This window comes from Lonchura striata, chromosome 3 (assembly GCF_050655825.1).
Source record: "Lonchura striata isolate lonStrDom1 chromosome 3, ASM5065582v1, whole genome shotgun sequence".
In the NCBI taxonomy this organism is placed as follows: Eukaryota; Metazoa; Chordata; class Aves; order Passeriformes; family Estrildidae; genus Lonchura; species Lonchura striata.
Window position 1 is genome coordinate 1,375,400 of NC_140705.1, and position 566,665 is coordinate 1,942,064.

The following is a 566,665-nucleotide window of genomic DNA, read 5'->3' on the forward strand; positions in this document are numbered from 1 at the left end:
CGATTCCATGGCACGATTCCATGGCACGATTCCATGGCACGATCCCAAGCTTTGCCCGGCCCTGGATTTGGGGTCACTTTCCCACCCTTTTGCCGCTTTTTTTAATCAACATTTTTGAGCCTTTAGGAACTTTTACGACCAGCTCGGTTCATCTCTTTCATCAGCATTTTATTTCTTCCTTTAAAAAGGGAAATTTTCCCTTAAAAATAAATTTTATTTCTTTTTTTTTTTTCTGTGTCTCATCACCTCCCTTTCAGAGCCCATTTATCCTCCTCTTTTTCTCCTCTTTTTCCACCCCTTTTCCTCCTCTTTTTAAACCTCTTTCCCACCCGTCGACACCTCTTTTACCCTCAGTTCATGCCTCTTTTTTTCATCTTTTTATTTCCTTTTTTGTCTCTCATCACCCCCTTTTACACCACTTTTTCTCCTCTTTTTAAGCCTCTTTCCCGCTCCTTTACCTCGTCTTTTATCATCATTTTATTGCCTTTTTCTGTGTCTTTTCACCTCCTTTTTAGAACCGATTTACCCTCTTTCACACCTCTTTTACTCCTCTTTTTACACAACTTTTACTCCTTTTCTTTGCAGCTTTTTTACCACCTTTTACACCACTTTTACTCCTCTTTTGACACCACTTTTACACCTCTTTTTGCACATTTTTACCCCCTTTTACACCTCTTTTTACACCACTTTTACTCCTCCTTTTACACATTTTGCCCCCTTTTACACCTCTTTTTCTCTCACTTTACACCTCATTTTATTTCCTTTGCTATCTCTTATCAATCCCCTTTTCAACCTCTTATCACCCTCCATTTAAACCCCTTTTATCCTGATTTTCCCCTTTTATCATCATTTTATGCCTTTTTATCTCTTATTGCTCTCCTTTTATCTTTTATCATCATTTTATTTCTTCTCACCCCCTATTTTCCACCTCTTCTCCTCTTTTTCCACCTTTCCCCCTCATTTTCTACCTCTTATTTCCCTTCTTTTTCCACTTATTTCTCCCTCTTTTTCCACCTTTTTTTCCCTCTTTTTTCACCTCTTTTCCCTCTTTTTCTATCTCTTATTTCTCTCTTTTTCCACCTTTTCCCCCTTCTTTTTCCACCTCTTTTCCCCTCTTTTTCCATCTCTTAATCCATCCTTTTCCACCTCATTTCCCTTTTTCCACCTCTTATTTCCCTTCTTTTTCCACCTCTTTTCCCTTCTTTTTCTGCCTCTTCTCCTCTTTTTCCAACTCTTATTCCCCTCCTTTTCCCACCTTTTATTCCTTCTTTTTCCACCTCTTATTTCCTTTTTTCCACTTATTTCCCCCTCTTTTTTCACCTCTTTTCTCCTCTTTTTTCCACATCTTTCCCCCTCTTTTCCCCCCTATTCCCCCTCTTTTTTCCACCTCTTTCCCCCCTCTTTTTCCACTTCTTTTCCCCTCTTTTTTTGCCTCTTTTCTCCTCTTTTTTCCACCTCTTTTCCCTCGTTTTTCATCTCTGATTTATCTTCTTTTTCCACCTCTTTTCCCCTTTTTCCACCTCTTATTCCTTCTTTTTCCACCTCTTTTCCCCTTCTTTTTCCACCTGTTTTCCCCTCTTTTCCCACCTTTTTTCCCATTCTTTTTCCACTTATTTTCCCCTCTTTTTCACCTCCTTTCTCCTCTTTCTTCCACCTCTTTTCCCTCGTTTTCCATCTCTTATTTATCTTCTTTTTCCACCTCTTTCCCCCTCTTTTCCCATCTCTTATTCCATCCTTTTCCACCTCATTTCCCTTATTTTCCACCTCTTATTTCCCTTCTTTTTCCTCCTCTTATTTCCCTCCTTTTCCACCTCTTTCCCCTCTTTATTCCACTTTTTTTCCCTTTTTTCCATCTCTTTTTCCCTCATTTTCCACCTCTTTCCCCTCTTTTTCCCACCTCTTTTCCCTTTTTCCCACCTTTTCCCGCCTCTTTTCCTTCTTTTTCCATCTCTTTTCCCCTATTTTTTCCACCTCTTTTCCCCTTTTTTCCCCCACATTTTCCCATCTTTTCCCACCTATTTTCCTCTCTTTTTTCACCTATTATTTCCCTCCTTTTCCACCTCTTTTCCCACCTATTTTCCTCTCTTTTCCCCCTATTTTTCCCACATATTTTCCTCTCTTTTCCCACCTCTTTCCCCCTCCTTTTCCCACTTTCCCCCCCCCGTATTTTCCCTTTTCCCCACTTTCCCACGGACATTCCCATTTGGCCTCCCCTTTTGGCTCCAGGTGAGCGCAGGTGGGACCCGCCCATCCCAAATCTTGGAATTTTTGCCACACGGCCCCAGCCCAGCTCCTTCCCAGGATTTTCCCGGAAAATCCTGGAGGAGTCTCTGCTGGAAAGGACGGATTTGCCCTGAGGGAGAAAGGGAGGACAAAGTCGGGATTTAACCGGGACCGTGGAGTTCCCTTTTCCAGGGAAAAGGCAGGAAAATCCTGGAGCAGCTGGAAAACAACTGGATGGTTTTTCGGGAATGGGTTTCCCTGCTCCACAGTTTTCCTGGAGTGGGGAGAGATACAAAGCAGGGGGGAAAAAAATAAGGAAAGAGGATAAATAAAAAGGGAAAAGGAGATTTTAAAAATGGAGCTGAGTTTTCCCAGTGTTCCCTTTGTATTCGGAGTCAAAACAAGAGGGAAAATCCCAGTGAGTTTTTCCGAGGTTTGGAAAAAAATCGGGAAAAGCACATGAGGAATTCCCAGAGGAGCTGGAGCTATTCCATCCCTGGAAGTGCCCAAGGAATGGTGGGATGGGATGGGATGGGATGGGATGGGATGGGATGGGATGGGATGGGATGGGATGGGATGGGATGGGATGGGATGGGATGGGATGGGATGGGATGGGATGGGATGGGATCAATGGGATAATGGGATGGGATCAATGGGATAATGGGATGGGATCAATGGGATAATGGGATGGGATGGGATTGAAGATCCCTTCCCAGCCAAACCATTCCAGGATCCCCTGGAGCTGCCCGGATGGATCCAGGCTGGGATTTTGTTTCCCGGCAGACAAATCCTACGGGATGCTGATCAAAGTATGAAAAAACAGGATCCAGGGAATCCTTGGAGCCGCTTCCCAATCCCCAAGGGGCTCCAGGAGAGCTGGAATTTGGGGAAGGGCTGGAGGGGCAGGAGCCAGGGAATGGAATTCCCAGTGGGAAAGGGCAGCTTGGGATTGTGGGATCTTGGGAAGGAAATCTTTCCCTGAGAAAAGTCACCTGTGGGTGACTTGGATTGGGAATGCTGGGGTTGGTAACAGGGATTGGGAATGTTGGGATTGGTGGCATGGATTTGGAATATTGGGGTTGGTGACATGGATTAGGAATACTGGGGTTGGTGGCATAGATTGGGAATGTTGGGGATGGATTTCATGGATTGGGAATGTTGGGGTTGGCAATATGGATTGGGAAAACTGGGGTTGGTAATAGGGATTGGGAATGTTGGGGATGGATGACATGGATTGGGAATGTTGGGGATGGATGACATGGATTGGGAATGTTGAAGCAGATGACATGGATTGGGAATGTTGGGGATGGATGACATGGATTGGGAATGTTGGGGATGGATGACATGGATTGGGAATGTTTGGGATGGATGACATGGACTGGGAATACTGAAGAGGATGACATGGATTGGGAATGTTGAAGCAGATGACATGGATTGGGAATGTTGAAGCGGCTGACATGGATTGGGAATGTTGAAGCGGATGACATGGATTGGGAATGTTGGGGATGGATGACATGGATTGGGAATGTTGAAGCGGATGACATGGATTGGGAATGTTGAAGCGGCTGACATGGATTGGGAATGTTGGGGATGGATGACATGGATTGGGAATGTTGAAGCGGCTGACATGGATTGGGAATGTTGGGGATGGGTGACCTGGGCACCCCTGATCCCCGTTTGGATCCCCCTCTCCCATCCCTGCGGATTTTCCCACTGCTCTGGATCCGAGGATTCCTGCTCCGGGTGAAGCACGGCTGTGGAGAATCCCGGGAGCGCCGCCCTCACCCCGTGCCGAGGTTTTCCAGAGGGATTGGAATTGGATTTGCCTCTCCTGCTCCAAGGGCTGCGGATGCAGAGCTCAAACTCTCCTGCGGCTGGAATTGGATTAAGCTCCGGAACAAATCCTGTGAGTGCTTCCCTAATTCCCGCCAGACTCCCTAATTCCGTTATCTCCCGGGAAAAACCTCCTTATCCGTCCCTCTGGGAAGCAGATGGCGGCACCGGACACTTGGGACACCGGATCCGACACGAGCGGAAAACAGGGATTGGGGTGGGAAAACGGGAATTTGCCCTGGAGGTGAACGAATCCAAATTTAAAACAGGCAGAGGAGGCGGCGGGAGTGAATCCGGAATGTCCGGGAGAGGGATCGGGAATGTCGACTCCCAGCCGGGATCTTGCACTTTGCAGATCGGTTCTGGAAAGGCGCAGCTTGGATCGGAGCTGGGCTCTGGATCCGGGCTCTGCTCCAGCCTGTGGAACAGGAACAGCCACAATTCCTCATTCCGACTGCTCTGGATGCCGGGGCCGGATGTTCCATGGAATCCTGGAATGGTTTGGCTGGGAAAGACCTTCAATCCCATCCCAGCTCAATCCTGAAACCTTCCCCGACCCCAGGGTGCTGCAGCCTTTCCTGGGACACTCCCAGGGATCCAGAGATTCTCCGGGAATTCCAGCCCAGCTGGGAATTCCTTCCCAAGATCCCAAAATCCCAAGCTGCCCTTTCCCAGGGAAGCCATTCCCTGGGTCCTGCCCGTCCAGTCCTCCTTCCCAACCTGCTGGCTCCATGTTCCCTGCTCCCACATCCCGTCTCCGGCTGGAAAAGGGATGTGCGGGATCAGGAGCGGCTGGATGATCCGGGATCAGGGAAAGGCTCCCGCTCCCCCAGAAGCAGAGAAAATAGGGATGGATTTGTCCCCGTCCCCCAGAAACAGGGAAATGAGGAAAACATTCCTGGCCGGGATCCCATGGCCATCCCTGGGAGTGTCCAAGGTTGGACAGGGCTTGGAGCACCCTGGGATGGAGGGAGGTGGCAGGGCTGGAATGGGATGAAGGTCCCGTCCCACCCAAACCATTCCATGTTCCCTGGATCTGTGCACAGCGGGGTGGGAGCGGAGGGACCGGGGCATTCCAGGCCATCCCCCAAATCCAGAGGGTCCAAACCCGGAGATGGAGGATCCAAACCCGGAGATGGAGGACCCAAATCCATAGGATCCAAACCCGGAGATGGAGGATCCAAATCCAGAGATGGAGGACCCAAATCCATAGGATCCAAACCCGGAGATGGAGGATCCAATCCAGAGGTGAAGGATCCAAATCCAGAGGATCCAAACCCAGAGGTGAAGGATCCAAACCTGGAGATGAAGGATCCAAATCCAGAGGATCCAAACTCAGAGATGAAGGATCCAAATCCGGAGGTGAAGGATCCAAACCCGGAGGTGAAGGATCCAAACCCGGAGGTGAAGGATCCAAACCTGGAGGTGAAGGATCCAAATCCAGAGGTGAAGGATCCAAATCCAGAGGTGGAGGACCCAAATTCAGAGGATCCAAGCCTGGAGATGAAGGATCCAAATCCAGAGTGAAGGATTTAAACATGGAAGTGAAGGACCCAAACCCAGGGGTGCAGGATCCAAATCTACAGGACCCAAACCCAGATGTGGAAGATCCAAACCCAGAGATGCAAGATCCAAATCCAGAGGTGCAAAACATAAACCCAGAGTGAAGGACCCAAACCCAGAGTGCAGGACCCAAACCCAGAGTGAAGGACCCAAACCCAGAGGTGCAGAACCCAAACCCAGAGGTGCAGAGCCCAAACCCAGAGGTGCAGGACCCAAACCCAGAGGTGCAGAACCCAAACCCAGAGTGAAGGACCCAAACCCAGAGGTGCAGGACCCAAACCCAGAGGTGCAGAACCCAAACCCAGAGTGCAGGACCCAAACCCAGAGTGAAGGACCCAAATCCAGAGGTGCAGAACCCAAACCCAGAGTGAAGGACCCAAACCCAGAGTGAAGGACCCAAACCCAGAGTGAAGGACCCAAACCCAGAGTGAAGGACCCAAACCCAGAGGTGCAGGACCCAAACCCAGAGTGAAGGACCCAAATCCAGAGGTGCAGAACCCAAACCCAGAGGTTCAGGACCCAAACCCAGAGGTGCAGAACCCAAACCCAGAGGTGCAGAACCCAAACCCAGAGGTTCAGGACCCAAACCCAGAGGTGCAGAACCCAAACCCAGAGGTTCAGGACCCAAACCCAGAGGTGCAGAACCCAAACCCAGAGTGAAGGACCCAAACCCAGAGTGAAGGACCCAAACCCAGAGGTGCAGAACCCAAACCCAGAGTGAAGGACCCAAACCCAGAGTGAAGGACCCAAACCCAGAGGTGCAGAACCCAAACCCAGAGTGAAGGACCCAAACCCAGAGGTGCAGAACCCAAACCCAGAGGTGCAGAACCCAAACCCAGAGTGAAGGACCCAAATCCAGAGGTGCAGAACCCAAACCCAGAGGTGGAGTATCCCTGTCGGAGATCCAGCCATGGCATCACTTCCCTGGCCCGGGTGACTTCCCAAAGTCAGCTTCCCACCCCAGCTTCCATAGGCTCCTGGATTTTTCCCATTTTCCCCCCCTCAGCTCCTCTCCCAGCACTGGGACAGAGCTGGATCCAAACCTGGGCTGAGTTTGGTCCCATTTTCCCTCTCCCATCTCCCTGGGCTGCCCAAAAATCCCCTTTTCCCAGGACACCCTTCCCCCAGGAGCGTTTTCCACAGGGTTTATCCCGGTGTCCAGGCCCAGCCCAGCAGAGCTGTTTACAATTCCTAATTGAATTTTGGGAAGCGCCTGCAGCCGTCTCTGCTTTCCATCGGGCACCTGCCGGCCCTAATGGGCCTCTCCCGGCCGTTCCGTGTCCCTGGATTTCCTGGAAAACCATCAAAGGCAGCCCTTGCCTCCGGCTGCTGCTGGTTCCAGGGATGCAGGGTCGGGGGAGGGATGGGGGAAGCTGGGATGCAGGAGGTGCAGAATCCCTGGGAATCATGGAATGGTTGGGGGGGAATCATGGAGTGGTTTGGGTGGGAATCACAGAATGTATTGGGTGGGAATCATGGAATGGTTGGGTGGGAATCATGGAGTGGTTTGGGTGGGAATAATGAAATTATTTGGGGGAGAATCATGGAATGGTTGGGTGGGAATCATGGAGTGGTTTGGGTGGGAATCATGGAATGGTTTGGGTGGGAATCATGGAATGATTTGGGTGGGAATCACTGAGTGGTTTGGGTGGGAATCACGGAATGATTTGGGTGGGAATCATGGAATTATTTGGGTGGGAATCATGGAATGGTTTTGGTGGGAATCACAGAATGGATTGGGTGGGAATCACGGAGTGGTTTGGTTGAGAATCATGGAGCGCTTTGTGTGGGAATTATGGAATGATATTGGTGGGAATCACAGAATGGTTTGGGTGGGAATTATGGAATGGTTTTGGTGGGAATCACAGAGTAGTTTTGGTGGGAATCATGGAGCGTTTTGTGTGGGAATTATGGAATGATATTGGTGGGAATCTTGGAATGGTTGGGGTGAGAGTCACGGAATGGTTTGGATAGGAATCACAGAATGGTTTGGGTGGGAATTATGGAATGGTTTTGGTGGGAATCATGGAGTTATTTGGGTGGGAATCACGGAGTGGTTTTGGTGGAAATCATGGAATGGTTTTGGTGGGAATCACGGAGTGGTTTGGGTGGGAATCACGGAGTGGCTTTTGTGAGAATCATGGAGCGCTTTGTGTGGGAATCATGAAATGGTTTTGGTGGGAATCATGGAATGGTTTGGGTGGGAAGGGACCTCATCTATCCCAGGCACGAACACTTCCCACTATCCCAGATTTTCCCACATTTCTGCCTGTGAGTCTCCTCCAGGTGGGGACAGGCTGATCCCTCTGGAAAATGTGTTTTCCATGGATTTTCCTCACCCCTCTTCGCCATCTTTTCCACCTCTCCAGCTGGAGTGGAGCGGGTGGAAGTTGCTCCAAACCCTGCTCCGGGCTTGGGGATCGGGGTTTTCCACACTGGAAATAAAGGAGGAACAAGGAAGGGATTGGTGGGATTTGGGAAGGAATTCCCAGCTGAGAGGGTGGGGAGGGGCTGGTCTGGAATTCCCAGAGAATCCCTGGGAGTGCCCAGGGAAAAGTTGGAGCTCCCCAGGATCGTGGAAGTGTCACAATTGGACCGGGATGGGATCGAGTGTCCCTTCCCACCCAAACCAGGCCAGAATTCCAGGAAATCCCGTGGATGGGGATGAATCCATGGATGGGGATGGATTTAGGGCTGGAAGCATCCTGCTGGGACATCCGGGAATGTGCCGATGGAGGCAGGGAATGGTCCCAGAGAGGGCTCGGCTCCAGGAGAACCTTCTGGAGTCCTTCCCAAACATTCCAGGAGGGCCCTTCCCCACGTCGTCCCTGGGGCACAGAAATCCTGGGATTTTGAAGCATCTCCCCTGTTCTCCATGCCCCATCTCCATTCCGCCCGCACGGAAAAGCATTCCCAGGATCCAGGGGATTCCACAGCTTCCCTTCTCCCTGGAGAGCGGGATGGGACAATCCCAAGGGAACGCGGAAAATCCGGGCTCGGGAGGATCCGTCCCCATCCCGCGGCGGGGACAAGGACACCGGGGAGGTCCTTGCGGTGTTCCCATTGATCCGGAGGAGCCGGAGAGCCTCATCCCTGACCACAGCCCGGCTCCGAGGGCTCGGAAGCGGAAAACGTCAATATTGGAACGTTCCCAACGGCGGCGCTGCCCTTCCCAAGGTCACGGACACCGCCCGGGGACAAGGGAGCGTCCTTTTCCCAAAAAAACACCCCCCGAGCTCCTGGAGATCCGGGATCTGCCCCGTCCATCCCGATGGGATGGGGAAGGGGGATGTGGTGGGGTGGGAATTCCCAGATTCCCACCGTGGAAGAGCGACCAGATCCAGCCTTGGTGGCTATCCCGTGATTCAGGCTGGGAAAATCCTGCTGGGAAAGGTCTTGGGGATCGGCTCCAGGAGCAGAGGAGAAGGTAGGGAAAAGCGGCGAGGAAAATCCATGGAAAAAAACCTCTCCTAGAGGCTCATCCAGGGGGATCAGCCATTCCCACTCCTGGAGGAGAAGCACGGATGGAAATGTGGGAAAATCCAGCTGGGATAATGGGAAATGCCCCTGTCCATGGACTGGAGGGGCTTGGAGGTTCCTTCCCATCCAAAATTCCAAGAATCCCTCAGGGAAGATCCTTGGTAAAGCAGCTTGATCCAGGAAAAGGAGGGACAGAGCCTGGAATTTTCCTCTGGAACCTCTCCAGGCTCATTCCCAGCAGGAATTCCCCACTTTGTCCACCTGCACTGGGGGGTGGATCCCGAAGATTTTTCCCGGAAGATCCCTGGTGGGGAATCTCCCCGCAGCTGCTCCATCCCGGTACCATTCCCTGGATTCTGCTGATATCCGGGAGATTCCCAAGGCTGGGATCAATATCCCATTCCCAGCCCTCCTCTGGCTGCTCCCGGCGGGATTTGGAGCCACAAAGCCCTGGGAAGGGCAGGGAACACAGGGAGCAGCTCCGGATCCCATTTTTCCCGGCTGTGGATCCTGTTGGGTTGGCCTGGGAACGCGGGCGGATCCGGGAACGCGGCGGATCCGGGAACGTTCCGTTCCCTCCTCGCCTGTCAGGGTTGATTTGTGCTGGAAATGGGATTTTCCCTGATTTCCTCCCTCCCTGTCACATCCTGTGGCTTTTCCAGCCTCGCTCCCGGGGTTGTTGTGTCCTGCTTCCAGCAGCTCCCGGGGTCAGCCTCGCATTCCCGGCATTCCGAGATTCTCCCGGATCCCAGCTCAGCAGGGCCTTTGCTTTCCTCGCTTCCCGCGGTTTTCCAGTAAAATCCAACCGGCAGGAGCAGCTGGGAGGATTTGGAATTGTTTTTTGTGGAGGGAAGAGGCTGGGCCAGGCTGATCCTGCTGTTTCCAAAGGGAAAAATAAGGAATGGGAAGAGATTCTCCCTGAGTCCTGGTGGCCGGCAAAATTCCAGGCTCCAAATGCAGGAAAGGAGGAGAAAGTTCAGGAAAATCTTTCCAGAAGGAGAAACAAGGTCAGGGAAGGGACAGGCTGTCCAGGATTCCTGGGGGATGCAGATCCCGATTTTCCGTCCTCTCTCACTCCACAGATTCCCCTTGGAAGCAGAATTCCGATCCCTGCGGGATGTGCTGGGACCAAGCCAAATTCCCAGGGGCTGCCCCATCCCTGGAAGTTTTCCAGGAGCTTGGAGCAACCTGGGATCGCGGGAGGTGTCTGTGCCCATGGAATGGGATGGGACTGAAACCTTCCCCCCCCCCAAACCATTCCATGATTCCAGGAAATTTCCATGGAGCAGGACGCATTGCGAACGACCTCTTGCAGTTTTCCAGGCTCCAGGCAATTCCCAAACCTGGGTGTCCGGATCCATCTGAGGAACTTTGGGATTCCAGGAAATCCCGGATGGACAGAGGAGCAGCAATGGGTTCGTGGGAGATCCATGGCATTCCAGGCTTGTCACAGAATTCGGGAATATCCCAAAGTTATCCTGACACCGATTCCAGACACCGGGATCCCAGCCTGGGATCATCCCCAAAATTTGGGATATTTGATGATTCCCTGATTATCCAATACCAACCTTTGGTGTGGAAGTGATCCCTGGAGTGATCCCAGCTGGACCCTTGGGAATCCACAACCACTTCCAGGTGCTGGAAACCAACAGAGGAAGGAGCAAAAAACCTTTGGAAAAATGGGAAAAATTCCCAGATGGGTCCTGCTGGGTAATTCCAGCTCACCTTGGGTTTTCTCGGAGCCACGCGGATCCGGAGCCAATCCCTCATCCCGTGTTTCCGGGGATCGTGGTTTGTGTTTTAACTGGGGTCTTTCCCTCTGGAAAACACTTCCCTCACAATCCTCGGATAATCCCTTTTTCCTTCATTTCCCCCAGTTTTTTAGGAAAAAAAAATTTTTAGGAAAAAAAAAAACATCCCAGTGCTGCCTGTGAATCCTCTCGCTATTCCCAGGCTCATCCCTGAGCAGGACAAGGAATTCCTGCTCCCAATTCCGGAATTCTCCGGCTGCGCCTCTCCTGGGCCACGTCCCCCCACCCTGCTTGCAATGCAAATTCCAGGAGCGACCCTGTGCCTGGATTTTTCCGGAATTCCCCAGCCTGTGCCTGTAGGACACGAGGAGCCCCTCTCGTCCCTTTTCCAGAACTTTTCCCAGGGATTCTGTGGAATCCTTGGCTGCCGGAGCACGGGGGAAGCAGTGCCAAGGCCTGGCCCCGTGCCCGGTTCTGGGAAGAAAAGATGGATCCGGGCTTTGCCCTTTGTTCCTGGGAATTCTGGACCCGGAGCGGCTGACGCAGGGCCCGGAGCAGGGAACCGGGAGCTGCCGCATTCCCAAAAATGGATCCCGAGGAGCTGGGGTGGGAAAAGGGACGGGATTCAGCTCCTGGAGGATCCAGCTGGGAATGGGAAGGGTCGGATCCAGCTCTGCCGGGAGCGGAGATCCCGTGGCAGGGATTCCAGAGGGAGAGGGAAGCAGAGGGAGGCTGGGCTGGGATGGAGAGGGATAGCAGGAACTGGGATGGGAGAAACAGGGAATTCCCAGAGCAGGAAGCCATCGGATCATGGAATGGTTTGGGTGGGAAAGGACCTCAAACCCCAGCCCAGCCCCGACACTTCCCCGATCCCGGGGTGATCCCAACTTTCCTGGGACATTCCCAGGGATTCTCTGGGAATTCCAGCCCAGCCGGGAATTCCTGCCCAAGATCCCAAACTCCCAAGCTCCCCTTTCCCACTGGGAATTCCATTCCCTGGCTCCTGCCCCTCCAGCCCTTCCCCAAATTCCAGCTCTGCGGGAGCCCCTTGGGGATCGGGAAGCAGCTCCAAGGATTCCCTGGATCCTTCCCTGATCCAGGGGAACATTCCCGGCTCTCCCAGCCCTGGGAGCTTGGGGTGGGATCTTGGGAAGGAATTCCTGGCTCTGAAAACAAAGGGAGCCGCTCTGGGAATGGGATCCGGATCCTCATCTCCACAAGGACGGAATTCCGGCCGGATTGGTGGGAAGAGCAAATCCTCTTGGAAGGTTTCCCTGGATCCTTCCCTGATCCAGCTGCACATTCCCAGCTCTCCCAGCCTGGATCCAGCCTCGGAGCAGCTCCGGGGTTCCTCAGTCCTTCCCTCCTTCCCAGCAGGGTCGGGATCAGCGGATCCATGCACAAGGAGCGGGATCCCACCGCAGCTGATCCCTGGGGATCCCTGGAGGGGCTGCTCCGGATCTCGGAGCTTCCCAGAGGAATCCCTCGGGCCCGGTGGCCACGGGCAGTTGGAATTCTGCCCTCTGGAAGCTCCTTCCCCGGAGCTGCGGAATTCCTCCTGGGAATTCCCCGCGCTCTGCAGCATCCCGACATCCCGGCAGGATCCAGCTCCCCATCCCAGGGCTCCTTCCCAGCTTTCCTCACGCAATTCCCAGATAAACCTCCTCCACGGCCTGAGCCAGCCTGGCCGGGGCAGGGATTGCCTGGGAAAACTCGGGAAAGGGACCCGGAATCCCAGGAAATAATCGGAGGCGTGTCCTGCCCCATTCCCAGCCCTGATCCCACCGGGATCTTCTCTCCCAGGGCGGGATGGAGCCGGGAATATCCGGCTGGGAGAGCAGGAGGCGCTGCCCGGGCTCGGGATGGTTATTCCCAGCGGGAGAGGCACTTCCAGACTGGGATCCAGCGGTGCCAATCCTGGTGCCAGCTCGGGATGGGGGCAGCAACCCCGGGAATCCCTGCAGGATTCGGGATTGGATATGGAGCTGGGATATGGGGAAGGAATCCTTCCCTGGGAGGGTGGGATGGAATTCCCAGGGGATTTGTGGCTGGCCCCGGATCCCTGGAAGTGTCCAAGGCCAGGCTGGAGCGATCTGGGAATGCTGGAGATGTCCCTGCCCATGGAATGGGATGGGATTTAAGGTCCCTTCCCACCCAAACCATCCCAGGACCCCGGAATTCCATTATTTCCTCCCTCTCCAGGACTTCCAACAGAGCAGCACTCCCTGAAATGTTTGGGATTTATGGAAACCCTGGGATGCTTTGGGATCTGCCCCCATTCCCGCCACTCCCAGTGCCAGGGAACTTTTCCAGGCCGTGCCAGGCTGACGTAAATCCCGACGAGCTGGGAAAACTCCCGGGATTTGGGCCATTCCCGAGCCACAGCAGCGGCTCCGGCACCTCTGGGAGCCGGGATCGGCCCGGGAGGCAGCGGGAAAGGTCCCTGGGAATGCTCTGTGGGATCCACGGGGATGCATCCAGCCGAGCTCAGGACACAGGGAAGCTCTGGCTGGATTTTCGGGAATGCTTCTCCGCTGGAAGAGGGGATGGACGTTGGAATGGTGGAGTCAGAATCCCGGGAATTGTTTAAAAAACGAGTGGATGTGGCACTTTTCCATAGGGATTTGGTGGGATTCGGTCAGCGGCTGGATTTGATGATCCTGAAGGTCTTCTCCACCTTTTCCAGCCTGGGAATGGGAGGGAATTCCCCGGGGAATTCTGGCTCAGGTTGGTTTGCGGGGAGAAGGATGGTGAGGGAATTTGGGATCCCGACAGAATTCCAGAGTGGGATTTGCTGGATGGATCTCCTCCTGTGCCAGCCCGAGATCCCAACAATTCTTCCCGTGGATGATCCGGGTGGGAGCAGCCCCGGGAGCTCATCCTGGATGTGGGTGATGGAATGGGATAGAGGAGGGTGGGAATGCGGGAATGTGGCCGGAAAACCGGGATGAGCTGGATGCTCCTTCCAGCCCAGCCCATCCCTCGGGAACAGCAGCTGTTCCCGCAGGATCCCTGAATTCCCAGGAGGAGCACCACCCCCACCGGGGAAGTGGGAAAGAAAAGGATTCGCCTCTTCCAAGAGGATTTGCTCTTCCCACCAATCCGGCCGGAATTCCGTCCTTGTGGAGATGAGGATCCGGATCCCATTCCCAGAGCGGCTCCCTTTGTTTTCAGAGCCAGGAATTCCTTCCCAAGATCCCACCCCAAGCTCCCAGGGCTGGGAGAGCCGGGAATGTTCCCCTGGATCGGGGAAGGATCCAGGGAATCCTTGGAGCCGCTTCCCGATCCCCAAGGGGCTCCGGGAGAGCTGGAATTTGGGGAAGGGCTGGAGGGGCAGGAGCCAGGGAATGGAATTCCCAGTGGGAAAGGGGAGCTTGGGATTTTGGGATCTTGGGCAGGAATTCCCGGCTGGGCTGGAATTCCCAGAGAATCCCTGTATCCCTGGGAATGCTCACGGAAATGTTGGATCACCCCAGGATCAGGGAAGTGTCGGGGCTGGACTGGGCTGGGATTTGAGGTCCCTTCCCACCCAAACCATTCCTTTAATCCCGAAATCCCCGCTGCTCCAGCTCTGGGAATTCTGCATCCATGCAGCCGAGGGAAAACATTCCTCCCGCATCCCGGTTATCTCCTGGAGGCAGAGCTCTCCCTCCCGGCGCCGCGTCCTGAAAAACCGGGAAAAACGTCGGATTTTCCCTTGTTTCGTCTGCGCAGCTCTGTATTTACATTGCTCCGGCTGCCCCCACGTTCCCATCTCGGGATTTTTTGGGACAGGGAGAGGATGTGCTGGAATTCCTTCCCAGCACATCCCAATTTCCCGGCCGTTCCCGCTTTTCCGGGGCTCGGAGCACAGCAGCTCCTAAAAAAGCAGTGGGGGAAGGGAATTCCCGATGAGCCGGAGCTCCTGATGGACGTGGAGCTCTCCAGGCGGGAAAAACCCTTGGAAAAGGGAGGAATTTTGTGGCTTCTCCTCTTGGCACCTCTGAATCCAAAATTCCCGTGGGAATGTCCTGTGGGATCAGCAGGGATCACAAACGGACGTTGCAATGCAGGTTTTTCCCGGGAATGAAAGGTTTTCCTGGCGAATTATTTATAAAAGTGGATCATTCCATCCCTGAATTCCAGGAATTCCATCCCTGGATTCCTCCTCCATGGGGGTCTCCCTCTCCCTGGGAACCTTGGGAATGCCCCGTTCCCACAAAAACTCCGGAGCGGGGATCCGTGAGGTGGATTTGCTCCCTCCTGGGTTTCCTGGCGAATTATTTATAGAAGTGGATCATTCCAATTGTAAGTTATTTAAAAGATTGGTTAATTTTGGCTTAGTGCAGTTAGTTAGTAGTTTAGGTAGAGGTACACGCGTTTTTGACACGTTTTTTGATTTTTTTGTTTTCTTTTTCTTGCCCCCGCCCCGCCCCTGGGCCGTGCTGTTGTCATCTTTTATATGGTATAGTTTTTCTAAAATATTAATTACTCATACTAAATGGTGCTTTTTAATTTTAAATTAATTTATGAGCGCTAATATTATTAAGAACATGGAGGTAAGGAAGAAGAAAGAGGAGGAATAGGACTGGTTAAGGTTCTTCTATTTTAAAACTTTTGACTCGCATGTATAAAGTAAAAACCCCCAGTACAGGTGTTAAAACTCTTTTGTACAACACTAAAAAATTATTTTATTTTCTACTTTGTGACTACTTCTACTGTAATATCCAAATTTTGTGACTTCTTGTTCTTTTTGTAAAGTTGGTAAATCGTTCCGTGGTTCGAACCCAAAATCATCCGGGCCCGAAACATCCAAAAATGTCTGAGGGACATTTTGAGTTCCAAAAACGGCTCTTTTTGGGACAGGATTTGCTGTGTGGACACGGAGGCTCCGGGATCCGAGATCTGGGATCATTCCCACTCCTTTTCCCTTGGAGATTTCCGCCATGCATTCCCGGGATGTTCTCCAGCTTCCCAGAGATCCCGTGGCCTGCGTTCCCTGCTTCCCCTGCATTCCATAGGATCGGGATCAGGATCAGGATCGCCCTCCTCCTCCCGCTGTGATCCGTGGGATCCAGCCCTGAGGGAAATCTGGGATGAAGCCCCTTTCCCAAGATTCCCAGTGGGATGTGGACATTTGATTTGGGGCATCCGTGGATTCCGGGTGTCGGAATTTTCCGGACAGGGGTCGGGATGTCCCGCTCCTCTCCGGGTCTGGATCCATCCCTGTTCTCCAGGAAAATCCTGGAGCAGGAGGATTCTGGATCCCAGCCAGCGCTGCTGTTGGCAAATCCCTTTTCCCGCTCATTCCAGGGATCATCCCTCAGATCCGGGATCAGATTCCCTTTCCAGCTGCAGGATCCCAGTTTCCCCTCAGCTGAATTTTTTGGGAGCACAGCGCACCTGGAATTCCGGGGACGTTCCAAAACTCTGCTGCTGCCTCATCCACGTTATTCCAGCCGCTCGGAATTCCAGGCCCCAAATGACCCGGAGCGAGGATTCCTGGGATTTGCTGCCTCCAGCCCAGAGCTCCCCCAGACCCCTGAGTGCTCCCAGAAAAAAAACGAGGAAAACCAAACAAACATCTCCAGGAATGATAAAAAATCCCGGTCCCGACCCCGCTCCCGTCTCCGGGGCCGGGATGGGAGCTCGGTGTTCCCGATGTGGGAATAACTTCCAGCGCTCCGAGGTATTTATAGCATCCAGCTCATGAGTTTTTAATTAAAATTCCATTTCCTTGTGCTCCAGATGGCACGGGCAGCCAGCTCCCTGTTTTCCTTGGGTTTTGTCGGGATCCGGCGGCTCCGGCCGGGATGGGGTTGTTCGGGAGGGATTTTTCCGGGATGGGGGGGGAGCAGGATGGGGATTCCCGGTTGGATTTTGGGGGATGGAGGGGGGGCTGCTGCCGGCCCAGAAGTGTCAGATCCGCAGGGATGGCATCCATCGCCCGGGAAGGGAGGGCGGGAAGGGCTCCACGTCAGGAAAAATCACATCAGGAAAAGCAAAGATTTCACCGGAGCTAAATCGGGATGGCGGGAGAGGAGCAGCGGGAACAACGGAACAACGGGAACAACGGAACAGCGGGAACAACGGGAACAACGGGAACAGTGGGGGCAATGGGGACACTGGGGCCAGGATGGATCCCGGCTGATTCCCTGGGATTGGACTGGGATTGGGACATTCCACTGGGATGGATCCCGGCTGTTTCTTTGGGACAGGGGCATTCCTCTGGGATGGATCCCAGCTGCTTCCCTGGAATTGTGACATTCCACTGGGATGGATCCCGACTACATCCCCTGGAATTGTGACATTCCACTGGGATGGATCCCAACTACATCCCCTGGAATTGTGACATTCCACTGGGATGGATCCCGACTACATCCCCTGGAATTGTGACATTCCACTGGGATGGATCCCGACTACATCCCCTGGAATTGTGACATTCCACTGGGATGGATCCCGGCTGTTTCCCTGGAATTGTGACATTCCACTGGGATGGGTCCCGGCTTCCTCCCTGGGATTGTGACATTCCAATATCCCACCGGGATGAGCAACAGGGATTTGCAGGATCAGTTTCCCAGCTGGAATCTGTGGGATTTTCCCTTTCCCGCCCCATTCCCGCTGCACCCAGAGATCCCAGGAGCTCCCCAAAACCTGGGAAGTGACTCCACCAAATAAAGACTTTTCCATATCTGAGGAAAATTCCCAATTCCCAGAGCTGGTGCTGGTGGGATGGAGGAACAGCAAATTCCCGGCTCAGGGAATTCCCAGCCTGCAGAGCTGCTCCCAGTTTGGGATCCAACATCCCAAGGGTGTGGAGCTGATGGAGAGAGGTCGGAGGGGAGCACGGAGCTGCTCCAGGGCTGGGACAGCCGGGAATGTTCCCCTGGATCGGGGAAGGATCCCGGGAATCCTTGGAGCTGCTTCCCAATCCCCAAGGGGCTCCGGGAGAGCTGGAATTTAGGGAAGGGCTGGAGCGGCAGGAGCCAGGGAATGGAATTCCCAGTGGGAAAGGGGAGCTTGGGATTGTGGGATCTTGGGAAGGAATTCCCGGCTGGGCTGGAATTCCCAGAGAATCCCTGGGAGTGTCCAAGGAAAGGTTGGAGCAACTCATCCCAACTCATCCCATCCCATTATCCCATGCAATCCCATTATCCCACCCCAGCTCTGTTTTCCAGAGGGACGAGTCTCTCAGGAATTCCCTGGGTATCCCCAAACGCAGGAGGGCCCCAGGCTGTGTCCTGTTCCATCAGTGCCCATTCCCAGTGGGATATCCGGGGATCCCAAATTCCCATCCTGGGACTGGGATACCCGGAACCACCTCCACAAGGTCCTTTCCTTCGGCCCATCCCCAAATCCCACCCAAATCCCTGGATTGCAATTCCAGAGCTCCCACCCCAACCTCAGTCCCACTCCCGTGACGGGCCGGGAGCTCATCCCAAAATCCTCCCTCAGAGATGGGATAACAGGGAATTCCCAACGCTTTCCCATTCCCGGTTTTCCACTCCCAAAGCCCCTCCAAGGGCAGCGACGGGAAGAAAATTCCTGCAGGATTTTCCCGAGGGGGGTCGGGAAGGGCTGAGCCGGGACTCTGCAGGAACCTCGTCAGCCAAGCCCGATCCCACGGGAATCGCCGGCTGCCGGCGCTGAGATCCATTAGGATCCCGCAAAGGCTCAACCGGAGCTTCTCGGGAATGACTCAGCAGCGCCGGCGGAAGAGCGGGAGCACATTTGGCTTTTTAGGAGCAATTTCGGGTGGATTTCTCGGTGTTTTTTTCCCTTTAATTCCTTTTATTTTTGGCAGCGGGGAGGGAGCAAATGGCCCGGCTGGAGCCCGGATCCATTTGTGGTTTTCCAGAGGCAGCAGCGGCCGGAGTTCGGGAATCTCCAGGGACCAGGGAATGACTCATGTCGGGAAAGGGAGAGGGGACAAGGAGAGAGGGAAACTGGGATGGGGGAGAGAGGGGAAACTGGGATGGGAGAGGGAAACTGGGATGGGAGAGGGAAACTGGGATGGGAGAGAGGGAAACTGGGATGGGGGAGAGAGGGGAAACTGGGATGGGAGAGAGGGAAACGGATGGGAGAGGGAAACTGGGATGGGGAGAGAGAAACGGGGATGGGGAGAGGGAAACTGGGATGGGAGAGAGAAACTGGGATGGGGGAGAGAGAAACTGGGATGGGGGAGAGAGAAACTGGGATGGGGAGAGAGAAATGGGGATGGGAGAGGGAAACTGGGATGGGGAGAGAGAAACTGGGATGGGAGAGGGAAACTGGGATGGGAGAGGGAAACTGGGATGGGAGAGGTAAACTGGGATGGGGAGAGAGAAACGGGGATGGGGAGAGGGAAACTGGGATGGGAGAGAGAAACTGGGATGGGGGAGAGAGAAACTGGGATGGGGGAGAGAGAAACTGGGATGGGGAGAGAGAAACTGGGATGGGAGAGGGAAACTGGGATGGGGGAGAGAGAAACTGGGATGGGGAGAGGGAAACTGGGATGGGAGAGGGAAACTGGGATGGGAGATGGGAACTGGGATGGGAGAGGGGAACTGGGATGGGGAGAGAGGGGAAACTGGAATGGGGAGAGGGGAACTGGGATGGGAGAGGGAAACTGGGATGGGAGAGAGAAACAGGGATGGGAGAGGGAAACTGGGATGGGGAGAGGGAAACTGGGATGGGAGAGGGAAACTGGGATGGGAGAGGGAAACTGGGATGGGGAGAGGGAAACTGGGATGGGAGATGGGAACTGGAATGGGGAGAGGGGAACTGGGATGGGGGAGAGAAACTGGGATGGGGAGATGGGAACTGGAATGGGGGAGAGGGAAACTGGGATGGGAGAGGGAAACTGGGATGGGGAGAGAGGGAAACTGGGATGGGAGAGGGAAACTGGGATGGGGAGAGAGGGAAACTGGGATGGGAGAGGGAAACTGGGATGAGAGATGGGAACTGGGATGGGGAGAGAGGGAAATTGGGATGGGAGAGGGAAACTGGTATGGGGAGAGGGAACTGGGATGGGAGATGGGAATTGGGATGTGGAGATGGGAGCTGGGATCCCCCGGGACTCGCCTGGCAGGAGCAGCGTTTTTGGGAGCCCAGATCCGCGGGATTCCTCCCAGTTGGAAAAGTTCCTCGGCCTTTTCCCGGTCCCTGCGGAGCGACAGCTGCCGTGACAGCTTGTGTTGGATCCGGCTGCTCCCGGCTTGGCTCGGGATGGAGCTGGGAAAACGGGAACGGCCTGGCAGCCACGGCAGCCCGGGAATCGCATCCCAAATATCCCAACAACATCCCCGGAATTGCATCCCAAATATCCCAACAGCATCCCGGGAATCGCACCCCAAATGTCCCATTGGCATTGTGGGAATCACATCCCTAATGTGCCATTGGCATCCTGGGAAACACATCCCAAATATCCCAACAACATCCCCGGAATTGCATCCCAAATATCCCAACAGCATCCCGGGAATCACATCCCAAATATCCCATTGGCATTGTGGGAATTGCATCCCAAATGTCCCCACAGCATCCCAGGAATCGCATCCAAAATATCCCAACAACACCCCGGGAATCGCATCCAAAATATCCCAACAACACCCCGGGAATCACATCCTAAATATTCCATTGGCATCCCAGGAATCGCATCCAAAATATCCCAACAACATCCCGGGAATCACATCCAAAATATCCCAACAATATCCTGGGAATCACATCCTAAATATCCCTACAATATCCTGGGAATTACATCCTAAATATCCCTACAACACCCTGGGAATCACATCCCAAATATTCCATTGGCATCCCAGGAATCGCATCCAAAATATCCCAACAACATCCTGGGAATCGCACCCCGAATGTTCCATTGGCATCCTGGAAAATACATCCCAAATATCCCATTGGTATCCCGGAATCACATCCCAAATATTCCTGATCCCCAGAATCTCGGGAATCACATCCCAACCATCCCATGAACATCCTGGGAAACTCATCCAAACCTTCCCAACAGTATCCCAGGAAATCCCACACCCCGTAACCCCACACCCCACAGCTCTGCACCCCATAACTCACAGTACCCCAGTAACCCCAGTGACCCCAGTGACCCCAGTGACCCCAGTGACCCCAGTGACCCCAGTGTCACCCTGTCCCAGTGATCCCAGTGTCATCCTGTCCCCGTCCCAGTGATCCCAGTGTCACCCTGTCCCTGCCTCAGTGACCCCAGTGTCACCCTCTCCCTGTCCCAGTGATCCCAGTGACCCCAGTGACCCCAGTGTCACCCTGTCCCTGTCCCAGTGACCCCAGTGTCACCCTGTCCCCATCCCAGTGACCCCATCCCAGTGACCCCAGTGTCACCCTGTCCCTGTCCCAGTGACCCCAGTGACCCCAGTGACCCCAGTGTCACCCTGTCCCTGTCCCAGTGATCCCAGTGTCACCCTGTCCCCATCCCAGTGCCCCCAGTGTCGCCCTGTCCCCATCCCAGGGACCCCAGTGTCACCCTGTCCCTGTCCCAGTGATCCCAGTGTCACCCTGTCCCCATCCCAGTCACTCCAGTGACCCCAGTGACCCCAGTGTCACCCTGTCCCTGCCTCAGTGACCCCAGTGACCCCAGTGACCCCAGTGTCACCCTGTCCCCGTCCCAGTGACCCCAGTGACCCCAGTGACCCCAGTGTCACCCTGTCCCTGCCTCAGTGACCCCAGTGACCCCAGTGACCCCAGTGTCACCCTGTCCCTGTCCCAGTGACCCCAGTAACCCCAGTGATCCCAGTGACCCCAGTGTCACCCTGTCCCTGTCCCCATCCCAGTGATCCCAGTGACCCCAGTGACCCCAGTGTCATCCTGTCCCTGCCTCAGTGACCCCAGTGATCCCAGTGACCCCAGTGTCACCCTGTCCCTGTCCCCATCCCAGTTATCCCAGTGTCACCCTGTCCCTGTCCCAGTTATCCCAGTGTCCCCCTGTCCCCATCCCAGTGACCCCAGTGTCCCCCCGTCCCTGTCCCTGTCCCCGTCCCTGTCACCGCTGTCCCCCGGGTCCCTCCGTGCCCTCATCCCGGCAGGAATGCTCCCGCACACGGATCCCAATTTTCCCCGGAACCCTTGGGATTTTCCCGCTGCTTCCCCATCCCTCTGCACCCGCACAGCCCCAAAATGTCCCGGGAAAAAGGACAGCAGGGGGACACCGGGGGACAGCTGGCACCTCCTGGCACCTCCTGGCACCTCCTGGGATGGGGGAGATCCCTCGGGAAGCTCCCACGGGGCTGAATTCCACATGGCCATGGAATAGCCAATCATTCCCATGGATATCCTATACCCCATACCCCATATCCCACATCCCATATCCCATATCCCATATCTCATATCCCATATCCCCTATCCCATATCCCATATCCCACATCCCATATCCCATATCCCATCCCATATCCCATATCCCACATTCCACATCCCACATCCCATATCCCATATCCCATATCCCATATCCCATATCCCATATCCCATATCCCACATCCCACATCCCATATCCCATATCCCACATCCCACATCCCATATCCCATATCCCACATCCCACATCCCATATCCCATATCCCATATCCCATATCCCATATCCCATATCCCACATCCCATATCCCACATCCCATATCCCATATCCCACATCCCACATCCCATATCCCACATCCCATATCCCATATCCCATATCCCATATCCCATATCCCATATCCCACATCCCATATCCCATATCCCACATCCCATATCCCATATCCCATATCCCATATCCCATATCCCATATCCCATATCCCATATCCCATCCCGTATCCCACATCCCATGTCCAATATCCGATATCTCATATTCCAATATCCCACATCCCATGTCCTATATTCCCTATCCCATACCCCCTATCCCATATCCCATATCCCATATCCCATATCCCACATCCCATATCCCAAATCCCATATCCCAAATCCCACATTCCACATCCCATATCCCACATCCCAATATCCCACAGGCCATATCCCACATCCAAAATCCCATATCCCACATGCCATATTCTATATCCCATATCCCAAATCCCACATCCCACCATTCCCATCCTCTGGATCTCTGACAGGCTGGGCGGAGCCGCCGCTGCCTTTGGAATTCCGTGGCTGGAATTCCGCGGGCACTCTGGAATTCCCACGGGATCGGGGTGGGCCGGGGTGCCAGCGCAGCCAGGGACAGCTGTCCCCGGGCTCGGGTGACAGCAGCTGTGACAGAGCCTGTCCCGCGGCTGGAAAACATTCCCTGATCCCGCTCCAGCCCCGCAGGGATCCTGGGATCAGCCCGAAACCCGGGCAGCGGGAAAAGCGGGAATTGCGTCCCAGTCAGCTCCGGGATCCCGAAATCAACGGGACACGGAGCCGGAGAGGAGAGCACGGAGCTGCTCCGGAGAGCCGGGAATGTTCCCCTGGATCAGGGAAGGATCCAGGGAATCCTTGGAGCCGCTTCCCGATCCCCAAGGGGGTCCAGGAGAGCTGGAATTTGGGGAAGGGCTGGAGCGGCAGGAGCCAGGGAATGGAATTCCCAGTGGGAAAGGGGAGCTTGGGATTGTGGGATCTTGGGCAGGAATTCCCGGCTGGGCTGGAATTCCCAAAGAATCCCCGTGAATGTCCAAAGAAAGGTGGGATGGGATGATGGGATAATGGAATAATGGAATAGGATGGGATCCATGGGATCAATGGGATGGGATGGGATCCATGGGGTGGGATGGGATCCATGGGGTGGATCCATGGAATGGGATCCATGGGATCAATGGGATGGGATGGGATCCATGGGGTGGATCCATGGAATGGGATCCATGAGATCCATGGGATGGGATTGATGGGATGGAATGGGTTCCATGGGATGGGATCAATGGGATCCATGGGATGGGACGGGATGGGATGGGACGGGATCCATAGGATCCATGGGATCCATGAGATGGGCTTGGGTGCAGGTGGAGATCCAGCTCTGGGGCAGGGTTGGGATTTGGAGTTTGGGATCTGGGCTTTGGGATTTGGGCTTTGGGAGCTGTTCCCGGGGAGGGAATCTCAGCTTTGTGGTTTGGGAGCTGTTCCCAGGTTTGGGGTTTGGGCTTTGGGGTTTTGGGACCTGTTCCCAGGGCTGGGATTTGGGCTTTGGGAGCTGTTCCCAGATTTGGGGTTTGTGTCTGGGAGCTGTTCTGAGATTTGGGCTTTGGGAGCTGTTCCCAGATTTGGGGTTTGTGTTTGGGAGCTGTTCTGAGATTTGGAGTTTGGGAGCTGTTCCCAGGTTTGGGATCTGGCCTTTGCGGTTTGGGAGCTGTTCCCAGATTTGAGGTTTGGGCTTTGGGAGCTGTTGCCAGGATTGGGATCTGGGCTTTTGGGTTTTGGGATCTGTTCCTGGGTTTGGGATTTGGGGTTTTGGGACCTGTTCCCAGATTTGAGATTTGGGACCTGTCCCAGGGTTGGGCTTTGGGGTTTGGGAGCTGTTCCCAGGTTTGGGGTTTGGGCTTTGGGGTCTGGGACCTGTTCCCAGGGCTGGGATATGGGACCTATTCCCAGAGTTGGGCTTTGGGGTTTGGGATCTGTTCCCAGAGTTGGGATTTGGGAGCTGTTCCCAGAGCTGGGATTCGGGGTTTGGGAGCTGTCCCAGAGCTGGGATCTGGGACCTGTTCCCAGAGTTGGGATCTGGGACCTGTCCCAGAGCTGGGATTTGGGATCTGTCCCAGAGCTGGGATCTGGGATCTGTCCCAGAGTTGGGATCTGGGACCTGTTCCCAGAGTTGGGATCTGGGATCTGTCCCAGAGCTGGGATCTGGGAGCTGTTCCCAGAGCTGGGATTTGGGACCTGTCCCAGAGCTGGGATCTGGGATCTGTCCCAGAGTTGGGATATGGGAGCTGTTCCCAGAGCTGGGATTTGGGACCTGTCCCAGAGCTGGGATCTGGGATCTGTCCCAGAGTTGGGATATGGGAGCTGTTCCCAGAGCTGGGATTTGGGGTTTGGGACCTGTTCCAGAGATGGGATACGGGGTTTGGGAGTTGTTTCCAGAGCTGGGATCTGGGAGCTGTTCCCAGAGCTGGGATTTGGGACCTGTCCCAGAGCTGGGATCTGGGACCTGTCCCAGAGCTGGGATCTGGGAGCTGTTCCCAGAGCTGGGATTTGGGACCTGTTCCCAGAGCTGGGATTTGGGATCTGTCCCAGAGCTGGGATCTGGGAGCTGTTCCCAGAGCTGGGATTTGGGATCTGTCCCAGAGCTGGGATCTGGGATCTGTCCCAGAGCTGGGATTTGGGATCTGTCCCAGAGCTGGGATCTGGGAGCTGTTCCCATCTTTGGGAGCCGCGATCCGGGACTTCGGGAGCGGTTCCCGGCGCCTCTCCCGGGACCGGCCGCGCCCGGGGCCGTCCCCAGCGGGGGTGGCCCCGGCCCCGCTCGGGGGGTCCCGGGGGCCGCTGGTGCTGAAGGACAGCTCCGCCCCCTCCCTCCCCTCCCTCCCTCCCTCCCCTCCCTCCCCTCCCTCCCTCCCCTCCCTCCCCTCCCTCCCCTCCCCTCCCCTCCCCTCCCTCCCCTCGCTCCCCTCCCTCCCCTCCCTCCCTCCCCTCCCTCCCCTCCCTCGCCTCCCTCCCCTCCTCCGCCGCCGCTCCGGGCCGCCTCCCCGGCCGCCCGCCGTGCCCGGGCGCTGCCGCCATGCCCCAGCCGGCCCCGCCGCGCCCCGCGGCCGCCGCCGCCGCACCATGAAGCGGCAGAACGTGCGGACGCTGGCGCTGATCGTCTGCACCTTCACCTACCTGCTGGTGGGCGCCGCCGTCTTCGACGCGCTCGAGTCCGAGGCGGAGACGGCGGAGAGGCGGCGGCTGGAGGCCAAGAGCGACGAGCTCAAGAGAAAGTACAACCTGAGCGCCGAGAGCTACGGCGAGCTCGAGCGGGTCGTGCTCAAGCTCAAGCCGCACAAGGCCGGCGTGCAGTGGAAATTCGCCGGCTCCTTCTACTTCGCCATCACCGTCATCACCACCATAGGTACCGGCTGCGCCCCCCGCCCCGCCCGGCTCCCCGCGGGCGGATCCCGCCTCGGCTTTTTGCCGCTGGGATCGGGGGATCCGCACGGGAAGCTCCGGGAAAGCCCCGCCTGTCCCCGAGGGAGCGGGGGGAAATCGGGAGCTCGGTGCTTTCGCCGCCCGGAGACCCCCCCCCCGCCGCCGCCGCCGCCGCCCGTCCCGTGGGACCGGGAGATCCCCCTGCCAGGACCCTCCGCTCTCCCATCCCTTGGGATCGGGGCGATCCCCCTGCCAGGACCCTCCTCACTCCCATCCCTTGGGATCGGGGTGATCCCCCTGCCAGGACCCTCCGCTCTCCCATCCCGGTGGGACCGGGAGATCCCCCTGCCAGGACCCTCTGCTCCCCCATCCCTTGGGATCGGGGTGATCCCCCTGCCAGGACCCTCCTCACTCCCATCCCTTGGGATCGGGGTGATCCCCCTGCCAGGACCTTCCGCTCTCCCATCCCGGTGGGACCGGGAGATCCCCCTGCCAGGACCCTCCGCTCTCCCATCCCGGTGGGACCGGGAGATCCCCCTGCCAGGACCCTCTGCTCTCCCATCCCTTGGGATCGGGGCGATCCCCCTGCCAGGACCCTCTGCTCTCCCATCCCTTGGGATCGGGGCGATCCCCCTGCCAGGACCCTCCTCACTCCCATCCCGGTGGGACCGGGAGATCCCCCTGCCAGGACCCTCTGCTCCCCCATCCCTTGGGATCGGGGTGATCCCCCTGCCAGGACCCTCCTCACTCCCATCCCTTGGGATCGGGGTGATCCCCCTGCCAGGACCTTCCACTCTCCCATCCTGGTGGGACCGGGAGATCCCCCTGCCAGGACCCACTGCTTTCCCATCCCTTGGGATCCGGGAGATCCCCCTGCCAGGACCCTCCTCACTCCCATCCCTTGGGACCGGGAGATCCCCCTGCCAGGACCCTCCTCACTCCCATCCCTTGGGATCCGGGAGATCCCCCTGCCAGGACCCTCTGCTTTCCCATCCCTTGGGATCGGGGCGATCCCCCTGCCAGGACCCTCCGCTCTCCCATCCCTTGGGATCGGGGCGATCCCCCTGCCAGGACCCTCCTCACTCCCATCCCTTGGGACCGGGGCGATCCCCCTGCCAGGACCCTCCTCACTCCCATCCCGGTGGGACCGGGAGATCCCCCTGCCAGGACCTTCCGCTCTCCCATCCTGGTGGGACCGGGAGATCCCCCTGCCAGGACCCTCCTCACTCCCATCCTGGTGGGACCGGGAGATCCCCCTGCCAGGACCCACTGCTTTCCCATCCCTTGGGATCCGGGAGATCCCCCTGCCAGGACCCTCCTCACTCCCATCCCTTGGGATCCGGGAGATCCCCCTGCCAGGACCCTCCTCACTCCCATCCCTTAGGATCCGGGAGATCCCCCTGCCCGGATTCCCGTTTCTCCCATCCCTCGGGATCGGGGCTATCCCCCTCTCTCCCATCCCGGTGTTTTCGGGGCAATTCCCCGGCCAAGGCCCCCCTCAAATCCCGGATCCCGCAATCCCACCGGGAAATCCCCGTGCGACCCCCGGGACCGGGGAATCCTCCCGGCCCTGGGATGTGTCCCCAAGCCGCTGTCACCCCCCGCCGGTGGCTCTGCTGGCCCGGACCCCCTGTGGGACCCCCAGCCCGGGGAGGGGACACGGACGTGTCCCGGGAGGGTCCCGGGAGGGTCCCGGGAGGGTCCCCAGCCCCTCGGGGACAGGGACGTGGGACCCCCGGCCCCGGGGAGGGGACAGGGCCATGTCCCCACCCCGCCAGGCTCTCCCAGGGGGTGTCACCGCTGTCCCCCATGCTCAGGGATGTCCCCAGCCCTGACCCCCACCCTGAGAAGTGTCACTGGGGGTGGCCTCTTTGAGACCTCCCCCCTGTCACCCCCATTGTCACCCCCATTGTCACCCCCCTGTCACCCCCATTGTCACCCCCATTATCACCCCTCTGTCACCCCCATTGTCACCCCCCTGTCAACCCCATTGTCACCCCCATTATCACCCCTCTGTCACCCCCATTGTCACCCCCCTGTCAACCCCATTGTCACCCCCATTATCACCCCTCTGTCACCCCCATTGTCACCCCCCTGTCAACCCCATTGTCACCGCTCCGGCCTTTGGGTGCCCTCCAGGGGTGCCCGGGGTCACCCAGTGTCCCCTGGTCCCCAAGTGACCCCCAGGAAGGGCCTGAGGGGTGGGGACACTGAGGGACAGAGAGGGGACAGGGAGGGGACAGTGAGGGGACAGTGAGGGACAGAGAGGGGACAGGGAGGGGACAGTGAGGGACAGAGAGGGGACAGGGAGGGGACAGTGAGGGACAGAGAGGGGACAGTGAGGGGACAGAGAGGGGACAGTGAGGGGACAGTGAGGGGACAGCGAGAGGACAGTGAGGGGACAGAGAGGGGACACTGAGGGGACAGCGAGGGGACAACGAGGGGACAGAGAGGGACAGAGAGGGGACAGAGAGGGGACAGTGAGGGGACAGAGAGGGGACAGGGAGGGGACAGTGAGGGGACAGAGAGGGGACAGGGAGGGGACAGTGAGGGTACAGTGAAGGGACAGTGAGGGGACAGAGAGGGACAGAGAGGGACAGAGAGGGACAGCGAGGGGACAGTGAGGGGACAGTGAGGGGACATTGAGGGACAGTGAGGGGACAGTGAGGGGACAGAGAGGGGACAGAGAGGGGACAGAGAGGGGACAGTGAGGGGACAGTGGGTGACACTGGGTCCTGGCCACCATTCCGGTGGGTCCCACCGAGACGGGGTGGGATAATGGGAAAATGGGATAATGGGAAAATGGGAAAATGGGATGGGGGACACCAGGTTTGGGACAGATTTTGGGGTGTCCCTGAGTCCCCGGGGCTGTCACACGGATTTTGGGGTATTCCTGGTGCTGTCACACGTATTTTGGGATGTTCCCGGGGCTGTCACATGGATTTTGGGATGTTCCCGGGGCTGTCACACGGATTTTGGGGTGTCCCTGGGTGCCCGGGGCTGTCACACGGATGATTTTGGGTTTCCTGTGGATTCCCAGGATTGGGACAGGGATCCTGGGGCGCCTGTTTGTTCCCAGGGCTCGGATCCGGGTGTTGGGGCGCTCGTGGGTTCCCAGATTCGGGATGTGGATTTTGGGATATTTCCCAGACCCTAAATCCCGGTGCGGGGATGGAAAAGAGTTCCCGGAGAGGAAACACCGGGCTCGGGGTGCTCGTTATTCCCAGGGGTTTTATCCCGGTGTTCGTTATTCCCGGAGCTTTTATCCTGGTGTTTGTAATTCCCGGGGGTTTTATTCCTGGGGCTTTATTATTCCCGGAGCTTTTATCCCGGTGTTTGTTATTCCCAGTATTCCTATCCCAGTGTTTGTTATTCCTGGGAGATTTATCCCGGTGTTTCTTATTCCAGGGGCTTTTTTCCTGGTGTTCGTTATTCCCAGAACTTTTATCCCGGTGTTCGCTATTCCCAGTGCTGTTATCCTGGTGTTTCTTATTCCTGGAACTTTAATCCTGGTGTCTGTCATTCCCAGTGCTGTTATCCCGGTGATTGTCATTCCCGGAGCTTTAATCCTGGTTTTCATTACTCCAGGGCTTTTATCCTGGTGTTCGTCATTCCCGGAGCTGTTATCCCACTGTTTGCCATTCCCGTTATCCCGGTGTTGTGTCAGGGTGTTCATTATTCCAGAGCTTTTATCCCGGTGTTTGTCATTCCCGCCCTCAGGGTGTTCGTTATTCCCAGGGCTGTTTTTCCCAGCGTTCATTATTCCCATTATCCCAGTCTCAGGGATATTCCAGGGCATTTCTTATTCCCAGAGCTTTTATCCCGGTGTTTGTCATTCCCGCCCTCAGGGTGTTCGTTATTCCCAGGGCTGTTTTCCCAACGTTCATTATTCCCATTATCCCAGAGTCAGGCTGCCATTCCCGGGCTTTCATCCCGGTGTTTGTCATTCCCAGGGCTGTTATCCCGGTGTTTGTTATCCCCGGGTTTTTTCCCAGTGTTTATTATTCCCATTATCCCGGTGTTTGTCATTTCCAGATTTGTTATCCCAGAGTTTGTCATTCCCACCCCCATTATTCCCAGGGCTGCTTTCCCAGCACTCCCATTATCCCGGTGTCAGGGTGTTCGTTTTTCCCGGAGCTGTTATCCGGGTGTTTGTTGTTCCTGGTGTTTGTTTTTCCCATTATCCCGGGGCTGTTTTCCCAATGTTCGTTATTCCCGTTATCCTGGTGTCAGGGAGTTTGTTTATCCCGGTGTTTGTGTTTCCCAGGGCTGTTATCCCGGTGCTTGTCATTCCCGTTATCCCGGTGTTTGTCATTCCCGTTATTCCCATTATCCTGGTGTCTGCCATTCCCGTTGTTCCGGTGTCAGGGTGTTTATTGTTCCCGTTATCCCGGTGTTTGCCATTCCTATTATCCCATTATCCTGGTATTTGCTATTCCCATTATCCCAGTGCTTAGTATTCCCATAATCCGGGTGTTTATTATTCCCGTTATCCCAGTGTTTACCATTCCCATTATCCCATGAACCCAATGTTTGCCATTCCCATCATCCCCATTTTCCTGGTGTTTACCATTCCCATTACTTCCATTATCCCGGTGTTTGCCATTCCCGTTATTCCCATTGTCCCAGTGTTTGCCATTCCCATTTTCCCAGTGTTCGCCATTCCCATTATTCCCGTTATCCCGGTGTTTGCCATTCCCATTATTCCTGTTATCCCGGTATTTACCATTCCCATTATCCCAGCCCCATCCTCTCCCAACTGCCGGGAGCAGCTGGAAAAGCTCTGGAATTGTGGCCGAGCCTCCGGTGTTGGATGGGAGGGGGGATCTGGGAATCTCCAGCAGGATCCAGCGGGATCCAGCCCATCCCAAGGATCCTGGAATGCCGGGAAGGGACACGGATCCACTGGGAACCATGGCCTCGGGCACGGATCCTGTTCTGCCTCTCCCAGGATTCCCGATCCCGGAATTCCCGATCCCGCTGCTGGGAGCTGGGAATGCTGGAGCGGGGCTGATCCCAACCCAAACATCGCATCCCAAAAATTCCAGCTGCTCCCGGCGCTCCCAACCTTAAATCCTGGAGCTGGGCTCCGAGTGGGAGCCGCTTTGGGATCGGGTCGAGGATTCCCAATATCCCAAATGTGGGAATTGCGGAGGGAATGGCCCCAGATGCCTTTCCCTGTATCCAGCCCGGTTTTCCTGGAATTTTGGGAACGTGGGGAAGGGGCTGGGACACCCGGATGTGCGCGAAGATCCCAAAATCCCATGATTGGGGTGGCTGGATATGGCAGCAACACAGGGATGAGGCTGGAATGAGAGGAGGCCCCTCCAAATCCGGGGAAAAGGGGGAGAAAATCCCATTATTCCCATGGAACTGGATTCTCCAGGGCAGGAAAAAAGGGATTTTTCCAGGAATTCAGCACCCAGCTCTCGGTGGGGCAGGGAAGAGCCAAACTGGGATCGGGAAGCGGCTCCTGAGGTGGGGGTGATCCCAGTGGGGAAAATCTGGGATTACCGATCCCGCTGGGATAGGGGCAGGAAAATCTGGGATTGCAGATCCCGCTGGGAAAAGTTTGAATCCATTTGGGTTTTTTTTTTTTCTTTTATCCATGAAAAAAACCAGGAGAGGAGCAGCTCCCAGCGCTGCTCCCGTGAAATTCCAGAGGCTGGGATGTCCCCTCTGTCCCCATCCCGCAATTCCAGAGGCTGGGATGTCCCCTCTGTCCCCATCCCGCAATTCCAGAGGCTGGGATGTCCCCTCTGTCCCCATCCCGAGCCAGGGCGGGCTGCGCTGGCTCTGGATGACTCCCAAAAATCACAATCCCAAAAGTGCCAATCCCAAAAATCACAATCTCAAAAATCCTGATCCCAAAAATCCCAATCCCAAAAGTGCCGATCCCAAAAAGCCCCGATCCCTAAAATCCCAAACGCAAAAACCAGAATCTCAAAAATCTCGATCCCAAAAATCCTGATCCCAGAAATCCCGATCCCAAAAACCCAGATCCCAAAAGTGCTGATCCCAAAAATCAAAATCTCAAAAATCTCAATCCCAAAAATCCTGATCCCAGAAGTCCCAGTCCCAGAAGTGCCGATCCCAAAAATCACAATCCCAAAAATCCCAATCCCAGAAGTCCCGATCCCAAAAGTGCTGATCCCAAAAATCCCAATCCCAGAAATCCTGATCCTAAAAGTGCCGATCCCAAAAAATCCCAATCCCTAAAATCCCGATCCGAAAAATCAGAATCTCAAAAATCTTGATCCCAAAAATCACGATCCCCGAAATCCCCATCCCAAAATTGCCAATCCCAAAAGTGCCGATGCCAGAAGTCGCAATCCCTAAAATCCCGATCCCAAAAATAAAAATCTCAAAAATCTTGATCCCAAAAATCCCGATCCCAGAAATCCTGATCCCAAAAGTGCCGATCTTAAAATTCACAATCTCAAAAGTGCCAATCCCAAAAATCCTGGTCCCAAAAATCCTGATCCCAGAAGTCCTGATCCCAAAAATGCTGATCCCAAAAGTGCCAATCCCAAAAGTGCCGATCCCAGAAGTCGCGATCCCTAAAATCCCTATCCCAAAAATTCCAGTCCCAAAAATCCCGATCGCAAAAGGGCCGATCCCAAAACTGCCAATCCCAAAAAATCCTGATCCCAAAAGCCAGAATCTCAAAAATCCCGATCCCAAAATTCCCGATCCCAGAAGTGCCGATCCCAGAAGTGCCGATCCCAAAAATCCCGATCCCAAAATTCCCGATCCCAAAATTCCCGATGCCAGAAGTGCCGACCCGCCCCACCCCGCGGCGCGGCGGGAGCAGGTGGCCAAGGCCACCGCGGTGTCACAGCAGTCCCTCTGTCCGTCTGTCCGTCTGTCCGTCTGTCCCCCTGTCCCTCTGTCCCTCTGTCCCCCTGTCCGTCTGTCCCTCTGTCCCTCTGTCCCCCTGTCCCCCTGTCCCTCTGTCCCCCTGTCCCTCTGTCCCTCTGTCCCTCTGTCCCTCTGTCCCTCTGTCCCCCTGTCCCTCTGTCCCCCTGTCCCTCTGTCCCTCTGTCCCTCTGTCCATCTGTCCCTCTGTCCCTCTGTCCCTCTGTCCCTCTGTCCCTCTGTCCCTCTGTCCATCTGTCCCTCTGTCCCTCTGTCCCTCTGTCCATCTGTCCCTCTGTCCCTCCCTGTCCATCTGTCCCCCTGTCCCCCTGTCCCTCTGTCCCTCTGTCCCTCTGTCCCTCTGTCCCTCTGTCCCTCTGTCCCCCTGTCCCTCTGTCCCTCTGTCCCCCTGTCCATCTGTCCCTCTGTCCCTCTGTCCCTCTGTCCCTCTGTCCCTTCTGTCCCCTCTGTCCCTCTGTCCATCTGTCCCTCTGTCCCTCTGTCCCTCTGTCCCTCTGTCCCTCTGTCCCCCCTGTCCCCCTGTCCATCTGTCCCCCTGTCCCTCTGTCCCTCTGTCCCTCTGTCCCCTCTGTCCCTCTGTCCCTCTGTCCCTCTGTCCATCTGTCCCTCTGTCCCTCTGTCCATCTGTCCCTCTGTCCCTCTGTCCCTCTGTCCCCCTGTCCCTCTGTCCCTCTGTCCCTCTGTCCCTCTGTCCCCCTGTCCCTCTGTCCCCGTGTCCCTCTGTCCCTCTGTCCTCTGTCCCTCTGTCCTCTGTCCCTCTGTCCCTCTGTCCATCTGTCCCTCTGTCCCTCTGTCCCTCTGTCCCCCTGTCCGTCTGTCCCTCTGTCCCCACCCGCGCCACCCTCGGTCCTTCCCCTGGGGTTTGGGGACAGCGCTGTCACCTCCTGCGGCGGGAATGGCGCCGAATTCCCGGGATTTGGGCGGGGAAAACCCCGGGAATGGTTGGGAATCTCTGGGATGAGGAGCTCCCTCCAACCCCTCCATCGGGACATTCCAGCTCCCATTCCACAAAAAACCCATTTCCATGGAAATCCGTGGCCACAATTCCAGGGCTGGAATTCCTCCCAATCCCTCTGCCCATTCCTGATCCCATTCCACAAAAAAAACCTTTTCCATGGAACTGGAATTCCTCCCAATCCCTCTGCCCATTCCTGCTCCCATTCCACAAAAAAAACCTTTTCCATGGAACTGGAATTCCTCCCAATCCATCTGCCCATTCCTGATCCCATTCCACAAAAAAAAACCTTTTCTATGGAAATCTGTGGCCACAATTCCAGGGCTGGAATTCCTCCCAATCCCTCTGCCCATTCCTGATCCCATTCCACAAAAAATCCATTTCCATGGAAATCCGTGCTGGCACCTCCCAAACCATCCACAGGAACTGGAATTAAGATGGAGGAAGGCGGAATATTCCTGGAATTCCTCCCTGGTTTTCCTGGAAAAAGCCCATCCCGGGGGTTTTTGGAGCATCCTATTCCCAGGAATTGCTGGAAAATCGGGATGGCTTCCCTCCCTTCCCCAGCTGCCTTTTCCTTTTCCACTTTGGGATTCCTGGATGTCCCTCCTGGATCCTCTGGATCCATCCAGGGCTTTTCCTGCCGGGAATGAGCGGGAAGGGGCTGGATGAGGACGTGGAGAATTCCCACTGGGATCGGAGCCGCTTCCCGCTGGGATGGGGATTTAGGGTGACAATCCCAGCCCGGGTTGGATCCGGAGCCTTTTCCAGGGAATGTCTTCCCAAGGAGGCTCCGGAAAAACCCGGGTGGGGAGGCCTGGTGGTTGTTCCCATGGGATTCAGCACAGGGATCGGGATTGGGACTGGGACTGGGATCGGTATGGGGATCAGGATCGGGATCAGGATTGGGATCAGGATCAGGATTGGGATCGGGATCAGGATCGGGATCGGGATCGGGATCGGGATCGGGATCAGGATTAGGTTTGGGATCAGGATCAGGATTGGGATCAGGATCAGGATTCAGATCAGGATCAGGTTTGGGACTGGGATCAGGATTGGGATCAGGATCAGGTTTGGGATCAGGATCAGGATCAGGATTGGTATTGGGATCAGGATTGGGATCAGGATCAGGATTGGGATCAGGATCAGGTTTGGGATTGGTATTGGGATCAGGATCAGATTTGTGATCAGGATCAGGATCAGGATTGGTATTGGGATCAGGTTTGGGATCACAGTCAGGTCAGGGTCAGATCAGGATTCAGATCAGGATCAGGTTTGGGATTGGGATCGGTATGGGGATCAGGATTGGGATCAGGATTAGGATTGGGATCAGGATCAGGTTTGGGATCGGGATCAAAACTGGGATCAGGATCAGGTTTGGGATTGGTTTTAGGATCAGGATTGGGATCAGGATCAGGTTTGGGATCGGTATGGGGATCAGAACTGGGATCAGGATCAGGATTGGGATCACGATCAGGATTAGGGTTGGTATTGGGATTGAGATTGGTATCAGGATCAGGATTGGTATTGGGATCAGGATTGGGATCGGGATCAGGATCAGGTTTGGGATCAGGATCAGGATTGGTATTGGGATCAGGATTAGGGTTGGTATTGGGATCGGGATTGGTATCAGGATCAGGTTTGGGATCAGGATCAGGATTGGTATTGGGATCAGGATTGGGATCAGGATCAGGATTGGTATTGGGATCAGGATTGGGATCGGGATCAGGTTTGGAATCAGGATCAGGACTGGGATCGGTATTGGGATCAGAACTGGGATCAGGATCAGGACCCCTCTGGATCCTCCCTCTCCCATCCCCCTCTCCGGCCCAGGCCATAAATTCCCAGCTTTTTTCCACCCAGGAGCGACACCATTAATGAATTCCCGCTAATTCCCGCTCCTGGCCTTTCCCAGCTGATTCCTCCCAAAATCCCAGCAAATCCCGACCGGGAGTGAGGAATGGGATCCACGGTCCAGGGGGGTCAGGGCCAGGGAAAGCCATCCCAGAGTTCTGGAGGTTTGGGAGCTTTTCCCGGATTTTCCCAAGCACCAGGGCTGGGGGGTCGGGGTGGGTCCAAGAGCCTGGAATGGGATTTCCGGGATGGATGGATGGAATCAGCGGCTCCCGGGGGAAAGGGACTGGATCCATTCCCCATTCCGGTCCTGTATTCCCATCCCACACCCCCAGCCCCACCCGCCATCCCATCATCCCCATCCCACATTCCCATCTCATCATCCCCATCCCACATTCCCATCCCACATTCCCATCCCATCATCTCCATCCCATCATCTCCATCCCAATCCCCATCCTATATCCCCACCACATATCTCCATGCCAGATCCTCATCCCACATTCCTCATCCCATAATCCCCATCCCAAATCCCCACCCCACATCCCCACCCCACATCCCCATCCAAAACCCCCATCCCAAACCCCCATCCCAAATCCCCATCCCAAATCCCCATCCCAAATCCCCATCCCAAATCCCCACCCCAAACCCCCATCCCAAACCCCCATCCCAAACCCCCATCCCAAACCCCCATCCCAAATCCCCATCCCGGATCCCCATCCCAAATCCCCATCCCAGTCCCATATTCCCCACCCCACATCCCCATCCCCCATCCCCGTTCCAAATCCCCACCCCAAATCCCCATCCCAAATCCTCATCCCAAATCCCCATCCTGGATCCCCATCCCACATCCCCATCCCAAATCCCCCCTGGATCCCCACCCCAGGGAGCCTCTGGAATCCTGCCGGGGTCTCTCTCTCCCTTCAGGGGGGCTCAGGGACCCCCTGGCCGCTCCAGCCGGGAATTCCCTGCCTGGACCAGGATCCTTTTCCCGGGAAGGACCCAGACACCCATCCCTGCCCATTTTGGGACACGAATCCATCCCAAAATCCACCCCCAAATCCATCCCGAAACCCTGGAGGCATTTTTATTCCCGCTGGACCCGCTGCCCCCTCCCCGAGCCGCCCCCTCGGGGCGCCATTCCCGGGGTGTCCCATCATCCCTGAGCTCCGGACCCCCCTTCCCGCTGCGGGCCCCCCTTTTCCAGGGACAGGCACGGGGGGGCGGGAATGGGGCCTGGCGGGGCCCCAGAATCCAGGGAAAAATTGCCAGTTTTGGCACAAACACGGAGCTTGGCCGGCGCCGGGATTTTCCATGACTCCATCCCGACCCCCCCGGCCGCGGGAGGCGCTGGGGGAGGGGAATCAGGCACCCCCCACACCCCAAAAATTCCAGAGGGGGATCCCGCTGTGGATCCGAGTCCCTTTGGGAATGAGGCAGGAGTTTGGGGGACGTGGGGATAAAGGGGGGAGCTCAGGGACCGGCCCCACTTCCAAATCCCCCTGCCCCAAATCCCGGGAATGGGGAGTCCCGGGGGTCCCCGAGCCTTGGGATGCCATGGGGGGCTCACGGAGTGTTCCAGAACATCCTCCATGGAATGGATGGATGATGGATGATGGATGGATGGATGATGGATGATGGATGGATGGATGATGGATGATGGATGATGGATGGATGGATGGATGATGGATGGATGATGGATGGATGAATGGATGGATGGATGATAGACGGATGGATGGATGATGGATGGATGGATGGATGGATGATGGATGGATGGATGGATGATGGATGGATGGATGGATGGATGGATGGATGATGGATGGATGGATGGATGGATGATGGATGGATGATGGATGGATGGATGGATGGATGAATGGATGGATGATGGGTGGATGATGGATGAATGGATGATGGATGGATGATAGATGGATGGATGGATGGATGGATGGATGGATGGATGGATGGATGATGGATGGATGGATGATGGATGGATGGATGGATGGATGGATGGATAGATGATGGATGGATGATGGATGGATGGATGATGGATGGATGGATGGATGATGGATGGATGGATGATGGATGGATGGATGGATGGATGGATGGATGGATGGATGGATGATGGATACAAGGAACAGTGGCACACGGGCAGTTGGGATTTTGGGAGTCCCAGGGGTTCCTCCAGTTCTTCATTCCCAGTTCAGCCCATCCCAGATCCCATCCCTCTGCTCTGGATAGAGGAGGTGTCCCCAGCCCCATCCAGGGATTTTGGTGGCCCTGCAGGACCCAGGTGTCCCCTGTCCATGTCCTCCTGTCCATGTCCCCCTGTCCATGTCCCGTGTCCATGTCCCCCTGTCCATGTCCCCTGTCCATGTCCCCCTGTCCACATCCCCCTGTCCATGTCCCCTGTCCATGTCCCGTGTCCATGTTCCCTGTCCATGTCCCCCTGTCCATGTCCCGTGTCCATGTCCCGTGTCCATGTCCCCTGTCCATGTCCCCTCTCCATGTCCCGTGTCCATGTCCCCTGTCCATGTCCCGTGTCCATGTCCCCCTGTCCATGTCCCCTGTCCATGTCCCCCTGTCCACATCCCCCTGTCCATGTCCCCCTGTCCATGTCCCGTGTCCATGTCCCGTGTCCATGTCCCGTGTCCATGTCCCGTGTCCATGTCCCGTGTCCATGTCCCCTGTCCATGTCCCCCTGTCCATGTCCCCCTCTCCATGTCCCGTGTCCATGTCCCCTGTCCATGTCCCGTGTCCATGTCCCGTGTCCATGTCCCCCGGCCGTGTCCCCGTGTCCCCATGCCGTGTTTTCCGGGACAGGCTGGAATTCCGCGGCCACCAGCACCTGCTGCCGTTCCCAGCCGCCGTCCCCGGGCTTTGTTTGCTCTCCCCGGCACGCGGGGTCACCGGGGGGGACAGCTGTGTCCCCTCCCCCGGCCTGGGACAGCTGGGATGGCCGGGATCGGTCCCAGCACTGGGAATAACGGGATCCGCACTGGGAATAACGGGATCCGCACTGGGAATAACGGGATCCGTACTGGGAACAGCGGGATCCGTACTGGGAACGGCAGGATCCTCACTGGGAACAGTGTGATTCTCACTGGGAACAGCGGGATCCGCACTGGGAACAGTGGGACCATGATCCATAGTGGGAGCAGGATGCTGATCCTTACTGGGAGCCCCAACTCCTGCCCCATTCCTTAAATCCCCCAGCCTCATTCCCTAAATCCCCTTACCCCATTCCCTGAATCCCCTGCCCCATTCCCTGAATCCCCTGCCCCATTCCCTAAATCCCCTTACCCCATTCCCTGAATCCCCTGCCCCATTCCCTGAATCCCCTGCCCCATTCCCTAAATCCCCTTACCCCATTCCCTGAATCCCCTGCCCCATTCCCTAAATCCCCTTACCCCATTCCCTGAATCCCCTGCCCCATTCCCTAAATCCTCTGCCCCATTCCCTAAATCCCCCTGCCCCATTCCCTGAATTCCCTGCCCCATTCCCTAAATCCCCTGCCCCATTCCCTAAATCCCCCTTACCCCATTCCCTAAATCCTCTGCCCCATTCCCTAAATCCCCCTGCCCCATTCCCTGAATTCCCTGCCCCATTCCCTAAATCCCCTGCCCCATTCCCTAAATCCCCCTTACCCCATTCCCTAAATCCTCTGCCCCATTCCCTGAATCCCCTGCCCCATTCCCTAAATCCCCCTGCCCCACCTCCTGCCCCATTCCCTGAATCCCCTGCCCCATTCCCTAAATCCCCTGCCCCATTCCCTGAATCCCCTGCCCCATTCCCTAAATCCTCTGCCCCATTCCCTGAATCCCCCTGCCCCACCTCCTGCCCCATTCCCTGAATCCCCTGCCCCATTCCCTAAATCCTCTGCCCCATTCCCTGAATCCCCTGCCCCATTCCCTAAATCCCCTTACCCCATTCCCTGAATCCCCTGCCCCATTCCCTAAATCCCCTGCCCCATTCCCTAAATCCCCTTACCCCATTCCCTGAATCCCCTGCCCCATTCCCTAAATCCTCTGCCCCATTCCCTAAATCCCCTGCCCCATTCCCTAAATCCCCCTTACCCCATTCCCTAAATCCTCTGCCCCATTCCCTGAATCCCCTGCCCCATTCCCTAAATCCCCCTGCCCCACCTCCTGCCCCATTCCCTGAATCCCCTGCCCCATTCCCTAAATCCCCTGCCCCATTCCCTGAATCCCCTGCCCCATTCCCTAAATCCCCTTACCCCATTCCCTAAATCCCCCTGCCCCATTCCCTGAATCCCCTGCCCCATTCCCTGAATCCCCTGCCCCATTCCCTGAATCCCCTGCCCCATTCCCTAAATCCCCTGCCCCATTCCCTAAATCCCCTGCCTCATTCCCTAAATCCCCTTACCCCATTCCCTAAATCCCCTTACCCCATTCCCTAAATCCCCTGCCCCATTCCCTAAATCCTCTGCCCCATTCCCTGAATCCCCTGCCCCATTCCCTGAATCCCCTTACCCCATTCCCTGAATCCCCTGCCCCATTCCCTGAATCCCCTGCCCCATTCCCTGAATCCCCTGCCCCATTCCCTAAATCCCCTTACCCCATTCCCTAAATCCCCTGCCCCATTCCCTAAATCCTCTGCCCCATTCCCTGAATCCCCTGCCCCATTCCCTGAATCCCCTGCCCCATTCCCTGAATCCCCTGCCCCATTCCCTAAATCCCCCTGCCCCATTCCCTAAATCCCCTGCCGCACTCCCTGCCCCACTCCCTGCCCCTCCTGGAGGCCCCCTCCCCTTCCCAGCCTTCCAGCCCCATTCCCGGAGACCCCTCCCGGCCCTGCCCGCCCTCCGGCCGCCCGTGCCCGGCTGTTCCCAGCCCGTCCTTCCCGTCCCGCTCCCGCAGCTGTCCCGCTAATCCCGGCCATCCATCCGTCCGTCCGTCCATCGGCTCCCGGCCCGGGGCCAGCCCTGCACCTGCTCCGGCCCGGCTCCAGCCGCGCTCCTCCGGCCCTAAAAAGGGCAGGATCGGCCGCGTTCCTGCGGGACGTGTCATCCTCCCTCCCCGGGGACGCGATCCCTGCTCCCGGAGCGCCATCCCGGCTGCTCCCGGCCCATCCCGGCTGCTCCCGGCCCATCCCGGCTGCTCCCGGTCCATCCCGGCTGCTCCCGATCCATCCCGGCTGCTCCCGGAGCGCCATCCCGGCTGCTCCCGGTCCATCCCGGCTGCTCCCGGAGCGCCATCCCGGCTGCTCCCGGTCCATCCCGGCTGCTCCCGGCCCATCCCGGAGCGCTCTCCCGGCTCATCCCGGCTGCTCCCGGTCCATCCCGGAGCGCCATCCCGGCTCCTCCCGGCCCATCCCGGCTGCTCCCGGCCCATCCCGGTCCATCCCGGAGCGCCATCCCGGCTGCTCCCGGTCCATCCCGGCTGCTCCCGATCCATCCCGGAGCGCCATCCCGGCTGCTCCCGGCCCATCCCGGCTGCTCCCGGCCCATCCCGGCTGCTCCCGGCCCATCCCGGCTGCTCCCGGTCCATCCCGGAGCGCTCTCCCGGCTCCTCCCGGCCCATCCCGGCTGCTCCCGGTCCATCCCGGCTGCTCCCGGCCCATCCCGGCTGCTCCCGGCTCATCCCGGAGAGCTCTCCCGGCTCATCCCGGTCCATCCCGGCCCATCTCCGGCTGCTCCCGTCCCATCCCGGCTCATCGCGGCCCATCCCGGCTGCTCCCGGTCCATCCCGGAGCGCCATCCCGGCTCCTCCCGGCCCATCCCGGCTGCTCCCGATCCATCCCGGCTGCTCCCGGCCCATCCCGGAGAGCTCTCCCGGCTCCTCCTGGTCCATCCCGGCCCATCCCGGCCCATCCCGGCTGCTCCCGGCCCATCCCGGCTCATCCCGGTCCATCCCGGAGCGCCGTCCCGGCTCCAGCACTGCCCGGGACACCCCGGGACACCCCCGGCAGGGACTGGGGAGCAGGAGGTGGGAAAGGAGCCGGGGGGATTCCCGGGTTTATTCCCGGCTGGGACGTGCACAGGGGATCCCGGCTCCTCTCCCGCACAATTCCCGCGGCTCCCAGAGGGGTTTGGGGGTCAGCCCTGGGCCGAATTCCCGGCGTTTTTCCCTCCTCTGCCACTCCCGACCTTCCCCCCAGCCTCAGACGTGCCGGAGCTCAGGCAGATCCTGCTAAAACCGGGAACGGGGGGGGATCGGGGGATTGCCCGGCGCTTGGAGAGCTCATCAACCCCCTTCCCTCGGGAAAGAGCGCTAAAAATAGCGCCGGGAGGCCGCGGAGGGACGGCGAGGCTGGAGAGGGCTGGAGAGGGCAGGAAAAGGCAGGAAAGGGAAGGGGGAAAAGGCAGGAAAGGGAAGGGGGAAAAGGCAGGAAAAGGCAGGGGGAAAAGGCAGGAAAAGGCAGGGGAAAAAGGCAGGAAAAGGCAGGAGGAAAAGGCAGGAAAAGGCAGGAGGAAAAGGCAGGAAAAGGAAGGGAAAAAAGACAGGAAAAGGCAGGAAAAGGCAGGAGAAAAAGGCAGGGAAAGGCAGGAGAAAAAGGCAGGAAAAGGCAGGGAAAAAAGACAGGAAAGGGCAGGGGAAAAGGGCAGGAAAGGGCAGGGGAAAAGGCAGGAAAAGGCAGGAGGAAAAGGCAGGAAAAGGAAGGGAAAAAAGGCAGGAAAAGGCAGGGGAAAAAAGTAGGAAAAGGCAGGAGAAAAAGGCAGGAAAAGGCAGGAGAAAAAGGCAGGAAAAGGCAGGAGAAAAATGCAGGAAAAGGCAGGGAAGGGCAGGAGAAAAAGGCAGGAAAAGGCAGGGAAAGGCAGGAGAAAAAGGCAGGAAAAGGCAGGGAAAGCAGGAGGATGCTCAGGGAGGTTTTTGGAAAGGCACCGTGGGCACGGCGGAGGCTCCGTCCCAAAATCCATCCCAAAGAGCCGGAACGGGGAGATTTGGGAATTGCTGGGAAGGGGATGGTGAAGGGCGGGGTGAGGGCTCGGGATGTGGGAGTGGATGGAGCAGGAGGAGCAGGGAGAGAGGGACACGAGGGACACAGGGAGAGGGACACGAGGGACAGGGAGAGAGGGACACGAGGGACAGGGAGAGGGACACGAGGGACAGGGAGAGGGACACGAGGGAGAGAGGGATACGAGGGACACGAGGGACACAGGGAGAGGGACACGAGGGACAGGGAGAGAGGGACACGAGGGACAGGGAGAGAGGGACACGAGGGACACGAGGGACACGAGGGACACGAGGGACACGAGGGACAGGGAGAGGGACACGAGGGACAGGGAGAGAGGGACACGAGGGACACGAGGGACACGAGGGACAGGGAGAGGGACACGAGGGACACGAGGGACAAGGAGAGGGACACGAGGGACACAGGGAGAGAGGGACACGAGGGACAGGGAGAGAGGGACACGAGGGACAGGGAGAGGGACACGAGGGACACGAGGGACAGGGAGAGGGACACGAGGGACAGGGAGAGGGACACGAGGGACACGAGGGACACGAGGGACACAGGGAGAGAGGGACACGAGGGACACGAGGGACACAGGGAGAGAGGGACACGAGGGACAGGGAGAGGGACACGAGGGACACGAGGGACACGAGGGACACAGGGAGAGAGGGACACGAGGGACAGGGAGAGGGACACGAGGGACACAGGGAGAGGGACACGAGGGACAGGGAGAGGGACACGAGGGACACAGGGAGAGGGACACGAGGGACAGGGAGAGGGACACGAGGGACAGGGAGAGGGACACGAGGGACAGGGAGAGGGACACGAGGGACACAGGGAGAGAGGGACACGAGGGACACAGGGAGAGAGGGACACGAGGGACAGGGAGAGGGACACGAGGGACACAGGGAGAGGGACACGAGGGACAGGGAGAGGGACACGAGGGACACGAGGGACACGAGGGACACGAGGGACAGGGAGAGGGACACGAGGGACACAGGGAGAGGGACACGAGGGACACAGGGAGAGAGGGACACGAGGGACACGAGGGACACAGGGAGAGGGACACGAGGGACACGAGGGAGAGAGGGACACGAGGGACAGGGAGAGAGGGACACGAGGGGTAGGAAGGGACACACAGAGCAGGGGTGGATCAGATGATACTCAGGTGCTGCTCAGGTGATGTTCCAGTGATGCTCAGGTGAAGTTCTGGTGATGCTCAGGTGATGCTCAGGTGATGCTCAGGTGAAGTTCTGGTGACGCTCAGGTGATGCTCAGGTGAAGTTCTGGTGATGCTCAGGTGATGCTCAGGTGATGTTCTGGTGATGCTCAGGTGATGCTCTGGTGATGCTCAGGTGATGCTCAGGTGATGTTCTGGTGATGCTCAGGTGAAGTTCTGGTGATGCTCAGGTGATGCTCAGGTGATGTTCTGGTGATGTTCTGGTGATGCTCAGGTGAAGTTCTGGTGATGCTCAGGTGATGCTCAGGTGATGTTTTCCGGTGACACTCTGATGTGGTGGCCCCAGGTGAAGTTCAGGGGATGCTCTCAGGTGATGCGTGCTCAGGTGATGCACTGGTGATGCTCAGGTGACATCTCAGGGGATGCTCTCCAGTGATGCTCTCTCTCAGGTGATGTTCCAGTGATGCTCAGGTGATACTCCCAGGTGTTGCCCAGGTGTTCCCCAGGTATTTCACAGATGTGTCCCAGGTGTTTCTCAGGTGATTTCCAGGTGTTTCCCAGGTGTTTCCCAGGTATTTCACAGATGTGTCCCAGGTGTTTCTCAGGTGTTTCCCAGGTATTTCAGATATGTGTCCCAGGTGTTGTCCAGGTGTTGCCCAGGTGTTCCCAAGGTATTTCACAGATGTGTCCCAGGTGATTCCCAGGTGATTCCCAGGTGTTTCCCAGGTGTTTCTCAGGTGATTCCCAGGTGTTTCTCAGGTGATTCCCAGGTGATTCCCAGGTGTTTCTCAGGTGTTTCCCAGGTGATTCCCAGGTGCTCCCCAGGTGCTCCCCAGGTGATTCCCAGGTGTTTCCCAGGTGTTGTCCAGCTGTTTCCCAGGTGCTGCTCTGATGATCATTTTTGGTGATGCTCAGGCCTTGCTCTCCAGACAGGGTCTCAGGTGCCACTCTCAGGTGTTGCTCGCTCCCCCATGATTCCCTCTCCACGGACTCCCTCTCCATGGATTCCCTCTCCATTCCCTCTCCATGGATTCCCTCTCCATGGGTTCCATTCCATGGATTCCCTCCCATGGATTCCCTCCCATGGATTCCCTCTTCATGGATCCCTCCCATGGATTCCCTCTTCATGGATCCCTCCCATGGATTCCCTCCCATGGATTCCCTCCCATGGATTCCCTCCCATGGATTCCCTCTCCATTCCCTCTCCATGGATCCCTCTCCCTTGATTCCCTCTCCATGGATTCCCTCTCCATGGATTCCCTCTCCATTCCCTCCCATGGATTCCCTCTCCATGGATTCCCTCTCCATGGATTCCCTGTCCATGGATTCCCTCTCCATGGATTCCCTCTCCATGGATTCCCTCTCCATGGATTCCCTCTCCATGGATTCCCTCCCATGGATTCCCTCTCCATTCCCTCTCCATGGATTCCCTCTCCATGGATTCCCTCTCCATGGATTCCCTCTCCATGGATTCCCTCCCATGGATTCCCTCTCCATGGATTCCCTGTCCATGGATTCCCTCTCCATGGATTCCCTGTCCATGGATTCCCTCTCCATGGATTCCCTCCCATGGATTCCCTCCCATGGATTCCCTCCCATGGATTCCCTCCCATGGATTCCCTCTCCATTCCCTCTCCATGGATTCCCTCCCATGGATTCCCTCTCCATTCCCTCTCCATGGATTCCCTCCCATGGATTCCCTCCCATGGATTCCCTCTCCATTCCCTCCCATGGATTCCCTCTCCATTCCCTCTCCATGGATTCCCTCCCATGGATTCCCTCCCATGGATTCCCTCTCCATTCCCTCCCATGGATTCCCTCTCCATTCCCTCTCCATGGATTCCCTCCCATGGATTCCCTCCCATGGATTCCCTCTCCATTCCCTCCCATGGATTCCCTCTCCATTCCCTCTCCATGGATTCCCTCCCATGGATTCCCTCCCATGGATTCCCTCTCCATTCCCTCCCATGGATTCCCTCTCCATGGATTCCCTCTCCATGGATTCCCTCCCATGGATTCCCTCCCATGGATTCCCTCTTCATGGATCCCTCTCCATGGATTCCCTGTCCATGGATTCCCTCTTGATGAATTCCCTCCCATGGATTCCCTCCCATGAATTCTCTCTTGATGGATTCCCTCCCATGGATTCCCTCTCCATTCCCTCTCCATGGATTCCCTCCCATGGATTCCCTCCCATGGATTCCCTCTCCATTCCCTCTCCATGGATTTCCTCCCATGGATTCCCTCTCCATAGATCCCTCCACATGAATTCCCTCTCCATCTCTTCCCTCCCATCAATTCCCTCCCATGGATTCCTCTCCATCGATTCCCTCTCCATCGATTCCCTCTCCATCGATTCCTTCTCCATGGATTCCCTGTCCATGGATTCCCTCTTGATGAATTCCCACTCCATGGATTCTCTCTCCATGGATTCCTTCCCATGAATCCTCTCTGCCTTGATTCCCTCTCCATGGATTCCCTCTCCATTCCCGCCCATGGAATCTCTCCCCACGGATTCCCTCTCCAATGATTCCATGTCCGTCTCCCCGGCAGGGAGGATCCCACGGCTCGGATCCCGTCCCCTCTCCTTGCAGGAGATCCCGCGATCCCGGCTTTCCCCCGAGGGCAGCAGGATCGGGATCAGGGATACAGGATCGGGATTGTGGAGTCAGGATTGGGATTAGGGACTCGGGATCGGGATTATGGAGTCTGGATCGGGATTAGGGACTCGGGATCGGGATTATGGAGTCAGGATTGGGATTAGGGACTCGGGATCGGGATTATGGAGTCAGGATTGGGATTAGGGACTCGGGATCGGGATTATGGAGTCAGGATCGGGATTAGGGACATGGGATTGGTATCACATACCCGGGATTAGGATTATGGACTCAGGATCAGGATTAGGGATTTGGGATTGGGATTAGGGACACGGGATTGGGATTAGGGATTTGGGATCAAGATTAGGGAAATGGGATTTGGATTAGGGGCACAGGTCCAGGATTAGGGATTTGGGATCAGGATTAGGGACTCAGGACTGGGATTAGGAATATGGGATAAGGATTAGGGACTTGGTATTGGGATTAAGGACTCTGGATTGGGATTAGGGACTCGGGACTGGGATTAGGGACTCAGGATTGGGATTAGGAACACGGGATTGGGACTGGGGACTCGGAATTGGGATTCCGGACAGGATGAGCTCCTCCCGGCCTTCCCGGAGGATCTGGGGACGGCTCTGGGATCACGGCTGGGATCGGCCTTGGAAAAAGGGCCCAGGAATGCTCCGAGTTCAGAGCTTTCCTTCCCACTCCTGGTTTTCCTGGGAAAGGGAATGGAAAAGAGAAAGGAAAATAAGAAAAGGAAAGGAAAAGGAGGAAAAGTAAAAAAAACAACAAAACAGGAAAACAGAAAGTATTAAAAGAGAAAGGAAGAAAAGGAGGGAAAGAAGGGAAAGGAGGAAAATGAGAAAGAAAGAGGAAGGGAAAATAGGAAAAAGAAGGAAAGGGAAGATAAGAAAAAGAAGTAGAAGGGGAAAAATGTTTTAAAAAAACGAAAATGAGGAAAATGGGAAAGTGAGAAAGAAAAAGAAACTAAGAACGAGAAGGAACGGAAAAGTGATTGGAAAGGAATTGGAAAAGGAAAGGAAAAGGAAAAATTAAAAGGAAAAAAGAAAGAAGAGGAAGAGAAGGAAGAAGAGGAAGGGAAAGAAAAAAAGAGAAAGGGAAATAAAAAAGAGAAAGGGAAAGAAAAATATTAAGGGAAGGAGGAAAAGGGAAAGGAAGAAAAGGAGGGAAAGAAGGAAAAAGAAGGAAAATGAGAAAGAAAGGAAGAGGAGGGGAAAGTAGAAAAGAGAAGGAAAGGGAACGTAAGAAAAAGAAGGAAAAGTGATCAGGAAGGGATTGGAAAAGGAAAAGGAAAGGGAGAAGTAAAAGGATAAAAGGAAGAAGAGGAAGAAGAGGAAGAAGAGGAAGGGAAAGAAAAATGATATGGAAAGATAAAGGGAAAAGAGGGAAAGGGAAAGAAAAAGGAGAAAAAGGAAGAAAGGGAGGAAATTATGGAAAAGGAAAAACAGAGAAAGAAGAGAATGGGAAAGTAAGAAAGAAAAGGAGAAGGAAGAGGGATTGGAAAGGGAGAGGGAAAGGGATGGAAAAGGAAAAGGAAAAGGAAAAGGAAAAGGAAAAGGAAAAGGAAAAGGAAAAGGAAAAGGAAAAGGAAAAGGAAAAGGAAAAGGAAAAGGAAAAGGAAAAAAGGAAAAAAGGAAAAAAGGAAAAAAAGGAAAAAAGGAAAAAAGGAAAAAAGGAAAAAAGGAAAAGGAAAAAAGGAAAAAAGGAGAAAAGGAGAAAAGGAAAAGGAACAGGGACAGGGACAGGAAGCGGGAGCAGCTCCTGCCTCCCCATCCAGGGCAGCGCTGGCCCCGCCCGCGGCATCCCGGGATCCATCCGCGGGCGCGGATTGGGATTTATCCCAAATCCCCGGGCGGCGGCAGCGGATTACGGGAGCGCAGCTGCTGCCGGGCGGGGTTGGGCAGGAACGGGGCACCGGGGCAGGGGACGGGGGTGACAGGGACACACCACCAGAATCCCGAATTTCCCCGTCTGCGGCGAGCCTGGGATGGGAATCTTGGGAGTTTTCCCAAACCCAGGGATGGGGAAGGTGCCCCCACCCAAAGGTCGGCCCAGCGCTCCCAAGGAGCTGTGGCTGCCCCTGGAGCCCTGGGAGTGTCCGGGGAAAGGCTGGAGGGAGCTTGGAGCAGCCCGGGGCGGTGGGAGTGGTCAGGGTTGGAACGGGATGGGATCTGAGGTCCCTTCCCACCCAAACCACCCCGTGATCCCGGGATCAAGGACGCTCAGAATCCGCCCAGAGGGATTTTTATGGAATTCGGGGATGGAAAAGCGAAGGGAGACCCTTCCTGGAGTCCTGAGAGCCCAAGTGAAGCCCCTCACTCCTAAAACTCCTTCTCGGAGAGGAATCGGGGTGGGGATGGATCCAATGCCAGGCTGGGAGAGCTGGGAATGTGCAGCTGGATCGGGGAAGGATCCAGGGAATCCTTGGAGCCTTTTCCAGGGGGAAAGGAGAGCTGGAATTTGGGGAAGGGCTGGAGGGGCAGGAGCCAGGGAATGGAATTCCCAGTGGGAAAGGGCAGCTTGGGATTTTGGGACCTTGGGCAGGAATTCCCGGCTGGGCTGGGATTCCCAGAGAACCCCCGGCAGTGCCCAGGCCCAGGCTGGAGCGCTCCGGGATGCGTTGAGCTCGGAACGGGATGGGCTCCCGAGCCCCCCAACCCCCTTGGGCACCCCGGAGCCGTCCCGTGCTCCCCGCTCCCGATTCCCTGCGGGAATCCCGCGGGATGGCGGACCCCAGCCCGTGCCCCTCTGCCCCGCAGGCTACGGGCACGCAGCGCCCAGCACGGACGGCGGGAAGGTTTTCTGCATGCTCTACGCGCTGCTGGGCATCCCCCTGACCCTGGTGATGTTCCAGAGCCTGGGCGAGCGCATCAACACGCTGGTGCGCTCGCTGCTGCGCCGCCTCAAGAAGCGCCTGGGCATGCGGCGGCCGGAGGTGTCCATGGCCAACATGGTGACCATCGGCTTCTTCTCCTGCGTCAGCACGCTCTGCATCGGCGCCGCCGCCTTCTCGCACTACGAGAACTGGAGCTTCTTCCAGGCCTACTACTACTGCTTCATCACGCTGACCACCATCGGCTTCGGCGACTACGTGGCGCTGCAGAAGGACCAGGCGCTGCAGACCCAGCCGCAGTACGTGGCCTTCAGCTTCGTCTACATCCTCGCGGGGCTGACGGTCATCGGCGCCTTCCTCAACCTCGTGGTGCTGCGCTTCATGACCATGAACGCCGAGGACGAGCGGCGCGACGCCGAGCAGCGGGCGCTGCTCGGCCGGGGCGCTCGGTGCGCCCCCGCCGCCGTGCCCGAGGCGGCCGCGGCGGCCCCGGCCGAGAGCGGCTTCAGGAACGTGTACGCCGAGGTGCTGCACTTCCAGTCGGTGTGCTCGTGCCTGTGGTACAAGAGCCGCGAGAAGCTGCAGTATTCCATCCCCATGATCATTCCCAGGGATTCGTCCAGCTCGGACGCGGGCGTGGAGCGCAGCCGCTCCTCGCCCGCCCGCTGCCCCGAGACGCCGGAGCACCGCTGCTTCTGCCGCTCCCGGCGCTCCGCCGTCAGCTCCGTGTCCACCGGCCTCCAGAGCCTGGCCGCGTTCCCGGCCCTGGCCAAGCGCCGCAGCTCCGTGTAGCCCCCCGAGCCCCCCGGCCCCGCTCCGGCCTCGGGAACGACGCCGCAGCGAGGCCGCGCCGCTGGGCTGCGGAATGGATTTTAATTTAAAACCTCTCGGATTTTAATTTCACACACACACACAAAAAAAAAAAACCCACCCCGAAACCCACTCCTTGAAAATGTGAAGCTCGGGAGAGCGGCAGAGCCTCGGCAGCCGGCCCTGGCCTCGCCACGCTCCGCAGCCTCGGGAATTCCCCGGGAAGCGCGGAATTCAGGCTAAGAGGGGCTTAGCCGGAGCTTTTCCACGGCAGGAGCGGCCGGGAGTCACGCAGGCTGCTCCACACCCGCCTCTGGGGCTCTTTTAACCCAAATTCGGGGAGCCGGGGGTCCTCGCGGGTCAGCGGGAATCGCTGATCCCACGGGATTTCCGCGCCGAGGGCCTGGGGATGGCGTCGTTCCCCTCGGGAAGGAGGTCTGGGGGCAGTTTGGGATATTGTCCCCTGGGATCCCCGTCTCCATCCTCCCCGAGGCTCCAGGAATGGAATTGTTCCTCCTGGGAAGTTATTTTGGGGAAAATCTGGGATATTGTCCCCTGGGATCCCCGTCTCCATCCTCCCCAAAGCTCCAGGGATGGAATTGTTCCTCCTGGGAAGGCACTTCAGGGAAAATCTGGGATATTTTCCCGTGGGATCCCCGTCTCCATCCTCCCCAAGGCTCCAGGAATGGAATTGTTCATCCTGGGAAGTTATTTTGGGGAAAAATCTGGGATATTTCCCCCTGGGATCCCTGTCTCCATCCTCCCCAAGGCTCCAGGGATGGAATTGCTCATTCTGAGAAGTTATTTTGAGGAAAATCTGGGATATTTTCCCATGGGATCCCCGTCTCCATCCTCCCCAAGGCTCCAGGAATGGAATTGTTCCTCCTGGGAAGGCACTTCAGGGAAAATCTGGGATATTTCCCCCTGGGATCCCCGTCTCCATCCTCCCCAAGGCTCCAGGGATGGAATTATTCCCCTCAGAGTGGTTTTTTGGGGGTAATCCGGGATATTTTCCCTTGGGATCCCCATTTCCGTTCTCTCCAAAGCTCTGGGGACAGAGTTGTTCCTCCTGAGAAGTTATTTTGGGGAAAATCTGGGATATTTTCCCATGGGATCCCCGTCTCCATCCTCCCCAAGGCTCCAGGGATGGAATTGTGCCTCCTGAGAAGTTATTTTGGGGAAAATCTGGGATATTTCCCCCTGGGATCCCCGTCTCCATCCTCCCCAAAGCTCCAGGGATGGAATTGTTCCTCCTGGGAAGGCACTTCAGGGAAAATCTGGGATATTTCCCCATGGGATCCCTGTCTCCATCCTCCCCAAGGCTCCAGGAATGGAATTGCTCATCCTGGGAAGTTATTTTGGGGAAAATCTGGGATATTTCCCCGTGGGATCCCCGTCTCCATCCTCCCCAAGGCTCCAGGGATGGAATTGTGCCTCCTGAGAAGTTATTTTGGGGAAAATCTGGGATATTTTCCCATGGGATCCCCATCTCCATCCTCCCCAAGGCTCCAGGGATGGAATTATTCCCCTCAGGGAGTTTTTTTTCGGGATATTTTCCCCTTGGATCCCCATCTCCATCCTCACTGGGACTCTGGGGATGGGATTTTTCCCTCAGGGAGGAATTTTGGGGACAATTATCCCCCGGGATCCCCGTTCCCATCCTCACCGGGACTCCGGGCATGGCGCTTGGGGGAAATCTGGGATATGACAACACTTCTCCATCCTTTCCTCCACACCCCTTCCCACCACCACCCTCAGTCCCGGGATACTCCCGGAATTCCCTGGGATAACCCGGGGGTCACCTCTGTCACCGCCACCCCAGCAGGGAAGGAAATTTTCCCTCTTTTTCCCTCTTTTCCCATTCCCGCCCTTCCAGGATGGGATTTTCCCCCCGCCAGCACCCAAAGCCCCTCCAGGGGACACGGGTGGGACACGGGTGGGACACGGGTGGGACACGGGTGGGACACGGGTGGGACACGGGGGGATCGTCCTGGAGGTGGCAGTGGGGACTTTGGGGATGTTCTGTCACCTTTCCAGAGCGGGCAAATCCATGGATTTCTGATCCTTCCGCTGCACGTGCGTGAGATTCCGTGGAATTCCAGAAACATCCGTCAGAGACGAGGCCCGGGGGCGCTTCCTGGTGATTCCAGGGAGGAATTTCTGCATCTTCCTCATCCCGGGGCGCCCGGGTCCTGCCGGGAAGGGCTCAGCTCCTGGAGAGAGAAATAAAGGATTGCTGGAAGCTCGGGATTGTCCGGGATCTTCCCAAGGGATGTGGGGAGGGACAGGGGCTGGGAGGGGAGGGTCCTGATCCCCTGGGACCTTGGATTTGTACCCAGGAATTCCATCGGGATCTGGGAGGGGAGGGTCCCGATCCCCTGGGGTCTCGGATTTGTACCCAGGAATTCCATCGGGATCTGGGAAAGGAGGATCCCGATCTTCTGGGACCTTGGATTTGTACCCAGGAATTCCATCAGGATCTGGGAAGGAGGATCCTGATCTTCTGGGATCTCGGATTTGTACCCAGGAATTCCATCTCATCTGGGAAGGGAGGGTCCCGATCTTCTGGGACCTTGGATATGTACCCAGGAATTCCATCAGGATCTGGGAGGGGAGGGTCCCGATCTTCTGGGGTCTTGGCTTTGCCTCCAGGAATTCCATCGGGATCTGGGAGGGGAGGGTCCCGATCCCCTGGGATCTCAGATTTGTACCCAGGAATTCCATCGGGATCTGGGAAAGGAGGGTCCCGATCCCCTGGGATCTCAGATTTGCCTCCAGGAATTCCATCGGGATCTGGGAAAGGAGGGTCCCGATCCCCTGGAGTTTGGGGTTCTTCCCTCGGGATCTGGGAGAGGAGGATCCCAATCCCCTGGAATTTGGGGTTCTTCCCTCGGGATGTGGGAAAGGAGGGTCCCCATCTTCTGGAATTTGGGGTTCTTCCATCATGATCTGGGAAGGAGGGTCCCAATCCCCTGGAATTTGGGGTTCTTCCCTCGGGATCTGGGAAAGGAGGGTCCCGATCCTGTTGGATCTTGGCATCACCTCCAGATCTTCCTGTGAGGGTTGGGAAAGGAGGATCTGAATCTTCTGGAATTTGGGGTTATTCCCTCGGGATCTGGGAAGGAGGATCCCGATCTTCTGGAATTTGGGGTTATTCCCTCGGGATCTGGGAAGGAGGATCCCGATCTTCTGGAATTTGGGGTTATTCCCTCGGGATCTGGGAAGGAGGATCCCGATCTTCTGGAATTTGGGGTTATTCCCTCGGGATCTGGGAAGGAGGATCCCGATCTTCTGGAATTTGGGGTTATTCCCTCGGGATCCGGGAAAGGAGGGTCCCAATCTTCTGGAATTTGGGGTTATTCCCTCGGGATCTGGGAAAAATTCTGTCCCCCCAGGGTCACATTTCTGTCCCCTTTAATAATAATAATAATAATAATAATAATAATAATAATAATAATAATAATAATAATAATAATAATAATAATAATAATAACTTTCCCGAGATTATTTTCCCCATCCCCATTCTGCCCAACACCCCCCAGGCATGGGAAGGGTTAATCCCATCCCAATCCCATCCCGATCAAACGCTTGGATTGGGAATTTCCAACTCCAGGCACGGGAAGGGCTGGGAAAGGGAAGAAAAATGGATCCAGGGAGGGGTGGGAAAAAGGGTGGGAAAAGGGATGGGAAAAAGGGTGGGAAAAGGCTGGAAAAATGACAGAAAATGGCTGGAAAAAGGATGGAAAAGGGGAGGAAAAGGGATGGGAAAGGCCTGGAAAAGGCCCATCTGTGGGGGGATGGAAATGGGATGGAAAAAGGGTGGGAAAGGGAAGGAAAATGGATGGGAAAGGGATGGAAAAAGGAAGGAAAACAATTGGGAAAGAGATGGGAAAAGGGGTGGAAAAGGGGCAGAAAAAGGGTGGAAAATGGATGGAGATGGGAAGGAAAAGGGGTGGGAAAGGGCTGGAAAAAGGATGGAAATGGGGCAGAAAACGGCTGGAAAAGGGAAGGAAAAGGGATGGGAAAGGGATCCAGGGAGGGATGGACAAGAGATGGAAAACGCCTGGAAAAGGGATGGAAATGGGAAGAAAAAGGGAAGGAAAAGGGGTGGGAAAGGGATGGGACAAGGGCTGGAAAAGGGAAGGAAAAGGGAAGGGAAATGGATGGGAAAGGGATGGAAAAAGAAGGAAAATTAATCCAGGGCGAGATGGAAAAGAGATGGAAAAGGGATGGGAAAAGGGATGGGACAAGGGCTGGAAAAGGGCTGGAAAAGGGAAGGGAAATGGTTCCAGGGAGGAATGGAAAAGGGCTGGAAATGGGATGGAAATGGGATGGAAATGGGAAGGAAAAGGGGTGGAAAAGGGATGGGAAAGGGATGGAAACAGGGAGAAAAAGGGATCGAAAAGGGCTGGAAAAAGGAAGGGAAATGGTTCCAGGGAGGGCTGGAAAAGGGGCAGAAAAGGGCTGGAAAAGGGCTGGAAAAGGGATGGGAAAAGGGCTGGGAAAGGGCTGGGAAAGGGCTGGGAAAGGGATGGGAAAAGGGCCGGGAAAGGGCCGGGAAAGGGCTGGGAAAGGGCAGGAAAATCCTTCCACCACCGGCTGTGGGGAGGCCTGGGAGGGGCAGCAGGGGGACGGGGGAGCTGCCTGGGATTATCCCGGGCAGGTTTATCCCAGGCTTATCCCAGAAAGGTTTATCCCAGGTTAATCCCAGGCAGGTTTATCCCAGGTTTAATCCAGAAAGGTTTATTCCAGGCAGGTTTATCCCAGGCTTATCCCGGGCAGGTTTATCCCAGGCAGGTTTATCCCGGGTTTATCTCAGACAGGTTATCCCAGGTTTATCCCAGAAAGGTTATCCCAGGTTTATCCCAGGCAGGTTTATCCCGGGTTTATCTCAGACAGGTTATCCCAGGTTTATCCCAGAAAGGTTTATTCCAGGCAGGTTTATCCCGGGTTTATCTCAGACAGGTTATCCCGGGTTTATCCCAGGCAGGTTTATCCCAGGCAGGTTTATCCCGGGTTTACTCCAGGTAAATTTATCCCAGGTTTAATCCAGAAAGGTTTATTCCAGGCAGGTTTATCCCGGGCAGGTTTACCTTGGGCAGGTTTATCCCAACTGGGTTTATCCCGGGTTTATCTCAGACAGGTTTAACCTGGGTTTATCCCAGGCAGGTTTATTCCAGGCAGGTTTATTCCAGGCAGGTTTATCCCGGGTTTATCTCAGACAGGTTATCCCAGGTTTATCCCAGAAAGGTTTATTCCAGGCAGGTTTATCCCGGGTTTATCTCAAATGGGTTTATCTCAAACAGGTTTATCCCAGATTTATCCCAGACAGTTTTATCCTGGGTTTATCCCATCTTTACCCCAGATGGGTTTGTCCCAGATTTATCCCAGACAGGTTAATCCCAACCAGGCTTATCCTGGGTTTATCCCAGCCGGGTTTATCCCAGCTAGGTTTATCCCAGCCGGGTTTATCCTGGGTTCATTCCAGCCGGGTTTATCCTGGGTTCATCCCAGCCGGGTTTATCCCGGGTTTATCCCAGCTGGGTTTATCCCAGCCGGGTTTATCCCGGGTTTATCCCAGCTGGGTTTATCCCAGCCGGGTTTATCCCGGACAGGTTTATCCCAGCCGGGTTTATCCCGGGTTTGTCCCAGCCGGGTTATCCCGGGTTTATCCCGGGTTTGTCCCAGCCGGGTTATCCCGGGTTTATCCCGGGTTTGTCCCAGCCGGGTTTATCCCGGGTTTATCCCGGGTTGGCTCCCGGCAATCCCGGCCCCGCTCCGACAGCGCCGCCTGCCGGGAGCGCGGGGACACGGCGGAGACACGGGACAGAATCCCGGGATGGGAATTCCCGGGACAGGAATCCCCGGGACAGAATCCCGGGATGGGAATTCCCGGGACAGGAATCCCCGGGACAGAATCCCGGGATGGGAATTCCCGGGACAGGAATTCCCGGGATGGGAATTCCCGGGACAGAATCACCAGGACAGAAATCCCAGGACAGAATTCCCGGGACAGAATCCTGGGGCAGAAATCCCGGGATAGAATTCCCAGGACAGAATTCCAGGACAGAATTCCCGGGACAAAATCCCTGGCACAAATTCCCCGGGACAGAATTCTGGACACAGAATCCCGGGACAGAAATTCCAAGTCACAATCCCCAGGACAGAATTCCTGGGATAGGAGTTCCCAGGACAGAATTCCAGGCTAGAATCCCGGGACACATTTTCCAGGACAGAATTCCCAGGACAGAATCCAGCACAGAAATCCCAGGACAGAATTCCGGGACAGGAATCCGGGACAGAAATCCCTGGACAGAATTCCTGAGACACAATTCCCAGGACAAAATCCCAGGACAGAATCACTGGGACAGAATTCCCGAGACAGAATTCCGTGACAAATTCCCTGGGACAGAATTCCAGACACAGAATCCCGGGATTGAATTCCCGAGACAGAATTCTGGGACAGAAATCCCGGGACAGAATGCCGGGACAAAAATTCCAAGACAAATATCCCGGGACAGGAATTCCAGGACAGAATTCCCAGCACAGAATTCCAGGACAGAATTCCCAGCACAGAATTCCCGGGACCAGCAGCGCCGGGGCGACGAGGGCGTGGTTATGCAAATTAGAGGGCGTGGTCACACAGCCAGCCCCATTGCCTGATGGGCGTGGTCATCTCAGGAAGGGGCGTGGCTTCCATTAAAGGGGCGTGGCTTTGGGGCGTGGCCTCGGTTTGATTGACGGCCGTGTCCTTGGTGTGGGCGTGGCCTCACTCGTGACCGGCTCCACCCACCCAGCGGCCGAGTGCATCCCCCAAATCCACCCAAAATCCCCCCAAAATCCTGAAAATCTCCCCAAAATCCCCACAATTCCCCCCAAATCCACCCAAACTCCCCAAAATCTATCAGAGTCCCCAAAATACCCTCAAAATGCCCCCCAAATCCCCCCAAATCCCCCAAATCACCCCAAAATCCACCCCAAATCCCGCAAAAATCCCCACAAAATCCACTCAAAATCCCCCCAAAATACCCCGAAAATCCCTCCAAAATCCCCCTCAAATACCCCCTCAAATCCCCAAAATACCCCAAAATCCCCCCAAGTCCTTCCAAAATCCCCCAAAATCCTCCTAAAATTCCCCAAATACCCCCAAAATCCCTCCAAAATCCACCTAAAATCTCAAAAATCCCCCCAAAATCCACTAAAAATCCCCCCAAAATTCCCAAAATCTTCCTAAATCACTGCAAAATCCCCCAAAATTCCCCCAAAATCCCCCAAATGCCCGCAAAATCCCTCCAAAATCCACCCAAAAATCCCGCCAAAATCCCCAAAAACCCCCCCATAATCCCCACAAAATCCCTCCCAAAATCCCTCCCAAAATCTCCCCGTAATGCCCCCAAAAGCCTCTCAAAATCCCCAAAATCTCCCTAAAATCCCCCCCAAATCCATTAAATAACCCCCAAATCCCCCCCAAATCCCCAAAATACCCCCAAAAATACCCCAAAATCCCCCAAAATCTCCCAAAAATCCCCTTCAAAATCCCCCCAAAACCCCCAAAACCCCCTCCAAAATCCCCCCAAAACCCCCCAAATCCCCCAAAATCCCCCCAAAACCCCCCAAAATCCCCCCAAAACCCCCCAAAATCCCCCCAAATCCCCCAAAATCCCCCCAAAACCCCCCAAAACCCCCCAAACCCCCCAAAATCCCCCAGAATCCCCCCAAAACCCCCCAAAACCCCCCAAAATCCCCCCGATCCCGGCGGTGTCGCGGCTGTGTCCCCGTGAGCGGCCCTGCCACCCCTCAGGGGTTCGGGGTCCCCTCGGTGTCCCCCCCCCCTTTTGGGGGGATCCTTTTGGGGGGATCCGGCTCCTTTTGGGGTCGGGGAGGGGATTTGGGCTCCTCCAGCCCCTTTGGGGTCCCCGTGCGGCTCCTCCCGCACCCCGAAATCCCGGGAGGCGCCGGAGTGACGCCGTTCCCAACCCGCCGCGATCCCAAAATCTGCCCGGGCGCATCCCACGGGGATCCCGGCGGATCCCAACCAATCCCGGCGGATCCCAGTGGATCCCAGCCGATCCCAGGCTCCCGCTGGAGCCCGGGAGCCAGAAGGGGAAACTGAGGCACGCAAATTCCAGCCCCATTCTTGCACGTGAGATTCCCAACCCCAGCCCCATTCCAGCTTCCAATCCCATTCCCAAACCCAGCCCCATTCCACATCCCAGCCCCATTTCCCGATTCCAGTCCCATTCCCACAGATGATCCCCCCCATTCCCCAAATTCCAGCTTCCAGTCCTAATTCCTGCTGGTCACAGCTCCTAATCCAGTTCCCACTCCCATCCCAGTTTCTCTCTCCCATCCCAGTTTCTCTCTCCCATCCCAGTTTCCCTCTCCCATCCCAGTTTCTCTCTCCCATCCCAGTTTCTCTCTCCCCATCCCAGTTTCCCTCTCCCATCCCAGTTCCCATCTCCCATCCCAGTTCCCATCTCCCATCCCAGTTCCCATCACCCATCCCAGTTCCCATCTCCCATCCCAGTTTATCTCTCCCATCCCAGTTCCCATCTCCCATCCCAGTTTCTCTCTCCCATCCCAGTTCCCATCTCCCATCCCAGTTTCCTTCTCCCATCCCAGTTCTCCCCATTCCCAGGGGACTGGGATGGGATTGGGCTGGGTTTGGGATTGGGGCTGGATCCAGAGACTCCCAAATTTGTATTCCCAGTAAAACCTCTCTGCCCCTTCCACGGGAATCTCGGGGGGGATCCTACGGAAATCTGGGAATTCCCAGGGATGGGACGGGACGGGGACAGCCCTGGCACCGGGATCCGTGTCCATGGGACAGCTCCTGGCACCGGGATCCATGTCCATGGGACGGGGACTGGCACCGGGATCCGTGTCCATGGGACGGGGACAGGGACTGGCACCGGGATCCGTGTCCATGGGACGGGGACAGGCACCGGGATCCGTGTCCATGGGACAGCTCCTGGCACCGGGATCCATGTCCATGGGACGGGGACTGGCACCGGGATCCGTGTCCATGGGACAGGGACAGGGACAGGCACCAGGATCCGTGTCCATGGGACGGGGACAGGCACCGGGATCCGTGTCCATGGGACGGGGACAGGCACCGGGATCCGTGTCCATGGGACGGGGACAGGGACAGGCACCAGGATCCGTGTCCATGGGACGGGGACAGGCACCGGGATCCGTGTCCATGGGACGGGGACAGGCACCGGGATCCGTGTCCATGGGACAGCTCCTGGCACCGGGATCCATGTCCATGGGACGGGGACTGGCACCGGGATCCGTGTCCATGGGACAGGGACAGGGACTGGCACCGGGATCCGTGTCCATGGGACAGGGACAGGGACTGGCACCGGGATCCGTGTCCATGGGACAGGGACAGGGACTGGCACCGGGATCCGCGTCCATGGGGACCCTGGCACCGGGATCCGTGTCCATGGGACGGGGACAGCTCCCCAATCCTGGGGGTCTCCTGCCGGATCCGATTTGGGAGCAGATCCCGATTCCTCAACTCCACAATTCCACGGCGACGGATTCCAGGCTGTTTTTCCTGCCTTTTCCCCCCAGGATTATCCCAGAAACTCCGGAGGCAGAGGCAGGGCGCTGAACTCTACCTTTATTTCCCGTTTGGCAGCGGGGAGGGCCGGGAGGGGAGCGCTGGCAGGGACGGGCGGCGATTCCCCCCGGGAAGGGGATCCGGACGGGCGGCGGCGGCATCGCCCGGCTACTCTCTGCGAGCCAGGGAAAATCCGGGATCATCCCGCTGCCCTCCCACGGGAGGAGGTGTTTTTTTGGGAAGCCCCCCGCACTCACACGGCGTTCTCCTTGAAGCGCTGCAGCGCCTGCTCGGCCACGACCTCCATGAATTTGGGATCGTCCCAAGGGATGTGCCCGGGCACCGTCAGCGCCAGCGGCTCCGAGTCGAAGAGCTGCACCGTCACCTCCGTGTCCGGCGCCGCCGGATCCGCGGGGTCCGCGGCCTTGGACAGCACCTGGAAGGGGCACGGAGCTCACCCCGAGGGCCGAGCGGCCGAGCCCCGGACGGGCCCCGGCCTTGGATCCCGGCCCGGCACGGCCAGAAATTCCCGGCCGGCTTCCAGCAGGAGCACAAAGGGCTCTTTGTGGCCCGGCCCGCTCCGCGGGGCTCACCGCGGTGACCTGCAGGACGCCGTCGGAGCCCAGCGAGCGGTTGGCCAGGCGGGCCACCCAGCCGAACCGGCGGCTCAGCTGGTCCAGCAGGCCGGAGGTGTTGAACATCTCCTCCTGGAATTCCCGCAGCAGGGAATCGTAGCGGCTCGCGAAGCGCTCGGCCACGCGCACCGCGTCCTCCAGCTGCTCCCGCAGCTCCTGCTGCGAGGGATCCTCCTGCCCGCAGTCTGGGAGCGGGGACGGGGTGCCAGGGGGTCAGCGCGGCCCGGGGGGGTCATCACCCCCTCCCGTCCCATCCCATCCCATCATAATCCATCCCATCCCATCATAATCCATCCCATCCCATCATAATCCATCCCATCCCATCCCATCCCATCCCATCCCATCCCATCCCATCCCATTATCCCATCCCATTATCCCATCCCATCCCATCCCCCCAGACCCACCCCATACCACAAACTCTGCCCCCCCATCCCATCCCTGTCCCCGTTCCCATCCGCATTCCAATCCCTATTCCCATTCCCAATCCCATCCCCATTCCCAGTTCCCATTTCTGTCCCCGTTCCCATCCCCAATCCCTGTTCCTGTTCCCATCCCCATTCCAATGCCTACTCCCATTCCCAGTTTTCCAGCCTCATCCCTATTCCCGTTCCCATCCCCATCCCCATTCCCCATTCCCAGTTTTCCACTGCCATCCCCATCCCCGTCTCTGTTCCCATCCCCATTCCCATTCCCACTTTTCCATCCCCTTTCCCGTCCCCATTCCCCATTCCCTCATCCCCATCTCCATTTCCATCCCATCCCTGTTCCAGTTCCCCTCCCCATTCCCTTTCCCAGTTTTCCATTCCCACCCCTTCCCCAATCCCATTCCTGTTCCAGTCCCCATCCCCATCCCCATTCCCATCCCAGCCCCTGTTCCCATCCCCATTCTCATTCCCATTCCCTTTCCCATTCCCATTCCCATTCCCATCCCTATTCCCGTCCCCATTCCCGTCCCCATTCCCATTCCCATTCCCATTCCCATTCCCATTCCCATCCCTATTCCCGTCCCCATTCCCGTCCCCATTCCCATTCCCATTCCCATTCCCATTCCCATTCCCATTCCCATTCCCATCCCCGTCCCCATTCCCGTCCCCGTCCCCGTCCCCATTCCCGTTATTCCCGTTATTCCCGTTATTCCCGTTATTCCCGTTATTCCCGGCTCACCCAGGGCCAGGATCTCCCGGCACTGCTCGCACTCATCCCGCATCCGCAGGCAGCCGGCCGAGTTCCGCCGGATCTCCCGGCAGACCATCTTGTCGTTGCTGAAATTCCGGGATTCTGCGGGAATTCCGGCCCGGCCTCAGCTCCCCGAACCCCCCCAGCCCCGGCAGCTCCAAAAAATCATTTTTTCCTTGGGATTTGGGCGATTTTTCCTTGGAATTTGGGCCCCTCCCGTCGCCAGGGCTGCGCTGGCAGACGGTGACGGCACCGGCTGCGACATTCCCAAAAAAAACATCGGCTGTAATCCCAGAAAAAAGCAAACGCCCAAAGAACAGCGGTACCCATCCCAAAAAAAACAAACGGCAAAAAAACATCGGCTGCAATCCCAAAAAAACCAAACAGCCAAAAAAACCCATCGGTACCCATCCCAAAAAACCGTCTGCAATATTCCCGAAAAAATCACCTGCAATATTCCCGAAAAAAATCACCTGCAATATTCCCGAAAAAATCACCTGCAATATTCCTTAAAAAAAAAAACCACCAGCAACATTCCCCAAAACCACAAATACCTCCAACATTCCCACAAAAAAAGCCTGCAATATTCCCCAAAAATCCCAAACAGCCGGAGCATTCCCAACAAAAACACTGGCAACATTCCCAGGAAAACCGAACAGCTGCAGCATTCCCAACAAAACCATCAGCAGCGTCCCCAGAAAAACAAAAAGCCGGCAACATTCCCAAAAAAAGCACTGGCAACATTCCCAGAAAAACCAAACAGCCCCAACATTCCCAACAAAACCATCAGCAGCATTCGCAGAAAACCCAAACAGACGCAGAATTCCCAACAAAACCATCAGCAGCATTCCCAGAAAACCCAAACAGACGCAGAATTCCCAACAAAACCATCAGCAGCATTCCCAGAAAACCCAAACAGACGCAGAATTCCCAAGAAAACCATCAGCAGCATTCCAAGAAAACCCAAACAGCCGCAGAATTCCCAAGAAAACCATCAGCAGCATTCCCAAACAACCCCAACAGCCGCAGCATTCCCAAGAAAACCCCATTCCCACCACAGCGGCCAGGATCGAGGTGGGCCCACAGCCCCAAATCCCAGCCGAGCTGGCGATTCCCACCTTTCCACGGGAATTCCCTTTAGGACCGAGCCGAGCCTCGGAAGTCCCCGGGACGTTCCGGGAGTCCCATCCCTCATCCCACCCAAATTTGGGACCCCAAGCCCCGGCCCCGTTCCGTGGCTCCCACCTGTCCCCAGCTCTGCCCAGGGGCTCTCCCAGGAGCGCTGGGAATCCTCCAGGAGCTGGAAGAGCGGCTGGAAGAGCTGCTGGAAGCCGCCGTGCGGCGCCTGGAAGAGCGGCTGGAAGGCTCCGGAGAAGCGTCGGAAGCGCCGCGGGAAGCGGCCGGCGCCGAAGGGCGGCTGGACGAGGGGATGGAGGTGGGCCTGGAGCCGGGAGCTGTCCTGGAAGAGGTCCTGGACGCCGTCCTCCAGGAGGCCGAAGCGCTGCTCCAGCTCCTGCCGCCGCCGCTCCTGCCGCTCGTCGCGCTCCCGCAGCCGCTCCAGGCGCTCCTCGTCCAGCCACACGGACACGGGCGAGGACTGGTTCAGGAACTGCTCCAGCTGGGAACGGCGGGAATGGGATCAGAACCCGGCCCTGCACCCGGGATCCTGCCCCTGAGATCCTCTGGGAATGGGATCGGAACATGGCCCTGCACCCGGGATCCTGCCCCTGGGATCCTCTGGGAATGGGATCAGAACATGGCTGTGCACCCGGGATCCTGCCCCTGAGATCCTCCTCTGGGAATGGAATCAGAACCTGGCTGTGCACCCGGGATCCTGCCCCTGAGATCCTCTGGGAATGGGATCGGAACATGGCTGTGCACCCGGGATCCTGCCCCTGAGATCCTCTGGGAATGGGATCGGAACATGGCCCTGCACCCGGGATCCTGCCCCTGAGATCCTCCTCTGGGAATGGGATCGGAACCCGGCCATTCCCGGGATCCTGCCCCTGAGATCCTCTGGGAATGGGATCAGAACCCGGCCGTTCCCGGGATCCTGCCCCTGAGATCCTCCTCTGGGAATGGGATCGGAACATGGCCCTGCACCCGGGATCCTGCCCCTGAGATCCTCTGGGAACGGGATCGGAACATGGCCCTGCACCCGGGATCCTGCCCCTGAGATCCTCCTCTGGGAATGGGATCGGAACATGGCCCTGCACCCGGGATCCTGCCCCTGAGATCCTCTGGGAATGGGATCAGAACATGGCCCTGCACCCGGGATCCTGCCCCTGAGATCCTCTGGGAATGGGATCAGAACATGGCCCTGCACCCGGGATCCTGCCCCTGAGATCCTCTGGGAACGGGATCAGAACCTGGCCATTCCTGGGATCCTGCACCTGAGATCCTCTGGGAACGGGATCAGAACCTGGCTGTGCACCCGGGATCCTGCACCTGAGATCCTCTGGGAATGGGATCAGAACCTGGCTGTGCACCCGGGATCCTGCCCCTGAGATCCTCCTCTGGGAATGGGATCAGAACATGGCTGTGCACCCGGGATCCTGCCCCTGAGATCCTCCTCTGGGAATGGGATCAGAACATGGCTGTGCACCCGGGATCCTGCACCCAGGATCCTGCCCCTGAGATCCTCTGGGAATGGGATCGGAACCTGGCCCTGCACCCAGGATCCTGCCCCTGAGATCCTCTGGGAATGGGATCAGAACCCGGCCCTGCACCCGGGATCCTGCACCTGGGATCCTCCTCTGGGAATGGGATCGGAACATGGCCCTGCACCCGGGATCCTGCCCCTGAGATCCTCTGGGAATGGGATCAGAACCTGGCCATTCCCGGGATCCTGCACCTGAGATCCTCTGGGAATGGGATCGGAACATGGCTGTGCACCCGGGATCCTGCCCCTGAGATCCTCCTCTGGGAATGGGATCGGAACATGGCTGTGCACCCGGGATCCTGCCCCTGAGATCCTCCTCTGGGAATGGGATCAGAACCTGGCCCTGCACCCGGGATCCTGCCCCTGAGATCCTCTGGGAACAGGATCAGAACCCGGCTGTGCACCCGGGATCCTGCCCCTGAGATCCTCCTCTGGGAATGGGATCGGAACCCGGCCATTCCCGGGATCCTGCCCCTGAGATCCTCTGGGAATGGGATCAGAACCCGGCCATTCCCGGGATCCTGCCCCTGAGATCCTCCTCTGGGAATGGGATCGGAACCCGGCCATTCCCGGGATCCTGCACCTGAGATCCTCTGGGAATGGGATCAGAACCCGGCCCTGCACCCGGGATCCTGCCCCTGAGACCCTCTGGGAATGGGATCAGAACCCGGCCATTCCCGGGATCCTGCCCCTGAGATCCTCCTCTGGGACTGGGATCAGAACATGGCTGTGCACCCGGGATCCTGCCCCTGAGATCCTCTGGGAATGGGATCAGAACATGGCTGTGCACCCGGGATCCTGCACCTGGGATCCTCCTCTGGGAATGGGATCAGAACCCGGCCATCCCCGGGATCCCACACCTGAGACCCTCTGGGAATGGGATCAGAACCCGGGATCCCTGGGCCATGTGGGATCCTGCACCTGGAAATCCTCTGGGAACGGGATCAAAACCTGGCCATTCCCAGGATCCTGCATTTGAGATCCTCTGGGAATGGGATCAGAACCCGGGATCCCTGGGCCATGTGGGATCCTGCACCTGGAAATCCTCTGGGAACGGGATCAAAACCTGGCCATTCCCAGGATCCTGCATTTGAGATCCTCTGGGAATGGGATCACAACCCGGGATCCCTGGGCCATGTGGGATCCTGCACCTGGGGATTCTCTGGGAATGGGGTCAGGGCAAAATCTCCCCTCTCCTGGGATCCCTGTGGGATCCCTCAGCTGCCAAAGCTCTGGGAATGGGATCAGGGCAGAATCCCCCATTCCCGGTGTTCCCATGTGATGTGGGATCCCTGCCCTGGCAGTTTCCCAGTTAATGGGAACGGGAGCGGGGTGAGGCTGAATTCCCGCTTTTCCCGGGATCCCGGTGCCCCTCACCTGCCTGGAGTCACCAACGGGAATGGGATCGGGATCATCCCAAATGTGGGATCGGGATCATCCCAAATGTGGGATCAGGATCATTCCAAATGTGGGAACGGGATCATTCCAAATGTGGGAACGGGATCATCCCAAATGTGGGAATGGGATCATCCCAAATGTGGGAATGGGATCATCCCAAATGTGGGAACGGGATCATCCCAAATGTGGGATCGGGATCATCCCAAATGTGGGAACGGGATCAACCTAAATGTGGGAGCGGGATCATCCCAAATGTGGGAACGGGATCATCCCAAATGTGGGAGCGGGATCATCCCAAATGTGGGAACGGGATCATCCCAAATGTGGGAGCGGGATCATCCCAAATGTGGGAACGGGATCATCCCAAATGTGGGATCGGGATCATCCCAAATGTGGGAGCGGGATCATCCCAAATGTGGGAACGGGATCATCCCAAATGTGGGAGCGGGATCATCCCAAATGTGGGAACGGGATCATCCCAAATGTGGGATCGGGATCATCCCAAATGTGGGAGCGGGATCATCCCAAATGTGGGATCGGGATCATCCCAATCCCCTTTTCCCGGGATCCCGGTGTCCCTGAGCCGCTGACCCTCTGGCTAATGGGAACGGGATCATCTCCAATCCCCCCACCCCCGCCTTTTTCCCAGGGTTTCCCCAGTGTTTCCCTTTATTTCCCTGTTGTTTCACCGTTATTTCCTGATGTCTCCCCATTATTTCCCCATTATTTCCTCATTGTTTCCTGACGTTTCTCCATTATTTCCTCATTGTTTCCTGATGTTTCCCCAGTATTTCCCCATTGTTTCCTGATGTTTCACCATTATTTCCCCATTGTTTCCTGATGTTTCCCCAGTATTTCCCTGTTGTTTCCCAGCTGTTTCCCCATTATTTCCCCACTCTTTCCTCATTATTTCCCAGCTGTTTCCTCATTATTTCCCTGTTATTTCCCATTATTTCCCAGTTGTTTCCCCACCATTTCTCCACTATTTTCCCGCTGTTTCCCCAGTATTTCCCCACTCTTTCCACACTGTTTCCCCAGTATTTCCCCGCTGTTTCCCCACTATTTCCCCAGTATTTCCCATCTGTTTCCCCGCTGTTTCCTGTTTCCCCAGTATTTCCCTATTATTTCCCCATTATTCCCCACTCTTTTCCCATTGTTTCCCCGCTGTTTCCCCATTATTTCCCCACTATTTCCCCAGTATTTCCCGGCAGTTTCCCTGCTGTTTCCCCATTATTTCCTGGCAGTTTCCCCACTGTTTCCCTGCTGTTTCCCCACCGTTTCCCGGCAGTTTCCCCATTATTTCCCGGCACTTTCCCGGCAGTTTCCCCATTATTTCCCGGCACTTTCCCGGCAGTTTCCCCATTATTTCCCAGCAGTTTCCCCGCTGTTTCCCCACCGTTTCCCTGCTGTTTCCCCATTATTTCCCCACTCTTTCCCCATTGTTTCCCGGCAGTTTCCCCATTGTTTCCCGGCAGTTTCCCCATTGTTTCCCAGCAGTTTCCCCATTATTTCCCCGCTGTTTCCCCATTGTTTCCCGGCACTTTCCCCATTGTTTCCCCGCTGTTTCCCCACTGTTTCCCGGCTGTTTCCCCATTATTTCCCGGCAGTTTCCCCACTGTTTCCCCACTGTTTCCCAGCACTTTCCCGGCACTTTCCCCATTGTTTCCCCGCTGTTTCCCCATTGTTTCCCGGCTGTTTCCCCATTATTTCCCGGCAGTTTCCCCACTGTTTCCCCACTGTTTCCCAGCACTTTCCCGGCACTTTCCCCATTGTTTCCCCGCTGTTTCCCCATTGTTTCCCGGCTGTTTCCCCATTATTTCCCGGCAGTTTCCCCACTGTTTCCCCACTGTTTCCCAGCACTTTCCCAGCTGTTTCCCCACTGTTTCCCAGCACTTTCCCGGCACTTTCCCCATTGTTTCCCCATTGTTTCCCGGCAGTTTCCCCATTGTTTCCCCATTGTTTCCCCACCGTTTCCCAGCAGTTTCCCGGCACTTTCCCCATTGTTTCCCCATTGTTTCCCGGCAGTTTCCCCACTGTTTCCCGGCACTTTCCCCATTATTTCCCCATTGTTTCCCGGCAGTTTCCCCATTGTTTCCCCACCGTTTCCCGGCAGTTTCCCGGCACTTTCCCCATTGTTTCCCCATTGTTTCCCCACTGTTTCCCCATTGTTTCCCGGCACTTTCCCCATTGTTTCCCCGTCTCACCTGGCGCCCCACCAGGCCGGCGCCGCTGCGGCAGGTGCGGGAGTAGAGGCGCATGCAGCGCTGCCGCAGGCAGGGCTTGCAGCGCTCCCACAGCTCCTGCGCCGACGCGTTGCAGCGCTCGCCCCGCGCCGACAGCTCCTGCTCCTTCTGCAGCGCCAGCTGCACCGCTTCCTGCAGGGAACGCCGCCCTCAGCGCCGCCGACCGCGCAACGGGAGCGGCCAAGCCCCGGCGCGGCATTCCCAGATTCCCAGGACACCCCCAGCCCCGGCACGGCATTCCCAGAGTCCTGGAATATCCCAATCCCAAGCACGGCATTCCCGGAGTCCTGGTACACCCCAATTCCCACACGGCATTCCCAGAGTCCTGGGATATCCCGAGCCCCACCGTGGCGTCCCCACATTCCGCCAGCCCCAGCACAGCATTCCCGGAGTCCTGGGATATCCCGATCCCAAGCACGGCATCCCCGGATTCCCAGGACACCCCCAGCCCCGGCACGGCATTCCCGGAGTCCTGGGACACCCCAATTCCCACACGGCATTCCCGGAGTCCTGGGACACCCCAATTCCCACACGGCATTCCCGGAGTCCTGGGACACCCCAATTCCCACACGGCATTCCCGGAGTCCTGGGACACCCCAATTCCCACACGGCATTCCCGGAGTCCTGGGACACCCCAATTCCCACACAGCATTCCCGGAGTCCTGGTACACCCCAGTTCCCACACAGCATTCCCACATTCCCAGGACACCCCAAGCCCTGGTACGGCATTCCCAGAATCCTGGGACACCCCAATTCCCACATGGCATTCCCAGAGCCCCAACACACAGCGATCCCCAGGATAACATTCACTGTTCCCGGAACACTCCGACCCCTGGCACAGCGTTCCCTGTTCCCTGGCACAGCATTCCCTGATCCTGGCACAGCATTCCCTGATCCTGGCACAGCATTCCGTGTTCCCGGAACACTCCGACCCCTGGCACAGCATTCCCTGTTCCCAGGACACCCAACCCTTGGCACAGCATTCCCTGATCCTGGCACAGCATTCCGTGTTCCCGGGACATCCAATCCCTGGCACAGCATTCCCTGATCCTGGAACTGCATTCCCTGTTCCCTGGCACAGCATTCCCTGATCCTGGCACAGCATTCCCTGTTCCCTGGCACAGCATTCCCTGTTCCCAGGACATCCAACCCTTGGCACAGCATTCCCTGATCCTGGCACAGCATTCCCTGTTCCCGGAACACTCCAACCCCTGGCAGAGCATTCCCAGACTCTTGGGACATTCCAGGATCCAGGACAAACCATTTCCAGGACAGCATCCCCATTCCTGGGATGGCATCCCCCATTCCCATTCCCATTCCCATTCCCATTCCCATCCCCATTCCCATATTCCCATTCCCATCCCCATTCCCATTCCCATTCCCATTCCCATTCCCATTCAAATTCCCATCCCCATTCCCATATTCCCATTCCCATCCCCATTCCCATTCCCATTCCCATTCCCATTCAAATTCCCATCCCCATTCCCACTCCATTCCCATTCCCACTCCATTGCCATTCCAATCCCATTCCCATTCCCATTCCCAATCCCGTTCCCACCTCCTTGCCGCGCTGCGCCTGCTGCAGGGATCGCTGCAGCTCCCGGTGGCCGCGGTCGCTGCGCTGCATTCCCGATCTCATTCCATTCCCATTCCCAATCCCATTCCCAATCCCATTCCCATTCCCAATCCCATTCCCATTCCCATTCCCATTCCCATTCCCACCTCCTTGCCGCGCTGCGCCTGCTGCAGGGATCGCTGCAGCTGCTGGTGGCCGCGGTCGCTGCGCTGCAGCAGCGCCTGCATCCTGCGCACGCCCTGCAGCGCCCGCTGCAGCTCCGCATCCACCCAGCGGCTGCCCGCCGCCGACAGCGCTGGGCGCCGGGGAAAGGGGGAAATTCGGGAAAAGGGGGGAAAAGGGGGGAAAAGTGGGGAAAAGTGGGGAAAAGTGGGGAAAAATGGGGAAAAGTTGGGGAAACGTGGGGGAAAAGTTGGGGAAAAGTGGGGGAAAAGTGGGGGGAAAGTGGGGGAAAAGTGGGGGAAAAGGGAAAAATTGGGGGAGAATTAGGGAATAAATAGGGAAAAGATGCAGGAAAATTGGGGGAATTTGGGGATAATTAGAGGAAGCAATGAAGGAATTGAGGGAAATCAAGAGGGGAAAGTGGGGGGAAGGTGGGGGAAAATTGGGAGGAGATTGGGAGGAAATCAGGGAAAAATCAGGGGAAAAGTGGGGGGAAAGTGGGGGGAAAGAAGGGAAAAGTGGGGGACATCAAGGGGGAAAACGGGGGAAAAGTGGGAAAATCATTAGGGAAAAGTGGGAGGAGATTAAGGCAAAGAGACCCCGTGACCCCAAACTCCCAAAATGAGCCCCCGTGACCCCCCCAAATGAAACCCGTGACCCCAAATGAAACCCGTGACCCCGAATTAAACCGGTGACCCCGAATTAAACCCATGACCCAAATTAATTAAACCCGTGACCCCAAATTAATTAAACCCGTGTCCCCCCTCACCTCGGAGCTCCCCGGGGGGCGGCAGCGCCCACGCCCCCCCCCAGGCCAGGAGAGCCAGCAGCGACAGCGACAGGGACAGTGGGGACATCATCGGGGACATCGGGGACATCATCGGGGACAGTGGGGACACGGCCTGGGGACAGACACAGGGACAGTGGGGACATCATCGGGGACATCATCGGGGACATCATCGGGGACATCATCGGGGACATCGGGGACATCATCGGGGACACGGCCTGGGGACAGACACAGGGACAGTGGGGACATCATCGGGGACATCATCGAGGACATCATCGGGGACAGTGGGGACACGGCCTGGGGACAGACACAGGGACAGTGGGGACAGTGGGGACATCATCGGGGACATCATCGGGGACATCATCGGGGACAGTGGGGACACGGCCTGGGGACAGACACAGGGACAGTGGGGACATCATCGGGGACATCATCGGGGACATCATCGGGGACACGGCCTGGGGACAGACACAGGGACATCAGGAACAGCAGTGACAGCGACAGGGACAGTGGGGACACTGGGGACATTGGGGACACTGGGGACACTGGGGACACTGGGGACATTGGGGACACTGGGGACACTGGGGACATTGGGGACACGGGGACAATGGGGACACTGGGGACATTGGGGACATTTGGGGACATTGGGGACATTGGGGACATTGGGGACACTGGGGACATTGGGGACAATGGGGACATTGGGGACACTGGGGACACTGGGGACACTGGGGACACTGGGGACACTGGGGACATTGGGGACATTTGGGGACACTGGGGACATTGGGGACACTGGGGACATTGGGGACACTGGGGACATTTGGGGACACTGGGGACACTGGGGACACTGGGGACATTGGGGACAATGGGGACATTGGGGACACTGGGGACACTGGGGACACTGGGGACACTGGGGACATTGGGGACATTTGGGGACACTGGGGACACTGGGGACACTGGGGACATTGGGGATTGGGGACACTGGGGACATTTGGGGACTTTGGGGACATTTGGGGACATTGGGGACACTGGGGACACTGGGGACACTGGGGACATTGGGGACATTGGGGGGACATTGGGGACATTGGGGACACTGGGGGATTGGGGGATTGGGGACATTGGGGGACATTGGGGACATTGGGGACACTGGGGACACTGGGGACAATGGGGACATTGGGGACATTTGGGGACACTGGGGACACTGGGGACATTGGGGACATTGGGGACACTGGGGACACTGGGGACATTGGGGACACTGGGGACATTGGGGGACACTGGGGACACTGGGGACATTGGGGACATTGGGGACATTGGGGACATTGGGGACACTGGGGACATTGGGGACATTGGGGACACTGGGGACACTGGGGACATTGGGGACATTGGGGACATTGGGGACACTGGGGACACTGGGGACATTGGGGACATTGGGGACATTGGGGACATTGGGGACACTGGGGACATTGGGGACATTGGGGACACTGGGGACACTGGGGACATTGGGGACACTGGGGACATTGGGGACACTGGGGACATTGGGGGACACTGGGGACATTGGGGACACTGGGGACATTGGGGGACACTGGGGACACTGGGGACATTGGGGACATTGGGGACATTGGGGACATTGGGGACACTGGGGACACTGGGGACATTGGGGACACTGGGGACATTGGGGACACTGGGGACATTGGGGGACACTGGGGACATTGGGGACACTGGGGACATTGGGGGACACTGGGGACAATGGGGACACTGGGGACATTGGGGGACACTGGGGACACTGGGGACATTGGGGACACTGGGGACACTGGGGACACTGGGGACACTGGGGACATTGGGGGACACTGGGGACATTTGGGGACACTGGGGACACTGGGGACACTGGGGACATTGGGGACAATGGGGACATTGGGGACACTGGGGACACTGGGGACACTGGGGACACTGGGGACATTGGGGACATTGGGGGACACTGGGGACACTGGGGACATTGGGGACATTGGGGACATTGGGGACATTGGGGACACTGGGGACACTGGGGACATTGGGGACACTGGGGACACTGGGGACATTGGGGACACGGCCTGGGGACAGGGTCAGGGTCAGGGGGGATGGGGACGGGGGAAATTTGGGGGCTTTGGGGGGATTTGGGGGGGCCCTGGGGGGATTTTAGGGGAGCACAAGGTGGGTCTGGTCGTGCCCCCCCCAAAAATGAGCGCCCCCCCAAGAAAAACAAAAAAAAACCCAAAAAAAGGGGCGCCCCCCCCAAAAAAAACCCCAGAAAAACCCAAAAAAAGGAGCGCCCCCCCCCAAAAAAAAAAAACCCAAAACCCAAAGAAACCCCAAAAAGCCAAAAAAAACACCAACCCAAAAAAGGAGCAGCCCCCCCAAAAAAACCCAAAAAACCCCAAAAAACAAAAAAACAAAACAAAACAAAACAAAAAAGGAGCGGCCCCGCCCCCCCCTCCCCCGCCCGCTCCGGGATTGTGAAATCCCAAAAAAACCCGAAACCGACCCAAACAACGGAAAGGAACTGAAATAAACCCAAATTAAACAAAATAAACCCAAATTAAACAAAATAAACCCAAATAAAACAAAATAAACCCAAACAACGGAAAGGAACTGAAATAAACCCAAATTAAACAAAATAAACCCAAATAAAACAAAATAAACCCAAACAACGGAAAGGAACTGAAATAAACCCAAATTAAACAAAATAAACCCAAATTAAACAAAATAAACCCAAACAAACCCAAATAAGCCCAAATAAAACTGAATTAAAACCCAAACAACGGAAAGGAACTGAAATAAACCCAAATAAAACAAAATAAAACCCCAATAAAGTCCAAATAAAATCCAAATAAAACCCAAATAAACCAAAACTACCTCCCAAACCCCAAACAACGCCCCCAAATAAAAAAACCCAAATCCTAAAAAACCCCATCCCGCATCCCAAAGAACTCCCAGATCCCAAAAAAACCCATCCCAAATCCCAAAGAACCCCCCAAAATCCCAAATAATCCCAAATCCCAAAGAACCCCCCAAAATCCCAAATAATCCCAAAATCCCAAATAACACCCCAAAATCTTAAATAACCCACCAAAATCCCAAATAACCCCAAATCCCAAATAACCTCCCGGGTCCCAAATCCCAAAGAATTTCCCCCAAACCCTAAATAACGCCCCCCCCCCAATCTTAAATCCCCCCAAAAAATCCCAAAACTCCTCAAAATCCCCAAAATCCCAAATCCCGGCCCCGCTCCTGCCCCGCGCGGGGAATTGTGGGAAATTCCCGCCGGGCATCGCCCGCTCCAGCCCCTCCCCCACCCCAAAAACCCCCAAAAAACCCCCAAAAAATCCCCAAAAAATCCCCAAAAACGGTCGGGGACCCCAAAACTGAGGGGGGGGGGAAGGGGGGAAATGGAAAAAAAGGGGGAAAAGGGGAAAAAATGGGAAAAAGAGAAAAAAGGGGGATTTGGGATTTGCAGATTTGGGGGTTCAGGGATTTGGGATTTGGGATGCAGGGATTTGGGGAGTCGAGAATTTGGGGTTTTGGGATTTGGGAATATGAAGTCCGGCGATTCAGGTTTTGGGGATTTGGGATTCTGGGATGGGGAATTTGGGATTTGGGGGTTCGGGAATTCGGGATTCCGGGATTTGGGGTTGGGGTATTTAGGGATTTGGGAATTTAAGTTTCAGGATTCGGGGGTTTGGGGTTCGGGGATTTTGGGGGTCAGAGGATTCGGGGATTCGGGGATCGGGAATTCGGGGATTTTGGGGTTCGGGAATTCGGGGATCAGAGATTCAGGGACCGGGAATTCGGGGTTCGGGAATTCGGGGATTTTAGGATTTGGGGATTTGGGGTTCGGAGGTTTGGAGCTCGGGAATTCGGGGTTCGGGGGTTTGGGAATTCGGGGATTTGGGGGTTCGGGAATTCGGGGATTTGGGGGTTCGGGAATTCGGGGATCAGAGATTCAGGGATCGGAATTCGGGGTTCGGGGGACCGGGAATTCGGGGATTTGGGATTCAGGGACCGGAATTCGGGGACCGGGAATTCGGCAATTCGGGGATTTGGGATTTGGGATTCAGGGACCGGGAATTCGGGGATTTGGGATTTGGGATTCAGGGACCGGGAATTCGGGGATTTGGGATTCAGGGACCGGAATTCGGGGTTCGGGGGACCGGGAATTCGGGGATTTGGGATTCAGGGACCGGAATTCGGGGTTCGGGGATTCGGCAATTCGGGGATTTGGGGTTCGGGAATTTGGGAATTCGCGATTTGGGATTCAGGGACCGCGAATTCGGGGTTCGGGGGTCCGGGGTCCCCGCTCCGTTACCTCGCTCCCGGTCCCGGTCCCGTTCCCGGTCCCGCTCCCGCTCCGGTTCCCGTTCCCGGTCCCGGTCCCGGAGCTTTCTCGAACGGCCCCGGCCCCGGCCCCGACCAGGCCACGCCCCCTTCCCGACATGACCACGCCCCCGACCAAACCACGCCCATTCCCCGGTAGGTCCGATCCCTGCCAGGCCCCGCCCCCTGAGCAGGCCACGCCCCCTTTCCCGCCCCAGCCACGCCCACGCATAGGCCACGCCCCCTTTCCTGCAAGGCCCCGCCCCTTTCCAGTCACGGCCCCGCCCCCGCTAATTAATTAACGCATGAATTAATGAACTCATTGATTGCTCAATCCCGGAACTGCCCCGGGAACTCCCGACACGGCCACGGGGGGAGGGGTTCGCATATTAAGTAATCAATTAATTAATCAATTAATTAATTAATTACCGGAACTGCCCCGGGAACTCCCGGCACGGCCCGCGGCATGGAGGGGGAGGGGATCGCATATAAATTAATTTATTAATTAATTAACGGAATTGCCCCGGGGGCGGTTCGCAAATATAAATTAGTGAATTAATTAATTAATTCCCGGGGGGGGGGCGAGCGTTCGCAAATTAATGGATAAATTAATTAATTATTTCCCAACTCGGCCCCGGGGGTGTTCGCGCATATTAATTAATTTATTAATTTATTAATTAATTCCGAACCCGGCCCCCAGGGGGGTTCGCAAATATTAGTTAATTTATTAATTTATTGATTCCCGACTCGGCCCCAGGGTGGGGGGTTTCGCTAATTAACTAATTAATCCATTAATTAATGGCCTACCTGGACGGGGAAACTGAGGCACAGCCCGGGATCCCCAAATTCCCGGGGAAACTGAGGCACGGCCCCCCCCCATGCACATTCCCGGGGAAACTGAGGCACGCCCCCCCCCTGCACATTCCCGGGGAAACTGAGGCACGGCCCCCCCATGCACATTCCCGGGGAAACTGAGGCACGGCCCCCCCCGTGCACATTCCCGGGGAAACTGAGGCACGGCCCCCTCCCATGCACATTCCAAGGGAAACTGAGGCACGCCCCCCCACCCATGCACATTCCAAGGGAAACTGAGGCACGCCCCCCCACCCATGCACATTCCAAGGGAAACTGAGGCACGGCCCCCCCCCCATGCACATTCCAAGGGAAACTGAGGCACGGCACCCCCATGCACATTCCCGGGGAAACTGAGGCACGCCCCCCCCCCCATGCACATTCCAGGGGAAACTGAGGCACGGCACCCCCATGCACATTCCCGGGGAAACTGAGGCACGCCCCCCCCCCCATGCACATTCCAAGGGAAACTGAGGCACGGCCCCCCCCCCCATGCACATTCCCGGGGAAACTGAGGCACGGCCCCCCCCCCCATGCACATTCCAGGGGAAACTGAGGCACGCCCCCCCCCCCATGCACATTCCAAGGGAAACTGAGGCACGGCCCCCCCCCCCCATGCACATTCCAGGGGAAACAAAGGCACGCCCCCCCCCCATGCACATTCCCGGGGAAACTGAGGCACGGCCCCCCCATGCACATTCCAAGGGAAACTGAGGCACGGCCCCCCCCCCATGCACATTCCAAGGGAAACTGAGGCACGGCCCCCCCCATGCACATTCCAAGGGAAACTGAGGCACGGCCCCCCCATGCACATTCCAAGGGAAACTGAGGCACGGCCCCCCCGTGCACATTCCAAGGGAAACTGAGGCACGCCCCCCCCCTGCACATTCCAAGGGAAACTGAGGCACGGCCCCCCCATGCACATTCCAAGGGAAACTGAGGCACGGCCCCCCCGTGCACATTCCAAGGGAAACTGAGGCACGCCCCCCCCCATGCACATTCCCGGGGAAACTGAGGCACGCCCCCCCCCCCCGTGCACATTCCAAGGGAAACTGAGGCACGGCCCCCTCCCATGCACATTCCCGGGGAAACTGAGGCACGCCCCCCCCCCCATGCACATTCCAAGGGAAACTGAGGCACGCCCCCCCCCCCATGCACATTCCCGGGGAAACTGAGGCACGCCCCCCCCCATGCACATTCCCGGGGAAACTGAGGCACACCCCCCCCATGCACATTCCCGGGGAAACTGAGGCACACCCCGCCCATGCACATTCCAAGGGAAACTGAGGCACGGCCCCCCCCCATGCACATTCCCGGGGAAACTGAGGCACGGCCCCCCCATGCACATTCCCGGGGAAACTGAGGCCGGGACACCTCGGGACATCCCGGGACTGCCGGAGCTCCCGGGACACTTTGGGACCACCGGGATTCCCGGGCCATGTCCTGCTTCCCGCTCCTGAGGAGGCGCCCGGTGGATCCCCCCAGTCCCGGGGGCCGGGCCCGGCGGCGGGGCCGGGACGGGAGGCGGCATTCCCGAGGAGCCGCGGACACCGGGAGAGGCCGGGACACCGGGAGACACCGGGACACCGGGAGAGACCGGAACACACCGGGACACCGGGAGAGACCGGGACACCGGGAGAGACCGGAACATTAGGAAAGACTGGAACACCGGGAGAGACCGGGACACCGGGAGAGGCCGGGACACCGGGAGAGACCGGGACACCGGGAGAGGCCGGGACACCGGGACACACCGGGACACCGGGAGAGACCGGGACACCGGGACACCGGGAAAGACCGGGACACCGGGAGAGACCGGGACACCGGGACACCGGGAAAGACCGGGACACCGGGAAAGACCGGAACACTAGGAAAGACCGGAACACCGGGAGAGACCAGAACACCGGGACACACCTGGACACCGGGACATGCCGGGACACCGGGAGAGACCGGGACACTGGGAGAGGCTGGGATACTGGGAGACACCGGGAGAGACCGGAACACTAGGAAAGACCGGGACACCGGGACACACCGGGACACTGGGAGAGACCGGGACACCAGGAGAGGCCGGGACACTGGGAGAGACCGGGACACTAGGAAAGACCGGAACACCGGGACACACCGGGACACCGGGAGAGGCTGGGACACTGGGAGAGACCGGGACACCGGGAGAGACCGGGACACCGGGACACACCGGGACACTGGGAGAGACCGGAACACTAGGAAAGACCGGAATACCGGGACACACCGAAACACCGGGACACACTGGGACACCGGGAGAGGCGCGGGTGGCTGGGAAGGAGCCGGGGAAGCGCCGGAACGGCAGAGCCCGGCGGGAGCAGCCGGAGCCGGGGAACGATCCCGGCGGGATCCGAGGCCTCGGGAAGGACTCCGGGGACGAGGCCGGGGTCCCGCGGCAAGCCCGGAACGGGAACGGTCCGAGGGCTCGGCACCGGGCCCCGGAACCGCCACGGAGAGGTGAGGATGAGGAGGGAGAGCCCAGCGGGAATTCCCAGGACACGAACACCGGGAATGGGAATGGTCCGAGGGCTCGGCACCGGGCCCCGCTCCCACCCTGGAGAGGTGAGGATGAGGAGGGAGAGCCCAGCGGGAATTCCCAGGACATGGACACCGGGAACGGGAATGTGCCGAGGATGGATTGATTGTCCTCGGCCCCCGGCCCCACCCCGGAGATCTGGGGATGGAGAGCCCAGCGGGAATTCCCGGGACACGGATATGGATACCCAGAACGGGAACGTGCTGAGGATGGATCGGCCCCGGCCCCCGGTCCCGCCCCAGATTGGGAGATGTGAGGATGAGGATGGAGAACCCAGCCCAGCGCACGGCGTTCCCGGTGGGATTTATGGGAGTCTCCTTGGAATGCTGAGGGACAGCGGGAACACTGAGAGTGTGGAGGAGGACTTGGACAGCGACATTCCCGGTGGGATAAATGGGAACCACCTGGGACTGCTGAGGGTGAGCGGGAGCACCGAGAACATGGAGGAGGCCTCGGAGCAGGGACACAGAGCCGGCCTGGACAGTGACATTCCTGGTGGGATAAATGGGAGCCTCCTTGGAATGCTGAGGGTCAGCGGGAATGCCCAGAGTGTGGAGAAGGACTTGGAGCAGGGCCACGGAGCTGGCCCCGAACATAACATTCCCAGTGGGATTAACGGGAGCCACCAGGGACTGCTGAGGGTGAGCGGGAGCACCGAGAACGTGGAGGAGGACTTGGACAGCGACATTCCCGGTGGGATAAATGGGAACCACCTGGGACTGCTGAGGGACAGCGGGAGCACCGAGAACGTGGAGGAGGCCTCGGAGCAGGGACACGGAGCCGGCCTGGACAGCGACATTCCCGGTGGGATTAACGGGAGCCTCCTTGGAATGCTGAGGGTCAGTGGGAGCACCGAGAACGTGGAGGAGGACTCGGAGCAGGGACACGGAGCCGGCCTGGACAGCGACATAATGGCAATAACGGGGATAACAGGATAACGGGGATAACGGGATAATGGGATAATGGCAATCGGGGATAACGGGATAACGGGGATAACGGGATAATGGGAATAACAGGGATAACGGGAATAACGGGATAATGGCAATATCGGGGATAACGGGATAATGGCAATAACGGGGATAACAGGATAACGGGGATAACGGGAATAACGGGATAATGGCAATAACGGGGATAACGGGATAACGGGGATAATGGGGATAATGGGATAACGGGATAATGGCAATAACGGGATAATGGCAATAACGGGGATAACAGGATAACGGGGATAACGGGAATAACGGGATAATGGCAATAACGGGGATAACGGGATAACGGGGATAATGGGGATAATGGGATAACGGGATAATGGCAATAACGGGATAATGGCAATAACGGGGATAACAGGATAACGGGGATAACGGGAATAACGGGATAATGGCAATAACGGGGATAACAGGATAACGGGGATAATGGGGATAACGGGGATAACGGGATAACGGGGATAACGGGGATAATGGGATAACAGGGATAACGGGAATAATGGGGATAACGGGATAATGGGATAATGGGGATAATGGGGATAACGGGAATAATGGGATAATGGGGATAATGGGGATAACGGGAATAATGGGAATAATGGGGATAACGGGGATAATGGGGATAACGGGATAATGGGATAACGGGATAACGGGGATAACGGGGATAATGGGATAATGGGATAATGGGGATAACGGGGATAACGGGAATAATGGGAATAATGGGGATAATGGGGATAATGGGGATAACGGGATAATGGGATAACGGGATAACGGGATAACGGGAATAATGGGGATAACGGGGATAACGGGGATAATGGCAATAACGGGGATAACGGGATAACAGGGATAACGGGAATAACGGGGATAACGGGATAATGGGGATAATGGGATAACGGGATAATGGGATAATGGGGATAACGGGATAATGGGGATAACAGGGATAACGGGAATAACGGGGATAATGGGGATAACGGGATAATGGGATAACGGGATAACGGGGTGTCCTGGTTTGTAAGATAAGCTTGTATTCTATCTGCCATCTGTTGGAGGTTGGGCAGGTTTGTTATCTCTTCCAAGAACGATGGTTTGCTCCGAAGAGGTAATGGTTTGTTAATGGGCCATTGACCGACTCACTGCAGGGCTGGGAACATAAAACCATCCCATTGGGAGATGCTCCACCCAGAGGGGAAGCCAAGCACTCTTTTATTGGATAAAAGGGGTACTTTTTGGGAGACAGAGCAGCTCTCTCTCTTTGCGGGATTTCCCAGAGAAGCAGCTCCTTCGGCGGGATTCCCAGAGAAGCGGCCGGAGCGGAGTGAGGCAGCGGCGGCAGAGCTCGGAGGCGGCTCCGGCGCAGAGGAAGACCGACCCCACTGCCACCAGATCTTCAGAGAAAAACTATACCCTTCTAAAGTGTGGGAACTCCAAATGTCCCTCAGACATTTTTAGAGGTTCCAGGCCTTGCTCAGAAGCATTCTAGACCCTGGCACACAGCTGAAAACCAGCTGTGATTTTGGGTTTGAACCGTGGAATGATTTACCAACTTTGGAGGTGGAACAAGCAGTCACAAAAGGTTGGAGAGTATAGTAAAAGTAGTTACAAAACAGAGAGGAGATTTTTTTTAGTATTGTACAGGGGGGTTTTAACACTTGTACAGGAGGGTTTTTACTTTGCACATGGGGGTCAGAAGTTCTAAGATGGAGGAAAGTGGGCTGATCCTGTTCTTCCTCCTTCTTTTTCCTTACCTCCATGTTCTTGGTGATGTTGGCACTCACAGATTGATTTAGAGTAGAAAAACACTTGGCAACGTAGGTAGTAGGTATTGGGGAATAATTGTAAACATGTTATACGTAATATATCTTATAAAAGATAGCAGCAGCCCTGGGCGGAGAGGGAGACGAAGAAGACAGCAGATCGAGAGGATGTCAGGGGGTGTGTGTGCCTCTACCCAGGCCGCTGATCAAACAGCCGCAGTCCAAGAACATAATCTGTTAGATAACTAGCGATAAACTGCCTTGAGACCGAACAGCTAAGCCTGTGGAGTTTTTCTTTGGAAGCATGGGTGGGAGGAGGAATTTCACCACCACATGAGACCCCAGAGCAAGGCCGGGGTTCTCACACTAAAGATCACCACTTCAGCTGCAATTCATCAGCCACTGTAAGAGGAGCAGCTGTCATTTCAACCGGACTGCTACCAACACCCCGACTCCTCAGGTTCTGGACTTTTTCACTGGTTTTGTTTGTACCGATTGCATTTGCCTTTTTAAATTGTTGTCTAGTTTTCTCCTAGTAAAGAATTGTTACTCCCATTCGCATATCTTTGCCTGAGAGCCTTTTGATTTAAAAATCCTGGTAATTCAGAGGGAGGGGGTTTGCCTTCTCCATTGCACAGGAGGCTTTAGCCCTCCTTCACAGACTCCTGTCTTGGCAAACCAAGACACAACAGGATAACAGCAGGATAACAGCGGGATAACAGCGGGATAGCAACGGGATAGGAACGGGATAGGACTGGGATAATAATGGGATAACAACGGGATAACAGCGGGATAGGAACGGGATAATGGGATAGGAACGGGATAACAGGATAGGAACGGGATAACAGCGGGATAGGAACGGGATAACAGCGGGATAGGAACGGGATAACGGGATAGGAACGGGATAACAGGATAGGAACGGGATAACAGCGGGATAACAGCGGGATAACAACGGGATAACAGCGGGATAGCAACGGGACAGGAACGGGATAGGAACGGGATAACAATGGGATAACAACGGGATAACAACGGGATAACAGCGGGATAGCAACAGGATAACAACGGGATAGGAACGGGATAGGAACGGGATAATGGGATAGGAATGGGATAACAATGGGATAACAGCGGGATAGCAACGGGATAACAACAGGATAGGAACGGGATAACAATGGGATAGGAATAGGATAACAATGGGATAACAACGGGATAACGGGATAACAGCGGGATAGGAACGGGATAACAGCGGGATAACAACGGGATAGGAACGGGATAGGAACGGGATAACAATGGGATAGGAATAGGATAACAATGGGATAACAACGGGATAACGGGATAACAGCGGGATAGGAACGGGATAACAGCGGGATAACAACGGGATAGGAACGGGATAATGGGATAGGAACGGGATAACAGTGGGATAGCAACGGGATAACAGCAGGATAGGAATGGGATAACAGCGGGATAACAACGGGATAACAACGGGATAGTAACGGGATAGGAACGGGATAGGAACGGGATAACAACGGGATAGGAACAGGATAACAATGGGATAACAACGGGATAACAGTGGGATAACAACGGGATAACAGTGGGATAACAATGGGATAGGAACGGGATAACGGGATAACAACGGGATAGGAACGGGATAACGGGATAACAGCGGGATAACAACGGGATAACGGGATAACAACGGGATAGGAACGGGATAACGGGCACCGGGACAAGGCCGCAGTCGCTGCCCGGCTCGGCAGGAAACGCTCCCGGAGCCGCTCCGGCTGCCCCGGCCGGGAAAACCGCTCCAGGTCCGGGACAGGACCGGGCCGGGCCGGGCCCGGGGGAGCGGCGGGATTCCCGAGGGAGCGGCGGGATTCCCGAGGGAGCAGCGGAATTCCCGGGGCAGCGGCCGGGGCTCGGTGAACGGGACGTGTCGGGGCAGCGGCTCCGCAGCGAAATTCGGGAATCGGATCCCAAATCGGCCGGAGGAGGATCCCAAATCCCACTCCGAGGTTTGGGATATCAGAGATGTGACCCTGCCCTGGATGTGGGCTGGAATTTTGGGAATCCCGATCCCAAATCCCGCTCCGAGGTTTGGGATATCAGAGATGTGACCCTGCCCTGGATGTGGGCTGGAATTTTGGGAATCCCGATCCCAAATCCCAATCCCAAATCCCGCTCTGAGGTTTGGGATATCAGAGATGTGACCCTGCCCTGGATGAGGCTGGAATTTTGGGAATCCCGATCCCAAATCCCAATCCCAAATCCCGCTCCGAGGTTTGGGATATCAGAGATGTGACCCTGCCCTGGATGAGGCTGGAATTTTGGGAATCCCGATCCCAAATCCCAATCCCAAATCCCGCTCCGAGGTTTGGGATATCAGAGATGTGACCCTGCCCTGGATGAGGCTGGAATTTTGGGAATCCCGATCCCAAATCCCGCTCCGAGCCCCGGGGCGGCACCGGGATCGCCCCGCGGATCCCGGCACAGAGGCCGCCGGCCCCTCGGGGCGGGATTTTGGGATTTTGGGATTTGGGAATGTCCCGAATCCCGCCGGGCTCCCTCCCGGTGCCCCCGGCGCTTCCCGGGCCCGCTGGGTGGAATTCCCGCCCATCCCGGGTTTCCCGGGACTGGAACATTCCCGAATTCCCGGGCCGGAATTCCCAGTACCAGAGCATTCCCCGGCTGCAATTCCCGGTTTTCCCGGTACCGGAGCCTTTCCCGGCTGGAATTCCCGGTACCGGAGCTTTCCTGGATGGAATTCCCAGTTTCCCGGGACCGGAGCCTTTCCCAGCCGGAATTCCCGGGACCGGAGCCTTTCCCGGCTGGAATTCCCGGTACCAGAGCTTTCCCTGAATGGAATTCCCGGTTTTCCTGGGACCAGAGCATTCCCTGGCTGGAATTCCCGGTTTTCCCGGTACCGGAGCATTCCCTGGCTGGAATTCCCAGTTTTCCTGGGACCAGAGCATTCCCTGGCTGGAATTCCTGGTTTTCCCGGGACCAGAGCATTCCCTGGCTGGAATTCCCAGTTTTCCTGGGACCAGAGCATTCCCTGGCTGGAATTCCTGGTTTTCCCGGGACCAGAGCATTCCCTGGCTGGAATTCCCAGTTTTCCCGGGACCAGAGCATTCCCTGGCTGGAATTCCCAGTTTTCCTGGGACCAGAGCATTCCCTGGCTGGAATTCCCAGTTTTCCTGGGACCAGAGCATTCCCTGGCTGGAATTCCCGGTTTTCCCGGGACCAGAGCATTCCCCGGCTGGAATTCCCAGTTTTCCCGGGACCAGAGCATTCCCTGGCTGGAATTCCTGGTTTTCCCGGGACCAGAGCATTCCCTGGCTGGAATTCCCAGTTTTCCCGGGACCAGAGCATTCCCTGGCTGGAATTCCCTGTTTTCCCGGGACCAGAGCATTCCCGGGCTGGAATTCCCAGTTTTCCCGGGACCAGAGCATTCCCGGGCTGGAATTCCCAGTTTTCCCGGGACCAGAGCATTCCCTGGCTGGAATTCCCAGTTTTCCTGGGACCGGAGCTTTCCCCAGCTGGAATTCCTGGTTTTCTGGGACCAGAGCATTGCCCGGTGAGAATTCCCGGGACCGGAACATTCCCACATTCCCCGTCCGGAATTCCCGGTTTCCCAGTACCGGAGCTTTTCCCGTCCGGAATTCCCGGTGTCCCCAGGGTGTCCCGGCCCAGTGAAGGTTCCCGGCGCCTCCTGAACGGGATTCCCACGGATCCGGGAGAGCTCCTGGATCCCGATTGCGATCCCAATCCTGATCCCGATCCCGATCCTGATCCCGATCGCGATCCTGATCCTGATCCCGATCGCGATCCTGATCCTGATCCCGATCCCGATCCCGATCCCGATCCTGATCCCGATCGCGATCCTGATCCTGATCCCGATCCCGATCCTGATCCCAATCCCGATCCCGATCCCGATCCCGATCCCAATCCTGATCCCAATCCCAATCCCAATCCTGACTCGATTCCTGATCCCATTCCCAATCTCCAGGATTTGGGAACAGAGGGAATCTGGACTGGAATCACTGGGAACGGCCCTTCCCAGAAATCCCATTTTCCCGGGAATCCCCTCTTCCAGGAATCCCCTTTTCCCAGAATCCCCTTTCCCGGAATTCCCTTTTCCCGGGAATATTCCCGGATTTCCGCCGAGCCCGGACGGATCCTGGCCCTGTGCAGGGCTCTTCCCTTTTCCGGCTTTTTCCCATTTTTTTCTCCCAGTTTTCCCACTTTTCTCCCATTTTCCCAGTTTTTCCTGGTTTTTCCCATTTTCCCCCCATTCTTTTCCCAGTTTTCCCCATTCTCTTCCCAGTTTTTCCAATTTTTTTCCCAGTTTTCTCCATTTCCCATTCTTTTCCCATTTCCCCCATTCTTTTCCCAATTTTCCCCATTTTTTCCCGGTTTTTCCTGGTGTTTCCCATTTCCCCCCAGTCTTTCCCATATTTTCCCATTTTCCCCCATTCTTTTCCCAGTTTTTCCCATTTTTCCATTTCCCCCCATTTTTCCCTGGTTATTTCCTCTTTTCCCCATTTCCCCCCATTGTTTTCCCAGTTTTTTCCATATTTTCCCAGTCTTTTCCCAGGTTTTTCCGTTTCCCCCTATTCTTTTCCCATTTTCCCCCATTCTTTTCCCAGCTTTTCCCATTTCTTCCCATTTTTCCATTTCCCCCCATTTTTCCCTGGTTATTCCCTGCTTTTCCCCAATTTCCCCCAATTTTTTTCCCAGTTTTCTTCATTTTTCCCGGTTTTTCCCCATTTTCCTCAATTATTTTCCATTTTTCCCATTTCCCCCCATTCTTTTCCCAGTTTTTCCCATTTTCCCCCATTCTTTTCCCAGTTTTTCCCATTTTCCCCAGTCTTTTCCCAGTTTTTCCATTCTTTTCCCAGTTTTCCCATTTTTTCCCATCTTCCTTCTGTTTTCCCCATATTTTCTCATTATTTTCCCATTTTTTCCCATTTTCCCCAATTCTTTTCCCATTTTTCCCCCCCGCTCCCCTCCCCACATTCCCAGCCGGAATTCCGCGTGCTCCGGCGGGAGAATTCCCGGAATTCCCGGCCCCTCCCCCGCTCCCGGCGGCTCCGGGGGAAGAATTCCAGAGGCGGCTGCGGCTGCGGCTCCCAGGCTTTGTTGGCTCCGGCATTCCCGGGAATTTGGGGAATTTCGGAATTCCGGCGGCTCCCGGGAGCAGGGCGGGGCCCGAGCTCCTTTTCCCGGGAATTTTGGGAATTCCGGCGGCTCCCGGCCGGGAGCGGGGCGGGGCCCGAGCTCCTTTTCCCGGGAATTCCGGCCGGAGCCTCACATGAAATCGTCGGAGTCGTTCCCGTCCTGCCGGAAAAGCGGGAATTCGGGAATGGGAATTTGGGAATTGGGAAATGGGGCTGAGAATTCGGGAATGGGAATTTGGGGATTTGGGAATGGGGGAATTTGGGAATGGGAATTTTGGAATTGGGAATTTGGGAACAGGGAATTCCCATGGGGCCACTTCGGGGTCCGGAGCTCCGGAAATTCTCATTCCCATCATTCCCATTCCCAGAATTCCCAATCCCGTTATTCCCACAATTCCCATTCCCAGAATTCCCAATCCCGTTATTCCCACAATTCCCATTCCCGGAATTCCCAATCCCGTTATTCCCACAATTCCCATTCACGGAATTCCCAATCCCGTTATTCCCACAATTCCCATTCACGGAATTCCCAATCCCGTTATTCCCACAATTCCCATTCCCGGAATTCCCAATCCTGTTATTCCCAGCGTTCCCATTCCTCCCCAGTATTCCCGTCATTCCCAATCCCATTAATCCCACCATTCCCACTCCCAAGAAATTCTCGGAGTTTTCCCGCCCCTTTCCCAGGGAATTCCCGGAGGAGTTATCCCAAACAATTCCCAGAGTTATCCAAAAGAATTCCCGGAGTCTTCCAGCCCTTTTCCCAGGGAATTCCCGGAGTTATCCCAAAGAAATCCCAGATTTATCCCAGGGAATTCCTGGAGTTTTCCCAGGGAATTCCTGGAGTTTTCCCGCCTTTTCCCAGGGAATTCCTGGAGTTATTCCAAGGGAATTCCCAGATTTATCCCAGGGAATTCCCAGACTTTCCCCACATCTTTCCCAGGGAATTCCCGGAGTTTTCCCACCCTTTTCCCAGAGTTATCCCAAGGAAATCCCAGATTTATCCAAAGGAATTCCCGGACTTTTCCCGCCCTTTCCCAGGGAATTCCCGGACTTTTCCCGCCCTTTCCCGGGGAATTCTGGGAATTCCGGGCCCCACCTGGTTGGAGGACATGTTCTCGGCCTTCATCAGCGAGGAGTAGCTCCTGCGGGGAGAATTCCCGATGCTCCCGGAATTCCCGGAATTCCCACCGGAGCTCCTCCAGCTCCTGGTTCTGGCGCTGCTCCCGGCGCTGCCGCCACCCAGCATTCCCAATAATCCCAGCATTCCCAATAATCCCAGCATTCCCAATAATCCCAGCATTCCCAATAATCCCAGCATTCCCAGACATTCCCAGCACTCCTGACACTCCCAGAATTCCCGGAATTCCCGGATTCCCACCGGAGCTCCTCCAGCTCCCGTTTCCGCCGGCTCTCCAGGCGCTGCCGGCGGCGCTGCTGGTCCCAACATTCCCAATACTCCTGACATTCCCAACATTCCCAACATTCCCATCATTCCCAACCCCCCTGGCATTCCCAGAATTCCCAAACACCCCCGGAATTCCCACCGGAGCTCCTCGAGCTCCTGTCTCCGCTGGCTCTCCAGCCGCTGTTCCCAGCGCTGCCGGCCCCAACATTCCCAACATTCCCGACACTCCCAGCATTCCCACCATTCCCAACCCCCCTGACACCCCCAGAATTCCCACACACCCTGGAATTCCGGGATTCCCACTGGAGCTCCTCGAGCTCCCTGCTCCGCAGGCTCTCCAGCCGCTGCTCCCAGCGCTGCAGGCCCCAACACTCCCAACATTCCCGACACCCCCTGGCATTCCCAGAATTCCCAAACACCCCTGGAATCCCGGGATTCCCACCGGAGCTCGTCCAGCTCCCTGCTCCGCAGGCTCTCGAGGCGCTGCTCCCGGCGCTGCAGGCCCCAGCATTCCCACCATTCCCAACACTCCCGACACCCCCAGCATTCCCAGAATTCCCAAACACCCCGGAATCCCGGGATTCCCACCGGAGCTCGTCCAGCTCCCTGCTCCGCAGGCTCTCCAGCCGCTGTTCCCGGCGCTGCAGCCGCTGCTCCCGGCGCTGCCGGCCGCGCTCCCGCCGGTCCCGGCTGCGCCGCTCGGCCGCCAGGTCCGGGAAGCGCTCGGAGCGCGTCCGCTCCAGGCGCCGCAGCCGCTCCGGGGCCCGCCGCTCCACCGGCACCGAGCGCACCTGGGATTACCCGGAATTCCAGGGAAAAACAGGGAAAAATGGGAATGAAACCCGGAGTGAGGCCCCGCCGCTCCACCGGCACCGAGCGCACCTGGGATTCCATGGAAAAATGGGAATGAAACTGGGAAAAATGGGAATGGAACCCGGAGTGAGACCCTGCCGCTCCACCGGCACCGAGCGCACCTGGGATTACCCGGAATTCCAGGGAAAAACAGGGAAAAATGGGAATGAAACCCGGAGTGAGGCCCCGCCGCTCCACCGGCACCGAGCGCACCTGGCATCCCGGGAAAAATGGGAATGAAACTGGGAAAAATGGGAATGGAACCCGGAGTGAGACCCTGCCGCTCCACCGGCACCGAGCGCACCTGGCATCCATGGAAAAATGGGAAAAAACAGGGAAAAATGGGAATGGAACCCGGAGTGAGACCTGCCGCTCCACCGGCACCGAGCGCACCTGGCATCCCGGGAAAAATGGGAATGAAACTGGGAAAAATGGGAATGGAACCCGGAGTGAGACCCTGCCGCTCCACCGGCACCGAGCGCACCTGGGATTACCCGGAATTCCAGGGAAAAACAGGGAAAAATGGGAATGAAACCCGGAGTGAGGCCCTGCCGCTCCACCGGCACCGAGCGCACCTGGCATCCCGGGAAAAATGGGAATGAAACTGGGAAAAATGGGAATGGAACCCGGAGTGAGACCTGCCGCTCCACCGGCACCGAGCGCACCTGGGATCCCGGGAAAAACAGGGAAAAAACAGGGAAAAAACATGGAAAAATGGGAATGGAACCTGGAGTGAGACCTGCCGCTCCACCGGCACCGAGCGCACCTGGGATTACCCGGAATTCCAGGGAAAAACAGGGAAAAAACAGGGAAAAATGGGAATGGAACCCGGAGTGAGGCCCTGCCGCTCCACCGGCACCGAGCGCACCTGGGATCCATGGAAAAACAGGGAAAAAACAGGGAAAAAACAGGGAAAAAACATGGAAAAAACATGGAAAAATGGGAATGAAACCCGGAGTGAGGCCCCGCCGCTCCACCAGCACCGAGCGCACCTGGGATCCATGGAAAAACAGGGAAAAATGGGAAAAAACAGGAAAAATGGGAATGGAACCCGGAGTGAGACCTGCCGCTCCACCGGCACCGAGCGCACCTGGGATCCATGGAAAAATGGGAATGAAACTGGGAAAAATGGGAATGGAACCCGGAGTGAGACCTGCCGCTCCACCGGCACCGAGCGCACCTGGGATTACCCGGAATTCCAGGGAAAAACAGGGAAAAATGGGAATGGAACCCGGAGTGACACCCTGCCGCTCCACCAGCACCGAGCGCACCTGGGATTACCCGGGAAAAACAGGGAAAAATGGGAATGAAACATGGAAAAATGGGAATGGAACCCCGAGTGAGACCTGCCGCTCCACCGGCACCGAGCGCACCTGGCATCCATGGAAAAAACATGGAAAAAACATGGAAAAATGGAAATGACACAGGGAAACGGGGCCCTGCTGCTCCACCGGCACCGAACGCACCTGCAATTACCCGGAATTCCAGGGAAAAACATGGAAAAATGGGAATGAAACTGGGAAAAATGGGAATTAAAGCCAGTGTGAGGCCGTCCCATTTATTCCCATTGCCATTCCCGGGTTAATTCCCGGATTAACTCCCAAATTCCTGGAATAATTCCCGGGTTTATTCCCAGGTTTTTTCCCTGTCTCACCTCCCTGCTGCGGTGGAAGCCGATCTGCTCCCGTTGATCCATTCCCACCTTTATTCCCAGATTGATTCCCAGATTGATTCCCAGATTCCCGGGTTTATTCCCGGATTTATTCCCGGATTTTCCCGTCTCACCTCCTTGCTGCAGTGGAAACTGATCTGCTCCTGTTGCTCCCATTCCCAGATTGATTCCCAGATTGATTCCCAGATTGATTCCCAGATTGATTCCCAGATTGATTCCCAGATTGATTCCCAGATTGATTCCCAAATTGATTCCCAGATTCCTGGGTCTATTCCCGGGTCTATTCCCGGGTTTATTCCCGGATTTTTCCCATCTCACCTCCCTGCTGTGGTGGAAGCCGATCTGCTCCCGTTGATCCCATTCCCACATTTATTCCCAGATTGACTCCCAGATTGATTCCCAGATTCCCGGGTCTATTCCCGGGTTTATTCCCCAGTTTATTCCCAAATTCCCGGGTCTATTCCCGGGTCTATTCCCGGGTTTATTCCCGGATTTTTCCCGTCTCACCTCCTTGCTGTGGTGGAAGCTGATCTGCTCCCATTGATCCCATTCCCAGATTGATTCCCAGATTGATTCCCAGATTGATTCCCAGATTGATTCCCAGATTCCCGGGTCTATTCCCGGGTCTATTCCCGGGTTTATTCCCAGATTCCCGGGTTTTTTCCCGGATTTCCCCGTCTCACCTCCTTGCTGTGGTGGAAGCCGATCTGCTCCCATTGATCCCATTCCCACATTTATTCCCAGATTGATTCCCAGATTGATTCCCAGATTCCCGGGTTTATTCCCGGGTCTATTCCCGGGTCTATTCCCGGGTCTATTCCCGGGTTTATTCCCAAATTCCCGGGTTTATTCCCGGATTTTCCCCCATCTCACCTCCTTGCTGTGGTGGAAGCCGATCTGCTCCCATTGATCCCATTCCCACATTTATTCCCAGATTGATTCCCAGATTGATTCCCAGATTCCCGGGTCTATTCCCGGGTTTATTCCCAAATTCCCGGGTTTATTCCCAAATTCCCGGGTTTTTTCCCGGATTTTTCCCCGTCTCACCTCCTTGCTGTGGTGGAAGCCGATCTGCCCCACGTCCATGTCGGGAGTTTTGCGCAGGTTGGTCCAGGGCGTGTAAACCACCGACACCGAGCTCAGCTTGCAGCCTGAAAACAGGGAAAAATCCCGGAAAATCCCGGAAAATCCCGGAAAAACAGGGAAAAACGGGATAAACCAGCGACACCGAGCTCAGCTTGCAGCCTGAAAACAGGGAAAAATCCCGGAAAATCCCGGAAAATCCCGGAAAAACAGGGAAAAACGGGATAAACCAGCGACACCGAGCTCAGCTTGCAGCCTGAAAACAGGGAAAACATGGAAAAATCCCGGAAAAACAGGGAAAAACAGGGAAAAACATGGAAAAACAGGGAAAAACGGGATAAACCACCGACACCGAGCTCAGCTTGCAGCCTGAAAACAGGGAAAAACATGGAAAAATCCCGGAAAAACATGGAAAAACAGGGAAAAACGGGATAAACCAGCGACACCGAGCTCAGCTTCCTTGTTTTCCCAGGTTTCTCCCCATTTTTCCCATTTTTTTCCCATTTTCCTGGGTTTTTCCCATTTTTCCCAGGTTTTTCCCATTTTCCCCAGATTTTATCCAGATTTTTCCCCTTTTTTTCCCCCAATTTTCCCATCTTTTCCTGGTTTTTTCCCGGATTTTATCCCATTCTTCCCAGTTTTTTTTCCTGGGCTTTTTCCCAGGTTTCCCCCATTTTTCCTGGGTTTTCCCCCAATTTTTCCTTTGTTTTTTTCCCGTTTTTCCTGGGTTTTTCCTATTCTCCACTTTTTTTTTCCCCAAATTTCCCATTTTCCTGGTTTTTTCATGTGTTTTTCCTGGATTTTTTTCCCATTTTCCCGGATTTTTATCCCATTTTCCCAAGACTTTTTCCAATTTTTCCCACTTTTCCGGATTTTGTCCCATTTTTCCAAGATTTTATCCCATGTTTATCCCGTGTTTTATCCCGTGTCTTTCCTGTGTTTATCCCGTGTTTTCCCTGTATTTTATCCCGTATTTTATCCCATGTCTATCCCATGTTTTCATCGTGTTTATCCTGTGTCTATCCCGTTTATCCCGTGTTTCCCCGTGTTTTTCCCATGTCTATCCCGTGTTTTCCCCGTGTTTATCCCGTGTTTTCCCTGTGTCTTATCCCATGGTTTCCCCGTGTCCATCCCATGGTTTCCCCGTGTTTATCTCATGTTTTCCCGCGTCTATCCCGTATTTTATCCCGTGTCTATCCCGTGTTTTCCCCATATTTTATCCTGTGTCTCTCCCGTGTCCATCCCGTGTTTTCCCCGTGTCTCTCCCGTGTTTTCCCTGTATTTTATCCCGTGTCCCTCCCGTGTTTTCCCCGTGTTTTCCCCGTGTCCCTCCCGTGTTTTTCCCATGTTTCTCCCGTGTCTCTCCCGTGTCCCTCCCGTGTTTTCCCCGTGTCTCTCCCATGTCCCTCCCGTGTCTCTCCCATGTTTTTCCCGTGTCTCTCCCGTGTTTTCCCCGTGTCCCTCCCGTGTCCCTCCCGTGTCTCTCCCGTGTTTTTCCCGTGTTTTCCGGGCGCACCCTGGATGCTGTTGGCCTGTATTTTATCCCGTGTTTTCCCCGTGTCCCTCCTGTGTTTTCCCCGTGTTTTTCCCGTGTTTTCCCCGTGTCCCTCCCGTGTTTTCCCCATGTTTTTCCCGTGTCCATCCCGTGTTTTTCCCGTGTTTTCCCCATGTTTTTCCCGTGTTTTTCCCGTGTTTTTCCCGTGTTTCCGGGCGCACCCTGGATGCTGTTGGCCTTCACCAGGTGGGCGCAGTCGCTCAGCACCTCCCGGGGGATGTCGTCCAGGCCCTGGCCCTGCGGAGCCGCAATTCCCAGAGCAATTCCCAAAAATTCCCACGGAACTCCCGGAACAATTCCCAACAATTCCCAGGGAACTCCCGGAGCAATTCCCAACAATTCCCAGGGAACTCCCGGAACAATTCCCAAAAATTCCCACGGAATTCCCGGAGCAATTCCCAACAATTCCCAGGGAACTCCCGGAACAATTCCCGACAATTCCCGGAGCAATTCCCGACAATTCCCAGGGAACTCCCGGAGCAATTCCCGACAATTCCCGGAGCAATTCCCGACAATTCCCAGGGAACTCCCGGAGCAATTCCCGACAATTCCCAGGGAACTCCCGGAGCAATTCCCAAAAATTCCCAGGGAACTCCCGGAGCAATTCCCAACAATTCCCAGGGAACTCCTGGAGCAATTCCCGACAATTCCCAGGGAATTCCCGGAGCAATTCCCGACAATTCCCAGGGAACTCCCGGAGCAATTCCCAAAAATTCCCAGGGAACTCCCGGAGCAATTCCCGACAATTCCCACGGAACTCCTGGAGCAATTCCCGACAATTCCCAGGGAATTCCCGGAGCAATTCCCAACAATTCCCGCCTTTTCCCGGGACAATTCCCAGTTCCCTTCCCCATCCCACTTTTCCATTCCCAGTTCCCAGTTCTCCATTCCCAGTTTTCCCGGAAGTTTTTCCCATTTTCCCCCATTTTCCCCCCACATTTTCCCATGGTTTTTCCCAGGATTTTTCCATTCTTTCCCATTTTCCTCCATTTTTTCCCGTTTTCCCCCATTTTTTCCCAGTTTTTCCCATTTTTCCTGTTTCCCCCCATTTTTTCCCAAAATTTTCCCATTTTCCCCCATTTTTTCCCGTTTTCCCCCATTTTTTCCCATTTTTCCTATTTCCCACCATTTTTTCCCAGAATTTTCCCATTTTCCCCCCATTTTCTCCCATTTTCCCACATTTTTCCCATTTTCTCCCAGGTTTTCCCAATTCTTCCCATTTTTCCCCATTTTCCCCCAGTTTTTACAAGTTTTTCCCATTTTTCCTCTTTTCCCCCATCTTTTCCAATTTCCCCCCATTTTTTCCCAGTTTTTCCACATTCCCCCCCCCCATTTTCCCATGTTTTTTCCCAGGATTTTTCCTGTTTTCCCTCATTTTTCCCCATTTTTCCTGTTTTTTTCCCATTTTTTCCCAGTTTTCCCCATTTTTTCTCATTTCCCCCATTTTCCCCCAGTTTTTCCCCATTTCCTCCCGTTTTTCCCATTTCCCCCCAGTTTTTCCCAGGATTTTCCCATTTTTCCCCATTTCCCCCCAGTTTTTCCCGTTTTCCCCCCGTTTTTCCCGGATTTTCCGGGTTTTCCCGTTACCGGCTGCAGCCGCAGGTAGACGTGAGCGGAGGAGAGTTTGTCCACGTGGAACCTGCGCCGAATTCCCAACATTCCCAGAATTCCCGAATTCCCAACATTCCCCCAAAATTCCCAAATTCCCGGGAATTCCGGGATCAACCCCAGGGATTTCCTGGGAATTCCCAGCCCCCATCCCATGAAAATCCGGGATCATTCCCAAAATTCCCAACCCCTCCCACAGGGGAGAATTCCCGGGAATCCGGAGAGGGAAAAATGGGGAGAAAAAGTGGGAAAATTGAGAAAAGTGGGAAAAAGGGAAAATGGGAAAAAATGGGAAAATGGGAAAAATTGGGACAAAGGTGGGGAAGGGGAAGGAAAAGAGGGAAAAATTGGAAAAATGGGAAAAAGTGGGAAAAGTGGGAAAAATGGAAAAAAGGGAAAAAGACAAAAAACGGGAAAATGAGAAAGGGGAAAAATGAGAAAGTGGGAAAAGTGGGAACAAAGGGAAAAATCGAAAGAAAATGGGAAAATTGGGAAAAGTGGGGGGAAAGGGAAAAGTGGGAAGTGGGAAAAGTGGGAACAAAGGGAAAATTGGAAATGGGAAAAGTGGGAAAATGGGAAAAAATTGGGGAAGATTTGAAAATTGGGAAAAGCAGGAATATGGGAAAAATGGGAAAGTGGGAAAGTGGGAAAAAGTGGGAAAAAGTGGGAAAAAGTGGGAAAACGGGAAAGAAGGAAAAATAGGAAAATGGGAAAGTGGGAAAAGTGCGAAAGGAGAAAAATGGGAAAAATGTAAAAATTGGGAAAATGTGAAAATTGGGAAAAGCTGGAAAATGGGAACGTGGGAATAAATGAGAAAAATGGGAAAAGTTGGGGAAAATGGAGGAAAAGGAAAAAAGTGGGAAAAGGGGAAAAGAAGGAAAATTGAGAAAAGTGGGGGAAAAGGGAAAAGTGGGAAATGGGAAAAACTGGGAAAATGGAAAAGAAGGAAAATGGGAAAAGAGGGAAAATGGGGACAAAGGTGGGAAAATGGGAAAAAAACGGGAAAAGTGGGAAAAAAAGGTTGGGAAAGGGGCGGGATCGGGAAAATTCGGGATTGGGGATCCCGGGAGCAGCCCCGGGGCCCCCCCGGCACCACGGTCCCGATGGTCGGGATTTGGGAATTTGGAATCTGGGAATTTGGGAATTTGGGATTTCGGGAATTTGGGCATTTGGGAATTTGGGATTTTGGGAATTTGGGATTCGGGAATTCGGCGCTCACCAGACGTCCTCGGGCCAGCCGTGCTTGATCAGGTCCTCGTCTGCGGGAGGAATTCGGGGCAAAATCCCAAAATTCCCACCCCAGAATCCCGGAATTCCCAGCCCAAAATCCCAAAATTCCCACCCCAAAATCCTGGAATTCCCACCCCAAAATCCCGGAATTCCCATCCCAAAATCCTGGAATTCGGGCCAGAATCCCAAAATTCCCAACCACAACCCCAGCCCAAATCCCAGGATTCCCAAATCCAGCCCCAAATCCGGGAATTCCCACAGAAAATCCCAAAATTCCAGCCCCAAATCCCAGAATTTCAACCCCAAATCCAGCCACAAGATTCCCCCCAAAAAATCCCCAAAATTCCCGACAAAGTTTCCAAAATCCCCAAAATTATTCCCAAAATTTATTTGAAAAGATTCCCAGAATTCCGGAATAATTCCCGAATAATTCCCAAAAGAATTCCCAAAATTATCCCAGAAATTCCCAAAAAAATTCCCCCAAATTCCCAGCAAAATCCCCAAAAGAATTCCCAGAATTCCCAAAAGAAATCCAGGAAATCCCCAAAAGAATTCCCAAAATTTTCTCCAAAAAATCCCCAGAATTCCCGAACAATTCCCGAAAATTCCCAAAAGAATTCCCGAAATTATCCCTGAAATTCCCCAGAACTCCCCAAAATTCCCCAAAATAATTCCCAAAAATCCCCCAAATTTTCCCCGAACTCCCAAAATCATTCCCAAAATTCCCAAATGTTTCCAAAATTCCCAAAAATTTCCCAAAATTTGCCCCAAAAAATTCCAAAATTCCGAAAAAACTTCCCAAAATCGAAAAAATAATCCCCAAAAATCCCCAAAATTCTCAAAAAATTCCCAAAAAACATCCCAAAATCCCCAAAATAATTCCCCAAATTCCCAAAAACTCCCAAAAACTCCCGAAAAAGTTGGGAATTCCGGACTCACTCTCGTACTTGTCCTTGCCCATGTAGATGGTGTAGGGCGCCGCCGCCACTGCGGAAAAACGGGAAAAATTCCGTGAGAAACGGGAAAAAATCCAGGGAAAAATGGGAATTAGTCCCGGGAAAAACGGGAATAAATCCCGGGAAAAATGAGAATAAATCCTGGGAAAAATGGGAAAAATTCAATGGAAAAATCTGTGACAATTTCATGGAAAATTGGGAACAAATCCAGGGAAAATTGGGAATAAACCCAGGGATGAATCCATGCAAGAATGGGGAAAAATCCCATGGAAAATTGGGAATGAATCCAAGGAAAAAATCCAGAATAAATCAATGGAAAAATGGGAAAAATTCCATGGAAAAATCCGCGAAAATTCCATGGAAAATTTGGAATAAATCCATGGGAAAATCTGCAAAATCCATGGAAAAACGGGAATAAATCCATAGAAAAAGCTGGGAATAAACGCACGAAAACTGGGAATAATTCCAAAGAAAAATCCAGGAAAAAATGGGAATAAAGGCAGAGTAATTCCATGGAAAAATCCGGGATAAATCCAGGCAAAAATCCGGGAAAAATTCAGGAAAATTCCCGGGAAAAGCCAGGGAAGATCTGGAAAAAATCCTAGGAAAATCCGGGAATTATCTTGGAAAAATCCCAGAAAATTCCTGGGAATTTCCTGGAAAAACCCGGGAAACATCTGGGGAAAAGGAAGGGAAATTCCAGGAAAAATCCAGGAAATGGCCTGAAAAAATCCTGGAAAAACCAAAGAAAATTCCTGGAAAATTCCAGTAAAAACCCGGGAAATATCCTGGAACCTTGCGGGAAAATTCCAGGAAAATCCCGGGAAATTTTCGCTTTTTTCGAAGCCATTCCCGTTTTTTTTTTTTTCCGGGAATTTTCCCGCGCCAATTCCGGACCTCGCGGCAAAAACCCCGAGCGGAAAAGGGCGGGAAAAGGAGAAACGGCGGGAATTGGCGGGTATATGTCTGGAATTGGCGGGAAGTGTCGGGAAGTGGTGGGACAGTGGCGGGAATTGGCGGGAAGTGTCTGGAATTTGCGGGAAGTGGCGGGAATTGCCGGGAAGTGGCGGGAATCGGCGGGAAGTGTCTGGAATTGGCGGGAATTGGCGGGAAGTGGCGGGAATTGGCGGGAAGCGGCGGGAAGTGGCGGGAATTGCCGGGAAGTGTCTGGAATTTGCGGGAAGTGGCGGGAATTGCCGGGAAGTGGCGGGAATTGGCGGGAAGTGGCGGGAATTGGCGGGAAGTGTCTGGAATTTGCGGGAATTGCCGGGAAGTGGCGGGAATTGGCGGGAAGTGTCTGGAATTGGCGGGAATTGGCGGGAAGTGGCGGGAATTGGCGGGAAGCGGCGGGAAGTGGCGGGAATTGGCGGGAAGTGTCTGGAATTGGCGGGAAGCGGCGGGAATTGGCGGGAAGTGTCGGGAATTGGCGGGAAGCGGCGGGAATTGGCGGGAAGTGTCGGGAATTGGCGGGAATTGGCGGGAAGTGTCTGGAATTGGCGGGAATTGGCGGGAAGTGTCTGGAATTGGCGGGAAGCGGCGGGAATTGGCGGGAAGTGTCGGGAATTGGCGGGAAGTGTCTGGAATTGGCGGGAATTGGCGGGAAGTGTCTGGAATTGGCGGGAAGCGGCGGGAATTGGCGGGAAGTGTCGGGAATTGGCGGGAATTGGCGGGAATTGGCGGGAAGTGTCTGGAATTGGCGGGAATTGGCGGGAATTGGCGGGAAGTGTCGGGATTCCCGGGGGGCCGCGCTCACCGTCGGAGGTGAAGTAGAACACCATGGCTGCCGCTGCCGCTGCCGCTGCCGCTCTCAGCCCGCCTTTCCCCGCCTTTCTCCGCCTCTCCCCGCCTTTCCCCGCCTCTCCCCGCCTTTCTCCTGCTTCTCCCCACTTTTCCCCCGCTGTTTTCCCGCTCTTCCCGGGATTTTCCCCGGTTTTTTTCCCGGTTTTTTCCCGGTTTTTCCGCCGCCTCCTCGGGGCAGGCCCGGCCCGGAAGAGGCCGCGCGCAGTGACGTCACGGCGGCGCGGACGGAACGCGCCTGCGCAGAGCGGCGGGGCGAGGGAGCTGCGCGTGCGGGCGGCCATGACGATGTACGGAACGCCCAGGGCGCATGCGCAGAGCCGCCATGACGCTCTACGGAACCGGCACTGCGCATGCGCAGAGCCGCCGTGACGCTGTACGGAAAACACAGCTGTAGTATGTGAGGGCGGCCATGACGTTGTACGGAACTCCCACTACGCATGCGCAGAGCCGCCATGACGCTGTACGGAAAACGGAACTGTGGAGCGTGAAGGCGGCCATGACAGCGTACGGCAATCTCAGTGCGCCTGCGCACAGCGGCCATGACACTGCACAGGAAACAGAACTGCGTATGTGAGAGGGCAGCCATGACAGCGTACGGGGATCCCAGCGCGCATGCGCAGAGCGGCCGTGCTGAGTGCTGCACAGGGAACCGCGCATGCGCGCTGCGCGGGGGGAACGTTGCTTTCTGTTCTTTAATTTTTCTTTCTTTTTTTTTCTCCCTTTGCCTTTTCTCCTCCTCCCTTCTCTGCCTCCCCTTTTCCCTTTCCTTTTCCTCTCCGCTTTCCCCCCTTTTTCCCTTCCCTTCCCCCTTTTCCCTTCCTTTTCTCTCATCTTTTCCCTTTTTTCACCCCTTTCCCTTTCCTCTCCCCTCTCCCTTCTTCCTCTTCCCCGTTTTTCCTCTTTTTAGCCCCAAACGGGGGAACTTGAACGATTTGGGGCCGAATTGAGCCGAACGCTCCCAGCTGGTCCATGGCAGAGCACTGAAATCAATAAAATGAGATTTTACTGCGCTTTTGATGGATAAAATGTCCAAGATCCGCTCAGAGCCGCCTTTTCCCTGGGTTTTTTCCCCTGGGTTTTTTTCCCCTGGGTTTTTTCCCGTGCTTTGCCGGTTTTTCCCCGGTTTTCCCCCGTTTTTTCCCGTTTTTCCCAGTCTGGCCATTGGGGGTTGCTCAGGGCGGGCCGGGGGAAGGGAGCCCCGCCCGCAGCCGCTCCCCGCTGCCCTAACTAATTAACAGCAGAACCTTAATTAGCCCCTCGTTCATCCCCCTCCCGTCCCTCAGAGCCTCCCGCGCCCGCGACTACAACTCCCATCAGCCCCCGCGCGGCGCACAGCCCGGAAGCGCCGCTCTGCGCTCGCACGGCACGCTGGGAGTTGCAGTCCCATGGCCAACCCGCGCGGCGAGCCGCGCTCTCCGATTGGCTGCAACGCATTGGGGGCGGGTGCAACGAGGAGCCGCGCGCTGTTCAACCAATGGCGAGCGAGCGGCGATGATTGACGTGGCGCTCCGCCAATGGCAGCGCAGGGCGGGCGGTTCGGAGGCGCGCGGCCGAAGGCGGGAAGCGGCAATGGCGGAGGCGGCGCTGAGGTGAGGGAGCGGCTCCGAGCGGGGCTGGGGGAGACGAGGGGCTGCGAGGGGGCGAGGGGGGAGCTCCGGGGGGACTCTGAGGGGCTCTGAGGAGGAGACTCCGAGGGAGCTCTGAGGAGGCTCTGGGGGAGCTGCGGGCGGGGATTTGGGGCTCTGAGGTGGCTGTGAGAAGCTCTGAGGGGCTGTGGAGAGGCTCCGATGGAGCCCTGGGGACTCTGAGGGAACTTTCACGCAGCTTTCATGGAGCTGGGAGGGAGATGAGATGGGAGCTGTGAGGGGGATGTGAGGGGGATGTGAGGGGGATCTGAGGGAGCTCTGAGGGAGCTCCAGGGAAGCTCTGGGAGCTCTGAGGGGCTCTGAGGGGCTGTGGGGAGGGTCAAGGAGCTCTGGGGGAGCTGCGGGCGGGGATTTGGGGCTCTCAGGGATCTCTCAGGGATCTCTGAAGGATCTGGGGGATCTCTGGGGCTCTGGGGGATCTCTGAAGGATCTGGGGGATCCCTGGGGCTCTGGGGGATCTCTGGGGGTTCCCTGGGGCTCTGGGGGATCTCTCAGGGATCTCTGGGGGCTCTCAGGGATTTTTGGGAGTTTGGGATTTGCTCTGGGGGAACTGGGACCCCCGGCCAGGGATTTGGGGTTTGGGATTTTTGGGGGTTTGGGGTTTGGGGGTTTGGGATTTGGGGTTTGGGGTTTGGGATTTTTGGGGGTTTGGGATTTTTGGGGGTTTGGGGTTTGGGATTTTTGGGGGTTTGGGATTTTTGGGAGTTTGGAGTTTGGGATTTGGGGTTTGGGATTTTGGGTTTATTGGCAGTTTGGGTGTTGGAGTGGGGATTTTGGGGTTTGTGGTTTTGGGGGCATTTGGGATTTTGGGGATTGGGGATTTTGGGGGGATTTGGGGTTTGGGATTTTTGGGGATTGGGGATTTTGGGGGGATTTGGGGTTTGGGATTTTTGGGGATTTGGGGGTTTGGAGTTTGGGATTTGGGGTATGGGATTTTGGGTTTATTGGCAGTTTGGGTGTTTGGGATTTTGGGGTTTGGGAATTTGGGGATTTGAGGTTTTGGGGGGATTTGGGATTTTTGGGATTGGGGGTTTTGGGATTTGGGGTTTGTGATTTTGGGGATTGGGGATTTTGGGGGGATTTGGGGGGATTTGGGGTTTGGGATTTTTGGGAATTACGGGGTTGGCAATCTGGGGATTTTGGTATTTGAGGTTTGGGATTTTGGGGGTTTGGGAGGTTGGTGTTTTGGGAATTTGGGGATTTTGGGAATTTGGGGTTTGGGGTCCCGGAATTCGGGCCCAGCTCAGCCTCTCCCGGATCCGCAGCAGCTCCGGAACCGCCGGGAAACGGAGCCGGGACCCGCCCGGGTGAGCCTGGACCCCAAAAATCCCCCAAAAAACCCCCAAAAAACCCCCAATCCCAAATATCCCCCAAATATCCTCCAAAATCCCCACAAATCCCCCAAATATCCCCCAAGTATCCCTCCAAATCCCCCAAATCCCAAAAATCCCCCCAAAAAACCCCAATCCCAAAAATCCCCCAAATATCCCCCAAATATCCCCCAAATATTCCCCAAATCCCAAAAATCCCCCCCAAAATCCCCCAAATATCCTCCCAAATCCCCCAGACCCCCAAAATCCCCCAAATATCCCCCCAAATCCCAAAAATCCCCCCAAATATCCTCCCAAACCCCCCAGATCCCAAATATCCCCCAAAATCCCCCCAAACCCGCCCCAAAACCCCCCAAAAATCCCCCAAACACCAAACCCCAAAAATTCCCCAAATCCCAAAAAACCCCCCAAATCCCTAAACCCAAAAATCCCTAAATCCCCAAAATCCCAAACCCCAAAATCCCCCCTAAATCCCCAAAATGCCCCAAAAATCCCCCAAGTCCCAAAAACCCAAAATCCCAAACCCTAAAAATCCCAAAAATCCCTTAAATCCAAAACCCCCCAAAAAATCCCCCCAAAAACCCCCGAAAATCCCCTAAACCCCCAAAATCTCCTAAATCCCCCCAAAACCCCAAATCCCAAAAATCCTCCAAACATCCCCAATCCCCCCAAAATTCCCCAAATTCCAGAAGTCCCCAAATCCCAAACATCCCCTGATCCTAAAAATCCCCAAAAATCCTGAAATTCCCCCAAAAATGCCAAACCTTGGGATTTGGGGATTTGGGGATTCTGGGATTTGGGAATTCCTGGATTTTGGGAATTCCGGGAATCACAAATCCCTGGATTTGGGAATTTCTGGATTTGGGAATCTCTGGATGTGGGAATTTTGGGATTCAGAAATTCCTAGTTTTGGGAATTTTGGGTTTTGGGAATTCCAGGGATTCTGGGATTTGGGAATTCCTGAATTTGGGAATTTTGGGTTTTGGGAATTCCAGGGATTCCGGGATTTGGGGATTTGGGAAATCCTGTATTTGGGAATCCTGGGATTTGGGAATTTTAGGATTCAGGAATTCCTGGATTTGGGAATTCCAGGGATTCTGGGATTTGGGAATTTCCTGAATTTGGGAATTTCGGGATTTGGGGATTCCCGCCCCTCCCCCTCCCTCATTCCCGTTTTTCCTTCAGCTCCCGCTGGGAATTCCGGACCCCCCCGCCCAAACGGCTCCGAGCGGCTCCAGAAAGCCCGGCCCGGAATTCCCAAAATTCCCAAAAGAATTCCCAGAATTCCCCCAGCCCTGAGCGGGAAATCCGGCAGAGAGCGACGCCGGCCCGGAGGCTGCAGATCCCCGCCGGAAATCCGGGAATTCCGACGGGAAATCCGGGAATTGCGACGGGAAATTCAGGAATTCCGGTGGGAAATCCGGGAATTCCAACAGGAAATCCGGGAATTGCAACAGGAAATTCAGGAATTCCGGTGGGAAGTTCTGGAATTTCAGAAGTAAATTTGGGAATTCTGGCTGGAAGTTCAGGAATCCCAACGGGAAATTCAGGAATTTCGGTTGGAAATTTGGGAACTTCAGTGGGCAATGCAGGGATCCTGGCTGGAAATTCAGGAATTGCTTCAAGAAATCCGGGAATTCCGTCGGGCGATTCGGGAATTCCAGGAATCCCGGCGCGTTCCCACCTTTCCGTGGCTCAGTTTTACGGGAGCCGGAATTCCTGGGACCCCCTGGAGCGCAAACGGCTCCGGGAGCAGCTCGGGCAGGGGGGGAGCCCGGGAAAATCCCGGAATTCCGGGAATTCCGGTGCGAAATCCGGGAATTCCGGCAGCAAATTTGGGAATTCCAAGGGGAAATCTGGGAATTCCAGCAGGAAGGGCAGCTCCAAAGGCAAAGGGAACGGCGGGAATTCCCGGAATTCCAGGCTTCAGAATTCCCGGATTTCTGTGATGGGGAAGTCCTGGAATTCCGGGATGAAGAATTCCCGGATTTCTGGTTTTGGGAATTCCCAGATTTCTGGGATTGGGAATGCCAAGATCGAGAATTCCCGAATTTCCAACGCTGGGAATTCCCGGATTTCTGGGCTTGAGAAATCCCAGAATTCCGGGTTGGAGAATTCCCAGATTTCCAGGATTAGTGAAAATTCCCAGATTTCCAAGGCTGAGAAATTCCAGAACTCCAGGATTGAGAATTCCCAAATTTCTGGCACTACTGGGAATTCTGAGAGCGGCAATTCCCGGATTTCCACCACTGAGAATTCCCGAAATTCTGGCCGGGTGAAATCCAACATAGAGCATTCCCAAATTTCCAATGTTGAGAATTCCCGCGCTGAGAATTCCCAGATTTCCGGGAATTCTGGGAATTCCAGGCCGGAGAAGATTGAGAATTGCCTGAATCCCGGGATTGGGAATTCCCAGAATTCCGAGAGTGAGAATTCCCAAATTCCTGGCACTGGGGATGCTGGGGTTGGGAATTCCGGGAATTCCGGGAACGTTGGGAATTCCGGGAACGTTGGGAATTCCGGGAATTCCGGGCGCCGGGTGCTGCTGTCGGGGGCGCGGCCGCGGCCTCGGCTGCCCCTGGGCGCCGCCTTCTTCCGGAGCCGCGGGAATTCCCGGAAAAATCCCGGAAAATCCCGGGAACGGCCCCCGGGAGAGCCGGGAAGCGACAAGGAAAACCGGGAACGGGAAATTCCCGGGAAAGCGGAACCGGAAAACCGGAACGTCCCAGGGAGCCAGGTGAGGCAGAGCCCATTCCGGGGATTTTCTGGGAATTTCCTGGGGATTTCTGGGAATTTTCTTGGGAATTTTGGGGATTTCTGGGAATTTTTGGGAATTTCTTTGGGAGTTTTTAGGAATTTTGGGGAATCTCAGGGAAATTTCTGGGAATTTTTGGGCATTCTGGGGGATTTCACAGAAATTTCTGGGAATTTTCTTGGGAACGTTTGGGATTTTTGGGGAATTTTTGGGAATTTCCTTGGAAATTTTTAGGATTTTCTGGGAATTTCAGGGAATTCCCAGGAATTTTGAGGGATTTTGGGGAACTTCCTTGGGAATTTCTGGGAATTTTTGGGAATCCTGGATGGAATTTTGGGAGATTTAGTGGAATTTCCTTGGGAATTTCAGGGGATTGCTGGGAATTTTTGGGAATTTTTCCTTTTCCCTCCCCAAATTCCATAAAATCCCCTCCAGATCCCGGAATTCCGGGCCGGATCCGGGATTTTCTTCCGTTCCCAAATCCCAGAATTCCCCAAATTTCCCTCTTTTTTCCCCAGGACTCCTCTGGAAGTGTCGACGATTCCCGGAATTCCCGGAATTCCCCGGCCCCAGCACAGGACTCGGGTGAGTCGGGAAAACCTCGGGAATTTCCTGGGATTTTCCCAGATTTTCTTGATTTTTTTTCCTGGATTTTCCCACATTTTTCCCAGATTTCCTGGGTTTTCCAGGCTTTCTCCTGGATTATTCCCGATTTTCCTGTTTTTTTCCCCAGGATTTTCCTGGATTTTCACACTTTTTTCCAGATTTTCTCGGTATTTGTGCTGAATTTTTCCAGATTTTCCCAGGGTTTTCCTGAATTTTCCAAGATTTTCCTGGGATTTTCCAGTGTTTTCCCAGATTTTCCCAGATTTTCTTGATTTTTTTCCTGGATTTTCCCACATTTTTTCCCAGTTTCTTCTCAGATTTCTCCAGGATTTTCCCAGGTTTTTCTTGGGTTTCCCCTATTTTTTTTCCCAATTTTCCCCATTTTCTGCAGATTTTCCCATTTTTTTTCCCAATTTTTCCTGGATTTTTCCCAATTTTCCCAGATTTTCCCCATTTTTCCGTTTTTTTTCCAGGCTCTCGGTGCCCGGCCGGGCTCTTCCCGATTTTCCTGCCCAGCAAGAGGAGGTCAGAGCCCCTTCCTGCCCTTCCCAAATTTTCCCAAATTTTTCCCATTTTTCCCCACATTTCCCCAATTTTCCCCCGTTTTTCCCCTTTTCCCCATTTTCCTTGATTTTCCCCAAGTTTTCCCCTTAATTTTTCCCACCTTTTCCCCAATTTTCCCGTTTTTTTTCCTATTTTTCCCCATTTTTTCCCCACTCATTCCCAATGTTTCCGTTTCTTCCCATTTTCCCCATTTTCTTCCAATTTCCCCCAATTTTTCCTTATTTCCCCCCAGTTTTCCACATTTTCCCCCGGGTTTCTGCATTTTTCCCACTTTTCTCTATTTTCCCCCAATTTTTCACTAATTTTCCCCATTTCCCCCCTTTATTCCCAACCTTTTCCCAATTTTTTCCCATTTTCCCTGATTTTCCCAAGTTTTTTCCTCTTTCCCCATTTCCCCATTTCCCCATTTTTCCCTATTTTTTCCCAATTTTCCCTTTTTTCCCCAATTTTTCCCCATTTTTTTTCCATTCCCCCCAATTTCCCCTGGATTTTTCCCACATTTTTCCCAATTTTTTCCCAATTTCTCTGAATTTTCCCCCACTTTTTCCCAATTTCCCCCCCATTTCTCCCCATTTTTCCCACATTTTCCCTGTTTTTTCCCTTTTTCCCACTTTTCCCAATTTTCCCTGATTTTCCCCAATTTTCCTTGACTTTTCACCTTTTTTCCCTGATTTTTCCCATTTTTTTCTCACTTTTCTCATTTTCCCATTTCCCGCCATTTTTCCAGTTTTTTCTCATTTTTCCTCATTTTCCACCCAATTTTCCCAATTTTCCCCAATTTTTCCCCATTTTCCGCATTTCTCCTGATTATTCCCCATTTTTCCTCAATTTCCCCATTTTCCCAAATTTTTCCCATTTTTCCCAGCTTTTCCCCCAATTTCCTCATTTTTCCCAGTTATTTTCCCCAATTTTTCCTGATTTTCCCCAATTTACTCCCAGGGTTTTTTTTCCATTTTTCCCAGTTTTTTTCCTCTGATTTCCCTGGATTTTTCCCCATTTTTCCCTGATTTTCCCATTTTTCCCTCGATTTTCCCAGTTTTTCCCTATTTTTCCCTGATTTTTCCACTTTTCCCTGATTTTCCCATTTTTCCTTGATTTTCCCATTTTTCCCATTTTTCCCCTCGATTTTCCCAGTTTTTCCCTATTTTTTCCTCAATTTTCCCAGTTTTTCCCCACTTTTCCCCGATTTTCCCACTTTTTCCTGATTTTCCCATTTTTCCCTCGATTTTCCCCATTTTTCCCATTCTTTTTCCCATTTTTTCCCATTTTTCCCTCGATTTTCCCCATTTTTCCCATTTTTTTTTCCCACTTTTCCCTGATTTTCCCATTTTTCCCTGGATTTTCCCCATTTTTCCCATTTTTCCCTGCTTTTCCCGTTTTTCCAGGCCCCTGGAGCCGCTGGCGCCGCCCTCGGGCCCCTCTGGAAAAGGCTCCCGGAAATCCCGGGAATGCGCGGGGGAGGAGCAGCTGATCATCGTGAGTCCGGAATTCCGGAACTTCCCGGGAATTGGGGAGCCTGGGAGCGCCCTGGGAGGGGAATTCGGGAATTCTGGATCCTTCCATGGGAGGGAAATCCAGGAATTCCCTGGGAAACCTCCCTGGGAATTCGGGAATTCCGTGGCAGGAGAAATCCGGGAATTTGGGAATGTTTCCCGGGATGGGAATCTGGGAATTCCCTGGGAATGTTCTGTGGGACTTTGGGAAATCTGGGAATCTGGGAATTCCCTGGGAATGTTCTGTGGGAATTTGGGAAATCTGGGAATTTGGGAATTCCCTGGGATGGGAATTCAGGAAATCTGGGAATTCCTTGGGAACCTTCACTGGGATGGGAAATCTGCTTTTCGCTTCCCGGTGCTTGTTCCTGGAATTCCCAGAATTTGGGAATTCCCAGAATTCCCAATTTTCCAGGGCGTGGGCAGTGCGGCTCATGTGGGGTGCTGCTGCCATTCCCAGAATTCCCAGAATTCCCGGAATTCCCGGAATTCCCAGAATTCCCGTTTTTCCCAGGACGCGGGGCAGCGGGCCGTGGGTTCCTGCGGATCCTGTGGAATGCTGCTGCCATTCCCAGAATTCCCAGAATTCCCGGATTTTTTCCAGGACGCGGGGCAGCGGGCCGTGGGTTCCTGCGGATCCTGTGGAATGCTGCTGCCATTCCCGGAATTCCCAGAATTCCCGGAATTCCCAGAATTCCCGTTTCCCAGGACGCGGGGCAGCGGGCCGTGGGTTCCTGCGGATCCTGTGGAATGCTTTTCTCCGCTGCCGCTCCCGAGGATCGGCTGCAGCACCTGCGGCACCACCGGAGCCTGCGGAGCGCCCTGACACACCCCGTGAGCACCGACACGCCGGGAACACGCCAGGGACACGCCAGGGACACGGGAGTGACACGGGAATGACACAGGAGTGACACAGGGATAATGGGAATGACACGGGAACTCTGGGAGTGACACGGGAGGGACACGGGAATAACAAGAATGACATGGGAATAATGGGAATTACATGGGAGTGACATGGGAATGACACGGGAATGACACAGGAGTGACACGGGAATAGCACAGGAATGACACGGGAATGACACAGGAATAATGGGAATGACATGGGAATAGCACAGGAATGACATGGGAATGACACGGGGATAACGGGAATGACTCGGGAATAATGGGAATTACATGGGAGTGACATGGGAATGACACAGGAGTGACACGGGAATGACACGGGAATGACACGGGAATAATGGGAATTACATGGGAGTGACATGGGAATGACACAGGAGTGACACGGGAATGACACGGGAATGACACGGGAATAATGGGAATGACATGGGAATAGCACAGGAATGACACGGGAATGACACACAGGAGTGACACAGGAATAATGGGATGGTGGGAATTCCGGGAATTCCCGGAGTTCTGGGAATGATGGGAATAACAGGCTGGCGGGAGCTGTGGGAATTCCCGGAGTTCCGGGAGGTCTGGGAACGGCGGGAGGGAATGGGAGAATGGGAACGAGAGGGAATTCTGGGAATGGGAATGGGAACGAGAGGGAATTCTGGGAATGGGAACAAGAGGGAATTCTGGGAATGGGAGGGAATTCTGGGAATGGGAACGGGAATTCTGGGAATGGGAGGGAATTCTGGGAATTCAAGGGGAATGGGAGTGGGAATGGGAGAATGGGGAATGGGAACGGGAGGCAATAATGGGAATGGGGGAATGGGAGGGAATTCTGGGAATGGGAACAGGAGGGAATTCCGGGAATGGGAATGTGGGAATGAGAGGGAATTCCGGGAATGGGAACGGGAGGGAATTATGGGAACGGGAATGGGAACGGGAGGGAATTCCAGGAATGGGAATTCCAGGAATGGGAACAGAAGGGAATTCCGGGCATGGGAGGGAAATCAGGGAATGGGAATTCTGGGAACGGAAACAGGAGGGAATTCCGGGCACAGGAGGGAATTCTGGGAATGGGAACGGGAGAGAATTCCGGGAATGGGAATTCCGGGCACGGGAATCCCGGGAATGGGAATTCCGGGAATGGGAATTCCGGGAATGGGAATCCCGGGAATGGGAATTCCGGGCGCGGGAATCCCGGGCGCGGGTGGCTCCCTGCCTGATCCCGGCGCTGATCCCGGCTCCGGCAGGGCTGGAAGCAGGAGCGCGTGGTGGCGGAATTCTGGGATGGGAAAATCCTCCTGATCCTGCCCGACGACCCCAAATACGCCCAACGGAAGGTACCCCGTCCCAAATCCCAAAATCCCAAATCCCAAATCCCAAAATCCCAAATCCCAAAATCCCAAATCCCAAAATCCCAAATCCCAAAATCCCAAATCCCAAATCCCAAAATCCCAAATCCCAAAATCCCAAATCCCAAATCCCAAAATCCCAAATCCCAAAATCCCAAATCCCAAAATCCCAAATCCCAAAATCCCCGCGGGGCCCGATCCCAAATCCCAAAATCCCAAATCCCAAAATCCCCGTGGGGCCCGATCCCAAATCCCAAATCCCAAAATCCCAAAATCCCAAATCCTAAAATCCCAAATCCCAAAATCCCAAATCCCAAAATCCCAAATCCCAAAATCCCCGTGGGGCCCGATCCCAAATCCCAAATCCCAAAATCCCAAAATCCCAAATCCTAAAATCCCAAATCCCAAAATCCCAAATCCCAAATCCCAAATCTCAAAAATCCCAAAATCCCAAAATCCCAAATCCCAAATCCCAAAATCCCAAATCCCAAAATCCCAAATCCCAAAATCCCAAATCCCAAAACCCCAAATCCCAAAATCCCAAATCCCAAAATCCCAAATCCCAAAATCCCTGCGGGGCCCGATCCCAAATCCCAAAATCCCAAATCCCAAAATCCCAAGTCCCAGTGGGGTCTGATCCCAAGTCCCAGCGGGGCCCGATCCCAAATCCCAAATCCAGCAGGATCCCATCCCTGATTCCCAGCCCAATCCCAAAATCCCGATTCCCTGTGCAAACCCAGCCCAGCTTTTCTTGGGATCAAATCCCCATTTCCCCAGGAATTCCCACCCCATTTTCCCAGGAGTTTCCATCCCCATTTCCTGGGAATTCCCACCCCATTCCTTGGGAATTCCCTCCCCATTTTCCCCTGGGAATTCCCACCCCATTCCTTGGGAATTCCCTCCCCATTTTTCTCGGAATTTCCACCCCATTTTTCCTGGTATTCCCGTCTCCTTTTCCCAGGAATTCCCTTCCCATTTTCCCCAGAAGTCCCACCCCATTTCCTGGGAATTCCCACCTCGTTTCCCAAGAATTCCCATCCCATTTTTCAGGAATTCCCACCCCATTTCCCAAGAATTCCCAGCCCATTTTTCCCTGGGAATTCCCACCCTATTTTTCAGGAATTCCTGCCCATTTCCCCGGAATTCCCACCCGTTTCCCAGGAATTCCCACCCATTTCCCCGGAATTCCCGCCCTATTCCTGGGAATTCCTGCCCGTTTCCCTGGAATTCCCACCTCTTTCCCGGGAATTCCTGCCCATTTCCCAGGAATTCCCGCCCGTTTCCCGGGAATTCCCGCCCGTTTCCCGGGAATTCCCGCCCGTTTCCCGGGAATTCCCGCCCCATTTTCCCAGGAATTCCCACCCCATTTCCCGGGAATTCCCACCCCATTTTCCCAGGAATTCCCGCCCCATTTCCCGGGAATTCCCACCTCATTTTCCCAGGAATTCCCGCCCCATTTCCCCGGGAATTCCCACCTCATTTTCCCGGGAATTCCCACCCCATTTTCCCGGGAATTCCCACCTCATTTTCCCAGGAATTCCCACCCCATTTTCCCAGGAATTCCCGCCCCATTTCCCGGGAATTCCCGCCCCTCTCTGTCCCTCTCTCCCCGTTTCCCGCAGGCCGAGGAGGTTCTGTCCGTGGTGGATGCCGAGCTGGGATTCCCGGAGCAGTCCCGGCTTTCCCGGGACCATTGCCGGGATCATTCCCGGGATCATTCCCGGATTCCTGGGCAGCATTCCCGGATTCCCGGGCAGCATTCCCGGCTTTCCCGGGAGCGCCCCCACGTGTACCTGTTTGTCAGCCCCGGGGGCTGCGTGCTCGGCTGCCTGGCGGCCCACGGCATCCGGCAGGTCAGGGATCCATCCATCCATTGATCCATTGATTGGTTATTGATTGGGGATTGATTGATTGATCGGGGATTGATGGATGGATTGGGGATTGATTGATTGGGGATTGATTGATTTGGGATCAGTTTGGGATTGATGGGTGGATTGGGGATTGATTGATTGGGGATTGCTTGATGGGTTGGGGATTGATTCATTGGGGATTGCGGATTGATTGATTGGTCAGGGATTGATTCATCCCCATTCCCAATTCCCGCTTTCCCGACACCATTCCCAGTTCCCAATTCCCACATTCCCATTCCCAGTCCCCATTCCCATTCCCAGTTTCCCATTCCCAGTCCCCATTCCCATTCCCAGTTTCCCATTCCCAGTCCCCATTCCCATTCCCAGTTTCCCATTCCCAGTCCCCATTCCCATTCCCAGTTTCCCATTCCCAGTCCCCATTCCCATTCCCAGTTTCCCATTCCCACATTCCCATTCCCAGTTCCCATTCCCACATTCCCAATTCCCATTCCCAGTTTCCATTCCCAGTTCCCATTCCCACATTCCCAATTCCCATTCCCAGTTTCCATTCCCAGTTCCCATTCCCACATTCCCAATTCCCATTCCCAGTTTTCCATCCCCATTCCCCATTCCCATTCCCAGTTTCCATTCCCAGTTTCCCATTCCCAGTTTCCCATTCCCAGTTTCCCATTCCCAATTCCCATCCCATTCCCAATTTTCCATCCTAATTCCCAGTCCCCCTTCCCAGTTCCCACTTTCCCATTCCCCATTCCCGGTCCTCATTCCCAATTCCTATTCTCAACTCCCATTCCCAGTTCCCATTCCCAGTTTCCCAATTCCTATTCCCAGTTTCCCATTCCCACATTCCCAATTCCCATTCCCACTTTTCCACGCCCGTTCCCGCAGGCGTACCGGGTGCTGCCGGAGCCGGATCCCCGGGACCCCCGGCATTCCCGGGAGGGTGCTGATTCCCGGAATTCCCGGGATTCCCGGGATTCGCTGCGCGCCTGGCGCTGCTCGGAGCGGCCGGAGCCGGCCGTGTGCGGGATCAGCCGCGTCTGGGTGCTGCGGGCGCAGCGGCGCCGCGGCATCGCCCGCAGGATGCTGGAGGCGCTCAGGTGGGAAATCCGGGAATAAACCTCGGGAATAACCTCGGGAATAACCTCGGGAATAACGGGAATGGGATTGGGAATGGGAACCGGCATCGCCCGCCGCATGCTGGAGGCGCTCAGGTGGGAAATCTGGGAATAAACATTGGGAATAACAGGATTGGGAATGGGAACGGGGAGCCAGCATCGCCAGTTTTTCCCCGTTGTTTTCCCCGTTGTTTTCCCCGTTGTTTTTCCCATTGTTTTTCCCATTGTTTCCCGCTGTTTTCCCCGTTGTTTTTCCCATTGTTTTTCCCATTGTTTCCCGCTGTTTTCCCCGTTGTTTTTCCCATTGTTTTTCCCATTGTTTCCCGCTGTTTTCCCCGTTGTTTTTCCCATTGTTTTTCCCATTGTTTCCCGTTGTTTTCCCCGTTGTTTTTCCCATTGTTTTTCCCATTGTTTCCCGCTGTTTTCCCCGTTGTTTTTCCCATTGTTTTTCCCATTGTTTCCCGCTGTTTTCCCCGTTGTTTTTCCCATTGTTTTTCCCATTGTTTCCCGCTGTTTTTCCCATTGTTTTTCCCATTGTTTTTCCCATTGTTTTCTGCTGTTTTCCCCGCGAGTTTTCCCATTTTCCCGATGTTTTCTCCAGTGCTTTCCTCTGTTTTTCCTGCTGTTTTCCCCATGGTTTTCCCACTCTTTTCCCTGGTATTTTCCCTGCTGTTTTTCCCACTCTTTTTCCCACTGTTTCCCTGCTGTTTTCTCCACTGTGTTTCCCATTGTTTTCCTGCTGTTTTCCATCTGTTTTTTCCCACTGTTTCTCATTTCCCATTTCCCATTTTTTTCCCATTTCCCCGCTGTTGTTCCCACTGTTTCCCCGCTGTTTTCTGGCCATTTTTCCTGTTGTTTTCCGGCCGTTTTTCCCGTTTTCCCGGCCCTTTTCCCATCTCTGTCCCGCCGTTGGCAGGCGCACGTTCCTGTTCGGCTCGGTGCTGTTTCCCCATTGTTTTTCCCGTTGTTTTCCTGCCGTTTTTCCCATTTTTCCAGCTGTTTTCCCATCTCTTTCTGGCCGTTTCCAGGCACACGTTCCTGTTTGCCTTGGTGCTGTTTCCCCATTGTTTCCCCGTTGTTTTCCGGCTGTTTTTCCCGCTGTTTTTCCGGCTGTTTTCCAGCTGTTTTCCGGCTGTTTCCCGACCCCTTTCCCGTTTCCAGGTGCACGTTCCTGTTTGCCTCGGTGCTGTTTCCCTGTTGTTTTCCCGCTGTTTCCCCGTTGTTTCCCGGTTGTTTTCCTGTTTTTCCGGCTGTTTTCCGGCTGTTTTCCGGCTGTTTTCCGACCCCTTTCCCGTTTCCAGGCGCACGTTCCTGTTCGGCTCGGTGCTGTTTCCCTGTTGTTTTCCGGCTGTTTTCCGGCTGTTTTTCCGGCTGTTTTCCGGCTGTTTCCCATGCCTTTCCGGTTTCCAGGCGCACGTTCCTGTTCAGCTCGGTGCTGTTTCCCCATTGTTTCCCCGTTGTTTCCCTGTTGTTTTCCCGTTGTTTCCCGGCTGTTTTCCGGCTGTTTTTCCGGCTGTTTTTCCGGCTGTTTTCCGACCCCTTTCCGGTTTCCAGGCGCATGTTCCTGTTTGGCTCGGTGCTGTTTCCCTGTTGTTTCCCTGTTGTTTCCCTGTTGTTTTCCGGCTGTTTTCTGGCTGTTTCCCCGTTGTTTCCTGCCGTTTTTCCGGCTGTTTTCCGGCTGTTTCCCGATCCCTTTCCGGTTTCCAGGTGCACGTTCCTGTTTGCCTCGGTGCTGTTTCCCTGTTGTTTCTCCGTTGTTTCCCTGTTGTTTCCCCATTGTTTCCCGGCTGTTTCCCGGCCGTTTTTCCTGTTGTTTTCCGGCTGTTTTCCGGCTGTTTCCCGATCCCTTTCCGGTTTCCAGGCGCACGTTCCTGTTCGGCTCGGTGCTGAGCTGCCGGGATCTGGCGTTCTCGGAGCCCACGGCCGACGGGCGCGGCTTCGCCGAGCGCTGCTGCGCCCGCCCCGACTTCCTCGTCTACCGGCCGCTCCCGCCCGGCGCCGCCGCTCCGGGAGCCGCACCGGGATCCGCTCCGGGATCATCGGGATCCGCTCCGGGATCATCGGGATCCGCTCCGGGATCTGCTCCGGGATCATCGGGATCCACACCGGGATCATCGGGATCCGCCACGGGATCCGCACCGGGATCTGCTCCGGGATCATCGGGATCCGCACCGGGATCATCGGGATCTGCCACGGGATCATCGGGATCCGCACCGGGATCATCGGGATCCGCTCCGGGATCATCGGGATCTGCCACGGGATCATCGGGAACCGCTACAGCATCTGCTCCGGGATCTGCCACGGGATCTGCTACGGGATCTGCTACGGGATCATCGGGATCTGCTATGCGATCTGCCACGGGATCATCAGGAACCGCTACAGGATCCGCTCCGGGATCTGCTCCAGGATCATTGGGAGCTGCTACGGGAGCCGCCACGGGATCCACCATGGGATCTGCTCCAGGATCTGCGCTGAGGTCAGCGGGATCCGCTGTGGGATCTGCTCTGGGAGCTGCTCCAGGATCCACACCGAGACCACAGGAATCCACTCCAGGATCCGCACCAGGATCCACTCTGGGTTCAGCTCTGGGATCCGCTCCGGGACCACCAGGATCCAGTCTGGGATCCAGCCCAGGATCGCCAGGATCAGCTCCAGGATCCACACTGGGATCACCGGGATCGACTCCAGGATCCGCTGTGGGATCTGCTCTGGGATCCGCACCGGGATCGGCTCCGACAGCACCTCTGGGATCCACAGCGGGATCAGCAGCGGGATCGGGGCTGACATCAGCGGGATCGGGATTGGGATCGTCGGGATTGGGATCCTTGGGATCCTTGGGATCATCGGGATCGGGGTCCTTGGGCCCGGCCTGAGTTCCCGAGGGGCCGGAAAAGCCGGGATGGATCCCGGGGATCCGGCTGAGATCCCGAGGGAGTTGGAGCTGCCACGGGAATCTGGGATCCCTTCCCTTGGGAATTCCTCATTCCCTGGGAATCCTGGCCTGGATCCCAACGAAATCCCTCGTTGCCTTGGGAATCCCGGGATCCCTTCCCTTGGGAATCCCGGGATCCCTTCCCTTGGGAATTCCGGGATCCCTTCCTTCGGGAATTCCTCATTCCCCTTGGTTTGGGAATCCCTGGATCCCTTCCCTCGGGAATTCCTCATTCCCACAGGAATTCCCCTTTCCCTCTGGGATCCCTCATTCCCTCGGGATTCCCTCATTCCCTTCCTTTCTTTGGGAATCTCTCTTCTCTTCCCGTGGGAATCCCTTCCCCAATTCCCTTCCCAATCCTTCATTCCCTTCGGCATCTTTCCCTTGGGAATTCCTCATTCCCCTTTTCTTGGGAATCCTTCCCTGGATCCCTTCCCTTGGGAATTCTTCCTTTCCTGGAATCCTGAGCTCCCTTGGGAATGCTGAGCTCCCTTGGGAATTCCTCATTCCCTTCCTTTTTTTGGGAATTCCTCATTCCCTTCCTCTTTTTGGGAATCTTTCCCTTCCTTTCCCTCTGGAATCCCGCATTCTCTTGGGAATTATTTCCTTGGGAATTCTCCCCGAGAATTCTTCCTTTGGGAATCTCCCTGGGAGCCCCTCCCTCCTCCTCCCTCCCTTCCCAGTTCCTGAATTCCACTGGAAATCCTGGAATTTCACTGGAAATCCTGAAATTCTGCTGGGGAATCCTGGAATTCCACCAGGAAATCCTGGAATTCTGCCGGGATCCCTCAGAATTCCCGGGTGATTTCTTTGGGATTTTGGTTAATTGGGGTCAGGGTTTCGTTCATGGGAATTCCCTTTTCCCATTCCCTGGGAATTCCGGGGGGTTGTGGGAATATCCCGAGGTTTTACGGTGATATTCCAGAAGTTTCTGTTGATATTCCAAGGTTTTGTGAAGATATTCCATAAATGTGTCAATATTCCAAGGTTTTGTGAAGATATTCCATAAATGTGTCAATATTCCAAGGTTTTGTGATGCTGTTCCAAGGTTTTATGGAAATATTCCAAGGTTTTCTGATGACGTTCCATAAATTTCTGTCGATATCCCGAGGTTTTATGAAGATATTCCATAAATTTCTGACAATATTCCAAGGCTGTCTTTTATTTCAGGGATCTACAGAAATATTCCAAGGGTTTGAGGAGATTCCAAGGTTTTATGGGAATATTTCAATAGTTTTTTAGATATTCCAAGGTTTTGAGAATATTCCAAGGTTGTATGGGAATATTTTGTGGTATTTTTGGATATTCCAAGGTTTTAAGGGAATATTTTGGGGTTTTTTTTTGGATATTCCAAACTTTTATGGAAGTATTCCAATTTTTGGGGGGATATTCTGGGATTTTATGGGAATATTTTGGGGGTTTTGGGGATATTCCGAGGTTTTATGGGAATATTTTGGATTTTTTTGGATATTCCAAGGTTTTATGGGAATATTTTGGGTTTTTTGGGGATATTCCAGGGTTTTTTTGGGATTTTCCTCCCTCGGAGCAGCCAAATCCCATCCCAGCTCCCGCCCCTCTGGAAAAGCCAAATCCCAAGGAAAAATCCAAGCCCAGCGAGAGGAGCAAAGAAATCCATTTATTGGGAACGTTCCGGAGGAAAAACTCGGGGAAAATCCAGCCCAAAAACTTGGGGAAATCCAGGAAAAAACCTGGAAAAATCCAACCCCTAAATCTGAGAAATCCAACCCTAAAAACTGCGGAAAAATCCAGGAAAAAACTTGGGAAAATCCAAAATCCAGAGGGAAAAATCCAACTGCAGAAAGAGGGAAAATCCAGGTTAAAAAAAGAGGGAAAATCTGACCTGAAAGAGGGAAAATCCAGCCCCAAAAATAGGGAAAATCCAGGAAAAAAAACCTGGGAAAATCCAGGAAAAAAACTTAGGAAAATCCATCACAAAAGGAAGGAAAAGCCAGCAGACAAAAAAGAGGGAAAATCTGACCTAAAAAAGGGAAAATTCAGCCCAAAAACTTGAGAAAATCCAGGAAAAAACTTGGGAAAAATCCAAACTCCAGAGGGAAAATCCTGCCTGGAAAAAAGGGAAAATCCAACCCCAAAGTTGGAAAAGTGGGAAAATCCAAGTAAAAAATGAGGGAAATTCCAACCCCAAGTTTGAGAAATCCAACCCTAAAAACTTGGGAAAAATCCAGGAATAAAACTTGGGAAAATCCAACCTCAAAGGGAAAAATCCAAGCCTAAAAACTTGGGAAAACCCAAACCCCAGAAAGAGGGAAACTTGGGAAAATCCAACCCCAAACCTGGGAAAACTCAACCTGAAACCTTGGGAGAATCCGGCCCGGAAAAGTGGGAAAATCCAACTAAAATAGAGGGAAAATCCAACGGGAAAAAACTCGGGAAAATCCAACCGGAAAAGGAGGGAAAATCTGACCTGAAAAAGGGGAAATCCAGGCAAAAACTTGGAAAAATCCAAAGCCCAGAGGGAAACTTCAATCCTAAAACCTGGATGCCGGGCTCTGGAATTCCAGCTCCGGAATCCTGGGAATTCCAGCTTTGGAACCCTGGGAATCCCGGGAATTCCAGCTCCATTATCCCGGGCTATCAGGGCTCGGGAATCCCAGGAATTCTTGGGTCTGAAATCTTGGGAATTCCGGCTTCGGAATCCCAGTATTCCAAGGTCTTTAATCTCTGGAATTCCAGATCTGGAACTCTGGGGATTCCAGTTCCATTACCCCGGGAATTTTGGCTCCGTAATCCCGGGAATTCCATCTCCATAATCCCAGGAATTCCAGCTCTGGAACTCTGGTGATTCCCGCTCCATTACCCCAGGCAGTCAGGGCTCTGGAATCCTGGGAATTCTGGGGTTTGGAATCCCAGGAATTCTAGCTCTGGAACCCCGGGAATTCCAGCTCCATTACCCCAGGCGGTAAGGGCTGTGTAACCCCAGGAATTCCGGCTTCGTATTCCTGGGATCTCCGGGCTCTGGAATCCCAGGAACTCCAGCTCTGGAATCCTGGGAATTCTGGGCTCTGGAATCCTGCAAATTCCAGCTCTGGAATCCTGGGAATTCTGGGGTCTGGAATACTGGGAATTCCAGCTCTGGAATCCCGGGAATTGCAGCTTCACAACCCTGGGAATTCTGGGCCCTGGAATCCCGGGAATTCCATCTCCATTACCCCAGGCGGTCAGGGTTGTATAACCCCGGGAATTCCGGCTCCGTATTCCCAGGCTCTCTGGGCTCCATAATCCTGGGATCTCTGGGCTCAGCATTCCCGTGCTCTCCGGGCTCCACATTCCCGTGCTCTCCGGGCTCCATGTTCCCGTGTTCTCCGGGCTCCATGTTCCCGTGCTCTCCAGGCTCCACATTCCCGTGCTCTCCAGGCTCCATGTTCCCGTGCTCTCCGGGCTCCATGTTCCCGTGTTCTCCGGGCTCCACATTCCCGTGCTCTCCGGGCTCCATGTTCCCGTGTTCTCCAGGCTCCATGTTCCCGTGCTCTCCAGGCTCCATGTTCCCGTGCTCTCCAGGCTCCACATTCCCGTGCTCTCCGGGCTCCACATTCCCGTGTTCTCCGGGCTCCACATTCCCATGTTCTCCAGGCTCTGTATTCCCGTGTTCTCCGGGCTCCATGTTCCCATGCTCTCCGGGCTCCATGTTCCCGTGCTCTCCAGGCTCCACATTCCCGTGTTCTCCGGGCTCGGCGTTCCCGTGCTCTCCAGGCTCCATGTTCCCGTGCTCTCCGGGCTCTGTATTCCCGTGCTCTCCAGGCTCCACATTCCCGTGCTCTCCGGGCTCCACATTCCCATGTTCTCCAGGCTCTGTATTCCCGTGTTCTCCAGGCTCCACGTTCCCGTGCTCTCCGTGGCGCTCCTGCAGGGCGCGGACGATGGCGGCGGCGGGCGGGCGCAGCGAGGGCGGCGCGGCCGTGCAGGCGCAGAGCAGCTCCCGCACCGCCGCGTGTGCCGGTGCCAGCGCCGCCCGCGGCAGCGCCGGCCGCGAGCCCAGCGCCGCCCGGAACGCCGCCTCGGCCCACGAAACCTCCGGAGTGGAGTCCTCCAGACGGGAATCGTCCGGATGGGAATCGTCCAGACGGGAATCCTCCAGACGGGAATCGTCCGGATGGGAATCGTCCGGATGGGAATCGTCCAGACGGGAATCGTCCAGACGGGAATCCTCCGGATGGGAATCGTCCAGACGGGAATCCTCCAGACGGGAATCGTCCAGACAGGAATCCTCCAGATGGGAATTCTCCAGATGGGAATCCTTCAGATGGGAATTCTCCAACACGGGATCCTCCAGATGGGAATCCTTCAGATGGGAATTCTCCAACACGGGATCCTCCAGATGGGAATCCTTCAGACAGGAATTCTCCAGACGGGAATCTTCCAGACGGGAATCCTCCAGATGGGAATCCTTCAGATGGGAATCCTTCAGATGGGAATCCTCCAAAACAGGATCCTCCAGACGGGAATTCTCCAGATGGGAATCCTCCAGACGGGAATTCTCCAGGTGGGAATCCTTCAGACGGGAATCTCCTGATACGGGATCCTCCAGCCGGGACTCCTCTGACCAGGAATCCTGATCCTCTGGAATGGCGGAGAGAGCGGGTGTGGGGATGGGAGAGGATCCCGGGAACGCCGGCCACCATGTTCCCTGGGATCCGCTGGGAATTCCAGCCCGAAATCCCAAGATCCCGAAATCCCAAGATCCTGAAATCCCATGATCCCAAGATCCTGACCCTCTGGAATGGCAGTGGGAGAGCGCAGACGTGGGGAGCAGATCCCGGGAATGCCGGCCCCGATCCCAGCCCGCTGTGTCCCAATGTTCCCTGGGATCCGCTGGGAATTCCATCCCAAAATCCCAAGATCCTGAAATCCCATGATCCCAAGATCCCGACCCGCTGGAACGGCGGAGAGAGTGGGTGTGGGGACGGCAGAAGATCCTGGGAATGCCGGCCACCATGTTCCCTGGGATCCGCTGGGAATTCCGGCCCAGCCCCTCCCCACTCTCCCAGCCAGGAATTCCTTCCCAAGATCCCAAATTCCCAAAATCACAAATTCCCAAAGTCCCAAATTCCCCAAATCCCAAGACTGCAAGATCCTAAGATCCCAAAGTTCCAATATCCCAAGATCCAAAATCCCCAAATCCCAAGTTTCCAAGATCCCAAAGTCCCAATATCCCAAGATCCCAAATTCCCAAGCTTCCAAGAACCCAACATCCCAAGATCCCAAAGTCCCAAGTTGCCAAAATCCCAAGATCCCAAAATCCCAAATTCCCAAAGTCCCAAATTCCCAAAATCCCCAAATCCCAAGATTCCAAAGATCCCAAGATCCCGACCCTCTGGAACGGCAGCAGGGCGCAGACATCGGAAGCGGATCCCGGGAATGCCGGCCCCGATCCCGGCCCGGTGCTTCCCGATGTTCCCAGGGTGATCCCGACCTTTCCTTGGAAGGTCCCTGGGAATCTCTGGGAATTCCAGCCCAGCCGGGAATTCCTTCCCAGATCCCAAAATCCCGAAATCCCACCGCTCTGTCAGTGGGAGCTGTTCCTGTCCTGCCGTTCCCGGCTCTTTTCCCAAATCCCTCTCCAGCTCTCCTGGATTGGATCCATCCCCATCCCGACTCTTCTCCAGGAAGGAATTTTGGGATCCAGGGGTTCCACTGGGAATTCGGGACTCCAGGAAGTGTCTCCCTTCCCTTTTCCATCCCCAAATTCCATAGAAATCCCTCGGGATGGATCCTGAGCGTCCTGGATCCCAGAACCCCGGAACGGTTTGGGATGGGATCCATGGATCTCCAATCCCATCCCAGGGACACCTCCACGATCCCGGGGTGATCCAAACCCAGCCCGGGACGTTCCAGGGATTCTCTGGGAATTCCAGCCCATCACCCCACCCCCATTTCCCATTCCCGTCCCTCCGTCCCTTCTCCCAAATCCCGGAGCCCCTTTCCCGCCGGATCCCGTGACCGCGGGGGGATTCCCCGGCTCCTTCCCGGGGGAATTCCCGGAATTCCGGACCTGGGGCGGGGCTGGGGGGCAGGTGGGGCACGGCCAGGGCCAGCATCTCCCAGAGCGTGAGGCCGAAGGCGAAGACGTCGGAGCGGTCGGAGATGATCCCGCCCGGCTCCAGCGCCTCCGGAGGCAGCCACGGCTCCGAGCCCACGTAGCGCGCCGACGGGTCTGAGACTGCGCCGGGAAACGGGAACGGGAACGGGAATGGGAACGGGAATGGGAACGGGAATGGGAACGGGAACGGGAACCGGGAATGGGAACGGGAATGGGAATGGGAAATGGGAACCGGGAATGGGAACAGGGTCAGTGAGCGCGGCCGGGAATGGGAACGGGAATGGGGAACAGGAACCGGAAATGGGAACTGGAACGGGAATGGGGAACGGGAATGGGACTGCGCCGGGAAACAGGAATGGGAACAGGGAACGGGGAACAGGGAACGGGGTCAGTGAGCGCGGCCGGGAATGGGAACGGGAATGGGGAACGGGAACCGGAAATGGGAACGGGAACCGGAAATGGGAACAGGAACGGGAATGAGGAATGGGAACCGGAAATGGGAACAGGAACGGGAATGGGGAACGGGAACCGGAAATGGGGAACTGGAACGGGAATGGGGAACGGGAAACGGGATCGGGAACCGGGAATGGGAACAGGGAACGGGGTCAGTGAGCGCGGCCGGGAAACGGGAACGGGAATGGGGAACGGGAACCGGAAATGGGAACGGGAACCGGAAATGGGAACAGGAACGGGAATGAGGAATGGGAACCGGAAATGGGAACAGGAACGGGAATGGGGAATGGGAACCGGAAATGGGAACGGGAATGGGGAATGGGAACGGGGTCAGTGAGCACGGCCGGGAAACGGGAATGGGGAACAGGAACCGGAAATGGGGAACGGGAACCGGAAATGGGAACGGGAACGGGAATGGGAACGGGGTCAGTGAGCACGGCCGGGAACAGGAATAGGGAATGGGAATGGGAAACGGGAATGGGAACGGGAATGGGGAATGGGGTCACTGAGCGCGGCCGGGAATGGGAACGGGAATGGGAATTGGGAACGGGAATGGGAATGGGAACAGGGAACGGGAATTGGGAACGGGAACAGGAATGGGGTCAGTGCCTGCTCCGGGAATGGGAAACGGGGTCAGTGAGTGTGGCCAGGAATGGGAATGGGGAACGGGAATGGGAACAGGGTCAGTGACTGTAACCGGAACCGGGAATGGGAACGGGAACCGGGGACAGGAACGGGAATGGGAACGGGATCAGTGAGTGCAACTGGAACCGGGAATGGGAACGGGAACCGGGGACAGGAATGGGAATGGGAACGGGATCAGTGAGTGCAACTGGAACTGGGAATGGGAGCAGGAACGAGAATGGGGATGGGAATAGGATCGGGATTGGGAATGGGAACAGGGACCAGGAATGGAAATGAGAACAGGAACAAGGTTGGGGGTGGGAGTGGGAATGGGATCAGGGAAGGGAATGGGAATGGGAACAGGAACGGGGTCAGTGACTGCAGCCGGAACCGGGAATCGGGGAGTGGGAATGGGAACCGGGAATGGGAACGGGGACAGGAATGGGAGTGGGAATGGGAACAGGAATGTGATCGGGAATGGGAATGGATCAGGAATGGGGATGGGAACGGGCATGGGAATGGGAGCAGGAATGGGAATGGGATTGGGAAATGCAATGGGATTGGGATTGGGATTGGGATTGGGAATGGGGTTGCTCACTGCAATGGGGTTGGGGTCGGGATCGGAAATGAGAACAGGAATGGGGTCAGGAACGGGATTGGGAATAGGATCAGAAGTGGGATTGCTCACTGCAATAGGATTGGGATTGGATCGAGAATGGGATTGGACTGGACTGGGAATGGGATTGGGAACGGGAGTGGGCTGAGAATGGGATTGGATTTGGGAATGGGATTGGATTGGGAATGGGAGTGGATTTGGGAATGGGATCGCACTGGGAACGGGATTCAGAAAGGGATTAGATTGGGAACAGGATTGGTTGGCAATGGGATTGGGATAGGTTAGGGAATGGGATTGGATTGGGAATGGGACCCATGGGAAAGGGATCCATGGGACGGGAACCCCACATTCCCGGGAATCCCATCCCAACGGAATGGAGGTGGGATCCATGGGAACAGGATCCATGGGATTGGGATGCATGGGATTGGGATCCATGGGACGGGAACCCCACATTCCCGGGAATCCCATCCCAACGGAATGGAGGTGGGATCCATGAGAATGGGAGTGGGATCCATGGGAATGGGACGGAGAACATTGGGAATGGGATCTATGGGATGGGATGAGATCCATGGGAATGGATGGGAACCCCACATTCCCGGGAATCCCATCCCAACGGAATGGAGGTGGGATCCATGGGAACAGGATCCATGGGATTGGGATGCATGGGATGGGAATCCCATCCCAACGGGAATGGAGATGGGCTCCATTGGGACTGCGATCTCTGGGGGTGGGATCCATGGGAACGGGATCCGTGGGCTGGCCCCCCCATCCATTCCCAGGGATTCCCGGAATTCCGGGGCCGCACCGGTCAGGTTCTCATCCAGGGGCAGGGAGACGCCGACGTCGCAGATCTTGACGGCCTCGAAGTCGCCGCGGACGACGATGTTGGGAGATTTGATGTCGCCGTGCAGCAGCCGCTGCTCCGTGTGCAGGTACTGCCCCGGGAAAAACGGGAATGAGCGCCGGGAAAAACGGGAATGAGCGCCGGGAACAACGGGAACGAGAGATGGGAATGCCAGGAATGAGAGCCGGGAACAACGGGAATGAACACCGGGAATGCCAGGAATGAACACCGGGAATGCCGGGATTTGATGTCGCCGTGCAGCAGCCGCTGCTCCGTGTGCAGGTACTGCCCCGGGAACGCCGGGAAAAACGGGAATGAGCGCCGGGAACAAGAGATGAGAACACCGGGAATGAGAGTTGGGAACAATGGAAACAAGTGCCGGAACAACGGGAACGAGGGCTGGGAACAACTGGGACGGTGGGAACGAGGGCCGGGAACAACGGGAACACCGGGAACAAGCACTGGAACAACGGGAACGAGACCTGGGAACAACAGGAATTAACACAGGGAACGTTGGGAATGAACACCGGGAATGAAGGACAGGAACAACGGGAACGAGCGCCGGAACAACGGGAATGAGAGCCGGGAACAAGAGATGAGAACACCGGGAATGAGAACACCAAGAATAAACACCGGGAATGCCAGGAATGAACACCGGGAATGCCGGGCATGAGGGCCGGGAATGAGGGCCGGGAACACCGGGAACGAGAGATGGGAACACCGGGAATGAGAGCCAGGAATATCAGGAATGAATGCCGGGAACATCGGGAAATGCCGTGGTTTTTCCCAGAATCCCGTGTTTTTTCCCAGAATCCCGTGGTTTTCCCCCAGAATTCCCCGTTTATCCCCGGAATCCCATGTTTTTCCCCGGAATTCCCTGTTTTCCCATAATCCCATGTTTTTTTCCCATAATCCTGTGTTTTACCCCTGGAATCCCATGTTTTCCCCGGAATTCCCCGTTTTCCCATAATCCTGTGTTTTTGCCCAGAATCCCAGGTTTTTCCTGTGGAATTCCCCGTTTTTCCCGTAATCCCATGTTTTCCCCTGGAATTCCCCATTTTTCCCAGAATCCTGTGTTTCCCCCGTAATCCCATGTTTTCGCAGTAATCCCATGTTTTCCCTGTAATTCCATGTTTTTCCCCCATAATCCCATGTTTTTCCATAATCCCATGTTTTCCCCCATAATCCCATGTTTTCCCCCCATAATCCCATGTTTTCCCCCACAATCCCATATTTTCCCCCACAATCCCATGTTTTTTCCCCCATAATCCCATGTTTTTCCCCATAATACCATGTTTTATCCCCACAATCCCATGTTTTTCCCCTGTAATCCCATGTTTTCCCCCACAATCCCATGTTTTTCCCCCATAATCCCATGTTTTCCCCCACAATCCCATGTTTTTCCCCCATAATCCCATGTTTTCCCCCACAATCCCATGTTTTCCCCCACAATCCCGTGTTTTCCCCATAATCCCATGTTTTTCCCCCATAATCCCGTGTTTTCCCCCATAATCCCGTTTTCCCCCACAATCCCATGTTTTTTCCCCGTAATCCCGTTTTCCCCCACAATCCCATGTTTTTCCCCCATAATCCCGTTTTTCCCCCATAATCCCGTTTTTCCGTAATCCCGTGTTTCCGGGGGCGGTACCTGCAGGCCGCGGGCCACGGCCAGCGCCACGCGCAGGATGGTGTCGGCCGGGAAGGGCCCCCGGCGCCGCTCCCGGCGCTCCTCGATCCGCTCGAGCAGCGAGCGCTCGCCCCCGAACTCCATGGCCAGGCACAGGCTCCCGTCCGCGGCCACCGCCAGCGCCCGGAACCCTGCCCGGGAAATGGATCCTTGGGATCCTTGGGATCCTTGGGAATGGGAGCCGTGGGATCATTGGGAATGGGAGCCGTGGGATCATTGGGAATGGGAGCCATGGGAATGGGAGCGAGCGCTCGCCCCCGAACTCCATGGCCAGGCACAGGCTCCCGTCCGCGGCCACCGCCAGCGCCCGGAACCCTGCCCGGGAAATGGATCCTTGGGATCCTTGGGATCCTTGGGAATGGGAGCCGTGGGATCATTGGGAATGGGAGCCGTGGGATCATTGGGAATGGGAGCCATGGGAATGGGAGCGAGCGCTCGCCCCCGAACTCCATGGCCAGGCACAGGCTCCCGTCCGCGGCCACCGCCAGCGCCCGGAACCCTGCCCGGGAAATGGATCCTTGGGATCCTTGGGATCCTTGGGAATGGGAGCCATGGGAATGGGAGCCTTGGGAATGGGAGCCGTGGAATCCTTGAGAATGGGAGCCATGGGAATGGGATCCTTGGGAATGGGATCCTTGGGAATGGGATCCTTGGGAATGGGAGCCTTGGGAATGGGAGCCTTGGGAATGGGATCCTTGGGAATGGGAGCCATGGGAATGGGAGCCTTGGGAATGGGAGCCTTGGGAATGGGATCCTTGGGAATGGGATCCCTGGGAATGGGAGCTGTGGGATCATTGGGAATGGGAGCCGTGGGAATGGGAGCCGTGGGATCCTTGGGAATGGGAGCCATGGGAATGGGAGCCGTGGGAATGGGAGCCGTGGGAATGGGAGCCGTGGGATCCTTGGGAATGGGAGCCTTGGGAATGGGAGCCGTGGGAATGGGAGCTGTGGGATCCTTGGGAATGGGAGCCGTGGGATCCTTGGGAATGGGAGCCGTGGGATACTTGGGAATGGGAGCCTTGGGAATGGGAGCCGTGGGAATGGGAGCTGTGGGATACTTGGGAATGGGAGCCGTGGGATCCAATTGTTCCATTCCCAATGGATCCGTCCCCATTTCTATCTATCCAACGCCATTCCCATGGATCCAGCCCCATTCCCAACAGATCCAAGGCATTCCCAGGGATCCAACCCCATTTTCCATGGATCCAACCCCATTCCTAGGGATCCATCCCTCCATTCCCACAGATCCAAACCCCATTCCCGGGGCTCCAGCCCCATTCCCATGGATCCAACCCCTCCATTCCCAGGAATCCAACTCCATTCCCAGGGACCCATTCCTACATTCCCAATGGATCCAAACCCCCCCATTCCCATGGATCCATCCCTTCATTCCCAGGGATCCAACCCCATTCCCAACAAATCCAACCCATTCCCAATGAATCCAACCCCCCCTTTCCCAACAGATCCATCCCCATTCCCAACGGATCCGTCCCCATTCCCAACGGATCCGTCCCCATTCCTATCTATCCAAATCCATTCCCAAGGGATCCATCCCTCCATTCCCAGGGTTCCATCCCCATTCCCAAAGGATCCATTCCCATGCATCCAACCCCATTTTCAATGGATCCAACCCCTCCATTCCCATGGATCCAACTCCTCCATTCCCATGGATCCAGCCCCACTCCCATGGATCCATCCCCATTCCCAGGGATCCATCCCCCCATTCCCAAGGATCCAGCCCCATTCCCAGGGATCCATCCCCCCATTCCCATGGATCCATCCCCATTCCCAGGGATCCATCCCCCCAATCCCATGGATCCAACCCCATTCCTGGGGCTCCATCCCCATTCCCACAGATCCATTCCCAATGGATCCATCCCCATTCCCATGGATCCAGCCCCATTCCCACAGATCCATTCCCAATGGATCCATCCCCATTCCCACGGCTCCATCCCCATCCCCATTGATCCAGCCCCATTCCCAGGATCCATCCCCATTGATCCAGCCCCATCCCCATGGATCCATCCCCATTCCCACGGCTCCATCCCCATTCCCAGGATCCATCCCCATTGATCCAGCCCCATTCCCAATGGATCCATCCCCATCCCCATTGATCCAGCCCCATTTCCAGGATCCATCCCCATTGATCCATCCCCATCCCCATTGATCCATGCCCATCCCCATTGATCCATCCCCATCCCCATTGATCCAGCCCCATTTCCAGGATCCATCCCCATTGATCCAGCCCCATCCCCATGGATCCAGCCCCATTCCCAATGGATCCATCCCCATCGATCCAGCCCCATTCCCAGGATCCATCCCCATTGATCCATCTCCATTCCCATTGATCCACCCCCATCCCCATTGATCCACCCCCATTCCCATTGATCCATCCCCATTCCCAGGATCCATCCCCATTGATCCAGCCCCATTCCCAGGATCCATCCCCATTGATCCACCCCCATTCCCAGGATCCATCCCCATTGATCAACCCCCATTCCCGGGATCCATCATCCCCATTCCCAGGATCCATCCCCACGGCTCCACCCCCATTCCCCGGCTCCGTCCCCATCCCGCGGCGCTCCGGCGGCGCTCCGGCGCTGCCCACCCACGATGTTGGGGTGCCGGAGGCTCCGCAGGGTCCGGGCCTCGTGGCGGAGGCGCCGCTGGAAGAGGCTCCGCTGGCTCCGGGAGCAGCCGGCCGCGATCTTCTTCACGGCCCACGGCGAGCGCGACGAGCCCCGCGGAGACCTGCGGGAAAAACGGGAATTCCCGGGGAATTCCCACCGGGAACAGCCCTGCCGCGGGGCTCCCCAGGGCACCGGGGAAACGGATCCGCTCCCGCCGCGGTACGGGAATTCCCAGCTCCCCCAGGGGTTTTCTGGGAATTTTTATCCGGTCCCAATTCCAGGCGGAGTTGGTGGAGGGAAGGAGTGGAGCTCAAAATCCCTGGAATTCCAGCTGGGAAAGGGTTAGCCCAGAATAATGGAGGCCAAATCCCCGGAATTCCAGGTGGGAAAGGGTTAGCCCAGGATAATGGAGGCCAAATCCCAGAATTCCAGCCAGGAAAGGGTTATCCTGAAGTAACAGAGCCCAAATCCCAGGAATTCCCAGGAATGGAACCCAAAACCCCAGAATTCCCAGCAATGGAGCCCAAAATGCTGGAATTCTCAGGAATGGAGCCCAAAATCCCAGAATTCCCAGCAATGGAGCCCAAATCCCTGGAATTCCAGCCGGGACAGTGTTATTCCAAAATAACAGAGCCCAAATCCCAGAATTCCCAGGAATGGAGCCCAAAACCCCTGGAATTCCTGCTGGGAAAGGGTTATCCCAGAATAATGGAGCCCAAAATCCTGGAATTCCCAGGAATGGAGCCCAAATCCCGGAATTCGCAGGAATGGAGCCCAAAATCCCAGAATTCCCAGCAATGGAGCCCAAATCCCTGGAATTCCACCCGAGACAGTGTTATTCCAAAATAACAGAGCCCAAATCCTGGAATTCCCAGGAATGGAGCCCAAAATCCCTGGAATTCCTGCTGGGAAAGGGTTATCCCAGAATAATGGAGCCCAAAATCCTGGAATTCCCAGGACTGGAACCCAAATCCCGGAGTTCCATCCCAAAGCGCCGCGCTCCCTCCTGGCTCCGCCATTCCCGAGTCCCTCCCCGGGCTCCGTCTCTTTCCCGGGAGCGGGGCCGGATTCCCGGCGGGATTTCCCGGGATCGCCATTCCCGCGGCCGTTCCCGACCTTTCCATCAGGTAGACGCTGACTCCGGTGCCGAATCCCAACTTCCGCATGAAGGGAGAGGCCGGGATGGTGATGGACACGAGGCCGGAATCTGCGGGGGAAATTCCCGGTGATCCCGCGGGAAATCCCGCCGGGAAATCCCGCTGGGATGGGGAAATCCTGCTGGGAAATCCCGCTGGGATGGGGAAATCCTGCTGGGATGGGGAAATCCCGCTGGGAAATCCCGCTGGGATGGGGAAATCCTGCTGGGAAATTCCACTGGGATGGGGAAATCCTGCTGGGATGGGGAAATCCCGCTGGGAAATCCCGCTGGGATGGGGAAATCCTGCTGGGAAATCCCGCTGGGATGGGGAAATCCCGCTGGGAAATCCCGCTGGGATGGGGAAATCCCGCTGGGAAATCCCGCTGGGATGGGGAAATCCCGCTGGGATGGGGAAATCCCGCTGGGATGGGGAAATCCCGCTGGGATGGGGAAATCCCGCTGGGAAATCCTGCTGGGATGGGGAAATCCTGCTGGGATGGGGAAATCCCGCTGGGATGGGGAAATCCCGCTGGGAAATCCCGCTGGGATGGGGAAATCCTGCTGGGATGGGGAAATCCCGCTGGGATGGGGAAATGCTGCTGGGAAATTCCACTGGGATGGGGAAATCCTGCTGGGATGGGGAATTCCTGATCCCATGGGAATTCCCAATCCCATGGGAATTCCCGATCCCATGGGAATTCCCGATCCCATGGGAATTCCGGCATTCTCACCGTCTCTGTCCCGGTGGGACGAGGGCGCCGGGGACTGGAAGGTGTCCATGGAGCCGATCCCGATGATCCCGATGATCCCGATCCCAATCTCGATCCTGATGATCCCGATGATCCCAATCCCAGTCCCGATGATCCCGATGATCCCAATCCCAGTCCCGATCCCAATCCTAATCCAAATAATCCCGATCCTGCGGGGCACAAGGGGAACTGGAGGGACCCCCATGGCACCGGGGGCCGGATTTGGGAATTGGGGGAAATTCTGGGAACTGGGGAGAGTTGGGTTTGGGAATTGGGGAAATCCTGGATTTGGGAACTGGGGGGTGAAGGGGGGGCCAGATTTGGGAATTAGGGGAAATTTTGGAAAGAGGGGGCAGCCTGGATTTGGGAATTGGGGGAAATTCTGGGAATTGGGGAGAGTTGGATTTGGGGATTGGGGGAGGTACCAGATTTGGGAATTGGGGAAATCCTGGATTTGGGAACTGGGGGGCGAAGGGGGGAGGCCAGATTTGGGAATTAGGGGAAATTTTGGAAAGTGGGGGGGCCTGGATTTGGGAACTGGGGGAAATTTTGGGAATTGGGAGGGCTGGATTGGGGAATTGGGGAAATCCTGGATTTGGGAACTGGGAGGGCTCAGATCTGGGTATTGAGGAAAATTTTGGGAATTGGGGAAATCCCAAATTTGAGAACTGGAGGAGGGGGGCTGGATTTGGGAATTAGGAAATCCCAAATTTGGGAATTGGGGAGTCCCATGTTTGACAATCAGGGGGTCCCAAATTTGGGAATTAGGAGGGCTGGATTTGGGAATTGGGAGATCCCAGATTTGGGAATTATGGGGGCCTGGATTTGGGATTTGGGAAAATCCTGGATTTGGGAGTTGGGGACTCCCAGATTTGGGAACTGGGGAAATCCCGGATTTGGGAATTATGGGGGCTCAGATTTGGGAATTTGGTAAATCCAGGATTTGGGAACTGAGGGGGGGGTCCCGTGATTTGGGAGGTCCCAGACTGGGGAATTTGGGGGGTTCCGGACGGGAGGGATCCCAAAGTGGAGGATGGAGGGGATCCCAAGGGATCCCAAGGGATCCCAGGGGATCCCAGATCTGGGGGGGGAGGAAATCCCAAAATCCCAAATGAGGGAATGGGGGAGGGGATCCCCAAAATCCCGGATCTGGGAATGGTCCCAGGCTGGGAGATGCCGGCCCGGGGAAGGGATTTGGGAATGGGGGATCCCGGAATTTGGGATCCCGGGGTTTGGGAATTGGGGGATCCCGGGGTTTGGGGATGGGGGCATCCCGGGATTTGGGGGATGGGGGGATCACGGGGTTCGGGATCCCGGGATTTGGGAATGGGGGCATCCCAGGAATTGGGGGATCCCGGGGTTTGGGGATGGGGGCATCCCGGGAATTGGGAATTGGGGGATCCCGGGGTTTGGGATCCCGGGGTTTGGGGATGGGGGGATCCCGGGAGTTGAGATCCCAGGATTTTGGGGATCAGTCCCAGCTCCGGGGGTTCCCAGGAAGCGATCCCGGATTTCGGGATCCCAGGGTTTGGGATCCCAGGGTTAGGGATCCCAGGATTTGGGAATGGGGGGATCCCGGGGTTCGGGATCCCGGGATTTCGGGAATGGGGGGATGCCGGGGTTCGGGATCCCGGGATTTCGGGAATGGGGGGATGCCGGGGTTTGGGATCCCGGGTTTTGGGATCCCGGGGTTCGGGATCCCGGGGTTTGGGATCCCGGGATTTCGGGAATGGCGGGATGCCGGGGTTCGGGATGCCGGGATTTTGGGGATCAGTCCCAGCTCCGGGGGTTCCCGGGAAGCGCCCCCGGCCCCACCTCGCTCCGGGGGTCGCTGCCGGCGGCCGCCGGGCCCGGGGGGCTCCGGGATCCTCTTCCCGCTGCCAATCCCGGGAATTCCCGGAGCCCGCTGCCGATCTCCAGGAATTCCGGGATCCTCTTCCCGCTGCCAATCCCGGGAATTCCCGGATCCCGCTGCCGAATCCCGGCCTCCTTTTCCCGGTGCCGATCCCGCGGAGCTCCGGGATCCTTTTCCCGCTCCCGCTGCCGATCCCCGGGAATTTGGGGCTCCTTTTCCTGGGAATTCCGGGCTCCTTTTCCAGGGGATTCCGGGCTCCTTTACCAGGAATTTGGGGCTCCTTTACCGGGAATTTGGGGCTCCTTCTCCAGGGAATTCCGGGCTCCTTTTCCAGGGGATTCCGGGCTCCTTTACCAGGAATTTGGGGCTCCTTTTACCGGGAATTTGGGGCTCCTTTACCTGGAATTTGGAGCTCCTTTTACCGGGAATTTGGGGCTCCTTTTCCCGGGAATTCCGGGCTCCTTTTCCCGCCTTTTCCGGCCGTTTTCGGGCGCCGCGTTCGAATCCCGCGCGCGCGCGCGCCGGCCCCGCCCCTTCCCGGGGGCGTGGCCAAACGGCACGTATGGAAATGAGTGGGCGTGGCCAAAGGTGGGGGCGTGGCCAAAGGCGCTGGGTGACGTCATCGCCCCGTCGGCCGTGGGGGCGTGGCCAGCGCGGGGTGGGCGTGGCCTGTGGCGGGCCCGACCGGATTTTGGGGGGATTTGGGGGATTTTGGGGGATTTGAGGGGATTTTGGGGAGAATTTGGGGTGATTTCAGGGAATTAGGGATGATTTGAGTGGATTTGGGGTGATTTCAGGGCATTAGGGAGGATTTGGGGGATTTGGGGGATTTTGGTGGATTTGGGGGATTTTGGGGAGAATTTGGGGTGATTTCAGGGAATTAGGGATGATTTGAGTGGATTTGGGGGGTTTGTGGGGATTTTGAGGGGATTTCAGGGAATTAGGGAGGATTTGGTGGATTTTGGGGATTTTGGAGGATTTTGGGGGGAATTTGGGGTGATTTCAGGGAATTAGGGAGGATTTGGTGGATTTTGGGGATTTTGGTGGATTTGGGGGGATATTGGGGGGAATTTGGGGTGATTTCAGGGAATTAGGGAGGATTTGGGGGATTTTGGGGGGATTTGGGGGATTTGGGAGAGTTTGGGGGAGAATTTGGGGTGATTTCAGGGAATTAGGGATGATTTGAGTGGATTTGGGGGGATTTTGGGGCATTTTGGGGCATTTGGGGCGCTCCGCGAGGCCCCAGGACCGTGGCGGGGCGCTGCGGGGTCGCTGGAACCCCGTAAAGGCCATAAACTGCCGAAAAGCCCCAAAAACCATAAAAAAAACCAACACAAATCCCCATAAACCCCAAAAAATCGTAAATCCCAAAAACCCACGAATCCCCATAAACCCCAAAAAACCAAAAATCCCAAAACCCCCGTAAACCCCTTAAAAATCCCATAAACCACATAGACCCCATAAATCCCATAAAAACCCCACAAACACCCTAAAATTCCATAAACCCCGAAAACCCCATAAATCCCATAAAAACCCCATAAACACCATAAATCCCATAAAAACCCCATAAACCCCATAAAACCCCCATAAATCCCATAAAAACCCCATAAATCCCATAAAAACACCATAAACCCCATAAATCCCATAAAACCCCCATAAATCCCATAAAAACCCCATAAATCCCATAAAAACACCATAAACCACACAAATCCCATAAAAACCCCATAAATCCCATAAACATCCCATAAATCCCACAAACCCCCAAAAACCCCACAGACCCCATAAACCCCTAAAAACCCCATAAATCAAATAAATCCCATAAACCCCATGAAAACCCCACAAATCCCACCAAAACCCCATAAAATTCCATAAATCCCACCCGGAGAAGAACAAATCCTTTATTTCTCTGGGAACGATCCCGTTCCCTGACCTTGGGGTGGATTTGGGATTTTCCCTGTGGGGTGGGTTTGGGGTTTCCAGTTTGGGGTGGGTTTGGGATTTTCCCTTTGGGGTTTCCCTTTGGGGAGGATTTGGGATTTTCCCTTTGGGATGGATTTGGGGTTTCCCTTTGGGGAGGATTTGGGGTTTCCAGTTTGGGGTGGGTTTGGGATTTTCCCTTTGGGATGGATTTGGGATTTTCCCTTTGGAGTGGGTTTGGGATTTTCCCTTTGGGATGGATTTGGGGTTTCCCTTTGGGGAGGATTTGGGGTTTCCAGTTTGGGGTGGGTTTGGGATTTTCCCTTTGGGGAGGATTTGGGATTTTCCCTGTGGGGAGGATTTGGGATTTTCCCTGTGGGGTGGGTTTGGGATTTTCCCTTTGGGGTGGGTTTGGGATTTTCCCTTTGGGGAGGATTTGGGATTTTCCCTTTGGGGAGGATTTGGGATTTTCCCTTTGGGATGGATTTGGGATTTTCCCTTTGGGATGGATTTGGGGTTTCCCTTTGGGGAGGATTTGGGATTTTCCCTTTGGGATGGATTTGGGATTTCCTTTGGGATCAGTCCCGTTTTTTGGGGGTCAGTTCCTTTGGGATGGATTTGGGGTGGTTTGGGGTTTCCTTTGGGGTTTCCTTTTGGGGTGGATTTGGGATGGATTTGGGGTTTCCCTTTTGGGGTCAGTCCCGGTTTTTGGGGTCAGTCCATTTTTTTGGGGGTCAGTCCCATTTTTCAGGATCAGTCCCAGTTTTGGGGTCATTCCTGGTTTTTGGGGTCAGTCCCTTTTTGGGGGGTCAGTGCCTTTGGGGTGGATTTGGGTGGATTTGGAGTGGATTTGGTGTTTGCCTTTTGGGGTCAGTCCCGGTTTTCAAGGATCATTCCCGGTTTTTGGGGTCAGTCCGATTTGGGGTCAGCCCGGTTTCGGGGTCAGCCCAGTTTTTGGGGTCAGTCCGGTTTGGGGTCATTCCTGGGTTTTGGGGTCAGTCTGGTTTTGGGGTCAGTCCTGGTTCTCAGGATCATTCCCGGTTTGGGGTCAGCCCAGTTTTGGGGTGTTTCCGGCGGTTTTGGGGTCAGCCCAGTTTGGGGTCAGCCCGGTTCTCAGGATCATTCCTGGTTTGGGGTCAGCCCGGTTTGGGGTCAGCCCGGTTTCGGGGTCAGTCCGGTTTGGGGTCAGCCCGGTTTTTGGGGTCAGCCCGGTTTTTGGGGTCAGCCCGGTTTGGGGGTGTTTCCGGCGGTTTTGGGATCATTCCGGTTTTTTGGGGTCAGTCCCAGTTTCGGGTTGTTTCCGGTGGTTTTGGGGTCAGCCCGGTTTGGGATCAGCCCGGTTTGGGGTCAGTCCCAGTTTCGGGTTGTTTCCGGTGGTTTTGGGGTCAGCCCGGTTTGGGATCAGCCCGGTTTGGGGTCAGTTCCAGTTTCGGGGTGTTTCCGGCCGTTCTGGGGTGTTTCCGGCGGTTCCGGGGTGTTTCCGGCCGTTCCGGGGTGTTTCCGGCCGTTCCGGGGTGTTTCCGGCAGTTTCGGGGTGTTTCTGGTGGTTTTGGGACCATTCCTGGTTTGGGGTCAGCCCGATTTGGGGGTGTTTCTGGCGTTTCCGGGGTGTTTCCGGCGGTTCCGGGGTGTTTCCAGCGGCTCCGGGGTGTTTCTGGCAGTTTTGGGATCATTCCAGTTTCGGGGTGTTTCCGGCGTTTCCGGGGTGTTTCCGGCGGTTCCGGGGTGTGTCCGGCGTTTCCGGGGTGTGTCCGGCGTTTCCGGGTGTTTCCGGCGCTTTGGGGGTCACTCGGTGCGGCAGCGCACGCCGGCGTCCTCGGCGTGGCCGCAGTTGGTTCGGCCCCAGCCCGAGAAGGGGCAGAGCGGCAGCGACTCCTCGGTGCCGGCGCAGGAGACGTCGTCCATCCAGATCTGCCCCGAGCCTGCGGAGACGCCGCGGGATTCGGGATCCACCGGGACCCCACACGGACACCGCGGGATTCGGGATCCACCGGGATCCCACACAGACACCGCGGGATTCGGGATCCACCGGGATCCCACACGGACACCGCGGGGGTTGGGATCCAATGGGATCCTGAACGGACACTGCGGGATTCGGGATCCACCGGGATCCCACATGGACACCGTGGGATTCGGGATCCACCGGGATCCCACATGGACACCGTGGGATTCGGGATCCACCGGGATCCCACACGAACACCGTGGGATTCGGGATCCACAGGGATCCCACACGGACACCACAGGGTTTGGGATCCGATGGGATCCCACACGAACACCGTGGGGTTTGGGATCCACCGGGATCCTACACGGACACCGCGGGATTCGGGATCCACAGGGATCCTACACGGACACCGCAGGGTTTGGGATCCGATGGGATCCTGAACCGACACCACGGGGTTTGCAATCCCAAACCAACACCGTGGGGCTTGGGATCTGATGGGATCCCACACGGAGACCGCGGGATTCGGGATCCGATGGGATCCTACACGGAGACCGTGGGATTTGGGATCTCATGGGATCCTGAACTGACACCGCGGGGGTCGGGATCCACCGGGAATCCACACGGACACCACGGGATTCCAGATCCCAAACCAACACCACGGGGCTCGGGATCTCATGGGATCCCACACGGACACCGTGGGATTTGGGATCCAATGGGATCCTGAACCGACACCACAGGGCTCAGGATCCCACATGGACACCGCGGGATTCCAGATCCCAAACCGACACCGCGGGATTTGGGATCCCAAACCAACACCGTGGGGCTCGGGATCTGCCAGGATCCCACACGGAGACCGCGGGATTCGGGATCCCAAACCGACACCGCGGGATTCCGGGATCCCAAACAGACACCGCGGGACTCCGGGATCCCACAAGGATGGAATTCCTGGGATCCCACATAGAAACCCACAGAATTCCCGGGATTCCACATGGGCACCACCGAGTTCCAGCATCCCACACGGATGGAATTCCAGGAATCCCAGAGGGCTGAGATCCCTGATCCTGATCCCAATCCCAATCCCAATCCTGATCCCAACCCTGACCCCAATCCCATCCCGACTCCAATCTCAATCCCGATCCCGTTCGTGATCCCAATCCTGATCCTGATCTCGATCCCAATTCCAATTCCAATCCCATCCCAATCCCAATCCTGATCCAAATCCCATCCTGACCCCAACCTCAATCCCAATCCTGTTCCCGATCCTGTTCTCAATCCCTTTCCTGATCCCATTCCCAATTCCATCCCAATCCCATCCCAATCCCAACCCCAATCCCAATCCCATCCTGATTCCATCCCAATCCCATTCCCAATCCCATCCTGTTCCAAATCCCATTCCAATCCCAATCCCATCCCAATCCAAATCCCATCCCAATCCCACCCCAATCCCAATCCTATCTTGTTCCCAATCCAAATCCCACCCCAATCCCAATCCCATCCCATCCCCATCCCGACCCCATTCCCAGCCCCGTTCCTGTCCCCGTTCCCATTCCCGTTCCCGTCCCCTAACCCATTCCCGTTCCCGTTCCCATTCCCGTTCCCTGTCCCGTCCCCGTTCCCTGTCCCATTCCCGTCCCCGTTCCCGTTCCCGTCCCCGCCCCCGTTCCCATTCCCATTCCTGTTCCCTGTCCCCATCCCGATCCCGTCCCCGATCCCGTCCCCGTTCCCGTCCCCGTCCCCGTCCCCGTCCCCGTTCCCGGTGCCGCACCCTGTCCGAAGCGCGCCATGCGGAAGACGGCGGCGGCGCCGCGGAAGCCGAGCGCGCGGCACGCCACGTCGCCGTCGCGGCCGTCCCAGCCGTCGTCGCAGACCGAGCCCCAGCGCCGCTGGTGGAAGATCTCCAGGCGCCCCTCGTGCGGCCCCGAGCCGTTCATGAGCCGCACCGCGCCCTCCCGCGGCACCGCCGCGCCTGCGGACGGACGGGGCGGAGATCCGTGGGAGGACACCCGTGGGGAGGAGATCCATGGGGAGAAAACCCATGGGAGAACATCCGTGGGGAGGAGATCCATGGGGAGAACATCCGTGGGGAGGAGATCCATGGGAGAACATCCATGGGGAGGAGATCCATGGGGAGAAAACCCATGGGGAGAACATCCATGGGGAGGAGATCCATGGGAGAACATCCGTGGGGACATCAGCCATGGGAGAACATCCATGGGAGAACATCCGTGGGGAGGAGATCCATGGGAGAACATCCGTGGGGACATCAGCCATGGGAGAACATCCATGGGAGAACATCCGCGGGGAGGAGATCCATGGGAGAACATCCGTGGGGACATCAGCCGTGGGGAGAACATCCATGGGGAGGACATTTATGGGGAGAAAATGCATGAGGAGAACATCCATGAAGATATCAGCCATGGGGAGAACATCATGGGGGGAACATCATGGGGACAGCAGCCATGGGGAGGACATCCATGGGGAGAACATGCATGAGGAGAACATCCATGAAGATATCAGCCATGGAGAGGACATCATGGGGAGAACATAATGGGGACAGCAGCCATGGGGAGGACATCCATGGGGAGGACATTTATGGGGAGAACATGCATGAGGAGAACATCCATGAAGACATCAGCTGTGGGGAGAACATCCGTGGGGACACCAGCCACGGGGGCATCAGCCATGGGGATATCAGCCATGGGGAGGACATCCATGAAGGGGACATGCATGGGGACAGCAACCGTGGGGACACCAGCCATGGGGAGAACATCCGTGGGGAGGACATGGGCACAGCAGCCATGGGGACACTGGCCATGGAGATGTCAGCCATGGGGATGTCATCCATGGTGACATCCCCAGGGATGGCGACATTCCCGAGGGATGGTGACATCCATGGTGTCATTCCCAAGGGATGGTGACACCATCCATGGCGTCATTCCCAAGGGATGGTGGCACCATCCATGGCGACATTCCCAAGGGATGGTGACATCCATGGCGACATTCCCAAGGGATGGTGACACCATCCATGGCGACATTCCCAAGGGATGGTGACACCATCCATGGCGACATTCCCAAGGGATGGTGACACCATCCATGGCGTCATTCCCAAGGGATGGTGGCACCATCCATGGCGACATTCCCAAGGGATGGTGGCATCCATGGTGACATTCCCGAGGGATGGTGGCACCATCCATGGTGACATTCCCGAGGGATGGTGACATCCATGGTGTCATTCCCAAGGGATGGTGGCACCATCCATGGCGACATTCCCGAGGGATGGTGACACCATCCATGGTGTCATTCCCAAGGGATGGTGACACCATCCATGGTGTCATTCCCAAGGGATGGTGACACCATCCATGGCGACATTCCCAAGGGATGGTGGCACCATCCATGGTGGCATCTCCCAGGGATGCTCCTGGCCCACCCTGGAGCATCTCCCGTGGCTTCTCCATGAGGAAGGAGCACCAGATGAGGCACCCCAGGGAATTCTGGGACATTCCCAGCCTGGAAGGTCCGGCTGTGGTTGGGAATGTCCCCAAGGTGGGATGTCCCTGGAATTCCCTGGGGAATGTCCCCAAGGAGCGACATCCCTGGAATTCCATGGGGAATGTCCCCAGGCTGGGATGTCCCTGGAATTCCATCGGGAATGTCCCCAGGGTGGGATGTCCCTGGAATTCCATCGGGAATGTCCCCAGGGTGGGATGTCCCTGGAATTCCATCGGGAATGTCCCCAGGCTGGGATGTCCCTGGAATTCCATCGGGAATGTCCCCAGGGTGGGATGTCCCTGGAATTCCATGGGGAATGTCCCCAGGGTGGGATGTCCCTGGAATTCCATGGGGAATGTCCCCAAGGTGGGATGTCCCTGGAATTCCCTGGGGAATGTCCCCAGGGTGGGATGTCCCTGGAATTCCCTGGGGAATGTCCCCAGGGTGGGATGTCCCTGGAATTCCCTGGGGAATGTCCCCAGGGTGGGATGTCCCTGGAATTCCCTGGGGAATGTCCCCAAGGTGGGATGTCCCTGGAATTCCATGGGGAATGTCCCCAAGGTGGGATGTCCCTGGAATTCCCTGGGGAATGTCCCCAGGGTGGGATGTCCCTGGAATTCCATGGGGAATGTCCCCAAGGTGGGATGTCCCTGGAATTCCCTGGGGAATGTCCCCAAGGAGCGACATCCCCGGGATGGCGGAAGGCCACCATGGACACCTCGGCCATTCCCGGTCCTTTCCCGTTCCCGCTCTCCCTCCCACCTTCCCCGGCTCCGAGCGGGAGAACCCCGGGATGGTTTTCCCAGCTCCCGATTCCCAAAAAATCCCGCCCGGATCCGGGAACTCACCGGCGCCACCAGCGGCTCCTCCGTCCCCCTTGTCCCCCTTGGGGCCGCGCTCGCCTGCCGGGAGAAACGCCGGAATTGTTGGGATTCCCCATCCCTGCTCCCAAAAAACGGGAGATCCCAAAATCCCTCCGGGAATTCCAGCGGCTCCCGGAATTCCTGAGGGCAGATCCCCTGGAGGGCAGCGAAAACCGGGATTTCGGGGTGAAATTCCTGATTTGGGGGTGGAAAATCCCGTTTGGGGGCAGGGATGGGCATTCCCAAATTCCGGATGAAGCACCGAGCCGGCATCCGTGGAAAAGGGCGATGCCAGGGAGCAGCTGGATAAACATTCCCGCCTGTTTGATATCCCGGGAATGACTCGATATCCTGGGAATGACTCAATATCCTGGGAATCATTCAATAGCCTGGGAATGATTCTGTATCCCGGGAAAGATTTGATATCCCGGGAATGACTCGATATCCTGGGAAAGATTTGATATCCCGAGAATGATTCGATATCCCGGGAATGATTCGATATCCCAAGAATGATTCGATATCCCGGGAAGGATTTGATATCCCGGGAACGATTTGATATCCCGGGAATGATTCGATATCCCAAGAATGATTCGATATCCCGGGAATGATTCAGTATCCCGGGAATGACTCGATATCCCGGGAATGATTCGATATCCCGGGAATGATTCGATATCCCGGGAATGATTCAATATCCCAGGAATGATTCGATATCCCGGGAATGATTCGATATCCCAAGAATGATTCGATATCCCGGGAATGATTTGATATCCCGGGAACGATTTGATATCCCGGGAATGATTCAGTACCCCGGGAATGATTCAATATTCTGGGAATGATTCTGTATCCCAGGAATGATTCTGTATCCTGGGAATCATTCAATATCCCAGGAATGATTCGATATCCCGGGAATGATTCAATATCCCGGGAATGATTCTGTATCCCGGGAATGATTCAGTATCCCGGGAATCATTCAATATCCCGGGAATCATTCAATATCCCAATCCCGATTTAATATCCCGTGAATTCCTTGGCTCTGCCGGAGCCTCCTCCTCCCTCATTCCCGGCTTTTCCAGGCGGGACCGGAGACTTGGATTCGCTGATCCCGGCTTGGCCAAGCCTGGCCCGATCCCAGGGAAAAGCTCCGGGATGCTCCGGCCTCCAGGAACAACAAACAACACCCGAAAATCCGGGAGGAAGGGAAACGTGGGATATGAAAGGATCCCAAAAAACCGGAGCAGGGCAGGAAATTCCGGCCGTGTCCCTGGGAGGCTCCGGGAGAGCGGGATTGATCCCGCGGGTGGTGTGGGATGGGGAAAGGGCCCGGAGCTGATGGGATCCAGATGGGAACGCCGGGAACGGGGCCAGGGATGCGGCTCCGGGAATCGGGAAGGGCTCGGGATGCCGGAGCAGGAGTCGGGATTGGGAAGCGACAATTCTGGGATTCCTCCCCAAAACGGAGAGAGGTTGGGGTGATCCCCGGAAATGGGTTTGTCCTGGAGTGATCCCAAAATTCGGGCAGCAGGAAAAGGGGGATGGCCCCGCTCAGGTGAGGCCCCAGCTGCAGAGCTGCTCCAGCTCCGGGATCCCGACTCCGGAAGGAGAAATTCCAGAGGAGGCCATGGAGATCGGCTGGACTGGGAGAGCCGGGAATGTTCCCCTGGATCGGGGAAGGATCCCGGGAATCCTTGGAGCCGCTTCCCGATCCCCAAGGGGCTCCGGGAGAGCTGGAATTTGGGGAAGGGCTGGAGGGGCAGGAGCCAGGGAATGGAATTCCCAGTGGGAAAGGGGAGCTTGGGATTTTGGGATCTGGGGAAGGAATTCCCGGCTGGGCTGGAATTCCCAGAGAATCCCTGGCAGTGCCCAAGGGTGGATTTGGATCACCCCGGGATCGTGGGATGGGACTGAAGGTCCATGGATCCCATCCCAAACCATTCCGGGATTCTGGGATCACAGACATTTGGAATCCATTCAGCGGGATTTTTATGGAATTTGGGGATGGAAAAAGGAAGGGAGACCCAATCCCAATCGCCTCCAGGTTTCTGCTCCCTACAAATCCCGGCTCTTCCCAACCTGTTTTCCCTTCCTGCCCCCCAGCAGGAATTTTGGGGCACAAAGGGCAGATTTTGGGGTTTTCAATCCTGGGTTCGGCGGCAGCTGGGAATTTCCCATCCCAGGTGTCCCAGGAAATCCCAACTCCCACAGTTTTCCCAGGAGGATGGGAAACCACAGCGAGCCAGGAACGCCCCAGAACACAGCCAGGAGATTATTCCCAAATCCCTGCCGGGTTCCAGGTTCCCAAATCCCTGCCGGATTCCCAAATCCCTGCCGGGTTCCCAAATCCCTGCTGGGTTTCCGGATTCCCAAATCCCTGCCATGTTCCCAAATCCCTGCCGGGTTTCCGGATTCCCAAATCCCTGCCGTGTTCCCAAATCCCTGCCGGGTTTCCGGATTCCCAAATCCCTGCCGTGTTCCCAAATCCCTGCCGTGTTCCTGGATTCCCAAATCCCTGCTGGGTTCCCAAATCCCTGCCGTGTTCCCAAATCCCTGCCAGGTTCCTGGATTCCCAAATCACTGCCGGGTTCCCAAATCCCTGCTGTGTTCCCAAATCCCTGCTGGGTTTCCAGGTTCCCAAATCCCTGCCGGATTCCCAAATCCCTGCCAGGTTCCCAAATCCCTGCCGGGTTCCCAAATCCCTGCTGGGTTCCCAAATCCCTGCCGGGTTCCCAAATCCCTGCCGGGTTCCTGGTTCCCAAATCCCTGCCAGGTTCCCAAATCCCTGCCGGGTTCCCAAATCCCTTCCGGAGCCAGGCGTGGGAGCACATCCCGGGAGGTCCCCACGCAGCCCCACGGAATGGGAGCACATCCCAAATCCACCCGTTCCCCCTGCTGCCGGTGCAGGAACCGTCGGGATTCCCGTTCCTCCAGGAGATCCGGGTGGTTCCTGATCCAGAGGATCCCCGGGTCTCGCTCCCAGGGCTCTGCCCCTCATCCCGGGATATCTCCGGAGCCCGTCCGCTCCTGGATCCCGCCGGGATCCGCGCCCGTACCTTTCGATCCGCGCGGCCCCGCGGGCCCGCGAGGGCCGAGCTCCCCCGGGTCCCCCTTCAATCCGCGCGGGCCGGGCGGTCCCCGCTCCCCGGGAATCCCTGGAATGAGCACCGGGACACACCATCAGCCGCTTCCCGCAGAATTCCGCAATCCCCACGGGCCCGGGAGCTCCGGGAGACTCCAGAGTTCCGGCTCGTCCTTCTCCCGCGCTTCCCTGGGATTCCAGGATGGATTTATCCGGGTGCTAAGGAATTCCTGGGCATTCTTTGGCTGGGATGGAGGGGAACTCGGCTCCAAAGCTGGAGATCAAGGAAGGAAAACCAGGATCCATCCCAAGGAATCGGGATGTGTCCCCCGAGAGCCCCAGGTCTCCGGAATCCATGTTGTCCAAGGGGTTGGATGTTTCCTGGAGAAAGGCGTGGATGGAACCTCTGGGAGGTGGGAACTGGGGCTGGAGTTTGGGAATTCCTTCACAGGGGACACACCCGAACCTTGGAGGTCACCTCCACCCACCTGGACCTGGACCTGGACCTGGATCTGGATCTGGACCTGGACCTGGATCTGGACCTGGATCTGCTCCTGGACCTGGATCTGCTCCTGGACCTGGACCAGGATCTAGATCTGCTCCTAGACCTGGACCTGGATCTGGATCTGGACCTGGATCTTCTCCTGGATCTGGATCTGCTCCTGGACCTAGATCTAAATCTTCTCCTAGACCTAGACCTGGATCTGCATCTGCTCCTGGACCTGGACCTGGACCTGGACCTGGACCTGGACCTGATCCTGGTCCTGCTCCTGGACCTTGACCTGGATCCAGTTGTGGGTCTGATCCTGGGCCTGATCCTGAAACTGGACCTGGATCTGGGTCTACATCTGGACTTGGATCTGGACCTGGATCTGCATCTGCATCCAGTCCTGGACCCCAGGTGGGACCTGGACCTGGATCCAGATGTGGGCCCAGGGTGGAGACGGGATCTGCTGGCACCTGGGGATGATCCCGATCCTGGGGATGATCCCGATCCTGGGGATGATCCCGATCCTGGGGATGATCCTGATCCTGGGGATGATCCTGATCCTGGGAATGATCCCAATCCAGCAGGGACTGATCCCGAGCCTGGGGATGATCCCGAGCCTGGGGATGATTCTGATCCAGCAGGGACTGATCCCAATCCAGTGGGGATTGATCCTGAGCCTGGGGATGATCCCGATCCAGCAGGGACTGATCCGGATCCTGTGGATGATCCTGATCCAGCAGGACTCATCCCGAGCCTGGGGATGATCCCAATCCAGCAGGAACTGATCCCAATCCAGCAGGACTCATCCCGAGCCTGGGGATGATCCCAATCCAGCAGGGACTGATCCCAATCCAGTGGGGATAATCCCGATCCAGCAGGGATTGATCCCAAGCCTGGGGATGATCCCAATCCGGCAGGACTCATCCTGATCCAGCAGGACTCATCCCGAGCCTGGGGATGATCCCGATCCTGGGGATGATCCCAATCCAGCAGGGATTGATCCCGAGCCTGGGGATGATCCTGATCCAGCAGGACTGATCCCGAGCCTGGGGATGATCCCAATCCAGCAGGACTCATCCTGATCCAGCAGGGATTGATCCCAAGCCTGGGGATGATCCCGATCCAGCAGGACTCATCCTGATCCCGCAGGACTCATCCCGAGCCTGGGGATGATCCCGAGCCTGGGGATGATCCCGATCCAGCAGGACTGATCCCGAGCCTGAGCCAGGCTTGGATCCAATATTTTAGTCCTAATTCTCCTTTGGTTTACAAGGAAAATAATCCTCCAGGAGGAATTCCAGCCCCAGCTCCAACGGGGATTATCCCCAGCTCCAGCCTTTCCCTGCTGTGTCCATCCCGAGGAGGGATCAGGACCTGGATTTTGGCAGGGCAGGGGCAAGAGGGGGAATTTTCCATGGAAAAGGGGATTTTCCAGGGATACACCTGAACCTGACCTTCTCAGATCCAAAGGCTCGTGCCTGCATCCCGAAAAGCTCCAGGAAAAAACCTAAAAAATTGTGGCTCTTCCCGCAACTCTTCCTGAAGGTGAACCCTCCCGGGATTGTTTTGTTTTTCTGTTTGAATAAGAAAAAAAAATGAGGGGAAAAAAAGGGAAAACCAAGGAAAAGAGCCAATGTAATTCCGAGGGTTGTTACACCCAAGAAAAACAGCCACGAGTCCGTCAGCGCCAGGAATTGCAGCTGGAGGGAGAAGGAACAGGGGCAGCTGCAGGGGCTGGCCGAGGGAGATCGGATTTCCAGGCTGGCTCTGCCTCGCTGGGCTGGGCCTGGAAAGGAGCGGTCCCAAAATCCCAGGGTTTGAGCCCAAAGCAGCCCCAGCCAGGTCGCGGTGCCTCAGAATCCTTGGAGCACAGGATTCCAGGGATGGAGCTGGAGCTGGGGCTGGGGCTGGATCAAGATCTGGGACTGGGTCTGGATCTGGGTCTGGGACTGGATTAAGTTCTGGGTCTGGGTCTAGATCTGGGTCTGGGTCTGGGTCTGGGTCTGGATCTGGGACTGGGTCTGGGTCTGGATCAAGTTCAGGGTCTGGATCAAGTTCTGGATCTGGGTCTGGATCTGGATCTGGGTCTGGATCTGGGTCTGGATCTGGGTCTGGGTCTGGGTCTGGGTCTGGATCTGGGACTGGGTCTGGGTCTGGATCAAGTTCAGGGTCTGGATCAAGTTCTGGATCTGGGTCTGGATCTGGATCTGGGTCTGGATCTGGGTCTGGATCTGGGTCTGGATCTGGGTCTGGTTCTGGGTCTACTGTGACTGGATCAAGTTCTGGGTCTGGGTCTAGATCTGGGTCTGGGTCTGGGTCTGGGTCTGGATCTGGGTCTGTGACTGGATCAAGTTCAGGGTCTGGGTCTGGGTCTGGGTCTGGATCTGGATCTGGGTCTGGATCAACTTCTGGGTCTGGTTCTGGTTCTGGGTCTGGGTCTGGGTCTGGGTCTGGTTCTGGAGCTGGGTCTGATTCTGGGTCTGTGACGGGATCAAGTTCAGGGTCTGGTTCTGGATCAAGTTCAGGGTCTGGTTCTGGATCTAGGTCTGGGTCTGGTTCTGGAAGTAGATCTGGTTCTGGTTCTGGTTCTGGGTCTAGATCTGTATCTGGGTCTGGGTCTGGAGCTGGATCTGGAGCAGGATCTGGGCCTGGGACTGAATCTGGTTCTGGTTTTGGGTCTTGGTCTGGATCTGGATCTGGGTCTGGATCTGGACCTTGACCTGGATCTGCGTCTGGATCTGAATCAGGATCTGGATCTGCATCTGGGTCTGGATCTGGTTCTGGATCTGGTTCTGAGTCTGGGTCTGGAGCTGGATTTGGAGCAGGATGTGGGCCTGGGCCTGGATCTGGTTCTGGTTTTGGGTCTGGATCTGGTTCTGGCCCTGGGTCTGGATCAGGATCTGGATCTGGGTCTCCATCTGGGTCTGGGATTGGATCTGGACCCACATCTGGGTCTGGGTCTGGACCTTGGCCTGGACCTGCTCCTGGACCTGGATGTGAATCCAAAGCTGGATCTGGTCCTGGCGCTGGCCCTGGAGCTCCATCCCGCGGGATCCCGGCGGATCCCTGCTCCCGGCGGGATGGATCCCGTCACCTCCGCGGGACAAAGCTGTCCCGGGGGATCCTGCCCCACCTCCGTGCCGTTCCCAGCCCCTGGAAGCAGAGCAGCATTCCCAGCTTTCCTTCAAGTCAGGAACAGCTGGAGCCAACCCTCCTCAGGGTGGGAATGTCCTCTGGTGGCTTCCGACGGAATTCCTCCCCAAAACAATGGAATTAAGAAGGGGGGGGTGGGAAAATCGGCATCGCTGACGTCGGAAAAAGAAAATTCTGGAAAAATCTCGGAGCCGAGGCCCTTCTGGTGGGTTCCTGGGATCTGCTGGAGGGATCCAGCAGCAATTCCAGCCCTGGTGCCTTGGAAGGCTCCGTTTGGGAATTCCTGCTCCAGCCTAGCCGGGACACCCTGGAAATCTGGGAATAACAGCCATGGATTTCCTGGAGCCGGGTGGGCCATGACGTTTTTCCCCTCCAGGATGGATGTTCCAGGATCCGGGAGAGCAGATCCATCCTCGTGTCCCTCAGGAGCCGGGACGTGCCAAGGGACGGGTCGGGAATCACCGGGAATCGGGTTTGGATCAGCCGGGTTATTTCAGGATGGGATTTTGGGGGGTTTTGTGGACGCCGGGAATGTTTTCCTTACCTCGGAGCCCGGGCAGGCCGGGAAGGCCGGGCTGTCCCTCCATCCCTTCCGTGCCTCGGTCTCCTTTGGGTCCCGGCGGCCCTGGAAGACAGCGGGAATCACATCCCGGAGCCGGGAACGCGCAGCAGGAGCGGGAGATCCGGGGATCACCAAGAAAGCTGGGACAAATCAGCCGGAGCGGTTTTCCACAATTTTAAATTCCCGGGATTTGTGGATCTTAAATTCCAAACCGGATTCTGCCAACCTGCTCCCAAGTACCAAGAAAATTCACCCGGGAGCTCCACCTTGAGCGCGACTCCGGGAATTTTCCTTTAGACCAAGAGCTGGGACATTCCCAAGGAAATCATTGCAAGAAATCAGGGAAAACACACATTTTGGGAGTGTTCCTACAATCCTGGAATTTTGGGGCATGGAAAGGATTTTAAGGATCATCCAAGGGCAGGGACACTTTCCATTTGTCCAGCTGGGGTGATCCTCTGGGAATTCTGGAGATGATCCTTGAGGAGAGGATTGACAGGAGGATTTTGGTAAAATCCCAGGAATGCGCAGAAGATCCCGATCCCAGTTTTATCCCTCATCCTGCAAAGGGTCAAATCCCAAAAGCTGAAAACAATCGGGAGCCAGCAGAATGGGAAGAAGGAATTGGAAGGGAAAAATAACGGGGCTGAAAAAAATATTCCTGGGATAGAACAGGGCAGGGAGAGGCTGGGAAGGGTCATTCCCGCCCATCCCGGGAAATCCTAAAAGCCGGGAACTCGGGGAGCTGAGCTCCAGGCAGGGCTCCGGGTGCTGGGAAAGGGTCAGGAAGAGCAGGGATGTGTTTTAATGGATCAGGAACTGGGATCTGGGAATGTTCTGTAGGAATCCGTGGGATCCAGAGTGGGATCCAGAGTGGGATCCACAGTGGGATCCGCAGTGGGATCCTGACCAACATCAAGGCTGGGAAACATCCCGGGATGGAGATGGTTTGGGATAGAGAATGGATTCCAGATTCCAAGGATGGACTCCAGATCCTGGGAATGGACCGCAGATCCTGGGATCAATCCCAGATCTTGGGATGGATCCCAGAGCCTTGGGATGGACCCCAGACCCTGGGATGGATCCCAGACCTTTGGGATGGATCCCAGACCCTGGGATGGATCCCAGACCTTTGGGATGGATCCCAGACCCTGGGATGGATCCCAGACCCTCAGGATGGATCCCAGACCCTCAGGATGGATCCCAGACCTTTGGGATGGATCCCAGACTCTCAGGATGGATCCCAGACCCTCAGGATGGATCCCAGACCCTCAGGATGGATCCCAGACCCTGGGATGGACCCCAGACTCTCAGGATGGATCCCAGACCTTTGGAATGGATCCCAGACCCTCAGGATGGATCCCAGACCTTTGGAATGGATCCCAGAGCCTTGGGATGGATCCCAGACCCTGGGATGGATCCCAGACCCTGGGATGGACCCCAGACTCTCAGGATGGATCCCAGACCTTTGGAATGGATCCCAGACCCTCGGGATGGATCCCAGACCCTGGGATGGATCCCAGACCTTTGGGATGGATCCCAGACCCTGGGATGGATCCCAGACCTTTGGGATGGATCCCAGACCCTGGGATGGATCCCAGACCCTCAGGATGGATCCCAGACCCTCAGGATGGATCCCAGACCTTTGGGATGGATCCCAGACTCTCAGGATGGATCCCAGACCCTCAGGATGGATCCCAGACCCTCAGGATGGATCCCAGACCCTGGGATGGATCCCAGACCCTGGGATTGGCACTTCCAGGGATGGGGCAGCTGCAGATTTTCTGGAATGCTCCCGGGGATGGTCCCATCCCAGGAGCAGCTCTTGGAACAGGACACCGGGAGCAGCCGGGCTGGAGGAAATCTGGGAATGGCAGCTGGGAGAGGCTCCCGAGCATTCCCAGCTTTCCCACCCCGCAGCTCCTGGGAAATCCCAGGAAATCCCGGTCCTGTGGCATCCCGGCTCCCCACCCTCCAATCCCAGCAGGATGAGGCCTCTCCTGAGGGATGGGAATGTCCCGTCACCTTTGGGACCTGCTGGGATCCAGCACATCCCACCCAGGGATCCACCGAACGGATCCCGGGAATTCTCCCAAGACCCAAAACTCCTCGGCGTTGTCCTTCCCGAGCTGCGGGAGGTGCTCGGAGCAATCCTCGGGACCTTCCCGAGCTGCCACCGCCCAATTCCAGGATCCGGGATCTGGAGGCCGGGGTAGCCGAGGATTCGGGGAGAAGGAAAAGGGAGGGAGGGAACGGCTCGGCCAAATCCAGCCGGGAACACGACGGACTCACCCGAGGACATCTGGAGCTGGGATGAATCCAGCTGGGCGCGAGGCCCCGGGAATTATCCATGGGATGGGAGGAGAGGGAAGTTTGGGACGCCAGGAATGTGTCAGGGCTGATAAATCCGGCCCTCGGGGAGGGGTTTGTTTTGGGATAACGCGATTCCGGCGCTCCGCGGCGGATCCCACCCTTGGTGACATCATTCCCACGGGTGGGTGAGGAGGGAAAAGCGGGATCCGAGGGGTGGGGAAAATGGGAAATGTCCAAGCAGTGGGGGCAGGGGGATCCCAGAGTCCCAGAAACAGGGATCGGGAGCCAACATCCCCCGGGATGAGGGACAGCATCCCGGGAGCTGCTGGTATTCCAGGGGAAAGGATGGATCTCCTGGAATCCGTCCCCGCCGGCTCAGCAGCTGGAAAAGGGGAACAAGTGCCTTGGCACCAGCCCCGGCCTTGGAATTCCAGCAGGGATTGATCCTGATCCAGCAGGGACTGATCCCAATCCAGCAGGGACTGATCCTGATCCAGTGGGGATGATCCTGATCCAGCAGGAACTGATCCTGATCCAGCAGGGACTGATCCCAATCCAGCAGGAACTGATCCTGATCCAGCAGGGACTGATCCCAATCCAGCAGGGACTGATCCTGATCCAGCAGGGATGATCCCAATCCAGCAGGGACTGATCCTGATCCAGCAGGGACTGATCCCAATCCAGCAGGGACTGATCCTGATCCAGCAGGGATGATCCCAATCCAGCAGGGACTGATCCCAATCCAGTGGGGATGATCCTGATCCAGCAGGAACTGATACGGATCCTGTGGATGATCCTGATCCAGCAGGACTCATCCCGAGCCTGGGGATGATCCCAATCCAGCAGGGACTGATCCCAATCCAGTGGGGATTAATCCCGAGCCTGGGGATGATCCTGATCCAGCAGGAACTGATCCGGATCCTGTGGATGATCCTGATCCAGCAGGGATTGATCCCAAGCCTGGGGATGATCCCGATCCAGCAGGGATTGATCCCAAGCCTGGGGATGATCCCGATCCAGCAGGGATTGATCCCAAGCCTGGGGATGATCCCGATCCAGCAGGGATTGATCCCAAGCCTGGGGATGATCCCGATCCAGCAGGACTCATCCTGATCCAGCAGGACTCATCCCGAGCCTGGGGATGATCCCGAGCCTGGGGATGATCCCGATCCAGCAGGACTGATCCCGAGCCTGAGCCAGGCTTGGATCCAATATTTTAGAATATTGGAATTAGAATTTTAGAATTCCTTGGAATTCCAGCTGGAAGCACCAGGAATGAGCTCCAGCGTCCGCAGGTGCAACAGGTGGGAAATGGGACAGGAGCTGCTCCCAGCCTCCGGCTCCGCCCCGGAGCTCCCACCGGGATCTCCTGAGTTTCTCCATGGGGTTCCCCCTCCCTGGCACAGCGTTCCCAGAGCAGCCGTGGCTGTCCCTGGATCCCTGGAAGTGCCCAAGGCCGGGCTGGACAGGGCTGGGAGCACCCTGGGGTGGTGGAAGGTGTTGGAGTTGGAACAGGAGGGGAGTTAAGGGCCCTTCCCACCCAAACTAATCCGGGATTTGGGAAGAGCTGAGGGTGGGAAAGGTGGAGAAGATGGGATGGGGGGAGTTGGTTTTTCCGGCATCTTGGAGGGAAGCTTGGGATGGATGGGAGCGGATCTGGAACCTTCCCGACCGGAGAGACCTGGAGGGGCTGGAGCGTGTCCAGGGAAGGGAACGGAGCCCCAGGAGGGGCTGGGGGAGCTGGGAAGGGGCTGGAGAGTTCCTGAGGGAGCTGGGAAGGGGCTGGAGAGTTCCTGAGGAGCTGGGAAGGGAATGGAGAGTTCCTGAGGAGCTGGGAAGGGAATGGAGAGTTCCTGAGGAGCTGGGAAGGGAATGGAGAGTTCCTGAGGAGCTGGGAAGGGGCTGGAGAGTTCCTGAGGGAGCTGGGAAGGGAATGGAGAGTTCCTGAGGGAGCTGGGAAGGGAATGGAGAGTTCCTGAGGAGCTGGGAAGGGAATGGAGAGTTCCTGAGGGAGCTGGGAAGGGGCTGGAGAGTTCCTGAGGGAGCTGGGAAGGGAATGGAGAGTTCCTGAGGGAGCTGGGAAGGGGCTCAGCCTGGAGCAAAGGAGGCTCGGGGGGACCTTTTCCCTCTCCACAACTCCATGAAAAGTTGGATCCAGGTGGGAGTCAGGATCTGCTCCTGAGAACCAGGAACAGGATGAGGAAACAGCCTCTGGCTGGGCCAGGGAAGGTTTAGTTGGATATTGGGAACAATTCCTTCCTGGAAAGGGCTGGGAAGGATTGGAACAGGCCCCGGGCGGTTTGGAGTCCCCATCCCTGGCGGGATTAAAATCCACGTGGATTTGGGAGGACACTGACCAGTGACCGCAACCAGCGGGAATGCACGACCCTGGAGATCTTCTCCAACCTCAACAACTCCACAATCCTCCAACCCCTGACGCACCGAGCCCCGCACAGACCCATCCCACAGGAGCACCCATCCCACCATCCCCATCCCAGCCCGCTGCCGGCGCTCACCGCGGACGACGGAGAGGTTCCGGAGCGCCGCGGAATGCTCCCAGTCCTTCAGGCGCAGCTCCTCGGTGACGTTGTTGAGCAGGGCCAGCTCCAGCCTCAGCTGCCGCTCCGTGGCCGCCTGCCGCGCCCGCAGCCGCCGCCCGTCCGCGCTGGCGTCGCCCAGGAGCTCCCGCAGGTCCCGCAGCCGGGAATTCTGCAGGAGGACGTCGTAGGAGAGGCTGCGGTTCATGGAATCCGCGGCCACGGCCAACGCCGCCACCTGCTCGCCCAGGGCGTCCAGCCGCCCGCCCAGGTGGCCCAGGAGGTGCTGGTGGTGCTCCAGGAGCAGCCGGCTGCTGTTGGCGTCCACGGAGAGCCGCGACAGCTCCAGCCGGGCCGCCTCGCCCTGCTGGGCCAGCGAGTCGCGCAGCCGGGCCACCGACCGCTCCGCCCGGCCGGCCTGGCCCTGGAGGTCCCACAGGAGCTCCTCCAGCCGGCGGAGCGAGCCGCCCAGCAGCGACAGCGAGTCCGAGTGGTTCTGCAGGAGGTCCTGCAGCCTCCAGATGTGCTCCAGGAGGTCCCCCTGGGGCGGCGCGTGCAGCAGCTGCAGGTCCCGGAAGGTCTCGTTGAGCCGCTGGACGTTCCCCAGCAGAACCTGGAGGTCCTCGCGGTTCTCCTGGGGCCGGGACGCTGCGGAGGAGGAGAGCGGCGGGAGGTCAGGAGGAACCCTTGGGTGCCGGCTCCTCCCGAGGACGTTCCCGGTTCCTCGGGGCCTGCGGGTGGAATCTCCAGCCCCGAAGGTTCCTCCCGCCGGCCCCTCCTGGGATCCAAGGCTGGAGGAGGAGGTTGGGAGGTGGAGAAGGGCTGGAGGGTCCTGGGATGGTTTGGCTGGGAAGGAACCGCAAAGCTCATCCCGCTCCACCCGGACAGGGACACTTCCCATGATCCCAGCCTGCTCCAAGCCCATCCCAACTTTCCTTGGGCACTGCCAGGGATTCTCTGGGAATTCCAGCCCAGCCGGGAATTCCTTCCCCAGATCCCAAAATCCCAAGCTCCCCTTTCCCACTGGGAATTCCATTCCCTGGCTCCTGCCCCTCCAGCCCTTCCCCAAATTCCAGCTCTCCCGGAGCCCCTTGGGGATCGGGAAGCGGCTCCAAGGATTCCCTGGAGCTCAGGGTTTTCCTTCGATCCCTTGGAGCTGCATCCCATGGGATTTGCCTGCTGGGAACCTCAGCCCGGAGCCACCCCGGCAGCTCCAGAGGATCCTGGAATGGTTTGGGTGGGAAGGGACCTTCCATCCCATCCCATCCCATCCCATCCCATCCCATCCCACCCCATCCCATCCCACCCCATCCCATCCCATCCCATCCCATCCCATCCCATCCCATCCCATCCCATCCCATCCCATCCCATCCCACCCCATCCCATCCCATCCCATCCCATCCCATCCCATCCCATCCCACCCCATCCCATCCCATCCCATCCCATCCCACCCCACCCCATCCCATTATCCCATCCCACCCCATCCCTTCCCATCCCATCCCATCCCATCCCATCCCATCCCATCCCATCCCATCCCATCCCATCCCATCCCACCCCATCCCATCCCATCCCATCCATCCCATCCCCGACACCTCGCCCTGTCCCTCCAAGCCCTGTCCAAGCTGGAATCAGCTTCTTGCAGGAATTTTTCCAATCCCTGTTCCCAAATCCCACGGTTTGTCCCGGAATTCTGGCTGGGATTCTCCTGCTGGGACAGGGCGAGGTTCGGTTCTCTCTGCCCATCCCAGTTTGGCCCCGGCATTCCCGGGAAGGATCTGAGGGATTGGCAGGGGGGGCTCAGCTGGAACAGATCCCAGGGGAAGGATGGAAAACTACAGGGAGAAACATTCCCTGGAGAAAACTCTGGGATTTTTGGGATTTTGTTGTTACTCATGAATCACCAGAGAGAACAGTCCCGAGTTTTTCCAGGGAATGTTGAGGGTGGAATGAGGAACAATTCCCTCCTGGAAAAGGTCGTGCAGGGGTGGAGTCCCTGTTCCCGTAGGGATTTAAATCCGTGTGGGTGTGGCACTGGGGACACTGGCTGAACTCCACGGGGTCCAAAGGGTTTTCCAACCTCAACAATTCCACGATTCCATGAAAAAGTTGGAGATGGGAGTCCCAGCTGCAGCCTCAGAGGGTTTTTAGTGGATTGGGGGGGACCAGGGGTAGGGATTCAGGGAATGTGAATTCCCAGGGGCCACTGAACCGCCTGAATTCCCTGTGGGAAACTCCAGCTCCGGGGGCAAAACGTCCCATTCCCGCTGCTCCGGGGCATTTCCTTGGATTTGTGGCGCTGACCCTTTTCCCAACCTCTTTTCCAAGGAAGATCACATGCCCTAGCTGGATTCCAAAAAATTCCCGGCCAAAAACCCACTCCAAAACATTCCAGGACCGTTTGGCCGGGGCTTGGAGCAGCCTGGGATAGTGGGAAGCATCCCTGTGGAATCTGAGACCCTTCCCACCGGAACCATTCCATGATTCCCTGCATCTTTCCAAGCCCCTTCCCCTCGGGCGGGAGAGAAATTCCCGGCTCCGTGTCTGCCTCCGGGAGCCCGGGAAGGGATTTTCCATGGGAAATCCGATCCCTCCGGCATGCAAGGTGTCCATGAACATTCCCGGTTTTCCCAGGGCGAGCTGGGGCTGCCTCCCTGTGGTTCTCCTTTATCCCACCCCATCCCGGTGGTTTTCCAGCCGGGATAAACCCTCTGCATGTCCCCAGCTCCAAATCCCGGCACTCGGCCGCTTCCAAATCCCGAGGCTCGGCATAAAATCCCAAACTTCCAGAAAACCACGGCGACCTTTTCCCTCTTCCCTCTGCTCCCCTTTTCCAAGATTCCGGGCGACAAGCCGGGAGTGAGGTGCTTCTCCCGGGGTTTTCCTGGAGCTGGGAATTGGGGAACTGGGAGATTCCCGGCGCCAGAGGTGGTTGTTGTTGTTATTCCTGGCCCGGAGCTTTTCCTGGATCCGCGACATCCCCGGCTCCGGGATCCTCCGGCCAACAACAACAACAACATCCAAACAACATCGGAGAGGCCCCAGAATTCCAGGAAAATCTTATCCGGCCGTTCCCAGCCCTCGGAGAGCAGCTGGGGGGAATTTGGGGATGGAAAAGAGTGGGATTCGCATCCCTTCCTGCCGCGGATAACGGGATAAACTCCGGGAAGGACGGGCGGATCCATGGAAGCGGCGATTCCAGCCCATCAAGGAGATCCCAGGACTGGGGGCTACAGCTGGAATTTTTGGGATTACTTCAAATTCTTTGGGGTTTTTTATGGGTTTTGCGGTTGTTTTTTCTTTTTTTTTTTAATTATTTGGCTTTTTTATAGAGTTGGGGTTTTTTTTGGGATTTTTTTCAAAATTTTGTAGGTTTTTCAATGGGGTTTGGGATTGTTTTGGATTTTTTTAAATTATTTGACTTTTTAACAGGTTTTTTGTGATTTTTTCAATTTTTTGGGATTTTTAAAGGATTTTTTTGATTTTTTTTAATTCTTTGATTTTTTTAATGAGTTTCTGGTGTTTTTGAGGGATTTTTTTCAAATTTTGGGGGGATTTTTAAATCTTTTCTTAATTCTTTGACTTTTTTATGGGGTTTTGAGCTTTTTTCAAATTCTGGGGGATTTTCAATTTTTTTGGGGAGTATTTATTTTTTTTTAGATTCTTTGGGTTTTTTTATGAGTTTTGGGAGGTTTTTTTTGGTGCTTGGTTTTTTTTGTTCTTTTTTTGTTGTTTCTTATTTTTTTTTTCTTTTTCCTGCTGGATCCCAATTTTCCCCTCCCCGCACGAACCCGGAAAACCCTCCCGGGCAGGGATTCCAAGGCCGTGGAATCTCCTGGGAGCATCCCGGGAAGAGGCGGGCCAGCCTCACCTGCCAGGATGAAGATTCCCACCAGGATGAGGAGCGCCAGGAGGTAAAGTCCCACCACGGAATATCTCAGCGCCGCCACGGAGCCCATCCGGCCGCAGCATCCCGAGGGTCCCGTCCTCCGGCCGGGATCTGCGGGACGGAGCGGGACACGGCGTCACGGGAATGCCGCGGGAAGGGCTGGGATCATCCCCGGGGAGGAACAAGGGGCTCCGCCCTTGGAAGAGTCCAAGGAAAGGTTGGGTGGCATTGGAGAAACCTGGGATAGCGGGAGGAGTTGGGAATTCTGGGATCGAGGATGCTCAGGATCCATCCCGAGGGATTTTATGGAATTCGGGGATGGAAAAGGGAAGGGAGACACTTCCCAGAGTCCCGAATTCCCAGTGAAACCCCTGGATCCCGAAATTCCTTCTCCAGGAGGAATCGGGATGGGGATGGATCCAATGCCAGGCTGGGAGAGCCGGGAATGTTCCCCTGGATTGGGGAAGGATCCAGGGAATCCTTGGAGCCTTTTCCAGAGGGAAAGGAGAGCTGGAATTTGGGGAAGGGCTGGAGGGGCAGGAGCCAGGGAATGGAATTCCCAGTGGGAAAGGGGAGCTTGGGATTGTGGGATCTTGGGCAGGAATTCCCGGCTGGGCTGGAATTCCCAGAGGATCCCTGGAAATGCCCAAGGAAAGGTGGGATGGGCTTGGATCACCCTGGGATGGTGGGAAGTGTCCCTGCCCATGGAATGGGAAGAGTTTGAAGGTCTCTTCCCACCCAAAGTTCCCTGCTGGATCCGGGCAGGATTTCTGGGATTTTTGGGATCAGTTTTCCCAGCACTCCCATTCCAGCCCCAGCAGCACCGCCCGGGTTCGCCCTGCCCCAATCCGAGCTTCCCCAAGGAGACACCAATGGAAGATGGAGGACAAGGCCGGAATTCCCACCTGGAGCCTCCATCCGGGTGTTTTGTGCTCCTCGGAGCTCCAAGGCTCCGACCCAGAGCCCCTCATCCCACAGGACCCCAAATCCAAACCTCCCGGATGGACACAGCGCTGATCCACGGCCGGATCCAGCCCGGCCCATTCCCGCTGGGATTTGGGATCCCATTCCCACTGGGATTTGGGATCCCATTCCCACTGGGCTTTGGGATCCCATTCCCGCTGGGATTTGGGATCCCATTCCCGCTGGGATTTGGGATCCCATTCCCACTGGGATTTGGGATCCCATTCCCACTGGGCTTTGGGATCCCATCCCAAGGCAATTCCCAGCTCCAGCCTGGAGAATTCCTGCTGGGATTTGGGATCTCAACCCTGCTGGGATTTGGGATCCCATTCCCACTGAGATTTGGGATCCCATCCTGTGGCAATTCCCAACTCCAGCCCGGCCCATTCCCACTGGAATTTGGGCTCCCATTCCATGGCAATTCCCAGCTCCAGCCTGGCCCATTCCCACTGGAATTTGGGCTCCCATTCCATGGCAATTCCCAGCTCCAGCCTGGCCCATTCCCACTGGAATTTGGGATCCCATCCCAAGGCAATTCCCAGCTCCAGCCCGGCCCATTCCCACTGGGATTTGGGATCCCATTCCCACTGGGATTTGGGATCCCATCCGAGGCAATTCCCAGCTCCAGCCTGGAGAATTCCTGCTGGGATTTGGGATCTCATTCCCACTGGGACTTGAGATCCCATCCAAGGCAATTCCCAGTTCCAGCCTGGCCCATTCCCACTGGGATTTGGGGTCCCATTCCCTGCTGGGATTTGGGATTCCATCCCTGCTGGGATTTGGGATCCCATCCCAAGGCAATTCCCAACTCCATCCCAGCCCATTCTTGCTGGGATTTGGGATCCCATCCTATGGCAATTCCCAGCTCCAGCCTGGCCCATTCCTGCTGGGACTTGGGATTCCATTCCCACTGAGATTTGGGATTCCATCCCTGCTGGGATTTGGGATTCCATCCCAAGGCAATTCCCAGCTCCAGCTTGGCCCATTCCCACTGGGATTTGGGATCCCTTCCCTGCTGGGATTTGGGATCCCATCCCGTGGCAATTCCCAGCTCCAGCCTGGCCCATTCCTGCTGGGACTTGGGATTCCATTCCCATTGGGATTTGGGATTCCATCCCTGCTGGGATTTGGGATTCCATCCCAAGGCAATTCCCAGCTCCAGCTTGGCCCATTCCCACTGGGATTTGGGATCCCTTCCCTGCTGGGATTTGGGATCCCATCCCGTGGCAATTCCCAGCTCCAGCCTGGCCCATTCCTGCTGGGACTTGGGATTCCATTCCCATTGGGATTTGGGATTCCATCCCTGCTGGGATTTGGGATCCCATCCCAAGGCAATTCCCAGCTCCAGCCTGGCCCATTCCTGCTGGGACTTGGGATTCCATTCCCATTGGGATTTGGGATCCCTTCCCTGCTGGGATTTGGGATCCCATCCCAAGGCAATTCCCAGCCTGGCCCGTTCCTGCTGGGAATGCCCAGCTGGGACCTCGCCCCATCCCAGTGGGATCTCGCTGCTCCCTGGGATTCCGGCGATGGAACCCACGGATGGGGAGACCCCAGAATTCCAGGGACCCTTCCCCCTGTCCTTCCCGAGCTCCAGCGCTGTCCATCCCGGGAAAACGGGGACGGCTGGAAAAGCCTCCAGCCGGGAAAGGGTCACGGTGGGCGGATCCCGAAACTCAGCCCGGCTTTGGAAGCTCCGGGACGGATCCAGGGAACGATCCCCAGGGAAGGCGGCTCAGGCGGGATCCGGGATGCTCCAGCTGGATCTCATCCCCCGCTCCCCGCCCGGGATTCCTGGAGCCGCGGGGTGAGGAGGGCGCCGAGGTTTTCCCGACCTTTCCCACTTCCAGCGGCTCCCGGGGCGCCCCGATCCGCCCGCTCCCATTCCCGGCCCTTGGAAGCGCGGCCGGGATCCAAGGGAAAGCGAACATTTCCTGCCCCTGCCCAGGCTCCAGGGAGCGGGAGGAGGAGAACAACCGGGATTCCGGGATTTGGGGTCCCCGAAACCCTGGGAAGTTCCAGGGATGTTGATTCCTGGCCCAGCAGAAGGTTTGGATCGCGCTCCCGATGGGTCCTCGCCCTTCCCGGTGGGAATTTTCCAGGAATTCGGGCAGATCCGGGTGGTCCCACCCTCAGGGATGGCTTCGCTCCGGCCCCATCCCAGAAATCCCGCTCCAGAGACCTCTCCCTGGGATGAGCCCCGAGAATTCCAAGCGGAATTCCGTCAAAATCCCGGAGCCAGGGAGGCACCTCCAGCCTTTCCCAGGGCCAGGGGTTTGTTGGGAATTCTGGGATCGGTCCCGGGGGGCTACGGCTCTTCCCTCCCGGCTTTTCCAGCTGAAGGGATGGGAACAGCAGGATCGGGAAGCTGGGAAGGGGCAGGAGCAGGGACATCAGCTTTTGGGATTGGGATCAATACTCGGGGATTTCCTGGATGGGGAATTCTCCCTCCGGATCCAAAGCTGTCCTTACCCCCACAGCTCCCCCTGGAATCAGCTCCATGAGCCCCTTGGAGCATTCCCAGGTGGAATTTATCCGGAGCTGGATGTTCCCAGCTCAGCCAGATCTTCCCCGCTCTCCCAGCCGGGAATTCCTGCCCAAGATCCCAAAATCCCAAGCTGCCCTTTCCCACTGGGAATTCCATTCCCTGGCTCCTGCCCCTCCAGCCCTTCCCCAAATTCCAGCTCTCCGGGAGCCCCTTGGGGATCGGGAAGCGGCTCCAAGGATTCCCTGGATCCTTCCCTGATCCAGGAGAACATTCCCGGCTCTCCCAGCCTGGGATTGGATCCATCCTGATTCCTCCTGGAGAAGGAATTTTGGGATCCAGTGGCTTCACTGGGAATTCAGGACTCCAGGAAGGGTCTCCCTTCCCTTTTCCATCCCCAAATTCCATAAAAATCCCTCGAGATGGATCCAGAGGTGGATCCAGAGGCAGATCCAGGGGTGGATCCAGGGGTGGATGCACGGGTAGATCCCCAGGTGGATCCCGAGGCGGATCCGCCCTCACCGTCCTCGCAGAGGTTCATCTTGGAGAGGCTCCGTCGCTCCAAGGGCTCCTCCAGGACGGATCCGTTCTCCCACTCCGAGAAGGTGTGGAGATCCACGGCCTTGCTCTCCATCCCGCTGGAGAAAAATGGGAATGTCCCACGGAGCTGGGCCTTGGGACATCCCCGTCCCCATCCCAGCCCCAGTCCCAATCCCAGTCCCAATCCCAGTCCCAATCCCAGTCCCAATCCCAGTCCCCATCCCAGCCCCAGTCCCAATCCCAGTCCCAATCCCAGTCCCCATCCCAGTCCCAATCCCAGTCCCAATCCCCGTCCCATTCCCAATCCCAGACCCAGTTCCAGTCGCAATCCCGGTCTCAATCCCAGTCCCAATCCCCGTCCCATTCCCAACCCCAGACCCAATCCCATTCCCAATCCCAGTCCCAATCCCAGTCCCAATCCCATTCCCAATCCCAGTCCCAATCCCAGTCCCAATCCCAGTCCCAATCCCAGTCTCTATCCCAGTCCCAATCCCCGTCCCATTCCCATTCCCGACCCAATCCCATTCCCAATCCCAGTCCCGATCCCAATCCCAGTTCCAGTCCCAATCCCAGTCCCAATCCAGCATCGGGATGGGGCAGGTGAGCGCCCACCCACAGCTCCCGGATCCCAAAATCAGCGGGACATGGAGCTGGAGAGGAGAGCACGGAGCTGCTCCAGAGAGCCGGGAATGTTCCCCTGGATCGGGGAAGGATCCAGGGAATCCTTGGAGCCGCTTCCCGATCCCCAAGGGGCTCCAGGAGAACTGGAATTTGGGGAAGGGTTGGAGGGGCAGGAGCCAGGGAATGGAATTCCCAGTGGGAAAGGGGAGCTTGGGATTGTGGGATCTTGGGAAGGAATTCCCGGCTGGGCTGGAATTCCCAGAGAATCCCAGGGAGTGTCCAAGGGTGGATTTGGATCACCCCGGGATCGTCGAGCTGATCCCTGGGATGGGGGCAGGAGCATCCCTGTGGAAATGGGATGCAGAGATTGTCCCGGGACAGGGGATCCGGGACAGGAACCAGGATGGAACTGGGACAGGGAGAACCGGGACAGGGAGAACCGGGATAGGAACCGGGACAGGGAGAACCGGGATAGGAACCGGGATAGGAACTGGGATAGGAACTGGGACAGGGAGAACCGGGATAGGAACCGGGATAGGAACCGGGATAGGAACCGGGACAGGGAGAACCGGGACAGGGAGAACCGGGATAGGAACCGGGACAGGGAGAACTGGGACAGGAAGAACTGGGACAGGGAGAACCGGGACAGGGAGAACCGGGATAAGAACCAGGATAGGAACTGGGACAGGAACCGGGACAGGGAGAACTGGGATGGGAACTGGGATAGGAACTGGGATAGGAACTGGGACAGGAACCAGGACCACCAGGACAGGGGGAACTGGGACAGAGGGATTTGGGACAGGAGCATCCCGGGAGAACCGGGACTCAGGAATTCGGGGAGAACCGGGACACAGGAATTCAGGACTGGAGCATCCCGGGAGAACCGGGACACAGGAATTCGGGGAGAACCGGGACACAGGAATTCAGGACTGGAGCATCCCGGGAGAACCGGGACACAGGAATTCGGGGAGAACCGGGACACAGGAATTCGGGGAGAACCGGGACACAGGAATTCGGGACAGGGGCATCCCGGGAGAACCGGGACACAGGAATTCGGGACTGGAGCATCCTGGGAGAACCGGGACACAGGAATTTGGGACTGGAGCATCCCAGGAGAAACGGGACACAGGAATTTGGGGAGAACCGGGACACAGGAATTAAGGACAGGAGCATCCCGGGAGAACGGGGACACAGGAATTCGGGGAGAACTGGGACACAGGAATTTGGGGAGAACCGGGACACAGGAATTCGGTGCTGGAGCATCCCGGGAGAACGGGGACAGAGGGATTCCCCCGGGAGACCCGGAGCATCTCCCTCTCCGCCGCCGCCGGCTCTCGGGGCTCCCGCAGCCCGCTCCCCTCCCGGCGCTCCGTGTCCCCCCGCCCCGTTCCCCGCTCACCCGCGGGAATTCCCGAGCCTCCCGTGGCCTCTTCCCGGGGTTCCCTCAGTCCCGGGGCTGCGCCCCGCCGGTGCCGGCCGGTACCGGGGGCTCAGGACGGCGAGGAGCCCCCCGGGGCCGCGGCGGGGCCCGGCAGCCGCCCATGGGTGCGGGGTCCCGGGCTGTGAGCGGGGCCCGCCCGGGCCGGAGCCTTTCGTACGCGGGAGCGGAGCGGGGCCGGGCTCCCCGCCGCCCCGCCGCCCACCGGGGCCGCCCCCGCCGCCCCGAGCCCGCCCCGGGCCGGGAGAGGGGCAGGGGAGGAGGGAACCGGGAATGGAGCGTGCTCCGGGAAAACGGGGCTGGGAGCGTCCCGGTGGGACGGGACAGGCGGAACTGGGACAGGGGGAACCGGGAATGGAGCGGGCTCCGGGAACAACGGGGCTGGGAATGTCCCGGTGGGACGGGACAGGGGGAACCGGGACAGGAGAATCTCCGGTGGTACCGGGATAGGAGGAACCGGGAATGAAGCGTGCTCCGGGAAAACGGGGCTGGGAGCGTCCCGGTGGGACGGGACAGGCTCCGGGAACAACGGGGCTGGGAGTGTCCCGGTGGGACGGGACAGGCGGAACCGGGACAGGGGGAACCGGGACAGGAGAATCTCCGGTGGTACCGGGACAGGAGGAACCGGGAATGGAGCGTGCTCCGGGAACAACGGGGCTGGGAATGTCCCGGTGGGACGGGACAGGCAGAACCGGGACAGGAGAATCTCCCGGTAGGACCGGGACAGGGGGAACCGGGAATGGAGCGTGCTCCGGGAAAAACGGGGCTGGGAATGTCCCGGTGGGACGGGACAGGCGGAACTGGGACAGGCGGAACCGGGACAGGGGGAACCGGGAATGGAGCGTGCTCCGGGAACAATGGGGCTGGGAATGTCCCGGTGGGACGGGACAGGGGGAACCGGGACAGGAGAATCTCCGGTGGTACCGGGACAGGCGGAACCGGGAATGAAGCGTGCTCCGGGAACAACGGGGCTGGGAATGTCCCGGTGGGACGGGACAGGGGGAACCGGGACAGGCGGAACCGGGACAGGAGGAACCGGGAATGGAGCGTGCTCCGGGAACAACGGGGCTGGGAATGTCCCGGTGGGACGGGACAGGCGGAACCGGGACAGGCGGAACCGGGACAGGCGGAACCGGGACAGGCGGAACTGGGACAGGAGGGACCGGGACAGGCGAAATCTCCCGGTGGGACCGGGACAGGGGGAACCGGGACAGGAGATTCCCCTGGGACTACCGGGACAGGGGGAACCGGGACAGAAGAATTTCCCCATGGTACCGGGACAGGGGGAACCGGGACAGGAGGGACCGGGACAGAAAAATCTCCGGTGGGACCGGGACAGGGAGAAACAGGACAGGAGGAACCGGGACAGGAGATTCCCCTGGGACTACCGGGATAGGGGGAACCGGGACAGGAGAATCTCCCGGTGGCACCGGGACAAGCGGACCGGGACAGGAGATTCCCCTGGGACTACCGGGACAGGTGGAACCGGGACAGAAGAATTTCCCCATGGTACCGGGACAGGGGGAACCGGGACAGGCGAAATCTCCCGGTGGGACCGGGACAGGAGCGTCCCTCAGGAAAAAAGGGGAGGAAAATCTCCCGGGAATACCCGGCCCGGGAGAACCGGGACAAAAGCTCCTCCCGGGGGTACCGGGATAGGGGAAACCGGGATGGGAGCATGTCCCGGGAAAAACGGGATAAGGGAAACTGGGATGGGAACATCTCCCGGGGGTACCGGGACTCGGGGAAGCGGAGCTGGAGCGTCCCGCGGGAGAAACGGGACTGGAGCAACTCCCGGGAAAAACAGGACCGGGGAAACCGGGACAGGATCATTCCTTGGGAATCCGGGACCGGGGAATCTCCCGGGAGAACCGCGGCAGGAGCGTCCCTGGGAAATCCGGTCATGGACAGGGATCGGGGCTGGAATATTCCCGGGAAATGGAGAGAGAGGGAATCGGCGCTGGAATATTCTCGGGAAATGGAGAGAGAGGGAATCGGGGCTGGAATATTCCCGGGAAAAGGAGAGAGAGAGAATCGGGGCTGGAATATTCCCGGGAAAAGGAGAGAGAGGGAATCGGGGCTGGAATATTCCCGGGAAAAGGAGAGAGAGGGAATCGGGGCTGGAATATTCCCGGGAAAAGGAGAGAGAGGGAATCGGGGCTGGAATATTCCCAGGAAAAGGAGAGAGAGGGAATCGGGGCTGGAATATTCCCGGGAAATGGAGAGAGAGAATCGGGCCTGGAATATTCCCGGGAAATGGAGAGAGAGGGAATCGGGGCTGGAATATTCCCGGGAAAAGGAGAGAGAGGGAATCGGGCCTGGAATATTCCCGGGAAATGGAGAGACAGGGAATCGGGGCTGGAATATTCCCGGGAAATGGAGAGACAGGGAATCGGGCCTGGAATATTCCTGGGAAATGGAGAGAGAGGGAATCGGGGCTGGAATATTCCCGGGAAAAGGAGAGAGAGGGAATCGGGGCTGGAATATTCCCGGGAAAAGGAGAGAGAGGGAATCGGGGCTGGAATATTCCCAGGAAAAGGAGAGAGAGGGAATCGGGCCTGGAATATTCCCAGGAAAAGGAGAGAGAGGAAATCAGGACTGGAACATTCCAGGGAATATCCACAGGGAAACTGAGGCACGGAGAGCCAGGGGGGAATGTCTGGGATGATCCAAACCCTTTGGCCTTGGCTCTGTGGGAGCAGGGAATGACAATCCGGGATGAAGGGAATTCCGGATTTGTCTTTTCCCCGGGAAAGGCCGGGTTTGGGAATATTCCCCTGGATTTTGGAGATTCCAGCGGAATTGAGCTTTGGTTCCTTTTCCTCCTCCTCGGTTTCCATCCATGGATTTGTTCTGCGATGGATCCGGGCCGGATTCCAGCCCTGCTCCTCTGGGTTCTGCTGGAAAAGCGGGATGAGGGAGGAAAAACGGGATGTGAAATGATTTAAAGGGAATAAAAACGGGAATCGCTTCTGGTGTCAACGCAGCTCAAACCGTTCCATGGAATTCTGGAATTGCCAGGGCGGGAGAAGCTCTCGGAGACCAGGAAATCCACGTGGGACCAGTCGTGGATCCGAGGTGTTTATTTGGGAATGTGGGGCTGGAAAAGACACCCAGGGCCGATCCCAAACCCTCTGGATCCAGGCGGGAGAAGCAGGATCAGAGCGGGGACAAATCCCAGATCCTCCCGATCCCTGGAATGCGCCGGGCCGGGCTGGATGAAGGATCCCGGCCCGTGGGATGGGCTCGGATTTCCTCCTTCCCACCCATGGGAGACAATTCCCGGTGGGATTTCCAGGTGGGATTTCCCTTCCCAAGGTTTTCCCGGTGACCTTTTCCCTCTCTCCGAGCTCCTTCCTGGCTCCCAGCTGCTTCCGCTGGAATTTTTATGGAAAACCTCCAGGGCAGGCGCCGCGCCGGCATTCCCAGGAATTTCCAGCTGGAGTTTGGACCCTGGGTGTTGCGCCGAGGGAGGTTTGGTTGGATTTTGGGAACAATTCCCGCCTGGAAAGGTTTTCCAGGCCTTCTCCTGCCCGGGGCAGGGTGGAATTCCCATTCCGGAGGGATTGGAATCCCTTGGATTTGGGGGGACGGGGATCAGGGCTGGGAATGGTCGGATCCGAGGCCTCCGTGGGCTTTTCCAGGCTCCACAATTCCAGGATTTTATGGACAACGGGACTCCCGGGAGCGGGAAGATCCAGGGGACAGGAACGGGGGGACATTCCTTGTAGGATGATCCCAGGGAACCTTCGGAATTCTGGGATGGGTTTTGTGGGAAGAGAATTCCAGGATCTTCCAGTTCCACCCCCATTCCATGGGCAGGGACCTCTCCCACCATCCCCACCCATGGAAAATCCAGGGATTCTCTGGGAATTCCAGCCCACCCTCCCAGCCAGAATTCCTCCCCCAAAAATCCCAAACTTTTCCGTTCGAAACACTTCCTTTCCATGATTTCCCCTCCCGATCCCCGCTCCATCCCGAAATTCCAGCCTCGCCCTTTTCCCGGCCGGGAATTGGGATCGGGATCTCCAATCCCACCCGGAGGGGGAATCCTGGAATTCGGGGCTGGAGCGGGCGGGGCTGGCTGGGATTTGGGGCGGGAATTCCTCCCTCGGCTGCTCCCAGGGATGCAATTCCCGAGCTCCTGGTGCCCTCTAAAGGATTGGATCGGGAGGAGCTGCGGAGCGAGCCCGGGAGCGGGAAAAATCCATGGAAAAACGGAAAAATTCCTGCCTCGGAATGGCAGATTTGAACTGGGAGCGGGTCCGGAGCCAAAGATTTGGGATTTGGGATTTGGGATCTGGGATTTGGGATTTGGGATCGCCCATTCCAGGTGGGAACATCCCTGACGGCGGAAAGGAATTTCGGGATCGGATCCTGGCCCGGGGGCAGCCCTGGGATTCCGCCCTTCCCATTAAAGATCCCAAAGAATTCCCGGATCCATCCTGGGTTTTCCTTTATTTTCCTCCTTCCCCTCCCGTTTTTCCCTTTTTTTTTTTAATTTTAATTTTACTTTTCGGGTTTTTCTCGATTTTGTTGCTTTGGTTTCCATCTTTCCATTCTTTCCTCCGTTTCCTCCTTTTCTTTCCCTTTCCTCCTTTTCCTCCTTTTCTTTCCCTTCCTTTGATTCCTCAGCGTCTCTGGGACATTCCCGGGATTTTTTGGGAATGGCGGGGCCTGCGGATCCCATGGGGCTCTGCCTCAGTTTCCCCATTTCTGACTTCCTGCAGCTGAGAAGGAAAAAGGGGAAAAAGGGAAAAGGGAGAAAAGGGGGAAAGGGAAAAGCAAAAAAGGGGAAAAAGGAAAAAAGGGAAAAGGGGGAAAGGGAAAAGGGAAAAGGGAGAAAAGGGGAAAAGGGAAAAGCAGGAAAGGGGGAAAGGGGAAAAAGAGAGAAAGGGGAAAAGAGGAAAGGGAAAAAGGAAAAGGGGGAAAGGGAAAAGGGGAAAAAGAAAAGGGAAAAGGGAAAAAGGGGAAAAGCGGGAAGGGGGGAAAGGGGGGAAAGGGAAAGGAAAAAGGGAAAAGGGAAAAAGGGAAACAGGGAAAAAAGATAAAGAGTGAAAAAAGGGGAAAAGGGAAAAAAGGAGGAAAGGGAAAAGGGAAACAAAGAGGAAAAGAGAAAAGCATGAAAAAGGGGGAAAGGGGGAAAAGGAAAGGAAAGGAAAGGAAAGGAAAGGAAAGGAAAGGAAAGGAAAGGAAAGGAAAGGAAAGGAAAGGAAAGGAAAGGAAAGGAAAGGAAAGGAAAGGAAAGGAAAGGAAAGGAAAGGAAAGGAAAGGAAAGGAAAGGAAAGGAAAGGAAAGGAAAGGAAAGGAAAGGAAAGGAAAGGAAAGGAAAGGAAAGGAAAGGAAAGGAAAGGAAAGGAAAGGAAAGGAAAGGAAAGGAAAGGAAAGGAAAGGAAAGGAAAGGAAAGAAAGGAAAGGAAAGGAAAGGAAAAGGGGAGGAGGAGGAGGAGGAGGAGGAGGAGGAGGAGGAGGAGGAGGAGGCGGCGGGAGGGAGGAAGGGGCGGCCCCGCTGCTGGATCATTCAGCGCTGGGAGCGGGGGAAGCTCCGCACCGGCACCGAGACCGCAGCGAGATCCGGAGCGCGGCACCGGCACCGGCACCGGCACCGGGACCAGCACCGGGACCAGCACCGGCACCGGCACCGGGACCAGCACCGGGACCAGCACCGGGACAGGGACCAGCACCGGCACCGGCACCGGGACCAGCACCGGGACCGGCACCGGCACCGGCACCGGGACCGGCACCGGGACCACACCGGGACCGGGACCACACCGGGACCAGCACCGGCACCGAGACCGCAGCGAGATCCGGAGCGCGGCACCGGCACCGGCACCGGGACCACACCGGGACCGGGACCAGCACCGGAACCACACCAGGACCGGGACCAGCACCGGGATCAGCACCGGCACCGAGACCGCAGCGAGATCCGGAGCGCGGCACCGGCACCGGCACCGGGACCACACCGGGACCGGGACCAGCACCGGGACCAGCACCGGCACCGGGACCGGCACCGGGACCACACCGGGACCGGGACCAGCACCGGGACCAGCACCGGCACCGGGACCAGCACCGGGACCAGCACCGGCACCGGGACCACACCGGGACCGGGACCAGCACTGGGACCAGCACCGGCACCGGCACCGGGACCGGGACCACACCGGGACCGGGACCAGCACCGGGACCAGCACCGGGACCGGGACCAGCACCGGGACCAGCACCGGGACTGGGACCAGCACCGCGCCGGGACCGGGACCACCTCGGGCACCGGGACCGCATCAGGAACCGGGACCGCACCGGGCTCTACACGGGACAGCACCGGCACCGCATCAGGCACCGGGACCACCCCGGGACCACCCCGGGACCACCCCGGGACCACCCCGGGACCACCCGGGCTGCGCACCGAGCACCGAGCACCGCCCCGGGACCGCGTCTGGCACCGGGCCCGGCCCCGAGCTCGCCCCGGTGGCCGCGGCTCCATCGCGAGTCCCCGCAGGGAATTGGGGACGGGATTTGGAGACAGGATTTGGGAATGGGATTTTGGGGACAGGAATTTGGGAATGGGATTTTGGGGACAGGAATTTGGGAATGGGATTTTGGGGACAGGATGTGGGGACAGGACTGGGGGACAGGAATTTGGGAATGGGATTTTGGGGACAGGATTTGGGGATAGGATTTGAGGACGGGAATTTGGGAATGGGATTTTGGGGACAGGAATTTGGGAATGGGATTTTGGGGACAGGATTTGGGGACAGGACTGGGGGACAGGAATTTGGGAATGGGATTTTGGGGACAGGATTTGGGATCAGGATTTTAAGACTCGATTTGCAGGGGGTCAGGATTTGGGAGATCAGGATTTGGGGTCAGCATTGAGGGACAGGAATTTGGGAATGGGATCTTGGGGATGGGATTTGGAATTGGGATTTTAAGACTGAATTTGGGGGTAGGATTTGGGGACAGGAATTTGGGGACAGGAATTTGGGAGCGGGATACTGGGGACAGGGTTTGGGGACTGGATTTTGGGGACAGGAATTTGGGAATGTGATTTTTGGGAGAGGATTTGGGATCGGGATAATAGGACCAGATTTGGGGTCAGGATCTGGGGGGTCAGCATTTGGAGAGACAGGAATTTGGGAGCGGGATTTTGGGGACAGGAATCTGGAAATGGGATTTCTGGGACGTGATTTGGGGATGGGATTTGGGATTGGGATTTTAAGACCGGAATTGGGGTCAGGATTTGGGGGACAGGAATTTGTGGGATGGGGTTTGAGGGACAGGATTTAGGGACAGGAATTTGGGGACAGGATTTGGGAACAGGAATTTGGGAGCAGGAATTTGGGGACAGGAATCTGGGGACAGGATTTGGGAACAGGAATTTGGGAGCAGGAATTTGGGATTCAGGTTTGAAAGCCGAATTTGGAGTCAAGATTTGGGGTCAGGAATTTGGGAATGGGATCTTGGGGACGGGATTTGGAATTGGGATTTTAAGTCTGAATTTGGGGACAGGAATTTGGGAATGGGATTTTGGGGTCAGGAATTTGGGGACAGGAATTTCTGGACAGAAATTTGGGAATGGGATTTTGGGGACAGGAATTTGGGAATGGGATTTTGGGGTCAGGAATTTGGGGACAGGAATTTCTGGACAGAAATTTGGGAATGGGATTTTGGGGACAGGAATTTGGGAATGGGATTTTGGGGACAGGAATTTGGGAATGGGATTTTGGGGTCAGGAATTTGGGAACAGGAATTTCTGGACAGGAATTTGGGAATGGGATTTTGGGGACAGGAATTTGGGAATGGGATTTTGGGGACAGGAATTTGGGAATGGGATTTTGGGGACAGGAATTTCTGGACAGGAATTTGGGAATGGGATTTTGGGGACAGGAATTTGGGAATGGGATTTTGGGGACAGGAATTTCGGAATGGGATTTTGGGGACAGGAATTTGGGAATGGGATTTTGGGGACAGGAATTTGGGAATGGGATTTTGGGGACAGGAATTTGGGAATGGGATTTTGGGGACAGGAATTTCTGGACAGGAATTTGGGAATGGGATTTTGGGGACAGGAATTTGGGAATGGGATTTTGGGGACAGGAATTTCGGAATGGGATTTTGGGGACAGGAATTTGGGAATGGGATTTTGGGGACAGGAATTTGGGAATGGGATTTTGGGAACAGGAATTTAGGAATGGGATTTTGGGGACAGGAATTTGGGAATAGGATTTTGGGATCAGGAATTTGGGAATGGGATTTTGGGGACTTTTTTCCAGGATTTCCTGGAAAATCCACTTTAATTTGCATATTTAATTAGCATCCCTTCTCATATTTCACCTCTCTTTATAATGGATATAATATAATTAGCGTCTGATAATGTGCTAATTATTAGAGCATGATTAGCATATTTAGGTAATATATCCCATTCCCATGGCTGAACAATTTGTGTATTTAATTAGCATATCTTCCCTGATTTCACGTCCCCTAATTAGAGAACAATTAGCGTATTTAATAAACATATCCCATTCCCATGGATGAGTAATTTGCTCTCTAATTAATATATCTAATATCTAATTAATATAACTAATAAAATATCCTTGCTCTCTCATTAATATTATATTTGCTCTCTAATTAACATATCCCATTCCTGTGGCTGAAGAATTTGCTCTCTAATTAACATATCTAATAGAATATCTAATATCTAATAGAATATAACTAATAAATTATATTTTCTCTTTAATTAATACTATATTTTCTCTCTAATTAATATATCAAATTCCCATGGTTGAATAATTTGCATCTTTAATTAGCTTCCCTCTCCTGATTTCATCTCCCATAATTAGAGAATAATTAGCATATTTAGTTAATATATCCCATTCCCATGGCTGAATAATTTGCTCTCTACTTAATATACCTAATATAAAATCTAATACCTAATTAATTAACAAATTATATTTTATCTTTAATTAATAAAATATATTTGCTCTCTAATTAATGTATCCCATTCCCATGGCTTAATAATTTGCTCTCCAATTAATATGTCTAATATCTAATTAATATAAATAATAAAATATATTTGCTCTCTCATTAATATTATATTTGCTCTCTAATTAACCTCTCCCATTCCATGGCTGAATAGTTTCCTCTTTAATTAATAAATGTAATAGAATATCTAATATCTAATTAATAGAATTAATAAAACCTATTTGCTCTCTAAATAATATTAGATTTGTTCTCTAATTAACATATCCCATTCCCATGGCTGAATAATTTGCATCTTTAATTAGCATCCCTCCCCTGATTTCACCTCCCATTATTAGAGAATAATTAGCATATTTAATTAATAGATCCCGTTCCTGCGGCTGAATAACTTCCATCTTTAATTATCGCAACTAATTAGCTCCGGAATTAACTGCCTAATCACCATTATCACGACTAATTAACCCCGATTATTTAACGAGAAAACAAAAACCCCGGACGCCGAAGTGGCGGATCCTTCCCGTTAAAAACTCCGGGAGAAGGGCGGGAAGCTGATCCCGGGGTTGGGATTTTTTGGGGATTTTTTTGGGGGATTTTGGGGATTTTGGGATTTGGGAGGCTCCGGAATAATCCCGGGGATTATCGGGATCCTCCTGCGCTATTTTTAGAGCCGCGAGAGGATCAGCGGGAATCAGGATTCCGTCGGCGCGGCCGCAATCCGGCGCTCGCCGTTCCCCGGAGCGGCCGCGGTGAGTTGGGAATTCCGGGAATGGGTTTTTTTGGGAGCAATGGGATCGCCCAATCCCGACCCTCGGGTTCCCGATCCGTGCGGTTGGTGCCGGGAAATATCGGGAATAAAGCGCAGGGAATGTTGGCGGAGGGGGTGATCCGGGTGTGAATCCTTGGGAATGGCTGGAATGGGATCGGGAATTTTTAGGGGGGTCTCATCCATGAATTCTGAATCCTTGGGAATGGCTGGGATGGGATCGGGAATTTTTGAGGGGTTTAATCCGGGTCCCGAATCTCTGGGAATGGCTGGAATGGGATTGGGAATTTTGAGGGGGGTCTCATCCATGAATTCTGAATCTCTGGGAATTTCTGGAAATGGGATTGGGAATTTTTGAGGGGTTTAATCCGTGTCTGAATCCTTGGGAATGTCTGGGAATGGGATCGGGAATTTTTAGGGGGGGTCTCATCCATGAATTCTGAATCTCTGGGAATGGCTGGAAATGGGAGTGGGAATTTTTGAGGGGTTTAATCTAGGTCCTAAATCCTTGGGAATGGCTGGAATGGGATTGGAAAATTTGGGAGTGGTCTAATCCAAGCCCAGAATCCTTGGGAATGGCTGGAATGGGGCTGGGAATGTGGATCGGGGTCTAATCCATGTTGGTTTTTTCTGGGAATGGCTGGAATAGGATTTGGAATTTTAAGGGGGGAGATCAAGCCTAATCCATGCCTGGAATCCTTGGGAATTGCTGGATTGGGATTGGGAATGTAGGGGAGTTCAATCCATATGGTTTTTTTTTTCCTGGGAATGGGTGGAGTGGAATTGGGAGTTTTGAGTGGGGTCTAATCCATGAATCCTGAATCCCTGGGAATGGCTGGAATTGGATGGGGAATTCTGAGTATATTTAATCCATGTATTTTTTTTTTTTTTCCTGGGAATGGCTGGAATGGGATTAGGAACGTTGAGGGGTGTTTAATCCGTGAATTCTGAATCCCTGGGAGTGCCTGGAATTGGATGGGGAATTCTCAGCAGATTTAATCCATGTAATTTTTTCTGGGAATAGCTGGAATGAAATTGGGAATTTTGACGGGGGGCGGGGGGTATAATCCATGTCCTGGATATTTGGGAATGGCTGGAATGGGATTGGGAATGTTGGGAGGGATCTGAGCCATTTCCTGGATATTTGGGAATGGCTGGAATGGGATTGGGAATTTTGAGCAGATTTAATGCATGTATTTTTTTTTTTTCTGGGAATGGCTGGAATTGGATGGGGAATTTTAAGGGGGAAGATCAGGTCAAATCCATGCCCAGAATTGTTGGGAATGGCTGGAATGGGATTGGGAATGTTGGGAGGGATCTAAGCCATGTCCTGGATATTTGGGAATGGCTGGAATGGGATTGGGAATGTTGGGAGGGAACTAAGCCATGTCCTGGATATTTGGGAATGGCTGGAATGGGATTGGGAATGTTGGGAGGGATCTAAACCATGTCCTGGATATTTGGGAATGGCTGGAATGGGATTGGGAATGTTGGGAGGGATCTAAACCATGTCCTGGATATTTGGGAATGGCTGGAATGGGATTGGGAATGTTGGGAGGGATCTAAACCATGTCCTGGATATTTGGGAATGGCTGGAATGGGATTGGGAATGTTGGGAGGGATCTAAACCATGTCCTGGATATTTGGGAATGGCTGGAATGGGATTGGGAATGTTGGAGGGAACTAAACCATGTCCTGGATATTTGGGAATGGCTGGAATGGGATTGGGAATGTTGGGAGGGATCTAAACCATGTCCTGGATATTTGGGAATGGCTGGAATGGGATTGGGAATTTTGAGCAGATTTAATGCATGTATTTTTTTTTTTTCTGGGAATGGCTGGAATTGGATGGGGAATTTTAAGGGGGAAGATCAGGTCAAATCCATGCCCAGAATCGTTGGGAATGGCTGGAATGGGATTGGGAATGTTGGGAGGGATCTAAACCATTTCTGGGATATTTGGGAATGGCTGGAATGGGATTGGGAATGTTGGGAAGGAACTAAGCCATGTCTTTTTTTTCCTGGGAATGGCTGGAATGGGATTAGGAATGCTGGGAGGGGTTTAATCCATGCCCTGAATCCTTGGGAATGCCTGAAAGGATCCAGGAATTTTGGGAGCACCTTTGCCTGCCGCTCCCAAGAAATTTTCCATCATCCATCTCCTTGCTCCGATTCCCATTCCCAGGAAACGCCGGAACGCCGGGACACGGGGGAGCCGTCTCCTTCCCACACCCGTTCCCGAGCAGCCGGAATTCCCAAATTCCCGAGAATTCCCTCACCCCATCCCGACTTCCACACCCACCAAGCCGCTCCGGAGGGCAGGAATCGCATCCCACGGATCCGGAAGAGAGCGGAAGATCCCAACCGATCCCAGCTTGGAATCCCCCGGGACCGGCACGCGCCGATCCCGTAAATCCGCGTTTCCCGGGACTGCGCGGATTCGGCGTCGACGCCCGGCCGGGGCGACCGTTCCCGCATGGAATTCCACCCGGGCCAGGCGCGGTTCCTCTCCCTCCTCCTGGTGGCCGCGCTGAGCCGCCGGTCGCTGGAGAAATCCCTTCCCGCGGAATTCCGGGAGCACGAGGATGGCCGGGAATCGCCGGGATTGATCCGCTGCGGGGAATACAGCAACCAGGTGCTGCCGGACGGGCGGTGCCGCGTGGTGGCCACGCTGCCGCATGGCGACGAGCGGCGCTGCCCGGACCTCTTCCGCTGCACCGACGAGGTCTCCTTCTGGCTCCACGAGAACGAGGAGCGCAAGCAGCAGATCCTGGAGCTCCGGGAATCCATCGCCGAGCTCCAGGAGGAGCTGCGCAACCACCGGCACCGCCTCAAGGCCCTGGAGGTCCAGGTGGGAAAAGGGGAGTCCATGGGTTTGGATTGGTTTTTATTCCATGAGGAGTTGAATTGGAGCTCGCATTCCATGGATGAACTCCTCAAAATCAATCCCATATCCATGAGTTTCATCCATGGAATCTCCTCCATCTTTTTAATGGTGGGGATCCATCCCATTCCCAAAGCCCTGGAGATCCGGGTGGGAAAAGGGGAGTCCGTGGGGTTTGGATTGGTTTTTATTCCATGAGGAGTTGGAGCTCCGGGAATCAGAGCTTGCATTCCATGGAGGATTTCCTCAAAATCAATCCCAAATTCTTCAGCTTTATCCATGGAATCTCCTCCACCTTTTTAAGGACTGGAGTTCCATCCCATTCCCAAAGCCCTGGAGATCCAGGTGGGGAACGGGGAGTCCATGGGTTTGGTTTGGGTTTTAATCCATGAGGAGTTGGAGCTCCTGGAATTGGAGCTCGCATTCCATGGATGAGCTCCTCAAAATCAATCCCAAATCCTTGAGTTTTACCCATGGAATCTCCTCCATTTTTGGAAGGGTTGTGGATCCATCCCATCCCCAAAGCCCTGGAGATCCAGGTGGGGAAAGTGACATCCATGGGTTTGGGTTTGGTTATTATTCCATGAGGAGTTGGAGCTCCTGGAATCAGAGCTTGCATTCCATGGAGGATTTCCTCAAAATCAATCCCAAATCCTTCAGCTTTATCCATGGAATCTCCTCCATTTTTTGAAGGGCTGGTGATCCATCCCATTCCCAAAGCCCTGGAGATCCAGGTGGGAAAATGGGAGTCCGTGGGGTTTGGTTTGGGTTTTAATCCACGAGGAGTTTGAGCTCCTGGAATTGGAGCTCGCATTCCATGGAGGATTTCCTCAAAATCAATCCCAAATCCTTGAGTTTCATCCATGGAATCTCCTCCACCATTTTTGGAAGGGATGCAGATCCATCCCATCCCCAAAGCCCTGGAGATCCAGGTGGGAAAAGGGGAGTCTGTGGGGTTTGGTTTGGGTTTTAATCCATGAGGAGTTTGAGCTCCTGGAATTGGAGCTTGCATTCCACGGATGAACTCCTCAAAATCAATCCCAAATCCATGAGTTTCATCCATGGAATCTCCTCCATTTTTGGAAGGGCTGGTGATCCATCCCATTCCCAAGGCCCTGGAGATCCATGTGAAAATGTCCATGGAATTTATTCCATGGGTGTTTCCTGCTCCTGGAATTCGGCAGGAATTTGGATCAGGAGCATTCCAGGCATAATTCTTTCTGGGAATCTCCTGCCAGCTTCATCCTGGATTTTACACAGGATCAGAGCCGGGTTTTCCCGGAAAAAAAAAGGAGGGAAAGGGATGTAAATGTTCCTTTAGGGCTGGAATTGTCAGGAGAGCACGGAGCGAGGCCAGAGCCGGGAATGTTCTCCTGGATCGGGGAAGGATCCCGGGAATCCTTGGAGCCGCTTCCCGATCCCCAAGGGGCTCCGGGAGAGCTGGAATTTGGGGAAGGGCTGGAGGGGCAGGAGCCAGGGAATGGAATTCCCAGTGGGAAAGGGGAGCTTGGGAGTTTGGGATCTTGGGCAGGAATTCCTGGCTGGGCTGGAATTCCCAGAGAATCCCTGGGAGTGTCCCAGGAAAGGTTGGGTGCAACTTGGAGCAAGCTGGACTACTGGGAGACCTTGGGAATTCTGGGATCGAGGACACTCAGGATCCATCCCAAGGGATTTTATGGGATTTGGGGATGGAAAAGGGAAGGGAGACCCTTCCTGGAGTCCCGAATTCCCAGTGAAACCCCTGGATCCCGAAATTCCTTCTCCAGGAGGAATCGGGATGGGGATGGATCCAATGCCAGGCTGGGAGAGCCGGGAATGTTCCCCTGGATCAGGGAAGGATCCAGGGAATCCTTGGAGCCTTTTCCAGAGGGAAAGGAGAGCTGGAATTTGGGGAAGGGCTGGAGGGGCAGGAGCCAGGGAATGGAATTCCCAGTGGGAAAGGGGAGCTTGGGATTGTGGGATCTTGGGCAGGAATTCCCGGCTGGGCTGGAATTCCCAGAGAAACCGTGGCCTCCGCTGGATCCTCGGGAATTCCCAGGGAAATCCTGGAGCACCTTGGGACGGCGGGAGACTTCCCATGGAAGCGCCGGGAAAGAATCGCCACATTCCCAACGCGGGTGGAACATCTCGCCGGGCGGGATCTCCCGGTGGAATTCCAACGGGAATTCTCTTCCCAATCCCGATTTTTTTTATTTTTTAATCTTTTGGGCAGCGGGAGGAGGCGGCCGCGCTGCTCGTCGACGTCCAGGCCCGGGTCCGGAACGGCTCGGCCCCGGCCGAGGGCACCCGGCTCCGGCCGCGGGCGCGGCACCCAGGTGGGGAACCCAAAATCCCGGGATTTGGCGCTTAAGAACGCGGAAAAAATCCCCCAAAATTTGGAGGTTTTACCCCAAAAATAGTCTTTTTTTTTTTGTTAAAAACCGGCAAAAAAATTAGTGAAAATTTGGAGGTTTTACCACAAAAAATCCTTTTTTTTCTGCTTAAAAACCCACAAAAAATTTCCCAAAATTTGGAGGTTTTACCCCAAAAATATTCAATTTTTTTCGGTTAAAAATGGGCAAAAAATTCCTGAAAATTTGGAGGTTTTAAGACAAAAATATTCATTTATTTTTTGTTTAAAAACCTGCAAAAAAATTCCCAAAATTCGGAGGTTTCACCACAAAAAAATCTTTTTTTTCTGGTTAAAAACCTGCAAAAAATTCTCCAAAATTTGGAGGTTTTACCACAAAAATATTCATTTTTTTTTCGGTTAAAAACTGGCAAAAAATTCCACAAAATTTGGCGGTTTTACCGCAAAAATATTCTTTTTTTTCCGGTTAAAAATCCACAAAAAATTCCCAAAAATTTGGAGGTTTTACCGCAAAAATAGTCATTTTTTTCGGTTTAAAATCCACAAATAATTCCCCAAAATTTGGAGGTTTTACCGCAAAAATATTCATTTTTTTCTGGTTAAAAACCTGAAAAACATTCCCCAAAATTTTGAGGTTTTACCACAAAAAAATAATTTTTTTCCACCTAAGAACCTGCAAAAAAGTCCCAAAATTTGGAGGTTTTACCACAGAAATATTCCTTTTTTTCCGGTTAAAAACCGGCAAAAAATTCCTGCTTTTCCCTGGAATAATTTCCGATTTTCCCTGGAATAATTTCCGATTTTCCCTGGAATAATTTCTGCTTTTCCCTGGAATAATTTGTGATTTTCCCTGGAATAATTTACGATTTTCCCCGGAATAATTTCTGCTTTTCCCATAGAATAATTTTGAATTTTCCTTGGAATAATTTGTGATTTTCCCTGGAATAATTTCTGATTTTCCCTGGAATAATTTCTGCTTTTCCCATAGAATAATTTTGGATTTTCCCCGGAATAATTTTGGATTTTCCCCGGAATAATTTCCATTTTTCCCTGGAATAATTTCCGATTTTCCCTGGAATAATTTCTGATTTTCCTGGAATAATTTCCGTTTTTCCCTGGAATAATTTCCGTTTTTCCCCGGAATAATTTCCGATTTTCCCTGGAATAATTTCCAATTTTCCCCAGAATAATTTCCATTTTCCCCGGAACAATTCCTGCTTTTCCCTGGAATAATTTCCGATTTTCCCCAGAATAATTTCCATTTTCCCCAGAATAATTTCCATTTTTCCCCGGAATAATTTCCAATTTTCCCCAGAATAATTTCCATTTTCCCCGGAATAATTTCTGCTTTTCCCTGGAATAATTTGTGATTTTCCCTGGAATAATTTACGATTTTCCCCGGAATAATTTCTGCTTTTCCCATAGAATAATTTTGGATTTTCCCCGGAATAATTTCCGTTTTTCCCTGGAATAATTTCCGTTTTTCCCCGGAATAATTTCCGATTTTCCCCGGAACAATTCCTGCCTTTCCCTGGAATAATTTCCGATTTTCCCCAGAATAATTTCCAATTTTCCCCGGAATAATTTCCGATTTTCCCGGGAATAATTTCCGATTTTCCCGGGAATAATTTACAATTTTCCCCGGAATAATTTCCACTTTTCCCTGGAATAATTTCCATTTTTCCCTGGAATAATTTGTGATTTTCCCCAGAATAATTTCCATTTTCCCCAGAATAATTTCCATTTTCCCCGGAATAATTTCCATTTTTCCCTGGAATAATTTCCGATTTTCCCCAGAATAATTTCCATTTTTCCCCAGAATAATTTCCGATTTTCCCCGGAATAATTTCCGATCTTTCCCGGAACAATTCCTGCTTTTCCCCGGAATAATTTCCAATTTTCCCCAGAATAATTTCCATTTTCCCCAGAACAATTCCTGCCTTTCCCTGGAATCACCCCCTTTAAGCTCTTCCCACAACCCCCCCATAACCTCCCCATCCCGGGAAATCCTTTTATCCCGTTTTTCCCCGTTTTCCGGGAGAAGCCGTGACGGCGCCTCTCTCCCCGCTCCGCATTCCCAGAAATCCAGCAGGGCCGGAATTGTCCCGTGGACTGCGCTTCCCTCTACTCCGAGGGGCTCCGGAGATCCGGGATTTACAGCGTCCTGCCCTCCGCCCACGCGATTCCCGTCCAGGTCCTCTGCGAGATGGACACGGAAGGTCGGGAATTCCCAACCGCGACGGGAATTTTGGGATGTCGCGGAGTTTGGTGCCTTTCGTCCCAGTCCAAGCAGGTGTAGGGAATCCCAAATCCGGGAATTTTTTCCTGAAATCCCATTCCCATTCCAACACCTCTCAGATCCCAGGGTGCTGCAGCCATTCCTTGGACATTCCCAGGGATTCTCTGGGAATTCCAGCTCAACTGGGAATTCCTTCCCAAGATCCCAAAATCCCAAATCCTGCAATTTTTCGGGTGGGAAAAGACCTTAAATCCCATCCCATTCCCATTCCAACACCTCCCACCACCCCAGGGTGCTCCAGCCATTCCTTGGACATTCCCAGGGATTCTCTGGGAATTCCAGCTCAACTGGGAATTCCTTCCCAAGATCCCAAAATCCCAAATCCTGCAATTTTTTGGGAGGGAAAAGACCTTAAATCCCAGCCCGTTCCCATTCCAACACCTCCCACCACCCCAGGGTGCTGCAGCCATTCCTTGGACATTCCCAGGGATTCTCTGGGAATTCCAGCTCAGCCGGGAATTCCTTCCCAGATCCCCAAATCCCGAAATCCCGCCCCTCTGTCAGCGGGAGCCGTTCCCTGTCCTGCTGTTCCAGGCCCTTTTCCCAAAATCCTCTCCAGCTCTGCTGGATTGGATCCAGCCCCATCCCGATTCCTCCTGGAGAAGGAATTTCGGGATCCAGGGACTTCACCTGGAATTCGGGACTCCAGGGAGGGTCTCTCTTCCCTTTTCCATCCCCGAATTCCATAAAAATCCCTCGGGATGGATCCTGAGTGTCCTCGATCCCAGAATCCCAGTTTGGGATGGGATCCGTGGATCTCCAATCCCATGACCTCGGGATGATCCAACCTTTCCTATGATACTTCCAGGGATCCAGGGATTCTCTGGGAATTCCAGCCCAGCCGGGAATTCCTTCCCAAGATCCCAAAATCCCAAGCTCCCCTTTCTAAGGAATTCCCTCCATTCCCGGCTCTCCCAGCCTGGCATTGGATCCTTCCCCATCCTGATTCCTCCTGGAGAAGGAATTTTGGGATCCAGGGGTTCCACTGGGAATTCAGGACTCCAGGAAGGGTCTCCCTTCCCTTTTCCATCCCAGAATTCCATAAAAATCCCTCGGGATGGATCCTGAGCGTCCTGGATCCCAGAATCCCGGGATGGTTTGGGATGGGATCCGTGGACCTTCAACCCCCTCCCATTCCAACCCCAATCCCAGGGTGCTCCAACTTTTCCTGGGACACTCCCAGGGATTTTCTGGGAATTCCAGCCCAGCCGGGAATTCCTTCCCAAGATCCCAAACTCCCAAGCTCCCCTTTCCCACTGGGAATTCCATTCCCTGGCTCCCGGCCCTCCATGATTTTCTCCCAAATCCCTCTCCAGCTCCCCTGGCCAATTCCAGGGATCCGAATTCCGCTTTTTCCCGGCGGATTGTGTCCGGCACTCTCCGGATTTTCCCCGGATTTTCCCCTCTTCCCGTCCTTTCCCGGCAGGCGGTGGCTGGACCGTCATCCAGCGGCGCCAGGACGGATCCGTGGATTTCAACCGCACCTGGAACGAGTACAAGGAAGGATTCGGGGACCTCAACGGGGAATTCTGGCTCGGCAACGACCTCATCCACCGGATGACGAGCCGAGGCGATTATTCCCTACGGATCGACCTGGAGGACTGGAATAACAAACACAAACACGCCTTCTACCAGGTCTTCAGGTGAAAACCTGCCGGAATTCCCGGGATTTCAAAACCCTCGGGAGACCCGCACGCGACGGGAATTCCGCCCAGGGAGAATTCCAGGTCCATGCCGGTCTCTTCTTCCCTTCCCACCCGGATTTCATCCCCAGGTTTAAAGCCGGATGTGATTTAGGGAATGTGCGGCGTCATCCGTCCGTGTCCAAATTCCAAATCCGTGGGGGAAAGGAGGTGTAGGAATCCATGGATAATCCCTGGCTTCTCCCTGTTTTTTCAGCCCCAAGTATTGAGCTCCGTGCCCAAAATCCAAAGATTTTGAGGAATTTGCCCCAAAATTCCGCGAAGGGGCTCCTGATTTTTCCTGGTTTGGATTTTTGTCCTCTCGGCTCCTTTTTTTCCTGGTATCCTTTGGAATCTCCAGCCTTTCCCCTCTTCCCGTGTTTTATTCTTCCAGCCGAGTCAGCCACATCCCGGATTATTCCGGAGGGTCTGGATTGTCCCGGAGGATCCCATTCCCTGTTTCCCCTGGAAAGGCTCGCAGCTCCTAAAATCCCGGAATGCTTTGGGTGGGAAGAGACATTTCCAACATCATCCCATTCCATGGGCACCTTCCATTATCCCAAGAGGCTCCAACTTTTCCTTGGACAATCCCAGGGATTCTCTGGGAATTCCAGCCCAGCCGGGAATTCCTGCCCAAGATCCCAAACTCCCAAGCTCCCCTTTCCCACTGGGAATTCCATTCCCTGGCTCCTGCCCCTCCAGCCCTTCCCCAAATTCCAGCTCTCCTTTCCCTCTGGAAAAGGCTCCAAGGATTCCCTGGATCCTTCCCTGATCCAGGGGAACATTCCCAGATATCCCAGCCTGGGATTGGATCCATCCCCATCCCGATTCCTCCTGGAGAAGGAATTTTGGGATCCAGGGGCTTCACTGGGAATTCGGGACTCCAGGAAGGGTCTCCCTTCCCTTTTCCATCCCCGAATCCCATAAAAATCCCCCTGAATGGATTCCGAATGTCCTTGATCCCGGAATCCCAGAATGGTTTGGGATGGGATCCATGGAGCTTCAATCCCATCCCAGGGACACTTCCCACGATCCCAGGGTGATCCAAGCCCATCCCAACTTTCCTTGGGCACTGCCAGGGATTCTCTGGGAATTCCAGCCCAGCCGGGAATTCCTGCCCAAGATCCCAAAATCCCAAGCTCCCCTTTCCTGGGAATTCCATTCCCTGGCTCCTGCCCCTCCAGCCCTTCCCCAAATTCCAGCTCTCCCGGAGCCCCTTGGGAATCGGGAAGCGGCTCCAAGAATTCCCTGGATCCTATCCCTTCCCCTTTGGAGCCACATCCCAAAATATTTACCTCCTTCGTCGCGGTTTCCCGGATTTGCCCCACCCATTCCATCCCGAAATTCCCAAATTCCCATCCCACAGAAATGAAGAAACCCCCTCATCCCTCACTTCCCGAGGCGACAAATCCCATTTACCCACCGGAGCAGCTCTGCCTCAACAACGCCGCCATCCCGGCCGGAAAACAAAAAATCCCGAGGAAAACATTCCCAAATTTTTTTTTTTAATTTTTTTTCCCATTCCCGGCAGCATCGAGGACGAGGAGAACTTCTACCGGCTGCACGTGGACGGGTTCAGCGGCACGGTGGAGGATTCCTTCGCCTGGTACCACGACAAGAGGAGCTTCAGCACTCCGGATTCCGGGAATATCTGCGCCGAGATTTCCCACGGAGGCTGGTGGTACCACCAGTGCTTCTTCTCCAACCTCAACGGCGTCTACTACAAGGTGAGGGATGGATCCGGGAATTCTTCTTTTCCCGAACGGAGATTTTTTGGTTTTTTCACCCCACCAGGATCAGAGGGGTGGACGCGGGGGGAAAAGCGGGAATGGGAGGAGCGAGGGTGTTGCTCCTGGAATTGTGGAATTGTTGAGGGTGGAAAAGTTCTCGGAGAGAATCCAAGCGTTCCCAGAATTTCCAGTCCTGACATTGATCCGTGTCCTCCCAAATCCATCCCGGAACGGGAATTCTGCCCCAGCCCTGGGCTGGAAAACACTTTCCAGGCAGGAATTATTCCCAAAATTCCATAAAATTTCCCTGGAATGGCTGGAGACCTTTTCCCCTCATTCCCGGTGAGATCATTCCCAAATTGTTGAGGTTGGGAAACCCTTTCGAGGCAGGAATTATTCCCAATATTCCATAAAATTTCCCTGGAATGCCCGAAGGCTTTTTCCTCCATCCCATCCCTCATTCCCGGTGGGATCATTCCCAAATTGTTGAGATTAGGAAAGTTCTCGGAGAGAATCCAAACATTCCCAGAATTTCCAGTCCTGACATTGATCCGTGTCCTCCCAAATCCATCCCGGAACGGGAATTCTGCCCCAGCCTCGGCTGGAAAACCCTTTCCAGGCAGTAATTATTCCAAATATTCCATAAAATTCCCCTGGAATGGCTGGAGACCTTTTCCCCTCATTCCCAGTGGGATCATTCCCAAATTCTTTAGGGTGGAAAAGTTCTCGGAGAGAATCCAAACATTCCCAGAATTTCCAGTCCTGACACGGATCCGTGTCCTCCCAAATCCATCCAGGAATGGGAATTCTGCCCCAGCCCTGGGCTGGAAAACACTTTGGTTCATTAATTTAATTACTGTTAATTAATTTACTTCTGTTGATGTTGCTAATTTAATCTTGTAATTTCGTTTAATAATATTAATGAATTTAATTTATTATTTTTGTGCATTATTTTTTTTTTAAATTGAGATTTTTCAGTTATTGTCTTGAGAGGTGACGGTGGGTTGGGGATTTGTTTATTATTATTATTTTTAAATTATATTATTTTCTACAATAATGATATTTATAAATATTATTAATAGTATTAATATACTATAATTTTTATTAAATATTATATAAGCATTATATATTATATATTATATAGTATATAGTATATAATCATATAATATATAATATAGATTATATTATATGTTATATAATTATATTATATATGTAATATATATAATTATATATATAATATAATATATCGATATATTTATGTTATGTTATGTTATGTTAATTATAAATATTCTATAATAATATTATATATTATAATATTTTGATGTATAATATAATAAACCCCATTATATTATCATAACATATATTATATATTAGAATATTACATATTATACTATATAATATATAATTATATATTTTTGTATAGTCCTTATATTTATGAATAATAAATATTTTAAATAAAACTATTATGCTTTTAATATTATCTATTATTATAATAATAGATAATATTAATATTATCTATTCTATTATCTATTATTATCTATCTAATATTCTATTGTTCTAATGTTCTAATAGTCGAATAATCTAATATTATTATATTTTTATATTTTTATATTTTTATATTTTTATATTTTTATATTTTTATATTTTTATATTTTTATATTTTTATATTGTTATATTGTTATATTGTTATATTGTTATATTGTTATATTGTTATATTGTTATATTATTATATTACATTATTATATTATAACACTATTAATAATAGATTTATTAATTATTATTATTAATATTACTGTTAGTATTATTAATATCAATATTAATATTAATATTGATAACTATTATAATAGTAATGTATAATAATTAATATATAATATATAGAAATATACGTTATATTATTATTATTATTATTAATAAATATAAAAATAATGTAAAGTATATTTTATATATTTATATATTTTATATATTAAAATAAAAATTAAAATTAAAATAAATATTAAAATGAAAATTAAAATTAAAAATTATAATTATATAATTATAATTATAATTATAATTATAATTATAATTATATATAATAATAATTATTCTATAATTATAATAATAATTATATATAATAATTCTAATAATAATATAATGATATAATAAAATATAAATATAAATATAAATATAAATATAAATATAAATATAAATATAAATATAAATATAAATATAAATATAATAAATATAATAATAAAGAAATAATATAGGAATAACAACAATAACAATAAGAATAATAACAATAACAATAACAACAACAACAAAAATAACAATAAGAACAACAACAACAATAATAATCATAATAGTAATAATAATAATAATAATAATAATAACAGTAACAATAACAATAACAATAAATATAACAATAACAATAACAACAACAAGAATAAGAACAATAATAATAATAATAATAATAATAATAACAATAACAATAAATATAACAATAACAATATCAATAACAATGACAATAACAATAAGAACAATAATAATAATAGTAGTAATAATAACAATAATAGTAGTAGCAATAATAATAATAATAATAATAATAATAACAATAATAACAACAATAATAACAACAACAATAATAATAATAATAACAATAATAATAACAATAATAATGATAATAATAATAATAATAACAACACCACCACCACCAGCGATAACAGTTTTTAATTTGCAATTCCGGCGGCGCAGGGCGGGCGCTATTCCCTGCGGAGCCGGAAGCTGCTGGGCCCCGACGGGATCGTCTGGTTCTCCTGGAAGGACACGGATTTCTACTCCCTGCGCAAGGTGGCCATGATGATCCGGCCCCGGGAATTCCGGCCCCGCCCGGCCCCGTGACGGATCCAACGGGATCGCCGGGACACGGATCCCTTCCTGGGAACGGATGGATCCAGCGGGGAACCGATCCGGGTCCTCCAACGTGGAGATCTCCTGGAGTGGGGAGGTGATCCTGGGAAGGGAATGGATCCAACAGGGAATCGATCCCAGTCCTCCAACCTGGGAGATCTCCTGGAATGTGGAGGTGATCCTGGGAATGGATGGATCCAAGCAAAATCCAACAGGGAATTGATCCAGGTCCTCCAACCTGGGAGATCTCCTGGAATGGGGAGGAGATTCCTGGGAAGGGATGGATCCAACGGGGAACCGATCCGAGTCCTCCAACCTGGGAGATCTCCTGGAATGTGGAGGAGATTCCTGGGAAGGGAATGGATCCAAGCAAAATCCAACAGGGAATTGATCCCAGTCCTCCAACGTGGAGATCTCCTGGAATGGGGAGATGATCCTGGGAAGGGAATGGATCCAACTGGGATTGATCCGAGTCCTCCAACGTGGAGATCTCCTGGAATGTGGAGGTGATTCCCAGGAAGGGAATGGATCCAACGGGGAATCGATCCAGGTCCTCCAATGTGGGAGATCTCCTGGAATGTGGAGGTGATCCTGGGAAGGGAATGGATCCAATGGGGAATCCATCCCAGTTCTCCAACCTGGGAGATCTCCTGGGAAAGTGGAGGTGATCCTGGGAAGGGAATGGATCCAACGGGGAATCCATCCCAGTCCTCCAACCTGGGAGATCTCCTGGGATGTGGAGGTGATCCTGGGAAGGGAATGGATCCAATGGGGAATCCATCCCAGTCCTCCAACCTGGGAGATCTCCTGGGATGTGGAGGTGATCCTGGGAAGGGAATGGATCCAATGGAGAATCGATCCCAGTCCTCCAACGTGGAGATCTCCTGGAATGTGGAGACGATTCCTGGGAAGGGAATGGATCCAAGCAAAATCCAACAGGGAATTGATCCCGGTCCTCCAACGTGGAGATCTCCTGGGATGGGGAGATGATCCTGGGAAGGGAATGGATCCAGCTGGGATTGATCCGAGTCCTCCAACGTGGAGATCTCCTGGAATGTGGAGGTGATCCTGGGAAGGGATGGATCCAGCTGGGATTGATCCCAGTCCTCCAACGTGGAGATCTCCTGAAATGTGGAGGTGATCCTGGGAACGGATGGATCCAACGGGGAACCGATCCCGGTCCTCCAATGTGGAGATCTCCTGGGATGGGGAGGTGATCCTGGGAAGGGAATGGATCCAAGGGGGAATCAATCCCAGTCCTCCAACGTGGAGATCTCCTGGAATGGGGAGATGATCCTGGGAAGGGAATGGATCCAATGGGGAATTGATCCAAATTCTCCAACCTGGGAGATCTCCTGGAATGTGGAGGTGATCCTGGGAAGGGAATGGATCCAACTGGGATTGATCCGAGTCCTCAAACGTGGGAGATCTCCTGGAATGTGGAGGTGATCCTGGGAAGGGAATGGATCCAACTGGGATTGATCCGAGTCCTCAAACGTGGGAGATCTCCTGGAATGTGGAGGTGATCCTGGGAAGGGAATGGATCCAACGGGGAATCGATCCCAGTCCTCCAACCTGGGAGATCTCCTGGAATGTGGAGGTGATCCTGGGAAGGGAATGGATCCAGCGGGGAATTGATCCGGGCTCTCCAACGTGGAGATCTCCTGGGATGTGGAGGTGATCCTGGGAAGGGAATGGATCCAATGGGGAATTGATCCAAATTCTCCAACCTGGGAGATCTCCTGGAATGTGGAGGTGATCCTGGGAACGGATGGATCCAATGGGGAATCGATCCCAGTCCTCCAACCTGGGAGATCTACTGGAATGGGGAGGTGATCCTGGGAAGGGAATGGATCCAATGGAGAATTGATCCAAATTCTCCAACCTGGGAGATCTCCTGGGATGTGGAGGTGATTCCTGGGAAGGGAATGGATCCAAGCAAAATCCAACAGGGAATCGATCCCAGTCCTCCAATGTGGCAGATCTCCTGGAATGTGGAGACGATTCCTGGGAACGGATGGATCCAGCTGGGATCCAATGGGGATTGATCCCAGTCCTCCAATGTGTCAGATCTCCTGGAATGTGGAGACGATTCCTGGGAAGGGAATGGATCCAGCTGGGATCCAATGGGGATTGATCCCAGTCCTCCAATGTGGCAGATCTCCTGGAATGTGGAGATGATCCTGGGAAGTGCATTCCCAAGACTAAATCCGGTTCTTTGGATGCTGGGAATCAGCTCCAGGATGATCCACGTGCGTTTCCATGGCCTCCAACCCAATGGAATTTCCCAAGGGGTGCGATGGGGGAATTTTCCATGTGGGATTGGATGGAGCTGCCAGTGTTCCCAAGGATTTGCATCCCGTTTCCAAAGATCCCAAAGATCCATGACCGCAGGGATCCATGGAATCAACTCTGAGGGAAGCCGGGAGATCCCACATGCATTCCCAGGGAGGGAATCACAGGAAAATGAGGAATTATTGCGCTCCACACCTTTGGGAATTAAAATATTCCATCGGAAAGGATTCCAAAGCAAAAAAAACCCAAAAAAACTGGGAAGTTTTTCCATTTCTCCTTCCATTTTCACCTTCCTGCCCTTTCTCCGGCAAAGAATTCCGGATGGATTTTCCACCCATCCTAAAAATGATCAGATGGGATTCAAAACCCATTTTTTTCGCTGCCTTACTCTGGATAATTAGAATTATTTGGCAAATTTGAATAATTAATTTGGATAATTAATTTGAGTAATCAATTTGGATAATTAATTTTAATTTTCCATTGGTGGTTTCAGCCGGAAGCCCTTTTTTTTCCCTGGCTTTGCCTTTTCCCGGGATCCAGATTTGGAAGCTGGGACTTGGCTCCGCCCTCCCTGCATTTGATGATGAATATTTAATTTAATTTAATTAATATTTAATTGAACGACCTGTTTTCCCATTCCACGTTTTTTGAGGATGGAAAGTCGGATTTATCCTTTCCAGCCACTCCCTTCCCACTTGGTGCTGTCTTGGTGGATTCTTCCCGATATTCCGGACTCTGTTTCCCCTGGAATGTCAATTTTACGGATAAATCCATGGACAAGTTGCCTTCCGAGGATCCCAAAAATAAATAATTCCAAGAGAATCAACCGAAGTTTTTTTGGCTCTTGGTTTTCCTTGAAAGTTTTCCAAGGGTGGGAGGTATTCCCAAGACTCTCCCGGATGTGTCTTGGATGTGACGTTCCCATTGGATCACCGGCCAAAATTCCGTGATTCTTGTTGGATGATCAATACCCTGCTAAGGGATTAATTAACTAATTGATAAGCAACAGCTTAATTACTTATTGATCCCATTACTGTTATTAATCCACCAGCTGATTTCCCTCATTATTAAACATGCTGATTCCCAAAACTTGGGAATTCCACACGGCTGATCCCGAGGGAATCCTTCCATCCTTCCTTTCCCACAGCTTTTATCCCAGGTGCAAATTCCAGAGGGATCCCGGGAATCCTTGGAGCCGCTTCCCGATCCCCAAGGGGCTCCGGGAGAGCTGGAATTTGGGGAAGGGCTGGAGGGGCAGGAGCCAGGGAATGGAATTCCCAGTGGGAAAGGGGAGCTTGGGAATTTGGGATCTTGGGCAGGAATTCCCGGCTGGGCTGGAATTCCCAGAGAATCCCTGGATCCCTGGGAATGTCCAAGGAAAGGCTGGAGTATCCCGGGATAGGGGAAGGCAACAATGGGAGGGAAATTATCCCCCAAATCTTCATCCTTTGGGATAGCTCAGGCCATGGAGAGGGATTATCCGGGAATCCTGGAATGGTTTGGGTGGGAGGAGGCCTCAAAGCTCATCCCATTCCACAGGCTTGGACACTTCCCACCATCCCGGGTTTTCCAGGAAGTGTGGATGGATCCACGTCCTCTTTTCCTGGTCCCTTTGGATGCAGCCCCTCCCTGCCCCACCTGCATCCGTAGGGAAGCCCAAACCCCTTTCCCTGGATTTGTCTGATCCCACACCCGTGGGAATCACCCGTCCTCAGGGATTCCCGGGATCAGGGAGGATGCTTGGATCCGGAATCTCCTTATCCCGGGTCAGGGAAGATTGGATCAGGAGGACCGGACACTTCGGACCCTCTGGAATTCTGCTCCTAAATTTTGGTCTCATTTTTCCAGTGGAACAAAGATGGGAGAGGAACCTTCCCATTTTTTCCCCCCTCCATTCCTGGAGCTGGAATTCCCAGGATCTCCTCCTGGCCCCGAGGAACGGATGTGATGCCGTTGGCTATCCCATGGATATTCCATGGATGGATGACCTATTCCATGGATTTTCCATGGATGGATGATCCCACCTCATCCAGCTCTTTCCCAGTTTCCTCGTCTCCCAGCAGGTGGACGGATCTGGGATCCAACTCCCCGCTCCAGGTCTGGAACAGGAAAAATTCACGGAATGAGTTTGGATCTCCCAAACCTTCCAATGCCACCAGATTTTCAGGGAATGGCGGGAAAACAGCCCAGCCTCCCACCCTAATTTCCTCCTTTTCCCGACTCCGGGATGTCCCAATCCCAAAAAAACCACACGGGAAGCACCGCGGGGATCATGGAAACCAAAGGAAAGGCCAAGGCAGTTTTATTTACATCCGTTGTGTACAAAAAAAAGGACAGCTCGTGCCACAATCCGTCCCCAATCCCATTTTTCCCCTTCCCGGGATTCTCCCCGGGGCTCCGGGGTCAGGGTGGGCATCTCCTGGCACCGGGAAAGAGCCGCGATTCCCTCCGGACCCGGATGGGAGCTGGGAATGTCTTATCCCGACACGGCGGAGACCAAACCCTTCGTTCGCATCCGGGTTGGAATTCTGGGGTGCCGCAGCACCGGGAAATGGGAATGCAGGGAATTCCCACCCTCCCTGGAAAATCCAATCTTCCTTCTCCCCCCCATTCCTGGAGGCAAAGATCCCCCCAGGAATGGCATGGCAGTTCCCAAAAAAAAAAAAGCATCTCCTGGAATATTTTGGGGTTTTCCACCCTCCCTGGTGTCACCAGGAGGTGCCACCGCTGTCCCCAAGGGGTTCCCATGGATATTTTTCCCTGCTCTCCACAGGGCTCCATCCCACCTCCACCTTTTTCCCGAATTTTCCCTCATTCCCTTCCATCGTGGTCTCCACAGCCCCGCCCTGGCTTCTCCCGCTGCTCCATCTCCGGGAGCCGATGGTTTTCCAGCTGGAAAAGGGGGATTTCATCCAAGAATTCCCACCGGGATTGTTTTTTGGGAGGTTCTTACAAAAAGCTTCTTTGGGAATTCACGGGGCTTTCCAATGTCACCCTTGGGAAGGATCATGGGCATCCCCAGCAGCTGGAAAAAAACCTTTGGAGCAAGGGAATTTCACTCCCTGACCACCTCCAACGGTGGTGGTGGGGAAAAAAAACTTCTCCCCCTTCCCAAAACGGTGCTGGAAGGGCAAAAAAAAGCCCCGCCAGGTCTGGGAAGAGATCCCAAATCCAGGCGGGAACAAGGGAGCGAGGGACACCAAGAGATGCCGCAGCCCACGGATGGGATGGGATGGGATGGGATGGAGAAGACTCCGGAGGGATTCCCGCCCGCCCCCGCCTGCCCAGCACCAAATTAAAGTCACACGCGACGCACATTTCCCACGGTTCCCTCCCCACCCGCTCCGCATTCCCGGGATTTCTCCCGGGATTCACCTCCTCAGCCCTCGGCCGTCCCCTCCGGACCTGGCTGACGGGCGGGACCCACCCGGGTGGGGCATCCCAAATCCCGCCCGGATCCCTTCCCTCCCCACCCTCCCCGGAACGACGACGACGACGACGACTCCGATGGCTTCACCCCTTCAACTCGTCACATCCACGAACAAAGAAAGCAGAGGAACGTCCACCATTCCCACACCATTCCGACCTGGAGCTGCGGAAGCCTCCGGCACCTCCCCGGAGCTGTCAGTCCGAGCAGAGCCTCTTTACCTGGAGGCTTCTTCCTTGAGCTCCTTGTTTTTCCTCACTTCTTCCGCGTGTTTGTCCTGCGGGATCGGGAAGGAGGAAGGGAAGGAGGAGGAGGAGGAGGAGGAGGAGGAGGAGGAGGAGGAGGGGAACACGCGTTAGCCGGGTTCCAGGATTCCGGGATCCCCACGGACAGCGGCTCCGGAGGGGTTGAAGGCACGAGGTTCATCCCGAGGGACGCCACGGATGGGTCACCAGCGTCCTCTCCTCCCCTCAGGGGTCACTTTAAGGGCTGCTGGTGGCACTTGGGGACACTTTGTCCTCGCCCTCTGGCTACGAGGGAGACGTCAACCGTGCCGGGAAGCCCCATGGAGCTGGGATTGGCTGGGATTTTCCGGCATTATCTGGCGCTCTCCGCCTCTGCCCCAACGGAGGCGCTCGGAGAAGGGCACCGGGCGGGCTCCGGATGTTTTGGAGGGAGCTGGAGGTGGTGAGGGTGGGATTTTCCGTGCGGAGGTTGGGAACAGACCTGATTCGGGAGAGAGAAGAGGGCTGGAAGGGTGGGAATGGCTCCCGGCACGGAGCCGGGGAGCTGCCGGATCCGTGGGAAGGGAGCAGGGGGAGATCCGCCAGCCCGGAGGTGGGAGAAGGACGAGGGGAGAGGCGGGGATGGAATTCCCAGAGGAGATGTGGCTCATCCCTGGGTCTCTGGAAGTGTCCAAGGAAAGGTTGGATGGGGTTTGGAGCAACCTGGGATAGTCCAAGGAAAGGTTGGGAGTGGCTTGGAGCAATCTGGGACAGTCCAAGGAAAGGTTGGATGGGGTTTGGAGCAACCTGGGACAGTCCAAGGAAAGGTTGGATGGGGTTTGGAGCAACCTGGGATAGTCCAAGGAAAGGTTGGATGGGGTTTGGAGCAACCTGGGATAGTCCAAGGAAAGGTTGGATGGGGTTTGGAGCAACCTGGGATAGTCCAAGGAAAGGTTGGATGGGGTTTGGAGCAACCTGGGATAGTCCAAGGAAAGGTTGGATGGGGCTTGGAAAAATCTGGGATTGTCCAAGGAAAGGTTGGATGGGGTTTGGAGCAACCTGGGACAGTCCAAGGAAAGGTTGGATGGGGCTTGGAGAAATCTGGGATCGTCCAAGGAAAGGTTGGATGGGGCTTGGAGAAATCTGGGATCGTCCAAGGAAAGGTTGGATGGGGTTTGGAGCAACCTGGGACAGTCCAAGGAAAGGTTGGATGGGGTTTGGAGCAACCTGGGACAGTCCAAGGAAAGGTTGGATGGGGCTTGGAGCAACCTGGGACAGTCCAAGGAAAGGTTGGATGGGGTTTGGAAAAATCTGGGATAGTCCAAGGAAAGGTTGGACGGGGCTTGGAGAAATCTGAGATAGTCCAAGGAAAGGTTGGGAGTGGCTTGGAGCAACCTGGGACAGTCCAAGGAAAGGTTGGATGGGGTTTGGAGCAACCTGGGACAGTCCAAGGAAAGGTTGGATGGGGTTTGGAGCAACCTGGGACAGTCCAAGGAAAGGTTGGGAGTGGCTTGGAGCAACCTGGGATCGTCCAAGGAAAGGTTGGGAGTGGCTTGGAGCAACCTGGGACAGTCCAAGGAAAGGTTGGATGGGGTTTGGAGCAACCTGGGATAGTCCAAGGAAAGGTTGGATGGGGCTTGGAACAACCTGGGATAGTCCAAGGAAAGGTTGGGAGTGGCTTGGAGCAACCTGGGACAGTCCAAGGAAAGATTGGATAGCATTTGGAGGAATCTCAGATAGTCCAAGGAAAGGTTGGACAGGGTTTGGAGAAATCTGGGATAATCCAAGGAAAGATTGGATAGCATTTGTACGAATCTGGGATAGTCCAAGGAAAGGTTGGGCCAGTTTTGAAGAAATCTGGGATAGTCCAAGGAAAGGTTGGACAGGGCTTGGAGAAATCTGGGATAGTCCAAGGAAAGGTTGGATGGGGTTTGGAGAAATCTGGGATAGTCCAAGGAAAGGTTGGATGGGGCTTGGAAAAATCTGGGATAGTCCAAGGAAAGGTTGGGAGTGGCTTGGAGCAACCTGGGATAGTCCAAGGAGAGGTTGGATGGGGCTTGGAGAAATCTGGGATAGTGCAAGAAAAGGTTGGATGGGGTTTGGAGCAACCTGGGATAGTCCAAGGAAAGGTTGGATGGGGTTTGGAGCAATCTGGAACAGTCTAAGGAAAGGTTGGATGGGGCTTGGAGAAATCTGAGATAGTCCAAGAAAAGGTTGGATGGGGCTTGGAGAAATCTGAGATAGTCCAAGAAAAGGTTGGATGGGGCTTGGAGAAATCTGAGATAGTCCAAGAAAAGGTTGGATGGGGCTTGGAGAAATTTGGGATAGTCCAAGGAAAGGTTGGGAGTGGCTTGGAGCAACCTGGGATAGTCCAAGGAGAGGTTGGGAGTGGCTTGGAGAAATTTGGGATAGTAAAAGGTGCCGGGGGTGGAACTGGATGATCCTAAAGGTCCCTTCCAACCCAACCATCCCGGGATTCTACGATTCCTGGGATTCTGTGTCCCATCTTGGTGGGCTTTGCTTGTCCAGGGACAAGACCCCGATCCCAACTCTCCGACCTCTCCCGAGCCTACGGATCCGCCCAGGTAGGACCCCCCAATCCCAGTGGGACGCTGCCCTTGGATGGGAAGGGAAGCGGGACCCCCTGCTCGGCGGTGCCACCCCGAGAGCCAGCAGCATCCCGAGCATCCCAACTCATCCCGATCCCTTTTCCAGGCGCCCACCTTCTCCTGGAGGCGCTCCAGCATGGCGGCCAGGTGCGCCTCGCGGTTCTCCTTGTTGGATTCCATCTTCTGCGCCAGCTTCTCCTTGGCCATCTTGATGAAGTTGTTGTTCTCCTCGATGGCCTTCTGGATCACTTCCCGCTCGTGCTCCCGCTTTTCCGCCAGGTGCTTCAGCAGCTCCGCCTCCTGGTACTGGGGACACCACGGGCGACATTCCCGGGATGAAGCCACCTCTTCCCAACCCGAAAACGGGGAGCGGAAGGGGGAATTCACCTCTGGGTGCCACCACCCACCTTTCTCCTCTCCTCCGCCGCTTCCAGCTTCTTCTGGATCTCCTCCAGGGAAGGGTCGCGGCGCCGGGGCAGGGAGGCGTTGAATTCCGGAATTCCGTCGAAGGATGGAGGCTTCAGGATGACCTCGAAGGATTGGCCCGAGGTCCTCTTGTTGAGCTCGATCACTTCCATGTCGGAGATCACGCACCAGGTCAGGTCCACCGTGTCTGGGTGGGGGAAAAGGGCGCGGAATGAGCGCCGGGAATTCCCATCCCGGGATTTCCGCACCCGTGGCGGGATTTTCCGCCTTTCCTGGTATCCGTGAGCTTCAACCAGATTCAACCCAAATGCATCCCTGGGGTGCAGGGATGTGGGGCGTGGGGTAGGAGTTTTGGGATTTTCCATGGATGGCGCTGAGCTGGGAATATTTGGGAATGCTGAGGGCTTGGGAATGTCCCTGTCTCTCCATCCCTCCCAGCTTTGGGAATTGGGAATGGGACCGTGATCCCTTTTCCAGAGTAGATCCCTCTGGATAACCTGGAGGAGCCCCCCAAGGCTCTTCCGTGGCCTCTGGACACGGATTGGGATGAATCAGCTGGAGATGAAAAATATGGATCTCACTTTCTGGGATGAAGGAATGGAGCCTCCCTGGATCCCATCCCATCCATGCGGTCGGGTTGGGAATATTTGGGAATGCCGAGGGCTTGGGAATGTCCAAACCACCCCAATGTGGATTGGGATGAATCAGCTGCAGCTGAAAATTACGGATATGGGATGAAGGGATAAAGTCCTGGAGCCTCCCTGGATCCCAACACATCCATGGGGTCGGGTTGGGAATATTTGGGAATGCCGAGGGCTTGGGAATGTCCCTGTCTCTCCATCCCTCCCAGCTTTGGGAATTGGGAATGGGACCGTGATCCCTTTTCCAGTGTAGATCCCCCTTGTGCCGGGAATCCATTCCCATGGCCTCCGGACACGGATCAGGCTGAAAAATCCGGATCCCACACTCCGGGATGAGGGAATGAAGAACTCCCGGAGCTCCTCTGGATCCCAACCCATCCATGGGGCCGAGCTGGGAATATCTGGGAGATCGGAGAGAGCTGGGTCTGCCCAAACCCCTCCAGATCCCAACCCAACCTCCTGCTGAATTCCCAGAAAATCCCGGAGCCGCCGCGCTCTGTTCGAGGGTGACCCCGCTCATGGCGAGGAGGGGTTGGAGCCCCCCCGGAGATCCCGGAATTCCCGGGAATTAGGGATCGGGAAGGGGGTCCCACCTTCGTAGGCGTAGTTGGGTTTGTTGAGGGGATCCGACAGGAAGCAGGAGCAGAAGAGGGAGACGAGGGGCAGCTCCTTCATCTTCTCCTTGTAGGCTGGGAAGAGACGTCGGCATCGGGATCAGAGCGGATCCGAGGGCCAGGAAAGTTTGGGATTGGGAAAAAAGGAATGGAGAGATTTCCAAGGGCCGGGAAAGTTTGGGATTGGGATCAGTGCGATGAGAGGGGTCCATGTGCCAGGAAAATTTTGGGATTGGGGAAAAAGGGATGGAGGGATTTCCAAAGGTCAAAAAAAGTTTTGGATTGGGCTTCTTGTGCCAGGAAAAGTTTGGGATTGGGGTGAGAGGGATGAGGGGGCTCCTCGTGCCAGGAAAAGTTTGGGATTGGGGAAACAGGGATGAGGGGACTCCTTGTGCCAGGAAAAGTTTGGGATTGGGGGAAAAAGGGATGGAGGGATTTCCAAGGGTCGAAAAAAGTTTTGGATTGGGATCAGTGGGATGATGGGGCTCCATGTGCCAGGAAAAGTTTGGGATTGGGGAAAAAGGGATGAGGGAGGCTCTTTGTGCCAGGAAAAGTTTGGGATTGGGGAAACAGGGATGAGGGAGGCTCCTTGTGCCAGGAAAAGTTTGGGATTGGGGAAACAGGGATGAGGGGACTCCATGTGGTGGGAAAAATTTGGGATTGGGGTCAGAGGGATGAGGGGGCTCCTTGTGCCAGGAAAAGTTTGGGATTGGGGAAAAAGGGATGAAGTGATTTCCAAGGGTCGGAAAAAGTTTGGGATTGGGGTGAGAGGGATGAGGGGGCTCCATGTGCCAGGAAAAGTTTGGGATTGGGGAAAAAGGAATGGAGAGATTTCCAAGGGCTGGGAAAGTTTGGGATTGGGATCAGTGCGATGAGAGGGGTCCATGTGACGGAAAAGTTTGGGATTGGGGAAAGAGGGATGAGGGGAATCCATGTGCCAGGAAAAGTTTGGGATTGGGGAAAAAGGGATGAAGGGATTTCCAAGGGTCGGAAAAAGTTTGGGATTGGGATCAGTGCGATGAGAGGGCTCCATGTGCCAGGAAAAGTTTGGGATTGGGGAAAAAGGGATGAGGGGAATCCATGTGGTGGGAAAAGTTTGGGATTGGGGAAACAGGGATGAGGGGGCTCCATGTGCCAGGAAAAGTTTGGGATTGGGAAAAAAGGGATGAGGGGGCTCCGTCTGCCAGGAAAAGTTTGGGATTGGGAAAAAAGGAATGGAGAGATTTCCAAGGGCCGGGAAAGTTTGGGATTGGGATCAGTGCGATGAGAGGGGTCCATGTGACAGAAAAGTTTGGGATTGGGGAAAGAGGGATGGAGGGATTTCCAAGGGTCAGGAAAAGTTGGGGATTGGGGAAAAAGGGATGGGGGAATTCCCAATTCCAGGAAAGGGATGGGATTGGGATCAGAGGGATGTGAGAGTTCCGAATTCCAGGAAAGAAGTGGGGTGGGGATCAAACGGATGGGGGAATTCTCAATTCCAGGGAAGGGATGGGATTGGGATCATAGGGATAAGGGAATTCCAAATTCCAGGAAAGCGATGGGATCAGGATCAGAGGGATAAGGGAATTCCAAATTCCAGGAAAGCGATGGGATCAGGATCAGAGGGATGGGGGGGATTCCAAATTCCAGGAAAGCGATGGGATCAGGTCAAAGTGATGTGGTAATTCCAAATTCCAGGAAAGCGATGGGATCGGGATCAGAGGGATAAGGGAATTCCAAATTCCAGGAAAGCGATGGGATCAGGATCAGAGGGATGGGGGGGATTCCAAATTCCAGGCAAGCGATGGGATCAGGATCAAAGTGATGTGGTAATTCCACATTCCAGGAAAGGGATGGGATCGGGATGGTGGCCAGCCCCAGATGTTCCCAGCAGGATGAGCCGAGGATCCAGAGGTGCAAATGGGAAATTTGGGATCATCCCGGGCTGTCGATCCCGGTTTGACACCATCGGGATGCCGGGAGCATTCCGGGGCCGGGATGAGCCCGGGAAACCCCGGGATGGGTTTGGGGTGCCGGGGGTTTGGGGTGGCGTACCGGCCAGAGTCATGGCGAGGAAATCCTTGGAATTCCGCAGGAAGAGCGATCCTGGGGCCTGCGGAGGGAAGGAAGGGATGGGGTCAGTGCTGGGGGCTTGGGAATGGGAGGATGGGAATGCACTGGGATGATGGGATGATGGGATAATGGGATGGGATTGGGACAAGATGGGATGGGACGAGATGAGATGGGATGAGGATAGGATGTGGATGGGATTGGGATTGGGATTGGGATTGGGACTTGGGACTTGGGACTTGGGACTTGGGATTTGGGACTTGGGATTTGGGATTTGGGATTGGGATTGGGAATGGGAATGGGAATGGGAATGGTAATGGGAATGGGAATGGGATTGGGAATGGGATTGGGAATGGGATTGGGAATGGGATGGGATGGGATGGGATGGGATGGGATGGGATGGGATTGGGACTTGGGACTTGGGACTTGGGACTTGGGACTTGGGATTGGGATTGGGATTTGGGATTGGAATTGGGATTGGGAATGGGAATGGGATTGGGAATGGGATGGGATGGGATGGGATGGGATGGGATGGGATGGGATGGGATGGGACAGGAACACCCTGGAGGAATGGGATGGGAATGCACTGGGATAACGGATGGGATGATTTGGGATGGGATGGGATAATGGGATGGGATAAAGGGATGGGAACACCCTGGAGTGATGGGATGGGATGGGATGGGATGGGATGGGATGGGATGGGATGGGATGGGATGGGATGGGATGGGATGGGATAGGCAGGGCACACGCATCCAGGATGCCGGACACATGCCATGGGATGTTCCTGGCACACGCAGCCCTTCCCAGTTCCACATTCCCAACCCACACGTGTGAGGACACGCGCTGGGAGCCACACACGGACACGCCTGGACACACCTGGACACACCTGGACACACCTGGACACACCTGGACACACCTGGACCCCTCCCAAATTCCCCCTCCAATTCCCCCCACTCATATCCCGACATTCCCAGTCCTCGGCTCCCCCCTCCCCGATGCTCCAGGATCCTCTCCTGCATCCCACTGAGATCATTCCCAGGGCCTCCATGGATGTGGGAGCATCCCCAGGACCCTCACCCACCCCCGGGCTTGGAACGGGAATTGGGAATTCTAAACATTGGGATAATCCAGGCTGTTCCTCATTCCCAGGGTTTTTGGGTGTGGAAATGTGGAAAAGCCCTTCCCAGCTGCACCAAAGCATGGAAGAGGGGATTATTCCTGGATTTGGGGATTATTCCTGGATTTTGATCCCCAAATCCATTCCTTTCAAACAGGGATCCTTAAATCCCCGCAGCTCCCGAGGGAATGAGCATTCCCGGGCTGCGCCACGCCCTGCCCATCCCGAGAAATTCCAGCCCTCGTCCCCCAATCCAGCTGGGATCTGCCCTGGGAATCCCAAAAATAACCCGGCCTCAGCTTCCAGGGAGAAAATGTGGGAATATCCAGCTGGGATCACCATCCGCTTTTCCAGACGGGGCTGGTGGGGGGTCGGGCGGGGATGCTCCGATGGATTCCCGGATTCCGGTTATCCACGGATAACCCGGCTGGAAGCGATTCCCTGGCTCCTGCCTCCCTGCTGCCGGCATTCCCACCCCGAATCCTGCTTTTCCCGGGGATCCGCCGGCATTCCGTGCCCGTTCCGCAGGCCGCACGTGGCGTTCCCACGGGATGCAACGTGGGGATCGCCCACCCGAGGCGGAGCGGGCGGAAAACGGGATCGGTCCCTATGGATACGGCTGGATGGGAGGGCAGTGCTCCAGCCCCGCTCCCGCCTGGATGAAGATGATTTTCCAGGGGTTTGGACGAGGGAATTCCCTCCCTGCCCCATTCCCAACGGGAGCGCGCTGTCGGGGACCTGCCGCTGTCGCCCCAAAATCCCAGCGTGGATGGGATGATCCCAATCCCAACCAGGTGATCCCGATCCCGACCAGGTGATCCCGATCCCGACCAGGTGATTCCATTCCCGACAAGGTGATCCCAATCCCGACAAGGTGATCTCATTCCTGTCCAGGTGATCTCATTCCTGACCAGGTGATCCCAATCCCGACCAGGTGATCCCAATCCTGACCAGGTGATCCCATTCCTGACCAGGTGATCCCAATCCTGACCAGGTGATCCCAATCCCGACCAGGTGATCCCAATCCCGACCAGGTGATTCCATTCCTGACCAGGTGATCCCGATCCCGACCAGGTGATCCCAATCCCGACCAGGTGATCCTGATCCCGACCAGGTGATCCCATTCCTGACCAGGTGATCCCATTCCTGACCAGGTGATCCCGATCCCGACCAGGTGATCCCGATGCTAACCAGGTGATCCCAATCCTGACCAGGTGATCCCAATCCTGACCAGGTGATCTCATTCCTGACCAGGTGATCCCAATCCCGACCAGGTGATCCCGATGCTAACCAGGTGATCCCAATCCTGACCAGGTGATCCCATTCCTAACCAGGTGATCCCATTCCCAACCAGTCGATCCTGTTCCGAGCCAGGTGATCCCAATCCCAACCAGGCGATCCCATTCCCGACCAGGCGATCCCATTCCCAGCCACACAATCCCATTCCTGACCACGCCATCCTATTCCTGACTGCGCAATCCCATTCCCAGCCGTGCAACCCCATTCCCAACCACACAATCCCATTCCCAACCACACAATCCCATTCCAAGCCATGCCATCCTATTCCTGGAGGCACAACCCCATTCCCAACCACACAATCCCATTCCCAGCCGCACGATCCCATTCCCAACCATGCGATCCCATTCCTGACCACACAATCCCATTCCAAGCCATGCCATCCTATTCCTGGAGGCACAATCCCATTCCCGACCATGCGATTCCATTCCCAGATGCACAATCCCATTCCTGGCCACATAATCCCATTCCCAATCCCACAGTCCCATTCCTGACCAGGCAATCCCATTCCCAACCATGTCATCCTATTCCTGGCTGCACAATCCCATTCCCAACCACATGATCCCATTCCTGACCGCTTGATCCCATTCCCGGCCACACGATCCCATTCCCGACCACGCAATCCCATTCCCAATCACACAATCCCATTCCTGCCTATGAGATCCCATTCCCAGCTGCACAATCCCATTCCCAACCACACAATCCCATTCCCAGCCACACGATCCCATTCCCGACCATGCAATCCCATTCCCAATCACACAATCCCATTCCTGCCTATGAGATCCCATTCCCAGCTGCACAATCCCATTCCCGACCACGCAATTCCATTTCCAGCCACACGATCCCATTCCCGACCACACGATCCCATTCCTGACAATTCGATCCCATTCCCAACCATGCAATCCCACTCCCAACCACGCCATCCCATTCCCAGCCTCACAATCCCATTCCCCGCCAGCCGCACGTGGCAGGGAGAGGGATCCCACGGGATCCACCTCCCCCTTTTCCCACCCTGAATTCCAAGGGAAGGACCCTCCCACCTTTTCCCCTGGAAAAATCATCCAGCTATGGATGGAGGAATGGGAAGAGACTTCCTGGAAGCTTGGGAAGCTCCGGAGGGAGAAAATGGGAAGGCAGCGCCTTCTCCTTCCCTCCCTCCCCGTCCCTTTTCCCATTTCCCTGGAATAAAAATTCCAGCGGCTGCAGGAATTCTGGTCCTGCCCTCGTGGTGGTGGGAGGGAAGGGGGGGGCTCCGCTCCCACATTTTGGGGGCTCTGGGTGGGGCCGCGCAGCCCCCGAGTGGGGGAAAAAATCCCGGGAATGCTGAAGAGGATCCTCCCAGGATAACCCCAGGGCGAGGGTCTCCCAAAAATTCGGGGCGGGGATCCCAGGAATGCGGAGGGAGCGGGGTCCGCCCTGGGAATTTAGGACTCCAGGGATGCTGGGGGAGGCAAAATCCCGGGATTTTGGGGAGGGGTTCGGGTCCCCCGGGGATTCTGAGGGTGCAAAATCCCGGGATTTTGGGGGTTTTGGGATTCTCCCGGGAATGCTGGGGCTGCAGAATCCCAGGATTTTGGAGGGTTCGGGTCCCCCGAGGATTTTGAGGGTGCAAAATCCAAGGATTTTGGGGGGTTCCGGTGCCCCAAGGATGCTGGGGGTGCGAAATCCTGGGATTTCGGGGGGTTCGGGTCCCCCGAGGATTCTGAGTGTGCAGAATCCCGGGATTTTGGGGGGTTCTGGTGCTCCAAGGATGCTGGGGGTGCAAAATCCCGGGATTTTGGGGGGTTCCGGTGCCCCAAGGATGCTGGGGGTGCAAAATCCCGGGATTTTGGGGGGTTCGTGTCCCCCGAGGATTTTGAAGATGCAAAATCCCGGGATTTTTTGGGGTTCCGGTGCCCCAAGGATGCTGGGGGTGCAAAATCCCGGGATTTTGGGGGGTTCGGGTTCCCCGAGGATTTTGAAGGTGCAAAATCCCGGGATTTCGGGGGGTTCGGGTTCCCCGAGGATTTTGAGGTTGCAAAATCCCGGGATTTTGGGGGGTTCGGGTCCCCCGGAGATGCTGGGGGGGGGGGGGGGGTGAAATCCCTGGATTTTCGGGGGGTTCCGGTCCCTCAGGGATGCTGAGGGTGCAGAATCCAGGGATTTTGGAGGTTTCGGGGTCCCCCGGGAATGCTGGGGCTGCAAAATCCCGGGATTTTGTGGAGGGCTGGGGCTCCCCTAGGATTTTGAAGGTGCAAAATCCCGGGATTTGGGGGGGGTCCCTCAGGAATGCTGGAATGGGCCCCCCCGCACCCCCGGAATGGGGTTCCCCCAGGATTTTTGGGAAAGCGGGGATCCCTTAAAGGATTTCTGCGGATCTCCGGGAAATCCTGGGAATTCTGGGAATGCTAGGGGTGCAGAGTCCCTCGGGAATTCTGAGGGGTGCGGAGCCCCCCTGAGGATGCTGATCCAAGAGCCCCCTCCCCCCAAACCCAAATTGGGGGCGGCAGCCGAGGATGAGGATGAGGATGAGGATGAGGATGAGGATGAGGATGAAGATGAGGATGAAGATGAGGATGAGGATGAGGATGAGGATGAAGATGAGGATGAGGATGAAGATGAGGATGAGGATGAGGATGAGGATGAGGATGAGGATGAAGATGAAGATAGGGCGGGGAAATCTCCAAAAGGAACGGGATAAGGAATTCCAGACGGCTGGAAAACGCCCCGGGAAGAGCGGGACCAACACCCCAAAAAAGCGATGGCGACACCAGGGTGGGGGACAAAATGAGGACCCCCAAAGCAAAAAAAAAAACACCCAACCCTTTCCCAAAAATCTTAAACCCTCCCCCAAAAATAGAAAAAAAAAAACAAAAACCAAAACCCAAACTGACGTACATCAACCATTCCAAATCGACCCAAAATCCCCCAAAACGCCCCCAAAATTCCAGGGGGGCTGCGGGACTCACCCCACGGCGGTGGTCGCGCTGCTCCCGGCGCTCTCCCGGCTCCTTTAACGCGGCTTTGGAATATCCCGGGTGGGGGTCCCCAGAGCCCCCCATGACATCATCGCCCGGCGCTCTGATTGGTGGAGAGCCCGTGCGAATGAGGGCCCCGCCCGGTGACGTCACAGCCCGCAGCTATTTTGGGGTTGGAGCAGGGAAAAAAGGGAAAAAAAAAAAAAAAGGGGAAAAAAAAAAAAGGATGGGTGGGAAAATGGAGGGATTAAAAAAGGGGGTTTGGGGTGAAAAATGGGGGTTTTGGGGGTGGGGTGGGAGGGGGGTGAGGAGCAGGGTGGGGTGGGGGGACAAAGTGACAAAGGGACACGGAGGGGGTCGGGGCGTCGCCATGGGGGGGGAAAGTGTCCCTGGTGCCTTCTTGTCGCATCGCGGGAATTCGGGGTGTCCCCCGGATTTGGGGAGCAGTGGGGTGACAGATCAGGGTGGGGGACAGTGGGGTGACATCGAAAATGGGGTGACATCGATGTGGGGTGACATCGACATGGGGAACAATCGGGTGACATCGATTTGGGGGACAGTGGGGTGACATCAATATAGGGGAACAATGGGGTGACATCGAAAATGGGGTGACATTGATGTGGGGGAGAGTGGGGTGACATCGATGTGGGGGACAGGGGGGTGACATCAATATGGGGGGGACAATGGGGTGACATCGAAAATGGGGTGACATCGATGTGGGGGAGAGTGGGGTGACATCGATGTGGGGGACAGTGGGGTGACATCGATGTGGGGGACAATGGGGTGACATCGATTTGGGGGACAGTGGGGTGACATCGATGTGGGGGACAATGGGGTGACATCAATATGGGGGGGACAATGGGGTGACATTTCCAGGGTGGGGGACAGTGGGGTGACATCGATGTGGGGTGACATCGATGTGGGGGACAGGGGGTGACATTGACATGGGGGACAATGGGGTGACATCGATATGGGGGACAGTGGGGTGACATCGATGTGGGGTGACATCGATGTGGGGGGACAATGGAGTGACATCTCCAGGATTTGGGGACAACGAGCTGTCCTGTCCATCCTGAGGGACATTGGGGCGTCCCCTCCACCCCGGGGGACAGTGGGGTGACATCTCTGAGATAATGGGGTGACATCTCCAGAATCTGGGAACAACGGGATGTCCCCTCATTCTGGGGGTCACTGGGGTGTCATCTCCAAGATAATGGGGTGCCATCTCCAAGATTTGGGGACAAAGGGGTGACATCTCCAGGATTTGGGAACAACGGGATGTCCCCTCATTCTGGGGGTCACTGGGGTGTCATCTCCAAGATAATGGGGTGCCATCTCCAAGATTTGGGGACAAAGGGGTGACATCTCCAGGATCTGGGAACAACGGGATGTCCCCTCATTCTGGGGGACATTGGGGTGTCCCCCTCCACCCTCCCATCCCCAGGAATGTCCCAATCCCATCCTGACCCTCTCCCAGCCCCAAATTCCCGCTCGGATTCGTCCTCCTCCATCCCCAATCCGGGCCATGGGAACACGGAGAGGCCGAGCCCCAGATCCCAAAATTATTTTGGGGCGAGCGGAGGCTCTGGGGAATCCGGGCGGAACAAGGGCACCTCCGGAGCCCCGCGCCCTTCCCAAATTCCGGCTCTCCTTCCCCAAATCCGCCTCATCCCGGCCTATTATCCGCCGGTCACGTGCCCGGCACCTCTGGGAATCATCCCGGTATTTTTAGGTTCTGGATTTCTCCGTTACGCACCGGGAGGGTTTTGGGAACGCGGATGGTTCTGGAAAAGGGATTTGGGGCGGGTTTTGGGGGGCAGGACATCGGGAAGGACGGGATGGCCCCGCTGGAATTGGGTGTTCCGGCTCTGGAATGTTCGATTCCAGGTTGGATGGGGATTGGAGGAATCTGGGATAGGGGAAGGCGTCCTTGGGGTGGGATTTAAGGACCATTCCCACCCAAACCGCTCCGTGATCCGATGAGTCCACGGCAGGGACGCCTGGAGCTCATCCCGCTGAAATTCCCAAAGGATCCTCCCGAGATCCTTTTTCCCAGGTGGAATTTGGGATTCCCACGGGAATTGGGCCGGAGCGAATTCCAGAAGGACAAAAGCTGGGAAAGGGTCAAATCCCAGTGGCCAAGCTGGGGACAAAGAGCCCTTCAGTGGCTCCGGGAACATCCCGGCCGTGCCTGGCACCGGAGGCTCCTTTGAGATTCCCGGGATTCAGGCACTTCCCGGGATCCCAGCTCCGGGCACCACCCCCTCCCTGGTGGCCCTGGTGGGCATGGATCGGCTGGAGCTGGGAATGACACTGGGAGCACTGGGAGCACTGGGAGGGTCACACCAGGAGGTGGCTCCCAGATTTCAGGAGTGGCTTTTTTGGGAATTGATTTTGGGATCAAATTCTGGAGCTGGGAATGACACTGGGAGCACTGGGAGAACTGGGAAGGTCACACCAGGAGGTGGCTCCCAGATTTCAGGAGTGGCTTTTTTGGGAATTGATTTTGGGATCAAATCCAGGAGCTGGGAATGACACTGGGAGCACTGGGAGGGTCACACCAGGAGGTGGCTCCTGGATTTCAGGAGTGGCTTTTTTGGGAATTGATTTTGGGATCAAATCCAGGAGCTGGGAATGACACTGGGAGCACTGGGAGCACTGGGAGGGTCACACCAGGAGGTGGCTCCCAGATTTCGGGAGTGGCTTTTTTGGGAATTGATTTTGGGATCAAATCCTGGAGCTGGGAATGACACTGGGAGCACTGGGAGAACTGGGAGGGTCACACCAGGAGGTGGCTCCCGGATTTCGGGAGTGGCTTTTTTGGGAATTGATTTTGGGATCAAATCCAGGAGCTGGGAATGACACTGGGAGCACTGGGAGCACTGGGAGGGTCACACCAGGAGGTGGCTCCCAGATTTCAGGAGTGGCTTTTTTGGGAATTGATTTTGGGATCAAATCCAGGAGCTGGGAATGACACTGGGAGCACTGGGAGGGTCACACCAGGAGGTGGCTCCCAGATTTCAGGAGTGGCTTTTTTGGGAATTGATTTTGGGATCAAATTCTGGAGCTGGGAATGACACTGGGAGCACTGGGAGAACTGGGAGGGTCACACCAGGAGGTGGCTCCCAGATTTCGGGAGTGGCTTTTTTGGGAATTGATTTTGGGATCAAATCCAGGAGCTGGGAATGACACTGGGAGCACTGGGAGCACTGGGAGGGTCACACCAGGAGGTGGCTCCCAGATTTCGGGAGTGGCTTTTTTGGGAATTGATTTTGGGATCAAATCCAGGAGCTGGGAATGACACTGGGAGCACTGGGAGAACTGGGAGGGTCACACCAGGAGGTGGCACCTGGATTTCGGGAGTGGCTTTTTTGGGAATTGATTTTGGGATCAAATCCTGGAGCTGGGAATGACACTGGGAGCACTGGGAGCACTGGGAGGGTCACACCAGGAGGTGGCTCCTGGATTTCAGGAGTGGCTTTTTTGGGAATTGATTTTGGGATCAAATCCAGGAGCTGGGAATGACACTGGGAGCACTGGGAGGGTCACACCTGGAGGTGGCTCCCAGATTTCGGGAGTGGCTTTTTTGGGAATTGATTTTGGGATCAAATCCAGGAGCTGGGAATGACACTAGGAGCACTGGGAGGGTCAAACGTGGAGGTGGCTCCCTGTTTTCAGGAGTGGCTTTTTTGGGAATTGATTTTGGGATCAAATCCTGGAGCTGGGAATGGGTGGGAAGGTCATACCTGGAGGTGACTCCCTCATTTCAGGAGGGGTTTTTTAGGGATGGGCTGGAATTCCCAGAGAATCCCTGGATCCCTGGGAGTGTCCAAGGGTGGATTTGGATCACTCCGGGATCGTGGGAAGTGTCCCTGGGATGGGATTGGAGGTCCACGGATCCCATCCCAAACCATTCCAGGATTCTGGGATTGAGGATGCTCAGGATCCATCCCGAGGGATTTTTATGGAATTCGGGGATGGAAAAGGGAAGGGAGACGCTTCCTGGAGTCCCGAATTCCCAGTGAAGCGCCTGGATCCCGAAATTCCTTCTCCAGGAGGAATCGGGATGGGGATGGATCCAATCCCAGGCTGGGAGAGCCGGGAATGTTCCCCTGGATCGGGGAAGGATCCAGGGAATCCTTGGAGCCGCTTCCCGATCCCCAAGGGGCTCCGGGAGAGCTGGAATTTGGGGAAGGGCTGGAGGGGCAGGAGCCAGGGAATGGAATTCCCAGTGGGAAAGGGGAGCTTGGGATTTTGGGATCTTGGGCAGGAATTCCCGGCTGGGCTGGAATTCCCAGAGAATCCCTGGGAGTGTCCAAGGAAAGGTGGGATCACCCTGGGAGGGCGGGAGGTGCCGGGGTGGGATTTGAGCTCCTTCCCAGCCCGAACCTTTCCCTTCCCACGATTCCTGTCCCTGGGAATGCCGGCAGATCCCAGGATTCCCGGAGAACCCCCAAAAATCCCCAAAAATCCCCCAAAATTCCCCAAAATCCCCCAAAATCCCCCCAAAACCCCCCAAATCCTTGGGATGCTCCGGGTACCGGGAGGGAGGGGAGGGGCGGGGCAAAGGCGCGGTGTCGGGCGCTGATTGGTCAGAAATGACATCATCGGTGAGAGGCGGCCAATGGGGAGGCGCCGTTTGTGGAGGCCCCGCCCCAATCCTGGGAGGGGTCCAGGGGGATGCCGGGAATGGTGGGAAAAATGGGAAAAATGGGAAAAATGGGAAAAATATGGGGGAAATTAATGCAAAAAAAATAGGAAATACATTTTAAAATAAATGGCAAAAAATTTGGAATAAATCTAAAATAAATGCAAAAAGAAATAGAGAATAAATTTGAAGTAAATGAAAAAATAAATATAAAATAAATGTTGAATAAATGCAAATATATATATCAAAGAAAATAAATGGAAAAGTAAATATGGAATAAATTTAAAGTAAATACAAAAATAGATGCAGAATAAAGTTAAATGAAAAAAATATATAAAATAAATTTAAAATAATTGCAAAAATGAATATAAAATAAATTTAAAACAAACGCAAAAATAAATATGGAATCAATTTAAAATAAAAACAAAACTGAATATTGAATAAATTTTAAATAAATGCGAAAATAAATAGAAAATAAATTTAAGTTATATGGAATGAATATAAAATAATATAAATATAAACCCTTGAAAATATGACAGAAAAGAAATATAAAAATAAATACGACCCCCCCCAAAAAATACGAAATAAATTCAAAATAATGCCAAAAGAAATGGAAAAATATATGTTAAATAAATAGCTATGATTGAATAGATATAAAATATATCTATGAAATATAAAATGCAAAATATTATATAGAAGGAATATAAAAAAAGAAGAAAATACTTTACTTAAGCACCAATTAATTCAGATTTTAAAATTAAGGTAAACATATAAAGAATAATGAATGTAAATGTAAAAATAGGAATAAACAAAAATTTTTTAAAAGTCTAAAAAACAAAAATAGAAAGGGAAAAAAAGCAGTTTTAAAATAAAAGTGAAAATGAAAGTCAATAAAAATAAAAGTTAATTTTAACATTTTAGAAATAGAATAATTTTAATATTAAAGTTAAAAAAAAGACCAGAGAAGAAAAATAAAAATAAATTTAAAAAAAATCTACTAAAAACCGAAGATAATTTGAAAATTAGAATTTAAGGCCTAATCTAAAAAATTAATCAAAACCGAAAAAATCAAAACATATTTAAAAAAATTTTTAAAATAAAAATTCTAGTAAAAATAAAAGTAAAAATAAAATAAAAACTCAGAAATAAAAATAAAAATTAAAAATAAAAGTGAAAATAATAATAAACTAAAACTAATACTAAAATGAAACTATACTAAAATAAAATAAAATAAAAATAAAATAAAATTTGAAATTAAAGTTAAAATAAGAAAATAAAATTAAAGATAATATTAAAAATAAAATGGGATGTGATGGGATTGGGATTGGGATTGGGGATGGGATTGGGATTGGGGATGGGAATTGGATTGGGATTGGGATTGGGATTGGAATGGGAATGGGAATGGGATTGGGATTGGGATTGGGAATTGGATTGGGATTGGGAATGGGATTGGGATTGGGATTGGCATTAGGATTGGGAATGGGATTGGAATTGGGATTGGCATTAGGATTGGGAATGGGATGGGTATTCGGATTGGTCTGGGTTGGGATTGGGATGGATATTGGGATTGGGATGGGGTTGGGATGGAATTTGGATTGGGATTTGGATTGGGATTGGGAATTGGGGATAAGGATTGCGACTGGGATTGGTTTTTGATTTTGGATGGGATTGGGATTGATACTGGGATTGGGGAGAAATGGGGATTGGGAATTGGGATTGCAGTTGGGGTTGGGGATGGGATTGGGACAAAATGGGATGGGATAACGGGATGGGATGGGATGGGATAATTGGATGGGATAATGGGATGGGATAACGGGATGGGATAATGGGATGGGATGGGATGGGATGATGGGATGGGATGGGATGGGATGGGATGGGATGGGATGGGATGGGATGGGATAATTGGATGGGATAATGGGATAGGATAACGGGATGGGATGGAATGGGATAATGGGATGGGATAACGGGATGGGATAACGGGATGGGATGGAGGGAGGGCAGATGGGATGCAGGGATTTGGGATGCTGCAAATCCATTTTTTCCTCGGGATAGGCCGTGGGACGATCCCGGGGTCGCCCCCAGCTCCAGCTGTTTTCCCTCCTCCGGTTCTTCCCAAGCAAACGATGGGAAACCATGGAAACCACCCACTCCCGTCGGAATCCAGGCAGGAAAAAAGCAGGAAAAAAGCAGGAAAAAGGCAGGAAAAGGGCAGGAAAAGGGCGGGAAAAGGGCGGGAAAAGGGCGGGAATGTCTCTTCCCTTTCCCCATGGAATCACCCAAAATCCCAAGGATTTACCTGGATTTGGGAAAAAACCATTCGGGTGGGATTAACTCCAGGTAAAAATTCCAAACTTCCTCCATTTCCCAACACCAACGAGGCATCTTCACTGGATTCCCAGAGCTGGGAATTCCGGGAAAAAACCCCTCGGAGGGATAAAGCCGTGGGGGAAAGGGTGGAGGAGGTGGGATACTCCCAGGGATGTTCCCACCGATGGTTTTCCATGTGGAGGCACCCCTTGTCCTGACAAATCCCACGGGATTTTCCCATTTCCAGGAACCGGGAATAGGGATCGCCATTCACAGCAGGAATTCCTGGATCCCGGAAAACAGCGGGAAAAGCCCCTCAACGGGTTAATTCCTTGTTTATCAGGGAAATCCCTGCTCCGAGAGGGGCAGGAAAATCCGGGATTCGGGAACAGAACCACAACAGGGGAGCCACGCAGATAATACCCCTAATATTTATTAATATTTCTTTATTAATATTTATTCACGATAAAAACCTGAGACATCGCCAACAAAGAATTATTTTTATCCCTGCTTATATTTCTTTTTTTTTTTTTTCTGTTTTGAATTTTTTTTCCCCCCTGGAAAAGCTGGAGAAGCACCTGGGAGAACATCCCGTCAGGTGGGGACATCCTCGAGGACACGGACCCGGAGCGGGCAAATCCGGAGCATCTTGGCCTCGGCGCTCCCCTGGGAATTGCCGACGTAGAAATAGGGGAAGACGGTGCCGCCGAACTTCTCGTGGAAGGTGTAGACGTGCCTCTGGAGGTCGGCGTCGTAGAAGGACAATTCCCCCTCGGTGCAATCCAGCTCCACGCGGATCCGCTGGATGTTCCACCGCGCCGCCTCCGAGCGCAGCGCGTTGGACGCCCGGCACTCGTCCTTGCTGTGCAGGTGGTAGATGTACCAGAAGCCGGTGCGGGAATCGTGGTGGAAACTCCCGTGGGAGTTGGTGTAGGGCCTGGAGACGCCCACCCTCCAGCTGGTCAGCCCGCCCAAATCCACCTCCCAGGTGTGGAAGCCTTCGGAGAAGCCGCGGGATCCCAGGACGCAGGGGGCGGAGGTGAAGCGCTCCGGGTTTTCCACGGAGGTTTTGTAGCTGCAGACGGAGACGCTGGAGAGGTCCTCGGACACGGAGAGCCAGCCGGCGGCAGAGTTGGGATCCAGGCAGAAGGGGACTGGCCGGGAAGGGGAATGTTTTACGGGAAGTTGGAAGCTCGGGAGGGATGCGTCCGTCCCCCCGTGGAGCCCTCCATGGATCCGTCCCTCCATCCATCCTTGGATCCTTCCATGGATCTGTCCATCCCTCCACCCATGGATCCATCCCTCCATTCATCCTTGGATTCATTCATGGATCTGTCCATCCCTCCACCCATGGATCCATCCCTCCATTCATCCTTGGATTCATTCATGGATCTGTCCATCCCTCCACCCATGGATCCATCCCTCCATTCATCCTTGGATCCTTCCATGGATCTGTCCATCCCTCCATGGATCCACACATGGATCCATCCCTCCATCCATCCATGGATTCAGTCATGGATCCATCCATCCCTCCACCCATGGATCCATCCCTCCATCCATCCTTGGATTCATTCATGGATCTGTCCATCCCTCCATGGAGCCCTCCATGGATCCACCCATGGATCCATCCCTCCATTCATCCTTGGATTCATTCATGGATCTGTCCATCCCTCCACCCATGGATCCATCCCTCCATCCATCCTTGGATTCATTCATGGATCTGTCCATCCCTCCACCCATGGATCCGTCCCTCCATCCATCCTTGGATTCATTCATGGATCTGTCCATCCCTCCACCCATGGATCCGTCCCTCCATCCATCCTTGGATTCATTCATGGATCTGTCCATCCCTCCACCCATGGATCCGTCCCTCCATCCATCCTTGGATTCATTCATGGATCTGTCCATCCCTACACCCATGGATCCATCCCTCCATTCATCCTTGGATCTGTCCATCCCTCCACCCATGGATCCATCCCTCCATTCATCCTTGGATCCTTCCATGGATCTGTCCATCCCTCCATGGAGCCCTCCATGGATCCATCCCTCCATCCATCCTTGGATTCATTCATGGATCTGTCCATCCCTCCACCCATGGATCCATCCCTCCATTCATCCTTGGATCCTTCCATGGATCTGTCCATCCCTCCATGGAGCCCTCCATGGATCCATCCCTCCATCCATCCTTGGATTCATTCATGGATCTGTCCATCCCTCCACCCATGGATCCATCCCTCCATTCATCCTTGGATTCATTCATGGATCCATCCATCCCTCCACACACGGATCCATCCCTCCATTCATCCTTGGATCCTTCCATGGATCTGTCCATCCCTCCATGGAGCCCTCCATGGATCCACACACGGATCCATCCCTCCATTCATCCTTGGATTCTTCCATGGATCCATCCATCCCTCCACCCATGGATCCGTCCCTCCATCCATCCTTGGATTCATTCATGGATCTGTCCATCCCTACACCCATGGATCCATCCCTCCATTCATCCTTGGATTCTTCCATGGATCTGTCCATCCATCCATGGAGCCCTCCATGGATCCACCCATGGATCCATCCCTCCATTCATCCTTGGATTCATTCATGGATCCATCCATCCCTCCACCCATGGATCCATCCCTCCATTCATCCTTGGATCCTTCCATGGATCTGTCCATCCCTCCACCCATGGATCCATCCCTCCATTCATCCTTGGATCCTTCCATGGATCTGTCCATCCCTCCATGGAGCCCTCCATGGATCCACCCATGGATCCATCCCTCCATCCATCCTTGGATTCATTCATGGATCCATCCATCCCTCCACCCATGGATCCATCCCTCCATTCATCCTTGGATTCATTCATGGATCTGTCCATCCCTCCATGGATCCATCCCTCCATTCATCCATGGATCCTTCCATGGATCCATCCATCCCTCCACACACGGATCCATCCCTCCATCCATCCTTGGATTCATTCATGGATCCATCCATCCCTCCACCCATGGATACATCCCTCCATTCATCCATGGATCCTTCCATGGATCCATCCATCCCTCCACACACGGATCCATCCCTCCATCCATCCTTGGATTCATTCATGGATCCATCCATCCCTCCACCCATGGATCCATCCCTCCATTCATCCATGGATCCTTCCATGGATCTGTCCATCCCTCCACACACGGATCCATCCCTCCATCCATCCATGGAGCCCTCCATGGATCCATCCCTCCATCCATCCTTGGATTCATTCATGGATCTGTCCATCCCTCCACCCATGGATCCATCCCTCCATTCATTTATGGATCCATCCATATCTCCACCCATGGATCCATCCCTCCAGCCCTCTACGGATCCTTCCATGGATTCATTCTTCCCTCCGTGGAGACCTCCATGGATCCACAAATGGATCCATCCATGCATGGATTAATTTATGGATCCATCCATCCCTCCACCCATGGATTAATTTATGGATTCATTCATCTCTCCATGGATCCATCCATCCCTCCATCAATCCACACATCCTTCCATGGATCTGTCTATCTGTCCCTCCATCCATGAATCCATCCATCCATGGATCTATCCATCCATCCATGGATCCATCCCTCCATCCATCCTTGAATCCTTCCATAGATCCATCCATGTGCCACTCCATCCATGGATCCATCCCACCATGGATCCTTCCATGGATTCATCCATCCATCCATCATCCATCCATCCATCCATCATCCCTCCATCCATCCATCATCCATCATCCATCCATCCATCCATCCATCCATCATCCATCCATCATCCATCATTCATCCATCATCCATCCATCCATCCATCATCCATCCATCATCCATCATCCATCCATCATCCATCCATCATCCATCATCCATCCATCATCCATCCATCATCCATCCATCATCCATCCATCCATCATCCATCCATCCATCCATCCATCCATCATCCATCCATCCATCATCCATCCATCCATCCATCCATCATCCATCATCCATCATCCATCATCCATCATCCATCCATCCATCCATCATCCATCCATCCATCCATCCATCATCCATCCATCCATCCATCCATCCATCATCCATCCATCCATCCATCCATCCATCATCCATCCATCCATCATCCATCCATCATCCATCATCCATCCATCCATCCATCCATCCATCCATCCATCCATCATCCATCCATCCATCCATCCATCCATCCATCCATCCATCATCCATCCATCCATCATCCATCCATCATCCATCATCCATCCATCCATCCATCCATCCATCCATCCATCATCCATCCATCCATCATCCATCCATCCATCCATCATCCCTCCATCCATCCATCCATCCATCCATCCATCCATCATCCATCCATCATCCATCCATCCATCTATCCATCCATCCATCCATCCATCCATCCCTATCCACGGATTTGTCCCTAACCCACACCACCCCTGGGAATTGCACATTCCCAAATTTCCCTTTTGGGACAAAAGCTCCTCCCTTGACTTCTCCAATCCCCCAATCCCATCTCCACCTTTCCCATCTTTCCAGACCCCGCAACCACCATTTTTAGGGAAGAATCCATCCCCACATTTCCCATCTTTCCACCCCGCTCCGGACATTCCCGGCTCCTCACCGGCGGTGATGGTGTCCAGCATCTTCTTCCACACGTTGTACTGGAGCGATCCCAGATACTTGGCCACGTCCAGGAGCATTCCCGAGGGAACGGCATCCGGCTCCTCGGCCGTGCAGGCGATCCTAGGGCAGACCATGGAGGAAGGATTGGGATAACGCTCCCGACATCCCGTGGTTCAGCATCTCCCAAGCTTGTTCTCCCTCGATTCCTGCAAAATCTGGGATTTAATGCTTCCCACAAACCCTGACATTCCGCTTTGTGTCCCTTCCATCCAGCCTGGAGCACCCAGGTGACATCCTGGATTCGGAGGGGACACCGGAATTTTCTCGGAGCAGGGACAGCAGGAAACCCCATCCGGCCAGCAGGAAGCCATTCCCAAATTCCCATGGATTTGATGGAACCAGGACCTACCTCCGCTTGCGGTTCTTGTGGGTCTGGAAAAGAAAAGAGGGAGACACCGGGAATGAGATCCCGGCTGCCACCGGAATTCCGGCGGCCGACGGATCACGCAGGGGAGGCGGGATCCGGGCCGGGAGCGGGATCCCGGTGGGAATTACCATCAGGAACGTGACGTCGTCCTGCTTGAGATCCGCCTGGAGATGGGTGGCCTCGTTGAGCAGGGCCTGGCTGGCCTCCGCCAGCTGCCCCATTTTTCCATGGATCAGGTCCTGCTTCTGCCCCGTCTCCTCCCGGATCTGCGCCAGCAACGCCTGCTCCTCGTCCCACAGGAACTTGTGCAGCTTCTCGAATTCCCACTTCACCTGCCGCTCCAGGCGCTCCGATTCCACCTGGGAATGCCGGCACCTTGCTCCAGGCGGGAATGCCGGCGGCACCCGAATTCCCCGGAGTCCCCGTCCAGGCAGCTCCAGGGCTCGGGGATTCAATGGGATCACGCTGCTCTTCCCAAATTCCCATCCCCAATTCCCAAATCCCCAATGCTCTTCTTTGCCAGGATAGGATCAGTGCTCCACCCCCGGCTGCATGTGCAGGATTGGGATTGGGATCAACCCCACCTCTGGAGCACCCAAATTCCCAGGGTTCCCCTTTCCCAGAGATCAGGAATTCAATGGGATCACGCTGCCCTTCCCAAATTCCCATCCCCACTTCCCAAATACCCACAACCCTCCTTTTCCGTGATAGGATCAGGGTTTCCCTCCAGTTGCATTCCCAATCAGGATCAGGATTGATCCCACCTCTGGAGCACCCCAATTCCCTGGATTCCCCTTTCCCAGTCCTCAGGAATTCCCTGGGATCACGCTGCCCTTCCCAAATTCCCATCCTCACTTCCCAAATCCCCACTTTCTCTCCTTTCCCAGATGGGATCAGCACTCCACCCCTGGCTGCAAGTGTAGGATTGGAATTGGGATCAATCCCACCTCTGGAGCAGCCAAATTCCCTGGATTCCCCTTTCCCAGTCCTCAGGAATTCCCCGGGATCACGCTGCCCTTCCCAGATTCCCATCCCCTCTTCCCAAATCCCCACCGCTCTCCTTTTCCAGGATAGGATCAGGGCTTCACTCCAGCTGCATTCCCAATCAGGATCAGGATCAATCCCACCTCTGGAGCAGCCAAATTCCCTGGATTCCCCCTTCCCAGAGCTGAGGGATTCCCTGGGATCACTGGGATCATACTGCTCTTCCTAAATTCCCATCCCCAATTCCCAAATCCCCATCGCTCTTCTTTTCTGGGATGGGATCAGAGCTCCACCCCCGTGCACATGCATGATCGGGATCAGGATTGGGATCGGGATTGGGATCGGGATCGGGATTGGGATCGGGATCGATCCCAGCTCCGGGCAGGAACACGCACCTCGTTGTGCCGGGAGATGGATTCGTAGGATCTGCGCATGGTCCCAAAATCCTTGGCCTTATCCCGCAGGGAAGATTCCATGTTCGCCAGCTTGGCCTGCGGGGAGGAGACACCCTCAGGACTCCCCCATTCCCGGGATTTTCCAGGATTTTTACGGGATAAACACTCCCGGAGCCGGATCCTTGCTCCATCCAACCCTTCCCCTCGGGCAGCCGGGAGGAAGAGGAGCTTTGCTCCACAGGGAATCCTCCTTCCTGCTTTTTAGGGATATCCCAAAAAATATCTGTCTGTCCTGGTGCTGTGAGCAGCCGCATTCCCATTCCCATTCCCATCCCCATTCCCATTCCCATTCCCATTCCCATTCCCATTCCCATTCCCATTCCCATCCCCATTCCCATTCCCATTCCCATTCCCATTCCCATTCCCATTCCCATCCCCATTCCCATTCCCATTCCCATTCCCATTCTCATCCTCATTCCCATTCCCATCCCCATTCCCAGGAACGCCGGCCAAGCTTTTCCCGCCCCATTTGAAATCCAGCGGGATGAGTCAGGGCGGTGCCGGCTGTTTTCCGGCGTGTCCTGGCGGCATTCCCGGCTCCTGGCGGCATTCCCGGCTCCTGGCGGCATTCCCGGCTCCTGGCTGCGTCCCACCTCCTCCTCCTCCCCCTCGGGCACCCACAGCCCATCCCTCCTTTCTGCTGGAATTGCGCAACTCCCAAAAATCCCAGCCCCGCTTCCAAAGCCGGGAAGAACCAGCGTGGCCGGATCCAAGCTGGGATCAAGGGAATCACCAAACCGCCGGGATTATTATCCGGGATTCCGCCGGATAATTAAAAGGCAGGAGAGCATCCAGCAGCTGCCACATTCCCGCAGGGAAGCGTGGCTGCCTCATCCCAAATTCCTGGCAAATATGGGACACCTCCAGCTTTTAGGGATGTCTCTCCCTGCCATCCATTCATCCATCCATGGGTCCATGGATACATCCATCCATTCGTGGATCCAGCCATCATCCATCTGTGGATCCATCCTTCCACATCCATCCATCATCCATGGATCCATGCCTCCATCCATCCATGGATCCATGTCTCCATGCCTCCATCCATCCCTCCCCAACCATCATTGGATCCATCAATCCATCCATGAATCCATGGATCCATCCTTCCACATCCATGCATCTATCCATGGATCCATGCCTCCTTCCTTCCATCCATGTCCATCCATCCATCATCCATCCATCATCCATCCATCCATCATCCATCCATCCATCATCCATCCATCCATCATCCATCATCCATCCATCCATCCATCCATCATCCATCCATCCATCCATCATCCATCCATCCATCATCCATCCATCCATCCATCCATCCATCCATCCATCATCCATCATCCATCCATCCATCCATCCATCCATCATCCATCATCCATCCATCCATCCATCCATCCATCCATCATCCATCATCCATCCATCCATCCATCATCCATCCATCATCCATCCATCATCTGTCATCCATCCATCATCCATCATCCATCATCCATCCATCATCCATCATCCATCATCCATCCATCCATCCATCCATCCATCCATCCATCATCCATCATCCATCATCCATCCATCCATCCATCCATCCATCATCCATCCATCCATCCATCATCCACCCATCCATCCATCCATCCATCATCCATCCATCATCCATCCATCCATCATTCATCCATCCATCCATCATCCATCAATCCATCATCCATCCATCATCCATCATCCATCCATCATCCGTCATCCATCCATCATCCATCATCCATCCATCATCCATCATCCATCATCCATCCATCCATCCATCCATCATCCATCATCCAACCATCATCCATCATCCACCCATCATGCATCCATCCATCATCCATCCATCATCCATCCATCATCCTTCCATCCATCATCCATCCATTCATCATCCATCCATCATCCATCATCCATCCATCATCCATCCATCATCCATCCATCCATCCATCATCCATCCATCATCCATCCATCATCCATCCATCATCCATCCATCATCCATCATCCATCCATCCATCATCCATCCATCCATCATCCGTCCATCCATCATCCATCCATCCATCATCCATCCATCTATCATCCATCCATCATCCATCATCCATCCATCCATCATCCGTCATCCATCCATCATCCATCCATCATCCATCATCCATCCATCCATCCATCCATCCATCATCCATCATCCATCCATCCATCCATCATCCATCCATCATCCATCCATCATCCATCCTTCATCCATCCATCCATCCATCATCCATCCATCATCCATCCATCATCCATCCATCCATCATCCATCCATCATCCATCCATCATCCATCCATCCATCCATCCATCATCCATCCATCATCCATCCATCCATCCATCCATCATCCATCATCCATCATCCATCATCCATCCATCCATCATCCATCCATCCATCCATCCATCCATCCATCCATCATCCATCCATCCATCCATCATCCATCCATCCATCCATCATCCATCATCCATCATCCATCATCTATCATCCATCCATCCATCATCCATCCATCATCCATCCAACCATCATCCATCCATCATCCATCATCCACCCATCCATCCATCCATCCATCATCCACCCATGGATCCATCCCCCCATCCCCACCCCTCCCACCTCTTCCCCTCACCCTAAAATCCACCGCCGCCTCCTGCACCGTCTTCATCTTGTGCCCCTCGTGCTGCTTGGAGTTCTGGCAGGAGAAGCACGCCAGCTCCTTCTCCTCCAGGCAGAAGAACTTGGGCTCCTCGCCGTGCAGCGGGCACAGCGCCGCGCCCCGGCCCTGCTGGCTTCCCTCCTCCTTCAGGATCAGCTCCACCAGGTTCTTCAGCGTGCGGTTGACGCGCAGGTCCTCCAGCGAGGAGCTCTCCTTGCAGAGCGGGCACGCCTGCCGCTGGTTCTCCCAGGAGCGGCTGATGCAGCCCTTGCAGAAGTTGTGGCCGCAGGGCAGCGTCACGGCCTCGCGGAAGGGCTCGTAGCAGATGGGGCACATCAGCTCCTCCTTGACGCCCGGCCGGCTGGGCGCGGCTGCCGCCGAGCTGCCGGGGCCGGGCTCGGCCTCCGCTTCCATGGCGCTGCGGGGACGGAGTTTGGAAATGACATCTTTGCCCTGGCAATGCCATTTTTGCCATTGGCAATGCCATTTTTACACATGGGAATGCCATTTTCCTCTTGGGAATAGGATTTTGCCATTGGCAATGCCATATTTCCCTTGGGAATAGGATTTTGCCATTGGCAATGCCATTTTTACCCATGGGAATGCCATGTTTCCCTTGGGAATAGGATTTTGCCATTGGCAATGCCATATTTCCCTTGGGAATAGGATTTTGCCATTGGAAATGCCATTTTTGCCCATGGCAATGCCATTTTCCTCTTGGGAATAGGATTTTGCCATTGGCAATGCCATATTTCCCTTGGGAATAGGATTTTGCCATTGGCAATGCCATTTTTCCCTTGGCAATGCCATTTTTCCCTTGGCAATGTGATTTTGCCCATGGGAATGCCATTTTTCCCTTGGGAATAGGATGTTTCCCTTGGCAATGCCATTTTGCCCTTGGCAATGCCATTTTTGCCCATGGGAATGCCACTTTTCCCTTGGGAATAGGATTTCCCCCTTGGCAATGCCATTTTTCCCTTGTCAATGCCATTTTTGCCCTTGGCAATGAGATTTTTCCCCATGGGAATGCCACTTTCTTCTTGGGAATAGGATTTTGCCATTGGCAATGCCATTTTCCCTTGGCAATGCCATTTTTCCCTTGGGAATAGGATTTTGCCATTGGCAATGCCATTTTCCCCTTGGCAATGCCATTTTTCCCTTGGGAATAGGATTTTTCCCTTGGCAATGCCATTTTTCCTTTGGCAATGCCATTTTTGCCCATGGGAATGCCATTTTTCCCTTGTCAATGCCATTTTCCCTTGGCAATGCCATTTTCCCCTTGGCAATGCCATTTTCCCCTTGGGAATAGGATTTTTCCCTTGGCAATACCATTTTCCCTTGGCAATGCCATTTCCCCTTGGCAATGCCATTTCCCCTTGGCAATGCCATTTTCCCTTGGCAATGCCATTTCTCCCTTGGCAATGCCATTTTCCCTTGGCAATGCCATTTCTCCTTTGGGAACGCGATTTTCCCAGCTGTGCCACCCCCGCCCCGAGCGGAGCGGCGGCTCCCGGTTTCTGACGCAAGCGCTCCGTTTCCTGCCGGTGACTCAGCCGGGCCCGCCCCGCTGCCGCCGCCCCGGGGCCGCTGCCGGGGCGGGCTCGGCCCGCGGGGACCGGCGGAAGAGCGGCCGGGATCGCCCCGGACCCGCGGCCGCACCGGGAGCCTCGCCCGGGGCTGCCCCGGTGCCCGGTCCTGGGTCCCCGGTCCCGGTTTCGGTCCCCCAGACTCAGACCAGCCCCCGGATCCCCAGATCCCGGTCCCCCGAACTCAGACCAGCCCCGGTTCCCGGTTCTGGGTCCCCAGGTCCCGGTTTCGGTCCCCCAGACTCAGACCAAGCCCCGGTTCCCGGTTCTGGGTCCCCAGGTCCCGGTTTCGGTCCCCCAAACCCAGACCAAGCCCCGGTTCCCGGTTCTGGGTCCCCAGGTCTCGGTTTCCGTCCCCCAAACTCGGGGCTGCTTCAATGCCCGGTTCTGGATCCCCACGTCCCCCAGACTCAGACCAAGTCCCGGTGCCCGGTTCTGGGTTCCCAGGTCCCGGTTTCGGTCCCCCAAACTCAGACCAGCCCCCGGATCCCCAGATCCCGGTCCCCCAAACTCAGACCAGTCCCGGTTCCCGGTTCTGGGTCCCCGGTCCCGGTTTTGGTCCCCCAGACTCGGGGCAGCCCCGGTGCCCGGTTCTGGGTCCCCAGGTCCCGGTTTTGGTCCCCCAAACTCGGGGTAGCTCCGGTGCCCGGTTCTGGGTCCCCGGTCCCGGTCCCCATCTCCGGTTCTGGGTCCCCAGGTCCCGGTTTCGGTCCCCCAAACCCAGACCAAGCCCCGGTTCCCGGTCCTGGGTCCCCGGTCCCGGTTTCGGTCCCCCGATCTCAGACCAAGCCCCGGTTCCCGGTTCTGGGTCCCCAGGTCCCGGTTTCCGTCCCCCAAACTCGGGGTAGCTCCGGTTCTGGGTCCCCAGGTCCCGGTTTCGGTCCCCCGAACTCAGACCAAGCCCTGGTGCCCGGTTCTGGGTCCCCGGTCCCGGTTTCGGTCCCCCAGACTCAGACCAGCTCCGGTGCCCGGTTCTGGGTCCCCGGTCCCGGTTTCGGTCCCCCAAACTCAGACCAGCCCCGGTGCCCGGTTCTGGGTCCCCGGTCCCGGTTTCGGTCCCCCAGACTCGGGGCAGCCCCGGTGCCCGGTTCTGGGTCCCCGGTCCCGGTCCCCATCTCCGGTTCTGGGTCCCCAGGTCCCGGTTTCGGTCCCCCGAACTCAGACCAGCCCCCGGATCCCCAGATCCCGGTCCCCACCTCCGGGGCTGCTCCGGTTCTCGACCTCCGCCCCGGGACCGCCTCGGTCTCCCCGGCTCGGAGCTCCCCCGGTGCCCGGATCCGGCTCCCCCGCCTCTCCCGGGGCAGCTCCGGCGCCCGGTTCCGGCCCACAAGACCCGGTCCCGGTCCCCACCTCCGCGGCTGCTCCGGTGACCGGATCCCCCCACTTTTCTCCCCCGGGACATCCCCGGTGACCGGAGCTGGACCCTGTGACCGGGACCTGCATTTGGACGCTCACCCCGGGGTTCTCCCCGGTGCCCAGGGCAGCCCCGGTTCCCCAAATTCGGGCCTGGACCGGTGTCCCCCAAACCCGGGGCAGCCCCGGGTGTGCGGACCGCTCCTGGTCCCCCAGCCCCTATGCCCCATCCCGGGACCACTCCGGTTCCCGGTGTCCCACCCCCGGTGCCCGCTCCCGGTTCCCCACACCCGGCCCAGCTCAGTCCCCAGTCCCGGGGCCTCTCCGGTGCCCGGTCCCCCAGTCCCGGTGCCGGGTCCCGGTTCTCTACGCCCGGCCCAGCTCGGTCCCGCACCCCGGGACCGCTCCGGTTCCCGGTCCCTCTCCCCGGGACCGCTCCGGTTCCCGGTCCCTCTCCCCAGTCCCCGGTCCCCAGTCCCGGGACCGCTCCGGTTCCCGGTCCCTCTCCCCAGTCCCCGGTCCCCAGTCCCGGGGCCGCTCCGGTTCCTGGTTCCCCACACCCGGCCCAGCTCGGTCCCGCACCCCGGCGCCTCTCCGGTGCCCGGTCCCCCAAATCCGGGGCCGCTCCGGTGCCCGGTTCCCCAATCCCGGTGCCCGCTCCCCCAAATCCGGGGCCGCTCCGGTTGCCGGTTCCCCACTCCCGGTGCCCGCTCCCCCAAATCCGGGGCCATTCCGGTGCCCGCTCCCGGTCCCCCACACCCGGCCTAGCTCCCTCCCCGCACCCCGGGGCCGCTCCGGTTCCCGGTCCCTCTCCCCAATCCCCGGTCCCGAGTCCCGGGGCCGCTCCGGTTCCCGGTCCCCCACGCCCAGCCCAGCTCAGTCCCGCACCCCGGGACCGCTCTGGTTCCCGGTTCCTCACTCCCGGTGCCGGGTCCCCGTTCCCCACACCCGGCCCAGCTCGGTCCCGCACCCCGGGACCGCTCCGGTTCCCTGTCCCGCACCCCGGGACCGCTCCGTTTCCCGGTTCCTCACTCCCGGTGCCCGCTCCCGGTCCCCCACACCCGGCCTAGCTCCCTCCCCGCATCCCGGCGCCGCTCCGGTTCCCGGTCCCTCTCCCCAGTCCCCGGTCCCGAGTCCCGGGGCCGCTCCGGTTCCCGGTCCCGCACCCCGGCGCCGCTCCGGTTCCCGGTCCCTCTCCCCAATCCCCGGTCCCCAGTCCCGTGGCCGCTCCGGTTCCCGGTCCCCAGTCCCGGGGCCGCTCCGGTTACCGGTCCCCCACACCCGGCCTAGCTCCCTCCCCGCATCCCGGGACCGCTCCGTTTCCCGGTCCCTCTCCCCAATCCCCGGTCCCCAGTCCCGGGGCCGCTCCGCTTCCCGGTCCCCAGTCCCGGGGCCGCTCCGGTTACCGGTTCCCCACGCCCGGCCCAGCTCGGTCCCGCATCCCGGGGCCGCTCCGGTTCCCGGTCCCTCTCCCCAATCCCAGGTCCCGAGTCCCGGTCCCTCTCCCCAATCCCCGGTCCCGAGTCCCGGAGCCGCTCCGTTTCCCGGTCCCCCACGCCCAGCCCAGCTCGGTCCCGGTCCCCGGCGCCGCTCCACGTGGCGCCGTCTCCCGCGGCCCTTCCCGGCGCTGCGGTGCCGGCGGCCCGGTGCCCGGTACCGGGAGCGGCGCCGAGGGCCGGGCTCGGTCTCACCTGGCCCCGGCTCGGAGCGGGCACCGCGGGCAGCGCTGCTCCCTCCGCTGCCGGCGGCGCGGGGCTCCGCGCTCCACGGCCCGCCGCATCCCGCCGCTCCTGATATTCCCGGTGCTCCCGGAGGGCGGAGCGGGACGCGATCCGCTCCGGGCCGCGGCTCCGCCCGCCCCGGGACCCGCCCGCGGGAAATTCGGGATGTCGGGATCCCAAAAATCCCGGCTCCCAGCGCTCCCTCCTCCCCCGGTTTTTTCCCGAAAATTCGGTCCCACCGGGGTTCTCCCGGTTGGTCCTTTCCCTGTTTTTCACCCGCTTTGGAATTCCCGGTTTGTTGGTTTTTTTATTCACGTTGGTATTCCAGGAGTGGAGTGGGGGTGAACAAAATTTCACCGGTCGACCCCCAAAAAAAAATGAAAATTCCTGGCGTGGGAAGAGGGAGAAATGGAAAAGTTATCCAAGGAAAGACAAAAAATAGGGGGGGAGGAAAAAAAACAAAAAAAACCAAAAAACCAAAAACAAAAAAAAAAACCAAAACAAGACAAAAAATTAAAAAAAAAACACAAAAAAAAAGAAAGCAAAGGAAAAAGGGATAAAGGAAGAAAAAAAGGGAAAAAAAAGAAAAAAAAAGAAAGAGGAAAATAGGAAAAAAGAGAAAATAGACAAAAGAAAAAAGGGAAAAGTTATCCAAGGAAAGTCAAAAAATAGGGGGGGAGGAAAACAAACAAACAAACAAAAAAAAAAACAACAAACAAAAAAACCAAAACAAGACAAAAAATTAAAAAACAAAACCACAAAAAAAAAGAAAGCAAAGGAAAAAGGGATAAAGGGAAAAAAAAGGGGAAAAAGAAGGAAAAAAAAAGAAAGAGGAAAATAGGAAAAAAGAGAAAAGAGACAAAAGAAAAAAGGGAAAAGTTATCCAAGGAAAGACAAAAAATAGGGGGGGAGGAAAACAAACAAACAAACAAAAAAAAAACAAACAAAAAACCAAAACAAGACAAAAAATTAAAAAACAAAACCACAAAAAAAACCACAAAAAAAAAAAAGCAAAGGAAAAAGGGATAAAGGGAAAAAAAGGGGGAAAAAAAAAAGAAAGAGGAAAATAGGAAAAAAGAGAAAAGAGACAAAAGAAAAAAGAAGAAAAAATGAAACAGAGAAAAAAGGAAAAAAGAGGGAAAAAGGGAACAAAATAAAAAGTAAAAAATCAAAGGAAAAAGGAAAAAAGGAAAAAGGGAAAAGAGGAAAAAGGGAAAAAAAGGGGGGGAAGGGAACAAAATTAAAAAATAAAAGAAAAATGGAAAAAAGAAAAAAGAATTAAGGAAAAAGAGTAAAAAAGGAGGAAAAGGGAACAAAATAAAAAAAATAAACGAATAAAGAAAAAAGGAGAAAAGGAAAAAAGGGGAAAAATGAACAAAGTAAAAAAGAAAGGAAAGAAAAAAGGAAAAAAGCAAAAAGAAGAAAAAGAAAGAATAAATAAAAGAAAAAAAAAAGAAAATAAAAGAAAAAAAAGTTGTTTTCTTCCTGTGGAATGCGAAGGTTTGGAGCGTGTTTTCCAAAGTCTGGGAGTCCAAGGCTAAAGATAAAAATGTCTGGGAATTCACGCTGGGAATGAGATTGGGCTGCTGGGAACAGCGAGGGAGGAGGCAGCCAGGGATGGGAAAATCCCGGCTGGAAAAATCAAATCCCGGCTGGAAAAATCAAATCCCGGCTGGAAAAATCCCGGCTGGAAAAATCCCGGCTGGAAAAATCAAATCCCGGCTGGGAAAATCAAATCCCGGCTGGAAAAATCAAATCCCGGCTGGAAAAATCAAATCCCGGCTGGAAAAATCAAATCCCGGCTGGAAAAATCCCGGCTGGAAAAATCCCGGCTGGAAAAATCAAATCCCGGCTGGGAAAATCAAATCCCGGCTGGAAAAATCCCGGCGGGAAAAATCCCGGCTGGAAAAATCAAATCCCGGCTGGAAAAATCAAATCCCGGCTGGAAAAATCCCGGCTGGGAAAAATCCCGGCTGGAAAAATCCCGGCTGGAAAAATCAAATCCCGGCTGGAAAAATCAAATCCCGGCTGGAAAAATCAAATCCCGGCTGGAAAAATCCCGGCTGGAAAAATCCCGGCTGGAAAAATCCCGGCTGGAAAAATCCCGGCTGGAAAAATCAAATCCCGGCTGGAAAAATCCTGGTTGGAAAAATCAAATCCTGGCGGGAAAAATCCCGGCTGGAAAAATCCCGGCTGGGAAAAATCCCGGCTGGGAAAAATCCCGGCTGGAAAAATCAAATCCCAGCTGGAAAAATCAAATCCCGGCTGGAAAAATCCCGGCTGGGAAAATCCCGGCTGGAAAAATCAAATCCCGGCTGGAAAAATCAAATCCCGGCTGGAAAAATCCCGGCTGGAAAAATCAAATCCCGGCTGGAAAAATCCTGGTTGGAAAAATCAAATCCTGGCGGGAAAAATCCCGGCTGGAAAAATCCCGGCTGGGAAAAATCCCGGCTGGGAAAAATCCCGGCTGGAAAAATCAAATCCCAGCTGGAAAAATCAAATCCCGGCTGGAAAAATCCCGGCTGGAAAAATCCTGGTTGGAAAAATCAAATCCCGGCTGGAAAAATCAAATCCCGGCTGGAAAAATCAAATCCCGGCTGGAAAAATCCCGGCTGGAAAAATCAAATCCCGGCTGGAAAAATCAAATCCCTGCTGGAAAAATCAAATCCCGGCTGGAAAAATCAAATCCCGGCTGGGAAAATCAAATCCCGGCTGGGAAAATCCCGGCCTCTGGAGCCATCCCGGCCCGGAATTGTTGGGAATTAGGGACAGGGAAAAGGGATTGGGGTGGGATTTTTGGGAAAAGCCAGAGGGGGGGAAAAAAAAGTCTGGAGGAAGCAGGAGGGATCCTGGAATTATTTAGGGTGGAAAACCCTCTGGAATCGGAGAATTCCAGGATCCGTGTCCCCCCCAAATCCAGAGGGATTTGAAATCCCGCCAGGAATAGGGACTGGAAACCTTTTTCCAGGCAGGAATTCTTTCCAGGTCCTTTCCCACCGGGCGGAATTCCAGCCCTGAGCATTCCATGGGGTTCTTGGGATCCTTGGGGCTGTCAGGGATATTTGGGATTTTGGGGATGGAATTCTTCCCTGGGAAGGTGGGGGGGGAGGGGCTGGGCTGGAATTCCCGGAGAATTCCCTGGAAGTGTCCAAAGAAAGGTTGGAGCATCCTGGGATCGTGGAAGGGGTCGGGGTTGGAATGGGATGGGATTTAAACTTCCATCCCGGAATTCCACCCTGGAATTCCCACGGTTTTGTGGCACTTCCAAAAATTCCAAGAATTCCCTGGATCATGAAAGGTGTCGGGGTTGGAATGGGATGGGATTTAAGCTTCCATCCTGGAATTCCACCCTGGAAATCCCACGGTTTTGTGGCACTTCCAAAAAATTCCAGGAATTCCCTGGATCATGAATGTGTCAGAGTTGGAATGGGATGGGATTTAAGCTTCCATCCCGGAATTCCACCCTGCAAATCCCACGGTTTTGTGGCACTTCCAAAAAATTCCAGGAATTCCCTGGATATTAGAAGGTGTCAGGATTGGAATTAAACTTCCATCCCGGAATTCCACCCTGGAAATCCCACGGTTTTGTGGCACTTCCCACAATTCCAGGAATTCCCTGGATATTGGAAGGTGTCCAGCTTGGAATTAAGCTTCCATCCCGGAATTCCATGCCACAGATTCCACGGCTTTGTGGCACTTCCAAAAATTCCAGGAATTCCCTGGATCATGAAAGGTGTCGGGGGTTGGAATGGGATGGGATTTAAGCTTCCATCCCAGAATTCCACCCTGAAGATCCCACGGTTTGGTGGCACTTCCCACAATTCCAGGGATTCCCTGGATATTGGAAGGTGTCAGAGTTGGAATGGGATGGGATTTAAACTTCCATCCCGGAATTCCACCCTGCAAATCCCACGGTTTCGTGGCGCTTCCAAAAAATTCCAGGAATTCCCTGGATCATGAAAGGTGTCGGGGTTGGAATGGGATGGGATTTAAGCTTCCATCCCGGAATTCCAGGCCTCAAATCCCACAATTTTGTGGCACTTCCCACAATTCCAGGGATTCCCTGGATTTTCAGAGTTGGAATGGGATGGGATTTAAACTTCCATCCCGGAATTCCACCCTGGAATTCCCACGGTTTTGTGGAACTTCCAAAAAATTCCAGGAATTCCCTGGATATTGGAAGGTGTCAGGATTGGAATTAAACTTCCATCCCGGAATTCCACCCTGGAAATCCCACGGTTTCGTGGCACTTCCAAAAAATTCCAGGAATTCCCTGGATGGTGGAAGGTGTCAGGGTTGGAATGGGATGGGATTTAAACTTCCATCCCAGAATTCCACCCTGAAGATCCCACAGTTTTGTGGCACTTCCCACAATTCCAGGAATTCCCTGGATATTGGGAGGTGTCCAGCTTGGAATTAAGCTTCCATTCCGGAATTCCATGCCGCAGATTCCACGGCTTTGTGGCACTTCCAAAAATTCCAGGAATTCCCTGGATCACGAATGTGTCAGAGTTGGAATGGGATGGGATTTAAACTTCCATCCCGGAATTCCACCCTGGAAATCCCACGGTTTTGTGGCACTTCCAAAAAATTCCAGGAATTCCCTGGATGGTGGAAGGTGTCAGGATTGGAATTAAACTTCCATCCCGGAATTCCACCCTGAAAATCCCACGGTTTCGTGGCACTTCCCACAATTCCAGGAATTCCCTGGATCATGAATGTGTCAGAGTTGGAATGGGATGGGATTTAAACTTCCATCCCGGAATTCCAGGCCTCAAATCCCACGGTTTTGTGGCACTTCCCAGAATTCCAGGAATTCCCTGGATCATGAATGTGTCAGAGTTGGAATGGGATGGGATTTAAGCTTCCATCCCAGAATTCCACCCTGGAATTCCCACGGTTTTGTGGCACTTCCCACAATTCCAGGAATTCCCTGGATATTGGGAGGTGTCCAGCTTGGAATTAAGCTTCCATCCCGGAATTCCATGCCACAGATTCCACGGCTTTGTGGCACTTCCAAAAATTCCAGGAATTCCCTGGATCATGAAAGGTGTCAGAGTTGGAATGGGATGGGATTTAAACTTCCATCCCGGAATTCCACCCTGGAAATCCCACGGTTTTGTGGCACTTCCCACAATTCCAGGAATTCCCTGGATGATGGAAGGTGTCAGGATTGGAATGGGATGGGATTTAAGCTTCCATCCCAGAATTCCACCCTGGAATTCCCACGGTTTTGTGGCACTTCCCACAATTCCAGGAATTCCCTGGATATTGGGAGGTGTCCAGCTTGGAATTAAGCTTCCATCCCGGAATTCCATGCCACAGATTCCACGGCTTTGTGGCACTTCCAAAAATTCCAGGAATTCCCTGGATCATGAAAGGTGTCGGGGTTGGAATGGGATGGGATGGGATTTAAGCTTCCATCCCAGAATTCCACCCTGAAGATCCCACGGTTTTGTGGCACTTCCAAAAAATTCCAGGAATTCCCTGGATCATGAATGTGTCAGAGTTGGAATGGGATGGGATTTAAGCTTCCATCCCGGAATTCCAGGCCTCAAATCCCACGGTTTTGTGGCACTTCCCACAATTCCAGGAATTCCCTGGATATTGGAAGGTGTCAGGATTGGAATTAAACTTCCATCCCAGAATTCCACCCTGAAGATCCCACGGTTTGGTGGCACTTCCCAGAATTCCAGGAATTCCCTGGATGGTGAGGACCCCTGGATGCGCTCCCATTCCCGAGCTGCTCCGCACACGGATCCACCTTTGGGAATCTTTTATTAAACCCCCGCCAGGAATTCCCGGCTCAGATCCGGGGAACTCCACCGCCGGCACTGGCGATCGATCCCGGTGGGATCCGCGTCCGGAATATCGCCGGGAATGCTGAGCTCACCGGCCTTGCGCGGATCCCAAATATTCCTCCAGCAGCATTCCCAGCTCCGAGTTCTGCCGCTGCAGGGTGGTGGCCTCGGAAAAGAGCTCGGATCTCCGGCTCAGGACTTTACTGGGAAAGAGACACCGGGATAACGTGGAAAACCCTCGGGATAACGTGGAAAAATCCCCGGAATTTTCCCCGTCCTCCCCACCCCAGGCACTCACTGGTATTCCAAGAGTGCGGCTCCAAGCGCATCCCAAAGTTTGAGCGTCCGCTCGGGAATGACGCAGGTCAGGGCTTCCCAATATTCCCCGTCCTTGGAATTGTCCCGGATGTCCTGAATTTCCCTGGGGGGTCCTTCATCCCTGCGGATGGAAAAAAAAAATTATTTGGGATGGGGATGGAAAGTTTGGGATGGGGAAGAAACCCTTGGGATGTTGAATGAATCCTTGGGATGTTGAACGAATCCTTGGGATGGAGAAAAAATCTTTGGGATGGAGAACAAATCCCTGGGATGGAGAAAAAACCTTGGGAATAGAGAACAGATCTTTGGGATGGAGAACAAATCTTTGGGATAGAGAAAAAATCCTTTGGGATGGAGAACAAATCCTTTGGATAGAGAAAAAAACCTTGGGATGGAGAACAAATATTTGGGATGGAGAAAAAAACCTTGGGAATAGAGAACAGATCTTTGGGATGGAGAACAAATCCTTGGGATGGAGGGCAAATATTTGGGAAGAGAGAACAAAACCCTGGGATGGAGAACAAATCCTTGGGATGTTGAACGAATCCTTGGGATGGAGAAGAAATCTTTGGGATGGAGAACAAATCTTAGGGATAGTTGGGAATAGGGAACAAATTTTTGGGATGGAGAACAAATCCCTGGGATGTTGAGCGAATCCTTGGGATAGAGAAAAAAATCTGGGATGGAGAAGAAATCCTTTGGATAGAGAACAAATATTAAGGACAGAGAAAAAAACTTGGGGAATGGAGAACAGATCCCTGGGATGGAGAACAAATATTTGGGATGGAGAACAATTCCCTGGGATGTTGAACGAATCCTTGGGATGGAGAACAAGTCTTTGGGATGGAGAAGAAAACCCTTGGGATGGAGAACAAATCGTAGGGATAGAGGAAAAAACTTTGGGAATAGAGAACAGATCTTTGGGATGGAGAATTAATCTTTGGGATGGAGAGGAAAAAACTTTGGGAATAGAGAACAAATCCTTGGGATGGAGAACAAGTGGTTGGGATGGAGAACAAATTTTTGGGATGAAGAACAAATTTTTGGGATGGAGAACAAGTGTTTGGGATGGAGAACAAAATTTTGGGATGGAGAACAAATTTTTGGGACGGAGAACAAATTTTTGGGATGGAGAACAAATTTTTGGGATGGAGAACAAATTTTTGGGATGGAGAACAAATCCTTGGGATGGAGAACAAGTGTTTGGGATGGAGAACAAATTTTTGGGATGGAGAACAAATTTTTGGGATGGAGAACAAATTTTTGGGATGGAGAACAAATTTTTGGGATGGAGAACAAATTTTTGGGATGGAGAACAAACCCTTGGGATGGAGAACAAGTGGTTGGGATGGAGAACAAATTTTTGGGATGAAGAACAAATTTTTGGGATGGAGAACAAGTGTTTGGGATGGAGAACAAGTGGTTGGGATGGAGAACAAATTTTTGGGATGGAGAACAAGTGTTTGGGATGGAGAACAAAATTTTGGGATGGAGAACAAATTTTTGGGACGGAGAACAAATTTTTGGGATGGAGAACAAATTTTTGGGATGGAGAACAAGTGTTTGGGATGGAGAACAAGTGGTTGGGATGGAGAACAAATTTTTGGGATGGAGAACAAGTGTTTGGGATGGAGAACAAAATTTTGGGATGGAGAACAAATTTTTGGGACGGAGAACAAATTTTTGGGATGGAGAACAAATTTTTGGGATGGAGAACAAATCCTTGGGATGGAGAACAAGTGTTTGGGATGGAGAACAAATTTTTGGGATGGAGAACAAATTTTTGGGATGGAGAACAAATCCTTGGGATGGAGAACAAGTGTTTGGGATGGAGAACAAATTTTTGGGATGGAGAAGAAATCCTTGGGATGGAGAACAAGTGTTTGGGATGGAGAACAAGTGTTTGGGATGAAGAACAAACCCTTGGGATGGAGAACCAAACTCCAGCTTTCCCTCCCTTCCAGGATCCCGGATCATCTCCTGCCGGTTTTATTCCCAAACTTGGGAATCTCCTGACCCCTCTGTCATGGAGCAGGGAAGGTTGGGAAGCTCTTTCTCCAAGCAGGAGAACCCAGGAATTCCCAGGACGATCCCGGGATGGCTCCGTCGCTTGTTCCCACCTGAGCTTGAGGAATTCCCGCAGGAATTCCCGCAGGATTGTCAGGACGTGATCCACTTGGATGGGCGGGAGGCGAGGGGAGCTCCCGGGGGCTTGGTGCCGATCCCTCTGGGAATGGGATCGGCCGCTCCCTCGCTCCTCAGCCGGATCCGCGGGATCTTCCCCAGCCCAGGTGACCTGGAGGGAGAAAAGCTGGATTTGGAATTTTTTGGGGCGGGTTTTTTTTTTTTTTCGGATATGAACACAGCGGTCCTCATTCCCGGAATTCCTGGGATCTGCCGGGTGATCCCACCTGGATCTTGGGCGCGTTCTGGGATTCGTAGTCCAGGAAAAAATCCAGGAGCTCGCGCAGCTCGTCCTCATCCTCGATCCGGAGGGCCTGGAAAAGCGGGAATTGCGTGGGAAGGGAATTTTCCGGGAGCAGAGGAAATGCGGGATAAGGAAGGAATGGTGGGAAGCCGGGAATAGCCATGGATGGGAAAATCTGGGAATGGGCTGGAGGAGTCCTGGAGATGCTTAAATCACCGGGATGGGCTGGAGCTGGGAATCTGGGAATCACGGAATGTTCCGGGTGGGAAGGGACCTCAAAGCTCATCCCACTCCATGGGCAGGGACACCTTCCATGATCCCAAAACTTGGACATTCCCAGGGCTCCTGTGGCGGCCACAGATTCTCTGGGAATTCCAGCCCAGCCAGGAATTCCTTCCCAAATTCCTCCCCTTTCCATGGAATTTCCTCCATTCCCAGGTCTACCAGGCCGAAATTGGATCCATCCCCATCCCGATTCCTCTCTGGGAAGGAATTTTGGGATCCAGGGGTTTCACTGGGAATTCGGGACTCCAGGAAGGGTCTCCCTTCCCTTTTCCATCTCCAAATTCCATAAAAATCCCTCGAGATGGATCCTGAGTGTCCTCAATCCCAGAATCCTGGAATTGTTTGGGATGGGATCCATGGACCTTCAATCCCAGGGACACTTCCCACGATCCCGGGGTGATCCAAATCCACCCTGGGACACTCCCAGAGATTCTCTGGGAATCCCAGCCCAGCTGGGAATTCCTGCCCAAGATCCCAAATTCCCAAGCTCCCCTTTCCCACTGGGAATTCCATTCCCTGGCTCCTGCCCCTCCAGCCCTTCCCCAAATTCCAGCTCTCCTTTCCCTCTGGAAAAGGCTCCAAGGATTCCCTGGATCCTTCCCCGATCCAGGAGAACATTCCCGGCTCTCCCAGCCTGGCATTGGATCCATCCCCATCCCGATTCCTCCTGGAGAAGGAATTTCAGGATCCAGGGGCTTCACTGGGAATTCTGGACTCCAGGAAGCGTCTCCCTTCCCTTTTCCATCCCCAAATTCCATAAAAATCCCTCGGGATGGATCCTGAGTGTCCCTGATCCCAGAATCCTGGAATGGTTTGGGATGGGATCCATGGACCTTCAATCCCAGGGACACTTCCCACGATCCCGGGGTGATCCAAATCCACCCTTGGACACTCCCAGGGATTCTCTGGGAATTCCAGCCCAGCCGGGAATTCCTGCCCAAGATCCCAAACTCCCAAGCTCCCCTTTCCCACTGGGAATTCCATTCCCTGGCTCCTGCCCCTCCAGCCCTTCCCCAAATTCCAGCTCTCCCGGAGCCCCTTGGGGATCGGGAAGCGGCTCCAAGGATTCCCTGGATCCTTCCCCGATCCAGGAGAACATTCCCGGCTCCACGTCCTCCCGGTGCTGAGCATTCCAAGCCCGATCCCGGGAGATCCAATCCCAGCTCACCTCGAAGATGGACCGGAGCTGCCGGACGTCGTTCCTGGGTCCCACCACCTCCCGCAGCGGCTTTAGGAGTTGGTTTTCCAGCAGGAATCCCTTGGGAAAAAGGCCGGGAAGAGGCGGCAGGGCCACGGTGAGCGTTCCCAGCCCTCATTCCAAAGGGATCCACAAAAAAATAAAAAACCTGGATCCGGGGCCGCTCCCGGATCCCGGGCTCCAGCGCCGCTCACCGACTCCTCGCTCAGGACCTCCAGGATTTTCCGGAGGGTTTTCCTGGGAATTCCTGGCCGGGATGTGGCCGTTTCCTCCACCCTTTCCTGGTTTTCCTTCCCTCCTCCTGCGCTCCGTGTTTTCTTCGGGCTCCTCCTCCCTTCCTGCTCCGCTTTTCCAGACTCGATCCCTGAAAATCAGAGAGGGAAGCTGGGAGCAAAATCCCAAACCTTGGGAGTTACCGGAGGGGGGAAAAAATCCCTGGAAAACAAAGCTCCTGGGATGAGAGCTGCTTGTTGGAACTGGGAAAACCGGGAAAAAAACGGGAAAAAACACAGCGGGAATATCCCTTGGAATGAGCCAGCTCAAGGCTGGAGGCTCCCGGATGATCCCACCTGGAAATCCCAAGGATCGGCGGGACACCGGAGCCTTTCCCCCGGTAAATTCCAAGGAATTTACGGATCCCACCTGGAAATCCCAAGGATGGGCGGGACACCGGAGCCTTTCCCCCGGTAAATTCCAAGGAATTTACGGATCCCACCTGAAAATCCCAAGGATGGGCAGGACACTGGAGCCTTTCCCCGGTAAATTCCAAGGAATTTATGGATCCCACCTGGAAATCCCAAGGATGGGCGGGACACCGGAGCCTTTCCCCCGGTAAATTCCAAGGAATTTATGGATCCCACCTGGAAATCCCAAGGATCGGCGGGACACCGGAGCCTTTCCCCCGGTAAATTCCAAGGAATTTATGGATCCCACCTGGAAATCCCAAGGATCGGTGGGACACCGGAGCCTTTCCCCCGGTAAATTCCAAGGAATTGACAGATCCCACCTGGAAATCCCAAGGATGGGCGGGACACCGGAGCCTTTTCCCCGGTAAATTCCAAGGAATTTATGGATCCCACCTGGAAATCCCAAGGATCGGCGGGACACCGGAGCCTTTCCCCCCGTAAATTCCAAGGAATTTATGGATCCCACCTGGAAATCCCAAGGATCGACGGGACAACGGAGCCTTTCCCCGGTAAATTCCAAGGAATTTATGGATCCCACGTGGAAATCCCAAGGATCGGCCGGACACCGGAGCCTTTCCCCGGTAAATTCCAAGGAATTTATGGATCCCACCTGGAAATCCCAAGGATCGGCGGGACACCGGAGCCTTTCCCCCCGTAAATTCCAAGGAATTTATGGATCCCACCTGGAAATCCCAAGGATCGGCGGGACACCGGAGCCTTTCCCCCCGTAAATTCCAAGGAATTTATGGATCCCACCTGGAAATCCCAAGGATCGGCGGGACACCGGAGCCTTTCCCCCCATAAATTCCAAGGAATTTATGGATCCCACCTGGAAATCCCAAGGATCGGCGGGACACCGGAGCCTTTCCCCCCGTAAATTCCAAGGAATTTATGGATCCCACCTGGAAATCCCAAGGATCGGCGGGACACCGGAGCCTTTCCCCCGGTAAATTCCAAGGAATTTATGGATCCCACCTGGAAATCCCAAGGATCGGAGGGACACCAGAGCCTTTCCCCCCGTAAATTCCAAGGAATTTATGGATCCCACCTGGAAATCCCAAGGATGGGCGGGACACCGGAGCCTTTCCCCCCGGTAAATTCCAAGGAATTTATGGATCCCACCTGGAAATCCCAAGGATCGGCGGGACACCGGAGCCTTTCCCCCCGGTAAATTCCAAGGAATTTATGGATCCCACCTGGAAATCCCAAGGATCGGCGGGACACCGGAGCCTTTCCCCCCGGTAAATTCCAAGGAATTTACGGATCCCACCTGGAAATCCCAAGGGTCGGCGGGACACCGGAGCCTTTCCCCCCGGTAAATTCCAAGGAATTTATGGATCCCACCTGGAAATCCCAAGGATCGGCGGGACACCGGAGCCTTTCCCCCCGGTAAATTCCAAGGAATTTACGGATCCCACCTGGAAATCCCAAGGGTCGGCGGGACACCGGAGCCTTTCCCCCGGTAAATTCCAAGGAATTTATGGATCCCACCTGGAAATCCCAAGGATGGGCGGGACACCGGAGCCTTTCCCCCCGTAAATTCCAAGGAATTTATGGATACCACCTGGAAATCCCAAGGATCGGCGGGACACCGGAGCCTTTCCCCGGTAAATTCCAAGGAATTTATGGATCCCACCTGGAAATCCCAAGGATCGGCGGGACACCAGAGCCTTTCCCCCCGTAAATTCCAAGGAATTTATGGATCCCACCTGGAAATCCCAAGGATGGGCGGGACACCGGAGCCTTTCCCCCGGTAAATTCCAAGGAATTGATGGATCCCACCTGGAAATCCCAAGGATCGGCGGGACACCGGAGCCTTTCCCCCCGTAAATTCCAAGGAATTTATGGATCCCACGTGGAAATCCCATGGATCGGCGGGACACCGGAGCCTTTCCCCCGGTAAATTCCAAGGAATTGATGGATCCCACCTGGAAATCCCATGGATCGGCGGGACACCGGATCCTTTCCCCCGGTAAATTCCAAGGAATTTACGGATCCCACCTGGAAATCCCAAGGATCGGCCGGACACCGGAGCCTTTTCCCCGGTAAATTCCAAGGAATTTACGGATCCCACCTTCCAGAAGTTTGGTGGCCACCTGCATGGCATCCCTCTTCTCCTGGCGGCGTCCCAGGGGTCCCACGTTATCCATGAACCAGAGGTGAGGCTCTTCCCACGGCATTCCCAGCTGCTGGACGCGGATGATCCGATCGGCGTCCAGCGCTTCCCGGATCAACGCTTTGGCCTCTTCCTCGTTGACGATCCAAACCCGCCGGAATTTCTCGGCGCTGCTGCGCATCAGCTGCCTGCGGGAAAAAAAAAAGGGATTCCGAAGGGATCGGATCCGCTGCTCCGGAAATTCCCCGCGGCGCTGGAATTCCGAGCCCTGGAATTCCCAACCTCATCCGGCTCCGCATCTCCTGGAACTGCCCGGTGACCCGCTCCAGCTCCGATTCCAGGCTCTGCTTTTCCTCTTGGAATTTCATCTCCTGCTTGGCCATTTTGTCCCGCAGCAATTCCAGGGATGTCCGGAATCTGGGAAGGGGCAAAGAGTTGGGATTTGGGAATTTTCCCCAGAGGTGGGGAAAAGCTTTGGAAGGGGAGGGGATTCCCGGGATGGGTTTTACCGGCTGATTTTCCTTTTCTGCTGGGATCGGAGCGTGGAATTTTCCACATCCAGCTGCCGGAGCACTTCCAGGTTGTATTCCAGCTTCACCTGGTTCAGGTGGTAAATTCCCTTCATCTGCTGGAGTTTCCTCTCCAGGTACTGGAATTCCATGGGGGAAAAAAAATCACAAAGAATTCCACAGGGGAAAAAAAAAATATCGGAAAGATGAGCCCGGAATTTAGGGAAACCCCAGGGAAACTCCCGGAAGGGTTTGGATTCCCCAGGAAAAAAAAAGCTGGGATTAAATCCCAGCAGGGCCGAGAGTTTTTCCCTTTCCAGAGGATGGAGGAAAGCCGCGATCCCGGGGGTTAATTCCCAAAAATCCCACCCCAGCCAGAAATCCAAAGGCAAACCCTAAACAACAACCAGGGAAGTCCTTCCCAATCCCAGCCTCTCCAAGCTTGGAATTCCCACAATAAATCCCAGTCCCAGCTGCAATTTTTGCTTCCAGGAATTTTATTTTATTTTATTTTTTTTCCACCTGCAGTGGGCACAGAGAATTCCCGCTCCTCCTCCTCCTTAGGGAATTCTGCGTTTGTGGGGATTCATATTGGGATATTTTACAGCTATTTGGGGAAGGAAATATTCCCAAAATCCAGTGAAAAACTTTCCCTGAGGAATTTCTCCGTTATTATCCCTGTTCCCAAGGCTGCTCCCAAACCGGGATAAGGCCGTGGAAAACAAAGAGGGAAAATTATCTCCGGAGCCTTCCCCAGACACAGCCCAAGGTTGTTTTTCCAATGTTTTCCCGTTTTCCCAACGGCCCCACATTCCCTGGGAATGCTGAGCTGCAGCACGGAGCTGCTTCCATCCCAAAACTCCTGGGAACATCCCGCGCTTCCAGGATATCGGGAATGGGGGGTGAGGAGCTGCTGGAGCGAGTCCAGGGAATGCCAGGGAGCTGCTCCAGGGCTGGGAGAGCCGGGAATGTTCCCCTGGATCGGGGAAGATCCCGGGAATCCTTGGAGCCTTTTCCAGAGGGAAAGGAGAGCTGGAATTTGGGGAAGGGCTGGAGGGGCAGGAGCCAGGGAATGGAATTCCCAGTGGGAAAGGGGAGCTTGGGATTGTGGGATCTGGGGAAGGAATTCCCGGCTGGGCTGGAATTCCCAGAGAATCCCTGGCAGTGTCCAAGGGAGGATTTGGATCACCCCGGGATCACGGGAAGTGTCCCTGGGATGGGATTGGAGGTCCATGGATCCCACCCAAACCATCCTGGGATTCTGGGATCAAGAACACTCAGGATCCTTCCTGAGGGATTTTTATGGAATTCGGGGATGGAAAAGGGAAGGGAGACCCTCCCTGGAGTCCTGAATTCCCAGTGAAACCCCTGGATCCCAAAATTCCTTCCCAGAGAGGAATCAGGATGGGGATGGATCCAATGCCAGGCTGGGAGAGCCGGGAATGTTCCCCTGGATCGGGGAAGGATCCAGGGAATCCTTGGAGCCTTTTCCAGAGGGAAAGGAGAGCTGGAATTTGGGGAAGGGCTGGAGGGGCAGGAGCCAGGGAATGGAATTCCCAGTGGGAAAGGGGAGCTTGGGATTGTGGGATCTGGGGAAGGAATTCCCGGCTGGGCTGGAATTCCCAGAGAATCCCTGGATCCCTGGGAGTGTCCCAGGGTGGATTTGGATCTCCCTGGGATCATGGAGGTGCCGGGGCTGGAATGGTTTGGGATTTGAGGTCCCATCCCACCCAGACCATTCCAGGATTCCCAGAGGTGGTTCCGGGTACCTGCACGTCCCGTTCCAGCTGGAATTTCATGCTGTCGTACTTCTCCAGGCTCTCCTCCTGCAGCTCGCTCAGCTGGTGCTCGAAATCCAGCGCCTTGTCCATCTGCTTCCGCAGGAATTCCAGCTGTGGCAGCAAGGAGAACCTCATCCCACCTCATCCCACCTCATCCCACCTCATCCCACCTCCTCCAAAGTCCTCCAACCTCATCCCACCTCATCCCACCTCATCCCACCTCCTCCAGACTCATTCCATGTCCTCCAACCTCATCCAAAGTCCTACAACCTCATCCAATGTCCTCCAACCTCATCCCACCTCCTCCAACCCCATCCCACCTCATCCAACCTCATCCAACCCCATCCCACCTCATCCAACCTCATCCAATGTCCTCCAACCTCATCCAATGTCCTGCAACCTCATCCAAAGTCCTCCAAACTCATCCCACCTCATCCAACCTCATCCAAAGTCCTACAACCTCATCCAAAGTTCTCCAACCTCATCCAATGTCCTCCAACCTCATCCAAAGTCCTCCAAACTCATCCCACCTCCTCCAACCTCATCCCACCTCCTCCAACCTCATCCAGTGTCCTCCAACCTCATCCAACCTCATCCCACCTCCTCCAACCTCATCCAAAGTTCTCCAACCTCATCCAATGTCCTCCAACCTCATCCAAAGTCCTCCAAACTCATCCCACCTCCTCCAACCTCATCCAGTGTCCTCCAACCTCATCCAACCTCATCCCACCTCCTCCAACCTCATCCAAAGTTCTCCAACCTCATCCAATGTCCTCCAACCTCATCCCACCTCCTCCAACCTCATCCCACCTCATCCATCCTCATCCAACCCCATCCCACCTCATCCAACTCCATCCCAACCTCCTCTAACCTCCTCCAACCTCCTCCCACCTCATCCCACCTCATCCAACCCCATCCAAAGTCCTATAACCTCATCCAAAGTCCTCCAACCTCATCCCACCTCATCCATTCTCATCCAACATCATCCCACCTCGTTCAACCTCCTCCAATCTCATCCCACCTCATCCAACTTCATCCAACGTCCTCCAACCTCATCCAACTCCATCCCAACCTCCTCCAACCTCATCCAACCTCATCCCACCTCCTCCAACTCCATCCCAACCTCATCCAAAGTCATCCCACCTCCTCCAACTCCATCCCAACCTCATCCAACCTCATCCAACCCCATCCCACCTCCTCCAACTCCATCCCAACCTCATCCAATCTCATCCAAAGTCATCCCACCTCCTCCAACTCCATCCCAACCTCCTCCAACCTCATCCAACCCCATTCCACCCCATCCCACCTCCTCCAACTCCATCCCAACCTCATCCAACCTCATCCAACCCCATTCCACCCCATCCCACCTCCTCCAACTCCATCCCAACCTCATCCCACCCCACCCCACCCCCTCTATCCCGATCCCAGCCTGTTCCCACCCCAATCCCAAAAAATTCCGGCTCCTCCACGGTGCCTTCCAGGGCAGAGCCCATCCCGGCATTCCAAGCGGGACCTGGAGCGTGTCCAGGGAAAAGGAACGGATTGGGAATGGGGCTGGAGCCCCGGGAGCAGCTGAGGGAGCTTGGAGAAAAGGCGGCTCCAGAGGGAACTTTCCGGAATTCCCGGAAAAGCTGAAGCCAGGTGGGATCGGCCTCTACTCCCGCAGGATAAGAGGGAAACTTCCAGGGGAAGGTTTGGTTGGATCTTGGGAACAATTCCCACCTGGAAGACTCCACCCAGAGCAGGGTGGAGTCCCCATTCCCGCTGGGATTGAAATCCATGTGGATTTGGCCCTGTTTGGGGGCGTGGATCCGCTCTGGGAATGGTTGGACTCGGTGATCCCGGAGGGTTTTTCCACCCTCAGCGATTCCCATGGGAAAATGGGAATTTTCTCCCCAAAAAAAAGATCTCCCAGGGGATTCACCTGCTGCTCGTTGTGGGCCCGGATGGCCTCGTTCCATCTTTTCCGGTTGCTGGCCAACATTTCCCGACCCTCCTCCTCCAACGTTTTCTGCGGAAGAGACGGAAATTCCATGCCGGGATCTCCGGGAATGGGAAAAACCGAACGGCGACGCTTCCGGGTCGTTCCCAAACTCATTCCCAACCCCTCAGAGCTCCGGATTCCGGCTTCACCCGCCCGGATTTCACCCCAGCACCGCCATTCCAAATGGGGTTTTTTTTCCCACAAAAGATTTGGAGGAGCAAAGCGGTTTTTCCCGCTTTTCCTTCCCGGTTTTCCCGGTTTTCCCGGGAATTGGGTACCTCGATGTGCCGGAGGTGGTGCCGGTAGGTTTTGAGCACGTTCCTGGTTTGTTCTTCCATCCTTTCCAGGAGAAGGCGGATGTCACCCGCCTGCTCCTGCAGGGCCTGCTCGTACTGCTCCTCCTTGGCCGTCAGCGCCTGGAAAAACGAGGGAAAGGGAGGCCGGGATCAGCGGGAATCCAGCGGGAATCCAGCGGGAATCCAGCGGGAATCCAGCGGGAATCCGCAGGGAAACGGCCGGACGCGGAATGATCGTGGATTGGGTGGGAAGGATCATCTGATTCCAACCCCACCATTCCCAGGGTGATCCCACCGTTCCTTGGATGTTCCCAGGGATTGTCTGGGAATTCCAGCCCAGCCGGGAATTCCTTCCCCAGATCCCAAAATCCCAAGCTCCCCTTTCCCACTGGGAATTCCATTCCCTGGCTCCTGCCCCTCCAGCCCTTCCCCAAATTCCAGCTCTCCTTTCCCTCTGGAAAAGGCTCCAAGGATTCCCTGGATCTTTCCCCGATCCAGGGGAACATTCCCAGCTCTCCCAGCCTGGCATTGGATCCATCCCCATCCCGATTCCTCCTGGAGAAGGAATTTTGGGATCTAGGAGCTTCACTGGGAATTTGGGACTCCAAGAAAGGCCTCCCTTCGTTTTCCATCCCCAAATTCCATAAAAATCCCTCAGGATGGATCCTGAGTGTCCTTGATCCCAGAATCCCAGGATGGTTTGGGATGGGATCCATGGACCTCCAATCCCATCCCAGGGACACTTCCCACGATCCCAGGGTGATCCAAACCCACCCTTGGACACTCCCAGGGATTCTCTGGGAATTCCAGCCCAGCCAGGAATTCCTGCCCAAGATCCCACAATCCCAAGCTCCCCTTTCCCACTGGGAATTCCATTCCCTGGCTCCTGCCCCTCCAGCCCTTCCCCAAATTCCAGCTCTCCCGGAGCCCCTTGGGGATCGGGAAGCGGCTCCAAGGATTCCCTGGATCCTTCCCCGATCCGGCTGCACATTCCCGGCTCTCCCAGCCTGGCTCCATGGCCTGGGAGCAGCTCCCGGAATTCCCAGGTACCTCCTGGAGCTCTCGGATGAGCCGGTTCTTCCCGGCCAGGAGCTGCTGGCATTCCTCCTGCTGCTGCTCCAGCAGCTCCCACAATTCCTGCGGGATCTTCACGTCCCCCGCCGAGGCCCACTTGGAGTTGATCTCCGCCAACTTCTCCGTCCCGTGCTTGGCTTCCTCCTCCAGCTTTTCCAACCTGCGGGAAGCCGGGAATCAGGAGCTGGGAGAGGGCTGGGATGGCTCCAGACCTGGGGCTCTTCCCTTCCCTGAATCCCTTCCCTAAATCCCTTCCCTGAATCCCTTCCCTGAATCCCTTCCCTGAATCCATTCCCTGAATCCATTCCCTGAATCCCTTTCCTGAATCCCTTCCCTGAATCCCTTCCCTGAATCCCTTCCCTGAATCCATTCCCTGAATCCCTTCCCTGAATCCCTTCCCTGAATCCATTCCCTGAATCCCTTCCCTGAATCCCTTCCCTGAATCCATTCCCTGAATCCCTTTCCTGAATCCCTTCCCTGAATCCCTTCCCTGAATCCATTCCCTGAATCCATTCCCTGAATCCATTCCCTGAATCCATTCCCTGAATCCATTCCCTGAATCCCTTCCCTGAATCCCTTCCCTGAATCCCTTCCCTGAATCCCTTCCCTGAATCCCTTCCCTGAATCCATTGCAGAAATCCCTTCCCTAAATCCCCGCCCTAAAATTCCTTTCCTTCCCTAAATCTCTTCCCTAAAATCCCTTTCCTTTCCCAAATCCCTTCCCCAAATCCCTATCTTTCCCTAAATCCCTTCCATGAATCCATTCCCTAAATCCCTTCCCTGAATCCCTTTCCTGAATCCCTTTCCTGAATCCCTTTCCTGAATACCTTCCGAAATCCCTTCCCTAAATCCATTGCAGAAATCCCTTCCCTAAATCCCCACCCTAAAATCCCTTTCCTTCCCTAAAACTCTTCCCTAAAATCCCTTTCCTATCCCAAATACTTTCCCTAAATCCCTTCTATGAATCCATTCCCTAAATCCCTTCCCTAAGTCCTTTCCCTGAATCCCTTCCCTAAATCCCTTCCATGAATCCATTCCCTAAATTCCTTCCCTAAAGTCCATTCCCTGAATCCCTTTCCTAAATCGCCGCCCTAAAATCCCTTTCCTTCCCTAAATCTCTTCCCTAAATTCCCTTTCCTTCCCTAAATCCCTTCTATGAATCCATTCCCTAAATTCCCTTCCCTGAATCCCTTTCCTGAATCCCTTCCAAAATCCCTTCCCTAAATCCATTGCAGAAATCCCTTCCCTAAATCTCTTCCCTAAAATCCCTTTCCTTCCCTAAATCTTTTCCCTAAAATCCCTTTCCTATCCCAAATACTTTCCCTAAATCCCTTCAATGAATCCATTCCCTAAATCCCTTCCTTAAGTCCTTTCCCTGAATCCATTCCCTGGATCCATTCCCTAAATCCCTTCCATGAATGCATTCCCTAAATTCCTTCCCTAAAGTCCATTCCCTGAATCCCTTTCCTAAATCCCTTCCCTAAATCCCCGCCCTAAAATCCCTTTCCTTCCCTAACTATCTTCCCTAAATTCCCTTTCCTTACCCAAATCCCTTCCCCAAATCCCTTTCCTTCCCTAAATCCATTCCATGAATCCATTCCCTGAATCCCTTCCCTAAGTCTTTTCCCTAAATCCTTTCCCTAAATCCCTTCCCTGAATCTCTTCCCTAAATCCCCGCCCTAAAATCCCTTTCCTTCCCTGAATCCATTCCATAAATTCCCTTTCCTTTCCCAAATCCCTTCCCCAAATCCCTTTCCTTCCCTAAATCCCTTCTATGAATCCATTCCCTAAATCCCTTTTCTGAATCCCTTCCCTAAATCCCTTCCCTAAATACCTAAAATCCCTTTTCTTCCTTAAAATCCCTTCCCTAAATCCCAGGAGCATGGATTTGGTGTTTCCTGGAATTTCCGGGAATGCGGCTGCTGGAAAAGCAGGAGAGGACCGGCCGGGAATGATCCTGGTGGGGATCAGGGAATGCCAGAGGTTGGGAAAGCTTTGGAAAATCCCGGTAGGAAAAATTCCCTGTCAGAGGAGGATGGACACAGCCATTCTGGGAATGTGCTGAGGAATTCCAAGGAGGAATTCCAGGATGCTTTGGATGGGATTCATGGACCTTCCATCCCAAACCGTTCCAACCCCACCATCCCAGGCTGCTCCAACCTTTCCTTGGGCATTCCCAGGGATTCTCTGGGAATTCCAGCCCAGCCGGGAATTCCTGCCCAAGATCCCAAACTCCCAAGCTCCCCTTTCCCACTGGGAATTCCATTCCCTGGCTCCTGCCCCTCCAGCCCTTCCCCAAATTCCAGCTCTCCTTTCCCTCTGGAAAAGGCTCCAAGGATTCCCTGGATCCTTCCCTGATCCAGGGGAACATTCCCGGCTCTCCCAGCCTGGGATTGGATCCATCCCCATCCCGATTCCTCCTGGAGAAGGAATTTTGGGATCCAGGGGCTTCACTGGGAATTTGGGACTCCAGGAAGGGTCTCCCTTCCCTTTTCCACCCCCAAATTCCATAAAAATCCCTCGGGATGGATCCTGAGTGTCCCTGATCCCAGAATCCCGGGATGGTTTGGGATGGGATCCATGGAGCTCCAATCCAATCCCATCGCAGGGACACTTCCCATGATCCCAGGGTGATCCAAACCCCATCCAAACTTTTCTGGGACACTTCCAGGGATCCAGGGATTCTCTGGGAATTCCAGCCCAGCCAGGAATTCCTTCCCCAGATCCCAAACTCCCAAGCTCCCCTTTCCCACTGGGAATTCCATTCCCTGCCTCCCGCCCCTCCAGCCCATTCCCAAATTCCATTTCCAGCTCTCCCGGAAACCTCTGGAAAACTCCAGATTTGATCCCACCTCATTATGAGCCTCAATTTCCCATGGGAATCCGGCGGCATTCCCAAAATTCTCGGCTCCTCCCCGCTCACCTCCTCAGCTTCTCCGGCCTCTCCTTTTCCCGCCTCCGCGATTCCCGGAGATCGGATTCCACCTGGACGTCGGTCAGCAGCTGCGTCCCGTGGAAAAGCAGCTTGGCCAGGGCCTGCCAGGGAAGGGACATTCCCGGGAATTTGGGCTTGGAATGCACCAATCCCGGATCCTTCCCATCCATGGGTTCGTTGGGAATCCAATCCCATGGATCCTGGTTGAATTCCCGTGCCTAAAGGATCCCGAAATCCCTTTCCTTGCCTGAATCCTATCCCGGAATCCCATCCCGGAATCCCATCCCAGAATCCCATCCCGGAATCCCATCCCGAAATGCCATCCCAGAATCCCATCCTGGAATCCCATCCCGAAATCCCATCCCGGAATCCCATCCTGGAATCCCATCCCAGAATCCCACCCCATTCCATAATCCCATCCCGGAATCCCAGAATTCAATCCCGGAATCCCATCCTGGATTCCCATCTCAGAATCCCATCCTGGAATCCCATCCCGAAATCCCATCCCGGAATCCCATCCTGGAATCCCACCCCATTCCATAATCCCATCCTGGAATCCCATCCCGAAATCCCATCCCAGAATCCCATCCCGGAATCCCATCCCGAAATCCCATCTCAGAATCCCATCCTGGAATCCCATCCCGGAATCCCATCCTGGAATCCCATCCCGGAATCCCATCCCGGAATCCCATCCTGGAATCCCATCCCGGAATCCCATCTCGAAATCCCACCCCATTCCATAGTCCCATCCTGGAATCCCATCCCAGAATCCCATCCCAGAATTCGATCCCGGAATCCCATCCTGGAATCCCATCCCAGAATCCCACCCAATTCCATAATCCCATCCCGGAATCCCAGAATTCAATCCTGGAATCCCATCCCGAAATCCCATCCCAGAATCCCAACCCATCCCGGAATCCCATCCTGGAATCCCATCCCGGAATCCCATCCCGGAATCCCATCCTGGAATCCCATCCTGGAATCCCATCCCGGAATCCCATCCTGGATTCCCATCCCAGAATCCCATCCCAAAATCCCAGAATCCCAGAAATGCATCCTGGAATCCCACCCCATAATCCCATCCCATAATCCCAGCCCAAAATCCCAGAATCCCATTCCATAATCCCACCCCAGAATCCCCTCCTGGATTTCTATCCTGGATTCCCATCCCAGAACCCCATCCCAAAATCCCAAAATCCCAAAATCCCATCTCATAATCCCATCCCATAATCCCATCCTGGATTCTCATTCCGCAATCCCATCCCAGAATCCCATCCCAAAATCCCATCCCAGATTCCCATCCTGGATTCCCATCCCAGAATCCCCGTATGGAATTCAGGTTGGAAAAGCCCATGGAATCCAACCATTCCCATCAGATCCCAAGGATCCCACTCCAATCCCGGTCCTTGGGAATTTCTCTCCTGGTTTTTGGCCCAAAAAGGAGGAAAATGTGGGATAAGGATGGATCCAAGAGGAGATTCCCATCGGATCCCAAGGATCCCTCTCAAATCCCGGTCCTTGGGAATTTTTCTCCTGGTTTTTGGCCCAAAAAGGAGGAAAATGTGGGATAAGGATGGATCCAAGAGGAGATTCCCATCGGATCCCAAGGATCCCTCTCAAATCCCGGTCCTTGGGAATTTCTCTCCCGGTTTTTGGCCCAAAAAGGAGGAAAACCAGGGATAAGGATGGATCCAAGAGAAGATTCCCATCGGATCTGAAGGATCCCTCTCAAATCCCGGTCCTTGGGAATTTCTCTCCCGGTTTTTGGCCCAAAAAGGAGGAAAACCAGGGATAAGGATGGATCCAAGAGGAGATTCCCATTGGATCTGAAGGATCCCTCTCAAATCCCGGTCCTTGGGAATTTCTCTCCCGGTTTTTGGCCCAAAAAGGAGGAAAACGTGGGATAAGGATGGATCCAAGAGGAGATTCCCATCGGATCTCAGGGATCTGGCCCAAATTCCCAATCTGGCGTTTCTCTCCCGGTTTTTTGTCCCACCAAGGCGACACCAAGGAGGAAACCGTGGAAAAAGGATGGATCCAAGAGGAAATTCCCATTGGATCCCAAATCCCAGTCCTGCGGAGTTTTTCTCCTGGATTTTTGTCCCACCAAGGATCAAAACATGGAACAAGGATGGATCCAAGAGGAAATTCCAATCAGATCCCAAGGATCCAGCCCCAGTCCCAGTCCTTGGGAATTTCTCTCTGGGTTTTGGCCCAAAAAGGTGGAAAACCAGGGATAAGGATGGATCCAAGAAGAAATTCCCATCGGATCCCAACAATCCTGCTCAAATCCCGGTGCTTGGGAATTTCTCTCCCAGTTTTTGGCCCAAAAAGGAGGAAAATGTGGGATAAGGATGGATCCAAGAGGAGATTCCCATCAGATCCGAAGGATCCCTCTCAAATCCCGGTCCTTGGGAATTTCTCTCCCAGTTTTTGGCCCAAAAAGGAGGAAAATGTGGGATAAGGATGGATCCAGGAGGAGATTCCCATCGGATCTCAGGGATCTGGCCCAAATTCCCAATCTGGCGTTTCTCTCCCGGTTTTTTGTCCCACCAAGAAGGAAACCATGGAAGAAGGAAGGATCCAAGAGGAAATTTCTATTGGATCCCAAATCCCATCCTGGGGAGTTTTTCTCCTGGTTTTTGGCCCAAAAGGGAGGAAAATGTGGGATAAGGATGGATCCAAGAGGAGATTCCCATCGGATCTGAAGGATCCCTCTCAAATCCCGGTCCTTGGGAATTTCTCTCCCGGTTTTTGGCCCGAAAGGGAGGAAAATGTGGGATAAGGATGGATCCAAGAGGAGATTCCCATCGGATCTGAAGGATCCCTCTCAAATCCCGGTCCTTTGGAATTTCTCTCCCGGTTTTTGGCCCAAAAAGGAGGAAAACCAGGGATAAGGATGGATCCAGGAGGAGATTCCCATTGGATCTGAAAGATCCCTCTCAAATCCCGGTCCTTGGGAATTTCTCTCCCGGTTTTTGGCCCGAAAGGGAGGAAAACGTGGGATAAGGATGGATCCAAGAGGAGATTCCCATCGGATCTGAAGGATCCCTCTCAAATCCCGGTGCTTGGGAATTTCTCTCCCGATTTTTGGCCCAAAAAGGAGGAAAACGTGGGATAAGGATGGATCCAAGAGGAGATTCCCGATCCTTCCTCACCTTCTCGGTCTCCTCGATCAGCCTCAGGCTCTTCCTCTCCTCTTCCTCCTCCTCCTCCTCCTCCTCCTGCTCCACCTTCTCGCCGAGGGCTTCCCTGGGCGGAAAACAGGGAAAAGTTGGAATATCTCGTTAATATTCAACAATAATATTATTATTTATAACGATTTTATACGTAAAATTAATAAAGAATTAAAAAGCATAGAAATGGAAACATAAAATTTAATAGAAGCATAAAACTTAATAAAATTGATAAATATAAAACTTGATAGGTTAATAAAAAAACTTAATAAAAAGTTAATTTTAAAAAGTTAATAAAAACCTTAATTGAAGCTGAATGAAAATGAAATTTAAAAATTAATAAAAAGGTGAATTATTAAATATAATCTTTATATTAAAAATCATATATATAATATAATATAATATAATATAATATAATATAATATAATATAATATAATATAATAATATATAATATAATATAATATAATAATATATAAAAATATAATATATAATAATATATAATAATATATAATAATATATAATAATATATAATAATATATTATATAATAATATACAGCATAATATAATTCCATCGCACTTGGATATTCCAGTGGGATCAATCCCAGGTGGGATCGGGAAGGGATTTGGGATGATCCTGATGGGATCCTTACCGCTCGGGATATTCCCACAGCCTGGGATTGGGATTGGGATGGATCCTGAGCCTTTGGGATTGGGATGGATACCAAGACTTTGGGATTGGGATGGATCCTGAACCTTTGGGATGGATCCTGAGCTCTGGGAATGGATTTGGGATGGATCCTGAGCTCTGGGATTGGGATTGGGATGGATCCTGAGCTCTGGGATTGGGATTGGGGTGGATCCTGAGCCTTTGGGATTGGGATTGGGATGGATCCTGAGCCTTTGGGATTGGGATGGATACCAAGACTTTGGGATTGGGATTGGGATGGATCCCGAGCCTTTGGGATGGATCCTGAGCCTTTGGGATTGGGATTGGGATGGATCCTGAGCCTTTGGTATTGGGATGGATCCCGAGCCTTTGGGATGGATCTGAGCTCTGGGAATGGATTTGGGATGGATCCTGAGCTCTGGGATTGGGATTGGGGTGGATCCCGAGCCTTTGGGATTGGGATTGATGGATCCTGAGCCTGGGATTGGGATGGATCCTGAGCCTTTGGGATTGGGATGGATACCAAGACTTTGGGATGGATCCTGAGCTCTGGGAATGGATTTGGGATGGATCCTGAGCTCCGGGATTGGGATTGGGATGGATCCTGAGCCTTTGGGATTGGGATGGATCCTGAACCTTTGGGATGGATCCTGAGCTCTGGGAATGGATTTGGGATGGATCCTGAGCCTTTGGGATTGGGATTGATGGATCCTGAGCCTGGGATTGGGATGGATCCTGAGCCTTTGGGATTGGGATGGATCCTGAGCCTTTGGGATGGATCCTGAGCTCTGGGAATGGATTTGGGATGGATCCTGAGCTCTGGGATTGGGATTGGGGTGGATCCTGAGCCTTTGGGATTGGGATTGGGATTGGGATGGATCCTGAGCCTGGGATTGGGATGGATCCCAAGCCTTTGGGATTGGGATGGATCCTGAGCCTTTGGGATTGGGATTGGGATTGGGATTGGGATGGATCCTGAGCCCAGGATTTGGTTTGGGATGGGTTTGGAGCTTGGATTTGGGTTTGCAGTGGATCCTGAACCTTTGGGATGGATCCTGAGCCTGGGAATGGGTTTGGGATGGATCCTCAGACTGGGATTGGTTTTGGGATGGATCCTGAGACTTTGGGATGGAACCTGAGCCTTTGGGATTGAGATTGGCATGGAACCTGAACTTTGGGATTGGGTTTGGGATGGGTCCTGAGCCTTTGGGTGGATCCTGAGCCTGGGATTGGGTTTGGGATTGGGATGGATCCTGAGCCCAGGATTTGGTTTGGGATGGGTTTGGAGCCTGGATTTGGGATTGGGATGGATCCTGAGCTCTGGGAATGGGATTGGGATGGATCCTGAGCTTTTGGGTGGATCCTGAGCCTGGGATTGGGTTTGGGATGGGTTTGGAGCCTGGATTTGGGTTTGGAGTGGATCCTGAGCCTTTGGGATAGATCCTGAGCCTTTGGGATTGGGTTTGGGATTAGGATGGATCCTGAGCCCAGGATTTGGTTTGGGATGGGTTTGGAGCTTGGATTTGGGATTGGGATGGATCCTGAACCTTTGGGATGGATCCTGAGCTCTGGGATTGGGATGGATCCTGAGCCTTTGGGATTGGGATTGGGATGGATCCCGAGCCTTTGGGATGGATCCTGAGCTCTGGGAATGGATTTGGGATGGATCCTGAGCTCTGGGATTGGGATGGATACCAAGACTTTGGGATTGGGATTGGGATTGGGATGGATCCTGAGCCCTGGGACAGGTTTGGGACAGATCCCAAGCCCCGGTTCCGGTTGTGAGCCCCGGTTCCGGTAATCCCGAGTTTGGGGTCAGCCCCTGACCCCCGGCCCCGTCCCAGTTTGGGGCGGGCCCCCCCCAGCACCACCCCCGCTGTGGGAAACCGGGAACATTCCTCTGGAAAACCGGGAACGGGGAATGGCCCCGCCGCTCCTCACCGGCGCCGGGCATCGATGCGGTGGCGGCGGGCGGCGATTCGCTGCTGGCGCTCCCAGTCCGCGCCGGGACCGGGATCGGAACCGGGATCGGTACCGGGAACAGCACCGGGATCGGCACCGGGGTCGGTACCGGGAAAAGCTTTAGGATCGGCACCGGGATCGGCACCGGTACCTGGATGCGCACCGGGCTCAGCACCGGGACGGGGTTCGGTACCGGGACCGGGCTCAGCACCGGGACGGGGATCGGTACCGGGACCGGGCTCAGCACCGGGATCGGCACCGGGACCGGGCTCAGCACCGGGATCGGTACCGGGACCGGGCTCAGCACCGGGACGGGGATCGGTACCGGGACCGGGCTCAGCACCGGGATCGGCACCGGGACCGGGCTCAGCACCGGGACGGGGATCGGCACCGGGACCGGGCTCAGCACCGGGATCGGCACCGGGACCGGGCTCAGCACCGGGATCCGGTTTGGGAGGGGCTTTCGGATCGAGCTGAGGCTCGGGCCCGAGCTCCGCCTGCTCCGGGCTCGGGCCCGGGCCCGCCCCGTCCTCCCCGGGCTCCATGAGCACACCTGAGCGCAGGTGCGCTCCCGCGTCTGCGCATGCGCGCCTCCCGTTGCCCCGGCAACGGACGATGCGCAGCGCTCACTGCGCATGCGCACAGCGCCCAGCGTCGCTCGTTGCTAAGCGACGCCGCGGCATCCCCTGAGCGCTGCTGCGCATGCGCGGTGGCGCTTCCCGTTGCTTGGCAACGGCGGGAGCATCATGGCCCCACCCCCCCCACCACCGCTCCCAAATTTCCCAAAATTTCCCGGCGTTTTTCCGCGGGAAGCAGCGGGGAAAAAAAGGACCGGGAGAGCTCCTGCCGCTGCTTCCCGCAGGGATCCGGGAGAGGGGTTGGAATGAGGGGAGGGGCCGGGCTGGAATTCCCAGAGAATCCCTGGGAGTGTCCCAGGAAACGTTGGAGCAGCCTGGGATTGGGATTGGAATGGGATGGGAATGAAGCTCCATGGATCCCATCCCAAACCGTTCCGGGGTTCTGGGATCGAGGACACTCAGGATCCATCCCGAGGGATTTTTATGGAATTTGGGGATGGAAAAGGGAAGGGAGACTCTTCCTGGAGTCCCGAATTCCCAGTGAAACCCCTGGATCCTGAAATTCTTTCTTCAGGAGAAGTCGGGATGGGGATGGATCCAATGCCAGGCTGGGAGAGCTGGGAATTGAGGGAATTCCCTGGGAAATTCCTGGGAAAGAGGTGCTTGGGTGGGATCTTGGGCAGGAATTCCCGGCGGGGCTGGAATTCCCAGAGAATCCCCGGATCCCTGGCAGTGTCCCAGAAAAGGTTGGAGCATCCCAGGATCGTGGCATTGAAGGTCCTTGGATCCCATCCCAAATCATTCTAGGATCAAGGACTCTCAAGATCCATCCCGAGGGATTTTTATGGAATTTGGGGATGGAAAAGGGAAGGGAGACCCTTCCCAGAGTCCGGAATTTCCAGTGGAACCCCTGGATCCCGAAATTCCTTCCTGGAGAGGAATCGGGATGGGGATGGATCCAATCCCAGGCTGGGAGAGCCGGGAATGTTCCCCTGGATCGGGGAAGGATCCAGGGAATCCTTGGAGCCTTTTCCAGAGGGAAAGGAGAGCTGGAATTTGGGGAAGGGCTGGAGGGGCAGGAGCCAGGGAATGGAATTCCCAGTGGGAAAGGGGAGCTTGGGATTTTGGGATCTTGGGCAGGAATTCCCGGCTGGGCTGGAATTCCCAAAGAATCCCTGGCATCATCCCATAACAGGGATCCCGCTCCCAATTCCCGGGATTTGCTTTCCCGGCCTCTCCCCATCCTTCTCCCTGCGGCCGAGCTGCAGAATCCCGGGAATTCCGTGGATTCCATGGAGAGCAGAGGCCCCGAACTCTCCAGGCTCAGCATTCCCGGGCCTCTCCCGCCTCCCCCGGGATGTGGGATCGCCTGTTGCCATGGGGTTGCCATGGAATTCGGATCCGCAGTTTCCATGGAAATCTCCGGAGGTTGGGAATGGGATGGGGGTGGGTGGGGGGGGGAGGGGGTGAGGCCCTGCCAGGATTCCCGGGATGGCTCCACATGGGAAAAAAATTCCCGGCCTTTCCGACCTCTGCTTCCCGCAAATCCTCCTCTTCTCCCCTTCCTGGAGATCCCGGGGAAAAGGGGAATTCTCTTTTCCAGGGAATTCCGCAGCCCCGGTGGGGCTGGTTTGGGGGTCAAGGAGCGGGAATATTCCATGGGATGGTTTGTGGAAAATCCTGCTGGATTTTGGGATATCCCGACCACTTTGGCATCCAAATGATTCCCTTCCAGGAATCCTGAGATGGGAAAAACGTGGAAAATCCGGGAATTCTGGCCTGATCCATCCAACCAAATCCCTTTCCCAACCCCGATCCCAAAGGATGAGGAAAACCGGGACGATCCCATGAGCTGACCCCATCCATCCCCCCCTCCTTCCCGCTGTTTTCCACGATTTTCCCACCGCCTAAAACCCATCCCGGAATTCTCCGCGGGAATCATGGAATTGCGGAACGGGGGAAGCCCCGAATTCCTTGGAATGCTGCGGGAGGCCGGGATGGGGAGGTGGGCGAGGGAATTTTTCCCAGCTCCAGCTTTTCCAGGCGGAAGATGGCAGGCAGATCCCGCGGCATTCCCGGCAGCGGGAGCAGCTCCCTCCGAGCCTCTGGAAGCGCCTCCAGCTTCTCCCGATCCCAAATCCCGGCCGGATCCTCGGGAGCTCCTTCCCTGCTCCGGCATTCCCTCGGGAACAAGTGAGTGGGTCCGCATTGATTTAATTACATTTTAATTTTAATTCTAATTTTAGTCTTAATTTCAATGTTAATTTTATAATTTTAATTTTAATTTTAATTTTAATTTTTGAATTTTAATTTTAATTTTTTAATTTTGATTTTGATTTTTTAATTTTAAGTTTGATTTTTTTAATTTCTTAATTTTATTTTTAATTTTTTAATGTTAATTTCAAATTTTAATTTTTTTAATTTTAAATTTTAATTCTAATGTTAAATTTTACTTTTAATTTTAATTATGATTTTAATTTTAATTTTAATTTTAATCTTAATTTTAATTTTAATTTTAATCTTAATTTTAATTTTTTAATTTTAATTTTAATCTTAATTTTAATTTTTTAATTTTAATTTTAATTTTAATTTTAATTTTAATTTTAAATTTTAATTTCAATTTTAATTCTAATTTTTATTTTTATTTTTATTTTTATTTTTATTTTTATTTTTATTTTTATTTTTATTTTTATTTTTATTTTTATTTTTATTAATTTTAATTTTTATTTTTTAAATTTAAATTTAAATTTAAATTTAAATTTAAATTTAAATTTTAATTTAAATTTTAATCTTAATTTTAATCTTAATCTTAACCTTAATTTTAATCTTAATCTTAATTTTAATTTCAATTTAAATATTATTTTAATTTAATTTTAATCTTAATTTTTCAAACTTTAATTTCAATTGAAATAAAACTCCCGCGAGCCGCAATTCCAAGCGCCGCTCCCTGGCGACGACGGGAACAAATCCCGGCGGGTTTTCATTCCCACCTCTCCGTGCCAATGGGAAAAAAAAAAAAAAATGGGAAAAATTGGGAAGCGGGAGAGGAGGAGGAGGGGGCAGCGCTGCGGATTCCCGGGAGCCGCTCCCGGAGCGGCGGGATCGCCTCTGGAAAAGCGGGAGCATGGGATGGCGCAGCCGCCTCCGGAGCCGCTTCTCCTGTGAGTGCTCGGGAAAAGCGGGAATGAGGCAGGGATTGGGATCGGGGCTGGAATTCCAGCAGGGATTGGGATCGGGGCTGGAATTCCAGCAGGGATTGGGGATCGGGGCTGGAATTCCAGCAGGGATTGGGATCGGGGCTGGAATTCCAGCAGGGATTGGGGATCGGAGCTGGAATTCCAGCAGGGATTGGGGATCGGGGCTGGAATTCCAGCAGGGATTTGGGATCGGGGCTGGAATTCCAGCGGCAGGGATCGGGATCGGGGCTGGAATTCCAGCAGGGATTGGGGAGCGGGGCTGGAATTCCAGCAGGGATTTGGGATCGGGGCTGGAATTCCAGCGCCGTCCTCGGGATAAGCGGGAATGAGGCAGGGATTGGGATCGGGGCTGGAATTCCAGCAGGGATTGGGATCGGGGCTGGAATTCCAGCAGGGATTGGGAGCGGGGCTGGAATTCCAGCAGGGATTTGGGATCGGGGCTGGAATTCCAGCAGGGATTGGGATCGGGATCGGGGCTGGAATTCCAGCAGGGATTGGGATCGGGGCTGGAATTCCAGCAGGGATTGGGATCGGGGCTGGAATTCCAGCAGGGATTTGGGATCGGGGCTGGAATTCCAGCAGGGATTTGGGATCGGGGCTGGAATTCCAGCGGCAGGGATTTGGGATCGGGGCTGGAATTCCAGCGGTGTTTTCCTCCCCAAACCTGCGTGGGCGATCGGGATGAGGGGCTGGGAAAAGGATCCCGGGGGAGCGGGACGGGCGCAACTCGGCCGAGATTCCCGCAGGGAATTTTCGGGATCTGGGGGGGTGGATCCCCCCAAACCCCCCCCCAACACCGGGAGATTCCCGGCGGCCCTGAGGATCCAGGAGTCCCGCCTGGAGCGGGAGCGCGGGAATTGCGCGGGAGAGATCGGGAACGGCCGGGAATGGGGATCCAGGGATCCACCGGGGGGGATCCGCTGAGGAAGATCCATGGGGGGATCCATGGGGAGGATCCAGTGATGGATCCATGGAGGGATCCATGGAAGGATCCGTGGGAGGGATCCACGGAGGGATCCACGGGGGGAATCCATGGATGGATCCAGAGAAGGATCCATGGAGGGATCCACAGAGGGATCCACAGGATGATGGATCCACAGGGGATCCACTGAGTGACCCACCGGGGATCCATTGAGAAATCCATGGGGAGGGGGTGGGTCCATTGAGGGATCCACGGGAGGGATCCATGGAGGGATCCACAGAAGGATCCATGGGAGGGATCCACAGAGGGATCCACAGGATGGATCCACGGGGGATCCACTGAGTGACCCACCGGGGATCCATTGAGAAATCCATGGGGGAGGGGGTGGATCCATGGAGGGATCCACGGGAGGGATCCACAGAAGGGATCCACAGAAGGGATCCACGGGGGGAATCCATGGATGGATCCATGGGATGGATCCACGGGAGGGATCCACTGAGTGATCCACGGGAGGAATCCATGGGACGGATCCACAGGGGGATCAGCGGGAGGGATCAACGGAGAGATCCGCGGAGGGATCCATTGAGGGATCCACGAGGGGATCCATTGAGGGATCCACGAGGGGATCCATTGAGGGATCCACGGGGGATCCGCAGGAGGGATCCACAGAGGGATCCATGGAGGGATCCATGGGAGGATCCACAAGAGTGATCAATGAGGGGATCCATGGAGGGATCAATGGGGGGATCCATGGGGATCCACAGAGGGATCTGCCACCATCCCAGAGAAAGGGATCTCCTCAGGATCCCGGGATTCCTGCGCCTCATCCTGTTGGGAAAAAGGATTCGGCGTCCCTAAAAGCGAAATCTAGGCGGGTGATCCGGGATTGGGAATTCCAGAGGAGGGGATGACGGAATTCCCTGCGGGTTTCAGGGAATGGGGGAGCCCCGCATCCCTTGGGATTCCTTCCCGTCTCCAGCTGGGACAACCTGGAGCGGGGAAAATTTGGGAGCAGCGGGGAAGGAGAAGGAGCTGAGGGAAGGGGGAGGAGTGGAAACGGGAATGGGAATGGGAACGGGAATGGGAATGGGAATGGGAATGGGGATGGGAACGGGAACGGGAATGGGAATGGGAATGGGAATGGGAATGGGGATGGGAACGGGAATGGGAATGGGAATGGGAATGGGAATGGGAATGGGAATAGGGATGGGAATGGGAATGGGAATGGGAATGGGGATGGGAATGGGAATGGGAATGGGAATGGGAATGGGAATGGGAATGGGAATGGGAACAGGGATGGGAATGAGCCGGGTGTCCTTGGACACCACTGTGGCCTGCAGCTCCACGGGAATTCCCAGCTGGAATTTCATGCAGTGCTCACCCCCACTCATTTCCTCATTCCCATTTGGAATTCTCCCATTCCCATTTGGAATTCTCCCATTCCCCCTGGGAATTCCCAGCTCATCCCAGGATCGCAGCCGCCCCCAAACTGTGGGATCAGGGGCTGCCCACTGCTCCCCATCCTCCCCTTCCCGCTTTTCCTCCCGGCATTCCCAACGTTCCGTGAACCACTCTGGGATCAGGATGTGGATCCAGGATTTGGATCAGGATCGGGATTGGGATCGGGATCAGGATCGGGATTGGGATTGGGATTGGGATTGGGATTGGGATTGGGATCGGGATTGGGATCGGGATCGGGATTGGGATTGGGATTGGGATTGGGATTGGGATTGGGATTGGGATCGGGATCAGGATCGGGATTGTGGTGAAGGATTCTTGGAGCAGAATTCCCAGGATCCAGGGATGCCAGGAGCGGGAAGGACCCTCTGGGGGAGGAAAGGGGCTGCAGCTCCACAGGAATTCCCACCTGGAATTTCGGGACGAGCTCACCCCCGTCATTTCCCCATTCCCCCTGGGAATTCCCAGCTCATCCCGGGATCGCAGCTCCCCATCCTCCCCTTCCCGCTTTTCCTCCCGGCATTCCCACAACTTGGAACCACTCCGGGATGGGGGGGGGGGACTCGTCCTGCGGGCAGAATTCCCAGGATCCCGGGGATGGATCCCGGGGATGGATCCCGGGATCGGGAAGGCGCCGCCGCTTCCCGGGGGAGTGGCGGCGCCCCGGGACCGCCTCCCGCTCCTTCCCCTTTCCCCCTTCCTGCCCCGGCTCCTTCCGCGCTCCGGGAGCGGCTCCGGCTTTTCCCGGGAATCCGGCCCGGGGGGATTCCCTGGGATCCGCGCCCCAATTCCCGGCTGATTCCCGGAGTTTTGCCGCTTCCCGCTTTTCCATCCCCGCCTTTCTGGAAGGGATTCCAGCGCTTCCCGCGGGATCCGATCCCACCGGGAGCCGATCCCGCCGGGAGCCGGGAGCCGATCCCGCCGGGAGCCGGGATCCGATCCCACCGGGAGCCGGGATCCGATCCCGCCGGGAGCCAGCAGGACACGGGGATCCTGCGGCAAGGTGAGAGCCGCTTCCCAAATTCGGGAAACACCGGGAAGAGCCGAGGGAATGGGAGCAGGATTTAGTTGGGAAGGGCGCTCACCATCCCTGTCCCAACATTCCGGGAAAACCGGGATGAGCTCCCCGGGGGGAAGGTGAAGGTGGAAGTTCGGGAATTTGGGAATACCAGAGGCGAGGATGGGGAATTCCATGGGATTTTTGCTGGAATCAAGGTTTTCCCGGCGCTGGGGCGGTTCTGGAAGTGGGAATTGGGAACGGGGTGGGTTTGTTGGGATTTGGTGCATCCAGGGATTCCGTGATTCCCTCGGGATCCACGAGGATGATCCCGCTGTCGGATCACTGGGATCGGGATTGGGATCCCAACCGCGGAATCTCCTGGGGGTGTTGGAAGCGGCTGGGAATGTCCCAAGGAAAGGGAACATCCAGGGAATGTCTGACCAGGAATCGGGAAGGATTTGGGAATCTCGGAGGTGAGAAATTCCGGGAGCAGGATGCGAATCCCGACCTCCAGAAAATCCAGCCCCGAGCTTTTCCAAGGGTTGGGAATGCAGCACCAGAATCCTTTGGCTTTTTTTTCCTGGCGGATGGAGCTGGAAATCTGGGAATTTTTCCATGGTTCCTCCACCGATGGAGGGGTAAAACCTGGGAAAAGCACCCGGAAAAATCCCACAGGGATAAAAGGAAGTTTTCCCGAGGAAAATCCCACAGATTTGGCTGCGTTTGCCCTCGGGAGGGACCCCGGGAAGGACCTTGGGAAGGATCCTGGAAAGGATCCGGGGAAGTTTCCTGGGAAGGATCCCAGGAAGGGCAGGGATGGATCCTGGGAAGGACGGGGATGGATCCCAGAAAATATCCCGGGAAAGATCCCGGAAATGATCCCAGGAAGGGCAGGGATGGATCCTGGGAAGGACGGGGATGGATCCCAGAAAATATCCCGGGAAAGATCCCGGAAATGATCCCAGGAAGGGCAGGGATGGATCCTGGGAAGGATGGGGATGGATCCCAGGAAATATCCCGGGAAAGATCCCGGAAATGATCCCAGGAAGGGCAGGGATGGATCCTGGGAAGGATCCCGGGAAGGATCCCAGGAAAAGATCCTGGAAAGGACAAGGATGGATCCTGGGAAGGAGGAGGGTGGATCCCAGGGAGGACAGGGATGGATCCCGGGAAATATCCCAGGAAAGATCCCGGAAATGATCCCAGGAAGGGCAGGGATGGATCCTGAAAAGGATCCTGGGAAGGATCCCAGGAAGGATGGGGATGGATCCTGGAAAAGATCCCAGAAAGGATGGGGAAGGATCCTGGGAAGGATCCCAGGAAGGATCCCAAAAAAGATCCTGAAATGGATGGGGATGGATCCCAGGGAGGATCCCAGGGAGGATCCCAGGGAGGACAGGGATGGATCCCAGGGAGGATCCCAGGGAGGATCCCAGAAAGGATCCCAGGAAGGGCAGGGATGGATCCTGGAAAGGATCCTGAGAAGGATCCCAGGAAGGATGGGAAAGGATCCTGGGAAGGATCCCGGGAAGGATCCCAAAAAAGATCCTGAAATGGATGGGGATGGATGCCGGGAAGGATCCCAGGGAGGATCCCGGGGAGGACAGGGATGGATCCCAGGGAGGATCCCAGGGAGGATCCCAGGGAGGATCCCAGAAAGGATCCCAGGAAGGGCAGGGATGGATCCTGGAAAGGATCCTGAGAAGGATCCCAGGAAGGATCCCAAAAAAGATCCTGAAATGGATGGGGATGGATGCTGGGAAGGATCCCAGGGAGGATCCCGGGGAGGATCCCAGGGATGGATCCCAGGGATGGATCCCAGGGATGGATCCCAGGGAGGATCCCAGGAAAGATCCCAGGGAGGATCCCAGGGAGGATCCCAGGGAGGATCCCGGCAAGGCTGGGCCCGCCAGGATCACGGAGAGGCCGCTGGAGGAAGCGTCAGGAAAAAGGGAACAGGAAGCGGCCAAGGCTCCCGCCAGCCCCCGGGAAACCGCGGAAAGCTCCGGAGCTGGGGCCCAAAGCGGCCAAAAAATCCCGTCCGTCAAAATCCCGGGATCCGACGGGAAAATCCCGGGATCTGACAAGGAAATCCTGGGATCTGACGGGAAAATCCCGGGATTTGACAGGAAAATCCTGGGATCTGAAGGGAAAATCCCAGGATCTGATGGGAAAACCCTGAGATCTGACGGGAAAATCCCAGGATCTGTCAGGAAAATCCTGGGATCCAATGGGAAAATCCCAGGATCTGACAGGGAAATCCCAGGATCTGACAGGAAAATCCCAGGATCTGACAGGAAAATCCTGGGATCCGATGGGAAAATCCTGAGATTTGATGGGAAAATCCCAGGATCTGTCAGGAAAATCCTGGGATCCAATGGGAAAATCCCAGGATCTGACAGGGAAATCCCAGGATCTGACAGGAAAATCCCAGGATCTGACAGGAAAATCCTGGGATCCGATGGGAAAATCCTGAGATTTGATGGGAAAATCCCAGGATCTGATGGGAAAATCCCAGGATCTGATGGGAAAATCCTGGAATGTGAAAGGAAAATCCCAGGATCTGATGGGAAAATCCCAGGATCTGATGGGAAAATCCTGGAATGTGAAAGGAAAATCCCAGGATCTGATGGGAAAATCCCAGGATCTGATGGGAAAATCCTGGGATCCAATGGGAAAATCCCAGGATCTGACAGGGAAATCCCAGGAGCTGATGAGAAAATCCTGGGATATGAAGGGAAAACCCTGGGATGTCACAGGAATGGGATTTTAGGTAATAATAAAAAAAAAGGGATTTCTTTGGTTAAGGGATTGATGTGGGAATGATGGGAAAATGGGAATGATGGATCCGTGGGAATGATGGGAATAGGAAAATGAGGGATATGTGGGAATGAAGGGAAAATGGGAATGGTGGGAATATGGGAATGATGGGAATAGGGAATGATGGACAAGTGGGAATTATGGGAATGTGGGAATGATAGGTGGGAGTGATGGACAGGTGGGAATTCATGGATCATCCAAGATTTGGGAATTTGTCACCTCGGCAGAACCTTGGGAACTCAATCCCAGGTCAGCACAGGCTGGAAAATGAATTCCCAAATTTTTCCAGGATCATTTTTGGGCAGGGAACAGGCGGAGTGGGGCCAGGTGGGAATTCCTTCTTTTCTGGCCTGAAAGATTTCGGGATTTGGGATTTTCCCAAGCCTGGGGATGCTTTGGGATGTCTTTTCCCAGGATCACTCCCAGCTGGAGCAGCCGGAATGGCCAAAATGTCCATGGGGATGGGGATAAGAGGGAATAATTCGGAAAATTGGGAAAAATTCCCTGAAATTTGGGGATTTTCCCTGTGGGGAGGATCCGGCAGCCCTCCCCTCCCTCGATCCCATGGAATTCCTGGGATCCCATGGAATTCCTGGGATTGGCTGCAGGGCTGGGAATGACAAGGCCGGGATCAGACAGCCGCAGCTCCAGAGGTTTTATGGATCGGGAATCACGATCCCAACAGCCACAAAAACCCAAAGTGGGATCGAGGATCATCCCGGAAGATTCCATCCCGGAATTCCAGGAATGCCTGGAGAGCTTTTCCTTCCCGGGTGCTTGGGCCCGATCCCATCTCGGCTTGGGAACAGCGGGAATATCGGGAACGCAGAGTTCCTTCCCTGTTCTCCCTGATCCTGAGTCATTCCCGTGCGTGGGATCCCGGCAGCGCTCCCGGCCGGGGGCGGATTCCCGGGAAAAGGTCAGATTCCCGGGAAGCTGCTCCCGCTGGGGATGAGGGGGAAAGAAGGGAAAGAGGGAAAAACGGGATGGAGGGAAAAGTGGGGAGCTGGAGGAGATGGGATACAGGGAAAATGGGATGGAGGGAAAATGGGAATATGGGAAAATGGGATAAAAGAGAGATGGGATACAGGGAAAAATGGGATAAAAGAGAGATGGGATCCAGGGAAAATGGGATACAGGGAAAATGGGATAAAAGAGAGATGGGATGCAGGGAAAAATTGGATAAAAGAGAGATGGGATGCAGGGAAAAATGGGATCCAGGGAAAATGGGATAAAAGAGAGATGGGATCCAGGGAAAAATGGGATCCAGGGAAAAATGGGATAAAAGAGAGATGGGATGCAGGGAAAAATGGGATACAAGGGGAGGTGGGAAATTGGGAAAATGGGAAGCAGAGGAGATGGGATCCAGGGAAAAATGGGATGCAGGTGGTGGTGGGATTCAGGGAAAATGGGATGGAGGGAAAAGTGGGGAGCTGGAGGAGATGGGATACAGGGAAAATGGGAATATGGGAAAATGGGATAAAAGAGAGATGGGATGCAGGGAAAAATGGGATGCAGTTGGTGGTGGGATTCAGGGAAAATGGGATGGAGGGAAAAATGGGATGCAGGTGGTGGTGGGATACAGGGAAAATGGGATGGAGGGAAAAATGGGATGCAGGTGGTGGTGGGATTCAGGGAAAATGGGATGGAGGGAAAAGTGGGAAGCTGGAGGAGATGGGATACAGGGAAAATGGGATGGTGGGAAAATGGGAATATAGGAAAATGGGATAAAAGAGAGATGGGATGCAGGGAAAAATGGGATACAAGGGGAGGTGGGAAACTGGGAAAATGGGAAGCAGAAAAGATGGGATCCAGGGAAAAATGGGATAAAAGAGAGATGGGATGCAGGAAAAATGGGATGCAAGTGGGAATGTGAAGCAGGGAAAATGGGACATAGCGAGAGGTGGGAAATTGGGAAAATGGGATGCAGGAGAAGATGGGATGCAGGGAAAATGGGATGCAGGACTAAATGGGATTTGGGGAAAATGGGATGGAGGTGGAAATGGGAATCAGGGAGAGACGGGATACAGGCGGGGCTGGGAAGGAGGGGATATGGGAAGCAGGGAAAATGGGAAGCATGGAATACGGGGAAAGTGGGAAAAAAGGAAAATGGGATTGAGGTGGTGGTGGGAAACAGGGAAAATGGGAAGCAGAGAAAATGGGATGCATGGAAAATCGGGGAGCTGGGATACACGGGAAGATGGAAAACTGGGAAAACGGGAGAGGTGGAAATGGGAAACTGGGAAAACTGGGATACAGGGGAAATGGGAAGCAGAGGAGATGGGATACAGGGAAAATGGGAAGCAGGTGGTGATGGAATGTGGGAAGGCGTGGGATACTGGGAAGCTGGGATGTGGGAAGCAATGGGATCCAGGGAAGTTGGGATTTGAGAATTTGGGAATTTGGGACCTGGGTCTCTGCCCAGCCTTGCTCCCAGCCCCACCCACTCCGATGTTTTCCCACTCTGGAAAAGGTGGAATAACAGCCGGGAGTGGGGAATAACCCCACAGCACGATGGGCAGGAACCCAACGGGATCTGGGAAATCCTGGGAATGTTTTCAGCTGCCTTGGGGATTTCCTTGGAATGGGAAAGAAATTTGGGGATCCCTTAGGAGAAGCGGGGAAGGGGATGGATCCAATGCCAGGCTGGGAGAGCTGGGAATGTTCCCCTGGATCAGGGAAGGATCCAGGGAATCCTTGGAGCCTTTTCCAGAGGGAAAGGAGAGCTGGAATTTGGGGAAGGGCTGGAGCGGCAGGAACCAGGGAATGGAATTCCCAGTGGGAAAGGGGAGCTTGGGATTTTGGGATCTTGGGCAGGAATTCCTGGCAGAGCTGGAATTCCCAGAGAATCCCTGGATCCCTGGCAGTTTCCAAGGGTGGATTTGGATTCCCCCTGGGATCATGGGAAGTGTCCCTGGGATGGTATTGAAGCTCCATGGATCCCATCCCAAACCATTCTGGAATTCTGGGATCGAGGACACTCAGGATCCATCCCGAGGGATTTTTATGGAATTTGGGGATGGAAAAGGGAAAAGAGACCCTTCCTAGAGTCCCGAATTCCCAGTGAAACCCCTGGATCCTGAAATTCCTTCTCAAGGAGGAGATGAGTGCTGAGTCCTGGTTCTGGTCCTGGTTTTGGTTCCAGTACCGGTGTTGGGTCCTGGTTCTGATCCTGATACCAGTGTTGGGTGCTGGGTCCTGGTTCTTGGTCCTGGTTCTGGTCCTGATACCGGTGTTGGGTGCTGGGTCCTGGTTCTGGTCCTGGTTCTGGTCCTGATACCGGTGTTGGGTGCTGGGTCCTGGTTCTGGTCCTGGTTCTGGTCCTGATACCAGTGTTGGGTGATGGGTCTCGGTTCTGGTCCTGGTTCTGGTCCTGATACCGGTGTTGGGTGCTGGGTCCTGGTTCTGGTCCTGGTTCTGGTCCCGATACCAGTGTTGGGTGATGGGTCCTGGTTCTGGTCCTGGTTCTGGTCCTGATACCAGTGTTGGGTGATGGGTCTCGGTTCTGGTCCCGATACCAGTGTTGGGTGCTGGGTCCTGGTTCTGGTCCTGATACCGGTGTTGGGTGCTGGGTTCCACTTCTTGGTCCTGGTTCTGGTCCGGATACCAGTGTTGGGTGCTGGGTCCCAGTTCTGGTCCTGATACTGGTGTTGGGTGCTGGATCCTGGTTCTGGTCCTGGTTCTGGTTCTGGTTCCGGTTCTGGTTCCAGGGTTGGTGTTGGGTGCTGAGTGTCCAGTTCTGGGTCCTGGATCCCAGTGCTGGGTTCTGGATCCCAGTGCTGGGTTCTGGATCCCAGTGCTGGGTTCTGGATCCCAGTGATGGGTTCTGGATCCCAGTGCTGGGTCCTGGTCCCGGTTCTGGTCCCGGTTCTGGTCCCAGCGCCATGTTTGGGTTCTGGGTGCCGGTGCCATCTTCAACGCGGGTGTTTGGGAGCCGTTGCCGGTTCCGGGTGCTGGGTGTCACTCCCGGTTCTGGGTCCTGGTGCCGGTCCCAGTGTCATTGTTGGCTGCTGGTTCCGGTTCTGGTGCCATTGTTGGGTGCTGGGTCCTGATGCCGGTGCTGGTTCTGGTCCTGGTGCTGACTGTTGGGTGCTGGGTCCCGGTGCCGGTTCCGGTTCTGGGTGCCAGCGTTGGGTGCTGGTGTCAGCGCAGGTTCTGGTCCCGGTGTCCCTGTTGGGTGCTGGGTTCTGGTCCCGGTGCCGGTGTCCCTGTTGGGTGCTGGGTTCTGGTCCCGGTGTCCCTGTTGGGTGCTGGGTTCTGGTTCTGGTCCCGGTGTCCCTGTTGGGTGCTGGGTTCTGGTTCTGGTCCCGGTGTCCCTGTTGGGTGCTGGGCTCTGGTTCTGGTCCCGGTGTCCCAGTTGGGTGCTGGGTTCTGGTTCTGGTCCCGGTGCCCCTGTTGGGTGCTGGGTTCTGGTTCTGGTCCCGGTGTCCCTGTTGGGTGCTGGGCTCTGGTTCTGGTCCCGGTGTCCCAGTTGGGTGCTGGGTTCTGGTTCTGGTTCCGGTGTCCCTGTTGGGTGCTGGGTTCTGGTTCTGGTTCCGGTGTCCCTGTTGGGTGCTGGGTTTTGGTTCCGGTGCTGGTTCTGGTGCTGGTCCCGGTGTCCCTGTTGGGTTCTGGTTCTGGTTCTGGTGTCCCTGTCGGGTGCTGGTTCTGGTGCTGGGTTCTGGATCCTGTTCCTGGGGCCAGGTCCTGGTGCTGGTTCCGGTGCCGGGTGCCGTGTTCTGGGTCTCAGTTCCAGTCCCGGTACCGGGTCCCGGTGCCGGTACTGGTTGCTGGGTTCTGGGTCTCAGTTCCAGTCCCGGTACCGGGTCCCGGTTCTGGGTACTGTGTTTTGGGTCCCGGTACCAGTCCCGGTGCCGAGGGCCGGGTCCCGAGTCCCGGTACCGGTCCCGGTCCCGGTGCCGGTTCCGGTGCCGGGTGCCGTGTTCTGTGTCTCAGTTCCAGTCCCGGTGCCGGTCCCGAGTCCCGGTCCCGGTGCCGGTCCCGGTTCCGGTGCCGCCGCGGGTCCCTCTGCGCACCCGTGCCAGTCAGAGCAGGAAGCGCCGCCAGCGCGGCGACAGCGGCGACAGCGGGGCCACCCGGGACCACCCGGGACCACCCGGGACCGCACCGGGACCACAACCGGGACCACACCGGGACCACACCGGGACCAGCCGGGACCAGCCGGGACCACCCGGTACCACCCGGGACCACCCGGGACCACCCGGGACTACACCGGGACCACCCGGGACCACACCGGGACCAGCCGGGACCAGCCGGGACCACCCGGGACCACACCGGGACCACCCGGGACCAGCCGGGACCACCCGGGACCAGCCGGGACCACCCGGGACCACACCGGGACCGCACCGGGACCGCACCGGGACCACACCGGGACCGCACCGGGACCGCACCGGGACCACACCGGGACCACCGGCAGCAGCCGCGGACGGCGACCCCTCGGTAAGCGCCGCTCGCCTCCATCCCGGGAATCGGCATCCCACCGGGAATCGGCATCCCGCCGGGAACCCGCCCGGCACCGGGCCCGCCCCGCTCACCTGGCGGGGCGCGGATCCCGGTAAAACTGATCCCGGAGAATTCCCGCCGGGAATTCCGAGCGGCGGCGGGGGGACGGGGTTGTCGGTGCCGCCACCTCGCTGCGGGGCCGGGCTCGGCGGCACCGGGCGGGCGCCGCGGGCCACCGGGGGCGACTTCCTGGTGCGGGAGGGGGCCCGGGGGACGCCAGAACCCAGCACCGGCACCGGAACCGGGACTGGAACGGGAACTGAGACCCAAAACCCAGCACCCAGTACCGGAACCGGGACCGGGACGGGAACTGAGACCCTGAACCCGGTACTGCAACCGGGACCCGGTACCGGGACTGGAACTGAGACCCAGAACCCGGCACCGGAACCGGGACCCGGTACCGGGACTGGAACTGAGACCCAGAACCCAGCACCCGGCACCGGGACCCGGTACCGGGACTGGAACTGAGATCCAGATCCCGGCACCCAGTACCGGAACCGGGACCGGGACGGGAACTGAGACCCTGAACCCAGCACCAGAACTGGGACCCGGTACCGGGACTGGAACTGAGACCCGGGACCCAGCACAGGCACTGGGACCCGGTACCGGGACTGGAACTGAGACCCAGAACCCAGCACCCAGTACTGGGACCCGGTACCGGGACTGGAACTGAGACCCAGAACCCAGCACCCAGTACTGGGACCCGGTACCGGGACTGGAACTGAGACCCAGATCCCAGCACCGGAACCGGGACCCGGTACCGGGACTGGAACTGAGACCTGGGACCCAGCACCGCAACCGGGACCCGGTACCGGGACTGGAACTGAGACCCAGCACCCAGTACCGGGACCCGGTACCGGGACTGGAACTGAGACCCTGAAACCAGCACCCAGTACCGGGACCGGGACCCGGTACCGGGACTGGAACTGAGACCCAGCACCCAGCACCGGAACCGGGACCCGGTACCGGGACTGGAACTGAGACCCACAACCCAGCACCCTGTACCGGGACCGGGACCCGGTACCGGGACTGGAACTGAGACCCAGATCCCAGCACCCAGTACCGGGACTGGAACTAAGACCCAGAACCCAGTACCGGGACCCGGTCCCGGGTCTGGAACTGAGACCCAGGACCCAGCACCGGCACCGGTACCGGGACTGGAATTGAGACCCAGAACCCAGCACCGGAACCAGGACCCGGTACCGGGACTGGAACTGAGACGCAGCACCCAGCACCGCAACCGGGACCCGGTACCGGGACTGGAATTGAGACCCAGAACCCAGCACCGGAACTGGGACCCGGTACCGGGACTGGAATTGAGATCCAGAACCCAGCACCCAGTACTGGAACCGGGACCCGGTACCAGGACTGGAACTGAGACCCTGATCCCAGCACCCAGTACCGGGACCCGGTACCGGGACTGGAACTGAGACCCAGATCCCAGAACCCAGTACCGGAACCGGAACCGGGACTGGAACTGAGACCCGGGACCCAGCACCGGAACCGGCCCCGGGGCGGGGGCAGGGTGCTGGCGGCGGTTTCGTTTCCTCAGTTTCCCCGCGGTTGCGTCACGCGGGGCCGTGAGGCCGCGGCGGAGCGGAGGTGACACCTGGGGGGGGTTGGGGACAAAAAGGGGGGTGGGGATGTCGCCAGGGGCGGTTTGGGAATGGTGGGAGAGTTTGGGATGGGAAGGTGGGAAGGACGGGATTGTCCCTCGTGTCCCTTGCGGGGTTTGAGGGGACATTGAGGTCCCTGGGTGGGCCTGGGTGTCCCTGGGTGTCCCTGGGTGTCCCCTGGGTGTCCCTGGGTGTCCCTGGGTGTCCCTTGGTGTCCCTGGATGTCCCTGGGTGTCCCTGGATGTCCCCTGGGTGTCCCTGGATGTCCCTGGATGTCCCTGGATGTCCCTGGGTGTCCCTGGGTGTCCCTGGGTGTCCCTCGGTGTCCCCTGGGTGTCCCTGGGTGTTCCTGGCTGTCCCTGGGTGTCCCTGGGTGTCCCTGGATGTCCCCGGGTGTCCCTGGATGTCCCTGGATGTTCCTGGATGTTCCTGGATGTCCCTGGGTGTCCCTGGATGTTCCTGGCTGTCCCCTGGGTGTCCCTGGATGTCCCTGGGTGTCCCTGGGTGTCCCTTGGTGTCCCTGGATGTCCCTGGGTGTCCCTGGATGTTCCTGGATGTCCCTGGGTGTCCCTGGGTGTCCCTGGATGTCCCTGGATGTCCCTGGGTGTCCCTGGATGTCCCCTGGATGTCCCCGAGTGTCCCCGGGTGTCCCTGGGTGTCCCTGGATGTTCCTGGCTGTCCCTGGGTGTCCCTGGATGTTCCTGGATGTCCCTGGGTGTCCCCTGGGTGTCCCTGGTTGTTCCTGGATGTCCCTGGATGTCCCCGGGTGTCCCTCAGTGTCCCTGGGTGTCCCTGGATTTGGGGTCATTCCCACCTGGAATGGGGCTGGGAATGAGAGAAAAGTGGTGAGGGGAAAAAATCCCCACCCCATAAATGGAATATTTTCATCTCACAATCCCAAAAAATCATCCCCGGGTCTGGATTTGGGGTCATTCCTACCTGGGAATGAGGAAAAAGTGAGGGAAGAAAAGAAAAACCAACCCATAAATGGAATATTTTTATCCCACATTCCCTAAAAATCATCCTCAGGGCTGGATTTGGGGTCATGCCCACCTGGAATGGGGCTGGGAATGAGAGAAAAGTGGAGGTGAAAACGAAAAACCACCCCATAAATGGAATATTTTTATCCCACATTCCCTAAAAATCATCCTCAGGGTTGGATCTGGGGTCATTCCCGCCCGGAATTCCCTGGGAATTCCCGAAGCCAAGCCGGGGTTTCATCGGGACGGGGTGGAGGGGACGCGGCCCGAGTGTCACCCGCGGGTTGTGCAAAGGATGCGGCTTCCTGCAGAGGGGCCCCAGGGGTGGAGAGAACGAAAAACCCAAAAAAAACTCGAAAAAACTCTGAAGAAACCCAAAAAACCAACCAAACAAAAAAAAAAACCCACCAAAACTTCCAAAAAATGCCCAAAAACCCCTAAAAAACAAAAACAAAAAAAGACAAAAACCCCCAAAAGAACCCCCCAAACCCCAAAGAACGCAAAAAACTCCAAAAATCCCCAAAACCAAAAGAAAAATCCCCCTAAGAACCCCCAAAAAATCCCAAAGAACACCAAAAAAACCACAAAGAACCCCCAAAAATCCCAAAGAACCTCAAAAAAACCCACAAAGAACCCAAAAAAACCCCAAAACACCCCAAATAACCAAAACCAACCAACCAACCAAAACCAAAAATGCAAAAACCCCCAAAACCCCCCCAAAAACCCAAAAAAACTCCCAAAATCCCCACTGGGTTTTTCCTTCACTGGGAATTCAGGACTTTTCCATCCCCGAATTCCATAAAAATCCCTCAGGATGGATCCTGAGTGTCCTCGATCCCAGAATTTCGCACTAGTTTGGGATGGGATCCATGGACCTTCAATCCCATTCCAACAGAATCCCGGGGTGATCCAAACCCACCCTTGGGCATTCCCAGGGATTCTCTGGGAATTCCAGCCCAGCCGGGAATTCCTGCCCAAGGTCCCAAAATCCCAAGCTCCCCTTTCCCACTGGGAATTCCATTCCCTGGCTCCTGCCCCTCCAGCCCTTCCCCAAATTCCAGCTCTCCTTTCCCTCTGGAAAAGGCTCCAAGGATTCCCGGGATCCTTCCCTGATCCAGGGGAACATTTCCAGATATCCCAGCCTGGCATTGGATCCATCCCCATCCCGACTCCTCCTGGAGAAGGAATTTTGGGATCCAGGGGTTTCACTGGGAATTCGGGACTCCAGGAAGGGTCTCCCTTCCCTTTTCCATCCCTGAATTCCATAAAAATCCCTCGGGATGGATCCTGAGTGTCCTCGATCCCAGAATTTCGCACTAGTTTGGGATGGGATCCGTGGACCTTCAATCCCATTCCAACAGAATCCCAGGGTGATCCAAATCCACCCTTGGACATTCCCAGGGATTCTCTGGGAATTCCAGCCCAGCCGGGAATTCCTTCCCCAGATCCCACAATCCCAAGCTCCCCTTTCCCACTGGGAATTCCATTCCCTGGCTCCTGCCCCTCCAGCCCTTCCCCAAATTCCAGCTCTCCCGGAGCCCCTTGGGGATCGGGAAGCGGCTCCAAGGATTCCCTGGATCCTTCCCCGATCCAGGAGAACATTCCCGGCTCTCCCATTCCCGGATCGGCTCCGTGTCCCCTCCGGAGCGGCTCCGGTTCCTGGCCGTTCCCGGAGGTTTAATCGTTAACCTGAGCTCCTCCGGGCTGGGATCCAGGAGCCGCCGGATGCGGAATTCCACATTCCAGAGGCTCCGGGACCCGGATGCGGAATTCCAGACACAGAATTCCACATTCCAGAGGCTCCTCCACCCTTTGCTCCCTGTGAGCTGAGGCCTGCGAAATCCAACCCCAAATCGAACCCCAAATCCTCGGGAATAGCAGGATTTGGGATCCCTTTGGATCCCAAAATTTGGGATCCCTGTGGGCCTCATCCCAGGGTTTTTCTGGGACCAACTCGGGATTTTCAGGATTTGGATTACTTTGGGTCCCTTAGCAGGACTTGGGATCCCTTTGGATCTCTTAGCAGGATTTGGGATCCCTTTGGATCCCAAAATTTGGGATATTTTTGGGCCTCATCCCAGAGATTTTCAGGAATCAAATATACTCGGGAATAGCAGGATTTGGGATCCCTTTGGATCCCAAAATTTGGGAGATTTTTGGGCCTCATCCCAGGGTTTTTCTGGGACCAAAAATCCTTGGGAATAGCAGGATTTGGGATCCCTTTGGATCTCTTAGCAGGATTTGGGATCCCTTTGGATCCCAAAATTTGGGATATTTTTGGGCCTCATCCCAGGGTTTTTCTGGGACCAAAAGTTCTCAGGAATACCAGGATTTGGAATTCCTTTGGATCCTCTTAGCAGGATTTGGGATCCCTTTGGATCCCAAAATTTTGGATGTTTTTGGGCCTCATCCCAGGGTTTTTCTGGGACCAAAAATCCTCGGGAATAGCAGGATTTGGGATCCCAAAATTTGGGATCCCTTTGGGTGGTCCCAGGGCCTCATCCCAGAGTTTTTCTGGGACCAAAAATCCTCGGGATTAGCAGGATTTGGGATCCCTTTGGATCTCTTAGCAGGATTTGGGATCCCTTTAGATCCCAAAATTTGGGATATTTTTGGGCCTCATCCCAGGGTTTTTCAGGGGCCAAAAATCCTTGGGAATAGCAGGATTCAGGATCCCTTTGGATCTTCTTAGCAGGATTTGGGATCCCTTTGGATCCCAAAATTTGGGATATTTTTGGGCCTCATCCCAGAGATTTTCAGGAATCAAATATACTCGGGAATAGCAGGATTTGGGATTCCTTTGGATCCCAAAATTTGGGATATTTTTGGGCCTCATCACGGTGTTTTTCTGGGACCAAAAATTCTCAGGAATACCAGGATTTGGGATTCCTTTGGATCTCTTAGCAGGATTTGGGATCCCTTTGGATCCCAAAATTTTGGATGTTTTTGGGCCTCATCCCAGGGTTTTTCTGGGACCAAAAATCCTCGGGAATAGCAGGATTTGGGATCCCAAAATTTGGGATCCCTTTGGGTGGTCCCAGGGCCTCATCCCAGAGTTTTTCTGGGACCAAAAATCCTCGGGAATATCAGGGTTTGAGATCCCTTTGGATCTCCTTAGCAGGATTTGGGATCCCTTTGGATCCCAAAATTTGGGATATTTTTGGGCCTCATCCCAGAGTTTTTCTGGGACCAAAAAATCCTCAGGATTAGCAGGATTCAGGATCCCTTTGGATCCCCTTAGCAGGATTTGGGATCCCCTTGGATCCCAAAATTTGGGATGTTTTTGGGCCTCATCCCAGGGTTTTTTTGGGAAGGGGGATCGGAGCTGTGCCACCTTTGGCTCCAGGGAAATTTTTTGCCGGGTTTGGGATTTTTGGGGTTTTTTGTCCCCATGGAAAACGGGTCGGAGTTGAGGTGGGGGTGGGGACAGCCTGGAGGTGGCAGGGACACGGAGGTGTCACCGTGGAGGTGACAGGGACACGGAGGTGTCACCTTGGTGGTGACAAGGACGTGGAGGTGTCACCGTGGAGGTGACAGGGACACGGAGGTGTCACCATGGAGGTGACAGGGATGTGGAATTGTCACTGTGGTGGTGACAAGGACGTGGAGGTGTCACCGTGGAGGTGACAGGGACACGGAGGTGTCACCTTGGTGGTGACAAGGACACGGAGGTGTCACCGTGGAGGTGACAGGGATGTGGAATTGTCACTGTGGAGGTGACAGGGACATGGAGGTGTCACCGTGGAGGTGACAGGGATGTGGAAGTGTCACTGTGGAGGTGACAGGGATGTGGAAGTGTCCCTCAGGAGGTGTTGGGGACATTGAGATGTCCCTCAGGAGGTGACAGGGACACGGAGGTGTCACTGTGGAGGTGACAGGGACACAGAGGTGTCATTCAGGAGGTGCTGGGGACACAGAGATGTCACCATGGAGGTGACAAGGACACGGAGGTGTTGCTGTGGAGGTGTTTGGGACACTGGGATGTCACAGTGGAGGTGACAGGGACATGGAGGTGTCACCTTGGTGGTGACAAGGACGTGGAGGTGTCACCATGGAGGTGACAGGGACACGGAGGTGTCACCGTGGAGGTGACAGGGATGTGGAAGTGTCACTGTGGACGTGACAGGGACACGGAGGGATTGCTGTGGAGGTGACAGGGATGTGGAAGTGTCCCTCAGGAGGTGTTGGGGACATTGAGATGTCCCTCAGGAGGTGACAGGGACACGGAGGTGTCACTGTGGAGGTGACAGGGACACAGAGGTGTCACTCAGGAGGTGCTGGGGACACTGGGATGTCACTGTGGAGGTGACAGGGACACGGAGGTGTCACCATGTTGGGGACAGAGGCATGGAGGTGTCACTGTGGAGGTGACAGGGACACCGAGGTGTCCCTCAGGACGTGTTGGGGACACAGAGATGTCACTGTGGAGGTGATAAGGACAGGGAGGTGTCACTCTGGAGGTGTTTGGGACACTGGGATGTCGCTCTGGAGGTGACAGGGACACCGAGGTGTTGCTGTGGAGGTGACAGGGACATGGAAACGTCACTGTGGAGGTGACAGGGACACGGAGGTGTCACCTTGGAGGTGACAGGGACACCGAGGTGTCACTCTGGAGGTGCTGGGGACATGAAGGTGACACCCTGGAGGTGACAGGGACACCGAGGTGACCTTCAGGAGGTGTCGGGGACACTGGGATGTCACTGTGGAGGTGACAGGGACACGGAGGTGTCACCGTGGAGGTGACAGGGACACGGAGGGATTGCTGTGGAGGTGACAGGGATGGGGAAGTGTCCCTCAGGAGGTGTTGGGGACATTGAGATGTCCCTCAGGAGGTGACAAGGACATGGAGGTGTCACTGTGGAGGTGACAGGGACACCGAGGTGACCTTCAGGAGGTGTCGGGGACACTGGGATGTCACTGTGGAGGTGTTGGGGACACTGGGATGTCACCGTGGAGGTGACAGGGACACGGAGGTGTCACTCAGGAGGTGACAGGGATGTGGAATTGTCACTCGGACATGGAGGTGTCACTCTGGAGGTGTCGGGGACACTGGGCTGTCGCTCTGGAGGTGACAGGGACATGGTGCTGTCACCGTGGAGGTGTCAGGGATGTGGAATTGTCACTGGTGAGGTGACAGGGACACGGAGATGTCACTGTGAATGTGACAGGGACATAAAAGTGTCACTGTGGAGGTGACAGGGATGTGGAATTGTCACTCGGACATGGAGGTGTCACTCTGGAGGTGACAGGGACATGGTGGTGTCACCATGGTGGGGACAGAGGCATGGAGGTGTCACTGTGGAGGTGACAGGGACACCGAGGTGACCTTCAGAAGGTGCTGGGGACACTGGATGTCACTCTGGAGGTGACAGGGACACAGAGGTGTCCCTCAGGAGGTGTCGGGGACACTGGGATGTCACCATGGAGGTGACAGGGACACCGAGGTGACCTTCAGGAGGTGTTGGGGACACTGGGATGTCACTCTGAGGTGTTGGGGACACTGGGCTGTCACTCTGAAGGTGACAGGGACATGGAGGTGTCACTCTGGAGGTGACAAGGACACAGAGGTGACCTTCAGGAGGTGCTGGGGACACTGGGATGTCACTGTGGAGGTGACAGGGACACCGAGGTGTCACCGTGGAGGTGGCAGGGATGTGGAATTGTCACTCGGACATGGAGGTGTCCCTCAGGAGGTGTCGGGGACACTGGGATGTCACTGTGGAGGTGACAGGGACACCGAGGTGACCTTCAGGAGGTGCTGGGGACACTGGGCTGTCACCACGGAGGTGACAAGGACACCGAGGTGACCTTCAGGAGGTGCTGGGGACACTGGGATGTCACCATGGAGGTGACAAGGACACAGAGGTGTCACTGTGGAGGTGCTGGGGACATGAAGGTGACACCCTGGAGGTGACAGGGACACCGAGGTGTCCCTCAGGAGGTGTTGGGGACACTGGGCTGTCCCTCAGGAGGTGACAGGGAGGGACACGGGTGTTGCTCTGGGCCTGGTGGGGACATCGTTTGTCACATTCCCTTTTTCCCTTTTCCCTCCTTGTCCTCCTTTCCCCCATTTCCCCCTTTTCCCCCCTTTTTTCCCTTTTTCTCCCATTTCCCCCTTTCCCCCCCATTTCCCCCTTTTCCCATCTTTCCCCCCCGTTTCCCCCCTTTTTCCCCTTTTCCGCCCATTTTCCCCCTTTTCTCCCTTTTCTCCCCTTTCCCCCCCCTTTTTTCCTCTTCCCCCCCTTTTCCACCATTTCCCCTGTTTTTTCCCCTTTGTTCCCCTTGTTTCCCCTTTTTCCCCCTTTCCCCCCTTTCCCCCCTTTTCCCCCATTTCCCCCCTTTTTTCCCTTCCCCCCTTTTTTCCTTTTCTCCCCCTTTTCCCCCTTTTTTCCCGTTTCCCCCCTTTTTCCCCCTTTTCCCCTTTCCCCCCTTTTCCCCCTTTTCCCTTTTCCCTTTCCCCTTTTCCCCCTTTCCCCCCTTTCCCCTTTCCCCCGTTTCCCCCTTTTCCCCCTTTCCCCTTTTCCCCCTTTTCCCCCTTTTCCCCCTTTCCCCCCTTTTTCCCCCTTTCCCCCCTTTCCCCTTTTCCCCCTTTTCCCCCTTTTCCACCTTTTCCCCCTTTTCCCCTTTTCCCCCTTTCCCCCCTTTTTCCCCCTTTTCCCCCTTTCCCCCTTTCCCCTTTTCCCCTTTCCCCTTTTTCCCCTTTTCCCCTTTCCCCTTCCCCCTTTTCCCCCTTTTCCCCCTTTTTCCCCCTTTCCCCTTTTCCCCCTTTCCCCCTTTTCCCCCTTTCCCCCTTTTCCCCCTTTTCCCCCTTTTCCCCCTTTTCCTCCTTTTCCCTTTCCCCTTTTCCCCCTTTCCCCTTTCCCCCTTTTCCCCCTTTTTCCCCCTTTTCCCCCCTTTTTCCCCCTTTCCCCCCTTTCCCCCTTTTCCCTTTCCCCTTTCCCCCTTTCCCCTTTTCCCCCTTTCCCCTTTCCCCTTTCCCCTTTCCCCTTTTTGCCCTTTTCCCCTTTCCCCCTTTCCCCTTTCCCTCTTCCCCCTTTCCCCTTTCCCCTTTTCCCCCTTTCCCCTTTTCCCCCTTTTTCCCCCTTTTCCCTTTCCCCTTTCCCCTTTTCCCCCCTTTTTCCCCCTTTTCCCCCTTTTCCCTTTCCCCTTTTCCCTTTCCCCTTTTCCCTTTCCCCTTTCCCATTTCCCCGGTCCGTAATTCCGCAGGGAAGGGATGCTCGGCTCCTGAGGGTGCCGCGGCTCTCCCGAGGATGAGCGCCATTCCCGAGCCCCCCGGACGCCCCCGGAGCTGCTCCTCCCGCAGCCTTCCCGGCACCCTGGAGCCCGCGGGAACGCCGGATCCTCGGGATCCTCGGGATCCTCGGGATCCGGATCGGGATCAGGATCACCGGGATCAGGAGGAGACGCGGATCCTCAAGGTTTGCTTCTACAGCAACAGCTTCAACCTGGGCAAGAACTTCAAGCTGGTCAAGTGCTCCGTGGCCACGGAGATCCGGGTAGGTGGGAAAGGGCGGGATCGGGGCTGGGATTGGGAATTCCGGGGCTGGGATTGGGAATTCGGAGCTGGGGTTGGGAATTCCGGGCTGGGATTGGGAATTCCAGGATGGGATTGGGAATTTCGGGCTGGGATTGGGAATTCCAGGCTGGGATTGGGAATTCCGGGACTGGGATTGGGAATTCGGAGCTGGGGTTGGGAATTCCGGGCTGGGATTGGGAATTCGGGGCTGGGATTGAGAATTTGGGGCTGGGATTGGGAATTCCGGGACTGGGATTGGGAATTTGGGGCTGGGATTGGGAATTCGGGGCTGGGACTGGGAATTTGGGGCTGGGATTGGGAATTCGGGGCTGGGATTGGGAATTTGGGGCTGGGATTGGGAATTCGGGGCTGGGACTAGGAATTCCGGGCTGGGATTGGGAATTCAGGGCTGGGATTGGGAATTCGGGGCTGGGATTGGGAATTCCGGGCTGGGATTGGGAATTCTGGGCTGGGATTGGGAATTTCAGGCTGGGATTGTGAATTTCAGGCTGGGATTGGGAATTCGGGGCTGGGATTGTGAATTCCGGGCTGGGATTGGGAATTCGGAGCTGGGGTTGGAAATTACAGGACTGGGATTGGGAATTCAGGGCTGGATGAGTTTTGAGGTCCATTCCCACCCAAAACCATTCTGGGAATTCTGGGATCAAGGACACTCAGGATCCATCCCGAGGTATTTTTATGGAATTCAGGGATGGAAAAGGGAAGGGAGACCCTTCCTGGAGTCCCGAATTCCCAATGAAGCCCCTGGATCCCAAAATTCCTTCTCCAGGAAGAATCAGGATGGATCCAATGCCAGGCTGGGAGAGCCGGGAATGTTCTCCTGGATCGGGGGAGGATCCAGGGAATCCTTGGAGCCGCTTCCCGATCCCCAAGGGGCTCCGGGAGAGCTGGAATTTGGGGAAGGGCTGGAGGGGCAGGAGCCAGGGAATGGAATTCCCAGTGGGAAAGGGGAGCTTGGGAGTTTGGGATCTTGGGCAGGAATTCCCGGCTGGGCTGGAATTCCCAGAGAATCCCAAGGAAACTCTGTCTCACCATTCGGCAGTGGGGCAGGACGGGATCAGGTCCCGGTTCCCACCCCGAACGTCCCACATTCCCATTTTCCCAGAGAATCCCAAGGAAATACTGTCTCCCGTTGGGCGGTGGGACGGGATGGGATCAGATCCCGTTTCCCATCCCAAGCGTTCCGTATTCCCGTTTTCCCAGAGAATCCCAGGAAACGCTGTCTCACCATTGTGCCATGGGATGGGATCAGATCCCGGTTCCCATCCCGAGCATTCCACATTCCCGTTTTCCAAGAGAATCCCAAGAAACTCTGTCTCCCGTTGGGCGGTGGGATGGGACGGGATCAGATCCTGTTTCCCACCCCGAGCGTTCTGTGTTCCCGTTTATCCAAGAGAATCCTGGGAAATACTGTCTCACGTTGGGTGGTGGGAAGGGACGGATCAGATCCCGTTTCCCACCCCGAGCATTCCGCATTCCCATTTTCCCAGCGAATCCCAGGAAACCCTGTCTCACCATTGTGCCGTGGGATGGGACGGGATCAGATCCTGTTTCCCACCCCGAGCGTCCCACATTCCCGTTTTCCAAGAGAATCCCAGGAAACGCTGTCTCACGTTGGGCGGTGGGGCAGGATGGGATCAGATCCCATTTCCCACCCCGAGCATTCCACATTCCCGTTTTCCCAGAGAATCCCAGGAAACGCTGTCTCCCGTTGGGCGGTGGCACGGGACCCGATCCCGGTTCCCACCCCGAGCGTCCCACATTCCCGTTTTCCAAGAGAATCCCAGGACACGCTGTCTCCCGTTGGGCGGTGGGACGGGATCCGATCCCAGTTCCCACCCCGAGCGTCCCACATTCCCGTTTTCCCAGAGAATCCCAGGACACGCTGTCTCCCGTTGGGCGGTGGGTGAGACGGGATCCGATCCCGTTTCCCTCCCCGAGCGTCCCACATTCCCATTTTCCCAGAGAATCCCAGGACACGCTCTCTCCCGTTGGGCAGTGGGACGGGATCCGATCCCGGTTCCCACCCCGAGCGTCCCACATTCCCGTTTTCCCAGAGAATCCCAGGACACGCTGTCTCCCGTTGGGCAGTGGGACGGGACCCGATCCCGGTTCCCTCCCCGAGCGTCCCACATTCCCGTTTTCCCAGGAGGTGATCGGCTCCATCCTGCAGAGCGGCCGCCTGGGGCCGGACGTGCGGCTGGCCGCGTGCTTCGGGCTGCGCCTCAAGCACGTCAAGTCGGACGAGACGCACTGGCTCCACCCCGCGCTGACCGTGGGCGAGGTCCACGACAAGTACGAGTGCCTCCACCTGGAAGCCGAGTGGAGGTGGGGTCACCGCCGCGGTGACGGCGACGGTGGCGGTGGCGGTGGTGGACAAGGTGGCGGTGACGGTGGCGGTGACGGTGGTGGTGACGGTCAAGGTGGTGGTGACGGTGACGGTCAAGGTGGCGGTGGCAGTGGCATGGTCGCTCTCCATGCCACCTACATGGAATCCCAGTTGATGGTGGTGGTGGCCATGGTGGAGATGGTGGCGGTGATGGTGGCAGTGGTGGTGGAGGTGGCATGGTCGCTCTCCATGCCACCTACATGGAATCCTGTTTGACGGTGACGGTGGTGGTGACGGTCAAGGTGGTGGTGACGGTGACGGTCAAGGTGGCAGTGGAGGTGGCATGGTCGCTCTCCACGCCACCTACATGGAATCCCAGTTGATGGTGGTGGTGGCCATGGTGGAGATGGTGATGGTGATGGTGGCAGTGGTGGTGGAGGTGGCATGGTCGCTCTCCGTGCCACCTACATGGAATCCTGTTTGACGGTGACGGTGGTGGTGACGGTCAAGGTGGTGGTGACGGTGACGGTCAAGGTGGCAGTGGAGGTGGCATGGTCGCTCTCCCTGCCACCTACATGGAATCCCAGTTGATGGTGGTGGTGGTGGTGGCGAAGATGGTGGCGGTGATGGTGGCAGTGGTGGTGGAGGTGGCATGGTCGCTCTCCGTGCCACCTACATGGAATCCCGGTTGATGGTGACGGTGGCGGTAGAGGTGGCGGTGGAGGTGGCAGTAATGGTGGTGGTGGCGGTGGTGGTGGCAGTGGTGATGGCGGTGGAGGTGGCATGGTCACTCTCCATGCCACCTACATGGAATCCCAGTTGATGGTGGTGGCCATGGTGGAGATGGTGGCGGTGATGGTGGCAGTGGCGGTGGAGGTAGCACAGTCGCTCTCTGTGCCACCTACATGGAATCCTGTTTGACGGTGACGGTGGTGGTGACGGTCAAGGTGGTGGTGACGGTGATGGTCAAGGTGGTGGTGGAGGTGGCATGGTCGCTCTCCGTGTCACCTACATGGAATCCCGGTTGACGGTGACGGTGGCAGTGGAGGTGGCGGTGACAGTGGTGGTGACGGTCACGGTGGCGGTGGCAGTGGCATGGTCACTCTCCATGCCACCTACATGGAATCCCGGTTGATGGTGGTGGTGGCAGTGGTGGAGATGGTGGTGGTGATGGTGGCAGTGGTGGTGGAGGTGGCATGGTCGCTCTCCGTGCCACCTACATGGAATCCCGGTTGATGGTGGTGGTGGTGGTGGCGGTGACGGAGATGGTGACAGTGGCGGTGGTGGTGGCGGTGGCAGTGGCACGGTCACTCTCCGTGCCACCTACATGGAATCCCGGTTGATGGTGTTGGTGGCCATGGTGGAGATGGTGACGGTGATGGTGGCGGTGGCAGTGGCATGGTCGCTCTCCGTGTCACCTACATGGAATCCTGGTTGATGGTGACGGTGGCAGTAGAGGTGTCGGTGACAGTGGTGGTGGTGGTGGTGGCGGTGGAGGCAGCTGTGGCGGTGGCAGTGGCATGGTCGCTCTCCGTGCCACCTACATGGAATCCCGGTTGACGGTGGTGGTGGCGGTGGTGGAGATGGTGACGGTGGTGGTCGTGGTGGCAGTGATGGTGACGGTGGCGGTGACAGTGGTGGTGATGGTGGCAGTGGTGGTGGTGGTGGAGGTGGCATGGTCGCTCTCCGTGCCACCTACATGGAATCCCGGTTGATGGTGGTGGTGGCAGTGGTGGAGATGGTGACGGTGATGGTGGCAGTGGTGGTGGAGGTGGCATGGTCGCTCTCCATGCCACCTACATGGAATCCCGGTTGATGGTGTTGGTGGCCATGGTGGAGATGGTGACGGTGATGGTGGCGGTGGCAGTGGCATGGTCGCTCTCCGTGTCACCTACATGGAATCCTGGTTGACGGTGACGGTGGCAGTAGAGGTGTCGGTGACAGTGGTGGTGGTGGTGGTGGCGGTGGAGGCAGCTGTGGCGGTGGCAGTGGCATGGTCGCTCTCCGTGCCACCTACATGGAATCCCGGTTGACGGTGGTGGTGGTGGTGGCGGAGATGGTGGCGGTGGTGGTCGTGGTGGCAGTGATGGTGACGGTGGCGGTGACAGTGGTGGTGATGGTGGCAGTGGTGGTGGAGGTGGCATGGTCGCTCTCCGTGCCACCTACATGAAATCCCGGTTGATGGTGGTGGTGGCGGTGGTGGAGATGGTGACAGTGGCGGTGGTGGTGATGGTGGCAGTGGCATGGTCGCTCTCCGTGTCACCCACACGGAGTCCTGGTGGTGGGTGGGGACATGGGGGTGTCGCTGTGGAGGTGACAGGGACAGGGAGGTGTCACTGTGGTGGTGACAACTACATGGAGGTGTCACCACGGTGGTGACAGTGACATGGAGATGTCACACTGGAGGTGTTGGGGACACGGAGATGTCACTCTGGAGGTGACAGGGACAGGGAGATGTCACCATGGTGGTGACAGGGACATGGAGGTGACATTGTGGAGGTGACAAGGACATGGAGGTGTCCCTCAGGAGGTGTTGTGGACACTGGGCTGTCACTCTGGACGTGACAAGGACACGGAGGTGTCACGCTGGAGGTGACAGGGATGTGGAATTGTCACTGTGGAGATGACAAGCACAGGGAGGTGTCACCATGGTGGTGACAGGCACAGGGAGGTGTCACCCTGGAGGTGACAGGGACACGGAGGTGTCCCTCAGGAGGTGACAGGGACACTGGATGTCCCTCAGGAGGTGACAGGGACACTGGATGTCACCCTGGAGGTGACAAGGACATGGAGATGTCCCTCAGGAGGTGACAGGGACACTGGATGTCACCCTGGAGGTGACAGGGACATGGGGATGTCCCTCAGGAGGTGACAGTAACAGTGGGTGACACCCTGGAGGTGACAGGGACAGTGGGTGACACCCTGGAGGTGACAGGGACACAGTGTCACCCTGGAGGTGACAGGGACATGGAGGTGTCACCCTGGAGGTGACAGGGACATGGAGATGTCCCTCAGGAGGTGACAGGGACATGGAGGTGTCACCCTGGAGGTGACAGGGACACGGGTGTCACCCTGGAGGTGACAAGGACATGGAGATGTCCCTCAGGAGGTGACAGGGACACTGGATGTCACCCTGGAGGTGACAGGGACACGGGTGACACCCTGGAGGTGACAGGGACACGGGGTGACACCCTGGAGGTGACAGGGACATGGAGGTGTCACCCTGGAGGTGACAGGGACACGAAGATGTCCCTCAGGAGGTGACAGGGACACGGGGTGACACCCTGGAGGTGACAGGGACATGCAGGTGTCACCCTGGAGGTGACAGGGACAGTGGGTGTCACCCTGGAGGTGACAGGGACACGGAGACGTTCCTCAGGAGGTGACAGGGACACTGGATGTCCCTCAGGAGGTGACATTGACAGTGGGTGTCACCCTGGAGGTGACAGGGACACAGTGTCACCCTGGAGGTGACAGGGACATGGAGGTGTCACCCTGGAGGTGACAGGGACACGGGGTGACACCCTGGAGGTGACAGGGACACTGGATGTCACCCTGGAGGTGACAGGGACACAGTGTCACCCTGGAGGTGACAGGGACACGGAGATGTCCCTCAGGAGGTGACAGGGACACGGGTGACACCTGGAGGTGACAGGGACATGGGGATGTCCCTCAGGAGGTGACAGGGACACAGTGACGTTCCTCAGGAGGTGACAGGGACACGGAGATGTCCCTCAGGAGGTGACAGGGACAGTGGGTGTCACCCTGGAGGTGACAGGGACATGGAGATGTCCCTCAGGAGGTGGCAGGGACATGCAGGTGTCACCCTGGAGGTGACAGGGACATGGGGATGTCCCTCAGGAGGTGACAGGGACACGGGTGACACCCTGGAGGTGACAGGGACACAGTGTCACCCTGGAGGTGACAGGGACACGGAGATGTCCCTCAGGAGGTGACAGGGACACTGGATGTCCCTCAGGAGGTGACAAGGACACGGGGTGACACCCTGGAGGTGACAGGGACACTGTGTGTCACCCTGGAGGTGACAGGGACACAGTGTCACCCTGGAGGTGACAGGGACACGGAGATGTCCCTCAGGAGGTGACAGGGACACGGGTGACACCCTGGAGGTGACAGGGACACAGTGTCACCCTGGAGGTGACAGGGACATGGAGATGTCCCTCAGGAGGTGACAGTGACACTGTGTGACACCCTGGAGGTGACAGGGACACGGAGATGTCCCTCAGGAGGTGACAGGGACATGGGGATGTCCCTCAGGAGGTGACAGGGACACGGGTGACACCCTGGAGGTGACAGGGACACAGTGTCACCCTGGAGGTGACGGGCCCCGCCGGTGTCCCAGGTACGACCTCCAGATCCGGTACCTGCCCGAGGATTTCCTGGAGAGCTTCAAGGAGGACAGGACCACGCTGCTCTACTTCTACCAGCAGGTCAGGGCTGCTCCAACCCCAAATTCCCCAAATTCCCCAAATTCCCAAAACCCCAAAATTCCCAAAATTCCCACAATCCTCAAAATCCCCCAAATTCCAAAAGGTCTCAAAATCCCCAAAACCCCAAAAATCCCCAAGTTCCCTTAATCCCTGAAACTCCCCAAATCCCCAAAAATCCCCAAATCCCCCAAGTTCCCCAAATCCCCAAAATTCCCAAAACTCCCCAAATCCCCAAACTCCCCAAATCCTCAAAACCCCGAAAATCCCCAAATTCCCTTAATCCCCAAAACCCCCCAAACCCCCAAATTCCCCAAATTACCAAATTTCCCAAAATTCCCAAAATCTTCAAAATCCCCTAAATTCTAAAAATTCTTAAAATCCCCCAAATCCCCAAAATTCCCAAAACTCCCCAAATCCCCAAAACCCTGAAAATCCCCAAATTCCCTTAATCCCCAAAACCCCCCAAACCCCCAAATCCCCCAAATTACCAAATTTCCCAAAATTCCCAAAATCTTCAAAATCCCCCAAATTCTAAAAATTCTTAAAATCCCCCAAATCCCCAAAAATCCCAAAAATCCCCCAAATCCCCCAAACCCCCAAAATTCCCCAAATCCCCAAATCCTCCAAATTCTAAAAATTCTCAAAATCCCCAAAATTCCCAAACTCCCCAAAAGTCCCAGAATTCCTGAAATTCCAAAAATCCCCAAAGTTCCCAAAGTTCCCAAAATTCCCCAAACCCTCAAAATCCCCTAAATTCTAAAAATTCTCAAACTCCCCAAAATTCCCCAAATCCCCAAATTCCCCAAATCCCCAAAACCCTCAAAAATTCCCACAATCCTCAAAACCCCCCAAATACTAAAAAATTTCAAAGTTCCCAAAATTCCCTAAATCCCCCAAATTCTAAAAATTCCCCAAATCCCCAAACCCCCCAAAATCTGCAAAATTGCCAAAACTCCCCCAATTCCCAAAATCCCCAGAATTCCAAAAATTCCCAAAATTCCCAAATTCCCCAAAAAATCCCCAAATTCTTGAAATTCCAAAAATCCCCAATATTCCCAAAACTCTCACAATTTCCAAAATCCCCCAAAATCCCCAAAATTCCCCAAATCCCCCAAATTTCCCCAAACCCCCAAAATCCCCAAAATCCCCCAAAACCCCCCAAAATTCCCCAAACCCCCCAAATCTCCAAAATTCCCCAAATCTCCAAAATGCTCAAAATCTCCAAAATCCCCAAAATTCTCCAAACCCCCCAAAATTCCCCAAACCCCCCAAATCTCCAAAATTCCCCAAATCTCCAAAATGCTCAAAATCTCCAAAATCCTCAAAATCTCCAAAATCCCCAAAATTCCCCAAACCCCCAAAATCCCCCAATCCCACGGTTTTGTCACCCTGGAGTGGCAGTGGTGGCCACATCTCTGGGACTGGCCAGCGGGGACATCCGGGGATGTCATTGTCTCCTGTCACCGTCCCTGTCATCGTCCCTGTCACCATCTCCTGCTGTCCCCGGCTGTCCCTGGGTGACACACTGTCCTGGGTGTCCCTGGCTGTCCCCTGGGTGTCCCTCGGTGTCCCTGGGTGTCCCTGGCTGTCCCCTGGGTGTCCCTGGATGTCCCTGGCTCTCCCTCGGTGTCCCCTGGGTGTCCCTGGGTGTCCCCGGGTGTCCCTGGATGTCCCCTGGCTGTCCCTGGATGTCCCTGGATGTCCCCTGGGTGTCCCTGGGTGTCCCTGGCTGACCCTGGGTGTCCCTGGATGTCCCTGGATGTCCCCGGGTGTCCCTGGATGTCCCTGGGTGTCCCCTGGGTGTCCCCTGGCTGTCCCTGGATGTCCCCGAGTGTCCCTGGGTGTCCCCTGGGTGTCCCTGGATGTCCCTGGGTGTCCCCTGGGTGTCCCTGGTTGTCCCTGGCTGTCCCTTGGTGGTCCCTGGGTGTCCCTGGGTGTCCCCTGGGTGTCCCTGGGTGTCCCTGGCTGTCCCTTGGTGGTCCCTGGGTGTCCCTGGCTGTCCCCGGTGTCCCCTCTGTCCCCATGTCCCCGCGGTGTCCCCGCTGTCCCCATGTCCCCGCGGTGACGCGCTGTCCCTGGCTGTCCCCAGTGTCCCCATGTCCCCATGTCCCCGTGTCCCCGCGGTGACACGCTGTCCCTGGCTGTCCCCTCTGTCCCCACTGTCCCCATGTATCCGCTGTCCCCATGTCCCCGTGGTGTCCCCGCTGTCCCCATGCCTCGCGGTGGCGCGCTGTCCCTGGGTGTCCCCATGTCCCCATGCCCCGCGGTGTCCCCGCGGTGTCCCCGCTGTCCCCATGTCCCCATGTCCCCGCGGTGACGCGCTGTCCCCCAGCTGCGCAGCGAGTACATGCAGAGCTACGCCAGCAAGGTCAGCGAGGGGATGGCGCTGCAGCTGGGCTGCCTCGAGCTGCGGTACGGCCTGGCCCTGTCACCTGTCACCTGTGTCACCTGTGTCACCTGTCACCTGTGTCACCGTGTCACCGTGTCACCTGTGTCACCGTGTCCCCGTGTCCCTGTGTCCTTCTGTCCTTGTGTATTCCTGGGCTGCCTCGAGCTGCGGTACGGCCTGGCCCTGTCACCTGTGTCACCTGTGTCACCTGTGTCACCGTGTCATCTGTGTCACCGTGTCACCGTGTCACCTGTGTCACCTGTGTCCTTCTGTCCCTGTGTCCTTCTGTCCTTGTGTATTCCTGGGCTGCCTCGAGCTGCGGTACGGCCTGGCCCTGTCACCTGTCACCTGTGTCACCTGTCACCTGTCACCTGTCACCTGTGTCACCTGTGTCACCGTGTCACCTGTGTCACCTGTGTCCCCGTGTCCCTGTGTCCTTCTGTCCTTGTGACTTTCTGGGCTGCCTCGAGCTGCGGTACGGCCTGGCCCTGTCACCTGTCACCTGTGTCACCTGTGTCACCGTGTCACCTGTGTCACCTGTGTCCCCGTGTCCCTGTGTCCCCGTGTCCTTGTATCTTTCTGGGCTGCCTCGAGCTGCGGTACGGCCTGGCCCTGTCACCTGTCACCTGTGTCACCTGTGTCACCGTGTCACCTGTGTCACCTGTGTCACCTGTATCACCTGTATCACCTGTGTCCCCATGTCACCATGTCACCTGTGTCCCCATGTCACCCGTGTCACCTGTGTCCCTGTGTCCCCGTGTCCCCGTGTCACCTGTGTCACCTGTGTCCTGCTGTCCCTGTGTCCTTCTGTCCTTGTGTATTCCTGGGCTGCCTCGAGCTGCGGTACGGCCTGGCCCTGTCACCTGTCACCTGTGTCACCTGTGTCACCGTGTCATCTGTGTCACCGTGTCACCATGTCACCTGTGTCACCTGTCACCTGTGTCACCTGTGTCACCGTGTCACCTGTGTCACCTGTGTCCCCATGTCACCTGTGTCCCCGTGTCCCCATGTCACCTGTGTCCCCGTGTCCCTGTGTCACCTGTGTCCCTGTGTCCCTGTGTCACCTGTGTCACCTGTGTCACCTGTGTCACCGTGTCACCTGTGTCACCTGTGTCCTTCTGTCCCTGTGTCCTTCTGTCCTTGTGTCTTTCTGGGCTGCCTCGAGCTGCGGTACGGCCTGGCCCTGTCACCTGTCACCTGTGTCACCTGTGTCCCCGTGTCACCTGTCACCTGTGTCACCGTGTCACCTGTGTCACCTGTGTCACCTGTGTCCCTGTGTCCCTGTGTCCTGCTGTCCCTGTGTCCTTCTGTCCTTGTGTCTTTCTGTCCCTGTGTCATTTTGTCCCTGTGTCACCTTGTCCCCTGGAGTCCCTTTGTGTCCCTTCGTGTCCCCTTGTGTCCCCTGGTGTCACCTGGTGTCCCCTTGTCCCCTTGTGTCCCACTGTGTCCCACTGTCCCTGTGTCCTTCTCTCCTCGTGTCTTTGTGTCTCTGTGTCACTTTGTCCCTGTGTCCCCTGCTGTCCCTGTGTCCTTCTGTCCTTCTGTCTCTGTGTGACTTTGTCCCTGTGTCCCCTGGTGTCCCCATGTGTCCCTTGTCCACTGGTGTCCCTCTGTGTGTCCCTGTGACATGGAGGGACATGGGGACATGGGGACATGGGAACATGGAGGGACATGGAGGGACATGGAGGGACATGGATGGACATGGAGGGACATGGAGGAACATGGGGACATGGGGACATGGGGACATGGGAACATGGAGGAACATGGGAACATGGAGGAACATGGATGGACATGGAGGGACATGGAGGGACATGGAGGGACATGGAGGGACATGGAGGAACATGGGGACATGGGGACATGGGGACATGGGAACATGGAGGGACATGGGGACATGGGGACATAGAGGGACATGGAGGGACATGGAGGTACATGGAGACATGGAGGTACATGGGGACATGGGGACATGGGGACATGGAGGGACATGGAGGGACATGGAGGGACATGGGGACATGGAGGGACATGGGGACATGGAGGGACATGGAGGGACATGGGGACATGGAGACATGGGGACATGGGGGGACATGGAGGGACATGAGGGGACATGGGGACATGGAGGGACATGGAGGGACATGGAGACATGGGGGGACATGGAGACATGGGGACATGGAGGGACATGGAGGGACATGGAGGGACATGGGGACATGGGGACATGGAGGGACATGGAGGGACATGGGGACATGGAGGGACATGGGGACATGGGGACATGGAGGATGTGGAGGGACATGGGGACCTGGGGACATGGGGACATGGGGACATGGAGGGACATGGGGACATGGGGACATGGGGACATGGAGGGACATGGGGACCTGGGGACATGGGGACACGGGGCTGTGGTGGCATGTGTCACCGCTGGTGTCCCCATGTCCCACAGGAGGTTCTACAAGGACATGCCCCAGAACGCGCTGGACAAGAAATCCAACTTTGAGTTCCTGGAGTGAGTCTGGCCCCGGAGACGCTGCCCTGTCCCTGCAGGGAGTGGCTGAGGGCCTTCCTCACCCTCCTCATCCTCCTCATCTTCATCATCCTCCTCATCCTCCCCATCCTCCTCATCCTCCCCATCCTCCTCATCCTCCTCATCTTCATCATCCTCCTCATCTTCCTCACCCTCCTCATCCTCCTCATCTTCATCATCCTCCTCATCCTCCCCATCCTCCTCATCCTCCTCTTCTTCATCCTCCTGCCACTCCTCACCCTCCTCATCCTCGTCATCTTCATCATTCTCCCCATCCTCCTCAGCCTCCTCCTCCTCCTTCTGCTACTTGTCATCCTCCTCATCCTCCTCATTTTCATCATTGTCCTCATCTTCATCATGATTCTCATCATCCTCATTCTCCTCTTCCTCCTCCTCCTCGTCCTCCTCATCCTCATCATCATCCTTATCCTCCTCATTCTCATCTTCATCATCCTCCTCATCCTCCTCATCCTCATCCTCATCATCCTGTTCATCCTCCTCATTCTCCTCATCCTTGTCATCCTCCTCATCCTTCTCATCCTCCTCATCGTCCTCTTCTTCATCATCCTCATCATCCTCATCCTTCCTCATCCCCTCATCCTCCTCATCCTCCCTCAGCTCCTTATCCTCCTCATTCTCCTGTGGCTCCTCATCTTCCTCATCCTCCTGCTGCTCCTCATCTTCCTCATCCTCAGCTCCTCATACTCCTCATCTTCCCACATCTCCAAATTCTCCCACATCTTCTCATCCTCCCGTACCTCCTCATCCTCCCACGTTCTCATCTTCCTCATCCTCTTCATCCTCCTCAGCCACCTGCTGCTTCTCATCCTCCTGTGGATCCTCATCTTCCTCATCCTCCTGCTGCTCCTCATCCTCCTCATTCTTCTGTGGCTCCTCATCTTCCTTCATCCACCCTCAGCTCCTCATCCTCTTCATCCTCTTGCTACTCCTCATTCTCCTCTGGCTCCTCATCTTCCTCATCCTCAGCTCCTCATCCTCCTCATCTTCCCACATCTCCAAATTCTCCCACATCTTCTCATCTTCCCGTACCTCCTCATCTTCCCACGTTCTCATCTTCCTCATCCTCTTGTGGCTCCTCATCCTCCTCATCCTCCTGCTGCCCCTCATCTTCCTCACCCTCCCTCACCTCCTCCTCCTCCCCATCCTTGGAGATGGAGACGGGAACCCTCCACCCCCTTTGCCCCAGCCCGGATTCCCTCTCACCCTCACCCCTCCCGTCGGAATTCCCGTTGACATTCCCGGGAATTCCCGCTGACATTCCCGGGAATTCCCACTGACGTTCCCGGGATTTCTGCCCCGCAGGAAGGAGGTGGGGCTGGACCTGTTCTTCCCCAGCCAGATGCAGGAGAACCTGAAGGTGAGGGACACGTGGGCGTGTGTCCATCCTGGTGTTCCTCTATCCAATGCCCCATTCCCGTATCCACTGCCGTTTCCATCCCGGCGTTCCCGTATCCAATGCCCCATTTCAGTATCCAACGCCGTTTCCATCCCGGCGTTCCTGTATCCAATGCCCCATTCCCGTATCCAATGTCACGTCCATCCCGAAATTCCATCCCTCGCACCGCCCCCATCCCGGTGTTCCTGAACCCAACACCATGTCCATTCCTCTGTTCCCAAATCCAATGCCCCATTCCCGTATCCAATGGCCTGTTCATCCTGGTGTTCCTGTATCCAATGCCCCATTCCCGTATCCAACACCGTTTCCATCCCGGTGTTCCTGTATCCAATGCCCCATTCCTGTATCCAACACCGTTTCCATCCTGGCGTTCCCGTGCCCCGCGCCGCCCGATTCCAGCATTCCCAAACCCAACACCATGTCCATTCTGCTATTCCCAAATCCAATGCCCCATTTCCGTATCCAATGTCACATCCATCCCGGCGTTCCATCCCTCACACCGCCCCCATCCCGGTGCTCCCAAACCAAACACCATGTCCATCCCGGTATTCCTAAATCCAATGCCCCATTCCCGTATCCAACGCCGTGTCCATCCCGGTGTTCCTGTATCCAATGCCCCATTCCCGTATCCAACGCCGTGTCCATCTCGGCGTTCCTGTATCCAATGCCCCATTCCCGTATCCAACGCCGTGTCCATCCCGGTATTCCTAAATCGAATGCCCCATTCCCGTATCCAACGCCGTGTCCATCCCGGTGTTCCCATATCCAATGCCCCATTTCCGTATCCAACGCCGTTTCCATCCCGGTGTTCCCAAATCCAATGCCCCATTCCCGTATCCAACGCCGTGTCCATCCCGGCGTTCCTCTATCCAATGCCCCATTCCTGAACCCAACACCGTGTCCATTCTGCTATTCCCAAATCCAATGCCCCATTCCCGTATCCACCGCCGTGTCCATCCCGGCGTTCCCGTGTGCCGCCCCGGCAGCCGCGGCAGCTGCGGAAGATGATCCAGCAGACGTTCCAGCAGTACGCGCTGCTGCGGGAGGAGGAGTGCATCCTGAAATTCCTGCACACCCTGGCCACCTTCGCCCCCATCGACCAGGAGAGCTTCCGCTGCCAGCTCGTCGTGCGTGCCCGGGAATGCGGGATAAGGGAATGCGGGATACGGGATACGGGATACGGGATACGGGATACGGGATATGGGATACGGGATACGGGATATGGGATATGGGATATGGGATATGGGATGTGGTATATGGGATATGGGATATGGGATATGGGATATGGGATATGGGATATGGGATAGGGGATATGGGATAGGGGATATGGGATATGGGACATGAGATACGGGATACAGGATATTGGATATGAGATAAAGGGATTTGGGATATGGGATATGGGATATGGAATATGGGATAGGGAATATGGGATATGGGATATGGGATAGGGGATATGGGATATGGGATATGGGATATGGGATATGGGATATGGAATATGGGATATGGGATATGGGATATGGGATGTGGGATATGGGATATGGGATATGGGATATGGGATAGGGAATATGGGATATGGGATAGGGAATATGGGATATGGGATTTGGGATGTGGGATATGGGATATGGGGTATGGGATATGGGATGTGGGATAGGGGATATGGGATATGGGATGTGGGATGTGGGATGTGGGATATGGGATATGGGATAGGGGATATGGGATATGGGACATGAGATATGGGATACAGGATATTGGATATGGGATATGGGATATGGGATGTGGGATATGGGATATGGGATATGGGATATGGGATATGGGATATGGGATATGGGATATGGGATAGGGGATATGGGATATGGGATATGGGATGAGGGATATGGGATATGAGATTGGGGATATGGGATATGGAATATGGGATGTGGGATGTGGGATGTGGGATATGGGATATGGGATATGGAAGATGGGATGTGGGGATTTGGGATATGGGATACGGGATACGGGATATGGGATGTGGGATATGGGATATGAAATATTGGACGTGGAATACGGGTTAGGGGATGCAGGATATGGAATATGGGAAATGAGATATGGGATACGGGATATGGGATTCGGGATTCAGGATATGGGATATAGGATACAGGATATGGGATCTGGGATTTGGGAACTGGGATATGGGATGTGGGGTGTGGGATGTGGGATGTGGAATACGGGATATGGGATACTGTATATGGGATGAGGTGGGCTGGAGTTAGGTGGGGATGGGATATGGGATGAGATATGGGATGATGGGATGGAAAAGTGGGATGGGATAATGGGATCATGGGATGGGATGGGATGGGATGGGATGGGATGGGATGGGATGGGATGGGATGGGATGGGATAAGGGGATGATAGGATGGAAGAGTGGGATGGGATAATGGGATAATGGGATGGGATCATGGGATGGGATGGGATAATGGGATAATGGGATAATGGGATAATGGGATAATGGGATGGAATAGTGGGATGGGATAATGAGATAATGGGATGGGATCATGGGAAAATGGGATGGGATATGGGATGGAATAATGGGATTATGGGATGCAATAGTGGGATGGGATAACAGGATAATGGGATGGGATGGGATGGGATGGGATGGGATGGGATGGGATGGGATGGGATAATAATGGGATGGGATGGGATAATAATGGGATGGGGTGGGATAATAATGGGATGGGATAATAATGGGATGGGATAATGGGATAAGATAAGGGATTGGATGGGATGGGATAATGGGATGAGATAATGGAATGGGATATGGGATGGAATAATGGATGGGATGGGATACGGGATGGGATGGGATGTACTTGGAATAGCCACGGGGGATGGCGACGGAACGGGGTGGAGCGAGGTGGATCTGGGATGAGGAGGGGCTTGGGATTTCACGGAGATGGGATTGGGATGGGAGCGGCCCCTCGGGATGCTCCTCATCCCAAACCCCCTCCCGCTCCTGCTGCCCCCAGCAAGGGTGGAACATCACCGTGGACCTGGTCATCGGCCCCAAGGGCATCCGCCAGGTGACCACCAAGGACGCCAAGGTGGGAATTCCGGGATGGGAACCCGGAGCGCTCCTGCTTCGGTTAAACTCACCGCCGACCGAATTCCCGGTGAATTCCCCCTTCCCAGCCCACCTGCCTGGCGGAATTCCGGGATATCAAATCCATCCGGTGCTCCGGAGCGGAGGACGGCCAGGCTCTGCTGCAGCTGGGGCTCAGCGGGAACCCCCAGGTGAGGAGTTGGGAATTTCGAGAATTCCCGGGAATTCACCACAGCATCCCAGGAATGCCGAGCGGGATCCTTGCGGGTCGGGCAGGAAGCTCCATCCCAAAAAAAATCCCTGAAAATGGGGAATGTCCCTGTTGCCGCCTCTTCCCGGGAACGCTTCCGTGTTGTCCGGGGTGTCTCGGAATTCTGGGAAGGGAGGTTGTGGAAAACTGGGATCGCCGGCGGAGCAGGGAGAAGGGGGGAAGCCCAATCCCGTCCCCCCATCCCGGCATTCCCAAGTCGCTGGACATCAAGACGTCGTCGCTGGCCGAGGCGGAGAACATGGCCGACCTCATCGACGGCTACTGCCGGCTCCAGGGCGGCACGGAGACCTCGCTCATCGTCTTCCCGAGGAAAGGTGGGAATCCGGGCGGGACGGGATGGGATCGGGGGATGGGATCCGTGGGATAATGGGATCCGTGGGATAATGGGATGGGATCCATGGGATAATGGGATGGGATGGGATGGGATGGGATGGGATGGGATGGGATGGGATGGGATGGGATGGGATGGGATGGGATGGAATCCATGGGATGGAATCCATGGGATGAGATCCATGGGATGAGATCCATGGGATGGGATGGGATCAGTGGGATAATGGGATGGGATCCATGGGATGGGATCCATGGGACGGGATAATAGGATGGGATGGGATCCATGTGATTATGGGATGGAATAATGGGATGAGATCAGTGCGATGGGATTGGGATGGGATCCATGGGATGGAATCCATGGGATGAGATCCATGGGATGGGATGGGATCCTTGAGATGGTATCCATGGGATGGGATCATGGGATGGGATTGGGATGGGATCCATGGGATAATGGGACGAGATCATGGGATGGGACTGGGACAAGATGGGATGGGATGTGATCAATGGGATGGGATAGAATCCATGGGATTGGGATGGGATGGGATCAATGGGATCCATGGGATGGGATCCATGGGATGGGATCCATGGGATGGGATGGAATCAATGGGATGGAATGGGATTGGGATGGGATGGGATCCATGGGATGGGATCCATGGGATGGGATAGGATAGGATCCATGGGATGGGATAATGGGATGGGATGGGATGGGATGGGATGGGATGGGATGGGATGGGATGGGATGGGATGGGATGGGATGGGATCAATGGGATGGAATGGGATTGGGATGGGATGGGATCCTTGGGATGGGATCCATGGGATGGGATGGGATAATGGGATGGAATGGGATTGGGATGGGATGGGATGGGATGGGATAATGGGATGGGATGGGATGGGATGGGATGGGATGGGATGGGATGGGATGGGATCATGGGATGGGATCATGGGATGGGACTGGGATGGGATGGGATAATGGGATAATGGGATGAGATCATGGGATGGGACTGGGATGGGATGGGATCCGTGAGATAATGGGATGAGATCATGGGATGGGACGGGACTGGGACAAGATGTCATGGGATGGGATGGGATCAATGGGATGAATTTGGGATTGGGATCGGGATTGGGATTGGGATTAGGATTGGACCTCACCCCTTCCTCCCCGCAGATCGCGAGAAGAGGCTCAGCCTCCCGCAGATCCCGGCGCCGTGAGTGATCCCGCCCCTTTTCCCGGGATTCCCGGCGAGGGGCCGGGATCCCGCTCCGTGCCCCCGGCGCCGCTCCCTGACCCTCTTCCATCCCATGGATCCCTCAGGAATGTCGGCGAGAAGCTCTCCGCGCTTTCCCGCAGCCTCAGCGGCGGTGAGTGCCGCCCCCTCCCTCTTCCCACCATTCCCATTCGGGAATTCGGGACCCATTCCTGGGATTCGGGAATTCTGGACACCCCCAGCTCATCTCCAGAGGGTTGGGATGCATCCAAGCATCCTGGAGGAGCAGCAGAGCCTCTGGAGGTGCTGGAAGAGCTCCCACAGCTCCGAGATTCCTGATCCCGTTCCCGCATCCCGTTTTCCCGCAGATTCGGAAATTTACGCGGAAATCCTGGACGAATCCTCGAGGCCGAGATCCGGAAGTAGGTGCTTCCCTTGGGAATTCTCCTGCCCATCCCAAATTCCCGTCCCAGCCTCACCAAAGCTCCGGGAAGGTCCTGGGAGAGCTGGGAGGAGGCATGGGGTGGGATCCATGGAGAATCGGGATGATGGAGAGGGCAGGATCCATGGATCCATGGATGGAGATGTAAGATCCATGGATGGAGATGCAGGATCCTCATGGATCCTCATGGATGGAGATGTAAGATCATTGGATGGTCATGGATGGAGATCAGGATCCATGGATCCATGAGTGGAGATGCAGGATCCATGGATGGAGATCAGGATCCATGGATGGAGATGCAGGATCCTCATGGATCCTCATGGATGGAGATGTAAGATCCATGGATGGAGATGCAGGATCCATGGATGGAGAACAGGATCCATGGATCTTCATGGATGGAGATGTAAGATCCATGGAACTTTGGGATGATGGGGCAATCAGGATCCATGGATCCATGGATGGAGATGCAGGATCCATGGACTGTTGGGCTGATGGAGATACAGGGACCATGGATCCTTGTGGGAATGTTGGAGAGATCAGGATCCATGGATCCATGGATGGAGATGCAGGATCCATGGATGGAGAACAGGATCCATGGATCTTCATGGATGGAGATGCAGGATCCATGGATGGAGATGCAGGATCCGTGGATCCATGGATGGAGATGCAGGATCCATGGATGGAGATGCAGGATCCATGGATCCATGGATGGAGATGCAGGATCCATGGATGGAGATGCAGGATCCATGGATCCATGGATGGAGATGCAGGATCCATGGATGGAGATGCAGGATCCATGGATCCATGGATGGAGATCAGGATCCATGGATCTAGAACAGGATCCATGGACCCTCATGGGTGGAGATCATGATCCATGGATCCATGGATGGAGATGCAGGACCCATGGATCCATGGATGGAGATGCAGGATCCATGGATGGAGATGCAGGACCCATGGATCCATGGATGGAGATGCAGGATCCATGGATGGAGATGCAGGATCCATGGATCTTCATGGATGGAGATGCAGGATCCATGGATGGAGATGCAGGATCCATGGATCTTCATGGATGGAGATGCAGGATCCATGGATCTTCATGGATGGAGATGCAGGATCCATGGATGGAGATGCAGGATCCATGGATGGAGATCAGGATCCATGGATCTTTGGGATGATGGGGAGATCAGGATCCATGGATCTTCATGGATGGAGATGCAGGATCCATGGATCCTCATGGATGGAGAACAGGATCCATGGATCTTCATGGATGGAGATGCAGGATCCATGGATGGAGATGCAGGATCCATGGATCCATGGATGGAGATGCAGGATCCATGGATCTTTGGGATGATGGGGCAATCAGGATCCATGGATCCATGGATGGAGATGCAGGATCCATGGATCTTCATGGATGGAGATGCAGGATCCATGGATGGTGATTAGGATCCATGGATGGAGATCAGGATCCATGGATCCATGGATGGAGAACAGGATCCATGGATCTTCATGGATGGAGATGCAGGATCCATGGATGGAGATGCAGGATCCATGGATCCATGAATGGAGATGCAGGATCCATGGATCCATGGATGGAGATGCAGGATCCATGGATGGAGATGCAGGATCCATGGATGGAGATCAGGATCCATGGATCTAGAACAGGATCCATGGACCCTCATGGGTGGAGATCAGGATCCATGGATCTTTGGGATGATGGGGCAATCAGGATCCATGGATCCATGGATGGAGATGCAGAATCCATGGATGGAGATCAGGATCCATGGATCCATGGATGGAGAACAGGATCCATGGATCTTCATGGATGGAGATGCAGGATCCATGGATGGAGATGCAGGATCCATGGATCCATGGATGGAGATGCAGGATCCATGGATCTTCATGGATGGAGATGCAGGATCCATGGATGGAGATGCAGGATCCATGGATCTTCATGGATGGAGATGCAGGATCCATGGATGGAGATCAGGATCCATGGATCCATGGATGGAGAACAGGATCCATGGATCTTCATGGATGGAGATGCAGGATCCATGGATGGAGATCCAGGATCCATGGATCCATGGATGGAGAACAGGATCCATGGATCTTCATGGATGGAGATGCAGGATCCATGGATGGAGATCAGGATCCATGGATCCATGGATGGAGAACAGGATCCATGGATCTTCATGGATGGAGATGCAGGATCCATGGATGGAGATGCAGGATCCATGGATGGAGATGCAGGATCCATGGATCCATGGATGGAGATGCAGGATCCATGGATGGAGATCAGGATCCATGGATCTTTGGGATGATGGGGAGATCAGGATCCATGGATCTTCATGGATGGAGATGCAGGATCCATGGATGGAGATGCAGGATCCATGGATGGAGATGCAGGATCCATGGATCCATGGATGGAGATGCAGGATCCATGGATGGAGATCAGGATCCATGGATCTTTGGGATGATGGGGAGATCAGGATCCATGGATCTTCATGGATGGAGATGAAGGATCCATGGATCCATGGATGGAGATGCAGGATCCATGGATGGAGATGAAGGATCCATGGATCTAGAACAGGATCCATGGACCCTCATGGGTGGAGATCAGGATCCATGGATCTTTGGGATGATGGGGCAATCAGGATCCATGGATCCATGGATGGAGATGCAGGATCCATGGATGGAGATCAGGATCCATGGATCTTTGGGATGATGGGGAGATCAGGATCCATGGATCTTCATGGATGGAGATGCAGGATCCATGGATCCATGGATGGAGAACAGGATCCATGGATCTTCATGGATGGAGATGCAGGATCCATGGATGGAGATACAGGGACCATGGATCCATGGATGGAGATGCAGGATCCATGGATGGAGATGCAGGATCCATGGACTGTTGGGCTGATGGAGATACAGGGACCATGGATCCTTGTGGGAATGTTGGAGAGATCAGGATCCATGGATCCATGGATGGAGATGCAGGATCCATGGATCCATGGATGGAGATCAGGATCCATGGATCTAGAACAGGATCCATGGACCCTCATGGGTGGAGATCAGGATCCATGGATCTTTGGGATGACGGGGCAATCCGGCTCCATGGATCCATGGCTGGATCCTCAGGGATCCTGGTGGGAAGAGCGTGTCGGTATCCATGGACCTCCCCCGCTTAATTCCGGGTGGACCTCCCACGGAACCATCCGGAATCACGGCTTCTCCTCCCCGTTCCCACCTCCATCCAGTCCAGAACTTCGGGATCTGCCGTGACGCCGTCGCGCTGGGCCGGATCCTGGGGGAAGGATTCTTCGGAGAGGTCTACCAGGGGATCTACACCACGCCCGTGAGACCACCCCACCGTGTCCCCCTCGCCCCAAATCCCGGCATTCCCCACCTTGGGAATGTCCCATTCCCGCTTTTCCGTCTCGGAGCAGAACGGGGAGCGGGTGGACGTGGCGGTGAAGACCTGCAAGAAGGACTGCAGCCCCGAGAACCGGGAGAAGTTCCTCAGCGAAGCCGGTAGCCCGCGGCTCCTCCGGGGGGTTTTGGGATCCTGAGGGTCCTTCTGGGGTTTTTTGGGATTTTGAAGGTCCTTCTGGATTTTTTTGGGTTCTTGAAGGTCCTTTTGGGGTTTTTGGGGGGATTTTTGAAGGCCCTGCTGAAGATTTTTGGGATCCTGAGGGTCCTTCTTGGGGTTTTTTTGGGATTCTGAAGGTTCTTCTGGGGTTTTTTGGGTTCTTGAAGGTCCTTTTGGGGTTTTTTGGGGGATTTTTGAGGGTCCTGCTGAGGATTTTTGGGATCTTGAAGGTCCTTCTGGGGTTTTTAGGGGATTCTGAGAGTCCTTCTGGGGTTTTTTGGGATTTTGAAGGTCCTTTTGGGGTTTTTGGGGGGGATTTTTGAAGGCCCTGCTGAAGTTTTTTGGGATCCTGAGGGTCCTTCTTGGGGTTTTTTTGGGGTTCTGAAGGTCATTCTAGAGTTTCTTGGGATCTTGAAGGTCGTGGTGGGGTTTTTTGGATTCTGAAGGTCCTTCTGGGGTTTTTGGGTTCCTAAAGGTCCTGCCATGGGGTTTTTTTTGGGATTCTGAGGGTCCTTTTGGGGTTTTTTGGGATCCTGAGGGTCTTTTGGGCTTTTCTTGGGATCTTGCAGGTTCTTCTGGTTTTTTTGGGATCTTGAAGGTCCTTTGGGGTTTTTTTTTGGGATTCTGAGGGTCCTGCTGAAGTTTTTTGGGATCTTGAAGATCCTTCTGGGGTTTTTTGGGATCATGAGTGTCCTTTTGCGTGTTTTTGGGGGATCCTGAAGGTCCTGATGAAGATTTTTTGGGATCCTGAGGGTCTTTTGGGGTTTTTTTTGAGGATCTTGAAAGTCATTCTGGGTTTTTTTGGGATCCTGAGGTTCCTGCCATGTTTTTTTGGGGATCCCAAAGTTTCTTCTGTTTTTTTTTTTGGGGGGGATTCCAAAGGTTCTTTTGGGGTTTTTTGTGATCTTGAAGGTCCTGCCATGGGTTTTTTTTTTGGGATCTGAAAGGTCTTTCTGGAGTTTTTTGGGATCCTGAGGGTCATTGTGGGTTTTTTATGGGATCTTTCAGGTCCTTTTGGGGTTTTTTTTTGGGATTCTGAAGGTCCTGGTGAAGGTTTTTGGGATCCTGAGGATCCTGCCATGGTTTTTTTTGGGATCCAAAAGATCCTGCTGGAGTTTTTTTGGGATTCTGAGGGTCCTGGCATGGTTTTTTTTGGGATCCAAAAGATCCTGCTGGAGTTTTTTTGGGATTCTGAGGGTCCTGGCATGGTTTTTCTGAGGATCATAAAGGTAATTCTGGTTTTTTGGGGGATTCTGAGCATCCTTTTGGGGCTTTTTGGGATCTTGAAGGTCCTCCTGGGTTATTTTAGGATCCTGGGGGTCATTCTGAGAATTTTTGTTATCTTGAAGGTCCTTTTGAGGTTTTTTGTGATTCCGAAGGTCCTTTTGGGGTTTTCTTTTGGGATCTTGAAGGTCCTGCCATGGTTTCTTGGGGATTCCAAAGGACCTTCTGGGGTTTTTTGGGGATCCTGAGGGTTCTGATGGGGTTTTTGTGGTCTTGAAGATCTTCTTGGGTTTTTTGGGAGGATCCTGAGGGTCCTGCCAGGATTTTTTGGGGATCCTGAGAGTCTTTCTGGGGTTTTTTTGGGGGGATCCTTAAGGTCCTTCTGTGATTTTTAGGGATCCTGAGGGTCCTTTTGGGTTTTATTGGATCTTGAGGGTCTTCCTTAGGTTTTTTGGGATCTCTAGGGTCCTTTTGGGGTTCTTTGGGATCTTGAAGGTCTTTTTGGGGTCTTTTTTTGGGATTCTGAGGGTCCTTCTGGGGATTTTTGGGATCTTGAAGGTCCTGCCATGGTCTTTTTTGGGATCTTGAAGGTCCTTCTGGGGTTTTTTTTTTGGGATTCTGAAGGTCATTCTGGAGTTTGTTGGGATCCTGAAGGTCCTGGTGGGGTTTTTTGGGATCTTGAGGGTCCTTTTGGGATTTTTGGGATTCTGAGAGTTCTGATGGGGTTTTTTTTGGATCCTGCTGAGGTTTTTTGGGATCCCAAAGGTCCTGTTGGTTTTTTTGGGGGGGATCTCAAAGCTCCTGCTGGGGTTTTCTTTGGGATCCCAAAGGTCCTTTGGGGCTTTTATTTGGAGATCTTGAAGGTCCTGCTGGGTTTTTTGGGATTCTGAGGTTCCTGATGAGGATTTTTGAGATCTTGAAGATTCTTTTGGGTTTTTTTGGGATCTCGAAGGTCCTTTTGGGGTCTTTTTTTGGGATTTCAAAGATCCTTCTGGGTTTTTTTGTGATCTTGAAGGTCCTGCCATGGTTTTTTTGGGACCCCAAAGGTCCTTCTAGGGTTTTTTGGGATCCTGAGGGTTCTGATGGGTTTTTTGGGATCATGAGGGTCCTCCCGAGGTTTTTTTTGGGATGAGATCCTGCTCAGGTCTCCCACGGGGTGGGGAATGCCACGACCTTCCCCTGTCATCTCCCGGTGGCTTTTTGGGAAACGAGGCGCCTTTGGAATTCAGGATGGAGGAAGAGGGAGTCGATCCATGCCCGGAAACCTGGGATGGGATCCCAAAAACCCCCTGGGATTATGGGCAGGGATTCCTGGAGGAGGGTGGGGAATCCGCTGGGACCCGTGACCGAGGATCCCGATCCCAAAAAAACAAAAACCCAACCGGGAGCTCCGATCCCTTTGGGAAATTCCTCCTCCACCACGGCGGCGCCGGGGGATTTCCCGGGATGGAGCCGAGGCGGGAATTTGGGAATCCCGCCGTTCCCGCAGTGCTGATGAAGAAGCTGGACCACCCCCACATCGTCAAGCTGGTCGGCATCGCCGAGGACGAGCCCACCTGGATCGTCATGGAGCTCTGCCCCTACGGAGAGGTGCGGCCGTCCCCTTCCCGAGGATGTCCCCCATCCCGTTCCCGGAATTCCCGGGCGCTGATCCGGCCGGGAATTCGGCGTTGCAGCTGGGCCAGTACCTGGAGCAGAACCGGCGCGTCCTGGCCGTGCCCAGCCTGGTGCTCTACGCGCTGCAGCTCGGCAAGGCCCTGGCCTACCTGGAGGCCGCCAACTGCGTCCACAGGTCCGGCCGCGGGATTCGGGATGGGATCCTCGGGATTTGGGATGGGCCCTTGGGATTCGGGATGGGACCTGGGATTTGGGATGGGACCTGGGATTTGGGATGGGACCTGGGATTTGGGATGGGGCCCTGGGATTCGGGATGGGATCTGGGATTTGGGATGGAATCCTCGGGATTCGGGATGGGACCCTTGGGATTTGGGACGGGGTCCGGGATTCGGGATGGGGTCCGGGATTCGGGATGGGATCTGGGATTCGGGATGGGCTCCTTGGGATTCGGGATGGGACCTGGGATTTGGGATGGGATCCTCGGGATTCGGGATGGATCCCTGGGATTTGGGATGGGCCCCTCAGGGTTCGGGATGGGCCCCTGGGATTTGGGATGGGCCCCTGGGATTTGTGATGGGCCCCTGGGATTCGGGATGGGCCCCTGGGATTCGGGATGGGATCTGGGATTCAGGATGGGACCCTGGGATTCGGGATGGGCCCTTGGGATTCGGGATGGGACCCTGGGATTTGGGATGGAATCCTTGGGATTCGGGATGGGATCTGGGATTTGGGATGGGCCCCTGGGATTCGGGATGGGCCCCTGGGATTTGGGATGGGCTCCTTGGGATTCGGGATGGGATCTGGGATTCGGGATGGGATCTGGGATTCGGGATGGGATCTGGGATTCGGGATGGGACCATGGGATTCGGGATGGGACCTGGGATTTGGGATGGGCTCCTTGGGATTTGGGATGGGGTCCGGGATTCGGGATGGGATCTGGGATTTGGGATGGAATCCTCGGGATTCGGGATGGGGTCCGGGATTCGGGATGGGACCTTGGGGTTCGGGATGGGATCTGGGATTCGGGATGGGCCCTGGGATTTGGGATGGGATCTGGGATTTGGGATGGGCCCTGGGATTTGGGATGGGCTCCTTGGGATTTGGGATGGTCCCCTTGGGATTCGGGATGGGATCTGGGATTTGGGATGGATCCCTGGGATTCGGGATGGGGTCCCGGGATTTGGGATGGGCCCCTGGGATTCGGGATGGGCCCCTGGGATTCGGGATGGGGCTCTGGGATTCGGGATGGGACCCTGGGATTCGGGATGGGACCATGGGATTCGGGATGGGCCCCTGGGATTCGGGATGGGCCCCTGGGATTCGGGATGGGCCCCTGGGATTCGGGATGGGGCTCTGGGATTCGGGATGGGACCCTGGGATTCGGGATGGGATCTGGGATTCGGGATGAGATTAGGGATGGGCCCCCTGGGATTCGGGATGGGCCCTGGGATTCGGGATGGGACCTGGGATTTGGGATGGGCTCCTTGGGATTCGGGATGGGATCTGGGATTTGGGATGGGCCCCTGGGATTTGGGATGGGATCTGGGATTCGGGATGGGCTCCTTGGGATTCGGGATGGGACCCTCGGGGTTCAGGATGGGATCTGGGATTCGGGATGGGGCCCTGGGATTCGGGATGGGCCCTTGGGATTCGGGATGGGATCTGGGATTCGGGATGGAATCTGGGATTCGGGATGGATCCCTGGGATTCGGGATGGGATCTGGGATTCGGGATGGGCCCCTGGGATTCGGGATGGGACCCTGGGATTCGGGATGGGCCCCTGGGATTCGGGATGGGCCCCTGGGATTCGGGATGGGACCTGGGATTCGGGATGGGCCCCTGGGATTCGGGATGGGCCCCTGGGATTTGGGATGGGCTCCTTGGGATTCGGGATGGGATCTGGGATTTGTGATGGGCCCCTGGGATTCGGGATGGGCCCCTGGGATTCGGGATGGGCGGGGGAAGGCGGGATCGCGGAGGGAGGTGGGAGAGGGGGGTGGGGTTTGTGCGGAGCGGCGTTGGGTGGGTGAGGGTCCTTCTTCTCCATCCCATTATCCCATCCCATCCCATCCCATCCCATCCCATCCCATCCCATTTTCCCATCCCATTATCTCATTATCCCATATCCCAAATCTCAAATCACATTATCCCATCATCCCATCACCCATAATCCCAAATCCCAATATCTCATTATCCCAAATCCCAACTCCCAACTCCCAACTCCAATTACCCAAATCCCAAATCCCAAATCCCAACTCCCATTACTCCAAATCCCAAATCCTAAATCCAAACTCCAATTACCCAAATCCCAACTTCCATTACCCCAAATCCCAAATCCCAATTCCCATTATTCCAAATCCCAAATCCTATATCCCAAATCCCATTACCACAAATCCCAACTCCCAAATCCCAACTTCGATATCCCAACTCCCATTACCCCAAATCCCATTATCCCAACTCCCATCTCCCAACTCCCAACTCCCAAATCCCAAATCCCATATCCCATATCCCAAATCCCAAATCCCAACTCCCATTACCCCAAATCCCATTAATCCAAATCCCAACTCCCATATCCCAAATCCCAAATCCCAAATCCCAAATCCCAAATCCCAACTCCGATATCCCAACTCTCATATCCCAAATCCCAAATCCCAACTCCCATTACCCCAAATCCCATTATCCCAACTCCCATATCCCATATCCCAAATCCCAACTCCCATTACCCCAAATCCCAAATCCCAAATCCCAAATCCCAACTCCCATTACCCCAACTCCGATATCCCAACTCCCATATCCCAAATCCCAACTCCCAACTCCCAACTCCCATATCCCATCTCCCAAATCCCAACTCCCATATCCCATCTCCCAAATCCCAACTCCCATATCCCATCTCCCAAATCCCAACTCCCATTACCCCAAATCCCATTATCCCAAATCCCAACTCCCATTACCCCAAATCCCAAATCCCAAATCCCAAATCCCAACTCCGATATCCCGACTCCCATATCCCAAATCCCAAATCCCAACTCCCATTACCCCAACTCCCATTACCCCAACTCCCAACTCCCAACTCCCGTTATCCCATATCCCAATTCCCGCCTCCGGCAGGGACATCGCTGCCCGGAACGTCCTGGTGGCCTCCCCGGCGTGCGTCAAGCTGGGCGACTTCGGCCTCTCCCGCTACATCGAGGACGAGGAGTACTACAAAGGTACGATCCCGCGGATCCCCGGGAGATCGGGATCGGCCCGGATCCCGGATCCTTCCCGATCCCCATGGCTCCCGGCTCCTCGCAGCCTCCGTCAGCCGCCTTCCCATCAAGTGGATGGCGCCGGAATCCATCAACTTCCGGCGCTTCACCGCCGCCAGCGACGTCTGGATGTTCGGTGCGTGCCGGGATGGGGTCCGGGATTCGGGATGGGAGCCGGGATTCGGGATGGGGTCCGGGATTTGGGATGGGATCCTGGGATTCAAAATGGGATCCTGGAATGCGGAATGGGATACCGGGATTCGGAATGGGGTCCTGGGATTCGGGATGGGAGCCGGGATTCGGGATGGGGTCCGGGATTCGGGATGGGATCCTGGGATTCAAAATGGGATCCTGGGATTCAAAATGGGATCCTGGAATGCGGAATGGGATACCGGGATTCGGAATGGGGTCCTGGGATTCGGAATGGGATCCTGGGATTCGGGATGGGATCCTGGGATTCGGGATGGGACCCGGGATTCGGGATGGGGTCCGGGATTCGGGATGGGATCCTGGGATTCGGAATGGGGTCCGGGATTCGGGATGGGATCCTGGGATTCAAAATGGGATCCTGGAATGCGGAATGGGATACCGGGATTTGGAATGGGGTCCTGAGATTCGTGATGGGAGCCGGGATTCGGGATGGGAGCCGGGATTCGGGATGGGGTCCGGGATTCGGGATGGGACCCGGGATTCGGGATGGGGTCCGGGATTCGGGATGGGACCTGGGATTCGGGATGGGGTCCGGGATTCGGGATGGGATCCAGGATTCGGGATGGGATCCAGGATTCGGGATGGGAGCCGGGATTCGGGATGGGGTCCGGGATTCGGGATGGGAGCCGGGATTCAGGATGGGGTCCGGGATTCAGGATGGGGTCCAGGATTCGGATGGGATCTGGGATTCGGGATGGGGTCCAGGATTCGGAATGGGATCTGGGATTCGGGACGGGATCCCTGGGGTTTGGGACAGGGTCCGGGGATTTGGGATGGGGTCCTGGGATTCGGAATGGGGTCCGGGATTCGGGATGGGGTCCAGGATTCGGGATGGGGTCTGGGATTCATGATGGGGTCTGGGATTCGGGATGGGATCCGGGATTCGGGATGGGGTCTGGGATTCGGGACGGGATCCCTGGGGTTTGGGACAGGGTCCGGGGATTCGGGATGGGGTCCCGGGATTCGGGATGGGGTCCTGGGGTTTGGAATAGTATCCCGGGATTTGGGATGGGGTCCCGGGGTTTGGGATGGGGTCCTGGGATTCAGAATGCGATCCCGGGATTCGTCATCATGGGGTGGGATTCTGGGATTGATCCAGTTCCTGTGGTGTGGGATGGGATCCCGGGATTCGGAATGGGATCCCGGGATTCAGAATGGGATCCCAGAATTCATTGTCATGGGATGGGATCCTGGGATCAATCCACTTCCTGTGGTTTGGGATGGGATCCTGGGATTCGGAATGGGATCTGGAATTCATCATCATGGGATGGGATTCCGGGATTGATCCGCTTCCCATGGCATGGATTGGAATTCTGGGATCAATCTGCTTCCCGTGGTGTGGGATCCTGGGATTCTGGGATCGATCCTCTTCCCGTGGTGTGGAGCAGGATCCTGGGATTTTCCCCCTTCCCAAGGGATGGAGCAGAATTCCAGGGCTGATCCTTTTCCGTCGGCACGAAGGACAAATCCCGCTCTGTGGCTTCCCCACTCCAGCTTATCCCAAGTTTTTTCCATCCCTTGGAAGGGCCTCCATCCACCCACCGCTGCTTCCTCCTCATCCAAGGATTTTAGGGAAAATTCGGGATGAGCTCAACCCTCCCCATTCCAAAAAAAAAAACCCACCCTCATCTCCAGCCCTTCTGGAATCAGGAATTCCGCGTGTCCAACCCGAAAAAAAACCCCAAACAAGCCACAAAAAAACCCTTTAAAAACGCCTTGGGAAGCGCGGGATTCCCGGGAATTCCGTCGCCTGGAGTTTTTCCTGGTTTCCCCCGCAGCCGTGTGCGTCTGGGAGATCCTGAGCCACGGGAAGCAGCCGTTCTTCTGGCTGGAAAACAAGGACGTGATCGGAGTTGTGGAGAAGGGCGAGCGGCTGCCCAAGCCCGAGCGCTGCCCGCCGCTGCTCTACGCGCTGCTGGCGCGCTGCTGGAGCTACGACCCCGCCGAGAGGCCCAGATTCCAGGAGCTGGTCTGCAGCCTCAGGTGCGCCGGGAATTCCGCGGGATCCCCGCGGGGATGGGGGGGAAGGAGCTGGGAAAAGGTTGGGATTGAAAGTTTTTAGGGAAAAGTTTGGGGTTAGAGACTTTCCTGGACAGCGAAATGCTCCAATTCCAAAGGGTCTCCAAGCCCAAATTCCAAACTCAGCAGCCTCAGGTGCGCCGGGAATTCCGCGGGATCCCCGCGGGGATGGGGGGGAAGGAGCTGGGAAAAGGTTGGGATCGGGAGTTTTCATGGGAAAGATTTGTGTCAGGAGTTTTCATGGGAAAGATTTGGGTTTAGAGACTTTCCTGAAGAGCGAAACGCTCCAATTCCAAAGGGGCTCCAAGCCCAGATTCCAATTCTGCAGCCTCAGGAGGGCCGGGAATTCCGCGGGATCCCCACGGGGATGGGGGGGGAAATCTGGGATCAGGAGTTCTTATGGAAAAGTTTGGGTTCTGAGACTTTCCTGAAGAGCGAAACGCTCCAATTCCAAAGGGCTCCAAGCCCAAATTCCAAATTCTGCAGCCTCAGGTGGGCCAGGAATTCTGCGGGATCCCCACGGGGATGGGGGGGGAAATCTGGGATCAGGAGTTCTTATGGAAAATTTGGGTTTGGAGCCTTTCCTGAAGAGCGAAACGCTCCAATTCCAAAGGGGCTCCAAGCCCAAATTCCAAATTCTGCAGCCTCAGGTGCGTCGGGAATTCCGCAGGATCCCCACGGGGATGGGGGGGAAGGAGCTGGGAAAAGTTTGGGAATTCTTATGGAAAAGTTTAGGATCGGGAATTTTTTATGGAAAAGTTTGGGTTTAGAGACTTTCCTGAACAGCGAAACGCTCCGATTCCAAAGGGGCTCCAAGGCTGGGAATTCTGGAGCGGGATGGAGAGTTGGGAATGTGGTGGAAAAAATCTGGGAAAAACTTGGGATCGGGAACTTTTATGGAAAATTTTGGGCTTGGAGGAGCATCGGAGACCCTTTGGAAGGGGATGGGCTGGAAGGGAAAGGGAATTCCCGGGAATTCTGCTGGGATCAGCCGCGGGAATCCCGCTCTCGTGCCGCTGCCGTCCCTCCCTGCTCCGCCGCGTTTCCCGCCGGGAATTCCCGGCAATTCCCGGGATCGTCACCTCCGTGTCCCTTTTTTCCTCCCGGCAGCGACATTTACCTGATGGAGAAGGAGCTGGCCGAGGAGCAGGAGCGGAGCAGCCGGCACCGCGCTCCCAAAATCCTGGAGCCGACGGAATTCCAGGAGCCGCCACCCAAGGTTGGCACGGGCGGGAGGCGGGTCCGGGATTCCCGAATTCTGGATCCACGGGAATTCCCGAATTCTGGATCTGCGGGAATTCCTGAATTCTGGGTCCGCCGAATTCTGGATCCGCGGGAATTTCCAAATTCTGGATCCGAGGGAATTCCCGAATTCTGGATCAGCGGGAATTCCCGAATTCTGGGTCCACCGAATTCTGGATCCGCGGGAATTTCCAAATTCTGGATCCGAGGGAATTCCCGAATTCTGGATCCGCAGGAATTCCCGAATTCTGGATCCGAGGGAATTCCCAAATTCCGGATCCGCTGGAATTCCCGAATTCTGGATCCGTGGGAATTCCCGAATTCTGGATCCGTGGGAATTCTGGATCAGCGGGAATTCCCAAATTCCGGATCCGCGGGAATTCCCGAATTCTGGATCCACGGGAATTCCCAAACTCGCGGGAATTCCCGAAATCTGGATCCGCAGGAATTCTCAAAATCTGGATCCGCGGGAATTCCCAAATTCTGGGTCCGCGGGAATTCCCGAATTCTGGATCCGCGGGAATTCCCGAAATCTGGATCTGCAGGAATTCCTGAAATCTGGATCCGTGGGAATTATCAAATTCTGGATCCGCGGGAAATCCCGAATTCTGGATCCATGGGAATTCTCGAATTCTGGATCCACGGGAATTCCCGAATTCTGGTTCCGTGGGAATTCCCGAATTCTGGATCCGCTGGAATTTCCAAATTCTGGATCCGCCGAATTCTGGATCAGCGGGAATTCCCGAATTCCGGATCAGCGGGAATTCCCAAATTCTGGATCCGTGGGAATTCCCGAGATCTGGATCCGCGGGAATTCCCAAATTCTGGATCCATGGGAATTATCGAATTCTGGGTCCGTGGGAATCCTCGAATTCTGGATCCGCGGGAAATCTCGAATTCACGATCCGCGGGAATTCCCGAAATCTGAATCTGCGGGAATTCCCAAATTCTGGTTCCGCGGGAAATCCCGAATTCTGGATCAGCGGGAATTACCGAATTCTGGATCAGCGGGAATTCCCGAATTCCGGATCCGCGGGAATTCCCAAATTCTGGATCCGTGGGAATTCCCGAGATCTGGATCCGCGGGAATTCCCAAATTCTGGATCCATGGGAATTATCGAATTCTGGATCCGCGGGAAATCCCGAATTCTGGATCCATGGGAATTCTCGAATTCTGGATCCACGGGAATTCCCGAATTCTGGTTCCGTGGGAATTCCCGAATTCTGGATCCGCTGGAATTTCCAAATTCTGGATCTGAGGGAATTCCCAAATTCTGGGTCTGCTGGAATTCCCAAATTCTGGATCCGCCGAATTCTGGATCAGCGGGAATTCCCGAATTCCGGATCCGCTGGAATTCCCAAACTCGCGGGAATTCCCGAAATCTGGATCTGCAGGAATTCCCGAATTCCGGATCTGCGGGAATTCCTGAAATCTGGATCTGTGGGAATTATCAAATTCTGGATCCGCGGGAAATCCCGAATTCTGGATCAGCGGGAATTACCGAATTCTGGATCCGCGGGATATCTCGAATTCCGGATCCGCGGGAATTCCCAAATTCCGGATCCGCGGGAATTCCCGAATTCCGGATCTGTGGGAATTCCCGAATCCTGGGTCCGCCGAATTCTGGATCAGCGGGAAATCTCGAATTCACGATCCGCGGGAATTCCCGAAATCTGAATCTGCGGGAATTCCCGAATTCTGGATCAGCGGGAATTCCCGAATTCCGGATCAGCGGGAATTCCCGAATTCCGGATCCGCGGGAATTCTCTCTCCCGTCTTCCCGCAGCCCAGCCGGCCCGCGTACAAGCCGCCATCCCAGAATAACCTGCTGGCTCCCAAGCTGCAATTCCAGGTGAGGCTTCGGGAATTTGGGATGGGCGATCCCGGGAATCCGGCGGGTTTTTGGGATCGGGGGCGATCGCGCCGGGTTGCGTCGGGCGCGGAATTCCGGGATCGTTGAGGTTGGGAAAAGCTCTCGGAGACCTCGGAATCCAAAGATTCCCACCCCGGATCCGCCCGAAATATCCCAAAAAAACCCCAAAATATCCCAAAATATCCCCAAAAAATCAAAAATGTCACAAAATATCCCAAAAAACCCCCCCAAAATCCTAAAATATCCCAAAATATCCCAAAATATTCCAAAATATCCCAAGATATCCTGAAATATTCCAAAATATCCCAAAATATCCCAAAATATTTAAAAAAAACCCTAACATATTCCAAAATATCCCAAAATATCCCAAAATATTTAAAAAATAACCCAAAACATTTTATAAAAATCCCTAAATGTTCCAAAATAACCCTAAATATCCCAAAATGTCTCAAAATATCACCAAAAAAATCCCAAATTATCCCAAAATATTCCAAAATATCCCAAAATATCCCAAAATATTCAAAAGAATCCTAAAATATTCCAAAATATCCACCAATATCCCGAAATATTCCAAAATATTCAAAAGAATCCTAAAATATTCAAAAATATCCACCAATATCCCGAAATATTCCAAAATATTCAAAATATCCCAAAATATTCCAAAATAACCCAAAATATTCCAAAAAATCCTAAAATATTCCAAAATATTCCAAAATATCCCAAAATATTCAAAAGAATCCTAAAACATTCCAAAATATCCACCAATATCCCGAAATATTCCAAAATATTCAAAAGAATCCTAAAATATTCAAAAATATCCACCAATATCCCGAAATATTCCAAAATATTCAAAATATCCCAAAATATTCCAAAATAACCCAAAATATTCCAAAAAATCCTAAAATATTCCAAAATATCCCAAAATATCACCAAAAAAAATCACAAAATATTGCAAAATATTCCAAATATTAAAAATATCCCAAAATATCCCAAAAAAATCCTAAAATATCCCAAAAAATCCGAAGCCCGTTTTGTGCCGATCCCCATCCCGATCCGCGCCGGCTCCCGGTGCAATTCCCGCTGTGTGGAGACCAGAATGTCCCAAAATATCCCAAAAAAATCCCAAAAAATCCCAAAAAAATCCCCCAAAATATCCCAAAAATCCTCCAAAAATCCCCAAAAAATCCCCCAAAAAATCCCCCAAAAATCCTAAAAAATCCCAAAATATCCCAAAAATCCCCCAAAAAAATCCCACTCCCTTTTTTTGCCAATCCCCATCCCGATCCGCGCTGCCTCCCGGCACAATTCCCGCTGTGCGGAGACCAGAATATCCAAAAATATCCCCAAAAAATCCCAAAAAGTCCCAAAATATCCCAAAAAGTCCCCAAAAATCTCAAAAAATCCCAAGTCCACTTTGAGGCCGATCCCCATCCCGATCCGTGCCGCTCCCGGCGCAATTCCCGCTGTGTGGACACCAGAATGTCCCAAAATATCCCAAAAAATCCCAAAAAATCCCAAAAAATCCCAAAAAATCCCAAAAAATCTGCAAAAATCCCAAAAAATCCCAATCCCACTTTGAGGCCGATCCCCATCTCGATCCGCGCCGGCTCCCGGCGCAATTCCCGCTGTGTGGACACCAGAATGTCCCAAAATATCCCAAAAAAATCCCAAAAACTCCCAAAAAATCCCCAAAAATCCCCAGAAATCCCCAAAAAATCTGCAAAAATATCCTCAAAAATCCCCCAAAATCCCCAAAAATCCCAAAAAAATCCCAAGCCCGTTTTGAGGCCGATCCCCATCCCGATCTGCGCCGGCTCCCGGCGCAATTCCCACTCTGCGGAGACCAGGATATCCCAAAATATCCCAAAAAAATCCCAAAAAATCCCAAAAAATCCCAAAAAATCCCCAAAAAAATCCCAAAAAATCCCAAAATATCCCAAAAATATCCCAAAATATCCCAAAATATCCCCAAGAAAGATCCCACTCCTGTTTTGTGCCGATCCCCATCCCGATCCGCGCCGGCTCCCGGCGCAATTCCCACTCTGCGGAGACCAGAATATCCCAAAATATCCCAAAAAAATCCCAAAAAATCCCAAAAAATCCCAAAAAATCCCCAAAAAATCCCAAAAAATCCAAAAAATATCCCAAAATATCCCAAAAAAATCCCAAAAAATCCCAAAGAATCCCCAAAAAATCCCATAAAAAATCCCAAAAAATCCCAAAAAATCTGCAAAACTCCCAAAAAATCCCAAGGCCACTTTGAGGCCGATCCCCATCCCGATCCACGCCGGCTCCCGGCGCAATTCCCGCTCTCGCCGCGCTGCCGCTCCGTCCGTGCGCCCGCGCCGGCCCCATCCCGTCGGCTTCTCCCGCGCCGCCGCCGCGCAATTCCCGGATTTGGGAAGAGTTTGGGAATTCCCAGGTTCCGGAGGGGCTCTGTGCCAGCTCGCCCAGCCTCGCCAGCCCCGCCGAGGGCCGGAGCGCGGCGCATTCCCGGCGCACTCCGCCTCCCAGCCGGCACGGCGCCTGCAGGCGCCACAGCGGGACGGTAAGGCCGGAATTCCCGCCGGGATGCCGCGTCCCGAGCAATTCCCCAATCCTCCAAAATTGTCCCGTTAGAGGAATTCCCGATCCTCAAAATGGATCCCGGTGGTGGGAGCCTCTTCCCGGTGGGATTCGGCGTCCCGAGGAATTCCCAATCCTCCAAAATTGTCCCGTTAGAGGAATTCCCGATCCTCAAAAATGAGCCCGGTGTTGGGAGCCACTTCCCAGTGGGATTCGGCATCCGGAGGAATTCCTGATCCACAAAAATTGTCCCGTTAGAGGAAATCCCAAAAATTTGGCATCCGGAGGAAATCCCGATGCTCAAAATGGATCCCGGTGGTGGGAGCCTCTTCCCGGTGGGATTCAGCGTCCGGAGGAATTCCCAATCCACAAAAATTGTCCCGTTAGAGGAAATCCTGATCCTCAAAAACGAGCTCGGTGGTGGGAGCCGCTTCCCGCCGGGATTCAACATCAGGAGGAATTCCCGATCCTCAAAAATTGTCCCGTTAGAGGAATTCCCGATCCTCAAAAATTGTCCCGTTAGAGCAATTCCCAATCCTCCAGAATGAGCCTGGTGCTGGGAGCCTCTTCCCGGTGGGATTCGGTGTCCAGAGGAATTCCTGATCCACAAAAAATTGTCCCATTAGAGGAATTCCCAATCCTCAAAATGGATCCCGGTGCTGGGAGCCTCTTCCCGGTGGGATTCGGCGTCCAGAGGAATTCCCGATACTCCAAAATTGTCCCGTTAGAGGAATTTCCGATCCTCCAAAATTGTCCCGTTAGAGGAAATCCCGATCCTCAAAAATTGTCCCATTAGAGGAATTCCCAATCCTCCAAAATGAGCCCGGTGTTGGGAGACTCTTCCCAGTGGGATTCGGCATCAGGAGGAATTCCCCATCCTCAAAAATTGTCCCATTAGAGGAAATCCCAAAAATGCAGCATCCGGAGGAATTCCCAATTCTTAAAAATTGTCCCGTTAGAGGAAATCCCAAAAATTTGGCATCTGGAGGAAATCCCGATGCTCAAAATGGATCCCAGTGCTGGGAGCCTCTTCCCAGTGGGATTCGGCGTCCCGAGGAATTCCCGATCCACAAAAATTGTCCCGTTGGAGGAAATCCCAAAAATTTGGCATCCGGAGGAATTCCCAATCCTCAAAAATGGATCCCGGTGGTGGGAGCCTCTTCCCGCTGGGATTCGGCATCCGGAGGAATTCCCAATCCTCCAAAATTGTCCCGTTAGAGGAATTCCCAATCCTCAAAAATGAGCTCATTAGAGGAATTTCCGATCCTCCAAAATGGATCCCGGTGCTGGGAGCCTCTTCCTGGTGGGATTTGGCGTCCAGAGGAATTCCCCATCCTCAAAAATTGTCCCATCAGAGGAATTCCCAATCCTCCAAAATGGATCCCGATGGTGGGAGCCTCTTCCTGGTGGGATTCAGTGTCCCGAGGAATTCCCGATCCTCAAAAATTGTCCCGTTAGAGGAATTTCCGATCCTCCAAAATGGATCCCGGTGCTGGGAGCCTCTTCCCGGTGGGATTCGGCGTCCAGAGGAATTCCCAATCCTCCAAAATGAGCCCGGTGTTGGGAGACTCTTCCCAGTGGGATTCGGCATCAGGAGGAATTCCCCATCCTCAAAAATTGTCCCATTAGAGGAAATCCCAAAAATGCAGCATCCGGAGGAATTCCCAATTCTTAAAAATTGTCCTGTTAGAGGAAATCCCAAAAATTTGGCATCTGGAGGAAATCCCAATCCTCCAAAATGGATCCCAGTGGTGGGAGCCTCTTCCCGGTGGGATTTGGCGTCCGGAGGAATTCCTGATGCTCAAAATGGATCCCGGTGGTGGGAGCCTCTTCCTGGTGGGATTGGGTGTCCCGAGGAATTCCTGATCCACAAAAATTGTCCCATTAGAGGAATTCCCCATCCTCAAAATGGATCCCGGTGGTGGGAGCCTCTTCCCGGTGGGATTCGGCGTCCGGAGGAATTCCCAATCCTCAAAAATTGTCCCGTTAGAGGAATTCCCGATCCTCAAAATGGATCCTGGTGCTGGGAGCCTCTTCCCGCCGGGATTCGGTGTCCCGAGGAATTCCCAATCCTCCAAAATTGTCCCGTTAGAGGAATTCCCGATCCTCCAAAATGAGCCCATTAGAGGAATTCCCGATCCTCAAAATGGATCCCGGTGGTGGGAGCCTCTTCCCGGTGGGATTCGGCATCCGGAGGAATTCCCCATCCTCAAAAATTGTCCCATTAGAGGAAATCCCAAAAATGCAACATTCGGAGGAATTCCCAATTCTTAAAAATTGTCCCGTTAGAGGAAATCCCAAAAATTTGGCATCTGGAGGAAATCCCGATGCTCAAAATGGATCCCAGTGGTGGGAGCCTCTTCCTGGTGGGATTCGGCGTCCCGAGGAATTCCTGATCCACAAAAATTGTCCCATTAGAGGAAATCCCAAAAATTTGGCATCCGGAGGAATTCCCGATGCTCAAAATGGATCCCGGTGGTGGGAGCCTCTTCCCGCTGGGATTTGGCGTCCGGAGGAATTCCCAATCCTCAAAAAATTGTCCCGTTAGAGGAATTCCTGATCCTCCAAAATGAGCCCGGTGTTGGGAGCCTCTTCCTGGTGGGATTTGGCATCCAGAGGAATTCCTGATCCTCCAAAATTGTCCCATTGGTGGAATTCCCAATCCTCAAAAATCCTCCCATTTTTGGGATCCACTTCCCACTGGGATTTGGGATCCAGTGGAATTGCCAATCCTCACAAATCTCATTTTTGGGATCCAGTTCCCACTGGGATTCAGCATCCGGAGGAATTCCCAATCCTCAAAAATTGTCCCATTGGCGGAATTCCCAATCCTCAAAAATGCCATTTTTGGGATCCTGTTCTAACTGGGATTCGGCATCCAGAGGAATTCCCAATCCTCAAAATCCTCCCATTTTTGGGATCCAGTTCCCAGTGGGATTTGGCGTCCAGAGGAATTCCCAATCCTTAAAAATTGTCCCATTGGAGGAATTCCCAATAATCAAAAATCCTCCCATTTTTTGGAGCCTCTTCCCACTGGGATTCTCCATCCAGAGGAATTCCCAATCCTAAAAACGATTTCGTCTTTGGGATCCACTTCCCATTGGGAGTCTCCATCCGGAGGAATTCCCAATCCCCAAAAATCCTCCCATTTTTGGGATCCGCTTCCCAGTGGGATTTGGCATCCGGAGGAATTCCCAATCCCCAAAAATCCTCCCATTTTTGGGATCCGCTTCCCGCTGCTGCTTCCCGCTGCTTCCCGCTGCTCCCGGCTCGATGTTGGATCCGTGGGAATGTCGAATCCCATTCCCGACGGACGCCTCCGGCTTTGGGACGTCTCCATCTCCCCCCTCCCCGTATCCCGAATTTCCTGGCGTGGCATTCCCAAAAAAAACGAGCCTGGAACGGATTTTCGAGTTCCTCCTCGTGCTCCTGCCTTGGGATCCCGCCCGGAATTCCAGAGGGGGATTTTTCCAGCTGGTTGTGATCCCAAAATTCCTCTGGGAGTTGGGACGCTCCGGCTGTGGCTGCCTCTCCTTGCTGGAAACTGAATTCCCTCATTTTTTCCCTATTTTCCCCTCCTTTTCCCCATTTCCCCCATTTTCCCCTTGTTTTCCCTCCTTTGCCCCAGTTTTTCCTCTTTTCCCTACTTTTCCCACATTTTCTCCCATTTTCCCCCATTTTCCCCCATTTCCCCCCGTTTTATCCCATTTTCTCCCATTTTCTCCCATTTTCTCCCAGTTTCCCCCATTTCCCCCCATTTCCCCCCATTTTCCCCCTGTTTTATCCCATTTTCCCCCATTTTCTCCCATTTTCCCCCATTTTCCCCCATTTTCCCCCATTTTCTCACATTTTCCCCCATTTTTCCCCATTTTCTCACATTTTCTGACATTTTCCCCCATTTTCTCCCATTTTCCCCCATTTTCCCCCATTTTCCCCCATTTTCTCCCATTTTCCCCCATTTTCCCCCATTTTCTCCCATTTTCCCCCATTTTCCCCCATTTTCTCACATTTTCTGACATTTTCCCCCATTTTCTCCCATTTTCCCCCATTTTCCCCCATTTTCCCCCATTTTCCCCCATTTTCTCACATTTTCTGACATTTTCCCCCATTTTCTCCCATTTTCCCCCATTTTCCCCCATTTTCTCCCATTTTCCCCCATTTTCCCCCATTTTCTCACATTTTCTGACATTTTCCCCCATTTTCTCCCATTTTCCCCCATTTTCCCCCATTTTCCCCCATTTTCTCACATTTTCTGACATTTTCCCCCATTTTCTCCCATTTTCCCCCATTTTCCCCCATTTTCTCCCATTTTCCCCCATTTTCTCCCATTTTCCCCCATTTTCCCCCATTTTCCCCCATTTTCCCCCGTTTTATCCCATTTTCTCCCATTTTCTCCCATTTTCTCCCAGTTTCCTCCATTTTTTCCCATTTTTTCCCATTTCCCCCCATTTCCCCCCATTTTCCCCCTGTTTTATCCCATTTTCCCCCATTTTTCCCCATTTTCTTTCATTTCCCCCCATTTTTCCCCATTTTCTCACATTTTCTGACATTTTCTCCCATTTTCTCCCATTTTTTCCCATTTTCTCCCATTTTCCCCCATTTTCCCCCATTTTCTCCCATTTTCCCCCATTTTCTCCCATTTTCTCCTCTTTTCCTCTTTGTCTCCCATTTTCTCTCATTTCCCCCCATTTTCTCCCTTTTTCCCCCATTTTCTACTTTTTTCCTCTTCCCCTCCTTTTCCCCTTTCCCCCATCCATTATTTCCCTCTTTTCCCATTTCCCCCCATTTTTTTCCCTTTTCTGCCCTTTTTTCTTTTTCATCCCAAATTTCCCCATTTTCCCCCATTTTCACCTCCTTTTCCCCATTTTCCTTCTTTTTCTTCTTTTTTCTCCTTTTGCTCCTTTTACCCCTCATCCCTTTTTTCCCTTTTTTCCCCACTTTATCCCCATTTCCCCCTTTCCCCCCCTTTTCCCAATTTTCCCAATTTCCCCCATTTCCCCCCATTTTCCCCCATTTCCCCCAATTTTTCTCAAATTTTCCCAATTTTTCCCCATTTTCCCCATTTTTCCACATTTTTCCCCTCCCACCTCTCCCCGTCCTCCCTCACCTCCCCCCTCCCAAACTTCCCCTCCCTCTCCCGGGACTGCGGCGATTCCTCGGTGGAAATTCCTCCCGATCCCGCCCCGGATCCAGGGATTCTCTGGGAATTCCAGCCCAGCCGGGAATTCCTGCCCAAGATCCCACAATCCCAAGCTCCCCTTTCCCACTGGGAATTCCATTCCCTGGCTCCTGTCCCTCCAGCCCTTCCCCACATTCCAGCTCTCCCGGAGCCCCTTGGGGATTGGGAAGCAACTCCAAGCATTCCCGGGATCCTTCCCCGATCCAAGGGAACATTCCCGGCTCTCCCAGCCTGGCATTGGATCCGTGCCCGATTCCTGATCCCTGATCCCTGATCCCTGATCCCCAGTTCTTGATCCCTGATCCCCAATCCCTGATCCCTGATTCCAACTCCCTGATCCCCAATCCCCAATTCCCGCTCCCACTCCTGATCCTGTTTTTCTGGGCTGGGTTGCAGGAGGAGGATTCCCAATCCCCGATCCCCGATTCCCGATCCCTGATCCCGTTTTCCCGGGCTGGGTTGCAGGAGGAGGATCCCCACTCCCCGATTCCCACTCCCCGATTCCCAATCCCCAATCCCCAATCCCCGATCCCTGATCCCGTTTCCCGGGCGGTTCCAGGAGGAGGATCCCCACTCCCCGATTCCAAATCCCCGATCCCCACTCCCCGATCCCTGATCCCGTTTCCCGGGCGGTTCCAGGAGGAGGATTCCCACTCCCTGATCCCATTCCTGATCCCATTTTCCCAGGCCGGGTTCCCGGAGGAGGGTTCCCACTCCCCGATCCCTGATCCCATTTTCCCGGGCCGGTTCCAGGAGGAGGATCCCCACTCCCCAATTCCCAATCCCCAATCCCCGATCCCCGATTCCCACTCCCCGATCCCTGATCCCATTTCCCGGGCCGGGTTCCCAGAGGAGGATTCCCACTCCCCGATCCCCACTCCCTGATCCCCAATCCCGTTTTCCCGGGCCGGTTCCAGGAGGAGGATCCCCACTCCCCGATCCCTGATCCCCACTCCCCAATCCCTGATCCCGTTTTCCGGGCGGTTCCAGGAGGATCCCCACTCCCTGATCCCCGATCCCCACTCCCCGATCCCCGATCCCCAATCCCCGATCCCCGATCCCCACTCCCCAATCCCTGATCCTGTTTTCCGGGCCGGGTTCCAGGAGGAGGATCCCCACTCCCCGATCCCTGATCCCGTTTTCCTGGGCCGGGTTCCAGGAGGAGGATTCCCAGTCTCCGATCCCTGATCCCGTTTCCCGGCCGGTTCCAGGAGGAGGATTCCCACTCCCTGATCCCATTCCTGATCCCATTTTCCCGGGCTGGGTTCCCAGAGGAGGATTCCCACTCCCCGATCCCTGATCCCGTTTCCCGGGTGGTTCCAGGAGGAGGATTCCCAATCCCCGATTCCCAATCCCCACTCCCCGATCCCCACTCCCCGATCCCTGATCCCGTTTTCCAGGCGGTTCCAGGAGGAGGATTCCCAATCCCCGATCCCATTCCTGATCCCGGTTTCCCAGGCTGGGTTCCTGGAGGAGGATCCCCAATCCCCGATCCCCGATCCCCGATTCCCACTCCCCGATCCCTGATCCCGTTTTCCGGGCGGTTCCAGGAGGAGGATTCCCGATCCCCAATCCCCAATCCCCGATCCCCGATTCCCACTCCCTGATCCCTGATCCCGTTTCCCGGGCGGTTCCAGGAGGAGGATTCCCGATCCCCGATCCCCACTCCCCGATTCCCACTCCCCGATCCCTGATCCCGTTTCCCGGGCGGTTCCAGGAGGAGGATCCCCACTCCCTGATCCCATTCCTGATCCCATTCTCCGGGCCGGGTTCCCAGAGGAGGATTCCCACTCCCCGATTCCCAATCCCCGATCCCTGATCCCCGATCCCCGATTCCCAATCCCCGATCCCTGATCCCGTTTCCCGGGCGTTTCCAGGAGGAGGAATTCCAGCGGCCGGGCAGCCGGGAGGAGGCGCAGGCGCTGCTGCAGCGGGAGCGGCGGCGCCTGGCGGCGGCGCTGGAGCGGCAGCAGCGCGAGATGCTGCAGGATCACCGCTGGCTCCGGCAGGAGGTCCAGAGCCTGGTCAGCACATTCCCCAAAATTCCCAAACCCTCGGGAACGCGGCGGGCGGGGAACGAGAGGGAATCCCGGCATCTCATCCCGGTTCCAAGCCGGGGGTCCCACCTGGCATTGGATCCATCCCCATCCCGACTCTTCTCCAGGAAGGAATTTCGGGATCCAGGGGTTTCACTGGGAATTCGGGACTCCAGGAAGGGTCTCCCTTCCCTTTTCCATCCCAGAATTCCATAAAAATCCCTCGGGATGGATCCTGAGCATCCTTGATCCCAGAATCCCGGGATTGTTTGGTTGGGATCCATGGAGCTCCAATCCCATCCCATTCCAATCCCACCATTCCAGATTGCTCCAACATTTCCTTGGAAACTCCCACGGATCCAGAGACTCTCTGGATCCAGGAATTCCTTCCCAAAATCCCAAGCTCCCCTTTCCCACTGGGAATTCCATTCCCTGGCTCCTGCCCCTCCAGCCCTTCCCCAAATTCCAGCTCTCCTTTCCCTCTGGAAAAGGCTCCAAGGATTCCCTGGATCCTTCCCCGATCCAGGAGAACATTCCCGGCTCTCCCAGCCTGGCATTGGATCCATCCCCATCCCGATTCCTCCTGGAGAAGGAATTTTGGGATCCAGGGGCTTCACTGGGAATTCGGGACTCCAGGGAGGGTCTCCCTTCCCTTTTCCATCCCCAAATTCCATAAAAATCCCTCGGGATGGATCCTGAGTGTCCTCGATCCCAGAATTCCAGAATGGTTTGGGATGGGATCCTTTTTCCTTCCCCCCATTTTTCTCTCCTCGTCATCCCTTTTTTCTCATTTTCCCTTTTCCATATTTTTTCCCTCTTTTCCCTTTTCCCCTTCTTTCCCTCCTTTTCCTCCCTCTTTTCCTCCTTTTTTCCTCATTTTTTCCTCCTTTTTCCCTTTTTCCCCTCCCATTTTCCCCCCTTTTCCCCAATTTTCCCCCCTTTTTTCCCCACCACCCCTTTTTTCCTCTTTTTCCTCCCCTTTTTCCCCATTTTCCGCCCATTTTCCTCCCTTTTTTCCCTTTTTTCCTTTCCCATTTCCCCCCTGCCTTGTCCTTCCTTTTTCTCATTTTTCCCTGATTTTCCCCCCTTTTTTCCTCCTTTTTTCCTCATTTTCCCTCCTTTTCCCCCCTTCCATTCCCCCCCTTTTCCTCCAATTGTTTCCTTTTTCCCTTTCCCCACTTTTTTCCTCTTTTTCCTCCATTAATTCCTCCCTCCCCCCATTTTCCCCTTTTTCCTCCCTTTTCCCCCATTTTCCTCCCTTTTCCCCTTTTTTTCCTTTCCCACTTTTTCCTCCACCTTTTCCCCCCTTTTTCTCATTTCCCCCTCTTTTCCCCTCTTTTTTCCTCATTTCCCCCCTTTTCCCCAATTTTTCCCCATTTTTCCCCCTTCCCCTTTTCCCTCCCTTTATTCTTCCCTTTTCCCTCCTTTTCCAATTTTCCTCCCATTTTCCCTTTTTCCTTTCCCCTTTTCCTCCTTTTTCCTCATTTTCCCCCATTTTCCCTTTTCCCCCTTCCCCAAACTTTCCCCAATTTTTCCCCCTTTTCCCCTCCCATTTTCCCCCTTTTTTCCCCAATTTTTCCCCTTCCCCCTTTTTTCCTCCCTTCCCCCCATTTTCCCCCATTTTCTTCCCTTTTTTTCCCATTTTCCTTCCTTTTATTTCCCTTTTTTTTTTCCTTTCCCCCCTTTTCCCACCTTATCCTTCTTTTTTTTTCTCATTTTTCCCTGATTTTTCCCTCTTTTCCTCCTTTTTTCCTCCTTTTCCCCCTTTCCCCTCCCATTTCCCCCCTTTTCCCCAATTTTCCCCTTTTCTCCCCTTCCCTCCTTTTCCCTCTTTTCCCTCCCTTTTTTCCTCCATTTTCCTCCTATTTTTCCCTTTTTTCCTCTTCATCCCTTTCCCCCCTCTTTTTTCCTCATTTTTTCCTCCTTTTCCCCTTTCCCCTCCCATTTTCTCCCCTTTTCCTGCTTTTTCCATCTTTTCTCCTTTTCCATCTTTTCCCCCCTTTTCCCCCTTTCCTTCCTTTTTCCCTGTTTTTTCTCCTTTTTTCCTCCTTTTTTCTCCTTTTTTTTCTCAATTTTCTCTTTTTTCCTCCCTTTTCCCCCTTTCCTCCCTTGTTTCCCCTTTCCCCCCTTTTTTTTCCCTTTTTTCCCCGTTTCCCCTTTTTTTTCTCCTTTCCCCCTTTCCTCCCTCATTTCCCCTTTTTCATCCTTTTTCCTCCTTTTTCCTCCTTTTTTCATCCTTTTTTCTCCATTTTCCCTTTTTTCCCCTTCACCCCTTCCCCCCCTTTTTCCCTCATTTTTCCCTCCTTTTTCCCCAATTTTCCCCCTCCCATTTTCCCCCTTTTTCCCCAATTTTCCCCCATTTTTTCCCGATTTTCCCCCCTATTTTCCTCCCTTTCCCCCATTTTTTCCCAATTTTCCCCCTTTTTTCCCCATTTTCCCACACCTCACACCTTTTCCCCCCTTTTTTCCAGGATCCCAAAGTATTCCTGCACAGCAGCATCCCTCCGGTGAGCGCTCCCGCACATTCCCGGAAAACCCGACCCCATTTTTTGGGAATATTCGGGACTTCCTCCTCCTTCCCTTTCCGAGAAATATTCAATTATTTACAAATTTATTTATTGACTTCTTTATTTATTGGGGAAAATTATCCGGAAAATGGGAAATCCCGAGGGGGGGGGCGGAATCCCGGAATCCTTCCCGACATTCCAGCAGGAATGGCGACGCCTCCTCCCTCCAGCCCAAATTTTGGGATTTCCCTCCCTCCATCCCAAATTTTGGAGTTCTCCCATAATCCCAAATTTTGGGATTTCCCTCCCTCCATCCCAAATTTTGGAGTTCTCCCATAATCCCAAATTTTTGGGTCACTCCCTCCATCCCAAATTTTGGAGTTCTTCCTCCCTCCATCCCAAATTTTGGAGTTCTTCCTCCCTCCATCCCAAATTTTTGGGTCACTCCCTCCATCCCAAATTTTGGAGTTCTCCCTCCATCCCAAATTTTGGGATTTCCCTCCCTCCATCCCAAATTTTGGAGTTCTCCCATAATCCCAAATTTTTGGGTCACTCCCTCCATCCCAAATTTTGGAGTTCTTCCTCCCTCCATCCCAAATTTTGGGGCTCTTCCTCCCCTCATCCTGAATTTTGGGAACTCCTCCCTCCCTCCATCCCAAATTTTGGGGCTTTTCCTCCCTCCATCCCAAATTTTGGTGCCCCAAATTCCCGATTTTCCTTCCCTCCTCAGCTTCTCCCGGAGAAGGAGACGGATTACAGTGAGTGCCCGCGATTCCCGCCCGGAATTCCCCGGAATTCCCCCGGAACCTTTCCCTGGGATGCTCCACCCGTGAAATCCCAAATTTCCCCGGGGAATTTTGGGATCCGGGAAATTTTGGGGTCTGGGAAAATTTGGGGTCTGGATAATTTTGAGGTCTGGATAATTTTGGGATCCGGGAAATTTTGGGAAGCTGGGAAATTTTGGGGTCTGGGAAATTTTGGGAAGCTGGGAAATTTTAGGAACCAGGAAATTTTGGAAGCTGGGAAATTTTGGGATCTGGGAAATGTTGGGATCTGGGAAATTTTGGGAAGCTGGCAAATTCTGGGATCTGGGAATTTTGGGATCTGGGAAATTTTGGGATCCGGGAAATTTTGGGGTCTGGGAAATTTTGGGGTCTGGATAATTTTGGGAAGCTGGGAAATTTTAGGAACCAGGAAATTTTGGAAGCTGGGAAATTTTGGGATCCGGGAAATTTTGGGAAGCTGGGAAATTTTGGAAAGCTGGGAAATTTTGGGATCTGGGAAATTTTGGGAAGCTGGGAAATCTTGGGATCTGGGAAATTTTGGGAAGATGGAAAATTTTGGGATCTGGGAAATTTTGGAAGCTGGGCTGGGGCAGGGCAGCTCGGGGATCCCGTGGATCCCGGGTTTCCGCGGCGTTCCCGCCTTTCCCAGGAAATTTTGGGAATCTTTTCCCTCTTTTCCCGCAGCCCAGTTCACGGGGCCGCCCCAGAAGCCGCCGAGATTCGGGGCCCAGGTGAGAGCCGGGATCGGATCCGCGTCCTCCTTCCCCGCCTCCGGAATCCTCCGGAATTTTCCGGCCGTTCACGGCTCCGAAGGGGTCGGACGGGATCGGGATCGTGGAATTCCCAAAGAATTCCAGCGTGGTTTGAGGGGAAAGGATTTTCAAGGAAAAATCCCGGGATGCTCCAAACTTTCCTTGGGCACTCGCGAGGATCCAGGGATTCTCTGGATCCGGGAATTCCTTCCCAAGATCCCAAAATCCCAAGCTCCCCTTTCCCACTGGGAATTCCATTCCCTGGCTCCTGCCCCTCCAGCCCTTCCCCAAATTCCAGCTCTCCTTTCCCTCTGGAAAAGGCTCCAAGGATTCCCTGGATCCTTCCCCGATCCAGGGGAACATTCCCGGCTCTCCCAGCCTGGCATTGGATCCATCCCCATCCCGATTCCTCCTGGAGAAGGAATTTTGGGATCCAGGGGCTTCACTGGGAATTCGGGACTCCAGGAAGGGTCTCCCTTCCCTTTTCCATCCCAGAATTCCATAAAAATCCCTCAGGATGGATCCTGAGTGTCCTCGATCCCAGAATCCCGGGATGGTTTGGGATGGGATCCATGGACCTCCAATCCAATCCCATTCCCACCCCAATCCCAGGGTGCTCCAACTTTTCCTGGGACACTTCCAGGGATTCTCTGGGAATTCCAGCCCAGCCAGGAATTCCTTCCCAAATTCCTCTCCTTTTCCCAGGGAATTCCCTCCATTCCCAGGTCTCCCAGCCTGGGATTGGATCCATCCCCATCCCGATTCCTCCTGGAGAAGGAATTTTGGGATCCAGGGGTTCCACTGGGAATTCGGGACTCCAGGAAGGGTCTCCCTTCCCTTTTCCATCCCCAAATTCCATAAAAATCCCTCGGGATGGATCCTGAGCGTCCTCGATCCCAGAATCCCGGGATGGTTTGGGATGGGATCCGTGGATCTCCAATCCCATCCCAGGGACACCTCCACGATCCCGAGGTGATCCAAATCTACCCTTGGACACTTCCAGGGATTCTCTGGGAATTCCATCCTCAGGCAGCCACCTCCAATCCCACCCCGTTCCAGGGAATTCCCGACTCCTCCCATCCCCATCCCGACTTTTCCCCGGCCGTTTCCCGGGACGGGAGCGCCGCCCCCTCGGCGTGCCCATCTCGCCCTTGGCCCCGTTTTTCCCGGGATCCGGCCGATCCCGGATGTTATCCCGGATTTTCCCTCGGCCCCCGCAGCCGGCGCCCACGGCCAAGCTGGACCGCACGGACGATCCGGTCTACGGGAATGTCACGGATCTGGTCCGGGCCGTGCTGGAGCTGAAGAACGAGGTCGGCCTGGTGCCTCCCGACGGATACATCCTGGTGGTCAAGGTGGGCCGGAATTCCCTGGAATTCCGCCGGGGCAGCGGGAGAGGGAGGTGGGAATCCACGGCCCGAGCGGCTGCTGGGATCTTGGGAAGGGGCTGTGTCCGTGGGAGGGAGAAATTCCCGCATTTCCGGCTGCTCCGTGGGATCCTTGGATCCATGGAGGGAGAAATTCCAACATTTCCAGTTGTTCCTTGGATCCATGGTGGGAGAAATTCCCGCATTTCCAGTTGTTCCTTGGATCCATGGAGGGAGAAATTCCCGCATTTCCGGCTGCTCCGTGGGATCCTTGGATCCATGGAGGGAGAAATTCCCGCATTTCCAGTTGTTCCTTGGATCCATGGTGGGAGAAATTCCCGCATTTCCGGCTGTTCCGTGGGATCCATGGATCCATGGAGGGAGAAATTCCCGCATTTCAGGCTGCTCTGTGGGATCCGTGGATCCATGGTGGTCCCGATTCCCACATTTCCGGCTGTTCCGTGGGATCCTTGGATCCATGGTGGGACCAATTCCCACATTCCCAGCTCCACCTTGGAATCCTTGAAGCAATTCCCAGCTCCTCCCTTGGATCCTTGGATCCATGGTGGGAAAGTCTTCAACACTTCCAGTTCCCCCCTTGGATTTTGGGATCCATGGTGGGAGCAATTCCCACATTCCCAGCTCCTCCTTGGGATCCTTGAACCAATTCCCAGCTCCTCCCTTGGATCCACGGTGGGAGAGTCTCCGACATTCCAAATTTCTCCATGGGATCCTTGGATCCATGGTGGGAGCAATTCCCGCATTCCTGACTCCTCCTTGGGATCCTTGGATCTATGGTGGGACCAATTCCACCCCCAGATCCATCCCCGGATCCACCCCTGGATCCAGCCCCGAATCCACCTCCGGATCCATCCTGGATCCACCCCCGGATCCATCCACGGATCCATTCCTGAATCCATCTCCAGATCCATCCTGGATCCATCCCTGAATCCATCCCTGAATCCACCTCCGGATCCATCCCCGGATCCATCCCCAGATCCATCCCTGGATCCATCCCTGGATCCGTCCTGGATCCCTCCCCAGATCCATCCCCAGATCCATCCCAGGATCCCGCCCTGGATCAATCCCTGGATCCATCCATGGATCCGTCCTGAATCCATCCCTGAATCCACCTCTGGATCCACCCTCGGATCCATCCCGGGATCCCACCCCGGATCCATCCCGGGATCTATCCCCGGATCCATCCCCAGATCCATCCCGGGATCCACCCCCAGATCCATCCCTGGATCAGTCCTGGATCCATCCCCGGATTCATCCCTGAATCCATCCCTGGATCCATCCCCAGATCCATCCCCAGATCCATCCTAGATCCATCCCTGGATCCATCCCCGGATCCACCTCCAGATCCATCCCCGGATCCATCCCTGGATCCGTCCTGGATCCATCCCCAGATCCATACCCGGATCCACCCATGGATCCATCCCCGGATCCATCCCGGGATCCCGCCCTGGATCCATCCCTGAATCCATCCCCAGATCCACCCCCAGATCCCGCCCTGGATCCGCCCCTGGATCCATCCCGGGATCCACCCCCGGATCCATCCCCGGATCCATCCCGGGATCCACGCCCGGACCCATCCCAAACTCCTTCCCGCAGAACATCGGCCTTTCCCTCCGGAAGCTGATCGGGAGCGTGGACGAGCTCCTCCCCAGCCTTCCTTCCTCTTCCCACACCGAGGTAGGAACGCCGGCAACGCCGCACCTGCTCGGGCGCCATTCCCGCAAATCCCTCCCCGGAATTCCCAACAAAAAAAAAACCAATTCCCCCTTTTCCCAGATCGAGGGCACGCAGAAGCTCCTCAACAAAGACCTGGCCAACCTCATCGGCAAGATGCGCCTGGCGCAGCAGAATTCCGGCACCTCGCTGGGCGCGGAATTCCGGCGGCAGATGCTGGCGGCGGCGCACGCGCTGGCCGTGGACGCCAAGAACCTCCTGGACGCCGTGGACCAGGCCAAGCTCCGCGCCCGGCCCTGCCCGGAATGAGGAAGAGGAGCGCGGAAAAACCGCCCGCATTCCGGCCGGGAATCGCCGTTTCCCGCGCCTCGCTTTTCCCGCTCTCGGGCGTCCATCCCCTGGCGTTTTCCAAGGAAAAATTGAGCTCCGGGGGGATCGGGGAGGAGGCGCCGGGATCCGTCTTGGCGCATTCCCGGCGGTCGTGGATGTGTCCTCCGAGCGCGGAGCAGGATCCCGAGGATTTGGGGATTTTGGGATTTTGGGACGAGCCGGAATTCCCCGGCGTTTCCCTCGGACGTCGCGTGGAAGATTTTATTTATGGAAGAGGCGCTGCTTCTTCCGGAGCCTGCGGAATTATTTCGGCGAGGGAACGCGTTATTCCCGAGTTTTGTGCCAGCGCCGCTCCGGCAGAACCGCGGTTCCGGCTGGGAACCGGGCGGTTCCGCCTTTTCCCTCCGCGTTTTTCCCGCAGTTTTCCCAGATTTATTTTGGTTTGTTTCTTTTTTTCCCCGGCTGAGATAAACCGTGTGCCAAAATCCTGCCGTGCCCTGTCCTTCCTGGAATTCCTGGAATTCCTGGAATTGCCCCGGAATTCCCGTGGGAAGGGGAACGGATTCCTCGGGAAGAGGAAGGGTTGGGATTGTCGAATCCTGCCGTGCCCTGTCCTTCCTGGAATTCCTGGAATTCCCGTGGGAAGGGGAACGGATTCCTCGGGAAGAGGAAGGGTTGGGATTGTCGAATCCTGCCGTGCCCTGTTCTTCCTGGAATTCCTGGAATTCCCGTGGGAAGGGGAACGGATTCCTCGGGAACAGGAAGGGTTGGGATTGTCGAATCCTGCCGTGCCCTGGAATTCCTGGAATTCCTGGAATTCCCGTGGGAAGGGGAACGGATTCCTCGGGAAGAGGAAGGGTTGGGATTGTCGAATCCTGCCGTGCCCTGGAATTACTGGAATTCCTGTGGGAAGGGGAACGGATTCCTCGGGAAGAGGAAGGGTTGGGATGGCCAAGGAGATTTCTCGGGATGGTGGGAACGGAATTTCCCATGGAATGGGAAGAGCGTTCCATGCCCAAAGCGCAGATTCCCCGAAAATACGGGTGGAGGGTCCAGGACACATTTGGGGTCAGCCCCGGAATTTGGGGATATTGGGAATTATCAATGGGATATTGGGAATTATCGATGGGATGTTGGGAATTATCGATGGGATGTTGGGAGTTATCAATGGGATATTGGGAATTATCAGTGGGATACTGGGAATTTTCGATGGGGTATTGGGAATTATCAATGGGGTATTGGGAATTATCGATGGATATTGGGAATTTTTGATGGGGTATTGGGAATTATTGATGGGGTATTGGGAATTATCGATGGGGTATTGGGAATTTTTGATGGGGTATTGGGAATTATCGATGGGGTATTGGGAATTATCGATGGGGTATTGGGAATTTTTGATGGGGTATTGGGAATTATCGATGGGGTATTGGGAATTATCGATGGGATACTGGGAATTTTCGATGGGATATTGGGAATTATCGATGGGATGTTGGGAATTATCGATGGGATATTGGGAATTTTCGATGGGGTATTGGGAATTATCGATGGGGTATTGGGAATTATCGATGGGGTATTGGGAATTATCGATGGGGTATTGGGAATTATCAATGGGATATTGGGAATTATCGATGGGATATTGGGAATTATCTATGGGATATTGGGAATTATCAATGGGATACTGGGAATTATTGATGGGGTATTGGGAATTATCGATGGGATGTTGGGAGTTATCAATGGGATATTGGGAATTATCGATGGGATGTTGGGAGTTATCAGTGGGATATTGGGAATTATTGATGGGGTATTGGGAATTATCAATGGGATACTGGGAATTATCGATCGGGTATTGGGAATTATCGATGGGGTATTGGGAATTATCGATGGGGTATTGGGAATTATCAATGGGGTATTGGGAATTATCAATGGGGTATTGGGAATTATCGATGGGATACTGGGAATTATCGATGGGATATTGGGAATTTTTGATGGGGTATTGGGAATTATTGATGGGGTATTGGGAATTATCGATGGGGTATTGGGAATTTTCGATGGGGTATTGGGAATTATCAATGGGATATTGGGAATTATCGATGGGATATTGGGAATTTTAGATGGGGTATTGGGAATTATCGATGGGGTATTGGGAATTATCGGTGGATATTGGGAATTTTTGATGGGGTATTGGGAATTATCAATGGGATACTGGGAATTATCGACGGGATATTGGGATTTATCAATGGCATACTGGGAATTATCGATGGGATATTGGGAATTATCGGTGGGATATTGGGAATTATTGATGGATATTGGGATAATTCCTGCCCGGAGAGGTTTTCCCAGCCCTGGGCAGTGCCGGAGCCCCGTTCCCGGATGGATTTTAAATCCTGGTGGATTTGGTAGGACACGGGTCAGGGGCGGCTTCGGCAGCGCCGGAACGCTTGGATCCCATCTCCGAGAGCTTTCCCAACCCAACCAATTCCAGAATTCCCAGATTTTCCCAGCGTCCCGGTCAAACCCATCCCCCCGGAGGATTTATGGAAGCCGGGAATGAAAAGCGGGATCGGAGCAGGCGCCGGAGCCGGGAGGTTTGGGATCTGGGGAGGATCGGGATGGAGCCGGGAGTTCAGGTTATGGGATCCTGGGATTTTGGGATCGTGGGATCACGGGATGTAGGATCACAGGATTATGGGATCATGGGATGATGGGATCAGGTCCAAATCCCTTCTCCATGGACCATCCACAGCGTTATCCCTGTCCCTCAACTTCCTGGGATCATGGGATGGTGGGATCACGGGATTATGGGATCATGTCCGTGATCCTTCTTCATGGACCATCCACAGAATCCCGGTCACACAATTTCATGGGATTTTAGGATGGTGGGATCCCAGGATTATGGCACCACGGGTTTATGGGATTTTGGGATCATGGGATTATGGGATCATCTCTGTGTCCCTTCTGCGTGGACTGTCCACAGCGTTATCCCTGTCCCACAAACTCCTGGGATCATGGGACAGTGGGATTGTGGGATTATGGGATCACGGGGTTATGGGATCGGGAGATTAGGACAGGATCAGATCCAAATTCCTTTTCCACGGACCATCCACAGCATTTTCCATGTCCCACACCTTCCTGGGATCACGGGGTGGTGGGATCACGGGATCATGGGATCACAGGATTATGGGATCATGGGATTATGGGATCACAGGATTATGGGATCACGGGATCATGGGATCATGGGATCATGGGATCACGGGATTATGGGATCATGGGATTATGGGATCATGGGATTATGGGATCATGTCCGTGATCCTTCTGCATGGACCATCCACAGAATCCCTGTCTCACAATTTCATGGGATTATGGGATCTTGGGATCACAGGATTATGGGATTATGTGATCATCTCCATGTTCCTTCAGCACGGACCATCCACATAATCCCTGTCCCAGAACTTCCTGGGATCTTGGGATGGTGGGATCACAGGATTATGGGATCATGGGATCATCTCCATGTTCCTTCAGCACGGACCATCCACATAATCCCTGTCCCAGAACTTCCTGGGATCTTGGGATGGTGGGATCATGACACACCCAGCCGGTCACCACCACATCACCCCATCCCTTTCCCCACCCTCCATTCCCGCTGGAGCTTCTCCCACATCTCCACCTTCCCACCGGCGTCCGGCAGGACGTGGTCACCACCATTCCCACCGTTCCCACCGTTCCCACCGTTCCCACCATTCCCACCATTCCCACCATTCCCACTGTTCCCACCATTCCCACCGTTCCCACCGTTCCCACCACTCCCACCGTTCCCACCGTTCCCACCACTCCCATCATTCCCACCACTCCCACCACTCCAACCACTCCCACCACTCCCACCATTCCCACCATTCCCACCATTCCCACTGTTCCCACCACTCCCACCACTCCCACCATTCCCACCATTCCCACCACTCCCACCATTCCCACCATTCCCACCATTCCCACCATTCCCACCATTCCCACCGTTCCCACCATTCCCACCATTCCCACCGTTCCCACCGTTCCCACCACTCCAACCATTCCCACCATTCCCATCATTCCCACCATTCCCACTATTCCCACCGTTCCCACCATTCCCACCATTCCCACCACTCCCACCACTCCCACCACTCCCACCATTCCCACCACTCCCAGCGCCCGGTCCCGGCCGGGTCCTAGATCATCCCGGCCAGGTAGGGCGGCAGGAAGAGCCCCGCGGTGCCCAGGAGGCAGACGATGATGAAGATCCAGAGGAAGATCCGGTCGATCACCATGGCCACGTACTTCCAGTCTTCCTTCACCTGCCGGCGGGAAAATCCCGTGGGAATCCCTTCCCGGGAATCTCCCGGGATTAGGAGACCACCCAGAGCTTCCCGGGAATCTCCTCGGGGTGAGGAGACCACCCAGAGCTTCCCGGGAATCTCCCGGGATTAGGAGACCACCCAGAGCTTCCCGGGAATCTCCTCGGGGTGAGGAGACGCGGCGTTCCTCGGAAAAGTCCAAACTTTTCCGAGGAATGCTGAGGTGGGATGGAGATCTCCAGGGAAGAGCTGATCCCACCCGGGGTTTTCCAAACCCGCTTTGGGAAAAGCGGGAATGAGCCAAAGGTGGGAGGGGGATCTCCAACATTCCCAAAGGCAACGGGAGCTGGAGGAACCCTCGAGTGATGCTGCAGACCGGGAATGTCCACGGAGGTGGGAGATGGATCACGGATCTCCTCCCTGGGTTTGGGGTCTCAGGAACCAACCACGGATGCCGGAACAGCCCTTCCCAATTTTTGGGATCCCCACCCCCATTTGTGGATCCCAGAACTTCCCTTCCCAAGTTTGGGATCTCCACCCCCATTTGTGGATCCCAGAACTTCCCTTCCCAAGTTTGGGATCTCCAGCCCCATCCACAGGTCCCAGAACTTCCCAATTTTGGTCCTCAAAAAGAAAACCTGGATCCCAGAACTGCTCTTCCCAATTTTGGGATCTCCAGCCCCATCCATGGATCCCAGAACTTCCCTTCCCATTTTTGGGATCTCAGGAATTAAACCCTAATCCCAGACCTTCCCTTCCCAATTTTGGGATCTCCAGCTCCATTTGTAGATCCCAGACCTTCCCTTCCCAATTTTGGGATCTCCAGCTCCATTTGTAGATCCCAGAACTTCCCTTCCCAATTTTGGATCCCAGAACTTCTTAATTTTGGGATCTCCAGCCCCACTTGGAGATCCCAGATCTTCTTTTCCCAATTTTGGGATCTCCCGCTCCACCTGCAGATCCCAGATCTTCCCTTCCCAATTTTGGGATCTCCAGCTCCACCCGTGGATCCCAGATCTTCCCTTCCCAATTTTGGGATCTCCAGCTCCATCCACAGTTCCTGGAACTTCTCTTCTCAACTTTGGTATCTCAGGAACCCTCAGTAGATCCCAGATCTTCCCTTCCCAAGTTTGGGATCTCCAGCCCCACTTGTGGATCCCAGATCTTCCCAAGTTTGGGATCTCCAGCCCCACTTGTGGATCCCAGATCTTCCCAAGTTTGGGATCTCCAGCCCCACTTGTGGATCCCAGATCTTCCCAAGTTTGGGATCTCCAGCCCCACTTGTGGATCCCAGATCTTCCCAAGTTTGGGATCTCCAGCCCCACTTGTGGATCCCAGATCTTCCCAAGTTTGGGATCTCCAGCCCCACTTGTGGATCCCAGATCTTCCCAAGTTTGGGATCTCCACCTCCACCCGTGGATCCCAGATCTTCCCAAGTTTGGGATCTCCACCTCCACCCGTGGATCCCAGATCTTCCCAAGTTTGGGATCTCCAGCCCCACTTGTGGATCCCAGATCTTCCCAATTTTGGGATCTCCTGCCCCACTTGTGGATCCCAGATCTTCCCAAGTTTGGGATCTCCAGCCCCGCGGATCGCAGGACTCACGGCGGAGTCGGCGTCCTCGGCCCGCAGGTGGTCGGCGATGTACTGCACCCCCTCCAGGGCCTTCAGGACCCTGGGGGACAGCGCCAAGCCCCGCTCCGAGCCTTCCTCCTCCTCCTCCTCCTCCTCCTCCTCCTCCTCCTTGGCCGTCCCGCCGGATCCCGACCCTTTCCGGCCGCGGCGGAGCCGCTTTTCCTCGGATCCCGCGGGGTGGCTGGGACAGGTCTTCTCCTCGTCATCCTCCTCGTCGTCCTCGTCCCACCTGTTGTCCACGTCGGTCTCCAGCCAGCAGCGGGAGGCGCCGAGGCGCGCGCCGGCGCCGCGTCCCCCCGTCCCCGCGGGCGGCGCCGGCGGTCTCCTCATGGCCAGCCAGCGCGGCACGGCGCCCAGGAAGAAGCGGCGCACCCAGCGCGGCATGGCGTGGGCGCCGGCCGAGCGGTGGTGGACGTTGAGCACGAAGACGGTGATGACGATGGAGAGGGTGACGAAGATCATGGTGAAGAGCAGGTACTCGCCGATCAGCGGGATGACCAGCGAGGTGGAGGGGATGATCTCGGTGATGAGCAGCAGGAAGACGGTGAGGGACAGCAGCACGGAGATGCAGAGCGTGATCTTCTCGCCGCAGTCCGAGGGCAGGTAGAAGACCAGGACGGTGAGGCAGGAGATGAGGAGGCAGGGGATGATCAGGTTGATGGTGTAGAAGAGCGGCAGGCGCCGGATGACGAAGTAGAAGGTGATGTCGGGGTAGATCTCCGTGCAGCAGTCGTACTTCTTGGAGTTGTAGGTGCCCACGGCGTTGATGATGGCCCACTCGCCGCTCTCCCAGTAGTCCTTGAGGTCCACCTGGTGGTCCATGGTCTCCAGGTCGATATTGGCCTTGTCGTAGGTCCAGGAGCCGAACTTCATCTTGCAGCTCTGCTGGTCGAAGGGGAAGAAGGTGACGTCGATGCTGCAGGAGCTCTTGTAGATGGCCGGCGGCGTCCACTTGACCGTCCCGTCCCAGGACAGGTGGGCCTTGGTCATGTGGGTCACGGCGAACTCGCCGTCGGCGCTGGAAAACAGGGAATGGCCAGGGATGGTCAGGGATGGATGGTCAGGGATGGTCAGGGATGGTCAGGGATGGTCAGGGATGGTCAGGAATGGTCAGGGATGGTCAGGAATGGTCAGGGATGGTCAGGAATGGTCAGGGATGGTCAGGAATGGTCAGGAATGGATGGTCAGGGATGGTCAGGGATGGTCAGAGATGGTCAGGGATGGTCAGGGATGGTCAGGGATGGTCAGGAATGGTCAGGGATGGTCAGGGATGGTCAGGAATGGTCAGGGATGGTCAGAGATGGTCAGGGATGGTCAGGAATGGTCAGGGATGGTCAGGAATGGTCAGGAATGGATGGTCAGGGATGGTCAGGGATGGTCAGAGATGGTCAGGGATGGTCAGGGATGGTCAGGGATGGTCAGAGATGGTCAGAGATGGTCAGGAATGGTCAGGAATGGTCAGGGATGGTCAGGGATGGTCAGGGATGGATGGTCAGGAATGGTCAGGGATGGTCAGGGATGGTCAGGGATGGTCAGGAATGGTCAGGGATGGTCAGGGATGGTCAGGGATGGATGGTCAGGGATGGCCAGGGATGGTCAGAGATGGTCAGAGATGGTCAGGAATGGTCAGGGATGGTCAGGGATGGTCAGGGATGGTCAGGAATGGTCAGGGATGGTCAGGGATGGTCAAGGATGGCCAGGGATGGTCAGGGATGGATGGTCAGAGATGGATGGTCAGGGATGGCCAGGGATGGTCAGGAATGGTCAGGGATGGTCAGGAATGGTCAGGGATGGTCAGGAATGGTCAGGGATGGTCAGGAATGGTCAGGGATGGTCAGGGATGGTCAGGGATGGTCAGGAATGGTCAGGGATGGTCAGGAATGGTCAGGGATGGTCAGGGATGGTCAAGGATGGCCAGGGATGGTCAGGGATGGATGGTCAGAGATGGATGGTCAGGGATGGCCAGGGATGGATGGTCAGGAATGGTCAGGGATGGTCAGGGATGGATGGTCAGGGATGGTCAGGAATGGTCAGGGATGGTCAGGGATGGATGGTCAGGGATGGTCAGGGATGGATGGTCAGGAATGGTCAGGGATGGTCAGGGATGGATGGTCAGGGATGGTCAGGGATGGATGGTCAGGGATGGCCAGGGATGGTCAGGGATGGATGGTCAGGGATGGTCAGGGATGGATGGTCAGGGATGGTCAGGGATGGTCAGGAATGGTCAGGGATGGTCAGGGTTGGATGGTCAGGGATGGTCAGGGATGGTCAGAGATGGTCAGGGATGGTCAGGGATGGTCAGGAATGGTCAGGGATGGTCAGGGATGGCCAGGGATGGTCAGGAATGGTCAGGGATGGTCAGGGATGGTCAGGGATGGTCAGAGATGGATGGTCAGGGATGGTCAGGGATGGTCAGGGATGGCCAGGGATGGTCAGGAATGGTCAGGGATGGTCAGGGATGGTCAGGGATGGTCAGAGATGGATGGTCAGGGATGGTCAGGGATGGTCAGGGATGGCCAGGGATGGTCAGGAATGGTCAGGGATGGTCAGGGATGGTCAGGGATGGTCAGGGATGGTCAGAGATGGATGGTCAGGGATGGTCAGGGATGGTCAGGGATGGATGGTCAGGGATGGTCAGGAATGGTCAGGAATGGTCAGGGATGGTCGGGGATGGTCATAGATGGTCAGGGATGGTCAGGGATGGTCTGGGATGGTCAGGGATGGTCGGGGATGGTCAGGGATGGTCAGGGATGGTCAGGGATGGCCAGGGATGGTTAGGGATGGTCAGGGATGGTCAGGGATGGTCAGGGATGGATGGTCAGGGATGGTCAGGGATGGTCAGGGATGGTCAGGGTTGGATGGTCAGGGATGGTCAGAGATGGTCAGGGATGGTCAGGGATGGTCAGGGATGGTCAGGGATGGTCAGGGATGGTCAGGGATGGTCAGGAATGGAATGGTCAGGAATGGTCGGGGATGGTCAGGAATGGTCAGGGATGGTCAGGGATGGTCAGAGATGGTCAGGGATCAGTCTTGGGATGAGCCTTGGGATGAGACTTGGTTGGAGAAGGGATGAAGGTGGAATGGGATAATGAAATGGAATCTATGGGATGGATGGGATGGAATCAATGGGATCAATGGGAACAATGGGATCCATGGGATCCATGGGATCAATGGGAACAATGGGATCAATGGGATCAATGGGATCAACGGGATGGGATGGGATGGGATGGGATGGGATGGGATGGGATGGGATGGGATGGGATTCCCGGCCATCCCAGGAATTCCGGTGCCGGCAGCGGCACTGACTTGTTGTAGAGGACGAGATCCGGGATCCAGATCATCTCGGAGGGGACGTGGATGGAGGTGACGTTGTCGAACTCGGCCGGATCCCAGCGCAGCTTGTAGTCGCTCCACTCCTGCGGACACGCCCAGCCCATCCATGGAAAACATCCATGGAAAACATCCGGGAAACTCATCCATGGAAAACATCCATGGAACCAATCCATGGAGCTCATCCATGGAAAACATCCATGGAAAACATCTGGGAAGCTCATCCATGGAAAACATCCATGGACCAGATCCACAGAGCAGAACCATGGAGCCAATCCATGGAGCCGATCCATGGAGCTCATCCATGGAAACAATCAATGGAGCAGATCCACAGAGCAGATCCATGGAGCTCATCCGCGGAGCAGATCCATGGAACCAATCCATGGAGCTCATCCATGGAAAACATCCATGGAAAACATCCGGGAAGCTCATCCATGGAAAACATCCATGGAGCAGATCCATGGGGCAGATCCATGGAAAACATCCATGGAAAACATCCAGGGAAAACATCCGGGAAGCTCATCCATGGAAAACATCCATGGAACCAATCCATGGAGCTCATCCATGGAAAACATCCATGGAAAACATCCAGGGAAAACATCCGGGAAGCTCATCCATGGAAAACATCCAGGGAAAACATCCGGGAAGCTCATCCATGGAAAACATCCATGGAACCAATCCATGGAGCTCATCCATGGAAAACATCCATGGAAAACATCCAGGGAAAACATCCGGGAAGCTCATCCATGGAAAATATCCATGGAGCAGATCCACAGAGCAGAACCATGGAGCCAATCCATGGAAAACATCCATGGAGCTCATCCATGGAAACAATCCATGGAGCAGATCCACAGAGCAGATCCATGGAGCTCATCCACGGAGCAGATCCATGGAACCAATCCATGGAAAAAATCCATGGAAACAATCCATGGAGCAGATCCACAGGGCAGATCCATGGAGAAGATTCATGGAAAAATCCATGGAGCTCATCCATGGAGCCGATCCATGGAGCTCATCCATGGAAACAATCCATGGAGCAGATCCACAGAGCAGAACCATGGAGCTCATCCACGGAGCAGATCCATGGAACCAATCCATGGAGCTCATCCATGGAGCAGATCCATGGAACCAATCCATGGAGCTCATCCATGGAGCAGATCCATGGAACCAATCCATGGAGCTCATCCATGGCGTGGATCCCATGAGCAGAGCCATGAAGCAGATCCAAGGAGCAGATCCATAGAGCTCATACAAGGAGCAGATCCATGGAGCTGATCCATGGAGGAGATCCATGGGGCAGATCCATGGGGCAGATTCCCAAATCCCAAACCCCAAATCCCAATCCCAAACCCAAATCCCAAACCCAAATCCCAATCCCAATTCCAATCCCGATCCCCACCTGCTTCAGCCAGACGTTCGTGGTCATCATCTGGTTCTTCTCATCCTGCGGTGGGGAGGAGGGATGAGCCGGAGGGAGATCCCGAGGGATTGTCCCAAAATTCCCGGGATCCCAAAATTTCCCAAATCCCAAAATTCCCGAGATCCCAAAACTTCCCAGATCCCAAAATTCCCTGGGTACCAAAATTTTGGCGGCAGAATCCTGGGAATTTGGGCAGAATCCCAGGAATTTGGGTGGAGTCCCAGGAATTTCAGCAGAATCCTGGGAATTTGGGTCACAGAATCCCGGGAATTTCAGTCAGAGAATCTGGGAATTCGGGCAGCAGAACCCTGGGAATTTCGGTGGCAGAATCCCAGGAATTTGGGTGGCAGCATCCCGGGAATGTGGGTAGCAGAATCCCGGGAATTTCATGCACAGAATCCCGGGAATTTAGGCGGCAGAATCTCGGGAATTTCATGCACAGAATACCAGGAATTTGGGTCTCGGAATCCCGGGAATTTGGGCCTCAGAATCCCGGGAATGTGGGCATTGGAATCCCAGGAATTTCAAGCCCAGAACCCCGGGACTTTCATGCACAGAATCCCGGGAATTTCAAGCCCAAAATCCCGGGACTTTCAAGCCCGGAATCCCGGGAATGTAGGCGGCAGAATCCCGGGAGTTTCATGCACAGAATCCCGGGAATGTGGGTCTCGGAATCCCGGGACTTTCATGCACAGAATCCCGGGAATGTGGGTCTCGGAATCCCGGGACTTTCAAGCCCAGAATCCCGGGACTTTCATGCACAGAATCCCGGGAATTTGGTTCTTGGAATCCCGGGACTTTCAAGCCCAGAACCCCGGGACTTTCATGCACAGAATCCCGGGAATTCGGGAGGCAGAATCCCGGGAATGTGGGTGGCAGAACCGCGGGAAATTTGGTCTCAGAATCCCGGGACTTTCATGCACAGAATCCCGGGAATTTGGTTCTTGGAATCCCGGGAATCCTGGGAATATGGGTCTCGGAATCTCGGGAATCCCGAGAATGTGGGTCTCGGAATGCCAGGAATTTCAAGCGCAGAATCCCAAGAATTTCAAGCACAGTATCCCGGGACTTTCATGCACAGAATCCCGGGAATTTGGGTGGCTGAATCCCGGGACTTTCAAGCCCAGAACCCCAGGACTTTCATGAACAGAATCCCGGGACTTTCATGCACAGAATCCCGGGAATTTCAAGCCCAAAATCCCGGGACTTTCATGCACAGAATCCCGGGAATGTGGGTCTCGGAATCCCGGGACTTTCAAGCCCAGAATCCCGGGAATGTGGGTGGCAGAATCCCGGGACTTTCATGCACAGAATCCCGGGACTTTCATGCACAGAATCCCGGGACTTTCATGCACAGAATCCCGGGACTTTCATGCACAGAATCCCGGGACTTTCATGCACAGAATCCCGGGACTTTCATGCACAGAATCCCGGGACTTTCATGCACAGAATCCCGGGACTTTCATGCACAGAATCCCGGGACTTTCATGCACAGAATCCCGGGACTTTCATGCACAGAATCCCGGGACTTTCATGCACAGAATCCCGGGACTTTCATGCACAGAATCCTGGGACTTTCAAGCCCAGAATCCCGGGAATGTGGGCGGCAGAATCCCAGGACTTTCATGCACAGAATCCCGGGACTTTCGAGCCCAGAATGCCGGGAATGGCGGGAATGGCGGGAATGGCGCGGCGGTGGCTCACCACGTCGATGAGCTGCGCCACGGCGAGCCCGAAGCGCACGGTGACCACGGCGGAGCCGTTGGGCACCGGCCGCGCCCAGCGCGAGTAGCGCCCGAAGAGGCGCCGGAAGAGGCGCTCCGAGCCCGGAGCCGCCCGGCCTGGAATGGGAGCGGGAATTACGGACGGGGAACCACCGGGGATCCACTGGGAAACACCGGGAATCCACTGGGAACCACCGGGGATCCACTGGGAAACACCGGGAATTCACTGGGAACCACCGGGGATCCACTGGGAACCACCGGGAATCCACTGGGAACCACCGGGGATCCACTGGGAAACACCGGGAATTCATTGGGAATAATGCGGGGATTCATTGGGAATAATGCGGGGATTCATTGGGAATCGTTGGGGGATTCATTGGGAATCGTTGGGGGATTCATTGGGAATCGTTGGGGGATTCATTGGGAATCATTGGGGGATCCATTGGGAATCACATGGGAATCCATTGGGAATCGTTGGGGGATCCATTGGGAATCGTTGTGGAATCCATTGGGAATCATTGGGGGATTCATTGGGAATAATGTGGGGATTCATTGGGAATCGTTGGGGGATCCATTGGGAATCGTTGGGGAATCCATTGGGAATCGTTGGGGGATCCATTGGGAATCGTTGGGGGATCCATTGGGAATCGTTGGGGGATCCATTGGGAATCGTTGGGGGATCCATTGGGAATCGTTGGGGGATCCACTGGGAATCGTTGGGGGATTCATTGGGAATCGTTGGGGGTCCATTGGGAATCGTTGGGGGATCCATTGGGAATCGTTGGGGAATTCATTGGGAATTGTTGGGGAATTAATTGGGAATCACACGGGAATCCATTGGGAATCGTTGGGGAATCCATTGGGAATTGTTGGGCAATCCATTGGGAATCGTTGGGGGATTCATTGGGAATCGTGGAATCCATTGGGAATAATGCGGGGATTCATTGGGAATAATGCGGGGATTAATTGGGAATAATGCGGGGATTAATTGGGAATCGTTGGGGGATCCACTGGGAATCGTTGGGGGATTCATTGGGAATCATTGGGGGATTCATTGGGAATCACCGGGAATCCATTGGGAATCATTGGGGGATTCATTGGGAATCATTGGGGGATTCATTTGGAATCGTTGGGGAATCCATTGGGAATTGTTGGGGAATTCATTGGGAATAATGCGGGGATTCATTGGGAATCGTTGGGAATTCATTGGGAATCCATTGGGAATCGTTGGGGGATCCATTGGGAATCGTTGGGAAATTGTTGGGGAATTTGGGAATTATTTGGGAATTATTTGGGAATTTTTTTAGGGAGTTCAGGAATTATTTCAGAATTATTTGGGAATTGTTTGGGAATTTTTTGAGAATTTGGGAATTACTTGGGAACTGTTTGGGAATTATTTGGGAATTGTTTGGGAATTGTTTCAGGATTATTTTGGAAATTGTTGGGGAATTGTTTGGGAATTATTTCGGAATTATTTTGGGAATTATTTGGGAATTATTTCAGAATTATCTGGGAATTATTTCAGAATTGTTTGGGAATTGTTTGGGAATTATTTGGGAATTGTTTTCAGAAATTCGGAATTTGGGAATCTGGGAATTTTAGGGAATTTTGGGAATTATTTGAGAATTTTGGGGATTTTGGGAATATTTGGGGGATTTTTGGGAATAGTTTTGGGGATATTTTGGGGAATATTTTCAGAATTTGGGAATATTTGGGGGAATACTTTGGGAATTTTGAGGATCATTTTGGGAGTATTTTTGGCAATTGTGGGGATTTTGGGAATATTTTTGGGGAATATTTTGGAATTTTGGGATATTTTGGAGAATTTGGGGAATATTTTGGGAATATTTTGGGAATTTTGGGGAGTTTTGGGGAAGATTTTGGGAATTTGGGGATTTTTTGGGAATATTTGGGGAATATTTTGGGGATTTTGGGGAATATTTTGGGGATTTTGGGGAATATTTGGGGAATATTTTGGGGTAGATTTTGGGGTAGATTTGGGGATTTTTGGGGTAGATTTTTGGGAATATTTTTGGGGATATTTTGGGGATATTTTGGGAATTTTGGGTCTATTTTGGTGTAGGTTTGGGGATTTTTGGGGCTATTTTGGGGTAGATTTGGGAATATTTTGGGGCTGTTTTGGGGTAGATTTGTGGATTTTTGGGGATATATTGGGGTAGATTTGGGGATTTTTGGGGCTGTTTTGGGGCAATTTTGTGGATTTTTGGGGATTTTTGGGGCTATTTTTGAGCTATTTTGGGTATTTTTGGGTATTTTTGGGGCTATTTTGGGGCTATTTTGTGTATTTTTGGGAATATTTTGGGGCAATTTTGTGTATTTTGGGTATTTTTGGGGCTATTTTGGGGCAATTTTGGGTATTTTTGGGGATTTTTGGGAATATTTTGGGGCTATTTTGTGGATTTTTGGGAATATTTTGTGGATTTTTGGGAATATTTTGGGGCAATTTTGTGTATTTTTGTGTATTTTGGGAATATTTTGGGTCTATTTTGGGTATTTTGGGGGATTTTTGTGTATTTTTGGGAATATTTTGGGTCTATTTTGGGTATTTTTGGGTATTTTTGGGAATATTTTGGGGCAATTTTGGGTATTTTTGGGTATTTTGGGGGATTTTGGGGGATTTTTGGGTATTTTGGGGGATTTTTGTGTATTTTTGGGAATATTTTGGGTCTATTTTGGGGATTTTGGGGTCTCACCCCCGGCCAGGCTCAGCAGGGCCCAGCAGAGGCCGAAGGTCCCGGGGCCCATCCGGCTGCAATTAACACAGACAGTTAATTAGCTAATCAGGTAATCAATGAACCAGCGCTAATCAGGGGTGATCAGCGAGCCGGGGGTTACAGGTTCATTCATGAGGGTAATTAATTAATGAGCGTTAATTAGGGGTGATCAGCGAGCCGGGATGGATGAGCGGGGGGGTTACAGGTTCATTAATGAGGGTAATTAATTAATGAGCGCTAATTAGGAGTTCCTGACTGAGCAGGGATGGATGAGTGGGGGGCTACAGGTTCATTAATGAAGGGGTAATTAATTAATGAGCGTTAATTAGGAGTTCATGACCGAGCGGGGATGGATGGGGGGGTTACAGGTTCATTCATGAGGGTAATTAATTAATGAGCGTTAATTAGGGGTTGATGACTGAGCGGGGATGGATGAGCGGGGGTTACAGGTTCATTCATGAGGGTAATTAATTAATGAGCGTTAATTAGGGGTTCATGACTGAGCGGGGATGGATGAGCGGGGGTTACAGGTTCATTAATGAGTCTAATTAATTAATTAATGAGCGCTAATTAGGGGTTAATCAGCAAGCAGGGATGGATGAGGGTGATTATGGAATTCATTAATGAGGAGTAATTAATTAATGAGCGCTAATTAGGGGTTAATTAGTGAGCAGGGATTGATGAGGGTGATTACAGAGATAATTAATGAAGGGGTAATTAATGAATGTAATTAGAGATGGTTAATGAGGGCGATTCATTAATGAGGGGTGATTAGAGAGTTCATTAACGATCTGGATTAATTAATGGGGTAATTAGCAGGTGATCACCAAGGGGTTAATTAAAGACAGGGCAATTAGGGAGTTCATTAATGAGGGCATAATTAATGAGGGGAATTACAGCTAATTAATGAGGGATATTCATTAATGAGAGGGATTAAGGGAATTCATTACTGAGGGGGTAATTAATTAATGAGGGTAATTAGGGGTTAATGAGCGAGCGGGGATTGATGAGGGTGATTAGGGAGTTCATTAATGAGGGGTTAATTAATGACTGTAATTAGAGACGCTTAATGACAGAAATTCATTAATGAGGGGTGATTAGACAGACAATTAACAGCAGTAATTAATGAATTAACAGCTAATTAGCGGTAATCAGTGAGCGGGGATTGATGAGGGGCGATTACAGGTTAATTAATGAGGGTAATTAATTAATTAATGGGTAATCAGTGGGTAATTAGTGAGCAGGGATTGATGAGGGGAGAGTTAATGAGAGGGATTAAGGGAGTTCATTAATGAGGGGTTAATTAATGAGGGGGGTTAATGAGGGGTGATTAGAGAGATAATTAATGAGGGGTTAATTAATGAGGAGATATTAGAGACAGTTGATGACGGTGACTAATTAATGAGGGATAATTAGAGACCGTTAATGAAAATAATTAATTAATGAGGGGTAATTAGAGAGTTCATGAATGGGGTTAATTAATTAATGAGTGCTAATTAGGGGTTAATTAGTGCCAGGGAGTTAATGAACGAGGGGTAATTAATGAGGAGTAATTAGAGACGCTCAATGAGAGTGATTCATTAATGAGGGGTAATTAGAGACAGTTAATGAGAGGTTAATTAATGGCGGTAATAAGGGATTAACTAATGAGGGGTTCATTAATGAGGGGTAATTAGGGAGTTCATTAATGGGCGCTAATCAGAGAGTTCATTAATGAGGGGGTAATTAATGAGGGGAATTACAGCTAATTAATGAGGGAGATTGATTAATGAGGGGGAATTGGGCAGTTCATTAATGAGGTGGTAATTAATTAATGAGCACTAATTAGGGGTTAATGAGCAAGCGGGAATGGATGAGGGGGGATTGCAGGTTAATTAATGAGGGGCAATTAATTAATTAGTGGGTAATTAGCAGGCAATTAGTGAGCCGGGATTATAGAATTCATTAATGAGGGGCAATTAATGAGCGGTAATTACTGAGGGGTAATTAGAAATGGTTAATGAGGGGGTAATTAATTATTAGGTAATTAGGGATTAATTAATGAGGGGGAATGACAGTTAATTAATGAGGGTAATTAGAGACGGTTAATGGGAATGATTCCTTAATGGGGTAATTAGGGGGTTAATTAATGAGGAGGTAATTAATTAATGGCGGAAATTAGGGGCTAATAGTGAGGGGTTAATTAATGAGGGCTTAATTACTGAGGGGTGATTAGGGAGTTAATGAATGAGGGGGTAATTAATGAATGTAATTAGAGACGCTTAATGAGGGAGATTCATTAATGAGGGGTAATTAGGGAATTCATTAATGAGGGATTCATTAATGAGGGAGTAATTAATGAGGACTGATTAGAGAATTCATTAATGAGGGGCTAATTAATAAATGCAATTAGAGACGCTTAATGAGCATAATTAATTAAGGAGGGGTGATTAGGGATTAATTACCAAAGAGATAATTAATTGGGTAATTAGGGGTTAATCAATGAGGGGTTAATTAATGAGGGGTAATTCCAGACAATTAATGTGCACAATTAATTAGTGAGAGGTAATTAGAGAGCGTTAATGAGCTTAAATTAATGAGGGGTAATTAGGGATTAATTAATGAGGGGTTAATTAATGAATGCCATTAGAGACAGGTAATGAACCTAATTAATTAATGAGGTGTGATTAATGAGGGGGAAATTAATGAGTGCTAATTAGGGAGTTCATTAATGAGGGGTTAATTAATGGCGGGAAATAAAGAGAGTTAATGAGTGGGTAATTAAAGAGTTAATTAATGAGGGCTAATTAGAGCCAGTGAGGGTAATTAGGGATTAATTAATGAGGGGTTAATTAATGAATGCCATTAGAGATGGGAAATGAGGAGAATTCATTAACGAGGGGTTCATTAATGGGGTAATTAAAAAGTTAATTAATGAGGGGTAATTAGAGCTAATGAGGGTAATTAGGGGTTAATTAATGACGGGTAATTAGAGTCAGTGAGGGTAATTAGGGGTTAATTAATGAGGGGGTGATTAATGGGGTAATTAGGGAATTCATTAATGCGGCGTTAATTAATGAGGGTAATTAGGGACAATGAATGAGGGGTAATTAATTATTGAAGGTAATTAGAGCCAGTTAATGAGGGGGTAATGAATTAATGAGGGTTAATTACAGATTCATTAATGAGGGGGAATAAGAGAGTTCAATAATGAGGGGTTAATTAATGAGGGGCAGTTAATGAGAGGCAATTCGGGAGTTAATTAGTGAAGGGTTAATTACTGAGGGGTGATTATGGGGTTAATTAATTAGTGTTAATTAGAGAGTTCATTAATGAGGGGTAATTAATGAAGGTAATTAGAGACAATTAATGAGGGGTAATTAATTAGTGAGGGGTGATGAAAGAGTTCATTAATGGGGTAATTAGGGAGGTAATTAGTGAGGGGTGATTAATGAGGGGTAATTAGGGAGTTAATTAATGTGAGGTAATTAATGAGGGGTTAATTAACGAGGTGTAATTAGAGACTTAATTAACGAGGTGTAATTAGAGACTTAATTGCTGAGGGATTTAACTAATGAGAGGTTAATTAGAGACTAAATTAATGATCGGGTAATTAGGGAATTAATTAATGATGGGTAATGAGAGAGTTAATTAATGAGGGGCTTAATTAATGAGAGGGTAATTAGAGAGTGAATTAATGAGGAACTTAATGAGAGGGTAATTAAAGTGTTAATTAATGAAGGGGTAATTACAGAGTTAATTAATGAGGGGGTAATTAGGGAATTAATTAGTGACTCTGTAAGTAGAGACTTAATTAATGGGAGAATAATTAGGGAGTTAATTAATGAGGGGTAATTAGGGAATTAATTAATGATGGTAAATTCGGGAGTTAATTAATGAGAGGATAATTAGGGGGTTAATTAATGATGGGTGATTAGGGGGTTAATTAATGAGGGGTAATTAGCGAAGGGAGAATTCGGGAATTAATGAGGGGGTAATTAGGATGACGTCATTAATGAGGGCTAATTAGGCCATAAGAAATTACGTCATTAGAGAATTAATTAGAGCGCTAATTAGCGCCTCGTTAATTAGGATTAATGACGTCATTAGAGCTTCATTAATGACGTCACTAATTGGGGTGTGCACTTAGAGACTTAATTACGATGAAGTAATTAGGGGGTGATTAATGAAGGAATTAATTAAGAGCTGCAATTAGGGAATGAAGAATTAGGACATTAATTAATTAATTAAGAGCTGCAATTAGGGAATGAATAATTATAATATTAATTAATTAATTAACAGCTGCAATTAGGGGATGAATAATTGCGTCATTAATTAGGAATTGTTATTAGGAAGCAATTAATTAATCACTAGGGGAATGAATGAGGAATTAATTAATGAATGAAGAGCTGCAATTAGGGAATGACTCATCAATTAATTCAGATCTGTAATTAGGGAATGAATGATTACGTCATTAATTAGAACTTGGAATTAGGGAGCAATTAATTAATTAGTTAATTCATTAATTCAGACTTATAATTAGGGAATGAATAATCGGGTCTTTAATTAATAGTGATAATTAGGGAGTGAATGATGAATTAATTAATTAAGAGTTGCAATTAGGGAATGATTAATTAATTAATTATATAACAGTTATAATTAGGGAATGAGTAATTGCATCATTAATTAAGAGTTGCAATTAGGAATGAGTGATTACGTCATTAATTAGAAATTGCAATTAATTAATTAATTTGAATTCATAATTAGGGAATTAATAATTGCGTCATTAATTAGGAATTGTAATTAGGGAATTATTACATAATGAATGAATTAATTAATGCATGGTAATTAGGGAATGAATAATTGCGTCATTAATTAAGAGTTGCAATTAGGGAATTATTAATTAATTAAGAATTTTAATTAAGGAATGTATAATTAGGTTATTGATTAGGAGCTGAAATCAGGGAATGATTAATTAATGAATTCATTAATTAAGAGTCATAATTAGGGAATGACTGATTGCATCATTAATTGGGGAATGACTGATTGATTAATTAATCACCGGGAGTAATTAGGGAATGAGTGATTGCATCATTAATGAGGAATTGTAATTAGGGAATGACTCATTAATTAATTAATTAATGGGGGTAATTAGAGAATGAGTGATGGCATCATTAATTAGGGAATTACATTGATTAATTAATTAATGGGGTAATTAGGGAATGAGCGACTGCGTCATTAATGAGGAGCTGCAATCAGGGAAGCATTAATGAAGGCAGGAATTAATGAGGGTTAATTAGGGGATGAATTAATTGATTTTTCCCGCAATTTTTTTAGGATTTTCCCGGATTTTTTTTTTAGGATTTTTTAAAGGATTTTTAATTTTTTTTTTTTTTAGGATTTTCCCCCAAATTTTGGGGGATTTTTCCGGATTTTTCCCGGAATTTTGGGGGGAATTTTTTTAGGATTTTTCCCGGATTTCTTTTAGGATTTTTCCCGGATTTTTCTAGGATTTTTTTAAGAATTTTTTTTTATTTTTTTTATTTTTTTTTTTTTTAGGATTTTCCCGGATTTTTATGGGATTTTTCCAGATATTTTTTTTAGGATTTTTTATAGGATTTTTTAAAGGATTTTCCCGATTTTTTTTTAGGATTTCTCCCAGATTTTTTAAGGATTTCTCCCAGATTTTTTTTAGGATTTCTCCCAGATTTTTTTTTTCTCGGGTTTGTTTTAGGATTTTCCCGGATTTTTTGGGATTTTTTCCGGATTTTTTAGATTTTTTTCTTTTTTTTTGGGATTTTCCCGGATTTTTTTTAGAATTTTTCCCGGATTTTTTTGGGATTTTCCCGGATTTTTTTAGGAATTTTCCCGGATTTTTTTTAGGAATTTTTCCAGATTTTTTAAAGGTTTTTTTAGGATTTTCCCTGATTTTTTTAGGATTTTTCCGGATTTTTTGGGGAATTTTTTTTTTTAGATTTTTTTTAAAGGATTTTTTTTAGGATTTTTCCCGGTTTTTTTTTTATTTTTCCCGGGGTTCTTTTAGGATTTTCTCTGGGTTTTCCCGGTTTTTTTTTCCTTTTAACTCCTTTTTTTTTTCATTTTTTTCCCCCCGGATTTTTCCATATTTTTTTTAGGAATTTTTCGGGATTTTTCCAGGTTTATTCCCGGATTTTTTTCCTTTATTTATTTATTTATTTATTTATTTATTTATTTATTTATTTTTAATTTTTTTTTGTTTGTTTTCCAGCATTTTTTGAGCTTTTTCACTGAGTTTTTCCCGGATATTTTTTTATTTTTCCCGGATTCTTTTTTTTTTTTTTTTTTTCCGGGGTTTTGGGGAAATTTTTTTTTGTGGATTTTTTGGAGATTTTTCACGAATTTTTTTAAAGTTTTTTTTTTTCCCCAGTTTTTTTCATTATTTTTTTAATTATTATTTTTAAAAAATGTTTTAATTTTTTTTTTTCCCCGGGATTTTTCCCGATTTTTTTTTTTTTAATTTCATTTTATTTTGGGGATTTTCCCCAGATTTTTTTTTTTTTAATTTTATTTTATTTTGGGGGATTTTTCCCGGATTTTTTATTTTATTTCATTTCATTTTTGGGATTTTTTTCCAGATTTTTCTTTTTCTTTAATTCCATTTTGGGGGATTTCCCCCGGATTTTTTTATTTTATCTTATTTTATTTTATGGATTTTTCCCGGATTTTTTTTTTTTTTCCATTTTATTTTGGGGATTTTTCCCAGATTTTTTTTTTTTTTTTTAAATTCATTTCATTTTTGGGGATTTTTCCCGGATTATTTTTTTATTCTATTTTAATTTTTAGGGATTTTTCCCAAATTTTTCTTTTAAATTTTATTTTATTTGGAGAATTTTCCCCGGATTTTATTTTTTTTTTTTTCTTTTCATTTTTGGGGATTTTTCCCGGATTTTTTTTTAATTTCATTTTAGCGGGAACCCCCCATTTTTAGCGGGAAAACCCCCAATATTTGGCGGGAAAAGTCCTATTTTTAGCGGGAAAAAATCCCCCTTTTTGGCGGGAACCCCCCGTTTTTGGCGGGAACCCCTTACCTGCTTGGCGGGAGCCGCGGCGCGGGAAAGGCGAAGGGGGCGGGGCCGAGCGGCGCGCGCGGGAAAAGGGGAGGGGGGGGAGGGGCGGGGGAGGGGGGGAGGGGCGGGTCCGCAAAACCCGGAACGGATCCGGAGCGGGACGGGGAAAAAAAACCGGAATTGGGGGAAAAAAGGGAAATTTGGGGGAAAAAAGGGAAATTTGGGGATTTTTGGAGAAGAAAAAGGGAATTTTTGGGAAAAAATCGGAATTTTGGAGGGATTTTTTGGGGAAGAAAAGGGAATTTTGGGGGAAAAATTGGAATTTTTGGGGGAAGAAAAGGGAATATTGGGGGGATTTTTGGAGAAGAAAAAGGGAATTTTTGGGGAAAAATGGGCATTTTGGGGGGATTTTGGGGAGGAAAAGGGAATATTTGGGGAAAAATTTGAATTTTTGGGGGAAGAAAAGGGAATTTTTGGGGAGGAAAAGGGAATATTGGGGGGATTTTTGGAGAAGAAAAAGGGAATTTTTGGGGAAAATGGGGATTTTTGGGGGATTTTTGGGGAGGAAAAGGGATTTTTTGGGGGAGTTTTGGGGAAGTAAAAGGGAATTTTTGGGAAAAAATGGGAATTTTGGGGGGATTTTTGGGGGAAGAAAAGGGAATTTTGGGGGGAAGAAAAGGGAATATTGGGGGATTTTTGGAGAAGAAAAAGGGAATTTTTGGGGAAAAATGGGAATTTTTGAGGGAATTTTGGGGAGGAAAAGGGAATATTTGGGGAAAAATTTGAATTTTTGGGGGAAGAAAAGGGAATTTTTGGGGAGGAAAAGGGAATTTTTGGGGAAGTAAAAGGGAATTTTTGGGAAAAAATGGGAATTTTGGGGGGAAGAAAAGGGAATTTTTTGGGAGGAAAAGGGAATATTGGGGGGATTTTTGGAGAAGAAAAAGGGAATTTTTGGGAAAAATGGAAAATTTGGGTGAATTTTTGGTGAAAAAAGGGAATATTTGGGGAAAAATTGAATTTTGGGGGGATTTTTGGTGAAAAAAGGGAATTTTTGGGGGGGATTTTTGAGGAAGTAAAAGGAAATTTTGGGGAAAGAAAAGGGAATTTTTGGGAAAAAAATTGGAATTTCAGGGGGATTTTTGGGGAAGAAAAGGGAATTTTGGTGAAAAATTGGAATTTTGAGAGCATTTTTGGGGGAAAAAAGGGACTTTTGGGGAAGAAGTGGAAAATTTTGTGAATTTTTGGGAAAAAAAAGGGGAAACTTTTGGGGGAAAATGGGAATTTTTTGGCGAAAATGGGAATTTTTGAAAAAAATTTTATTTATTTGAGATTTTGTGTGAAAAGGGGGAATTTTGGGGGGAAATTTGGATTTATTTGGGATTTTTGGGGAAAAGGGGGAATTTTGGGGGGAAATGGGAAATTTTGCGGTTTTTTGAAGAGAAAAAAATTGTAACTTTGAGGGGATTTTGGGGATTTTGTTTTTGATTTGTTTTTTTTTTATTTTTTAGGGATTTTTGAGATTTTTTGGGATTGGGGATTTGGGGGATTTTTGAGGGTTTTTGGGGATTTGGATTTTTCAGATTTTTGGGATTTGGGGTTTGGGATCCAAAAGGGGAAACTGAGGCCCCAAAGGGGTCGGGGCAAAATCTCACAGGAACCCCAAAACCTCATTTTAATCCCCAAAAATTCAATTTTGACCCCCCAAAAAATCCAAATTTGACCCCAAAAAAATCCCAATTTGACCCCCCCAAAAAAATCACAATTTTGACCCCCCAAAAAAATCCAACTTTTCATCCCAAAAATCCCTCAGGCATTCCAAGACGTCAAATTTTGACCCCAAAAATCCCAATTTTGACCCCCAAAATCCCAATTTGGATCCCAAAAACTCCAATTTGACAAAAAAATTAAATTTGGGACCCCAAAAATCCCAAATTTGGACCACAAAAAATCCCAATTTGGACCCCCAAAAAATCCATATTTGACCCTAATGAATCCCAATTTGTACCCAAAAAAATCCAATTTGACCCAAAAATTCAATTTGGGACTCCAAAAATCCCAAATTTGACCCCAAAAATCCCATTTGGGACCCCTGAGGGGGCGTGGCCTCGTATCCCATTGCCGTCTAAGGGGTGGGCGTGGCTTCACTGAGGGGGCGTGGCTTAGGCTACCATTGATGCCTATGGGGTGGGCGTGGCTTCACTGAGGGGGCGTGGCTTAGGCTACCGTTGCCGTCTATGGGGTGGGCGTGGCTTTCGCAGAGGGGGCGTGGCTTAGGCTACCATTGCTTTGTATGGGGTGGGCGTGGCTTCGGAGAGGGGCGTGGCTTTGTTCACCATTGCTGCCTATGGGGTGGGCGTGGCTTCACTGAGGGGGCGTGGCTTAGGCTACCATTGCTGCCTATGGGGTGGGCGTGGCTTCACTGAGGGGGCGTGGCTTAGGCTACCGTTGCCGTCTATGGGGTGGGCGTGGCTTTCGCAGAGGGGGCGTGGCTTAGGCTACCATTGCTGTCTATGGGGTGGGCGTGGCTTCACTGAGGGGGCGTGGCTTCGTCTGCCGTTGCTGTCTATGGGGTGGGCGTGGCTTCACTGAGGGGGCGTGGCTTCACCTCCCATTGCCGTCTATGGGGTGGGCGTGGCTTCGTCTGCCATTGCCGTCTATGGGGTGGGCGTGGCTTCGTTTGTCATTGCAATCTATAGGGGGCGTGGCTTCTCGGAGGGGGCGTGGCCTCACTTACCATTGCTGCCTACGGGGTGGGCGTGGCTTCGTCTGACATTGCAATCTATAGGGGGCGTGGCTTCATCTGCCATTGCTGTCTATGGGTGGGCGTGGCTTCGTCTGCCATTGCTGTCTATAGGGTGGGCGTGGCTTCGTCTGACAGCCGTTCGTCTACGGGTGGGCGTGGCTTCGTCTGCCATTGCAATCTATAGGAGGCGTGGCTTCGCGGAGGGGGCGTGGCCTCACTTACCATTGCCGCCTATGGGGTGGGCGTGGCTTCGCCGAGGGGGCGTGGCCTCACATACCACTGCCGCCTATGGGGTGGGCGTGGCTTCGTCTGCCATTTCAATCTATAGGGGGCGTGGCTTCGCTGAGGGGGCGTGGCCTCATATACCATTGCCGCCTATGGGGTTGCCGTGGCTTCGTCTGCCATTGCCGTCTATGGGGTGGGCGTGGCTTCACTGAGGGGGCGTGGCTTTGTCTGCCATTTCAATCTATAGGGGGCGTGGTTTCGCCGAGGGGGCGTGGCCTCACTGACCATTGCCGCCTATGGGGTGGGCGTGGCTTTGCCGAGGGGGCGTGGCCTCACATACCACTGCCGCCTACGGGGTGGGCGTGGCTTCGGCGCGCGCTCTGCTCTACGCGAGGGGCGCGGCCTCGCGGAGGGGGCGTGGCCTCGCAAAACAACAAATCCCCGGCGAGGGGGCGTGGCCTAAACCGGCCCAAAGGTCGAGGTCGCGGGTTCGAGCCCCGGTGCGGCGGCGGCCATGGCGCCCCGGGCCGTGATCTTCGGCCTCAGCGGGGTCCTGCTGCGGCCGGGCCTGCAGCATTTCCTCAGCGCCTGCGAGCGGGACTGCCACCTGCCCAGGTCCGGCCGGTTCGGGCCGGTTCGGGTTGGTTTGGGTTGGTTTGGGTTGGTTTGGGTTGGTTTGGGTCGGTTTGGGTTGGTTTTGGGTCGGTTTTGGGTCGGTTTGGTGAAGTTCCGCTCGCGCCCGCCCGCGTCTGGAAGAGAGGCGGCGCCGTACGAGAAACAAGAAATCAACGGGAGAATCCTGCGCTTGGCGGCGCCGCCCGCGCGGGGTTTGGGATTTGGGATTTGGGGTTTGGGGTTTGGGGTTTGGGGTTTGGGATTTGGGGTTTGGGGTTTGGGATTTGGGATTTGGGGTTTGGGGTTTGGGATTTGGGATTTGGGGTTTGGGGTTTGGGGTTTTTGGGGTTTGGGGTTTTTGGGGTTTGGGATTTGGGGTTTGGGGTTTGGGGTTTTTGGGGTTTGGGGTTTTTGGGGTTTGGGATTTGGGGTTTTTGGGGTTTGGGATTTGGGGTTTGGGGTTTGGGGTTTTTGGGGTTTGGGGTTTGGGGTTTGGGGTTTTTGGGGTTTGGGATTTGGGGTTTGGGGTTTGGGATTTGGGGTTTGGGATTTTTGGGATTTTTGGGATTTGGGGTTTGGGATTTGGGGTTTGGGGTTTGGGGTTTGGGATTTTTGGGATTTGGGATTTGGGGTTTGGGATTTGGGATTTTTGGGATTTGGGGTTTGGGGTTTTTGGGGTTTGGGGTTTGGGATTTGGGGTTTGGGATTTTTGGGATTTGGGATTTTTGGGGTTTGGGATTTGGGGTTTGGGGTTTGGGGTTTTTGGGGTTTGGGATTTGGGGTTTGGGGTTTTTGGGGTTTTTGGGGTTTGGGGTTTTTGGGGTTTGGGGTTTGGGGTTTGGGATTTTTGGGGTTTGGAGTTTGGGGTTTTTGGTGTTTTTGGGATTTGGGGTTTTTGGGGTTTGGGGTTTGGGGTTTTTGGGGTTTGGGGTCTGGGATTTTTGGGGTTTGGGATTTGGGGTTTGGGGATTTGGGGTTTGGGGTTTTTGGGGTTTGGGGTTTGGGGTTTTTGGGGTTTGGGATTTGGGGTTTGGGGTTTGGGATTTGGGGTTTGGGGTTTGGGATTTGGGGTTTGGGATTTGGGATTTGGGGATTTGGGATTTGGGGTTTGGGATTTGGGGTTTGGGGTTTGGGCTTTGGGGTTTTTGGGGTTTGGGGTTTAGGATTTTTGGGGTTTGGGGTTTGGGGTTTGGGATTTGGGGTTTGGGGTTTTTGGGCTTTGGGATTTGGGGTTTGGGATTTGGGGTTTTTGGGATTTGGGGTTTGGGGTTTGGGATTTGGGGTTTGGGGTTTGGGATTTGGGGTTTGGGATTTGGGATTTGGGATTTTTGGGATTTGGGATTTTTGGGGTTTGGGGTTTGGGGTTTTTGGGGTTTGGGGTTTGGGGTTTGGGGTTTGGGATTTTTGGGGTTTGGGGTTTGGGGTTTGGGGTTTGGGGTTTTTGGGATTTGGGGTTTGGGGTTTTTGGGGTTTGGGGTTTTTGGGATTTGGGGTTTGGGGTTTTTGGGATTTGGGGTTTGGGGTTTGGGGTTTGGGATTTTTGGGATTTGGGATTTTTGGGGTTTGGGATTTGGGGTTTGGGGTTTGGGGTTTTTGGGGTTTGGGGTTTGGGATTTGGGGTTTGGGGTTTTTGGGGTTTGGGGTTTGGGATTTGGGGTTTGGGGTTTGGGGTTTGGGGTTTGGGATTTGGGATTTTTGGGATTTGGGATTTTTGGGGTTTGGGATTTGGGGTTTGGGGTTTGGGGTTTTTGGGGTTTGGGGTTTTTGGGGTTTTTGGGATTTGGGGTTTGGGGTTTGGGGTTTGGGGTTTGGGGTTTGGGGTTTGGGGTTTGGGATTTGGGGTTTGGGATTTGGGGTTTGGGATTTGGGGTTTGGGGTTTTGGGTTATTTGGGATTTTTGGGTCATTTGGGATTTTGGGGATTTGATTTTGGGGATTTTTGGGATTTTTGGGTCATTTGGGATTTGATTTTTTTTTTAATTTTTGGCAATTGATTTGGGATTTGGGATTTTTGGGATTTGACTTTTTGGGAGTTTTGGGATTTTTGGGATATTTTGGGGTCACTTGGGACTTGATTTTTTTGGAATTTTTGAGATTTTGGGGATTTGGGATTCTTGGGTCATTTGGGATTTTGGGGATTTTATTTTTTGTTATTTGGGATTTTTGGGATTTGGGATTTTTGGGTCATTTGGGATTTTGGGGATTTTATTTTTTGTTATTTGGGATTTTTGGGATTTGGGATTTTTTGGGCCATTTGGGATTTTGGGGATTTTATTTTTTGGGATTTGGGATTTTTGGGGATTTTATTTTTTGTTATTTGGGATTTTTGGGATTTGGGATTCTTGGGCCATTTGGGATTTTGGGGATTTTATTTTTTGCTATTTGGGATTTTTGGGATTTGGGATTCTTGGGCCATTTGGGATTTTTGAGATTTTATTTTTTGGGATTTGGGATTTTTGGGCTTTGATTTTTCGGGATTTGGGGGTTGATTTTTCGGGAATTCCCCAGGGGTTTCCTGGCGGCCGCTCTGGATTCCGGCGGATCCGAGAGCCTCGAGTCCCGAGCGCTGCGGGGGCAGATCAGCCTCAGCCAGGTGCGGCGCCCGGGAATTCGGGAATTCGGGAATTCTGGGAATTCCGGGAGCGTCGGGAATTCCTCACAATTTTGGGAATTTTCCAAGTGGGAATCTCCTGGAATTTGGGGCTTTTCCAACCGGGATTTTTTTGGAATTTGGGACTTTACCAATTGGGAACGTCGGGAATTCCTGGATTGGGAATTCCTGGATTGGGACTTCCTGGGAATTTTGGGAATTCCTCACAATTTTGGGAATTTTCCAATTGGGATTCCCTGGAATTTGGGTCTTTTCCAATGGGGATTTTTTTGGAATTTGGGACTTTACCAATTGAGAATGTCGGGAATTCCTGGATTGGGAATTCCTCACAATTTTGGGAATTCCTCACAATTTTGGGACTTCTTCAAGTGGGAATTTCCTGGAATTTGGGGCTTTTCCAACCGGGATTTTTCCATAAATTTTGGGACTTCTCCAAGCTGGAATTTCCCAAATTTTGGGACTTTTCCAACTGGGATTTTGTGGCAGTTTGGGACTTTTCCAATTGGGAACGTCGGGAATTCCTGGGAATTTTGGGAATTCCAACTAGGATTTTGGGAATTCCAACGAGGATTTTGGGAATTTTCCAAGTGGGAATTTCTGGAATTTTGGGACTTTTCCAAATGAAATTTCTCTGTGATTTTTGGATCTTTCCCAGTCCAGAATTTCCAGAATTTTGGGACTTTTCCAACTGGGAATTTTTCTCAATTTTTGGGACTTTTCCAATTGGGATTTCTCCAGAATTTGGGGCTTTTCCAACTGGGATTTTCCCAAAATTTTGGGAATTTTCCAAGTGGGAATTTCCTGGAATTTGGGGCTTTTCCAACCGGGATTTTTCCATAAATTTTGGGACTTCTCCAAGCTGGAATTTCCCAAACTTTGGGACTTTTCCAACCTGGATTTTCCATAAATTTTGGGTGTCTTTTCCAATTGGGAAGGTTGGGAATTCCCAGGAACGTTGGGAATTTTGGGAATTCCAACTAGGATTTTGGGAATTTTCCAAGCGGGAATTTGCCAAATTTTGGGACTTTTCCAACCGGGATTTCCTGGAATTTTGGGACTTTTCCAGCCGGGATTTCTTGGTATTTCAGGACTTTTTCCAATTGGGAAGGTTGGGAATTCCCAGGAAATTCAGGAATTCTCAGGAATTTTGGGAATTCCTCGCGATGTTGGGGCTTTTCCAAGTGGGAATTTCCTGGAATTTTGAGACTTCAACCTGGATTTGTCCCAGTTTTCGGGGTTTTCCCACCCGGGGTTTCCTGGAATCTGGGGACATTTTGGGAATTCCCGGGAATTTTGGGAATTCCCGTTTCCCGGCCGCAGCTGCAGGAGGAGCTGGAGCGGCGCTGCCGGGCGGCTCCGGGCGCCGCCGTTCCCGAGGGATTCTCGGCGTCGCGGCCGTTCCGGGAATTCCGGAGCCGCGCCCGGCTGGAGGCGCCGCTGCTGCGCGCGGCCGCCGCCCTGCGGAGCCACGGTGGGAAGGCCGGGAATGCCGGGGCGGAATTTTGGGAATGGTGGGAACGGTGGGTTTGGAATGGTGGGAATGGGGGGGGTGGAATGTTGGGAATGGTGGGAACGGTGGGTTTGGAATGTTGGGAACGTTGAGTTTGGAATGTTGGGAACGTTGAGTTTGGAATGTTGGGAATGTTGAGTTGGGAACGTTGGGAATGGAACATTGGGATGATGGGAATGGAATGGTGGGAATGGTGGGAATGTTGGGAATGTTGGGTTTGGAATGTTGGGAATGGTGGGAACGGTGGGAATGGTGGGAATGTTGGGAACGTTGAGTTTGGAATGTTGGGAATGGTGGGGATGGAATGTTGGGATTGTTGGGTTGGGAACGGTGGGAATAGTGGGAATGTTGGGAACGTTGAGTTTGGAATTTTGGGAATGGTGGGAACGGTGGGAATGGAACATTGGGATGATGGGAATGGAATGGTGGGAATGTTGGGAATGGTGGGAATGGTGGGAATGGTGGGAACGGTGGGAATGTTGGGAATGTTGAGTTGGGAATGTTGGGAATGTTGAGTTGGGAATGTTGGGAATGGGGGGGTGGAATGTTGGGAATGTTGGGTTGGGAACGTTGGGAATGGAACATTGGGATGATGGGAATGGAATGTTGGGAATGGTGGGAACGGTGGGAACGGTGGGAATGGTGGGAACATTGGGTTTGGAATGTTGGGAATAGTGGGAACGGTGGGAATGGAACATTGGGATGATGGGAATGGAATGGTGGAAACGGTGGGAACGTTGGGAATGTTGAGTTTGGAATGTTGGGAATGGGGGGGGTGGAATGTTGGGAATGGTGGGTTTGGAATGTTGGGAATGGTGGGGGTGGAATGTTGGGAATGTTGGGTTTGGAATGTTGGGAATGGAGTATTGGGATGATGGGAATGGAATGATGGGAACGGTGGGAACGGTGGGAATGGTGGGAACGTTGAGTTGGGAATGTTGGGAACGTTGAGTTTGGAATGGTGGGAATGGCGGGGGTGGAATGTTGGGAATGGAACATTGGGATGATGGGAATGGAATGGTGGGAATGGTGGGAATGTTGGGTTTGGAATGTTGGGAATGGGGGGGGTGGAATGTCGGGATTGTTGGGTTGGGAATGTTGGGAATGCTGGGAATGGTGGGAATGGTGGGAATGGTGGGAACGTTGGGTTTGGAATGTTGGGAATGGTGGGAATGTTGGGAATGTTGAGTTTGGAATGGTGGGAATGGTGGGGGTGGAATGTTGGGATTGTTGGGTTGGGAATGTTGGGAATGGAACATTGGGATGATGGGAATGGAATGTTGGGAATGGTGGGAATGGTGGGAATGTTGGGAACGTTGAGTTGGGAATGTTGGGAATGGGGGGGTGGAATGTTGGGGATGGAACATTGGGATGATGGGAATGGAATGTTGGGAAGGATGGGAACGTTGGGTTTGGAATGGTGGGAATGGGGGGGGTGGAATGTTGGGAATGTTGGGAATGGGGGTGGAATGGTGGGAATGTTGGGAACGGTGGGAATGGAACATTGGGATGATGGGAATGGAATGTTGGGAATGGTGGGATTGTTGGGGGTGGAATGGTGGGAATGTTGGGATGATGAGAACAGTGGGAATGGTGGGAACGATGGGTCTGGAATGTTGGGTGTGGAATGTCGGGAATGGAACATTGGGATGATGGGAATGGAATGGTGGGAATGGTGGGAACGTTGAGTTTGGAATGTTGGGTGTGGAATGTCAGGAATGTCGAGTTCGGAATGTTGGGAATGGCGGGTGTGGAATGTCGGGATTGTTGGGTTGGGAATGTCGGGAATGTTGGGAATGTTGGGTTTGGAATGTTGGGAATGGGGGGGGTGGAATGTTGGGATTGTTGGGTTGGGAATGGTGGGAATGGTGGGAATGTTGAGTTTGGAATGTTGGGTGTGGAATGTTGGGAATGTCGAGTTCGGAATGTTGGGAATGGCGGGTGTGGAATGTCGGGATTGTTGGGTTGGGAATGTCGGGAATGCTGAGATAGAGGGAACGGAATGTTGGGAACATTGGGAATGTCCAGTTCGGAATGTTGGGAATGCTGGGAATGTTGGGAATGTTGGGAATGTGGAGGATGGGAAGTTGGGAATGGAACATTGGGATGATGGGAATGGTGGGTTGGGAATGTTGGGAATGGAATGTTGGGAATGCTTGGAACGATGGGTGTGGAATGTTGGGAACGTCGGGAATGTTGAGTTCGGAATGTTGGGAATGTTGGGAATGCCAAGTTCGGAACGTTGGGAATGGTGGGTTGGGAATGTTGGGAATGAAAGGTTGGGATGATGAAAATGGTGGGAATGGAATGTTGGGAATGTTGGGAATGTTTGGAATGGAATGTTGGGAATGGAGGAAAAGTTGGGAATTTTGGGTTGGGAATCATGGGATGGTGGGAATGGAATGTTGGGAATGTTGGCTCAGGAATGTTGGGAATGTTGGGTTGGGAGTGTTGGGATGGTGGAGATGGAAATTTGGGAATGCTGGGGATGGAAATCCTGGTGGATCCCACCACAAAGCCCTGGTGGATCCCACCAGGAGCTCCTGGCAAATCCCACCATGAGCTCCTCATGGATCCCACCAGGAGATCCTGGTGGATCCCACCACAAGATCCTTGTCAATCCCACCACAAAGCCCTGGTGGATCCCACCATGAGATCCTGATGGATCCCACCAGGAGATCCTCGTGGATCCCCCCATGAGCTCCTGGCAGATCCCACCACAAAGCCCTGGCTGATCCCACCCTCAGCTCCTGGTCATTCCCACCATGAGATCCTGGTGGGTCCCACCACGAGGTCCTGGCCAATCCCACCAGGAGCTCCTGATGGATCCCACCAGGAGATCCTTGTGGATCCCACCACAAAGTCCTGGTAGATCCCACCCCGATCTCCCGTTGGATCCCACCAGGAGCTCCTGGCCAATCCCACCAGGAGCTCCTGGTCAATCCCACCACAAAGCCCTGGCTGATCCCACCACAAAGCCCTGGTAGATGCCACCAGGAGCTCCTGGTGGATCCCACCACAAAGCCCGGGTAGATCCCACCACGAGTCCCTGGCCGATTCCACCAGGAGCTCCTGGCCGGTCCCACCACAAGATCCTTGTCAATCCCACCACAAAGTCCTGGTTGATCCCACCACGAGATCCTGTTCAATCCCCCCACAAGATCCTTGTGTATCCCACCATGAGCTCCTGATGGATCCCACCAGAAGATCCTCATGGATCCCACCAGGAGCTCCTGGCCGATCCCACCCTGAAGCCCTGGTAGATCCCACCCTGAAGCCCTGGTAGATCCCACCATAAAGCCTGGGTTGATCCCACCCCGATCTCCAGTGGGATCCCACCATGAAGCCCTGGCCGATCCCACCCCAAAGCCCTGGTAGATCTCACCACCAAGCCCTGGATGATCCCACCAGGAGCTCCTGGCCGATCCCACCCCAAAGCCCTGGCAGACCCCACCAAGAGCTCCTGGTGGATCCCACCCCAAAGCCCTTGTAGATCCCACCACAAAGCCCGGGTAGACCCCACCAGGAGCTCCTGGCCGATCCCACCCCGAAGCCCTGGCTGATCCCACCAGGAACTCCTGGCCGATCCCACCCCGAAGCCCTGGCTGATCCCACCACGAAGCCTGGGTAGATCCCATCAGGAGCTCCTGGTGGATCCCACCACCAAGCCCTGGTAGATCCCACCACAAAGCCTGGGTAGATCCCATCAGGAGCTCCTGGTGGATCCCACCACCAAGCCCTGGTAGATCCCACCACAAAGCCTGGGTAGATCCCACCATGAACTCCTGGCCAATCCCACCCCAAAGCCCTGGCGGATCCCACCAGGAGCTCCTGGCTGATCCCACCCTGAAGCCCTGGTAGATCCCACCATAAAGCCTGGGTTGATCCCACCCCGATCTCCAGTGGGATCCCACCATGAAGCCCTGGCCGATCCCACCCCAAAGCCCTGGTAGATCTCACCACCAAGCCTGGGTAGATCCCACCAGGAGCTCCTGGCCGATCCCATCCCAAAGCCCTGGCTGATCCCACCAGGAGCTCCTGGTGAATCCCACCCCAAAGCCCTGGTGGATCCCACCAAGAGCTCCTGGTGGATCCCACCATCAAGCCCTGGTGGATCCCACCCCGAAGCCCTGGCTGATCCCACCATGAACTCCTGGCGGATCCCATCCCAAAGCCCTGGCAGACCCCACCAGGAGCTCCTGGATGATCCCACCCCAAAGCCCTGGCTGATCCCACCAGGAGCTCCTGGCCGATCCCACCCTGAAGCCCTGGCAGACCCCACCACCAAGTCCTGGCCGATCACACCCCGAAGCCCTGGCTGATCCCACCAGGAGCTCCTGGTGAATCCCACCACAAAGCCCTGGCTGATCCCACCAGGAGCTCCCGGCGGATCCCACCCCAAAGCCCGGGTAGATCCCACCACCAAGCCCTGGCCGATCCCACCACGAAGCCCTGGCTGATCCCACCATGAACTCCTGGTAGATCCCATCCTGAAGCCCTGGCTGATCCCACCAGGAGCTCCTGGTGGATCCCACCCCAAAGCCCGGGTAGATCCCACCACAAAGCCCGGGTAGACCCCACCAGGAGCTCCTGGCCGATCCCACCCCGAAGCCCTGGCTGATCCCACCAGGAGCTCTCCGGCCTCTCGCAGGGTTCCTGACGGCCGTCCTGGCCAACTCCTGGCTGGACGACACGCCCGGGAGGTCCCGGTGGGCCGAGCTGCTGCAGGAGCTGCGCCGCAGCGTCCACCTGGTGCTGGAGTCCTGCCGGCTCGGCGCCGCCAAGCCCGACCCGCGCGTCTTCTCCTGCGCCCTGGACGCGCTGGGCGTCAGGCCTGAGGAGGTGCCACCACCATCCCAAAAAAACGGGAATTGGGGTTGTCCATGGCCCAGATCCTTGGAGGATCTCAGGGGTTTGAAGCTATGGGAGATGCCACCATCATCCCAAAAAACCCGGGAATTGGGGTTGTCCATGGCCCAGATCCTTGGAGAATTCCAGGGGTTTGAAGCTTTGGGAGATGCCACCACCATCCCCAAAAAAAATCCGGGAATTGGGGTTGTCCATGGCCCAGATCCTTGGAAAATTCCGGAGGGTTGAAGCTATGGGAGATGCCACCACAATTCCCAAAAAATCCAGGAATTCAGGGTTGTCCATGGCCCAGATCCTTGGAGGATCTCAGGGGTTTGAAGCTATGGGAGATGCCACCACCATCCCCCAAAAAAATCCGGGAATTGGGGTTGCCCATGGCCCAGATCCTTGGAGAATTCCGGGGGTTTGAAGCTATGGGAGATGCCACCACAATTCCCAAAATCCGGGATTTTCCATCCCCCAAATCCTGGGATGTTCCTGGGAATCCAAAGCCCTGGGAGATGCCACCACAATGGCCAAAATTTGGGATTTTCCATGCCCCAAATCCATGGATATCTGTGGGAATTTGAAGCTTTGGGAGATGCCACCACCATCCCCAAAAAAATCCAGGAATTGGGGTTGTCTGTGGCCCAGATCCTTGGAAAATTCCGGGGGGTTGAAGCTATGGGAGATGCCACCACAATTCCCAAATCTGGGATTTTCCATGCCCCAAATCCACGGATTTTCCCGGGAATTTGAAGCTTTGGGAGATGCCACCACCATCCCAAAAAAACCGGGAATTTGGGGTTGTCCATGGCCCAGATCCTTAGAAAATTCCGGGGGGTTGAAGCTATGGGAGATGCCGCCACAATTCCCAAAAAATCCAGGAATTTGGGGTTGCCCATGGCCCAGATCCTTGGAGGATCTCAGGGGTTTGAAGCTATGGGAGATGCCACCACCATCCCCAAAAAAATCCGGGAATTGGGGTTGCCCATGGCCCAGATCCTTGGAAAATTCCGGAGGGTTGAAGCTATGGGAGATGCCACCACAATTCCCAAATCTGGGATTTTCCATCCCCCAAATCCATGGATTTTCCATGCCCCAAATCCATGGATTTTCCCGGAAATCTGAAGCCCTGGGAGATGCCACCACAATTCCAGAATCCGGGATTTTCCATCCCCCAAATCCATGGATTTTCCCGGGAATTTGAAGCTTTGGGAGATGCCACCATCATCCCAAAAAAAAGGGGAATTTGGGGTTGTCCATGGCCCAGATCCTTGGAAAATTCCGGGGGTTGAAGCTATGGGAGATGCCACCACAATTCCCAAAAAATCCAGGAATTGGGGTTGTCCATGGCCCAGATCCTTGGAAAATTCTGGGGGGTTGAAGCTATGGGAGATGCCACCACAATTCCCAAAAAATCCAGGAATTCAGGGTTGCCCGTGGCCCAGATCCTTGGAGGATCTCAGGGGTTTGAAGCTATGGGAGATGCCACCACCATCCCCAAAAAAATCCGGGAATTGGGGTTGCCCATGGCCCAGATCCTTGGAAAATTCCAGGGGGTTGAAGCTATGGGAGATGCCACCACAATTCCCAAAATCCGGGATTTTCCATCCCCCAAATCCTGGGATGTTCCTGGGAATCCAAAGCCCTCTGAGATGCCACCACAATGGCCAAAATTTGGGATTTTCCATGCCCCAAATCCACGGATTTTCCCCGGAATTTGAAGCTTTGGGAGATGCCACCACCATCCCAAAAAAATCCAGGAATTGGGGTTGTCTGTGGCCCAGATCCTTGGAAAATTCCGGAGGGTTGAAGCTATGGGAGATGCCACCACAATTCCCAAATCTGGGATTTTCCATCCCCCAAATCCTGGGATGTTCCTGGGAATCCAAAGCCCTCTGAGATGCCACCACAATTCCCAAAATCCGGGATTTTCCATGCCCCAAATCCATGGATATCTGGGGGAATTTGAAGCTATGGGAGATGCCACCACCATCCCCCAAAAAAATCTGGGAATTGGGGTTGTCCGTGGCCCAGATCCTTGGAAAATTCCGAGGGTTTGAAGCTATGGGAGATGCCACCACAATTCCCAAATCCGGGATTTCCCATCCCCCAAATCCTGGGATGTTCCTGGGAATCCGAAGCCCTGGGAGATGCCACCACAATTCCCAAAATCCGGGATTTTCCATCCCCCAAATCCATGGATTTTCCTGGAAATCCGAAGCCCTGGGAGATGCCACCACAATTCCAGAATCCGGGATTTTCCATGCCCCAAATCCATGGACTTCCCCAGGAATTTGAAGCCATGGGAGATGCCACCACCATCCTGAAAATCTGGGGAATCTGGGATTTTCCACCCCCCAAATCCATGGATTTCCCCGGGATTCCAAAGCCATGGGAGATGCCACCACGATTCCCAGAATCCGGGATTTTCCATCCCCCAAATCCTTAGATTTCACCAGGATTCCGAAGCCATGGGAGATGCCACCACAATTCCCAGAATCCGGGATTTTCCATGCCCCAAATCCATGGATTTCCCTGGGAATCCGAAGCCCTGGGAGATGCCACCACCATCCCGGGAATCTGGAATTTTCCGTGCCCCAAACCCATGGCTTTTCCCGGGAATCCGAAGCCCTGGGAGATGCCACCACCATCCCGGGAATCTGGAATTTTCCACCCCCCAAACCCATGGATTTTCCCGGGATTATGAAGCCCTGGGAGATGCCACCACCATCCCAGGAATCTGGGATTTTCCACCCTCCAAATCCATGGACTTCCCCAGGAATTTGAAGCCATGGGAGATGCCACCACCATCCCGGGAATCTGGGATTTTCCACCCTCCAAATCCATGGACTTCCCCAGGAATTTGAAGCCATGGGAGATGCCACCACCATCCTAAAGATCCGGGGAATCTGGGATTTTCCGTGCCCCAAACCCATGGCTTTCCCCGGGAATCCGAAGCCCTGGGAGATGCCACCACCATCCCGGGAATCTGGGATTTTCCATGCCCCAAATCCATGGACTTCCCCAGGATTCCAAAGCCATGGGAGATGCCACCACAATTCCCAGAATCCGGGATTTTCCATCCCCCAAATCCTTAGATTTCACCAGGATTCCGAAGCCATGGGAGATGCCACCACAATTCCCAGAATCCGGGATTTTCCATGCCCCAAATCCATGGACTTCCCCAGGAATTTGAAGCCATGGGAGATGCCACCACCATCCTGAAAATCTGGGGAATCTGGGATTTTCCACCCCCCAAACCCATGGATTTTCCCGGGATTCTGAAGCCATGGGAGATGCCACCACCATCCCGGGAATCTGGGATTTTCCACCCTCGAAATCCATGGATTTCCCCAGGATTCCAAAGCCCTGGGAGATGCCACCACCATCCCGGGAATCTGGGATTTTCCACCCCCCAAATCCATGGACTTCCCCAGGATTCCGAAGCCATGGGAGATGCCACCACCATCCTAAAGATCTGGGGAATCTGGAATTTTCCACCCCCCAAATCCATGGATTTCCCCAGGATTCCAAAGCCATGGGAGATGCCACCACCATCCTAAAGATCTGGGGAATCTGGGATTTTCCATCCCCCAAATCCATGGACTTCCCCAGGATTCCAAAGCCATGGGAGATGCCACCACCATCCTAAAGATCTGGGGAATCTGGAATTTTCCACCCCCCAAATCCATGGATTTCCCCGGGATTATGAAGCCATGGGAGATGCCACCACGATTCCCGAAATCCGTGATTCCCGGGATTCCCGGGGTTCCGGGGGTTCCCTCTTTTCCAGGTGCTGTTCCTGGGCTGCCGGGAGCGGGACCTGGCGCCGGCGCGGGCGCTGGGAATGGCGGCGCTGCCGGTGCGGGACACGGGATCCGCCCTGCGGGACCTGCAGCGGATCACCGGCGTCCAGGCACGGCGATCCCGCCCCGGGATCTCCTGGGGGGATCTCCTGGGAATCCTGGGTGGGATCTCCTGGGACTCCTGAGGGTCCTGGGTGGATCTCCTGGGATCTGATGGGAATCCTGGGTGGGATCTCCTGGGAGTCCTGGGAATCGTGGGTGGGATCTCCTGGGAATCTTGGGTGGGATCTGCTGGGAATCCTGGGAATTGTGGCTGGGATCTTCTGGGAATCCTGGGAATCCTGGGTGGGATCTTCTGGGAATCCCGGGTGGGATCTTCTGGGAATCCTGGGAATCCTGGGTGGGATCTTCTGGGATCTCCTGGGATTCCAGCACAGGATCTGGGATGTCCTGGGAATCCTGGATGGGATCTCCTGGGATCTCCTGGGGTCTGGGGAGGGCTGGGATCTCCTGGGAATCCTGGGAGTCCTGGGTGGGATCTGCTGGGAATCCTGGGTGGGATCTGCTGGGATCTCCTGGGAATCCTGGGTGGGATCTGCTGGGATCTCCTGGGAATCCTGGGAATCCTGGGTGGGATCTGCTGGGAATCCTGGGTGGGATCTCCCAGGACGTCATGGGATTACGGACCAGGAATCCGGGCTGGGATCTTCTGGGATCTGGCGAGGATTGGGATCTCCTGGGAATGGGTGGGTGGGAATCCAGCCCAGGATCTGGGACCTCCTGGGAATCCCATATGGGATCTCCTGGGATCTCGGGAAGGGGAAGGGTCAGGATCTTCTGGGATGGGATCTGGGAATCCAGCCCGGGATCTCCTGGGATCTGGGAATCCAGCCCGGGATCTCCTGGGATCTGGGAGTGGGTGGGATTCTGGGATGGGATCTGGGAATCCAGCCCGGGATCTTGTGGAATCTCCTGGGAATCCTGGGTGGGAATCCAGCCGGGGATCTTCCGGGATCTTGGGAAGGGTTTGGATCTCCTGGGATTCCAGGCTGGGATCCTCTGGGAATGGCCGGGATCTTCTGGATGGGATCCGGGATTCCAACCTGGGATCTCCTGGGATCTCCTGGGATCTCGGAAGGGTCGGGATCTCCAGGGAATCCCAGCTGGGATCGGGTGGGTCCCGGGGGATCCCGGCTGACCGGGATCCGCCCCCGCAGCCGCCGGGGCCGGAGCTGCCGGTGGCCGTGGAGCCGCAGGAGGTGGCGCACGGATACGTCGAGATCCGGGTACGGAGCGCCGGGATCCCCCGGGAATCGGGGCGGGATCCCCCGGGATCCACTGGGAATCGGGGCGGGATGGACCGGGATCCGCCAGGAATCGGGGCGGGATCCGCCGGGATCCACCCGGAATCGGGGCGGGATGGACCGGGATCAGCCGGGAATTGGGGCGGGATTGACCAGGATCCATTGGGAATTGGGGTGGGATCGGCCAGGATCCACTGGGGATCGGGGCGGGATGGACCGGGATCCATTGGGAATTGGGGTGGGATCAGCCGGGATCCGCCAGGAATCGGGGCGGGATCCACCGGGATCCACCAGGAATCGGGGCGGGATTGACCAGGATCCATTGGGAATCAGGGCGGGATCGGCCGGGATCCATCGGGAATTGGGGTGGGATTGTCCAGGATCAGCCGGGAATCGGGGCGGGATCGGCCAGGATCCACTGGAGATCGGGGCGGGATCGGCTGGGATCCATTGGGAATTGGGGTGGGATCGGCCGGGATCCACCCGGAATTGGGCCGGGATCAAACAGGATCCACCAGGAATCGGGGCGGGATGGACCAGGATCGGCAGGGAATCGGGGCGGGATCGGCCAGGAACCATTGGGAATCGGGGCGGGATCGGCCGGGATCCATCAGGAATTGGGGTGGGATCGGCCGGGATCCATCGGAAATTGGGGTGGGATCGGCCGGGATCCATCGGGAATTGGGGTGGGATCGGCCGGGATCCATCGGGAATTGGGGTGGGATCGGCCGGGATCCATTGGGAATTGGGGTAGGATCGGCCGGGATCCATCAGGAATTGGGGTGGGATCGGCCGGGATCCATCGGGAATCGGGGCGGGATCGGCCGGGATCCATCGGGAATTGGGGTGGGATCGGCCGGGATCCATCGGGAATTGGGGTGGGATCGGCCGGGATCCATCGGGAATTGGGGTGGGATCGGCCGGGATCCATCGGGAATTGGGGTGGGATCGGCCGGGATCCATTGGGAATTGGGGTAGGATCGGCCGGGATCCATCAGGAATTGGGGTGGGATCGGCCGGGATCCATCGGGAATCGGGGCGGGATCAGCCGGGATCCATTGGGAATTGGGGTGGGATCGGCCGGGATCCATCGGGAATTGGGGTGGGATCGTCTGGGATCCATCGGGGATCGGGGACTGGGGCGGGACCTGCTGGGATCCGCTGGGAATTGGGGACCGGGGTGGGATTGACTGGGATCCGCCGGGAACCGGGATCAGCCGGGAACTGGGGCGGGATCAGCCGGGATCCATTGGGAATCAGGAGGGGATTGACCAGGATCCATTGGGAATCGGGGCAGGATCAGCCGGGATCCACCTGGAATTGGGCTGGGATCAGCTGAGATCGGCTGGGATCCACCAGGGATTGGGCTGGGAATCCGGGCTGGGAATCCGGGCTGGGAATCCGGGCTGGGATCTGCTGGAATCCACCAGGCATCAGGGCGGGATCCACTGGGATCAGACAGGAATCAGGCCGGGATCCATTGGGAATCTGGGCGGGATCGGCCAGGAATCCAGGGTGGGATCTGCCGGGGATCAGGCTGGGATCAGCTGGGAAAGGACGGGAATCCGGGCTGGGATCCATTGGGAATCCGGGCTGGGAATCCGGGCTGGGATCCATTGGGAATCCGGGCTGGGAATCCACACTGGGATCCACGGGGAATTTGGGAATGGCCGGGATCCGCTGGGAATCTGGGCTGGGATCCATTGGGAATCCGGGCTGGGAATCCGGGCTGGGAATCCACGCTGGGATCCGCTGGGAATTTGGGAATGGCCGGGATCCGCTGGGAATCCGGGCTGGGATCAGCCGGGAATTTGGGAATGGTGGGAATCCAGGCCAGGGGCTGGGGATGGCTGGGGGGAATTCCAGCCGGGATCTGGAATTCCCGGCTGGAAAGAGTTCGGGAATTCCAGAGCCCAGCACAGGGAATTCCGGAGCTTTTCCCGGTCTGGAATTCCCGTTCCCGGTGGAATTCCGGAGCTTTTCCCGGTCGGGAATTCCGGAGCTTTTCCGGCTGGGAATTCCGGTTCCCTGTGGAATTCTGGAGCTTTTCCAGATGGGAATTCCGGAGTTTTTCCGGCCGGGAATTCCAGCTCCCTGCGGAATTCCAGAGCTTTTCCAGCCTGGAATTCTGGAGTATTTCCCAGCTGGGAATTCCGGAGCTTTTCCAGCCGGGAATTCCGGGGTTTTCCCATTTCCCTGCGGAATTCCGGAGTTTTCCAGCCGGGAATTCCGGGTTTTCCCGTTTCCTGGCTGGGAATCCCGGAGTTTTCCGGCCGGGAATCCCAGATTTTCCCGTTTCCCTGCGGAATTCCGGAGTTTTCCGGCCGGGAATCCCGGGTTTTCCCGTTTCCCTGCGGAATTCCAGAGTTTTCCGGCTGGGAATTCCGGGTTTTCCCGTTTCCCTGCGGAATTCCGGAGTTTTCCGGCCGGGAATTCCGGCTTTTCCCGTTTCCCTGCGGAATTCCGGCCGGGAATTCCGGGTTTTCCCGTTTCCCTGCGGAATTCCGGAGTTTTCCGGCCGGGAATCCCGGGCTTTTCCCGTTTCCTGGCTGGGAATTCCGGAGTTTTCCGGCCTTTCCCAGCCGGGCGTGCGTTTCCACTTTGCCGAGCTGGGCCGGGGCCCGGCGCTCGTCCTGTGCCACGGATTCCCGGAGTCCTGGCTGGCCTGGCGCTTCCAGGTGAGACGGGATTCCCGAAATTCCCGAAATTTCCAAATTCCCAAAATCCCTGAAATCCCCAAAATCCCCAAAATGCCAAAATCCCAGCCCCATCCCGGAATTCCCATCCCCATCCCAAAAATCCCGGCCCCATCCCCGAGTTCCGGCTGGCCTGGTGCTTCTAGGTGAGACAGAATTCCCAAATTCCCAAAAATTCCCGAAATTCCCAAAACTCTCAAATTCCCAAAATTCCCGAACTTCCCAAAAAATCCCACATTTACCAAAAATCCCAAATTTACCAAAAAATCCCAAAAATCCCCCAAATCCCGGCCCCATTCCGGAGTCATGGCTCTCCTGGCTCTTCCAGGTCTGCCCAAAATTCCCAGAATTCCCAAAATTCCCAAACTCCCAAACTTCCCAAAATTCCCAAAATTCCCAAAATTCCCAAACTCCCAAACTTCCCAAAATTCCCAAAATTCCCAAACTTCCAAACTTCCCAAAATTGCCAAAATTCCCAGAATTCCCAAAAAACTCCCAGACTTCCCAAAAATTGCCCAAATTCCCAGAATTCCCAATCCCACCCTGAAATTCCCATTCCCCAAATCCCGTCCCCATCCCAGATTTCCCATCCCGGAATTCCCAAAATCCCGGAATTCCGATTCCATCCCGGAATTCCCGAACTTCGGAGCCCATCCCAGAGCCCCCAGTTGATCCCTGCTGTTCCGAGCCCTGCCCGGAATTCCGGGGCTGTTGGGAATTCCGGGAATTCCGGGAATTCCGGGAATTTTGGGATTTGCAGCTGCCGGCGCTGGCCGGGGCCGGGTTCCGGGCGATGGCGCTCGACATGAAAGGGTTCGGAGAGTCCTCGGCACCGCCCGGTCAGAGCCCCGGAAAAACGGGAAAAACGGGAATTCCGGGGAAAAAATGGGAATTCCGGGGAAAAAATGGGAATTCTGGGGGGAAATACGAGAGTTCTGGGGGGAAATGGGGGAATTTCGGGGGGAAAATGGGAATTCCGGGGGAAAAAAGGGGAATTCTGGGGAAAAATGGGAATTCCGGGGAAAAAATGGGAATTCTGGGGGGAAATACGAGAGTTCTGGGGGGAAATGGGGGAATTTCGGGGGGAAAATGGGAATTCCGGGGGAAAAACGGGAATTCTGGGGAAAAATGGGAATTCCAGGGAAAAAATGGGAATTCTGGGGGGAAATACGAGAGTTCTGGGGGGAAATGGGGGAATTTCGGGGGGAAAATGGGAATTCCGGGGGAAAAACGGGAATTCTGGGGAAAAATGGGAATTCCGGGGAAAAAATGGGAATTCTGGGGGGAAATACGAGAGTTCTGGGGGGGAAATGGGGGAATTTTGGGGAAAAAAGTGGGAATTTTGGGGGGAAAAACTTGGGAATTTTGAGGGGGAGGAAGTAAAAATTCTGGTAATTCTGGGATGTGGGTGGGATTTTGGGAATTCTGGGAATTGCGGGATGTGGGTGGGATTTTGGGAATTCTGGGAATTCCGGGATGTGGGTGGGATTTGGGGAATTCCGGGAATTGCGGGATGGGGGTGGGATTTTGGGAATTCCGGGAATTCCAGGATGGGGGTTGGATTTGGGAATTCTGGGATGTGGGTGGGATTTGGGGAATTCTGGGAATTCTGGGATGTGGGCTGGGTTTTGGGAATTCCGGGAATTGCGAGATTGGGGTGGGATTTTGGGAATTCCGGGAGTTTCGGGATGGGGGTTGGATTTGGGAATTCTGGGAATTGCGGGATGGGGGTGGGATTTTGGGAATTCTGGGAATTGCGGGATGGGGGTGGGATTTTGGGAATTCCGGGAATTCCGGGGGAAAACATCGGGGAAAAGCCATGGGATGAGATGGGGGTACAAATCCGCGGGCGGATTTCCCGCAGATGTGTCGGAATATTCCCAGGAGCGGATCTGCCAGGTCGGGAATCCCGGGAATGTCGGGGCCGATCCCGACGGGATCCGATCCCGATGATCCCGATCTGATCCCGATCCGGATCTGATCCCGATGATCCCAATCCCGCTGATCCCAATGATCCCGATCTGATCCCGATCTGATCCCGATCTGATCCTGATCCCGATGATCCCAATCCCGCTGATCCCAATCCCGATCTGATCCCGATGATCCCGATCTCGCTGATCCCAATCCCGATGGGATCTGATCCCGATGATCCCGATCTGATCCCGATCCGGATCTGATCCCGATGATCCCAATCCCGCTGATCCCAATCCCGATGGGATCTGATCCCAATGATCCCGATCTGATCCCGATCCCGATCTGATCCCGATGATCCCGATCCCGATCTGATCCCGATGATCCCGATCTGATCCCGATCTGATCCCGATCCCGATCTGATCCCGATGATCCCGATCTGATCCCAATGATCCCGATCTGATCCTGATCCCACTGATCCCAATCCCGCTGATTTATGTCCCAATCGGATCCCGATCCCGCTGATCCCAACGGGATCTGATCCCGATGATCCCGATCCCGATCTGATCCTGATCCCACTGATCCCAACCCCAACGGGATCTGATCCTGATCCCGATTATCCCAAGTTTATCCTGATCCCGATCCCGATCTGATCCTGATCCCACCGATCCCGCTGGGATCTGATCCCGATGATCCCGATCCAATCCCGATCCCTTTGATCCCAATCCCGATTTAATCTTGATCCAAATGATCCCGATCCTGATCCCAATCCCGATCTGATCCTGATCCCGCTGATCCTGATCCCACTGATCCCAATCCCAACAGGATCTGATCCCGATCCCAATGATCCCGATTTGATCCCACTGATCCCGATCCCACTGATCCTGATCCCACTGATTCCGATCCCACTGATCCTGATCCCACTGATCCCGATCCCGATCTGATCCTGATCCCACTGATCCCAACCCCAATGGGATCTGATCCTGATCCCGATTATCCCAAGTTTATCCTGATCCCGATCTGATCCCGATCCCACTGATCCCGCTGGGATCTGATCCCGATGATCCTGATCCAATCCCGATCCCTTTGATCCCAATCCCGATTTAATCTTGATCCAAATGATCCCGATCCTGAGGGGAATCCGATCCTGATCCCGATCCCGATCTGATCCCGATCCCGCTGATCCTGATCCCACTGATCCCGATCCCAACGGAATCTGATCCCGATCCCAATGATCCCGATCTGATCCTGATCCCGATCTGATCCCGATCCCGCTAATCCTGATCCCACTGATCCCGATCCCAACGGGATCCTGATCCCAATGATCCCGATTTGATCCCGATCCCAATGATCCCGATCTGATCCCAATTTGATCCCGATTTGATCCCGATCCCGATGATCCCGATCTGATCCCAATTTGATCCCGATTTGATCCCGATCCCGCTGATCCCGATTTGATCCCGATTTGATCTCGATCCCGATGATCCCGATCTGATCCCGATCCCGATGATCCTGATTTGATCCCGATCTGATCCCAATCCCGATGATCCCAATTTGATCCTGATCCGATTCAAATCCCAATGGGATCTGATCCTGACCTGATCCCGATCCCGATTATCCCAATTTGATCCTGATCCCAATGATCCTGATCCCATATCCACCGATCCCGATCCCGCTGATCCCGATTCTGATCCCGCTCCCGATCTTCTCCCAGGATTTCATCACTTTCCTGGATAAACTGGTGAGGATTTGGGATTTGGGATTTGGGGTTTGGGATTTGGGATTTGGGATTTGGGATTTGGGGTTTGGGATTTGGGAATTTGGGATTTGGGAATTTGGGATTTGGGAATTGGGATTTGGGATTTGGGGTTTGGGGATTTGGGATTTTGGATTTTTGGGATTTGGGGTTTGGGGTTTGGGATTTTTGGGATTTGGGATTTTTGGGATTTGGGGTTTGGGATTTTTGGGATTTGGGATTTGGGATTTTTGGGATTTTTGGGATTTTTGGGATTTGGGATTTGGGATTTTTGGGATTTGGGATTTGGGGTTTGGGATTTGGGGTTTTTGGGAATTTGGGATTTGGGAATTTGGGATTTGGGATTTTTGGGATTTGGGATTTGGGGTTTGGGGTTTGGGATTTTTGGGATTTGGGATTTTTGGGATTTGGGGTTTGGGATTTTTGGGATTTGGGATTTTTGGGGTTTGGGATTTGGGGTTTGGGGTTTGAGATTTGCGGTTTGGGAATTTGGGATTTGGGATTTTTGGGTTTGAGATTTGGGGGATTTTGGGAGATTTGCAGGATCTGGGGGATTTTTTGAGGTTTGGGGTTTGGGATTTTGGGGATTTTTGGGGATTTTTGGGGATTTTTGGGATTTGGGGATTTTGAGAATTTTGGGGATTTTGGGATTGGTATTTTGGGGATTTTTGGGGATATGGGGATTTTTGGGATTTTGGGTTTGAGGAATTTTGATATTTGGGGGATTTTGGAGATTTTTCAGTTGAGATTTGGGGAATTTGTGGATTTTAGGGATTCGGGGATTTTGGGGTTGAGGTTTGGAGAGTTTTGGGAGATTTGTGGAATTTGGGGATTTTTGGGTTGGGGATTGGGGATTTGGGGGAATTTGAGGGTTGGGATTTTTGGGGTTTGGGGATTTTTGGGATTTTGGGAGATTTTTGGGGATTTTTGAGATTTGGGGTTTGGGGGAATTTTGGGGATTTGGGGAGATTTGGGGATTTTTGGAATTTGGGGGATTTTTGGGATTTGGGGGATTGTTGGCATCTGGGAATTTTGGGGGATTTTGGGGATTTGGGGATTTGGGGATTTTGGGGATTTTTGTGAGATTTGTGGAATTTGGGGATTTTTGGGTTGTGGTTTGGGGGAATTTGGGGGTTGGGATTTTTTGGGTTTGGGGGTTTTTGGGATTTTGGGAGATTTTTGGGGGTTTTGGGGATTTGGGGATTTTGGGGATTTGGGGATTTTGGGGTTGGGGATTGGGGATTTTTGTGAGATTTGTGGAATTTGGGGATTTTTGGGATTTGGGCTTTGGGGGTTTGGGGGATTCTGAGGGTTGGGATTTTTGGGATTTTTGGGATTTTGGGAGATTTTTGGGGGTTTTGGGGATTTTGGGGATTTGGGGATTTTGGGGTTGGGGTTTGGGGATTTTTGTGAGATTTTTGGAATTTAGGGATTTTTGGGATTTGGGCTTTGGGGGTTTGGGGGATTCTGAGGGTTGGGATTTTTGGGATTTTGGGAGATTTTTGGGGGTTTGGGGGATTTGGGGGATTTGGGGATTTTTGGGTTGTGGTTTGGGGGGTTTGGGGGAATTTGGGGGTTGGGATTTTTGGGGTTTTGGGATTTTTGGGATTTTTGGGATTGGGGTTTTGGTGATTTTGGTGATTTTGGGATGGGGCCGGTCCGTCTCCACGGGGTTTCCGTCGCTGCCCCGCAGGGGCTGGCTCAGGTCGTTCTGATTGGCCACGACTGGGGCGGGGCCGTGGCCTGGAACGTGGCGCTCTTCTACCCCGAGCGGCTGCGGTGAGGAACACAAATCCGGATTAAAAAAACCCCAAATCAGTAAAAATCCCAGCCCAAAAAAACCCCAAATCCGGAACAATCACAGCCCAAAAAAACCCAAATCCGTAAAAATCCCGGAACAAAAAAAACAAAATCCGTAAAAATCACAGACCAAAAAAAACAAAATCCGTAAAAATCCCGACCCAAAAAAACCCAAATCCGTAAAAATCCCGGCCCAAAAAACCCCAAATCCGTAAAAATCCCAGACCAAAAAAACCCAAATCCGTAAAAATCACAGACCAAAAAAACCCAAATCCGTAAAAATCACAGACCAAAAAAACCCAAATCCGTAAAAATCCCAGACCAAAAAAACCCAAATCCGTAAAAATCCCGGAACAAAAAAAACAAAATCCATAAAAATCCCAACCCAAAAAACCCAAATCAGTAAAAATCCCGGCCCAAAAAACCCCAAATCCGTAAAAATCCCAGAACAAAAAACCCCAAATCCGTAAAAATCCCAACCCAAAAAACCCAAATCCGTAAAAATCCCGGATTAAAAAAAAAACAAATCTGTAAAAATCCCGGAACAAAAAAAAACCCAAATCCGTAAAAATCCCGGATTAAAAAAACCCCAAATCTGTAAAAATCCCAGCCCAGAAATCCCAAAATCCGGAACAATCCCAGCCCAAAAAAAACAAAAATCCGTAAAAATCCCAGCCCAGAAATCCCCAAATATGGAACAATCCCAGCCCAGAAATCCCCAAATCCGTAAAAATCCCAGAACAAAAAACCCAAATCCGTAAAAATCCCAGCCCAAAAAAACCCAAATCCGTAAAAATCCCGGCCCAGAAAACCCAAAATCCGTAAAAATCACAGCCCAAAAAATCCCAAATCCGGAACAATCCCGGCCCAAAAAAACCCAAATCCGTAAAAATCTCGGCCCAAATAAAACCAAATCAGTAAAAATCCCGGACCAAAAAACCCCCAAAATCCGTAAAAATCCCAGCCCAAAAAATCCCAAATCCGTAAAAATCCCGGCCCAAAAAAAACCCAAATCCGTAAAAATCCCAGCCCAGAAATCCCAAAATCCAGAACAATCCCGGCCCAAATAAACCAAAATCCGTAAAAATCCCGGAACAAAAAAACCAAAATCCATAAAAATCCCGATCGAAAAAACCCCAAATCCGTAAAAATCCCGGATTAAAAAAAAACAAATCTGTAAAAATCCCGGATTAAAAAAACCCCAAAATCCGTAAAAATCCCAGCCCAAAAAAACCCAAATCCGTAAAAATCCCGGCCCAAAAAAAAAACAAAATCCGGAACAATCCCAGCCCAAAAAAACCAAAAATCCGTAAAAATCCCAGCCCAGAAATCCCCAAATATGGAACAATCCCAGCCCAAAAAAAACCAAACCCGTAAAAATCCCGGCCCAGAAAAAACAAAATCCGTAAAAATCCCAGCCGAAAAAAACCCAAATCCATAAAAATCCCGGCCCAAAAAACCCAAATCAGTAAAAATCCCGTAACAAAAAAACCCAAATCCGTAAAAATCCCAACCCAAAAAACCCAAATCCGTAAAAATCCCGGATTAAAAAAACCCAAATCTGTAAAAATCCCGGATTAAAAAAACCCGAAATCCGTAAAAATCCCAGCCCAGAAATCCCAAAATCCGGAACAATCCCGGCCCAAATAAACCCAAATCCGTAAAAATCACAGACCAAAAAAACCCAAATCCGTAAAAATCCCGGAACAAAAAAAACAAAATCCATAAAAATCCCAACCCAAAAAACCCAAATCCATAAAAATCCCGGATTAAAAAACCCCAAATCCGTAAAAATCCCGGCCCAAAAAACCCCAAATCCGTAAAAATCCCAGAACAAAAAAACCCAAATCCATAAAAATCCCGGTCCAAAAAAACCCAAATCCGTAAAAATCCCAACCCAAAAAACCCTAATCCGTAAAAATCCCGGATTAAAAAAAAACCAAATCTGTAAAAATCCCGGATTAAAAAAACCCGAAATCCGTACAAATCCCAGCCCAGAAATCCCAAAATCCAGAACAATCCCGGCCCAAATAAACCAAAATCCGTAAAAATCCCGGAACAAAAAAACCCAAATCCATAAAAATCCCGATCGAAAAAACCCCAAATCCGTAAAAATCCCGGCCCAAAAAAACCCAAATCTGAAAAAATCCCGGATTAAAAAAAAACAAATCTGTAAAAATCCCGGATTAAAAAAACCCAAATCCGTAAAAATTCCAGAACAAAAAAACCCAAATCTGTTAAAATCCCGGAACAAAAAAACCCAAATCCGTAAAAATCCCGGAACAAAAAAAATAAAATCCATAAAAATCCCAACCCAAAAAACCCAAATCCGTAAAAATCCCAGAACAAAAAACCCCAAATCCGTAAAAATCACAGCCCAAAAAATCCCAAATCCGTAAAAATCCCAGCCCAGAAATCCCAAAATCCGGAACAATCCCGGCCAAAAAAACCCAAATCTGTAAAAATCCCAGCCCAAAAAACCCAAATCCGTAAAAATCCCAGAACAAAAAACCCCAAATCCGTAAAAATCCCGGCCCAAAAAACCCCAAAATCTGTAACAATCCCATCCCAGAAATCCCAAAATCCATAAAAATCCCAAAGTGTAAAAACCAAAAATCAATAAAAATCCCATAATCAATAAAAATCCCGTAACAGAAATCCCCAAATCCCTAAAAATCCTATCTCAAAACCCCCCAAATCAGTAAAAATCCCATCAGAAAAACCCCAAAATCAATAAAAAAACTCATGACAGGGATCCCATAACAAAAACCCCCAAAATCCATAAAAATCCCATCCCAGAAATCCCAAAATCCTTAAAAATTCCAGTCCAAAAATCCCAAAATCCATTAAAATTCCATGGAAGAAATCCAAAAATCAATAAAAATCCCAGCCCAGAAACCCCCAAATCCGTAAAAATTCCAGCCCAAAAACCCAAAAATCTGTAAAAAATCCCGGCCCAGAAATCCCAAAATCTGTAGCAATCCCATCCCAAAAAAAACCAAAATCCATAAAAATCCCATTTAAAAAACCCCAAATCAATAAAAATCCCAGCCCAGAAATCCCAAAATCCATAAAATCCCAGCCCAGAAAACCCAAATCCATAAAAATCCCAACACAGAAATCCCCAAATCCATAAAAATGCCCCAACAAAAATCTCCTAAGAAAAATCCCATCCCAAAAAAGCCAAAATCCATAAAAATCCCAGAATAAAAATCCCAAAATCAATAGAAATCTCATCACAAAAACCCCTGATCAATAAAAATCCCGGAGTGGAAAACCCCAAAATCCATTAAAATCCCCTAATAAAAATTCCAGAAATCAATAAAAATCCCATCATAAAAATCCCCTGATCAATAACAATCCCATCACAAAAACCCCCAAATCAATAAAAATCCCACAATAAAAATCCCAAAACAGAAATTCCCTGATCAATAAAAATCCCCTAATCAATAGAAATCCCATCATAAATAAAAATCCCAGAATAAAATTTCCCTTTACAGAAATCCCCTAATCAATAAAAATCCCAAAGTCAATAAAAATCCCATCACAAAAATCCCAAAATCAATAAAAATCCCAGAATAAAAATCCCCTGATCAATAAAAATCCCAGAATAAAAACCCCAAAACAGAAATCTCCTGATCAATAAAAATCTCCTGATCAATAAAAATCCCATCTGAGAAATCCCCTGATCGATAAAAATCCCATTACAGAAACCCGATAACTGATAAATAACCCTATAACTGATCAATAAAAAACCAATAATCGATCGATAACCGATCAACAACAGATCAATACCAATGAATAACCGATCGATAACCGATAATTGATCCCCGATCAGGGCCATGTCCCTCCCTGAAGGCGCCGTTCCGGCCCAGCCAATAAAAATCCCGCAACAGAACCCCGATAACCCATTGATAAACCCCGATAACTGATCAATAAAAGGCAATAACTGATCAATAACCGATCAATAGTGATCAATAACCAATCAATAACCGATCAATAACCGATATTCGATCCCCATGTCCCTCCCTGAAAGCGCTGTTCCGGCCCAGCTGATAAAAATCCCGTAACAGAACCCCGATAACCCATTGATAAAAGGCAATAGTTGATCAATACCGATCGATACCCAATCAATAACCGATAATTGATCCCCGATCAGGGCCATGTTCTGCCCTGAAGGCGCCGTTCAGGCCCAGCCGATAAAAATCCCATAATAGAACCTTGATAACCAATGAATAAAAGGCTATAACCGATCAATATAGATCAATAACCGATCGATACCCGATCAATAACCGATAATTGATCCCCCCAGGGCGGTGGCCTCCCTGAAGGCGCCATTCGGGCCCAGCCAATAAAAATCCGATAACAGAACCCTGATAACCCATTGATAAAAGGCAATAGTTGATCAATACCGATTGATAGCCGATCAATAACCGATAATCGATCCCCCCAGGGCGGTGGCCTCCCTGAACACGCCGTTCCGGCCGGCCCAGCCCGGCTCCGACCCCCTGGAGCAGCTCCGGAGGATCCCGAACTTCGACTACCAGCTCTACTTCCAGCAGCCGGTGCGGGAGCGCCGGAATCCCCAATTCCCGAATTCCCGAAATTCCCACATCCCGAAATTCCGACATCCCGCAATTCCCGAATTCCCGAATCCCGAAATCCTGAAATTCCCACATCCCGAAATTCCCGAATCCCAGAATTCCCGAATTCCCAAATCCCGAAATCCTGAAATTCCGACATCCCGAAATTCCCGAATCCCGAAATTCCCGAATTCCCAAAATTCCAACATCCCGAAATTCCCAAATTCCCAAATCCCGAAATCCCGAAATTCCAACATCCCGAAATTCCCAAATCCCAAAATCCGGAAATCCCGACATCCCAAAATTCCCAAATCCCGAAATTCCCAAATCCCGAAATCCCGAAATTCCAACATCCCGAAATTCCCGAATTCCCGAAATTCCCACATCCCGAAATTCCGACATCCCGCAATTCCCGAATTCCTGAATCCTGAAATCCTGAAATTCCCGACATCCCGGAATTCCCAAATTCCCGAATCCCGAAATCCTGAAATTCCCGACATCCCAGAATTCCCGAATCCCGAAATTCCCGAATTCCCGAATCCCGAAATCCTGAAATTCCCACATCCCGAAATTCCCGAATCCCGGAATTCCCGAATTCCCAAATCCTGAAATCCTGAAATTCCCGAATCCCGAAATTCCCGAATCCCGAAATTCCCGAATTCCCAAAATTCCAACATCCCGAAATTCCCAAATTCCCAAATCCCGAAATCCCGAAATTCCAACATCCCGAAATTCCCAAATCCCAAAATCCGGAAATCCTGACATCCCAAAATTCCCAAATCCCGAAATTCCGACATCCCGAAATTCCAACATCCCAAAATTCCCGAATTCCCAAAATTCCCAAAAATCCCGAATCCCAAAAATCCCCAAATCCCAAAATCCCAAAATCCCGAATCCCAAAAATCCCAAATCCCCAAATCTTGAAATCCCGACATCCCAAATCCTGAAATCCCAAATCCCAAAAATCCTGAATCCCAAATATCCTGAAGTTCCCAAATTCCAAATATACCGAAATTCCCAAATCCCAAAAATCACCAATCCCAAATATCCCAAAATTCCCAAAATCCCAAATCCCAAAAATCCCGAATCCCAAAAATCCCAAATCCCAAAATTCCCGAATCCTGAATCCCAAATCCCAGAAATCCCAACATCCCAAATTCCCAAAAATCCAGAATCATAAAAATCCCGAATCCCAAAAATCGCGAAAACCGAATCCCAAAAATCCCAAATCCCAAAAATTGGGATATTTTTGGGATTTTATCCTGATGTTTTGGGGATGTTTTTGGGATTTTTTTTGTGATGTTTTTGGGATTTTATCCCAATGTTTTTTGGATTTTATCCCAGTGTTTTTGGGATGGTTTTGGGATATTTTTGGGATTTTATCCTGCTGTTTTCGGGATATTTTTTGGAATTTTATCCCGCTGTTTTTGGGGATTTTATCCCGGTGTTTTTGGGATATTTTTGGGGATTTTATCCCATGGTTTTTGGGATATATTTGGGATTTTCTCCTGGTGTTTTTGGGATATTTTTGGGATTTTTCCCGGATTTTAGGGCGTGGCGGAGGCGGAGCTGGAGAAGGACATCGAGAGGACCCTGAAGATCCTGATCCGATCCCACGAGCCCGAGGTGGGATTTGGGATTTGGGATTTGGGATTTGGGATTTGGGATTTGGGATTTGGGGTTTGGGATTTGGGATTTGGGATTTGGGATTTGGGGTTTGGGGTTTGGGGTTTGGGGTTTGGGGTTTGGGATTTGGGATTTGGGATTTGGGGTTTGGGATTTGGGGTTTGGGGTTTGGGGTTTGGGGTTTGGGGTTTGGGATTTGGGATTTGGGGTTTGGGATTTGGGATTTGGGGTTTGGGATTTGGGATTTGGGGTTTGGGGTTTGGGATTTGGGATTTGGGATTTGGGGTTTGGGGTTTGGGATTTGGGATTTGGGATTTGGGATTTGGGGTTTGGGATTTGGGGTTTGGGGTTTGGGATTTGGGATTTGGGATTTGGGATTTGGGGTTTGGGATTTGGGATTTGGGGTTTGGGGTTTGGGGTTTGGGGTTTTCGGGATTTGGGATTTGGGATTTGGGGTTTGGGATTTGGGATTTGGGGTTTGGGGTTTGGGGTTTGGGGTTTGGGGTTTTCGGGATTTGGGATTTGGGATTTGGGATTTGGGGTTTTCGGGATTTGGGGTTTGGGATTTGGGGTTTGGGATCAGGATCAGGAATGGGATCAAGGTCAGGATCAGGATTTGAGTCAGGATCAGGATCGGGGTTGGGATTCGGGATTTGGGATCAGGATCGGGATGGGGACTCAGGATTGGGGTCGGGACTGGGATGGGTTTGGGGATTGGGATTGGGATTTGAGATGGGGTTGGGATTGGGATTGAGGTAAGGATTGGGAATGGGATCAGGATTGGGATTGGGATTGGGATTGGGATTTGGGGTCAGGATTGGGATCAGGATCAGGGTCAGGATTGGGATTGGGGCCGGAATTAGGATTAGAATCAAGATTAGGAGGGGATTGGGATTGGGATTGGGATTGGGATTGGGATTGGGATTGGGATCGAGGTAAGAGTTGGGATTTGGGGTCAGGATTGGGATTGGGATTTGGGTTGGAATCAGGATTGGGAATGGGATCGGGATTGGGATCGGGATCGGGATTGGGATTGGGATAGGATTGGGGCTGGAATTAGGATCAGGATCAAGATTAGGAGAGGATTGGGATTGGGATTGGGATGGGGTTGGGATGGGATCGGGATTGGGATTGGGGCTGGAATTAGGATCAGGCTCAGAATGGGATTGGGGTTGGGATTTGGATCAGGATCAAGATTAGGAGAGGATCGGGATTGGGATCGGGATTGGGATTGGGGGTCAGGATTGGGATTGGGATCGGGGTTGGGATTGGGATTGGGATTGGGATTAGGATGGGATGGGATCAAGACCGGGATCAGGGTTGGGATCGGGATCTGGATCAGGATCAGGATTGGGAAATTGGGATCAGGATTGGGAATGGGATCGGGATTAGGATGGGATCAAGACCGGGATCAGGGTTGGGATCAAGACTGGGATCGGGATCGGGATCAGGATTGGGATCAGGATCGGGATCGGGATCGGAGTCGGGATCGGGATCGGGATCAGCCGAGGATCCGGAATGGGATCCCGAAGAACTGGGAAATCCCGGGGAGCTTTTCCAGCATCCAGCGGGATCCCTCGCTCCGGGACCGTCCCCGATCCCGTTGTTTTCCTGGGATCCGCTGGGATCCGTTCCCAGCGTTCCCAACCCCCTGGGGGTTTCCCGGGAATTCCCGGGAATTCGGGATCCCTGACCCCCCCGATCCCACAGGATCGGCTCCCCGTCAACCTCGACCTGCGCCGCGTCCAGGAGAGAGGTCGGGAACCCGGGGATCCCTGGGAATCTGGGATCCACCCCCGGGAATCTGGGATCAATCACTGGGAATCTGGGATCCGCCCCGGGAATCTGGGATCAATCACTGGGAATCTGGGATCCGCCTCCCGGGAATCCGGGATCCACCCCCGGGAATCTGGGATACATCCCCTGTGAATATGGGATCCACCCCTGGGAATCTGGGATCCATCCCGGGAATCTGGGATCCACCCCGGGAATCTGGGATCCATCCCCTGGGAATCTGGGATCCATCCCCCAGGAATGTGGGATCCACCCCGGGAATCTGGGATTCACCTCCTGGGAATCTGGGATCCACCTCCCGGGAGTCTGGGATCAATCACTGGGAATCTGGGATCCATCCCCCGGGAATCTGGGATCCATCCCCTGGGAATCTGGGATCCACCCCCAGAATCTGGGATCCTTCCTAAAGTCCCTGGCGGGTTGGGGGATCCTGGGATTTGGGGGATCCCTTGGGATTTGGGATCCTGGGAATGGGGGATCCCCTGGGAATGGGAATCCCCTGGGATCTGGGGGCTCCTGTGGGATCTGGGGATCCCCTAAGAGTGGATCCCAAATCCCCTGGGAATGGCGGGATCCTGGGGCTTGGGGATCCTGGGGGATTTGGGGGATTCTGGGATTGGGAATCCCCTGGGATTTGGGGGGATCCTGGGATCTGGGGGATCCCTTGGGAATGGGAATGGATCCTAAATCCCTTGGGAATGTGGAATCCCCTGGGATTCGGGGATCCCCCGGGATTTGTGGGATCCTGGGGGATTTGGGGGATTCTGGGATTGGGAATCCCCTGGGATTGGGGGGATTCTGGGAATGAGGGATCCTCTGGGATTTGGGATCTCCTGGGATTTAGGGATCCTGGGAATGGGGGATCCCCTGGGATGTGGGGCTCCTGTGGGATTTGGGGGATCCCCTGGGATCCGGGATCCCAAATCCCCTGGGGTTTAGGGGATCCTGGGATCTGGGGATCCCGTGGGAATTGGGGGATTCTGGGATTGGGAATCCCCTGGGATTGGGGGGATCTCTTGGGAATGGGAGGATCCCTGTGAATGGATCCCAGATCCCCTGGGAATGGGGAATCCCCTGGGATTGGGGGGATCCCGCGGGATTTAGGAAATTCTGGGAATGGGGAATCCCCTGGGATTGGGGGGATCCCGCGGGATTTAGGAAATTCTGGGAATGGGGAATCCCCTGGGATTGGGGGGATCCCGCGGGATTTAGGAATTCTGGGAATGGGGAATCCCCTGGGATTGGGGGGAATCCCGCGGGATTTAGGAATTCTGGGAATGGGGAATCCCCTGGGATTGGGGGGAATCCCGCGGGATTTAGGAATTCTGGGAATGGGGAATCCCCTGGGATTGTGGGGATCCCGCGGGATTTAGGAATTCTGGGAATGGGGAATCCCCTGGGATTGTGGGGATCCCGCGGGATTTAGGAATTCTGGGAATGGGGAATCCCCTGGGATTGGGGGGATCCCGCAGGATTTAGGAAATTCTGGGAATGGGGAATCCCCTGGGATTGGGGGGATCCCGCGGGATTTAGGAATTCTGGGAATGGGGAATCCCCTGGGATTGGGGGGATCCCGCGGGATTTGTGGAATCCTGTGGGATTTGGGGGAATCCCCTGGGATTTGGGGGATCCTGGGAATGGGGGATCCTGCAGGATCTGGGGAAGATCTCCCAGAGATTTTTCAGCGGGAGGATCGTGAGGAGGGGGAGATCCGGGGCTGATCCCAAGGGGGGATCCGGGGAAGATCCCGAGAGATTTCGGTGATCCCAAGGGGGGATCCGGGGCTGATCCCAAGGGGGGATCCGGGGAAGATCCCGAGAGATTTCGGTGATCCCGAGGGGGGATCTGGGGGAGATTCCAGGGGGGAATCGGAGGCTGATCGTGAGGGGGGATCTGGGGCCGATCCCGATGGATCTCAGTGATCCCAAGGAGGAATCTGAGGCCGATCCCAAAATGGGATCTGGGGCCGATCCCAAAATGGGATCTGGGGCCGATCCTGTGGGAGGATCTGGGGCCGATCCCGAGGGGAGATCTGGGCGAGATCCCGATGGATCTCAGTGATCCTGAGGGGGGATTTGGGGCCGATCCCAAGGGGGGATCTGGGGCCAATCCCAGGTGGATCTGGGGCCAATCCCAAGAGATTTTGGTGATCCCGAGGGGGGATCTGGGGCCGATCCCGAGGGGGGATCCGGGTGAGATCCTGAAGGGAAATTTGGGGCCAAACCCAAAGAGGAATCCGGGCCCGATCCCAGGTGGATCTGGGGGAGATCCTGAAGGGGGATTTGGGGCTGATCCCAAAAGGGATCCCAGTGATCCCAAGGGGGGATCTGGGCCGATCCCGAGGGGGGATCTGGGGCCAATCCCAGGTGGATCTGGGGGAGATCCCGAAGGGAAATTTGGGGCCGATCCCAAAGGGGGAATCCGGGGCCAATCCCGAGGATGGATCTGGGGCCGATCCCAGGTGGATCTGGGGGAGATCCCGAGAGATTTTGGTGATCCTGAGGGGGGATCTGGGGCCGATCCCGAGGGGGGATCCGGGCGAGATCCCGATGGATCTCAGTGATCCTGAGGGGGAATTGGGGGCCGATCCCGAGGGGGGATCCGGGTGAGATCCCAAGGGATCTCAGTGATCCCAAAGTGGGATCTGGGGTTGATCCCGAGGGGGAATCTGAGGACAATCCAAGGGGGGATCTGGGGGAGATCCCGAAGGGGGATTTGGGGTTGATCCCAAGGGATCCCAGTGATCCCAAGGGGGAATCTGGGGCCGATCCCAGGTGGATCTGGGGGAGATCCCGAAGGGAAATTTGGGGCCGATCCCAAAGGGGGATATGGGGCCGATCCCGAGGGGGGATCCAGGGCCGATCCCAGGTGGATCTGGGGGAGATCCTGAAGGAAAATTTGGGGCTGATCCCAAGGGATCCCAGTGATCCCAAGGGGGGATCCGGGGCCGATCCCAGGTGGGTCTGGGGGAGATCCCGAGAGATTTTGGTGATCCCGAGGGGGGATCTGGGGCCGATCCCGAGGGGGGATCCGGGCGAGATCCCGAAGGGGAGATCTGTGGCCGATCCCGCTGGATCCCTCCTCTGCAGGGGGGCTCCTGGTGGGGCTCCCGGAGGATCCCCCCGGCAGCCGCCTGCTGCCGCCGCCGGCGCTGGATTACTACGTCCGGCAGTTCCGCGCGTCCGGCTTCCGGTGAGAGCCCGGGATCCGCCGGATCCCCGCCGCGGATCCCCGATCCCCCGTCCCCGCAGCGGATCCAGTTCCGGGTCTCTGCTTTGCCCCCCAGGGGTCCCCTGAACTGGTACCGGAACGTGAGGGAGAACTGGAGCTGGGCCCTGCGCGCCCGGCACAGGACGGTGAGCGGGGACCCAGCCCCGGAGAGCCCTGGGAGCCCCCGGAGAGCCCCAGGAGATCCCTGAAAGATCCCAGAGATATCCCCTAGAGATCCCCCAGAGATCACCCAGAGATCCCTCAGAGATATCCCCTAGAGATCCCCCGGAGAGCCCCCAGAGATATCCCCTGGAGATCCCCAGGAGATCCCTCAGAGATCCATCAGAGATCCCCCCGAGATCCCCCAGAGATCCCCTGGATATCCCTCGGAGATCCCCTGGATATCCCTCGGAGATCCCCCTGAGATCCCTCAGAGATCCCCCTAGAAATCCCCTGGAGATCCCCTGGAGATCCCCCCGAGATCCCTCAGAGATCCCCCGGAGAGCCCCCAGTGATATCCCAGAGATCTCCCAGAGATCCCCTGGAGATCACCCCGAGATCCCCCTGAGATCCCCCTAGAAATCCCCTGGAGATCCCTGAAAGATCCCAGAGATATCCCCCAGAGATCCCCTGGAGATCCCCCAGAGATATCCATCAGAGATCCCCTGGAGATCCCCCCAAGATCCCCCAGAGATCCCCTGGAGATCCCCTGGAGATCCCCCGGAGATCCCCCGGAGATCCCCCGGAGATCACCCCGAGATCCCCCGGAGATCCCCCAGAGAGATCTTGACCCTATCCTTGAGAGATCCCCCAGAGATCCCCTAGAGATCACCCAGAGATCCCCCAGAGATCCCAGAGAGATCCTCAGGAGATCCCCCAGAGATCCCAAACCTATCATTGAGAGATCCATGAGAGATCCCGGGAGATCCCCAAGAGATCCCCGGGAGATCCCCCGGATATCCCCCCGAGATCCCCCGGAGATCCCCCAGAGATATCCCAGAGATATCTTGACCCTGTCCTTGAGAGATCCCCCAGAGATCCCCAGAGATCCCCCAGAGATCACAAACCTATCATTGAGAGATCCATGAGAGATCCCAGGAGATCCCCGGGAGATCCCCGGGAGATCCCCGAGAGATCCTGAACCTGTCCTTGAGAGATCCCCAAGAGATCCCAGAGAGATCCCAGAGATATCTTAACCCTATCCTCGATAGATCCCCAAGAGATCCCCCGGAGATCCCAAACCTATCATTGAGAGATCCATGAGAGATCCCGGGAGATCCCCGGGAGATCCTGAACCTATCCCAAAGATATCCTGAACCTATCCCAGAGAGATCCCCAGGAGATCCCAGAGAGATCCCTGAGTGATCCCACTCCTGATCCCCACCCCAATCCCAAACCCAATCCCGATCCTGATCCCGATTCCGATCCTGACCCCAACCCTGATCCCGATCCCCAAACGGATCCCGATCCCAATCCAAATCCTGATCCTGCCCCTGACTCCCAATCCCAATCCCAATCCAAATCCTGATCCCGATCCCAATCCTGACTCTGATCCCCAAACTGATCCCGATCCCAATCCCAGTCCAGGGCCCCTCGGGATCCCCCACATTCCCTCCAATCCCACTGGATCCCCCAAACCCCCTCAGGATCCCCCAAATCTCCTCGGGATCCCCCAAATCCCCTCTGGATCCCCCAAATCCTCTCAGGATCCCTCAAATCCTCTAAAGATCCCCTCGGGACCCCTCAAATCCCCTCGGGATCCCCAAAATCCCCTGGGGATCCCCAAATCCCCTCGGGATCCCCCAAATCCCATTCCCCCCCCCCCTCGGGATCCCCCGAATCCCCTCGGGATCCCCCTAAACCCCTCGGGATCCCCCAAATCCCATTTGGAATCCCCCAAATCCCTGGGATCCCCCTAAACCCCTCGGGACCCCCCAAATCCCCTCGGGATCCCCCAAATCCTCTCCAGATCCCCTCGGGACCCCCCAGATCCCCTCGGGATCCCCCGAATCCCCTCGGGACCCCCCAAATCCTCTAAAGATCCCCTCGGGGATCCCCAAATCCCCTCCAGATCCCCAAAATCCCCTGGGGATCCCCCAAATCCTCTCCAGATCCCCTCGAGACCCCCAAATCCCCTCGGGACCCCTCAAATCCCCCCGGGGATCCCCCAAATCCCATTTCCCCGCCCCGGGGATCCCCAAATCCCCTCTGGATCCCCCAAATCCCCTCCAGATCCCCTCGGGACCCCCCAAATCCCCTCGGGACCCCCCAAATCCCCTCGGGACCCCCCAAATCCCCTCTGGATCCCCTCGGGATCCCCCTAAACCCCCTGGGGTCCCCCAAATCCTCTCCAGATCCCCAAAATCCCCTCGGGATCCCCCAAATCCCCTTGGGATCCCCCTAAACCCCCTGGGGTCCCCCAAATCCCTTCGGGAATCCCCAAATCCCCTCGGGACCCCCAAATCCCCTCAGGATCCCCCAAATCCCATTTCCCCCCCCGGGGATCCCCAAATGCCCCCTCGGGATCCCCAAATCCCCTCGGGATCCCCCCAAATCCCCCCTCGGGATCCCCAAATCCCCTGGGGTCCCCCAAATCCCTTCGGGAATCCCCAAATCCCCTGGGGATCCCCAAATCCCCTCGGGATCCCCAAAATCCCCTCGGGATCCCCCGAATCCCATTTCCCCCCCCGGGACCCCCCAAATCCCCTCGGGATCCTCCAAATCCCCTCCAGATCCCCTTGGGACCCCCAAATCCCCTCGGGACCCCCAAATCCCCCCGGGGATCCCCCAAATCCCATTTCACCCCTCCCGGGGATCCCCAAATCCCCTCCAGATCTCCTCGGGATCCCCCAAATCCCCTCGGGACCCCCAAATCCCCTCGGGATCCCCAAAATCCCCCCGGGGATCCCCCGAATCCCATTTCCCCCCCCCCCGGGGATCCCCAAATCCCCTCGGGATCCCCCAAATCCCCTCTGGATCCCCTCGGGATCCCCCAAATCCCCTCGGGACCCCCCAAATCCCCCCGGGATCCCCGATTCCCGGGATCCCGGGGGATCCGCTCTGGGTCCCGGCAGATCCGGCTGCCGGCGCTGCTGGTGACGGCCGGGAAGGATCCGGTGCTGCAGCCCCGGCTCAGCCACGGCATGGAGGCCTGGGTCAGCGGGAAACGGGGAAAAACGGGCGGAATTCGGGAAAAATCGGGGAAAACGGGGGGAATTCGGGAAAAATGGGGAAAAACGGGGGAATTCGGGAAAAATGGGGAAAAACGGGGGGAATTCGGGAAAAATCGGGAAAAACGGGGGAAAACGGGGAAAAAAGGGGGAAAAACGGGCGGAATTCGGGAAAAATGGGGAAAAACGGGGGAATTCGGGAAAAATGGGGGAAAAACGGGGAAAATGGGGAAAAATCGGGAAAAACGGGGGAATTCGGGAAAAATGGGGAAAAACGGGGGAATTCGGGAAAAAACGGGAAAAACGGGGAAAAATGGGGGGAATTCGGGAAAAAACGGGAAAAACGGGGGGAATTCGGGAAAAATGGGGAAAAACGGGGGGAATTCGGGAAAAAACGGGAAAAACGGGGGAAATTCGGGAAAAATCGGGAAAAACGGGGGAAAACGGGGAAAAAAGGGGGAAAACGGGCGGAATTCGGGAAAAATCGGGAAAAACGGGGGGAATTCAGGAAAAAATGGGGAAATTCGGGGGGAATTCGGGAAAAATGGGGAAAATTGGGGGAAATTCGGGAAAAAATGGGGGAAATGTGGGAGGGAAAAAATGAGGAAAATTCGGGGAAAAATGGGGAAAATTCGGGGAAAAATCGGGAAAATTGGGGGGAAATGGGGAAAATTGGGGGAAGTGGGAAAAATAGGGGAAATTCGGGAAAAATGGGGAAAATGGGGAAAATGGGGAAAAACGGGGGAAAAAATGGGGGAAATTCGGGAAAAATGGGGAAAAATGGGGGAAATCCGGGAAAAAATGGGGAAAAACAGGGGGAAAAAAGGGGGAAAATTCAGGAAAAATTGGGGAAAGTTGGGGAGGAATGGGGGAAAAATGGGGAAAATTGGGGAAAAAATGGGGAAAATTCGGGAAAAATTGGGGAAATTCAGAGGAAATTCGGGAAAAATGGGGAAAATTGGGGGAAATTCGGGAAAAAATGGGGGAAAATGGGGAAAATTGGGGAAAAAATGGGGGAAATGTGGGAGGGAAAAAATGGGGAAAATTCGGGAAAAAAACAGAAAAAATGTGGGGGGAAAAGTGGGAAAAATACGGGGAAAATATGGAAAAAATGGGGGAAATGTGGGGGAAAAAACAGGAAAATGTGGGGGAAATACAGGGAAAAACCAGGGGAAATTTGGAAAAAAAACAGGAAAAATGTGGGGGAAGTATGGGGAAAATTTGGGGGAAATGTGGGGGGAAAAATGGGAAAATGTGGGGAAAATACGGGGAAAAATGGGGGAAATTCGGCGAAAAATTGGGGAAAAATAACAGGAAAAATGTGGGGAAATATGGGGAAAATACAGGGGAAAATGGGGGAAATGTTGGGGGAAAAATGGGAAAATGTGGGGAAAATATGGGAATTTTGGGGAAAATTGGGAAAATGTGGGAATTTGGGGAAAAAATGGGGGGAAATTGGGAATTTTGGGGGAAAAACAGGGAAAATTTGGGAATTTGGGGGAACAGTGGGGAAAATTTAGGAATTTTGGGGAAAAAATGGGGAAAATTTGGGAATTTGGGGAAAAAATGGAAAATTTGGGAAATTTTGGGGAAAGATGGGAAATTAGGGAATTCTGGGGGGGAAATGGGAAATTAGGGAATTCTGGGGGGGAAATGGGGAAGTCTGGGAAATTTGGGGAAAAAGGGGGAAATTTGGGTATTTTGGGGAAAAAATGAGAAAAAATTGGGATTTTGGGGGGAAACGGGAAAAAATTGGGAATTTTGGGGGGAAATGGGGGGAAATGGGGAATTTTGGGAAAAATGAGGAAAATCTGGGGATTTGGGGGAAAATGGGGAAAAATTGGGAAAATTGGGGGAAAATTGGGGAAAATTTGAGAATTCTGGGGGGGAAAAATGGGGAAAATGTGGGAATTTTGGGAAAACTGGGGAAAATTTGGGAATTTGGGGGAAAATGAGGGAAATGTGGGAATTCTGGGAACCGTGAGGGAAATTTGGGAATTCTGGGAACCGTGAGGGAAATGTGGGAATTCTGGGAATCCTGAGGGAAATGTGGGAATTCTGGGAATCCTGAGGGAAATTTGGGAATTCTGGGATCGGTGAGGGAAATGTGGGAATTCTGGGAACGGTGAGGGAAATGTGGGAATTCTGGGATCAGTGAGGGAAATTTGGGAATTCTGGGAATCCTGAGGGAAATTTGGGAATTCTGGGAACGGTGAGGGAAATGTGGGAATTCTGGGATCCATGAGGGAAGTTTGGGAATTCTGGGATCCATGAGGGAAATTTGGGAATTCTGGGATCCATGAGGGAAATTTGGGAATTCTGGGAATCCTGAGGGAAATTTGGGAATTCTGGGATCCATGAGGGAAATTTGGGAATTCTGGGATCCATGAGGGAAATGTGGGAATTCTGGGAATCCTGAGGGAAATGTGGGAATTCTGGGAATCCTGAGGGAAATGTGGGAATTCTGGGAATCCTGAGGGAAATTTGGGAATTCTGGGCAGGTCCCGCAGCTGCAGCGGCGCCACCTGGAGAACTGCGGCCACTGGACCCAGCTGGAGAGGTGGGCGGAGCTCCCCTGCCCGGAATTCCCAATCCCAGAATTCCCAAATCCCAGAACTCTGAAATCCCTAAATTCCCAAATCCCGGAATTCCCCAATCCCGGAATTCCCCAGTCCCAGAACTCTGAAATCCCTAAATTCCCAAATCCCGGAATTCCGAAATCCCAAAATTCCCAAATCCCGAAATCCCCAATCCCAAAAATCCCCCTATCCCAAAAATCCCCCAATCACAAAATTCCCAAATCCTGGAATTCCCAAATCCCGGAATTCCCCAATCCCAGAATTCCCAAAACCCGGAATTCCGAAATCCCAGAATTCCCAAATCCCAAAAATTCCCCAATCCCAAAATTCCCAAATCCCGGAATTTCCAAAACCTGGATTTCCCAAATCCTGGAATTCCTGAATCCCAAAAATTCCCCAATTCCGGAATTCCCAAATCCCAAAATTCCCAAATCCAGGAATCCCCAATCCCAAAAATCCCCCAATTCCAAAATACCCGAATCCTGGAATTCCCAAATCCCGGAATTCTCCATCCCGGAATTCCCAAATCCCAAAAATTCCCAAATCCCGGAATTGTCAAATCCCGGAATTCCCCATCGCAAAAATTCCCAAATCCCAAAAATTCCTGGGAATTCTCGATCCCGAAATTCCCAAATCCCAAATCCTGGAATTCCCGAATCCCAGAAATCCGATGGGGAACTTTGGGAATATTTTGGGGATGTTTGGGGAATATTTTGGGAATTTTGGGAATTTGGGGAATATTTTGGGAATTTTTGGGAATATTTGGGAATATTTTTGAGATTTTTGGGAATTTTTTTTAATTTTGGGGATATTTCGGGAATATTTTGGCAATTTTAGTGGAATATTTTGGGGAATATTTTGGGGATATTTTGGGGCTATTTTGGGAATATTTCGGGGCTATTTTGGGCATAATTTGGGATTATTTGGGGAATATTTGGGAATATTTTGGGAATATTTTGGTAATTTTAGTGGAATATTTTGAGAATATTTCAGGAATATTTTTGGGATATTTTGGGGAATATTTTGGGGCTATTTTGGGAATATTTTGAGGATATTTTGGGGAATATTTTGGGGCTATTTTGGGAATATTTTGGGGCTATTTTGGGAATATTTTGGGAATATTTTGGGGAATATTCTGGGGCTATTTCGGGGCTATTTTGGGGATATTTTGGGAATATTTGGGAATTTCCCGCAGGCCGGCGGAGCTGAACCGGATCCTCCTGGAGTGGCTGCGGGAGCTGCCCCCGGAGCCGCTGCCCCCAAATTCCCCAAATTCCAAACTCTGAGCACAACTCCCAAACTTTCGGGAATTTTCCGGGAATTTTTGCAGGAGTTTTTCCCCGGGAATTCCGAGGTTTATATGGAATTTTTCCGGGAATTTTCCCCAGGAATTTCAAATTTTTAATGGGAATTTTCCCCTTGGAATTTCAAATTTTTTGCAGAATTGTTCCCAGGAATTCCGAGCTTTTATTGGGAATTTTTCCAGGAATTTTTCCCAGGAAGTTCAAATTTTTAATGGGAATTTTTCCCGGGAATTTCAAATTTTTTAATGGGAATTTTCCCAAGAATTTATCCAAGGAATTTCAAATTTTTTGCGGAATTTTTCCAGGGAAAACTCCAAACTTTTATTGGGAATTTTTCCAGGAATTTTTCCCAAGATTTTCAAATTTTTTGCAGCATTTTTTTCCCAGGTATTCCGAGCTTTTATTCAGAATTTTTCCAGGAATTTTTCCCGGGAATTTCAAATTTTTTGCAGATTTTTTCCTGGGAATTCCAGGTTTTTTGCAGGAATTTTTCTTTTTTTTTTTTTTTCCCTGGGAATTCCAAGGTTTTTTTTCCCTGATTTTTCCTGGAATTCCAATTTTTTGTGGGAATTTTTCCTGAGAATTCCAAGTTTTCTGCAGGAATTTTTCCCTGGAATTCCGATTTTTTGGTGGGAATTTTTCCCGGCAAATCCAGGAAATTTCCGTGGATTCATCAATAACCAATAACTGCTCATTAACTCATTAATCTCAATCAATAATCGATAATCAATAATTAATAATTAATCACTAATTAACGATTTTCCTGATTCTGCTGCCGCTGTCAAAGATGAGAAATAAAATTTGGGATTTTTCCAGCAATTTTCGTCTCCTCGGAATCCTTTGGAAGCCGCCCCGACCCCGAGGCCAAAAAATTCCCAAAAGTCCCCCCAAAATTCCCAAAAATCTGAAAAGACTTCCCCCCAAAATTCCCAAAAAATCCCAAAGAATTCCCCAAAAAATTCCCCAAAAATAAAAAAAAATCCCCAAAAATTCCCAAAGAATTCCCCAAAAAATTCCCAAAAAAATTCCCCCAAAAATCCCCAAAAATTCCCAAAGAACTCCCAAAAATCCCTAAAGACTTCCCCAATAATTCCCAAAAAGTCCCACAAAAAATCCCAAAAAAAAAAAAACCCTTCCCCAAAAATTCTGCAAAAAATTCCCAAAAAATCCCCCAAAATTCTCCAAAAAATTCCCAAAAAATCCCCAAAACTCACCCCAAAATTCCAGAAGAATTCCCAAAGAACTCCCAAAAATTCCTAAAGATTCCCCCAAATAATTCCCAAAAATACCCAAGAATTCCCAAAAAAATCGCCCCAAAATTCCCAAAGAATTCCCCAAAGATTCCCCCTAAAAATCCCAAAAAATTCCCCTTACAAATCCCCAAAAATCCCCACAGAATTCCCAAAAAAATCCCAAAAATTCCCAGTAAATCCCCAAAGTCCCCAAAAATTCCCTCCCAAAAATTTCCCAAAAAAATCCCCAAGAATTCCTCAAAGATTCCCCCTAAAAAATTCAAAAAAATTCCCAAAGAATTCCCAAAAAATCCAAAAAATCTTCCCCAAAAATTCCCCAAAAAAATGCCAAGAAATTCCCAAAAAATGCCCCAAAAATTCCCATAGAATTCCCAAAAAAATTCCCAGAAAAATCCCCAAAATTCCCCAAAATATTCCAAAAAAATTCCCTCAATCTTCCCCCAAAATTCCTGAAAAATTCCCAAAAAATTCCCAGAGAATTCCCCAAAGAATTCCCCCCCCAAAAAAAATTCCAAAAATCCCCCAAAATATCCCAAAAAATGCCCCAAAAATTCCCAAAGAATTCCCAAAAATGCCCCAAAAATTCACGAAAAAATCCCAAAAAATTCCCCAAAAAATCCCAATAAATCCCAAAAATATCTCGAAAGATTCCCAAAGATTTCCCAAAAATTGCCAAGTTTTCCCAAAGAATTCCACAGAAATTCCCAAAAAAATCCCAAAGAATTCCCAAAATTTTCTCCCAAAATCCGCCGAAAAAATTCCAAAAAATCCCCCAAAATTTTCCAACCCCAAAACCCCCAAAATCTCCGGAATTTTTCACAATTTTCCCAGATTTTCCCCAATTTTCTCCCACTTTTCCCAAATTTCCCCAATTTTTCCCCATTTCCCAGCAATCCCCACCAAAAACCCCCAAATTTGGGGAATTTTTTCCCGTTTTCCCCCAAATTTTCCAGGAATTCCCTCCCAGAACCCCCAAATTGTTTGGAATTCTTTCCCACTTTTCCCATTTTTTTCTATTTTTCTCTAATTTTTCCCCAATTTTCCAGGAATTCCCACCCAGAATCCCCAAAATCTCTGGAATTTTTCCCAATTCTCCAAATTTTCCCAATTTTCCCCCCCAAAAATTCCCAATTTTCCCGATTTTTTTCCCATTTTTTCCCAATTTTCCCACCCAGAACCCCCAAAATCTCGGGAATTCTTCCCCAATTTTCCAATTTTTTCCCCATTTTTTCCCAATTTCCCCCCAAATTTCCGGATTTTTTCCCCATTTCCCAGCAATCCTCATCCCAAAAAATCCCCAAAATTTGGGATTTTTTTCCTTTTTTCCCCCATTTCCCCCCAAATTTTCCACGAATTCCCTCCCAGAACCCCCAAAATATTCGGAATTTTTTTCCAGATTTTCCAAAATTTTCCCCATTTTTTTTCCCATTTTTTCCCCAATTTTTCCACCCAGAATCCCCAAAATCTTTGGATTTTTTACCAATTTCCCCAAATTTCTCCATTTTTTCCCAATTTTCCCACCCAGAACCCCCAACATCTCTGGAATTCTTTCCCAATTTTCTCCAATTTTTCCCATTTCTTCCCAATTTTTTCCCCAATTTTTCCCCAATTTTTTTCCCCAATTTTTTTCCCATTTCCCCCCAATTTTTCCCCAATTTTTTTCCCAATTTTTCCCCATTTTTTTTCCCAATTTTTCCCATTTTTCCCCAAATTTTCCCATTTTTCCCCAATTTCCCGGGAATTTTCCCCATTTCCCATCAATCCCCACCCAAAAACCCCCCAAAATTTGGGATTTTTCCCCATTTTTCCCCATTTTCCCATTCCCGGCTCCGCTCCAGCTTTTCCAGTCGCCGCTGGAATTGCGAAATTCCCAAAAAAACCCAAAATCTCGTCCCGGTTTTTTTGGTTTCCGGGAATTCCGCGGCCGCCGCGAGCTCCGAGCCCAAAAATCCCCAAAATTCCCCAAAATTCCCCAAAATTCCCCAAAATCCCCAAAATCCCCAAAAAGGCGCGGCGGGAAGCGGCTCCGGCATGGTGAGGAAATTCCCGCGCGGCTTCTCCCGAATTTTTTTGGGAATTTCGGGAAATTTTGGGAAAATCCAACCCCGCCCCCAGCCCGCGGCTCTCGGCCGCTCCAAAGGTCAAAAATTCCCAATTTTTGGGGTTTTTTGGGAATTTTCCCAGGGATTTTGGGAGATTTTGGGGATTTTTTGGGAATTTTGGGGGTTCGGGATTTTGGGGAATTTTGGGATTCGGGAATTTGGGAATCCCAAAAGGGAAAATTCCCGGGAAAGGGTAAAAAAAAATCCGAATTTTGGGGATTTTTTTTTCCAATTTTTTAGGAATATTTTTCCCTCTTTTTTGGGATTTTTGGGTTTTAGGGATTTGGGGTTTTGGGAATTTTGGGATTTTTGGGAATCCCAAAAGGGAAAATTCCCAGGAAAAGTTTGAAAATTCCCGAATTTTGGGATTTTTGGGGATTTTTTTCCCCAATTTTTTAGGATTTTTTTCCCTCTTTTTTGGGGATTTTTGGGGTTTAGGGATTTGGGGTTTTGGGACTTTTGGGATTTTTGGGAATTTTGGGAGTTGGGAATTCGGGATTTTTGGGAATTTTGGGGAAATTTTGGGAAAATCCAACCCCGCCCCCAGCCCGCGGCTCTCGGCCGCTCCAAAGGTCGAAAATTCCCAATTTTTGGGTTTTTTTGGGAATTTTCCCTGGGGTTTTGGGAGATTTTGGGGATTTTTTGGGAATTTTGGGGGTTCGGGATTTTTGGGAATTTGGGATTCGGGAATTTGGGAATCCCAAAAGGGAAAATTCCCGGGAAAGGGTAAAAAAAATCCGAATTTTGGGGATTTTTTTTTCCAATTTTTTAGGAATATTTTTCCCTCTTTTTTGGGATTTTTGGGTTTTAGGGATTTGGGGTTTTGGGAATTTTGGAATTTTTGGGAATCCCAAAAGGGAAAATTCCCAGGAAAAGTTTGAAAATTCCCGAATTTTTGGATTTTTTGGGGATTTATTTTTCCCCAATTTTTTAGGATTTTTTTCCCTCTTTTTTGGGGATTTTTGGGGTTTAGGGATTTGGGGGTTTGGGACTTTTGGGATTCGGGTATTTTTGGGAATTTTGGGAGTTGGGAATTCGGGATTTTTGGGAATTTTGGGGAAATTCCCGGAAAATCCAACCCCGCCCCCAGCCCGCGGCTCTCGGCCGCTCCAAAGGTCAAAAATTCCCAATTTTTGGGGTTTTTTGGGAATTTTCCCAGGGCTTTTGGGAGATTTTGGGGATTTTGGGGAATTTTGGGGGTTTGGGATTTTTGGGATGTTGGAATTTGGGAATTTGGGAATCCCAAAAGGGAAAATTCCCGGGAAAATGTTAAAAAATTCTGAATTTTGGGGATTTTTTTCTGGTTTTTTGGGGGGGATTTTTTGGGTTTGGGGAATTTTGGCAGTTTTGGATTTTTGGGAATTTTGGGGAATCTCAAAATGAAAATTCCTGGGAAAAGGTGGAAAATTCCCTGAATTTTGGGGGTTTGGCGATTTTTTGGGAATTTTTTCCCGTTTTTTTGGGAATTTTGGGAATTTTGGGGGTTCGGGATTTTGGGGAATTTGGGATTTTGGGAATTTGGGAATCCCAAAAGGGAAAATTCCTGGGAAAAGGTAAAAAAAATCCAAATTTTGGGGGTTTTTTTTCCCAGTTTTTTTGGGGGGGATTTTTCCCATTTCTGGGGAGATTTTGTGGTTTGGGGGGAATTCAGGAATTTGGGAATTTTGGGAGAATTTTTGGGAATCTCAAAAGGGAAAATCCCTGGGAAAAGGTGGAAAACTCCCGAATTTTGGGGGATATTTTTCCAGGGAAATTTGGGATTTGGGAATTTGGGGAATTGGAGTTTTTGGAATTGGGGATTTTTTTGGGGAAATTTGGAATTTCGGGGGATTTGGGAATTTTGGGGGTTTGAGATTTGGGACGATCCCAAATTCCCCGGGACGATCCCGGATCCCTTGGGCTGATCCCCCGGGCTGATCCCGGATTTCCCAGGACGATCCCAAATTCCCCGGGCTGATCCCCTGGGCTGATCCCAAATTCCCCGGGCTGATCCCAAATTCCCCGGGACGATCCCGGATCCCCCGGGCTGATCCCGGGTTTCCCGGGCTGATCCCGGATTTCCCGGGACGATCCCAGATTTCCCGGGCTGATCCCCTGGGCTGATCCCAAATTCCCCGGGCTGATCCCAAATCCCCCGGGCCGATCCCAGATTTCCCGGGCTGATCCCGGGTTTCCCGGGCTGATCCCGGATTTCCCGGGACGATCCCAAATTTCCCGGGCTGATCCCCTGGGCTGATCCCAAATTCCCCGGGCTGATCCCAAATTCCCCGGGACGATCCCGGATCCCCCGGGCTGATCCCGGGTTTCCCGGGCTGATCCCAAATCCCCCGGGCCGATCCCAGATTTCCCGGGCTGATCCCGGGTTTCCCGGGCTGATCCCGGATTTCCCGGGACGATCCTGGATCCCCTGGGCTGATCCCGGATTTCCCGGGACGATCCTGGATCCCCTGGGCTGATCCCGGATTTCCCGGGCTGATCCCAAATTCCCCGGGCTGATCCCAAATTCCCCGGGCTGATCCCGGATTTCCCGGGCTGATCCCAAATTCCCTGGGACGATCCCGGATCCCCTGGGTTGATCCCAAATTTCCCGGGCTGATCCCGGATTTCCCACAGACTGATCCCGGATTTCCCGGGCTGATCCCGGATCTCCCGGGCTGATCCCGGATCCCCTGGGTTGATCCCAAATTTCCCGGGCTGATCCCGGATTTCCCGGGCTGATCCCGGGTTGATCCCAAATCCCCCGGGATGATCCCAGGTTTCCCGGGCTGATCCCGGATTTCCCGGGCTGATCCCAGATTTCCCAGGACGATCCCAAATTCCCCTGGGACGATCCCAAATCCCCCGGGCTGATCCCCTGTGCTGATCCCGGATTTCCCGGGCTGATCCCGGATTTCCCGGGCTGATCCCAAATCCCCCGGGCTGATCCCAAATCCCCCGGGCTGATCCCGGGTTTCCCGGGCTGATCCCAGATTTCCCGGGCTGATCCCGGATTTCCCGCAGGCCGATCCCGGGTTTCCCGGGCTGATCCTGGGTTTTCCGCAGGCCGATCCCGGGTTTCCCGGGCTGATCCCCTGGGCTGATCCCGGATTTCCCGGGCTGATCCTGGATTTCCCGGGCTGATCCCGGGTTTCCCGGGCTGATCCCGGGTTTCCCGGGTTGATCCCGGGTTTCCCGGGCTGATCCCGGATTTTCCGCAGGCCGATCCCGGGTTTCCCGGGCAGCTCCGGGGCCGCTCCGGGTTCCGGTTCCGGAACTGGGCCGGCACCCATGGGTGCAGCCCCGAGCTCTTCTTCCAGCCCCGCGACCTCCGGGAGCTGCGCCAGGTGAGCAAACCCCGGGAACATCCCGGGAAAATCACGGGAAAATCCTGGAAAAATCCTGGGAAAATCCTGGAAAAATCCCGGGAAATCCCGGGAACATCCCGGAAAAATCCCAGAAAAATCCTGGGAAAATCCTGGAAAAATCCCAGGAAAATCCTGGGAAAATCCTGGGAAAATCCCAGAAAAATCCAGGGAAAATCCCAGGAAAATCCCGGGAAAATCCTGGGAAAATCCCAGAAAAATCCCAGGAAAATCCCGGGAAAATCCTGGGAAAATCCCAGAAAAATCCCAGGAAAATCCTGGGAAAATCCCAGAAAAATCCAGGGAAAATCCCGGAAAAATCCCGGGAAAATCGCAGAAAAATCCCAGAAAAATCCTGGGAAAATCCCGGAAAAATCCCAGAAAAATCCCAGGAAAATCCCAGGAAAATCCCGGAAAAATCCCAGAAAAATCCAGGGAAAATCCCAGAAAAATCCAGGGAAAATCCCCAGAAAATCCCAGAAAAATCCCAGAAAAATCCTGGGAAAATCCCGGGAAAATCCCAGAAAAATCCTGGGAAAATCCCAGAAAAATCCCAGAAAAATCCTGGGAAAATCCCGGGAAAATCCCAGAAAAATCCTGGGAAAATCCCAGAAAAATCCCGGGAAAATCCCAGGAAAATCCCAGTTAATCCTTGGGAAATCCTGGGAAAATCCTGGGGAAATCCCAGAAAATCCCAGAAAATCCCGGGAAATCCCAGGAAAATTCTGGAATTCCGGCCGGAGCGGCGGGAAAGGGAATGGGAGGGGGAGGGGTGATCCCGAGGGGGTTTTGGGAATTCCCAGGGAATTTGGGGTTTTTTGGGATAATTCCAATGTTTTGTGTGGGGCTTTTTGGGATATTCCCGGATTTTGGGATGGGTTTTTTGGGACATTCCCGATGTTTCAGGAGGGGTTTTTTTGGGACAATTCCCGATGTTTTTGGGCTGTTTTTTGGGGTAATTCCCGATATTTTTGGGCTGTTTTTTGGGGTAATTCCCGATGTTTTTGGGCTGTTTTTTGGGATAATTCCCAATGTTTTGGGGCTGTTTTTTGGGACAATTCCCAATGTTTCAGGATGGGTTTTATTGGGATAATTCCCAATGTTTTGGGGCTGTTTTTTTGGGACAATTCCCGATGTTTTTGGGCTGTTTTTTGGGGTAATTCCCGATATTTTTGGGCTGTGTTTTGGGATAATTCCCGATGTTTTGGGGCTGTTTTTTTGGGGTAATTCCCGATGTTTTTGGGCTGTTTTTCTGGGGTAATTCCCGATGTTTTTGGCTGTTTTTTGGGCTGGTTTTTTTGGGATAATTCCCGATGTTTTTGGGCTGGTTTTTTTGGGGTAATTCCCGATGTTTTTGGCTGTTTTTTGGGGGTAATTCCCGATGTTTCAGGATGGGTTTTTTTGGGATAATTCCCGATGTTTTTGGGCTGTTTTTTTGGGGTAATTCCCGATGTTTTTGGCTGTTTTTCTGGGGTAATTCCCGATGTTTCTGGGCTGTTTTTTGGGGCAATTCCCGATGTTTTTGGCTGTTTTTGGTGCCGCTGGGGCAGATCCTGGCGCTGGCGCAGCAGCGGGGGAAGCGCGTGAAGGTGGTCGGGGGCGGCCACTCGCCCTCGGACATCGCCTGCTCCGACGGCTTCCTCATCCACATGGGCCACATGAACCGCGTCCTGCAGGTCAGCCCCGAATCCCAAAAAAAACACGGAAAAAATGAAAAAAAAAAGCGAAGGAATCGGTGAAAATTCGCCCGAAATAGGGGAAAAAACAACCCAGAAAATTCCACCAAAAATTCAAAAAAAATCCCCCCCAAAATCACCCAAAAAATTCAAAATAATGAACCGCGTCCTGCAGGTCAGCCCCGGAGCTTCCCCAAAATCCAAAAAATGCAAAAAATTAAAAAAAAAAGTGAAGGAATCGGTGAAAATTCACCCAAAATAGGGAAAAAAACAATGCAGAAAATTCCACCAAAAATTAAAAAAAAATCACCCAAAAATTCAAAATAATGAACCGCGTCCTGCATGTCAGCCCCGCAGCTGCCCCAGAATCCCAAAAAAACACGGAAAAAATGAAAAAAAAAAGCGAAGGAATCGGTGAAAATTCGCCCGAAATAGGGGAAAAAACAACCACAAAATTCCACCAAAAATTAAAAAAAAAATTCCCCCAAAATCACCCAAAAAATTCAAAATAATGAACCGCGTCCTGCAGGTCAGCCCCGCAGCTTCCCCAAAATCCCCAAAAAACGCGTAAAAACAAAAAAAAAAGCGAAGGAATTGGTAAAAATTCACCCAAAATATATTAAAAAAAACATCAGAAAATTCCACCAAAATTTTTTTTTAAATAACCCAAAAATTCCCAAAAAAATCAACAAAAAATCCCCCAAAATCCCCCCAAAATTCCACAAAATAATTACAAAAATTTTTTAAATCACCGGAAAAAAAAAAAAAACCACAAAAAATTGCCCAAAATCACCACAGATCACCAAAAAAAATCCCCAAAAAATCCCCCAAATTCGCCAAAAATTGCCACAAAAATTCCACCAAAATATCACCCCAAATCACTCAAAAATGCCCCAAAAAATCACCAAAATCACCCAAAAATTCCCCCCCAAATTCCCCGAAAATCACCAAAAAATTCAAAACAATGAACGGGGTCCTGCAGGTCAGCACGGGAATGTTTCGGAAAATCAAAAAAAAAAAAAGTGAAGGAATCGGTAAAAATTCACCCAAAATATAAAAAAAATTTAAAAAAAAATTCCAAAAATTCCCCCCAAAAAAGCACCAAAAATTCCCAAAAAAAGCAACAAAAAAATCCCCCCAAAGTCCCCCCAAATTCCACAAAATAATCATCAAAAAATTTTAAAAATCACCAAAAAAAAATCACCAAAAATGCCCCCCAAAATCACCGCAGATCACAAAAAAAAATCCCCAAAACATCCCGAAAAAATCCCCCAAATTTGCCAAAAATATCCACAAAAATTCCCCCAAAAAATCACCAAAAATCACCGGAAAATTCCTCAAAAAGTCACCAAAAAATTCACCCAAAATATTAAAAAAATCATCAAAATATCGCGGCAGAAAATCCCCCCAAAATTCGAAAAATTTCCCCAAAAAAGCACCAAAAATTCCCCCAAAAAAATCAACAAAACAATCCCTACAAAAAGTCCACAAAAAGTCCCCAAAAATTCCCTAAAAAGTCCCTGGAAAATTCCCAAAAATTTCCCAAAAAGTCCAAAAAATTCCCAAATTTTTCCAGGTGGACAAGGAGAAGCTGCAGGTGACAGTGGAAAAAATCCCCCAAAAATCCAAATAAATTCCCCAAAATCATCCGAAAATCACCAATAAATTCCCAAAAAATTCCCAAAAAATTCCCAAAAATTCCCAAAAATTCCCCAAATCCCCGAATTATTCCAGGTGGACAAGGAGAAGCTGCAGGTGACGGTGGAAAAAATTCCCCAAAAATCCAAATAAATTCCCAAAAATCATCAAAAAATCACCGAAAAATTCCCAAAAATTCCCAAAAATTCCCAAAAATTCCCCAAATCCCCGAATTATTCCAGGTGGACAAGGAGAAGCTGCAGGTGACGGTGGAAAAAATCCCCCAAAAATCCAAATAAATTCCCCAAAATCATCCGAAAATCACCAAAAAATTCCCAAAAAATTCCCAAAAAATCTCAAAAATTCCCAAAAATTCCCCAAATGTCTCCAGGTGGACAAGGAGAATCTGCAGGTGACGGTGGAAAAAATCCCCCAAAAATCCAAATAAATTCCCCAAAATCATCAAAAAATCACCCAAAAATCCCCAAAAATCCCCAAAAATCCCCAAAAATTCCCCAAAATTCCCAAAATTCCCAAAAATTCCCCAATTTTGGCAGGTGGACAAGGAGAAGCTGCAGGTGACGGTGGAGGGCGGAATTCTCCTCTCGGAGCTGCACCGGGAGCTCGACAAGCACGGCCTGGCCCTGCCGAAGTGAGCGGGAATTCGGGATCGGGATTTGGGATTGGGGTTTGGGATTTGGGAATTGGGATTTGGGATTTGGGATTTGGGGTTTTCGGGATTTGGGATTTGGGATTTGGGAATTGGGATTTGGGATTTGGGAATTGGGGTTTTTGGGGTTTTTGGGGTTTGGGATTTGGGATTTGGGGTTTTTGGGGTTTTTGGGGTTTGGGGTTTGGGATTTTTGGGATTTGGGATTTGGGATTTGGGATTTGGGGTTTGGGATTTGGGATTTGGGGTTTGGGGTTTGGGGTTTGGGGTTTGGGATTTGGGGTTTGGGATTTGGGGTTTGGGGTTTGGGGTTTGGGATTTGGGGTTTGGGGTTTGGGGTTTGGGATTTGGGGTTTTTGGGGTTTTTGGGGTTTGGGGTTTGGGATTTTTGGGATTTGGGATTTGGGATTTGGGGTTTTTTGGGATTTGGGGTTTGGGATTTGGGGTTTGGGGTTTGGGATTTTTGGGATTTTAGATTTGGGGTTTGGGATTTTCGGGGTTTGGGATTTGGGGTTTGGGATTTGGGATTTGGGGTTTTTTGGGATTTGGGGTTTGGGATTTTAGATTTGGGGTTTGGGATTTTTGGGATTTTAGATTTGGGGTTTGGGATTTTCGGGGTTTGGGATTTGGGGTTTTTGGGATTTGGGGTTTGGGATTTTCGGGGTTTGGGATTTGGGGTTTTTGGGATTTGGGGTTTGGGAATTCTCATCCCGAATTTCCCGTCCCAGTTTAGGCGCCGTGTCCGATGTGACGGCGGCCGGAGTCATCGGCACCGGCACCCACAACACCGGCATCCGGCACGGCATCCTGCCCACCCAGGTGCAATCCCGGGAATTCCGGGAATTTTGGGAGTTCCGGGAATTCCGGGAATCCAGACACGCCCCCCACTCCCAAATCCACTAAAAAATCCCACCGAAAATCCCAAAAAACCCCAAAAATCCCCAAAAAACCACAACATCGACATCCAGCATGACATCCTGCCCACCCAGGTGCAATCCCGGGAATTCTGGGAATTCCGGGAATTTCAGGAATCCAGACACGCCCCCTGCTCCCAAATCCACTAAAAAATCCCACCGAAAATCCCAAAAAACCCCAAAAATCCCCAAAAAACCACAACACCGACATCCAGCATGACCACCCAGGTGCAATTCCAGGAATTTTGGGAATTCAGGGAATTCTGGGAATTTCGGGAATCCAGACACACCCCCCGCTCCCAAATCCACCAAAATATCCCACCAAAAATCCCTAAAAAATCCCACCAAAAACCCCTAAAAAATCCCACCAAAAACCCCTAAAAAACCCCAAAAAAACCCCTAAAAAAATCCCCAAAAAACCCCTAAAAAATCCTTTAAAAAAATCCCCAAAAAAACCCCTAAAAAACCCCAAAAAAACCCCTAAAAAAATCCCCAAAAAAACCTAAAAAATCCTTTAAAAAATCCCCAAAAAACCCCTAAAAAATCCTCAAAAAAACCCTAAAAAATCCCCCAAAAAACCCTAAAAAATCCCTAAAAATCCCCAAAAAATCCCCAAAAAACCCCTAAAAAACCCCTAAAAATCCCCAAAAAACCCCTAAAAAATCCCCAAAAAACCCCTAAAAAACCCCTAAAAAACCCCTAAAAAATCTCTCAAAAACCCCTAAAATACCCCTAAAAAATCCCCAAAAAAACCCTTTAAAAATCCCCGAAAAAACCCTAAAAAATCCTTAAAAAAATCCCCAAAAAACCCCTAAAAATCCCCCAAAAATCCCCCCCAACCCCCGAATGACTGACCGAGGCCGCAATCCCCTTTCCGGGCAGGTGGTGGCGCTGTCGCTGCTGCTGGCCTCGGGCCGTGTGCTGCGCTGCTCGGCCACCGGCGCCGGCGGTGACAGCGGTGACGGTGACGATGGTGACAACGGTGACAATGATGATGGTGATGGTGACGATGACGATGGTGACGGTGACAACGGTGACAATGATGATGACGATGATGATGATGATGACGGTGCCGCGGCGTCGCTGCTGTTCGGGGCGGCGCGGCTGCACCTGGGCGCGCTGGGCGTGGTGCTGAGCGTCACCTTCCAGTGCGTGCCCGCCTTCCGCCTCAGGGAGATCGCCTTCCCCTCCACCCTCACACAGGTACCCACGGATCCGCAATTCCCGGGATTTGGGGGAAAAACGTGGAATTTAGGTGGGGATTTTGGCAGGATTTTAGGCGGGAATTTACGCGAAAATGGGGGAAAAATTGGGGGATTTTCTGCAATTTTATTGGGAATTTCGTCAGGAGTTTCCTCAGGAATTCCCTCAAGAATCAGGAAAAAGCTCTCAGAGATTCCTCAGGAATGCCGGGAAAATTCCTGGAATTCTCTCAGGAATGGGGGAGAATTCCCGGGATTCCGCCTCAGGGAGATCGCCTTCCCCTCCACCCTCACACAGGTACCCATGGATCCGGAATTCCCAGGATTTGGGGGAAAAACATGGAATTTAGGTGGGGATTTTGGCAGGATTTTAGGCGGGAATTTACGCGAAAATGGGGGAAAAATTGAGGGAATTTTCTGCAATTTTACTGGGAATTTCGTCAGGAATTTCCTCAGGAATTTCCTCGAGAATCAGGAAAAAGCTCTCAGAGATTCCTCAGGAATGCTGGGGAAATTCCTGGCATTTTCCGGAATTTTTCTGGGAATTTCGTCAGGAATATTATCAGGAATCACCTCAGGATTGCAGAAAAATTCCTGGAATTCTCTCGGGAATGGGGGAGAATTCCCAGGATTCCGGCTGAGGGAGGTGGCCTTCCCCTCCACCCTCACACAGGTACCCACGGATCCGCAATTCCCGGGATTTGGGGGAAAACACGGAATTTAGGTGGGGATTTACACGGGAATCGCCTCAGGATTGCAGGGAAAATTCCTGGAATTCTCTCAGGAATGGGGGAGAATTCCCAAGCTTCCGCCTCAGGGAGATCACCTTCCCCTCCACCCTCACCCAGGTACCCCGATTGATCAGGAATTCCCAGAATTTCTGCCAAAATTCTGGGGGAAAACACAGAATTTAGGTGGGGATTTACACGGGAATTGCCTCAGGAATGCAGAAAAATTCCTGGAATTCTCTCAGGAATGGGGGAGAATTCCCGGGATTCCACCTCAGGGAAATCGCCTTCCCCTCCACCCTCACACAGGTACCTGGATTGATCAGGAATTCCCGGAATTTCTGCCAGAATTCTGGGGGAAAACGCAGAATTTAGGCAGGAATATCGACAGGAATTTCAACGGGAATTTACGCAAAAACGGGGGGAAAAATTGGGAAGATTTTCTGCAATTTTACTGGGAATTTCCTCAGGAATTCCCTCGAGAATCAGGAAAAAGCTCTCAGAGATTCCTCAGGAAGGCTGGGAAAATTCCTGGAATTTTCTCAGGAATGGGGGAGAATTCCCGGGATTCCGCCTCAGGGAGATCACCTTCCCCTCCACCCTCACACAGGTACCCCCATCCCTGGGAATTCCCGGGATTCCGGCCGGAATTCTGGGGAAAAACATGGAATTTAGGTGGGGATTTACATGGGAATTTATGCGGGAGTTTACGCGAAAATGGGGGAAAAATTGGGGGGATTTTCTGCAATTTTATTGGGAATTTCATCAGGAATTTCCTCAGGAATCAGGAAAAAGCTCTCAGAGTTTCCTCAGGAATGCCGGGGAAATTCCTGGCATTTTCCGGAATTTTCCTGGGAATTTCGTCAGGAATATTATCAGGAATTTCCTCAGGATTGCAGAAAAATTCCTGGAATTCTCTCGGGAATGGGGGAGAATTCCCGGGATTCCGGCTGATGGAGGTGGCCTTCCCCTCCACCCTCACACAGGTACCCCATGGATCCAGAATTCCCGGGATTTGGGGGAAAAACATGGAATTTAGGTGGGGATTTTGGCAGGAATTTAGGCGGGAGTTTACACAAAAATGGGGGAAAAATTGAGGGAATTTTCTGTAATTTTACTGGGAATTTCCTCAGGAATTTCCTCAGGAATTCCCTCGAGAATCAGGAAAAAGCTCTCAGAGATTCCTCAGGAATGCCGGGAAAATTCCTGGCATTTTCTGGAATTTTCCTGGGAATTTTGTCAGGAATATTATCAGGAATTTCATCAGGAATATTATCGGGAATTTCCTCAGGAATGCCGGGAAAATTCCTGGAATTCTCTGGAATTTTCTCAGGAATTTTCTCAGGAATTTCCTCAAGAATGAGGAAAAACTTTCAGAGTTTCCTGAGGAACGCCAGAAAAAGTCCTGGAATTTTCTCAGGAATTTTTCCAGGAATTTTCTCAGGAATTTTCTCAGGAATTTCCTGAAGAGTCAGGAAAAGCTTTCAGAATTTCCTCAGGAATGCCGGGAAAATTCCTGGAATTTTCCTGGGAATTTTGTCAGGAATTTCCTCAGGAATTCCCTCAAGAATCAGGAAAAAACTCTGGGAATTTCCTTGGGAATAAGGAAAAGTTTCCTGGAATTTTCTCAGGAATTTTCTCGGGAATTTCCTCAGGAATCAGGGAAAAACTCTGGGAATTTTCTCAGGAATGTGGGGAAAATTCCTGGAATTCCTGCTGGGAATTTTTCCTGGGAATAATTTCCCAGGAATTTTTTTCTGGGAATAATTCCTGGGAATAATTTTTTCCTGGGAATAATTTCCTGGGAATATTTTCTGGGAATAATTTCTTGGGAATTTTTTTGTGGGAATAATTTCTATTTTAATATTTTTGGGAATATTTCTTAGGGATATTTTTGAGGAATATTTTCTGGGAATAATTTTCTGCCAATTTTTTCTGGGAATTTTTTTGGTGATTTTTTTTCTGGGAATAATTTCCCTGGAATGTTTATTATGGAATAATTCCTATTTTCACTTTTTTGGGAATATTTTCTGGGAATAATTCCTGGGAATAATTTTTTGGGGGAATAATTTCCTGGGGAATTTTTTCTAGGATTTTTCCTGGGAATATTTCCAGGGAATAATTCCTATTTTAACTTTTTTTGGGAATATCTTCTGGGAATAATTTCCTGGGAATTTTTCCCGGGAATATTTCCAGGGAATATTTCCTAGGGATATTTTTGAGGAATATTTTCTGGGAGTAATTTCCCGGGAATTTTTTTCTGGGAATTTTTTCCTGGGAATTTTTTTGGGGGAATTTTTTCCAGGTGCTGGATCAGCTGGAGGAGCACCTGCAGAATTCCGAATTTTTCCGCTTCCTGTGGTTCCCGCACACCGAGAACGTCCGGATCATCTACCAGGACCCCACCACCCAGGCACGGATCCCAACATTCCCGGAATTCCCGAAATTCCCAGTTCCCAGAATCCCAAAAATCCCAGGATTCTCCGAGATCCCAAAATTCCAGGGTTGGGAATTCCGGGATTATGGGAATGGGCTCCGGGAATTCCGGGAATTTTCAATATCCAAAGCAGGGATCCCAACATTCCCAGAATTCCCAACATTCCCGGAATTCCCAACATTCCCAGTTCCCGGAATCCCAAAACTTCCAGGATTTTCCGAGATCCCAAAATTCCAGGGCTGGGAATTCCGGGATTTTGGGAATGGGCTCCGGGAATTCCGGGAATTTTTTGAGTTCTTGGAATTCCAGGGAGGGATTTTGGGGTGGGAGGAAGAATTTTGGGGAGGGATCCCGAAAATTCCCAGAATTTCCAATTTCCCGGAATTCCAGGGAGGGATTTTGGATTGGGAATTTCGGGATTTTGGGAATGGGCTCCGGGAATTCCTGAAATTCTTTAAAATCTCATAAAATTCCCTAAAATCCCTGGGAAAAAATCCTAAAATTCCCTGAAATCCAGAAAAATCCCTAAAATTCCCTAAAATCTCTAAAGTTCCTGAAATCTCTCTGAATTCCCTAAATTCCCAGAAATGCCTCAAATCCCGAAAAAATCACTGAAATCCACGAAATTCCATGAAATCACTAAAATCCTTGAAATCCCGGAATTCCCTAAAAAAAATCCCGGAATTCCCTAAAATAGCCGGAATCCTTAAAATTCCATAAAATTCCCTAAAATCCCTAGGAAAAAAATCCCTAAAATTCCCTGAGATCCCGAAAAAAAAATTCCCTAAAATTCCCCAAATCCCTGAAATCCCCCCAAAAAATTCCTGAAATCCCTGAAAAAATTCCCTGAAATTCCAAAAAAAAAAAATTCCCTAAAATCCCTGAAATTCCCTAAAATCCATAAGAAAAAAATCACTAAAATCCCTAAAATTCCATTGAATCCCTGGGAAAATCCCTGAAAAAAAATCCCTGAAATGCAAAAATAATTCCCTGAAATTCCAAAAAAATCATCCCTGAAATTCCCTAAAATCAAAAAAAAAATTCCCTAAATTCCCTTTAAAAAAATCCCAAAAATTCACTAAAATCCCTGAAAAAATCCGTGAAATGCTAAAAAAAATCCCTGAAATTCCAAAAAAAAAATCCCTGAAAAAAAAAAATCATCCCTGAAATTCCCTAAAATATTCCCTAAATTCCATTTTTAAAATCCCAAAAATTCCCTAAAATCCCTGAAAATTCCCTAAAATCCCTGAAAAAAATCCCTGAAATGCTAAAAAAAATCCCTAAAATTAAAAAAAAAAAATTCCTGAAATTCCCTAAAATCCCTAAAAAAAATTCCCTAAATTCCCTTTTAAAAAATCCCCAAAATTCCCTAAATTCCCGGAAATGCGGGAAAACATTCCCGGAATTCCCGAATTCCCGGATTTCCAGGCTCCGTGCTCCTCGTCCAGCTGGTTCTGGGATTACGCCGTGGGATATCACCTCCTGCAGTTCCTGCTCTGGATCAGGTGGGATTCGGGATTGGGATTTGGGATTTGGGATTCGGGATTTGGGATTTGGGGTTTGGGATTTGGGGTTTGGGATTTGGGATTTGGGATTTGGGATTTGGGGTTTGGGATTTGGGATTTGGGGTTTGGGATTTGGGATTTGGGATTTGGGATTTGGGGTTTGGGGTTTGGGGTTTGGGATTTGGGAATTGGGATTTGGGATTTGGGGTTTGGGATTTGGGGTTTGGGATTTGGGATTTGGGGTTTGGGATTTGGGATTTGGGATTTGGGATTTGGGGTTTGGGATTTGGGATTTGGGGTTTGGGAATTGGGGTTTGGGATTTGGGGTTTTTGGGATTTGGGATTTGGGGTTTGGGATTTGGGATTTTTGGGATTTGGGGTTTGGGATTTGGGATTTTTGGGATTTGGGATTTGGGATTTTTGGGATTACAATTGGTTTTGGATTGGGATTGGGATTGGGATCAGGACCTGGATCTGGATCTGGATCAGATTCGGAATTTGGATCAGGATCGGGATCAGGGTCAGTGTCAGGATTGGGATCGGGATCGGGATTGGGATCAGGATTAGGATGGGATGGGGATCAGGATCGGGACTGGGGCCGGGATTGGGATTGGAATCAGGATCAGGATCAGAATTGGGATTGGGATTTGGGATTGGAAGGGGATTTGGGATTGGAACGGGATGGGGATGGGATCAGGATCAGGATGAGGACTGGGATGGAATCGGGACTGGGATTGGGATTGGGATCGGGATTGAGATTGGGATTGGGATCAGGATTGGGAACTGGATTGGAATTGGGATCAGGATCAGGACAGGGATCAGAATCGGGATTTAGATCAGGATCAGGATTGGGATCAGTATTGGAATTGGGATCAGGATCGGGATCGGGATCGGGATTCAGATCCAGATTGGGATTAGGATGGGACTGGGACCTGGATCTGGATCTGGATCTGGATCGGGATCTGGATCCGGATAGGGACTGGGATCGGAATTGGGATTGGGGTCAGGATTAGGATGGGATTCGGATTGGGATGGGGATTGGGATCAGGATTGGGATGGAATGGAGATCGGCATCGGGGCTGGGATCAGGATCAGGATTGGGATCCGGATCAGGATTAGGACCAGGACTGGGATGGGATCAGGATTGGGATCAGGATCGGGATCAGGATTGGGACTGGGATCGGGATTAGGATTGGGACTGGGATCGGGATCAGGATTGGGACTGGGATTGGGATCAGGATTGGGATTTGGGATTGGGATCAGGATGGAGATCAGGATTCAAATTGGGCTCTGGATTGGGATCGGGACCAGGATTGGGTTGGGATCAAGATTGGGATGGATTGGGATGGGGATTGGGATTGGGATCAGGATTGTGATGGGATCAGGACTGGGATGGATTGGGATTGGGATTAGGATTAAAATGGGATTGGGATCAGGATTGGGATGGGATTGGGATCAGGATTGGGATGGGATTGGGATCGGGATTGGGATGGGATTGGGATCAGGATTGGGATGGGATTGGGATCGGGATTGGGATGGGATCAGGATTGGGATGGATTGGAATTGGGATCGGAATCGGGATCGGGATCGGAATAATCGCGGAACGTGCCGGGATTCCCTTCCCATGAAAACCCCTCGCCAACATTCCCGGAATTCCCGGATCCTTTGCCGGCCGTCGCCGCTCCCTTCCCCCCCCTCGTTGGGATTTTCCGGGATGGAAATTCCGTCTGAATTCCCGATTTTTCCCGGCAGCACCTTCTTTCCCAGGATGGTGGTTTGGATCAACCGGATTTTCTTCCGGCTGCTCTTCAGCTCCCGCACGGAGAACGTCGACCAGAGCCACCGGATCTTCAACTACGAGTGCCGCTTCCGGCAGCACGTCCAGGACTGGGCCATCCCCATGTAATTCCCGAATTTCCCATCCATTCCCATGGAATTCCCGAATTTCCCATCCATTCCCACGGGAATTCCCAGATCCCGGTCCAGGGTTGGGCCATCCCCATGTAATTCCCAAATTTCCCATCCATTCCCATGGAATTCCCAAATTTCCCATCCATTCCCACGGGAATTCCCAGATCCCGGTCCAGGATTGGGCCATCCCCATGTAATTCCCGAATTTCCCATCCATTCCCATGGAATTCCCAAATTTCCAATCCATTCCCGTGGGAATTCCCAGATCCCGGTCCAGGACTGGGCCATCCCCATGTAATTCCCGAATTTCCCATCCATTCCCATGGAATTCCCGAATTTCCCATCCATTCCCATGGAATTCCCGAATTTCCCATCCATTCCCACGGGAATTCCCAGATCCCGGTCCAGGACTGGGCCATCCCCATGGAATTCCCAAATTTTGGATCCATACCCATGGAATTCCCAAATTTCCAATCCATTCCCGTGGGAATTCCCAGATCCCGGTCCAGGACTGGGCTATCCCCAAGGAATTCCCAAATTTCCCATCCATTCCCACGGGAATTCCCGAATTTCCGATCCGTTCCCATAGGAATTCCCAGATCCCAGTCCAGGACTGGGCCATCCCCATGGAATTCCCGAATTTCCGATCCGTTCCCATGGGAATTCCCAGATCCCGGTCCAGGACTGGGCCATCCCCATGGAATTCCCGAATTCCGTGGGCATGGAGATCCCTGCAGATCCCAATCTCATTCCAAATCCCGGATCCATCTGATCCCACGGGAGGAACATTCCAGGACATTCCCAGGAATTCCCTGGGCCTGCAGATCCCAACCCCAGGATCCCAAACCCCTGGGCAGAACATTCCAGAACATTCCCGGGAATTCCCTGGGAGGAGATCCCTGCAGATCCCAATCCCAGGATTCCAAACCCCTGGGCAGAACATTCCTGGGAATTCCATGGACATGGAGATCCCAATTCCAGAATCCCAAACCCATGGGAAGATCATTCCAGAACATTCCCGGGAATTCCATGGACATGGAGATCCCAATCCCGGAATCCCAAACCCCTGGGCAGAACATTCCAGAACATTCCCGGGAATTCCATGGGCCTGCAGATCCCAATCCCCAGATCCCAATCCCGGGATTCCAAACCCCTGGGCAGAACATTCCAGAACATTCCAGGGAATTCTCTGGGCCTGGAAATCCCAACCCCAGGATCCCAACCGCACGGGAAGAACATTCCAGAACATTCCTGGGAAGGAGATCCCAATCCCCAGATCCCAATCCCGTGATCCCAAAGCCCTGGGCAGAACATTCCCGGGAATTCCCTGGGAGGAGATCCCAATCCCCAGATCCCAATCCCGGGATCCCAAACCCCACGGGAAGATCATTCCAGGACATTCCCGGGAATTCTGTGGGCATGGAGATCCCTGCAGATCCCAATCCCGTGATCCCAATCCCTGGGCAGAACATTCCAGAACATTCCTGGGAATTCCCTGGGAGGAGATCCCTGCAGATCCCAATCCCGTGATCCCAAACCCTGGACAGAACATTCCTAGGAATTCCCTGGACATGGAGATCCCAACCCCGGGATCCCAAGCCCTGGGCAGAACATTCCAGAAAATTCCTGGGAATTCCATGGGAGGAGATCCCAATTCCAGGATCCCAACCCCACGGGAAGATCATTCCAGAACATTCCTGGGAATTCCCTGGGAGGAGATCCCAATCCCCAGATCCCAATCCCAGGATCCCAAACCCTGGGCAGAACATTCCAGAACATTCCTGGGAATTCCCTGGGCCTGGAAATCCCAACCCCAGGATCCCAACCGCACGGGAAGAACATTCCAGAACATTCCTGGGAAGGAGATCCCAATCCCCAGATCCCAATCCCGTGATCCCAAAGCCCTGGGCAGAACATTCCCGGGAATTCCCTGGGAGGAGATCCCAATCCCCAGATCCCAATCCTGGGATTCCAAACCCCACGGGAAGATCATTCCAGGACATTCCCGGGAATTCCATGGGAGGAGATCCCAATCCCCAGATCCCAATCCTGGGATCCCAAACCCTGGGCAGAACATTCCAGAAAATTCCTGGGAATTCCATGGGAGGAGATCCCTGCGGATCCCAATCCCAGGATCCCAAACCCTGGACAGAACATTCCCAGGAATTCCCTGGGAGGAGATCTCAATCCCAGGATCTCAAATCCCACGGGAAGATCATTCCAGGACATTCCCGGGAATTCCATGGGAGGAGATCCCTGCAGATCCCAGTCCCGTGATCCCAAACCCCTGGGCAGAACATTCCAGGACATTCCCGGGAATTCCATGGGAGGAGATCCCAATCCCCAGATCCCAATCCCGGGATCCCAAACCCCACGGGAAGATCATTCCCGGACATTCCCGGGAATTCCGTGCCGCTGAGCGGGGTTTTTCCGGGCGCAGCGGGAAGACGCGGGAGGCGCTGCTGGAGCTGAAGGCGGAGCTGGATCGGAATCCCGGGATCGGCGCGCACTTCCCGGTGGAGATCCGCTTTTCCCGGCGGGACGAGATCCCGCTGAGCCCGTGCTTCCGGCGGGACAGCTGCTACATCAACGTGCTCATGTACCGGTGAGAGCCCGGCCCGGATCCATGGGAACATTCCCGGCCGGAATATCGGCACGGGATCCCGGATCCATGGGAACATTCCCGGCCGGAATATCGGCACGGGATCCCGGATCCATGGGAACATTCCCGGCCGGAATATTGGCATGGGATCCCGGATCCATGGGAACATTCCCGGCCGGAATATTGGCACGGGATCCCGGATCCATGGGAACGATCCCGGCCGGAATATCGGCATGGGGATCCTGGATCCATGGGAACGATCCCGACCGGAATATTGACATGGGATCCCAGATCCATGGGAACATTCCCACAGGGAATATTGACATGGGATCCCGGATCCATGGGAACGATCCCAACCGGAGTATTGGCATGGGAATGCCGGATCCATGGACACTGTTCCCGTCCGGAATATTGGCATGGGGATCCCTGCAGATCCCGGATCCATGGGAACATTCCCACAGGGAATATTGCCATGGGAATCCCTGCAGATCCCAGATCCATGGGAACCTTCCCACAGGGAATATTGATATGGGATCCCGGATCCATGGGAACGATCCCGCCGGGAATATTGCCATGGGGATCCCGGATCCATGGGAACGTTCCCGACCGGAATATTGCCATGGGAATCCCGGATCCATGGGAACCATCCCGACCGGAATATTGACATGGGATCCCGGATCCATGGGAACGATCCCGACCGGAATATTGGCATGGGGATCCCGGATCCATGGGAACGTTCCCACAGGGAATATTGACACGGGATCCCGGATCCATGGGAACGATCCCGCCGGGAATATTGACATGGGATCCCGGATCCATGGGAACCTTCCCGACCGGAATATTGGCATGGGGATCCCGGATCCATGGGAATGTTCCCGACTGGAATATTGCCATGGGAATGCTGGATCCATGGGAACGTTCCCACCAGGAATATTGACATGGGAATGCTGGATCCATGGGAATGTTCCCACCGGGAATATTGACATGGGAATGCTGGATCCATGGGAACCTTCCCGCCGGGAATATTGCCATGGGATCCCGGATCCATGGGAACGTTCCCGACCGGAATATTGCCATGGGAATGCCGGATCCATGGGGACACCATTCCCACCGGGAATTTTGCCATGGGATCCTTGCAGATCCCAATCCCGGGATCCCAAATCCATGGGAAGAGGAGACCCCATTCCCACCGGCAATATTTCCATGGAGTTCCTTCTAGATTCCAATCCCAGGATCTCGAAATCCATGGAAACGTTCCCACCGGGAATATTGCCATGGAGATCCTTCTAGATCCCAAACCCGGGATCCCGAATCCATCCCTTTTCCATGATCCTGAATTCCGGGGGCCGGATCCCAGGATCTGCCTGATTCCCAATCCCAATATCCCAAATTCCTGGGGCTGGATCCGGGGCTCCGGCTGATTCCCAAATTCCTGGGGCTGGATCCGGGGCTCCGGCTGATTCCCAAATTCCTGGAGGTGGATCCCAGGGCTCCGGCTGATTCCCAATCCCAATATCCCGAATTCCCGGGATTGATCCTGGTCCAATCCCCCATCCTGAATCCCAGAATTCCGGAGGCCCCAATCCCGGGGTCGGATCCTGGGGTTGGATCCCAATCCGATCCCCGATACCGGAATTCCGGGAATTCCCGGGGCCGATCCCTGATCCCGGAATTCCGGGAATTCCCGTCAGGCCGTACGGGCGGGAGGCGCCGCGGAGCCGCTACTGGAGCATCTACGAGGGAATCATGAGGAAGCACGGAGGGAGACCCCACTGGGCCAAGGTAGCCAAAAAAACCGGGAATTATCCCAGGAAAACGGGAATTATCCGGGGAAAACGGGAATTATCACCGGGAAAATGGGAATTATCCGGGGAAAACGGGAATTAGCCCCGGGAAAACGGGAATTATCCCGGGAAAACGGGAATTATCCGGGGAAAACGGGAATTATCCGGGGAAAACGGGAATTATCCGGGAAAAACGGGAATTATTCGGGGAAAACGGGAATTATCCGGGGAAAATGGGAATTATCCGGGAAAAACGGGAATTATCCACGGGAAAACGGGAATTATCCGGGGAAAATGGGAATTATCCGGGAAAACGGGAATAATCCGGGAAAACGGGAATAATCCGGGAAAACGGGAATTATCTGGGGAAAATGGGAATTATCCGGGAAAACGGGAATTATCCCGGGAAAACGGGAATTATCTGGGGAAAATGGGAATTATCCGGGGAAAACGGGAATTATCCGGGGAAAACGGGAATTATCCGGGGAAAATGGGAATTATCCGGGGAAAATGGGAATTATCCCGGGAAAACGGGAATTATCCCGGGAAAACGGGAATTATCCAGGGAAACGGGAATTATCCGGGGAAACGGGAATTATCCAGGGAAAACGGGAATTATCCGGGGAAAATGGGAATTATCCGGGGAAACGGGAATTATCCCCAGGAAAACGGGAATTCTGCAGGGAAAACGGGAATTATCCCCGGGAAAACGGGAATTATCCGGGGAAAACGGGAATTATCCCCGGGAAAATGGGAATTAGCCGGGGAAACGGGAATTATCCCCAGGAAAACGGGAATTCTGCAGGGAAAACGGGAATTATCCCCGGGAAAACGGGAATTATCCGGGGAAAACGGGAATTATCCCCGGGAAAACGGGAATTATCCGGGGAAAACGGGAATTATCCCCAGGAAAACGGGAATTATCCCCGGGAAAACGGGAATTATCCCGGGAAAACGGGAATTATCCGGGAAAACGGGAATTATCTGGGGAAAATGGGAATTATCCGGGAAAACGGGAATTATCCCGGGAAAACGGGAATTATCTGGGGAAAATGGGAATTATCCGGGGAAAACGGGAATTATCCGGGGAAAACGGGAATTATCCGGGGAAAATGGGAATTATCCGGGGAAAATGGGAATTATCCCGGGAAAACGGGAATTATCCCGGGAAAACGGGAATTATCCGGGGAAACGGGAATTATCCGGGGAAAACGGGAATTATCCAGGGAAACGGGAATTATCCGGGGAAACGGGAATTATCCAGGGAAAACGGGAATTATCCGGGGAAAATGGGAATTATCCGGGGAAACGGGAATTATCCCCAGGAAAACGGGAATTCTGCAGGGAAAACGGGAATTATCCCCGGGAAAACGGGAATTATCCGGGGAAAACGGGAATTATCCCCGGGAAAATGGGAATTAGCCGGGGAAACGGGAATTATCCCCAGGAAAACGGGAATTCTGCAGGGAAAACGGGAATTATCCCCGGGAAAACGGGAATTATCCGGGGAAAACGGGAATTATCCCCGGGAAAACGGGAATTATCCGGGGAAAACGGGAATTATCCCCAGGAAAACGGGAATTATCCCCGGGAAAACGGGAATTATCCCGGGAAAACGGGAATTATCCCGGGAAAATGGGAATTATCCGGGGAAAACGGGAATTATCCCGGGAAAACGGGAATTATCCGGGGAAAACGGGAATTATCCAGGGAAAACGGGAATTATCCGGGGAAAATGGGAATTATCCCGGGAAAACGGGAATTATCTGGGGAAAACGGGAATTATCCAGGGAAAATGGGAATTATCCAGGGAAAATGGGAATTATCCAGGGAAAACGGGAATTATCCGGGGAAAACGGGAATTATCCAGGGAAAACGGGAATTATCCGGGGAAAACGGGAATTATCCAGGGAAAACGGGAATTATCCCGGGAAAACGGGAATTATCTCTGGGAAAACGGGAATTAGCCGGGAAAACGGGAATTATCTGGGGAAAACGGGAATTATCCAGGGAAAAACAGGAATTATCCGGGAAAAACGGGAATTATCCAGGGAAAATGGGAATTATCCAGGGAAAAATGGGAATTATCCTCTGAAAACGGGAATTATCCGGGAAAAACGGGAATTATCCGGGAAAAATGGGAATTATCTGGGAAAAATGGGAATTATCCAGGGAATGGAAAAAAAAAATGGATTTTTCATGGAAAAATTTGGGAATGGGGGGAAATGGGGGGAAATTGGGAATTTTTAATGAGGGAGAAATGGGAAAACATGGGATTTTTAATTTTTAAAAAATGGTGAAAAATGGGGGAAAATGGGAAAAATTGGGATTTTAAATGGGAAAAAATGGAAAAAATGGGATTTTTAATGGGAAAAATGGGATTTTTAATGGGGAAAAAAAGGGATTTTTAATGGGAAGAAAAATGGGATTTTTAATGGAAAAATTGGGGGGAAATGGGAAGAAATGGGATTTTTAATGGAAAAAATGGGATTTTTAATGGGGAAAAAATATGGGATTTTTAATGCGAAAAAAATATGGGATTTTTAAGGGAAAAAAATTGGGATTTTTAATGGGAAATAATGGGATTTTAAATTGAAAAAATTGGGATTTTTAGTGGGAAAACATGGGATTTTTAGTGGGAAAACATGGGATTTTTAATGGGAAAAAATTGGGATTTTTAATGGGAAAAAATTGGGATTTTTAATGGGATTTTTAATGGGAAAATTGGGATTTTTAATGGGAAAAAATGGGATTTTTAATGGTAAAAAATGGGATTTTTAATGGGAAAAAATGGGATTTTTAGTGGGAAAAAATTGGGATTTTTAGTGGGAAAAAATGGGATTTATAATTGAAAAAATTGGGGGGAAATGGGAAGAAATGGGATTTTTAATGGAAAAAATGGGATCTTTAATGGGGAAAAAAAATGGGATTTTTAATGGGAAAAAAATTGGGATTTTTAATGGGAAATAATGGGATTTTAAATTGAAAAAATTGGGATTTTTAGTGGGAAAAAATGGGATTTTTAGTGGGAAGAAAAATGGGATTTTTAATGGTGAAAAATGGGATTTTTAATGGAAAAGAATGGGATTTTTAATGGGAAAAAATGGGATTTTTAGTGGTAAAATTCGGATTTTTAATGGAAAAAAATGGGATTTTTAATGGTAAAAAATTGGGATTTTTAATGGGAAATAATGGGATTTATAATTGAAAAAATTGGGGGAAAATGAGAAGAAATGGGATTTTTAATGGAAAAAATGGGATCTTTAATGGGGAAAAAAAATGGGATTTTTAATGCGAAAAAAATATGGAATTTTTAAGGGAAAAAAATTGGGATTTTTAATGGGAAAAAATTTGGGATTTTTAATGGGAAATAATGGGATTTTAAATTGAAAAAATTGGGATTTTTAGTGGGAAAAAATGGGATTTTTAGTGGGAAAACATGGGATTTTTAATGGTGAAAAATGGGATTTATAATGGAAAGAATTGGGGGGAAATGGGAAAAAATGGGCCTTTTAATGGAATAAAATGGGATTTTTAATGGCAAAAAATGGGATTTTTAATGGAAAAGAATGGGATTTGTAATGGAAAGGAATGGGATTTTTAATGGGAAAAAATGGGATTTTTAATGGAAAAAAATATGGGATTTTTAATGGAAAAAAATGGGGGAAAATGGGAAAAATTGAGATTTTTAATGGGAAAAAATGGGATTTTTAATGGGATTTTTAATGGGAAAAAATTGGGATTTTTAATGGGATTTTTAATGGGAAAAAATTGGGATTTTTAATGGGAAATAATGGGATTTTTAATGGGAAAATTGGGATTTTTAATGGGAAAAAAATATGGGATTTTTAATGGGAAAATTGGGATTTCTAGTGGCAAAAAAATGGGATTTCTAGTGGCAAAAAAATGGGATTTTTAATGGGAAGAAAAAGGGGATTTTTAATGGTAAAAAATGGGATTTTTAATGGGAAAATTGGGATTTTTAATGGGAAAATTGGGATTTTTAATGGTAAAATTGGGATTTTTAATGGGATTTTTAATGGGAAAATTGGGATTTTTAATGGTAAAATTGGGATTTTTAATGGGATTTTTAATGGGAAAATTGGGATTTTTAATGGGAAACTCGGGCGGAAGTTGGGATTTGAAGTGCGGGTGAACCCCGGGAATCATCGGGAATTTGGGGTGATTTTTGGGAATTCCGTCAGGCGCACAGCTGCGGGCGGCGCGAGCTGCGGGAAATGTTCCCGAATTTCGGATCCTTCTGCGCCCTGAGGCGGCGCCTCGACCCCGGCGGCACCTTCCTCAACGCCTACCTGGAGAGAGTCTTCTTTTAACCAAAACCGCGGGATTTTAACCCAAATCTCCATCCTGGGAACACCCAGCTCTCCTTTTAACCAAAAACACGGGATTTTAACCCAAATCTCCATCCTGGGAATTCCCAGCTCTTCTTTTAACGAAAACCACGGGATTTTAACCCAAATCCCTGTCCTGGGAACATCCAATTCTCCTTCTTTTAACCAAAACCGTGGGATTTTAACCCAAATCCCCGTCCTGGGAACACCCAGCTCTTCTTTTAACCAAAACCGCGGGATTTTAACCCAAATCTCCATCCTGGGAATTCCCAGCGCTCCTTTTAACCAAAAACGCGGGATTTCAACCCAAATCTCCATCCCGGGAATTCCCATCGCTCCTTCTTTTAACCAAAACCGCGGGATTTTAACCCAAATCCCTGTCCTGGGAACACCCAGCGCTCCTTTTAACCAAAAACACGGGATTTTAACCCAAATCTCCATCCCGGGAATTCCCAGCGCTCTTTATAACCAAAACCACGGGATTTTAACCCAAATCCCTGTCCTGGGAATTCCCAGCTCTTCTTTTAACCAAAACCGCGGGATTTCAGCCCAAATCCCTGTCCTGGGAACACCCATCTCTTCTTTTAACCAAAAACGCGGGATTTTAACCCAAATCTCCATCCCGGGAATTCCCATCGCTCCTTCTTTTAACCAAAAACGCGGGATTTCAGCCCAAATCCCTGTCCCGGGAACACCCAGCTCTTCTTTTAACCAAAACCGCGGGATTTTAACCCAAATCCATGTTCCGGGAATTCCCAGCTCTTCTTTTAACCAAAACCGCGGGATTTTAACCCAAATCCCTGTCCTGGGAATTCCCATCGCTCCTTCTTTTAACCAAAACCACGGGATTTTAACCCAAATCTCCATCCCGGGAATTCCCAGCGCTTCTTTTAACCAAAAACACGGGATTTTAACCCAAATCCCTGTTCCGGGAATTCCCAGCTCTTCTTTTAACCAAAACCGCGGGATTTCAGCCCAAATCCCCGTCCCGGGAATTCCCAGCGCTCAAATCGGGATTTTCCCGCCAATTGTCCATTCCTTGCCCGGGAATTCGGAATCATTTTCCCACCAAATTTGAATTATTTTTTCCCCAAAAAATTCTGAATGATTTTCCCCCAAAATTCCGAATTTTCCTGGGGATTTGGAATCATTTTCCCATCAAATTCTGAATTATTTCCCCCAAAATTCCGAATGATTTTCCCACAAAATTTGATTTACTTTCCCCAAAATTCCAAATTTTTCTCGGGAATTCTGAATTATTTTCCCATAAAATGTGAATTATTTTCCCCAAAATTCCAAATTTTCCTGGGAATTCGGAATCATTTTCCCACCAAATTTGAATTATTTTTTCCCCCAAAAATTCTGAATGATTTTCCCCAAAAGTTCCGAATTTTCCTGGGGATTCTGAATTTTCCCGGGAATTTGGAATGATTTTCCCACCAAATTCTGAATTATTTTCCCCAAAATTCCAAATGATTTTCCCACAAAATTTGATTTACTTTCCCCAAAATTCCAAATTTTTCTCGGGAATTCTGAATTATTTTCCCGGGAATTTGGAATAATTTCCCCATAAAATGTGAATTATTTTCCCCAAAATTCCAAATTTTCCTGGGAATTCGGAATCATTTTCCCACCAAATTTGAATTATTTTCCCCCCCAAAATTCTGAATGATTTCCCCCAAAATTCCGAATTTTCCTGGGGATTCTGAATTTTCCCGGGAATTTGGAATGATTTTCCCATAAAATCGGAATGATTTCCCCCAAAATTCCAAATTTTTCCGGGAATTCTGAATCATTTTCCAATAAAATTTGAATGATTTCCCCAAAATTCCGAATTATTTCCCCAAAATTCCGAATTTTCCCAGGAATTTGGAATAATTTTCCCACAAAAATCTGAATTATTTTCCCCCAAAATTCTGAATTTTCCTGGGAATTTTCTTTTTTTTTTTTCCTGGGAATTCTGAATTTTTTTCCACATGGAAAAAAACCCAAATCCCCCCCAAAAAACCCCAAAAAAATCCCAATGAAATAAAAAATAAAATTCAAAAATAAAATAAAATAAAATTCAACAATCCCCCCAGAAGTGTAAAAAATAAATAAAAAATCACAATCAAATCCCAATTGTCGCGTTGGTTTTTTTCTCTTTATTTTTTATTTTGTTTTCCCTTTTTTATTCTCATTTTTCCCTTTTTTATTCTGATTTTTCCTCTGATTTTTTCCTCTTTTATTTTCATTTTTTTCCCTTTATTTTCTCTTGAATTTTCCCTTTTTTATTCCAATTTTTCCCTTTTTTATTCTCATTTTTTCCACTTTTTTAATTCTCATTTTTCCCTTTTTTAATCTCAATTTTCCCTTTTTTATTCTGATTTTTCCTCTTGATTTTTTTCTATTTTATTTTCATTTCCCCCCTTTATTTTCTCTTGATTTTCCCCTTTTTATTCTCATTTTTTTTCTTTCTTATTCTCATTTTTTCCCTTTTTTTATTCCAATTTTTCCCTTTTTTATTCAATTTCTTTTCCCTTTCCCCCCTCCATTAATTCCATTTTTTATTCATTTTTCGATTTAATTTCCCCCTTATTATTCTCATTTTTTCCCTTTTTTCCCCCATAAATTGAATTTTTTCTATTTATTTTCTAGTTCATTTTCCCTTTTTTTACTCCCATTTTTTCCCATCCCTTCCCCTCCATTAATTCAATTTTTTCCCTTTATTTTCTATTGAATTTTCCCTTTTTTATTCACATTTTTTCCCATCCCATCCCCTCCATTAATTCCATTTTTTCCTTTATTTTCCCCTCCATTAATTGGATTTTTTTCCATTTTTATTCTCATTTATTCCCTTCCCATCCCCTCCATTAATTCCATTTTTTCCTTTATTTTCCCCTCCATTAATTGGATTTTTTTCCATTTTTCCCCTCCATTAATTGGATTTTTTCCCTTTATTTTCTATTGAATTTTCCCTTCCCATCCCCTCCATTAATTCCATTTTTTCCCCTCCATTAATTGGATTTTTTCCATTTTTTCCCCTCCATTAATTGGATTTTTTCCCTTTTTTTCCCCTCCATTAATTGGATTTTTTCCCTTTATTTTCTATTGAATTTTCCCTTCCCATCCCCTCCATTAATTCCATTTTTTTCCCTTTTTTTCTGCTCCTTTAATTGGATTTTCCCCTTTTTCCTCCATTATTTTCCCCTCCATTAATTGAATTTTTCTCTTTATTTTCCATTGAATTTTCCCCTCCCATCCCCCCATTAATTCCATTTTTTCCTTTATTTTCCCCTCCATTAATTCCATTTTTTCCACTCCATTAATTGGATTTTTTCCCTTTTTTTCCCTCCATTAATTGGATTTTTTCCCTTTTTTCCACTCCATTAATTCAATTTATTTCCCTTTTTTTATTCCCTTTAATTTCCCTTTATTCCCCCCCATTAATTCCATTTTTTCCTTTATTTTCTATTGAATTTCCCCTTTTTTATTCCCTTTTTTCTCCATCCCATCCCCTCCATTAATTGGATTTTTCCCTTTATTTTCCCCCCCATTAATTGGATTTTTCCCTTTATTTTCTCCCCCATTAATTGGATTTTTCCCTTTATTTTCTCCCCCATTAATTGGATTTTTCCCTTTATTTTCCTCTCCATTAATTGGATTTTTCCCTTTATTTTCCCCTCCATTAATTGGATTTTTCCCTTTATTTTCTCCCCCATTAATTCCATTTTTTCCCACCCCATCCTCTCCATTAAATTGATTTTTTCCCTTTATTTTCCCCCTCCATTAATTCCATTTTTTCCATTTATTTTCTATTGAATTTTCCCCTTTTAATTCTCATTTATTCCCATCCCATCCCCTCCATTAATTCCATTATTTCCCCTCCATTAATTGGATTTTTTCCCTTTTTTTCTCCATTATTTCCCCCCCATTAATTGGATTTTTTCTCCATTATTCCCCCCCCCATTAATTGGATTTTTTCCCTTTTTTTCTCCATTATTTCCCCTCCATTAATTGGATTTTTTCCCTTTTTTCTCCATTATTTCCACTCCATTAATTGGATTTTTTCCCTTTTTTTCTCCATTATTTCCCCTCCATTAATTGGATTTTTTCTCCATTATTTCCCCCCCATTAATTGGATTTTTTCCCTTTTTTTCTCCATTATTTCTCCCCCATTAATTGGATTTTTTCCCTTTTTTTCTCCATTATTTCCCCCCCATTAATTGGATTTTTTCCCTTTTTTTCTCCATTATTTCCCCTCCTTTAATTGGATTTTTTTCCCTTTTTTTCTCCATTATTTCCCCCCCATTAATTGGATTTTTTCCCTTTTTTTCTCCATTATTTCCCCCCCATTAATTGGATTTTCTTCCCTTTTTTTCTCCATTATTTCCCCTCCATTAATTGGATTTTTTCCCTTTTTTTCTCCATTATTTCCCCTCCTTTAATTGGATTTTTTCCCTTTTTTCTCCATTATTTCCCCCCCATTAATTGGATTTTTTCTCCATTATTTCCCCCCCTTTAATTGGATTTTTTCCCTTTTTTTCTCCATTATTTCCCCCCCATTAATTGGATTTTTTCTCCATTATTCCCCCTCCATTAATTGGATTTTTTCCCATTTTTTCTCCATTATTTCCCCTCCATTAATTGGATTTTTTCCCTTTTTTTCTCCATTATTTCCCCCCTATTAATTGGATTTTTTCTCCATTATTTCCCCCTCCATTAATTGGATTTTTTCCCTTTTTTTCTCCATTATTTCCCCCCCATTAATTGGATTTTTTCTCCATTATTTCCCCTCCTTTAATTGGATTTTTTTCCCTTTTTTCCTCCATTATTTCCCCCCCATTAATTGGATTTTTTCCCATTTTTTCTCCATTATTTCCCCTCCTTTAATTGGATTTTTTCCCTTTTTTTCTCCATTATTTCCCCCCCTTTAATTGGATTTTTTCTCCATTATTTCCCCCCCTTTAATTGGATTTTTTCCTTTTTTTTCTCCATTATTTCCCCCCCATTAATTGGATTTTTTCCCCATTATTTCCCCCCCTTTAATTGGATTTTTTCCCTTTTTTTCTCCATTATTTCCCCCCCTTTAATTGGATTTTTTCTCCATTATTTCCCCTCCATTAATTGGATTTTTTCCCTTTTTTTCTCCATTATTTCCCCCCCTTTAATTGGATTTTTTCTCCATTATTTCCCCTCCATTAATTGGATTTTTTCCCTTTTTTTCTCCATTATTTCCCCCCCTTTAATTGGATTTTTTCTCCATTATTTCCCCTCCTTTAATTGGATTTTTCTCTTTTCTCCGGAGCCGATGAATGGATTCGACCTCGGCTCTGCCCCGGCTTTTGGTGCATTTTAATCTGATTTTTATTCCCTTTTAGTCCATTTATTATTTCCATTTTTTCTCCCTTTTATTCCATTTTCAGTCCCTTTTTTTCCTCTATTTTTTCTCAATTTTATTCCATTTTAATCCCTTTTATTCCCATTTTTAATTCTATTTTTTTATCCGTTTTATTCCATTTATTTTCTATTTTTTGTCCCTTTTATTCCATTTATTATTTCAATTTTTATCACTTTTATTCCATTTAACTCTGATTTTTTTATCAACTTTATTCCATTTTTTATTTCCATTTTTTCTCCCTTTTATTCCATTTTCAGTCCTTTTTTTCCTCTATTTTTTCTCAATTTTATTCCATTTTAATCCTATTTATTCCCATTTTTAATTCTATTTTTTATCGGTTTTATTCCCTTTTTTTTTCTATTTTTTATCCCTTTTATTCCATTTATTATTTCCATTTTTAATCCTTTTATTCCATTTATAATTTTCATTTTTATTCCCTTTTATTGCATTTAACTCTGATTTTTTTATCAACTTTTTTCCATTTATTATTTCCATTTTTTATCCCTTTTATTCCATTTTCAGTCCCTTTTTTCTCTATTTTTTCTAAATTTTATTCCAATTTAAATCACTTTTATTTCCATTTTAAATTCCATTTTTATCCCATATTTAATTTTCATTTTTTATCCCTTTTATCCCATTTATTTTCTATTTTTTTATCCCTTTGATTCCATTTATTATTTCCATTTTTAACCCTTTTATTCCAGTTATAATTTTCATTTTTATTCCCTTTTATTGCATTTAACTCTGATTTTTTATCAATTTCATTCCATTTATCATTTTCATTTTTATCCCTTTTATTCCATTTATTTTCTATTTTTTATCCCTTTTATTATTTCCATTTTTAATCCTTTTATTCCATTTATAATTTTATTTCTACTGCTTTTATTCCATTTAACTCTGATTTTTTATCACTTTTATTCCATTTTTTATTTCCATTTGTTTCTCCCTTTTATTCCATTTTTAGTCCCTTTTATTCTCTATTTTTTCTCAATTTTATTCCCATTTTTAATTCCATTTTTTCTCCTTTTTATTCCATTTATTTCCATTTTTTCTTCCTTTTATTCCATTTACTTTCTATTTTTTCTCCCTTTTCTCCCCATTTTTTTTTCCTTTTTCCTCCCTTTTATTCCATTTTTAATTCCATTTATTTTCCATTTTTCCTCCCTTTTATTCCCATTTTAATCTTTTTGCTCCTCTTTATTCCATTTTTAATTCCATTTTTTTTTCCATTTTTCCTCCCTTTTATTCCCATTTTTAATCTTTTTTTTCTCCCTTTTTTCCCCATTTTTTTCCCCCTTTTCCCCCATTTTTTCATCCCTTTTATTGGCTTCTTTTATTCCCTTTTTCCCATTTTATTTTCTATTTTTCTCCATTTTATTCCATTTATTTTCGATTTTTTTCTACCCTTTAATCCCATTTTTTGTTCCATTTATTTTCCATCCCCCCATTTTATTCCATTTTTAGTCCCTTTTATTCTCTATTTTTTTCTCCATTTTATTCCAATTATTTTCCATTTTTTCCCCCTTTTATTCCATTTTTATTCCCTTTTTTCTCATTTCTCTCCCTTTATTTTCTAATTTTTCTCTTCTTTTTTCTATTTTTTCTCGCTTTTTCCCCATTTTTTCCTCCCTTGTGTTTTCTATTTTTAAATCCTTTTTATTCCCATTTTTTCCTCCCTTATATTTTATTTTTTCCCCATTTTTCTCCCTTTTCCCCCATTTTTTTCATCCCTTTTATTCCTATTTTTAATCCCCTTTTTTTCTCCCTTTTATTCCCTTTTTCCCACAATTTTATTCCCATTTTTTCTACCTTTTATTCCCATTTTAATTCCTTTTATTTTCTATTTTTTTCTCCCTTTTATTCCCATTTTTTCCCATTTCCCCTCTTTTTGGTTATTTTTTCCAATTTTTCCCCTTTTTTGTTATTTTTCCCCGTTTTCCCTTTTTTCTGTTACTTTTCCCCTTTTTTCCCTTTTTGTTATTTTCCCCCAGATTTTCCCTTTTTTTTACTATTTTCCCCATTTTCCCTCCCATTTTTGGTGATTTTTCCCAATTTCCTTTTTTTTGTTATTTTTCCTCACATTTTTCCCCTTTTTTGTTATTTTTTCCATTTTCCTTTTTTTTTCTGTTATTTTCCCCCAGATTTTTCCTTTTTTTAATTTTTTCCCTTTTTCTACTTTTTTTTTTGCTATTTTCCCCCATTTTTCCTTTTTTTGTTATTTTTTTATCCCATTTTACCCCCTTTTTTTGGTTATTTTTTCCCATTTTTTTGTCCATTTTTTTGGTTATTTTTTCCGATTTTTCACTTTTTTTGTTATTTTCCCATTTTGCCTTTTTTTCTGTTACTTTTCCCCTTTTTCCCCATCCCCCCCCCTTTTTGGTGATTTTTCCCCGTTTTTGTTATTTTTTTTCCCATTTTCCCTTTTTTCTGTTGTTATTTTTCCCCAGTCCCCCTTTTTGTTATTTTCCCCCCTTTTTTCTCTTTTTTATTGTTATTTTTTTCCCATTTTCCCCCTTTTTTCTTATTTTCCCCCGATTTTTCCTTTTTGTATTTTTTTCCCTTTTTCTACTCTTCTTTTGCTATTTTTCCCCATTTTCCCTTTTTTCTTATTATTTTATCCCATTCCCCCCCTTTTTTTTGTTATTTTCTCCCTTTTTTTTGTTATTTTCCCCCATTTTTCCTTTTTTTTTTGTTATTTTTTTCCCTTTTTTTGGTTATTTTCCCCCATTTCTCTCTTTTTTTTTTTTTTTTGTTAATTTTTCCCCTATTTTTGGGTTATTTTTCCCCTTTTCCCATTTTTTTGTTCTTTTCCCATTTCCCCTCCCGGGGGATTTGTGGGATTTGAGCCGGGCCGAGATTTTCACACCTAAAGGTCGCCAATGACGCAGGAGCCACTCAAAAATCTCGGTTTTTTTCCTTTATTTTCCCCTATTTTCCCCTTTTCCCTGATTATTCCCATTTTTTCCATTTATTCCAAATTTTTTCCCATTTTTTTCCAGTTTTCCCCCCCATTTTTTCCCATTTTATTCCCATTTTTATCCCATTTATTTCCCATTTTTCCTGTTTTTTCCCTCATTTATTCCCATTTTTCCTGATTCTTTCCCCATTTTTTCCCATTTCCCCCCATTTTTTCCCATTTCCCCTGATTTCCCCCCATTTATTCCCCATTTCCCCCCATTTATTCCCATGTTTCCCAATTTCCCTCATTTTTTCCTGTTTTTTTCCCATTTCCCGATTTATTCCAATTTTTCCCCCATTTTTTCCTATTTTTTTCCCATTCCCTTTTTTTCCCTATTTATTCCCATTTATTTCCCATTTTTCCTGGTTTTTCCCCTCATTTATTCCCATTTTTCCTGATTCTTTCCCCATTTTTCCATTTCCCCTTTTCAATGGAAGATCAGAAATGACGCAGGAGTGACACAAAAATCTGATTTTTTTTCTTTATTTTCCCCTATTTTTCGCTTTTCCCTGATTATTCCCATTTTTCCCATTTATTCCAAATTTTTCCCATTTTTTCCCAGTTTTTCCCCCCATTTTATTCCCATTTTTACTATTTTTCCCTCATTTATTCCTGTTTTTACTTATTCTTTCCCCATTTTTCCCATTTATTCCCATTTCCCCCCATTTATTCCCATTTTGTCCTGTTTTTTCCCCCATTTATTTCCATTTTCTCCCCATTTCACTCTATTTATTTCCATTTTTTTTCTCATTTATTTCCATTTTTCCCATTTCCCCCTGTTTTTTTCTCATTTCTCCCATTTTATTTCAATTTCCCCCCATTTTATTCCCATTTATTCCCATTTTCCCTCATTTATTTCCCAATTATCCCTATTTTGTCCCATTTTCTCCCTCTTTTCCCCATTTCTCTCATTTTTCCTCATTTTTTTTCCCAATTTATTCCCATTTTCTCCTCGTTTCCCCCCATTTTTTCCCCACTTTTCCCCTTTATTTCCATTCCCCCATTTATTCTCATTTTTCTCCCATTTCCCCCTTTTATTTCCAGTTTATTCCCATTTTTTCCCCATTTTCTCCCATTTTATCCCAATTTTATCCCCATTTTTTCCCATTCTTCCCCATTTCCCCCATTTTCCTTTTTTTTCCCATTTTTCTTCCATTTCCCCCCATTTTCCCCCATTTTATTTTCATTTTTCCCATTTTTTCCCTTTATTCCCATTTTCAGCTCATTTTCCCCCAATTATTCCCATTTCACCCCCATTTCCCCCATTTTTTCCTTTTTTTGAATTTTCCCCATTTTATCCCATTTTTTCCCATTTTATTTTCATTTCCCCCCATTTTCCCCATTTTTTCCCCTTTTTTTTTCCCATTTCCCCCTTTTTCCCCTTTTTTCCCCATTTTATTTTCATTTTTTCCATTTCTTCACATTTTCTCCCATTTTATTTTCATTTTTTCCCATTTCCCCCCCTATTTCCCCCATTTTTACCCATTTTCCCCATTTTTTCCTCAATTTTTCCCATTATATTTTCATTTTTCCCATTTTCCCCCTTTTTTTCCCATTTTCTTTTCATTTTCCCCCCTATTTCCCCTTTTTTTCCTTTTTTCCCATTTCCCCCATTTCCCCCCCTTTTTCCCATTTTATTTTCCTTTTTCCCCATTTTCCTCCATTTTCCCCCTTTTTTTGCCATTTTATTTTCATTTCCCCCATTTTTCCCCTTTTCTCCATTTTATTTTCATTTTCCCACATTTTTCCCATTTTATTTTCATTTTTTCCCATTTCCCCCCCTATTTCCCCCATTTTTACCCATTTTCCCCATTTTTTCCTCAATTTTTCCCATTATATTTTCATTTTTCCCCATTTCCCCCCTTTTTTCTTATTTTATTTTCCTTTCCCCCCCTATTTCCCCATTTATTTCCCTTTTCCCCCCTTTTTTCCCATTTTATTTTCATTTTTCCCCATTTCCCCCATTTCCCTCATTTTATTTTCATTTTTTCCCATTTTCCCCCCATTTATTCCCATTTTCCCCCCATTTTCCCCATTTTTTCCCATTTTATTTTCATTTTTCCCATTTTCCCCCCTTTTTCCCATTTTATTATCCTTTTCCCCCATTTCCCCATTTTTCCCCTTTTTTTTGCCATTTTAGTTTCATTTTTCCCCATTTATTCACATTTTCTCCCATTTTATTTTCATTTTTTTCCCATTTTCCCCCCATTTTTTCCCATTTCCCCCCCATTTTCCCCATTTTTTCCCATTTCCCCATTTTATTTTCAGTTTTCCCCATTTCCCCCATTTTATTTTCATTTTTTTCCCATTTATTCACATTTTCTCCCATTTTATTTTCATGTTCCCCCTTTTTTCCCATTTTATTTTCATTTTTCCCCATTTATTCCCATTTCCCCCCTTTTCCCCCTTTTCTTGCCATTTTATTTTCATTTTCCTCATTTTCCCCCTTTTTTTCCCATTTTATTTTCATTTTTCCCCATTTCCCTCATTTCATTTTCATTCTTTCCCCATTTCCCCCATTTTCCCCCTTTTTTTTTTTTGCATTTTCCCCTAAAATTCCCCAGTTTTATTTTCATTTTCCCATGTTTTCCCCCCTTTTTTTGCCATTTTATTTTCATTTTTCCCCATTTTCCCATTTATTTCCATTTTATTTTCATTTTCCCCCTTTTTTCCCATTTTATTTACATTTCCCCCCATGTTCCCCCTTTTTTCCCATTTCATTTTCATTTTTCCCCATTTCCCCCATTTTATTTTCATTTTTTTCCCATTTATTCACATTTTCTCCCATTTTATTTTCATGTTCCCCCTTTTTTCCCATTTTATTCTCATTTTTCCCCATTTCCCTCATTTTATTTTCATTTTTCCCCATTTCCCCCATTTCCCCCCTTTTTTTGCCATTTTATTTTCATTTTCCCCATTTTCCCCATTTTATTTTCATTTTCCCGCTTTTTTCCCATTTTATTTTCATTTTTACCCATTTCCCTCATTTTATTTTCCTTTTTTTCCCATTTATTCACATTTTCTCCCATTTTATTTTCATGTTCCCCCTTTTTTCCCATTTTACTTTCCTTTTTCCCCATTGTCCCCTTTTTTTTCCATTTTATTTTCATTTCCCCCCATGTTCCCCCTTTTTCCCCATTTTATTTTCATTTTTCCCCATTTCCCCCCATTTCCCCCATTTTTCCCCTTTTTTTTTTTGCATTTTCCCCTAGAATTCCCCAGATTTATTTTCATTTTCCCCCCTTTTTTTGCCATTTTATTTTCATTTTTTCCCATTTATTCACATTTTCTCCCATTTTATTTTCATTTTCCCCATTTCCCTCATTTCATTTTCATTTTTCCCCATTTCCCCCCCATTTATTCCACCCCCTATTTCCCCCATTTTTCCCTTTTTTCCCCATTTTCCCCTAGAATTCCCCAGTTTTATTTCCATTTTCCCATGTTTTGCCCCCTTTTTTTGCCATTTTATTTTCATTTTTCCCCATTTTCCCCTAAAATTCCCCAGTTTTATTTTCATTTTCCCCCATTTTTCCCCTTTTTTTGCCATTTTATTTCCATTTTTCCCCATTTTCCCCATGAATTCCCGGTTTTATTCCCATTTTCCCGTGTTTTCCCCGCGCCCTTTCTCCCCTCCCCGCTAATCCCGGGGTTGTTTTTTTCCGCTCCTTTGTCGATATTTTTTTCCCGGTTTTTTTCCCGGTTTTTTTCCCGTTTTTCCCGTTTTTTTCCCGTTTTTTTCGGGCCGGCCCCGCCCCCGCCCCGCGGATAAAGCGCGGCCGGAGCGGCGGCGGCGGCGCGGGAGCGGCGGCAGGTAGGACAGCGCCCCATTAATTAGCCCCGATTAATTAACCCCAATTAGCCCCGATTAGCGCCGATTAGCCCCGATTAGCCCCGATTAGCCCCAAAATATTCCCAAAACCGCCCCAATTAGCCCCAAAACCGCCCCAATTAGCCCCAAAACCGCCCCAATTAGCCCCAATTAGCCCCGATTAGCGCCGATTAGCCCCGATTAGCCCCAAAATATTCCCAAAACCGCCCCAATTAGCCCCAATTAGCCCCAATTAGCCCAAATTAGCCCCGATTAGCCCCGATTAGCCCCAATTAGCCCCAATTAGCCCCCAATTAGCCCCCAATTAGCCCCAAAATATTCCCAAAACCGCCCCAATTAGCCCCAATTAGCCCCAATTATCCCCAATTAGCCCCAAATTAGCCCCAATTAGCCCCAATTAGCCCCAATTAGCCCCAATTAGCCCCGATTAGCCCCAATTAGCCCCGATTATCCCCGAAATTGCCCCAATTAGCCCCAAATTAGCCCAAATTAGCCCCAATTAGCCCCAATTAGCCCCAATTAATTAGCCCCAATTAGCCCCAATTAGCCCGAATTAATTAGCCCCAAATTAACCCCAAATTAGCCCCAATTAGCCCCAAATTAGCCCCAATTAGCCCCAAATTAGCCCCAATTATCCCCGAAATTGCCCCGATTAGCCCCAATTAGCCCTGATTAGCCCCAAATTAGCCCCAATTAGCCCCAATTAGCCCCGATTAGCCCCCGATTAGCCCAAATTAGCCCCAAATTAGCCCCAATTAGCCCCAATTAGCCCCAATTAGCCCCAATTAATTAGCCCCAATTAGCCCAAATTAGCCCCAATTAGCCCCGATTAGCCCCAATTAGCCCCAATTAGCCCCAATTAGCCCCGATTAGCCCCAATTAGCCCCAATTAATTAGCCCCAATTAGCCCCAATTAGCCCCAATTAATTAGCCCCAATTAGCCCCAATTAGCCCCAATTAGCCCCAATTAGCCCCAATTAATTAGCCCCAATTAGCCCCAATTAGCCCCGATTAGCCCCAATTAGCCCCAATTAATTAGCCCCAATTAGCCCCAATTAGCCCCAATTAATTAGCCCCAATTAGCCCCGATTAGCCCCAATTAGCCCCAATTAGCCCCAATTAGCCCCAATTAGCCCAAATTAGCCCAAATTAGCCCCAATTAGCCCCGATTAGCCCCAATTAATTAGCCCCAATTAGCCCCAATTAGCCCCAAAATATTCCCAAAACCGCCCCGATTAGCCCCAATTAGCCCCGATTAGCCCCAATTAGCCCCAATTAGCCCAAATTAGCCCCAAGTAGCCCAAATTAGCCCCAAAATATTCCCAAAACCGCCCCAATTAGCCCCGATTAATTAGCCCCAATTAGCCCCAATTAGCCCCAATTAGCCTCAATTAGCCCCGATTAGCCCAAATTAGCCCCAATTAGCCCCGAATTAGCCCCAATTAGCCCCAATTAGCCCCAATTAATTAGCCCCAATTAGCCCCAATTAGCCCCAATTAATTAGCCCCAAATTAGCCCCAAATTAGCCCCAATTAGCCCCAAATTAGCCCCGAAATTGCACCGAATTATCCCCAAAATATTCCCAAAATAGCCCCGAAATATTCCTGAAATAATAGCCCCAAAATTAGCCCGAAATTGCCCCAAATTATCCCCGAATTATCCCCAAAATATTCCCAACATAGCCCCGAAATTGCCCCAAATTATCCCCGAATTATCCCCAAAATATTCCCAAAACCGCCCCGAATTAGCCCCGAATTATCCCCAAATAATCCCCGAAATATTCCCAAAATTATCCCCAAATATTCCCAAAATATTCCCAAAATAATAGCCCCAAATTATCCCAAAATAGCCCCAAAATAGCCCCGAAATATTCCCGAAATTGACCCAAAATAGCCCCAAATTGCCCCAAAATTAGCCCCAAAATATTCCCAACATAGCCCCGAAATTGCCCCGAAATTATCCCCAAAATTGCCCCAAAATATTCCCGAAATATTCCTGAAATTGCCCCAAATTAGCCCCGAATTATTCCCAAAATAGCCCCGAATTATCCCTGAATTAATCCCGAATTAGCCCCAAATAATCCCCAAAATATTCCCAAAATTATCCCCAAATATTCCCAAAATAGCCCCGAAATATTCCCAAAATAATAGCCTCAAAATTATCCCGAAATAGCCCCAAATTATCCCCAAAATATTCCCAAAGTATTCCCAAAATAGCCCCAAATTATTCCCGAATTATCCCCAAAATATTCCCAAAATAGCCCCGAAATATTCCCAAAATTGCCCCAAAATTAGCCCGAATTAGCCCCAAAATTATCCCCAAATTATCCCCAAAATATTCCCAAAATATTTTCTAAAAAACAAAAAAAAACCCCAAAAAATTTAAAAATCCCCAAAATATCCCCAAAATATCCCCAAAATATCTTTCAAAAATCCCCCCAAAACCGCCCCCCCCAAAATTCCCAAAATATCCCCAAAATTCCTTTAAAAATACTTTTTTTAAAAAAATCCCAAAAATCTCTAAAAAATCCTAAAAAATTTCCCCAAAATTTCCAAAAATCCCGGAAAAAAATCCCGGAAAAAAAACCCAAAAAAAATCCTTGGAAAATCCAAAAAATTCCCAAAAAATCCTTGTAAAGACCCCCAAAAATTCCCAAAAAATCCTTAAAAATCCCAAAAAATCGATTTAAAAACCAAAATCAATCCTAAAAATTTGGGGGGATTTTTTGGGGGATTTTCTGGGGATTTTGGGGGATTTTTGGGGGATTTTTTTTGGATCTTGGGGGGATTTTTTGGGACTTTTGGGGATTTCTGGGGATTTTTTGGGGGGATTTTTGGGTATTTTTGGGGGGATTCTTGGGGGGAATTTTTTACCATTTTTGGGGAATTTTTGGGGAATTTTTGGGATTTTTTGGGGATTTTTTTAATTTTCTGGGGATTTTTGGGGGGATTTTTGGGGATTTTTTTTATTTTCTGGGGATTTGGGGGATTTTTCAGGGGATTTTTTGGGGGATTTTTCGGGATTTTTTGGGGGATTTTTTGGGATTTTTCGGGATTCTTGGTGGGATTTTTTTACCATTTTTGGGGAATTTTTGGGGGATTTTTGGGGGAATTTTTGGGGGATTTTTTGGGGGGATTTTTGTGGGGATTTTTGGGGGGATTTGGGGGGATTTTTGTGGGGGATTTTTTGGGATTTTTGGGGGGATTTTTTGGGGATTTTGGGGGGAATTTTTTGGTATTTTTTTATTTTCTGTGGATTTCGGGGGTTTTTCAGGGGATTTTTTGGGATTTTTCGGGATTCTTGGTGGGATTTTTTTACCATTTTTGGGGAATTTTTTGGGATTTTTTTTATTTTTCTGTAGATTTGGGGGATTTTTCAGGGGATTTTTAGGGATTTTTTGGGGGATTTTTTGGGATTTTTCGGGATTCTTGGTGGGATTTTTTTACCATTTTTGGGGAATTTTTGGGGGATTTTTGGGGAATATTTGGGGGATTTTTGGGGGGATTTTGGGGGATTTTTTGGGGGATTTTGGGGGGATTTTTTGGGGATTTTGGGGGATTTTTGTGGGGATTTTTCGGGGAGTTATTTGGGGAATTTTTGGGGAATATTTTGGAGATTATAGGGGGGATTTTTTTTGGTTTTTTTTATTTTAGGGGGATTTTTGGGGAATTTTTCGGATTTTTTGAGTGATTTTTGGGGAATTTTTGGAGATTTTTTGGGGGGGATTTTTCTGGGAGGTTTTTGGGGATTTTGGTGGGGATTTTTTTTTTTAATTTTTGGGGATTTTTTGGGATTTTTGTGGGGATTTTTGGGACTGATTTGGGGATTTTTTGGGGGGGATTTTTGGTTTTTAAAGGAATTTTTGGGGGGATTTTCCAGAGGGAAACTGAGGCACGGAGCTCCCAAAAGATTCCCAGAATTTTTTCGGGATTTTTTCCCCAGTTCCTTCCCAAAAAAATCCCCAAAAATCCTTAAAAAAAAAAAAATCCCAAAAATCCCCGAAAATCCCTTAAAAGTCCTTTAAAAATCCCCCCCAAAAAACAGAAAATTCTCTAAAATATCCCCAAAATTATTTTTAAAAATTCCAAAATATCCTCCAAAAAATCCCAAAAACGAAAAAAAAATCCTCAAAAAATCATTTTAAAAAATCCAATAAAATCCCTGAAAAATTCCCCAAGAAATCCCAAAAAAACCCCAAAAAATCCTTTAAAAATCACCAAAAAAATCACAAAAAAAAAAACCTCAAAAATTCCCAAAAAAATCCCGAAAAAAATCCCGAAAAAAATCCCAAGAAAATCCCCAAAAATTTCCATAAAATCCAGAAAAATCACCCAAGAAATCCCCCCCAAAAAACACTTTAAAAACCTCAAAAAAATCCCTAAAAAATCTCCCAAAAATCCCTAAAAAATCCCCAAACCCCCCCAAAAATTCCATAAAAACCCCCCAAAAATCCCTAGAAAAATCCCCAAAATCCTTTTAAAAATCCCTAAAAAAAATCCTCAAAAAACCCTGCAAAAATTCCTTAAAAACCACCAAAAATTCCCAAAACAATCCCCAAAACATCCTCCAAAAAATCCCAAAGAATAAAAAAAAAAACGATAAAAAAACCCAAAAAATCCCCGAAAAAAATCCCCAAAAAAATCCCAAAAAACACCAAAAAATTCCAATAAATCCCCAAAAATTTCCCTGAGAAATCCCAAAAAAAAAAAACACCTGAAAAAAATTCCCAAGAAATCCTCAAATAATCCTTAAAAAAATCAGAAAAAAATCCTTTAAAAATCCAAAGAATCCCCAAAAAAATCCCCAAAAAATTCAGTTTTTTTCCCAAAAATTCCCCAAAAATTCCCCAAAAATTCCCCAAAAATTCCCAAAAATTCCCCGAATTCCCGTTTTTCCGCAGGTTTCCGGGATTTCGGGATGGGCCCGCGGCTGCTGCTGCCGCTGCTGGGGCTGCTGCTGGCGCCGGGCGGCGCCGTCCCGGTAACTTCGGCATTCCCGGGAATTCCCGCGCGGGGCGCGGGCGGCGTTTCGGGGTGAAGGGGGAATCCCAAAAAATCGGGGGGCGTTGGGATGAAATTCCAAAAAATTGGAGGGATTGGGATGAAATCCCAAAAAATCGGGGGGATTTGGGGTCCAATCCCAAAAAATCGGGGGGATTTGGGATGAAATCCCAAAAAATCGGGGGGGATTGGGATGAAATCCCAAAAAATTGGGGGGATTTGAGGTCCAATTCCCAAAAATCGGAGGGATTGGGGAATGAAATCCCAAAAATCGGAGGGATTGGGGAATGAAATCCCAAAAATCGGAGGGATTGGGGAATGAAATCCCAAAAAATTGGAGGGATTTGGGATGGAATCCCAAAAATTGGAGGGATTGGGGAATGAAATCCCAAAAATTTGAGGGATTGGGGAATGAATTCCCAAAAAATTGGGGGAATTTGGGGTCCAATTCCCAAAAAAATTGGAGGGGTTTGGGGTCCAATTCCCAAAAAAATGGAGGGATTGGGGAATGAATTCCCAAAAAATTGGACGGATTGGGATGAAATTCCAAAAAATCGGGGGGATTTGGGTCAAATTCCCAAAAAAATGGAGGGATTGGGGAATGAAATCCCAAAAAATTCGGAGGGGTTTGGGGTCAAATTCCCCAAAAAAAAAGAAGGGAAAATTTGGGAATCAAATCCCAGAAAATCAGAAAATTTGGGAATCAAACACAAAAAAATCTGGAAAATGGGGAACTTGGGAATTTCCCTGGAAGTTTTTCAGGATCTCATCCCAAAATTCCCAAAAAATGGAAGAATTTGGGAATCAAAGTCATAAAGTACCAAAAAATGAAGGAATTTGAGAACGAAATCGCAATAAATGGAGGGATTTGAGAATCAAATCCCAGAAAATCCGAAAATTTGGGAATCAAACACAAAAAATCCCCCAAAAATGGGGAATTTGGGAATTTTCCTGGAAATATTTTGGGATCTGATCCCAAAATTACTTAAAAATGGGAAAATTTGGGAATGAAATCCCAAGAAAATGGAGGGATTTGGGGTCAAATTCCCAAAAAATCAGAGTTGCTTGGGATCAAATCCCAAAAAAAAAAAAAAAAAAAAAAAAAAAAAAAAAAGGGGAAATTTGGGAATCAAATCCCAGAAAATGATAAATTTTGGGAATCAAACACAAACAAATCTGAAAAATGGGGGAATTAGGGAATTTTCCCAGGGATTATTTTGGGATTAAATACTCAAATTCCTAAAAAATTGAGGGGTTTGAGATAAAATCCCAAAAAATGGGGAAATTTGGGATTTTTCCTGGCAATTCTTTGAGATTTGATCCAAAATTCCTAAAAAATGGGGGAATTTGGGAATGAAATTCCTAAAAATTTGAGGGATTTGGGAACGAAACCCCACAAAATGTCGGGATTTGGGAGTGGGGATTTTCTCTTGGATTTTTTGGGTCTGAATCCCTAAAAATCCCCCCAAAAAATTTGGGAATTCCGTCCCACAATTCCCGTCATTTTTGCCATTCCAGGCTTAAACCAAATTCCAAAAAATGGGGAAATTTGGGAACGAAATCCCAAAACCAGGAAAATTTGGGAATCAAATCCCGAAACTTTGTGGGATTTGGGAATGAAATCCCAAAAAATTGGAAAATTTGGGAATCAAATCCCAAAAAACGGGAAAATTTGGGAACGAAATCCCACAAAATGTCGGGATTTGGGAATGAGATCCCAAAAATTTCCCAAAAACGGGGGAATTTGGGAACCAAATCCCAAAAAACGGGGAAATTTGGGAACAAACCCCCCCAAAAACGTCGGGATTTGGGAGTGGGGATTTTCTGGTGGATTTTTTGGGACTGAATCCCCAAAAAATCCCCCCAAAAAATTTGGGAATTCCATCCCGCTATTGCCATTGCTGTCACCGTTCCAGGCTTAAACCAAATTCCTAAAAATTGGGAAATTTGGGAACAAACCCCACAAAATGTCGGGATTTGGGAATGAGATCCCAAAAATTTCCCAAAAAATGAGGGAATTGGGGAATGAAATCCCGAAAAATGGGGAAATTTGGGAACCAAATCCCAAAAAACGGGGAAATTTGGGAACGAAATCCCACAAAATGTCGGGATTTGGGAATGAGATTCCAAAAATTTCCCAGAAATGGGGGAATTGGGGAATGAAATCCCAGAAAATGGGGAAATTTGGGAATCAAATCCCAAAAAACGGGGAAATTTGGGAACGAACCCCCCCAAAAACGTCGGGATTTGGGAGTGGGGATTTTCTGTTGGATTTTTTGGGTCTGAATCCCTAAAAATCCCCCAAAAAAATTTGGGAATTCCGTCCCACAATTCCCGTCATTTTTGCCATTCCAGGCTTAAACCAAATTCCAAAAATGGGGAAATTTGGGAAGGAAATCCCAAAAACAGGAAAATTTGGGAATCAAATCCCGAAACTTTGTGGGATTTGGGAATGAAATCCCAAAAAATTGGAAAATTTGGGAACCAAATCCCAAAAAACGGGGAAATTTGGGAACAAACCCCCCCAAAAACATCGGGATTTGGGAGTGGGGATTTTCTGTTGGATTTTTTGGGACTGAATCCCTAAAAAATCCCAAAAAAATTTGGGAATTCCATCCCGCCGTCGCCCTTGCAGGCCTGTCCCGGGATTTCCTCGGAGCCGCCGCTTTTTCCCGGGAAGGGCCAATCCCGGCCGCTCTCCGAGGGCCTCCGGCGCTTCCGCTGGAGCCGGCAGGACGCCTCGCATCCCGGGAAACGGGAGGAGCTGGCCGGGAAAACGGCGGGAATTGCCGGCTCTTCCCGCTTTTCCGACGAGGCCGAGGACGGGAAGCGCTCCTATTCCATGGAGCACTTCCGCTGGGGAAAACCCGTCGGGCGCAAGAGGAGACCCGTCAAGGTCTACCCCAACGGAGCCGAGGAGGAATCGGAGGAGAATTCCCGCCCGGAATTCCGCAGGGGAGAATCATCCGAGGAGGAGGAGGAAGAATTCCCGGAATTCCCGTGGGATTCCCGGAAGGAGAAGCGTTACGGCGGATTTATGAGCTCGGAGCGGATCCGGACGCCGTTGGTGACGCTCTTCAAGAACGCCATCGGGAGGAGTTTCGCCAAGGATGGGCAGTGATGGGAAAAAATCCCGGGAGAATCCCGGGAAAAAATCCCGGGAAAATCCCACGGGGGAAAAAATTCCCGGAAAATCCGGGGAAATCCCCCGGGATTCGCGGCCCCCGTAGCGTCCCCTTAGCAATTCATCCTTCCTAATAAAAAATCCCGGGATTCTCGGGCGGGAATTCCCGGGTTTGGGAGTTCTTGGAATTGGGGCGGATTCTGGTTGGGAATTCTTGGAAATATTGTAGAGGAGGGATGGAAAATTCCCAAAAAAAAAAAAAAAAAAAGCTACGGATGAGAGCGTTGGGAGGGGGAAAAAACGGGAATTTGGGCCGGGAAAGGGTTGGAGGGTCAATTTTTGGGATGAGTTGGAATTCCCAGTTTGGGAATTCTGGGAAGTTTTCCACGGGAAAAACAAGGACGGGGCGCAGGGAATGGATTTCCATGGGAAAAGGGAGGAATTTTGGGAAGGAATTCCCAACATTTGGGGAAATTTGGGGTTGGAATTCCCTGAGAATCTCTGGGAATGGCCAAGGAAAAGTTGGGAAATTCCAGGATCGTGGGATTGGGAATGGGGTGGGATGGAAGATCCATGGATCCCAACAATGGAATTCCAGGATTCTGGGATCCATCCTGAGGGATTTTTATGGAATTTGGAGATGGAAAAGAGAATCCCAAATTCCCAGGGAATTCCCAAAATTCCTTCCCGGAGAGGAGCTGGGATGGGGATGGATCCAATCCCAGGCTGGGAATGGCGGGAATTCCCAGGGAAAAGGGGAAATGGAATTTGGGAAGGAATTCCCAACCTGGTGGGAATTCCCGAAGAATCCCTGGGAATTCTTGGAATTCCCCTGGGAAACCTTGGAATGGGATGGGATTTCAGATCCATGGATCCCATCCCAGCCATTCCAGGATCCCTCCAAATCCCCTTGGAAAAGCTCTGGAGCCCCTCCCGTTATCCCGGGAAAAAAACCAGGATGGGATTTGGGAATGGGGATTTGGAATTCCGCTGTCGGAGCCGATCCCAAATCCGGGAATGCTCCGAGCTCCAAAATTCCATGGGCACCAACCCCAATCCTGATCCCGATCCTGGTCCCAGTCCTGATCCTGACCCCGATCCTGATCCCAATCCTGGTTCCAAGCCTGATCCCATTCCCGATCCTGATCCCGATCCCCAATCCCAATCCCAATCCCGATTCTGATCCCAATCCTGGTTCCAAGCCTGATCCCAATCCCGATTCTGATCCCAATCCTGGTTCCAAGCCTGATCCCAATCCCGATTCTGATCCCGATCCTGATCCGATTCCCAATTCTGGTCGCGATCCCAATCCTGATCCTGATCCAGATCCTGGTCCCATTCCCAATTCTGATCCCGATCCCCAATCCCAATCCTGATCCGGATCCTGGTCCCAATCCTGATCCTGATCCCGATCCCAATCCCAATCCTGGTCCCAATCCTGATCCTGATCCTGATCCTGATCCTGATCCCAATCCCAATCCCAATCCCAATCCCAATCCTGATTCTGATCCTGATCATGATCCCGATCCCGATCCCGATCCTGCTTCCAATCATGATCCTAATCCTGATCCTGATCCTGAATTCTGATTTTGTTCCTGCTTCCGATCTCGATTCCCGTCGTGATTCTGATCCCAACCCCAATCCTGATCCTGATCCAAATCCCCAATCCCAATCCCAATCCAGATACCGATCCCTAATCCCAATCCTGATCCCAATCCCGATCCCATTCCCGATTCTGACCCCGATCCCTAATCCCAATCCTGATCCCAATCCCGATCCCATTCCCGATTCTGACCCCGATCCCTAATCCCAATCCTGGTCCTAATCCTGACCCCGACCCTGATCCCGATCCCGATTCTGATCCAGATCCCCGATCCCAATCCTGATCCTGATCCCAATCCTGATCCAAATCCTGGTTCCAATCCTGATCCCCTCCCAATTCCGATCCCAATCCTGATCCTGATCCCAATCCTGATCCAAATCCTGGTTCCAATCCTGATCCCCCCCCAATTCCGATCCCAATCCCGATCCCAATCCTGATCCCATTCCCGATCCTGATTCTGATCCCAATCCCCAATCCCGATCCCAGTCCTAATCCTGATCCAAACCTTGATCCAAATTCCCGATTCTAATCACGATCCCAATCCCTGGTTCCGATCCTGATCCTGATCCTGATCCCAATTCTGATCCCGATCCCCAATCCCAATCCTGATCCTGATCCCGATCATGATCCCAATTCCGATTCCGCTTCCCATCTTGATCCCAATCCTAATCCCAATCCTGATCCCGTGTATGATTCTGGTTCTGCTTCCGATCTCGATTCCCATCCAGATCCTGATCCCTGGTGCTGATCCAGATCCCTGATCCCATTCCCAATCCTGATCCCGATCCCCAATCCCAATCCTGGTTCCCATCCTGACCCAGACCCCGATCCTGATCCTGATCCCGATTCTGATCCAGATCCCCGATCCTGATCCTGATCCCAGTCCTGGTTCCAATCCTGATCCTGACCCCGATCCTGATCCTGACCCCGATCCTGATCCCTGTGCTGATCCATATCCCCGATCCCAATCCCAATCCTGATCCCAATCCTGGTTCCCATCCTGACCCAGACCCCGATCCTGATCCTGATCCCGATTCTGATCCAGACCCCGATCCTGATCCTGATCCCGATTCTGATCCAGATCCCCGATCCTGATCCTGATCCCAATCCTGGTTCCAATCCTGATCCTGACCCCGATCCTGATCCCTGTGCTGATCCATATCCCTGATCCCAATCCCAATCCTGATCCCAATCCTGGTTCCCATCCTGACCCAGACCCCGATCCCGATTCTGATCCAGATCCCCGATCCTGATCCTGATCCCAATCCTGGTTCCAATCCTGATCCTGATCCCTGTGCTGATCCATATCCCTGATCCCAATCCCAATCCTGATCCCAATCCTGGTTCCCATCCTGACCCAGACCCCGATCCCTAATCCCAATCCTGATCCTGATCCTGATCCTGACCCCAACCCTGATCCCAATCCCGATCCTGATCCCGATCCTGGTCCCAGTCTCCATCCCAATCCTAATCCCGATCCCAATCCTGATTCTGATCTCGATCCTGATTCCAATCATGATTCCGATTCCAATCCTGATCCCATTTCTGATCCCGATCTTGAACCTGATCTTGATCCCCATCCCAATCCTGATCCTGATCCCAATCCGAATCTTCATCCTGATCCTGATCCCAATCCCAATCCCGATCCCAATCCCAATCTTGATCTCAATCCCAATCCCAATCCCAATCCCAATCTTGATCCCAATCCCAATCTCAATCTTCATACCAATCCAAATTCTGATCTCGATCCCAATCCCAATCCTGATACCAATCTCAATCCCGATCCCAATCCCAATCTTCATAGCAATCCCAATCCTGATCCCAATCCCAATCCCAATCCCAATCCCAATCCTGATCCTGATCCCAATCCCAATCCCGATCCCAATCCCAATCTTCATACCAATCCAAATTATGATCTCAATCCCAATCCCAACCTTGATCCCGATCCCAATCTTGATCCTGATCCCAATCCTGATCCCAATCCCGATCACAATCCTGATATTGATCCTGATCCCAATCCCAAGCTTTATCCCTATCCTGATCCCTATCCCAATCCTGATCCCAATCCTGATCCCAATCCCAATCTTCATACCAATCCAAATCCTGATCCTAATCCTGATCCCGATCCCGATCCCAATCCCAATCTTCATACCAATCCAAATCCTGATCCCAATCCCGATCCCAATCCCGATCCCGATCCCGATCCCAATCTCTATCCCAATCCCGATCCCGATCCCGATCCTGATCCCGATCCCAATCCCAATCCCGATCCCGATCCTGATCCTGATCCCGATCCCAATCCCGATCCCGATCCCACTCCCGATCCCGATGCCGATCCCGATCCCGATCCCGGCCGCGGGGCACAGACACGGACCCAGGCTTCTCCGATACAATTTATGGATCTGGAATACACAACTCCCGTCCTCCCCCACTTCCAACCCCGATCCGACCTCTCCAATTCGGGAGGAATCTCCGGGAAAACCCCGGATCCGCCCCCGCCGAGTCCTCCCAACCATCCCTGAGTTTGGATCTCCCGGAATCGCCGCCGCCGCTCCGAGTCCGGGATTCCCGCGGCGAGGAAAAATCCCCCGGGGGGGAAAAAACCCGGGATCCGCCTTTCCCTCTTTTCCACGGGATAAAACCCCGAAAAAACCCAAAAAACGTCCCAAAAAAGCGGCGGGAAGGGGGAGCGCGGGTGGACATTCCCGAGGGATCCTCAGGAGGTCTCCAGCACCTGGTGGGGCAGCGGGACGGCGGCGGATCCCGGGAGCGCTCCCGGCTTCTCGCGGCCCTTCAGGAAGAAGGTCAGGAGCTCCCCCTTGCCCTTGACGAAGACGGCGCCGCGGCGCACGAAGCGGAAGCCGAACTCCTTCAGGATCTGCTGCGTCTCCTCCACCACCTGCGGGAGAGCGGGAAAAGCAGGAATGGCCCGGGGGAAAAGAGGGAATGATCCAGGGGAAAAGCGGGAATGTTCCCCATGATCCCACCTGGACGTTCCCCATGATCCACATGGACATTCCCTGGATGTTCCCCATGATCCCACCTGGACGTTCCCCATGGTCCCACCTGGACGTTCCCCATGGTCCCACCTGGATGTTCCCTGGACGTTCCCCATGATCCCACATGGACATTCCCCATGATCCCACCTGGATGTTCCCCCTGATCCCACCTGAACATTCCCCATGGTCCCACCTGGACGTTCCCATGATCCCACCTGGACGTTCCCCATGGTCCCACCTGGACGTTCCCATGATCCCACCTGGACGTTCCCATGATCCCACCTGGACGATCCCCATGATCCCACCTGGACATTCCCCCAATCCCACCTGGATGTTCCCCATGATCCCACCTGGATGTTCCCACTGGGACATTCCTGGGATCGTTCCCCATGATGCCACCTGAACATTCCCCATGGTCCCACCTGGACGATCCCCATGATCCCACCTGGACATTCCCCCAATCCCACCTGGACATTCCCCATGGTCCCACCTGGATGTTCCCCATGATCCCACCTGGACGTTCCCATGATCCCACCTGGACGTTCCCCATGGTCCCACCTGGACGTTCCCATGATCCCACCTGGACGTTCCCCATGATCCCACATGGACGTTCCCCATGATCCCACCTGGACATTCCCCCAATCCCACCTGGACGTTCCCCATGGTCCCACCTGGACGTTCCCATGATCCCACCTGGACGTTCCCCATGATCCCACATGGACGTTCCCCATGATCCCACATGGACATTCCCTGGATGTTCCCCATGGTCCCACCTGGACGTTCCCCATGATCCCCCCAGCCATTCCCACTGGGATGTTCCCGGGATCGTTCCCCATGATCCCACCTGGACGTTCCCCATGGTCCCACCTGGATGTTCTCCATGATCCCACCTGGACGTTCCCCATGATCCCACATGGACGTTCCCCATGGTCCCACCTGGACGTTCCCCATGGTCCCACCTGGACGTTCCCCATGATCCCACCTGGATGTTCCCCATGATCCCACCTGGATTTTCCCATGATCCCACTAGCCATTCCCACTGGGACATTCCTGGGATTGTTCCCCATGATCCCACATGGACGTTCCCCATGATCCCACCTGGGCGTTCCCCATGGTCCCACCTGGACGTTCCCCATGATCCCCCCAGCCATTCCCACTGGGATGTTCCCAGGATCGTTCCCCATGATCCCACCTGGACATTCCCCATGGTCCCACCTGGACGTTCCCCATGGTCCCACCTGGACGTTGCCCATGGTCCCACCTGGACGTTGCCCATGGTCCCACCTGGATGTTGCCCATGATCCCACCTGGACGTTCCCCATGATCCCCCCAGCCATTCCCACCAGGACGTTCCCGGGATCGTTCCCCATGGTCCCACCTGGACGTTCCCCATGGTCCCACCTGGACGTTTCCCATGGTCCCACCTGGATGTTGCCCATGACCCCGGTGGACTCCATCCTGCTGGCCACGTTGACCGTGTTGCCCCAGATGTCGTAGTGGGGCTTGCGCGCCCCGATGACCCCGGCCAGCACGGCGCCCTTGTTCATCCCTGCCGGGGACAGGCGCGGGTAACGCCGCAATTCCCGCAATTCCCGCAATTCCCGGAATTCCCGGCGTTCCCGACTTGCCGATGCGCAGCATGAAGTTGTTGAAGGACTGGTAGTTGATGTTCATCAGCGTCACCTTCATGGCCAGCGCGAAGTCGGCCAGGTCGGCCAGGTGCTGCCAGCGCTCCTTCTCCGAGCGCGGCTCCTTCTGCGTGGACATCCCGGGAATCGGCCAAGGGCACGGGAGGTGGGACACGGAGGTGCAGGTGGTGGGGCTTGGAGATGGGGGGACATGGAGATGGGACATGGAGATGGGACATGGAAGTGGAGATGGAGATGGGTCATGGAGATGGGACATGGAGATGGGATATGGAGATGGAGATGGGACATGGAGATGGAGATGGGACATGGAGAAGGAGATGGGAGATGGAGATGGAGATGGGACATGGGACATGGAGGTGGAGATGGAGATGGGTCATGGAGATGGGATATGGAGATGGAGATGGGAGATGGAGGTGGAGATGGGAGATGGGACATGGAGGTGTAGATGGAGATGGGACATGGAGATGGGACATGGAGGTGGAGATGGCGATGGGTCATGGAGATGGGACATGGAGATGGGATATGGAGATGGAGATGGGAGATGGAGATGGGACATGAAGATGGGACATGGAGATGGGACACGGACACGGAGATGGGACGTGGAGATGGGACACGGGTGTAGATAGAGATGGGACATGGAGATGGGACATGGAGGTGGAGATGGAGATGGGACATGGAGGTGGAGATGGGAGATGGGACATGGAGATGAGAGATGGAGATGGAGATGGAGATGGAGATGGGAGATGGGACATGGAGGTGGAGATGGAGATGGGACATGGAGATGGGACATGGAGGTGGAGATGATGGGATATGGAGATGGGATATGGAGATGGAGATAGGAGAAGGGACATGGAGATGGAGATGGGACATGGGACATGGAGATGGGACATGGAACATGGAGGTGGAGATGAAGATGGGACACGGAGATGGAACACAGAGATGGGACACGGAGATGGAACATGGGACATGGAGATGGAACATGGAGATGGGACGTGGAGCTGGGACACGGAGATGGGACACGGAGATGGGATGTGGAGATGGGATGTGGAGATGGGACGTGGAGATGGGACATGGACATAGGACACGGACATGGAACATGGAGATGATGGGACGTGGAGCTGGGACACGGAGATGGGAGCCAAGGATGGGGACAAGCAGGACGGGCCCGGTCCCAGCGTCCCCAGGTCCCGGTCCTGGCCTGACCTTAGCTCCGAATCCGTCGGCGCCGGCGTCGGGCGTCACTCCGGAGGCGGCCATGTAGGTGCTGCCGATGGTCTTGATCTTGGTGATGCAGCGGAACTGGGGCTCGTCCAGCAGCTGGGCAGAGACGAAACCCGGGATCGCCACGGGAACGTCCCGGTGGGATCCCACCTGGATGTTCCTGTGAGTCCCACTCTGATCCCACCTGGATGTTCCTGTAAGTCCTGGTGGGATCCCACCTGGATATTCCTGTGAGTCCCACTGTGATCCCACCTGGATGTTCCCTGTCCCACCTGGATGTTCCCCGTCCCACCTGGATGTTCCTGTGAGTCCCAGTGGGATCCCACCTGGATGTTCCACATCCCACCTGGATTTTCTCCATGATTCCCACTCTGATCCCACCTGGATGTTCCTGTGAGTCCTGGTGGGATCCCACCTGGATGTTCCACATCCCATCTAGATGTTCCCCGTCCCATCTGGATGTTTCTGTGAGTCCTGGTGGGATCCCACCTGGATATTCCAAATTATTCCCAGTCTGATCCCACCTGGATGTTCCTGTGAGTCCCAGTGGGATTCCACCTGGATGTTCCTGTGAGTCCTAGTGGGATCCCACCTGGATGTTCCCTGTCCCACCTGGATGTTCCACATCCCATCTAGATGTTCCCCGTCCCATCTGGATGTTCCTGTGAGTCCTGGTGGGATCCCACCTGGATGTTCCCTGTCCCATCTGGATGTTCCTGTGAGTCCCACTCTGATCCCACCTGGATGTTCCCTGTCCCACCTGGATGTTCCACATCCCATCTAGATGTTCCCTGTCCCATCTGGATGTTCCTGTGAGTCCCACTCTGATCCCACCTGGATGTTCCTGTGATTCCCAGTGGGATCCCACCTGGATGTTCCTGTGAGTGCCAATAGGATTCCACCTGGATTTTCTCCCTCATTCCCAGTCTGATCCCACCTGGATGTTCCTGTGAGTCCTGGTGGGATCCCACCTGGATGTTCCCTGTCCAACCTGGATGTTCCTGTGAGTCCCACTCTGATCCCACCTGGATGTTCCCTGTCCCATCTGGATGTTCCTGTGAGTCCTGGTGGGATCCCACCTGGATGTTCCCTGTCCCACCTGGATGTTCCACATCCCATCTAGATGTTCCCCATCCCACCTGGATGTTCCTGTGAGTCCCGGTGGGATCCCACCTGGATGTTCCCTGTCCCATCTGGATGTTCCTGTGAGTCCTGGTGGGATCCCACCTGGATATTCCAAATTATTCCCAGTCTGATCCCACCTGGATGTTCCTGTGAGTCCCAGTGGGATTCCACCTGGATGTTCCTGTGAGTCCCGGTGGGATTCCACCTGGATGTTCCTGTGAGTCCCGGTGGGATTCCACCTGGATGTTCTCCCTCATTCCCAGTCTGATCCCACCTGGATGTTCCTGTGATTCCCGGTGGGATCCCACCTGGATGTTCCTGTGAGTCCTAGTGGGATCCCACCTGGATGTTCCACATCCCATCTAGATGTTCCCCGTCCCACCTGGATGTTCCTGTGAGTCCTGGTGGGATCCCACCTGGATGTTCCCCGTCCCATCTGGATGTTCCTGTGAGTCCCGGTGGGATCCCACCTGGATGTTCCCCGTCCCATCTGGATGTTCCTGTGAGTCCCAGTGGGATCCCACCTGGATGTTCCACATCCCACCTGGATCTTCTCCATGATTCCCACTCTGATCCCACCTGGATGTTCCTGTGAGTCCTGGTGGGATCCCACCTGGATGTTCCTGTGAGTCCTGGTGGGATCCCACCTGGATGTTCCCTGTCCCACCTGGATGTTCCTGTGAGTCCCACTCTGATCCCACCTGGATGTTCCACATCCCATCTAGATGTTCCCCGTCCCACCTGGATGTTCCTGTGAGTCCTGGTGGGATCCCACCTGGATGTTCCTGTGAGTCCTGGTGGGATCCCACCTGGATGTTCCACATCCCATCTAGATGTTCCCCGTCCCATCTGGATGTTTCTGTGAGTCCTGGTGGGATCCCACCTGGATATTCCAAATTATTCCCAGTCTGATCCCACCTGGATGTTCCTGTGAGTCCCAGTGGGATCCCACCTGGATGTTCCCGTCATTCCCGCTGTGATCCCACCTGGACATTCCCAACTATTCCAATGTTCTCCACGATTCCCAGTCTGATCCCACCTGGACATTCATTCCCCAAGACTCTCCATTGGACATTCCCCACAGTTCCCGTCCTGATCCCACCTGGACATTTCTTCCCGAGATTCCCACCTGGACATTCCCGATTATTCCCAAAGTGACCCCACCTGGACTTTCATTCCCAGAGGTCCCCACCCGGCCCCTCCCCGCCGTTCCCGGCGCGTTCCCGGCTCACGGCGTCGAAGTCGGAGATGATCTCGTTGAGGAAGCGCAGGCACTCGATGCCGCCGTTGTTGATGCTCTCCTCGGTGTAGAAGTCGGCGAAGTTGGGCAGCGAGGCGAACATCACGCCGATCTCCTCGTAGGATTGGCTGTAGAGCTCCTGGAACGCCGGGAACGCCCCCGGAGCGCGGAGCCGTCGGTTATTGGGGGTTGGTTATCCACCATTGGTCATTGGTTTTTTTGGGATCCTTGGGAGTGTCCAAGGAAAGGCTGGAGAACCCTTGGATGGTGTGGTGGGATTGGAGAACCCTTGGATGGTGTGGTGGGATTGGGATTGGAGAACCCTTGGATGGTGTGGTGAGATGGGATTGGGCTGGAGAACCCTTGGATGGTGTGGTGGGATGGGATTGGGATTGGAGAACCCTTGGATGGTGTGGTGGGATTGGAGAACCCTTGGATGGTGTGGTGGGGTTGGGATTGGAGAACCCTTGGATGGTGTGGTGGGATTGGAGAACCCTTGGATGGTGCGGTGGGATTGGGATTGGAGAACCCTTGGATGGTGCGGTGGGATTGGGATTGGGATGGGGTTGGAGCTCCATGGATCCCATCCCAAACGGTTCCGGCATTCCTGGCTCCATCCCGAGGGATTTTTATGGGATTTTTGGGGATGTGGTGAACATCACGCCGATCTCCTCGTAGGATTGGCTGTAGAGCTCCTGGAACGCCGGGAACGCCCCCGGAGCACGGAGCCGTCGGTTATTGGGGGTTGGTTATCCACCATTGGTCATTGGTATTTTTGGGATCCTTGGGAGTGTCCAAGGAAAGGCTGGAGAACCCTTGGATGGTGCGGTGGGATTGGAGAACCCTTGGATGGTGTGGTGGGATTGGGATTGGAGAACCCTTGGATGGTGTGGTGAGATGGGATTGGGCTGGAGAACCCTTGGATCATGTGCTGGGATTGGGATTGGATGGGATTGGAGAACCCTTGGATGGTGTGGTGGGATTGGGCTGGAGAACCCTTGGATGGTGCGGTGGGATTGGGCTGGAGAACCCTTGGATGGTGTGGTGGGATTGGGATTGGAGAACCCTTGGATGGTGTGGTGGGATTGGGCTGGAGAACCCTTGGATGGTGCGGTGGGATTGGGTTTGGAGAACCCTTGGATGGTGTGGTGGGATTGGAGAACCCTTGGATGGTGTGGTGGGATTGGAGAACCCTTGGATGGTGTGGTGGGATTGGGATTGGGCTGGAGAACCCTTGGATGGTGTGGTGGGATTGGAGAACCCTTGGATGGTGCGGTGGGATTGGGATTGGAGAACCCTTGGATGGTGTTGTGGGATTGGGCTGGAGAACCCTTGGATGGTGTGGTGGGATTGGGCTGGAGAACCCTTGGATGGTGTGGTGGGATTGGAGAACCCTTGGATGGTGTGGTGGGATTGGGATTGGGCTGGAGAACCCTTGGATCATGTGCTGGGATTGGGATTGGATGGGATTGGAGAACCCTTGGATGGTGCGATGGGATTGGGATTGGGATTGGGATTGGGATGGGATTGGAGAACCCTTGGATGGTGTGGTGGGATTGGGATTGGAGAACCCTTAGATCATGTGGTGGGATTGGAGCTCCACGGATCCCATCCCAAACCATTCCGGGATTCTGGGATCCAGGACGCTCAGGATCCATCCCGAGGGATTTTTATGGAATTCTGGGATGCAAAACGGAAGGGAGACCCTTCCTGGAGTCCCGAATTCCCAAGGAATTCCCAAAATTCCTTCCCAAAGAGGAGCTGGGATGGGGCTGGATCCAATCCCAGGCTGGGAGATCTGGGAATGGAGGGAATTCCCTGGGAAAAGGGGGAGGAATTTGGGAAGGAATTCCCAATGAATCCCTGGGAACGTCCAAGGAACGGTTGGAGCCACCTGGGATCGGGGTTGGAGTGGGATGGGACGGAACCTCCACAGATCCCGTCCAAAGAACTCCAGGAACGCGGGAAGCGCCGGGAAAATTGGGAAGCGCCGGGAAAAATCGGGAAGTGCTGGGAAAAATCGGGAATACCGACCTCATCCCGCTTTTTGGAGCCCAGGAAGTGGCGGGCCACGTGCTCGGGCAGCATGTTGGCCACCAGGGCCTCGTTCCAGCGGCGCATCTCCGAGACGCGCTCCTTCTGCTCGTGGACGTCCATCTTCCACAGGAACAGCGTCCGCGCCAGCTTCTCCACCTGGGAATGACGGAATTCCCGGGATTGGGGGATTGTGGGATGGTGGGATGGTGGGATTATGGGATTTTGGGATGGTGGGATTGTGGGATGGTGGGATAACGGAGATCTGGTTGATCTTCCGCAGGAAGAGTGTCCGCGCCAGCTTCTCCACCTGGGAATGCCGGAATTCCCGGGATTGGGGATTGTGGGATGCTGGGATGGTGGGATTGTGAGATGGTGGGATGGTGGGACAATGGGATGGTGGGATAATGGGATAATGGGATAATGGAGATCTGGTTGATCTTCCACAGGAACAGCGTCCGCGCCAGCTTCTCCACCTGGGAATGCCGGAATTCCCGGGATTGGGGGATGGTGGGATGGTGGGATGGTGGGATGGTGGGATTATGGGATTTTGGGATGGTGGCATTGTGGGATGGTGGGATAACGGAGATCTGGTTAATCTTCTGCAGGAACAGCGTCCGTGCCAGCTTCTTCACCTTGGAATGTGGGAATGTGGGAATTCCCGGGATTGGGGCATTTGGGGAATGTGGGATGGTGGGATGGTGGGATGGTGGGATAATGGAGATGTGTTCCTTCTGGTTGATCTTCCACAGGAACAGCGTCCACGCCACCTTCTCCACCTGGGAATGCCGGAATTCCTGGGATTGGGGGATTGTGGGATGCTGGGATGGTGGGATTGTGGGATGGTGGGATGGTGGGATGGTGGGATTATGGAGATCTGGTTGATCTTCCACAGGAACAGCGTCCGTGCCAGCTTCTCCACCTGGGAATGCCGGAATTCCCGGGATTGGGGGATTGTGGGATGCTGGGATGGTGGGATTGTGAGATGGTGGGATAACAGAGATCTGGTTGATCTTCCACAGGAACAACGTCCGCGCCACCTTCTCCACCTGGGAATGCCGGAATTCCCGGGATTGGGGCATTTGGGGATTTTGGGAAAATGGAGGTGCGCTCCTTCTGCTCGTGGACGTCCACATCTTCCACAGGGATGGTGGGATGATGGGATTGTGAGATAATGGAATGATGGGATGATGAGATTTTTGGGATTTGGGAGGATGGGATGATGATGTTCTGGAATTATGGAATGACGGGATAATGGGATTATCATATTATGGGATTATGAGGTTATGGGGTACTGGGATGATGAGATTATGGGATGGTGGGATGATGAAATTATGAGATAATGATGTTATGGGATACTGGGATTATAGGATAATGACATGATGGGATTACGGGGTGATGGAATTATGGGAATATGATATGGAATTATGGGATCGTGATATGGAATTATGGGATTATGATATGGAATTATGGGATCATGATATGGAATTATGGGATTATGGGATAATGGAATGATGGGATAATAGGATGCTGAGATTATGGGATGATGGGGTGATGGGATTATGGGATTATAAAATAATGGGATTATGGGATAATAGGATGATGGGGTGATGGGATTATGGGATTATAAAATAATGGGATTATGGGATAACAGGAGGATGGGGTGATGGGATAATGGAATGATGGGATAATGTGATGATGGGATGATGGAATTATGGGATCATGATATGGAATAATGGGATTATGGGATAATGGAATGATGAGATTATGGGATTATGATGTTATGGGATACTGGGATTATGGGATGATGGAATTATGGGGTTATGATATGGAATAATGGGATCATGAGATGATGAGATAATGGGATAATGGAATGATGGGACAATGGAATGATGGGATTATGGGATGATGGGATGATGGGATTGTGGGATTATGGGATGATGGGGTGATGGGATGGGGTCATTCCCAGAATTGTTGGGGGATGGAAAACCCTTTGGGAATTTCCTTGGAAAAGCCGCAGGCGCCGTGGAGGGGCCCGGGATGAATCCCGGAGCCTTGGAGATTCCAGGGAATCCCAGAAGGGAGGGAAAGGGCGGGAAAAGGGAGGAAAAGGGGAAAAGGGGAAAAGGGGAAAAGGGGAAAAGGGGAAAAGGGGAGGGAAGGGAAGGGAAGGGAAGGGAAGGGAAGGGAAGGGAAGGGAAGGGAAGGGAAGGGAAGGGAAGGGAAGGGAAGGGAAGGGAAGGGAAGGGAAGGGAAGGGAAGGGAAGGGAAGGGAAGGGAAGGGAAGGGAAGGGAAGGGAAGGGAAGGGAAGGGAAGGGAAGGGAAGGGAAGGGAGGGGAAGGAAAGGAAAGGAAAGGAAAGGAAAGGAAAGGAAAGGAAAGGAAAGGAAAGGAAAGGAAAGGAAAGGAAAGGAAAGGAAAGGAAAGGAAAGGAAAGGAAAGGAAAGGAAAGGAAAGGAAAGGAAAGGAAAGGAAAGGAAAGGAAAGGAAAGGAAAGGAAAGGAAAGGAAAGGAAAGGAAAGGAAAGGAAAGGAAAGGAAAGGAAAGGAAAGGAAAGGAAAGGAAGGAAAAAGGAAGGAAGGAAAAGAAAATAAGGAAAAGGGAAGGAAGGAAAGGGAAGGGAAGGAAAAGAAAAGAAGGAAAAGGGAAGGAAGGAAAAGAAAAGAAGGAAAAGGGAAGGAAGGAAAGGGAAGGGAAGGAAAAGAAAAGAAGGAAAAGGGAAGGAAGGAAAAGAAAAGAAGGAAAAGGGAAGGAAGGAAAGGGAAGGGAAGGAAAAGAAAAGAAGGAAAAGGGAAGGAAGGAGCCCTTCCCCTCCCGCCACTCACGTGCCGTGAGAAGTAGTAGAAGCTGAGCATCACCACGAAGATCATGGCGGTCATGGAGTACTTGGAGGGCACCAGCACGGACCTGCCGAGGGACCGGCCGGAGGCCGGAATTCCCAACGTTTCCCGAGGGATCGGCCAGAGGCCGGAATTCCCAACGGTCCCCGAGGGATCGGCCAGAGCCGGAATTCCCAACGGTCCCCGAGGGATCGGCCAGAGCCGGAATTCCCAACGGTCCCCGAGGGATCGGCCAGAGCCGGAATTCCCAACGGTCCCCGAGGGATCGGCCGGAGGCCGGAATTCTGGAGGGTCCCCCAAAGGCCGGAATTCCAAACGATCCCCCAAGGGATTGTCTGGCGGCTGGAATTCTGGGCCCATCCCCTGAGGGATTGTCCAGAGGCCGGAATTCTGGGCCAGTTCCCGAGGGATCATCCAGTGGCCAGAATTCCGGATGGTCCCCCCCAAAGGCTGGAATTCCAAACAATCCCTCAAGGGATTGTCTGGTGGCTGGAATTCCGGCCCCACCCCTGAGGGATCATCCAGAGGCCGGAATTCCGGACGGTTCCCCAAAGGTCGGAATTCCAAACCATCCCCCAAGGGATTGTCCAGGGGCCGGAATTCCGGGCCAGTTCCCAAGGGATCGTCCAGAGGCCGGAATTCCGTCCCCGTCCCATCCCCATCCCCATCTCTGTCCCCATCCCCATCCCAATCCCCATTCCCATTCCCATTCCCATTTCAATCCCATTCCCAATCTCAATTCCCATTCCCATTCCCATCCCCATCCCCATCCCCATTCCCATCCCATCCCATCCCATCCCCATTCCCATCCCATCCATCCCATCCCATCCCATCCCATCCCCATCCCCATTCCCATCCCATCCATCCCATCCCATCCCATCCCCATCCCCATTCCCATCCCATCCCATCCCATCCCATCCCATCCCATCCCATCCCATCCCATCCCATCCCATCCATCCCATCCCATCCCATCCCATCCCATCCCATCCCATCCCATCCCATCCCATCCCATCCCATCCCATTGATCCCATCCCATCCCATCCCATCCCATTGATCCCATCCCATCCATCCCATCCCATCCCCTCGGTGCCGGCTGCCGCCCTACGCGCCGTGCTGGCCGCGCCGCCGGTCGTAGCGGTCAAAGATGGGCTCCCAGGCGGAGACGTTGACGGCGCCGGTGGCGGCGGTGACGAGCACCATGAGGCTCAGCTTGACCATGTGGCTGACCTGCACCAGCATCACGGTGGCCACCAGCGCCAGCAGGGCGACATAGCTGAAGTACTTGGGGTGCTCGGTGCAGCCGCCGCCCCGGGGTGGCCCCGAGGTCCCGTTGGTGGCCACCCAGCGGGCGCGCCGGCAGCCGAGCTGGGGACAGGACGGTGGGGTCAGCACGGGGACACGGTGGCCACCAGGGTGGGGCAACTGCTGCGGTTTGGCTGTTCTTCAAAGCTACCGGCCCATGGTGGCCTCCATGTCCCATTGGCCACCAACGCGTGGTGACCTCCATGTCCCCATTGGCCACCAGCCCATGGTGGCCCCATTGTCCCATTGGCCACCAGCCCATGGTGGCCCCATTGTCCTATTGGCCACCAGCCCATGGTCCCCATGGCAGCCCAGATGGGGACATGGGGACATGGTGGCCACCACGGCCACCAGGGTGGGGTAACAGCAGTGGTTTGGCTGCTCTTCAAAGCCACCAGCCCATGGTGACCTCCATGTCCAATTGGCCACCAGCCCATGGTGGCCCCATTGTCCCACTGGCCACCAGCCCGTGGTGGCCTCAATATCCCATTGGCCACCAGCCCATGGTCCCCATGGCAGCCCAGATGGGGACATGGGGACATGGTGGCCACCACGGCCACCAGGGTGGGGTAACAGCAGTGGTTTGGCTGCTCTTCAAAGCCACCAGCCCATGGTGACCTCCATGTCCAATTGGCCACCAGCCCGTGGTGGCCCCATTGTCCCATTGGTCACCAACCCATGGTGGCCCCATTGTCCCATTGGTCACCAACCCATGGTGGCCTCCATGTCCCATTGGTCACCAACCCATGGTGGCCCCATTGTCCCATTTGCCACCAGCCCATGGTGGCCCCATTGTCCCACTGGCCACCAGCCTGTGGTGGCCTCCATGACCTCACCATGTCCACAATGTCGGCCGTGGTGACGATCGCGATGGCCGCCATGGCCCAGGTGTTGCGCGCCCATCGGGTCCGGTCGATCCAGGTGGAGAAGGCCACCAGCTTTTTGGGGAAGGCCTGCGGCGACAACCGCCGGACGGGGACGGTCACCGGATTTTGGGAATTTGGAAATTTTTGGGAACCCTAGAAGCCCGTCTCACCCGCGGGAAGATGGCGGCCGAGGAGCAGAGCGTCAGTCCCACCAGCAACGCCTCGCCCACCACGAAGGTCACGTAGTTGGTCACCAGCCTGCCATGGCCCAGGAGAAAGGTCAGCGGCGCCGACCCTCGCCGAACCGCGGCGCCGGCGCGGCGCCCGCCCTACCCGGGGTCGATGACGGCCTCCACCAGGGCGGTGAAGAAGAGGACGACGCAGGAGCAGCCGAAGGCGGCGCCGCTCTGCTTCTCCTTCTCCACCGAGTAGCGCGTCTCCATCTCAGGGTCGGTGAAGCGCAGCGACAGCCGGAAGGTGGCCTTGCCCTTCAGCCTGGCAAACGCCGGCACGTTGGCGCCGGGGCGGTGGGCAGCGGCCGGGATATCTCCGGGGGGTTTTGGGGGACGGAGGTGGCACCACTCACGCCTGGATGGACTCGCGCTCCAGCAGGGCCTCGTTGAGGAGCCGGTGGAGCTCCTGCTCGTTCTGCGCCGCGCCCGCCACGCGCTCGGCCAGGTCCCGCAGCCGCAGCCGGCGCCGCGGGTTGGGGAAGGACGGGTTGGGCGCCTGCGGGGACGGGGGACGGCGCGGTGGGGATGGCGCGGTGGGGACGGCGTGGTGGGGATGACACGGTGGGGATGGTGTGGGGACGGTGCGGTGGGGACGGCGTGGTGGGGACGGCACGGTGGGGATGACACGGTGGGGATGGTGTGGGGACGGTGCGGTGGGGACGGCGTGGTGGGGATGGCGCGGTGGGGATGGTGTGGGGACACCGCGGTGGGGACGGTGCGGTGGGGATGGCGCGGTGGGGACGGCACGGTGGGGATGACATGGTGGGGATGGTGTGGGGACACCGCGGTGGGGACGGTGCGGTGGGGATGGCACGGTGGGGACAGCGTGGTGGGGACGGTGTGGTGGGGATGGTGTGGGGACGGCGCGGTGGGGATGGCGTGGTGGGGACGGCACGGTGGGGATGGTGTGGGGACGGCGCGGTGGGGATGGCGTGGTGGGGACGGCACGGTGGGGATGGTGTGGGGACGGCGTGGTGGGGACGGCGTGGGGACACCGCGGTGGGGATGGCACGGTGGGGACGGCACGGTGGGGATGACACGGTGGGGACGGTGTGGGGACGGTGCGGTGGGGACGGTGCGGTGGGGACGGCGTGGTGGGGACGGCATGGTGGGGACGGCATGGGGACACCGCAGTGGGGACAGCGTGGTGGGGACACTGAAGTGGGGATGCCGTGGGGACAGCGTGGGACAGCATGGTGGTGACAGCGTGGTGGGGACACCATGCTGGGGACAGCGTGGTGGGGACAGCATGGGGACAGCGTGGGGACACCGTGGAGACACCATGGTGGGGACGGCATGGGGACTGCGTGGTGGGGACGCCGCGGTGGGGACAGCGTGGTGGGGACACTGTGGGGACACCACGGTGGGGACAGCGTGGTGGGGACACCACAGTGGGGATGGCATGGGGTCAGTGTGGGGACGGCATGGGGACACAGCGGTGGGGACAGCTTGGGGACACCGTAGAGACACTGCGGTGGGGACACCATGGGGACAGCGTGGTGGGGATGCCATGGGGACACCACGGTAGGGACACCGTGGGGACAGCGTGGTGGGGACACCACGGTGGGCATGGGGTGGGGACGGCGTGGGGACAGCGTGGTGGGGACAGCATGGTGGGGACACCGTGGTGGGGATGGCGTGGTGGGGACGCCATGGGGACATCGTGGTGGGGACACTGCAGAGGGGACGGCGTGGGGACACTGTGGGGGCAACATGGGGACACCGCGGTGGGGACGGCATGGGGACGGCATGGGGACGGCATGGGGACGGTGTGGGGACACTGTGGAGACACCGTGGTGGGGATGGCGTGAGGACACCATGGTGGGGACAGCATGGGGACAGCGTGGGGACAGCGTGGTGGGATCAGCATGGTGGGGACACCATGGGGGACACCACGGTGGGGACAGCGTGGTGGGGACACCGTGGGGACACCACGGTGGAGACAGCGTGGGGACAGTGTGGGGACAGCGCGGTGGGATCAGCATGGTGGGGACACCACGGTGGGGACACCACGGTGGGGACAGCGCGGTGGGGACGTCGCCGGCACCTCGTCGGCGTCGTCGGCGTCGGGCTCGGCGGAGCTGCTCCGGCCGGGATCGGCGTCCTCGGGCGGCTCCGGGCTGAGGCTCCCGTTGGGCTCCGGCGCGGCCACCGGAGGGGGGGACACGGCGTGGGACGAGGTCAGGGACAGCTTCTGTGGGGACAGGGGCGTGGTGGGTGTCACCAGTGTCACCGGTGTCACCAGTGTCACCAGTGTCCCTGATCACACCATGGATGGGGTCAGGGACAGCTTCTGCGGGGACAGGGGCGTGGTGGGTGTCACCAGTGTCACCAGTGTCACCCATCAGACCATGGATGGGGTCAGGGACAGCTTCTGCAGGGACAGGGGCGTGGTGGGTGTCACCGGTGTCACCAGTGTCACCAGTGCCACCCATCAGACCATGGATGAGGTCAGGGACAGCTTCTGGGGGGACAGGGGCATGGTGGGTGTCATTGGTGTCACCGGTGTCACCAGTGTCACCAGTGTCCCTGATCACACCACGGATGAGGTCAGGGACAGGGACATGATGGGTGTCCCTATGTCACCATTGTCACCAGTGCCACTCATCAGACCATGGATGGGGTCAGGGACAGCTTCTGTGGGGACAGGGGCATGGTGGGTGTCACCAGTGTCACCATTGTCACCAGTGCCACCCATCAGACCATGGATGAGGTCAGGGACAGCTTCTGTGGGGACAGGGGCGTGGTGGGTGTCACCGGTGTCACCAGTGTCACCGGTGTCACCAGTGTCCCTGATCACACCACGGATGAGGTCAGGGACAGGGACATGATTGGTGTCCCCAATGTCACCAGCGTCCCCAATGTCACCAATGTCCCCAGTGTCACCCGTGCCACTGGTGTCGCTCATCACACCACGGATGACATCAGGGACAGGGACATGGTGGGTGTCCCTATGTCCCCAGTGTCACCAGTGTCACCCATCAGACCATGGATGGGGTCAGGGACAACTTCTGCCGGGACAAGGGCGTGGTGGGTGTCACCAATGTCACCAGTGCCACCCATCACACCGTGGATGAGGTCAGGGACAGGGATATGGTGGGTGTCCCCATGACACCAGTGTCACCAGTGTCACCGGTGTCACCAATGTCACCAATGTCACCAGTGTCACCAGTACCACCAATGTCACCAGTGCCACCCATCACACCATGGATGAGGTCAGGGACAGGGATATGGTGGGTGTCCCCATGTCACCAGTGTCACCAGTGTCACCGGTGTCACCAATGTCACCAATGTCACCAGTGTCACCGGTGTCACCCATCACACCGTGGACGAGGTCAGGGACAGGGATATGGTGGGTGTCCCCATGTCACCAGTGTCACCAGTGTCACCAGTGTCACTGGTGTCACCAATGTCACCGGTGTCACCGGTGTCACCGGTGTCACCCATCACACCGTGGACGAGGTCAGGGACAGGGGCATGGTAGGTGTCCCTGTGTCACCAGTGCCACCAGTGCCACCCATCACACCGTGGGACAAGCTTCTGTGGGGGACAGGAGCGTGGTGGGTGTCCCTGTGTCACCAGTGTCACCAGTGTGTCCCCAATGTCCCCAGCAACCCCACCAGTGTCCCCAGTGTCCCCAGTCTGTCCCCAGTGTCCCCAGTGTGTCCCCAGTGTTCCCAGTCTGTCCCCAGTCTGTCCCCAGTGTGTCCCCAGTGTCCCCAGCACCCACACCAGTGTCCCCAGTGTCCCCAGTGTGTCCCCAGTCTGTCCCCAGTCTGTCCCCAGTGTCCCCAGTCTGTCTCCAGCATGTCCCCAGTGTCCCCAGCACCCCCACCAGTATCCCCAGTCTGTCCCCAGTGTGTCCCCAGTGTGTCCCCAGTGTCCCCAGTCTGTCCCCAGTCTGTCCTCAGCGTGTCCCCAGTGTCCCCAGTCTGTCCCCACCAGTGTCCCCAGTGTCCCCAGCACCCACACCAGTGTCCCCAGTCTGTCCCCAGTGTGTCCCCGGTGTGTCCCCAGTGTCCCCAGTCTGTCCGCAGTGTCCCCAGTCTGTCCCCAGCACCCCCACGGGTGTCCCCAGTCTGTCCCCAGTGTGTCCCCAGCGTGTCCCCAGTGTCCCCAGTCTGTCCCCACCATGTCCCCAGTGTCACCAGCACCCCCACCAGTGTCCCCAGTCTGCCCCCAGTGTGTCCCCAGTGTCCCCAGTCTGTCCCCACCAGTGTCCCCAGTGTCCCCAGCACCCCCACCAGTGTCCCCAGTCTGTCCCCAGTGTGTCCGCAGTCTGTCCCCAGTGTTCCCAGTCTGTCCCCAGTGTATCCCCAGTGTTCCCAGTCTGTCCCCAGTGTTCCCAGTCTGTCCCCAGTGTATCCCCAGTGTTCCCAGCATCCCCACCAGTGTCCCCAGTGTTCCCAGTCTGTCCCCAGTGTGTCCGCAGTCTGTCCCCAGTGTCCCCAGTCTGTCCCCAGTGTTCCCAGTCTGTCCCCAGTGTCCCCAGTCTGTCCCCAGTGTATCCCCAGTGTTCCCAGCATCCCCACCAGTGTCCCCAGTGTGTCCCTGGTGTGTCCCCAGTCTGTCCCCACCAGCGTCCCCAGTCTGTTCCCAGTGTGTCCCCAATGCCCCCAGTCTGTCCCAAGTGTCCCCAATGTCCCCAGTGTGTCCCCAATGTCCCCAGTGTGTCCCCAGTCTGTCCCCAGTGTCCCCAGTGTCCCCAGTCTGTCTCCAGCTTGTCCCCAGTGTCCCCACCAGTGTCCCCAGCATCCCCAGCACCCCCACCGGTGTCCCCAGCGTGTCCCCAGTGTGTCCCCAGCATGTCCCCAGTGTCCCCAGTCTGTCTCCAGCATGTCCCCAGTGTCCCCAGTCTGTCTCCAGCATGTCCCCAGTGTCCCCAGCACCCCCACCAGTGTCCCCAGTGTGTCCCCAGTGTGTCCCCAGTGTGTCCCCAGTGTCCCCAGTCTGTCCCCAGCACCCCCACGGGTGTCCCCAGTGTGTCCCCAGTGTGTCCTCAGCGTGTCCCCAGTGTCCTCAGTCTGTCTCCAGCATGTCCCCAGTGTCACCAGCACCCCCACCAGTGTCCCCAGTCTGTCCCCAGCACCCCCACCAGTGTCTCCCCCGTCTGTCCCCAGTGTGTCCCCAGTGTGTCCCCACTGTGTCCCCAGTCTGTCCCCAGTCTGTCCCCAGTCTGTCCCCAATGTCCCCAGTGTGTCCCCAGTGTCCCCAGTCTGTCCCCAGTCTGTCCTCAGCGTGTCCCCAGTGTCCCCAGTCTGTCCCCACCAGTGTCCCCAGTGTCCCCAGCACCCACACCAGTGTCCCCAGTCTGTCCCCAGTGTGTCCCCGGTGTGTCCCCAGTGTCCCCAGTCTGTCCGCAGTGTCCCCAGTCTGTCCCCAGCACCCCCACGGGTGTCCCCAGTCTGTCCCCAGTGTGTCCCCAGCGTGTCCCCAGTGTCCCCAGTCTGTCCCCAGTCTGTCCCCACCATGTCCCCAGTGTCACCAGCACCCCCACCAGTGTCCCCAGTCTGCCCCCAGTGTGTCCCCAGTGTCCCCAGTCTGTCCCCACCAGTGTCCCCAGTGTCCCCAGCACCCCCACCAGTGTCCCCAGTCTGTCCCCAGTGTGTCCCCAATGTCCCCAGTCTGTCCCCAGTGTGTCCCCAGTGTGTCCCCAGTGTCCCCAGTCTGTCCCCAGTGTCCCCAGTCTGTCCCCAATGTCCCCAGCGTGTCCCCACCGGTGTCCCCAGTCTGTCCCCAGTGTGTCCCCAGCGTGTCCCCAGTGTCCCCAGTCTGTCCCCAGTGTCCCCAGCATGTCCCCAGTGTCCCCAGTGTCCCCAGTGTCCCCAGTGTCCCCAGTGTCCCCAGTGTCCCCAGTCTGTCCCCAGTGTCCCCAGCATGTCCCCAGTGTCCCCAGTGTCCCCAGTGTCCCCAGCATGTCCCCAGTGTCCCCAGTGTCCCCAGTCTGTGCCCAGCTTGTCCCCAATGTCCCCAGTGTGTCCGCCATGTCCCCACCGGTGTCCCCGCCGTGTCCCCGCCGTGTCCCCGCCGTGTCCCCGGCGCCGCCGCTCACCACGCCGTTGACGCCGCGCCGCGGGCCCGTCTTGGGGACCACCACCAGGTAGGTGACGATGCCCTTGTCCCTCAGGTAGTCACAGCGGGAGCCGCCCTCGCCCGGCTCCACCTCGAACTCGCCCTTCAGGCAGTCCACGGTGCTCTGCGAGACGTGCACGCGCCTGCCGCGCCCGCGCCGCCGTCACCGCGCCGTCCCCGTCCCCGCGGCGGCGCCGGGGCGGCGGGGTCGGCGGCTCACCCGGGGATGCCGCCCGCCTCCATCTTGTTGGCCACGGTGACGTCGGTGGACCAGACGTCGTACTGCCAGCGCTTCTGGCCCAGCACGCCGCCCAGCACCGCGCCGCTGTGCACGCCCACGCGCATGTCCACCGCCGTGCGCGTCCGCTCCCGCACCGAGCTGCGCCGCCGCAACGCCGCGGGTGGGCGCGGGGACGGGCACCGGGAATGGGAATGGCCATTGGGAATGGGAATGGCCATTGGGAATGGGAATGGTCATGGGGAATGGGAATGGCCATTGGGAATGGGAATGGCCATTGGGAATGGGAATGGGGAATGGGAATTGGGAATGGGAATGGCCATTGGGAATGGTCATTGGGAATGGGAATGGCCATTGGGAATCGGAATGGTCATTGGGAATGGGAATGGCCATTGGGAATGGGAATGGCCATTGGGAATGGTCATTTGGAATGGGAATGGCCATTGGGAATGGGAATGGCCATTGGGAATGGCCATTGGGAATGGGAATGGCCATTGGGAATGGTCATTTGGAATGGGAATGGCCATTGGGAATGGGAATGGTCATTGGGAATGGTCATTGGGAATGGGAATGGCCATTGGGAATGGGAATGGCCATTGGGAGTGCGAATGGCCATTGGGAATGGGAATGGCCATTGGGAATGGGAATGGTCGTTGGGAATGGGAATGGCCATGGGGAATGGGAATGGCCATTTGGAATGGGAATGGCCATTGGGAATGGGAATAGTCATTGGGAATGGCCATTGGGAATGGGAATGGCCATTGGGAGTGGGAATGGTCATTGGGAATGGCCATTGGGAATGGGAATGGCCATTGGGAATGGGAATGGTCACTGGGAATGGGAATGGCCATTGGGAGTGGGAATGGCCATTGGGAATGGGAATGGCCATTGGGAATGGGAATGGCCATTGGGAGTGGCCATTGGGAATGGGAATGGCCATTGGGAATGGGAATGGCCATTGGGAATGGGAATGGCCATTGGGAGTGGCCATTGGGAATGGGAATGGCCATTGGGAATGGGAATGGTCATTGGGAATGGCCATTGGGAATGGTCATTGGGAATGGGAATGGTCATTGGGAATGGGAATGGCCATTGGGAATGGGAATGGTCATTTGGAATGGGAATGGCCATTTGGAATGGGAATGGCCATTTGGAATGGGAATGGTCATTGGGAATGGGAATGGTCATTGGGAATGGGAATGGCCATTGGGAATGGGAATGGCCACCGCCATGCGCGTCCGCTCCCGCACCGAGCTGCGCTGCCGCAACGCCACAGGTGGGCACGGGGACGGGACAGGCACCGGGAACGGGCACCGGGAATGGGAACGGGCACCGGGAGTGGCCATGGGGATGTGGAATGGCCCCTGGGAATGGGAATGGGCACCGGGAATGGGAATGGGCACCGGGAGTGGCCATGGGGACCAAGGACGGGCACCGGGGGTGGCCACGGGGACCAGGAGTGGCCACGGGAAATGGGGATCATGGGAAATGGGGATTGGGAAACAGGAGTGGCCACGGGGAATGGGGAGTGGCCACAGGGAATGTCGGCACGGAACGCGGAGAATCCGCAGGGAACGCAGAAAATCCGCGGGGAACGCGGCCTCAGCACAGCCCGGCCTCCAGCGTCAGCGACCACTCCCCATTCCCATTCCCATTCCCATTCCCATTTCCCATTCCCATCCCCATTCCCATCCCCATTCCCATCCCATTCCCATCCCCATTCCCATTCCCATCCCCATTCCCATTCCCATTCCCCATTCCCATTCCCATTCCCATCCCCATTCCATTCCCATCCCCATCCCCATCCCCATCCCCATCCCCATTCCCATCCCCATCCCCATCCCCATCCCCATCCCCATTCCCCATTCCCATCCCCATTCCCATTCCCATCCCCACTCCCCATTCCCATTCCCATCCCCATTCCCATTCCCATTCCCATTCCCATCCCCATTCCCATCCCCATTCCCCATTCCCATTCCCATCCCATTCCCATTCCCATTCCCATTCCCATCCCCAATCTCAATTCCCATCCCCATTCCCATTCCTATCCCTGTTCCCTTTCCCATTCCCATTCCCAATCCCATTCCCATCCCTGTTCCCATTCCCATTCCCAATCTCAATTCCCATTCCCAATCCCATTCCCAATCCCAACCCCAATTCCCATTCCCATCCCCATTCCCAATTCCCCATTCCCATCCCCGGCCCCATTCCCATCCCCTGTTCCCATTCCCGATCCCGTTCCCGATCCCAATTCCCCATCCCCATTCCCAATCCCAGTTCCCAATCCCATTCCCAACCCCCACTCCCAATCCCCGTTCCCAATCCTGATCCCGATCCTGATTTCCCATCCCCATTCCCCATCCCCACCCTCATTCCCATCCCCATCCCCAACCCCCATTCCCAATCCCGTTCCTGATCCCAATTCCCCATCCCCATTCCCAATCCCAGTTCCCATTCCCAATCCCGATCCCAATTCCCAATCCCAATTCCCAATCCCCTTTCCCATGCCCATCCAAATTCCCATCCCCATTCCCAATCCCAGTTCTCAATCCCAGTTCCCAATCCCGATCCCGATCTCCATTCCCAACCCCAGTTCCCATCCCCATTCCCAATCCCGATCCCGATTCCCCATCCCCATTCCCGATCCCCATTCCCGATCCCAATCCTGATCCCGATCCCAATCCCGATCCCGATCCCCATTCCCAACCCCAGTTCCCAATCCCATTCCCAATCCTGATCCCAATTCCCAATCCCCTTTCCCGATCCCCATTCCCGATCCCGATCCCCATTCCCAACCCCAGTTCCCATTCCCGATCCCGATCCCGATCCCCATTCCCAACCCCAGTTCCCATTCCCAATCCCGATCCCGATTCCCCATCCCCATTCCCGATCCCAATCCCGATTCCCCGTCCCCATTCCCGATCCCGATCCTGATCCCAATCCCGATCCCAATTCCCAACCCCAGTTCCCATTCCCAACCCCAGTTCCCATTCCCAATCCCGATCCTGCTCTCGATCCTGCTCCCGATCCCGATCCCGATCCCGATCCTGATCCCCATTCCCAACCCCAGTTCCCATCCCCATTCCTGATCCCGATCCCAATCCCGATCCCGATCCCAATCCCGATTCATCGTCCCCATTCCTGATCCCGATCCCGATCCCCATTCCCAACCCCAGTTCCCATTCCCGATCCCGTCCCCAATCCCGATCCCCATTCCCAATCCCATTCCCAACCCCAGTTCCCATTCCCGATCCCGATCCCGATGCCGATGCCGATGCCGATGCCGATCCCGCCTCCTTACGCGATGGCCTCCACCATGTCCAGCCCCATGCGGATGGCGCAGGCCGCGTGGTCCTCCCGGAATTCCGGCAGCCCGCAGATGCAGTAGTAGCAATCCCCCAGGATCTTGATCCGCAGCTGGTGATGTTTCTGGGAATTCCCAAAATTCCCGTCATCCCCGCCCGAAAATGAAAAAAAAACGGGAATTTCCCATTCCCGAACCCCATTTCCCACCCGTCCGAGTGGCCGGGGAAAAGCTGGAAAAATTTGGGATTGTCGGATTGGAATGGGGTGGGATTAAAGGTCCGTGGATCCCATCCCAAACCATTCCGGGATTTTGGGATCCAGGACACTCAGGATCCATCCCGAGGGGTTTTTATGGAATTCAGGGATGGAAAAGGGAAGGAATTCCAGGAAAAATCAAGTGTGGCATGGAGCTGAAGGGTTGATTTGTCCTTGCGAGTGTCCAAGGAAAAATTGGAAAAATTTGGGATTATGGCATTGGAATGGGATGGGATTGGATATCTATGGATCCACTCTGGGATTCTGGGATCCAGGACACTCAGGATCCATCCCGAGGGATTTTTATGGAATTCGGGGATGGAAAAGGGAAGGAATTCCAGGAAAAATCGAGCGTGGCACGGAGCTGAGGGGTCGACCCATCCTTGCGAGCGCCCAAGGAAAGGCTGGCGAAATCCGGGATGGTGGGGGCAGGAATTGGGAGATTTTTTTGGGTGGGGTTGGGAATTCCGGGAATTCCGGGAATTCCGGGAATTCCGGGAACGCCGACTCACGGCGGCCAGCTTGTCGAAGCGGGCGAAGAGCTCGTTGAGGAGCTTGACGAGCTCCTGGGCGCTGCAGGAGGACGAGAGCTGCGTGAAGCCCACGATGTCGGCGAACAGGATGCTGCGGAATCCCGGGAATTCCCGTCAGGCGGCCGATCCCGGGAAACGGCAAAGGCCGGGATAACGCCGGCGCGGCCTCGGCACCGCGGCTTTAGCGGGAAAGAAATCCGGGATGCGGGGAAACGCGGCTGGAGAAACTCAGCTCCCAACGGCCGGTTCCCGTTTTCCCAAAAAAACCAAAATAAATCCTGGATTTGTCGATGAAAACTCAATCCCGAATTCCTCATTCCCATTTTTCCCCAGAAAATCATGGATGTATCGATGAAAACTCAATCCCAAATTCCTCATTCCCATTTTTCCCAAAAAAAAAAATCCTGGATTTGTCGATGAAAACTCAATCCCAAATTCCTCATTCCCATTTTCCCAAAAAAAAAAAATCCTGGATGTGTCGATAAAAACTCAATCCCAAATTTCTCAATCCTATTTTTCCAAAAAAAATCCTGGATTTGTCAATGAAAACTCAATCCCGACTTTCTCATTCCCATTTTTCCCAAAAAAAAAAAATCCTGGATGTGTCAATAAAAACTCAATCCCAAATTTCTCAATCCTATTTTTCCCCAGAAAATCCCGGATGTATCGATAAAACCTCAATCCCGACTTTCTCATTCCCATTTTTCCCAAAAAAAAAAAATCCTGGATGTGTCGATAAAAACTCAATCCCGAATTTCTCAATCCTATTTTTCCCAAAAAAATCCTGGATTTGCCAATGAAAACTCAATCCCGAATTCCTCATTCCCGTTTTCCTAAAAAAAAAAATCCCGGATGTGTCAATACGAATTCAATCCCGACTTTCTCATTCCCATTTTTCCCAAAAAAATCCAGGATTTGTTGATACAAACTCAATCCCAAATTTCTCAATCCCATTTTTCCCCCCAAAAAAAAATTCCTGGATTTGTGAATATAAATCCAATCCCAACTTTCTCATTCCCATTTTTCCCCCAAAAAAAATTCCTGGATTTGTCGATACAAACTCAATCCCGACTTTCTCATTCCCATTTTTCCCAAAAAAAAAATCCTGGGTTTAATATAAATCCAATCCCGACTTTCTCATTCCCATTTTTCCCCAGAAAATCCCGGATGTATCGATGAAAACTCAATCCCGACTTCCTCATTCCCATTTTTCCAAAAAAAAATCCTGGATGTGTCGATAAAAACTCAATCCCGACTTTCTCAATCCCGTTTTTCCCAAAAAAATCCCGGATGTGTTAATTCAAACTGAATCCCAACTTCCTCATTCCCGTTTTTCCCAAAAAAAAAATCCGGGATATGGGAAAAACGGCGCTCGACAAACTCAATCCTGAATCCCTCATTCCGGTTTTCCCAAAAAAAAAAATCCGGGATTTGTGAATATAAATCCAATCCCGACTTCCTCATTCCCATTTTTCCCAAAAAATTCCTGGATTTGTGAATATAAATCCAATCCCGACTTCCTCATTCCCATTTTTCCCAAAAAATTCCTGGATTTGTGAATATAAATCCAATCCCGACTTCCTCATTCCCATTTTTCCCAAAAAATTCCTGGATTTGTCGATACAAACTCAATCCCGAATTTCTCATTCCCGTTTTTCCCCCAAAAAAATCCCGGATGAGGCAAATACGACGCCCCGAAAACTGAATCCCGATTTTGGGAATTCCCAGCGGTTTTCTGGGAATGTTTTGTGTGCAGAATTTTGGGAATTTTGGGAATTCTCGCTGATTTTCCAGGAACATTTTCTGCGTGAGACAAGGGAGAATTTTGGGAATTCCTGACGATTTTCTGGGAATGTTTTCTGCACAGAATGGAGGAAATTTTGGGAATTCCTGATGATTTTCCGGCAACATTTTTCTGCGTGGAAGGGGGAAATTTTGGAAATTTCTGACAATTTTCTGGGAATGTTTTCTGTGTAGAATGGGAGAATTTTGGGAATTCCCGCCGATTTTCAAGGAACGTTTTCCGCACAGAATGGGAGAATCTTGGAAATTCCTGACGATTTTCTGGGAATGTTTTCTGTGAGGAACAGGAGAATTTTGGGAATTCCCGCTGGTTTTCTGGGAATGGTTTCTGTGAAGAATGGGCAAATTTTGGGAATTCTCACTGGTTTTCCAGCAACATTTTTCTGTGCGGAACGAGGGAATTTTGGAAATTCCCACTGATTTTCTAGGAAGGTTTTCCATACGGATCGGGAGAATTTTCGGAATTCCCACTGGTTTTCTGGGAATGTTTTCCATACGGATCGGGAGAATTTTTGGAAATTCCCACTGATTTTCTGGGAATGTTTTCCATACGGATCGGGAGAATTTTTGGGAATTCCCACTGGTTTTCTGGGAATGTTTTCCGTGCGGATCGGGAGAATTTTTGGAATTCCCACTGGTTTTCTGGGAATGTTTTCTGTGCGCAACGGGGGAATTTTGGGAATTCCCACTGGTTTTCTGGGAATGTTTTCTGTGCGCAACGGGGGAATTTTGGGAATTCCCACTGGTTTTCTGGGAATGTTTTCTGCACGCAACGGGGGAATTTTGGGAATTCCCACTGGTTTTCTGGGAATGTTTTCTGCGCGCAACGGGGGAATTTTTGGAAATTCCCACTGGTTTTCTGGGAATGTTTTCTGCGCGCAACGGGGGATTTTTGGGAATTCTCACTGGTTTTCTGGGAATGTTTTCCATACGGATCGGGAGAATTTTTGGAATTCCCACTGGTTTTCTGGGAATGTTTTCTGTGCGCAACGGGGGAATTTTGGGAATTCCCACTGGTTTTCTGGGAATGTTTTCTGTGCGCAACGGGGGAATTTTGGGAATTCCCACTGGTTTTCTGGGAATGTTTTCTGCACGCAACGGGGGAATTTTGGGAATTCCCACTGGTTTTCTGGGAATGTTTTCTGCGCGCAACGGGGGAATTTTTGGAAATTCCCACTGGTTTTCTGGGAATGTTTTCTGCGTGCAACGGGGGATTTTTGGAAATTCCCACTGATTTTCTGGGAATGTTTTCCATGCGGATCGGGAGAATTTTTGGAAATTCCCACTGGTTTTCTGGGAATGTTTTCCATGCGGATCGGGAGAATTTTTGGAAATTCCCACTGGTTTTCTGGGAATGTTTTCCATGCGGATCGGGAGAATTTTTGGAAATTCCCACTGGTTTTCTGGGAATGTTTTCCGTGCGGATCGGGAGAATTTTCGGAAATTCCCACTGGTTTTCTGGGAATGTTTTCTGCGTGCAATGCGGGAATTCTGGAAATTCCCACTGGTTTTCTGGGAATGTTTTCTGCGTGCAACGGGGGAATTTTGGGAATTCCCGCCGACTTTCAAGGAACGTTTTCCACGCGGAACGGGCGGATTTCCGTGGAACGGCGCCGCTTTTTCCCCGCGGGGGTTCCCGGGGGGGTTTTTTCCCGGGAATTCCGGGAATTCCGGGAATTCCGGGCATTCCGGGCAGGGCGGACCTGACGTTCTCGTGGCGGTACATGTACATGGTGTTGAACTGCTGCAGCTCCTTCTGGCTCGGGTCCTTCTTCATCTCCTGCAGCAGCTCGTCCGCCACGTGCTTGGGCAGGATGGACAGCATCAGCCGCTCCTGCGCACGGAAAAACGGGAATGACGGCCGGAAAAACGGGAATGATGGCCGGGAAAACGGGAATGACGGCCGGAAAAACTGGGAATGACGGCCGGAAAAATGGGAATGACGGCCCGGAAAAACGGGAATGACGGCCGGAAAAACTGGGAATGACGGCCGGAAAAATGGGAATGACGGCCCGGAAAAACGGGAATGACGGCCGGAAAAACTGGGAATGACGGCCGGAAAAATGGGAATGACGGCCCGGAAAAACGGGAATGACGGTGGGAAAACGGGAATGATGGCCGGAAAAACGGGAATGACGGCCCGGAAAAACGGGAATGACGGTGGGAAAACTGGGAATGATGGCCGGAAAAACGGGAATGATGGCCGGGAAAACGGGAATGACGGCCGGAAAAACGGGAATGACGGCCTGGAAAACCAGAATGACGGTGGGAAAACTGGGAATGACGGTGGGAAAAACGGGAATGACGGCCCAGAAAAACGGGAGGAATGACGGCCTGAAAAACCCGGGAATGACGGCCGGGAAAACCCAGGAATGACGGCCGGGAAAACCAGGAATGACGGCCTGGAAAACCCAGGAATGACGGCCGGAAAAACCGGGAATGACGGCCCGAAAAACCCGGGAATGACCGGGAATGCCGGCCTGAAAAACCCGGGAATGCCGGCCGAAAAACCCGGGAATGACGGACCGGAAAAAACGGGAATGCCGGCCCGGAAAAACGGGAATGACGGGCGGAAAACCCGGGAATGACGGCCCGAAAAACCCGGGAATGCCGGCCCGAAAAACTGGGAATGACGGCCCGGAAAACCCGGGAATGACGGCCCAGAAAAACCGGGAATGACAGCCCGGAAAACCTGGGAATGCCGGCCGGAAAAATGGGAATGCCGGCCCGGAAAAACGGGAATGACGGTGGGAAAAACAGGAATGACGGCCCGAGAAACCTGGGAATGATGGCCGGAAAAACCTGGGAATGATGGCCGGAAAAACCGGGAATGACGGCCCGAGAAACCCGGGAATGACGGCCGGGAAAACCTGGGAATGACGGCCCTAGAAACCCGGGAATGACGGCCTGGAAAACCCGGGAATGACGGCCCGAGAAACCCGGGAATGCCAGCCTGAAAAACCCGGGAATGCCGGCCTGGAAAACCCGGGAATGACGGCCTGGAAAACCGGGAATGACGGCCTGAAAAACCTGGGAATGATGGCCAGAAAAACGGGAATGATGGCCCGGAAAAACGGGAATGACGGTGGGAAAAACGGGAATGACGGCCTGAAAAACCTGGGAATGACGGTGGGAAAAACCGGAATGACGGCCCGAGAAACCCGGGAATGCCGGCCTGAAAAACCTGGGAATGATGGCCGGAAAAACGGGAATGCCGGTGGGAAAACCCGGGAATGACAGCCGGAAAAACCGGGAATGACGCCCGGAAAACCCGGGAATGACGGCCGGGAAAACCGGGAATGACGGTGGGAAAACCCGGGAATGCCGGCCCGAGAAACCCGGGAATGACGGCCCGGAAAAACAGGAATGACGGCCGGAAAACCCGGGAATGACGGCCCGGAAAACCGGGAATGACAGCCCGGAAAACCCGGGAATGCTGGCCTGAAAACCCCGGGAATGCCGGCCCACAGGAGAAATCGGGAATTATTGGGGGAGAGATGGGAAATTAGTGGGGGAAATTGGGAATTACAGGGGGGAAATGGGAATTATGGGGGGAAATTGGGAATTATGGGGGGAAATTGGGAATTATGGGGGGGAAATGGGAATTATTGGGGGAAATCAGGAATTACAGGGGGGAAATTGGGAATTATTGGGGGAAATTGGGAATTACAGGGGGGAAATTGGGAATTGTGGGGGGAAATTGGGAATTATGGAGGGAAATTGGGAATTACTAGTGGAAATCGGGAATTATGGGGGGCAATTGGGAATTACTGGTGGAAATCGGGAATTATGGAGGGAAATTGGGAATTAAAGGGAGGAAATCAGGAATTATGGGGGGGAAATCAGGAATTACAGGGGGAAATCGGGAATTAAGGGGGGAAATCAGGAATTACTGGGGGAAATTGGGAATTAAAGGTGGGAAATTGGGAATTATGGGGGGAAATTGGAAATTACTGGGGGAAATTGGGAATTACAGGGGGAAATTGGGAATTACGGGGGGAAATTGGGAATTACAGGGGGAAATTGGGAATTACGGGGGGAAAAAGTCGGGTTTGGTTTGTTTCATTCATCGCTGGGACTGTCCCAGGAAAAAACCATCCCAAATCCCAAATCCCAAATCCCAGATCCCAAATCCCAGATCCCAAATCCCAAATCCCAGATCCCAGATCCCAGATCCCAAATCCCAGATCCCACATCCCAAATCCCAGATCCCAAATCCCAGATCCCAGATCCCAAATCCCAAATCCCAAATCCCAAATCCCAGATCCCAAATCCCAAATCCCAAATCCCAGATCCCAAATCCCAAATCTCACATCCCAAATCCCAGATCCCACATCCCAAATCCCAGATCCCAAATCCCAGATCCCAAATCCCACATCCCAGTTCCCACATCCCAGATCCCAAATCCAACATCCAGGATCCAATGTCCTAAATCCCACATCCAAAATCCCAAATCCCAAATCCAGGGATGGATACTGGATAGATCCAGGGATGGATCAGGGACAGATCAGGGATCAATAACCCTGGATCAGGGATCGATATCCCCGGATCAGGGACTGATCAGTGATCAATAACCCTGGATCAATAATTGATATTCCAGAATCAGGGCTGTATCAGGAATCGATATCCCAGGATCAGGGACTGATCAGTGATCAATATCCCTGGATCAGTGATCGATATCCATGGATCAGGGACTGATCAGTGATCAATACCCCAGCTCCGTGCAGGAATTTCCCAGGCACACCAAGAACGCGGCACCGCGGTGGATTTTCCACGGGAATTCTCCCGGGAATTCTCCCGGGAATTCTCCCGGGAACGTCGGCAAAGCAACGGCTCCGAGTCCCCGTTCCCATTCCCGGAAAATTCCCGGGAACGGCTCCGAGTCCCCGTCCCCATTCCCGGAAAATTCCCAGCAACGGCTTCGAGTCCCTGTTCCCATTCCCGGAAAATTCCCGGGAACGGCTCCGAGTCCCTGTTCCCATTCCCGGAAAATTCCCAGGGACGGCTCCGAGTCCCTGTTCCCATTCCCGGAAAATTCCCGGGAACGGCTCCGAGTCCCCGTTCCCATTCCCGGAAAATTCCCAGGAACGGCTCCGAGTCCCCGTCCCCATTCCCGGAAAATTCCCGGGAATGGCTCCGAGTCCCTGTTCCCATTCCCAGGAACGGCTCCGAGTCCCTGTTCCCATTCCCGGAAAATTCCCGGGAACGGCTCCGAGTCCCTGTCCCCATTCCCGGAAAATTCCCGGGAACGGCTCCGAGTCCCCGTCCCCATTCCCGGAAAATTCCTGGGAACGGCTCCGAGTCCCCGTCCCCATTCCTGGTGTTCTGATCCCCATTCCCATCCCCATTCCCATTCCCAATCCCATTCCCGATCCCATTCCCGATCCCATTCCCAACCCTGCTCCGGCCCCAATCCTGATCCCGATCCCATTCCCATTCCCATTCCCATTCCCATTCCCATTCCCATTCCCATTCCCATTCCCATTCCAATCCCTGATCCCATCATTCCCAATCCCATCATTCCCGTCATTCCCATTCCCATCCTCATCCCCATTCCCATCCCCGTTCCCGTTCCCATTCCCAGTTCCCAATCCCATCATTCCCGTTCCCATTCCCGATCCCATCATTCCCAATCCCATCATTCCCATCATTCCCGTTCCCATTCCCATCCCCATCATTCCCATTCCCGTTCCCATTCCCAGTTCCCAATCCCATCATTCCCATCCCCATCATCCCCGTCATTCCCATCCTTCCTGTTCCCATTCCCAGTTCCCAATCCCATCATTCCCGTTCCCATTCCCGATCCCATCATTCCCAATCCCGTCATTCCCATCATACCCGTCATTCCCGTCATTCCCGCTGCCATTCCCATCATTCCCGTCATTCCCGTCATTCCCGTCATTCCCGCCATTCCCGTCATTCCCACCTGCTGCTGGCTCTGCTCCTCCAGGTTGAGTTTGACCTCCAGGGATTGCCGCGCCTCCAGGAACGCTTTCCGCAGCTTCCGGTCGGCCAGCACGTAGGACACGGCGCCCACGGCCACGGCGCACGCCTGCAGCGCCGCGTTCGACACCAGCTAAAGGGATTTGGGAATAAACACCGGGATTGGGGATGAAAACACCGGGATTGGGGATAAAAACACCAGGATTGGGGATTGGGGATATCCCGGGATTGGGGATTGGGGAATTCCCGGGATTGGGGATTGGGGATATCCCGGGATGTCACCGGCACGTAGGACACGGCGCCCACGGCCACCGCGCACGCCTGCAGCGCCGCGTTCGACACCAGCTAAAGGGATTTGGGAATAAAAACCGGGATTGGGGATGAAAACACCGGGATTGGGGAATTCCCGGGATTGGGGATTGGGGATATCCCGGGATTGGGGATTGGGGATATCCCGGGATGTCACCGGCACGTAGGACACGGCGCCCACGGCCACCGCGCACGCCTGCAGCGCCGCGTTCGACACCAGCTAAAGGGATTTGGGAATAAACACCGGGATTGGGGATGAAAACACCGGGATTTAGGATAAAAAAAACGGGATTTGGGATAAAAACGCTGGGATTTGGGAATAAAAACACCGGGATTGGGATAAAAACACCGGGATTGGGATAAAAACACCTGGATTGGGATTAAAACACTGGGTTAGGGATAAAAACACTGGGATTTGGGATGAAAACACCGGGATTGGGGATGAAAACACCGGGATTGGGATAAAAACACCGGGATTGGGATAAAAACACCGGGATTTGGGATGAAAACACCGGGATTGGGGATGAAAACACCGGGATTGGGAATAAACACCGGGATTGGGATAAAAACACCGGGATTGGGATAAAAACACCGGGATTGGGATAAAACACCAGGATTGGGATAAAACACCGGGACTGGGATAAAAACACTGGGATTGGGATGAAAACACCGGGATTGGGATAAAAACACCGGGATTGGGAATAAAAACACCGGGATTGGGATAAAAACACCAGGATTGGGATAAAAACACCGGGATTTGGGATGAAAACACCGGGATTGGGATAAAAACACTGGGATTTGGGATGAAAACACCGGGATTGGGGATGAAAACACCGGGATTGGAATAAAAACACCGGGATTTGGGATAAAAACACCGGGATTGGAATAAAAACACCGGGATTTGGCATGAAAACACCGGGATTGGGATGAAAACATTGGGATTGGGATAAAAACACCGGGATTTGGGATGAAAACACCGGGATTGGGATAAAAACACCAGGATTGGGAGAAAAACACCAGGATTGGGAGAAAAACTCCTGGATTGGGATGAAAACACCGGGATTGGGATAAAAACACCGGGATTGGGATAAAAACACTGGGATTTGGGATAAAAACACCGGGATTTGGGATAAAAACACCGGGATTGGGATAAAAACACTGGGATTGGGGATAAAAATACCGGGATGGGGATGAAAACACCGGGATTGGGATAAAAACACCGGGATGGGGATGAAAACACCGGGATTGGGAATAAAAACACCGGGATTGGGATAAAAACACCGGGATTTGGGATGAAAACACCGGGATTTGGGATGAAAACACCGGGATTGGGATGAAAACACCGGGATTGGGGATAAAAACACCGGGATTGGGGTGAAAACACCTGGATTGGGATAAAAACACCTGGATTGGGATAAAAACACCGGGATTGGGGTGAAAACACCGGGATTTGGGATGAAAACACCGGGATTGGGAATAAAAACACCGGGATTGGGATGAAAACACCGGGATTGGGATAAAAACACCGGGATTGGGATGAAAACACCGAGATTTGGGATAAAAACACCGGGATTGGGATGAAAACACCGGGATTGGGATAAAAACACCGGGATTTGGGATAAAAACACCGGGATTGGGGTGAAAACACCGGGATTTGGGATGAAAACACCGGGATTGGGATGAAAACACCGGGATTTGGGATAAAAACACCGGGATTGGGGTGAAAACACCTGGATTGGGATAAAAACACCTGGATTGGGAATAAAAACACCGGGATTGGGATGAAAACACCGGGATTGGGATAAAAACACCTGGATTGGGATAAAAACACCGGGATTGGGAATAAAAACACCGGGATTGGGATGAAAACACCGGGATTGGGATAAAAACACCGGGATTGGGGATGAAAACACCGGGATTGGGGATAAAAACACCGGGATTGGGGATAAAAACACCGGGATTGGGATGAAAACACCAGGATTGGGATAAAAACACCGGGATTGGGGATAAAAACACCGGGATTGGGATAAAAACACCGGGATTGGGGATAAACACCAGGATTTGGGATAAAAACACCAGGATTGGGATAAAAACACCTGGATTGGGATAAAACACCGGGATTTGGGATAAAAACACCGGGATTTGGGATAAAACACCGGGATTTGGGATAAAAACACCGGGATTTGGGATTGCGGGATATCCCCGGATTTGAGAAAAACACCAGGATTTGGGATCGTGGGATATCGCAGGATTTGGGAAAAACACCGAGAATTTGGGATTGTGGGGTATCCCAGGATTTGGGCTCATGAGATATTCGGGATGAAAGAGCCGGAATTTGGGATTGGGGGGGATATTCGGGATTGAATAGCAGGAATTTGGGATCGGGGGATTTTTGGGAAGGAACAGCAGGAATCTGGGATCACGGGACCTTCGGGATTCAACGGTGGGATTTTGGGATCGCGGGATGTTCGGGAACAAAGAGGAGGAATTTGGGAACAAGGATATCCGGGATGGAACAGCAGGAAATTGGGAACGTGGGATATTTGGGATGAAAGAGCAGGAATTTGGGATCACGGGATATTTGGGATAAAAGAGCAGGAACTTCGGATCACGGGATATTTGGGATGAAAGAGCAGGAATTTGGGATCACGGGATATTTGGGATGAAAGAGGAAGAATTTGGGATCGCGGGATATTTGGGATAAAAGAGCAGGAATTTGGGATCACGGGATATTTGGGATGAAAGAGCAGGAATTTGGGATCACGGGATATTTGGGATGAAAGAGCAGGAACTTGGGATCATGGGATATTCGGGATAAAAGAGCAGGAATTTGGGATCACGGGATATTTGGGATAAAAGAGCAGGAATTTGGGATCACGGGATATTTGGGATAAAAGAGCAGGAATTTGGGATCACGGGATATTTGGGATAAAAGAGCAGGAATTTGGGATCACGGGATATTTGGGATAAAAGAGCAGGAATTTGGGATCACGGGATATTCGGGATGAAAGAGCAGGAATTTGGGATCGCGGGATATTCGGGATAAAAGAGCAGGAATTTGGGATCGCGGGATATTTGGGATGAAAGAGCAGGAATTTGGGATCACGGGATATTCAGGATAAAAGAGCAGGAATTTGGGATCACGGGATATTTGGGATAAAAGAGCAGGAATTTGGGATCACGGGATATTCGGGATGAAAGCGCAGGAATTTGGGATCAAGGGATATTCGGGATAAAAGAGCAGGAATTTGGGATCACGGGATATTTGGGATGAAAGAGCAGGAATTTGGGATCACGGGATATTCGGGATAAAAGCGCAGGAATTTGGGATCAAGGGATATTTGGGATAAAAGAGCAGGAATTTGGGATCACGGGATGTTTGGGATGAAAGAGGAAGAATTTGGGATCACGGGATATTTGGGATAAAAGAGGAAGAATTTGGGACCACGGGATCATCAGGAAGAACCAGTGGGAATTTGGGATCTGGGGATCTCCGGGATGAAGGAGGAGGAATTCCGGGATGAGCGGATCCGGCGCGGCCCCGACCGCTGCTGGGCCTCGGATCCCGTTTTGGGATAAATCCCGGGAATTTTAGGGGCGAAGCAGCTCCAAAGTGGCCCCGGGAGATCCCGGGCTTGGAAATCCCGGAGATGTTTTGGAAAAAGGCGGCAGCTGGCCGGGATCCCGGGAGATCCCGGGAGATCCCAGGAGATCCCGAGGGATCCCGGGGGAAGGCGGCGGCTCCGGGCGGATCACGTGGCGCCGTTCCCTGGGAATTGCAGCCCCGGGAGCGAGAAAGTTCCGGAAAAACACGGCCGGGCTCCGATCGGCGTTCCCGGGAACGGCCGAAAATTCGGGATTGCTTCTGTTCCCGTTCCCGGAAAAATTCTGGGAACATCCCCAGTGTGGGGGGGGATCCTGGCGTGGATCCCACGGGATGGATTCGGATCCAGGGGTGGGTCCTGAAGGATCCAATGGGATTGATCCCGATCCATGGATTGGATCCTGATCCCATGGATTGGATCCCGACCCCATGGATCGGATCTGGATCCCATGGATCGGATCCCGATCCCGCAAATTGGATCCCATGGATCGGATCCCGATTCACGGATTGGATCCTGACCCCATGGATCGGATCTGGATCCCATGGATCGGATCCCGATTCACGGATTGGATCCCGATTCACGGATTGGATCCTGATCCCATGGATTGGATCCTGATCCATGGATTGGATCCTGACCCCATGGATTGGATCCTGACCCCATGGATCGGATCCCGATCCCGCAAATTGGATCCCATGGATCGGATCCCGATTCACGGATTGGATCCTGCCCCATGGATTGGATCCTGAACCACGGATTGGATCCCAACCCCATGGATTGGATCCCGATCCCATGGATTGGATCCCAACCCCATGGATTGGATCCCGATCCCATTGGATGGATTCCGATCCCATGGATCTGATCCCAACCCCACGGATTGGATCCCAACCCCATGGATTGGATCTGGACCCCATGGATTGGATCCCAATCCTGTTGGATGGATTCCGATCCCGATCCCATGGATTGGATCCCGACCCCATGGATTGGATCCTGATCCATGGATTGGATCCCGACCCCACGGATTGGATCCTGATCCATGGATTGGATCCTGATCCCATGGATTGGATCCTGAACCACAGATTGGATCCCAACCCCATGGATTGGATCCCGATCCCATTGGATGGATTCCGATCCCATGGATCTGATCCCAACCCCACGGATTGGATCCCAACCCCATGGATTGGATCTGGACCCCATGGATTGGATCCTGATCCATGGATTGGATCCCGACCCCACGGATTGGATCCTGATCCATGGATTGGATCCCGACCCCATGGATTGGATCTGGACCCCATGGATTGGATCCTGATCCATGGATTGGATCCCGACCCCATGGATTGGATCCTGATCCATGGATTGGATCCCGACCCCATGGATTGGATCCCGACCCCATGGATTGGATCTGGATCCCATGGATTGGATCCCGACCCCATGTATCCAATCCTGATCCCATGGATTGGATCTGGACCCCATGAATTGGATCCCGATCCATGGATTGGATCCTGCCCCACGGATTGGATCCTGATCCATGGATCGGATCCCGACCCCACACTCGGATCCCGACCCCACAGATCGGATCCCAATCCCATTGGATGGATCCTGACCCCATGGATCCGATCCTGACCCCACGATTGGATCCCGATCCCACGGATCAGATCCTGATCTGAGTCACATCCCAGAAAAACTCTCCCGATGCGTCCCGAGATCCAAAACACTTCCCAGATCCCAAATTCCGTGGGAAAAGCTCTGGCACAGAGGAGATCCCGGATCCCAAATCCAGATTCTGCAGGAAAAGTTCCGATCCCAGATCCCAAATCCTGCAGGAAAATCTCCAATTTCTGATCCCAAATTCTGCAGGAAAAGCTCCGATCCCAAATCCCAAATCCTGCAGGAAAATGTCTGATCCCAGATCCCAAATTCTTCAGGAAAAGCTCCGATTCCAAATCCAGATTCTGCAGGAAAAGTTCCGATCCCAGATCCCAAATCCCGCAGGAAAATCTCCAGCCCCAATCCCAAATTCGTCAGGAAAAACTCCAATCCCAGATCCCAGATTCTGCAGGGAAAACTCTCCGGATCCCAAATTCTGCAGGAAAATCTCCAATCCCTGATCCCAAATTCTGCAGGAAAAGCTCCAACATGGAGGAGATCCTGGATCCCAAATTCTGTGGGAAGAACTCCAATCCCAGATCCCAAAATCTGTGGGAAAAGCTCAGATCCCAAATCCCAAATCCTGCAGGAAAATCTCTGATCCCAAATCCCAAATTCCACGGGAAAAGCTCCGATCCCAGATCCCAAATCCTGCAGGGAAATCTCTGATCCCAGATCCCAAATCCTGCAGGAAAAGCTCCGATCCCAGATCCCAAATTCCACGGGAAAAGCTCTGATCCCAGATCCCAAATCCTGCAGGAAAATCTCTGATCCCAGATCCCAAATTCCACGGGAAAAGCTCTGATCCCAGATCCCAAATCCTGCAGGAAAATCTCTGATCCCAGATCCCAAATTCCACGGGAAAAGCTCTGATCCCAGATCCCAAATCCTGCAGGAAAAGCTCTGATCCCAGATCCCAAATTCCACGGGAAAAGCTCTGATCCCAGATCCCAAATTCCACGGGAAAATCTCTGATCCCAGATCCCAAATCCTGCAGGAAAAGCTCTGATCCCAGATCCCAAATTCCACGGGAAAAGCTCTGATCCCAGATCCCAAATCCTGCAGGAAAAGTTCCGATCCCAGATCCCAAATCCTGCAGGAAAATCTCCAATCCCAAATCCCAAATTCTGTGGGAAAAGCTCCGATCCCAGATCCCAAATCCTGCAGGAAAAGCTCCAATCCCAGATCCCAAATCCTGCAGGAAAAGCTCTGATCCCAGATCCGAAATCCCAAATCCTGCAGGAAAAGCTTTGATCCCAAATCCCAAATCCTGCAGGAAAATCTCCAATCCCAGATCCCAAATTCTGTGGGAAAATCTCCGATCCCAGATCCCAAATCCCGCAGGAAAAATTCCAATCCCAGATCCCAAATTCCACGGGAAAATCTCCGATCCCAGATCCCAAATTCTGTGGGAAAAGCTCCAATCCCAGATCCCAAATCCTGCGGGAAAATCTCCAATCCCAGATCCCAAATCCTGCGGGAAAATCTCCGATCCCAATCCCAAATTCCAGGATCCGCACTGGGGATTCTCCAAGTTTTCCTCCTTGTATCCCACAAACCCCAATCCACGCATCCCAAAAACCAGGAAAAATCTGGGGATTCCCGAGGATTTCTTGAGCCGCGTTTTCCGAACTCTCGCCATGAACTCCACCTTCCCGGATTATCCCGAAAACCTGAATCAATTCCCAATTTTTCCTTCTTCCACGGAAAAGCCATGGATTAAGCATGGATAACCCATGGATACCCACCAATCCAGGTCCATTCCTTGTCCATTCCCAACATTCCCACCCCATTCCCACCATTCCCATTCCCAGAGCATTCCCACCACCCCATTCCCGCTCCATTCCTGCACCTCCCCTGGATCCATGGAATTCCCACCCTATTCCCATTCCCACCCCATCGCCAACATTCCCACCACTCCTGGACCATTCCCACCCCATTCCTGTCCCATTCCTGCTCCTGCCTGGCCGCCTCCTTTGGATCCATGGAATTCCCACCTCATTCCCACCTCATTCCCTGTCCATTCCCACCATTCCCACCCCATTCCATTTTCATTCCCACCATTCCCATTCCCATTCCCATCTTATTCCCACCCCATTCCTGCTCCATTCCCACACCTGCCTGGCCAGCACATCTCAATCCATGGAATTCCCATTCCCATTCCCATCCCCATTCCCATCCCATTCCCATCCCCATCCTCATTCCCATCCCCATTCCCCATTCCCCATTCCCCATTCCCATTCCCATTCCCCATTCCCATTCCCATTCCCATTCCCATTCCCATCCCCATTCCCATTCCCATTCCCATTCCCATTCCCATTCCCATTCCCATTCCCATTCCAATTCCCATCCCCATTCCCATCCCCACTCCCATTCCATTCCCATCCCCATCCCCATTCCCATCCCCATCCCCATTCCCATTCCCATTCCCATTCCCATTCCCATCCCCATTCCCATCCCCATTCCCTCACCTGCCTGGCCACCTCCGCGGGCTCCAGGCGCTCGCGGCCCCTCTGGAATTCCAGGATTCCCAGGAGCAGCGCGTGGGCGGCGCAGGAGGCGGCCGCCAGCAGCAGGATCCGCGCCAGGCGCAGCGGCAGCGTCAGGAAGGAGGAGAAGGCGAAGAACGCCAGCCAGCCCGCCGTGTCCACCCCCTCTGGAAAACTCTGGAATTCCAGAGCCAACAACCCGCCGAGCTGCGCCACCGTCAGCGCCCACAACCCTCCGGGCAGGAATTTCTGGGAAAAATCCTCCGGGAGCAGCCGAGCTTTGAGCAGCAGGAAAAGCGCTCCGTGCGCCGCCAGCGCCGCCAGCGCCGCCAGCGCCGGGAAAAGTTTTTCCAAGCGGGAAAAGTCGGCGCACATTCCCAGGATGTAAGAGTCGAAAAGAGCCGAGAACGCCACCAGCACCAGCAGCGTCTCGTGCCGCTGGCGCCGGAAATAAGTCTGGTAGAGTTTTTCCAAGGATTCCGGCGAGAAGGAAAAACGCCGGGAATGCGGCACGCACGGGCAGGATCCGCCGCGCGGCGCCGCGGATTCCCGGGAGAGCCGCAAATTCCCGTCGGGATCCGAAGGGAAACTCAGCGAATAATCCGCGGAATAGTCGGCCGAGAATTCCGGCTCGGAGAAGGCGCGCTTCCCGGGCATTTTTGGGGTGTTTTTTTTGTTGGAAATTCCAAAGGGAATCTTGGGATGCTCTCAGAGCAGCGGCGTCATCCTGAAGGGCCGCGCCGCTTGTGCGGCTGCTTCAATCCCGGGAAAACGGCAGCGCCGGGAACGGGGAGGACGGCATTCCCGGGATTCCTGCCCGGATAATTCCCGGGATTCCTGCGCGCCTGATTCCCGGGATTCCTGCCCGGCTCCTTCCCGGCTCCTTCCCGGCTGATTCCCGGCTCCTTCCCGGCTGATTCCCGGGATTCCTGCGCGCCTGATTCCCGGGATTCCTTCCCGCCTGATTCCCGGGATTCCTGCGAGCCTGATTCCCGGGATTCCTGCGCGCCTGATTCCCGGGATTCCTGCCCGGCCGATTCCCGGGATTCCTGCCCGGCCGATTCCCGGCTGATTCCCGGGATTCCTGCCCGGCCGATTCCCGGCTCCTTCCCGGCTGATTCCCGGCTCCTTCCCGGTTGATTCCCGGGATTCCTGCCCGGCTCCTTCCCGTTCGAATCCCGGCTCCTTCCCGGCCGATTCCCGGATTTTGTTCCCGGCTGATTCCCGGGATTCCTGGCCGGATAATTCCCGGCTCCTTCCCGGCTGATTCCCGGGATTCCTGCGCGCCTGATTCCCGGCTCCTTCCCGTTCGAATCCCGGCTCCTTCCCGGTTGATTCCCGGGATTCCTGCCCGGCCGATTCCCGGCTCCTTCCCGTTCGAATCCCGGCTCCTTCCCGGCTGATTCCCGGGATTCCTGCCCGCCTGATTCCCGGGATTCCTGCCCGGCTCCTTCCCGGCTCCTTTTCCCGGCTCCTTCCCTGCCGATTCCCGGCCGATTCCCGGGATTCCTTCCCGTTGATTCCCGGCCGATTCCCGGGATTCCTGCCCGGCTCCTTCCCGGGATTTCTTCCCGGCTCCTTCCCGGTTGATTCCCGGGATTCCTTCCCGGTTGATTCCCGGCTCCTTCCCGGCCGAATCCCGGCCGATTCCCGGGATTCCTTCCCGTTGATTCCCGGCCGATTCCCGGGATTCCTGCCCGGCTGATTCCCGGCTCCTTCCCGGCTGATTCCCGGATTTTCTTCCCGGCTGATTCCCGGCTCCTTCCCGTTCGAATCCCGGCTCTTTCCCGGCCGATTCCCGGGATTCCTGCCCGCCTGATTCCCGGCTCCTTCCCGGTTGATTCCCGGGATTCTTTCCCGGCCGTTTCCCGGCCGATTCCCGGAATTCCTGCCCGGATAATTCCCCGCTCCTTCCCGGGATTTCTTCCCGGCTCTTTCCCGGCCGTTTCCCGGGATTCCTTCCCGGTTAATTCCCGGTTCCTTCCCGGCCGATTCCCGTCAGATTCCCGAAATCCTTCCCCGGCCAATTCCCGAAATCCTTTCCCGGTTTTCCCCTGACCAATTCCCGGCCGATTCCCGGAATTCCGTCCCGGTTTCTTCCCGGCTCCTTCCCCGCCGATTCCCGGATTTTTTTCCCGGATAATTCCCGGATTTTTGGGGGATTTTTCCCGGATTTTTCCCAGCCGCTTTTCCAGGCGCTTTCCCAGCTTTCCCAGCTCCGCTCCGCAGATGTCGCGATGCCTCCCCTGCTCCTCCTTCCCGAGATGCTTCGTTCCCGCCGGGATCCACAAAAACCGGGAGAAAAAACCGGGAAAAATCCCCAAAAAACCGGGAAAAACCGGGGGGAAAACGGGGAAAAAAACCGGGAGAAAAACGGGGAAAAAACCGGGAAAAAACGGGGGAAAAACGGAAAAAAAAGGGAAAAAAAACCCCAAACAAACCGAAAAAACGGGAAAAAAACCCCCAAAAAACACCGGGAAAAAAATCCCAAAAAAAAACCCTGGAAAAAAGGCGGGATGCAGGGATGCGCTTCCCCATTCCCGCATCCTCTTCCCGGTTTTTCCCGGTTTTTCCCGGGGATGGAGGCTGGAAAAGCGGGACGGGATTTTCCTTTTCCCGGGATCGCGGCGCTCCCGCCTCCCGTAACCCCCTCGGTGCCGGGCTGGGAAAAAATCCCAAAAAAATGAAAAATCCGGGATGAGATTCCCGAGGGAATTCGGGTTTGGGGGGAAAAAAAATAAAAAAAATCCCAAGGAATCCCAAAATTATCCAAGAAATCCTAAAAAACCCAGGAAGTTTCAATGAATTCCAAGAAATCCCCAAAATAAATAAATAAATCCCAAGAAGTCGGAATAAATCCCAAATAAATCCCAAAAAATCCCCAGAAGTCCCAAGAAATCCCAAATAAATCCCAAAAAATTCCAAGAAATCCCAAAACATCCCAAGAAATTTCAAGAAATCCCAAAAACCCAAGAAATCCCAAAATATCCTGAAAAATCCCCTGAAGTCCCAAGAAATCCCAAAGAATTTCAAGAAATCTCAAAAAAATCCCAATAAATCCCAAGATATCCCAAAAAGTGCCAAGAATTCCCAAAAAAATCCCAATAAATTAAAAAAAATCTCAAAACACCCCCAAAAATTCAAATAAATTCCGCAAAATTTGAATAAATCCCAAATTAATCCCAAAAGTCCCCAGAAATCCCAAAAATATCCCAAGAAATCCTAAAAAATCCCAAGAAATGAAAAAAATCCCCAAAAATCCCAAATAAATCCCCAAAAGTCTGAATAAATCCCAAATAAATCCCAAGAAATCCCAAAATTACCCAAGAAATCCCAAGAAATCCTAAAACATCCCAAGAAATTTCAAGAAATCCCAATAAATCTTTAGAAATCCCCCAAAAAACCCAAGAAATCCCAAAATATCCTGAAAAATCCCCAGAAGTCCCAAAAAAATCCCCCAACATTTCCAAGATATCCCAAAAAAATCCCAATAAATCCCAAGATATCCCAAAAAGTCCCAAGAATTCCCAAAAAAATCCCAATAAACTAAAGAAAAAAATCTCAAAACAGCCCAAGAAATTCAAATAAATCCCACAATATCTGAATAAATCCCAAATAAATCCCAAAAAATCCCAAGGAATTCCAAAATATCCCAAGAAATCCTAAGAAATCCCAAGAAATTCCCAAAACAAGCAAATAAATCCAAAAAAGTCTGAATAAATCCCAAATAAATCCCAAAAAAATCCCAAAAAAATCCCAAAAAATCCCAAGAAATCCCAAGATATCCCAAAAAGGGCCAAGAATTCCCAAGAATTCCCAAAAAAATCCCAAAAAAATAAAAAAATCTCAAAAGACCCCAAAAATTCAAATAAATTCAGCAAAATTTGAATAAATCCCAAATTAATCCCAAAGAAATCCAAAAATCCCAAATAAATATCCCCAAAAATCAAAAAAAAAAAAAAAATCCCAAGAAATGAAAGAAAAATTTTTTAAAATCCCAAAAATTACAAAATAATCCCAAAAAACCCCAAAAATCCCCCCCAAAAAACCCCAAAAAATCCCCCAAAATTAAAAAATTCCCCCCAAAAAACCCAAAATTTAAAAATCTCCAATAAATCAAAATATTCCCAAATAAACTCCCCCAAAATCTCCAATAAATCCAAAATAATCCCCAAAAATCCTAATAAATCCCAAATAAATCCAAAAAAATTCCCAAAAATCCCAAATAAATCCCAAATAATCCCAAATAAATCCCCCCAAATTCCAAAATAATCCCAATAAATTCCCCCAATTAATTCCCAATTAATTCCCAAAAAATCCTCAAAATTCCCAAAATGCAAATGAATTCCAAATAAATTCCAAAAAATTCCCAAATAAATCCCTAAAAAAATCCCCCAAATTCCCAAAATTCCCCCAAAATTCCCAATAAATCCCAAATAAATTCCAAAAAATTCCCATAAATTCCCATAAATTCACAATAAATCCCCAAAATTCCCCAAAATTCCCCAAAAAATCCAAAATAATCCAATTAAATCCCCAGGTTTATCCCCCAAAACCCCCAAATAATCCACATTTTCCCCAAATTTCCCCAAATTTTCCCAAATTTCCCCAAATTTCCCCAAATTTCCCCAAATTTTCCCAGTGTTCCCCGATTTTTCCCAAATCTCCAAGCAAGGACGACACAAAATCCGGAATTTGGGATTTAATTTTTTATTTTTAGGAGAAAAAACATCAGGGAAAATTCCAAATATTGCACAGAACCCCGGGAAAATCCCAAATTCCCAAAAAAATGGGGAGGAGGGAGAAAATCCGGGGAAATTCCGGAAAATTTTGGGAAAATTCCAGAAAATTGAAACAAAAAAGGGGAAAAAATAAAAATTGAAAAATGAAAATTCAAGGGGGGGGAAAAAAAATTGGAAAATTCATGAAAATTCCAAAAAAATCCTGAAAATTCCAAAGGAGATTTGGGGGGAAATCCAGGAAAATTTCAGAAAATGGGAAAAAGAAAAAAAGCAGAAAATTAAAAAAAAAATTTATTAAATTCCAAGAAATTCAGAATATTCCAGAAAGAAACCTGGGGAAATTCCGGAAAATTCCCTAAAATTCAAATAAAATCCAGGAAAATTTGGGGGAAATTCAGAAAAATTCTGGAAATTTCTGAGAAAATTCCAGAAAATTTTAAATAAAAATTTTAAAAAAAAAAAAAAGGAAAAAATTCCAGAAAAAAATAAAAGAAAATTTAGGGGGAAAAAAAACCTGAAAAATGGGGAAAATTCCCAAAAAATCCAGAAAATTCCCAGGAAATTTGGGGGAAAAATCCGGGAAAAATTCAGAAAATGGTAAAAAAAAAAATCTGTAAAAATCCAGGGGGGAAAAATTTAAAAAATTAAAAAAAAAAAAAAATCCAGGAAAATTCTGGAAAATTCCATAAAATTCACAGAAAATTTCCAGGAAATTAAAAAAAAAAATCAAATAAATTCCAGGAAAATATGGGGGAAATCAGGGGAAAATTCCAGAAAAATTCAAAAAATTTCTCAAAAAACCCTCCTGATAATTATTTAAAAAAACAGGAAAAATGTTAAAATTATGGAAAATTTAAAAAATATGCAAAATCCCAAAAAATTCCCGGGGAAAAAAATTTAAATCCACTTTTTTTTTTCCCAGAATTCCAAAGGCTTTTCCCAAAATTCTGACTTTTCCCCAAAATTCTCCAAATTTTCCCTGAATTTCCAAAGATTCCCCCCAAATTTCCAAAGATTCCCCCCAAAATCCCAAATTTTTCCCAAAAGTCTCAAAATTTTCCCTGAATTTCCAAAGATTTTTCCCCAAAATTCTGATTTTCCTCCAAATTTCCTAAGATTTTCCCCAAAAATCCGATTTTTCCCCTAAAATTCCCATTTCCCCCAATTTCCAAATTTTTTTTTCCCAAAATAGTGAAGTTTTCTCCCAAAAATCTGATTTTTTCCAAAATTTTGAATATTTTTCCCAAAATTCTGGTTTTTTCCCCAAAATTTCAGATTTCTCCCAAATTTCCAAATATTTTTCCCAAAAATCTGATTTTCCCAAAGTTGATTCCCAAAATTCTGGAGAATTTCCCCAGAATTCCAAAAATTTCCCCAGAATTCTAAATTTTATCCCAAAAATTCCGATTTTTTTTCCCAAAATTCCAAAGGCTCCAGGAAAATCTGGGAATTCTCTCCTGGGATTTTTCCAACTCCAGAAAATCGGGAAAAATCCTCGGAAAAATGGGAATAATCACCAAAAAATGGGAATTATCCTTGGAAAAACTGGAAAAAAACTGGGGAAAATGGAAATAATCTTTAGAAAATTGGGGAAAATCTTTGGAAAATTGGGAAAAACCGTCAGGAAATCAGGAATAATCCAGAAAAATGGGAATTACCTTGGAAAATTGGGAATAATCCCTAAAAAAATGGGAATATCCTCAGGAAAATGGGAAAAACCTTCAGAAAATTGGGAATAATACTCAGAAAAATGGGAATAATACTCAGAAAAATGGGAAAAACCCTGGAAAATTGGGAATAACCTCAAAAAAATGGGAATAAGCCCAAAAAATGGGAATATTCCTTGGAAAATTTGGGAATAACTCTCAGAAAATTGGGAATAGCACTGGAAAAATGGGAATTTTTCAACCGTCAGGAAAATTGGGGAAAACCCTTAGGAAAAACGGGAATAACTCCCAAAAAATGGGAAAAACCCTCCAAAAATTGGGAATAATCCTTGGAATAATGGGAATAATCCTGTGAAAATTGGAAAAAGCCTCGGGAAATTGGGAATAATCCTGGAAAAGTGGGAAAAACCCTGGAAAATTGGGAATAAAATTAAAAAAAAGGGAAAAATTCTCGGGAAAATGGGAAAAATCCTTCCAAAAATGGGAATTTTCCTGGAAAAAAACTCGGGAAAAATGGGGAAAACCTTTGGAAAATTTGGGAATAATCTTTGGGAAAATGGGAATAACCCACAGAAAAATGGGAATAACCCAGAGAAAATTTGGAATAACTCCAGAAATATTGGAATAAACCCCAAAAAATGGGAATAAACCCCAAAAAAAAGTGAAAAATTCACGGAAAAATGGGAATAATGCTGCAAAAATTGGAAAAACCCTCGGAAAATTGGGAATGATCATTGGAATGCTGGGAATAACACCCAGAAAATTGGGAATAATCCTGGAAAAGTGGGAAAAACCCTTGGAGAATTGGGAATAACAGCCGAAAAATGGGAATAAATGCCAAAAAAAAAGGGAAAAAGTGGCAGAAAATTGGGAATAACCTCCCAAAAAATGGGAATAAACTGAGAAAAAAAAGAGGGAAAAATTCTCAGAAAAATGGGAATAACTCCCCAAAAAATGGGAATAAACTGAAAAAAAAAAAAGGGAAAAATTCGCAGAAAAATGGGAATAACCCGAAAAAAAAGGGGAATAATCTGAGAAAAAAAAGGGGAAAATTTGCAGAAAAATGGGAATATCCCCCCCCAAAAAAAGGGAATAAATGCCAAAAAAAAAAGAGTGAAAAATTAGCAGAAAAATGGGAATAACCCCCCCAAAAAATGGGAAAAAACTAAAAAAAAAAGGGAAAAATTAGCAGAAAAATGGGAATATCCCCCCGAGAAAAGGGAATAACTGCCAAAAAAAGAGGGAAAAATTCTCAGAAAAATGGGAATAACCCCCCAAAAAATGGGAATAAATGCAAAAAAAAAAAGGGGAAAAATTCGCAGAAAATTGGGAATAATCCCCCAAAAAAAAGGGAATAAATGCGAAAAAAAAGGGAAAAATTCACAGAAAAATGGGAATAACCACCCAAAAAATGGGAATAACCCGGTAAAAAAAAAGGGAAAAATTAGGAGAAAATTGGGAATAACCCCCAAAACATTGGAATAAATGCAAAAAACTTCACAGAAAAATGGGAATAACCCCCAAAAAAACGGGAATAACGGCCGGGAATCCCGGGATTTCTGCTCCTGCTGTTCCCGCCCGGACGGGATTGGAATTCCGGCGCCGTTCCGGGCGGGAATCTACGGAAGGTTCCGGAGCAGAATTGGGAATAATCCTGGAAAATTGGGGAAAGCCCCTGGAGAGTTGGGAATAACCCCCCAAAAAAAGGGAATAAATGTCAAAAAAAGAAGGGAAAAATTCTCGGAAAAATGGGAATAACCCCCAAAAAAATGGGAATAAATGCAAAAAAAAAAAGTGAAAAATTCACAGAAAATTGGGAATAACCCCCCAAAAAAAGGGAATAAATACCCAAAAAAAAGGTGAAAAATTCTCCGAAAAATGGGAATAACCACCCAAAAAATGGGAATAAACTAAAAAAAAAAAGGAAAAAATTAGGAGAAAATTGGGAATAACCCCCAAAAAAACGGGAATAACGGCCGGGAATCCCGGGATTTCCGCTCCTGCTGTTCCCGCCTGGATGGGATCGGAATTCCGGCGGCGTTCCGGGCGGGAATTCCTACGGAAGGTTCCGGAGCAGCTGCCCCGGGAATAACACTGGAAAAGTGGGAAAACCCTTGGAGAATTGGGAATAACCCCCCAAAAAATGGGAATAAATGCCAAAAAAAAGGGAAAAATTCTCGGAAAAATGGGAATAACCCCCAAAAAAATGGGAATACATGCCAAAAAATTCGCAGAAAAATGGGAATAACCCCCAAAAAAACGGGAATAACGGCCGGGAATCCCGGGATTTCCGCTCCTGCTGTTCCGCCCGGGCGGGATCGGAATTCCGGCGGCGTTCCGGGCGGGAATTCCTAGGGAAGGTTCCGGAGCAGCGCGGCGCGGGAATAACACTGGAAAAGTGGGAATAATCCTGGAAAAGTGGGAAAAACCCTTGGAGAATTGGGAATAACCCCCCAAAAAATTGGAATAAATGCAAAAAAAAAGGGAAAAATTCTCGGAAAAATGGGAATAACCCCCGAAGAAATGGGAATACATGCCAAAAAATCTGCAGAAAAATGGGAATAACCCCCAAAAAGATGGGAATGCATGCCAAAAAATCCGCAGAAAAATGGGAATAACCCCCAAAAAAACGGGAATAACGGCCGAGAATCCCGGGATTTCCGCTCCTGCTGTTCCCGTTGGACGGGATCGGAATTCCGGCGGCGTTCCGGGCGGGAATCTACGGAAGGTTCCGGAGCAGCGCGGCGCGGGCGCTGCCCAGGGCCTTGAAGGCGTCCTCGCTGCCCGGCGCCGCGCACTTGTCGGGGTGCAGCAGCACGGCCAGGCGGCGGTAGGCGCGCGTCACCTCCTCCCTGCGCCGGAAAACGGGGAGAAAAACGGGAAAAACGGGAAAAACGGCGTCAGAGAGGGACGTGGGAATGGGAATCAACTACTGCGTGTGTGGGAAAATGGGAAAAACACGGGAAAAATGGGAAAAATGGGAGGAGAGAGAGACGTGGAAACGGGAATCAACTACTGCGTGTGTGGGAAAATGGGGAAAAATGGGAAAAATGGGAAAAATGGGAAAAACGGCGTCAGAGAGGGACCTGGGAATGGGAATCAACTACTGCCTGGGCGGGGAAATGGGAAAAAAACGGGAAAAATGGAAAAAATGGCGTGAGAGAGAGACCCTGGGAATGGTACAGCCATGTCAGCCCCGTAGCTGGGTGGAAAAATGGGAAAAACAACGGGAAAAATGGGAAACATGGGATGAGAGAGAGATGTGGAAATGGGAATCAACTACTGCCTGTGCGGGAAAATGGGAAAAATGGGAAAAACGGGATGAGAGAGAGACGTGGAAACGGGAATCAACTACTGCCTGTGTGGGAAAATGGGAAAAACGGGAAAAATGGGAAAAATGGGAGGAGAGAGAGACCCTGGGAATGGTAGAGCAGGGTCAGCTCCGTAGCTGGGCGGAAAATGGGAAAAAAACCGGGAAAAATGGGAAAAAAGGGAAAAACGGGAAAAAACGGGATTTTTTCCCCACAATTCCTGGTTTTTCCCCCCACAACTCCTGCTGTTTTTTTCCCCAAAATTCCTAGGTGTTTTATCCCAAAATTCCCGGGTTCTTTTCCCAAAATTCCCATTTTTCCCCCCAAAATTCCCCGGTGTTTTTCCCCAAAATTCCTGGGTTTTTTTCCCCCAAAATTCCCGGGTTTTTTCCCCAAATTCCAAGATGTTTTCCCCCAAAACTCCTGTTTTTTTTCCCAAAATTCCCGTGTTTTTTCTCCCAAAATTCCCGGATGTTTTCCCCCAAAATTCCCAGATGTTTTCCCCCAAAACTCCTGTTTTTTTTCCCGAAAATTCCTGGGTTTTTTTCCCCCAAAATTCCTGGATGTTTTCCCCCAAAATTCCTGTTCTTTTCCCCCAAAATTCCCCGGTGCTTCCCCCCAAAATTCCTGTTTTTTTCCCGAAAATTCCTGTTTTTTTTCTCAAAATTCCCGGGTTTTTTCCCCAAAATTCCCGGATGTTTTCCCCCAAAATTCCCGTGTTTTTCCCCCAAAATTCCCGGATGTTTTCCCCCAAAATTCCCGGATGTTTTCCCCCAAAATTCCTGGGTTTATTTTCCTAAAATTCCCGTTTTTTTCCCCCAAAATTCCCGGGTTTTTCCCCCAAAATTCCCGTGTTTTTTCCCCAGAATTCCCTGACGTTTTCCCCCAAAACTCCTATTTTTTTTCCCCAAAATTCCCGTGTTTTTCCCCCAAAATCCCTGTTTTTTTCCCCAAAATTCCCGGGTTTTTTCCCCAAAATTCCCGGGTTTATTTCCCTAAAATTCCCGTTTTTTTCCCCCAAAATTTCCCGGTTTTTTCCCCCAAAATTTCCCGATGTTTTTCCCCAAAATTCCCGTGTTTTTTCCCTAGAATTCCCTGACATTTTCCCCCAAAACTCCTATTTTTTTTCCCCAAAATTCCCGTGTTTTTTCCCCCAAAATTCCCGTGTTTTTTCCCCAGAATTCCCTGACGTTTTCCCCCAAAACTCCTATTTTTTTTCCCCAAAATTCCCGTGTTTTTCCCCCAAAATCCCTGTTTTTTTCCCCAAAATTCCCGGGTTTTTTCCCCAAAATTCCCGGGTTTATTTCCCTAAAATTCCCGTTTTTTTCCCCCAAAATTTCCCGGTTTTTTCCCCCAAAATTTCCCGATGTTTTTCCCCAAAATTCCCGTGTTTTTTCCCTAGAATTCCCTGACGTTTTCCCCCAAAACTCCTATTTTTTTTCCCCAAAATCCCCGTGTTTTTCCCCTAAAATCCCCGGTTTTTTCCCCAAAATCCCCGTTTTTTCCCCCAAAATCCCGTTTTTCCGGAGTCTCGGACCTGGAGGCGCCGGGTTTGAGCCCCAGCACGTCCCAGCTGTCCTTGCTGGCCCGGATCCGCCGGATCGCGTCCGCCTGTTCCCGCGTGAAGCCGGAGCCGCCCGCCGGACGCTTCCCGCCGTTCTCGCACAGCTCCACGATGGCCGAGTAGAAACTCTGGGAATCCCAACATTCCCAACGTTTTCCCGGGAAAATCCCGGATTCGAGGCCCAAAATCCCCAAAAATCCCAAAAATCCCCAAAATCCCAAAATTCCCAAATTCCCGTTCCCATTTCCCGCCGTTCTCGCACAGCTCCACGATGGCCGAGTAGAAACTCTGGGAATCCCCAACACATTCCCAACGTTTTCCCAGGAAAATCCCGGATTCAATGCTCCAGAATCCCCAAAATCCCCAAAATCCCCAAAATCCCAAAATTCCCAAATTCCCGTTCCCATTTCCTTCCGTTCTCGCACAGCTCCACGATGGCCGAGTAGAAACTCTGGCAATTCCCAACACATTCCCAACGTTTTCCCAGGAAAAAACAGGATTCGAGGCCCAAAATCCCCAAAAATCCCAAAAATCCCAAAAATCCCCAAAAATCCCAAAATTCCCAAATTCCCGTTTCCATTTCCAGCTCCACGATGGCCGAGTAGAAACTCTGGGAATTCCCAACACATTCCCGACGTTTTCCCAGGAAAAACCAGGATTCAATGCTCCAAAATATCACAGAAATCCCAAAATTCCCAAAATTCCCAAATTCCCATTCCCATTTCCCGCCGTTCTCACACAGCTCCACAATGGCCGAGTAGAAACTCTGGCAATTCCCAACACATTCCCAACGTTTTCCCGGGAAAATCCCGGATTCGAGGCCCAAAAATCCCCAAAATCCCAAAAATCCCCAAAAATCCTGGATCCGTTTCCCCAAAATCCCAAAAATCCTGGATCCGTTTCCCAGAAATCCCAGATCCAGTTCCCCAAAATCCCAAATCCACTTCCCAAAAATCCCAGATCCATTGCCCAGAATTTCCAAATCCAAATCCCAAAAATCCCGAATCCAATTCCCAAAAATCCCAAAAATCCCGGATCCAATTCCCAAAATTCCCGTTCCCATTTCCTTCCGTTCTCGCACAGCTCCACGATGGCCGAGTAGAAACTCTGGGAATCCCCAACACATTCCCGACGTTTTCCCGGGAAAATCCCGGATTCAATGTGCAAAATATCACAGAAATCCCAAAAATCCCAAAATTCCCAAATTCCCGTTCCCATTTCCCGCCGTTCTCGCACAGCTCCACGATGGCCGAGTAGAAACTCTGGCAATTCCCAACACATTCCCAACGTTTTTCCAGGAAAATCCCAAATCCCATTCCCAAAAATCCCCAAAATCCCCAAAATCCCAAAATTCCCAAATTCCCGTTCCCATTTCCCGCCGTTCTCGCACAGCTCCACGATGGCCGAGTAGAAACTCTGGCAATTCCCAACACATTCCCAACGTTTTCCCGGGAAAAACCAGGATTCGATGTGCAAAATATCACAGAAATCCCAAAAATCCCCAAAATCCCAAAATCCCCAAATTCCCGTTCCCATTTCCCGCCGTTCTCGCACAGCTCCACGATGGCCAAGTAGAAACTCTGGGAATTCCCAACACATTCCCAACGTTTTCCCAGGAAAAACCAGGATTCAATGCTCCAAAATCCCAAAAATCCCAAAAATCCCCAAAAATCCCAAAATTCCCAAATTCCCGTTCCCATTTCCCGCCGTTCTCGCACAGCTCCACGATGGCCAAGTAGAAACTCTGGGAATTCCCAACACATTCCCAACGTTTTCCCAGGAAAAACCAGGATTCAATGTGCAAAATATCACAGAAATCCCAGAAATCCCAAAAACCCCAAAAATCCCCAAAAATCCCAAAAATCCCAGATCCGTTTCCCCAAAATCCCAAAAATTCTGGATCCGTTTCCCAGAAATCCCAGATCCAGTTCCCCAAAATCCCGGATCCAATTCCCAAAAATCCCAAAAATCCCAGATCCAATTCCCAAAATTCCCGTTCCCATTTCCCGCCGTTCTCGCACAGCTCCACGATGGCCGAGTAGAAACTCTGGCAATTCCCAACACATTCCCAACGTTTTCCCAGGAAAATCCCGGATTCGAGGCCCAAAATCCCAAAAATCCCAAAAATCCCAAAAATCCCAGATCCGTTTCCCCAAAATCCCAAAAATCCTGGATCCGTTTCCCAGAAATCCCAGATCCAGTTCCCCAAAATCCCAAATCCACTTCCCAAAAATCCCAGATCCATTGCCCAGAATTTCCAAATCCAAATCCCAAAAATCCCGAATCCAATTCCCAAAAATCCCAAAAATCCTGGATCCAATTCCCAAATTCCCGTTCCCATTTCCCACCATTCTCGCACAGCTCCACGATGGCCGAGTAGAAACTCTGGCAATTCCCAACACATTCCCAAAGTTCTCCCGGGAAAATCCCGGATTCGAGGCCCAAAATCCCAAAATTCCCAAAATTCCCAAATTCCCAAATTCCCGTTCCCATTTCCCGCCGTTCTCGCACAGCTCCACGATGGCCGAGTAGAAACTCTGGCAATCCCCAACACATTCCCAACGTTTTCCCGGGAAAAACCCGGATTCGAGGCCCCAAAATCCCAAAATCCCCAAAAATCCCAAAAATCCCAAAATTCCCAAATTCCCATTCCCATTTCCCGCCGTTCTCGCACAGCTCCACGATGGCCGAGTAGAAACTCTGGCAATCCCCAACCACATTCCCAAAGTTTTCCCGGGAAAATCCCAATTCCCATTCCCAAAAATCCCCCAAAATCCCCAAAAATCCCAAAATTCCCAAATTCCCGTTCCCATTTCCCGCCGTTCTCGCACAGCTCCACGATGGCCGAGTAGAAACTCTGGGAATTCCCAACACATTCCCAACGTTTTCCCAGGAAAAAACAGGATTCAATGCTCCAAAATCCCCAAAACCCCAAAAATCCCCAAAAATCCCAGATCCGTTTCCCCAAAATCCCAAAAATTCTGGATCCGTTTCCCAGAAATCCCAGATCCAGTTCCCCAAAATCCCAAAATCCTTTCCCAAAAATCTCAGCTCCATTTCCCAGAATTCCAGCATCCAATTCCCAAAAAATCCTGGAACCAATTCCCAGCCCTCTTCAACGCCAGAATTCCCAGATCCAAATCCCAAAAATCCCGGATCCAATTCCCAAAAATCCCCAAAATCCCAGATCCCATTCCTCACTCTCCAATCCCAAAAATCCTGGATCTAATTCCCAGAAATCCTAAATCCATTTCCCAAAATCCCCGGCTCCAATTCCCAAAAAATCCCAGACCCCCAATCCCAAAAATCCCGGATCCAGTTCCCAAAATTCCCAAAATTCCCGTTTCCATTTCCAGCTCCACGATGGCCGAGTAGAAATTCTGGGAATTCCCCACACATTCCCGACGTTTTCCCAGGAAAAACCCGGATTCGATGTGCAAAAATCCCAAAATCCCAAAAATCCCGGATCCAGTTCCCAAAAATCCCAAACCCAATTCCCAAAAAACCCTGACCCATTTCCCAAAATATCCCCAAAATCCCAGATCCAATTCCCAAAAATCCCAGCTCCAATTCCCAACAATCCCAGCTCCAATTCCCAAAAAATCCCCAAAATCCCAGCTCCAATTCCCAAAATTCCCACCCGGAATTCCCACCAGGAACATCTCCCGGAATTCCAGATGGATCCAAACCCAGAATTCCGGCCCGGAATTCCGGGAATTCCCACCTTGCTCCGATCTGAGTTCTGCTGAATTCCCGGCCCCACCCGTCCCCTCATCCCAAATTCCAGCCGGAATTCCTGCCTGCAATTCCTTGAGGAACATCTCCTGGAATTCCAGATGGATTCAAACCCGGAATTCCCGCCCGGAATTCCGGGAATTCCCACCTGGAACATCTCCTGGAATTCCCACCTGGCTCCAATGCAAAATCTCCTGAATTCCCGGCTCCACCCATCCCCTCATCCCAAATCCCACCTGGAATTCCACGAGGAACATCTCCTGGAATTCCAGATGGATTCAAACCCGGAATTCCCGCCCGGAATTCCGGGAATTCCCACCTGGAACATCTCCTGGATGCCCTCTCCGCTCTGGGCCGAGGTCTCCCAGTAGAGGAACTCAGAGTTCCCACCCATCCCCTCATCCCAAATCCCACCCGGAATTCCACGAGGAACATCTCCCGGAATTCCAGACGGATCCAAACCCAGAATTCCTGCCCAGAATTCCGGGAATTCGCACCTGGAACATCTCCTGGAATTCCCACCTGGCTCCAATGCAAAATCTCCTGAATCCCTGGCTCCACCCATCCCCTCATCCCAAATTCCCACCCCAAATCCCACCCGGAATTCCACAAGGAACATCTCCCAGAATTCCAGATGGATTCAAACCCGGAATTCCTGCCCAGAATTCCGGGAATTTGCACCTGGAACATCTCCTGGAATTCCCACCTGGCTCCGATCCGAGCTCTGCTGGATTCCCGGCCCCACCCGTCCCCTCATCCCAAATTCCCACCCCAAATCCCACCCGGAATTCCACGAGGAACATCTCCCGGAATTCCAGACGGATCCAAACCCAGAATTCCCACCCAGAATTCCGGGAATTCCCACCTGGAACATCTCCTGGAATTCCCACCTGGCTCCAATGCAAAATCTCCCGAATCCCTGGCTCCACCCATCCCCTCATCCCAAATCCCACCTGGAATTCCACGAGGAACATCTCCTGGAATTCCAGACGGATTCAAACCCGGAATTCCCGCCCGGAATTCCGGGAATTCCTACCTGGAACATCTCCTGGAATTCCCACCTGGCTCCAATGCAAAATCTCCTGAATTCCTGGCTCCACCCATCCCCTCATCCCAAATTCCCACCCCAAATCCCACCTGGAATTCCACGAGGAACATCTCCCGGAATTCCAGATGGATTCCAGCCCAGAATTCCCGCTGGAATTCCGGGAATTCCCACCTGGAACATCTCCTGGATGCTCTCTCCGCTCTGGGCCGAGGTCTCCCAGTAGAGGAACTCAGAGTTCCCACCCATCCCCTCATCCCAAATTCCCACCCCAAATCCCAGCCGGAATTCCACAAGGAACATCTCCTGGAATTCCAGATGGATTCCAGCCCGGAATTCCCGCCCGGAATTCCGGGAATTCCCACCTGGAACATCTCCTGGATGCCCTCTCCGCTCTGGGCCGAGGTCTCCCAGTAGAGGAACTCAGAGTTCCCACCCATCCCCTCATCCCAAATCCCAGCCGGAATTCCACGAGGAACATCTCCCGGAAATCCAGATGGATTCAATCCCGGAATTCCCGCCCGGAATTCCGGGAATTCGCACCTGGAACATCTCCTGGATGCCCTCTCCGCTCTGGGCCGAGGTCTCCCAGTAGAGGAACCCAGAGTTCCCACCCGTCCCCTCATCCCAAATCCCAGCCGGAATTCCACAAGGAACATCTCCCGGAATTCCAGACGGATTCAAACCCAGAATTCCGGGAATTCCCACCTGGAACATCTCCTGGAATTCCCACCTGGCTCCAATGCAAAATCTCCCGAATCCCTGGCTCCACCCATCCCCTCATCCCAAATTCCCACCCCAAATCCCACCTGGAATTCCACGAGGAACATCTCCCGGAATTCCAGATGGATCCAAACCCGGAATTCCCGCCCGGAATTCCGGGAATTCGCACCTGGAACATCTCCTGGATGCCCTCTCCGCTCTGGGCCGAGGTCTCCCAGTAGAGGAAGCCGCGGCTCTCGGCCCAGAGCCGCCCCTCGCTCTCGTCCACCACGCGCAGCTTCCCCGCGTCCACCTGGGGAACGGCCGGAAAAACGACGGAAAACGGGATGGGAACGGGCGGGAAAAACGGCCGGAAAACGGGATCGGAACGGGCGGGAAAAACGGACGGAAAACGGGATCGGAACGGGCGGGAAAACCGACGGAAAACGGGATGGGAACGGCCGGAAAACCGACGGAAAACGGGATGGGAACGGGCGGGAAAAACAACGGAAAACGGGATCGGAACGGGCGGAAAACCGACGGAAAACGGGATTGGAACGGGCGGGAAAAACAACGGAAAATGGGATCGGAATGGGCGGGAAAACGGACGGAAAACGGGATGGGAATGGGCGGGAAAACGGACGGAAAACGGGATTGGAATGGATAGAAAACGGGATTGGAAAACGGGATCGGAACGGATGGAGAAACAGCCGGAAAACGGGATCGGAACGGACAGAAAACGGGATCGGAATGGATGGAAAACGGGACCGGAAGAGGCGGAAAAATGGCCGGAAAACGGGATCAGAACAGATGGAAAACGGGATTGGAAAACGGGATTGGAACGGACAGAAAAACGGCCAAAAAACGGGATGGGAACGGATGGAAAACGGGATCGGAACGGATGGAAAAACGGCTGGAAAACGGGATCGGAACGGGCGGAAAACGGCCGGAAAACGGGATCGGAACGGACAGAAAAACGGCCAGAAAATGGGATGGGAATGGGCGGGAAAACAGGATTGGAAAACGGGATCGGAACGTATGGAAAACGGGATTGGAATGGATGGAAAACGGGACCGGAAGAGGCGGAAAACGGGATCGGAACGGGCGGGAAAACGGATGGAAAACGGGATCGGAACGGGCGGGAAAACGGACGGAAAATGGGATCGGAACGGGCGGGAAAACGGATGGAAAACGGGATCGGAACGGGCGGGAAAACGGACGGAAAATGGGATCGGAACGGGCGGGAAAACGGATGGAAAACGGGATGGGAACGGGCGGGAAAACGGCCGGAAAATGGGATCGGAACGGGCGGGAAAACGGATGGAAAACGGGATCGGAACGGGCGGGAAAAACGGCCGGAAAACGGGATGGGAACGGGCGGGAAAAACGGACGGAAAACGGGATTGGAACGGGCGGGAAAACGGACGGAAAATGGGATGGGAATGGGCGGGAAAAACGGACGGAAAACGGGATCGGAACGGAACGAAAAACGGGATCGGAACAGGCGGGAAAACGGACGGAAAACGGGATGGGAATGGATAGAAAACAGGATTGGAAAACGAGATCGGAATGGATGGAGAAACAGCCGGAAAACGGGATCGGAACGGACAGAAAACGGGATCGGAATGGATGGAAAACGGGACCGGAAGAGGCGGAAAAATGGCCGGAAAATGGGATGGGAACGGATGGAAAAACAGCCGGAAAACGGGATAGGAACAGATGGAAAACGGGATTGGAAAACAGGATTGGAACGGACAGAAAAACGGCCAAAAAACGGGATGGGAACGGATGGAAAACGGGATCGGAACGGATGGAAAAACGGCCGGAAAACGGGATCGGAACGAGCGGAAAACGGCCGGAAAATGGGATGGGAATGGGCGGGAAAACAGGATTGGAAAACGGGATCGGAACGTATGGAAAACGGGATTGGAATGGATGGAAAACGGGACCGGAAGAGGCGGAAAACGGGATCGGAACGGGCGGGAAAACGGACGGAAAACGGGATCGGAGCGGATGGAAAAACGGCCGGAAAACGGGATCGGAACGGGCGGGAAAACGGACGGAAAACGGGATGGGAATGGGCGGGAAAACGGATGGAAAATGGGATGGGAATGGGCGGGAAAACAGCCGGAAAACGGGACCGGAACGGATGGAAAACGGGACCGGAACGGACAAAAAAATGGCCAAAAAATGGGATGGGAACGGATGGAAAACGGGATGGGAACGGATGGAAAAACAGACGGAAAATGGGATCGGAAGGGATTGAAAACAGGATTGGAGAATGGGATGGGAACGAATGGAAAATGGGATCAGAACAGGCAGAAAAATGGGATTGGAAAACGGGATCAGAATGGACGGAAAATGGGATTGGAAAACAGGATTGGAATGGACGGAAAAACGGCCGGAAAATGGGATCGGAACGGACGGAAAACGGGATTGGAATGGACGGAAAAACGGCCGGAAAATGGGATTGGAATGGCTGGAAAACTGATGGAAAACAGGATCGGAACGGACGGAAAAACAGCTGGAAAATGGGATTGGAACAAATGGAAAATGGGATTGGAAAACAGGATTGGAACGGCTGGAAAAACAGCTGGAAAATGGGATCGGAACAGGTGGGAAAATAGTTGGAAAATGGGATGAGAATGGACGGAAAATGGGATCAGAAAACGGGATTGGAACGGGCAGAAAATGGGATCAGAACAGCTGGAAAAACAGCTGGAAAATGGCCAGAAAATGCAATGGGAACAGCGGGAAAACAGCCGGAAAACGGGATCAGAACGGACGGAAAATGGGATCGGAAAATGGGATCAGAACGGACGGAAAAATGGCCGGAAAACGGGATTGGAACAGGCAGGAAAATGGGATCGGAACGGATGGAAAAATGGCCAGAAAATGGGACTGGAACGAATGGAAAAACAGCTGGAAAACGGGATCGGAACGGACGGAAAACGGCTGGAAAACGGGATCGGAACAGATGGAAAAACAACCGGGAAAATGGGATCGGAACAGGCAGGAAAACAGGATCAGAACGGACGGAAAACGGGATCGGAACGGACGGAAAAATGGGCAGAAAATGGGATCGGAATGGGCGGGAAAACGGCCGGAAAATGGGATCGGAACGGATGGAAAAAGGGACGGAAAATGGGATCGGAACGGACGGAAAACGGGATCAGAATGGATGGAAAACAGGATCGTAACGGGCGGGAAAACGGCCGGAAAACGGGATGGGAACTGGCGGGAAAATGGGATCAGAACAACGGGAAAACGGCTGGAAAACGGGATCAGAACGGACAGAAAAATGGCCGGAAAACGGGATCGGAATGGATGGAAAAACGGACGGAAAATGGGATGGGAACGGATGGAAAATGGGATTGGAAAACGGGATTGGAAAATGGGATTGGAACGGACAGAAAAACGGCCAAAAAACGGGATGGGAACGGATGGAAAACGGGATCGGAACGGATGGAAAAACAGCCGGAAAATGGGATCGGAAGGGATCGAAAACGGAATTGGAGAACGGGATGGGAACGAACGGAAAATAGGATCAGAACAGGCAGAAAAATGGGATTGGAAAACGGGATCAGAACGGATGGAAAATGGGATTGGAAAACAGGATTGGAATGGACGGAAAAACGGCCGGAAAACGGGATTGGAATGGCTGGAAAACGGATGGAATACGGGATCGGAACGGACGGAAAAACAGCTGGAAAATGGGATTGGAACAGATGGAAAATGGGATTGGAACGGCTGGAAAACGAGATTGGAACAGGCAGAAAAACGGCTGGAAAATGGGATCGGAACAGACGGAAAACGGGATCGGAAAGTGGGATCAGAACGGACGGAAAATGGGATCGGAATGGACGGAAAACAGCCAGAAAACAGGATTGGAATGGATGGAAAAACAGATGGAAAATGGGATCGGAACGGACAGAAAAACAGCCGGAAAATGGGATCAGAAGAGGCAGGAAAACGGGATCAGAACGGACGGAAAAATGGCCGGAAAATGGGATGGGAATGGATAGAAAACAGCTGGAAAATGGGATGGGAACGGATGGAAAATGGGATCGGAACAGGCGGAAAAATGGCCGGAAAATGGGATCGGAACGGATGGAAAATGGGATCGGAGCAGGTGGGAAAACAGTCGGAAATTGGGATGGGAATGGACGGAAAATGGACGGAAAATGGGAACAGGCAGGAAAACAGCCAGAAAATGGGATGGGAACAGCCGGAAAAACAGCCGGGAAATGGCTGGAAAACAGGATTGGAAAAGGCAGGAAAACTGCCGGAAAATGGGATGGGAATGGCTGGGAAAACAGCAGGAAAATGCTATGGGAACAGGCAGGAAAACAGCTGGAAAATGGGATTGGAACAGGTGGAAAAACAGGCGGAAAATGGGATCGGAACGGACGGAAAAGAGGATCGGAACGGATGGAAAAACAGGCGGAAAAACAGCCGGAAAATGGGATGGGAACGGAGGGAAAAGGGAACAGGAACATCAAGGAATATTTGGAATACTGGGAATTTTGGGAATGATGGGAATGTGGGAATTACGGGAATATTCGGAGTGATGGGAATGATGAGAATATTTGGAATATTGGGAATGTTGCACTTTTAGGAATACTGGGAATATTGGGAAGAATGGGAATGTTGGGAATGTTGGGAACGCAGTAATTGTGGGAATATTGGGAAAAACGGGAATGTGGGATCAGCCCCCGGGATCCCCCCCTCGGCCTCGATCCCAGATCCAATTCCCACAGGAAGATCCCAAAAATCCCGGAGCCGATTCCCTCGGGAAAATTCCAAAAATCCCGGAGCCGATTCCCTCGGGAAAATTCCAAAATCCCGGAGCCGATTCCCTCGGGAAAATTCCAAAATTCCCGGAGCCAATTCCCACGGAAAGATCCCAAAAATCCCGGAGCCAGTTCCCTCAAGGAAAATCCCCAAAATCCTGAAACCAATTCCTTCGGGATGATCCCAAAATTCTGGAGCCGATTCCCACAGAAAAATCCCAAAAATCCCGAATCCAATCCCAACAGAAAGATCCCAAAAATTCCAGAGCCGATTCCCTCAGGATGATCCCAGAAATTCCAGATCCAATTCCCTCGGGATGATCCCAAAAATTCCGGAGCCGATTCCCTCGGGATGATCCCAAAATTCTGGAGCCGATTCCCTTGGGATGATCCCAACAATTCCAGATCCAAAAATTCCCAGAATCCCCACAGTTCCCAACCCTCTGGATTTGGCTTGGGAAAAAACCCAGAAATGGCTCCGGAATCCCCAAAATTCCCAGAATTCCCATCCTGGTGGATCCAGACTGGAAAAAACCCCGGGAACGGCTCCAGAATTCCAAAAATTCCCAGAATTCCCATCCTGATGGATCCATTTGGAAACAAACCCTGGGAACAGCTCTGGAATTCCCAAAATTCCCACAAATCCCATCCTGATGGATCCAATCATGAACAGATCCCTGGAACTTCCCCAGAATTCCCAGAATCCCCAAAATTCCCATCCTGATGGATCCAGACTGGGAAAATCCCTGGGAACGGCTCTGAAATTCCTGGAATTCCCTTCCCGATGGATCCATTCAGGAACAAAATCCGGGAATGGCTCCAGAATTCCCAAAAATTCCCAGAATTCCCATCCGGATGGATCCATTTGGGCTCAAAGCCTGGGAACAGCTCCAGAATCCCCAAAATTCCCACAATTCCCATCCTGATGGATCCAGATTGGGGAAAACCCCGGGAACGGCTCCAGAATTCCCAAAAATTCCCCAAAATTCCCATTCCACGTGACACAACGTGGAGCAAACCCCGGGAACGACTCCGGATTCTTGGGAATCCCCAAAATTCCCATCCTGGTGGATGCAGAGTGGAAAAAACCCCGGGAACGGCTCCAGAATTCCAAAAATTCCCAGAATTTCCATCCTGATGGATCCAGACTGGGAAAATCCCCGGGAATGGCTCCAGAATTCCAAAAATTCCCAAAATTCCCATCCTGATGGATCCATTTGGAAACAAACCCTGGGAACAGCTCTGGAATTCCCAAAATTCCCACAAATCCCATCCTGATGGATCCAATCATGAACAGATCCCTGGAACTTCCCCAGAATTCCCAAAATCCCCAAAATTCCCATTTTGATGGATCCAGAGTGGAAAAAACCCCGGGAACGGCTCTGAAATTCCTGGAATTCCCATCCTGATGGATCCATTCAGGAACGAAACCCGGGAATGGCTCCAGAATTCCCAAAAATTCCCAGAATTCCCATCCTGATGGATCCATTTGGGATCAAAGCCTGGGAAGTAGCTCCAGAATCCCCAAAATTCCCAGAATTCCCATCCTGATGGATCCAGATTGGGGAAAACCCCGGGAACGGCTCCAGAATTCCCAAAAATTCCCCAAAATTCCCATTCCACGTGACACAACGTGGAGCAAACCCCGGGAACGACTCCGGATTCTTGGGAATCCCCAAAATTCCCATCCTGGTGGATCCAGAGTGGAAAAAACCCCGGGAACGGCTCCAGAATTCCCAAAAATTCCCAGAATTCCCATCCTGATGGATCCATTTGGGAACAAAGATTGGGAATGGCTCCAGAATTCCCAAAAATTCCCATCCTGGTGGATCCAATCGTGAACAGATCCCTGGGAGCAGCTCCAGAATTCCCAGAATCCCCAAAATTCCCATCCTGATGGATCCAGACTGGGAAAAACCCCGGGAACGGCTGCAGAATTTCGGGATTCTGGGAATTCCGGGAGTTTTTCCAGGAATTCCGGGACCTCGTTGGCGCAGACGCCGCCGCCACCGTCGAGGCCGCCCGCGGCGCCGATCCCGCGGCGATCCCGGAATTCCCGGCCCAGGGGATCCGGTTGGGAACAAACCCCGGGAACGGCTGTGGGAATTCCAGGAATTCCGGGAATTTTTCTGGGAATTTTTCCGGGAATTCCGGGACCTCGTTGGCGCAGACGCCGCCGCCACCGTCGAGGCCGCCCGCGGCGCCGATCCCGCGGCGATCCTGGAATTCCCGGCCCCGGGGATCCGGCTGGGAACAAACCCCGGGAACGGCTGTGGGAATTCCGGGAATTCTGGGAATTTTTCCGGGAGTTTTTCCAGGAATTCCGGGACCTTGTTGGCGCAGACGGCGACGACGACGCTGTCGAGGGCGGCCGGGGCGCCGAGCTCGCGGCGCAGCTCGGCCAGCCACGCCTCCAGCGCCTCGAAGGAATCCTTGGAGCCGACGTCGTACACCAGCAGCACCCCCTGCGTGTCCCGGTAGAACTCGTTCCGCACCTGGAAAACGCCGGGAAAATATTCCGGGGGAATTCCCGAGGGAGGAAATTCCAGGGGGAAAAATAGGGAAAAAATTCAGGGGGAAATTCCCAGGGAAAAGAGGAATTCGGGCCCTGTGTGTCCTGAGAAAACTCGTTCTGCACCTGGAAAACGCCGGGAAAATGTTCCGGGAGAATTCCCGAGGGAGGAAATTCCAGGGGGAAAAAATAGGGGGAAAAAGGAAAAAAAATTCAGGGGAAAAATTGAAGGAAATAAAAATTCAGGGCAAGAAATTTAGGGAAAAATGAAGGGGAAAAAAATCAGGGGGAAAAAATTCCAGGGGAAAAAAATAGGGAAAAAAACAGGGAAAAAAAATAGGGAAAAAAATTCCAGGGGAAAAAATTTGGGGAAAAAAATCCAGGGAAAAAATTCAGGGGGAAATTCCCAGGGAAAAGAGGAATTCGGGCCCTGCGTGTCCTGGGAAAACTCGTTCTGCACCTGGAAAACACCGGGAAAATATTCCAGGGGAATTCCCGAGGGAGGAAATTCCAGGGGGAAAAAATAAGGAAAAAATTCAGGGGGAAATTCCCAGGGAAAAGAGGAATTCGGCCCCTGTGTGTCCTGGGAAAACTCGTTCCGCACCTGGAAAACGCCGGGAAAATATTCCGGGGGAATTCCCGAGGGAGGAAATTCCAGGGGGAAAAAGGAAAAAAGAATTAAGGGGGAAATTCCCAGGGAAAAGAGGAATTTGGGCCCTGTGTGTCCCGGTAGAACTCGTTCCGCACCTGGAAAACGCCGGGAAAACATTCCGGGGGAATTCCCGAGGGAGGAAATTCCAGGGGGAAAAAATAGGGAAAAAAAGGAAAAAAAATTCAGGGGGAAAAAATAGGGAAAAAAAGGAAAAAAAAAATTCAGGGGGAAATTCCCAGGGAAAAGAGGAATTTGGGCCCTGTGTGTCCTGGGAAAACTCGTTCTGCACCTGGAAAACGCCGGGAAAACGTTCCGGGGGAATTCCCGAGGGAGGAAATTCCAGGGGGAAAATGAGGGGGAAAAAGGAAAAAAAATTCAGGGGAAAAATTGAAGGAAATAACAATTCAGGGGAAGAAATTTAGGGAAAAATGAAGGGGAAAAAAATCAGGGGGAAAAAATTCCAGGGGCAAAAAATAGGGAAAAAAACAGGGAAAACAAAAATTCAGGGGAAAAAATTCAAGAAAAAAATGGAGGGAAAAAATTCAAGGAGAAAAATTTGGGGGGAAAAAATTCCGGGGAAAAAATTCTGGGAAAATACTGAGGAGAAAAAAATCAGGGGAATAAAACATGGAAAAAATACTGGAAAAAAAAATTTCAGGTAAAAAAAGAAAGAGAAAAAAAAAAAAAAGGAAAAAAAATAGGAAAAAAAACAGGGAAAAAATAGGGAAAAAAATAGGGAAAAAAAATCATTGGAAAAAAAAAAACAGGGAAAAAAAATCACTGGAAAAAAAAAACACGGAAAAAAAATGACTGAAAAAAATTGGGAAAAAAAATTCCAGGCGAAAAAAAATCAGGGAAAAAATCCAGGGGAAAAAAAGGGGAGGGAAAAAATAGGGAAAAAACAGGGGAAAATAAAATCCAGGAAAAAATAATAGGGAAAAAAAACAAGGAAAAAATACAGGAGGAAAAAATTTAGGGAAAAAATCAGGGTAAAAGAACATGGAAAAAAATACAGGAATAAAAAATCCTGGAAAAAGAAAAATTCAGGGGAAAAATCAGGGAAAAATTCCAGGGGGAAAAAAACGGAGAAAAAAAGGGAAAAAAATTGGGAAAAAAAATTCACTGGAAAAAAAAAAGGGAAAAAATTGGAAAAAAAAACCCAGGGAAAAATTCAGGAAAAAAAATAGGGAAAAAACAGGGAAAAAAATCACGGATAAAAATTGGGAAAAAATAGGGAAAAAATAAGGAATAAAACAGGGAAAGAGAAAATTCACTGGGAAAAAAAAACAGGGAAAAAATTCAGGGAAAACAAACGGGAAAAAATTCAGTGGAAAAAATAGGGGAAAAAACAGGGAAAAAACAGGGAAAAATTCAGGGAAAAAAATAGGGGGGAAAAAGGGAAAAAAACAGGGAAAAAATTCAGGGAAAAAAATCAAGGAAAAAAAACAGGGGAAAAGTACAGGAATAAAAAAATCCAAGGAAAAAGAAAAATTCAGGGGAAAAAAAAAAAATCAGGAAAAAAACTGGGAAAAAAAATCAGGGAAAAAAAAACAGGGAAAAATTCACTGGAAAAAAAAAAAAGGAAATAAAATCAGGAAAAAAAAATTAAAAAAAACAGGGAAAAATTATGGGAAAAAAGCCAGGAATGGAGAAAATTCCCTGGAAAAAGGGAGGAAATTGGGAAAGAATTCCCAGAAAATCCCCGGGAATGTTGAAGGAAAATTTGGGAAGACGCCGAGGGAGGAATTCCCGAATTTTGGGGGGAATTTTGGGAATTCTGACCTCGTAGAAGAAGGGGTGTCCGGCCATGTCGAAAATGTTCACTTTGATCTCCCGGTCCCGGATCTGCACCCTGGAAAAGGCGTCGGAATTCCGGGAATTCCGGGAATTCCGGGAAAACCCCCCTCGGAATCCGGGAATTCCGGGAATTCCGGGAAAACCCCCCTCGGAATCCGAGAATTCCGGGAATTCTGGGAATTCCGGGAAAACCCCCCTCGGAATCCGGGAATTCTGGGAAAACTCCCTTGAAATTACGGGAATTACGGGAAAACCCTCTCAGAATTTTGGGAATTCCTGGAATTCTGGGAATACCCCCTGGATTTGGAATCTCTGGGTTTCCATTATTCCCATTATCCCGTTATTCCCGTTTTTCCCGTCCCTATTCCCATTTTTCCCATCCCTATTCCCACTTTTCCCATCCCTATTCCCATTTTTCCTGTCGTTATTCCCATTTTTCCCGTCGTTATTCCCATTTTTCCCATCGTTATTCCCATTTTTCCCATCCCTATTCCCATTTTTCCCATCCCTATTCCCATTTTTCCCGTCCCTATTCCCATTTTCCCATCGTTATTCCCATTTTTCCCATCGTTATTCCCATTTTTCCTGTCCCTATTCCCATTTTTCCCATCGCTATTCCCATTTTTCCCGTCCCTATTCCCATTTTTCCCGTCGCTATTCCCATTTTTCCCGTCCCTATTCCCATTTTTCCCGTCCCTATTCCCACTTTTCCCGTCGTTATTCCCATTTTTCCCATCGTTATTCCCACTTTTCCCGTCCCTATTCCCACTTTTCCCATCGTTATTCCCACTTTTCCCATCCCTATTCCCATTTTTCCCGTCCCTATTCCCATTTTTCCCATCCCTATTCCCATTTTTCCCGTCCCTATTCCCATTTTTCCCATCGTTATTCCCACTTTTCCCGTCGTTATTCCCATTTTTCCCATCCCTATTCCCATTTTTCCCGTCCCTATTCCCATTTTTCCTGTCGTTATTCCCACTTTTCCCATCCCTATTCCCATTTTTCCCATCGTTATTCCCACTTTTCCCATCGTTATTCCCACTTTTCCCATCGTTATTCCCACTTTTCCCATCCCTATTCCCACTTTTCCTGTTGTTATTCCCATTTTTCCCATCCCTATTCCCATTTTTCCCGTCGCTATTCCCATTTTTCCCATCCCTATTCCCATTTTTCCCGTCCCTATTCCCACTTTTCCCATCGTTATTCCCACTTTTCCCATCGTTATTCCCACTTTCCCCATCCCTATTCCCACTTTTCCCGTCGTTATTCCCATTTTTCCCATCCCTATTCCCATTTTTCCCGTTTTTCCTCACTTGGTGACGCCGTAGTCGATGCCGATGGTGGCCAGGTACTTGGGCACGAACCTCTTCTCGCAGTACCGCTTGATGATGCAGCTCTGCGCGGCAAAACACCCCCCAATTCCCAAAAAAAATTCCCAAAAAAAAAAAAAAAAAACCCCCAAAATTCCCAAAAATTCCCAAAAAATCCCAAAAAATCCCCCGCTCCCCCCTCCAGCCAATCACAGCCGCGGCTCCGCCTGTCAATCACCGCGAAGCCACGCCCCTTTCCCCTCACAGCGACACGGCCGCAGCAACGCCGCGGGACCAATCAGCGCGAAGCGCCCGCCTCCCCGCGGCGCCGATTGGCCGGCTCCGCTGCCCGTCACGGCGCGGCGGCCAATGGCAGCGCCTCACCTTGCCCACCTCGGCGTTGCCCATGGAGATGACTTTGACCCGCAGCGCCTTGCGCGGCTCCTTCCGCTTGGCCGCGCTCGCCTCCATGGCGGCGGCCGGCGCCGGGGCCGCTTCTGCCGCCGGGCCCGGCTCCGCCGCGGGGCCGGGGGCGGTTCCGGTGCCGCTGCGAGCGGGGGGGGGCCCGGCGGGAAGCGGCGATGGCGGCGCCGCCGCCTCAGCCCCGGCCGCGCCGCGCGAGTTCTCGCGAGAGTTGAGGCGGGAAGGGCTCGGGCGAGATTTGGGGGGGGGGGAGGGGGGGGTTGTCACTGTCACTGTCAGTGTCACGTGACATTGTCCCGCTCCCTGTCCCTCTGTCCTGGTCCTGTTCCTCATCCCTGTCCCCAATCCCTGTCCCTGTCCCCATCCCTGTCCCTCTGTCCTGGTCCTGTTCCTCATCCCTGTCCCCAATCCTTGTCCCCTGTCCCATCCCTGTCCCTCTGTCCTGGTCCTGTTCCTCATCCCTGTCCCCAATCCTTGTTCCCTGTCCCCATCCCTGTCCCCTGTTCCCAATCCCTGTTCCATCCCTGTCCCCATCCCTGTCCCTCTGTCCTGGTCCTGTTCCTCATCCCTGTCCCCAATCCCCGTCCCTGTCCCCATCCCTGTGCCCTGTCCCCATCCCTGTCCCATCCCTGTCCCCAATCCCCGTCCCATCCCTGTCCCATCCCTGTCCCCATCCCTGTCCCTGCCCCCTGTCCCATCCCTGTCCCCAATCCTTGTCCCTTGTCCCCATCCCTGTGTGCTGTCCCCATCCCTGTCCCCATCCCTGTCCCCAATCCTTGTCCCCAATCCCCATCCCTGTCCCTTGTACCCATCCCTGTGCACTGTCCCCAATCCCCGTCCCTGTCCCCATCCCTGTCCCCTGTCCCATCCCTGTCCCCTGTCCCCATCCCTGTCCCCATCCCTGTCCCCATCCCTGTCCCCAATCCTTGTCCCCTGTCCCATCCCTGTCCCCAATCCCCGTCCCTGTCCCCATCCCTGTGCCCTGTCCCATCCCTGTCCCCAATCCTTGTCCCCAGTCCCTGTCCCCTGTCCCCATCCCTTGTCCCCATCCCTGTCCCCAATCCTTGTCCCTCTGTCCCAATCCCTGTCCCCAATCCCTGTCCCATCCCTGTCCCCATCCCCATCCCCATCCCTGCCCCCTGTCCCATCCCTGTCCCCATCCCCATCCCCATCCCTGCCCCCTGTCCCATCCCTGTCCCCATCCCTGTCCCTCTGTCCCATCCCTGTCCCCATCCCTGTCCCCTGTCCCATCCCTGTCCCCAATCCTTGTCCCCAATCCCCATCCCTGTCCCTTGTGCCCATCCCTGTCCCCTGTCCCCAATCCCTGTCCCCATCCCCATCCCTGTCCCCTGTCCCATCCCTGTCCCTAATCCTTGTCCCCTGTCCCCATCCCTGTCCCCATCCCTGTCCCTGTCCCCAATCCTTGTCCCCAATCCCCATCCCTGTCCCTTGTACCCATCCCTGTGCGCTGTCCCCAATCCCCGTCCCCATCCCTGTCCCCTGTCCCATCCCTGTCCCCAATCCCTGTCCCCTGTCCCCATCCCTGTCCCCATCCCTGTCCCCAATCCTTGTCCCCTGTCCCCATCCCTGTCCCCAATCCTTGTCCCCTGTCCCCATCCCCATCCCTGTCCCCTGTCCCCATCCCTGTCCCCAATCCTTGTCCCCTGTCCCCATCCCCATCCCTGTCCCCTGTCCCCATCCCTGTCCCCAATCCTTGTCCCCTGTCCCCATCCCTGTCCCCTGTCCCCATCCCTGTCCCCAATCCTTGTCCCCTGTCCCCATCCCTGTCCCTCTGTCCTGGTCCTGTTCCTCATCCCTGTCCCCAATCCCCATCCCTGCCCCCTGTCCCCATCTCTGTCCCCATCCCTGTCCCGAATCCCTGTCCCCTGTCCCCAATCCCTGTCCTCATCCCTATCCTCAATCCTTGTCCCGTCCCCATCCCTGTGCCCTGTCCCCATCCCTTGTCCCCATCCCTGTCCCCAATCCTTGTCCCCAATCCCCATCCCTGTCCCCAATCCTTGTCTCTCTGTCCCAATCCCTGTGCCCTGTCCCCATCCCTTGTCCCCATCCCTGTCCCCAATCCCCATCCACATCCCCATCCCCATCCCCATCCCTGTCCCATCCCTGTCCCCAATCCCCATCCCTGTCCCATCCCTGTCCCCAATCCTTGTCCCCTGTCCCCAATCCTTGTCCCTTGTCCCCATCCCTGTCCCTCTGTCCCCATCCCTGTCCCCAATCCCTGTGCCCTGTCCCCATCCCTTGTCCCCATCCCTGTCCCCATCCCTGTCCCCATCCCTGTCCCCAATCCCTGTGCCCTGTCCCCATCCCTTGTCCCCATCCCTGTCCCCAATCCCTGTCCCTTGTCCCCATCCCTGTCCCCATCCCTGTCCCCATCCCTGTCCCCAATCCCTGTGCCCTGTCCCCATCCCTTGTCCCCATCCCTGTCCCCAATCCCTGTCCCTTGTCCCCATCTCTGTTCCCATCCCTGTCCCCATCCCTGTCCCTCTATCCCTTGTCCCCATCCCTGTCCCCATCCCTGTCCCCAATCCTTGTCTCTCTGTCCCAATCCCTGTGCCCTGTCCCCATCCCTGTCCCATCCCTGTCCCCAATCCTTGTCCCTTGTCCCCATCCCTGTCCCTCTATCCCTTGTCCCAACCCCTGTCCCCATCCCTGTCCCCAATCCCTGTTCTCAATCTCTGTCCCCATCCCTGTCCCCATCTTTGTCCCACTGTCCCCATCCCTGTCCCCATCCTTGTCTTTGTCCCTCGTCCCCATCCCGGAAAAGGAGCCCAAATTCCTGGGAAAAGGAGCCCAAATTCCTGGGAAAAGGAGCCCGGAATTCCCTGGGAAAAGGAGCCCGGAATTCCCTGGGAAAAGGAGCGCAAATTCCCTGGGAAAAGGAGCCCAGAATTCCCTGGAAAAGGAGCCCAGAATTCCCTGGAAAAGGAGCCCGGAATTCCCTGGGAAAAGGAGCCCAGAATTCCCTGGGAAAAGGAGCCCGGAATTCCCTGGGAAAAGGAGCGCAAATTCCCTGGGAAAAGGAGCCCAGAATTCCCTGGAAAAGGAGCCCAGAATTCCCTGGAAAAGGAGCCCAGAATTCCCTGGGAAAAGGAGCCCGGAATTCCCTGGGAAAAGGAGCCCAGAATTCCCTGGGAAAAGGATCCCAAATTCCTGGGAAAAGGAGCGCAAATTCCCTGGGAAAAGGAGCCCGGAATTCCCTGGGAAAAGGAGCCCAGAATTCCCTGGGAAAAGGATCCCAAATTCCTGGGAAAAGGAGCCCAAATTCCTGGGAAAAGGAGCCCGGAATTCCCTGGGAAAAGGAGCCCAGAATTCCCTGGGAAAAGGATCCCAAATTCCTGGGAAAAGGAGCCCCAAATTCCTGGGAAAAGGAGCCCAGAATTCCCTGGGAAAAGGAGCCCAGAATTCCCTGGGAAAGGAGAATGGGATTGGGAACCGGGAATGGGAACTGGGAAAACCAGGAATGGAATTAGGGTATCAGGAATGGGAACCGGGATTGGGAACTGGGAAAATCAGGAATGGAATTGGGATATCGGGAATGGGATTGGGAACTGGGAATGGAATTGGGAAATGGGAATGGGATAATTGGGAATGGGAACTGGGATATCGGGACTGGGAATGGGAACCGGGATTGGGAACTGGGAATGGGAACTGGGAAAACCAGGAATGGATTTGGGATATCGGGACTGGGAATGGGAAAACCAGGAACGGGATTGGGATAATCGGGAATGGGAACTGGGATATCGGGAATGGGATTGGGAACTGGGAATGGGAACTGGGAATGGGAACTGGGAATGGGAACTGGGAAAATCAGGAATGGAATTGGGATATCGGGACTGGGAATGGGAAAACCAGGAACGGGATTGGGATAATCGGGAATGGGAACTGGGATATCGGGAATGAGGCCGGGAATGGGATTGGGAACTGGGAATGGGAACTGGGAAAACCAGGAATGGATTTGGGATATCGGGACTGGGAATGGGAAAACCAGGAACGGGATTGGGATAATCGGGAATGGGCTAATCGGGAATGGGAATTGGGATATCGGGAATGGGATTGGGAACCGGGATTGGGAACTGGGAATGGGAAAATCAGGAATGGATTTGGGATATCGGGACTGGGAATGGGAAAACCAGGAACGGGATTGGGATAATCGGGAATGGGAACTGGGATATCGGGAATGAGGCCGGGAATGGGATTGGGAACTGGGAATGGGAACTGGGAATGGGAACTGGGAATGGGAACTGGGAAAACCAGGAATGGATTTGGGATATCGGGACTGGGAATGGGAAAACCAGGAATGGAATTGGGAAATGGGAATGGGATAATCGGGAATGGGAACTGGGATATCGGGAATGGGAATTGGGAACCGGGATTGGGAACTGGGAATGGGAACTGGGAAAATCAGGAATGGATTTGGGATATCGGGACTGGGAATGGGAAAACCGGGAACGGGATTGGGATAATCGGGAATGGGAACTGGGATATCGGGAATGGGATTGGGAACTGGGAATGGGAACTGGGAAAACCAGGAATGGAATTGGGATATCGGGACTGGGAATGGGAAAACCAGGAATGGAATTGGGAAATGGGAATGGGATAATCGGGAATGGGAATGGGATATCGGGAATGGGATCGGAATATCGGGAATGGGGTCGGGATATCAGGAACGAACCCTGGAACCGGGACAGAGCCCCTGGAATTCCACAGGGAAACTGAGGCAGGGATCCCGACCCCACAAACCCCGGGAATGACGCCGGGAAATTCTGGGATCACCCGGCCCGGGAAAATAATGAAATAGGGAAAAAATCAGGAGTAAAATCTGGGAAAATCCCAAGGAATCAGGAAAAATCGGGGTGGGGGGGGAAATAATGAAAATATCCAAGGAAATCGGGAAAAAATCAGGAGGAAAATCAGGAGAAATCCGAGGAAAAATAAGGAAAAACCAGGAGAAAAATCGGGAAAAATCAGGGAAAATAAGGAGAAATGAGGGGGGGGAAATAATTTTAAAATCCAAGGAAATCAGGAAAAATACTTTAAAAAAACAGGGAAAAAAACCAGGGAAAAATGCAGGAAAAATCAGGGGAAAATCCGGAGAAATAAGGAAAAATTAGGGAGGAAATAATTCAAAAATTTAGGGAAAGCAGGGGGAAAAAAACAGGAAAAAATGCAGGAAGAATTGGGGGGAAATCTGGAAAAATCAGGAAAAAAAAAATCTGGACGATATCTGAGGAAATTGGGGAAAAAATCCGGAAAAAATCTGGAGAAAAATCAGAGGAAAAAAAAAATCAGAAACCAGGAGGAAAATCTGGAAAAATCAGGGAAAAAATCCTGGAAAAACAGGGAAAATCGGGGGGAAAAGAAGGAAAATAATTTTGGCTTTCTGGGCTGGATTTTGGGGATAATTTTGGGAATTTTTCACTGGATTTTGGGAATAAATTTGGGAAATTTTTGCTGGATTTGGGGAATAAATTAGGGATTTCTGGGCTGGATTTGGGGAATAAATTAGGGATTTCTGGGCTGGATTTTGGGAATAAATTTGGGATTTCTGGGCTGGATTTTGGGAATAAATTTGGGAAATTTTTGCTGGATTTTGGGAATAAATTTGGGATTTCTGGGCTGGATTTGGGGAATAAATTAGGGATTTCTGGGCTGGATTTGTGGAATAAATTTGGGAATTTTTTGTTGGATTTTGGGAATAAATTTGGGAACTTTTTCCTGGATTTTGGGGATTATTTTGGGATTTCTGGGCTGGATTTTTGGGGTAACTCCGGAAAAGCGGGATGGGGAAAAGGGAATTCCTGCCCTTCCGGCCCCATTTGGGGTTCAGGACTTCGGCCCCATTTGGGGTTCAGGGGTTTGGTCCTATTTGGGGTTCAGGGGTTCCGCCGATTTTGGGGTTCAGCCCCATTTGGGGTCTGGCCCCATTTGGGGTTCAGCCAATTTTGGGGTTCGGCCCCATTTGGGGTCTGGCCCCATTTGGGGTTCAGCCAATTTTGGGGTTCGGCCCCATTTGGGGCTCAGGGGTTTGGTCCCATTTGGGGTTCTGGGGTTCGGCCCCGTTTGGGGTTCAGCCGATTTTGGGGTTCAGCCCCATTTGGGGTTCAGGGGTTTGGCCCCACTTGGGGTTCAGGGGTGCAGTTCTGGCCCCATTTGGGGTTCAGCCAATTTTGGGGTTCAGGGGTTCAGCCCCATTTGGGGTCCAGCCGATTTTGGGGTTCAGGGGTTCAGCCCCATTTGGGGTCCGGCCCCATTTGGGGTTCAGTCCTGGCCCCGTTTGGGGTTCAGCCGATTTTGGGGTTCGGCCCCGTTTGGGGTAGAGGGGTCCAGCCCTGGCCCCACTTGGGGTTCAAGGGTTCAGGCCATTTGGGGTTCAGCCCCATTTGGGGTTCAGCCGATTTTGGGGTTCAGGGGTTCAGCCCCATTTGGGGTCCGGCCCCATTTGGGGTTCAGTCCTGGCCCCGTTTGGGGTTCAACCGATTTTGGGGTTCGGCCCCGTTTGGGGTAGAGGGGTCCAGCCCTGGCCCCACTTGGGGTTCAAGGGTTCAGGCCATTTGGGGTTCAGCCCCATCTGGGGTTCAGTCCTGGCCCCGTTTGGGGTTCAGCCGATTTTGGGGTCTGGCCCCATTTGGGGTTCAGCCAATTTTGGGGTTCAGCCCCATTTGGGGTTCAGCCAATTTTGGGGTTCAGCCCCATTTGGGGTTCAGGGGTCTGGCCCCATTTGGGGTTTGGCCCCATTTGGGGTTCAGGGGTCTGGCCCCATTTGGGGTGCTGCCCCATTTGGGGTTCAGCTCCTTTTGGGGGTCAGTCTTGGCCCTATTTGGGGTTCGGCCGATTTTGGGGTTCGGCCCCATTTGGGGTCCAGCCCCATTTGGGGTCCAGCCCCATTTCGGCTTCAGTCTTGTCCCCATTTGGGGTCCAGCCCCATTTGGGCTGCTGCCCCGGCCCGAATTTGGGGTCCAGCCAGAATTTGGGGTCTGGCCTGAATTTGGGGTGCCGCCCCAGGCCCCATTTGGGGTGCAGCCCGAATTTGGGGTTCACCCGGAATTTGGGGTCCAGCCCGAATTTGGGGTGCAGCCCGAATTTGGGGTTCACCCGGAATTTGGGGTCCAGCCAGAATTTGGGGTCCAGACAGAATTTGGGGTGCTGCTGGAATTTGGGGTGCATCCGGAATTTGGGGTTCAGCCGGAATTTGGGGCCCAGCCCGAATTTGGGGCCCAGCCCGAATTTGGGGTGCACCCGGAATTTGGGGTGCAGCTGGAATTTGGGGTTCACCCGGAATTTGGGTCCAGCCGGAATTTGGGGTTCAGCCGGAATTTGGGGCTCAGCCGGAATTTGGGGTTCAGCCGGAATTTGGGGCCCAGCCGGAATTTGGGGTGCAGCCGGAATTTGGGGCACACCCGGAATTTGGGGTGCAGCCGGAATTTGGGGTTCACCCGGAATTTGGGGTGCAGCCGGAATTTGGGGTGCAGCCGGAATTTGGGGTGCAGCTGGAATTTGGGGTGCACCCGGAATTTGGGGCGCTGCCGGAATTTGGGGTGCAGCCGGAATTTGGGGCTCAGCCCGAATTTGGGGTGCAGCCGGAATTTGGGGTGCACCCGGAATTTGGGGCGCACCCGGAATTTGGGGTTCAGCCGGAATTTGGGGTCCAGCCGGAATTTGGGGTCCAGCCCGAATTTGGGGTGCACCCGGAATTTGGGGTGCAGCTGGAATTTGGGGTGCACCCGGAATTTGGGGCGCTGCCGGAATTTGGGGTGCAGCCGGAATTTGGGGCTCAGCCCCAATTTGGGGTGCAGCCCGAATTTGGGGTCCAGCCGGAATTTGGGGTGCAGCCGGAATTTGGGGTTCAGCCGGAATTTGGGGTGCAGCCGGAATTTGGGGCGCACCTGGAATTTGGGGTGCACCCGGAATTTGGGGTGCACCTGGAATTTGGGGTGCACCTGGAATTTGGGGCTCAGCCGGAATTTGGGGTGCGCCCGGAATTTGGGGTTCAGCCGGAATTTGGGGTGCACCCGGAATTTGGAGTGCACCCGGAATTTGGGGTGCACCCGGAATTTGGGGTGCAGCCGGAATTTGGGGCTCAGCCCGAATTTGGGATGCACCCGGAATTTGGGGCGCACCCGGAATTTGGGGTGCTGTCCCTTGGCCCCTCCCGCGGGGCACGGAGCTCGGCCCTGCGGAATTCCCGGGAAATCATTAACGGGAACGGGACCTTCGGCCCCACACGGACACGGCAGCGCCCGAGGCACGGGAACGGGGGCGGCCTGCGGGAATGGGATCATCCGATGGGATGGGATCATCCCATGGAATGGGATCATCCAATGGAATGGGATCATCCCGGTGGGAATGGGATCATCCAATGGGAATGGGATCATCCGATGGGAATGGGATCATCCGATGGGAATGGGATCATCCGATGGGAATGGGATCATCCAATGGAATGGGATCATCCAATGGGAATGGGATCATCCGATGGGAATGGGATCATCCCGGTGGGAATGGGATCATCCGATGGGAATGGGATCATCCAATGGGAATGGGATCATCCCGGTGGGAATGGGATCATCCCGGTGGGAATGGGATCATCCAATGGAATGGGGTCATCCAATGGGAATGGGATCATCCCGGTGGGAATGGGATCATCCAATGGGAATGGGATCATCCGATGGGAATGGGATCATCCAATGGGAATGGGATCATCCAATGGAATGGGATCATCCAATGGGAATGGGATCATCCGATGGGAATGGGATCATCCAATGGGAATGGGATCATCCAATGGAATGGGATCATCCCGGTGGGAATGGGATCATCCAATGGAATGGGATCATCCCGGTGGGAATGGGATCATCCCAATGGGAATGGAGCTGTCCTGGTGGGAATGGGGTAATCCCAACGGGAACAGGGTCATCCCAACGGCAATGGGGGCGTCCTATGGGAATGGAGCTGTCCCGATGGGAATGGGGTAATCCCGATGGGAATGGGGTTCTCCCAAAGGGAATGAGGCCATCCTACAGGGAATGGGATCATCCAATGGGAACAGGGTCATCCCGACGGGAATGGGATCATCCCGAAGGGAATGGGATCATCCTGATGGGAACAGAGTCATCCCGATGGGAATGGGACCATCCCAATGGGAATGGGATCATCCTGATGGGAACAGGGGCTGAGCGGTGACACTGCGGAGCTCCGTGGCCGAGGCAGCACCGCGCAGCGAGCCCCGGGATCGGCGTGGCCTCCCCCTCCCTTCCCTTCCCTTCCCTTCCCTTCCCTTCCCCTCCCCTCCCCTCCCCTCCCCTCCCCTCCCCTCCCCTCCCCTCCCCTCCCCTCCCCTCCCCTCCCCTCCCCTCCCCTCCCCTCCCCTCCCCTCCCCTCCCCTCCCCTCCCCTTCCCTTCCCTTCCCTCCCCTTCCCTTCCCTTCCCTTCCCTTCCCTTCCCTTCCCCTCTCCATCCCCTCCGCTCGGTGCCGGCGACCGAGGATGGAGGAGGAAGAGGAGGAGCAGGAGCAGCAGGAGGAGGAGGAGGAGGAGGAAGAGGAGGAGGAGGAAGAGGAGGAGGAAGAGGAGGAAGAGGAGGAGGAGCGGCAGGCGCGGCCCCGCCCCGTCCCGCCGGGCGGAGCGAGGATCGAGCCGGGGCCGAGCCGGGGCCGGGGCCGACCCGAGCCAAGCCGGGCCGAGCCGAGCCGAGCCGGGGCCGAGCCGAGCCGAGCCGAGCCGGGGCCGAGCCGAGCCGAGCCGAGCCGAGCCGAGCCGAGCCGAGCCGAGCCGGGGCCGAGCCGAGCCGGGGCCGAGCCGAGCCGGGGCCGAGCCGAGCCGAGCCGAGCCGAGCCGGGGCCGAGCCGAGCCGAGCCGAGCCGAGCCGGGGCCGAGCCGAGCCGAGTCGAGCCGAGCCGGGGCCGAGCCGAGCCGAGCCGAGCCAAGCCGGGCCGAGCCGGGCCGAGCCGGGCCGAGCCGGGGCCGAGCCGAGGGGCCCCGGCCGGGCCCGGGGGAACCCTGAGCCGGGGCCGCCTCCTCCTCCTCCTCCTCCTCCTCGTCCTCGGAGCCGCGGCCTCGAAGCGGCGGCCGCAGGTGAGTGCGGGCGAGCGGAGCGGGGCGGAGAGGAGCGGGGCGGACAGGAGAGCACAGGCTGCCGCAGCGCCGCGGGCGGAGCCCCGAGAGCGGCACCGGAGCACCGAGAGCCGGGCACGGAGCACCGAGAGCGGGACCGGGCCGGAGCCCCGAGAGCCGGGCACGGAGCCCCGAGAGCCGGGCACGGAGCACCGAGAGCCGGCCCGGAGCACCGAGCCCGGCCCGGAGCACCGAGCGCCCGAGTACAGAGCGCCGGGCCCGGCCCGGAGCCCGGCGGGCGGCGGCGCTGCCCCGGCGCGGCCCGGAGCACCGAGCGGGGCCGGGCGGAGAGCGGAGAGCGAGCCGGGGCAGCCACGGAAATACCGGGTGAACGGCTGAGGGGAGACCGTGTGCCCTCGGGAGACCCTCTGCCCTCCTGAGACCCTCTCTCCTCTCTCCTCTCTCCTCTCTCCTCTCCTCTCTCCTCTCTCCTCTCTCCTCTCTCCTCTCCTCTCTCCTCTCCTCTCCTCTCTCCTCTCTCCTCTCCTCTCTCCTCTCTCCTCTCTCCTCTCCCCTCTCCTCTCTCCTCTCTCCTCTCTCCTCTCCTCTCTCCTCTCTCCTCTCCTCTCTCCCCTCTCCTCTCTCCTCTCTCCTCTCTCCTCTCTCCTCTCTCCCCTCTCCTCTCTCCCCTCTCCTCTCTCCTCTCTCCTCTCTCCTCTCTCCTCTCTCCTCTCTCCTCTCCTCTCTCCTCTCTCCTCTCTCCTCTCTCCTCTCTCCTCTCCTCTCTCCTCTCTCCTCTCTCCTCTCCTCTCTCCTCTCCTCTCCTCTCTCCTCTCTCCTCTCTCCCCTCTCCTCTCTCCTCTCTCCTCTCTCCTCTCTCCTCTCCTCTCTCCTCTCTCCTCTCCTCTCCCCTCTCCTCTCTCCTCTCTCCTCTCTCCTCTCCTCTCTCCTCTCTCCTCTCCCCTCTCCTCTCTCCTCTCTCCTCTCTCCTCTCCTCTCTCCTCTCTCCTCTCTCCTCTCCTCTCTCCTCTCTCCTCTCTCCTCTCTCCTCTCTCCCCTCTCCTCTCTCCCCTCTCCTCTCTCCTCTCTCCTCTCTCCTCTCTCCTCTCTCCTCTCTCCTCTCCTCTCTCCTCTCTCCTCTCTCCTCTCTCCTCTCTCCTCTCCTCTCTCCTCTCTCCTCTCTCCTCTCCTCTCTCCTCTCCTCTCCTCTCTCCTCTCTCCTCTCTCCCCTCTCCTCTCTCCTCTCTCCTCTCTCCTCTCTCCTCTCCTCTCTCCTCTCTCCTCTCCTCTCCCCTCTCCTCTCTCCTCTCTCCTCTCTCCTCTCCTCTCTCCTCTCTCCTCTCTCCTCTCCTCTCTCCTCTCCTCTCTCCTCTCTCCTCTCTCCTCTCTCCTCTCCTCTCTCCTCTCTCCTCTCTCCTCTCTCCTCTCTCCTCTCTCCTCTCCTCTCTCCTCTCTCCTCTCTCCTCTCTCCTCTCCTCTCTCCTCTCCTCTCCTCTCTCCTCTCTCCTCTCCTCTCTCCTCTCTCCTCTCCTCTCTCTCCTCTCTCCTCTCCTCTCTCCTCTCTCCTCTCTCCTCTCTCCTCTCTCCTCTCTCCTCTCTCCTCTCCTCTCTCCTCTCTCCTCTCTCCTCTCTCCTCTCCTCTCTCCTCTCCTCTCCTCTCTCCTCTCTCCTCTCCTCTCTCCTCTCTCCTCTCTCCTCTCCTCTCTCCTCTCTCCTCTCTCCTCTCTCCTCTCCTCTCTCCTCTCTCCTCTCTCCTCTCTCCTCTCCTCTCTCCTCTCTCCTCTCTCCTCTCCTCTCTCCTCTCTCCTCTCTCCTCTCTCCTCTCTCCTCTCTCCTCTCTCCTCTCCTCTCTCCTCTCTCCTCTCTCCTCTCTCCTCTCCTCTCTCCTCTCTCCTCTCTCCTCTCCTCTCTCCTCTCTCCTCTCTCCTCTCTCCTCTCTCCTCTCTCCTCTCTCCTCTCTCCTCTCTCCTCTCTCCTCTCCTCTCTCCTCTCTCCTCTCTCCTCTCTCCTCTCTCCTCTCTCCTCTCTCCTCTCCTCTCTCCTCTCCTCTCCTCTCTCCTCTCCTCTCTCCTCTCTCCTCTCCTCTCCTCTCTCCTCTCCTCTCTCCTCTCTCCTCTCTCCTCTCCTCTCCTCTCTCCTCTCTCCTCTCCTCTCCTCTCTCCTCTCTCCTCTCTCCTCTCTCCTCTCCTCTCTCCTCTCTCCTCTCCTCTCTCCTCTCTCCTCTCTCCTCTCTCCTCTCTCCTCTCTCCTCTCTCCTCTCTCCTCTCTCCTCTCTCCTCTCCTCTCTCCTCTCTCCTCTCCTCTCTCCTCTCTCCTCTCTCCTCTCCTCTCTCCTCTCTCCTCTCTCCTCTCCTCTCTCCTCTCTCCTCTCTCCTCTCCTCTCTCCTCTCTCCTCTCTCCTCTCTCCTCTCTCCTCTCTCCTCTCTCCTCTCTCCTCTCTCCTCTCTCCTCTCTCCTCTCCTCTCTCCTCTCCTCTCCTCTCCTCTCTCCTCTCTCCTCTCTCCTCTCTCCTCTCTCCTCTCTCCTCTCTCCTCTCCTCTCTCCTCTCCTCTCCTCTCTCCTCTCTCCTCTCTCCTCTCCTCTCTCCTCTCTCCTCTCCTCTCTCCTCTCCTCTCTCCTCTCTCCTCTCTCCTCTCTCCTCTCTCCTCTCTCCTCTCTCCTCTCTCCTCTCTCCTCTCTCCTCTCTCCTCTCTCCTCTCCTCTCTCCTCTCCTCTCCTCTCTCCTCTCTCCTCTCTCCTCTCTCCTCTCTCCTCTCTCCTCTCTCCTCTCCTCTCTCCTCTCCTCTCTCCTCTCCTCTCTCCTCTCTCCTCTCTCCTCTCCTCTCTCCTCTCTCCTCTCTCCTCTCTCCTCTCTCCTCTCTCCTCTCCTCTCTCCTCTCTCCTCTCTCCTCTCTCCTCTCCTCTCTCCTCTCCTCTCTCCTCTCTCCTCTCCTCTCTCCTCTCTCCTCTCTCCTCTCTCCTCTCTCCTCTCTCCTCTCCTCTCTCCTCTCTCCTCTCTCCTCTCTCCTCTCTCCTCTCTCCTCTCCTCTCTCCTCTCTCCTCTCTCCTCTCTCCTCTCTCCTCTCTCCTCTCTCCTCTCCTCTCTCCTCTCCTCTCCTCTCTCCTCTCTCCTCTCTCCTCTCCTCTCTCCTCTCTCCTCTCCTCTCTCCTCTCCTCTCTCCTCTCTCCTCTCTCCTCTCTCCTCTCTCCTCTCTCCTCTCTCCTCTCTCCTCTCTCCTCTCTCCTCTCTCCTCTCTCCTCTCCTCTCTCCTCTCCTCTCCTCTCTCCTCTCTCCTCTCTCCTCTCTCCTCTCTCCTCTCTCCTCTCCTCTCTCCTCTCCTCTCTCCTCTCCTCTCTCCTCTCTCCTCTCTCCTCTCCTCTCTCCTCTCTCCTCTCTCCTCTCTCCTCTCTCCTCTCTCCTCTCCTCTCTCCTCTCTCCTCTCTCCTCTCTCCTCTCCTCTCTCCTCTCCTCTCTCCTCTCTCCTCTCCTCTCTCCTCTCTCCTCTCTCCTCTCTCCTCTCTCCTCTCTCCTCTCCTCTCTCCTCTCTCCTCTCTCCTCTCTCCTCTCTCCTCTCTCCTCTCCTCTCTCCTCTCTCCTCTCTCCTCTCCTCTCTCCTCTCTCCTCTCTCCTCTCTCCTCTCCTCTCTCCTCTCTCCTCTCTCCTCTCTCCTCTCTCCTCTCTCCTCTCTCCTCTCTCCTCTCTCCTCTCCTCTCTCCTCTCTCCTCTCTCCTCTCTCCTCTCTCCTCTCTCCTCTCTCCTCTCCTCTCTCCTCTCTCCTCTCTCCTCTCTCCTCTCTCCTCTCTCCTCTCCTCTCTCCTCTCTCCTCTCTCCTCTCTCCTCTCCTCTCTCCTCTCTCCTCTCTCCTCTCTCCTCTCCTCTCTCCTCTCTCCTCTCTCCTCTCTCCTCTCCTCTCTCCTCTCTCCTCTCCTCTCTCCTCTCTCCTCTCCTCTCTCCTCTCCTCTCTCCTCTCCTCTCTCCCCAAATTCCCAGCCCTATTCCCAGGTTTTAATTTTAATTTTTAGTTTGTTTATTTTAATTAGTTTATAATGGAATTATTGTTTTAATGGAATTGAGTTTTCATTGATTTTTTTCATTGAATTGATTTTCCAATGGTATTGAATTTTTAATAGATTTTTAATGGAATAGATTTTTAAAATTTGTTTTTAATGGAATCCATTTTTAATTGATTTTTACTGGAATTGATTTTTAATGGAATCCATTTTTAATGGAATCCATTTTTAATTGTTTTCTCATGAAATTGATTTTTATATTGATTTTAATGGAATTGATTTTCAATTGATTTTTACTGGACTTGATTTTTAAATTTATTTCTAATGGAATTGATTTTTCAATGGTTTTTCATTGAATTGATTTTTGATGGAGTTGATTTTCAATGGGGTTGATTTTTAATTGATTTTTAAATGGTATTGATTTTTAATTGATTTTTAATTGAATTGATTTTTTTATTGATTTTTTCCAGGAATGAGGACAGGCCCAGGGGGGTCGGTGGTGCTTTGGCGTCCCCAAACAGCCCCAAAATATCCCAAAATAGCCCCAAAATATGTCAAAATAACCCAAAATATCCTGAAGTAACCCCAAATAGGCCGAAATATCGCAAATATCCCCAAAATATCCCCAAAATCCCCAAAATATCCCAGAATATGCCAAAAAATCCAAAATTCTCCAGCTCCAGGTGCATTGGGAGTGGCCAAAATTCCCAAATTTTCCTTTTTGCTGCCCCAAATTTTCCCAAATTCCCAAATTTTCTATTTCCTGCCCCAAATTTTCCAGAATTCCCAAATTTTCCCCCTCAATTTTCCATCATTCCCCAATTTTCCCTTTTTCTGCCCCAAATTTTCCAGAATTCCCAAATGTTTCCTTTTTCTGCCCCCAATTTTCCAAAATTCCCAAATTTTCCCCTCAATTTTCCAGAATTCCTTAATTTTTCCCTTTGTTAGCCCCAAATTTTCCCAAATTCCCATTTTTTTTCCATTTTTCTTCTCTCAATTTTCCACAATTCCCATTTTTTTTCTCTGAATTTTCCATAATTCCCAAATTTTTTTCCCTAAATTTTCCAGAATTCCCAAAATTTTTCCCTTTTTCTGCCCCAGATTTTCCCAAATTCCCAAATTTTCCCCCTCAATTTTCCATCATTCCCCAATTTTCCCTTTTTCTGCCCCAAATTTTCCAGAATTCCCAAATGTTTCCTTTTTCTGCCCCCAAATTTTCCAAAATTCCCAAATTTTCCCCTCAATTTTCCAGAATTCCTTAATTTTTCCCTTTGTTAGCCCCAAATTTTCCCAAATTCCCTTTTTTTTTCCATTTTTCTTCTCTCAATTTTCCACAATTCCCATTTTTTTTCTCTGAATTTTCCATAATTCCCAAATTTTTTTCCCTAAATTTTCCAGAATTCCCAAAATTTTTTCCCTTTTTCTGCCCCAGATTTTCCCAAATTCCCAAATTTTTCCCCTCAATTTTCCATCATTCCCAAATTTTCCCTTTTCCTGCCCCAAATTTTCCACAATTCCCAAATTCCCCCTCAATTAAATTAAATTAAAAATTAAATTAAATTAAATTAAATTCAAAATTCCCTTTCTTTTTCCTACTGGAATTTTCCAGGCTTTACCCCAAAAATCCCCAAATTCCCCCAAAAATCCCCCAAAAATCCCAAATTAATCCCAAATTTTCCCTCCGCAGGAGCCGCCAATGGAATTCCAGAATTATTAGGATTTCACAAAAAATCCCAAAATTCCCGAAAATTCCCAAATTTCCCGGATTTCCCGGATTTCCCATGGTGCCCCCGGCGCTCCCAGGTGAGTTTGGGATTTTTTTTGGGAATTTGGGATTTTTTTGGGTGGTTAAAATTTGGGAATTTTGGAGATTCCTGAAGAATTTTTGGGGGTTTTTTTGAGGATTTTTTGGGAGTTTTTTGGAAGTTTTTGGTTTTTTGGGGGGATTTTTTTTGATTTTCCAATATTGGGATTTTTGGGGTTTTGGGGATTTTCTGAAGATTTTGGGGATTTTTCGGGAATTTTCGAGACGTTTTGGACTTTCCAAGGATTTTTTTGGGGATTTTCTGAAGATTTTGGTGTTTTTTGAGGATTTTTGGGATTATTTTTTTTTAGGATTTTTTGGGGATTTTTTTGGGATTTTCTGAAGATTTTGGGTTTTTTGAGGATTTTTGGGAATTTTTGAGGATTTTTTTTTTTACTTTTCTGAAGATTTTTTGGGTTTTCCAAGGATTTTTGGGGAATTGTTTGGGGGGAGGATTTTCTGATGATTTTTGAGATTATTTTTGGGATTTTTTTGTGATTTTTTTGGGATTTTTTGGGGATTTTTTTTGGATTTTTTTGGCATTTTTGGGGGGATTTTCTGAAGATTTTTGGGATTTTTTAATTTATTTTTTGGGGATTTTTTGGGATTTTTTTAAAATTTTATGAATATTTTTGGGGATTTCCAAGGATTTTTGGATTTTTTCAGAATTATTTTGAATTTTACAAAAGATTTTTAGGAATTTTCAAGGATTCTTCTGGGTTTTCTGAGGATTTTTGGGCTTTTCCAAGGATATTTTTGTGATTTTTTTTTTATTTTCTAAAGATTTTTGGTATTTTCCAATAAATTTTTTGGATTTTCCAAGGAATTATTTCAATTTTCTAAGGAATTTTGGGATCTTCCAAGACTTTTTGAGATTTCTAAAGAATTTTTGGGGTTTTTTGAGGGCTTTTCTTGGCTTTCCAAGGATTTTTTTTTAAATTTTTTTTGCTTTCTGAGGATTTTTTTTTTCAATTTTTAAAGGATTTTTGGGGATTTTTTGAGCATTTTTTTTTGATTTTCCAAGAATTTTTAGGGTTTTTTTGGGTTTTCCAAGGAGTTTTGGGGATTTTTTTGGGGGGATTTTTGGAAGATTTTTTTGATTTTCCAAAGAATTTTTGGGTTTTCTGAGGATTTTTTGGGGAATTTTTTTTGGGTGGGGGGATTTTATTGGGATTTTTTGAAGATTTTTTGGGGGGATTTTATGGGGATTTCTGAAGATTTTTGGGGTTTTCTGAAGTTTTTTTTGATTTTCTGAGAACTTTTTGGATTTTCCGAGAATTTTGGGGTTTTTCTGAGAATTTTTGGAGTTTTTCGAGGATTTTTTGGAGTTTTCCGAGGATTTTTGGGATTTTACAAAGAATTTTTGGGGTTTTCCAAAAATTGTGGGAATTTTACAAGGAATTTTCGGTTTTCCGAGGATTTTTTTTGGGTTTTCTGAGAATCTTTTTGGATTTTCCAAAAATTTTTGATTTTTCTGAAAATTCTGGGGATTTTTTTGAATTTTCTGAGGATTTTGGGGATTTTCTGAAGCTTTTTTGGGATTTTTTGAGGATTTTTGAATGTTTTACAATTTGTTGGGGTTTCCCAGGGATTTTTGGGGCTTTCCAGGGATTTTTGGGTTTTTCCAAGGATTTATTAGGATTTCCCAAAAATTGTTGGGATATCCCAAGGACTTTTTTGGGACGTTCTGAGGATTTTTGGGATTTTCCAGGGATGTTTCTGGTTTTCCAAGGATTTTTTGGGATTTTCCAAAGAGTCGTTGGGTTTTTCAGAGGATTTTTGGGGATTTTTCAAGAATTGTTGGGATTGTCCAAGGATATGTTGGGATTTTCCAAATAATTATTGGGGTTTTCCAGGGATTTTTGGGATTTTCCAAAGAATTCTCGGGGTTTTCCGGGGATTTTTGGGGTTTTCCAAAGAATTCTCGGGGTTTTCCAGGGATTTTTGGGATTTTCCAAGGACTTTGAGATTTTGGTGGAATTCGGGGTTTGGTTCTGTTGGGTTGGGTTGGATTCCGTTGGGTGGAGTTTGGTTCCGTTCTGTTGGGTTGGGTTGGGTTGGGTTGGGTTCTGTTGGGTTCTGTTGGGTTGGGTTGGGTTCTGTTGGGTTCTGTTGGGTTGGGTTGGGTTGGGTGGGTTGGGTTCTGTTGGGTTCTGTTGGGTTCTGTTGGGTTGGGTAGGGTTGGTTGGGTTGGGTTGGGTTCTGTTGGGTTCTGTTGGGTTGGGTTGGGTTGGGTGGGTTGGGTTGGGTTCTGTTGGGTTCTGTTGGGTTCTGTTGGGTTGGGTTGGGTTGGGTTCTGTTGGGTTCTGTTGGGTTGGGTTGGGTTGGGTTCTGTTGGGTTCTGTTTGTTTCCGTTGGGTTCCATTGGATTCTGTTGGGTGGAGTTTGGTTCCGTTCTCTTGGGTTGGGTTAGGTTGGGTTGGGTGGATTGGGTTGGGTTGGGTTGGGTTCTGTTGGGTTCTGTTGGGTTGGGTTGGGTTGGGTTCTGTTGGGTTCTGTTGGGTTCTGTTGGGTTGGGTTGGGTTCTGTTTGTTTCCGTTGGGTTCTGTTGGATTCTGTTGGGTGGAGTTTGGTTCCGTTCTCTTGGGTTGGGTTGGGTTGGGTTCTGTTGGGTTGGGTTGGGTTCCATTGGGTTCTGTTGGGTTCTGTTGGGTTGGGTTGGGTTGGGTTCTGTTTGTTTCCGTTGGGTTCCGTTGGATTCTGTTGGGTGGAGTTTGGTTCCGTTCTCTTGGGTTGGGTTCTCTTGGGTTCTGTTGGGTTCTGTTGGGTTGGGTTGGATTCCGTTGGGTGGAGTTTGGTTCCGTTCTGTTGGGTTGGGTTGGGTTGGGTTCTGTTGGGTTCTGTTGGGTTGGGTTGGGTTGGGTGGGTTGGGTTCTGTTGGGTTCTGTTGGGTTCTGTTGGGTTGGGTTGGATTGGGTTCTGTTGGGTGGAGTTTGGTTCCGTTCTCTTGGGTTGGGTTGGGTTGGGTGGGTTGGGTTCTGTTGGGTTGGGTTGGGTTGGGTTCCATTGGGTTCTGTTGGGTTGGGTGGGTTGGGTTCTGTTGGGTTCTGTTGGGTTGGGTTGGGTTGGGTTCCATTGGGTTCTGTTGGGTTGGGTTCTGTTGGGTTCTGTTTGTTTCCGTTGGGTTCTGTTGGATTCTGTTGTGTGGAGTTTGGTTCCGTTCTGTTGGGTTGGGTTAGGTTGGGTTGGGTGGATTGGGTTGGGTTGGGTTGGGTTCTGTTGGGTTCTGTTGGGTTGGGTTGGGTTGGGTTCCATTGGGTTCTGTTGGGTTCTGTTGGGTTGGGTTGGGTTCTGTTTGTTTCCGTTGGGTTCTGTTGGATTCTGTTGGGTGGAGTTTGGTTCCGTTCTCTTGGGTTGGGTTCTGTTGGGTTCTGTTGGGTTGGGTTGGGTTGGGTTGGGTTCCATTGGGTTCTGTTGGGTTCCGTTGGGTTGGGTTGGGTCAGGTTGGGTTCTGTTGGGTTCCGTCGGGTTCCCTTGGGTTCCGTTGGGTTGGGTTGGGTTCCGTTGGGTCAGGTTGGGTTCCGTCGGGTTCCCTTGGGTTCCCTTCGGTTCCGTTGGGTTCCGTTGGGTTCTGTTGGGTTCCGTTGGGTTCCCTTGGGTTCCGTTGGGTTCGGTGCCTCCCCCGTTGTTCCCTTGGTGCCAACTCCCGGCACTCCGGCTTTTCCCCTGGGAAATGGGAACAGGGGTGGGAATAACGGGAATGGGAATTGGAACGGGAATGGGAATTGGAACGGGAATGGGAACGGGAATAACGGGAATGGGAATAACGGGAATGGGAATTGGATCAGGAACAGGAATGGGAATAACGGGAACGGGAATAACGGGAATGGGAATAACGGGAATGGGAATAACGGGAATGGGAACGGGATCAGGAACAGGAACATGGATGGGAACGGGAATTCTCCACCCTGAGCAATTCCATGAAAAAGGCGGAAAATTCCCAGATCCCTGGGAATCCTCAAAACCCTCGGAAATCCCAAACGCCCGGAATTTTGGGAAGCCCAAAGCGCCGGAATTCCGGCCCTTCCCGAGGGAATCCCGTTCCCGTTGTTTTCCAGGGGCTCCGTAGGATCCACCATGAGCGGCCTCGGCGACGGCGCCGCCGACGCGGCCGGGCCCGAGAGCCGGAAGCGCAAAGGATCCCCCGGAGAGCCCGGCCAGAGGTACCGGAGCGGCCGGACCCGGAAAGGGGAAAATCGGGGGAAATTGGGGAAAATGGGGAAAAATGGGGGAAATTGGGGAAATTGGGGGAAATTGGGGAAAATTGGGGGAAATTGGGGGAAAATTGGGGGAAATTGGGGGAAATTGGGGGAAAATTGGGGGAAAATGGGGAATATTGGGGGAAATTGGGGGAAAATTGGGGAAAATTGGGGGAGAATTTGGGTAAAATTCGGGGGAAAATTGGGGAAAATTTGGGGAAAAGTTGGGGGGAAATTGGGGAAAATTGGGGGAGAATTTGGAGAAAATTGGGGGAAAATTTGGGGAAAATTGGGGGAAAATTGGAGAAAATTGGGGGGAAAATGGGGAAAATTGGGGGAAATTGGGGGAAAATTGGGGAAATTTGGGGAAATTGGGAAAAATGGGGGAAATTGGGGGGAAATTGGGGGATAATTGGGGAAATTGGGGAAAATTGGGGAAAGTTGGGGAAAATTGGGGGGAAATTGGGGGAAATGGGGGAAATTGGGGGAAAATTGGGGGAGAATTTGGGGAAAATAGGGGAAAAATGGGGGAAATTGGGGGAAAATTGGGGGGAAATTGGGGGAAATTGGGGGAAATTGGGGGAAAAGGGGGGAAAATTGGGGGAGAATTTGGGGGAAAATGGGGGAAAATTGGGGAGAATTTGGGGAAAATTGGGGGAAATTGGGGGAAAAATGGGGGAAAATTGGGGAAAAATGGGGGAAATTGGGGAAAAATGGGGGAAATTGGGGGAAATTGGGGAAAATGGGGGAAAATGGGGAAAATTGGGGAAAATTGGGGAAATTGGGGAAAATTGGGGGAAATTGGGGGAAATTGGGGAAAATCGGGGGAAATTGGGGGAAAATTGGGGGAAATTGGGGGAAAATTGGGGGAAATTGGGGGAAAATGGGGAAAATTGGGGGAGAATTTGGGGGAAATTGGGGGGAAATTGGGGGAAATTGGGGGAAAATGGGGGAAAATAGGGGGAAAATTGGGGGAAAATTGGGGGAGAATTTGGGGAAAATTGGGGGAAAAGGGGGGAAAATTGGGGGAGAATTTGGGGGAAATTGGGGAAAATGGGGGAAATTGGGGAAAATTGGGGGAGAATTTGGGGAAAATTGGTGGAGAATTTGGGGAGAATTGGGGGAAAATTGGGGAGAATTTGGCAAAATTGGGGGAGAATTTGGGGAGAATTGGGGGAAAATTCGGGGAGAATTTGGGAAAATTGGGGGAAAATTTGGAGAGAATTTGGGGAAAAATTCGGGGAAAATGGGGAAAATTCAGGGAGAATTTGGGGGAAAATTCGGGGAAAATTGGGGGAAAATTCGGGGAAAAGTTGGGGGAAATTGGGGGAAAATTGGGAAAAAATGGGGGGAAAATGGGGAAAGTTGGGGGAAAATTTGGGAAAAAATTGGTAAGAATTGGGGGAAAATTGGGGAAAAATCAGGGAAAATTTGGGAAAAAATCTGGGGAAAATTTGGGAAAAAATCTGGGGAAAATTCAGGAAAAATTTGGGGAAAATTCAGGAAAAAATGGGGGAAAATTTGGGAAAATATGGGGAAAAAATCAGGAGAAAATTGGGGGGAAATGGGGAAAATTTGGGAAAAATTGAAAAATTTGGAAAAAGTCAGGGAAAATTTAGGAAAATATTTGGGAAAAGTGCAGGAAAAATTTGGGGGGAAAATTTGGGGGGAAATTGGGGGAAAATTTGAGGAAAATTTGGGAAAAAATCAGGAGAAATTTGGGGAAAAATTCAGGAAAAATTTGGGGAAAATGGGGGGAAATTTGGGGAAAATTTGAGAAAAAGTGGGGAAAAAAATCAGGAGAAAATTGGGGGAAATTTGGGATAAATTTGGGAAAAAATTGGGGGAAAATTTGGGACAAAATTGGGGGAAAATTGGGGAAAAAATGGAGGAAAATTTGGGAAAAAATCAGGGAAAATTCAGGAAAAAATAGGGGAAAATTTGGGAAATAAAATGAAAAAATTGACAAATTCAGGGAAAATTTAGGAAAAAATACGAGAAAAGTGAAGGAAAAATTTGGGAAAAAATTGGGGAAAATATGGGAAAAATTGGGGAAAAATTGGGTAAAATCTGGAGAAATTTGCAGAAAAAATGGGAGAAAATGCAGGGGAAATGTGGGAATAATTTGGGATAAATTTGGGAAAAAATTGGAAAATTTGGGGAAAATTGGGGCAAATTTGGGAAAAAATGGGGAATAAACCAGGGAAAATATGGGCAAAATAAAGGAAAAATTTGGAAAAATTCAGGAGAAATTTAGGAAAAAATCTGGGAAAAAATCGGGGAAATTTTGGGGAAAAAAATGGGGGAAAATTCAGGAAAAATGCAGGGAAAATTTGAGACAAAATGGGGGAAAAATTAAGAGAAAATTGGGGGAAAATTTGGGATAAATTTGGGAAAAAATTGAAAACTTGGGAAAAAGTCAGGGAAAATACGAGGAAAATTTAGGAAAAAATTGGGAAAAGTGGGGGAAAATTTGGGAAAAAAAACAGGAAAAATGGGGGGGAAATGTGAGAAAACTTTGGTAAACATTGGGGAAAATCTGAAGAAATTTGTGAAAAAATGGGGGAAAATTTGGAAAAAGTCCGGGAAAGTTCAGGAAAAAATTGGGGAAAATTTGGGATAAATTTGGGAAAAAATTGAAAAATTCTGAAAAAGTAGGGGAAAATTCAGGGGAAATTTAGGAAAAAACATGGGAAAAGTGCAGGAAAAATTTGGAGGAAAATTTGAGAAAAAATTGGGGGAAAATTCGGGGAAATTTGGGAAAAAATAGGGGAAAATTTGGGAAAAAACTGAAAAATTTGCAAAATTCAGGGAAAATTTAGGAAAAAACATGAAAAAAGTGCATGAAAAATTTGGGAATAAATCCTGGGGAAAATCCAGAGAAATTTGCGAAGAAATGGGGGAAAACGCAGGGGAAATTTGGGAATAATTTGGGATAAATTTGGGAAAAAATCAGGAGAAATTTGGGGAAAATTCAGGAAAAAATTGGGAATAAATTCGGGAAAAATTAGGAGAAATTTGGGGAAAATTTGGGATTAATTTGGGAAAAAATTGGGGAAAATCCTGAAAAATTTGCGGACAACTCAGGAAAAATCTGGGGAAAATGCAGGGAAAATGCAGGGAAAATGTGAGAATATTTGGGGAAAAATTGGGAAAATTTGGGAATTTTGTTTTGGCAGCGCAGAGAAGCGGCGGCACGAGCAGGAGCGAAAAATTGGGGCAAATTTTGGGAAAAATAGTAAAAAACCGGGAAAAATTTGGGAACAACTTGGGGAAAGTTTTGGGAAATTTGGGAAATTTGGGAATATTTTGTTTTGACACTGTGGAGAAGCGGCGGTGCGTGCAGGGGCAAAAATCGGGGAAAAATCGTGAAAAAATCAGAAAAAATGGGAAAAATTTGGGAAAAAATGGTAAAAAATCAGGGAAAAATGGGGGAAAAATGGAGAAAAAATGGGTAAACTTTGGGAAAACTTTGGGAAACTGTTGGGAAATGTTGGGAATCTTCGGACTTTGGCTTCGGCGGCGTGGAGAAGCGGCGGCGCGAGCAGGGGCGATAAATTGGGGAAAAATAGTGAAAAAATCAGAAAAAAATGGGAAAAAATTGTAAAAAATTTGGGAAAAAATGAGTAAAAAATGGGAAAACTTTGGGAAAATGTTGGGAAAATATTGGGAAATTTGGGACTATTTTGGTTTGACACTGCGGAGAAGCAGGCGTGCGAGCAGGGGCAAAAATCAGGGAAAAATAGTGAAAAAATCAGAAAAAATGGGAAAAATTTGGGAAAAAATGGTAAAAAATCAGGAAAAAATGGTAAAAAATGGGGTAAAAAAAGGGAAAATATTGGGAAAAGTTGGGAATCTTTGGATTTTTGGCTTCGGCGGTGCGGAGAAGCGGCGGCGCGAGCAGGAGCAATAAATTGGGGGAAAAATAGTGAAAAAATCAGAAAAAAAAGGGAAAAAAATTGGGAAAAAAAGTAAAAAATCAGGAAAACATGGTAAAAAATGGGTAAAAAATGGGTAAAAAAATGGGAAAATGTTGGGAAAAGTTGGGAATCTTTGGAATTTGGTTTCAGCAGCACGGAGAAGTGGCGGTGCGAACAGGAGCAATAAATTGGGGAAAAAATAATGAAAGAATCAGAAAAAAATGGGAAAAATTTGGGAAAAAATTGTAAAAAATTTGGGAAAAAATTAGTAAAAAATGGGAAAACTTTGGGAAAATGTTGGGAAAATATTGGGAAATTTGGGAATATTTTGGTTTGACACTGCGGAGAAGCAGGCGTGCGAGCAGGGGCAAAAATCGGGGAAAAAATTTTGGAAAAATCTGAAAAAAATGGGAAAAAATTTGGGAAAAAATGGTAAAAAATCAGAAAAAAATGGTAAAAAATGGGGTAAAAAAAGGGAAAATATTGGGAAAAGTTGGGAATCTTTGGACTTTGGCTTCGGCAGCGCGGAGAAGCGGCGGCGCGAGCAGGAGCGATAAATTGGGAAAAAATAGTGAAAAAATCAGAAAAAAATGGGAAAAAATTGGGGAAAAAATTGGGGAAAAAATGGGGAAAAAATGGGAGAACTTTGGGAAACTGTTGGGAAAAGTTGGGAATCTTTGGACTTTGGCTTTGGCAGCGCGGAGAAGCGGCGGCGCGAGCAGGAGTGATAAATTGGGGGAAAAATAGTGAAAAAATCAGAAAGAAATGGGGAAAAATTGGGAAAAACTTGGGGAAAGTTTGGGAAAATTTGGGAATATTTTGGTTTGACACTGCGGAGAAGCAGGCGTGCGAGCAGGGGCAAAAATTGGGGAAAAAATCGTGAAAAAATCAGAAACAAATGGTAAAAAATGGGGGAAAAATGGTAAAAAATGGGGGAAAAATGGGAAAACTGTGGGAAACTGTTGGGAAAAGTTGGGAATCTTTGGACTTTGGCTTCGGCGGTGTGGAGAAGCGGCGGCATGAGCAGGGGCGATAAATCGGGGAAAAAATTTTGAAAAAATCAGAAAAAAATGGGAAAAAATTGTAAAAAGTTTGGGAAAAAATGAGTAAAAAATGGGAAAACTTTGGGAAAATGTTGGGAAAATATTGGGAAATTTGGGAATATTTTGGTTTGACACTGCGGAGAAGCAGGCGTGTGAGCAGGGGCAAAAATCGGGGAAAAAATTTTGAAAAAATCCGAAAAAAATGGGAAAAAATTTGGCAAAAAATGGTAAAAAATCAGGAAAAAATGGTAAAAAATGGGGTAAAAAAAGGGAAAATATTGGGAAAAGTTGGGAATCTTTGGACTTTTGGCTTCGGCAGCGCGGAGAAGCGGCGGCGCGAGCAGGAGCGATAAATTGGGGAAAAAATAGTGAAAAAATCAGAAAAAAATGGGAAAAATTGGGGAAAAAATGGGAGAACTTTGGGAAACTGTTGGGAAAATATTGGGAATATTTGGAATTTGGCTTCGGCAGCGCGGAGAAGCGGCAGCGCGAGCAGGGGCGATAAATTGGGGAAAAATAGTGAAAAAATCAGAAAGAAATGGGAAAAAAATTGGGAAAAAAAGTAAAAAATCAGGAAAAGTTGGTAAAAAATGGGTAAAAAATAGGTAAAAAAATGGGAAAATGTTGGGAAAAGTTGGGAATCTTTGGAATTTGGCTTCGGCAGCGCGGAGAAGCGGCGGCGCGAACAGGAGCGATAAATTGGGGAAAAAATAGTGAAAAAATCAGAAAAAAATGGGAAAAATTTGGGAAAAACTTGGGGAAAGTTTGGGAAAATTTGGGAATATTTTGGTTTGATACTGTGGAGAAGCAGGCGTGCGAGCAGGGGCAAAAATCGGGGAAAAAAATTTTGAAAAAATCCGAAAAAAATGGGAAAAAATGGGGGGAAAATGGTAAAAAATCAGGAAAAAATGGTAAAAAATGGGGTAAAAAAAGGGAAAATATTGGGAAAAGTTGGGAATCTTTGGACTTTGGCTTCGGCGGTGTGGAGAAGCGGCGGCATGAGCAGGGGCGATAAATCGGGGAAAAAATTTTGAAAAAATCAGAAAAAAATGGGAAAAAATTGTAAAAAATTTGGGAAAAAATGAGTAAAAAATGGGAAAACTTTGGGAAAATGTTGGGAAAATGTTGGGAAATTTGGGAATATTTTGGTTTGACACTGCGGAGAAGCAGGCGTGCGAGCAGGGGCAAAAATCGGGGAAAAAAATTTTGAAAAAATCCGAAAAAAATGGGAAAAAATGGGGGAAAAATGGTAAAAAATCAGAAAAAAATGGGGAAAAAATGGGAGAACTTTGGGAAACTGTTGGGAAAAGTTGGGAATCTTTGGAATTTGGTTTCGGCAGCGCGGAGAAGCGGCGGCGCGAGCAGGAGCGGCGCTACCTGGCCGAGCTGGCCGAGCTGCTGTCGGCGCACCCGGGCGAGTTGGACTCGCTGGGCAAAGCCGAGCACGGCCTCGCCCTGAAGAAAACCGTGGATCAGATCCAGCAGATCAAACGGCTCGAGCAGGGTGAGGAGCCCCCAAAATCGGGGGAAATTTGGGGGGAGTTTGGTGAAAATTCGGGGGGAAATCGGGGATAAATTGGGGGGAAAATTGGGGAAGTTTGGTAAAAATTCGGGGGAAAATCGGGGATAAATTGGGGTAAAATCGGGGGGAAAATTGGGGGAGTTTGGTAAAAATTCGGGGGAAAATTGGGGATAAATTGGGGGAAAATCGGGGGGAAAATCAGGGGGAGTTTGGTGAAAATTGGGGATAAATTGGGGGGAAAATGCGGGAAAATCAGGGGAAGTTTGGTAAAAATTCGAAGAATAATTGGGGATAAATTGGGGGGAAAATGAGGGGAGTTTGGTAATAATTTGGAGACAAATAGGGGAAAATCTGGGGGAAAATGGGGGGGAGAATTGGGGGAAATTTGGTAAAAATTTGGGGAAAATTCAAGGGTAAATTGGGGGAAATCGGGGAAATATTGGGGGAAATTTGGCAACAATTTGGAGAAAAATCGGGGAAAATCGGGGCAAAATTGGGGGAAAATCAGGGGGAAAATGGGGGGAGTTTGGTAAAAATTTGGGGAAAATCGGGGATAAATTGGGGGTAAATGGGGGAAAATCAACGGGAAAATGAGGGGAGTTTGGTAATAATTTGGAGAAAAATAGGGGAAAATTGGGGGAAAATCGGGGGGAAAATGGAGGGAGTTTGGCAACAATTCGGAGAAAATTTGGGGGAAAGTTGGGGGAAAATCCGAGGAAAAATTGGGGGAAATTTGGTAAAAATTTGGAGAAAACTTGGAGAAAATTCAGGGGTAAATTGGGGGAAAAATGGGGGGAAATTTGGGGAAAAATGAGGGGAAATTTGGGGAAAAATTGGGGAAAATTGGGGCAAAATTGGGAGGGAAATCAGGGAAAAATGGGGGAAGTTTGGTAAAAATTTGGAGAAAATTTGGGGAAAATTGGGGGAAAACAGGGAAGTTTGGTAAAAATTTGGGGAATATTTCAGGAAAATTTGGGGTGAAAATGGGGGAAAATTGGGGGAAGTTTGGTAATTGGAGAAATTTGGAGAAAATTCAGGGGGAAATTTGGGGAAAATCAGGAGAAAATGGGGGAAGTTTGGTAAGAATTTGGAGAAAATTTAGGGAAAATTCAGGGGAGAAATGGGGAAAATTGGGGGGGAAATGGGGAAAGTTTGGTAAAAATTTGGAGAAAATTTGGGGAGAATTCAGGGGAAAATAGGGAAAAAAAGTCAGGAAAAATCTGGAAAATTTGGGGAAAAATCCGGAAAATTTGGGGGGAAAGTGGGAAAAGTTGGGAAAATTTAGGGGAAAATTTAGGGGAAAATTCAGGAAAAAAATTAGGGAAGAATTCAGGGGAAATTTGGGGAAAGTTTTGGGGAAAATTCGGGGGAAATTTGGGGGAAATTTGGGAAAAAATGTGTAAACAGGGAAAAATTGGGACGAGCTAGGAAAATCTTGGGAAAATTTTGGGAAAATTTAGGGGAAAATTCAGAGAAAGTTTAGAGGAAAATTCAGGGGAAAATTGGGAAAAATTCAGGAAAAATCAGGGAAATTTTGGGGAAATCTAAGGGAAAATTTGGTTGAAAATTAAGAAAAAAATGGGGAAAGAGCTGGAAATTTTGGGAGAAAAAGCCGGAAAATGAGGGGGGAGATGGGTGAATGTTTTCCCGCGGATTTGGGGATGAAATTGGGGAATTCCGCCCTGGCAGAGAGCGCGGCCGATGACGAGGTGCAGAAATCCGACGTCTCCTCCAGCAGCCAGGGCGTCATCGAGAAGGAGGCGCTGGGGCCGCTCCTGCTCGAGGTGGGAAAAATCCCAAAATCCGGGATCGGGTCGGGAGAGGCGGGGTCGGGGTCCGGATCGGGATCCGGATCGGGGTCGGGATCGGGATCTGGATCGGGGTTGGGAGAGGCGGGGTCCGGATCCGGATTGGGATCCGGATCGGGGTCGGGATCGGGATCCAGATCGGGGTCGGGAGAGGCGGGGTCGGGGTCCGGATCGGGATCCGGATCGGGGTCGGGATTGGGATCCGGATTGGGATTGGGAGAGGAGGGGTCAGGATTGGGATCCAGATTGGGGTCAGGAGAGGCGGGGTCCAGATCGGGATCCGGATCCGGATCGGGGTCGGGAGAGGCGGGGTCAGGATCCGGATCGGGATTGGGATCGGGATCGGGATTGGGATTGTGATCAGGATTGGGATTGGGATTGGGATCAGGATTGGGTCAGGGAGAGGCGGGGTCCGGATCGGGATCCGGATCCGGATCGGGGTCGGGAGAGGCGGGGTCAGGATCTGGATCGGGATTGGGATCGGGATTGGGATCAGGATTGGGTCAGGGAGAGGCAGGGTCGGGGTCCGGATCCGGATCCAGATCGGGGTCGGGAGAGGCGGGGTCGGGGTCCGGATCAGGATTGGGATCGGGATTGGGATTGGGATTGGGATCAGGATTGGGTCAGGGAGAGGCGGGGTTGGGGTCCGGATCCAGATCCCGATCGGGAGAGGCGGGGTCAGGATCCGGATCAGGATTGGGATCGGGATTGGGATCGGGATCGGGATTGGGATTGGGTCAGGGAGAGGCGGGGTCCGGATCGGGATCCGGATCCGGATTGGGGTCGGGAGAGGCGGGGTCAGGATCCGGATTGGGATTGGGATTGGGATTGGGATTGGGATTGGGATTGGGATTGGGATTGGGATTGGGATTGGGTCGGGGAGAGGCGGGGTCAGGGTCCAGATCCAGATCTGGATCCAGATCGGGGTCAGGATTGGGAGAGGTGGGGTCAGGATCGGGATTGGGATCGGGATCGGGATTGGGTCGGGGAGAGGTGGGGTCGGGGTCGGGATTGGGACCGGAATCGGGATCGGGATCGGGATCGGGATCGGGATCGGGATTGGGATCGGGATCGGGATCGGGATCGGGATCGGGATCGGGATCGGGATCGGGATCGGGATCGGGATCGGGATCGGGATCGGGATCGGGATCGGGATCGGGATCGGGATTGGGATCGGGATCGGGATCGGGATCGGGATTGGGATCGGGATTGGGATCGGGATCGGGATCGGGTTGGGGAGAGGCGGGGTCAGGATCCAGATTGGGATCGGGATTGGGATTAGGATTGGGATCAGGATCAGGATTGGGATCGGGATTGGGATTGGGAGAGGCGGCGTCAGGATCCGGATCGGGATCAGGATCGGGATCAGGATTCGTTTTAGGATTAGGATGGGGATCAGGATTAGGATCAGGATTGGGATCAGGATCAGGATTAGGATGGGGATCAGGATTAGGATCAGGATCACGATCAGGATCAGGATTAGGATTGGGATCAGCATTAGGATCAGGATTAGTTTTAGGATTAGGTTTAGGATTAGGTTTAGCATTAGGATCAGGATCAGGATTAGGATTACTTTTGGGATTAGGATTAGGATCAGGACCAGGATCAGTTCTAGGATAAGGATCAGGATCAGGTTTAGGATCAGGATTGGGATCAGGATTAGGATCAGGATTGGGTTCAGGATCAGGAGGTTTAGGATCAGGATCAGGATTCATTTTAGGATCAGGATTGGGGTCAAGATCAGGGTTAGTTTTAGGATTAGGATGAGGATTGGGATCAGGATCAGGATTAGGATCAGGATTGGAATCAGGATTAGGATCGGGATCAGGATCAGGATTAGGATCAGGATTAGGATCAGGATCAGGACTAGGATCGGGGTTGGGATCTGGATCAGGATCCGTTTTAGGATTAGGATTGGGATCAGGATTAGGATCAGGATCATGATCAGGATCAGGATTAGGATCGGGATCAGGATCAGGATTAGGATCGGGGTTGGGATCTGGATCAGGATCCATTTTAGGCTCAGGACTGGGATCAGGATCAGGATTAGTTTTAGATCAGGATCAGGATTAGGATTGGGATCAGGATCAGGATTGGGATCAGGATCAGGATCAGGAATCTTTGGGCCAAAACCCTGGAATTTTTTCCCGTGTTTCCCACTCCAGGCCCAGGACAGTTTTTTTTGGTGGTGAACCACGAGGGCTGGGTCGTGTTCGTGTTGGAGAACGTGTCGGGATAATTGGGCTAAAACCTCGGAATTCTTTCCCATTTTTGTGATATATGAGATCAAACCTTGGAGTTTCTTTCCATTTTTTCCCCATTTTCAGGCTATTTGTGATAAAACCTTGGATTTTCTTTCTGTTTTTTCCCCATTTTGGGGATATTTAGGATAAAACCTTGGAATTTTTTCCTGTTTGTGTCCCTGGAGGGGTTTTTCTTTGTGATGAACCGTGAGGGCCGGATCAACGTCACTGGATATTTGGGATAAAACCTTGGAGTTCTTTCCCATTTTGGTGTTATTTGGGCTAAAATCTTGGAATTGTCTCCAAATTTCATGATACTTAAGATAAAACCTTGGAATTCTTTCCCATTTTGGGGATAGTTGAGATAAAACCTTGGAATTCTTTCCCGTTTTCATGACAGTTGAGATCAAACCTTGGATTTTCTTCCCATTTTTGTCTCATTTTGGAGATATTTTGGCTAAAACCTTGGGTTTTTTCCTGACTTTTCCCCATTTTTGGAATATTTGGGATGAAATTCCTGGAATTTTTTTCCCATTTTTCCCACCCCAGGCTCTGGATGGGTTTTTCTTGGTGGTGAACTGCGAGGGCCGGGTTGCGTTCACGTTGGAGAAGGTGTCGGGATAATTGGGCTAAAACCTCGGGATTTTTCCTGATTTTCAGTCTATTTGGGCTAAAATCTCCAGAGTTTTTCCTAATTTTGGGGATATTTCAGCTAAAACCTTGGAATTTTTTCCCGTGTTTCCATTCTCCAGGCCCTGGACGGTTTTTTCTTCGTGGTGAACCGCGAGGGCCGCATCGTGTTCGTGTCGGAGAACGTGTGGGATAATTGGACTAAAACCTTGGAATTCTTTGCCATTTTGGGAATATTTGGGCTAAAACCTTGGAATTTTTTCCCGTTTTTCCCTTTCCCAGGCCCTGGATGGATTTTTCTTCGTGGTGAACCGCGAGGGCCGCATCGTGTTCGTGTCGGAGAACGTCACAGAATATTTGAGATAAAACCTTGGAATTTTTCCCAATTTTCAGTACATTTGAGCTAAAACCTTGGAATTTTTTCCCGTTTTTCCTTTCCCAGGCCCTGGATGGTTTTTTCTTCGTGGTGAACCGCGAGGGCCGCATCGTGTTCGTGTCGGAGAACGTCACAGAATATTTGAGATAAAACCTTGGAATTTTTCCCAATTTTCAGTACATTTGAGCTAAAACCTTGGAATTTTTTCCCGTTTTTCCTTTCCCAGGCCCTGGATGGTTTTTTCTTCGTGGTGAACCGCGAGGGCCACATCGCGTTCGTTTTGGAGAACGTGTCGGGATAATTGGGCTAAAACCTTGGAATTCTTTGCCATTTTGGGAATATTTGGGCTAAAACCCTGGAATTTTTTCCAGTTTTTCCCTTTCCCAGGCCCTGGACGGTTTTTTCTTCGTGGTGAACCGCGAGGGCCGCATTGTGTTCGTGTCGGAGAACGTGTGGGATAATTGGGCTAAAACCTTGGAATTCTTTGCCATTTTGGGAATATTTGGGCTAAAACCTTGGAATTTTTTCCCGTTTTTCCCTTTTCCAGGCCCTGGACGGTTTTTTCTTCGTGGTGAACCGCGAGGGCCGCATCGGGTTCGTGTCAGAGAACGTGTCGGGATAATTGGACTAAAACCTTGGAATTTTTCCCAATTTTCAGTACATTTGAGCTAAAACCCTGGAATTTTTTCCCGTTTTTCCCTTTCCCAGGCCCTGGATGGATTTTTCTTCGTGGTGAACCGCGAGGGCCGCATCGTGTTCGTGTCGGAGAACGTGTGGGATAATTGGACTAAAACCTTGGAATTCTTTGCCATTTTGGGAATATTTGGGCTAAAATCTCTGGAATTTTTTCCCGTTTTTCCCTTTTCCAGGCCCTGGACGGTTTTTTCTTCGTGGTGAACCGCGAGGGCCGCATCGGGTTCGTGTCAGAGAACGTGTCGGGATAATTGGACTAAAACCTTGGAATTTTTCCCAATTTTCAGTACATTTGAGCTAAAACCCTGGAATTTTTTCCCGTTTTTCCCTTTCCCAGGTCCTGGACGGTTTTTTCTTCGTGGTGAACCGCGAGGGCCGGATCACGTTCATGTTGGAGAACGTGTCGGGATAACTGGACTAAAACCTGGGAATTTTTCCCAATTTTCAGTACATTTGAGCTAAAACCTTGGAATTTTTTCCCGTTTTTCCCTTTTCCCAGGCCTTGGACGGTTTCTTCTTCGTGGTGAACCGCGAGGGCCGCATCGTGTTCGTGTCGGAGAACGTGTGGGATAATTGGGCTAAAACCTTGGAATTTTTCCCAATTTTCAGTACATTTGAGCTAAAACCCTGGAATTTTTTCCCGTTTTTCCCTTTCCCAGGCCCTGGACGGTTTTTTCTTCGTGGTGAACCGCGAGGACCGGATCACGTTCATGTTGGAGAACGTGTCGGGATAATTGGGCTAAAACCTTTGAATTCTTTGCCATTTTGGGAATATTTGGGCTAAAACCTTGGAATTTTTCCCAATTTTCAGTACATTTGAGCTAAAACCCTGGAATTTTTTCCCGTTTTTCCCTTTTCCCAGGCCCTGGATGGATTTTTCTTCGTGGTGAACCGCGAGGGCCGGATCGCGTTCATGTTGGAGAACGTGTTGGGATAATTGGACTAAAACCTTGGAATTCTTTGCCATTTTGGGAATATTTGGGCTAAAACCTTGGAATTTTTTCCCGTTTTTCCCTTTTCCAGGCCCTGGATGGATTTTTCTTCGTGGTGAACCGCGAGGGCCGCATCGTGTTCGTGTCGGAGAACGTGCGCGGGTACCTGGGCTTCGGGCAGGAGGAGCTGATGAACTCCAGCGTCTACAGCGTGCTGCACGTGGGCGACCACGCCCAGTTCGTGCGCAGCCTCCTGCCGCGCGCGCTGGGTACGGAGCTCGTTAGCGCCGCCTCGTTAGCGGGCCATTAGCGCCAGGGTCGTTAGAGCCGGGCTGCTTGGCGGGGTCATTAGAGCCGGGCTCCTTAGTGGGGTCATTAGAGCCGGGCTCGTTAGCGGGGTCATTAGAGCCGGGTTCATTAGAGCCGGCTCCTTAGCGGGGTCATTAGAGCCGGCTCGTTAGTGGGGTCGTTACAGCTGGCTCATTAGCGGGGTCATTAGAGCCGGGCTCGTTAGCGGGGTCATTAGAGCCGGGTTCATTAGAGCCGGCTCCTTAGCGGGGTCATTAGAGCCGGGCTCGTTAGGGGGGTCGTTAGAGCCGGGCTCATTAGCGGGGTCATTAGAGCCGGGCTCGTTACCGGGGTCATTAGAGCCGGGGTCATTAGAGCCGGGCTCCTTAGCGGGGTCATTAGAGCCGGCTCGTTAGTGGGGTCGTTACAGCTGGCTCATTAGCGGGGTCATTAGAGCCGGGCTCGTTAGCGGGGTCATTAGAGCCGGGTTCATTAGAGCCGGCTCGTTAGCGGGGTCATTAGAGCCGGGCTCGTTAGCGGGGTCATTAGAGCCGGGTTCATTAGAGCCGGCTCGTTAGCGGGGTCATTAGAGCCGGCTCGTTAGTGGGGTCGTTACAGCTGGCTCATTAGCGGGATCATTAGAGCCGGGCTCGTTAGCGGGGTCATTAGAACCGGGCTCGTTAGCAGGGTCATTAGAGCCGGGCTCCTTAGCGGGGTCATTAGAGCCGGCTCCTTAGTGGGGTCATTAGAGACGGGCTCGTTAGCGGGGTCGTTAAAGCCGGCTCGTTAGTGGGGTCATTACAGCTGGCTCATTAGCGGGGTCATTAGAACCGGGCTCGTTATTGGGGTCATTAGAGCCGGGGTCATTAGAGCCGGCTCGTTAGTGGGGTCATTAGAACCGGGCTCGTTAGCGGGGTCGTTAGAGCCGGGCTCGTTATCGGGGTCATTAGAGCCGGGTTCATTAGAGCCAGGCTCGTTAGCGGGGTCATTAGAGCCGGCTCGTTACCGGGGTCATTAGAGCCGGCTCGTTAGCGGGTCATTAGAGCCAGGCTCGTTAGCGGGGTCATTAGAGCCGGCTCGTTACCAGGGTCATTAGAACCAGGCTCGTTAGCGGGGTCGTTAGAGGGGCCGTTTATAGTTATATTTATTTCAGGAGCCGCTCCGGGAACTTTGGGAATTCCACAATTCCATGATCTGGCATCACTCCCATGTCCCTAATTCCCATTTTTCCGGATTTTTCCCAGTGCCGGATGCCGGTGTGGAACCCAAAATCCCGGGAATTTTTGGGAATTCCGTATCCTTCATTCCCATTTTTATCCCGTTTTTCCCAGTGACACCTTCCAGTGCCGGATGCCGGTGCGGAACCCCAAATCCCGGGGATTTTTGGGAATTCCCCGTCCCTAATTCCCATTTTTTCCCGTGTTTTCCCCAGTGAACGGCGTGCCGTGGCCGCCGGAGCCGGCGCGGCGCGGCAGCCGCACCTTCCAGTGCCGGATGCTGGTGCGGGCGGCGCCGGAGGCGGGCGCGGCGCCGGCGGAGGCGCGGCAGCGCTACGAGCCCATGCAGTGCTTCGCCGTCAGCCAGCCCCGCGCCTTCCAGGAGGAGGGGGAGGGTGCGGCGCCGCGCCGGGAGCAGCGGGATCGGGAGCGGGGATGGATGGAAGGGAATTTGGATTGGGGTTGGGCTTGGGGTTGGGGTTGGATGGAAGGGAATTTGGATTTGGGGTTGGATTTGGGGTTGGATGGAAGAGAATTGGGTTTGGATTTGGGGTTGGGATTGGGGTAGGGGTTGGATGGAAGAGAATTTGACTTGGGATTGGGGTTGGGATTGGGATGGGGATTGGGATTGGGATTGGATGGAGGAGAAGTTGGATTGGGGTTGGGGTTGGGCTTGGGCTTGGGTGGAAGAGAATTTGGATTTGGGGTTGGATGGAAGATAATTTGATTTGGGATTGGGGTTGGGATTGGGATGGGGATTGGGATTGGGATTGGGATTGGGATTGGGTTTGAATGGAAGAGAATTTGGATTTGGATTTGGATTTGGATTTGGGGTTGGGGTTGGACGGAAGAGAATTTGGGTTGGGATTGGGGTTGGGATTGGGATTGGGATTGGGGTTGGGATTGGGCTTGGATGGAAGAGAATTTGGATTTGGATTTGGGGTTGGGGTTGGATGGAAGATAATTTGACTTGGGATTGGGGTTGGGATTGGGATGGGGATTGGGATTGGGATTGGGATTGGATGGAGGAGAATTTGGATTTGGATTTGGGGTTGGGGTTGGATGGAAGAGAATTTGACTTGGGATTGGGGTTGGTATTGGGATGGGGATTGGGATTGGGGTTGGGATTGGGATTGGGATTGGATGGAAGAGAATTTGGATTTGGGGTTGGGGTTGGATGGAAGAGAATTGGGGTTGGATTTGGGGTTGGGGTTGGGATTGGGATTGGGATTGGGATTGGGATTGGGATTGGATGGAGGAGAAGTTGGATTGGGGTTGGGGTTGGGGTTGGATGGAAGAGAATTGGGGTTGGATTTGGGATTGGGATTGGGATTGGGATTGGGATTGGATGCAGGAGAAGTTGGATTGGGGTTGGGGTTGGGGTTGGATGGAAGAGAATTTGGGTTGGGATTGGGGTTGGATTTGGGGTTGGGGTGGGGTTGGGGTTGGATGGAAGAGAGTTTGGGTTGGGATTGGGGTTGAGATTGGGATTGGGATTGAGGCTGGATGGAAAAGAATTTGAATTTGGGGTTGGGGTTGGGGTTGGATGGAAGAGAATTTGGATTTGGATTTGGGGTTGGGATTGGGATGGGGATTGAGGCTGGATGGAAGAGGATTTGGATTTGGATTTGGGGTTAAGGTTGGGGTTGGATGGAGGAGAATTGGGATTGGGATGGGGATTGGCATTGGGATTGGATGGAAGAGAATTTGGATTTGGATTTGGGGTTGGGATAGGGGTTGGATGGAAGAGAATTGGGGTTGGGGTTGGATTTGGTGTTGGAGTAGGGATTGGATGGAAGAGAATTTGACTTGGGATAAGGGTTGGGATTGAGATGGGGATTGGGGCTGGATGGAAGAGGATTTGGATTTGGGGTTGGGGTTGGATGGAAGAGAATTTGGGTTGGGATTGGGGTTGGGGTTGGGGATTGGGATTGGGATTGGGTTTGAATGGAAGAGAATTTGGATTTGGATTGGGATTTGGATTCTGATTTGGATTTGGGGTTGAAGTTGGGGTTGGATGGAAGAGAATTTGGATTGGGGTTGGGGTTGGGGTTGGGGTTGGGGTTGGGGTTGGGGTTGGGGTTGGGGTTGGATGGAAGAGAATTTGGATTGAGATTGGGATTTGGATTGGGATTTGGGGTTGGGGTTGGTGTTGAGATTGGGATTGGGATTGGGGTTGGATAGAAGAGAATTTGGTTTGGGATTGGGATTGGGATTTGGATTTGGGGTTGGGATTGGGATTGGGATTGGGGTTGGAAGAGAATTTAGATTGGGATTTGGATTGGGATTTGGATTTGGATTTGGGATTGAGGTTGGGGTTGGGATTGGGAATGGATGGAAGAGAATTTGGATCGGGATGGGATTGGGATGGAGCGGGATTAGGTTGGGATGGGATTGGGGTAGGATTGGGATTGGGATTGGATGGAAGAGAAGTTGGATTGAGATGGGATTGGGATTGGGATTGGGGTTTGGATTGGGATTGGGATTGGATGAAGAGAAATTGGATTGAGATGGGATTGGGATTGGGATTGGGATTGGGATTGGGATTGGGAATGGATGGAAAAGAAGTTGGATTGAGATGGGATTTGGATTGGGATTGGGATTGGGATTGGGATTGGATGGAAGAGAAGTTGGATTGAGATGGGATTGGGATTGGGATTGGGATTGGGATTGGATGGAAGAGAAGTTGGATTGAGATGGGATTGGGATTGGGATTGGGATTGGGATCAGCTCCGAGTCCCTTTTCCCTGTCCCATCCGTTTTTCCCACCTCATTCCCGGGGTGAATCCCCCAATTCCCACCCGGAAGAGCCAAATCCCGACCCTTTAGGACCAAATCCCAACAATCCCCCGCTCCAACCCGGAATTCCGTTATCCCAAATCCGCCACATCCCAGGACCCTCCCCAGTTAATCCCTCCAAGCTTTTCCCAGGGAATTCCAGGGAATTTCAGGGGATTCAATCCGGGAGCGGGATCTGGAGGGGAAGGCGGGGCGGTTCCGGCATTCCCGGTGTTTTTCCCGGTGTTTTTCCCAGATTTCCAGTCCTGCCTGATCTGCATCGCCCGGAGGCTGCCGCGCCCGGCCCCGGCCCCGGCCGAGTCCTTCGTCACCAAGCAGGACACCACAGGTGCATCCCAAACATTCCCGGGAATTCCTTCCCTTTCCCACCCCCAGATCCCACAAAACTCCCTCGGGATGGATCCTGAGTGTCCTGATCCCAAAATCCCGGAATGGTTTGGGATGGGATCCCCGGAGCTTCAATCCCATCCCGTTCCAATCCCAAATCCCACAAAACTCCCTCGGGATGGATCCTGAGCGTCCTGGATCCCAAAATCCCGGAATGGTTTGGGATGGGATCCCCGGAGCTTCAATCCCAAATTCCATAAAATTCCCTCGGGATGGATCCTGAGCATCCTGATCCCAAAATCCCAGAATGGTTTGGGGTGGGATCCCCGGAGCTTCAATCCCAAATTCCATAAAATTCCCTCGGGATGGATCCTGAGCATCCTGATCCCAAAATCCCGGAATGGTTTGGGATGGGATCCCCGGAGCTTCAATCCCATCCCGTTCCAACCCCAAATTCCAGGTGGATCCAACCTTTCCTTGGACAATCCCAGGGATTCGCTGGGAATTCCAGCCTGGCTGGGAATTCCTTCCCAAATTCCTCCCCTTTCCCAGGGAATTTTTTCCATTCCCAGCCTGGGACTGGATCCATCCCCATCCCGACTCTTTTCTGGGAAGGAATTTTAGGAATTCCCTGGGAATCTCTGGGGATCTCCCTTTGCTTTCCCACCCCCAAATCCCACAAAACTCCCTCGGGACGGATCCTGAGCGTCCTGGATCCCAAAATCCTGGAATGGTTTGGGATGGGACCCCCGGAGCTTCAATCCCAAATTCCACAAAACTCCCTCGGGACGGATCCTGAGCGTCCTGGATCCCAAAATCCCGGAATGGTTTGGGATGGGATCCCCGGAGCTTCAATCCCATCCCGTTCCAATCCCAAATCCCACAAAACTCCCTCGGGATGGATCCTGAGCGTCCTGGATCCCAAAATCCCGGAATGGTTTGGGATGGGATCCCCGGAGCTTCAATCCCATCCCAATCCATCCCCAAATCCCACAAAACTCCCTCGGGATGGATCCTGAGTATCCTGGATCCCAAAATCCCGGAATGGTTTGGGATGGGATCCCCGGAGCTTCAATCCCAAATTCCACAAAAATCCCTCGGGATGGATCCTGAGCATTCTGATCCCAAAATCCTGGAATGGTTTGGGATGGGACCCCCGGAGCTTCAATCCCATCCCGTTCCAACCCCAAATTCCAGGTGGATCCAACCTTTCCTTGGACACTCCCAGGGATTCTCTGGGAATTCCAGCCTGGCTGGGAATTCCCAATCCCAAATTCCTCCCCTTTCCCAGGGAATTTTTTCCATTCCCAGCCTGGGACTGGATCCATCCCCATCCCGACTCTTTTCTGCGAAGGAATTTTAGGAATTCCCTGGGAATCTCTGGGGATCTCCCTTTGCTTTCCCACCCCCAAATCCCACAAAACTCCCTCGGGATGGATCCTGAGCGTCCTGGATCCCAAAATCCCGGAATGGTTTGGGATGGGATCCTTGGAGCTTCAATCCCATCCCGTTCCAATCCCAAATTCCACAAAACTCCCTCGGGATGGATCCTGAGCGTCCTGGATCCCAAAATCCCGGAATGGTTTGGGATGAGATCCCCGGAGCTTCAATCCCAAATTCCACAAAACTCCCTCGGGACGGATCCTGAGCGTCCTGGATCCCAAAATCCTGGAATGGTTTGGGATGGGATCCCCGGAGCTTCAATCCCATCCCAATCCATCCCCAAATCCCTCAGGATGGATCCTGAGCATCCTGGATCCCAAAATCCCGGAATGGTTTGGGATGGGATCCCCGGAGCTTCAATCCCATCCCATTCCCATTCCAAAATCCCACAAAACTCCCTCGGGACGGATCCTGAGCGTCCTGGATCCCAAAATCCCGGAATGGTTTGGGATGGGACCCCCGGAGCTTCAATCCCATCCCGTTCCAACCCCAAATTCCAGGTGGATCCAACCTTTCCTTGGACACTCCCAGGGATTCTCTGGGAATTCCAGCCCAGCTGGGAATTCCTTCCCAAATTCCTCCCCTTTCCCAGGGAATTTTTTCCATTCCCAGCCTGGGACCGGATCCATCCCCATCCCGACTCTTTTCTGGGAAGGAATTTTAGGAATTCCCTGGGAATCTCTGGGGATCTCCCTTCGCTTTCCCACCCCCAAATCCCACAAAACTCCCTCGGGATGGATCCTGAGCGTCCTGGATCCCAAAATCCCGGAATGGTTTGGGATGGGATCCTTGGAGCTTCAATCCCATCCCGTTCCAATCCCAAATTCCACAAAACTCCCTCGGGATGGATCCTGAGCGTCCTGGATCCCAAAATCCCGGAATGGTTTGGGATGGGACCCCCGGAGCTTCAATCCCATCCCATTGCAATCCCAAATTCCACAAAAATCCCTCGGGACGGATCCTGAGCGTCCTGGATCCCAAAATCCCGGAATGGTTTGGGATGGGATCCCCGGAGCTTCAATCCCAAATTCCATAAAATTCCCTCGGGATGGATCCTGAGCATCCTGGATCCCAAAATCCCGGAATGGTTTGGGATGGGATCCCCGGAGCTTCAATCCCAAATTCCACAAAACTCCCTCGGGATGGATCCTGAGCGTCCTGATCCCAAAATCCCGGAATGGTTTGGGATGGGATCCCCGGAGCTTCAATCCCATCCCGTTCCAATCCCAAATTCCAGGTGGATCCAACCTTTCCTTGGACACTCCCAGGGATTCTCTGGGAATTCCAGCCTGGCTGGGAATTCCTTCCCAAATTCCTCCCCTTTCCCAGGGAATTTTTTCCATTCCCAGCCTGGGACTGGATCCATCCCCATCCCGACTCTTTTCTGGGAAGGAATTTTAGGAATTCCCTGGGAATTTCTGGGGATCTCCCTTCGCTTTCCCACCCCCAAATCCCACAAAACTCCCTCGGGACGGATCCTGAGCGTCCTGGATCCCAAAATCCTGGAATGGTTTGGGATGGGATCCCCGGAGCTTCAATCCTAAATTCCATAAAATTCCCTCGGGATGGATCCTGAGCGTCCTGGATCCCAAAATCCCGGAATGGTTTGGGATGGGATCCCCGGAGCTTCAATCCCAAATTCCACAGAACTCCCTTGGGATGGATCCTGAGCGTCCTGGATCCCAAAATCCCGGAATGGTTTGGGATGGGATCCCTGGAGCTTCAATCCCATCCCGTTCCAATCCCAAATTCCACAAAACTCCCTCGGGATGGATCCTGTGCATCCTGATCCCAAAATCCCGGAATGGTTTGGGATGGGACCCCTGGAGCTTCAATCCCATCCCAATCCATCCCCAAATCCCACAAAACTCCCTCGGGATGGATCCTGAGCGTCCTGGATCCCAAAATCCCGGAATGGTTTGGGATGGGACCCCCGGAGCTTCAATCCCATCCCGTTCCAACCCCAAATTCCAGGTGGATCCAACCTTTCCTTGGACACTCCCAGGGATTCTCTGGGAATTCCAGCCTGGCTGGGAATTCCCAATCCCAAATTCCTCCCCTTTCCCAGGGAATTTTCTCTATTCCCAGCCTGGCATTGGCTCCATCCCCATCCCAGCTCCCCTTTGGGAAGGAATTTTGGGAATTCCCAAGGAATTTTGGGGATCTCCCTTTGCATTCCCACCCCCAAACCCCACAAAATCCCCTCTTGCCGCTGCATTTCGACCCGCCCTCCATCCGGAGAACCCCGGAACGCTTCGGGATGAAACTCCCGAAAAAAAAAACCCTGAAAATTCCTTTTTTTCCACTCCGTTTTCCCAGGAAAAATCATCTCCATCGACACCAGCTCGCTGCGCGCCGCCGGCCGCACGGGCTGGGAGGATTTGGTGCGGAAATGCATCTACGCCTTCTTCCAGCCCCAGGGCCGCGAGCCCTCCTACGCCAAGCAGCTCTTCCAGGAAGGTACCGCCCCCTTTTCCCCTCGGGAATCTCATCCCGGAAAAATTTTGGGGAAAAAATCCCCGGATTTGGGGCGTTTTTTCCCCGCCCGACGCGGCTCGGGAGGCGGAGGACAAAATGGCGGCGCGGTTTTGGCGGGATTTGGGGTTTTTTTTTTTGGGTTTGATTTTATTTTTGGGAGGTGGCGAGGGTAAGATTTGTTTGTTGTGGGCGGTGGTGAAGGTTTTGGGAATGCTGAGGGATTTTGGTCGGGTTTTTCCGTGTTTTTTCGTGGAATTCAGTGGTTTTATCCTCCTCAGGGCTGAGCGACGGCTCTGTGCTGATCATCCCTGGGTCCTGTTGGGAATTTTTGGGATTGATTTCCATTGGATTGGGGTTTTTGGGATTTTCTCTGGATTTTAAATGATTTTTCCAGGATTTTCCTGGAATTTTGGTGTTTTTCCCCTCACTGATGACCCCAGCCCCACCCTCAACCCCTCATCCCCCTCACGCAGAGCGACGGCTCCGTGCTGATCCTCCCTGGGTCCTTTTGGGAATTTTTGGGATTGATTTCCATTGGATTGGGGTTTCTGGGATTGGATTGAGATTTTCTCAGGATTTTTCCCAGGATTTTTCCGGAATTTTCTTGGAATTCCAGGTTTTTCCCCTCAGTGAAAATCCTGGAACTGCCTTGAGCCCCTCACTGGGTTCATGCTGAGCGAAGACTCCAGGCTGATCCTCCCTGGGTCCTGTTGGAAATTTTTGGGATTGATTTCCATTGGATTGGGGTTTTTGGGATTTTCTCACGATTTTTTCAGGATTTACTCAGGATTTTCCCAGGATTTTCATAGATTTCCAGGTTTTTCCCCTCACTGATGACCCCAGCCCCACCCTCAACCCCTCATCCCCCTCACGCTGAGCGACGGCTCCGTGCTGACCATCCCTGGGTCCTGTTGGGAATTTTTGGGATTGATTTCCATTGGATTGGGGTTTTTGGGATTTTCTCAGGATTTTCTCAGGATATTCCCAGGATTTTCTTGGAATTCCAGGTTTTTCCCCTCAGTGAAAATCTCAGCACTGCCTTGAGCCCCTCACTGGGTTCACGCTGAGCGAAGATTCCATGCTGATCCTCCCTGGGTCTTTTGGGAGTTTTTGGGATTGATTTCCATTGGATTGGGATTTTTGGGATTTTCTCTGGATTTTAAATGATTTTTTCCAGGATTTTCCAGGAATTCAGGTGGTTTTCCCCTCACTGATGACCCCAGCTCCACCCTCAGTCCCTCATCCCCCTCACGCTGAGCGATGGCTCCGTGCTGATCCTCCCTGGGTCTTTTGGGAATTTTTGGGATTGATTTCCATTAGATTGGGATTTTTGGGATTTTCTTGGGATTTTCCATTATTTTTTTGGGATTTTCCTGGAATTCCGGTGTTTTTCCCCTCAGTGATGACCCCAGCCCTACCCTCAACCCCTCATCCCACTCACAGTCAGTGACGGCTCCGTGCTGATCCTCCCTGGGTCCTGTTGGGAATTTTTGGGATTGATTTCCATTAGATTTGGATTTTTGGGATTTTCTTGTGATTTTCTCAGCATTTTTCTGGGATTTTCCTGGAATTCTGGTGTTTTTCCCATCAGTGATGACCCCAGCTCCACCCTCAGCCCCTCATCCCCGTCACACCAAGCGATGGCTCCGTGCCGGATCTCCCTTTATCCTATTGTGATTTTTCGGATTTTCACGGGATTTTCTCGGGGTTTTTTGGAAATTTCCCCCATTTTCCCCTGGAATTCCGTGTTTTTCCCGGCAGTGATGACGCGGGGCACGGCCTTCAGCCCCTCGTACCGCTTCACGCTGAGCGACGGCTCCGTGCTGATCCTCCCTGTGCCCTTTTGGGAATTTCTGGGATTGATTTCCATTGGATTGGGATTTTTGTTTTTTTCTCAGATTTTTCCATGATTTTTCTGGGATTTTCCTGGAATTCCGGTGTTTTTCCCCTCAGTGATGACCCCAGCCCCACCCTCAACCCCTCATCCCCCTCACAGTCAGTGACGGCTCCGTGCTGATCCTCCCTGTGCCCTTTTGGGAATTTCTGGGATTGATTTCCATTGGATTGGGGTTTTTAGGATTAGATTGGGATTTTCTCAGGATTTTCCCCCCAATTTTCCCAGGATTTTCCTGGAATTCAGGTGTTTTTCCCCTCACTGATGACCCCAGCTCCACCCTCAGTCCCTCATCCCCCTCACGCTGAGCGACGGCTCCGTGCTGATCCTCCCTGGGTCCTGTTGGGAATTTTTGGGATTGATTTCCATTAGATTGGGATTTCTGGGATTTTCTCAGGATTTTCCATGATTTTTCTGGGATTTTCCTGGAATTCAGGTGTTTTTCCCCTCAGTGATGACCCCAGCTCCACCCTCAGCCCCTTATCCCCCTCACGCAGCTCCGTGCCGGATCTCCCTTTATCCTATTGTGATTTTTCTGATTTTCACGGGATTTTCTCGGGGTTTTTTGGGATTTCCCCCCATTTTCCCCTGGAATTCCGTGTTTTTCCCGGCAGTGATGACGCGGGGCACGGCCTTCAGCCCCTCGTACCGCTTCACGCTGAGCGACGGCTCCGTGCTGACCCTCCCTGTGCCCTGTTGGGGTTTTGGGATCAGATTTCCACTGGATTGGGGATTTTGGGTTTGGATTGGGATTTCATTGAGGTTTTCTCAGATTTTTCCATGATTTTTCTGGGATTTTCGTGCAATTCCGGTGTTTTTCCCTTCAGTGATGACCCCATCTCCACCCTCAGTCCCTCATCCCCCTCACACCAAGCGATGGCTCCGTGTCGGATCTCCCTTTATCCTATTGTGATTTTTCTGATTTTCACGGGATTTTCTCGGGGTTTTTTGGGAATTTCCCCCCATTTTCCCCTGGAATTCCGTGTTTTTCCCGGCAGTGATGACGCGGGGCACGGCCTTCAGCCCCTCGTACCGCTTCACGCTGAGCGACGGCTCCGTGCTGATCCTCCCTGTGCCCTGTTGGGAATTTTTGGGATTGATTTCCATTGGATTGGGGATTTTGGGTTTGGATTGGGATTTCATTGAGGTTTTCTCAGATTTTTCCATGATTTTTCTGGGATTTTCCTGGAATTCAGGTGGTTTTCCCTTCAGTGATGACCCCAGCTCCACCCTCAGCCCCTCATCCCCCTCACAGTGAGCGACGGCTCCGTGCTGATCCTCCCTGGGTCCTGTTGGGAATTTTTGGGATTGATTTCCTTTGGATTGGGATTTTTTTGGGATTTTCTCAGCATTTTTCTGGGATTTTCCTGGAATTCAGGTGTTTTTCCCCTCAGTGATGACCCCAGCCCCACCCTTACCCCCTCATCCCCTTCATCCCCCTCACGCCGGCTCTGTGCCGGATCTCCCTTTATCCCATCGCCATTTTTCGGATTTTAATGTGATTTTCTCGGGGTTTTTTGGGATTTCCCCCATTTTCCCCTGGAATTCCGTGTTTTTCCCGGCAGTGATGACGCGGGGCACGGCCTTCAGCCCCTCGTACCGCTTCACGCTGAGCGACGGCTCCGTGCTGAGCGCCCACACCAAGTGCAAGCTCTGCTACCCCTCCAGCCCGGAGCTGCAGCCCTTCATCATGGGCGTCCACGTCATCGACAGGTGCGGCAATTCCCGGCGAATTCCACGGAATTCCCGCGGGATTCCAGGGAATTCCATCCATCCCCGCCGAATCCCGGGGAATTCCGCGGAATTCCGGCCGGGAGCGGCGCCGGGAATCACCCGCGTGGGGCAGGGATGAAGCGCCGGGCGTTGATCCCGCTCTGGGTTTTTCCAGATTTGTGGGGGTGTGTTTTTTCCCAGTTTTTTTTTTTCCTGCCCTCGGAGCAGAATTTGGGAATTCAGAACCTGGAGAAAGGGTGGAATTACCAGAATTTCCAAGCGGGGAATTTTTGGGATTCAAAACCACCAAAAACCGGGAAACAAAACGATTTTTCCATGTTCTTCCCCCTGCAGGGATCATGGAATTCTGTCCCAAAAGAGTCGGAATATCCAGAATTCCAAGTGGGGAATTTTTGGGATTCAAAACCACCAAAAACCGGGAAACAAAAAGATTTTTCCGTGTTTTTCCCCCCTCAGGGATCACGGAACTCTGTCCCAAAAGAGTCGGATTTCCAAGCGGGGAATTTTAGGGATTCAAAACCACCAAAAACCGGGAAACAAAATGATTTTTCCGTGTTTTTCCCCTGGCAGGGATCACGGAATTCTGTCCCAAAAGAGTCAGAATATCCAGAATTCCAAGCGGGGAATTTCTGGGATTCAAAACCACCAAAAACCGGGAAACAAAACGCTTTTTCCATGTTTTTCGCTGGCAGGGATCACGGAATTCTGTCCCAAAAGAGTCGGAATAACCAGAATTCCAAGCGGGGAATTTTAGAGATTCAAAACCACCAAAAATCGGGAAACAAAACGCTTTTTCCATGTTTTTCCCCTGGCAGGGATCACGGAATTCTGTCCCAAAAGAGTCGGAATAACCAGAATTCCAAGCGGGGAATTTTAGGGATTCAAAACCACCAAAAACCGGGAAACAAAATGATTTTTCCATGTTTTTCCCCCCGCAGGGATCACGGAATTCTGTCCCAAAAGAGTCGGAATATCCAGAATTCCAAGCGGGGAATTTTAGGGATTCAAAACCACCAAAAACCGGGAAACAAAAAGATTTTTCCATGTTCTTCCCCCTGCAGGGATCATGGAATTCTGTCCCAAAAGAGTCAGAATTCCAAGTGGAGAATTTTAGGGATTCAAAACCACCAAAAAAACCGGGAAACAAAACGCTTTTTCCATGTTTTTCCCCCGGCAGGGATCCTGGAATTTTGTCCCAAAAGAGTCGGAATATCCAGAATTCCAAGCGGGGAATTTTAGGGATTCAAAACCACCAAAAAAAACAGGAAACAAAACGCTTTTTCCATGTTTTTCCCCCCGCAGGGATCACGGAATTCTGCCCCAAAAGAGTCGGAATAACCAGAATTCCAAGCGGGGAATTTTTAGGGATTCAAAACCACCAAAAACCAGGAAACAAAACAATTTTTCCATGTTTTTCCCCCCTGGCAGGGATCACGGAATTCTGTCCCCGCCGGACGCCGCCGCCGCGGGCGCGGCCGTTCCGAGGGCGGCGCACCCCACCGTTCCCGGCGGGAATTTCGGGAACGCGCCGGGATCCAACGTTGCCTTAAGCCAAATCCCCGGCGGCTCCCGGCCCTCGCCGCCGGCGCCGCGGGGCCGCGCTCCGGCCGGGAATCCCATGGCTCCGGCGCCGGGCGGGAATTGCCGAGCGTTCCCGGAGGCGGCGGCCGGGCGCCCGAGCAGGGGCGAGCCGCACGATCCCAAGGAGAGCGAGGCGCCGCGGGAAAAGGAGAAAACGCCGGAGCCGGGAATTCCGGCGGGAGGAATTCCGGCGGGAGGATGCGACGGCGGCGGCGGCGGCGACGGCGGGAAGCGGCCGCGCGGCACCAGCCACCGGTTGGTGCAGCTGCTGGCCAGCACGGCCGAGGCGCAGCTGCGGCAGCGCGCCGACGGCGTCGCCGGCAACGGCGCCGCGCCGGCGCCGCACGGCTCGCTGACCGAGCGGCACAAAATCCTGCACCGGCTGCTGCGCCAGGGCGGCCCCGCCGAGGCGGACGGGGAGAAGGCGGAAAACGCCGGGAACGGCGCCGGGAACGGCAGCGGGAACGGCGCCGGGAACGGCGGCGAGGCCGAGAGGAGGAAGGAATCCAAGGATCACCAACTGCTCCGCTACCTCCTGGATAAGGACGAGAAGGAAACGCCGGCGGCGAATCCGGCGCCGAATCCGACGGCGATTCCGACGGCGATTCCGACGGCAAATCCGACGGCGAATCCGACGGCGATTCCGACGGCGAATCCAACAGCAAATCCGACGGCAAATCCAATGGCACATCCAACAGCAAATCCAATGGCAAATCCAACAGCAAATCCGACGGCGATTCCGACAGCAAATCCAACGGCAAATCCAATGGCACATCCAACAGCAAATCCAACGGTGATTCCAATGGCAAACCCAACGGCGATTCCGACGGTGATTCCGACGGCGATTCCGACGGACGACGTCAAGGTGAAGGCGGAGAAGGGCGAAGGGGCTGAGCCGGCTCCGGCCGCGATTCCCAAAATTCCCGACGAGCTCAAGGCGGAGGCGGCGCAGGTGGGCGGGGCGGGGTCCTCCCGGAGTTTGCCGGGATTGGGATTCGGGTTTGCCGCGGAATTGTGGGAATTCCGGAATGGCTTCGGGTGGGATTGGTGGGGTTTCGGTCCAATCCCGCTCCGATCCCAAAATTCCGGGATTTTCTTGGACGTTCCCAGGGATTTTTTTGGGGAATTTTTCCAGATTTTTTCTTCCAATTCCCATGGAATTGTGGAATGTTTCGGGTGGGATTTGTGGAGCTTCGATCCCATCCCGCTCCAATCCCAAGATTCCAGGACTTTCTTGGATGTTCCCAAGGTTTTTTTGGGAATTCTCCGGATTTTGTCCCCCATTCCCATGGAATTCTGGAATTCCGGAATATTTCGGGTGGGATTTGTGGAGCTTCCGTCCAATCCCACTCCAATCCCAAAATTCCAAGACTTTTTTAGACATTCCCAAGGATTTCTGGGAATTTTACTGGATTTTTTTTTCCCATTCCCATGGAATCCTGGAATTCCAGAATGGTTTTGGGGAGGATTTTTGGAGTTTTGGTCCCATCCCGCTCCAATCCCAAAATTCCAAGAGCTTTTTAGACATTCCCAAGGATTTTCTGGGAATTTTACTGGATTTTCCTCCCCATTTTCATGGAATTCTGGAATTCTGGAATGTTTCGGGTGGGATTTGTGGAGTTTTGATCCCATCCCGCTCCAATCCCAAAATTCCAAGATCTTTTTAGACATTCCCAAGGATTTTCTGGGAATTTCCCCAGATTTTTCTTCCCATTCCCATCAAATCCTGGAGATCCATCTTGAGGTGCTCCAAGATTTCCTTGGATGTTCCCAAGGATTTTCTGGGAATTTTCCCGGATTTTTCCTCCCCATTTTCATGGAATTCTGGAATTCCGGAATGTTTTGGGTGGGATTTGTGGAATTTTGATCCCATTTCCGTGGAATTCCGTGAATTTGGGATCTGATTCCAGGATTTTTTCCCTATTTTCCCTGGGAAATTCTTTGGGAATTCTGGGAATTTGGGATCTGGTTCATTCCAGACTTTTTCCTGTTTGATCCCAAGATTTTTCCCACCTTATTCCAGACTTTTTCCCAGTTTATTTTGGGATTTTTCCCATCTGATCCCAGAATTTTTCTTGTTTCATTCTGGGATTTTTCCCAGTTAATCCCAGAATTTTTCCCAGTTTCTTTTGGGATTTTTCCCAGTTAATCCCGGATATTTTCCGAGTTTATTTCAGAATTTTTCCTGGTTGATCCCAAGATTTTTCTCACCTTATTCCAGAATTTTTCCCAGTTAATCCCAGATTATTTTCCCACTTTCTTTTGGGATTTTTCCCAGTTAATCCCAGATTTTTCCCCAGTTTCTGATGGGATATTTTGCAGTTAATCACGGATTTTTCCAGTTAATCCCAAAAGTTTTCCCAGCTCATCCCAGAAGTTTTCCCAGTTTATTCCAGGATTTTCCCGGTTGATCCCAGAATTTTTCTGAGTTTATTTTGGATTTTTTTCCACCTGATTCCAGAATTTTTCCCAGTTTATTTCGGGATTTTTCCCAGTTAATCCCAGACTTTTTCCCTGTTTATTCCAGGATTTTCCCAAATAATCCCAGAATTTTTCCCAGTTAATCCCAGAATTTTTCCCAGTTTCTTTTGGGATTTTTCCCAGTTCATCCCAGATTTTTTCCCAGTTCTTTTTGGGATTTTCCCCAGTTCCTTTTGGGATTTTTCCCAGTTTATCCCAGATTTTTTCCCAGTTCTTTTTGGGATTTTCCTCAGTTTCTTTTGGGATTTTTCCCAGTTTCTTTTGCGATTTTTCTCAGTTAATCCCAGATATTTCCCAGTTAATCCCAGACTTTTTCCCTGTTTATTCCAGGATTTTCCCAAATAATCCCAGAATTTTTCCCAGTTTATTCCAGAATTTTCCCCAGTTTCTTTTGGGATTTTTCCCAGTTAATCCCAGATTTTTTCCCAGTTCTTTTTGGGATTTTTCCCAGTTCCTTTTGGGATTTTTCCCAGTTTCTTTTGGGATTTTTCCCAGTTTATTCCAGAATTTTCCCCAGTTTATTTTGGGATTTTTCCCAGTTAATCCCAGATTTTTCCCCAGTTCCTTTTGGGATTTTTCCCAGTTAATCCCAGATTTTTTCCCAGTTCTTTTTGGGATTTTCCCCAGTTCCTTTTGGGATTTTTCCCAGTTTATCCCAGATTTTTTCCCAGTTCTTTTTGGGATTTTTCCCAGTTAATCCCAGATTTTTCCCCAGTTCCTTTTGGGATTTTCCCAGTTAATCCCAGATTTTTTCCCAGTTCTTTTTGGGATTTTCCCCAGTTCCTTTTGGGATTTTCCCAGTTCATCCCAGATTTTTTCCCAGTTCTTTTTGGGATTTCCCCCAGTTAATCCCAGATTTTTTTCCCAGTTCCTTTTGGGATTTTTCCCAGTTAATCCCAGACTTTTTCCCTGTTTATTCCAGGATTTTCCCAAATAATCCCAGAATTTTTCCCAGTTAATCCCAGGATTTTTCCCAGTTTCTTTTGGGATTTTTCCCAGTTTCTTCCAGAATTTTTCCCAGTTTATTTTGGAATTTTTCCCAGTTAATCCCAGATTTTTCCCAGTTTATTCCAGAATTTTCCCCAGTTTATTTTGGGATTTTTCCCAGTTAATCCCAGATTTTTTCCCAGTTCTTTTTGGGATTTTCCTCAGTTCCTTTTGGGATTTTTCTCAGTTAATCCCAGACTTTTTCCCTGTTTATTCCAGGATTTTCCCAAATAATCCCAGAATTTTTCCCAGTTTCTTTTGGGATTTTTCCCAGTTTATTCCAGAATTTTCCCCAGTTTCTTTTGGGATTTTTCCCAGTTAATCCCAGATTTTTTTCCAGTTAATCCCAGAATTTTTCCCAGTTCCTTTTGGGATTTTTCCCAGTTAATCCCAGATTTTTTTCCCAGTTCTTTTTGGGATTTTCCCCAGTTTCTTTTGGGATTTTCCCCAGTTTATTCCAGAATTTTTCCCAGTTCCTTTTGGGATTTTTCCCAGTTTATTCCCGGATTTTTCCCCAGTTCCTTTTGGGATTTTCCCCAGTTAATCCCAGATTTTTTCCCAGTTTCTTTTGGGATTTTTCCCAGTTGATTCCCGGATTTTTGGCCCTCTTTGATCCCGAATTTTCCCTCTTTTCCCGCAGTTCTCGGCCGAGCTGGAGCAGCTGGAGCAGCTCCTGCCCCCCCTGGAGAAAGCGGCGCCCGGGAGCGACGCCGGAATTCCGGGAATTCCGGGAATTCCGGGAATTCCGGGAATGTCGGGAATGTCGGCAGTGACCCCCCTGCAGCCCAGCAGAGCCCCCACAGGTACGGAAATGCCAGGAATTCGGGAACATCCCGGAAAATGGGAAAAATCCCAAAATTTTATGGAAATTCGGAGCAATTTAATAAAAAATATTCCTAAAAATTCTGGGAAATTCAGTGAAATTACAGAAAAATTCCGGAAAATTCCGGGAAACTTAAAAAAAAAATTAAAATTCCAGAAAATTTCTGGGGAAATGCCATGAATTTACAGAAAATTTCTGGAAAATTCTGGGAAACTTTTTAAAAAAGTCTACAAATTTCTGGAAATGCTGAGAAATTTTTAAAGAAAATTTTGGAAAATTCAAAAAAATTGCAGGAAATTCCAGGAAACTTTAAAAATGAAAATTCCAACAATTCCTGGAAATTCTGAGAAATAAAAAAAAAAACAATTCCAGAAAATTCTGGGAAATTCCATTAAATTACTGGAAAATTGTCGGAAACTAAAAAAAAAAATGTCCAAAATTTTCTGGAAATTCTGAGGAATTAAGAAAAAATTTCCAGAAAATTTCTTGAAAATTTCATGAAATTACAAAAAAATTCTGGAAAATTCCGGGAAACTTAAAAAAAAAAAAAATTCCAGAAAATTTCTGGGAAATTCCATTGAGTTACAGAAAATTTCTGGAAATTCTGAGAAATAAAAAATAAAACTCAAACAAAATCTGGAAAATTCAATGAAATTACAGTAAAGTTCTGGGAAACTAAAAAAAAAAATTCCAGAAAATTTCTGGGAAATTCCAGGAAATTCCATAAAATTCCCTCGAATTTTGGAAATTTCTGGAAAAGTCAGGAAAATTTAAAAAAAATTCCAGAAAATTCTGGGAAATTCTGGGGGGGGGGGAAAAAAACCTTTAAAAATAAAAGGAAAATTCTGTGGGAAAAAAATAATCCCGGAATTCCAGAAAATTCCAGAAAAATTCATGAAATTCCAGAAAATTCTTGAAAAATTCCAGGAAAATTATGTGAAATTCCAGGAAAATTGTGAGAAATTAAAAAAAAAAATGGCTGAAAAATTCCGGGGAAAATTCAGTGAAATTTTCAAAAATTCTGGAAAATTTTTTAGGAAAAAAGGCTGGAAAAATACCAGGAAAAATCTGGGATAAAAAGAAATCTGGAAAATTTGAGAAATTCCCAGAAAAATTATGGAAAAATTTCAGAAAAATGAAAAATTAAAAAAAAAACCACAAAGAAAAGAAAAAAAACCCAGAAAATTTTGCGGGGAAAAAATTCCAGAAATTTCCTGAATTTCCTGAAATTTCTGGGAAAATTCCAGAAAATTCCGGGGGGGGGGGGGGAGCAGGGGGGGAAAATCCAAAAAAAATTCCCTAAAAGTCCCAAAAAATCCTGAAAAATTTGCACAAAAATCCCACAAAATCCCCAAAATTCCCCAAAAAGTCTTAAAAATTCCCAACAATCCCAGATATTCCCAAAATAATCCCAAAATTCCCGGAAAATCCCAAAAACTCCCCAAAATTTTCCCCAAATTTCCCCCAAAATTCAAAAAAAATTCCCAAAAATCCTGAAAAACCCAAAAAAAATCTCCCAAAAATTCAAAACCATAAAAAAATTCTCCAAAATTCCTTCAAAATTCTCTAAAGTTTTTAAAAAGTCCCAGAAAACAAAAAAAAAATCCCTAAAAATTCCCCAAGATATTTTAAAAAATCAAAAAAATTCCTCAAAAAATCCCAAAAAGTTGTCCAAAAATCCCTAAAAAAATTCCCCAAAAATCCCCATAAATTCCCAAATTTCCCCAAAATCCAATAAAATTCCCAAAAATTCCCAAAAACCAAAAAAATGCGCCAAAATAATCCCCCAAAATTCCAAAATTCCTCAAAAACATCCCAAATTCCCTCAAAATCCCCCATAATTTTCCAGAATTTCCAAAAAAATTCCCCAAAATGCCCAAAAATCCCCAAAATTTCCCCAAATATTCCCCAAAAATTCTCCAAAAATTCCTAAAAATTCTCTAAAAATTCCCTAAAAGTCTCAAAAATTCCAAAATTCCTTTTCAAAAATTCCCAAAAATGTTCCCAAAATTCCAAGAAAATGCCTAAGAATTTTGAAGAAACCTGGAAAATTCTCTAAAAATCCTTGAAAATTGCTCAAAATTCCTTTAAAAAAATCCCAAAAATTTGCCAAAAAATTCCCAAAAAATTCAAAAAATACCCAAAAAATCCCCCAAAATCCCAAAATTCCTCAAAAAATCCCCAAAATTCCTCAAAAAATCCCCAAAATTCCCCAAAACTCCCTGAAAATTCTCTAAAATGCCCCAA

The 566,665-nt window shown here is 52.3% G+C and overlaps 18 protein-coding genes across 51 annotated transcripts in view; 8 read left to right on the top strand and 10 right to left on the bottom strand.

Moving 5' to 3' along the window:
- The first annotated feature begins 25,429 nt into the window (after positions 1–25,429).
- Positions 25,430–52,121, top strand: KCNK3 (potassium two pore domain channel subfamily K member 3). The gene is made up of 2 exons (XM_021547464.4): positions 25,430–25,821; positions 48,996–52,121. The coding sequence occupies exons 1-2, from the start codon at positions 25,539–25,541 to the stop codon at positions 49,859–49,861; spliced, it is 1,149 nt and encodes a 382-aa protein (XP_021403139.2). The 5' UTR covers positions 25,430–25,538; the 3' UTR covers positions 49,862–52,121.
- Positions 52,122–59,487: 7,366 nt separating this feature from the next.
- Positions 59,488–74,563, bottom strand: CLU (clusterin). Of its 2 annotated transcripts, XM_085574251.1 has the most exons (10): positions 74,420–74,563; positions 70,408–70,471; positions 70,069–70,140; positions 69,284–69,432; positions 67,523–67,693; positions 62,504–62,876; positions 61,247–61,360; positions 60,041–60,267; positions 59,705–59,883; positions 59,488–59,622 (listed from the first exon to the last, which is right to left on the bottom strand). In XM_085574251.1, the coding sequence occupies exons 1-10, from the start codon at positions 74,546–74,548 to the stop codon at positions 59,616–59,618; spliced, it is 1,485 nt and encodes a 494-aa protein (XP_085430377.1). In that variant the 5' UTR covers positions 74,549–74,563; the 3' UTR covers positions 59,488–59,615. The 2 variants fall into 2 exon arrangements, with proteins under 2 accessions (XP_085430377.1, XP_085430378.1); XM_085574252.1 differs by lacking the exon at positions 70,408–70,471 and having other exon boundaries at positions 70,069–70,201; positions 74,420–74,537.
- Positions 74,564–85,679: 11,116 nt separating this feature from the next.
- On the bottom strand, positions 85,680–98,122 carry CCDC25 (coiled-coil domain containing 25). Its single transcript, XM_021547469.4, has 9 exons — positions 97,853–98,122; positions 96,083–96,130; positions 95,133–95,172; positions 93,893–93,944; positions 92,467–92,542; positions 90,715–90,818; positions 87,732–87,934; positions 86,835–86,880; positions 85,680–85,895 (listed from the first exon to the last, which is right to left on the bottom strand). Exons 1-9 carry the CDS (start codon positions 97,875–97,877, stop codon positions 85,866–85,868), a joined length of 624 nt encoding a protein of 207 aa, XP_021403144.2. The 5' UTR covers positions 97,878–98,122; the 3' UTR covers positions 85,680–85,865.
- A 13-nt stretch (positions 98,123–98,135) lies between these two features.
- Positions 98,136–115,601, top strand: ESCO2 (establishment of sister chromatid cohesion N-acetyltransferase 2). Of its 2 annotated transcripts, none has more exons than XM_085574256.1 (11): positions 98,136–99,488; positions 100,811–100,852; positions 102,062–103,613; positions 104,150–104,216; positions 104,711–104,762; positions 106,187–106,277; positions 107,003–107,128; positions 108,436–108,525; positions 110,160–110,390; positions 111,294–111,505; positions 113,385–115,601. In XM_085574256.1, exons 1-11 carry the CDS (start codon positions 99,391–99,393, stop codon positions 114,394–114,396), a joined length of 3,573 nt encoding a protein of 1,190 aa, XP_085430382.1. In that variant the 5' UTR covers positions 98,136–99,390; the 3' UTR covers positions 114,397–115,601. The 2 variants fall into 2 exon arrangements, with proteins under 2 accessions (XP_085430382.1, XP_085430383.1); XM_085574257.1 differs by having other exon boundaries at positions 100,814–100,852.
- Positions 115,602–116,070: 469 nt separating this feature from the next.
- Positions 116,071–131,679, bottom strand: PBK (PDZ binding kinase). 3 transcript variants are annotated; one of them, XM_085574260.1, is made up of 8 exons: positions 131,091–131,679; positions 129,258–129,445; positions 128,505–128,595; positions 127,367–127,509; positions 124,720–124,889; positions 123,033–123,162; positions 120,487–120,654; positions 116,071–119,054 (listed from the first exon to the last, which is right to left on the bottom strand). In XM_085574260.1, the coding sequence occupies exons 2-8, from the start codon at positions 129,304–129,306 to the stop codon at positions 117,643–117,645; spliced, it is 2,163 nt and encodes a 720-aa protein (XP_085430386.1). In that variant the 5' UTR covers positions 129,307–129,445; positions 131,091–131,679; the 3' UTR covers positions 116,071–117,642. The 3 variants fall into 3 exon arrangements, with proteins under 3 accessions (XP_085430386.1, XP_085430384.1, XP_085430385.1); XM_085574258.1 differs by lacking the exon at positions 131,091–131,679 and having other exon boundaries at positions 129,258–129,580; XM_085574259.1 differs by lacking the exons at positions 127,367–127,509; positions 128,505–128,595; positions 129,258–129,445; positions 131,091–131,679 and having other exon boundaries at positions 123,033–123,356; positions 124,720–125,285.
- Positions 119,141–120,478, bottom strand: LOC146767755 (uncharacterized; the record flags this gene model as incomplete). Its single annotated transcript, XM_085577290.1, has 1 exon — positions 119,141–120,478. A coding segment is annotated over one exon (960 nt), but the record flags the coding sequence as incomplete, so codon positions are not given.
- Positions 131,680–134,421: 2,742 nt separating the features above from the next.
- On the bottom strand, positions 134,422–161,518 carry SCARA5 (scavenger receptor class A member 5). Its single transcript, XM_085574262.1, has 9 exons — positions 161,364–161,518; positions 159,326–159,441; positions 155,338–155,466; positions 151,449–152,117; positions 146,602–146,682; positions 142,389–142,487; positions 139,327–139,380; positions 136,755–136,955; positions 134,422–134,969 (listed from the first exon to the last, which is right to left on the bottom strand). Exons 2-9 carry the CDS (start codon positions 159,435–159,437, stop codon positions 134,833–134,835), a joined length of 1,482 nt encoding a protein of 493 aa, XP_085430388.1. The 5' UTR covers positions 159,438–159,441; positions 161,364–161,518; the 3' UTR covers positions 134,422–134,832.
- A 6,316-nt stretch (positions 161,519–167,834) lies between these two features.
- LOC144245983 (microfibril-associated glycoprotein 4-like) lies at positions 167,835–188,091 on the top strand. Of its 4 annotated transcripts, XM_085574266.1 has the most exons (8): positions 167,837–171,121; positions 172,056–172,142; positions 173,323–173,988; positions 176,234–176,336; positions 178,453–178,590; positions 180,097–180,313; positions 181,884–182,079; positions 184,810–188,091. In XM_085574266.1, the coding sequence occupies exons 3-8, from the start codon at positions 173,614–173,616 to the stop codon at positions 184,954–184,956; spliced, it is 1,176 nt and encodes a 391-aa protein (XP_085430392.1). In that variant the 5' UTR covers positions 167,837–171,121; positions 172,056–172,142; positions 173,323–173,613; the 3' UTR covers positions 184,957–188,091. The 4 variants fall into 4 exon arrangements, with proteins under 4 accessions (XP_085430389.1, XP_085430391.1, XP_085430392.1 ...); XM_085574263.1 differs by lacking the exon at positions 184,810–188,091 and having other exon boundaries at positions 167,835–171,121; positions 181,884–182,686; XM_085574265.1 differs by lacking the exons at positions 172,056–172,142; positions 184,810–188,091 and having other exon boundaries at positions 167,835–171,121; positions 181,884–182,686.
- A 1,439-nt stretch (positions 188,092–189,530) lies between these two features.
- STMN4 (stathmin 4) lies at positions 189,531–202,647 on the bottom strand. Of its 3 annotated transcripts, none has more exons than XM_021543164.4 (6): positions 202,612–202,647; positions 197,236–197,293; positions 195,181–195,276; positions 193,928–194,133; positions 193,635–193,826; positions 189,531–190,964 (listed from the first exon to the last, which is right to left on the bottom strand). In XM_021543164.4, exons 2-6 carry the CDS (start codon positions 197,246–197,248, stop codon positions 190,905–190,907), a joined length of 567 nt encoding a protein of 188 aa, XP_021398839.2. In that variant the 5' UTR covers positions 197,249–197,293; positions 202,612–202,647; the 3' UTR covers positions 189,531–190,904. The 3 variants fall into 3 exon arrangements, with proteins under 3 accessions (XP_021398839.2, XP_085430393.1, XP_085430394.1); XM_085574267.1 differs by having other exon boundaries at positions 189,531–191,413; XM_085574268.1 differs by having other exon boundaries at positions 189,531–191,413; positions 202,541–202,647.
- A 7,343-nt stretch (positions 202,648–209,990) lies between these two features.
- Positions 209,991–251,191, bottom strand: TRIM35 (tripartite motif containing 35). 3 transcript variants are annotated; one of them, XM_085574282.1, is made up of 21 exons: positions 250,601–251,191; positions 247,974–248,067; positions 244,804–244,916; positions 241,857–242,040; positions 240,789–240,926; positions 240,451–240,537; positions 238,515–238,637; positions 236,746–236,885; positions 236,519–236,653; positions 236,195–236,424; positions 233,629–233,798; positions 233,405–233,494; positions 231,935–232,021; positions 231,644–231,819; positions 229,504–229,644; positions 218,718–219,162; positions 216,019–216,114; positions 214,768–214,998; positions 214,622–214,644; positions 214,211–214,332; positions 210,007–210,729 (listed from the first exon to the last, which is right to left on the bottom strand). In XM_085574282.1, exons 1-21 carry the CDS (start codon positions 251,164–251,166, stop codon positions 210,170–210,172), a joined length of 3,951 nt encoding a protein of 1,316 aa, XP_085430408.1. In that variant the 5' UTR covers positions 251,167–251,191; the 3' UTR covers positions 210,007–210,169. The 3 variants fall into 3 exon arrangements, with proteins under 3 accessions (XP_085430406.1, XP_085430407.1, XP_085430408.1); XM_085574280.1 differs by lacking the exons at positions 229,504–229,644; positions 231,644–231,819; positions 231,935–232,021; ... (10 more) ...; positions 247,974–248,067; positions 250,601–251,191 and adding exons at positions 221,527–221,754; positions 223,375–223,539 and having other exon boundaries at positions 209,991–210,729; XM_085574281.1 differs by lacking the exons at positions 229,504–229,644; positions 231,644–231,819; positions 231,935–232,021; ... (10 more) ...; positions 247,974–248,067; positions 250,601–251,191 and adding an exon at positions 223,375–223,534 and having other exon boundaries at positions 209,991–210,729.
- Positions 251,192–253,031: 1,840 nt separating this feature from the next.
- Positions 253,032–327,371, top strand: PTK2B (protein tyrosine kinase 2 beta). Of its 10 annotated transcripts, none has more exons than XM_085574273.1 (31): positions 253,032–253,392; positions 275,901–276,190; positions 278,381–278,559; positions 282,924–283,011; positions 285,344–285,423; positions 287,832–287,894; positions 289,236–289,290; positions 290,316–290,456; positions 292,329–292,403; positions 292,492–292,593; positions 292,870–292,987; positions 294,169–294,208; positions 294,316–294,362; positions 294,577–294,630; positions 297,905–298,002; positions 298,094–298,178; positions 300,950–301,050; positions 301,137–301,252; positions 304,186–304,286; positions 304,372–304,461; positions 306,314–306,518; positions 307,665–307,773; positions 309,584–309,649; positions 312,093–312,218; positions 319,292–319,438; positions 321,922–321,957; positions 322,688–322,715; positions 323,427–323,473; positions 324,715–324,849; positions 326,479–326,559; positions 326,659–327,371. In XM_085574273.1, the coding sequence occupies exons 1-31, from the start codon at positions 253,140–253,142 to the stop codon at positions 326,863–326,865; spliced, it is 3,363 nt and encodes a 1,120-aa protein (XP_085430399.1). In that variant the 5' UTR covers positions 253,032–253,139; the 3' UTR covers positions 326,866–327,371. The 10 variants fall into 10 exon arrangements, with proteins under 10 accessions (XP_085430399.1, XP_085430404.1, XP_085430403.1 ...); XM_085574278.1 differs by lacking the exon at positions 253,032–253,392 and adding an exon at positions 254,176–254,360; XM_085574271.1 differs by lacking the exon at positions 253,032–253,392 and adding an exon at positions 257,043–257,779 and having other exon boundaries at positions 278,381–278,526.
- Positions 327,372–330,940: 3,569 nt separating this feature from the next.
- On the bottom strand, positions 330,941–349,137 carry CHRNA2 (cholinergic receptor nicotinic alpha 2 subunit). 2 transcript variants are annotated; one of them, XM_085574283.1, is made up of 7 exons: positions 349,099–349,124; positions 342,032–342,087; positions 339,298–339,434; positions 337,573–337,617; positions 336,150–336,259; positions 332,814–333,861; positions 330,941–331,208 (listed from the first exon to the last, which is right to left on the bottom strand). In XM_085574283.1, exons 2-7 carry the CDS (start codon positions 342,081–342,083, stop codon positions 331,083–331,085), a joined length of 1,518 nt encoding a protein of 505 aa, XP_085430409.1. In that variant the 5' UTR covers positions 342,084–342,087; positions 349,099–349,124; the 3' UTR covers positions 330,941–331,082. The 2 variants fall into 2 exon arrangements, with proteins under 2 accessions (XP_085430409.1, XP_085430410.1); XM_085574284.1 differs by lacking the exon at positions 339,298–339,434 and having other exon boundaries at positions 330,943–331,208; positions 349,099–349,137.
- Positions 349,138–352,523: 3,386 nt separating this feature from the next.
- On the top strand, positions 352,524–393,992 carry EPHX2 (epoxide hydrolase 2). Of its 6 annotated transcripts, XM_085574286.1 has the most exons (19): positions 352,524–352,660; positions 355,168–355,252; positions 356,591–356,741; positions 361,432–361,622; positions 365,428–365,550; positions 366,658–366,726; positions 369,327–369,422; positions 370,201–370,279; positions 371,305–371,339; positions 373,066–373,092; positions 374,801–374,886; positions 379,361–379,472; positions 381,042–381,116; positions 382,827–382,872; positions 386,000–386,102; positions 386,197–386,266; positions 389,195–389,275; positions 391,792–391,850; positions 393,065–393,992. In XM_085574286.1, exons 1-19 carry the CDS (start codon positions 352,560–352,562, stop codon positions 393,153–393,155), a joined length of 1,680 nt encoding a protein of 559 aa, XP_085430412.1. In that variant the 5' UTR covers positions 352,524–352,559; the 3' UTR covers positions 393,156–393,992. The 6 variants fall into 6 exon arrangements, with proteins under 6 accessions (XP_085430412.1, XP_085430411.1, XP_085430413.1 ...); XM_085574285.1 differs by lacking the exon at positions 374,801–374,886; XM_085574287.1 differs by lacking the exons at positions 386,000–386,102; positions 386,197–386,266.
- Positions 393,993–396,335: 2,343 nt separating this feature from the next.
- On the top strand, positions 396,336–423,409 carry LOC110477408 (L-gulonolactone oxidase). 3 transcript variants are annotated; one of them, XM_085574299.1, is made up of 13 exons: positions 396,337–396,460; positions 399,726–399,851; positions 401,420–401,545; positions 403,741–403,835; positions 404,582–404,672; positions 405,650–405,722; positions 405,789–405,970; positions 409,003–409,110; positions 410,563–410,639; positions 412,392–412,541; positions 414,991–415,155; positions 416,844–416,934; positions 421,142–423,409. In XM_085574299.1, exons 1-13 carry the CDS (start codon positions 396,458–396,460, stop codon positions 421,268–421,270), a joined length of 1,416 nt encoding a protein of 471 aa, XP_085430425.1. In that variant the 5' UTR covers positions 396,337–396,457; the 3' UTR covers positions 421,271–423,409. The 3 variants fall into 3 exon arrangements, with proteins under 3 accessions (XP_077638612.2, XP_085430425.1, XP_085430426.1); XM_077782486.2 differs by having other exon boundaries at positions 396,336–396,460; positions 405,650–405,970; XM_085574300.1 differs by lacking the exon at positions 399,726–399,851 and having other exon boundaries at positions 405,650–405,970.
- Positions 423,410–438,333: 14,924 nt separating this feature from the next.
- On the top strand, positions 438,334–441,856 carry POMC (proopiomelanocortin). The gene is made up of 2 exons (XM_085574301.1): positions 438,334–438,436; positions 441,092–441,856. The coding sequence occupies exons 1-2, from the start codon at positions 438,374–438,376 to the stop codon at positions 441,575–441,577; spliced, it is 549 nt and encodes a 182-aa protein (XP_085430427.1). The 5' UTR covers positions 438,334–438,373; the 3' UTR covers positions 441,578–441,856.
- Positions 441,857–445,563: 3,707 nt separating this feature from the next.
- Positions 445,564–485,546, bottom strand: ADCY3 (adenylate cyclase 3). 4 transcript variants are annotated; one of them, XR_014953508.1, is made up of 21 exons: positions 484,872–485,546; positions 476,826–476,975; positions 472,603–472,733; positions 469,076–469,187; positions 468,304–468,431; positions 464,985–465,143; positions 464,745–464,907; positions 460,740–460,886; positions 459,046–459,188; positions 458,793–458,954; positions 458,630–458,717; positions 458,430–458,546; positions 457,397–457,656; positions 456,277–456,358; positions 453,762–453,927; positions 453,452–453,610; positions 451,410–451,556; positions 449,035–449,148; positions 447,811–447,937; positions 447,607–447,731; positions 445,564–446,082 (listed from the first exon to the last, which is right to left on the bottom strand). XR_014953508.1 is itself a non-coding variant. In XM_085574292.1 (20 exons), exons 1-20 carry the CDS (start codon positions 485,544–485,546, stop codon positions 445,900–445,902), a joined length of 3,372 nt encoding a protein of 1,123 aa, XP_085430418.1. In that variant the 3' UTR covers positions 445,564–445,899. The 4 variants fall into 4 exon arrangements, 3 of the variants coding, with proteins under 3 accessions (XP_085430418.1, XP_085430420.1, XP_085430419.1); XM_085574292.1 differs by lacking the exon at positions 453,762–453,927; XM_085574293.1 differs by lacking the exons at positions 445,564–446,082; positions 447,607–447,731; positions 447,811–447,937; positions 449,035–449,148; positions 451,410–451,556 and adding an exon at positions 452,069–452,112.
- Positions 485,547–493,884: 8,338 nt separating this feature from the next.
- On the bottom strand, positions 493,885–513,499 carry DNAJC27 (DnaJ heat shock protein family (Hsp40) member C27). Of its 3 annotated transcripts, XM_085574297.1 has the most exons (7): positions 513,104–513,279; positions 512,723–512,805; positions 511,395–511,464; positions 508,779–508,943; positions 501,846–501,968; positions 496,147–496,301; positions 493,885–494,150 (listed from the first exon to the last, which is right to left on the bottom strand). In XM_085574297.1, the coding sequence occupies exons 1-7, from the start codon at positions 513,188–513,190 to the stop codon at positions 494,018–494,020; spliced, it is 816 nt and encodes a 271-aa protein (XP_085430423.1). In that variant the 5' UTR covers positions 513,191–513,279; the 3' UTR covers positions 493,885–494,017. The 3 variants fall into 3 exon arrangements, with proteins under 3 accessions (XP_085430423.1, XP_085430422.1, XP_085430421.1); XM_085574296.1 differs by lacking the exons at positions 493,885–494,150; positions 496,147–496,301 and adding an exon at positions 496,336–499,030 and having other exon boundaries at positions 513,113–513,499; XM_085574295.1 differs by lacking the exons at positions 493,885–494,150; positions 496,147–496,301 and adding an exon at positions 496,337–499,030 and having other exon boundaries at positions 513,104–513,301.
- Positions 513,500–523,036: 9,537 nt separating this feature from the next.
- The window catches only part of NCOA1 (nuclear receptor coactivator 1), an 80,474-nt gene continuing 36,845 nt past the window's right edge, over positions 523,037–566,665 (top strand). Inside the window, exons 1-12 of the mRNA XM_085577292.1 lie at positions 523,037–523,227; positions 528,884–528,999; positions 533,059–533,163; positions 539,503–539,666; positions 541,374–541,468; positions 546,458–546,635; positions 548,087–548,266; positions 550,906–550,998; positions 554,760–554,900; positions 558,378–558,525; positions 559,975–561,079; positions 564,236–564,398. Coding sequence (XP_085433418.1) covers positions 533,078–533,163; positions 539,503–539,666; positions 541,374–541,468; positions 546,458–546,635; positions 548,087–548,266; positions 550,906–550,998; positions 554,760–554,900; positions 558,378–558,525; positions 559,975–561,079; positions 564,236–564,398 — 2,353 coding nt within the window. The 5' untranslated portion in view covers positions 523,037–523,227; positions 528,884–528,999; positions 533,059–533,077. The remainder of the gene's footprint in view (positions 523,228–528,883; positions 529,000–533,058; positions 533,164–539,502; positions 539,667–541,373; positions 541,469–546,457; positions 546,636–548,086; positions 548,267–550,905; positions 550,999–554,759; positions 554,901–558,377; positions 558,526–559,974; positions 561,080–564,235; positions 564,399–566,665) is intronic.

Coding starts and splice junctions, on each gene's coding strand:
- KCNK3 (XM_021547464.4), top strand. CDS start 25,539: ATGAAGCGGCAGAACGTGCGGACGCTGGCGCTGATCGTCTGCACCTTC. Junction 25,822..48,995: donor CACCGTCATCACCACCATAG/GTACCGGCTGCG, acceptor TCTGCCCCGCAG/GCTACGGGCACGCAGCGCCC.
- CLU (XM_085574251.1), bottom strand. CDS start 74,548: ATGTCGGGAAGGGGGCGTGGCCTGGTCGGGGCCGGGGCCGGGGCCGTT. Junction 69,433..70,068: donor GCCCCCCGGGGAGCTCCGAG/GTGAGGGGGGAC, acceptor CCCGGCGCCCAG/CGCTGTCGGCGGCGGGCAGC. Junction 62,877..67,522: donor CCGGCCTGGTGGGGCGCCAG/GTGAGACGGGGA, acceptor CGCCGTTCCCAG/CTGGAGCAGTTCCTGAACCA.
- CCDC25 (XM_021547469.4), bottom strand. CDS start 97,877: ATGGTGTTCTACTTCACCTCCGACG. Junction 93,945..95,132: donor GGCTGGCCCGAGGACGTCTG/GTGAGCGCCGAA, acceptor AATTCGGCGCAG/GTTCCACGTGGACAAACTCT. Junction 90,819..92,466: donor GAAGGCCAACAGCATCCAGG/GTGCGCCCGGAA, acceptor CCCTGTTTTCAG/GCTGCAAGCTGAGCTCGGTG.
- ESCO2 (XM_085574256.1), top strand. CDS start 99,391: ATGATTGACGTGGCGCTCCGCCAATGGCAGCGCAGGGCGGGCGGTTCG. Junction 103,614..104,149: donor GGAACGTCCCAGGGAGCCAG/GTGAGGCAGAGC, acceptor TTTTTTCCCCAG/GACTCCTCTGGAAGTGTCGA. Junction 107,129..108,435: donor GGAGCGCCCTGACACACCCC/GTGAGCACCGAC, acceptor CGGCTCCGGCAG/GGCTGGAAGCAGGAGCGCGT.
- PBK (XM_085574258.1), bottom strand. CDS start 129,480: ATGGGGGTCCCTCCAGTTCCCCTTGTGCCCCGCAGGATCGGGATTATT. Junction 123,163..124,719: donor CCGTGGCCCGCGGCCTGCAG/GTACCGCCCCCG, acceptor TTCCCGGGGCAG/TACCTGCACACGGAGCAGCG. Junction 120,655..123,032: donor CCTGGATGAGAACCTGACCG/GTGCGGCCCCGG, acceptor TTCCCGGCGCAG/TCTCAGACCCGTCGGCGCGC.
- SCARA5 (XM_085574262.1), bottom strand. CDS start 159,437: ATGGAGAGCAAGGCCGTGGATCTCCACACCTTCTCGGAGTGGGAGAAC. Junction 146,683..151,448: donor GAACCTCTCCGTCGTCCGCG/GTGAGCGCCGGC, acceptor GCTGTCTTCCAG/GGCCGCCGGGACCCAAAGGA. Junction 136,956..139,326: donor AGGAGCCGCTGGTGGCGCCG/GTGAGTTCCCGG, acceptor GTCCGTCCGCAG/GCGCGGCGGTGCCGCGGGAG.
- LOC144245983 (XM_085574263.1), top strand. CDS start 173,614: ATGGAATTCCACCCGGGCCAGGCGCGGTTCCTCTCCCTCCTCCTGGTG. Junction 173,989..176,233: donor TCAAGGCCCTGGAGGTCCAG/GTGGGAAAAGGG, acceptor TCTTTTGGGCAG/CGGGAGGAGGCGGCCGCGCT. Junction 176,337..178,452: donor GCCGCGGGCGCGGCACCCAG/GTGGGGAACCCA, acceptor CCGCATTCCCAG/AAATCCAGCAGGGCCGGAAT.
- STMN4 (XM_085574268.1), bottom strand. Junction 193,827..193,927: donor CGGCGGAGGAGAGGAGAAAG/GTGGGTGGTGGC, acceptor TGGTGTCCCCAG/TACCAGGAGGCGGAGCTGCT. Junction 191,414..193,634: donor TGGAGCGCCTCCAGGAGAAG/GTGGGCGCCTGG, acceptor CTCCCGAATCAG/GTCTGTTCCCAACCTCCGCA.
- TRIM35 (XM_085574282.1), bottom strand. CDS start 251,166: ATGGAGCCCGGGGAGGACGGGGCGGGCCCGGGCCCGAGCCCGGAGCAG. Junction 244,917..247,973: donor TGATCGAGGAGACCGAGAAG/GTGAGGAAGGAT, acceptor CTTCCCTGGCAG/GCCCTGGCCAAGCTGCTTTT. Junction 240,538..240,788: donor ACCACCTCCGGCACATCGAG/GTACCCAATTCC, acceptor TCTCTTCCGCAG/AAAACGTTGGAGGAGGAGGG.
- PTK2B (XM_085574270.1), top strand. CDS start 257,122: ATGCCAGGAGCGGGAAGGACCCTCTGGGGGAGGAAAGGGGCTGCAGCT. Junction 292,988..294,168: donor CATCGTCTTCCCGAGGAAAG/GTGGGAATCCGG, acceptor TCCTCCCCGCAG/ATCGCGAGAAGAGGCTCAGC. Junction 309,650..312,092: donor CTCCCAAGCTGCAATTCCAG/GTGAGGCTTCGG, acceptor GGGAATTCCCAG/GTTCCGGAGGGGCTCTGTGC.
- CHRNA2 (XM_085574283.1), bottom strand. CDS start 342,083: ATGGGCCCCGGGACCTTCGGCCTCTGCTGGGCCCTGCTGAGCCTGGCC. Junction 339,435..342,031: donor CCTGCTGAGCCTGGCCGGGG/GTGAGACCCCAA, acceptor CTCCCATTCCAG/GCCGGGCGGCTCCGGGCTCG. Junction 336,260..337,572: donor CGAACGTCTGGCTGAAGCAG/GTGGGGATCGGG, acceptor GCGTGTCCGCAG/GAGTGGAGCGACTACAAGCT.
- EPHX2 (XM_085574285.1), top strand. CDS start 352,560: ATGGCGCCCCGGGCCGTGATCTTCGGCCTCAGCGGGGTCCTGCTGCGG. Junction 366,727..369,326: donor ACGGATACGTCGAGATCCGG/GTACGGAGCGCC, acceptor GGCCTTTCCCAG/CCGGGCGTGCGTTTCCACTT. Junction 369,423..370,200: donor GGCTGGCCTGGCGCTTCCAG/GTGAGACGGGAT, acceptor TGGGATTTGCAG/CTGCCGGCGCTGGCCGGGGC.
- LOC110477408 (XM_077782486.2), top strand. Junction 410,640..412,391: donor CAGTTCCTGCTCTGGATCAG/GTGGGATTCGGG, acceptor TTTTCCCGGCAG/CACCTTCTTTCCCAGGATGG. Junction 416,935..421,141: donor GGAGACCCCACTGGGCCAAG/GTAGCCAAAAAA, acceptor GAATTCCGTCAG/GCGCACAGCTGCGGGCGGCG.
- POMC (XM_085574301.1), top strand. CDS start 438,374: ATGGGCCCGCGGCTGCTGCTGCCGCTGCTGGGGCTGCTGCTGGCGCCG. Junction 438,437..441,091: donor CGCCGGGCGGCGCCGTCCCG/GTAACTTCGGCA, acceptor TCGCCCTTGCAG/GCCTGTCCCGGGATTTCCTC.
- ADCY3 (XM_085574292.1), bottom strand. CDS start 485,546: ATGCCCGGGAAGCGCGCCTTCTCCGAGCCGGAATTCTCGGCCGACTAT. Junction 458,718..458,792: donor GAGGCCGTCATCGACCCCGG/GTAGGGCGGGCG, acceptor GGGCCATGGCAG/GCTGGTGACCAACTACGTGA. Junction 456,359..457,396: donor CGGCGCGGCCAGCACGGCGC/GTAGGGCGGCAG, acceptor GTCCCTCGGCAG/GTCCGTGCTGGTGCCCTCCA.
- DNAJC27 (XM_085574296.1), bottom strand. CDS start 513,475: ATGAGGAACAGGACCAGGACAGAGGGACAGGGAGCGGGACAATGTCAC. Junction 508,944..511,394: donor GACACCCCTTCTTCTACGAG/GTCAGAATTCCC, acceptor GGCGTTTTCCAG/GTGCGGAACGAGTTCTACCG. Junction 501,969..508,778: donor TCGCCGTCTGCGCCAACAAG/GTCCCGGAATTC, acceptor GCCGTTCCCCAG/GTGGACGCGGGGAAGCTGCG.